At 37.8% G+C, this 536,835-nt stretch overlaps 4 protein-coding genes across 12 annotated transcripts; 2 read left to right on the plus strand and 2 right to left on the minus strand.

Moving 5' to 3' along the window:
• Positions 1–58,808: 58,808 nt before the first annotated feature.
• Positions 58,809–332,564, plus strand: GREB1L (GREB1 like retinoic acid receptor coactivator). Of its 3 annotated transcripts, XM_045849981.1 has the most exons (36): positions 58,809–58,949; positions 175,010–175,112; positions 193,044–193,151; positions 201,951–202,110; positions 202,315–202,512; positions 221,033–221,209; positions 228,508–228,684; positions 230,893–231,015; positions 253,564–253,692; positions 256,639–256,755; positions 257,311–257,430; positions 258,471–258,608; positions 260,509–260,694; positions 264,888–265,214; positions 266,239–266,367; positions 266,929–267,063; positions 269,330–269,527; positions 283,378–283,558; positions 285,979–286,171; positions 293,618–293,751; positions 296,589–296,928; positions 297,355–297,378; positions 301,005–301,120; positions 301,802–302,046; positions 304,560–305,140; positions 305,344–305,446; positions 307,976–308,131; positions 308,418–308,557; positions 310,345–310,506; positions 310,635–310,839; positions 320,023–320,188; positions 321,067–321,294; positions 322,698–322,839; positions 326,570–326,770; positions 328,553–328,691; positions 329,824–332,564. In XM_045849981.1, exons 4-36 carry the CDS (start codon positions 201,954–201,956, stop codon positions 329,985–329,987), a joined length of 5,931 nt encoding a protein of 1,976 aa, XP_045705937.1. In that variant the 5' UTR covers positions 58,809–58,949; positions 175,010–175,112; positions 193,044–193,151; positions 201,951–201,953; the 3' UTR covers positions 329,988–332,564. The 3 variants fall into 3 exon arrangements, with proteins under 3 accessions (XP_045705937.1, XP_045705940.1, XP_045705938.1); XM_045849984.1 differs by lacking the exon at positions 297,355–297,378; XM_045849982.1 differs by lacking the exon at positions 175,010–175,112.
• A 4,357-nt stretch (positions 332,565–336,921) lies between these two features.
• On the minus strand, positions 336,922–406,760 carry ESCO1 (establishment of sister chromatid cohesion N-acetyltransferase 1). 4 transcript variants are annotated; one of them, XM_045849995.1, is made up of 12 exons: positions 406,320–406,722; positions 394,568–394,673; positions 385,722–385,821; positions 383,352–385,480; positions 378,332–378,446; positions 376,952–377,012; positions 375,021–375,135; positions 372,168–372,299; positions 348,490–348,579; positions 345,853–345,996; positions 343,875–344,062; positions 336,922–338,294 (listed from the first exon to the last, which is right to left on the minus strand). In XM_045849995.1, the coding sequence occupies exons 4-12, from the start codon at positions 384,894–384,896 to the stop codon at positions 338,147–338,149; spliced, it is 2,538 nt and encodes an 845-aa protein (XP_045705951.1). In that variant the 5' UTR covers positions 384,897–385,480; positions 385,722–385,821; positions 394,568–394,673; positions 406,320–406,722; the 3' UTR covers positions 336,922–338,146. The 4 variants fall into 4 exon arrangements, 3 of the variants coding, with proteins under 3 accessions (XP_045705951.1, XP_045705949.1, XP_045705950.1); XM_045849993.1 differs by having other exon boundaries at positions 394,568–394,688; XM_045849994.1 differs by having other exon boundaries at positions 394,568–394,688; positions 406,522–406,636.
• Positions 406,761–413,178: 6,418 nt separating this feature from the next.
• SNRPD1 (small nuclear ribonucleoprotein D1 polypeptide) lies at positions 413,179–428,860 on the plus strand. 2 transcript variants are annotated; one of them, XM_045850447.1, is made up of 4 exons: positions 413,179–413,339; positions 421,436–421,512; positions 425,847–426,038; positions 428,338–428,860. In XM_045850447.1, exons 1-4 carry the CDS (start codon positions 413,326–413,328, stop codon positions 428,412–428,414), a joined length of 360 nt encoding a protein of 119 aa, XP_045706403.1. In that variant the 5' UTR covers positions 413,179–413,325; the 3' UTR covers positions 428,415–428,860. The 2 variants fall into 2 exon arrangements, with proteins under 2 accessions (XP_045706403.1, XP_045706404.1); XM_045850448.1 differs by lacking the exon at positions 413,179–413,339 and adding an exon at positions 413,475–413,615.
• A 35,378-nt stretch (positions 428,861–464,238) lies between these two features.
• ABHD3 (abhydrolase domain containing 3, phospholipase) lies at positions 464,239–505,154 on the minus strand. Of its 3 annotated transcripts, none has more exons than XM_045849978.1 (9): positions 504,847–505,154; positions 504,134–504,297; positions 502,918–503,100; positions 487,803–487,848; positions 473,336–473,448; positions 469,670–469,843; positions 468,340–468,388; positions 468,095–468,260; positions 464,239–465,113 (listed from the first exon to the last, which is right to left on the minus strand). In XM_045849978.1, the coding sequence occupies exons 1-9, from the start codon at positions 505,006–505,008 to the stop codon at positions 464,935–464,937; spliced, it is 1,236 nt and encodes a 411-aa protein (XP_045705934.1). In that variant the 5' UTR covers positions 505,009–505,154; the 3' UTR covers positions 464,239–464,934. The 3 variants fall into 3 exon arrangements, with proteins under 3 accessions (XP_045705934.1, XP_045705936.1, XP_045705935.1); XM_045849979.1 differs by lacking the exon at positions 464,239–465,113 and adding an exon at positions 465,861–465,922; XM_045849980.1 differs by lacking the exon at positions 469,670–469,843.
• Between the last annotated feature and the right edge of the window lie 31,681 nt (positions 505,155–536,835).

Below are 536,835 nucleotides of genomic sequence, written 5' to 3' on the forward strand. Positions count from 1 at the left end.
TGATTTGGAACAAAAGGAAGAGATACACATCCAACCAGAACAGAATGAAGAAACAAGAATTCAAAAAAAGTGAAGAGAGTCTTACAAACCTCTGGGACAACCTGAAACATTCCAATATCCAAATTATAGGGGTGTCAGAAGGAGAAGAACAATAGTAAGAATTGAAAAGTTATTTCAACAAGTAATGAAGGAAAACTTCCCCAATCTGGCGAAGAAAATAGACTTCTAGGAAGTTCAGGAAGCCCAGAGAGTCCCAAGAAAGTTGGACCCAAAGAGGATAACACCAAGGCACTTCCTCATTAAGTTACCCAAGATTACAGATAAAGAGAAAATCCTAAAAGAAGCAAGAGTAAAGGAGAGAGTTACCTACAAAAGAGTTTGAATAAGGCTATCGGCTGACTTATCAAAGGAAACCTTGCAGGCAAGAAGAGGCTAGGAAGAAGTATTTGAAGTCATGAAAGGCAAGGACCTACAGCCAAGATTACTCTATCCAGCAAAGCTTTCATTAAGAATGGAAGGGCAGATAAAGTGCTTCTCAGATAAGGTCAAGTTAAAGTTTGAGTTCATCATCACCAAGCCATTATCATATGAAATGTTAAAGGGACTTATCTAAGAAAAGAAGATAGAAAATATGAACAATAAAATGACAACAAACTCACAAGTATCAACAAATGAACCTAAAAGAAAAGAAAAATAATGAAAACAAAAACTAAGCAAACAACTAGAATAGGAATAGAATCAGAGAAATGGATATCACATGGAGGGATTTCAGTGGGAAGGCAGGAATGGGGGGAAAGGTACAGGGAAGAAGAAGCATGGTTAGTAGGCATAAAATAGATGAGGAGAGATAAAAATGGTATGGGAAACAGAGAACTCAAAGAACTTATATGTACAACCCATGGACATAAACTAAGGGGGGAATGCTGGAGGGTGTGGGGGCAGGGCAGAGGGGGGACAAAGGGGAAAAATTTGGGAAACTCTAATAGCATAATCAATAAAAAATACTTAAAAAAGAGTTGGGATTTGGAGCAATGGGAAAAGAGAAAGTAAAATATACATTATGAATGAAAAGGGGAATGAAGAAAGCAGAATATGCACAAAGTTGATAGACAAGAAATGAATGTTAAAAAGCTATGCAGGAAAGAAAGTGTTGCAAATCATGGAAAAGACTGGAGTGGACTGGAGTGGATTTCATCTTGGGAGCCTCTAGTATTTACCACTGTTTCTTCTTTCTGGTGTTTTGCCTCTGGTGATGTTGGATATTGACCTTAGGCAGCCTGTTTGAGACTTCCAGATATCTAGCGTCTGTGGCTGTCTCCTTCACTTGTTAATCTAGTCACTCTGCATGCAACAGTCAGGCTTAAGCACCATAGGGCAGGGTAGAATCCCTACTGGGGTGGAGGCTATTGTTTCCCCTCAGGCTGTTGCTGCTGGGAGGAGAGTGGCCTGCCTGAACAAGATGGCTGCTGCTGTATGGAGGATGACTCAGCATGGGGATCCTGGTGGTTACTCTCTCAGCTGTCTCCCCAAAGTTTCTGTCCACAGTCTCTCCTCAGGTGTCTCTAGCCCACTCTTCCCACACCTTTGCTGGAGCCCAGGGTAAGTGGCTGCAAATGAAAATTTGTGTGTTGGCCCTTTAAATGGCTGTTTGCATCTCCAGCGATCCACCCCTGGCAGAGAGCAACCCTGCTGAATTTTGCTGCTGGTTGTTTTCTGTGTACTTTTTGGCTTTGGTGCTCTAAGCTTGGGATCCCAGCTTAGGATTTAGATCTTCTCAGGGGTATCCAACCAGATGTTTAATTATCCCTCCATCACTGCCACCTGTGAGTGTCCAGCCAGCCTTCTTGAATCTCCATCACACTCCTTACCAGTCAGGTTGTCCTGAAGCTGATTCTTCTGTCTGTCTGAGGTTAGAAGACTTCTCTCTCACTAGAGTTGTTCAGTTGTTTGTTCTGGGTGATTTCTCCACAATTTAGGTGTAATTCCAGGTTGGTCCTGGGAAGAGGTTAGTGTGACTTCCATTCATTCCTCTGCCATCTTGTCCATCATCTCTGGTTTGGTTTATTCCTAGGTATTTTATTCTTTTTGTAGCAATTGTGAACGGGATTGTTTTCTTAATTTCCCTTTCTGTTAGTTTATTATTGGTATATAAAAGTGCAATTGGTTTCTGGATATTAATTTTGTATCCTGCTACTTTGCTGAATTCTCTTATCAGTTCCAATAGTTTCTTGGTGGAATCTTGTGGGTTCTCTATGTATAGTATCATATCATCTGCAAATAAAGACAGTTATACTACTTCATTTCCAATTTGGATGCCTTTTATTTCCTCTTCTTGTCTGATTGCTGTGGTTAGGACTTCTAGTACTAAGTTGAAAAAAAGAAGTGAAAACAGATATCCCTGTCTTGTTCCTGATCTTAAAGGAAACACTTCCAGTTTTTGCCTATTGAGTATAATGCTGGCAATGAGTTTGTCACTTATGACCTTTATAATGTTTAGGGATGTTCCCTCTCATCTCACTTTGCTGAGAATTTTTATCATAAATCAGTACTGGATTTTATCAAATAATTTTCTGTATCTATTGATAAGATCATGTGATTTTCATCCTTCATTTTGTTTATGTGGTGTATCAATTTAATGATTTGAGAATATTGTGCCAACCTTGCATTCCTAGAACAGATCCCACTTGATCATGGTGTATGATCTTTTACATGCATTGCTGTATTCTGTTTGCTAATATTTTGTTTAGGATTTTAGTATTTATGTTCATTAGGGATATTGGCCTATAATTTTCTTTCTTTGTAATGTCTTTATCTGGTTTTGGCATTAGGATAATGCTGGCCTCAGAAAATGAGTTTGGGATCCTTCCTTACTCTTGAATTTTATGAAATAGTTTGAGAAGAGAGGTGTTAATTCTCAGAATTTTGGTAAAATTCACCTGTGAAAGCATCTGGTCCAGGGCTTTTGTTTGTTGGAAATTCTTTGTATTACTCCTTCAATTTCAGTAAGTGTAATCTGTCTATTCAGATTCTCTGATTCTTCCTGATTTAGTTTTGGAAAATTGTATGTTTCTAGGAATTTATCCATTTCATCCAGGTTGTCCAGTTTTTTGGCATATAATTGTCCCTAATATTTTCTTACTATCCTTTGTTTTTCTTTGTTGTCAGATATTATTTATCCTTTTTCATTTATAATTTTATTTATTTGGATCCTTTCTCTTTTTTACTTGATGAGCCTGGTTAAAAGTTTGTCAACCTTGTTTAGCTCTTCAAATAAGCAGCTCTTAGATTCATTGATCTTTTGTATTCATTCATGTCTGCTCTTATCTTTATTACTTCATTTTTTATACTCACTTTGGGCTTTGTTTGTTGTTCCTTTTCAAGTTCCTTTAAGTGTGAAATTAGATTGTTTACTTGAATTTTTCTTGTTGTTTTTTTTTTTGAGATAGGTTTGTAATGCTATAAATTCCCTCTTAGGACTGCTTTCCCAGTATCCCACAGATTTTGCATTGTTGTGTCATTTTCATTTGTTTCAAGGTATCTTTTGATTTCTTCCTCAAAGTCATTGTTAACTCATTCATTGTTTAATAACACATTAGCTTCCATGTCTTTGAGTGCCTTTCAGTGTCCTTTTCATGATTGATTTCTAGTTCCATAGCACTGTGGTCAGAGAAGATGCTTGATATGATTTCAATCTTCTTAAATTGATTGAGACTTGTTTGTGCCCTAACATCCTAGAAAACATTCCAAGTGCACTTGAAAAGTATGTATATTCTGCTGCTTTGGTGTGAAACACAATGAAGATATAAATTAAATCCATTTGATCTAGTGTGTAGTTTAAAGCTGCTGTCTCCTTGTTGATTTTCTGCCTGGAGTATCTACCTGTTGAAGTGATTTTAAAATCCCCAACTATGACCATATTTCTCTCGCTATCTCCCTTTACGTACATCTTTATTTGCTTTACATATTTAGGTGCTCCTATGTTGGGTGTGTAAATGTTTACTAGGGTTATATCCCTTTGTTGGATTGTTCCCTTTACCATTATGTACTGTCCTTCTTTGTCTCTTACTATAGCCTTGGTCTTAAAGTCTATTTTGTTGGATATAAGTACTGCTGCCTCAGCTTTTATTTCATTTCCATTTGTATGAAATATCTTTTCCGAACCCTTTACTTTTAGTCTGTGTATATCTTTCAATTTGAGATGGGTCTCCTGGAGACAGCATATATATGGGTCTTGTTTTCTTATCCATTTGGCTACCCTCTGTCTTTGGTAGGATCATTTTTACATTTAAAGTGATTATTGTAGTTAGGTATAAGATGTCATTTTTTTAGACTGTTTTTACTTTTTCTTCTTCCCCTCCTCCTCCTCCTCCTTCTTCTTCTTCTTTTCTTCCTCCTCCAAGCTGTTCAACTTTTGTTTCAGTCCTGGTGTGGTGTTAACAAATTCCTTTTGCTTTTTCTTGTCTAGGAAGCTCATTTCTATCATTATCATTAAATGATAGCCTTGCTGGGTTAATTAGCCTTGGTTGTAGGTCCTCGCTTTTCATCACCTTATATATTTCACACCACTCCATCTGGCCTGAAATATTTCTGTTGAGTAATCAGATGTCAGTCTAATTGGTGCTCCCTTGTATGTAACTACTTGCTTTTCTCTTGCAGCTTTTAGGATTATGATGTGTCATAATTAATTATGTGTCTCAGTGTAGGCCTCCTCATGTCCCACTTGTTGGAGACTCTCTGAACTTCCTGAACTTGTGTGTGTTTTTCCTTTACCAGATTGGGGAAAGTTATGGTCATTATTTCTTTAAATAGGTTCTTGACCCCTTGCTCATTCTCTTCTTCTAGTATTCCCATAATGGGGATGTTGTTCTGCTTCATGTTGTCCAAAATGTTTCTTAAGCTCTCCTCACTTTTTAAAATTCTTTTTTCCTTTTGCTGCTTTGCCTGGTGTTTTTTCTACCTTGTCTTCCAAAACAATGATTGAATCCTCTGCTTCATCTAACCTACTGTTTATTCCTTCCACCATATAATTTATTTTAGATATTGCAAACTTTATTTCTGACTGGTCCTTTTTTATGGTTTCTATATTTTTTTTCTTTCTTTTAAAATATATTTTATTGATTATGCTATTACAGTTGTCCCATTTCCCCTTTCACTCCCCTCCCCCCTGTAGACCCCCTCCCACTCATATTCCCCTTTAGTTCATGTCCATGTGTCATAAGTTCTTTAGCTTTTACATTTCCCATACTATTCTGTCTATTTTCTCCCTACCGTCTATGCTACTTATTCTCTGTTCCTTTCCCCCTCTCTCCTCCTTCCACTCCCCTGTTGCTATCCCTCCATGTGATCTCCATTTCTGTGGTTCTATTCCTGTTTGCTTTCTTTGCTTAGTTTTCTTTGGTTTAAGTGTGGTTGTTAATAACTGTGAGTTTGCTGTCTTTTTACTGTTCATATTTTTTTATCTTCCTTTTCTTAGGTAAGTTCCTTAAAAATTTCATACAATAAGGACTTGGTGATGATGAACTCCTTCAACCTGACCTTATCTGAGAAGCACTTTATCTGCCCTTCCATTCTAAATGAAAGCTTTGCTATATAGAGCAATCTTGGATGTAGGTCCTTGCCTTTCATGACTTGGAATACTTCTTTCCAGACCCTTCTTGTTTGCAAGGTCTCTTTGGAGAAATCAGCGGACAGTCTGATGGGAACTCCTTTGTAGGTTACTGTCCCCTTATCTCTTGCTGCTTCTAGGATTCTCTCCTTCATTTTTACGTTGGCTAATGTAATTATGATATGCCTTCGTGTGTACCTCCTTGGGTCCAACTTCTTTGGGACTCTGAGCTTCCTGGACTTCCTGGAAGTCTATTTCCTTTGCCAGATTGGGGAAGTTCTCCTTTATTATTTATTTAAATAAGTTTTCCACTTGTTACTCTTCCTCTTCTCCTTCTGGTACCCCTATAATTCAAATGTTGGAACATTTATTTCAAATGCTTGTTCTTCATTCTTTTCTGATTATATGTTTCTTTCTTCCTTCTGGTCCACTCCATTGATTTGAGACCCACTTTTCTTTCCATAACTATTGGTTCCCTATGCATTTTTCTTCATTTCACTTAGTGTAGCCTTCATTTTTTCATCTAATTTGTGACCAAAATCAACCAATTCTGTGAGCATCCAGTGAGCAGCACTGTGAGCATCACCAGTACTTTGAACTGTGCATCTGATAGGTTGGCTATCTCTTGGTCACTTAAAAGTATTGGCTCGAGCTTCCAGCCAAGATGGAGGCATAGGTGGTCGCTCAGTACCTCCTTGCACAACCAAAACTAAGGACAACAAGAATTTACAAACAAAAAACAACCAGAACAGAGAGAAATGAACCAAATGGAAGTCTGACTACCATACATCCAGACCGGTAAGGAGGGACGGAGTCGGAGGCCTACTGAGAGGGGTCGAGGGGTCCCGGCAGGAAAAAGTGGTGGCTGGCAGACGTGGGCGCGCAGGGCACAGACAGCAGTTGGTGGACCCCAGAAGCACAGGGGCAGCTGACAAACCAGTGGCAGACCCTGGGTGTGGGAAGCAATGAGCAGACCCAGTGAGGTACGCAAGGCAGCTGGCTGTTTGCAGCCACATATTCGTGCACAGACAAACTAGGCGACAATGGGCAGTGACACAGACCTCACAACCCAGGGACCCAGCGCTGGGAAACAAAGCCTGAAGGCACCCACTGAAAACACCTGTGGGAGTTGAGGCCAGGAGATTCTCTCAGCCTCACAGGAGGCTCCTTGGAGAAACCCACAGAGTCTGAGAAAGTACACAAACCCACCCACCTGGGAGCCAGCACCAGAGGGGCCCAATTTGCTTGTGGGAAGTGGCAAAGGGGACTGAAGTCCCAGTGAGAGTGTAGCAGGCACCATTGTTCCCTCTCAGACCCTGCCCCCACATACAACATCACAACCCAGCGACTATGGTGCCCTGCCCTGGTGAACACCTAGGGCTCCGCCCCTCATATGTAACAGGCACAACCAGACCAAAGGAAAAAAATAAAATAAAATAAAAAATATGGCTCAAACAGAGTTAAAAGCCCCAGAGCCAGTTTTTTAAGCAACCGAGAAATAGCCAACCTATCAGATGCACAGTTCAAAGCACTGGTGATCAGGATGCTCACAGAATTGGTGGACTTTGGTCATAAATTAGATGAACAAATGCAGACTACAGTAAGAGAAATGAAGGAAAATGCACAAGGAACCAATAGTGTTGGAAAGAAAACTGGGTTTCAAATCAATGGAAGGGACCAGAAGGAGGAAAGGAACAACCAAACAGAAAAGAATGAAGAAACAAGAATTCAAAAAAATGAGGAGAGGCTTAGGGACCTCCAGGACATCTTTAAACATTCCAACATCCGAATTATAGGGGTACCAGAAGGGGAAGAGGAAACACAACAAGTGGGAAAGTTATTTAAACAAATAATAAAGGATAACTTCCCCAATATGGTAAGGGAAATAGACTTCCAGGAAGTCCAGGAAGCTCAGAGAGTCCCAGAGAAGTTGGACCCAAGGAGGAACACATCAAGGCACATCATAATTACATTAGCCAACGTAAAAATGAAGGAGAGAATCCTAGAAGCAGCAAGGGATAAGGGGACAGTTACCTACAAAGGAATTCCCATCAGACTGTCAGCTGATTTCTCAAAAGAGATCTTGTAGGCAAGAAGGGGCTGGAAAGAAGTATTCCAAGTCATGAAAGGCAAGGACCTACATCCAAGAACACTTTATCCAGCAAAGCTTTCATTTAGAATGGAAGGGGAGATAAAGTGCTTCTCAGATAAGGCCAAGTTAAAGGAGTTCATCATCACCAAGCCCTTATTATATGAAATGTTAAAGGGACTTATCTAAGAAAAAGAAGATAAAAAATATGAACAGTTAAAAAAAGACATCAAACCCACAGTTAATAACAAGCATACCTAAAACAAAAGCAAACTAAGCAAACAAAGAGAACAGGAGTGGAACCACAAACATGGAGATCACATTGAGGGTTAGCAACAGGAAAGTGGGAGGAAGAGAGAGGGGGAAAAGATATAGAGAATAAGTAGCATGGACAATAGGTAGAAAATAGACAGGGGGAGGGCAGGAATGGTATGGGAAATGTAGAAGCTAAAGAACTTATGACACATGGACATGAACTAAAGGGGGGAATGTGGGTGGGAGGGTGTGGGCAGGGGGAGGGGAGTGAAGGGGAAAATGGGACAACTGTAATAGCGTAATGAATAAAATATGTTAAATAAAGTTTGACCACACCAAATGCTGGCAGGATGTGTAGCACCTGGAGCTCCCATACCCTATTAATGGGAGTGTAAAATAATAAAACACTTCTGAAAAGAAAACAAAACAAAAAAAAGTATTGGCTCTGGGGCTCTCATTTGTTCTTCCATTTGAGCCATTTTTTTTGGGGGGGGGTGTCTGGTCACTCTTGTGATGTATGAGAGGCGGAGCCTTAGGTGTTCACCTGGTTGGGGCAGCCCAGTTGCTGGGTTGTGATGCTGTATGTGGGGGCGGGGTCAGAGAGGGAACAATGGTGCTTGCTCCACTCTCTGTCAGATTTGAGTCCCCTCTGCCACTTCCCACAAGCAAATTGGGCCCTTCTGGTGCTGGTTCCTGGGTGAGTGGGCTTGTGTACATTCTAGGACCCTGTGGGTTTCTCCAGCAAACTCTCCTGTGAGGCTTGGAGTCTCTCCTTGCGTCTCAACCTGCACAGGTGTTTTCAGTCAGTGCTTTTAGGCTTTATTTCCCAGTGCTGGGGCCGTGGGTTGTGTGGCCTGTCTCACTGGCCGTTTTCACCTGTTTTATCTGCATGGAAATGTGTGACTGCGGACAGCCAGCTGCCTTGCATGCCTCACTGGGTCTGCTTGTTGCCTCCCTGTGCCCACACCCGGGGTTCGCTACTGGGGTCTGCTAGCCAACGCCTGTACCCTGCGTGCCCGGGTCTGCCAGCCACCACTTGTTCCTGCCTCGACCCCTCTCCGCAGGCCACTGACCACCCCTCTTACCTGTCTGGATGAATGGTTGTCGGGACTTCCATACGGTTTAATTTTCTGTCTATTCTGTTTTTTTTTTGTTTCTAAATTGTTTTTGTCCTTAATTTTGGTTGTGGGAGGAGGCACAGTGTGTCCACCTACACCTCTATCTTGGCTGGAAGTTTCTATGTCTTTTTCCACGCTGCTGAGTATGCTTATAATCATTACTCTAAATTCTCTATCCAATAAATTGCTTGCCTCTATTTCTTCTAGTTCTTCTGGAGAATTCATTTGTTCTTTCATTTGGGGTTTGTTTCTTTGTCTTCCCATTTTGGTTGCTTCTTTGTATTTTCTGCCTTAGTTGTTAAATTAATTGGCTGTTAAACTTATCATCTGTTAATCTAAGCAAGCTTTTAGCAGCAGCCTGGCTTAAGTACCACAGGTAGGGGCAAAGTAATTCCTGCAGACAGGGGCATTGCTTCCCCTCAGGCTGATGCCATTCAGAGAGGAGTACTCTGCCTGAGAGAGATGGGAAGTACGTACTCCTGAAGTACGGGTAATGACTCAGCACAGGGATCCTGGTGGCTATTCCTTCAGTTCTCTCCCCAGAGCCACCAACCCCAGACTCTCCTCAAGTGTTTCTAGCCTTCCCTTTGCTGGAGCCCAGGGCAAGTGACTGCAAACAAAATTTTGTGTATTTGTCCTTTAAGAGGCTCTCTGTGTCTCTAGCCATCCTTCCCTGGCAGACAGACACCCTGCTGCTTTTTATAGCTGAATGTTATCTGGGTTTCTTTCCAGCTCTGGTGCTATAGATTGGGGAGCCCAGCTTGGCATTTATACCCCACAGTTCTCAGAAGGAATCCCTGAGCCACTGAAATATACCTCCAGATCTTCAACTGACATCTGTGGGAGCCCAGCCAGCCTTCTCATGTCTCCTCTGCACTCCCTGCCAGTCACATTGTGGTGAAGTGGTTTTTGCTGTCTGTCCATGGTTACAATGGCTTCTCTCCAACTAGTGTTCAGTTGGTTATTCTGGATGATTTCTTTATAATTTAGTTGTAACTCCAGATAGTTCCTGGGAGGAGGTTAGTGTAGCTTCCACTTACTACTCTGCCATCTTGGATCCTCATTAACTGCTTTTGTCTAAATGCTTTCAATATAATTTCTTTTTTATCCCCACTTGAGGATACAAGGGGGCACCCCCCTGAAAAAAATCTGGAATTATCTTCTGGAGGGAAAGCCCCTTGTAGTATAGGCTTTCCCTGCTAGGTGAGTGTTCTAGGACCCTATCTATTTCAGTGTACTAGCTGGTGGTGTTGTGAGAGGCTGCATTAGGGTCCAGTGAAATTTTTTTGAAGACTCTTTGAATGCATTTGCCTATTTCATGATAGGTGGTTTACAAGTACACCTGCCTCCACTGCACTGAGTGTTCAGCAGTTTTAGACCAAGAACAACATGGCGCCTTATGCCCCACCCTCCCTATTCACCTGATCTTGCTTGAGCAACTTCTTTGTTTTTCCCTGGGTGAAAAAAGTTCTTGAAGGGGAATATTTTGCTGATGTGGAAGAGATGAAACAAAAAAAATGGCAGAAGCACTAAAAGGCATCAAAATCAATGAGTTCAAAAATTGTTTTGAGTGGTGGAAAAAAGTTTTGATATGTGTATTGCATTAAATATAGAGTACTTTAAAGGTGACTGGAGTTTAAACATGTAAGAATAAACATACAATATTTTTATAAATAAATTCCTGTTTTTTGGTGGTAATCCCTTGTGTGTTCATTGATTTTTAGAGAGAAGAAGGGTGGGGGAAGAAAGACAGAGGAAGAGAGAGAGATTGTGAGAGAGAGAAACATCAGTGTGAGAGAGAAACATCAATCGGTAGCCTCCTATACGTGCCCAGACCTGGGATTGAACCTGCAACTTAAGTATGTGCCCTGACCAGGAATCAAACCTATAATCTTTTTGCTGTACAGGATGATGCTCCAATCAACTGAACCACCTGGCTATAACTCAATATAATTTCTTCATTTTAGTTTTGGGTAGTCAGACTATGATGTACCTGGTAGTGACTTTCTTGTATTCATATTGCTTGGAATTTGTTGAGCTTCTTGGATAGGTAATTAAATTATTTCTACAAATTTGTGAAAATTTCAACCACTGTCTTCAGTTGTTTCTTTCTTCCATTCTCTTTCTCTTTCTATTTTGGGATTTAAATTACATTTGTGTTAGATCACTTGAAATGTCCCACAGACTCCTGAGGCTCTGTTCTTCATTTGCAATCTCATTTCCCTTTCTTTTCCAGAATGTAATGGTGTTTCGTCAAGTTTATTGATTATGGTGGTCATGAGAATTGCCTCTCAGGCCACCAGCTACCAGAAGCATAATTGACTGAGGGTCTGAGTGCCATACTGTGAAACCATCACTACGCCTATGCTAAGGCCACACTTTTCATGGGCAGCCAACAACAGAATGCCTAGAGTGGCAGAGGTTCTGAGGAATCCTCTGTTAACTAACCTTGTCATGATAACTCCTTGTTGGCCTTCCTGAACTTTCCTTAAGCTACATGACACCCAACTTTTCTTCCTTCTCTCTTTTACTCCAGGTCAGACTTGCAGTGTGATATGATGGCTGTAAGATGGCATTTTCCTGAGTAAAAGCCTTTTATATTTAATCCAGTCTTAGTGTCTGCTTTGAGGGGGGCTTCTGGAATCAGGAATGGTCTAAGAAAATAGGCAGCAAGATAAAAACTTGAAGCCCTGGCTGGCGTAGCTCAGTGGATTGAGCGCGGGCTGGGAACCAAAGTGTCCCAGGTTCGATTCCCAGCCAGGGTACATTCCTGGGTTGCAGGCCATAACCCCCAGCAACCGCACATTGATGTTTCTCTCTCTCTCTCTCTCTCTCTCTCTCTCCCCCTCCCTTCCCTCCCTAAAAATAAATAAATAAAATCTTAGATAAAAACTTGAGACTGGCTCACCCACCACCTGGCAGGCAATTAGGATGAAATTCTTTTGGCAGATGAAACAAGGGTGGTCCATGGCAAAAGACAGTAGCTAAACTGCTGAATATTTTACTGGTGGTAAATTGGGAAAATGTATCAGAAAGCACTGTTGTGAACAGTTTGACAACATAGACATACATACAGACTATGCTGTATTTACATCAAGGGTAAACTGTTATTCATAATGGGAAGAACTAATGGCAGGAAACTGTGCTCCTGGGAGACACAGGACTCCTCTGATGGCACTTTTAATCAAGGACTCTCCATTGCCTTTTCCAAACTTTTCTTAGGCTGGTGAACAATTCATCCATTATCTTACTTCCCTCTCTCCTTCACTTTGGGGCAGACCTACATCACAATCTGATGGCTCTCCTGGCCTTCTCCAGCTCCCTCCCCATTTTTTTCTCACAAGTGTTTCCTATAATAACATTCTTGCATGTTCAATCCTCTCTTGGTGTCTACTTCTCAATGACCCAGATGAATACACTGACCCTTCTGCTGTCTCAAATAGCTATTAAGCCATTGTTAAGCTATTAAATCAGTCCGGGGCAGGTGCTTCTGTAGCTCTTACATGTTGTCTATCTGCTGGCTCACCTCACTGGCATGGCCCAGACCTGCAATTCTCCACCTTCTCCTGCCTGCTTCTTCAGTTTTCTCATTCCTGGATCAATGTGTGTTTAGTTTCAGGATGAAGGACACTAACTGCTTTACGCAGGACACCCTAAGATAAATGACTTTTAAGAAGCTTTTCCCAGTGAGATGTTCCTTTCACTGGTCTTTCATAACCTTTGCTTGTACTATAGTATCTACATTCTTCCTCATATCTAAATTATTTAATTACTAAAGTACAAGTCCTTTCCATGTGATTCTCAGAGGGATGCCTAATACACATATGGCTTTTCTTTGCTGTTATTGTGGTGTGCCATAACCCAGGATGACCAATCAGAATATGTTATCCTTCAGGACATAGTGATTGGTTTAAGTGACAGACACATGATAAAAGTCAAGTCAATGAGAGTTCTTTTAAGGAGGTCAACATGAGACACTGAAGGGAAAGAGGTTTGTTTTTTTTTCTCAGTTGTTTACATTCTGAGTAAACAACATTCAAATTAGTTTGAATGTTGTTTCAAACATTCAAATTCAGTTTTACATTCAAATTCATCTCACAATCATTTTTGCCTCTGTGTGAAAATTAAGTCCACACATAATAAAGTACCTTCTACACGTAGAGAGAGACTGCTGAAGAGGTGGCATTTGGATTCAGCTAGGCCTGGAGCAGTTTAGCCCTTAAGACTTCAAGTTGCATGGTAACATGGAAAGGAAATCTTTTACTTATGCTAATTTATATAAAGTTCCGTTTTTATTTTACTTTATTTATTTTTTGCTGAACAAGTCTGTTTAATATAGTAAATAAATATAACATGTATTCATTTGATACTACAATAGTATTTGTATAGCTAAACCTCAAAAGGTAACCTCTAAATATTGATTCCTTTCAGTGAATTATACTTTGATATTGAGAAAAAACGGATCCTTTGTTTCCAATATATTCTAAACAAGTCCAACTCCAAACTGTCATTTTTTTTTCACTAAGCATTAATGATGTCTTTTCTATCCATGCTCTTATTTTATACTGCGTAACATTTCTGGGAAATCTTACCCACTCTCATTGTTTCAGCAACCACGTCTAGGCTGATAATTCTCTCAAAGAATCAAGAAAAGGAAATCCAATTACCTGTTTGCATCGACATACCACTATTTCCCACATACCTCAAAATTAACATGCTGTCTTCCCTACTAACTATATTCTTTTTCTTATAATTTAAAAGTATTAATTGATGAACATACAATTTATCTGACCTCTAAAAGGTGACATCCTTGACCCTTTATTTTCCTTTCAGCTTCTATACACAATCAAGCCATGAAGTCCAATTGATTTTGTATTCTAATTATTGATTAAACTTATCTACTCTTCTTACTGCTACCATCATCTACTTCAATAACATTCAATTTAGTATCTACCCCCACCATGTACTTCCACAGCTCTATATGAATCATAAGGCTGTGTCTAGAGTGGCTTTCCATTATGTACAACAGCAATTACAAACTGTGCTTGATCTTAGTTTTTCCTCCCTCTCCTGCTTCCCTTGAAGACACTCACTGCCCCTTGTATTATGCTGGTACAGTTGAAATTGCCCCACAATATTATTCATTACTTGGTTTTCTACTTTGACTCATGCTATTGTTTTTTGTTTGTTTGTTTGTTTTAGTTTAGTTTTGGACAGTTATGCTCTTCCCACCCTGTCACCTGTGATTTTTACCCTTTTTATATCAGTTCAGGAAGCAGGTACTTCAGGATTCTACTCCTCAATTTCTGAAACCAGATGAGGGGCTCGGAGCTCTCAGAAATATATACACCTATTTTCAGTTATTACTATGGCTATAGTGACCTTTTTCATTTGTCTCCCTCTCATTTCATTTTTATGTTACATTCAATATCTGTAGGTAGGGTAAATGGATGAAAATAGTCAAAGTTACAGTATTCCCAATGAACACTAGAGGTCACTGTTATCTTTTATTGAATGAATGTCTAAACTCAGTTTTAAAATACTGTCTTTTTTTTCTGTTTGAATCTTGGAATTAAAAAAAAAGGTTCTTGTCCTGAGGTTTTGTTTTTTTTAACAAAAATAACTTTTTAGACTTATACAGGTTCAACAATGGTTAAATTCCCAAACAAAAACGACTATAGTTTATTTTTTTAATCTACCAAATAATGTTTTGAGTTAACATTGCCAACCCAATTAACAGCTGCTGACTATTAAAAAAATTGATTTTAAAAAGCATGTAATTAATTGTATTTATTTGAAAAATCATGGAACTTGAGGAAAGGGCTGAAAAATTATCTTAAAATGTTTCTTCTAATCTTCACAAAAGATAAACTCTTTTGCAATGAGTGAGTAGTATGTTATCACTTATAATTATCTGTAGAAATTTTGAAGCATTAAATAATTTAAAAGGTGTGAAGAATACACCAAAAGAAAATGAGAACATGCTTTAAAAAGCAAAGTCTTGATGGTGCTTTAATTTTTTTTAGTATTTAAAAATTTCTTATACACAGGAAGAGTCATATAATATTAACTTTCATTTTTCTTTTCAGACTTCTCAGTTTACCAGGTTTGTAAATGGGTCCTATCTAATTATTCTAACTTAAAATTTGGTGGTCACATTTGATTTTTTTCTTTTAATAAAGTCTATTGGTTTTGTCTCCAAAATAAACCTTTAATCAATCTACTACTTCCTCTCTCCTCTGCCACTAGCCTGGTCCAGCCTCCTGCCTGTCATGGCCACAACAGCCTTCTCACTGCTCTCCCTGCCCAAACTGCCAAGCCCTGGCTCCCTCTACTCTTTGGGCAGAAAAAGACCAATTCCATTTTAAATCTGCTCTGTATAGAACCCTAAGGAGCAACCCCAGGTAGGAACTCCTTGAAAATTTGAACTAATCTATCTTGTTCACATGCTGATAAGAACCATGCAATACTTTAAGTGACTAATCCTCAGAATATCACAGAGCCATCCAAGTACTACAAGAAGGGAATTCAGCATTGCTATCTTTCTATTACAGAAGATGTTTTTGGCAATGTTCTGTTCTTTATTGGATTCTAAATGATCAGAACTGCTAAAGTGAGGTTATTTATATTAGTCAAAGAACACTGAGTCTTGAACGTATTTCTCCTGTGGTAATAATGCTTTTTGTTATACTGTGAATGCAGCTTTTGAAAATAATTGAAAATTTTATCTTCTTATTTCAAACAGTTCAGCCTCTTTGCAGTTCATTTTGTTGGAGAACATTTATTCGACAAGCCTCCACTTCCAAGGTGATTTATAGTGACTGAGTTAGAAACAGAGCAACATTTCATTTCCTCCCTTGAAGAGGGATAATTTCTTCCACAAAATTTACAGGGTGTAATATAAGGTAGGCCAATCTATTAAACTTTTCTGGAAATTTATTTTTGGCTTTATTTAGCATATCAACCTTGAGCCTTAAACTGAACAAAATTTCTATTTTGTTGCCTAATCTGACAGAAAAACCAAAAATCATATTTTAAGGGATTAGAATGAAGTGTTCCTGTCATCTTTAATTTTAGAGTTTTCTGATCCTACTTATTTTTCTACCATGTGCTTTGATTTAATATCTTCTTTTATTCTCAGCTTATCACAGAAAAGGAACATTAAATATATATATAACTATCTGAAAATAATATTTAAGCATGATTTTAATGCATAGAATATTTTATTTCTGAATTAAAATTAACTTGTTTTCTAATATTTGTGTAAAACTATTTTTAAAAAGTTTTTATCCTAGTAAAGTGGTAAAAACAACCCTGCAAACAAATAAACAAAAAGTTGGGGTAGCAGTACCCTTATCAGACAAAACAGACTTTAAAACAAAGGCTATTATAAAAAGAGACAAAGAAGGACCCAACAATTCCACTTCTGGGTATTTAGCCAAAGAAACTCAAAATGCCCATTTGAAAAGACATACGCATCCCTGTGTTCACTGTATTATTTACAATGAAGCAACATATAAGTGTTCATCAGTAGACAAATGGATAAAGAAAAGGTGGTACATATATACAATGGAGCATCACTCGGCCATAAAAAAAAGAATGAAATCTTGCCATTTGTGACAAGTATGGATCCAGAGGGAATTATGTAAATGAAATAAGTGAGACAGAAAGAAAAATACCATACGATTTCACTTACATGTGGAATCTAAAAAACAAAACAAATGAACAAACAAAACAGAAGCAAACAAATATACAAAGCACACTTTGATGGTTGCCAGATTGGGGAGGAGGTGAAAAAGGGGAAGGAATTAAGATGTGCAAATTACCAGTTATGAAAACATTCATGGGGGTATAAATTACAGCATAGGGGATATAGTCAATAATATTGTAATAATTATGTATGGTGTCAGATGGGTACAAGATTTATCAGTGTGATCACTTCATCAGTTATATAAATGTCTAATCACTACGTTGTACATCTGAAACTAATACAATGTATATCAACTGTAATTGAAAAATAAAACATTATTTTAAGAAGTTATTATCCTTATTCTAAAAACATTTTTTTAAGATTGGATAAAGGAGTTAAAGAACAACTGTCCAGGTTATGGTAGCCTACATTATAAATGGGAGTCCTACCTTAGATATTTTTCCCTTCTCTCTCTTAGTATATTTCCTATAATATCAGTTACTATTTATTAAACATATGCTATGTGCCAGTTGCTGAACTGGGCACGTTCTGTGTTTTCTTATTTAACTTATGTAGTCTTCACATCAACCCAATGAGTTAGGTATTACTATCCTGTTTTACAGCTGAGAAAACTGAGGTCAGAGATATTAAGTAACTGAACTCAAAGTGTGTTCGTTTTTTTTAACCACCCTATAATTTCTTTTATGCCTTTTACCCAAAATATTCCTAAGTGGATAATCACACAAATAACTTACAAGCTTCAGGTGTTTGGGAAATTTGGAATTGTAGGCATTTCTGTCATTTTCAATGAGCTAGTCTAAAATGCAGTGAAACATGGAGGACTCACTTGAGCCAAGCAGACAGTTTTACAAAGCTCTTACCAGATTGTATTTTAAAATACAAAACCAAACAAGATATCCACATCATTTTTCAAAATTAACCTGAGAAACTAGGTACACTTTTTAGTAATAAAAAAGTCCCTACCCATTATCTACATTCTGTGCCTATGATAACTGACATAAAAGCCAAAATCTGGTACAGCATTCAATTTTCATTGTGAAGTAGAAAAAAGTTCTGAGTTCCAGCCAAGATGGAGGTGTAGGTAGAGACCCTACACTTCCTCACACAACCAAAAGGAAGATAATGAACAATATGAAATCAATAAACAACCAAAAGTGCCAGGAAATCAAAATGCATGGAACTCTGACAACAGAGGCATTAAAGAAGAAATCAACCAGAACAACCAGGACCAGTAAGACAGCAGGCTGCAGACTGCTGGCCAACTGAGAAAAACCATATTGACCTTGGGGGCGGGGCTGGCTGTAAGCTTAGTGGGCTGCGTGGGAGGGCCTGACTTAAGGGAACTCAGAGGTGGCTGTGGACTACGGCTGGGGGTGCCATGATAGGAGAAGATCTCAGTCTCCCACTAGAGTCTGAGAGTCCCTTGAAAAGTGCACTAGAGAAGAGCAGGCTAACTGCATGGTTCTCTCTCTGGCCCCTCTCCCACAGGCAGCACAGCAAAGATGGTTGTCCTGCCCAGGTGAATATCTAAGGCCGCACCCCCTTATAACCTATCAGGTGCACCAAGACAAAAAAATATGGCCCAAATGAAAGAACAGAACATAACCTCAGAAAGAGAACTAAGTGATGAGGAGATCACTAACCTATCTGATGGAGAATTTAAAGCCCTGGTAATCAAAATGCCCATAAATCTCATTGAGCTTGGTCGAAAAATGAAAAAAAAAACAAATGAAGGATAAAGTTGAAGGTTCAGGGAACCAACAGTGACAGGAAGGAAACCAGAACTCAAAGCAATGATTTGGAACAAGAGGAAAAAATGAACATCCATCCAGATCAAAATGAAGAAACAAGAATTCAAAAAAGTGAAGAGAGTCTTACAAACCTCTGGGACAACCTGAAACGTTCCAATATCCGAATGATAAGGATGCCAGAAGGAGAAGAACAAAGCAAGAAATTGAAAAGTTATTTGAACAAATAATGAAGAAAAATTTCCCTAATCTGGTGAAGGAAATAGACTTCTAGGAAGCCCAGGAAGCCCAGAGAGTCCCAGGGAAGTTAGACCCAAAGAGGAACACACCAAGGCACATCATCATTAAGGTACCCAAGATTGAAGATAAGGAGAGAATCTTAAAAGAAGCAAGAGTAAAGGAGAGAGTTACCTACAAAGGAGTTCCCATTAGACTATCAGCTGATTTCTCAAAGGAAACCTTGCAGGCAACAAGGGGCTAGAAAGAAGTATTTGAAGTCATGAAAGGCAAGGACCTACAGCCAAGATTATTCTATCCATCAAAGCTGTCATTAAGAATGGAAGGGCAGATAAAGTGCTTCTCAGATAAGGTCAAGTTAAAGTTTGAGTTCATCATCACCAAGCCATTATTATATGAAATTTTAAAGGAACTTATCTAAGAAAAAGAAGGTAAAAATATGAACAATAAAATGACAACAAACTCAAGACTATCAACAAACGAACCTAAAAGAAAAGAAAAAAAAATGAACAGGAACAGAATCAGAAAAATGGACATCGTACAGAGAGATTTCAGTAGGGGGGGGAGGGAGAATGCGGGGAAAATGTACAGGGAAGAAGAAACATGGTTAGTAGGCATAAGGTAGATGGGGAGAGATAATAAATGGTATGGGAAACAGAGGGCTCCAAGAACTTACATATACAACTCATGGACTAAGTGGGGGGTGGTAATGCTGGAGGGTTATGGGGGCAGGACTGAGGGGGGATAAAGTGGGAAAATTGGAAAAACTGCTATAGCATAATCAATAACAAATATTTTTAAAATTTTATTTTAATCATTGTTCAAGTACATTTTTCTGTCCTTTCCTCCCATTCCAGCCCACCCACCCATCCCTCCCCACCTCCCTCCCATTTCTGTGCCCCCCTTCAATAACAAATATTTTAAAAAATAAATAAAATTCTCCAATAGGAAAGAAAGGAAGAAAGAAAGAAAGGAAGGAAGAAAGAAAAAAAGAAAGAAAGAAAGAAAGAAAGAAAGAAAGAAAGAAAGAAAGAAAGAAAGAAAGAAAGAAAAGAAAAAAAATAAAGAAAGAAAGGAAGAAAGGAAGAAAGGAAGAAGGGAAGAAAGGAAGAAGGGAAGAAAGGAAGAAGGAAAGAAAGGAAGAAAGGAAGAAAGGAAGAAAGGAAGAAAGGAAGAAAGAAAGAAAGAAAGAAAGAAAGAAAGAAAGAAAGAAAGAAAGAAAAAGAGAAAAAGAAAGAAGAAAGAAAGAAAAGAATTCTGTGGACATCTAAGAGCCCAATATCCTTGAATTTTGTTAGTCCTCTGCTCAGACTACCAGAGAAAACTCTGAAAGTTTACACAGATGGATACACTGTAGGAACATCACCTCAAACACCAGCATAGACTAAATGCTAAGGGACAGATGACCACCAGGGAAGTAAGTGGACTATGTGTTAAGGCCCAAAGAAGTGCTGTATTGACCAATGATCAGGTCAATTTATGACCATAGCTATTAGCTTAAAAATGATATAAACATTAATGTACTAGGAATAGTTAATTTCATTAGTTTGCTTACAGGATTTTACTCTTAATTCCTGTTATTATCTAGATTTGTTTTACTTGTTTAAGAAATGTCAGATGTTAGATGAAAGTTTACTGAAGAATGAGATAATGTTCATTTAAACTGATCAGAATTATAGACACATAGAGCTCAATTTTTCATCCCTTATATTATCCCCAAGGAAAATGTTAAAATTATATTTATAGTTGATTACCAAAAATATCTTTATTATATTAGCTGTGGTATTCAGTCATAATCTTGCTTCCCAAAACACACAAACAAAAAACAACTCACTAAACACTTGAAAACTAGGTGCCACATATTTTGAAGGGAAATTAATATTGTCCTGGTTATAACTTAAATTTAGAATTTAAAATTATGCATTCCAAAGGCAAGATCTAAAGAACTTGTACTAACTATTTTGTGTTTCTAATGACAACAAATTAAAAACACTACAAACCATTTCAGTAAGAAGGAAAAAATAGAACATGTAAAATTATAGACCTTTGAAAAGTTAGATTTAAGAGGGGAAAATGTATAAGCTTAAAAATAATGGTTGAAACATTATTAAAGCTATTGAATGAGGGTTTAACTTTCCCTTCCTCTTCTGACCAAGCACAGCAGTGCTATTAAGGGAAGTAACACCTACTTAAAGGATGTTAAGAAAGTAAAATTATGTTTTGTTTCACACGACTAGCCTAACATTGGAGCATGAGGTCAGTCAGATGACACCTTTTGTAATTATGGTAGCAGATGCTGGTCTGTACTGAGTCCCAAGAGAATTTCAGGCTCTGGCCTTGAAATCTTTGCTTCTCTTTGATATGGAGGTCTTGAGAAACTTGTCCCCTTTCCCCAAACTCTTCATCTCACCATTCCTCTTCCACAATTCAGGTTCAGCAAAAAACCCTTAAACTTTTCACTAATTCTCTCCTTTAATCAACCTTATTTCTTCCAGTTTTATATTTCTTTCTTTGTAATCTATTTTATCCTTTATTGTATTGGTCTCCTGTACCCATGTTCTCTTTTACTCTTATTTCCCAATACCTTTTTAGCCAACATTTAATTGTTTAGCAGTTATAGAGTATGTCTTGCATTTGAAAGAGAATGAGTTATTTCTCATTCATATTACTTTTGTAATAGTTATGTCATTGGAACCTATTGAACATTATAGCTTAGTCTCAGTCTGCTTTTTTAACCTTATTTGGACAGTCTTTAGCTATTCGTTTAAAGCTATTTTACCTTTTTAATTGCTTTCCTAATGTATATGATCTTTTAATATTGAGGTTGATTGATTAAAATTTGTTTATGTCACTGTTTTAGTTGAAAGCAGTCTCAATGAACATATAAGTAATTTTCCCAAATGGCAGCCAGTAGGAGAATATACACCATAGTAATTCTTGAAAATAAAAGCAACAAGGGAAACAAACCTAAGTACTTAAAGTTACCTGAAGGGACTATAACTTAGGGAGATTGAGTATGCACTCAGTTGATTTGAATTTGAAAATTAATCATACTTTGAACTTGACCCCAGCCTCATAGTCTATTGCCTCATCCTTGTACAGATCTCAAGTATTCTGAAAGTAACAGTGACATAAAAACCAAGGCTAAAGTATTACCTGATAATTTCTAGGGTTCTGTGTGCTGCTAGGATGTTTATTTCAGGTACAATGACCCCTTATAGACATAGATATTATTATCATGATCTCTCTTTACTAGAAACTACAGATTGTTTATAAAATTTTGATACTTAGAGCATAACTTTATTGATTACTGAGTGGACATATGTCCCCAGTAGTGTATCCTAGAATCATTCTAGGATTCACTAGAATCCTAGATCCATTAGTGTGCCCTGATATATAGGCATGTGTAATACAAATGTGAACAAGACACTACAATCTCTGATTTTACAAAAGGATTCATTTTGACCCTCACCTGCTTGACATCCACAAGGGACTTTGATCATTTTTCTGCTTGAGAATCCAGCTAGAACCACCTGGAGTTATGTTTGCAAATGCACTGTTAAGATTTTGAACCCTTTGAACCTATTCAGGTTCTTTCTAGTTCTGCTTCCACAAGACAGCCATTTTGATGGTTCATCCTTTCCTTCAGAAAACTCATCTTAAGAGGCAAAAATATACAATGGGATAAAGATAGTCTATTCAATAAATGGTGTTGGGAAAATTGGACAGCTATGTGCTTAAAAATGAAATTAGATCACCTTCTTATACCACATAAATGAATAAAATCAAAATGGATCAAAGACTTAAATGTTAGACTCAAAACCATAAAAATCCTAGAAGAAAACATAGGCAGCAAAATCTTGAACATTACCATGGCAATTTTTTTATCTCCCCAGGCAAGGGAAACAAAAGAAAAAATAAATGAATGAGACTACATCAAGCTAAAAAGTTTACACTGCAAAGGAAACCGCCAACAAAATGACAAGACAACCCACAGAATGGGAGAACATATTCACCAGTGATATATCTGATAAAGGGTTAATATCCAAAATTTGTAAGAACTTATAAAACTCAACACCAAAAAGCCAAACAACTCAATTAAAAAATGGGGAAAGGACCAGAATAGCTACTTCTCCAAAGAGGATATAAAGATGGCCAATAGACATATGAAAAGATTCTCAACATCACCAATCATCAGAAAAATGCAAAGAAAAACCACAATAAGGAACCCATATCACACCTGTGAGAATGACTATCATCAGTAAATCAACAAATAACAAGTGCTGGTAAGGATATGGAGAAAGGGAAACCCTAGTGCACTGTCAATGGGAATACAGACTGGTATAGTCACTGTGGAAAGCAGTATGGAGATATTACAAAAAATTAAAAAATGATCTGATTTTTGACTCAGTGATTCCACTTCTGGGAATATATCCATAGGAACACAAAACACTAATTTAAAAGGTAATAGGCACCCCTATGTTCATTGCAGAATTATTTACAATCACCAAGATATGGAAGCAGCCCAAGTATTCATCAACAGATGAGTGGATAAAACAACTATGGGACACTTACACAAAGGAACTCTACTTGGCTGTAAAAAAGAAAAATGTTACCCTTTGTAATGGTATGGATGGATCTGGAGAACATAATGCTAAGTGAAATAAGCCAGTCAGAGAAAGACAAACACCATATGATTTCATTCATATGTGGAATCTAATGAACAAACTGAACTAACAAGCAAAAGAGAGACAGACTCAATGATGAAAAGCAGATGACAGCTAGTGGGAGATGGAAGTTAAAGGGAGGAGGGATTGAGCAAAAATTAAAAGGCTCATGGACATTGATAATAGTGTAGTGATTGCTGGGGGGAGGGGAGTATATGGGGACTAAAATAAAATGTAAAAATACAATAAAAATAAATTTTAAATAATTTTTATTATTTAAAAATAATAAAAATATAAAAGAAGAAAGGAAAGACCTAGGGTAACTAACTGTATAATGAAACAAGACCCATATATATGCTGTTTACAGGAGACCCACTTCAGATTGAAATACACACAGACTGAAAGTAAAGGAATGGAAAAAACTATTTCATGCAAATGAAATTTTTTTAAAAAGCTGGGGTAGCAATGCTTATATGAGACAAAATAGACTTTAAAACAAAGACTATAATAAGAGACAAAGAAGGACATTACATAATGATAAAAGGATCAATCCAACAAGAGGATGTAAATATCCATACATTGAATATAGGAGCTCCTAAATATATAAAGCAAGTACTGATGGACATAAAAGGAGATATTGACAAAAATACAGCCATAATAGGGGACATTAACAACCCAGTGATATCATCAATAGATCTTCCAGACAGAAAATCAACAAGGAAACAGTGGTGTTAAATGATGCACTAGACCAGAAGGATTTCATTGATATTCACACAGCATTTTACCACAAGGCATCAGAGTATATATTCTTCTCAAAAGCACATGAGACATTTTCCAGGAGACCACATGTTAGACAATAAAACAAGTCTCAATAAATTTAAAAACACTGAAATCTGATCAACATTCTTCTTTAACCACAATGGTATGAAACTAGAAATCAATCAAAAGAAAAAACTGAAAAACACAAAAAAGCCATGGAGGTCAAATAACATCTTACTCAATAATAAATGGGTTGTCAGTGAGATCAAGGAAGACATAAAAAGATACCTTGAGACAAAAGACAATTAAAACATAACCCCAAATCTATGGGACACAGTAAAATCAGTCCTAAAAGGGAAATTCATAGCATTATAGACCAAACTCAAAAAATAAGAAAAATCTCAAAAATCTACTCTTACACCTAAATAAAATAGAAAAAGAATAACAAACAGCCCTGGCCAGTGTGGCTCAGCTGGTTGGAGCCTTGTTCTGTAAACAGAAAGGTTGCAGGTTTGAGTCCAAGTCAGACCATATGCCCCCTCGAGGCACATTTGGGAGTCAACCAATTGATGTTTCTCTCACCAATGTTTCGCGCTCTCTCCCTCTCTCTCTCTCTCTCTCTCTCTCTCGCTATCTCCCTTTCTCTCTCTCTGGAATCAATGGTTATATCCTCAGATAAGTATATATAAAAAAAGAACAACAAAAAAAGCCCAAAGTTTGTAGAAAGAAGGAAATAATAAAGAACAGAGAGAAAATAAACAAAATAGAGTGTAAAAAATACAAAAGATCAATGAACTGAAGAGCTGCTTCTTAGAAAATATAAATAAGATTGATAAACCTTTAACCAGACTCATCAAGGAAAACAGAGAGAGGATCAAAATAAGTAAAGTCAGAAGTGAAAGAGAAGTGACAACTGACAACACAGAACTACAAAGGATTATATGAAAATATTATGAACAACTATATGCTAACAAACTGGATGATATTGAAGAAATGGATAAAATTCTAGAAACATACACAGAAAATCTGAACAGACTTACTACAACTAATGAAATTGAAGCAGTAATCAAAAAAGCGTTCAACAAACAAAAGTCCTAGACTAGAAGGCTTCACAGGGAAATTTACCAAACCTTCAAAGAAGAACTAACATCTGTCTTTTTCAAACTATTCCAAAAAATTCTGGAGGAGGGAAGACTCCCAAGATCACTGAACTAGGCTATCATCATCCTAATTCCAAAACCAGATAAAGACACTATGAAGAAAAAACTATAGGCCAACATTGTTGATGCAAAAAACCCTCAACAAAATATTAGAAAACCAAATTGAGCAAAACATTAAAAAGATCACCCACAATGATCAAGTGGGATTTATTCCTGGGATGCAAAATTAGTACAATATGTGCAAATTAATTAATGTAATACACCACATTGAAAATAAAGGATTAAAGTCATATAATCCCATCATTAGGTACACAAAAAGCATTTGACAAATCCAGCACTGACTTATTATAAAAATTTCAGCAAAGTGGGAATATACCTCAACATAATAAAGGCCATGTGTGACAAACCCACAGCTAACATCATACTCAATGGTAAAAAAATAAAAACATTTCTCTTAAGATCAGGAACAAGGCAGGGGCATCCACTTTCACCTCTCTTACTCATCACAATACTGGCAGCCCTAGGCACAACATTCAGATAAGAAGAAGAAATAAAAAGCAGCCAAACTGGAAAGGAAGAAGTAAAACTTCTTCCTTGAAGATGACACAATGCTACATATAGCAAACTAAAAAGATTTCACCAAAAAATTTCTAAAACTGATAAATGAATTCAGTAAAGGAACAGAATACAAAATAAATATTCAGAAATTGGTTGCATTTTTATATACCAATAATGAGCCATCAGAAAGGGAAACCAAGAAAGCAAACTTATTTCCAATTACATAAAAAAAATACCGAAGAATAAATTTAACCAAGGAGGTAAAAGACCTGTACTTGGAAAATTATAAAATATTAAAGAAAAGAATTGAAGAACATACAGAAAGTGGAAGCATATACCATGATCATGAATAGGAAGAATTAACATCATGAAAATGTCCATAGTATACAAAGCAATCTACACCACATAGATTAAATGCGATTCCTATCAAAATGCCAATGGCATTATTGAAAGCACTAAAACAAATAATCCAAAACTTTATATGGACTACAAAAACCCCAAATAGCCACAGCAATTTTGAGAAAGAACAAAGTCAGAGGAACCATTCTAGCTGATATAAAACTACACTACAAGTCTATCATAATTAAAACAGCATGGTACATTCCTCAACATAATAAAGGCTATATATGAGAGACTTACAGCCAACATTATACTCAATGGACAAAAACTTAGAGCTGTCCCACTAAGATTAGGAACAAGACAAGGTTGTCCACTTTCACCACTCCTTTTCAACATAGTATTGGAAGTCCTAGCCACAGCAATCAGACAAGAACAAGAAATAAAAAGCATCCAAATTGGAAAAGAGGAAGCAAAACTGTTATTGTTTGCAGATGACATGACAGTGTACATAGAAAACCCTATAGACTCCACCAAAAAACTGCTCGACCTAATAAATGAATTTGGCAAAACAGCAGGATACAAAACCAATATTCAGAAATTGAAGGCATTTTTGTACACCAACAATGAAATATCAGAAACAGAAATCAGGAAAAAAATCCCATTTGATATAGCAACAAGAAAAATAAAGTACCTAGGAATAAACCTAAACAAGGAGGTAAAAGACCTGTACTCAGAAACCTACACAACACTGAAGAAAGAAATTAAGGAAGACACAAACAAATGGAAACATATACTGTATTCATGATTGGAAGAATTAACATAATCAAGATGTCTATACCACCAAAAGCAATTTATACATTCAATGCAATCCCTCTTAAAGTACCAATGGCATACTTCACAGATATAGAACAAACACTTCAAAAATTTACATGGAACCACAAATGACTCCAAATAGCTACAGCAATTTTGGGAAAGAAGAACAAAGTAGGAGGAATCACAATACCTGATATCAAAATGTATTACAAGGCCACTGTGATCAAAACAGCCTGGTACTGGCATAAGAACAGAAACATAGACCAATGGAATAGAACAGAGAGCCCAGAAATAAACCCAAGTCTCTATGGTCAATTAATATTTGACAAAGTGGGCAGCAGCATAACATGGAGCAAAGCTAGTCTCTTCAACAAATGGTGTTGAGAGAACTGGACAGCTATGTGCAAAAAAAAAAAAATGAGACTCAACCACCAATTTACACCATACACAAAAATAAATTCAAGGTGGATAAAAGATTTAAATATAAGTCTTGACACTATTAAAGTCCTAGAGAAGAACATAGGCAGGAAAATCTCAGATATTCCACACAGCAATATTTTCACTGATATGTCCCCTAGAGTGAGGGACATAAAGGGAAGAATAAACAAATGGGACCTCATCAAATTAAAAAGCTTCTGCATGGCTAAATAAAACAGCATTAAAATGAAAAGAGAACCAACTATATGGGAGAACATATTTGCCAATGATACCTCAGATAAGGGTTTGATCTCCAAAATATATAAAGAACTCACATGACTCCACTCCAGGAAGACAAAAAACCCAATTAAAAAATGGGAAAATTACTTGAACAGACACTTCTCTAAGGAGGACATACAAAGAGCCCACAGACATATGAAAAGATGCTCAGCATCACTAGCTATCAGAGAGATGCAAATTAAAACCACAATGAGATACCACTTCACACCAGTCAGAAGGGCCATCATAAACAAAGTAACAACAAATGTTAGAGAGGGTGTGGAGAAAAGGGAACCCTAGTGCACTGTTGGTGGGATGCAGACTGATGCAGCCAATGTGGAAAACAGTATGGAATTTTCTCAGAAAACTAAAAATGGAAATGCCTTTTGACCCTTATATCCTAAGAACACTGAAACATCAATCCAAAGGAACCTATGCACCCCAATGTTCATAGCAGCAAAATTTACAATAACCAAGTGCTGGAAGCAACCCAAGTGCCCATCAGTAAATGAGTGGATCAAAAAACTGTGGTACATTTACACAATGGAATTCTAAGTAGTTGAAAGAGAGAAGGAGCTCCTACCCTTTGCTACAGCATGGATGAAACTGGAGAGCATTATGCTAAGTGAAATAAGCCAGACAATGAAAGACAAATACCAAATAATCTTACCATTAACAGGAATACAATCAACAAAATGAACAAGCAAGCAAAGTATAGCCAAAGACATTGAAATTGAGAACAGGTTGACAGTGATCAGAAGGGAGAGGGGAGGGGATAATGGGGGAAAAGGGTGAAGGGTTTATAGGAACAATTATAGAGGACATATGGACAACAACAAGAGGGGGTAGAAATGGGGGAGGGAGGTGGGGAGGGCTGGGGGGTGGGAGGAGTGGGGGGAAAGGCAGAAAACTGTACTTGAAAAACAATAAAAAAAACAGATGGTACTGGCATAAAAATAGACACATATATCAATGTAACAGAATAGAGCCCAGAAAGAAACCTATACCTATATGGTTAATTAATATGTGACAAAGGAGGCAAGAACATACAATATAGTAAAATTAGTGCATTCAATAAATGGTGTTGGGAATATTGGGCAGATGCATGCAAAAAAACAACAAAAAAGTAGACCACCTTCTTACACCACATACAAGAATAAGTACAAAATGGATTAATAGCTTAAAAGGAAGATATGAGACCATAAAACTCCTAGAAGAAAATGTAGGCAGTAAACTCTTAGACATTTCTTTCAAAATTATTTTATTGTTGTTCAAGTTTAGTTGTCTGCACTTACCCCCCAACTACTCCCCTCAAATCCAGCCATCTCCACTTCCCTCCCCTGCTTCCACCCCCACCTTGGTTTTGTCCAAGTGTCCTTTATAGTTGTTCCTGAAAACCCTTCCTCCTCCCCCACTTTATCCCCTCCCATATCCCCTCTGGTTACTGTCAGATTGTTCTTAATTTCAATGTATCTGGTTATATTTTGCTTGCTTGTTTGATTTTGTTGATCAGGTTCCACTTAAAGGTGAGATCATATGGTATTTGTCAGACATTTCTTTTTAATCCTCACTCAAGGATATGCTGATCGGGGAAGGGAGGGAGAAAGAAAGGGAGAAAAACATTGATGTGAAAACATTGACTGGTTTCTTTTTGGATGCACCCTACATGGGACTGAACCTGCAACCTAGGCACATGCCCTGACTGGGAATCGAACCTGTGACCTTTCAGTTTGTGGGACAATACCTAACCAATTGAGCCACACCAGCCAGGGCTCAGACATTTTTCATAGCAATATTTTTTTTCTGATATATCTCCTTGGCCAAGGGCACAGAAAATAAATGAATGGGACTACATCAAACTAAAAAGTTTTTGCATAGAAAAGGAAACTATGGAGAAAAGGAAAAGACAACCTACTTAATGAAAGAATATATTTGCTAATGATACATCTGATAAGAGGTTTATATCCAAAATTTTCAAAGAACTCATACAACTGAACACCAAAACAAAACAAAACAATGCAATTAAAAAAAATGGGCAGAGGATCTGAATATCTACTTCTCCAAAGGGGCATACAGATGGCCAATAGACATTGAGAAGATGTTCATCCTCACTAATCATCAGAGAAACACACATTAAAACCACAATAACATACCACCTTACACCTGTCAGAATGGCTATATCAATAAATCAATAAATGACAAGTGTTGGCAGGAAGTAGAGAAAAGGAAATCCTCATGTACTGCTGGTGAGAATATAGACTGATGCAGCCACTATGGAAAACAGTGTGGAGGTTCCTCAAATAATGAATAATGGAACTGCCTTATGACCCAGTGATTCCACTTCTGGGTACATATCCAAAGGAATCCAAAACATGAATTCAAAAGACTATATGCACTGCTATGTTCATTGCAATGTTATTTACAATAGCCAAGATATGGAAGCAATCCGAGTGCCTATCAATAGACAAGTGGATAAAAAAGTGGTGGCACATATATACAGTAGAATATTACTTGGCCATAAAGGGGTGAAATCTTACCATTTGCAACAACATGGGTGAACCTAAAAGGTATTATCCTAAGTAAAACAAGTCATACAGAGAAAGACATACAATTTCACTTATAAATGGAATCTAAAGAGCAAAATAAACAAAGAAAATAGAAACAGATTCATAGATACAGAGATCAGACTGATGGTTGCCAAAGGTGAGGAAGTTTGGGAGATTGGTGAAAAAAGTGAAAAGAGTAAGAACTACAAATTGGCAGTCACACAATAGTCATGGGAATATAAAGTACAGCATAGGGAATATAGTTGATAATATTGTAATAACTATGTATGGTGCCAGGTGGGTACTTGAAATATAGGGTAAATTACATGAGTGTCTAATCATTATGCTGTCCACCAAAAACTAACACAAAATAATATTGAATATAAACTATAATTGAAAAATAAAATTAAAAAATAAAATAATTTTTTAAAAAGTTTCTGTGCTTGGTTCAGGAATAAGTATATGACACTCTCCAGGCCAATGAGAGTCAGCCTTGGGTCTTTTTCTAGAACAGTATAGAAAAATATGCATCCTTCTTGCTGATTTTACTCAATTATTGATGCAAGTGCCCAAGTTGCTACTGGCCCCATTTGCTAATACTCATACTTTGCCTGAACTCATTCTGTCAGATGAAATCAGAGCCAAACAATGAAGAGAGGCTGATGATGTTTGTGATGACATTAAGCACATAGGTTCTATATGCTTCTAAATCCCACTCTATCCACGGACTTTTTACAATAAGTGAAATATTTCCCTTTTTTAAGCTAATTTGAACTGGGTTTCTGTCACTGCGACCAAAATAATTCTAACTAATGCTGAGAGTAAAAGTAGAATCAGGAGTACATGACACACTTAACCTGTTCTCAAGGAAAAAATAGCCTGATTTGGAAAGGAGACACAAGCCAGCACATATAAAATGAAGCAGATAATTAGATGCCAAATTATATGGTGCAGACACTAAATGCTATGCTATGTAACTTTAGCAAACACAGAGATCAACATTCTCTGAAGTACCTGGGAGAGGAGTAATGGAGAAGGTAGACAGTGAGTCAGCCTCAAAGGATAGGTAGGAATTCAAATAAGGGAAAAGGTCAAGGGAGGGAATTCCAGGAAGAAGCCTGAAGGCAAAATATTGATCAAAAGTGCATGTTGAGAATAGGGGATAATAAAGACATCTGCTAAATTGGAGAGGAAGTGTAGTGTTAGAGGTCACTGAAAGTAAAGGTGGGACCTCACTTTGGAGGCCTACATTGTCCAGCAGAAAATTTCAATTTTGAAGACAAGCATTAGGGGACCACTATACAAATTTGAATGGGTGATTGAATATTAAACAGGAACATTTATCTGAAAATGTGAATGATGGGTAGATTGGGAATGTAAGAGACTAAAGTCAGTGTGACTAGTTATAGTTAAAACATAATAGATTTTCCAATTTATTATTATTTCTTAATTTGTTTTAAAATAATTTTGACTCACAAGAATGATGAGATGATGAAAGTAAAGCATACTTAAGTTATTTTTGAAGTCCTTAATCAATGGTATAACAACTGCTCATTAAAAAACCAACTGAAATGAAATGTAACATTGGAGAACATGAGCACATCAAGCATTTGTACCAAGATCAGGATGTTCTAAAGCTTATTAACTAGTTGGCTTTTTTAAAAATACAAATCACCATGATTACTTGGCTCCCAGTATGCCAGTTAAAGCCAGCCACAGTCCTTATAAAGAATTTCCAACATAAAAAATGCAAAAGCAAATAATTTTTTAAAAAAGCAGGTTTAACTGTTGTCTCTGAAATATCTCATATCCATGGCTGCCTTTCAATTTCCACAAATCCTGTTTAAGTTGAGACCCTCCTACCTCTGCCCTGGGTTATTGAATTAGGTTCCTGCTTATTTCCTTGTCATCTATTTTTCTTCTTTGCCACGTAACCCATGCATTGCTGCCAGATAATCTTCCTAAATTATAGCTCAGATCAAATCAGTTCTCTGCTCAAAGAACTTCATTTCCCATTGCCTTCCAAAAACTTTCATGGGGTATTCAAGGTCATCCAAAAATCTGTCCTCAACTTCCCTCCACAGCCTTCTTTTTCAGCTTATCCTGCTTTCACTGCACACTGCACACTGCACACTGCACCAGATCAGATCATGCTTTCCTCCCTGGACAAGATCACAGCCTTTCTGCTCTGTCTGCCCTACTCACACAATCCCTTCACCTGGGAGGCTCACCACAAAGGTTAGTTTCTACCTGCTAAAATCCCTCATTTTCTTCCAGACCTAAAATAAAACCTTTATGGAAAATTATCTGTAAAGCCTGTACCTTTTCTCCCTTCAGGGTTCCCAGAGTTTTCTGTTTTTACCTTTTAGAGCACATATCACATTTAGTCTCATACGTGATAGTTGAGTATCTCTCTTCCCCCAACTTGACAGTAAACAATTTGAGAGACCAGATCTTATTTATTTTTTTAATCCCCCATAGCACCAGCAAAAACTTTGCTTTTACTTTTGTTAGTATTTACTTGTATATAGTTTAAAGATATAAAGAGTTCCGTAAGGCTTATCAGGAAAAATAGTGACCCCTTCATTACTTCTCCTGTTAATAATTTTGCTATCTCCGGTTATCTAAATAATACATTTATCCTGTTGTTTTACGATTTTTCAATGTTAGACATTATGAATGGAACTCATGAAGGAAAAGATCTTAGCTCTCTCTCCCCCTGCTCCCATATTCCCACAACATATTTAGATTTTTCCCATCCACCTATCCTCCCAATATAGTTATATTGTAAGTTTGGTTAGATCCATATTAAGAATACATATATAATAAACATATATTATGCAAATACTATTCACAGTAGAGATATGTAAGAAACTATTATTACTTTTTTGGTTCTGTAAGACTGTTTAGTTTCTTTAGGATTAATCATTGTATAGTTTCTTTTGTTTGCTTTGTTTTCTATATATTTTCACTAATTCAACCCCAAATATTTTACTAATAGTTTAAATCTCTTAACACATTCACATGCATCAGGCATTCCATCAATTTAATCTTCTTAAGAAAACCTCTCTCACCTTTCTGGCTTGATAAAATTTGGACCAATCACCATCTATCCTCAGTAGATAGCCATTATCTTGGGATATTTTTTCATCATCATTCCGAGGATTCTGTTGGCCTTTCTATTGTATTGGATCCTTTGTTTCCTGTAGCCTATATCTTGCTTGTTTGTGGTTACCTCTATGTTTTAATGAAGTATATTCTCTAGTAGAGTTTTCTGAGCAAAAATATTCATGGAAGGTGTATCTTTGAGACCTTGCATAAGTAAAAATGTCTTTATTTGATTTTCCCATTTGACTGATATTTACCTGGGTCTAGATTATCACTTAAAAATAATTTTCTCTCAAAAATTTGGAGCCATTTCTCCATTGTCTTGTAGATTTTAGTATTGCTTTTAAGAAGTTTAATCTATTCTGCTTTTTGATTCTTTACGTGTGACCTGTTTTGTCTCTCTAATAACTTGTAGAATTCTCTTTATCCCTAATTTTAATAAATTTCTTTTTAAAATATATTTTATTGATTATGCTGTTACAGTTGTCCTATTTTTCCCCCTTCACTCCCCTCCACCCTGTACACCCTCTCCCACCCACATTCCCCCCTTTAGTTCATGTCCATGTGTCACACTTATAAGTTCTTTAGCTTCTACATTTCCCATACTATTCTTACCTTACCCCATCTATTTTCTACCTACCATCTATGCTACTTATTCTTTGTACCTTTTCCTCCCTCTGTCCTCCTCCCACTCCCCTGTTGCTAACCCTCCATGTGATCTCCATTTCTGTGGTTCTGTTCCTGTTCTAGTTGTTTGCTTAGTTTCTTTTTGTTTTTATTTTAGGTGTGGTTGTTAATAATTGTGAGTTTGCTGTCATTTTACTGTACATGTTTTTTAACTTCTTTTTCTTAGATAAGTCCCTTTAACATTTCATATAATAAGGGCTTGGTAATGATGAACTCCTTTAACCTGACCTTATCTGAGAAGCATTTTATGTGCCCTTCCATTCTAAATGAAAGCTTTGCTGGATAGAGAAATCTTGGGTGTAGGTCTTTGCCTTTCATGACTTGGAATACTTCTTTCCAGCCCCTTCTTGCCTGTAAGATTTCTTTTGAGAAATCAGCTGATAGTCTGATGGGAACTTCTTTGTAGGCAACTGTCTCCTTATCTCTTGTTGCTTCTAGGATTCTCTCCTTCATTTTAATCTTGGCTAATGTAATTATGATGTGCCTTGGTGTGTTCCTCCTTGGGTTCAACTTCTTTGGGACTCTCTGAGCTTCCTGGACTTCCTGGAAGACTATTTCCTTTGCTAGATAGGGGAAGTTCTCCTTTATTATTTGTTCAAATAACTTTTCCACTTGTTGCTCTTCCTCTTCCCCTTCTGGTACCCCTATAATCCAGATGTTGGAACATTTCAAGATATCCTGGAGGTTCCTAAGCCTCTCCTCATTTTTTTTTTTAATTCTTGTTTCTCCATTCTTTTCTGTTTGTTTGTTTCTTTCTTACTTCTGGTCCACTCCATTGATTTGAGTCTCAGTTTCCTTCCCATCACTATTGATTCTCTGTACATTTTCCTTCATTTCACTTAACATAGCCTTCATTTTTCATCTAATTTGTGACCAAATTCAACCAGTTCTGTGAGCATCTTGATCACCAGTGCTTTGAACTGTGCATCTGGTAGATTGGTTACCTCTTGGTCACTTAGTTGTATTTTTTCTGGAGCTTTGATCTGTTCTTTCATCTGGGCCTTTTTTTTTTTGTCCTGACGTGTCTGTTACATAGAAGGGGTGGAGTCTTAGGTGTTCACCAGGGCAGGGTAACCCAGTCACTGGGTTGTGACACTGTATGTGGGGCAGGTGTCCAAGAGGGAGCTATGGTGCTTGCTCTGCTCTCTGCCAGATTTCAATCACTTCTGCTGCTTCCCCCAAGCAAACTGCGCCTTTCTGGTGTTGATTCCCAGGTGGGTGGGTTTGTGCACACCCTAGTACCCTGTGGGTCTCTCCAGTGAACTCCCCTGTGAGGCTGGGAGTCTCTTCCGGCACGTCGACCTCCACAGGTATTTTCAATTGGTGTTTTGAGGCTTTATTTCCCTGAGCTGGAACCCTGGGTTGCAAGATCTGTCTTGCTCCCCAGTTTCCACGGTTTATCTGTGCTCGAATGTGGGACCAGCTGGTTCCAAAAGCCACCTTGCGCACCAAGCCCCTCCACAATCTACCACCTCACTGGGCCCGCCTGTTGCCGCCTGCATACCCAGCGTCCACCAGCTGCTGCTTTTTTTTTTCTGAGACCCCTCTCCACCTGGCTGCCCGACTCCACCCCGCCTACCGGTCTGGATGACTGTGTCTATTTTAACTCCTTGGTTGTCAGACTTCCATACAGTTCAAATTCCTGTCAGTACTCATTGTTATTTTGTTTCTGAATTTTTGTTGTCCTTATTTTGGTTGTGCAAGGAGGCACAGTGTGTCTACCTATGCCTCCATCTTGGATGGAAGTCCTAATAAATTTCATGATAATATGCTTTGCAGTGAGTATTTTTATTCACAATGCTGGGACTTTTTAATTAAAAAAAACTGTACCCTTTATTTATAAAAATTTGTTTTGAATTATTTCTTTAATGATTTTCTTTATTCTCTTTTGGGGACTCCTATTAGATTGCATGTTGGATATATAGGACTTGTCCTCTAATTTCCTAACTTATCTTTCAAATTTTTCATTTCTGCTTTTTTGCTCTACTATGTGGAAGAGTTTCTAAATTTTATTTTCCAATATTTCCATTTAGATTTCTATTTATATCATCACATTTTAATTTCCAAAAGCTTTCTTTAGTCATCCTTTTAATATATATATATATTTAGTATCATTTCTTATCTCTCTGAATGTAATTCTTTGATGTTTTCATCTCTATAAATAGCTCTGTTTTCTCCAACTTTCTTTCTCTGTTTATTTGTTTTGGTTTTTATCTTTCATCTGAGACTTTTCTCCAATAGATAGTGGTCCTTATTTGTGTGTTCATATTTAAGAGAAGAGCACTAAGAAGCTTCTATAAGTCTTTGAGGACATGAATAGGGCTTTAATATAGAATAATCTGTCTAGGTCAATCATTGAGGAATCTTGCCATCAGTATGCTTAGGTCTTTCTTCTTGGAGTGGTTAGCTTTCCTTAGAGAATATCTTCTAATCACCTTCCTAGTGGGTAATGTCCAAGTGCTAGTGTTCTGTAAGTTCAATGGGGAAAGAGGGCTTGTAGGATTAAATATACAACTTACAAATGTCCACTTAATACCTCTGTCTTTAGAATAATACCCCCACCATGGCTGTGCCTGTGCCCAAGGCCTGGGACTCTGTAATCACCCTCTTCAAATAATAAACCTCTATTATTTTGTCAGGTGAGAGAAGATTATTATCCAGATATGCAGAATTGAGGAGGAGATCTAGGAATTTAACTGCTTCACAATTTCAGTTTAGCCTCCTAGTCTGAGCCCCAACTTTCAACTATACCTGATGCCACCAATTCCCAAGTCTGTTGGAAGGTCCTTGTAAATTGAGTTGCTTCTAGGCTTTCCCCAGTGCCAGTTTAGGAATTAGGTTTCTCAGATATGCTAAATTAGTTGCCATGCAGCCATCTCTTTTCAGCTTCCAAAGTTTTGTTCTATTGTCTCCCCTCTGGTCTTTTATGTCCGTATGTATTTTTGTCTTTAGAAAAAAAAATCCCTTTGTTATTCTTTTAATAGAGTTTCAATAGTATGCAAAATCAAATCAATGAAAGGGGTCTGCCTTCCAGTTATAATGACACAAGATAGCAGCCACCACAGGCTCACACAATTTGTTAACACTGAATATGCAGTCTTAAAATAGAATGTGGACCTAAATGCCCACAAGTACCCTCTTTTGTAAGATTTGCAACAAAAGTTAATATGGAGTTAATAGTTCTAACGGAGTAGTGGACTCAAGAGTTATATCAGTGCTAACAAAATGGCAGAATTTGTACAGCATCAAAGTTGTCCTGCAGAAGCTTTGGTGCCCACTGATGTCTAAAAAACATGTAAAACTATTCAGCCACCTGAAGGACATGGTCACAGTAGTTAATCAAAAAAGAAAAACCACAAGTACTCCACCTTCCCCTTCAATTTAACCAGTCTTCATTTTCGACAGTAGTAAATTTTCTAGGTGTATCTTGTAGATCTCAAAGTACTAGGAAAGAAGCTCCCATTCAAAGGAAATTTATCTTAAGATACTATAAATGATACTGATTTTTTTGTCCACTTGAAATATATAAGTTGTGCTATAAGAAAAATAAAAAGTTGAATTTGTCATTTTTACCAATAAATGGACTTTGTTTGAAATATTCTATTCTCCTTAAAACTTTGGTGTTTTGTTTTTTTACACAACTAAATATTGAATTTGGGATTTTCCACCAGTGACTATGCTTCATTTTATGGTATTAGATAAACTATTTATCTACCTCTATGACTTGAGATTGGGTTTAATCAGAAATTTGGAGAGCAAACTGCAATATAGAAGGGAACACACATCTGGCCTTGGCCCTAGACATATTCTTTTAAACTCCCTTAATCTCCAAATTCTAGGATGCCTCTGAGAACAAGGTGATATGTTCAGGTGTGGTTCTAACTGTTGCAAATAAGAAGTTGGTAGTCTGGACTTCAGAGGCCAGTTTTGCTATAGTTAATATTTCACAGATCACTGGTCTATTTTTTTACTGCTAAATTTGCTCAATTTTCCATTTTCCAGTTGTCAGGATCAGACCAATAGTTTGGCTTATTAGTTTTAAAGTTATTTGTTATATATATATAGTTTATGAACAAATAAAAAAAAGCAGTCACTATGTGCTAGGTGTTTTATTGGATGTTGAAGACAAAATGGTGCATAGGTAATCAAGATGCCTGTCAAGTTTAAATGTGTTGGTGAATACAGACATACAAAGAACAATACCATTTTAATTATATTATGTATCATCAAAGGCAAATATAGGTACAAAACTATAGTAATCAAAACAGCACAAAAACAGCCACATAGATCAATGAAACAGAATATAGATCCCAGAAATAAACCCACACTCATATGGTCAGTTAATCTATGACAAAGGGGTCAAGAACACACATGACATTCTCTTCCATGAACAGTGTTGGGAAAGTTGAATAGATATATGCAAAACAAACAAAAAGAAACTGGGCCACTTTCTTATACCATATGTGAAAATAAACTCAAAATGGATTAAAGACTTAAATGTTAAGACCTGAAATCATAAGACTCCCAGAAGAAAACATAGGCAGGAATTCTTTGACATCAGTCTTAACAATTTTTTGGATGTGTCTCCCTGGGCAAGGGCAACAATAGCAAAAATAAACAAGTGGGATTTTGTTGAACTAAAAAGCTTTTGCACAGTGAGGGAAACTGTCAACAAAACAAAAAGACAATCTACTTAATGGGAGAAGATGTTTGCAAATGATATATCCAATAAGAGATTAATAGCCAAAATATATAAAAAACTGATACAACTCAACACCCCCCCCCAAAAGCTGTAATTAAAAAAATGAGCAGAGGACCTAAATAGACATTTCTTAAAAGACAAACAGATGGCCACAGACATAAGAAAAAAATGCTTAACATCACTAATCATCAGAGAATGCTAATCAAAACCACAATGAGATATCATCTCACACTTGTCAGAATGGATGTTATCAAAATGTCATCAAATAACAAGTGTTGGTGAGGATGTGGAAAAAAGGAAACCCTCATACATTGTGCAGCTACAATAGAAAACAGTATGGAGTTTCTTCAAAAAGTTAAAAATAGAACTATCATATGACTATTCAACATCTGGGTGTTTATCTGAAGAAAACAACAATACTCATTCAAAAAGATGTATGCACTCCATGTTTACTGCAGCATTATTTACAATTGCCAAGTTATGGAAGGAACCTAAGTGTCCATGGATGGATGGAGTATTACTGAGCCACAAAAAGAATGAAATTTTGCCATTGTGACACCACAGATGGGCCTAATAAAACACTTAGCGCATCATGACCATTTTTGTATTTGTTTGTAAACTATATGCATGTAACAAATAACTTTAAAGCTAATAAGCCAAATTATTGGTGTGACTCTGACAATTGGGAAATGGAAAACTGAGCAAATTTAGTGGTCAAAAAACAGACCACTTAAATAAAATTATATGGAAGGTAATTTTTAAATTACTTTTTTCACTTTTTAAAGTATATTTTATTGACTATGCTATTAGAGTTTTCCCAATTTTTCCCCCATTATCCCCCCTCCACCCTGCACCCCCAACCCTCCAGAATTCCCCCCACTTAGCTCATGTTCATGGGTTATACATATAAGTTCTTTGACTTCTCCATCTCTTATATCATTCTTAACCTCTCCCCATCTATTTTATGCCTACCAATTATGCTTCTTATCCTCTGTTAAAGGAACTTTTTAAAAAACATAATAGCCCTGTGATTTAAAGTGTGTCATGCCTTAACAAGGTCTGTGTGGGAAAAGTCCAGCCATTGTTAATATAACAAGAATGGTTTGCTTGATGTCAATGTAACATGGCAGCCAAGGAGAGTGGTGTGGAATGCACATGAGTGAACAATGATGAATAATGATGACTTCAAAAGTGTCTACCACCCCCAAAGTTGTGGGGGCGGTAGACACTTTTGAGTGAGCATGTGTGCCAACTGGCGATCACATTCAAAATGACTGAGTGAGTAAAGCAATGAATCTGCATCAAATTTTGCATTAAGTTGAGCATTCCTCCACAGATATTATTTGGATGATTTGGAAGGCTGCAGCTATGGGCAACTGGTGATTGGCAGCTTCATCAGACAACATGCCTGCTCCTGCATCACATCTGTTGCAAAATTTTTGGTGGAACATCGAGTCACCCAGGTGACTCAGCCCTACTATAGCCCAGATTTGGTGCCCTGTGACTTCTGACTTTTCCCAAATCAGTTTTCCTTTGAAAGAGAAGAGATTTCAGACCATCAATGAGATTCAGGAAAATTTGATGGGGTAAGGGATGGCAATTGGGAGAACTGTGTGAGGTCCCAAGGTGCCTATTTTGAAGGGGACTGAGGCATCATTGTCCTATGTACAATGTTTCTTGTATCTTGTATCGTGTTCAATAAATGTCTCTATTTTTCATAGTAAATGGCTGGATACCTTCTGGACAGACATATATGTTATGCCTTACAGCATTCAAGAATTGGGGCATCTCAAAGAAGTAACAAAATGATGTTGCCTGAAACTGTAATGGACAGCCTACCTCTTTGGCCTCATATCTTGTCCCTCTTTTAATGTTTATCTCCTGTTTCATTATCATCATGAAATATTTTTTTTATGACTAAAACTCCCAGTACTTTTCTCCTTCATCAAATTTCTGTTGCAGTTAAAGTCCAAGGCCCTCAAGTCAGTACTGGATCATGTATATCACCTTGTATTGTTCACAGTTGTTTTCAATGTTACTCTTATCTTTAATTTAGATTGAAGATCCCTTAAAGGGGGGAACTTGCACACCTTTAGACATCTTCTATAACCCCACAGTGTCTATAGCAGTGCTGAGAACACGGTATCAACATAAGGAACACAAATTGATTTGTTTGTGGGCAAAAACAATGAGTTAACCTGACAATATTGGTCCACACGAATCCAAGATGTATATATAACAAAAGTTGTTATTCCTAGGAACAGGAAAATGTTCCACTTTGTAGATACCAAGTTAGTTTAAACCTTTTTAGTACAGTGCTTGTCTTCTACCAAAGTTGGCCTGGATCATCACTGACAGAGTGGGATAAGAAGTTTCTTTTTCTTTCTTTTCAACATCTCTGAGGTCTTGTCATAAAACAGGCTAAAACACAATTAGGACTACTTGTACTCTGACATCAGTTTTCTTTTGAGAAAGGCAATTTAACTGAGTGTCAGAAAAGCCACTGGACTAGTCATTTGTGAGTCATTCAACAGTATTTCTTAAGACTCTCTCCTGTGTCTAAGGTGACTCAAAAAAAAAGTAAGAATCATTTCTAGCAGTCTAGGAACTTGCAGTCTGTTTAGGGAGATAAGATATGCAGGGCAGGTAAGTAACAATAGATGACAGAATTTGATTACATGTGGATCAGAAAAGGGCAAAATCTCTATGAATGGGAGTTTTCAGGGAAGACTTTTTAGGGTAATGGAAACCCTACTAAACCTTGAAAAACCTGTTTATACTGATATTTTCATAGCTAGGTCATTAATCTAAATAATTTAATTTATATCAGATGCCTAGTTACTTGATTTACATAAACTAATTTAAGAGTCAAGGAAGAGGGAGTATGTAGTATTTTTCACCAAGAGTCTAGCTGCAGAATCCAAGACAAGTTTAGATTGTTTTTGCCTATAATCATTGATAGCTCAAAGCAAAGTTCAATAGGAAGAAATAATTGAAGTTGATTTTTAAATAAAAATACTATGTAGCTTACCTACCTATGAGTCCTTCTGAGTAAGTAAAGACTGTTTCCTTAAGCAAATCAGTTTACCCCTAGGCCCTCACTTTCTATAAAAATGAGGGGATTGGTCTAGAGCAGTGTTTCCCAAAGAGGTTCTGCAAAATGTTAATGCATGTTATGCAAAAAAGGGCATCATGATCCTGTAAGCTTCAGAAACATAGGGTTAAACAAGTTATAATGGGTCCTTATCATAGAATTCTTTCACACTTTAACATAATCACTTGAAGTATGCATTTTCAAGATGAGGGTAAAACATATAACCGTTTCCAAAAATGATTTGACTATTGAATATCTTTTTAATAAAACATCATGTAGGACTATATTCTGAAAACTAATTTTCAGGAAATAAGAATACCTTTTCTGGCTAAAAAATGTTGTAATTCTACATTTGCTCCTGAAGTGTGTATTTGTAGATGTATATGAAACCTAATTATTTTGTTAGTGCTAATTTCACTTAGAATTTATAAGAACCATATGATTTTTATACATTGCAAACTTAAAAGAACACATTCATTTTTCACCCTCAGATAACCCAAACCAAACTGCAGTTATGACTAAATCTGTATTATATTAATGCACTGAAATGGTGCCAAGTACTTGATTTAAGATCAATAATTTTTCTTTTGGTGTTAATTTTATAGTTTCTTGATTCTTTAGTGTTTTCTCCAAAGATACTGCTTTAAAGGCAGTTTTTGTGCTTAAGTTTGTCTATTAAATTGATTCTATTTGATATATAGTGGAGAACTATTTGGTTAAAATTATAGTTAAGTTTAAGAAAAGTTACTTTGTATTAAATAAGATCTGGAGCAAGTTACTTTTTATTAAGTAAGATCTGGAGCTTTATTTAATTATGATTTTGCTATCTGATAACTACTGGGAAAATTTTTATTAAAAGGAGAAAAAAAAAGCCAAGTGACATTTGTTTGTTTGTTTCAAGAATCTGCAAACACTCACTTTTACATTAGAAAAAAACTTGCCCTGCACTGAGATGTCATAGCCTCTAAGATTTTGTAAGACCCCTGCTGATTGACCCTACCCTTGACCCTAGCTCCAAAGCCCAGTTCCATTCTGGCATCCTGGTGTAGAGAATTTATTTATTTTAACAGTTGGGAGCCAGGATTCCAGGAATATTCTTACAGAAGCCCCAAGATGTATTTACTAAATCTTCACCTCCACGTGACTTGGAGGCCTCCGCTAACACACAAAGTGGATGATAGTGAATGGTTGCTGTCAAAGGCTCCACAGATATAGGTCAGCTCTAGAGGGGTGTGAAAAGTCTTGTTAGAAATGCCTTTTTGATCACCAAGAAAAAAATAAAAATAGGCATATTTTAATAGCAGAAATCTTTTGGTAAAAGAGAGGAGGTCCCGTAAGTAGTTCAGGTAATATTTATCAAAGCAGAGTAGCAGTCTTAGGGCCAATTCTCCATTTAATCTGCCTGCTGCTATCTGTTAATTTCCATTTTCTCTCAAGAATCCTACTAATTTTACTATAGGATTGTAAAGTGCAATTTACTATGCATTTTTTACTTTTTAAAAAGCTTTACTTTTTTATTTGAATTGGATAACATGCTGTTTAAACATTTGTAAAATGCTAAAAAGTACAAAAAGGAAAAAAAACCCATGTAATGTTATCCAAATACAACTACTATTAATAATTTAATAAATATCCTTTTTTGGGGAGAGAACAGAGTCTCTTTTTATATAGTTGTTCTAATTTTTATATACAAATTTATCATGCTTTTAAAATACATTATTATAGAAATTATATTTATTAAATAATTTTTTAAAGATTTTATTATAAAAATTTTGAAGCATAGGCAGAATTGCAAAGCATAGTATAAATACTGAATTCTTAGAATCAGATAGATCAGTCCTGGCTGGTGTGGCTCAGTGGATTGAGCGCCAGCCTGCAAACCAAAGGGTCGCTGGTTCAATTCCCAGTCAAGGCACATACCTGGGTTGTGGGCCAGGTCCCCTGTTGGGAGTATACGAGAGACAACCACACATTGATGTGTCTCTCCTTCTTTTTCTCCCTCCCTTCCTTTCTTTCTACAAAATAAATAAAATCTTTAAAAAAAAGAATCAGATCAGACAATTATCAGGTAATTGACCCTGGAAAAAGTATTAAATGTCTCTAAGGCTGTTTCCTCCTCTGTGAAATGAACAGAGTATTTCTTGTCATATAGGGTAATTATGAGAGTTAAATGGCATATATGCAAATCTATCTGTATTTCATAAATAGAAGATTTCCCAAAATAATAGTTTCATAAAAAATTCAGTAAAAAAAGAGGAGGATTTTCAGTAGAGACTTGATCAGACCTGGATTTCAAATGGCTTAATCTTGTAGAAATAAGTGTGGTGGACAAGGGTAAGGGAGAGAAAGTTAGGAAAAGGTGGATTTGATTCAATTTAATAAACATTAACTGAGTATGTATGAACTGCAAAGCACCAGGCTAGATACCTTGAGAATACAGAGCAGTAAAATCTTGACAGTTACCACAAAGACTTGTCGTGGGTAAAACAATAATGTAAAAGAGCTATAAAACTGAGTAGAACTCATCTATCCATCTATCCACTGAATATTTACTTTGCTCCTTCTCTCTGCCAGTCACAGTTCTAGGTGCTGAAGATGAAGTGCGGAAAGAAAGATAAAAGACCTCGCCCTTACATAGCACACATTCTAGTGGAGAAGACAGATAATATACAAATGAATGAATAATACAATATAGATAGTAATAAATTCCTTTAAAAAAAGCACTGTAAACCAGTAATGGGAATGTTATTTATTTTTATGATTTATGTATTTTTATAAGAGAAAGTTTATTTAGAAAATCACAGATGTAGAAGTGAGCTGTAGAAGAAATGGGCTTAGGAAACAAGTTAAAGAGGCAAAAGAAGAGCCCTTGGAGTTTAGGAAAGAGAGAGGAGGAAGAGTGCCTGGGGGAAGGGGTGGGGAAAGGCATCCACATGCTCCATAGAGAGTCCCTGAGGGTGTTCTTTTAAATAGCCTCTCTGAGAAAGTGCTGTTTAAGCCGAGGACTAAAAAAAGATTAACAAGTAAAGTGTGTTACTTTCTGAGTGAACAGATTTCTGGGTAGAGTCAACTGGAATGGAAAACATCCTGAGGCAGGAATGGGCTTGAAGAAACACTAGGGAGGGAAATAAATGTAAACTGGAGAATGCGATTGGAGCTAAGAGAGAAAGAAAGAATATGGTAGGAAATAAGGTAGAAGAGATAGGCTGGACTCAGGTAGGATCATTTAGGGCTTGGTCCTACCAAGGAGACTGACTTTTATTCTGAGTAACATAAGAGAGCCACCTGAGGTTTTTGATAGGAGACTGATGTGATACATTTCAAAATTTAAAAGGTGATAGCCTTGACTACTTTGTGGAGCATAGACTGGGGCATGAGTCGGGGTGTGGTGGGGCAGAGTGTGGCGGGGAGGGGGGGGTGGGGGGAGAGGCTATTGCATGGAAACTAGAAGGCTACTGCCATTGTCCAAGGTCTCAAAATAAGGTGGTAACAGTGCAGGAATTAGAAGTGGTCAGACTTACACATACTTTGGCAGTCAAGTTTTCTTGATGGATTGAATGTGGGATATGAAAGAATAAGCAGAATCAAGGATGAATCCAGATTTTGACACAAAGTGATATGGATGCTTTAACTAATAGAAAAATGAGCAAGGTGCTATGGCAGCACATTGGACAAGCAATTATTTTTCACTGGGATTATCAAGAGAGAATAGATGAGCACTGAAGTTTGAATAGCTTTGTTGCCCTTAACGGGCACAAATTTAGGGAGGCCCTTACTCTCAGGGTGGTGGAAACTCAGGGTTGGCACTGCAGAGCGAGTGCTTCCTTACATTTTGCACTCTAGGGGCCTTGCTTGCCTCATCCCTAGTACCAGCTCTGGTACTCAAAAAAGAGGTATGAACATTTAGGCTGAAGAAACAAAGGACATATAAGAGGCCCACTAAAAGATTGCTGTGATTCTCTGGAAAAGAGAAGTTAAAGGTGTTAGGAAACCAGAGAGACTTCTAGGCTCTTAGGCCCAAGCAGCTACGTATCCTCTCCTCTTATTTATTTATTTTTGACAGGCCTCAAGGGCAACCATCTTGCCTTTTGTTGTTGTTGTTGTTGCCATTGTCTTTGTATCCTTCTGTCATTTCTTTCTCCAGAAAATTGGCTGTGAAGAGAAGCATGGTCCTCATAAATTCCTTCTTGTTCAAATGCACAAAAGAAAACAATTTGGCCCTTATATTTTATGGTGTTACCATTCATCACTAAAGAATCTAATATACATAGAAAAATTACAAAGTTAAGAAATTCCTAATATCCAAAATATAGAGTACTCCTACAACTTAATAGTAAAACACCAAATAATCCAATTAGAAAAAGAAGTTTTCAGAAGACATTTTTCCAAAGAGGACAGAGAGATGGCCAACAAGCACAAGACAAGATACTCAACATCTCTAATCATCAAGGAAATGCAAATCAAAACCACAGTGAGATATCACCTGCACCTGTGAGAATGGCTATTATCAAAAAGATAAGAAACAACAAATGCTGGTGTAGATGTGGAGAAAAAAGAAGGCTTGTGCACTGTTGGTATGGTAGGAATGTAAATTGGTGCAGATACTATAGAAAAAAGTAAAAAACTAAAACTAAAAAACTAAAAATAGAAATACTATATGATCTAGCAATTATGCTTCTGGGTATTTATCCCAAGAAAATAAGAGCACTAACTCGAAGAGATATATACACCCCTCCATGTTCACTATAGCATCATTTATAATAGCCAAGGTATGAATACTAACTAAGTGTCCATTGATGGATGAATAAAGAAACTGTGAGATTATATATATAATTAACACATTTAATCATATACATATAAAACATTTAATCATATATATATATATATATATATATATATATATATATATATATATGAATGATTAGGCCATCAAAAGGAATGTAATCTTGTCATTTGTGACAAAATGAATAGACCTTAATGGCATTATGCTAAGTGAAATAAGTCAAACAGAAAAAGACAAATACTGTATATGTAAAATCTAAAAAAAATAAAATAACTAAGCTCATACATACAGAAAATAGATTGGTAGTTGCTAAAGTCAGGGGATTGAGGGGTTGAACAGAATGGGTGAAGAGAGTCAAAAAGTACAAATTTCCAGAGAAAAGATAAATGTCATGGGTATGTAATATATAGCATGGTGACTATAGTTAATAATACTGTATTGCATATTTGAAAGTTGCTAGGAGAATAGATCTTAAAAGTTCTCATCACAAGAAAAAATTCTGTAACTGTGTATGGTGATGTTTGTTAACTAGACTTATTGTGGTAATCACTTCACAACATATACAAATATAGAATCATTACATTGTACACCTGAAACTAATGTTAAGTTGTATATCAATTAAACCTCACTAGAAATAAATGTACTGACAAAAAAATTCCTTAAAGTTTTTAACAGTCTTAACTATGATTCCATACCTGAGACAATCATAGATATGAAGCCTCTTGAGAAACTTCTATATGAGCTTGCACAGGTTGCCATAACAATGAACCATAAACTGGGTGGCTTAAACAACAGAAATTTATGTCTTACAGTTCTGGAGCCTGGAAGACCATATCAAGGTGTCAGTGGGGTTGGTTCTTTCTGAGGGATATTGGGGAAAATCTGTTCCATGAATTTCTCTTAGTTTCTGGTAGTTGGTTAGAAATTTTTGGTGTTTTTTGGCTTGCAGATGTATTCCTCAAGCTCTGCCTTTATCTTCACATGGTGTTCCACCATGGTGCTTGTCTGTGTTCAAATTTTCCTTTTTATGAAATCTTTAGTCATATTGAACTAGGGGCCCACCCTACTCTAGCCTGATCTCATTCAAACTTTACTACTTATACCTGCAACAACCCTATTTCTAAATAAGGCCACATTCTCAAGTACTGGGGGTTAGGACTTTAACAAATGAATTTTGGATTAAACAAATTTAATCCAAAACCACCTCCCTCTGTGACTTTTTATTCATGAAGGTATATCATCAAATCTCCTTTCCTTGACTTCAGGTCAAGACAGAGGCATAGGTAAACACGCTTTGCCTCCTCATGCAACCACTGAAAGAATTACAACTAGACCTCAAAACAAATAACACCTAGAACTGTGAGAAAATCAAGCTGTATAGAAGCCCAACAGCCAAGGATTTAAAGAACTATATGCATCCAGATGGGTAGGAGAAGTGGAGACATAGAGATAGGTGGAGAGGTGTGGAGAGGGGCAGAGAGACACAGAGAGGTGGTGGCAGTGGAATAGGCAGTCCCATATGCACTTGTTGTGGATAAAAATCAGGAGGGATACCTTGAGAGTGAGTGATCCCAGCCCCAAGCCAGACCAAACAGACTGTGGTTCTAGTGCCAGGAAGATAAATCCCCATAACTCTGGCTGTAAAAACCAGTGGGGGTTGGGGTGGCAGAGGAAACTGCCACGGTTTTCAGCAGACTCCAATTAAAGGGCCTGCATGGACTTAAAACATATGCAGACCCAACCCATCTGGGATTCAGCACCAGGGCAACAGCTGGAAGGACACCAGTATCACAGGGTGAGTGCTGGGCAAACCTCCAGAAGCCAGGCAGTGGCATTGTCCCCTCTCTGAGGCCTCCTTCCATACAGAGCCACAAAGTGGTGAAGTGCGTTGCCTTGCCCTGACAAATACCTAAGGCTCCATCCCACACAATTTACAGTCGCCTTTTCTGCAATAGGCCACATTACTAAGAGAGGGAGTCAGAGCAGCTCTACCTAATATACAGAAACAAAAACAGGGAGGCTGCCAAATTGAGGAGACAAAGAAATATGGCCCAAATGAAAGAACAGAACAAAACCCCAGAAAAAAAACCTAAATGAAACAGATAACCAACCTACCATATGCAGAGTTCAAACACTGGTGATCAAGATGCTCAAAGAACTTATTGAGTATGGCAACAAAATTAAAAAGACCCAGAAGAAATGAAGGTTACATTAAGTGAAATAACAAAAAAGCTATAGGGAAACAATAGTGGAGGGAATGAAGCTGGGATTCAAATCAACGATTTGGAACATAAGGAAGAAATAAGCATTCAACCTGAACAGCAAGAAAAAAAAGGAATTAAAAAAAACAAGGATAGTATAAGGTGCCTCTAAGACATATCCAAATGTACCAACATTCAAATCATTGGAATGCCAGAAGGAGAAGAGGAAGAGCAAGAAATTGAAAACTTGTTTGAAAACATAATGAAAGAAAACTTTCCTAATAGATGAGAGATAGACAAACAAGTCCAGGAAGTATGGAGAGTCTCAAACTAGTTGGACCCAAAGAGGACCACACCAACACACATCATAATTAAAATGCCAAAGGGTCGAGATAAAGAGAGAATCATAAGAGTAGTGAGCGAAAAGAAGTTACTTACCTACAGGGGAATTCCCATAAGACTGTCAGATAATTTCTCAGAAGGAACTTTGCAAGCTAGAAGGGACTGGCAAGAAGTATTTACAGTGGTGGAAAGCAAGGACCTACAACCTAGATAACTCTATCCAGCAGATCTATCATTTAGAGTTGAAGGGCAGATAAAGTGCTTCCCAGACAAGGTAAAGCTAAAGAATTTCATCATCACCAAGCCATTGAAATGTTGAAGGACTTATTTAAGAAAAAGAAGATCAAAATTATGAACATTAAAATGGCAACAAATTCACAACTATCAGCAACTCAATCTAAAAAGACAAACTAAGCAAACAACCAGAACAGGAATAGAATCATAGATATGGAGATCATTTAGAGGGTTATCAGCTGTGGGAGAATGGAGAGAATGGGGAGAAAGTTGCAGGAATTAAGAAGTATAATTGGTAGGTACAAAATAGACAGGGAGATATTAAGAATAATATAGGAAATGGAGAAGCCAAAGAACTTAATATGCACAACTCATGGACATGTACTAAGGGTGGGGGATTGCTCGAGGGAAGTGACATACCAGGTGGAGGGGGACTAAGGGGGAAAATTGGGACAATTATAATAGCATAATCAATAAAATATATTATAAAAAGAAAAACAATCTCCTCTCCTTGAATATACAAGACTAACAACCTAGCCTCTGTCAGATGTAAGATGAAAAGAGCAGAGAAGTGATTACCAGGTCACAGGGAAAAGGGGCTGTGACATAGAAGCTTTGTTGAGCGTAACACTATCTTCTCAAATGCCAAAAATTAAAAAAAGACTTGCCTATGGGAAAAGGATATATCACACTTGATGAGAGTGCATTAATGTAAAAAGTCCAAATCACAGCTGCGACTGCCAAAATTCATCTTTTTTTCCTTTACCTTTCCTTATCCCTCCACACTATTCTTCAGCAAACAAAGGTAACTTCAAAGCTAAGTAATGATAAAAAATATCATTGTGGAACATGTTTTTGTATGAAATAAAAAGGAGGAAAGAAATATAAATAAAAGGTAAAAAGAAAAACCAACTCAGAAAACCTATCAAAGGAAACATAAAAAGTTCCAACAACTATTTCTGTTTACTCTCAAAGAAATCATAGATTTCATGATCTTTTTACTAAAAGTATCTACAAAGAGATACAAACATTTAAAGAGGATATTAATAACCTAAAGAGCTTAAAAGCAGTTAGTATAACGTTTTCCAGGTTCATCCATGTTGTAGCATGTGTCAGAATTTCTTCTCTTATTAAGGCAGAATAATATTCTATTGCATGGATATACCGCTTGTTATTTATCCATTTATCTGTTGATGGACAGTTGGGTTGTGTACACTTTTTGACTACTATGGATAATATTTACTATGAACATTCATGTACATGTCTTTGCATGAATATGTGTTTTACATTATCTTGGGTATATGTCTAGGAATGAAATTGCTGGAAACTTTTTGAGGTACTGCCAGACTGGTTTTCCTAGTGGCTACACAGTTTTACATTTACATTCCTACTAGCAATGTGTAAGTGTTCAATTTCTCTACATCTTTGCTAACATTTGTTATTATAGCTTTTAAAAAATTAGAGCCTTTAAAATAATATAGTAAACTATACACAACATAAAATGTTCCATTTTAACCATTTGTAAGGGTACATTCTATAGCATTGAGTGTATTCACGTTGTTGTGCATCCATTGCCACCATTCATCTCTAGGATTTTTTTCATGTTCCAAAACTGAACCTCTAACTTTATCCCCAACCCTAACAACCATACCCATTAAACAATAACTCATCACCACCACCTCATCACCTTGGCCCCAGATCAACCACCATTCTGTCTCTATGAATTTGACCACTCTAGATACCCACAGAAGTGAAATCAAATAGCATTTGCCTTTTTGTGACTGGTTTATTTTATTTAGTATACTGTCTTAAAAGTTCATCGTAGCTGTTGCATGTGTCAGAATTTCCCTCCTTTTTATTATTTTATTTTAATTTTAACTAATTTATTTTTTAACTTGTTATTCAATTACAGTGGTCCCTATTTTCCCCCACTGTTCTCCCCTGTCCTGCCCCCACCTACATGATCACACAGTCAATTTCCACCCCGTTGTCCTTGTCCATGGGTCCTTTATACATGTTCCTTCCCCTTCTTTCCCCTGTTATTCCCCTTCCATCTTCTCTCTGGTCATTGTCAGTTTGTTCTTTATTTCCATGTCTCTGGTTCTATTTTGCTCTTTTGTTTGTTTTGTTGATTAGGTTCCACTTATAGGTGAGATCATATGGTACTTGTCTTTCACTGCCTGGCTTATTTCCCTTAGCATAATGCTCTCCAGTTCCAGCCATGCTGTCATGAAGGGTAGGAGTCCCTTCTTTCTTTCTGCTTCACAGTATTCCATTGTGTAAATGTACCACAGTTTTTTGGTTGACTCATTTACTGATGGGCACTTAGGCTGTTTCCAACACTTGGCTATTGTAAATAATAATATGAGGATTGGGGTGCATAGGTTCTTTTGAATTGGTGTTTCAGGATTCTTAGAGTATAATCCCAGTAATGGAATCACTGGATCGGAAGGCAGTTCTATTTTTAGTTTTTTGAGGAATTTCGCATTGACTGTACCAGTATGCATTCCCATCAACAGTGCATGAGGGTTCCCTTTTCTCCACAACCTCGCCAGCACTTGTTCGTTGATTTATTACTGATGGCCATTCTGACAGGTGTGAAGTGATATCTCATTGTGGTTTTAATTTGCACGACTCTGATGGTTAGTGATGTTGAGCATCCTTTCATATGTCTGTGGGTCCTCCATATGTCCTCCTTGGAGAAGTGTCTGTTCAGTTCATTTGCCCATATTTAAATAGTCTTCCTGGTGTGAAGTCATGTGAGTTCTTTATGTATTTCAGAGATCAAACTCTTGTCCAGGGTGTCATTGGCAAATATGTCTTCCCAATACAGTTGATTCCCTTTCCAATTTTGCTGATGCTTTCTTTAGCCATGCAGAAGCTTTTTCATTTGATGTAACCCAATTTGTTTATTCTTCCTTTATGTGTCTTACTCTAGGGGACATACCAATGAAAATATTGCTGTGTGGGATATCTGAAAATTTCCTGCCTCTGTTCTCCTCTAGGACTTTAATTGTGTCACAACTTATATTTAAGTCTTTTATCCATCTTGAGTTTATTTTTGTGTATGGTGTAAGTTGGTGGTTTAATTTCATATTTTTGCATATACCTGTCCAGATCAGAATTTTCTTCCTTTTTAAAACTTAATGATATTTTATTGTGGGTATTTTGCTATTTTCTGGGATTTTTATTTGTTTGTTTTTGCTAATTGTCATTCTAATGCATGTAAAGTAGTATATTATGGTTTTGATTTGGATTTTCCTAGTGGCTAATTATGTTAAGCACTTTTTTGTGTGTGCTTACTGGCCGTTGTATATCTTCACTGGAGAAATGTCTATTCAAATCCTCTCTCATTGTTCATTTGGATCATTTGCCTTAATTGTTGAGTTGTAATAATTCTTTATATATTCTGGATAATATCAGATCTATGCTTTACACATATTTTCTCCCATACTGTAGGTTGTCTTCTTACTTTCTTGATACTATCCTTTGGTGCTCAAAAGTTTTTAATTTTATGAGTTAATTTATCTAGTTTTTCCTTTGTTGCTTATACTTTTGGTGTCACATTAAGAAATTGTTGCCTAACCCAGTGTCAAACAACTATATAAAATAAGTTTTATAGTTTCAGCTCTTACATTACAGTAGCTGCCCCCCATCTGCAGTTTTGCCTTCCACAGTCTCAGTTACCTACAGTCAACCACAGTCTGAAAATACTAAATGGAAAATTCCAGAAATAAATAATTTGTAAAATTTTAAATTGCATGCTATTCTGAGTAGTGTGATAAAAACTTGCTCCTGTCTGCTCTATTCTACCAGGCAAGTAAATCATCCCTTTGTCCAGTGTATGCATGTTGTATACACTCCCTACCCATTAGTCACTTAGAAATCATCTCAGTTATCAGATGGACTGTCACAATATTGCAGTGCTTGTTTTCAAGTAACTCTTATTTTACTTAATGACCACAAAGCCATTCATGTAACTTTTATTATAGTACTTTGTTTTAATTGTTTTATTTTTATTAGTTGCTGTTAATTTCTTACTGTGCCTAATTCATAAATTAAATTTTATTACAGGTATGTATATACAGGGAAAAAACTTCTTATATATAGGGTTTGGTACTATCTGTGGTTTTAGGCATTCACTGAGTTGGGGGTGTCTGGAAAGTACATTCCACAGAAAGGGGGAACTACTGTATATCTAAGATTCATTTTTTTAGATTGATTAATTGATTGACTGATTTTTAGAGAGAGGGGAAGTGAGCGAGAAAGGGAGAGAAACATCAATGTGTGGTTGCCTCTCACGCTCCCCCTTCAGGGCAACTGGCCAACAGACCACCTATGTGCCCTGACTGGGAATTGAACTGGTGACCTCTTGGATACAGGATGGTGCTCAATCCACTGAGTCACACCAGCCAGGGCTCAGTTCCATTTTGAGTAAATTTTTGTGTCCCCTGTAAGGTGGGTGTCCAATTCATTCTTTAGCTTATGGATATCCACTGTCCCAGCACCATTTGTTGAAAAAACTATTCTTTCCCCAATGTATTATTTTTACAGCCTTGTTGAATATCAATTGATCATAGATGCATGGGTTTATTTCTAGACTATTAATTCTATTCCATTGATCTATATGCCTGTCCTTATGCCAGTACCAAACTGTCTTGATTACTGTAGCTTTGTAATGAGGTTTGAAATTGGGAATTGCAGTCTTCTGACTTATTATTTCTTTTTATAGATTGTTTTGACTACTTGAATCCTTTGTATTTCCACATAAATTATAGAATAGGCTTCTAAATTTTTGAAAAAAAAATGCTTCTGGAGCTTTGATAGGGATTACATCAATTCTATTGATCAATTTGGGGAGTATTGCCATCTTAACAATTTTGTCTTCAACTCCCAAACCACAGTGTGTGTTTTCATTTATTTAGATCTTCTTTAACTACTTTCAATGATGTGGTGTAGTATACAAATACATATTGTAGACCACAATATAGATATTGTATTTTACAACTGTATTAATATGCAGTATCTATTCCATTTTGCTTCTAAAATGCCCAATGTATAAAAATTGGGTTTCTGTGATCCATTTTAAAAAATCTTTTACCTTTTCTTTTATAATTTCTATTTCTTTATCTTTTTGCTCTACACTCTAAAAGGACTCTTTGAGATGGTTTTATAATTCTTTAATTCAATTTTTACCAGTATCTTTTTCTATTAACTTCTTTTGATAGTCTTTTTGACTTAAATATTCATGTATGTTTTTAATTTCCAGGGACATAATGGTTCTCAAATTGCTCCATTTTCATGAGAACCTGCCCTTTTTACTCTTTAAATTTCACTAAGAACATCAAGAAGATTTTTTTAAATCCTAACCTGGGAACATTTTTTTTTTCATCGCTTTTAGAGAGTGATGAAGGGAGAGGGGAAGGGAGAGAGAGAAACAGTGATCCTAGAGAGAAGCATTGATTGCTCATCTCCCTAGGCGCCCAAACTGGGGATCACATGTGCCCAGAACAGAGATCGTATGCACCTGGATCAGAGACCAAACCCACAACCTAGGTATGTGCCCTGACTGAGAATCACACTCACAACCCCTTGGTTACTGGACAATGCTCGAACCAACTGAGCCACACTAGCCAGGGCATCAACAAGAGTTTTTTAAAATTTTGCTCCCATTTTCTTTATAAACTCCATATTAGTGAGTAATATCTGCTCTAAGTTTGTCCTCTTCTTTCAAATAGTACAAATTTTCTTTATAATTAGTGACATTTTTTAAAAAAGGATTTTATTTATTTATTTGTAGAGAGAGGAGAAAGGAGGGTGAAAGAGAGGGAGAGAAACATCAATCAGTTCCCTCTCCTATGCACCCACCAGGGGACCTAACCCACAACTTAGGCATGTGCCCTGACTGGGAATTGAACTGGTGATCTTTCACTTTGTGGGATAATGCCCAATCAATTGAAGCACACAATCAGGTCTAGTAATATTTTTAATCTGCTCCTATTTATAAGTGAAGATCTAGATCATTCAGCATTGGTAACTGGCATCCCATCTGGAATTAGAGAAGCCACTGTTTAGTTCCCCACAGTGGGTCTTATCCTCTGAAGACGGTGGTGATAGGTTGGACGTTGGTTTTCCCTTTCAGTGAATTGGCTCTGAGTGGGCAAAGCAGTAGCCCATCCCCACCCCCCTTTAAAAGTGAAATAATGGTTGATGGTGCACAGGATGAGCCACCAAGCCTCAAACTTTAAGTTGAGAAAAAAAAGAATGAAGTATTTTAAACTTTGCCCAAGAAAGAAGTTTGGGTGTGACTTTTGATACATGAAAGTCAGTGGAAGCAAATAAATATGAAATGTACTAAGTGTTTGAAGGAACCACATGGCCAAACCAGTCACAAACCTGGCCCTTGAAAATCTTTAAATGTAAAAGAACTCTCAGGACCCCAAACTTGTACCAGCAGGAAATGGGCTATGAAAATTATTCAAGTCTTTAAGGTGGGCTTACTTCCCAATTCCACTTCAAATGTGGCTATGGGAGATAATGAACAAGGAAGAGCTTTCCAGAGTGTGGAGCCAAGGGCCACAGAAATTTATGAAAAAGGGTGTCCATCCTTGAAAGCAGAAGCAGGATATAATCCTAGGATTTCCATTGATGAGGCAGAGGATCTTCACAATAACCACCTGGAAAGGTTCTGGTATTTATAAGGATCTTGACTGCCACGGGTCTCACATTTTGTCACTGAACTTGGGTTCTAATGCAGGGTATCTTTGGAGAAGCACTCAGGAGTTATTGTTATGGGGAAGAGTGGAAGGAAGGATTCACAGACAATGATAGCTGTTAACAGTTTATAGTGTGCTTGGCACAATGCATTGTCTTAATCCACATAGTTACCCCTTGAGGTATGTACTATTATAATGTTATTCTACAGATGGGGACAGTAAGATGGGTGTCAAGTAACTTTATCAAGGTTACATAATAAATAAGTCTTGGGGCCAGAATTCAAAACTGTGAGGTCTAACTACAGAGTTTTACCCTTAACCCTATCAAATCTGATAATCACAGAAATCTGTTGGACATTATGAAGGATGTGTAAACAATGAAGTTGACACTGGGCATATACAGAAATAAATTCAGGGCAAGGGAATTTATTATCTAGTGAAGGACACATTGAAATGGTTCCATCTACCATGATAAAGTAGATTACTAGCACTAACTTTTAACCTTGTTAGGGACTTGTCTTGTTTACCAGTTCCCACTACACCATCTGGCTCACAGTAGGTGTTCAATGAATATTTGTTGATTGAATGAAGAATGAATAAGAGTCCTATAATATTAGTCTAAGGTCCTTAAGCAACTGTGCCAAATTTACCTTCACATCTACAAAGTCTAGTGTGCTTGGCACTCAGCAAATAGTCCTTGAACTAAAGTGAGAGAAAACTGCACTGTGGTTTTACAGTACTTTCAGGCTATTCATTGTTCCCAGGTTTCTTATCTTTAAAATGGAAAGTGTCCCCCTCTCTAACTATACAGACCTTGTGAAAGATTGAGATTTTCAAAAGATTTTCATCTGCTTTAACCTGTTGTGAGTTTATATTCACCAGTTAAACTTGAAATCTCAGGTTTCTACTGTCTTTTCCACCTATATGACCAGTTCCCATGGTGAGTGTTCTGACATTGGATTCCTTTTCCATATGTATAGTTATACTGCTAATCATCTGCACCTTTCTATGCTGTAGTTACTGAAAAACCATATCCATTTCATTTACTAAACCTGTGCTGTGAGGAAAATCCAGAATTGTGGGAACACCCATACAAGTGTTTTCATGTATTTTTTAAAGACTGGACAATAGGAATTTTATTGTAAAACAAAACAGAAACCATTTCTGCTCCTTATCCGCACAAGGAACAAACTAATTCTTTTTTTTTTTTAAGTGGCACTTGAGTGCATATTCCTATTGGAGGAGTGAAAGAAAACAATCCGAACCACAAATAAATCGCTTACTTTTGCTAGTCACAACTGAACTGTGTCTTCAGTTACTTCCTGGAGATTCCAACCTTCCAGTCAATTCCCTCTGTGTCTACCGAAAGCGGCGGCAGGGGTGGGGGGGGTGGCGGTAGGGAGGGCGGGATGCATTTTGGTTTATAAGAAAAAACAGACAAGACAAACATACACAGTGTACTGACTTAAAGATCATATGAGATCTATTTTAATTAAGGCTGTTTTTAAACTATAATTGACAAACGATACAGTAACAAGAGAATAATAACCAATCCGCCGAGGCAATGTGCCCACTTTCAAAAACATGCTCTATCTGGGGCTCTACTAGCCACAAAGATACTAAAAATAGATAAACTTTTCTCTACCTAGACTCTTCCACCACACCCAGCATGGAGTTGCTTCTTTCAGAGCATGAGCCATCCAGTGAAGGAATCTAGTCTCATCTTTGGCAACAATGACAGTTAAAAAAAAAATGGAGCTACATGTCTAATACGAAAAACCACTGGTTGTGAAAAGTGGAGATAAACCTATCACTATCGAGCCGCAGCATCTCTCAAGAGCGTTTGTCCCTGCTGTCGAGGTCCATGATCCCCTGGAAGGGGCTGCCCCTTGGGGCGGAGGATGCCTTTTGGCCCGCGAAGTTCCGAACGAGCGTCGGCGAGTCGGCCGCCTCCCTGAGCGCGGGACCAGCGTTTTCATCCAAGAGGTGCAAAAGTTGGCTCTGGCCGGGGCTCATGGGCTTGGTTTAGTTTTGTTCGCATTCTGCCCCTGCACTAACCTCCTTCTTGCGAAAGGCCAGGGCTTTTGACCCACCATTGCAGAGGCGGAGTTCACGCTTAGGGCTTTTTAATCGCCGTCCTCTTGACAGAGAAAGCAACCGCGCAAGGAGGCGAGAACACTCAACAAACGCGGAATCAGCGAGAAAATAATTTCTCTTCTTGGCTGTGCGCGTCAGCCACACTGGGGGGCAATCTCTCTTTAGAAGACCCCCTCCACACCCCGCCGTGGCCACACGCGTCATTTGTGCTGGGGAGTTTGTAAATGGAGGCATGAAACAGTGGACGGAAGGCGCCACTCTATGGGTGGGGGGCATCCTAGGACGGGGCGGATAAAGCGGTGTGCGCCCACGACTCTCGAAGGCATGGGAGCCCTAAAGGAGACTCGCGGGCCCTGAGGTTTCAGGAAGCCGCAAGACCAGGCGGGGGAGGAGATGCTGGGGTCCCAGCCGCGGAGGTTCTGGGGAAGCGGGAGGGGCAAGCACCTGAGGAATCCGCCTCCGGCCTCGGCGGCCGCCGCCTCGCTCCGCCCCGGGGAACTGAGCGCGCGGCCAGCACGCCTGCCAGAGAGACGCCAGCCACCGGCGGCGCTAGCACCTTGGAGGAGGGCGGCCTCAGCGAGCTGAGACGCAGTGTTGGGACCCGGACTGGGGGTAGGGAGACGAGCCCCGGCCGAGACGAGGGTCACCCCCTGGTTCTCTGCCCTCACGCCACTCCAGGGCCAGGTGAGCGGCTGCGGGGACTCTGGGGCGCGGGCGCGGGGAGGCAGAGGTGAGAGGTCGCGAGCCGGGCGCGAGCTCACGCCTCTGCCTTGCAAGAGCAGCCCTTTGGCGGGCCGTGGACACCCTGGCTGCGCGGGGAAGCGCTGCGGCAGACTTTTCCTGGAGAGGAAGACTCAGGCAGGCGGAGCGGGGTTGTGAGCGCGAGCTTGTTTGTACGGCGAGGGTAGGCGCTGGTGCCAGCCCGGATCCGAACCCGTTCTCCCCGCCACCTCGCGTCATTTCTCTGAGGGGACCCAGCTCGTGCGGTACGCGCCTAGAGGCCAAAGGCCTGTCACCCCGAGCTCTCCTCGCTGCCTTTGTGGCGGGAGCGGGGAAGCCAGAGAGTGGAATGAGGGAAGCTGCGGCGCGTCTGGGAGCTCCGGGGCTGAAGTGGCGGGGGTGGTGGGTATCCCGGACCCATCTCCCGGAGCCTGAGGGGTTGTGAGGGGCTCGAGTGAGCGGATGGGCGGCAGGTAGGGAGGCGCGGAAGCGGCTTGAAGAGGATGGAGAGAGCTCAGATGCGGAAAGTTACGAGTGGCCAGAGGTAGCTGGTGTTTGCTCAGTGTCCCTGGGTTTCTTTGCTCCACACTAAATGTCACTTCGTCACGAGCGCGCGCGCGCGCGCGTCTTCCGGCCATCATTTCCATTTTTCTGTGAGTGGCTAAGGACCACTCACCCCTTTTCTCAACGATACACAAAGGGTTGTGTTGACAGCTGACCCTGACAGAAGTAGACAACGAAGTGAGGTGTGTGTCCAGGCCGGGCGAGGGTGTGATGATGAGGCGATTTGCTGAAGTAAATCAATTCCTTTAGTCTCTCGAGGTCCATTAAAAGAAATTCTGTGTAGATTCAGTTAGTGGACTTTCTCAGTTAAATCGAACCCACGTAAGGTCTAGGACAGGATTCATCTGCACGGGAACTGCTGCTGAGGTGGACGACATCAGGGGAAACTCGCAAGCATGGTCCTTTCCTCTACGGATGTGACTGCTACAAGATCCTTACGCGGCCAGCACCCCACCCCAGCCCTCAGTCCCCTGTTGAGAAGATAGAAACTAAACTTTAATTTCTATGTTTAAATCTTTACAGTTCCCTCCCTTAAGATGGAAAATCTCATTTTAAAACATAACCATTTAAATACGGGAAGAGATTTTCCACAAAAGGTTTTTGAATTAAATGGCTCCTCTGCACATTTTCTTCTTTAAATCCTGGAATTCTGCTTTGAATTTTATGACTGTTGGTTCTTCCTCTTTCTGATTATATCTCCGTGTTCTTACAAGTTGCAATACCGGAAACTTATTTCAAAGAGAAAAAAGTAAAAATAATAGTTTTATTTAAAATATTTAGTAATAGAATTGTACATGTATAGGCATGTGTTTAAAGGGGAATTTTAAATTAAGGTATATTGAAAAGTAATATACATAGAGTAAAAATTTCTAATTGTGTAAAGTAAGCCCTCTCTCTCCCATACTCCCAATGCCCTAGTCCTCCTCCCCAGAGGTCACCACTGTTGTCAATTTCTTGTATATCCTTCCATAAACTTCCTATTAAAATAGAATTACATTATGGAAATAAAAAGAAAGGAACTGAATATAAATAAAGAATGAACTGTGTATTAATCGTGATAGATATTAATTTGATACCCACTCATGATGACATTAGAACCTTTTATTTGGCTTAAGGCAGACTTATTACAGCTGAAGACCAGTTAGAATGCTAAAAATCACAGAGCAAGTATTAGAAAGCAGAACTATTAAACTATTATTCCACCCCATCCCCATCGCCACTTTCTCTAGAGTTGGTTTTTATAACCTTTGTTGATTTTCCCCTCCATTTGGGAACTCTTTATGATGCAGAGAATGAGAACTATAGTTTGTTCTGTCCAGTGCAGTATATATCTGAATACATTGAAAGGACATATTTATACTTCTGTTGACATAATATAAAAATTTTAATGGTAAGGGGAAAATATGAAAGCCAAGTTTAAGACATTTGTTCACATCTCTTAGTTCCAGGCCTGGTTTGCTCTAGTTAAATGAAATCACTTTTTTAGAAATACTTTTGTTTCCCCTGCCTGCCTGCCTCCCACCTCCTAGCTCAGTTAAAGGAATTGAACTTCAGGGCTTCTAAGGGGGCTTCTCACTTCAAAATCCTGTGATTAAAATAGTGGTATCTTTAGATGTCCTAAGATTGGCTAATGATAATTCTCTGTTGGACCTATGGGTATGAGACAGTGGAGTGACCATATAAAGTCCTGAATGGTAGATTCATAAAGAGGAAGTTATAGATGTTTAAAACACATTCACGCTCTTGTGAGACTGATATTATTAGAGAACAACTACTTTACTTTTCCACAAAATGTCTGTTTATGTTACTGAAAGAGGCAAAACCCTGGACTAAATGGGTCTCTATGCATCAACTTGTATGGCTATAGAGAACGCATTTTGTTCACAGCTCATGGTACCATTTGCAGGGAAATTACTCTTACAAAAATCTTACTGTTCTTTTTGGTAAAGTGGTAATAAAGTTCATTTACCTACTTCAAATGGGACTTGATGTGACTTAATTAGTAATTCTCAAAAGTATTTAGAATATGATTCCCTTATAGCAAAGATATTTTAGTTTATACATACTCACTTAGAGATTATGTTATTAGCAGAAAACTTTTCTAATCTTTAAACACCTGCAACCTCTGGGCTAGTGGTTCCTGGACAGGTACAGGGAGCTAAGGAGTCACTGCAAGGTTATGATTGCAAAAGAAGTAGCTTATTTTAGTCACTGTATATGATTTTAATTAAGGGATTTGAAAAGAACACTGTAAGTGGTGATTGCAAATATTGATATTAAGAAGAAGATCTCATACTCCAAATCTTCAGAATCACCAATAAAGAGTGTTATATAATATTTTGAATAAATCTGTAATGTAATTTATAGTGAAGTTTTAGAAATTGTTATTGGGATGATAGGAATATGAACTAGAAGGATAGATTTGTAGGAGTGCTTCATCTTGGTTGATAAAACTGACAAAAGAAAATTAAGTATTAGTAGTGAAATTCTAAAATGGAATAGTTTTTATTGTTTCCAGTTTTCTTCCCAGTCTTGCCATATGAACATATATTTTTAGAGATGTCTCATGTACTGCAGATACCTTTTAACTCTGATTTTCTTAAACATTTTGCTATAATTTACTCCCTACTATTTGTAACTAGTTTGTCATACCATAATTTTCTTAGCCCTTCCTCTATTTTGAGATATTTTTCCTAATATGTTAAAAGTACATAATGACCATTCTTATGAATGTAACTTTCTTCTCATTCTTTTTAAAAAACTTCCTTAGGATTGTTTCCCTAGAGAGGCAGTATAGTGTAGTTGTAATTGAGTGGGCTCTAAAATAAAAGTTCTGTGTCCAAAACCCAGCTTCATCACTTATTGCCAATATTGGGCATGAAACTTATGTTCTCAGAGCTTTCTAATCTGTAAAATGGGTATAGTAATAACTCTCTACAAAGTTGTTAAGGTTAAAAAGCCACAACACATGAAAACATATATAAATCTAGCTTCAATTTTTATTAGAAATTTTTCTGATTTCTGAATAATAATCAAATTACTTTCCAAAAGAATTATATAAATTTATACTTTATTAGCAATCTATGTGTGTGCTTGTTATTTTAAAACATTTTTATTATTGCAGCTAATCTGTGTTATCAGTGTAAAATTGTATCCCTTTGTTTTGATTTGTGTTTCTTTGGTCTTGTGAGAAGTGAGAGGAATTTTTTTCACTCGTATTGTTATAGTTTTCTACATGTACTGCTTCATCACCCATCATTCTGAACTAAACTATAAGGTGGGAGTACAGGACAGGTCAGTTTCAGAACCAAATTTCCTAATAGGTTCTTTCCAGTTAATTGTAGTTTTCTTGTATTCTCATAGTAATTTTATTAGTTTTCTTTTTTAATCTTAGAAAAGTAGCTGTTAAAATTAATAAATGATATATATATATATATGTATCAATTCTACTTAAGTGTAGATGCAACCCTCTCTCTTTTCTCTTGAAGGGCTGATTTATAATTACCATTGTTGTGATCACAATCTAGTGGATTTTTACCAGGAATGCTTCTCAGAGCTTGGGGGAAAAATCAGAGAGAAAATTTCATGATTTCTAATCATGTTATGTTTTGGCTACAAATAGATAATGAAGTTATGCCCTCTGACTTGAGTTCTTACATAGTCAAGGTAATTTAGACTACACAAAAGCATGCCCTTGTAACTTCTGGAGTTCCAGCAGCCCTGATATTTCTGGCAAACACACACCCAATGTGGATAACAGCAGCTCTTTGTGCTGCTGAGCCCCAGGAGGGCTTCCTATTGTGTACTTTCCTTCCCTCCCATTCTTGACTGACTGGCCATAGCAACTCCACCAAGTCCAGATGTGAAGCTCCCACAGAGACTCCTCTCTTCTACCCAACTCTCTATTTACCCCTACCACCCACCCCTTCAACATATTTGCTTTTGTTTTATGTTGTAGAGAATTCACTATCTTTTCAAGGTAATGGTTTCAGATTTTATCTTTAATCTTTTTCTATGTTGGATGAGTGTCCCTACAGTAGAGACTGTAGGCATGTTTAGCATAGATTAACACATAATCAGCACTTGATAGAAGTTTGCTGCTGTGAACCATATGTTATATGGTTTTCTCTGTATCAGGGCATGGTTCTACTTGTATGGTACCAGTCTGGAGAAGCTAGCTCCATTTATGTCCTGAATTGCTGTGTTTGCCTATATTACCAAGGTTAGGAGTTAGGAAATCTGTTCTGGCTCTTTTAGCTTCTTGTGTGTTTAGGGGAGATTCTTAATTCCTGTACCTTATTGTCTTCTGCAAAATGGGATTAACAATTATTGCTCTAATTATCAACCTTCTGCACAGGATTATTGTGAAAACAAAGTAAAATAATAAATGTTGGAAAAAAGGGTGTACAAATTTATAGTCCATTGTCAAAATTATACATTATCACTATACTTCCAGAAGTGTCTATATCCTTGAGAAAATCTCTTCTCATTGTGGAGCTGAAAGTTCTTGTGGCCCAACCCAATGTATTCAGTCAGAAACTTCAGGATTGGGGGCCTACTGGTCTGCATTTTAACAACCCTTCTAATACTGAACCATTGCTTGAGAGGTAGAAAAGTATTCTTCTGCTAGTTAAATGTTAGTTTTAAAATAATCTAGATATATCATGACATCACTTTTAAATGCTAAGTATGAAGTAGAAGTTAACTGTTCTTATTGGCTGCTGTTTATCTTCTAATCTGTTAAAATTTAATACAGAGCAGGAATTGTAAAATTTGTTGCTTGTAGGGACCAATCAGGTAATTTGAGTGAGTGAAGCAGGAACCCTGTAAAATAACAGGGGTGGATGAGTTCTGGTGGACAAGAAATCTGAAGGTGGCAGAATTTCTAAGGCTCCACTGATATTTGCCTGGTGGTAGTGTGGGTCACTGTTGCCAGATCATTTGATTTTTCAAGTAGAGCTGGAAGTTTGTTTTTTATATGAATTTAAATGTTGACAATAAAATTGAAAGAAAATATATGGATCCAACAAATCTGAAAGCCAGGTAGTTTTCAACTTCTCATTTAATGAACATGGGTGAGAATATTTGCCTTTAAAAAAGTATGACAGAAAAAACAACCTTGTTTAACATTACTATTAAAGAAGTGCATATGAAAACCACACAACATTTTTCAACTTTCAGGTTATAAAGATTCAATAGATTAATAATATCTAGTGTTGGTAGCAGAGTAAAGAAATGGTTATTGTTATACACTGTAGAGTGAAGGCAAAATACTTTTTCTGGAGAGCAATTTGGCATCATTTATCAAGACTTTAAATGTCTGTACCTGCCCTGTTCAATATGCTATTTAATTTAAGTTAACATTATGAGGTTTGTCCAGAAAAAGTCCAACCTTTGTTATTATAATGAGAACAGTTTTCGTGACATTGATGTAACCTGGCAGTCAAGGAGAGTAGACTGGAATGCCCATGCGTGAACAATGATGATTTTACTGTACTAGTCAGTGGGGGCATTTAGCGAGAAGTATACTCTGTTGCCATTGCATTCAAAATGACAGTAAGTAGAGCAACGAATCTGTGTCAAATTTTGAGTTAAGCTTGAACATTCCTCCACTGAAACTATTTCAGTAATGTAGAAGGCTGCAGCAATGGACAACTGGTGATTGACAGCTTCATCACAACAATACTCCTGCTCATGCATCACATCTCATGCAGAGTTTTTTTGGCGAAAAATCAAATCAGCCAGGTGACTCATCCCCACTATAGCTCAGATTTGGCACCTTGCGACTTCTGGCTTTTCCAAAACTAAAAGACAATCAGTGAGATTCAGGAAAATATGATAGGGAAGATGTTGGTGATTGGGAGAACTATGTGAGGTCCCAAAGTGCCTGCTTTGAAGGGAACTGAGGAGTCATTGTTCTATGTACAATGTTTCTTGTATCTTGTTCAACAAATGTCTCTATTTTTCATATTACATGGATGGATACATTCCGGACAGACTACACACACACACGCACACACACAACTAAAGATTCAGTTTCTCACTTGCATTGGTCACATTTCAAGTGCTCAATAGCTGCATGTGGCTGGTGGCTACCATATTGGGCTGTGAAGATACAGAACATTTCCGTCATTAGAGCATTGTATTGGACAGCACTAGTCTAAACTCTTTGACACAGAGATTTCCCTTCTAGGAACTTGTTAGAAAAAAATAATTAGACAAAGCACAAAGGTGTATAATAAAAACATCATCTGAAACATTATTTATAAGAGTAAAAAAATAAGAATTGTATTTTTATTAAAAGTTAGGTTTCATTAAACATTCATGATATATTGTTAAGTGAAAATATCCTTACTGTATAATAATTTTACTTATTTGAGTAGATAGCTTAGTTACATAGAAATTAGGGGAATAATTTTTCTCCCTAATAAATGCATAGAAATATAACAGAATTTTCCCTTTTTAGCCTATAGCTGTTCTCATATCGTAGAATAGGTTCATTTTCACCAAACAATGAGCAAAGACACTTGACATCTTTCAAAACTCCGTCAGTATCACTTGGGTTTCTGTTAGAAATTCAGAATCTCAGGCCTCACTTGAAGGCCACTGAATCAGATCTCTAGCAGGGCCTAGGAATCTGTGCATTAAAGCTCTCCACTTACTGGCTATATCTATCTTCTATCACTGAGTCTCAAGCTTAATTTGCTTTAGCTTGGCCAAGTGAAATCCTCTTGAACTGTGTCCGGGTACTGTTCTAGGTGTTTCAGATGCTGCAGTGAAGAAAATTAACAAATATCTCTGTACTTAAGAAAATCAAACAAGAAAAAAGTAAAATACATTGTATTTTAGATAGTGAGAGGTGCTACAGAGGAAAATGAAGCAGCAAGGGGAATTTTAAAGTTAGATGGGAATTGAGATTCTCTACAAAGTGTCACTGACTAGTGATACCTGAGTGTTACAAGGGACCTGAACCATTGGAAGATTAAAGGAAGAGCATTCTTGGTGGTGTGAGGAGGTAACTAGGAGGCCAGTGCTGCAGCTGCAGAGGCAAGTGACAGAGTGAGTGGGGGATTAGGTCAGAGAGTAATCTAGATCTTTTGACTTCAAAATTCTTTGTTCTCTCTAGTATACCACACTCCTCAAATTCTTTGGTTAATCAGTTTGTAAATGGATCAGACATCCTTAAATTTACTGTTTTTCAGTGTGATCTTTCAACACCTGCCTTATTTGCCTGGGGTGCTTGTTAAATGAGGATTATTGGTCTCTTGACCTGCTGAATAGGAATTTCTAGGGTGGGACCCTGGAATGTGCATTTTAACAATCTGTCCAGGGGGGTTTTATGGACGTACAAGTCTTAGAACCACTCCTTATAGTTATCATTCTGTAAATTTAGTTTTTATAGAGCAGGTGCGCCTGAAATTGTTGTCACCATTGCCTGCAGAAGTCACGCTGTAAAGAGAAGATATTTATTTCTTGCATTTTAAATGGATTAAATTAACACTACTTATAGTAAGTTTATGTATATATCTCTACTGGAGTATATATCCAGGGAACTTTAAGACTATTACCATAATTCTTAACCAGAGGATGGGGGAACCTTTTCACTTGAGGATTCTGTCTTCCCTTCATCCAGTCTGTTCTGTTTTTTTTAGAAAGGACTTTAAATTTATTTGATTTTTTTCTATCATGTTTTCCTTTCCTTCTCTCTCTTTTTATTTCTTGTTTTGTTTTTTGTTTCTTCTTCCCTTCACTTCTTCTTGAAATCTAAACATCCTAAGTTAAACACCATTAACTTTTTGGTGGACATTCTTTTATGCATTTCTATGCAGATTTACATATATTAACCAGCACAAATAATTTTACATAATGGAATCATACTACGTTTTTTAAAAAAACCAATCACATCTTTAAAAAAATTTAGGGAGCCTAAAGTTCTTTAACCTACGTTGCCATGCCAACAGCGTGGCCAGTCTGCAATTGATTTTGTTATAACTTTTTCCATGATCATGTAACCTTATATATATAGTATATTTTCAGTATGTTGTATATATTATCTTTATATATGTATATATACAATATGATACATGTATAAAATAATCTTTCTTATTTTCACTTAATAATTCATAAGGGATATACCTCTAAATAAACTGGCATGGCTCTTATTTACTTTTTTAATGATGACATAATATTTCGTAGTATTCATGAAACTTAATTTTAAAATGTTTTGCAAGTGATATGACTAGGTCATGCACAGAAGCACAATTCCAAATGGTCAGTAACTACCAAAAATGTTTAGCCTTATTAGTTGTTTGAAAATGCAAGTTAAAAATAGTAATAAACTATGGCTTGACACACCTACTTGATGTTAATATAGAACTTGAATGCATATTAAAATTTTCAGAACCACTTTGGTTAATTTTTGAAATATATGCAGAAACTTGTGAAAGTTACATTAAATCTATAAAACAATTATTTCCAAAGGTTTTTGGTTTGCTCAAAGAAGTTGAGGGAGATTGACTTTATACCCTTTCAAACTCAGCTCACATGATAAAGGATGAGAACAGGGCTTAGAAAATTAAATTTTGATATCAACTGCATGACATTTTAAAATTCAAAAGCATTTCTTTCTATCTAAAACTAAAGATTGTTGAATTTTAGAGCTCTAGAGCAATCCATCCCGAGAGGAAAACAATGGGCCACAGGGTTTACTTGGCTTTCCAAGGTCACCCAGCTAGTCCTGCATGTTTTCTGGTTTACCATATTGTTAGTCAGTGTCTTCTAAAACTGTCAATTGCAGCTAATACAGAGAAATATTTTTATATTTCAATAATTTTTCCATTTTCAAAAAAGTATGAAATATACAACACTTAGACTATACTTTCTGTAACTCATTTAGATTTTAAGTAGGAATAATATGAAAGTAATATACTCATATAAAATCAAAGAAACATCACTTACAATCTTATTACCCTTACAAAATGAGCTGTTTCCCCAATTTTGCTTCAAGTGTTTATCTATGTGCATTAACAATTTTACATAATAGTAATGTTTTTCTAATTTTTCCAAAATCTTTTGGTAACTTTGACTTTAAGGCCTTTTAATAAAGCTGGTCAGCTTGATTCTACCTTTTCTTCTGACTTTTTTTATGCATGTTATTTTTAAGCTTTGAATATTGCTTCATATGCACCTCTAACCTTAAGAAAATTCCTTCAATGGCTATCAATTGCATACTTCAGCATTTTCCAGAGGGTGTCTCCCTAAACATTAGTTTCCTGGTATAATGCTGCCAGCTGTATGAAATAGAACAAAAACCTAAAGATGTTAAATAGTAATGAATTAGTAATATACCCAAAATGTCTGGGGGAAATGGAGGAAGTCAATTTAGGTGTCACCAAGGACCCATGTTCTTTTCATCATTTTCTGCCATCCTCAGTTTGTTGGTGTTTGTCTTTCATCTTGTCTCTTCATTACCCCAACATGTCAATACTTCCAAGCCTCACAAAGTTTGACTTGAGTCAGAAAAACGTTCTTTTTATGCAGACTAAATACTTTTTAGATGTCCCCAACCTCACTGGCCAGAATTTAACACACTGGCAGAAGCCAGCTACTGCAAGAAAAAAAGATACACCATGAATGATGTACAATAATCAAGGTTCATTCTCTTAGGTGAGTATGTAAAAGCTCTGGAGTTATTACTATTGAAGTAAAGGAAATTGTTGATTAGGAAACCAGCAGTGTGTGTAATGAAATCCAATTTCCTTAGTTCCCTTCATGGGCTCTCATAAGGCTTTTCATAATCTGACCTCATGATAATTTAATATAAAACCTCTATTCTAAGCCCTGGCTGGCGTAGCTCAGTGGATTGAGCGTGGGCTGGGAACCAAAGTGTCCCAGGTTCGATTCCCAGTCAGGGTACAGTCCTGGGTTGCAGGCCATAACCCCCAGCAACCGCACATTGATGTTTCTCTCTGTCTCTCACTCTCTCTCTCTCTCTCTCTCTCTCTCTCTCTCTCTCCCTCTCCCTCCTTCCCTTCCCTTCCTAAATAAAAAAATCTTAAAAAAAAACACCCCACTATTCTAGACAAGCCAATCAGTTGTCTCTCCTGTTCCTGTGCATTTCAATCTATGGCTTAGCTCATGTTTCTCCTAAAAATTTCTTCATATTCTCTAGAGCTTGCTGTGGCTATTTAAATTAAAACTAGTTAAAGTTAAATAAAATTAAAAATTCAGTTTCTCAGGTAAACTGATTGCATTTCAAGAGCTTAATGGCCACATGTGGCTACTGTATTAGACCGCACAGGTATAGAATATTTCCGCCATTGCAGAAAGTTCGTTGAACAGTACTGTACTAGGGACTCTTGCAAATTATACTTCTTATTTAACCCAGTTTTAGTTTTTGCCAAACTATGGGCCAGCTATATCAAAATCAACCAGAAATGCTGGTTAAATGCAGATTTTGAGCCCTAGAAGTAGGCCCCAGACACCTCAAAAGTTGAAGAACCACTGCTTTGAGGTCTACTTTAGTTTATATCCTTTAGGGAAATATACTAAATACTGGAGTTTTCATTAATTTTCTCCTACTCCACACTTCTATAGCATTTATGGTTTATATATCACAGTTTTAGAATTTCACTATAGAAATTTATATTCTTTAATTATTTCAGAAAACATTTGTTCTGAATATTAGAGTGTAAGGCCCTTAAGAGGAGGTACTGTTTTCAGTCTGTATTTTCCAAAGTGTCTAACAGAATGTTGAGCACATAGTAAATACAAAGTATTTTACATTTAACGTAATTGATAGTCTATTTAGTTGGCTGTTCTTTGAAAAATCATAATTTTGTGTGCGGAATTGGAAATGGAAGATGGATGATAGTAGGAGTATTTCCACAATATTTTTTCTTAATTTCATTTGTTGGAAATAAAACTGAACACTCTGGTTAGATTTGTAATGAATATTACATGAAGATGTTCTCTATAAGGTTTAGATTTGCAGCATTTTAAAAATAGGCTGTTTTATTATTTATTTTAGTATTTTATTGAATTTATTGGGGTGACAATGGTTAATAAAATTATGTAGGTTTCAGGTGTATAATTCTATTATATCATCTGTATATTGTATTGTGTGTTCACCACCCAAAGTCATGTCTCTTTCTATCACCATTTATGCCTCCTTCACCCTCTTATACCTCCCCTCACCTTCCTTTCCCTCTGGAAATTAACATACTGTTGTCTGTGTCTATGAGTTTTGTTTGTTTGTTTGTTTAATCCCTTCACCTTTTTTACCCAGCTCCACAACCCCACCTCCCCTCTTGTCAGCTGTCAGTCTGTTATCTATGAGTTTGTTCCTATTTTGTTTGTTAGTTTATTTTGTTCACTAGAATCCACATATTAGTGAAATCACATGGTGCTTGCCTTTCTCCGTTTGACTTATTTCATTTAGCATAATGCTCTCCAGGTCTACCCATGCTGTTGAAAAGGGTAATATTTCCTTCTTTTTATGGCCGAGTAGTATTCCATTATGTAAATGAACCACAGCTTTTTTATTCACTCATCTGCTGATGGACACTTGGGCGGTTTCCAAATCTTGGCAATTGTAAATAACACTGCAGTGAACATAGGGGTGCCTATATTCTTTCAAATTAGTATTTCAGGTTTCTTCAGATATATTCCTAAAGTGGAATCACTGGGTCATAAAGCCTTTCCATTTTTAATTTTGTGAGGTTACTCCATACTGCTTTTCACAGCGGCTGCACCAATCAGCATTCCCACCAACAGTGCATGAAGGATCCATTTTCTCCACATCCCCTCCAACACTTGTTGTTTGTTGATTTATTGATGATAACCATTAGACAGGTGTGAGGTGATATCTCATTGTGGTTTTAATTTGCATCACTCTGATGACCAGTGAGTTGAGCATCTTTTCATATGTCTGTTGGCCATCTGTATGTCCTCTTTGGAGAAATGTCTATTCAGGTCCTTTCTCCATTTTTTAATTGCAGGTGTGTTCTTCAATTCAGTGAGTTGTCTCATCATTTTGTTGATGGTTTCCTTTGCTGTGAAAAACCTTTTTAGTTTGATGTAGTCCCATTTGTTTATTTTTTCTTTTGTTTCCCTTGCCTAAGGAGACATATCAGAACAAATATTGCTATGAGAAATATCCAAGATTTTACAGCTTTTGCTTTCTCCTAGGATTTTTATGGTTTTGAGTCTAACATTTAAGTCTTTAATCCAGTTTGAGTTTATTCTTGTGTATGGTGTAAGATGGTGGTCTACTTGCATTTTTTTTTTGCACATACATGTCCAGTTTTCCCAACATCACTTATTCAATAGACTATCTTTACCCCATTGTATGTTCTTACCTTTTTCGTGAAATATTAATTGACTCTAAAGGCATGGGTTTATTTCTGGGCTCTTTTTTATGTTTCATTGATCTGTATGTCTGTTTTTATGCCAGTACCATGCTGTTTTGATTACTGTGGTGTGGCCTTGTAGTATAGTTTGATATCAGGTAGTGTGATTCCTCCAAATTTGTTCTTGTTTCTCAAGATTGCTGTGGTTATTCAGGATCTTTTGTGGTTCCATAACAATTTTTGGAATACTTGTTCTAGTTCTGTGAAATATATTATTGGTATCTTAATAGAAATTGCATTGAATCTATAGATTTCTTTGTGTAGTGTGGACATTTTAATAATGTTAATATTTCCTATCCATGAACACAATATATGTTTTCACTTATTTACCTATTCTTCATTTTCTTTTTTCAGTGTCTTATAATTTTCTAAGTATAGATTTTTTACACCCTTGGTTAAATTTATTTATAGGTATTTTACTATTTTTGATGCAGTTATAAATGGGATTGTTTCCTTAGTTTCTCTTTCTGATAGTTCATGATTGGTGCATAAAAATGCAACTGATTTTTGGATATTTATTTTCTATCCTGCTACTTTGCTGAATTTGTTTATAAGTTCTAATACTTTTTTGGTGGAATCTTTAGGTTCTCTATATACAGTATTATGTCATTTGCAAATAATGACAGTTTTACTTCTTCCTCTCCAATTCGGATGCCTTTTATTTCTTCTTCTTGTCTGATTGCTGTGGCAAGGACTTCCAGTACTATGTTGAATAAGAGTGGTTAAAGCAGATATCCATGTCTTGTTTCTGATATTAAGGGAAATGTTTTTGTTTTTTGACCATTGAATGTGACGTTGGCTGTGAATTTGTCATACATGGTCTCTATTCCCACTGTGCAGTGAGTTTTTTATCTTAAATAGGTGCTGCGTTTTATCAAATTTTTTTTCTGTATCTATTGATATGATCATGTAGTTTTTATCCTTCATTTTATTTATGTGGTGTATCACTTTTATTGGGTTTTGGACATTGTACCAACTTTGTGCCTGTGAAAAAATCTCACTTAATGTTGCTGTAGGATCTTTTTAATGTATTTCTGGATCCAGTTTGCTAATATTTTGTTTAAGATTTTAGCATCTATATTCATTAGGGATATGAGTCTATAATTTTCTTTCTTTCTAGTGTTTTGTCTGGTTTTGGAATTAGGTTAAATGTCTCTTTCAAAAGTGTTCTGATCTGTTGATTCTCTAGTGGATCATAAACTAATCAAACCTCTGGAGGTTTAGCTAATAGAGAAAATTCCTATTGCAACAGAACACCCCACACAAATGGGGTGTATTTCCAGGTAGCTGTTCTACCTACTTTGATGATTTAATAATCACCTGAGAATTGTTAGAGCAGGAGTTAAAGTCTTAATATCATAGAATGACTGGAGCTATATCTTCACCAGTTGGAACACAGTGACGGATCAAGATAGACTAATAATATTATTATAACCCATAATAGTAATATTAGTAATATATTACCAACAATAGTAATATTTGTAATAGTGGTAGTGTGACCATCAGCATCTCATTTAGGAGTAATGTAAAGAAATTTTCTCTTACAATCTCCTTTGCATAATTTCACAAATTGTATAATTCTGTAGGCTGATGTGAAATAAACAACTACATTCTCTGGTAGGCTTATTACCTTATTATATACCAATCAGTATAATTTATTATTTAAGAACTAAAATCTCTATTGAGCAAATAACTATTTTCCTCTGAGGTTCTAGATATGTATTTTTACTTTAAGACAGTTGATTCATAATTTGATTCCAGAACAGTCACACTTCTAAGATAATGGATCAATGTACCAAGCCCATGCTGAGTAAAAAAGAGACTCTCAAGAAATTTTAGTTCATTTTTCTCATCAGACTTGCTAAATAACAGCTGTCAGACTTCATCAGAGAGTAACAATCAATACTAAATTTTGGCCTCCCAACTAATATTACCAAGTTCTTTTCCTAGGAAAGTTGGACCATGTAAAAAATTACCTTTCATCCTTGTTCATAGAAGTGGAACAATGTAATACTAGGTGTGATATTTTCATAGAATTCTTAGTCAAAAGATGTATAAGAAACTGTTTGATATTGGTAGGTATTAAATGGGCCATTTGCACAATCTACTTGAAGCTCTGTTGGAGGGTAGAAGTATAGTGTCTGGGTAATGGTATTTCAGATATTCTAAATGCTTGAGTTTTTTTGCCATCATAAAGACTCCTGAGTAAGTGGTATGCCTTATCTCAACTTCTTCCTCCAGAGCAGAAACTGTGACAGAACTGTGTAATAGTACATAGCATAGTTGCATATCTGGAATTTCAGAGAGTGTGTATTTATGTCAGAAAATGTGTGTATGTATAAAACATAACCTTTAACATAAAATAACTATAAATATCTTTATGCCTCATATATGCTTCTCTGCCTAGTCCTTTCCTGGTATTTAATACTTTAATTTATAGCAGGAATTAATAATTTAATCTAATAACTCATTAAAAATTAATGTACACTATTTTAAGCATTGCACATCCATCATTTCAAATGCTCACAACAGCCTTGTAAAGTAGGCATTATGATTCTCATTTTTTAAAATTCTTACCCAAGGATATATTTATTGATTTTAGAGAGAGAGGAAGGGGAAGTGGGGGGGGGAGAGAAACATTGATGCGAAAGAGAAATATCAGTGTGAGAGAGAAACATCAATTGGCTGCCACCCCAATGTGCCTCAGCTGGGGATTGAACCTTCAGCCTAGGTATGTGCCCTGACCAGGATGGAACTCACAACCTTTCTGGTGTACTGGACAATGCTCCAACCAACTAACCCACCCAGCTAGGGCTATGAGTCTCATTTTTACAGCTAAGAAAACTAAGTCTCAGAAGGTTTAAATAAATTTCATAAGAGCCCACTGGTAGTAAGCAGAGAAGTCAGAATTTAAACCTACAGGCTGGCTGATTGCAAAGCCTCTGTTGTTCCCTTTGTGTTATACTCTTGAGTACTAGTAAGTCAATTGGATTGCAAGATTTGAATGTCAGGTAATGTACCTCATTCTTTACTTGTATATTATCCAGCAAGATAACCTGTGGCTTGCTGCTCTTGCTGAAAGTGGTATAGATAGGTGCTTTTGTCTTCTTTTTTTAAGATTTTAATTATTTTTTTTCTGTTTTTACTATATTTTATTGATTATGCTATTACAGTTGTCCCATTTCCCCCCTTCACTCCCCTCAACCCTGTACACCCTCTCCCACCCACTCCCCCCCTTTAGTTCATGTCCATGTGTCATAAGTTCTTTAGCTTCTACATTTCTCATACTATTCTTACCCTCCCCCTGTCCATTTTCTACCTACAATCTATGCTACTTATTCTCTGTACCTTTTCCCCTTCTCTCCTCCTCCCACTCCCCTGTTGCTATCCCTCCATGTCATCTCCATTTCTGTGGTTCTGTACCTGTCCTAGTTATTTCCTTAGTTTCTTTTGGTTTTGCTTTAGGTGTGGTTGTTAATAATTGTGCATTTGCTGTCCTTTTACTATACATGTTTTTTTTAATCTTCTTTTCTTAGATAAGTCCCTTTAACATTTCATAAAATAAGGGCTTGGTGATGATGAACTCCTTTAACTTGATCTTATCTGAGAAGCACTTTATGTGTCCTTCCATTCTTAATGAAAGCTTTGCTGGATAGAGTAATCTGGGATATAGGTCCTTGTCTTTCATGACTTGGAATACTTCTTTCCAGCCCCTTCTTGCCTGTAAGGTCTCTTTGGAGAAATCAGCTGACAGTCTTATGGGAACTCCTTTGTAGGTTACTGCCCCTTACCTCTTGCTGCTTCTAGGATTCTCTCCTTCATTTTTACCTTGGCTAATGTAATTATGATGTGCCTTGGTGTGTTTCTTCTTGGGTCCAACTTCTTTGGGACTCTCTGAGCTTCCTGGACTTCCTGGAAGTCTATTTCCTTTGCCAGAATGGGGAAGTTCTCCTTCATTATTTGTTCAAATATGTTTTCAATCTGTTGCTCTACCTCTTCCCCTTCTGGTACCTCTATAATTTGGATGTTGGAACATTTAAAGATGTCCTGGAGGTTCCTAAGCTTCTCCTCATTTTTTTGAATTCTTATTTCTCCATTCTTTACTGTTTGGTTGTTTCTTTCTTCCTTCTGGTCCACTCTATTATTTTGAGTCCCAGTTTCCTTCCCATCACTATTGGTTCCCTGTGCATTTTCCTTCATTTCTTTTATGGTAACCTGCATTTGTTCATCTAATTTGTGCCCAAAATCAACCAATTCTGTGAGCATCCTGATCACCAGTGTTTTGAACTGTGCATCTGATAGGTTAGCTATCTCTTGGTCACTCAAAAGGATGAGTTCTGGGGCACTGATTTGTTCTTCTGTTTGAGCCATCTCCCTCTCTCTTTTTTTTTTTTTTCGGTCTGGTCACTCCTGTTACAGTGAGGGGCGGAGCCTTAGGTGTTCACCAGGGTGGGGCACCCCAGTCGCTAGATTGTGACGTTGTATGTGAGGGCGGGGTTGAGAGGGAACTACGGCCGTAGGTGGTAGTTCCGTTCTCTGTGGGACCTCAGTCCCTTCCCTGGGATCCTGGGTTGCGTGCTCTGTCCTGCTCCACTATCGCTGCTTCACTGGGTCTTCCAGCTGCCACTTGTGTACTCAGGGTCCACCCACTGCCATCTTGCGCACCCCAGATGCCCTATGAGCTCCCGGTTGCCCTTTGTGCCCAACTCTCCCTGTTCTCCGCGCCTTGACCAGCACTGGGACCCGTATTGGCTGCTCGTCTCCGCCCCTCCTACCGGTCTGGATGAATGGGTCTATTTCAAGTTCTTGGCTGTCCAACTTCCATTCATATAAATTTTCTGTCAGTTCTGGGTGTTATTCTGCCTCTAAATTGTTGTTGTTCCAATCTTGGTTGTGCGTGGAGGCACAGTGCATCCACCTATGCATCCATCTTGGCTGGAAGTCCTATTTTTTCTTTTTTTAAAAAAGATTTTATTTATTTTTAGAGAGGGGAAAGGAGAGAGAAAGAGAGGGGGAGAAACATCAATGTGTGGTTGCCTCTGGAGTGCCCCTACTGAGGGCCAGGCATTTGCTCTGTCTGGGAATCGAATCTACAACACTTTGGTTCACAGGCTGGCACTCAATCCACTGAGCCACACCAGTCAGGGCTTATATTTTTTATTTTAGACAGAGGATAAGGGAGGGAGAAAGAGAGAGAGAAACATCAATGTATGGTTGCCTCTCACATGCCCCCCTACTGGGGACCTGGCTCACAACCCAGGCATGTACTTGGACTGGTAATTGAACCAGCAACCCTATGGTTTGCAGGCCAGCGCTCAATCCACTGAATTGCACCAGCCAGGGCAGTGTTTTGTCTTTTTTGCTCACTACTCTATCTCCCCACCTAGGACAAGTACAGAGTTGTCCTTAAATAAGTATTTTTCAGTGAATGAATGAATGAATGACCTCTCTATCTGTAGGGACCTGTTAGCTTCCTTCCATGCCTGTGGAATCTATCTTTAACCTAGGCAAAACTTCTTTCAAACCTAAGCCACTGACTCCAAGGCAGCTGGGAGAAGGGAGGGAAGATGGAACAACATAAACTTATCACCCCTACTGGAGATACCAAGATGAGGCCCAGGTCCTTTGGAAGCTAGGTCAGTAGCATTATCTTTTGAATAAAGGATGGTAACAGGGGAAAATAAATCCCAAACAATTCTATGGCAGAATTGTTTAGAGGGAGATACATTTTTTCCTTCTTTTTGAGCTTTACAAAATGATGTTTTTGTAATCTGTCATGTATGTTCAGGTTATCATCAAATTTACTTATTTACAAATTTACTTGCATAATTTAGGCATTTGAACTTTAAATTTATCAATAAATATATCTTAGTTAATAAAAAATAATTGAATGCCATATTCTAGGATATACTGTGTAGTGAGATAGAACCATGGAATTGATAGTCTGAAAAAAGTGTTTTGAAAAATGTAACAGATTTCTTGTACTGTATAATGTTACAATTAATTTTGTTCTTCAGATTTTAAATTGGTAAGACTTCCAAAATCAAAACAGTGTGTGCTTACTTTTAGATACTGTTACATGAGAGATTACCAGACATCTGTATGGTGTTTACCCTTGGGAAGCTAAAGTTCACGTATTGCAAACAGACACCATAATTCTATCCTAGAGTAAAGTTTGTGTTTAACCTGTACTGATTTTTTTTTAAGGCTTTGAAGTTGTGATTGGCAATAGCAATTATAATATCAAACTGCTTCTTAAGTTTTCTTTTGGATAAAAAGTAATTCCTGCATCAAATACATTTATCACTTCTTTAAAAATTATTTTTCTTTTCATGGTTTTCCTACTGAGCAAGAAGCTTATATTCAGTGTGAATAATAGAGTTCTCCACTGGGCAGAAAATTAACAATAACATTCAATTTAATAAGTCTTTATCAAGTACCTATAATTAGAATGGTGCTGTGGAGAATGAGAAAAGAAAATAAAGAACTGTCCCTGATCATGGGGAAGCCTACAATCTAATTAAAACAGAGGTATGTGTTTTGTGGTATTGTAGATTTAGACCTAATTTTACTTAAATCATGTTCCATGCTGTTAATGTAATAGAAGAGTCATATAACATAATCTGTAAGGACATCATTTGTTCTGTTACCAAATACCAAAATTATGTAATAATTCAATTGAACTGATATGTAATGGAGATTTAATGTCCATTTCATTTTTTAAGCTAGAAGATACTTTTAACTTTGAGGCATTGAGTGTAAAATTTGAAACAGTGCTGGTGATGTTTAGGAAATCGTGGTATGAACCTTCAATTTTTTAGTAACACTTCACGTACATCATGGTATCTACAAATAAAACAAAAATTTGTGGCATGTGTATTTTGAGAGGGATATATTAATTTCATCACAATTCAACTCAGATCCCTTTTTTTTGCATCTTAGAGCAAAGACTAATTATAGAAAATAAGCTCCTTTTGAGACACTCTTTATGTGGTAAATTTAGTGTATGAGAAAATACCATTTAGACAGAAAGTGAATGAAAGCTTATATTGACCGTCAGTATGTTTAAAACATATTTATAGTCATATGCGATTACTTAGTTTCTACATTACTATCCTACTAATGCATATAGAAATAATGAACATTTGAAGCATAGATCATAGAGCATTTTCTTATGAATGCAATTCACTCTTTAGACATTTGGATTTTCATCAGTTTTTTGTCAGTGAAGGCTGTGTGCACTCTGATTTGGCCCTTGTTATATGTTTCTCATTGTGTACAGTAATAAAAAGTAAGATGAATCAGTACCATTATTATGTTATTTTTTTACAATTTTTTAATTGAATTGAATTAAATTTTCTGCCTGATTTGTGGACCACTGGAGAAAGGAAGATACATATTAAGGACAGAAAAGTAAAAAGAGAAAAGGCTGGAAGGATACCTAGAACTCAGTACTTATACACTAATATTTTAGTTTTAAAGTCTGTTACTCCTTTATACTATGGCCTAATAAAGAACAAGATCATAATTTAGTCAGCTGAATTCTAACTCATTACATTTAGGTAATTTATTGTATAGTTTTTGTTTTTATCTTATTTAAAAGCTGTTTTTTAAATTATGCGCATGAGAAGTCTGTTCTGAGTTGACTTTCATTAGTAAAATTCTGTTTTGACCTATTTACAGATGTTTCCTTTAACTCTTATATTAAGTTAATATTAGCATATAAATCTTATTGTAATGATGTATAAATAAAACTGAGTGATTAAAAATAATTGTGTAGTAGCAATATTTAAATCTCTGAAAACACTAATGTGTGTGGGATGGTTATGATAGTCCAGCTTTCTTTGTGTGTGTTTCATTCAAATGTAAATTTATCCCAGAGACTCTACAGATGAGTTCAGAAGGTAGAGAATTTTAATTTGAATAGTCATTTTCTTCTTTTTCATGAACATTGAAATAAAACCTTATTTTAGACTAAATAAACAGCCAATATTCAACTACCATATTTTAAATGCTCTTAATGGGTTGTTAATTTTTTCACATCAGCAGTTTTTCTGAGATATAATTATTTTAAAAGAAAACATATATGCTATAACAACAGTTCGTCAGTTTCCAGTATGAAGCTGAATATTGTAGTACTATGTGAAAGAAATCAATAGTAGAAATGAGACTGTAGAAATACATTTCAAATAACTAAATCAGAGCTATTAAAAAAATATTGAAGTTAGCAGAAGCACACTGACATATGTACCTCACCCACATGCACATATCTATATACTGTGTATATATTTAGACTATTTTAAACTAGTGCTTAAAACTTAGTTTGATACTGTAAATATAAATCAAATTACAGGAACAATATCTGAGGACAAGTTTTTTAAAAGATTTTCACTTACCACTATTCTGTTTAAGACAGAAGGTCAAGATTCAAAGCTCTGTGATTTGGCTTCATTTTATACTCACTGTTGGCATTGTGTAAGCTACCATGAATGTTGTCTTAACGGAGGTTACCTTGTGTTGACTTTAGCAGCTTTTTCTACTTCCTTACAATAAAACAGGCCATTTGTGTGAGTTGCTGTTGATTGCATATTTTGAAGTCATTTTTGTCTTTAGCCATTGAATTACCAGCCTGTGATTATCTCTTGTAAAATAAACAAACAAATAGACAGAAATCTCTTTGATCTACCCTAACCTTTCTATATGTAAATTTAGAAAAAGTGGCACTGTAGCATGCCAATAAAATGTACTTCTGCATTGACATTTCCAACATAATTATTAAAAGGACTGTATAATTTACTAAAAGGAATTGCTGTTTGTTGTTTAATAAAATTTACTTTGGTAACATAAATGTAAATATTTCCCAAACATCTGCCATAGAGTGAAAGATTCTTTTGAAAGGAAAGACCTTTGTTTAATCTAAATATCTTTCTTTTATACAGTTAGGATAAGTAAAGGAATGTTTTCTGAATAAACTTATTGAGAGATCCTGAAATTTTATTTATGACATTCTTTAATATGTATGTTTCCATAGCATGCTTATAGATTTTAAGACATAATTATGTATGCTTTGCTTTAATTTATGTTCGCCATTTAGAATTTAAAACTGAGTCTTATAGTGCCCAGGAGATTCTGTGATATGGGGTCAGACACATTGGTTTAAAATAAAAATCAGTAATTTCCTTTGTTGGTAGCCTTATCTTTGGTAAAGTGTTTCTGGGTTAAAAAGCACAAGACCCTGCAAAGTGATGGCCCAGTAGTTAATATGGGCAGAAAATGAGTGTAATAAATCAGTTTTCTCTATTGTTTTATCATCTAAAACAATAGATGATAATAAATTAATATGAATATTTTTAATCATTTCACTTGATAAGACTCCACGTCATACCTAAGAAAAAGACATTGGGTTTTTAGAGGTATTTTTCTTTTAATAACTGCTACATAGCAAATTCTTCATTTAACTTTTTATGAGGACATTCTGTTTTAGTAAATTAAATGGTGTTGACATGTGGGGTGGTATAAGTAACTGTAAAAGGTTTATACCTTACACTCAGGGTTGTCACCTAGTAACCAAAAATGCTGCCTGGCTCCATTTTTGTAGTGCCAGAGAGGGTGGGGGATGGGGAGAATGAAACTTGAATCAGTGACCATCTGGCCCAGATTTGGCTGATTTCCTTTGCACTGCTCTTTGTTTCAGCCAGACAATGGATTGTTCCCTTTATAGATAAGAATTCTGTTGATGACTTTGTGCTGAACCAGCAGGTTTGGTTTGGGATTTCAAGCATAGATTCATAATAAGGGGTTTTCTGCTGTTCTAATATCATTGACTATCTTTACCTTCATCTAAAATGAAAAATATTCTTAAGGTTCTTTTCTATAGTTCAATAGTGTGGTGGGATCACAGACAAGTCAAATAAAATAATGGGAATGTAGCTTTCTGGTTTGATATTACCTATCTCAAACATTGAAATTTTCTTTGTCCTTAGTTTCCAAAATCAGTATCTCCCTGATTGTGATTTTTGATGAAATTTTTTATAGATTCCTGTATGTCTGAACTTAAATTTTCCACTCACACTTTTCATGATTTAAATTTAATGTTATCCTAAATGTAGGCTAGGCTTTTATGATGTGGTCATGTAAATGTTAAGATTTCTGTGACATGTGTTGCCACGTATCTGAAAATTACATCTTAGGATGTTAGAGCTATATTCCTACTTTAAATGCTACATATTCAACATGAGACTAAAAAAAATGGTTATTGTCCAGAAGCAGGGACGTTTGTTGCCCACCATTCCAAGAAAGCCAACCATCATCAGTTTTAGTAGATTATCTTAGAAGCAGTAGATATCAGAGTGTGGTCAAATGTTACTTTTCCAGAAGAAAAGAGGAAGTTTCGATGCTGTCATCTTATTGGGTAGCCAAGAAATATAAAAATAATTATTATTACTGCTGAAGTTTTAGGAGGATTGTTGGCTGTTTAAGTCAACCTTTTAGTTTAACCCATCTCATCACAGCTGAATTGCCATCTCATATTCCAATACAGAATTTTCTTCAGACAACTTTTTCTGAAACCACTTATTAACTTTGAAAGCCAGCATTTGATCACAATGGACTGCTTTGAGATCTACTATTGTAATTCTTTTTTGTAGATAAAGGAATGTTCTTTAGGTAGAATCAAGGGCACTGATCATAAGAAAAAAGCATCTTAATAGTTCCACCAGGATCTAAGTATGTAGTAGATAGGACCATACAGCACAGTGCACTGTCACTTGATGTGATTAATTTTAGGTATGTATGCAGTGACAAGTGAATGACAACAACTGCCACAAAATCTTAGTTTGCATCCACATGGGGCACAGTCTATTCATATATGTTGCTCCCTTTCTCTTTAATCGATTGCTTGCTCTATTTGATGGTAATAGGACCTTGGAATTACTTGTTTGGTTTAAATACATGGGTGGTTTGGAATATGAGGATGTTATGGGTGTGAATTGGAATCAAATATTCAGATATAGAGAACTAGTTAGTTACATTGTAGAATAGACGGGTAAAAACTACAATGACGATACCACCACTAAAACAAGTTCTACTTTACTTTCCTCTCTGCTTTAATCAGAGACTAGTTCAGGGAACTAGTTTGAGGTAGAGGGGAAGGTCTGATTCTTTTCTCCCCTTCCCCCCTCCTATTCATCTTTTACCCTCCAACCTCTGACTCTCCTTCAAATCTCACTGAGGAATTATAGTCTCTACAGAGGCTTGGTTGCAGATGCCTGGAAAGTTTACACTGCAGAGAGTTGTTTTGTTTGGCATAGCTAATCAGGAGCCAGGCTGGAATTGCTCATAGCTGTCATTCAGGTTTTGTTTCAAAGTCCAAGGACCTGCTGGGAAAAACAAAAAGCTAATGAAAGCTGACTGTATTTAAGCCTCAAATCTGTGGAATCTGAAATGATGTCCTGACAGTGTATTCTTATTCTTCCACATTCTTGCTGTCACTAAGGTAACAGATTTTTAGAAGCTTTCCATCTTCATTGTCAAGTATTTGCTACACTTGTTTTTCAGATTAGAGCATTCAGATTATCTCCTTTTGAGATGAAGGAAAAGAGAAATAATGGAAATAAAATGTTTGAAACAATTACTCTGAATGCTAGTAAGATCAGTTTTTTTCCCTCAGTACATTAAAACACATATTAAAACACATGCGTGTTTCATAGCACATATTAAAATTTAGAACAAGATTAATTTTCCCAGGTTTTTGAGTGCTGTGTGCCTGTGGAAATTGCATTTTCCTGTGATGTAAAGCAGTAAGTATTCATATAATCACTAACAAATACATTTTATGGGAAAAGGATATATTATGAATTACCCTGTCTTTATGATCTTTCTTGAATAATAAACTAAATTATATGAAACATTGATGTGCTTTGATTCTTTTCTCTAGATGGGAAAATTAAATAACATGAGAAGATGGACTTAAATGAACATATTTACTTTCCCCCCCCCCAAATTAGTGTTTTCATGTTAGTTTTCACAGGATATTTTACCTTAGTGGATTAGCTAGTACTCATATATTTGAAAATGCTGCTGTTTTTACAGCCAGGAGACCATAGGGGCATATATTATGGGTGGTTTGATTAATGATAAACAAAAGATATTTTTTAGAGGCAAGGTGTTCTTTGGGTATGCTTTAGATCTGAGATCTCCCAGGAATAGTCCTCAGTAGTGTTATAATTTTTATGAATCTTCTTGTCAAGGTGTTGACTCATTGTAAGATGACACTTTTTTTTCCCTATAGATCTATCAGACATCTTTACCAAATATTCTTCCCCTATGTGGTAATAACTATAATATTGAAATGATCTAATTTTAGCACTGATCAGATCATGTTCTTCATTTGGTATCGAGACAGTAGATATCTACATTCATGGAGATAAGATCTGGCTTAATTTTCATCTGAGAAATATAAGAGAGTGGGCAGCTGACCTAATAAAAAAGAACCAGTAAGGGTCTAGAAGGGAAGTCTTCAAAGTATGTCATGTGGCCCTCATTTTAATTTTTGTATCTTTGTTCATGCTGGCTTCCCAGCTTGGAATTTTATCTTCTCTCCCCTCCATCTATCTAAATACTCCATTTCTCAAGGTCTAGGTCAGGTCCTTCTTCATTTACTAAGTCCTCTTCAACCTCTAGTGCTGTCCAAAGAGTAAGAGATACACAGTGTCCTTAGCTGGTCACAGGATCTAAAGAATTATGTTCAGATATGGTTTTTACATTTTATAGGAGGAGAGTAATTAATGGGGGATGGGGGAAATGTGGAGAAAAATGACATAAAGGCAATAGACAGTTTTTTTCTCAGCTTCAGGTTTATTTCTTTTTAAAAAAATAATTTTTTAAAATTTTCAGTGATAGCTGGCATACAATATTGTATTAGTTTCAGGTGTACAATCTAGTGATTAGATATTTACATAACTTACAAAGTGATCACTCTAGTAAGTCAAGTACCCATCTGACACCATACCTAGTTATTACAATATTATTGACTATAAGGAAATAGACTGTTGGAAAGAGGCAAGCTTAATCCAAGATTTAGAAACAATATAACTATCTTCAAAGGGCTGAGATGTGCAGTTGGAATCAGATTTACTCTAATTACCTCAAAGCTCTTAAAACTGTTAGTATATCCTTAAAGCAGTGGTATTCAAATTTTACCCTACAGTGTTGCAGGCTTTCTGTGGTGTGCCTTGTGCTGCTAGAGGTAGAGGAGAAGGGGCACTAGTTTTGAAATCATTGCTTTATAGAATAACAGATAGGTGAGAGTTTTGGTTCATTATAGGGTAAGAGACTTTGAAAAATTAAATGGACTGCTTTGTGAAATGTGAGTTTCACATTATATCAGAAGCTTAATGACCCTGATAAGGATGCTGAAAGATTTTTGCTTATAGTGAGAGGTTGGATTTGATCCCTTGCCCCAATGTTTCCTATAGTTCTAAGACTGTAGTTGATTTTGTGTCTTACTGTTAGTATCAGGTGATTTGTCACTTAGATGTTCTCAATTGAATTTGGGGTAAACCCCACCTCTCCATTAAATTATGAGGCTCCGGAGAGTAGAAACAATGTCTTCACTGCTTTTGGATTCCTCAGATGCCAGCATAGATTTAGGAGCTCACTAAATACCTGCTGATACAAGAAATAATTACAAGAAGCACATGCTTAATTTACATTATGTCCTCTCCCAATTATAAAAGGTGATAAGGGAAGGTATTTGCAGGATTTTTTTTTCCCCTACAATTGCTTTCTACCCTCCAGGAGTAATAGAAATGACAAAGGAGATTTAAGATAAGGCTTTATTATTTTTTTCTGGTCAGGAGGCCAGAATAGTACTGTGTCTGAAAAAGTGAATATGACCTCTCTCCAATTCTCCTCCACACCAACCCCTCAACCCCAGGAAGGGGGTTGCCTGACAGGTGAAATATTGGATGTGAAAATCATGACTCTCTACATATACTGAGACACTGAGACACAATAGAAGGGCAATCTGAAGTTTTCAGGTATCCCAAGTACAGATAAGAAAGTGTATTATAAGAGGATTGCATCACCAGCCTGGACTTTCTGGAGTGGGAGTGTGGTTTGCCTCAGGATTCAGTTGGTTCTGATATTATTGGGAACTGGAACTACAGGGCTTAAATTACAGTAAAAATTTCCAGAAGCAAGCTTGCAATCTAGTCATCATGATAGAATTGATAAAGGCAGACAGGTGCTTGATGAGCACAGTGTAATCTCAAATAGCCTTTTCACTCATAGGAGGCCTTTTATACTTCTTTGTGTACTGGGTAAAAAAGAGCAAAGTGTTTTCCCCAGTTGCTGGCACATTGCCTTGTATCTAGTAAACACTCAAGGAGTGCTTATTTAATTGAGCTGGATTTCATTAATGGGACTTTTAGAGCCAATTACCAATTGCAGTACACACTGTAGCTGGTGATAGTAGTTATCATTGCTTGAAGTCGCCACTATACTTCTACAAACTCAGGAGAGTTGAAGGATGATGGCAGGTTTCATGATGTCAATATCTTGTAGTTCATATGGGGCAATTGGTCACATGTAAAATACAAACAGGCTTGTGAAAGATCTCTATCCAAGTTGTTTGAATTGTTGATAAAAGACAAGGGGAATGCCTGGAGTCAGTGATGATTTCAACATTAAGGATTCCCTGTCATACCCCCAGGAAGAGGGATGCTTTCATTAGGTGAGTAGTTATAAATCCTAACTATGTGTGTGGTAATACATGAGCACCTGCTGGAGTGAGGGTGTCATAAACAGACAGAAAGCTAGATAGGGAAGGGTTCTCAAAACAAGTCAAATACCAATGCCTGTTTTACTGATGGAGAAGAAATGAAGGGCCCAGAGATATTTAAAGCTTCAGGAGTAGAGCATAGGTTATTTGATTCCCAAGATATATGCTTATTCATAATGATGAGAGAATATATTTATCCATTGTGTACATTTTTCAAAATACTTAAGAATGGCCTTCCTTCTCAAGACTATTTTGAAATTTAGAGATCATGCATAATTCTGAAAAGTATTCATATATCCCTAAAGCTGCTAAACATGTCTTAGGTCTTTTAAGGGATATAATAAACTTCAATTGAATGTGCATATTTACATGGTTCTTAGCAACAGTTCATTAAAATGTCAATCTGTCAGTCAGCATAGTTGAGTTAATGCTGGGAAACTCCAGAGGTCAGAAATAGGACTGGGATAGAAGTTTCACAGAGGAAGATTTAAGTATATAACAAGAAAGAACTTAAAACATATTTTGCTTGTTTAATTATTAAATAAACCAAAGAGTCTAATAGTGAAAATTAGGTCTTCTTCCACCTCTGTCTCCCAGTCACCCAAATCTCTCATCCAGGGATAATCCCAGCTTCTTGGATACTGTTCCTGAGATATTCTGAGCATGTACATGCATATAGGGAAACATATTGAACATACTGTTTGGTACTTTATATTTCACTCACTTCACTGTATTTTTGAGATTGATGGAAACCTTTCTGTTGACTAGTACTCTTCAGCTGTGGAACACTCTCTCTTGTGATGTAGCTGTGAAGTGTCAGTCAAGTGTTCAATAAGGGCTGGAGGATTAGCTCTAAGGAATATCAATGGGATCTTGGGTAGGAGTTGGCAATAGATGACCTCTAGGGCTCCCCTTCTCAAATCTATGATATATTTAAGTGCCTACCAGGTGTTGAGCACTGTCAGGCAGGGAAGGAGTATAAGAAAATTACATTTTAGTTGGGTAGATAAGCTAAAGTTCACATATGTACCATTAGTGAAAATTTTTCACCAAATGTGAAAAATTCTGTAAGACAAAATTCATGACATTGTAAAGCTATATACAAATGGTTGTTGAGTGAGCCATGTAGATGACAGTAGTACTGAGTTAAACGAAGAGTGGAGAAGTCTAAGGAAATTTTGCTTAGGAAATGAGACTCTGCCTAGTCCTTGAAGAATTGAATTTGGATTCATAGGAAAGAGATAAGGAGATCAGTTTGGCACTGAGGAACGGTGAACATGAATATAGGGATAGTGGTAGAACATTATGAAATTAGTGGACATAAGAAGTCAGTAGGGAGTAAAGCTGTTGGGTTGAGACCATGTTATGGAGTAGGTGAATTCCAAGCTCTGAAGTATAGCCTACATTTAGTGAATAACAGTGTCCACTGAAAATTTCTGAACAGCAATGTAACAATGTTGCATTTTAGAAAGATAAATCTAAACTATTATTTAAATATGGGCTCAAGGTAAAATGGATCTGAATATAAGTATTGGCAATAAAAGAGAGACTCAGAAAATAAAATGAAAAGATATATGGGATTGCCAATTGAATTTTGGAGTCAAGGGAAAGGAATGAAACTGCTGACTCATTTTCTTTTTAAAAATTTTTTTATTTTTAAAGATTTTATATATTTATTTTAGACAGAGTGGATGGGAGGGAGAAAGAGAGGGAGAGAAACATGTGTGAGAGACATCAATTGGTTGCCTCTGCATGCCCCAAAATGGGGACGTGGCCTGCAACCCAGGCATGCCTCCTGACCTTTAGGTTTGCAGGATGATGTCCAGCCCACTGAGCCATACCAGTCAGGGCAATGACTCCTTATTTTCAAGCCCAATTATCCCAGAGAAAAATGGTGTCATTAACAGAATAGGGAAAATAGAAATTGGTGTTTTGGGGACAGAGTTGACAAATTTGATATTACATTAAGGTTTACATGATGGGAGACATTATAGTGAAAGTGTATAGTTGAAAGAGTGGGACTAAGCAAAACTCTCAAAAGAAATTAGAACTGTGGGTGGCAATATCCACAACTCTGTTCCTTTAGGCCCAGGTTGCCCCGAGTGCTCCATCTTCTGACCAGTGAAGGCAAGCTGTTTTCCTTCTGCCAAACTCGCATCAGACTCGGAGGGAGAGAACAGTGTAATGTCCACATAGGGAGAAGTAAAAATGAGTACACTTTTATTTTTTCACTCAAACACTTTGAAATGTGTTTTGCTGTACTGTGAATGACATTCATTTAAATCCTTGCATACTATTTCAGCTTGTTCAATTCTGAAAAAGAAATTTAGGGTGAATTTTCCTCCAATATAGAATTAATGTCTGTTGTCCTTAACAAATGTACTACCTAGATTTAAGGAGTTTGAAATTTAGTGAACTAGTTTATATTCTATGGCATATTTTACATGCCTCCCTTTTGGCAGTTTTGAGTTTGAAATGTAATTATTTGAAACCTCTGTAACAGCCCTAAGGAGAAAATATGTGATACTTTAGGATTTATTTGCCCTGAGGAACTGGTATATATTTTCTCTGTTGGTGAGAGAATGTACTGATAAAAGATCATTGTGTTCCTTTTTTTATTATCCTGGTTCCCCAGGAGCTACATTTCATGCTGATCTTCTCTCTTCTAGCCCTGAACTTTATTTTAAGATTACATAGTGTCTACTCTTATTGTAAGTGAGTGCACATCCTGTTTTGGAAGAGAGAAGGTACAAATAAATTCAATTTATTGTAATCATTAAACTATTCCCAAAGAGTCAAGACTATGTTCCCCCAGTACATGGGATAATTCCAAGGTCATAGTAAGTACTTGAAAAATGTTTTTTGAATGAATGAAGCTCAAGAAAGGTTCAGAAAAGTCAGGCAGATTATTTGAAAAGGTAAACTAGAGATGCTATCTTGAAAGAGGAGGTATTTATGATAGACTGAGAAATGATAGGGTTTTGACAGGCTGATGGGCCCTTCAGTGAAGGTAATCACTTGAACAGAGATGTGGAGGCAGAAAAATGTGGGTTGTGTCCTTGTAATGGTGAATAATCCATTTTGAAGAAGCAGGGGACGGTGAATGGGATGGTGGGAGGGCAGCCTGTTGAGATTATTGTCTGTGGCTTTACTTGCTCTTGTCTTTTTATTATCTTGTCTGGGGTGAGGCTCCAGAGTCCACAAGCAGTAGAGTTCACAGGGACAGTGGAGGGCACACAGCCCACTCTTCTAGTGTCCTCTCTCATCCCGCCCTTGACTCTTAGTCATTGACTCTAATCCTTTACTTAAAACAACTTAGCCATGATGTTATTTTAACCCTGTTTAAAACCCAAGGAGTCCAAAGGCTGTCATGCAACCTTATTCTTTGGTTTACTCACCAGGAGGCCCTGAACATAAAGCACACTTACACCCATAGGAAGCAAATACCCACTCACAGACAATGGATTATTTCATTATTTAAAGTTGTATGAAATTTGGAGGTAATAAAATAAATCTTATATTTATTATATTGATATTGTATATCACATTTATTGAGCATTATGTGCCAGACACTCTACTAAGTACTTTATATTGATTATGTCATTTAATCCTTATCACTATCCTTAGCATCTGCTATTATTATCTTTATTTTAGTGATAAAAAAACAGACAGAAGCTTAATGTCAGCTATATTCCCAGAGTAAGTGCCAGAGCTGTGATCTGAATGCAGGAATTCTGACTCCAAAGCCTAAGCTCTTAGCCAGTACTTTTGACTAGTTTAAAGAAGCACATTAAGAAAATATGACAGATAAATACTAGATGATGACAAAAATTAAAAGTTAGTGTCAAATTAACATTTCAAATTTTACTGAGTGGCTGTGTTCCTATTGAGGTCTTTATTTTGTCATGTCAATGTTTAAATAAAAAGTTATTTTTGAATGCCTTTAGATGGGGCATGCACTCTTCTTTTCAGGCATATCCCATATCAGCCCACAAATTTGTGGCATTGGTGAATATGTTATATTAGTTCAGAATGCAGCTCCAGTTGTGTAGGTTTGAGTCAAGAAAAGGGAAGAAGGGATCATGCAATCCATGTGAGTCCTCTTTTATCAGCGAAGGAAAACCTTTCTCAGGAACCTTTGCAGTACAATCCCCTTAGGTTTCCTTAGCTAGAAGGAGGTTGCTTGGCCATCCTTCACTGCAGGGAAGGCTAGGAAGGTGGGGAGCAGAATTTTTATGGTGAACTTAAAGCAATCAAAATCCTTCTGGAGCTGAATGCATTAGCTCCAAAAACAAAATCGGTGCTATTAATAAGAAGTGGGGGGAGTGGGAATTAGAAGGGACTGCCTTGACTGGTGTGGCTCAGCTGGATGGGCATCATCCCACAAAGCAAAGGGTCATTGGTTTGATTCCCAGTCAGGACACATACCTAGGCTACAAGTTTGGTCCCTGGTTGAGGTGTGAGAGACAACCAATCGATGTTTCTCTCTCACATTGATGTTTCTCTCCCTCTCTTTCTCCCTTCCCTCTCCCTAATAAAAGGAGGTGGGGGGAACAGAAATAACTGTCATCGTGTTCTTTAAAATTCTGATTGACTACATACTACCTTCACAGTGGAATTATTCATTAGAATAAGCTAACTGTTGTAACAAACATTCTCAAAATTTCAGCAGTTTAATTAATTCCTCACTCACACTGTAGTCTGTATCATGTTGAGGAGCTTTTACTTTCAGTGGCTCGGGAATCCAAGCTCCTTTCATCTTGTTCTGCTGTCATCTTTGAATTCCAGCCTACAAGATTGCTCTGGAAGAGGGAGAGAGTATAGGGAAGGCACACAACACTTAGCTGTCTTGGCCATTACATCAGGCATATTCCATTGTGAGAACTAGGAGATATTGTTTGGCCATGTCTCCAGGGAGAGGAAGTGGGCTTGGTGAGCATCTAGTCAGCCTCTGCCGCACTATAGTTGAGTGAAATTTAGTTGTCACTGAAGAGGGTTGACAAAATATATAAATGCATTCTTTACAAATGTGAAAAGTGAGTCTCATAAGAAGTTATAAGTAAATGAGTTACTATCTTTTGTAATTTCTTAAAGTTATTTAATCTAATACTCCTCTTTATAGATGGTTAAAATATGGATAATAAAGTATCAAGCATATCATTTCCAAAAAGCCTTCCCTGACCTCTCTAGACGAAAAGCGGCTGACTGTATTTACTTATGTGGGTGTCGCTTCTTGGCTGTAATAACTGGTTGGCATGTATCTCACTTGGCTGTAAACTCTCACAAGGCACTGACCATGTAGAATTCATCTTTTAATCACCAGGGCTTAATGCCTAGAAGGTAATCAATAAACATGAAATTAAGTGGATGATTGAATAGATAAAGCATTGAATGAATGTATTGACATTAGTAACACTTCAGAAAGAAGGCTAGTTTTGAATTCACACAAATGTTGATTTATGGAATTTTTATAAGAGTATGTTTTTCTATATAGCATAGATGATTATTTGACTAGCTACTCACAAATAATTAACATATGTAGGAATAACACCTAGTTCTATAAAGTGCTTATGAGGGAAAGATATTTTTCATAAATAAATTAAACATATAGTTTAATATGAGCTGCCTTAAATTTCACTCTATGGAGAATAAGTGAGATTTTTATTTCACTAGTAATATTCATAATACCATTTTGATTTTCTATTCCTTAATTTGACCAATATTCATTGAGTTCCTACTGAAACAGAAGATACTAATAAATACACTAGTCTGTAATTTTATAACTGTATGACTTTATATTAGAATGAGGGCTAGAAAGGCAAAGAGTAACAGGAAATGCATAATTTATATTGCAGATTTAAGGAAGTTTTTAAGGAGGTACTATCTGTGTTGAGATGAAAAGGAAGAGAGAGACAAAGCTAGAGGAGTGCTGGGGAAGAGCACTTCTTCAGACTGTGTGTAGATTCTGAAGGGGAACTCTTGACACGTGGGAGGAGCTGAGAAAGAAGTCCAAGGTCACCAGGTTGGAGGGGATTAAAGAGAGAACAGACCACAGGCCATGTTAAGGCATTGGACCTTTGCTTTAAAGCATTAGCTTATGTAATTCAAAACAAGAAAAAAAAACTTGCTGCTTTAGATGGCACATATAATAAGCCTTTTAGCTACTGTAAAACATTTTGTAATACAGTACATAAATACCAAGTACAGTTGGTTCTTGAATAACGTAGGTTTGAACTGCACAAGTCTACTTATATACAGATTTTATTCAATACATACCTGTACTTGATATGCATTTGGGAGTTTGTGAATGCAGTGGGCTGACTGTGTGCATTGGTATACAGCATTTTATGTAGGGGTCTTGAGCATCTGTGGATTTTTGTATTCATAGGGGTCCTGAAACCAATCTCCCATGAATGCCAAGGAACAATTTAAGTTTTAGGGGAGTCAAAAGTTTTACACAAATTTTTGATGGCATGAGGGCCAAAGCCTCCATGTCGTTCAAGGGTCAACAACATGTAACCTCCATGTTGTTCAAGGGTCAACAACATGTAAATCCTATAAGTACATATTTTGTTTTTAAATTAAAAAAATAATTTACTTATAGCCCTGGCTGGTGTGGCTCAGTGTATTAAGTGCCAGCCTGCAAACCAAAAGGTCACCCATTCGATTCCCCATCAGGACACATGCCTAGTTTGTGGGCGATGCCCCCAGGAACCAATTGATGTTTCTCTCACACATCAATGTTTCTCCCCCTCTCTTTCTTCCTTCCGCTCTCTCTAAAAATTAAATAAATAAATAGATAAATATTTTTAAATAGCATACTCATATTAATAAAAAAATCTAAAAATTTTGCTCATGTTTCATAAAGGAAAGAAGGAAACTAAGATTGAGAGAAATATAGTGGGAGGTAGATTTAAGTAAATGGGGGAATAGAATTGGATCTTTATTTAACTTTTTATAAAAAATTTTTTCTTATTTTTCAATTATAGTAGACATTCAATATTATTTTAAATTAATTTCAGGTGTACAGAATACTGCTTAGACATTTATATAACTCAAAAAGGGATCCTCCTGATAAGTTTAGTAGCACCTGGCACCATACATGTTTATTACAATATCATTAATTATACTTCCTATGCTGTATTTTACATCCCTGTGACTTTTGAAATTACCAATTCTTAATTCCTTTATGTTTTTCACCCAGGTTCCCAACTCTCCTCCCATCTGGCAATCATGAGTTTGTTCTCTGTATCTATGAATCTGTTTCTATTTGTTCATTCCTTTTGGTTTTTTTAGATTCTGCCTATAAGTGAAATAATATGGTCTTTCTTACTTATTTCACTCAGCATAATACCCTCTAAGTCCATCCATGCTGTCACAAAAGGTAAGATTGCCTTTTCATGGCAGAATAGTATTCCATTGTGCGAATGTACCACAACTTCTTATTCTGATGGTCCATTGATAGGTACCTAGGTTGTTTCCATATCTTGATTATTATAAACAATGCTGCAATGTTTTGGAACTCTTCAGATAAATACCCCAAAGTGTAATTGCTGGGTCATGAAGGAGTTCTATTTTTAATTTTTTGAAGAACCTCCATACTGCTTTCCATAATGCCTGTACCAATTTGCAGTGTCACTAACAATGCATGAGGGTTCCCTTTTCTCAACATCCTTGCCAGGCTTATTTGTTGATTTATTATTTTTTAGAAGTAATTTCTTTCTTTAAAAAAATATTTTATTTATTTATTTTTAAAGAGAGGGAAAGGGAGGGAGAAAGAGAGGGAAGGAAACATCAGTGTGTGGTTGCCACTCACATGCCCCCTACTGAGGATCTGGCCTGCAACCCAGGCGTGTGCTCTGACTGGGAATCGAACTGGCAACCTTTTGCTTCACAGTCCAGTGCTCAGTCCACTGAGCCACACCAGGCAGGGCTTTTTGTTGATTTATTAATAATAGCATCTTGACAGGTGTGATGTGATACCTCATTGTGGTTTTAATTTGCATTTCTTTGATGATTTGTTGAGCATCTTTTCATATGTCTGTTGTCTATATCTATGTCCTTTGTTTTAAAGTCTTTTTTTGTTTAAGAATTTCTACCTCAGGTTTTTTTAATGTCCATTTGCATGAAACATCTTTTTCTATCTCTTAACTTCACTCTGTTATGTCTTTTGATCTGAGGTGGGTCTTCTGTAGACCAAATACATATGTGTCTTGTTTTCTTATCCATTCAGCTACTCTATATCTTTTGTTTTGGGAACAATTTAATTCATTTATATGTCAAGTGATCATTGAGAGATATGTAGTTCATGCCATTTTATTATTACGTTGTCCAATCCATCAACATAGAGTGTCTTTTCATTTATTGGCATCTTCTTTAATTTTTTGACTTTAAATAATTTTTTTATTTTTCAATTACAGTTGTCATATGATATATTATGAATAATATAATATATTATGAATAATATTATAATTATTTTCAGGTATATAACCCAGTGATTAGACATTATATGAATTACTAAGTGATTGCCCTGATAAATGTAGTACCCATCTGACACTATATATAATTATTACAATACTATTGACTCTATTCCCTATGCTGTATCTTACATCCCTGTAACTATTCTGTAACTACCAATTTGTACTTCCTAATCTCTTCACCCTTTTTACCCAATCCCCCAACCTAAAGGAGACCCTTTAACATTTCTTGTAATACTGGTTTGGTGGTGATGAACTCCTTTAGCTTTTTTTTTTTTTTGGTCTGGGAAACTCTTTATCTCTCCTTCCATGCTAAATGATAGCTTTGGGTGGTGTCAGAGGAATGGCGATGTGAGAGATCTCCTTGGTCTCTCCCCTTGAAGTTTCAACAACTTAAACAGCTGTAATTCAACAAAGGATTTCCTGCTCAATGCACAGACACGTCTGAGAGATCTGCACATTGAAATGTCTAAAGGTGGGCAAGTGGGAGCAAACCAGGGAAGTGAGAAGGAAGAAAAGCTGAGACAAAGCACAGACACAGCCCTGCAGTCTGGAGCTCACTGCAGGTCTCATCTCAGAGAGGGGAGGAATCAGGTTGTGGCTGACACTCCCTTCACCTGGGAAAAACAAAGAGATTCAGTGAGCATTTCTTCAGGAGTGGGCAGTACTAGCTGTGGCTGAGCCCAGTGCCCTGGGCAGGGACAAAGCACAAAAGTGAGACAACAGTTGTCTGGCATTCAGCTTTCTAGACAGATAACCAAAGCTATGGGGTTGGCTACCTTCTTTGAGCCTCCCAGAACTCGCCTCCCCTCACTCTTTGTGTTATGTTGTAGAGTACATTATTTGCAAACCCAAGAGCTGGAACTACAGAAATACTTTTTCTCTGAGTAATGAGTGCATTTTGACTAATTCCAGAGTCAGGTGGAGGTGCAGGGGGAATCCATAAGGGTCTGGGGTTACCATTGCTGGAAAGGCAAAGCAACAAAGGAGGTGGCCATGTTCCTCCAACTCACCCCACACCCACACATCACAACTGCCCTGTCAGCAGCATCTGGCTGCAGAAGACAGCGCTGGGATTTCACAGATTTGGAGCCCCATCACCTACTATGTTCCCCTTTGAGGTGTGTCCCCTGGGACCTGGGCGATGGATCACAGGCAAGGCTCCCACCTTCCCAGGGAACACAGGCCATTTTCCACTACCATGCATAGACCTGAAATCCAGAGAAATGCAACAGAGCTAAAAACAAAGCAAAACAAAACAAACAAAAACAAAAACAAAAACAAAAAAACCCCTGTGATTCAGCGCCACCTACTGGAAAACAACAAAAGGTGTTTTCTTATCAATCTGTTAGACATGCCACTCGTACATAGATGCTTAGACCTAGAAGGAATCAATCAAGTACCATGAATAATCAAGATAACAAAGCGGCTCAGAAAGAAAAAGAAAAATCTCCAGAAAATAACTTAAAGACATGGAAATATGTGATTTAAATGCAGAGTATTCAAGATTGCAGTTCTGAAAAAACTCAAGATGTAAGAAAGTACAGGCAGGCTGTTCAATGAACTCAGGAACAAAATCAGTGAACAAAATGAGCACTTTACCAATGAGATTAAAACTTAAAAAAAGAACCAAATAGAAATTCTGGAGATGACGAACTCAATAAAAGAGATAAATAAAGAATGAACTAGTGAGCATAGGAAATAGAGATGACCACATAGAGGAAAGAATTAATGCTGTTGAAGATAGAAATCTAGACATGGTGCACAGGGAAGAAGAGAGAGACTTAAGCATAAAAAAAAGAAGGAAAGAACTCTATGAAAACTATCTGACTCCATCAAAAGAGCAATATAAGCATAATAGATGCCCTGGATGGTGTGGTTTGGTGGATTGAGCACTGACCTGTGAATCAAAATGTCACTGGTTTGATTCCCAGTCAGAGCACATGCCTGGGTTGTGGGCCAGGTGCCCAGTTGGGACATGTGAGAAGCATCCAATCAATGTATTATTAATGTTACATGATCAATGTTACATTGTTACATTATCTTACATTAATGTTTATCTCCCTCTCTTTCTCCCTCCCTTCTCCTCTTTCTAAAAATAAATAAATACATAAATATATAAATAAATAAAATCTTTTAAAAAAGAATAATAGGCATACCAGAAGAAGAGGAAAAGGGAACAGAGAGCCTATTCAGACAAATAGTTATGAGAACTTACCAAACCTGTGGAAAGAGCTAGATCCTCAAATCCAGGAAGCAAACAGAACACCTATTTACCTCAATCCAAAAACTCCTTCTTCAAGGCACATTGTATTAAAACTCTCATAAATTAAGGACTAAAACAAACAAACAAAAAAGAATTCTCAAAGCAGCCTGGGAAAAGAATAAAGTAACCTATAAAGGAAAGCCCATTAAATTATTAGACTTCTCAGCAGAAACTCTACAAGCTAGAAGATAGTGGAACCAAATATTCAAACTACTGAAAGAGAAATTACCAGCTAAGAATAATCTATCTGGCAAAGTTATCCTTTAGATATGAAGAAGACCTAAAGACTTCTCCAGACATACAGAAGCTTATGGAATTTATTATTAAAAGACCTCTACTGCAGGGAATCCTCAAGGAGATTATTTTACCTGAAACCAAGAACAAAAGATCACAAAACTACAACTAAGATCACCAACAAACTCAACAGCATAGGAAGGGATTATTTGTGACAACAAAAACATAAAAAGGGAGGGAGTAAAGGTCTGAATTTGCACAGGGGGATGGAGATTTGATGCATTCAAAAGAAAAAGGAATAATGTATAAATGAAACTTCCTTTGTCATAACCTAAAGTTAACCACATAAAGAACTTCAAAACTGAGACACATAATTTTAAAAAAAAGAGGAAACAGAGGAAAAAACTATGGAATACCACCAAACAAAAACAACACAAAGACAGAAACACAAAGGAAAAGAACCAGTGGAGGCAAAGAGCTACCAGAAAACAAGATACAATGGCTATAGAAAATCCTCATATATCAATAATTACTCTAAATTTAAATGGACTTTATTCACAAATAAAGACACAGAGTATCAAACTGGATAAAAAAAACCATATGTTGCCTTCAGGAGGCACATCTAAGCTTCAAGGACAAAGACAGACTCAAAGTGAAAATGATTTTCCAAGCAAATAGCATCCACAGAAAGGCAGGTGTAACCATACCTGTATCTGACAGAACAGATTTCAAGATAACAAAGGTAAGAAAAGACAAAGATGGACATTTTGTAATGTCAAGGGGGATACTACATTAAGAAGATACAACACTTCTCAATATGTATGCACTCATCAGGGAGCACCATAATGTGTAAAGAAACTAGTAACAACTAAAGGCAGAAACAGACCAAAATACAATCATTATTGGAGGTCTTAATACTCCACTGACAACTCTAGAGAGATCATCCAAACACAAGATCAATGAAGAAATATTGGCCTTAAATGATACATTTGACCAGATGGACATAATTGACATTTACAGACCTTTTCATCCCAGAGCATCAGATTATACATTCTTCTCCAGTGCACATGGAACATTCCCAAGGATAGAATAAATGTTGGGACACAAAACTAACCTCAACAAATTTAAGAAGATTGAAATCATATCAAGCATATTCTCTGACAACAATAACTTGAAATTAGAAATCAACTGCAGAAAGGAAGTTAAAAATGCCACATATATGTTGAGATTAAATGACATGCTACTAAAAAGTGACTGGGTCAAAGAAGAAATAAAAGGTGAGATCAAGAGATACATAGAAACAAATGAGAATGACAATATGGCATATAAAAACTTCTGGGATGCAGCAAAAGTATTATTAAGAAGGAAGTTTATATCATGACCAGCATATCTCAAGAAACAAGAAAAATCTCAAGTAAACAGCCTAATACTCTTTTTCTTTTCTTAAAGAACTAGAAAAAGAAGGACAAAATCAGCTCAAAGTCAGCAGAAGAAAGGAAATTAAAAAAATTAGAGCAGGATTGAGCAGAATAGAGAACAAAAAGACTGTACAAAACATTAATACAACAAAGAGCTGATTCTTTGAAAAGATTAATAAAATTGACAAAACTCTGGCTAAACTAAGGAACAAAGAGAAAATACTCAAATAAGCAAAATCATAAATGAACAAGAAATTACCAGAGACATCACAGAAATATAAAGGATTATACTAGAATACTGTGAAAGACTATGTGCCTCTAAATTCAGAAACCTAGAAGAAATGAATAAGTTCCTAGAAATATATAACCTTCCTAGACTTAATCATGAAGAATTGGAAAATCTAAATAGACCAATTAACAGTGAGGAAATTGAAAAAAAACATCAAAAACATCCCCCCAAATAAAAGTCCAAGATCAGATGGCTTCATTGGTGAATTCCACAAACATTCAAACATCCTCCTGAAACTTGCAAAAATTTGAGGAGACACCACTTCCTAACACATTTTATGAGGCCAAAATAACCCTGATACCAAAACCTGGCAAGGATAATACAAGAAAAGAAAAGAAAGGAAAGGAAAGGGGGGGGAGGGGAGGGAAGATGAGGGGAAGGGAAAGGAAAACTACAGACCAATATTTCTGATGAATACAGATAAAAAAATTCTAAACAAAATACTAGCAAATTGAATACAACAATACTTAAAAAATAATACATCACAGTCACCTAGGTTTCATTCCAGGGGTACAAGGATGATTCACATACCCAAACTGATTGATGTAATATACCATAGTAGCAAAAGAAAGGATAAAAATCATATGATATTATCAATAGATGCAGGAAAGGCATTTGATAAGATTCAACATCCATTTATGGTTAAAAGACTCAATAATGTAGGTATTGAAAGAACGTACCTCAACACAATAATGGTCATATATGACAAACTTTCAGCTAATATGGTGTTCAGTGGTGAAAAACTGAAAACCTTTCCTACAAGATAAGGATGTTCACTCTTAGCACTCTTATTCAGCATAGTACTAGAAGTCTAAACCAGAGCAATCAGGCGAGGGAAAAAAATAAAAGGCATCCACATTGAGAATGAAGAAGCAAAAGTGTCACTTTGTGCAGATGAATGACATGATTCTTGATATAGAAAACCCTAAAGACTCCTCCAAAAAACTATTGGAAACAATAAGCAAATACAGTAAAGTTTCAGGATACATGTACAAAACAACCACTGCATTCCTATGTGCTAACAGGGAAATTTCAGAAATAGAATTTTATTCTTTTGTTGCAATTGCAACAAAATAGGAATGAATTTAACAAAGCATGTGAAGGGCCTATCTATCTACTGAAAACTTCAAAGCCTTATTAAAGATTTAAAAAGGTACAATGGAATGGAAACATATTCCTTATTCATGGATTGGAAGAATCAAGACAATTAAAATGTTCATATTACTCAAAGCAATATACAGATTTAATGCAATCTCCATCAAAATCTTAGTGACATGTTTTAAAGAAATAGTACAAAAAAATCAGATTTGTATGGAACTACAAAAGACCCCAATTAGCCAAAGCAATCCTGAGAAAAAAGAATGAAACTGGAGGTATCATACTACCTGACTTCATATCATACTACAGAGTGATGATAATCAAAACAGCATGGTATTGGCAGAAAAACAGACACATAGACCAATGGAACAGATTGAGAGCTCAGAGTAAACCATAGGTATACAGGCAAATAAATTTTGACAAAGCTGCCAAAAACACACAGTGGAGAAAAGAAAGCCTCTTCAATAAAGGTGCTGGGAAAGTTGGAAAGCCACAGGCAAAGGAATGAAACTTGACTACAGTTTTTCCCCACGTACAAAAATTCATTCAAAATTGATCAAAGCCCTAAATATAAGATCTGAAACAATAAATTACATAAGAGAAAACATAGCTACTGAACTTTTGGACCTTGATATTTGAGAAGATTTTATGAATTTGACCCCAAAGGCAAGGGAAGTAAAGGCAAAAATAAATGAATGGGGCTATTTCTAACTTAAGAGCTTCTGAACCACAAAAGAAACTGTCAACAAAACAAAAAGTCAGCCAACTGAATGGGAGAAGATATTTGCAAACAACAGCTTTGACTGGGGGTTAATATCCAAAATATGTGAAGAACTCATACAAATCAACACCAAACAAACAATCCAATTAAAAAACAGGCAGAGGACCTGAACAGACATTTCTCCCAAGAAGATATGCAAATGGCCAACAGATACACACGAAAAGATGCTCAACTTCACTAGCATTAGGGAAATGCAAATCAGAGGAACCACTTCACAACTGTTAGAATGGCTATTATCAATAAGACTGATAGTAACAAGTGTTGGAGAGGGTCTGGAGAAAAAGGAATTCTCACTCACTGCTGGTGGGAATGTAACTGGTACAACTACTATGGAAAACAGTATGATTTTCCTTTAAAAAAAATTAAGAATAGAATTACCATATGACCAAGCAACCTCTCTTCAGTATCTACCATCAAAAATTTGAAAACATTTATTCACAAAGATATATGCACCCCTATGTTGACTGCAGCATTGTTCATGGTGGCTGAGACATGGAAGTAAGCAAAGTGCCCTTTGATAGAGGATTAAATAAAGAAGATGTGGTATATGTACAATGGAATACTACTCAACATGGATGGACCTTGAGAATATCATGCTAAGTGAACTAAGTCAGTCTGAAAAGCTAAAAATTATATGATTTCACTCATGTGGGATATAATACAGGAACTCTTAGACACAGACAACAGTATGGTGGTTACTGGAGGGAAGGGGTTGGGGAGTAGTAAAGAGTAAAGAGGGCCAAATATATGGTGATGGAAGATAATTTAACTTTGGGTGATGGTCACAGAATGTAATATACCAGTCACGTATCATAGAAATGGATACTTGAAACCTATATAATCTTATTAATCAATGTCACCCCAGTAACTAATTTTTAAAAGAGAGACTAAAAGAGAGAAACACTATTATTCATGGCAGTGAAACTTTGCCTTTTTACAATAAAATCTTGTTTCATAAACTGTAAAAAACAAAACAAAACAAACGATTGCTTTGCTGGGCAAGTAATCTTGGTTGTAGAGCCTTACATGTTGAGAAACCAACTGGCAATCTTATGGGAACTCCCTTGTAGATAACTAACTGTTTTTCTCTTGCTACTTTTAAGACTATCTCTTTGTCTTTAACCTTTTGCATTTAAAATATGCTGTGTCTTGGGCATCTTTGGGTTCCTCTTTTTTGGGACGCTGAACTTCCTGGACTTGTGTGTCTTTTTCCTTCACCAGGTTAGGGAAATATTCAGTCATTATTTCTTCAAATAGGTTCTCAATTCCTTGCTCTCTCTTTTCTCCTGGTACCCCTATGATGTGAATGTTGTTATGCTTAATGTCGTCCCAGAGGTCCCTTAAAGTATCCTCCCTTTTTTGGATTCTTTTTTCTTTTTGCTCTTCTGATTGGGTGTTTTCTGTTAACTTATCCTGCAGATAGCTGATTTGATCCTCTGCTTCATCTGGTCTGTTGTTGATTCCTTCTAGTATATTCCTCATTTCAGCTATGGTATTCTTCATTTCTGCTGGTTCTTTTTTAGTGACTTCTATGTCTTTTTAATGCTTATGATCTCTTTGTTGAAGTTCTCACTAAGTTTCTTCAGCATCCTTATAACCAGTATTTTAAACTCTGTGTCTGATAGATTGCTTATCCCTATTTCATTTCGTTTTTTTACTGGAGTTTTTTCCTGTTTTTTTTTTTTTTATTGTAATCATTGTTCAAGTACAGTTTTCTGCCTTTTGCTCCCATTCCAGTCCACCCACCCATTCCTCTCCACCTCCCTCCCATTACTGCCCCCCCTTAGTTTTTGTCCATGTGTCCTTCATATTTGTTCCTGTAAACCCTTCCCATTCTCCCCTGAAATTCCCTCTTCTCTCCTCTCTGGTCACCATCAGCCTGTCCTCCATTTCAGTGTCTTCGACTATATTTGGCTTGTTTCTTTGTTTTGTTGTTTAGGTTCCTGTTAAAGGTGAGATCATGTGGCATTTCTCTTTCACTGCCTGGCTTATTTTGCTTAGCATAATGCTTTCCAGTTCCATCCATGCTGTTGCAAAGGGTAGGAGCTCCTTCTTTCTTTCTGCTGAATTCCATTGTGTAAATAAATGTACCATAGTTTTTTGATCCATTCATTTACTGATGGGCATTTAGGTTGCTTCCAGCACTTGGCTATTGTAGATTGTGCTGCTATGAACACTGGGGTGCAAAGGTTCTTTAGGATTTGTGTCTCAGGGTTCTTAGGATATAGCCCCAGCAGTGGAATTGCTGGACCAAAAGGCAGATCCATTTTCAGTTTTCTGAGGAAGTTCCATACTGTTTTCCACAGTGGTTGTACCAGTCTGCAGTCCCACCAACAGTGAACTAAAGGCCCCTTTTCTCCACAACCTCTCTAACACTTGTTGTTTGTTGCTTTGTGTATGATGGCCATTCTGACTGGTGTAAAGTGGTATCTCATTGTGGTTTTAATTTGCATCTCTCTGATAGCTAGCGATATCGAACATCTTTTCATATCTTTGGACCCTCTGTATGTCCTCCTTGGAGAAGTGTCTGTTCAAGTCCTTTGCCCATTTTTTAATTGGGTTGCTTGTCTTCTTAGAGTAGAGTCGTGTAAGTTCTTTATATATTTTAGAGATTAAACCCTTGTCTGAGATGTCATTGGCAAAATATGTTTTCCCATACAGTTGGTTCTCTTTTTATTTTAATACTGTTCTCTTTAGCTGTGCAGAAGCTTTTTATTTTGATGAGATCCCATTTGTTTATTCTTTCCTTTACATCCCTTGCTATGGGGGACGTATCAGTAAAAATGTTTTTGCATGAAATATCTGAGATTTTCCTGCCTATGTTTCCCTCTAGGACTTTAATGGTGGCATGGCTTATATTTAAGTCTTTTATCCACCTTGAATTTATTTCTGTGTATGGTATAAGTTGGTGCTCGAGTTTCATTTTTTTTGCATGTAGCTGTCCAGTTTTCCCAACACCATTTGTTGAAGAGACTGTTTTTACTCCATTTTATGTTGCTGCCTTCTTTATAAATGTTAATTGACCATAGAGACTTGGGTTTATTTATGGGCTCTCTGTTCTGTGCCATTGGTCCATGTGCCTGTTGTTATGCCAGTACCAGGCTGTTTTGATTACAGTGGCCTTGTAATACAGTTTGGTATCAGGTATTGTGATCCCTTCTACTTTGCTTTTCTTTCTCAAAATTGCAGCAGCTATTTGGGGTCATTTATGGTTCCATATAAATTTTTGAAGTGTTTGTTCTATGTCTGTGAAATATGCCATTGGTACTTTAATAGGAATTGCATTGAATGTGTAAATTGCTTTGGGTATGGACATTTTGATGATGTTAATTCTTCCTATCCATGAACACGGTATGTTTCCATTTGTTTGTGTCTTCCTTAATTTCTTTCCTCAGTGTTATGTAGTTTTCTGAATACAGGTCTTTTACCTCTTTGGCTAGGTTTATTCCTAGGTATTTTATTTTTCTTTTTGCTATATCAAATGGGATTTTTTCCCCTGATTTCTGCTTCTGCCATTTCATTGATGGTATACAGAAATGCCTTTGATTTCTGGATATTGACTTTGTATCCTGCTGTTTTGCCAAATTCATTTATTAGGTCAAGCAGTTTTTTGGCTGAGTCTATAGGATTTTCTATGTATACTATCATGTCATCTGCAAACAGTGACAGTTTTGTTTCCTCCTTTCCTATTTGGATGTTTTTTATTTCTTTTTCTTCTTTGATTGCTGTGGCTAAAACTTCCAGTACTATATTGAGTAGAAGTGGTGAAAGTGGACAGCCTTGTCTTGTTCCTGATCTTAGTGGAAAAGATTTTAATTTTTGCCCATTGAGTATGATGTTGGCTGTAGGTCTCTCATATATGGCCTTTATTATTTTGAGGAATGCTCCCTCTATTCCCACTTTGCTGAGTGTTTTTATCATAAATGGGTGCTGTACCTTATCAAATGTTTTTTCCACATCTATTGATATGACCATGTGCTTTTTTGTCTTTGCTTTTGTTTATGTGATGTATTACATTTACTGATTTGTGAATATTGTACCATCCTTGCATCCCTGGAATGAATCCCACTTGGTCATGGTGTATGATCTTTCTAATGTATTGTTGGATGCGGTTTGCCAGTATTTTGTTGAGGATTTTAGCGTCTATGTTCATCAGCGATATTGGCCTGAAGTTTTCTTTCTTTGTTGTGTCTTTATCTGGTTTTGGAATTAGGATGATGTTGGCCTCGTAAAGAGAGTTTGGGAGCCTTCCATGTTTTTGGATTTTTTGGAATAGTCTGTGAAGGATAGGGGTTGGCTCTTCCTTAAATGCTTTGTAGAATTCTCCTGTGAAACCATCTGGTCCAGGGGTTTTGTGTGTTGGGAGTTCTTTGATTACTGCTTCAATTTCTTTTGCTGTTACTGGTCTGTTCAGGCTTTCTGCTTCTTTTTCATTGAGCTTTGGATGATTATATTTTTCTAGAAATTTGTCCATTTCACCCAGGTTTTCAAATTTCTTGGCATACAGTTCTTCATAGTAATTTCTTAGAATCCTTTGTATTTCTGTGGTATCTGTTGTAATCTCTCCTCTTTCACTTCTGAAGCCTCTTTTGATTTTGGGTGTTTATCTGGGTTTTCTCTCTTTTTTTTCTTGATGAGTCTGCTTAAAGGCTTGCCGATTTTGTTTATCTTTTCAAAGAACCAGCTCCTGGATTCAATGATCCTTAGAATTGTGCCTTTAGTCTCTATGCCATTTAATTCTGCTCTGATCTTGGTTATTTCCTTTGTTCTACTTTCTCTGAGCTGTCTTTGTTGTTGTTCTTCGAGTTCTTGTAGACGTAGGATTAGGTTGTTTGTTTGAAATGTTTGTATCTTTTTTAGGTATGCCTGTAGTGCTATGAACTTCCCTCTCAGGACTGCCTTACCTGTGTCCCATAAGTTTGGGGTTGTTGTGAGTTCTTTTTCATTTGTTTCTAGAAACCTTTTGATTTCTTCCCTAATTTCATTCTTGACCCATTAATTGTTTAATAGCATGCTATTTAATCTCCATGATTTTGAGTGTTTTGGGTTTTTTCCCTTGGGGTTGGTTTCTAGTTTCAGTGCCTTGTGATCCAAGAAAATGCTTTGTATGATTTCAATTTTCGTGAAATTGTTGATGCTTGTTTTGTGTCCTATCATTGGTCTGTCTTTGAAAACGTTCCATGTACATTTGAAAAGAATGTGTATTTAGCTTCTTTGGGATGGAGGGCTCTGTATATATCAGTTAAGTCCATTCCATCTAGGGTTTTGTTCAATGCCTCAGTATCTTTGTTGATATTTTGTTTGGAAGATCTGTCCATTTTTGACAGTGCGGTGTTAAAATCCCCGACTATAATTGTGTTGCTGTCAATATCTTTCTTGAAGTCCTCTAAGATTTTCTTTATGTGTTTGGGTGCTCCTGTGTTGGGTGCATATACATTTACAATGTTTATGTGTTCTTGGTGGATTCTTCCCTTGAGTATTATGAAGTGACCTTCTGGGTCTCTCTTTATGGCCTTTTTCTGGAAGTCTATTTTATCTGATACGAATATTGCTACCCCAGCTTTTTTTTTTCCTGTCCACTTGCTTGGAAAATTTATTTCCAGCCTTTCACTTTCAGCCTGTTCAGGTCTTTTATCCTGAGGTGGGTCTCTTGTAGGCAGCATATGTGTGGATCATGTTTCCTTATGCATCCAGCTATTCTATCTCTTCTGATTGGGACATTTAGTCCATTTACACTTAAGGTTATTATTGATAGGTGCTTATTCATTGCCATTTATATACCTGTGTTCCCCCCCCCCTTTTCCTTCCTTTCCTTAAAGCAGTCCCTTTAGCATCTCTTGCAGAGCTGGTTTGGTGGAGGTGTATTTTAGACTTCTTTTGTCTGGAAAGCTTCTTATTTGGCCTTCTATCTTGATTGAGAGCCTTGCTGGGTAAAGTAGCCTTGGTTGCAGACCTCTGGTTCTCATTACTTGGAATATTTCTTGCCATTCTCTTCTGGCTTGGAGTGTTTCCATTGAGAAGTCAGCTGCTAACCTTATTGGGGCTCCCTTGTATGTTGCTTCCTGTTTCTCCCTTGCTGCCTTTAATAGTCTCTCTTTGTCTTGAAATTTTGCCATTTTAATTATGATGTGTCTTGAGGTGGGCCTCTTTGCGTTCTTCTTGATTGGGACTCTCTGTGTTTCCTGGACTTGTGTGACTTTTTCTCTCATCAAATTAGGAAAGTTTTCCATCATAACTTTTTCAAATAGGTTTTCTATCCCTTGCTCTTCTCCTTCTCCTTCTGGTATCCCTATTATACAGATATTATTACGTTTCATATTGTCTTGCATTTCTCTTAATCCCTCTCTATTCTTTCTGAGCCTCTTTTCCTTTTCTTGCTCTTTCTGGGTGTTCTTTTCTAGTTTGTTCTCTACCTCGCTGATCTGATCTTCTGCTTCATCGATCCTGCTTTTCATTCCTTCTACTGTGTTCTTCAGTTCAGAAATTGTATTCTTCATTTCCTCTTGGCCCTTGTTGATAGTTTCTATTTCCTTTTTCATGCTGATATAGTTTGCAGTGAGATCATTGTAGCTTCCCTGTAGTTTCTGGTAGCTCATTGTGAGCTCATTGAGCTTCCTGATAATCATTTCTTTGAACTCAATATCTGATAGTTGAGTTGCCTCTATTTCATTTAGCATTCTTTCTGAGGCTTCCTCCTTTCCCCTCATTTGGGGATTGTTTCTTTGTCTTCTCATTGTTCATGAGACTGTTCTTGTTAGCCTCTGTTTCTTAAATTGATCTGTTCTGGTTCCCTGGGTTTATGGTGTGAGCTTCTGTTGTAGAATACCTGTGAGATTCAGTGGTGCAGTCTCCTTCAGGTATCCTGGTGTTCACAGCTTCCCCCTACTCTTTTTTTGTGATCAGTTGGAGGAGTAAGGCAAAATGTTTTAAGACAGCAAGAGAGTATTCTATGATATTTATAGTAGCAGCCAGTAGAGAAGAGATAGGAGATCTTCTGGCTATGTATAGTGTTAACCGTGATTTCCCACCCCACTAGCCACATTTTAGAAAGAATGGAAAGAAGATAAGACTCTTATTGGGGAGGAAAGGATTGTGAATTGGATCTAGAAAGCTGTGAGGCTGTGTGAGGTCAGATTCTGAGGTAGGGTGGGAGTAAAGAATAGTAAGTAGGAGTAATGTGTAAGAGAATAGAGTTAACCACTATAGTAATAGAGTTTGGGAAATCGAGAAGTGGGCTGAGATCTGGGAGGGGTTTTGTGTAGCATTTACAATGGTATGAAATAGGTCTTATTTACAGTAATATTACAGCATCAATCATATGGCTGAATCTATAAGATCTAGATAACAAGAATAGGGAACCTTGAGTAATGCACTAATGGAACACAAATGAAGGACAGTAAATTAGTAATACACTGTGGATGAGCTAACAGGGGAAACCTATCAAAGGATACAGTGTAACCAGCCAAGCAAAGAAGACTATACAGAAAAACAAGAAATACCAAAATACTATGAAAATAAAAAAAGTAAGAATAATGAGAAAAAGATAATACACATTTGCAGTAACTTGTAGGTTCAAAAAAAAAGGGAAAAAAGGAGAAGATGGAATGCAGGAGAGATAAATTTGGAAAGGAAGGAATAACACTAGGATGAAAGGAAGAGAAACATAAGGAATTGAGAGATATAAAAAGAATGAGAATTAAAAAATAAAAAGTTACTTAAGATAAAACCAAACAATCAAACAACAGAAACAACAACAAAAAAACAAAAACAAAACAAAACCAAGAAACAAACAAAAAACCAAAAATCCTCCGGTTGGTTTCTAACTGGCCAAACTAGTTTTTCTGGTCTTGCTGGCTTCAGCAGGCTGAGGGGCCATTAGAATGCTTTTCACTCTTCCCAGTCAGAACTCAGTCTCTCCAGTACTGTTCCCAGGGCTAGCCACACACTCTCCCCAGAGCCGGTCTGGTGTCTCTCCGCAGGGCCCTAGGTGTGGGTCTGAGTGCTCCCAAGCACATTCTCCGGAGCTCACCACTGCGCACTCCCAGGCTCCAGGGTCCTGCAGCTTGCTCATGTCTTTTCCGGGTTCATGGTGTAAGCTCCAGGGATTACGAAGGGGCACGCACTTCTACCAATTTCCCTGTCCCGGGCCCCAGGAACCCTCGAAGCACCCCCGTCTTTTCCGGGTGTACCATGTGAGATCCGGGAATCCTGAGGGGGCTCGCGTTTCCCAAAGTTCACCACTGCGGGCTCCAGAATCCCGTGAAGGCCCGTGCCCTTTCCTTGTTCAGGGCTGTGAGGTCTGGGTCTTCCACAAAACCACTCTCACCAGGCAGGGGGCGCGGGCGCATGGCCAGGACACCCTTGGTCGCACAGGCTGGGGCACTCACTCTTCCCAGGGCTATGTGTGGGTCCTGGCAGTCCCTGTGTGATTGTCTCTCAGTCCCCACTCCTCTCTCTGTGCCTTCATGCAACAAGGCCTCCCCCATGCTGCTCAATCCTTGTTTGGCCGGGGAGGGAGCGGTTGACTCCACTCCCTCCCTGGTGCCCTTAGGCAGACCCAGGGGCACTGGGCTTGGGGGCTGCAACCTCCCTGGTCCCCGAGCTCATCCCTGGGCCCTTATTATCCTGAAGCAGTCTCCTTACTGTCTGGTTTTTCAATGTCCGCTACATTTTTTAATGTCCTGTTTTCATAAATGATGTGATATTGTTGGCCCCTTGCTCTGTTCCTCCGCAGATCGGCCAGTTTCTCTCCCGTGCATAGGGAAAGGAGAATACACTCCCTCCTACCACGCTGCCATCTTCCTTCCAATTTTTCCTGTTCTTTCATCTGGGTCATGTTTCCTTGCTCCTCATTTTGGCTGCCTCTCTGTGTTCACTTATGTTTATTACATAGAGCTTCTATGTCTTTCAGTTCTGGTAGACATTCAGTTCTGGCCTTATGCAATAGGTGTCTTGTAGGGCTCAGTGGTGTAGTCTCCCAGATCACCTGAGCTAGTGCTCCAGGTAGGTCCCTTTTGTGTGCCCTCCTATTGTAGTTGAGCCTTGATTGCTATTGGTAGGTCAGTGGGTGGGATTGATCCTCAACCTAACTGTGAGTATTGGCCACATCCACAGAGTATGAGCTGCTGTGAGGAGGCTGGCCCGACATGGTGGGATTCTACCCAGTAGGCTCTGGTGTCTGCTAAGACCATCCTTTGGCTGTGCTGCTTATAGAGCTAATTGGATGGTACTTTGTTGTGGTCTGAAGTTGGACATCAGGTATGTTGTTTGTGGGTACTCTTGGGAGGGGGTCTGGGCTCTGGTGCAGGCCCAAGTCAGCTGCTGCATGTAACTGGCCCTATGATACCTGGTAAAAGCCACAGAGTGATCCATGGTTGGTTGCTGCCGATGCTGGGTCTGGAGGCATGTGGGAAAGGCCACATTGTGAACAGAGGCTGGCCACAACCAGTACTGGGTCTGGGACAGCTTAGCAAAAGGGCACTCCAAGGCATGCAGCTGCCTGCCAGCTGTCTATAATTCTCAGCCACGGAAAGCCTCAGGTGGTATGTGAATTGGATCAGGTGGGGTTTCTGGGAGTCACCTGGGTGGAGAAAATGGTGTTCACCAGGTTAATGCAGATTCAGGTTTGGCTGCATTGGGGGAGGGCTCACACATAAAAGGTGGCACCTACCTATTGGCTGTGTGGAAGGAGGGCTCAACACAGGGACAATGGCAGCTGTCTCTCCTCCACTCACCCTGAAGCCACACAACTCAGATTCTCCTTGTATGTCTCTGGCACTCCCTGAGTTGCTGTCCCTCCACTGGAGCCCAAGGTGAGGGCTCCAGTGCCTGAAAATGAGTCTGCATGGACCTTTAAGAGAACACTTGGATTTCTAACAGCCTTCCATCTTACCTGGAAGGAAGGAAATACTGATTTTTATAGCCAGATGTTATGGGTATCCTCTTCCTGACACTGATTCTCTGGACTGCAGAGCCTGGAGTTGGGCTGGGACCTCTTGCTCCCTGGTGGACGGGGGTGGAGGGGACCTCTACAACTGAGATTTCCCTTCCAATTCTCAACAGCCACACATGGGTAGGTATCATCCTGTTTTACATCTCCACCTCTCCTACCATCCTTGATATGCCTTTGTCTTTATATTCTTACAGTATCTCTGGTTAGTGTTTAGATGGTTCTTCAGGTGACTATTCTATAATTTAGTTGTAATTTTGATGTTGTCTTTGGAGGAGGCAATTGCAGCATTTACCTACTTTGCCTACTTGACTAGAACTCATCAATCTCACTTTTTAAATCAGAATAATTTGCAAATGAGTTAAAGATACTAAATAATAGTAGTTGACACTTATTCAGCTTATGCTATGTGTCAATCCCTGATTTAAGCATTTTTTATTAGTTTCCATATTTTACTCATTCAATTATTGGAACAACTCTATAAATTAAGAGTGATTTTCCTCCAATTTTAAGGCAATGGATACTTCAAGAGATAATGAGTAGTGCTACAGGCACAATAAACCTAGGCATTCTGACTCCAGAATATGTTCTGTCACAAGCATACTGTCTAAAAGTTCTAGGCACAGGTGACCAACCTGCAGCCCATGGGCCACATTTGGCCCAGGACGGCAATGAATGCAGCCCAGCACAAAATCATAAATTTACTTAAAACCCTTTTTATTGCTCATCAGTTTTCATTAGTGTTTGTGTGTTTAATGTGTGGACCAAGACAACTCTTCTTCTTTCAGTGTAGCCCAGAGATGCCAAAAGGTTGGACACCACTGCTGGGGGAAAAAGATAAATATTTGTATAATATTGGTGTAGGGAAGACCATTCTAACCATTATTATAAAGCCAAAACCAAGGGGAAAGATTGATAGATTTGACTACATGAACATATTTATTTAAACTTTTATATTTTCCCTAAATATAAATAAGAAAAATATTTGGCAGTGTGTTTAATAGACAGTGTTAATATTCTTTGTATATAAAGTTTTCTTATAATCTTTTCTTACAAAAGAACAAATTCTTCCAAAAGGAAATTATCTAGGGCAGAGGTCAACATACTGGTCCTGGACTAAATTTAGTTCACCATCGCCCTGGCTGGCGTAGCTCAGTGGAATGAGCGCGGGCTGCGAACCAAAGTGTCGCAGGTTCAATTTCCAGCCAGGGTACATGCCTGGGTTGCAGGCTATAACCCTCAGCAACTGCACATTGATGTTTCTCTCTCTCTACTCCCTCCCTTCCCTCTCTAAAAAATAAATAAATAAAACCTTTAAAAAATGTTTTAAAAAATTTACTTCACCATCTATTGTTGAAGATAAAGTTTTACTAGAGTATAGGCCATTCTCATTTGTTTGCATACTGTCTATGGGCGCTTTTGAGCCACAACACATTTTGAATAATGTGACTTGAAAACCTGCAGTGTTTACTATCTGGTCCTTTACAGAAAAAGTTACCTGACCTCTGAAATGAGGAATATCCACTTTTGGTGGTCTTAAAAGATGATATGGAATCTCTTTCCTTTGAAAGGCTTTGGATGGCAGAAGAAAGGCTTTTGATGGCACTTGAGGTCCCTCCTTTCCCTCCATCCTGTTTTATGTTGAATTCATCTTAGGTCAAGTTAGTACATATGAATTCCTATAGGCATCTCTCCTCTTTTATGTACTTATTTCTGTGGACAAGTCTCCTAGTGACCCATCTACCCTTACCTTCTGTAGCTCCATCTCTTCCATGGTAAACAAACTCCAGAGTCCTCACTGTTTCAAGAGACATTCTTTGGCATTTATCAATACCTGACTCACCAACCATCTACTTTTCTCTGCTCTTGGAACCAGATTGATGACTTTTGCTGGAGAAATTCACACAATTAGGGCAATTATAATACAATTACATATAAGGTCTCTCACCTCTACTAGGAACTGTATCCTGAAACTCTATGTGATCCCAAATTTGCTCCTAACCAATTATGTCTAATGGCTGGCCCACCAAAACTTTCCTCCCTTACTTCAGCATCCATTTCCTTTTCGGTGTGCTGAAAATAAACTTGCCTTCTATTTCACTGAGAAAAAAGAGGCCTTCTCATATTATATACTGAATCCCAACTTCTTCTGATTCCTCAGAGTGAGGAATCCATTTGTGATACATTTATTCTGTTTTATTTCAACTCTTCTCCTCTAAACTATTTTTATTCCTATAATTTATAAACTAGTTCATCTCTATTCTGTAAAAAAGGAAGGAAGAAACAAAGAGGAGAAAAAAGATATAAAGACAAAGAGGGGGGGAAGGAAGGAAGGAAGGAAGAGAGGAGAGGGGAGGAGAGGCAAGGGGGAAGGGAGGGGAAGGGAGAAGAAAGGAAGCTCTTTGGTAATTGTTTGGGCCCTATACTCTACTCTTTGGCAAATGTCCCTGGACATCTCTCTTTCCCTTCACAGCCCAGCTTCTCCCCTCCCCACTCCCCCAGCTACTTTAATGGAAAAATAAAAAACGTTCTCTTTACTGTAGGGCCTGTTGGTAAAACACAACAAAAACTCATGAGGTCTGTTGAAACTGGTAAAATAACTATGACAGATAACTTTTTATTTAGTATTAAAGCCATTTAGGCTTGCAAATTATGTATACTGAGGCCACCAAAGCATTCTCCTCAAAACATGAAGTTTAGTAGTAAACATTGAAAATTCTACATTTAGTACTTAGCATAGTTTCACTTAGTACTTGAATTCTTAGTATTCAGTGGCACTAAGAACACTTAGTGTAAAATTTTCTGGGTGTAAAATGTTCCGGCATCAAGTGTTCTTAGAATGTTTAAGTTAGAAAACTAATTCTCAAGCAATTCATGGCACCAACTATAAAAATATGTGGGAGAGAAAACAGCAGTCACATTGAATTATAAAGAAATTATGATCTTTAGAGTACAGATTTGAACTGATAATGTGGCAATCAAAAATCATATGCCATACTTGGGCCAGAAACAGATCAATTATATACTGAAAACTCAAATTGCCTTAATGTTAGTAATAATATTTTATTAAAGAAAAAGTCAACTTAGGACTTTTGGAAATTTGAAATTAATGAACACTGGAATATCCTAATAGTCACATTATAATAGTAATAGTAATACAACTAAACACATGACCTATAAAGTATAGTTATCTAAAACTAATTTCATGTTTTTGTAATTTTTCTGACAAATATTTTATTGTAAAAATAAGTATTCAAGGTTCATATTTTCCATAGGGTAAAAAATATCATTAAGACATTATCAAATCCAATATTTATATTAAAGTAATACTAACAATGTAGTTTGCCTCATCACTTCACACTCCTTCCTTGGTTATATAAAACATTTTAGAAAGTTTGGGAGAGAAAGAAAATCTATAACCCTACCAAATTCACAGCTTTTTATAGAAATGTATTTTTTGATCATTGTAATTACATATGTAATTTTGTATTCTGCTTTTAAAATTAGTATTTCTCTCTTCAATATTTGTCTGTGATGTTGCTAAATAACTGTGATTATAATTTTTGTAGTACCTAATACCATCTAATGATATATTATAATTTATTTAACCATTTACCTACTGGATAATTTAGATGAGATCCAATTTTTAACTAAGTGTTTATGGGTCGCTCCCCAACATACTTTGCACTTCTTTCATATTATAGATTTAAAAAGTAAAATTGCTCAGATGAAAGTTACACTTTTAGATACATGTTAGCGTAATGGTTTCCCAAAGGATTCTTTGAATGTATAGTTCTCCCAGGAACGAAAGAGTGCCAATTTTATTGGTAATTTAGCAGGTTTTTAAAATAGAGTACTTCATTGATTATTTTTTGTTTTGTTTCAGTTAAGAGACCTTATTTTTTTAAAGTAGTTGTAGGTTTACAGAAAAATAAAGCAGAAAGTACAGAGTGCTCTCAGGTAGCCTATCTGGTACACTTTCCCATAGTTTCTTCTTAATATCTTACATTAGTGTACACTTGTTACACTTGATGAGTCACTATTGATATTTTATTATTAAGTAAAGTTCTTAGCTTTACATTAGGATTCACTCTGTCTTGTACAGTTCTGAGTTTTAACAATATTTAACATCATATGTTGACCATTACTGTATTGTACAGGATAGTTTCACTGCCCTAAAAATCTCCTGTTTTCCACCTATTCATCCTTTCCTCTCTCCTCACAAGCCACTGGCATCACTGATCTTTCTACTGTCTCCATTGTTTTGCCTTTTCCAGAATGTTATATAATTGGAATCACACAGTATGTAGCCTTTTCACACTGGCTCCTTTCACTTGCATTAAATGAATGTGCAGTAAATTTCCTTCATGTCTTTTTGTAACTTGATAGCTTGTTTCTTTTTATCATTGAATAAAATTCAACTCTATGGTTGTACCACAGTTTATCCATTCACCTTTTGAAGAACATCTTAGTTGATTCTGGTTTTGGCAATTATGAATAAAGCTGGTATAAATATGTGTGTGCATGTTTGTTTGTATGTGCAAACGTAAGTATTCAACTTATTTGGGTAAAATATATGTTTATATATTTACCTGTTATTGGTTTTAACATGTATTCTCTTCCATCTGTAAATATGTTAATGAAATAAATACATGTTTAAACACTTTTTTCTTGATGCATGGTCTCTGTTTTCTCCAGGTTGGTCTGTTTTGTTAGTTTGGGTCTCTGTCTTCTTTGTCTAAGATGTTCCTCAGTTGTCTGGTGATCCTGGTTGTCTGTCTCTTACTGAAGAGCCATGTGGCATAATGCTGATAAGAATTTCTGGTCCCATGGTGAGGCTTGCCACGTGTGGGCCATTTCATTAAGAAATGCTCACTGTTGGTATGCTAGGTCTTTTCTCTTGGGCTGGTTAAATTCTCCAGAGAAAAGTCCTCTGACCACCTGCCTAGGTATAGGATTGGTTACCATCTTTCTGGAAGCTGAACTGGAGAAGTCTGGAGGTAGGTGGACTCAGCTTTCAGTACATAAAATGTTCACCTTATCCCTCTGTTTGCATAATGGTATCCTCACTCTCAACTGTGCCTATCCAGCTTTCTGCAGAATGGGGAAGGTATAGTTGCCTGCTTCGAGTTGGGGAAGGGATCTGAATATTTATCTGATTCTTAACAGACAATTTCAGGTAATCCCCCTGTTGTTAGACTTACCTTTATCCTCATACTTAGAATCTAACCTGGAGGTGCCTTTGGGGAGGTATGTGGTTTACTGTGTAAACTGGTTGTGTCTAAGCTTGACTTGAGATTCAGTTTTCTCAATTCTGTGAGGTCATCTGCTTATCCATCTGCTTTCCAGTTTAAAATTTTTGTTGCTGTTTTCTTTGCCTCTGACTTTTCTGTATGAACATATAAACATGTGATTTATTTTTATTTTTTGTTTGTGTCAAAAATACAATTTCGTCTACAGTGATAGAAAGCAGTCAATGGAGGAGGGAGTGGGGATTGACTGGAAACAGGCTTGAGGGAACTTTTTGGGGTGATGAAGATGTTCTAAAACTGAACTGTGGTGATGGTTACATAACTGTACAAATTTACTAAAAATTATTGATGAGTACATTTTATGGTATAGAAATTGTAAAAACAATTTTGCTTTAAAAATTACCTACTGACCAGCAAATCTCTTCAAAACATTATTTTATCATGCCGTACATGTTATACATCCTTGTTCACTTAAACATTTGTTGTAAGCAGCTTTTATGTCAACCAATTTAGACCTATAAAATAGAAATTATATAAGTGTATAATTAACAAATTGTATTTTCCACATTTCTTTTTCATTCATCTTATAAAATATCAGGTAACAGCTCTGGCAGAGTATCTTAGTTGGTTAGGGTGTCATCCTGATACAATACGCCAAGATTGCAGCAATCCCCAGTCAGGGCACGTGCAAGAACCAACCAATGAATGCATAAATAAGTAGAACAACAAATCAATATCTGTTTGTCTGTCTCTGTCTCTGTCTCTCTCCCCGCTCCCTCCTCTCCTTCTCTTTAAAATCAATAGATTATGTGTGTGTATATTTATATTTATATATACACATATGTGTGTGTGTGTGTGTGTGTGTATATATATATATACATATATATATGGTAAAACACCCATTCCTAATACATTTTTGCTTGTCTTTTTACATTTTTGTTTATATACTTATATATTGATGCATAGTTGTAATTATTACATAGTTTACCATGATTATAAAACAGCCTCCTAATCATTTTTCTATAAGCTACATAATTGTTGGCAGTTATATAATACTCCATAGGGCACTTGTGTCATGAACTAATTGCATTACCCTAATGCTAGAACATTTAGGTTGTTTCATAATTTATACTGTTAAAAATACATTATATAGCCCTGGCTGGCGTAGCTCAGTGGATTGAGCGCGGGCTGCGAACCAAAGTGTCACAGGTTCGATTCCCAGTCAGGGTACATGCCTTTGCAGGCCATGACCCCCAGCAACCGCACATTGATGTTTCTCTCTCTCTCTCTCTCTCTCTCTCTCCCCCTCCCTTCCCTCTCTAAAAATAAATAAATAAAATCTTTAAAGTAAAATAAAATACATGATATAATGCATCACTTTATGTATACAACTTTTTTCTTTTTTTGTTGATTATTTACTTAGGATACATTTCTAGAAAACCTCTACTACTCTTGAACAAACAAGTCATTTAAGAGCAAAACAAATTGGTTTTTATATAATTTTGGTTTTATATAATTGGTTTTTTATTTTTTTTTCTTTTGATATATTTCAGAAGATTCCATATGTGGGGAACCTATCATTTTTTACTATTACTTTTTAAGTCATGCTGCATTGTAATTATGACTTGTGATATTTTGTTGAATGTACTTTTAAAAAAATCAGATATGCTCATTTGAAGAAGAAAGGTAGGAATTCTATGAAAAAAAAAACACCCCAGATATTGTTTTTTCTTGCAGAAAGGCAGCAGTAACCTCACAGTGTTTTTAACTCCACTTGAATTTTCCAAATGGAGTGGTATAGCACCCACATTAGGTTGGACAGCCTTAGATTTCTATGCCTGTTTATTGTAAATAATTGTCCATGTTGGGATATCTCATCACTGTTTTGTAGCTGTGTTTTACTGGATACGTATGACAAGCCTTCTTTTATTTATTTTTATTTTTTTATGTTTTTAATTGCAATTTTTTATTGTTTTCAAGTATAGTTTTCTGCCTTTTCTCCAACCCCTCCCCACCACCCCAGCCCTCCCCACCTCCCTCCCCCATTTCTACCCCACCTTGTTGTTGTCCATATGTCCTCTATAATTGTTCCTATAAACCCTTCACACTTTTCCCCCATTATCCCCTCCCCTCTCCCTTCTGATCACTGTCAGCCTGTTCTCAATTTCAATGTCTTTGGCTATACTTTGCTTGCTTGTTCATTTTGTTGATTAGGTTTCTGTTAATGGTGAGATCATATAATATTTGTCTTTCATTGCCTGGCTTATTTCACTTAGCATAATGCTGTCCAGTTTCATCCATGCTGTAGCAAAGGGTAGGAGCTCCTTAGATCTATCTAGCCTTAGTTTATGGTGACTTCTTCTTGATGGAGGAATTGAGACATATGGCATAGAATTTTGTGAGACAACCATGCTTTCTTTGCCATTCTTGTTCACTCTGCCAAGGCTGAGGACAATAAGAAGATTGTGCATCACACCCTTCAGTCAGAGTTTAAGCCACCCAACTGTACATGGAAGGGACTCTAAATTACTGAAAGGAAACTAATAGCCATCTCCCTTTTCTTCTGTTTCCCCTGTACAATGGTAAAGATTTCCCAGAGGGGAGCTTCAGTAAATAGGCTTTTTAGTCTTGTCTTTAATATACGTACCTATTTGAATATACATACCTATTTGTAAGTTACCATTTTGCTGATACTGGCTCAAATAATTATTTTGTGGAGGTTGATTTCATTTCACTTTGCATTCAGTTCTTCTCCCTGATTTAGCATAGAAAGGGGAATAATCTGTGTTTATCCAGATGACAAATGTACAGTCATTGTGATAACCTGAATTATTTTCTACTTTATCTTCCTAGACCATTAGAATAGAACAGAATATATTTGTCAGTGGGTGATAGTTGATAGTAGTATGCCATTACAATCGCAAAAGGATACATTCTTGGTTGCTACTAATTGCTTCCAAAATAAGAAGGTTTTCCTGTTGACAATGCATATTGTTTGTAGAAAAAGCAAAAGTGCTCTATCAGAGCTATTTTATTCAGGACCAACAACTCACTGGCCACAGCAACTGAAACAGATGGGTTGTAAGAGTTTACTAGTGACTTAGTTCCCTGCCTTTGTGATAGCTGACAAATGCTATACTGCCACCTGACTTCTGGGAAATAGAAATGGTAAAGTGGGCTTTGGCCTTGGAGTGTTTCTGTGGAAAAATTTAATAGCATGAACACTTGGTTTCCTATCCTATTTCTTCAGTTTGCTACCAGATGGATCATTTTAATTACCTTCCAGCCAAAAAATGAGAGTAGTAAAGATGCTTCTACCATATTCCTTTCAAGAATAAAATACGTTTTTTAGCCTTTATTTTTTCATATTAGCTGTTTGTATTTTGTATGAAATGAATGAGTCATCTTTTGGTGTTGAAATGGCTCAGTTTTATCTTGATATCACAATGGTGTCTAATATAAATGTTACTTTAAAAATTATAACTTATGTGCTTATCTAATTCCTAACTGTTGGGCAGATGGCTCCACTTCCCTTTTCTAAGTTATGATTTAGATTTTTCAAAACTAAAGTTTACTCAAAGTAGAACTTTAAATAGTAGAACTTATGGTGAAGCTTTACTGTAGGCTCAAGGCATGCAACAGCAGACCTGTACAAGCAACATTATTAGCTGTCATTTATATAAAGAGACTTTCTCTTTTGAAAATGCTTTCTAACAAGCAATATTTGTTCTGTAGGACATTTTTTCCATGCAAGCAGTTTATTCTTTAAACAAGTACTTTTAAAAAAATCATTCCACTGATGTCATTAACTAAAAGTGATTTCTAAGCCAATATTCTTCATCCAGGTGATCATACATTGTAATCCGGCTCTGTTTCATCTCTTCTTCCACCTCCCCAGACCGTGCCCTAGCTACACTGAGGACTTGTCCCATTGTTCGTGAATTCCAAGCCTTCTCACATCTGAGTGGCTTTGCACACACTGTCCCCTCTGCTGACCTGGAATGTGCTCCCTGCCTCTGCTCTCACTGACTATTTGCCTGAGGACAACCTGGCTCAATTCAGCTCCAGTGTGACTGTCAGTGGTGAAGCCTTTTCTGACTCACTGTCACCCCCATGTTAGAGACATCATGGTCATATCCCTGTTGGGCACATATCTGTTTCACCATTATAGAGTAAGTCCTTTTTCTCTTTTGTGTTCCCAACACCTGTTGCAGTACCTGGTACTCAATGTATTTTGGGTAAATGGATACAGTGTGAGAGACAGCCAATATCATTTTTATTCCTTTATACTGCTAAAGGAGAGAGGAGGGGAGGAACCCATGTTATTTGAAGACATGTGAACATCATGGTGTTGTGTTAAACAACATGCTGAAATTGTGAATTAGCCAAACTTGGACAAAACTGTCAAGTAGGTGAAGTGGCTGGTCTCCTACGCTTCCCTTTTAAGGCTGAATTTATGCATTTCACAGGAAACTAAAACCTTAAAGAAAGAATACAAGTATGGACTACTTGGAAGTAGTGAGGGGTAGATTGTTGCTGAGGACTCTGAAACTGCTACCACACCCCAGCGATGCAGGTATCTCTATGTAATGACACCAAAAGGCTAAAGTTTCATTAAGAATAACAGAACCCACACTGTGACATGAGTCACTTGTCTACATAGTTTACTCCGAATACTTCTACAACATGAACTATAAAGCATACAAGATAGATTTTGATGTTTCTTTCTGTTTCTTCTTCTCTGAGAAGCTGGTAATAGCTCTTACCAAGTAGCCAGGGAATATTCTGTCATGATCTGGATTGAACTCTCTTTGTGTCCACATCACTGATTCACAAATCTGTGTAGAGGATGTTTGCCTCTTGCTTGAGAGTCTTAATTACATCATAAAGAATAGAAAAGTCCTTGTTTTTTTACTGATTCACTTGCTCAGAGCAGTCTCAAATACCATTTCCCCACACTAGATTTTTAGAGAAGGATGTCTCATGAGGTGCTTTGCCCACTGCTAGTTATCCACATTATCATTTAATGGGGCTGCCCTTCTGTGCCTCTTTCTTTTATGTGGTCTCTTGGTTGGATGCCATTTTTCTCTGTGGGATGAATGTGCTTTGTGCACTGTGGCAATAGGAGGGGTGTATTAGCCATTTCTGAGTACAGTGCCATTTCCTATTTGTAATTCAAGTTGAAAGTGGATCCCCCATTGCATAGAATCTTAATATGTCCTGTTTGGCACTATTAGACCTGCTCCAGCAGCTCCTAGGCATCCTTGTTTAACTCCTATGCTCAATACCAGCTTCAGATACATATTTTTTGGTAAGGTGGCAACAAGTGGACAAGTAAAGCTATATTCATGCATTACTTTTAACTGTAGGCCAACATTTGAAAAATTAAATTATTTGCCAAGGCAGTTTTATGGTAAAATTTCAAAAGACACAGAACTGATGGGCTGTAGAGAAAAAGGTGAAAGCAATAGACGGAAGGAAAGCAAGAGAAGGAAACAAACTAGGGATTAATATGAACAAAGACAAGGTAGAATGATTTACTTGGGAAACCTTGTTAGATGCTACTGGGATCAATTAAGTTAGTCTATCCAAAGTGGTTTAACAAGTTCCTTTAAGATATTGTTTACCTTTGATGGCTCAGAAACTTGTACAGAAAACTGTACTGCCAGTCAAAGGCAAAAACATAGTTCTTTTTGAAATGCAGATATAATTTACTTACCATAAAATTCACCCTTTTAAAGTATACTGTTCAGTGGTGTTTCATATATTCACAAGCTTGTGCAACCATTACCACAATGTAATTCTAGAACATTATCATCAACCCCAAAAGAAACCCCATACCCATTAGCAGTCACTCTTCATTCCTGCCTCCCACCAGCCTCTGGCAACCACTAGAATCTTTTATCTCTATAGATTTGCCTATTCTGGACACTTCATATAAATGTAATTACGTAGTATGTGGCCTTTTGTGTCTGGCTTTGTTCACTGAGCATAATGTTTTCGAGGTTCATCCATGTTGGAACATGTATCAGTACTTTATTCTTTTTTATAGCTAAATTGAGAAACATTTGTTACTTTCTGCTATGGAAAATTTTATAGTGTGAAATGAATGCCATTACTGGATAGGTCCAGAAGTTTGGTCACAAGGAAAGACTGTGAGAATGCTACTGTAATCATAGTTAGGTCTATTAACTGGATGCAGCAAAGAAGAGAGCACAGCACAGGTGGGTTGCCAGACATCCAGCAAGATGAAGGTCTTTTTGTAGTATTTGGACTTGTACTAAGGAGGGTAGCATCATGAAGCAAGGGTGGTTAAGTAATTGGGTATCTCAGCAGTCTTTGTTCAGGATAGGGGAGGTGCAGAGATGGGCTGGGGAATTCTTTGGGAAGAAAGCAGGATTCACTAAAAGGAGTGGTTTTACAACTCTGGTTTGGTCTTGGGGAAAATGTTTTCTCTTGGCTATGCCTCTGGCCTTGTCTGAGTCTGTTTTCCATGCTCTCACAGGAAAGGGATACCCTCTGGTTCTGAAATTAAGGACCAAATAGAATTGGTGAAACTAGGCAAGTAAGACACCCAAACTCCTAAATAGGATTGACTATTCACCTTAACCTTATGTTAAGTCATGTTCCTTAACATAAAATCTTAATCATCTTCTGGCAGAATAACTCTATGAGTTATAAGAAGACAAGGAGTTGGACTTTTCAACTTGCCCATGATTAAGCACACTTTATTCATTGCCTGCCTTGTGATGGCCTTCATGCTAGGTAGTTGCATATATTTTCTGTATTCTTTTGTAGGTTTTTTGTGCATGTATAAACTGTTTATACAGTTTTATTATTATTTTTAATTACTTTATTATTGTTCAATTACAGTTGTCTGCATTTCCCCCCCACCACTCCCTCGCACCCCAGCCAAATCCACCTCTCTCCCTTGCTTCCACCACCCCCCCCCCTTGGTTTTGTCCATGTGTCCTTTATAGTAGTTCCTGAAAACCCTTCTCCCCACTGTCCCCCCTGCTCTCTGCTCTGGCTATTGTTAGATTGTTCTTAATTTCAATGTCTCTGGTAATATTTTGCTTGTTTTTTTTCTTTTGTTGATTAAGGTCCAGTTAAAGGTAAGATCATATCACCTTTATGATCTCCCCCACCACCTGGCTTATTGCATTTAGCATAATGCTCTCCAGTTCCATCCATGCTGTTGCAAAGGGTAGGAGCTCCTTTCTCTCTGCTGTGTAGAATTCCATTGTATAAATGTAATAGTTTTTTGATCCATTCATTTACTGATGGGCACTTACCATATTTTTAAGTCTATAAGATCCACTGAACCATAAAACACACCTAGGTTTTAGAGGAGGAAAATAGTAAAAAAAAATTTGAAGCAAAAAATGTAAAACATTTAATAACCTGTGATTCTGCTCCACCACACCCCACCCCCGCCCCGCTTGAGCCAGGTAAGCTACATTCGGACTATAAGACACACTCCCTTTCCTCCCAAATTTGTGGGGAGTGTGTCTTATAATCTGAAAAATATGGTAGGTTGCTTCTAGCACTTGGCTGTTGTAAATTGTGCTGCTATGAACTTTGGGGTGCACAGGTTCTTTTGGATTGGTGTTTCAGGCCTCTTAGGGTATAATCCCAGCAGTGGAATTGCTGAGTCAAAAGGCAGTTCCATTTTTAGTTTTCTGAGGAAATTTCATACTGTTTTCCACAGTGGTTACACCAGTGTGCATTCCCACCAACAGTGCACTAGGGTTCCCTTTTCTCCACACCCTCTCCAACACTTGTTTGTTGATTTGTTTATGATGGCCATTCTGACAGGTGTGAAGTGGTATATCATTGTGGTTTTAATTTGCATCGCTAAGATGGCTAGTGATGCTGATCATCCTTTCATATGTCTCTGGACCCTCTGTATGTCCTTCTTGAAGAAGTGTCTGTTCAAGTAATTTTCCCATTTTTTAATTGGGTTTCTTGTTTCCTGGAATGGAGTCGTGTGAGTTCCTTATATATTTTGGAGATCAAATCCTTGTCCGAGGTATCATTGGCAAATATGTTTTCCCATATAGTTGGTTCTCTTTTCATTTTAATGCTGTTTTCTTTAGCCATGCAGAAGCTTTTTAATTTGATGAGGTCTCATTTGTTTATTCTTTCCTTTATATCCTTTGCTTTAGGGGGCATATCAGTGAAGATGTTGCTGCTTGGAATGTCTGAGATTTTCCTGCCAATGTTTTCCTCTAGGACTTTTATGGTGTCATAACTTATATTTAAGTCTTTTACCCACCTTAAATTTATTTTTGTGTATGGTGTAAGTTGGTGATCAAGTTTCATTTTTTTGTATGTTTATACAGTTTTATTATTAAAATATACATTTCATATTCCATTGAACACTCAAATGAGTTTGCCTGAGGTTGGAATATAAGCTTGGTCTTTTCATGCAACATATTCTTGGATTTATTTTTAGTATTCCTTTCTTGTAGGATTACTTCTTGATGAAGATTTAGTTAATTCTTTCTCATTCAGCCAAAAGAGTATGTGTAAACATGCCTATATTTGTTGATATCATCATTCATTTGCAAACTCACTATGGTGAGTGCTAGGCTCTAGGAATGAATAAGATGTGGTCCCTGCCCAAGAGATTGGACAGTGCTGTTCAAGAGAATATCCTGTGATGACAGCAATATTTTTTGTGATCCAACACAGTAGTCATAGCCACGTGTGCCTCTTGAGCACTTGAAATGTAGCTTGTGGAACTGACAAACTGAATTTTAATTTTTAGATAATTTTTAATTAACTTAAATATTAATAGTGGCGCATGAGGTTAATGGCTATCATGTTGGAGAGCTCAGCTCTGGAAGTTCAAAACAATAAAAAAAAACAGAGAAAAAAGAAATACAGGTGCTTACAATACAGGATGTGAAATGTATTCCAATACAGACCCCTATAAAGTACTCTAGCAGCTCAGGAGACAGTCTCTGGTGGTAGAGGTACCAAGAAAATATCCAAAGGAAAGGAGACTTAAATACAGAATAAATGAGATTTAAAAACAAAACAAGAGGTGGTGAGGAAGTTGAGAGGGTTCTTTCCAGGCAAAAGCCATAAAATGCAAAAGCACTGAGGCATTAAAAATATGTATGCATTCAAAAGAACTTATGCACCCCAATATTCATAGCAGTGCAATTTACAATAGCCAAGTGCTGGAAACAGCCTAAGTGCCCATCAGTTAATGAGTGCATCAAAAAACTGTGGTACATTTACACAATGGAAAACTATGCAGCAGAAAGAAAGAAGGAACTCCTACACTTTGCAACAGCATGGATAACACAAGAGCATTATGCTAAGTGAAATAAGCCAGGTGGTGAAAGACAAATACCATATGACCTTATCTATAAGTGGAACCTAATCAACAAAACAAACAAACAAACAAGCAAAGTAGAACCAGAGACATGGAAGTAAAGAACAAACTGACAATAACTGGAGATGGAGGAAGATAAGGGAGGAAAGAAAGGGAAGGGTCATCAAGGAACATGTGGAAAGGACCCACAAGCAAAGACAAGGGCAGGTGTAGGAGTGAGGGAGGAAGATGGAGGTGGGTAGGGCAGGGGAGAGTAAAGGGGGAAAAATGGGGACAATAGTAATTGAACAACAATAAAAAAATATGTGTACAAATTCAAGAAAAGTTGTGTGGCTTGGAAGGGTCAAGCGTAGGTTACTATAATACAACCACTCTATCAGGGGTCCCCAATCCCCAGACTGGTGTTGGTCTGAGACCTGTTAGGATTGAGGCCACTAGTGAAGCTTGCCTGAGTTCTGCCTCCGATTGCCCCGCCTGCCCACCCATCTGCAAGCAAACCAGTGGAGCTCACCTGAGTGGAGCTCACCTGAGCTCCACTTCCCACCACCCAGTCTTCCATGTAATTGATCCCTGGTGGCAAAAAGGTTGGGGACCAATGTACCATATAACCTAGTTCTTATGGGAAAACCTGGTTGAATAGATTAAAAACAAATTTAAAATTTAACACATTTAGCACTTGCTGTGTGGTATATACATTGTTTGAGGACCTGCCACATTTATCTTTTAAAACAGATTAATAAATTGTCGTTATGATCCCAAGTCCACAGGAAAAAAAAACAAGCTTAGAAAAATAAAGGAATTTGGCTGAGGATGTAGTGAATGGAGAGAGTTCGGATTTGAATCTAGACCTGTTTGACTTCTGAGATCAATTCTTTATCAATGACTCTACATCTCCCAATGTAAATTTTTCTCAGGTTGGAATTATGATTTCCCCAGGTGTGTCTTACATGATTTGTTCTGACCATCAGAAGTCTTCTACTAGATTTATTTTTCTTTTTAATCTTCTGATTTTATATTGAAAATAGTTTCTGGCTAAGAGACTAATGTTATAAGATAATCTATCCTATTAACTAAGTATTCATGAACTCTTGAAAACAGCTATATTGACAGTTTCACTTTATTCTGTATTTGTATGGCACTAGGAGCTTTATATATACTAAAATGGAATGGTTGGTGAATTAGTTAAATTGGAGTAACCAGTCCATTCATTCCCAGATTTGAATGGTCCTGTGACCATCACAACCAGAGAATTCCTTCCATGTGGTGGGGAATGGCTTGTTATTTGAGCCTCTCCACATCTTACCCTAAAGGTCATGACCCCAGACTTTGACTTCTTTCTTCCTTTTTGCCCTTTCATAAAGAGCAAATCTTAGTGACTAGAGAGAGTTTTTGCTTTTCTTAACCAAAAGGAACTAGATCTCTGCACCTGTTTGAGAGGCATGGTCAAGTCCTGGAATATCCCTTCCTGGCTGAGGAAGTACTGTGTACTATGAAGATGTTTTTGTTTTGTTCTGTTTCTTTTTTGACTCAAAAGAACTTACTTGCTGTTATTTGCTGAATTTCCTTAAACGTCCATCTCAAAGTCATTACAAGGTACTTCTAACATTTGTACGTACTTGCCTTGAGAGTTTGAAGAAGTACAATAAATAGCACCTGCTTCAAGAGCTACACACTCCACTGCTAATACAGGACAGAGAATCAGGAAGGGGACAGGCAGTACTAGAGTGTCTGAGAGAATGTTGCCAGTATCTGGTGTTGGAGACATCTTCACCGAGGGAGGACTGGCATCAGGACTTAAAAGAGAGCAGGACTTAAGGAACAGAGAAGAGGCAGTGTATGTGTGGAAGATACTGGGTAGAGGGAATAATAAGAAAATGGTTTGGCTGAAATAGAAAATGCAATGTGAGCTGCACATTAAGGTCTCCTGGGGAGCGTTAAAAATAACTGCCCTAAAGATTGTGATTGAACTAAGGTATAGGCTGGGTATCCAGACTGTTTAAGTTACACAGGTAATTTTAATGTGCAGCTATGGTTGAGGACTATTGCAACAGAGTCTTCTTGCTCATAGTGTACTCTTTGGACCAGCAGAGCTAGCCCTGTCTGGAAGCTTGTTAGAAATGCTGAATCTCACGAATCAGAATTTGCCATATCACAAGATCCCAGGTGGCCCGTATGCACAGTAAAGTTTGAGAAGTATACTGTAGTAGTGAAAAAATAAGAAATATAGTTGCAGATGGCTTATTACCTAACCAGAATTTTCTAGCCCTTGTGCTGAGCTAGGAATGAATTACATGTGGACAGTGGTATTGCTATCTCCTCAAGCCATTAGGGATGTTTTTTCTGTACTTCTTAGCAAGAAGTACCCCCTGGTTTACTGGGTGTGCTCCACAGATTTTCTCACATTTTTCTCTGGGTGCTTTGAGGGAAGCACCAGCTAGAGTTGGACTGTACTCTGTCAGTGATGGAGATCCCCAGAAGATTTTTGATTGAAGGATGTTATATGTACTATTTTGTGGTCTAGGAAGATTGTCCTGACAGTCATATAGAATGGACTGGGTGGGGGTGTTCTAGGGTCTATGAGACATGTTAGGGGACAGTTGCAATAATTCATACACAAGGCAGGAGAGACCAAGGGTAAAGAGCATGGTCATACTTAAATGACACTTAAATCCCCATCCCCAAATCTTCAGGCCAAAGCTTGGAAGGAATTAAGAAAGATTCCTTTGTACCTTTTTGGAGACACCTTGTAACTTTTTGTTTTGTTTTTAGTTTATCCTTGTGTGGCATTCTCTCAAAGAGTCAGGGAAGTTTCTGATGATTAGAATCTACTTGGCATAAATGAGGTTATAAACATTCAGCTCTCACTCTGCAGGATCCCCTAGTTCTTGGTGGGTGGGATCATCTCACTTGAGGGTTGTTAGTGATTTCAAAGGAGAAAGGAAAACAATGATGGTCATCATTTGGTGAATAGGCATCCAGGGAGAATTTCAGGAAACTGAGAGGTTAAAAGTCCAAGTATGAAAGGCTTGCTGTTGCAGGGGACTCAGAACCATACAGTCTAGTTGGGACAACATTTGTAGGGGAACCTGGATATTCCAGGAGGTTATTTTGTTTTGGAAAAAAATTGAAAGTATCAATATGCTAAATTGCTTATTCTTCAAGGCCAAGCTTAAGTTGTCCCTGTGTATGAATTCTTCATTCCATAGTTTTTTCTCTCTCTCTTTCTCTCCCTGTATCCTAAAATTCTCTTTAAGTCAACAGTATTTTTTTAGTCCTAATAGTTGAAAAGAACTGTGATATATACTTATTTTTTAATAACTAACTTAAGGTTTATTTATTTTTCTTATTGGTGAATGCATGCTGTCTCCCTAAATAGAGTATAAGCTCCTTAAGGACATGGACCTTGTCTAATTCTTCTTTGTCTCCCCTGGGAATTTGTGGCTCTTTTCAGGAGTGCTCATAATTGAATGAAAACAAATAATATAATTTACAAACAAGTTTTGTTTTCCAAGTTTGTTGATTTTTTTTCTGCAAAAGAAAAAAGTGGGGTGGGGGCTGATGGAATACTGAAGTCTTCAAAAATACAGTATGCATTTGAAACTACTTTCTTTAGTTTAAAATTAAGCCAAAACAATACTATCAGCTAAATAGTAGAATTTTTATGCATTCAGTGATTCATTTCGAAAGACAACTTTTTTTTTAATTTATTTATTTTTAGGGAGGGAAGGGAGGGAGATAGAGAGAGAGAGAGAAACATCAATGTGCGGTTGCTGGGGGCCGTGGCCTGCAACCCAGGCATGTGCCCTGACTGGGAAAAAGACAACTTTTTAAAAAAATTATAGAAAAATAATTTCTGTTTTCCTAACCTTTTTATATGGTACCCATTTTCCTTAGTTGCTTTTCTCATCTTGCCATTTGGGTTTCTTTCTTTCTTTCTTTTTTTTTCCTCTGTTTGGAAGTGATACCATTTGTTGTAGGAAGGTAACTCCTGGCTATGTTTGTAGTCAGGAGTGTCAGTAGTCATCTGGATGTGACCCACTAGTCACATTTTAAACCGTTAGATTGTATTTTATGGGAAATTTATTGAACAAAAATGCTTTAACAATTTCATTTAGTTTCACACCATGACATGCTATTTTAATGCCTTTTCTTGGAATTAGGAAACCTAGAGCTTGTCCAATTTCAAAAGATAAATATTTTGAAACTTGGGACACTGAAAAATGGTCAGTTTCACCTAAATTTGGGGGGAGTGAGGAATTATTTTAAGTGTAGTCTGCCGTGACATTTGGCATTATGGCAAAAGAACTGTATATTACATATAGAAAACCAGCTAGATCTTGACCAAAAAGAGTGAAACATCTTTACCAATACTAAATTTTTAAAAAGAATAATAAAGCCTAACATGGGAAAATCTTTTTAAAGAATTCCTTAATGAATCAATCAGTAGTTTATATTTTTAAAGAATTTTTTATGATATAATATGAACATTTATAACAGAAGAAAAATAACCCTTTTCCTAACATTAGCCTCTGTGCCTACAGAGGTCATAAAACTTGTTAATGCAGATGAGGCTGCCTTCTGTTGTGTGATGCTAATAGGAAATGGATCATTGCAGTTTATGGGGCACTTAGCCATTTTGGTTCATGATAAATGACTGACTTCAAGTGACATTCCTTCACTGATTTCCCACTATTCATCACCTGAAAGAATGGAACCCAAACATGAAGTTGATTTTGAAGTTGTAAGGAGTTTCACTGTGGTGTAAATCCACCATAAGCCAATGTTTTAATTGATTTAGGAAGAAATTGTGTGAGTGAAAACACTCATAAATATTTTATGCTCCCATTTTCCTTTGTTCAGAAGCCAGTTGTGTAATTCTACTTTACCCTGATCTAACTTGTGTTGCCTCTTCCCCTCCCCCTCTCCAAACATTCTCCTGTTTTGAAAACTTGTTAGGTTTTATCTTTACAGATGCTTTGATGTTAATTACATTGTTTTATTCTATAAAATCAGCCCAAAATAAGCGAAAGAATGGAACATATTTTCAACTGGTATGTCTACCTTTATGCCAAGCATTATATAAAACCAGTATTGAAAACTTCTTTTACTCCTGTGTTCTTGTTATTATCTTTCTTCCTTTTCATGTTTCTTGAAGTACTACCACCTACTTCCCTTTTGCCCCAGAACATACATCACTCCCGAGCGGGGAGAAGGAAGGCTATCTATTTGAATAAAGTCACATTATCCTATGATTAGGCTTTCATTCTTAGATAATTATCCTCCACCTTATCTCAGGAAGGACTTGCTGGCACTGTAAGGGTTACCCAAGTCATGCCTAACATATGCCTAAAGGAAGTTTGAGTCTTTCCTGTGTTGTCTCCACGTTTGGAATGTAGGGCCTGTGTTTAATTTAGCATGCAGAATGCTCTCCATGTTGCTGGAATGAGCTATTCAGAAAAGAAATGTAAATTTTCTTAGAATCATTTACTGTAACTGAGATAATTTGCCATTTACATCATTGGTTCTTAAAAGGAATTTTGCCCTTCTTCATCTATGTTCATTGTTGGAGTGAGGGAGACAACTGGTTATTTTGTTTGCATTATAGAACTTAATAGGAGGAAGCATATCCTTGGCTTTAGTGGAGGTGCTGATATCCTGGAAGGGAAGCCTGTGAAACTCTCTCCCAGACACTTTCCTTTGACACAGGTTTTAGTTTCTGGTCATTTCCCCTAAGAGCCTAACTACCACCTTTAGCAAATGGTATTGGCGTACATCTTGTTCACAAATTTTAGCCCAAAGAATTGAAAGCATTTAAGTTGTCTGAATTCTTTTCATGCTCTTGAATCCTAGACAGTGGTGAAATTTTGGGAGAAAGCCTAGAAGTGGTGGAACTGAAATATTAATTAGGTCTCCTATGATCATTTTTCCTTAAAAGTGCATATTTAATTATGTGGTTTGATAAAAGTCTTATCAGTCTTTTTCAGCTGGATGTGATATCTGATTGGAAGGAACAAAATATATTATTTTATTTGTTGAATAAGCAGTCACTAATCTTGAATGAAGCCTAGCTCAAACCAATCACCAAATCTTTAAAATGACCAATTCTAATATGCTACACTCATCTATTAAGACTGTTGAAACATATCCATAGTTTTTTGGCCTGCTTTGGCACAGTGTGCCATTGGTGGCATACAAGGTGGTGCTGGGAGGAGGTTGCTAAAGGGAGAGGGACAGAAGACAGGAGATTGGAGGAGGAAACTGTAAGAAGAGAAGCTGAAAGAATGGATGCCCTGGTAGACAAACTTCTGACATCATTTTACCACTTCTTGACTCTGGCATATTAAAGTGAATGTTGATGGCCTTTTCTTTTCTTCCCCTCCCCCCTTTTTTGTTCGTTTTCTTTTAACCCCTTCTCCATGTAAGAGCAGTCTAAGATCTAAGATGCACAAGTTTTCCTTGAAGGAGGAGGTGGAAGGTTGGAAGAAATATACCTCACCACCCAAAAGGATAAAATAGAAATGAATTGTAATTGTATGCCTTTTTGAAGAAGGTGGGGGTTCTGTATTCAGAATATTATAATTATCACTTTCAGTCTAGTTGCCAAGCCTTTTGAATGCAACATGTTCTTGATGTCTAGGTCTTCGTGTGGATACCTTTAAGGTACACCTTGCAGTGCGCATGCTCATACACTACATTCTCACTTCCTGGGTGCAGTTATTGTCATCTATTACACTTACACAGAAAGCACTAAATAATCCCTCAGTATTAAACTAAAAGTAGAAAAAGAAGTTCCCAAATGAAAAAGTATTATTCTTTGGCATTTTTTTATTCTGAAATTTATTGGAAATAATTTTTAGAAGGACTAAACTATTAAGCATAAATATAACATTTTTCAGGGACTTTCAATTAATTTTGAAATTCTCACTAAAGGATAGGTTAGCTGTTAATGATTTTCTCTTTCACTTACTGATTCAAAGGTGTGATGTTGGTTTTACCCTGTAGGCTGTTACTTTGCTTCTTTGTACTTCAAAAAGATCTAAGATCACTGATTATGACTTTGCCACTTCCTGTCCTATTGTCCTTAGAAAGGGTGGGGGGGGTATTATGGGTGTAGGCCTTACTGTAAGGACATCAGCCTAAGTAAAAATTCTTGATATTTGCATGTGTATTAAATTCAACAGGTTTTTTTCATTTGAACCTGCATAATTGAATAATTATAAGGTACTACTTACTGTGACATCCAAGTTTCTCTTACATGAAATTAAATGTCTTGCCTCCCTTTTCTTTCACAAATTGATGAATCATACAGTTGAATAAGAGAGCCAGTCAACCAAGAGCTGAGACTGTTGGAGAACAATCCCTAGTAAGGTGTTTAAATTTCTATGAAATTTTGTTGACCTACACTCTCCCCCACCCCCGCAAAAAGGAATTAGCACCTTTTAGTTAGTTGCCCTTCATTGAATTTTCTCTTTTGATGTAGCAGTACTGACAGACCTTTCCTGCAGTTGTCATGACTCTTCAGAGACGTCATCTGTGAGTCGCTGTTCAGGCTTGAGTTAGCAAACTAATGCATCTCGTTCTGCATTAGTGGAGTATTTCACATCTTCATTAGCTAAGCCACATTATTGTTTTCTTCATTGTGGTAATTCTCTGCTACAAGTAATTGTCAGTCATATCTTTGGTGGAAGAGTACTCCAGCTAAGTCTGTAGGAGCATCAAGCAATCAAATCAAGGATGATATTTCAGTTGTTTTATGGTTACTACCTCACATCATCCTATGTTTTTTCAGCACTTCAGCATGCAAGGCACAGTAGTTTACAGAGTAGATTAAGAGACTCAGTCCTTAACTCTTGTGCACATATTTTTCTAATAATATTTTCATTTGGATTTTAAAAAACATGTACATTGCCTTTCCCCAGAACTCCATACTACTGTCTACTTTATATCTCCATTTAGATATCTAATAGGTATTTCAAATATTGTATGTACATAATGTAACTCTTCATTCCTCCATGTAACCACTCCACCTATCTCATATCTACTTTTTTACATTTCTTCCCCCTTTCCTTTAATGACAATACCTAGTTTTCTTTCCCTAAACATATTCCCCATACTCTTTCAGTCTGTCAGCAGGCCTGTCTCTAGAAGAGGTCCCTAATCTGTCCACTTCTTCCCACATCCTTTTTCCCACTATAGTCTCAACCACCATATTCTCTTGAATGTCTACAATGGCCTTCTCCCTCCCACAGTCTCTTAACCAGTCAGAGCCAGAGTTATCCTTTAAAGTAGAGATCAGATTGTCTCCATCTCAAAACCCTACGGCAACTTCCCATCCCTTGAAACAAAATCCAAATTCCTTGCCCTACAAGGCCCTACATGGTCTGGTATCTACCTAGCTCTGCTGTCTTATCTCCTATCATTTTCCTCTCAATTACCAACCATCTGACTTTCCTCCAGCATCCCAGCTTGATCCTACCTCAAGGCTTTTACCTAAGCTCTTCTTTGTCCTGAAATACTCTTCCCCATATCTTCAAGTGGCTGACCTCTTCCTGTTGTTTAAGCCTTACCTAAAATGTCAGTGCCTCAGAGAGGCCTGCTCTGAATATGTTCCTCCCTCCTCTGTTACTCTTCATTCCATTACCTCCTTTATTTTATTCCTAGCAAAGATCACTATCTTTATAAAGTTCTTTTTAAAATATATTTTATTGATTATGCTACTATAGTTGTCCCAACTTTCCCCCTTTGCCCCCCTCCACTTGGTATCCCCCATTCCCTCTGGCAGTGCCCCCCTTAATTCATGTCCCCCCCCCCCATATAAGTTCTTTGGCTACTCCATTTCCTATACTGTTCTTAACATTCCCCTGCCTATTCTGTGCCTACCAATCTGTACTTCTTAATCCTTGCACCTTTTTTCCCCACTCTCCCCTTTCCCCCTCTCAGCTGTTAACCATCCAAATGAACTCCATATCTATGATTCTATTTCTGTTCTGCTTGTTTGCTTAGTTTGTTTTTAGATTCAGTTGTTGAAAGTTGTGAATTTATTGTCATTTTAGTGTTCATAGTTTTGATCTTTTTCTTACGTAAGTCTCTTTAACATTTCATATAATAATGGTTTGGTGATGATGAACTCCTTTAGCACTTTATTTACCCTTCTATTGTAAATTATAGCTTTGCTGGACAAAGTAATCTAGGTTGTAGGTCCTTACTTTTCATCACTTTGAATAATTCTTGCCAGTCCCTTCTAGCCTGCAAAGTTTCTTTTGAGAAATCAGCTGACAGTCTCCTGGGTACTCCTATGGGTACTCCTTTGTAGGTTACTGTCTGCTTCTGTCTTACTTCTTTTAATATTCGCTCTTTAACTTTAACCTTTGGTATTTTAATTATAGTGTGTCTTAGTGTGTCTTTGGGTCCATCTTGTCTGGCATTCTCTGTGCTTCCTGGGCTTCTATGTCTATTTCCTTTACTAAATGAAGGAAGTTTTCTTCCATTATTTTAAATATCTTTTCAGTTTCTTGCTCTCCTTTGCTTCTCCTTAAAGCACCCTTATTGATTGAATGTTGGTACATTTGAAGTTTTCCGTAAGGTTCCTTAGCCTAGCCTCGTTTTTTAAAAATTTTTTCTTCTTGGTGTTCTGATTGAATGTTTTTTTTCTTCCTTATATTCCAAATTATTGATTTGATTTTCAGCTTCATCTCCTCCACTGTTGATTTCCTGTAAATTTTTCTGTATTTCATTAGTGTAACCTTCATTTCTGCTTGGGTCTTCTTTATGCTATAGAAGCATAAACCCAATGAGTAATTTGAGCATCCTTATAACCAGTGTTCTGAGCTCTGCACCTGATAAGAGTTCTTTTCTTTCATTTGGGCCATATTTATTTGTCTTCTAATTTTGGCAGACTCCCTGTGTTTGTTTCTATGTGTGAGGTAGAGATCCTTTGACTCTCTCTCTTGGTAACATGGCCGATTGTAGAAAAGTGCACCTATAATCGGATGGTGTGGAGACTTGGGTAATTGCTAGGGTGGGGCAACCTGTGTGAACCAGGTTGATGGAGTCTCAGATATGGTGTCCCTGCTCTGTGGCTCTCAGTGAGGGAGGCCTTAGAGAAGGAATGATGACCTCTGCCTGGCCTCTGGGGTTTTGTCCAGGAGGATGCTGTACCCTGGCACTTGCCCTGATGCCAGGCACTTCTGTTTCTCCCCCTATACCACTAGTTCTTTTCCAGCTGCCTTCCTGATGCTGGAGCCCAGAGGGAGTAAGTCTGCATTAAGTCCTAAGTCTATTTTGGACCCTTTAGGACCCCTATACCACTAGTTCTTTTCCAGCTGCTGTCCTGATGCTGGAGCCCAGAAGGAGTAAGTCTGCATTAAGTCCTAAGTCTATTTTGGACCCTTTAGGAGGAGATGCCTGAGAATCCCACAGTTTCTTCCACTGCCCTAACCCCCGCTGGTTTTTGCAGTCAGAAGTTATGAGGACTTACCCTCCTGGCAGTGGAACTCTGGGCTGGGTGGTCTGGTATGGGCCTGGGATCCTTCATTCCCAAGGTATCCCCCCTGATTTTTATCTACCACATGTTGGTGTTGGACTGCCCATTCCACTTCTCTACATCTCTGCTCCTCCTACCCATCTGGATGAATGTGACTTCTTTAATTCTTTGGTTGTCAGACTTCCATACAGTTGATTTTCTGATGATTCTGGGTGATAGTTGTTTTGTAGCTTAGTTGTAGTTTTTTTCTGTGGTTGTGCAAGCAAGCAAGCTGTGTTTAACTACGCCTCCATCTTGACCAGAAGTCTAAAGTTCTTATTTATTTACCCATTTATTTAAATTCACCATCTCCCCTAGAATGTCAGCGCCATGAAGGCAGGACCTTGTCTGTCTTATTCACTGATGTAACCCAAGTGCTGGTAACATTGTCTGATATGTGCAGTAGATGCTTACGAAATGTTTGTGGTTGAACTAATGAATAAGAATATTTATGCCCATGAAGAATATAAAATATTGAATCAGTATAGATTATATTGTATTTTATTTTTTAAGACTTTGTTTATTTATTTTTAGACAGAGGGAAGGGAGGGAGAAAGAGCGGGAGAGAAACATCAATGTGTGGTTGCCTCTCGCACACCCCCTTAAGGGGACCTGGCCTGCAACCCAGGCATGTGCCTTGACTGGGAATCAAACTGGTGACCTTTTGGTTCACAGGCCAGCGCTCAATCCACTGAGCGGCACCAGCAGGGCTAGTTTATATTTTAATGAGAATATTTCCACCAAATTTTTGTGACAATTAAATGGCTCAAAGGCAAGGAAATGGATCTTTATTTTCTGATTATTCCATTAATTAGTGACCTGGCAAAATAAATTGGCAATTGTAGTCAGTTAGTTTTTGTTTTTGCAGTGTCTGTGCATAGAAGCTGGTCATTATTTACCAGTTGTGCATATCTTTTATTTTCAAATTGTTGTGAGTGTTATATGCTTGAACAACAGTACACAGTGTACTCCTTACAAATAAGAGTCCGAGATTGTGGTAGGTACTCATTATGATGAGAACAGCTTGCTCTGAACAGACAGTGACCATGCATACATCTTTCAGGGAAGAAAATATCAAATTCCAGACTGAATGTGGTAAACATCAATTAATTCAACTGTAAAGATTTTGAGTATATAATGATTTTCAATGGAAATGATGAACATATAGATAATGAATACTTACACATTTATTTCATGACTGTAAATCTCTGCAAATCAAGTGTAATGAGTTGGAGATATGCCTATGATTAAGAGAGAAAAGAGGAGAAAACAGAAAATCTTTTTGTTTCCCTTACTATGATGTAGTAGTAAATGTCAGTAGACCACAGGCCATAGATTCATCAAAATTAAAACATACAAAGATGTTTTGTTTTTGTTTCTTTTGTTTCTCCTTAGCCTCTTCCTACTAGTATTCTATTGTGTTATTTTCTATCATTTGATGGATGTTTTCCTTCAACTTTCTTAGGAAAAGTACAACCTTCAAAGTTAAGAGCTTTTCTCACCTACCTTCTTTGTAAATTTCCCAGTCCTCAACTGTCTGTATTATACTGCATGGTAGTAATTTTTTCCTTAGGAGTTTGGGCAGCTTTCCTTCCACCTATTTCACTGGTAAACTCCCAAATACTGAGCTCTGTAATAGTTTCTAACAATAGAAGCTTTAGTTATATGCACTGATACATTACTCCTTTGATCAATTGCCCTTATAGAAAGAATCCTGACATTCTGTAGCAGGGAGTATAGAGCTGGTGTATTTGTGGTTGACCATCAGGTATGGCAGAATTAAGGTTCACAATTTCTCTATTATTTGTGCTTAACTCTTTCAATTGGGATTTGATTTTTGGGCTGGATGAAATTCTCTTTTTAAATTGGAGTGGTAGTCCTAACATTCAGATTTCAGTCAATATAGAATAAGAGTTTAAAAATGATTCTTTCTCATTAGATCATGGATAAATTAATCATGAATTGGAATTTAAAGATTTCCAAACACCACCACTTCAGGGATAGAGCTCACCTACTGTTAAGGATTATCTTCCTTTTGCCCTTTCTAATCTACTCTCCACCCCTCTTTACCCTCCCTCTATCTACCCTGGGGCCTGCCTGTGAGGAGAACACAAGAGCTCTCTTGCCCTCTGACTTCCGCCAATGGCACAGTCCCAGCAGGAGTTCTAAGAGAAGGACAGAGTAAGGTCAGGCTAATTATTCTCCTGGCTCTCTCCTTGTGGGGTTGCCTTGGGCTGCCTGTGCCCCTCGACCTAAGGTCATGGTGCATCACTATAAGACTTTCTCCTTTTGGGTTTTGGTAATCAATCCTTCTTCTCATTACTTTCCCCTAGAAATGGCAACAGTGCCACTGCTACCAATCTCAAATTAATGTAGTATCCTCATAATTCCCCTACATTGTGTCCATAACTTTACAAACAGTCCCTTTCAAGTAAGTCTTATCAGATTTTCCTAATTTGAATGTACTGTCTGTTTCCTGTTGGGATCCTGTCTGATGCAGATGTTATCATTTCTTGATTTTGGATACTATTAACTATTTTTGACAAAGTATAGGTGCAACCTGAATAGGCAATTGAATGGGCACAAAATAAAAGAAAAAGTAACTGCCTTCTGGGGGGTCTACTACATGAGATAAACAAGCTTCTCCTTTATCTTATTCAGTAGTCAATCAACATTTATTGAATAGCTACTGTAAACCAAACAGGGTGTATGGGTCTCAGGCAAACACAAAGGGGAGCACTGTTTGGTCCCTGCCATTATATAGCTTTATCTTAATTGTGTATATACAACATTCTAGTTCAGATCATTATAATTCACAGTCCGAGACTAGGCAAAGTTTAAGTCCCTCCTTCACAGCCTCACACACTTGCCTGTGTTAAACAATGGGCTAATACCACTACGATGACCACCACTACTATCATCATTTGTCCACAGAGAGCTGATCATGAGCTCACGAAGTGCATGAGTTTGCCTTACTCATCTCTAGAGTGTTAGCACCACACAGTGCCTTGCCTGAGCCTGCAGGAGATTTCACCCTGTGACTTGTTTTGTATTGTTGGGTCATACCACTAGTTTTGTAAACCTCTCTAAATGTCCCAAATCCCTATCATATCCCTGTCAGGCTTGGACTGTGTAGAGAGGTGTTAGCCTGATTTTTGTAGCCTTCCAGCCCATGGTGCTATAGACCTTATTAGTCCTCAGTAGTCTCCTGCCCTGAGAATTTGCTAGGAAAGCAGAAAATCACCAGTTTGTCTGGTTGTGCCTGATACCTGGTCCTGGCCTGTCCAGTTCTTTGTTCCCAGCAACTGGCTCTGTATAGTGACCTCTCTGATTCTGAAGCATGACTGTTCCCTGAGCCCATAACAGGACCTCTTTTGTGCTTTCATCTTTCTGTATGGGAATCTTGTACAGTGTTGATGAAATCCTTCTTTTCTTTATGTTAGCATTTGATAAAATGTATTCAGTGGGTGTATTTCAGGAGAAGGGGCCTATGGTTAAATAGATTTGGACAATTGTCTTTAAAATTTTTCACTATGGGATGTCTCTTATGACTGATAGCTACATTTGGGAGAAACCTGCTTTGCATAGTTGAGTTGTATCCACTAGAACCTCAAGGTGTAGTAATTTTTCCCTACTGTCTCTGAATGCTTGCTAACCTTGAAGAGCTGTTAAAGTCAGAGGACACAGAATTGGGCACATTAAGGAAGATGTGGCACTCCCTATCCTGTGCCAGGGGGAGGAATGTGTGTGAATGACCCTGTTAGGAGGGCCTCCTGGTTATCTATAACATTGTTATGTGATGATATTTTGGCAGCCCTGCACTTCATAATCCTAATGGGAGACATCACAACCTACACAAGAGCCAAAACTCTGATATTTTCATAGGGTGGGATGGGGGCATCATACCTTATAATGACCCTGTTTGAGTGTTCCGAGTGCCATGCAAGCAGCCAGAAGAAAATTTACTGCACCTCACTAAAAGACTAGGACTTGTTATTTAAAAGTTGTAATAAACTGCACAAGGGTTTTGCAGTTAGTTTCCTTTTACTCTCTGGCCTTCTTATCCTAGCTCCTACTCCAACTGTATGTCAACTCTTGCTCCAGGTGCATCTCAACTTTTTTTCTTCTTTTTTTTAAATCCTTACCTGAGGATATGTTTATTGCTTTTTACAGAGAGAGGAAAGGAGGGAGGAAAGGAGAAAGAGAGGCGGGGAAGGAGAGGGAGAGAGAGAGAAAGAAACGATGTGTGAGAGGAACATGGATTGGTCGCCTCCCTTATATGCCGGATCAGGGGATTGAAACTGCAACCTTTTGGTGCACAGGATGATGCTCCAGCTGACTGAGCTACCCAGCCAGGGTAACTTTTTTTCTTGACTAACCTTGCCTCTTTTCTGTGGGTGAGCAAAACACAATCTGTAGCTGAATGGTTCGATCTAAACCTGAGTCTGAGAATATCAGGAGACATTTTTGGTTGTCAAAAACTTGGAGAGTGCTACTGGCATCAGTGGGTAGAGGATAGGTATAGTACTAAACATCCTACAGTGCAGAGGACAGCTCTCTTTCCCCCAAGGAAGACTGATCTGGCCAAAATGTCCATAGTTCTAAGATTTAAAAACCCTAATAGAGATCCTAATCTGTCCAGTAGAGCTTTCTGTGATGATGAAAATATTCTACATAGTACTCATTATTATATATGGATATTGAGCATTTGAAATGTAGTTAGTATGACTGCAGAACTGAATTTTTAATTTAAAGTTAAGTTAAATAGGTACACTAGAGTTAGAGGCTACCAGACTAGACAATAAAAATCTAGACCATAGGTCCCCTGTCCCTTGAATGACAAATGATAGGCAGAAATGGTTGGCACCCAGAAGGGGAAGGAGTGAAGGAACTTCAGGGATGCTGCAATGGGAGTATGCTCAAAGAAGCCACGAAACCCAATGTAGTGTTGGTCTCCTGTGATGATGGGTTTGCAGAGGTGCCATCATCAGGCAGTTTATATGAGGCAGGGCCCAGAAAGCCATGTGATACCTTGGGTGGAAGATGAAGCCCATGTTTATTTCAGAATGGAAAAAGAGTTGGAGGAAGAAGGAGCTTAAGTTAGTAAATTAAAAGGAGTGGATGAGGGAAGAAATGATGGTGGATAAAGTACAGCGATGGGGAAACTAGATAAAGAAACATGGAAGGAGAAGAAGGTAACAAGATGGAAGGGGAGGCTGGAGGAAGAATGTGGCCAAAATAGGTGAAAACATGTTTCAGGGAGGAAAATTAATTATCTTCAACTCCTCCTATTCTTCTTCCTTTTTCTCTTCTTTCCTTTTATTGAGTTTCACTGATTTTTTTTTCTGTGCCCCTGTGTATCAATAAGGGCAGCAGGAAATATATGACATCCTTAAATTGGAGTGGTTTGAGTAGTTCATAAAGTGACTGTTTACAAAGGTGGAGGCAGGAGGTAGAACAGCACAGGGGTGGTGCAGGACCTCAGGACTGGTAACAGTGGGGTGTGCTCACTAGCCTTAAGCCCAAAGTGCTAACAAGAGGGCCACTAGAATGACTCAGGGCCACGGAGAACTGAGGACAGCTTCCTGACAGGAGCTGTCTCCTTCACTGGAGGATTCAGGCAGCCACAAGAGATCTAAGGGTTAGGAAAATACTCTGACTACTCTCCCATTTCCTCTCTACAATCTCCCTCCCTCTAGTACTTCCCTAGGTCAACCCCAACCAGAAGCCAGAGCACAGGTAACCTTGGTGGATGTGTTGCAGACAGGTCAGCCTCCCAGCTCAGAGCAGTGCAGAGATGGGTATAGATTTGATCAAAGGGACAAACAGGAGATATCCATCATACCTTGCATACTCTTTTTTTTTCTTCCCTTCCCTTCTCACGGGCCTTATGTGTAACTTTTTTCTCCCACTGTTACTCAGCCTTCCCTTGTCAACCCCAACCTGTTCTTTCTAGCTAAGACTATTTTAATTCCAGCAAGTATATGTGTACTATTGGTGTTATAATTTCTTGGGATGATTTCTCAGTATGTCTGCTTTGCTTGCCTAGCAGCAGACTTGGGCTTTTTCACATACCAAAGCTTTGCTGCTTCTGCGTGTCCTGAGGTCAGTTTTTGGTGCTGGACCCTGCACCCAGACCCATGACAAATGACGAATGACTACACAACAATCTACAAAAGAACTTTCCAAGAGTGTTATGTAATACTTACATGCGGGCAGGTGGCATTAGAAGTCATAGGGGCATTAAAATGTGGTGGTTTTTGAATCACTGAGAACTTGAACTTTTTGACAAAGAAAAAGGATTTAATAACCTAGGGCAGAAGTAAGAAGGCCAAAACTAGTTTGAAAATGGACAAGGGAGATACAAGTTATGTTTCAGAAATGAAGTGTATAGGCCTGGATATTAGTTAGACAGGGGTGCAATGGGGAAGAAGTGAAAGGTAGTTCATATCTGAATAATCAAGATAACTGTGATATCATTAACTAAGGAAAGACAACAAAATGAGTAGCAGATTTACTTGGGAAGTTGAGGAGTTATGTCTAGGGCATGTTGAGCTTGAAGTTGTGGCAAGACAGTCTATGGAGTTTTATAGGAGCATTTAAAGATGTATGTCCTGAGCTCCAGAGAACAACTGAAACTAGAGAAAGAAAGAAGTGGTTAGAATATGGAAATGGGTGAGAGAGATCACCAAAAGAGAGAGGATTAGAGGTTTCTCAAACTTAAGATCATCATAAGAATCCCCTGAATATTAAAAAGTTGGCTACCCCCTGCAGAGACTTGTGATTCAGTAGGTTTGGGGCAATACAATTGTCCTAGGTATATTCACTTTTAATAAGCACCCTGAGTGATTCTGGTGCACTTTGAGAAGCACAGTATTTAGCAGAGAGAAATTTCAAAGACTAAATTAAAAGAGTACTACTCTATCAGATTAGAGGGAAATGGGAGCAGTGAAGAATAAAGATGAGATAAGTAAAAGGGAATTCTGTGTTGTTCCACGTTAGCCAAACTAACAGTAGGCAGAGTGAGGGGATGAAGAGATAGGTGAGGATGTAAAAGGAGTATCAAGAATGTAGCAACTGAGAGTATTAGATGCTGTGAAACAGAAGTTCCTAATTTTTTTTTTTTTGGTCTTATGAACTCTTTACATTCTTCTCAATTATTTAGGATCCAAAAAATATTTAAGTGAGTTATATCTAGTAGTGTTCTGGTAAAGCAGTTCTTCAAAAACATTTTCTGTGGTGTACACTCCCACCATAGACTATTTCAAGCTATGGAGATCTCTATTGCAAACTGGTAAGAGCCACATCAGTGTATATCTATTGAATTTACCATAATGATATTTAAAACTAAGAGTTAAAAATATTTTTTATTTTAACACAATAATTATTCATTACATGCCAATATAAATAATATATTGTTATGGAAACCATTTTTTCTAATACAAGAAGAAATTTAGTGATGAGAACAGCTTGGTTTTACATTTTTTACAAGCTCTTTTAACATCTGGTTTCGTAGAAAACAACTGGGTTCTAATATCTGCTTATGCTTTCAGTCTTTTGTAATATCACATGTCATGTAGTCTCTGGAAAACTCTACTGTATATTAATAAGAGAATGAGTGAAAATTCCATCTTAGTATTATTAATGAAAACAGCTTTGACCTTTCAGACACCCTGAAATAACTTTAAGAGTCCCTATGTTATTCTTTGATAACTATTGCTAAACAGGAGTCAGTCCCCAAATTTTATTGATTACGTATACTATTAACAAGCATTTGAGGAATTATTCCCCACTGTATGGATATGTTGTATGCATTATAAAACATACACAAAATAAAAATTTTTAAATTAAAAACATTAATAGAAGTTAAAATCATTTTTCTTCCTGCACCAAAGTACTGTCTTAAATAGCATATATTTTGTTAGAGACCCATTGTTGTAGAGGATTTGGAAGTAAATAAGACCTGTTTGGTGAGTAGAGGGCTTATGTTGTCAAACTTTAAGAAAGCAACATCCATAAAGCAGTGAAATGTAATATTTACAAGAAATGAAGGGAATGATGGAGGATGAGGAAGGAGAGACAAGCTGCTCTAACACATAGTGAGGGACAATTGATTTTCTTGGTGAAAGACTAGGTACTTCTGTTGGTTGGCCAAAAAGTCCATTATGGTTTTTTCCATAAGATAAAAGACACATTTTTCACTTTTACCAATAACTTTTTTGATTTGGATATTTTGAGTATGTTGGCTATCTCCTGCTATTGGCTTCCTTAGTGCGTAGAGGCTAGGGGTGCTGCTAAACATCTTTTAGTGCAGAAGACAGCCCCACAGCAAAGAATTATTTCGTCAAAATGTCAATGGTACTAAGAAACTTGGAAAACCACTTTTGATGTATTCGATCAGTCACAGCACCTTCCCTGTACACTGCACAAATATTTTTTTGTGTTTCTACCTTTCCTAAAATAATAAAGTATAATATGCCAAAAAATGTTGCATATTTTCTTCCATCTTCCATATTAAAATGACCACACAAAAATTCACTAATTTTGATGTTTTTTAAAAAATGCATGCTGATATGACAACTGTCATAGTACAATCTAACAAAATTGTTTTGGATGAAGTTAAAGACAACTAAGCACTACTAGAGCCATTGTAAAGAAAAAACATAACATACTTTTTGGCCAACCCATACATTTGAAGCCCTTGAAAAAGAATTTGAAGAAGTCAATTAGCAATACAAGCATGAGTTATCATTGACTTCTCTCACAAAAGCAAAATAAACAAAATAAAGCCCTTGGCAGATACTTAGGAGAATTTTTGAAAACTGTTTTTTTATAGCAGAGGTGGACAATAGTTGTATGGGGCTTTGTTTATTCTAGGTAGGTCAGAACAAGTCTCTTAATGGTTTTGAATTGGCATGAACAGGCAGGACTGGCTTCTCTTTTTAAAGATAGGTACTCCTCTTCACATTTGAGCATATCTCCACAAATGAGCCATTGAAGATAATCCTTGGCAAAATGATAAATTATGCCCAAAGTGGTACCTGCCCACCTACCTGCTATCTATACAAGGTCCAACAGAAGTAATGCCACTTTAGTGTGGTTGGTAGTATACATGAATGTCTCTCATAAAATGGACAGCAATTGAATATTTCACCTAAAATGTCATATGGTATGCTTGAGTGTGATATTGTTATGTTATACAATTACCTGCTTATGATTTTGTAATAAAAGATTTTTATGTAATAAAAAAGGGGCATTATTTGTGCTAGTCACGTATATTTCTTTTTCTCCTCCAGGCACATGTGCAGTTCAACACAGGACCGTTATTTTAAAGATATTATGCTCAGCTAAATACCCCCTAAACCCCAGACAGGGCTTAGCTGTTAACATGGTAAGATACCAAGCATGTAGAAGTATATGCATTTTTGCTGGCCACTTTCAACTCTGAGTGGGCAGGAAGATTTCAATAGCTAAAGGAAGACATCTCTGTTAGAGTTTTAGTGACTGTGAAAAAACAAGAGCCAAGCAAGTAATTGCCAAGCCAAACCATGGAGGCAAGTGGCTACCCTGCCAGCTTCAGAGCTGTTTTGGGGACTTTAACATATACTGTATATTGTGATGACAATAACAAAATTATCATTTTATTCAGTATCAACTAAATGTCAGTAGCTGTGCTATGACTTGACTAATGTTACCTTACTTAGTCTGTAAGAGAACACAGCAAGGCAAGGGGTATTATCAACATGTTGCAAAGGAAGGGGTTCTGAGAACTGAGGAAACTTACACAAGGCTGTTGAGCCAATAAGAGGAGGAACATAAACCCACAGAGAATCTTTTCTCTTTTACCCCAGAGGTATAAACTAGCCACACCAGTGATGACCCAAGACAACAGAGCATTCAAGACATTTCCTTCTGGTTTGTAGTCTCCTAATGCAATTTTTATAACAGATGAATTGTGCCAACAAAAAGTGAGAAAGTATCTGGATTCTAAATAATTTCTCCTCCCTTTACCACTAAAACTAAAACTAAAACTTCCACTAAAACTAAAACTTCCACTAAAACTAAAAAAAAAAAAAAATCCCTCCAACTTGGATCTAAACCACATTTTTAAAAAAAAATATTTTATTTATCTATTTTTAGAAATCAAGGAAGAGAGGGAGAAAGAGAGAAACATCAATATGTGAGAGAAACCATCAGTTGCCTCTTACACACCCCCAACTGGGGACCTGGCCCACAACCCAGGCCTGTGTCCTGACCAAGAACCAAACCAGTGACATTTTGGTTCACAGGCCAGGACTCAATCCACTGAGCCATACCAGCCAGGACTAAACCACATTGCTTAGAATCCTCTGAAACACTTGGCCCAGGTTTATGTCCCCTACCAAAGCCAAATTACTCTGTTATTGTCCAATCTTTATGCAGAGTGAAATAATAGCCATGGCTTATTTAATTTCTCTCTTTCCTCACTATATACACATGGGCTTCTTCTCATATATAGGAATTTTAATTTTTTAAGAAAACAGAATAACCGTTTACCAGTCTCTTGCTCATCCTGATATAAAACAGTGGATAATTCTTTTCTCTGACTGACTAAAGCAGAAACATCAAGGGAATTTCTGCGGGAGATATTATTTTGTACCTAGGAATTGTTATTTTCACTGTTTGCCAGTTGTACCTGCATCTGCTATCAGTGAATTTTCACCAGCATGGCCTAATTATTGTGATGCAAACTCCAAGTTACCATGGTAAAGGTACTTCTACTCTCTGATATACTTCCTTTATAACACTTGCTCTCTATACAATGCATTCTTAGAATCTCAGAGGTGACAGAAGATGGTCTAGGAATATTGGAATGATCCCTTTGGCTTTGTGAAGGCTTGAATAAACCCATTAGAAAACCGTAAACTCTTTGAGGCCAAAAATGATGAATTATTCTTCCATGAACCTGGCGCAAGAGCTGCTTAAAAACTTCTAGGCATATTTATCAACTTCTTGAGACCAAAAATGATAAATTATTCTCTCATGAGCCATCAGCACTTAGTACAAAATCTGCTAGAGGACTTCTGGTCAAGATGGCAGCATAGACACAGCTCGCCTCTATGCATGACTACATCAAAATTACAACTAAAATATAGAACAACTCAGAACCATCAGAAATTGAGTTGAATGGAAATCTGACTACAGAATTAAAGAAACCACATCTATCGAGACTAGTAGGAGGACATAGATGTGAAAAGGGCTGGTCTCTCACCCACGTGTTGTGGATAAATATTCAGGAGGGATATCTCAGGAGCAAGGAGTCCCAGCCCCACATGAGGCCCCTCTAGCCCAAGGTTCCAGTGCTAGGAAGAAAAGGCCCACAACTGCAAAAACCATCAGGGATTAAGTCAGTGGAAGAAACTGCTAGAGTCCCCAAGCAGTTCCTCTTAAAAAACCCACACATGGTCTCACCTGCCCAGACTCACTCCCTCAGAGCTGCAGCACTCGAGTAGAAGCTTGAAAGGCACCAGTGGTACACAGGGAGAAATTGAAGTGTCTGCCCTCGAGATCAGCAGAGGCCATTGTCCTTTTGCTAAGCCCTCCCCTCACAGAACCAACAAGTTGGTGCCATATCTGAGACTCTATCAACCTAGCTAAAATTGTTTGACCTGCCTTGGAGATACCTAGAGACTCTGCCCCACCCAACTTACCAGCCTACCCAAGCTGCTTTTCCACATGAATGGCTACTCTTGGCTCATGTGTCACCACTTCCTAAATCTTCTCACATAAGCAATAGCTGGCCTCAGTGAGCTCCAGGCCTGGCACTAGCAGAAGCCAGCCTAGATTCAAAGCTTGGCTTCACCTGGGAATCTCCAAGCCCAACACAAGTAGCAGCCATCTCAGATTGTTTTATAGCTCAGGCAGGGTGGCCCCAGGAAAAATATAGGTGGGGACTGACCTTGGCCTGCACCACCCAGGAAACCTCAGGGCCAGCACACCCAGTGGATAGCCACAGACCACATCAGAGCACCACCACACTGCCCCTGCACAGCTGATCCTCCATGGAGGGCAGAGGTTCATGATAAGTGGTCACAGCCAACCTTGCAGCTGACTGGCCTGGGTAAATTCCTCCCACTGATCTGCCAACAGCAACCAAGACTCAACTACAAGAGGACAGTGTACACAGCCCACACAAAGGGCACACCTCAAGTACCCAGCTTGGATCATAGGGGAGACTGTGCCACTGGACCCTATAGGATACTTACTACATTAGGCCACACTACCAAGACATGGAGTCAAAGCAGCTCTACCGAATACATAGAAACAAATACAGGGAGGCTGCTAAAATGAGGAGACAAAGAAACATGGCCCAAAGGAAGGAACAGATTAAAACTCAAGAAAAAGAGCTAAATGAAATGGAGATAAGCAATCTATCAGATGCAAAGTCAAAACACTGGTTATAAAAATGCTCAAGGAACTTAATGAACAGCATAAAAAAGACCCAGTCAGAGATGAAGGATACACTAATTGAAATAAAGAACAATTTACAGGGAAACAATGGTTTCCTTGAAGCCGAGATTCAAATCAATGATTTGGAAGATAAGGAAGCAAAAAATAACCAGTCAGAACAACAAGAAGAAAAAAGCATCCAAAAAGTGACGTTAGTATAAGCAGCTTCTGTGACAATTTCAAGAGGTCCAACATTTGCATCATAGGGATGCAAGAAGAAGAAGAGAAAGAACAAGAAATTAGAAATGTATTTGAAAAAATAATGAAAGAAAACTTCCCTAATTTGGTGAAGAAAATAGACATGCAAGTCCAGGAAGCACAAAGGAGTTCCAGACAAGATGGATGCAAAGAGACCCAGTCTAAAACACATCATAATTAAAATGCCAAAGGTTAAAGATAAAGAGAGAATCTTAAAAGCATCAAGAGAGAATAAGTTAGTTACCTACAAGGGAGTTCCCATAAGACCGTCAACTGATATCTCAAAAGAAACTGCAAGCTAGAAGGGATTGGTAAGAAATATTCAAAGTCATGAAAAGCAGAGATCTACAGCCAAGACTGCTGTATCAGCAAAACCATCATTTAGAATTAAAGGGCAGATAAAGAGCTTCCCAGACAAGGAGTTCATCATCTCCAAACCATTATTATATGAAATGTTAAAGGGACTTATTTAAGAAAAACTTTGAATAATAAAATGGCAAAAAAAAAAATACAAATCTATCAACAATTGAGTCTAAAAACCAACTAAGGCCCTGGCTGGTGTGGCTTAGTGGATTGAGTGCTGGCCTGTGAACCAAAGAGTCACAGGTTCAATTCCCAGTCAGGGCACATGCCTGGGTTGTCAGCAGGTTCCCCAGTAGGGGGGCACATGAGAGGCAACCACACATTGATGTTTCTCTCCCTTTCTTTCTCCCACCCTTCCCCTCTGTCTAAATATAGATAAATTAAATAAAAAGAAAGCTAAGGAAACAAGAAGAACAGAGACAGAATCATGGATACAGGGAGTATTTTGATGGTTGTCAGATGGGAGGCAGGTTTGAGGGAATGGGAGAAGAGATGAGGGGATTCAAAAGTACAAATAGGTAGTTACAGAATAGCCATGGGGATGTAAAGTACAATATAGGAAATGGAGTAGCCAAAGAACTTACACAAATGACCCATGCACATGAACAATGGAATGGGGATTTGCCTGAGGGAGTGGGGGTTGTTTGTTGGATGGGGGAAAGGGGGAAAAATCAGGACAGCTGTAATAGCATAATCTGTAAAATATAACTTTTAAAAATCTGCTTGACATATAGTAGCAACTGGATAAGTGTTTGTTAACTAAGGAAATATTAGCAGCTTGATCAAGATATTCACAGGAACACCAAAACAAAAATGCCAATCCTGCTTAGGCCAGGGCACACTATTTGTGAAATGGGGAAGAACCTATTGTTGATTTATGACTACTCACGATTCTCTAATTTCCTGTCTCATGGCTTGTATTCTGTGGTAATTTTAGATTGGGGCTGAAAATAGATCAGGATCAAACTTTTTCTCTAAAGGGCCAGATAGTAAATATTTTAGGCATTGTAGTCTAGCCATATATGGTCTCTGTGGCAGTTACTTAACTGTCATTGTAGTGTGAAAGCAGATGTACAAAATCTAGGAACAAGTGAGTATGGCTGTCTTCCAGTGAAAGTTTCTTTATAAAAATAGGCTGCAGACTGGACTTGGCCCAAGGGCCATAGTTGCCCATTTCTGATTATAAGGACTGAAATTTAATGGATTTCAAAGCATATCAAAAGATACTTTGTGGATGTTAACTAGACTTATTGTGGTGATCATGTTACAAACTGTGTAAATATTGAATCATGTTGTGCACCTGACACTAATATAATGTTTTATATCAGTTATGCCTCAATTAAAAAAAACATATTCTGTAAGTCAGTTTCCCATCTGCAAACCAAATGACCATATATAAAAGCCTTTTAAAGATACACATGCCTCTGTAACCATTGGTCAGTGGATTTGTCATGTGGGTAGGACGTAGAGTGGTAGGGGTGTGTTCAGTGAGATCTCCTATCACTCTAACCATTTGTTGAAGATGTTGATTATTAAGAATTTGCACCCTTTGGCCCAGTAATTTTCTTCTCAAAGTATATCCTAAGAAGTAATCAGTAATGAAGGCAAATATTTATATATGGATATTTAACATGTCACTCTAAATAAAAATTTAGGAACTATTAACATGCTCAACGCTAGAAGAATGGTTGTTGTATTATAACATGAAAAAATGATAGCCATTACCAGCCTCCTCCTGCAACAACATTTTTGAGTTCCAGGGCATGAGGACAAATGGAGGCTCACATAACATGTCTAAATATTTTAAAGTTATAAATAAAACTACCAAACTGTTAGAATATGTTTCATCTTCCTACTTTGACAAATACACCTTCTAAATGACCTGGAAGGTCAGGTTTAAATTTGATATTCTTGGACTCTGGAATTCCATGCTGGAATGTGGTGACATGGGGAGAGCCAGCCCCCTGTAATTCCCAGCTCTACTTCAGTACCACACCAAGAGGAGCCTTACACACACTTGAAAGGATACTCAACCTTCACATGCAAAGTCCATTAACACTCTCTGACCACTTGGTCTTCCTTGGGCCTTGAGTGTACAATGCTGCAAAGTTAGCCCTCAGGGATGGGCCTACAAAACAGATCTGAGCAGAGCCTTTTGGTCATGGGATTTCAGGATTCTGTGTACCTCAGGAGAATGACAGACTCTGTGTGGCTATATCCTCATTTCCCTGTGGACCCCCCTCCTCTTATGGAGAGCAGTGTAGCAAGAGGTGGACCAGAGCAGGGTGGCTATAAAATACTAGCAAGGCATCCTTGGTAAGGATGCCTGAGTCTGGTTACAATGTCTAGTAGTGGGTTTTAAAAACATGATAAATATCTTTAAGTGATTTTAGGTGAAAGAGATTTAATAGTAAATATGTAGACTGATCTCAATTATGTGAAGGGAAAAAACTGAACTAGAAGGAAACATGCCAAAATTTTAAATATAATTGTCTCTGAGTGCTGAGATTTGAGAGACTTTTTAAAAATACTTGAGCCCTGACTGGTGTAGATCAGTGGATTGGATGTCATTCCACAATTCAAAAGGTCGCAAGTTCAATCCCAAGTCAGGGCACATGCCTGGGTTGCAGGCCATGTCCCTGGATCTCTCCCTCTCTTTCTCACTTCCTTCCCTTCTCTCTAAAAATAAATAAAGTCTTTAAAAAAAAGAAGCATGATGTACAAATTGAACTTTAATTTTTAAAAAATACTTGAACTTTTACAATAAACAAAGCCCAAAGTGAGTAGAAGAAATGAAATAATAAAGATCAGAGCAGAAATAAAGAAAATAGAGTCTAAAAAGACAAGACAAAAGATCAGTGAAACCAAGAGTTGGTTCTTGGAAAAGATAAACAATATTGACATACCTCTAATCAGACTCAGGAAAAAGAGAAAGGACCCAAATAAATAAAATCAGAAATGAAAGAGGAAAAGTAACAACCAACATCAAAGAAATACAAAGGATTATTAAGAAAATATTATAAACGACTATATGCTAACAAATTGGACAATGTGGACAACATGGTTATATTTCTAGAAATGCATAATCTTCCCATACTGATCAGGAAAAATCAAAGAATCTGAATAGATAGATTACAACTAATGAAACTGAAGCAATAATCAAAAACTCCCAACAAACAAAGTCCTGGACTGGATGACTTCACATGTGAATTTTAGCAAACATTCTGAGGAGAACTAACACATCTCCTTTTCAAATATTGCAAAAAATTCATAAGGAAGGAAGACTCCCAACCTTATTTTATGAGGCCAGTATTATCCTAATTCAAATACCAGAGAAAGGGACTACAAAGAAAGAAAATTATACACCTATATCCCCAATGAACATAGATGCTAAAATCCTCAGCAAAATATTAATAGACCAGATCCAGCAATACATTAAAAAGATCATACACCATGATCAAGTGGGATTTATTCTGAGTGCAATGTTGGTACAATATCCACAAATCAATAAATGTGATACAACACATAAACAAAATGAAGGAAAAAACCAACATGATCCCATCAATAGATACCGAAAAAGCATTTAATAAAATCCAGTGCTCATTTTTTATTAAAACTTTCAGCACACTTGAAATAGAGGGAATATACTTCAACATATTAAGGCTATATATGACAAACCCACAGACAATATCATACTCAAAAGGTGAAAACTACAAGTGTTTCCTTTAAGATCAGGAACAAGACAGGGATATATGCTTTCACCACTCTTATTCAACATAGTACTGGAGTCCTAGTCACAGCAATAAGATAAGAAGAAATAAAAAGCATTAAAATTGGAAAGGAAGAAGTAAAACTGGCATTATTTGCAGATAACATGGTACTGTATGTAGAGAACCCTAAAGACTCCATCAAAAAAGTACTAGAACTGATCAATAAAGTAGCAGGATACAAAAAAATACAGAAATCAGTTGCATTTTTATGCACCAATCATGAACAATCAGAAAGACAAACTAAAAAACAATTTCATTTAAAATCATATCAAAAAATACGTGGGAATAAATTTAACCAAGGACGTAAGAGACCTGTAGTCAGAAAATTATAAGACACTAAAGAAAGAAAGAAAAAAGATACATATACAGTAAATAGAAGCATATTATGATGTTCATGGATAGAAAAAGTTAGCATCATTAAAATGTCCACACTACCCAAAGCAATGTATAGTTTCAAAGCAATTCTTACTAAGATACCAATAGCATATTTCACAGAAGTAGAACAAATATTCCAAAAATTTATATGAAAGCACAAAAGAGCCCAAATAGCCAAAACAATCTTGAGAAAAAAAGAACAAAGTTGGAGGTTTTAGCCCTGGCTGGCGTAGCTCAGTGGATTGAGTGCGAGCTGCGAAACAGAGTGTCGCAGGTTCCATTCCCAGTCAGGGTACATGCCTGGATTGCAGGCCATGACCCCCAGCAACCGCACATTGATGTTTATCTCTCTCTCTATCTCCCTCCCTTCCCTCTCTAAAAATAAATAAATAAAATCTTTAAAAAAAAAGTTGGAGGTTTCATGCTACCTGATATCCAACTATACTCTAAGGCCATAGTTATCAAGACAGCATGGTAATGGCATAAAAACAGACATATAGATCAATGGAATAAAATAAAAAGCCAAGAAATAAACCCACACCTTTCTGGTTAATTAATATTTGACAAAGGAAGCAAGCACATACACCCAGTTAATGATAGTGTATTCAATAAATGGTGTTGGAAAAATTGGACACATACATGCAAAAAAGTGAAACTAAACCACTCTCTTATACTATACACAAGAATAAACTCAAAATGGATTAAAAACTTAAATGTTAGACTCAAAACTATAATATCCTACAAGAAAACATAGGCAGTAAAATCTCAGACATTAGTCATAGCAATTTTTTTTTCTGATATGTCCCCTCGGGCAAGGGAAACAAAAGAAAAAATAAACAAATGAGACTACATCAAACTAAAAAGTTTTGCACAGCAAAGGAAACCATCAACAAAATAAAAAGACAGCCTACTGGATGGGAGAACATATTTGCCAATGATATAGCTGATAAGGGGTTAATATTCAACATTTATAAGGAACTTGTAAAACTCAACACTGAAAAGATGAACAATTCAATTGAGAGCAGGCTGACAGCTCTGAGGGAGGAAGTGGGAGGATGGGGGGTTCAAGTAAAAAAAAAGAAAGAACTCATGGACAAGGACAATAGTGTGGTGATTTCAAGGATGGGGTGAGGAAGATGGGTAGATAGTGGAGGAGGATATAGGGAGTATAAATGGTACTGGAAAAAATACAATAAAATTAAAATCTAAAAAATTTGGGCAAAAGACTTGAATAGATGCTTCTCCAAAGAGGACATACATGTGGCCAATAGATGTTCAGTGCCACTGATTATCAGAGAAATGCAAATTAAACTACAATGAGATACCACCTCACACCTGTCAGAATGGCTTTCTTCAATAAACCAACAAGGAAAAATGTTGGTGAGGATGTGGAGAAAAGGAAACCCTTGTGTACTATTGGTGGGAGTGCAGATTGGTGTGGCCACTGTGGAAATCAGTATAAAGTACTCCCCAAAATAAAAAGTGGGTCTGCCTTATGACCCAATGATTCCACTTCTGGGAATATATCCACAGAAACTTGAAACGCTATTTCAAGAGAATATATGCACCCTTATGTTCATTTAAATGTTATTTACAATAGCCAAGATTTGGAAGCAGCCCAAGTTCCCATCAGTAGATGAGTGGATAAAAAAGATGTGGTACATTTACACAATGGAATACTGTTCAGTTATTAAAAAAGAAGAAAATCTTACATTTTGTGGCAGCATGGGTGGACCTGGAGAGTAGTATGCTAGGTGAAATAAACCAGTGAGAGAAAGGCAAGTACCATATGATTTCACTTATATGTGGAATTTAATGAACAAAATAAGCTAACAAACACAATAGAAGCTGATTCATAGATACAGAGAACAAACTGATACCATCCAGGGAGCAAGGGGATTGGGGGACTAGGTAAAAAAGGTGAAGGGATTAAGCACAAAAAAAACCCCCAAAACCCCAAACCCCTCATGGACACAGAAAGAGTTTGGTGATTACCAGAGTGAAGGTGGGTGGGGGAGGTAGAAGAGGGTAAAGGGGGGATAAATGGTGTTAAATGGAGACCAGACTTGGGGAGGCGAACACACAACACAATGTATAGATAATGTATATTATATGAAATAGAGTTGTACACCTTAAACTTTTATAATTTTATTAACCAATGTCACCCCAGTAAGTTCAGTAAAGAAAAAAAATACTTGAACACTTGAACTTTTTCTTTACTTATGATATTTCCCACAGTGAGTATGTGTTACATTAATAATCAGGAGAAAAATAATATAAAACAATCTCTTACAATTTTGACCAAGAGTGTTAATAAATGCAACATAATACTGCAAAATTGGTTTTCTTTATCACAGTTCTCAGGAGATAGAAAAATATTACTTTTTTACTCACTTTTTGATCTTTAAAGTAGGATTTATTGCCTTTTGTATGATAAAAGTCTTCACAATGAAGGTCATCCTAAAAACTGGTAGAGGAAGTCATTGTGGGACAGTGAGGGTAGATCTTGATTTGGAGTGCATCCTGTTCACTAGCTGTGTGACCTTGGGGAAATCTTTCAACTTCTCTGAATCTCAATTTGTTGTTGTTGATGTTTTTGTTTTTGTTTTTATTTTTGTTTGAAAATGGGGGATGAAATAGCTACTTCCTAAGATACTGTGGAGCATCATGGTAACAGCACAAAGACTTGGTGTGCAGTAGGCCATTGGTGTTACTTTTCTCTCTACTAGTCGCTCCCCCATTCTGTGACTTGAGAGCCAACAGTAGAACAGAGATAGAAATGCAGTGTCTCTTGGGATGTTTGCACATTAATGGAAAACATGTATAGCAGATGATGGTGAGCACAGAACAGTATTCAAATTAAGTATAAAGAGTGAAACTAAAGTGGCTGTATTGTGCTTTGGGGAGCATTGGCAATTCATTTCTTTAGTCTGGTGAGAGTTTCATCTGAATAAATGATGTTTAAGAATGTACATTAAAGTAGCTCAAACCCAAACATTGAAATAACTCAAACCAGAAGTCCCCAGGTGCTATAATTGAAGTTTTTATGATCTTGGAAACATTTGTTACCTAGGTAGAAAGGCACACACAATAGGCAGATCTTTTCAAAATTTGCTTAGAGGTTGGGGCGAGGGTGTATATTAATTTTACTATAGAGTGGGTTCCTAGCCATAGTCTCCTTATTTCAGTAAGCCAGGGGAATATGTTTGTAAGAAGCAAAAAGTAAATCTGCCCACCTTTAGCTTTGGTGTTATTAAAGGCATTGGCAAAACTAGGACATTAGCAATTTCCTTTTGTTCCAGTCTTTGTATAAGTGACTGAGGAGAGTGATCTTGCTCAAATTACAGAATGCCTGAAAAGGTGTAATATTATGTTTAGAATGCTCTTAAAATTACAGCTGACATTTTTCTCCCAGATCTTTTTTGTCACTGCCAAATGACAGTGACTCATTTTGATGGTGGCTGAGGAGGTGAAGTCAGGATTATGGGGCAGAACACTACAGGCTGCTGTGTTCTTGGGACTTTGTGAGCATGCTCTCTTCTGTTCTAACTGGCAGCATCAACCATGTCTTGTTGCTGGTCTCTCATAAAAAATAGGTAATGTTCCCAGAAATTGTTTTAAGTTGTTGAAAAGAGTATTTACAGAAATTATACTGCCATTATTGTTGCCATCACTTATTACTATGACTTTTTTTAAAAAATTGATCTTGTTATTATTACTGTTTCTTAGCAACTTTTAAAGAAAGATTTATTTATTTATTTTTTAGAGAGAGGGGAAGGGAGGGAGAGAGAAAGGGAGAGAAACACTGGATGTGTAAGAAAAACATTAATTGGCTGATCGGTTGCCTCTTGCATGCCTTCAAATGGGGACTGACCCACAGACCCAGGCATGTGCCCTGACTGGAAATCAAACTAGTGACCTTCTGGTTCGTAGGCGGGTCACATCCTAATGAGGATTGAGTATATGGTGAGGGTAGTTCTATTCCCCCTGCTCTGGCGAGAGCCCCTGAAAATTCACTCTGTAGTAACCCCTCTGCAGCAATGAATTAGCCCCAGGGTGAGGCAGGGGCTGAACAGGCTAGTGCCTGGGACAGTTGGGGAGCCCTCTCAGGAGGCAGGGTACCACCTCCAGGGAGAAGGAGCTTGGTTCTTGGAGTTGGAGACCTGGTCAAAATTGGGGTTGGTGAAATAGCGATGCCCAGGCCACCCTGACTCCAAGTGTCTGGGGCTTGGCGGTGGCTCTGAGGGTTCTGGTGGAGATCTTTAAGCAACTTTCTTGCTAATATATTTAAAAAATTCCACTGTCCCAAGCTGTATAATATTTTTAAATAATTGTAAAATCATGATACAATAAATTTGTAATTATAAAACAAATATCAGTTTATGAAGTGTTTTTCATTCAGCTAAGAAGCATGATCTACTTATATCCCTTTCAGCTCTCAAGTAAAAGCTTTTGAGCTGATGAGGAGTCAGTTTTTGCTTTACTGCTGCTTATATCCAGGTAACCTTGGTTAAGTCTCCAACCCCACTTATCTGCTTCCTCATATAGAAAATGGAGATAAATCTTGTCATTCAGGATTTGTGTAAAAGTTAAATAAGATAATACCTGTGCAAAGAGCATTGCAGAACTTAGTACGTAGTAAGCATTTAGCAAATGTCTAGAGAAACAATCTGTTTGATCAGGCCACAGCTAGAGAAGGAAGTTAAGGCTAAAAGCAATAATAGTGATCTAAGCCTTAAATTCAGATGAAGTCCCGTCCCTACGGTGTCTTATCAGGTCGTTTGCTTTTGTTTTTCCACAGGTATAGACAGCATATTGATCTTAAAGGTTCTGCCTTTTCCTTTACAGATTCTTTTAGTTATATGCCTCTTATAAAGTGGCCTAGATTCTTCCAAAGAACTAGTGTGACCTTGACAAGGCCCACATCTTGTGTGGTAACCCAGTTGTAATTGGTCTATACCTTCCAATATCTAAAATTTAGAAAACTCAAGATAATATAAATCTAATTAGTTTGAAATTCTAATTAGATACTTTTTCTTGGACATTCTGTTTTTTACCTTCATGAAAAGGGAGTGATAAGTAAGCATGTCAATGTTAGAGATTTATTCCAGTTTATTTCTGCCCAATTCGACAGAGAAGTTGCCATAGAGCTTATAAAGATAGTGTTTTCATGGAAGTGAAACTTTTTTCTAGTCTGAAGCTTTTTGGTAAAATGATAGTACAAAGCAACCTTACAATATAAATGTTAATATTTTCTTTTGTAAGGTGAAGGTAGAGTGCTAGAGAGTAAAGGATTTTCCAAATTTATGTAAACAATGAGGACCATAGATAAAATTTGCATTTTGGTTATTCAACCCTAGAGCTGTAACTTTCAAACACTTATGCTGTATAAGATACTGGTGGCATCAGAAATAAGTAAAATATAGAGAATGAGTTCACTGGGGAAAATGTTAGATATGATAAGTTTACACAAATGGCAGCATTATCTACTCTTCATCTTGGGTAGACAAATAACCAAATATCTGCTTGTGTCTCTCTTCTGTGCTCAAATGCAACCTAGAAGTTGAATTGAATGAAATAATGGCTACACTGCTCAACACTATATGGCAGAGAATATTTATCATGCTGGCTTGTTGTGAAGGTATAGCTCTATATTTTTGGCCTATATTAGCTAATAAGTTATAATAAATTGGGAAAGTCCATTGATAAGTAAAGCTACTTAATAAATGTCCTCAAACAGGGAATTGGTTATAAACTATGGTACATTTATATGACAGAATTCTATAATAGCCTTCAAAGATTGTCATAGGTTTTTTCCCTAATATAAGAAAATATAAATTGGTAAATAAAAAACAGCAGTGTATATAATATAGTTTTTACTTTTGTGAGAGAAATTACACATATATACCAAAACAACAAAAACTAAGAAAATGTAGGAAAAATGTTGAAAGGAATTGTTTTTGTTAGAATTAGGTTTGGCAATGAGTAACAAATAGGTATGAAATAGTGACTGATATAAAATACATATTCTTTTTCTCTCACTTTTAGAAAATTTCAGGGGAGACAATCTAGGCCCAAGATGGTCCCAGGCTCTATTATGCGTGGCTCCCATTCCTAAGTGCACCTTATGGTCCAAGACTGATCGAGCTCCCACCATCTTGTCCTCAGTCCTTCCTTATTCTCAGTAGTAGTTGTATATTCTTTTTATAAAAGTGAATGTATTGGGTAATATGTAATTTAGTGATTATGTTGCTTTTCATTAAAATGTCATATTGATTTTATTTGTAACAGTTTAGTTGTTAATGCAAATATCTTTTAATCTGATATAATAGATGTCCCTAAAATAATAATATAAGAATAAGACTGCTGCTATCTTCTAAAAAGGATTTGTGTTCTCTTTGGCCTGATCATTAAACAGGTTCTTCCCATTTAGAAACTTCCCTAGCAGTAAAAAAGTGGCATTAACCAGCCTGTTGTTTCTCTGAATGTGCGCTCATTTCCCATTTGGCACATGTAGCCTTTTGGCAGATGTCTGCTCTTTTTATTTCTTTTTGCACCTAGCTGTCTCATATTTACAGACTGGCCTTGCCACAAAATCCAGTGAGCCATTCAGTTTATGAAATAAACCATAAAACTTTGAGTTCCTTGGGCAACTGTTAAAAATTAGAATTTGTAGCAGGTGTCATAGGATTCCTTTGAAAGGAAGTAGAAATAAAAGAATACCTTGTGAAAAACAAATGGAAAATCTTATTTTCTTAAGGTGTAAATCTATTCTTAAATTCCCTCTCGTTGGGTCTAGGAGTTAATGACATAGCATTAAAAAAAGAAGAAGTTCAGTCTGTGATTCTACAAAATTACACATACAGAAACAAGGCAACACTTCCTTCACTACCATATCCCAACAAACAGCGCAATATTGACTCAAGTGCTCAAACAAGAACTTCCCAGTGACTCTAGGTTTTTCCTCCCCTCCTTACATCTTAGGCTAGTGGGTCACTAAATTCCATCATTTCAACATCCTACATTAGTCCTGAATAGTCTTTCATTGCCTTTTGCCAGACCATTTAATTCATCTTCTTCCCAAGCTCTCCAATTTTTATCTGTTCCTCTTCTGTTCCCACTCCAGTGTCTTCCAGTTGGTCCAGTGTATTATCTTTTTGAAAAACAAATTTGATCATGTCACTCTTTAGCCTACAATCTTTAAGGACCCCCCCCTTTATCTATTAACAAAAAAAGGTTTTTTTAAAGCCTAATTTCTTAACTTAGCTTCACTCTCTAGCCTGATTCCTGCTATTCTGCTTTCATGCACTCTAGGACTCAGACATGCTAACAGACACTTACTTCTTTTGCCCCACAGTTCCTTTAGGCGGAATGTCTTCAACCCTATCCTTTCTCTGTCATACAAACTTCAGCTCCCCCCTGCCTCACTCCCAGGCTTCTTCCGTGTTCTCTGTTACACTTTGTTCTCTATTACATGGTATGTAGTTTTCACAGCAGTCCCTCCTCCAAGCTGTGAACTTCAGGATAGTATGGTCTAATTCACAAAATGTATCATTGGCATCTCTCAATGTTTGGCACCTATAGGAACAGAATTAAGTATTTTTTTTAATTCAGTGGAAATAAAAACAGCTACAGAGTGTGTCTTGTGTATCCCAGTAAGACCCCAACCTGCAAAAAGAGTCAAGACAGCCAGGAAACCAGGAGGTAAAGCTGAGCCAGAGGGGGCAGAATGAAGCACACATAGGACTGCAGTATTTTAAATAATTTAAATAGACACCTGAGAAATTGTCTGTTTCCAACCCTTGTGTCACCCTGGCCTGCCCTGTTCGTCCTTGCTGGTTCTGCCTAATTTCCTCATTCTTTTTTGTTAATCACTCAGAAGTGTCCATTTAGCTCAATTTATTAGGCCTGTTCCTTTCTCAGCACCAAAGACCCTGAAGTTGCATGTGTGTGTGTGGGGGGGGGGGGTGCATTTGTGTGTGTGTCTCAAGATAAAGTCCCAGAAATAGAGCTGTATGTTCCCACTTAGAGAGTTGAAGTGGGGAAGGGCAACAGAGAATGAATAATAATCTGCTGCTATGTGCTGTTTGCCAAATGCCAGGATGTACATTTAATCCTTTACAACACCCTGCAAGGTGTAGGCATGATTATTATCTCTACTTTGCAGATGAGGTAACTGAGGCAAAGGGAGATTGAATTACATACACTTTTGGAAGTGGAGAAGCTGGGATTCAGTCAATGCATGTGTTAATCCAAAGTAAATTCTGTGAACACAATTATAAATATTTGTCATGGATCACATTACCACTGATACTTTTTTTACAAAGATATCTCTGAAGCGCAAAAGAATGAAATGTTTGTTTTTCCCTGAGTTTTTGTGAGCACTAGTGGGTTTTATTTTGTTTTGCTTTTGGCTTTTTTGTTAAAGACTTAATTTTTTTAGAGCAGTCTTAGATTTATAGTCATTTTAAGAGGAAAGTACAGATATTTCCCATACACACTGGTAGGGTTTTCTCATTAAGGATTATAATAGGCAAGAGGATATTCCTGTTGAACTTGGATTTGAATCTCACAGACCTCATTGCTTTTTCCCCCAGGGACCCTGGGTGGCGGAGGTGGGGGCAGGAGAGGAAAATTTGCTTGACTCTTCCTGAATCTTATACAACTAACTGGCCTAGGGTAGCACCTAATAAATAACCTTACTCAAGTTCCATTCTAACCAGTTAAGTGTTTAGTGACCTTGACAAAATGCTATATACAGTGTATAATAGGAATACAAAAATAACAAGGATTGGTTCTTGCCTCCCAACCCCCACCAAACACACACACAATCCTGTTGGGAAGACTAACCATTCACAAATTCACTGTTAACAACAGTGTGGAGTTGATGATGTGAGCCCTTGAGGAATTTCTGGGTCCTGGGCTAGTGAAGGAACACTTTAGAGTCCCCTCTGGGATGTCTGCCTGCATTCCCCACCTAGCCCTCTCTTCCGTGTTACTTTTACTCCCAACTCATTCTCTGTTGGTGTCCAGCTTCTCTGTAAGTAAACTCTGTGTTATATTCTATGTTCAAAATACTTGACATCCCTGCTTATCCACAGGATTTTCCCAAGTCTTTATCCTGGGTATAACTCTTTTTTCTTAGGCCTTGAAAAGGGTAATCAATCCCAAATATAGCTCTGTAATTTAAGAAAAACCAAAACTAAGTCACTTGTTGCACAACATGAGGCTCTGGCTATGGGCCAGCCATCAGTTGGTCTTCTTAGCTGATGGAGCAGCCCCAGAATGGGTCAGGCAATGGCAATCCGTCCTAGTAACCATGCCAAGGGGAGCCCCAGTGTGAGAGCTAGCTAGCCTCACTGGGGATTGGAAGGATAAACAAATATTTTCACAGGGCCTATCCAGAACTGAGTAGTCAAGGTCATTGTGGTGCAAATAGAACTCATAGTGTCAATGTGTCCTGGCATCTGGGCTCTAGTGGCCTTTTTTGGCAGCATTTATAAAGAACACAGAGCATGCTGTAACCTCTGCTGTTGATACTGGGTGTGCACTTACCAAGCTTAGTGAGATTTCTAGATCTGTTTCCATTTCATGTAGATTGCCTTGAAAGTGGAACCAGGCTTGCATTTTCTGTGGATTGGGCCTTTGTCCATTATACTTTGCCCCTCCACTTGAAATGACCTTTAGTGCTCCAGTTCATTCATTCCACCCAAGGAAAAAGGTACTCACAAGAAATCTTACATGGGCTTTGTTTTGTTTTGTTTTCAAAGATGGGGCTAACAAGACATAGATACCTAAATTTCTCTGAGAAAACTTTACTATGATGAGTCTGAAAAATAAAAATTTAAGGAAGTGTTGGGAACACTTTGTTTTTTGAAACACTGATATTTTTGGATGGCAACGTATATAGTTTTGGTGAGTTCCCCGCTTCCCAAATAGCCATGATATAGGTAAGAAGTATTAAATGACTATAAGGATAAAAAGTATCAGACTTTTTGCCCTGGCTGGTGTGGCTCAGTGGACTGAGCACTAGCTTGTGACCCACAATGTTGCCAGTTCAGTACCCAATCACGGCACAATCACAATCACAATCACTGCCTGGGTTGCAGGCCAGGTCCCAAGTTGGGGGCAGAGGTAACCACACATTGATGTTTCCCTCCTCTCTCTCTAAAAGTAAAATGGCAATCCGTCCTAGTAACCATGCCAAGGGGAGCCCCAGTGTGAGAGCTAGCTAGCCTCACTGGGGATTGGAAGGATAAACAAATATTTTCTCTAAAAGTAAACAAATAAAATCTTTTCTCTAAAAGTAAACAAATAAAATCTTTAAAAGTATCAGACTTTTATTTTTAATGGAAATGTCTGTCTATATACAATATAGTGTATAACACTTTCAACAGTTTATATCACTGTCGCATGGCTTTGAGAATTTTCTTCTTTTAAAGTAGACATCAGGCTAATTTATCTGTAGAGTTTTTAATCTGGCTTCAAAATCAGTGCCTTGTCATTAGCAAACTTCACTTACTAGTTTTAGTCAAGTCTAAGCCACACAATGGTTGAATTGGTGACTATTATATTTGTTTAACTGCTGTAAAGTAAGTTTGCAACAATAGATGCTTGCACTTAAATAGGCCTGCAGAGCATTGGGGCCTATCAATCATGCAGAGATTTCCCTCCTGCTGTCTCTTCTGATGGACAATTCTGCTGATGTGGATATTCAAAAAGAAGGGATCAGGAAGAACAGATGATGGATAAAGACAATCTTCTGTCTTGAGAGGAAATCAGAGAAATCCTTTTAAGGAATTTCTTTGTCATGGTGTCAGAAGATTAATTATGCTCGTGTGAGAACAGCTTTCTCATTGGGTGAAAAGAGACATTACCCTTCTGACTTGTGACAGAATTTCAAAGAGAGTTAAAGATTTCAGCTACTCTGAAATCTTCTTATTCTGTTGTCTTCTCAGCATTCTCCAAGACTGGTGGATTACATCCATGACATTGTGATATTCAACGGGGAATTAATGAATTGGGCATTTTTATTTCAAGCAACTCCTCCTTCTGTTCCTCATGCATATCTGTCTAGAAGCCTTAGTACCTGAGTTAAATCAGATTTTAAAATAACATAATAATAGCATAGATGAAACTTATTACAAGCCAGAAATGGTATCTTGTTGTAATAATGTACAAAAAGAGATATGGCAGTACAACCCAAAACTTGTATAACAGATTAGTAAATGCAGTTTTTAACAAGATATATAATACTGTGATCTGAAAAGATGTCCTTAAAAAAATTCAACCCTTAATTGTATAATCTAGGTGTAAATAGTGATAATATTTAAGATACTACATTCCTCATAAGCACAACAAAGCAGTATTGTCTAAACATAACAAAGCAGTATTCAGAAAAACCTTTGAAAGTTAGAGACAAAATACATTTCATAAAGCATAACAGTAGTAAAGTTGTTTCAAATAATTTTATTTTCCAGATAACTGAGCCCTAAAATTTTTTTTTAATTATTAGTTTGGTGAAAGATTTTCCTATAATACATTACTTAATACTTTCTTTTAAATCAGTGGTCCCCAACATTTTTGGCACCAGGGACTGATTTCATGGAAGACAATTTTTCCATAGACTGGGGGTGGAGAGGGGGAGATGGTTTTGGGATAATTGAAGAGCATTACATTCAAGCTCACCTTCTGCTGTGTGACCAGGTTCCTAACTGGCTGAACCAGTACTAGTCTGCAGCCTGGAGGTTGGGGACCCCTGTTTTAAATAATGCACATTAACTGACCCAGGGTTCTAATTATAAAGATGTGCTATTTTGCTACCCTGAAATACAGCAATGTGCTCAGTGGCCGAAGTATTGAGTGCAGGGCTGTTTGCTCCTGTGCTATGTGGAGCAGCTGTATTTGTGTTTTTAGTGCCTACTTCTTGTAGATATGGAAACTGTTACGTTCAGATGAGTTATCACTTCTACTAAAACCTGTGTGTCTTGTTGCTTTAAACTTGAGTATTACCCTGTACCTAAAATACAAATCAATCACATTTCTTTCATTAATTCACTATAAAAATGTATATTTCTCTTATTTCCAGGTACTTAACTGATTCTAGGTGAGGCAGTTGAGGTGTCCCAGAGTGTGATGGCTGGAAGGTTGCATTACTGTGTATGTGTGTGCATTTGTAGACATGCACACAATGCACATATACATGTGTTCATTTATTGTTTCAAATGTTAATACTATATATAATGTATTATTTTAGTGGCTCAGTGAATGTGTATCACCAGTTGCACACTTTTACATTCAAGCCTTAAAATAGACCTGCAGTGACCATCCCACTCTAAACACTCCTTCCCTCCTTCCCTGGGCTCCCAGCACTGCTACTGTGAAGTGGTAGCTACATTAAATAAAAATCTAAAAACCAACTGCTAGAGTGCAGGGGGACAAAATCTTTAAGCTGAGCATTAAGTATTAACTGATGTTAGTAATTGTAAGTTTTGAAGAAAATGTCGTAATTGTAGGACAGGATTCAGGTTACTGTGACAGTCACAGCCAAGGCCAAAAGAGTGAGTGAGTCTTATTTTAATTCACACTTGATCATGACACGTGGAATAGATTTGAGTTCAAAATTTAGGAGTCTTGGGTTTCAAGCAGAATCTAAAATTTGATATATTACCAATCCTATTTTCAGTTTGAGTTTTGAAGATGAAAAAGGGATAATTTTTGTGAAACACACGAAGTGTTTAAGAAATAATTCCAGGAAATGAAAGTCTGGGAGTAGATGCAATCCCCTCTAGCCTTCCTTTATAAAGAGGAAAACATTTTGCATTTTATCTTCCTGAAAGAAAAATCATCTCATTATGCCACTCTTGCACTCTTAACAGAATGAGTTAATTTTTGAGAGGGCTTTAATTAAAACTGGTGGTGATTTATCTCGATGATTTATAACATTTGAAGACAAAACTGTTTATTAATTAATAAAAATATAGCCAGTTATAGAAAATGCTTCTTTATCTTTCTCACCTTTCCATTAAAGGAGAACAATCAATTCATCACCACCAGCAGCATGAATTCAGGGGAAAAGAAATTTCAAGGTTTCTCCTTCCTAAACCCTTGCGGAGTTGTTCTGGCACTATGTAAAAGTGGGTCATTTGTACCTAAAATATGTTTCCATTGCTCCATTAATCTTAGTGATGGTTTTCTCTCTTTTCCTTCAAGAAGATAGTATGAGGGAATATTATGAGGGAAAAAGAGAAAGTATGCATTTTTAAAAATGGGTGTGTAAATGAATAATAGAGGAAATTCATTTAATATTTTGTAGCCTGGCCTTTTTGATAATGAATACATGATCAAAATACCAGTAATTGTTTTGTGGTATATTTGATATTGTTTGCTAGTAGCATATAATAGCTTCAGCGTTAAGAGGAATGTTTCAACAATTCGTGAAGAAGATATTGGGTGTCTGGCTATATACAAAGATCTTCAGTCTAGAAACAAATGGTGTGTTAGACCAAAATAATGTGAGAAGATAGATGAGTCAAGGACAAAAGATGTTTTTCTTTGGTTATGTTGTTTTAAATTTAAAAGCTCTATCACTCTGCTTCTTATACACAATGATTAAAAGGGAAAATAAACTAATCTAAGACTCAAGAAGTTTTCAGCTGTTAAATGAATCTTAGAAAGACCTTAATTTTAGTCTGTATACTTGATTTGCATTTCTTAAAATAATTTCCTTAATAAATCGTTTTCCATCTAAACAGTAAGAGAATGCTAGATGGGCAAGGCTGCATTGACCTTCCTTCTTGATCTTCTCTGTTGATTGGCAGGTTTCAAAGGTTAAACTAGCTACAGATGAAATGTAATCATTAGTGACTTGGTTCCTTTCCAGATCCCTCTGGAAACTGCAATAGCCAACTTTGTTCATTTATAAAGAAAGAAAGAAAAAGGTCATTCCCTGAGCAGTGTGGAATGGGAAACAGCCGCAGTCTCCTTCCTTCTTACTTAAATAAACAAGCTAAATGGAAAAATAAACTTTACTTCTTCACATCTGGTACAAAGCTTCCTCTTTTGTTGAAAGTTCACATGCTTCCTTTGCTATGCCTGGTCATGTGAATCAGGTGTCTTCCTTCCTTCTGTAAAGTCACTTGTGTAACTACAGTAAGGAAAAACCCTGACTATTTTCACAGTCCAGAAACATCATTATAAAGTCCTTGAATTGAGGGTGACATCAGATGAAGTTCAACCCAGCCTTCTACGTATCTGTTAGTAGGAAAGCAGCAGGACCTAATGACAGTGATACAGCCAAAAAACTTAAGCAAACAAAGTCCATGTCCCCCTTACATAGAGTCATACTATACTTATTTGTTTGCATGAACTCTGTGTGACAAATCTTTTAATTTGTTTCCATTTATGTCAGGCACTGACTTTGGCAACCCAGAGCAGGATGTTTCAGGCAGCAGTACGCCATTTAGTAACCACCAGGATACTGCCAGTCATCAGAATTTATCTCTGCAGACTTCTCAGAACTCCCCTTCCTTCTAGTATCCATTCTCTAATAAAATACTTTAATAATTGGTATTTAACAATATTGCAATTGTTTGTCCAAGTTTTCCATGAAATAGGAGTATCATTTGCAACCACCTTTACCTCAGAACTTTACAGACTAGGTGGCTCTCATTACATAGTTGAATATTCCACAATATGAATGTGAAGAAACAGACCCTTCGAGTGTATCAGAGTCCAATTATCATTACTTAAAACTTGATTAGAAACCATTTTTGAGGGGAAAAGTAGAAGACAAAACCTAGAGGAACTGGGTTTTTCTCTTTGCATTTTAAGCAAAGTGTCATCCCAAGTATTTTTATGAGAACAATATTTCTTATGAAGGTATTGGAATTTTTATGTTTGTTTTTAATGCTCCAAATGATTGATTTTTTAAGGTTTTACAGTCAAAACCTAGTTGATAAACAATGTTTAATTTTTTTTAAAGATCCAGTTTCTCCATAGGGCCAGCCTGAAAGGAACAGGTAAAAGTCAAAGGCCATAGGCACCCAAAAATTGGTGGAAGGTAGATGTGATGCTTATCCTAGGAGCAAGTTGCTATCGTCATGGCAAATGTCCTTTCCCAACTTTCTTGTGCTCTTAAGGGCCTCCTTGGCAATGAGATTAGTAGGTACCATTATTGGTTTGTTTACATTTTCCAAAGGAGGAGATTGAAGCACAAAGTACACAAGTATCTATTCCTAAAATCAGACTGCAAAGTTTTTTTCCCCTTCTTTTTAATGTTTGGTTAATTGTTACAAACAAGTATCCTGTTTAATAATCTTACAGTTTCAATCTCTTCTCTTCTTTTTAATCCAAATAAATGGTTTTCAAACTCTAATGTCATAAAATCATTTGGAATTAGGGTTGCTAAAACTGGCGATTGTTTCTGTGTCATTCAACATAAAGGACTCAGGTTCCTGAGTCCTTCTTTAGAACCAGTGACTCATAAACCTCTGAAAGAGAGAATAAGGAATCGACACAGTAAACATGTTCTTCAGGTAACCCTGATCCATCTTTTGAACTAGACTTTGTGCAAAACACCAATCTCAGTGATTCTAAACTGAAAAGGTGTCTCAGTATCCAGAGTGGTTTTATCAGGAAAAATCAGTAGTAATTGCAACTAGATTTTCTATTTTGTTACATTGGGGTCAAATACAGCAAATGCTGCAGCAGTTGCTGAAACAAATGGGAACACCCCTTCTATTCTTCCTCACTGTGACTCCTGATTTATCATTCAGCACCTTCCACCCTTTCCATCATCACCACCTGACCACCAAAATGACTTTCAGGGCCTGTCTGGGCACCCAAGTAAGCAGGACTGACCCACTTCACCTCACTCGACTATAGATTGTCTCCATCCATAGCTGTGACTGCTGTTTCTCCATGCTTTTTCTCCCTATGATTCCCCTTGGTTTCTTCATTTTTTACCAAAAAATAAAAGAGCACTTTGTCTTCCAATTCATGCCACTGGGCCTCAGACCTAGCTCCATCTGAAGGTTCCCTAAATTTTTCTTCTCAACAAAAAATCTCCCAGGGTAAGTAATAGAATGAAAGGTTATAACAGAATAAATATTTTATTCCTGGATGAAACTTTTGTTATTCTGTGTTAAGTTTTGAATCTATCATACTAGAAAATTTAAAGTTTAAAAAATGCCAATACTGGACTTGCGGCAAGATGGAGGCATACGTAGTCTCACCGTACCTCCACGCACAACCAAGACTGGAACAACAACAATTTAGAGGCAGAATAACACTCAGAACTGACAGAAAGTTTATCTGAATGGAAGTCCGACAGCCAAGAAGTTGAAATAGACCCGTTCATCCAGACTGGTAGGAGGGGCAGAGACAAGCAGCCGGGCTTGGGTCGCAACTCGGAGAACAGGGAGAATTGGGCGCATAAGGCAATTGGGAGTGCGTAAGGCATCTGGGGCACGCAAGATTGCAGCGGGTGGACCCTAAGTACCCAAGTGGCAGCTTGCAGACCCAGTGAGGTGGCGATTGTGGAGCAGGGCAGAGTGCAGAACCAAGGATCCCAGGGAAGGGACTGAGGTCCCACAGAGAACGGAACTACCGCCATTGTTCCCTCTTGACCCTGCCCTCAAATACAATGTCACAATCTAGCGACTGGGGTGCCCAGCCCTGGTGAACACCTAAGGCTCCACTCCTCACCGTAACAGGAGTGACCAGACCCCCCCCCCAAAAAAAGGCTCAAACAGAAAAACAAATCAGTGCCTCAAAACTCATCCTTTTGAGCAACTAAGAGATAGCTAACCTATCAGATGCACAGTTCAAAACACTGGTGATCAGGAAGCTCACAGAATTGGTTGATTTCGGGCGCAAATTAGATGAACAAATGCAGGTTACCATAAAAGAGATGAAGGAAGATGCACGGAAAACCAATAGTGATGGGAAGGAAACTGGGACTCAAAACAATAGAGTGGACCAGAAGGAAGGAAGAAAAAACCAAGCAGGAAAGAATGGAGAAATAAGAATTCAAAAAAACGAGGAGAAGCTTAGGAACCTCCAGGACATCTTTAAACATTCCAACCTCCGAATTATAGGAGTACCAGAAAAGGAAGAGGTAGAGCAACAGATTGAAAATGTATTTGAACAAATAATAAAGGAAAACTTCCCCATTCTGGCAAAGGAAATAGACTTCCAGGAAGTCCAGGAAGCTCAGAGAGTCCCAAAGAAGTTGGACCCAAGAAGAAACACACCAAGGCACATCATAATTACATCAGCCAAGGTAAAAATGAAGGAGAGAATCCTAGAAGCAGCAAGAGATAAGGGGACAGTAACCTACAAAGGAGTTCCCATCAGACTGTCAGCTGATTTCTCCAAAAAGACCTTACAGGCAAGAAGGGGCTGGAAAGAAGTATTCCAAGTCATGAAAGACAAGGACCTATATCCCAGATTACTCTATCCAGCAAAGCTTCATTTAGAATGGAAGGGCAGATAAAGTGCTTCTCAGATAAGGTCAAGTTAAAGGAGTTCATCATCACCAAGCCCTTATTTTATGAAATGTTAAAGGGACTTATCTAAGAAAAGAAGATTAATAAAAAATATGTATAGTAAAAGGACAGCAAACACACAATTATTAACAACCACACCTAAAGCAAAACCAAAAGAAACTAAGCAAACAACTAGAACAGGAACAGAACCACAGAAATGGAGATCACATGGAGGGTTAGCAACAGGGGAGTGGGAGGAGGAGAGAGGGGGAAAAGGTACAGAGAATAAGTAGCATAGATGGTAGGTAGGAAATAGATAGGTGGAGGGTAAGAATAGTATAAGAAATGTAGAAGCTGAAGAACTTATAAGCATGACACATGGATATGAACTAAAGGGGGGAAAGTGGGTGGGAGAGGGTGTACAGGGTGGAGGGGAGTGAAGGGGGAAATGGGACAACTGTAATAGCATAATCAATAAAATATATTTAAAAAGCCAATACTAAAGTCAAAATTTATTTAATTATGTAGAATCATGTAAGGATGAGATAGAAATTCCAGTTTCTTTTAGTTTGATTTATATAATAGACCAGAAATAATTTAAAAATTGTTTTTCAAATCAACCCTGGTTGGGTGGCTTAGTTGGTTGAAGTGTCATCCCATACACCAAAGTGTTGCAGATTCCATACCTAGTCCAAGAGTGTATGGGAGGAAACCATCAATGTTTCTCACATCGATGATTTTCTCTCTCTGTCTCTCTCCCCGCCTCCTCTGTCTCAAATCAATAAAAAACATATCTTTGGGTGAGGATTTTAAAAAATTGTTTTCAGCCAATTCTCTTTGGATGTCATTCTGACCTCAGAAATCTCTATTTAGGGATTTTTACAATTTGTATAAGTGAACTCATGTTTAACCAACCTAATAATCCTTAGTTCTCTCTTGAGTTTTAAATAAAATTAGGATTATAGTTTGACCATTTCAAATATTCTTATCTAGAGAACATAGTGTAACTTAGCTTGAAGAACACAACATACAGGATTTAAAGCATGTAGGTTTGAACCTCAGCACTGCAAATTTTGTCAGTCAAGTCACTCAATCTTCTGGAGTCTGTATTCTCATCTAATGAATACAGTATGTATCTCAGAATGTTATTGTGAGGATTAAATGAAGTGTATCAAAACTCCCAGTATAGCTGTAAGGTGTTATTTAGAAAATTTTGTTTAATTTAAATGCTGGCTGTATGTAATGACAGTTAGGAAAAGTTTCTCAACCTTAGAGGAATATAATATTTTTTATGTCTGTTATTTTTATAAGTTTTTCTTTGACTGACCTAAAATGATCACATTCCTATAAAGAACTAGACCCTAAGACATTATAATTGTCTAATTTTTATTCTCATTGACTTATTGCACAAGAGAAAAAAACACTAGTTGTGGAGTCAGAAATGCATTTGAGTAGTTGGCTACTTTGAGTGTAGTAATCTTATAAAGAGTAACTGAGATAATTTGCATGAAAGAACTCTATAAAGTATAAAGGTATTATTTTTCCTGTGGTTAAGAATTTGTATAAAGAAGACTATAAGATTTATTGTGTGCCTAATATATGCCATTACCTTCTCATTAACTCTATAATGCAGGAGATATTATTCCCATTTTAGAGATAACCATCCTCAGGCCACGTGATTATGAAGTAGTAGAGCAAGATTTGATTCAGAGTCAAAACACTGCCTGTTTTCATTGGAGCAGCAAAAGCCAGGCCATTCTTGGTCCAGCCTCTGGGCTGTCAAAGAGAGAGGGAGGAGCAGATGAGACAATGAAAGGAGACACTCCGCAAACGCACTCAGCAAATAAGGAGCTATTTGAAAAAACACTGCTACTTGACTTGATAGGGCATATTTCTGCCACTTTCTGTGTGACAAAACTGAAAAGGCCAGAGAGGCCACAGCACTGAGGAGGGTTTCTTCAGTTGAGAGTTTTTTTTGGGTGGTGGTTGGGGGCAGGGAGAGGGGTGTTGCTCTTCTGCAACCAACTTGAAATGTCGCTCAGCCACATGTCCCTTTATCTCCATATTTACTTTTTCCTCTGTCAAACAAGGAAGACCGACATATTTTTTAAGTAAATATGTTAAAAATTTTAAACCTTATCATAATTTTATTATTATATCATTTTAAACCTAGAGGAATGGTAAAGCTAAAAAGTTTTTCAGAGTTCAGACTAATTGAGCTTTTCCAGTGTTTTTCCACTTGCGCACAAATGAAGTCAAAGTTATCACCTGGCTTGAAGGCCCTAGGTGAAATCAGCCCCATGATGGCCCTGTTAGGATTTGATAAAACAATATATGGGAGCTAAAGTACTTCTGTTCTTGGTGAGGGGTGATTATTATCATCAACAAAACTGAGGAGGCATGAAGAGAAATTAGTCTTCAAAATTAGTAATTACAGAGAAAAGTTCTTATTGTTATACAATACCTCAGTTTTGGCTTTAGGCTTTTAGGACCATTTAAATTATTAAAACCATTTTTGTTTATTTGCTTATCTACTCCTGATAAGGGGGTCTCAAATACATTTGTAAAATTTTACAATGATTGATGGTGTGTACACTTGGAAATGTTAAGTGGAAGGTCATATGATCAAGTATTACACATGTTAGTGCCCATGTCTTCTTATAGGACCTTCAATAAGTAATTATTTATATTTTATATCAGCATTATTTGGCTTAGCAATATGGATACTTTAGTGAATAAAATTGGTAAACAATATTGGAAGTTACTAAATTTGTTGAACATAATTCCCTAACCTCACTGCCCCTCAAAAAGAAAACAAAATCAAGAAAACAATAAATGTCAGTCTTCTCCTCATGAAAATAAATGTTTTCCTTACATATTTTCAAATGTAAGCATCTAACTTGTATATGAGTTTAAGCTTTGCAAGAAAAGCAAAACAGGCATGTGAACTGATAGAAATTGTACCAAAACCTAATGCTTTGCTTTTTTTCATTTTGGCAATTCATACCCAAAAGTGTTACTTATTTTTTTTGTAAATGATGCAACATTATGGAAGAAAAATCACTTACAGTTGGAGAGATCTGAGTTTTTCTGTTTGGTATTTAAAATAGCACTCATGCCCAGAGTGGTAAAATTGAAATGATGTATGTAACAAATTTTAAAGTCATTACAGGCCTTTAAAATGTCAAGAAGATTAAAAGGGAAAAGACTGGTTCATGAATTTTGGTCATGAACACATTGTATTCAAGAACCATTTTTAAGTCCCTGTTCTCCTAGGCCTCACTTCTTCAAAAACAACTTAGGTGGATTTTTTTAAAAATAATTATACTGAAGTACCTGAGGATCTAATGAAGATAATTCCTTAATGTGTCAAAATAAGTTCCTTGTATCTTATTTGAATCTTTTGTTGCCTTCAACTAATCTGCTTTAGGATTCTGAAATCCAGGCATTTTACAATGCAGACGCTAGCAATGGCATTCATTTGGAATGCTGCCTTTTGTTTACTAGCTTTGCCAGACCTTCATGGCTTCTCTTGGTCATCTGGTGTCTTCGCTAATGTGATTGGTACTCCTAGGCTCTGCAGGTAGCCATGAGCCTTTATAAGTGGATTTACAATGGGACTCACCACCCTGGCTCTAGTGAAGGGAGTCACAGGGATTTTGTTTTGGGGTTTTTGTTTTCAGTCTGTCTTCCAAAAGAGTGAAGGAAAATTGTTGCCTTGGTTTGCTAATTCTCCTTGTTTTCCATTTACTTAATTTTTACAAGTGATTTACTAACTGTGGTGCAAAAAAATACAAATATTTTTGTTTAGGAGTCAGAATGTTTCATCTGCCAGCTTTTTACACCAATCACTAGAATTGTTTATTATTAAACCTGGAAAGAACAAAGTAGAATTTCTGTTTAAACTTAACCGATTGGCATTTCACCTTCATCTGTTTTTGCCTTTCAGGAGATTTTTTACCAATTTGGTTGTTTTAAAACAAAGGAAGTTTATAACTGGGAGCCTTAGATACTAGTACCAGCCCTGCTACTTCATACTTCTGTAATCTTGAGTAAGTTGCTTACATTCTTTGATTGCTCATCTAAAATAAAAAGGAAAGTGTTACCAAGGTACATATGAGATACAAGGTGATGTTTCATATTCTTCCAGCTTTCTGCTCTTTTTACTCCTAAAGTAAACTGTGATGCCCTTTCACTTGCTTTTTGGGTAAACCTTCTGTGGAAAAACAGACTTGCATCTGATAAAATGCTTTAACCAGCAGTCAAAGCCATAATTAAATATAAAAGTATCCATATCATCATTTTTGAAGTGATATATGCTTTGTAGATTAACTCAGTTTTATAGAGAGAGGATTTATTTGCTCATTTTCCAGTAATGACATGGAGCCCATGTTTTAATTGCTCATTATGAGGCAGTAGTTCTCAGGTGTAGGTTAAAGGCCTTCCAGAGGTCATAGACACTTTGGATTTTAGAGTGATAAGGGACATCAGCAATCATCATGTCCAATCACTTGAGTTTTGCTAACAGGGACTCAGAAGGCCAAGAAATGCTTAGTAGCTCATCTATGGTCACAGAATCCATAAAGCTGCCAGTAAGGCCCAAACTCCAAATACACAATGGCATGTACAACGGTGGTGCCGCCCTAATTTCCTATTAATGAAAAACAGAGAATGAAAGGTTAAGAGGAGGTAATGTTTATTCCAAGTCTGAAAGCTTAAAAAATCACCACTTAATAGAATTAGATAGTTGGTTAATTTCTACATTTTAGCTTCCAGATTAAAATCAGTCCAATCCCACAAATGTTTAATGGGGACATACAGTACGTGGACATTAAACTGAAATGATGCTTCTGCAAAACTGTGCAGTAACAGCTTCTGCCCCTCAGACTTACAGTTTAACCTGGAGATAGAACAAGTGTACAAATAGTGCCGTGCAGGTTGCTGGGAATAAAAATGATTTCAAAAACAGGTTTTCAAAATCTCAAAGGACTTTTTGAGGATTTCAAAGTCCAAAGGCAGAGGGACTTAAGCAGATCCTGGTAGGTCAAGTGTTCATTAGCAGGTCAAAGGTAAATTCAGGATGCTTTGGGGACTCACAGGTAAGGCTTTAAATCAGACTGGGAGAAAAGAACTAGTAAAATAAAATTTTGGCAAGTTTTCCTATTTTTGAGTTAATGATTGCTACTGTGGAAAATCTCTCAACCACACAGACTGATATCACTATAAATTTGTTGACCCAAACCCTAAATATAACTTAATTGTATCTTCGACTGCCCTTGGCTGATTCTCTTTCCTTTTCCTCTGATTGGTTATTCCAAATCTTTATTCTCTTCAGGCCTGTACCCACTGCCCTTTTCTCAGCAGGTTGCTCCTCTCTTTTCCAGAAACCCCTGAAGAGTCTCCGTAGTTGCCTTGATTTCAGCTAATGATGCCAAGCGCTTTTATCTCCAACCCTGCTTCCCCCTCAATTTCAGATTCATCTATGAGATTACCGCTGGATGTGTCCATTTGGATATGTCACAGCCGTCTCAAAATCAACATATCTAAGACTTGAATGCATCACCTTTCATTCAAAACCTCATCTTCCTTCTCAGAGTGCCCTTAATCTGAGAAAGTGCCACCATCCACCTCAACTTGCATTTTAGAAAAACTGTCTGGCTGGAACATGCTAAATGTAGTAAGAATGTCCAGTTAGGAAGCTGGAATAATCCAAATCGCTGTACTTGTAGTCATACTACTTAACATATTGTATGCAATTGCATGAGACATAACATAGTGATTAAGCAAGTGATTAAAAACATGCTTTGAAGTAAGATGGTTCTGTGTCTGATTCCTGGCACCACCACTTATCAGCTAGCTATCCATATGACCTTGAGCAAATTATTAAACTTCTTTTTTTCTTTGTCCCAGAGGCTATTTATACTATCCTCATTTTTTGGATGCTTTTTTCTTCTTGTAGTTCTCCATGGTTGTTTTTTGTTAGCTTATATTCCAAATCATTGATTGTATTCTTGGCTTCCTCAACTCTATTGTATTTTCTCTGTAAATTGTTCTTTATTTCAATTAGTGTATCCTTTATTTCTGACTGGGTCTTTTTTATGCTGCCTAGGTCCTCACTAAATTACTTGAGCATCCTTATAAACAATGTTTTGAACTCTGCATCTGATAGATTGCTTAATTCCATTTCATTTAGCCCTTTTTCTAGAGTTTTGATCTTTTCCTTCAGGCCATTTCATTGTCTCTTCATTTGGGCAGCCTCCCTGTGTTTGTTTCTATGTATTAGGTAGAGCTGCTTTGACTCTGTGCCTTGGTAGTGTGGCCTAATGCAGTAGGTGTCCTGTAGGGTCTAGTGGCACAGCCTCCACTATCCCCCATTGTGGGTACTAGAGGTGTACCCTTCATGTGCGTTTAGTATACACTCCTCTTCTACTTGAGACTTGGTTTCTGTTGGCAGATCAATGTGAGGAATTTACCCAGGCTAGTCAGCTACAAGGACTGGCTGTGACCACTGACCACCAACCTCCATGGAGGATCAGCTCTGCAGTGGCCAGGTGATGGTGTTCTGACATGGCCTGTAGCTGTCCACTGGGTGTGCGGTCCCTTGGGTTTCCCATGTGTTGCAGGCCAAAGTCAGCCCCCACCTTTGTTTTGCCTGGGGCACCATGCCTGAGCTGTAAAGCAATCTGAGATGGCTGCTACTTGTGCTGAGCTTGGAGATTCCTAGGTCTAGCCAAGCTGTGAATTTAATCTGGCTGCCTCAATGGCTCACTGAAGCCAGCTGTTGCTTGTTTGATAGGATTTAGGAGCCAAGACCAGCCATTCTTATGGAAAGCAGTTTGCTTGAGCCATAAATTGGGTGGGGCAGAGCCTCTGTGGGTCTCCAAGGTGGGTCAAACAGTGTTAGCCAAGTTGTTGCAATATCAAATATGACATCAGTTTACCGGCTCTATCAGGGGAGAGTTTAGCAAAGGGACAGTGGTCTGTTCTTCTTGATGCCAAACACTTCAGTTTTTCCTTGTGTACCACTGGTGCCTTTCAAGCTACCACCCTAGTGCTGGGAGGGAAATTATTAAACTTCTTAAAACTGGATTACCTCACCTGAAATATCGGGATAATAATAATACTTATAGGGTGTTCTGAGGATTAAAAGAGATACCACATATGAAACTTTCAGCACTGGTATCCCTAACTAAGATCTTTTAGGACAAAGACCATTTCTATCTTGTTCACCACTGTATCTGCAGGACCTAGCACAGAAGAGGCACTCAATAAATATTTGTTGAATGAATGAATGCTTGAGGTAGTGGCATGCTTAAATTGAAGTACTAACAGTAGGGGGAGAGAAAAGCAATGCACAATAGAGACCTAGGCTTCATCGTGAATCACCTGCCTATGTCATTAGACACCAGTTGCTAATGATCCATTTCCAGCCTGCCACTAGAGGAATCTATTCAAAGCTGAAATGGGAACATGTCATTCCTTTGCTTAATACCTTTTTGTGTGGTTACTTTTTATCTACAGGATCCAGTCTGAACTCCTCACACTTGGGCCTACATTTTCATCTTCCTTTCCTACCACTCCCTCCTTCTCTAGAGGTAGTCTAGTAATGCCAGATTGGTCTTGTCTTCTGAACATCCTGTGCTATTTCAGAGAGGTGCTTGCTTATTTTTCAACACCCTTCTGTCCTGTACCAGTTAGGATTACATTTGTCTGCAAATGACAGGAAACACCAAATAGCAACTTGGAAGTTTATTTCTTCCCCACATAAACAAAGTTTGGAGGCAGATTTCTAAGGCTGATAAAGCATCTCTGCTATCATCGGGGATCCTGCCATGTAGTTCTGCCATCCGTGTGTGGCTTCCATCCTTTCCCTCGCTCCCTTCTTACCCCTTCTAGGACCTTATTCAATTAATTATCTCTACTCCTCTGTACCATCCCTTTGCTTTGAGGGAAGAACCTTATCCTATAAGCATCCCTCCTTCTAATTAATTACTCTTTTTCCTACAGCTACCAACTTTTTACCACCTTAGTTCGCCACACTTCTTGAAAGAGTAATTGGTACATGCCACGACACATTTTCATTCTTCATCCTATTTGACCTCTCTTACCTGTTGAAAATGTTGACCACCTCCCATTCCTTCAAACTCTGTTGTCTCTTCACTTTCACAAGCCTGTCGGTTTCTGATTTCCTTCCTCCTTCTACTGCTCCTTCTCCATCTGCTTTGCTGGGTTTTCCTCTTCCTTTGCTTGACTCTCCAGTGACAGTGTTTCTCAGGCTTCCCTGCTTGATCAACCCTCTATTCCACATCCTTTCTCTACAGAGGCAATTCCTAGGTAACCTCACCACTATAATATCAATGATCTGTGTGGCAGCCATCTGCCTTCAGGGCCTGTTTGTTCGGTCCTTCCTCCTGAGCTGGAGTCCTCCATTTCTAAATACTTACTGAAAGGGCTTCTCTTTGTTCCTTTCACCCACGATGATGTGCAATCCCATTACCTCTTCCTAGACTCTTGCAGAAAGCTTTGATCTGGTATCTAATTCAATTTTCATAGTATCCTCAGAGTTACCTTGCATTTTTTAAAAATCTGATTATGTTAATTCATTTTTTAAAAAAACTTCCATTGGCTTTCTCTGGCTTTTAGGATTAAATTTAAATTTTTTATTTGACATATCAGATCCCTTACAGACTGGCCCCAATCTACTTTTCTATTCTTTTGCAACTCAGTCTCCCACCCCCAACAGCGAGCTCACTATTTCTAAGATACATTATGCCTTTAACATTCTGTTCTGTTGGTATGTGGTCCTCCTAATTCTGTTTGATATATCCATTAAAGCTATCCAAATGTCTTCTGTTGTCTGACATTTTCTTTATTTCTCCTAACAGAATCACTACATTCTCTGTATTTTTATAGTACTTTGTTCCTACTGCTAGTGAATATTTACACATTCGTAGATTTGTCTTCACCTCTAGATTGGGATCTCTTTGAGATTTAGGACTGCCTTTATCATCCTTCCTAGCACATTTCACATTATTTTCTAAGTGAATCAATGAAAATAATGAAATCAGGAAATAGAGATAGCTTTTACTATAAGAGTAATGAGTTTTATAATGGACATATTTTTGGACATGTTGAGTTGACTTATTGAAGTCAAGAAGACAGCAGCAACTCGGAAAAGACTTTATAGCCAACCATATAGATGTCAGGGTCATCAGCAAAGATAATAATAAACAACTGATTGGATCCCGTGTGTTTCAGGCAATGATTAAAGAAGGTAGAACATCTGTAGAATGTGGGGGAAGGGTTTGTAGTGAGAATTTGGGGTGTGGAGGGGGAAAATTCATTAATATCCTTGTTGGGAAAAGATCATATTTGCTTTTTTTGTTGTTGTTGTTCAGGGTCCTCTCCCCTCTACCAGAAGTGTGTAGCTCTTCCACTAATTTAAAGTCCAAACTTTAGAAAAAGAATGGCTGAAAAGATGTTATTTCTATTTCTTCTAGGATTAGAAGCTACTAAATAAAAACTTCATCCCAGGCTTCTGCTGACTACTTCAGATTCACCTTGTCCATTCTCCTTCTCCAATCTTCTCCTTATTTGGTGTGTGTGTGTGTGGGGTGTGTGTGTGTGTGTGTGTGTGTGTGTGTGTGTGTTATGCCCTTTGCAAAAGCTAGGGTGGGTAGGGTAGGGTGTAAATATCTATTTTGTTCCCCTTACAAAATGATCAGTAAACTGAAAAATCTTTAGAATCTTTTTTCTTTTATTTTTATTATTGACAGTATTACAGATGTCCTCATTTTCCCTACCTTTGCCCATCTCCACCTAGCCCTCACCCCTTCCCTTCTCTCTGGCCGTCACCACACTGTAGTCTGTTTCCATGGGTTATGCATGTTTGTTCTTTGGCTAATTCCCCTCCCTTCTGACAGCTGTCAGTCTCTTCCATTTATCCATGCCTCTGTTTCTATTTTTTTTGCAAAATCCCTTTTTTAAATTGAAAAAAAAAGTATTTTGGAATTGTGTTTATTTAGATAGATTTGTTTTTCTTACCTCTTTCCCTTTCCATTCCACTTCTTTATTTTCTTAGTGCCTCTGGAAACTATAACACTGGTTTATGTAGATTATTTAAACAGGTAAAGTGAGTTTTGTGTTTTGATGCAACTGCTTGACATTTAAAAACTTGATAAACATGATTATATGAAAATCAGAACTGCATGGAAAAATAACTAACACCATAAGCAAAGCCAAAAGGTAAAATGGCAAATGGAAAAATGTTGCAACTCATATCATACACAAAGGAAAAAATTCCTTAATACATAAAGAGCTTCTACAAGTTAAGTATAAAACCAACAACCACATAGAAAAATGGATGAAGACTAGACATTTCAGGGAATAAAATTCAAGGACTTGTTTTAAAGATTTTATGTATTTATTTTTAGAGAGAGGGGAAGAGATGGAGAAAGGGAAAGAAAAATCGATGTGTGAAAGAAACATTGATTGGGTTGCCTCTCCTATGCACCCCAGCTGGAGACTGGCCTGCAAACCAGGCAATTGCTCTGATCGGTAATTAAACCAGCAACCTTCTGTTTTGTGGGATGATGCTCAACCAGCTGAGCTTACCAATCAGGGCTGAAATTCAAGAACTTTTAAACATTTGAAAAGATACTGTTTCATTCATAATGAGAAAAATACAGATCAAAACTACATTGAGATATCATTTTTCATCTGTCAGATTAATCAAGATTCAAAAGTAGATAATATTCTATATTGTTGAAGGTGTGGGGTTACATAAGTTGCCCATGTAAATTGGTGTAAATTGGTTCAAACCTTAGTTCAATTCTCACCTAGTGCCTCATAACCAGAATTCCCTCCAATCCAGTTTTCTGTGCTCTTGGCATTTTACCATTTGATGTAGACCTTAGAGAAGCTAAATTGTAACTTAAAATGTTTCTAATGTGTGCTTGAAATGAAGACTGCTTTGTGTCTGCTAAAAAAAAAAAAGTGCAGTTTGGTAATATCTAACAAAATTAAGCCTGCATATATCCTTTGACCCAGCAATTTCATTTTTTAGACATTTAACTGACAAGTGCTAAATTAGTGTGTATTAATCAGTGCAGAGTTGATTATTACAGTATCTTGAGTAATAACAAACATTGGAAATTAATTTTGTGACACTAAGGGACTAGTTTAAAATAATCATGCTATATACATGCCAGGGAATTTTCTGAAACTACAAAAGAGAATAAGGATTTTTATGTGTTTATATAGAGCGCTCTCCAAAATATTTTTTAAACTTAAAATAGGGATGTCCAAAAGAGTGAATGTGTTTGCCTTTACTCATATATGTATTCAAAAAACCTTACGTGTGTGTTTATGTGTGTGTATATATACACACATATGTATTTATATATGTATATATACACATACGTGTCCCGTGTGTGTGTATGTGTTTAAAACCAATAAAAGTGGTTTCCTGCAACAGGAGACTGTGCAACAAGAATTGAAGAAACACTTTCTACTACATATTCTTTTCTAGTGCTAGATTTTTAATCAGATGAATATGTTATCTAAAAAATAAAAGGATTTTTTAAATCTTTAAAATAAAAATATTCTAAGTATCCACAGAAGCAAAGTTTCCACGCTGATTCAATATTGGTAGGTTTTACCTTGAAAATATATGTGATATCATAATATCTTACATGCCAGCTGTACACTTAGAACTGTGCTAGGTGTTGTGCGGGTTAAAATAATAAAAATAAATGAGAGCAAAGTAAGAAATGGATTAGGACTGGCTAAAAAGTTAAGTGAAGAGTGGACAGACCACTTGAACAAAGGCACTTAGATGGATGTAGGCTTATTTGTAGTGAACCAGCAATAAAATCAAATTGATAAGATTAGGCTCTGTATTGGAATATGATGGGCAATAAGTTTGAATAGACACAGAAAGATAATTAATGAAAGTTTTCAAACACTAGTTGTGAAATTTGTGTTTCATCTTAAGAGTTATCAGTTTGGACTACTTCCTATATTGTTATTGAAAAATTTTTCAAAGTTCTACATAAGCAAGCTATTATAAATAAGTTTAAAAATTCCCTGGCTTATGATAGTAAAAATTATATCTGCAGGCATATTAAAAGCAAGCTGTATTTATTTGTAGTCTTTGCTATGTGCACCTGCATAAACTATTTATTACTGTACATTTATCTACAATAAACCTACAATGTGGAAAGGTAATATGCTACTTGTCAGATGAGAAGTTTATGTTTCACAACTACCAAATATTCAAAGTCAATAAAGATAATAATAATGATGATGATGATAATAAAAGAATATAGAGCTTAATTGAGTTTGCAATATATGTAAAATTTTATTGTAGAAAATTAAAAATAAAAATAAGTTGCCCTGGCTGGTGTGGCTCAGTGGACTGAATGCTGGCCTACGAACCAAAGGGTCACCAGTCAGGGCACATGACTGGGTTGCAGGCCAGATCCCCAGTAGGGGGCGAATGAGAGGCAACCTCACATTGATGTTTCTTTCCCTCCTCTGTTTCTTCCTCCCTTTGCCTCTCACTAAAAATAAATAAATGAAAATCTTTAAAAAAGAAAAAAAATTAATATAAACACATTCTATAATCACATCACCCATTGCTTTTGTGATTTATATCACACTGTTAGGATTTATCTCTCTGTCTTTTCAGGTTTCTTATGTGATTTTTCTGTATAAAAATGGGACCAATTTGTTTTTTTAATTGAGTTTTAAATGACATATAACATTATATTAGTTTCAGGTGTACAACCTAAGCATTTCATATTTATTATTTGCAAAATGGTTACCACAATAAATCTAGGTAACATTCATCACCATACATAGTTATAAAATTTGTTTTTTCTTATGATGAGGACTTTACTCTCTTAGAAACTTTCAAATATACAATACAGTATTATTATCTATAGTCATCATGCTGCATAGTCACCATGTTACATATTGTTTTATGTAAAAAAACAAATAAACTATAAAGTTTTATAACACATTTTACATTTTATGTATTATGTATATATTCTATGTCAAAAATATACTTCTTAGAGCTTTATAATATTCCATTGTGGATGAATTTGTGAAGGATAAGTGGGAACATGTATGTGAGGTACATGGTAGGTACTGATTAAATGGTAGTGGTTATTAATGTTACTATAATGTGCTTAATTCTTTTCCTATTTATGGGATATTAGGTTGCTCCCAGAGGTGGAAGAATTAATGTTTTACTTTATTTTAATCATAATAGTCATTAACTTTTTTACTAGCTTGAAACCTTTTTCTTAGCTGCTCATTTTTTCTTTTTATTTGTTTTACATGTTAAATATACAGAAGTTTTATGTTTTCACCAATCAAATCTGTCAGTCCATTCTTTATGATTTCTAGGATCAGAAAGCTAATTTCTCACTATGATACTGTAATAAATCTTGATACATAGATAAATATCAGTATAATAAATGTTTAATTCTTCTTCCTCTTAGTTTTTACGTGATTTGATGTGGGTGGGCTTGTAAATGTATTTAAGTATAGATATTTAATATTTTTCTCTCTGGAGTTTAATATTAGTGTTTAATATAAGTTTTAATTAGCTGTTACTTTTTAAATTGTTGACCACTATTTCAATATCATTAAATGAATAATTTCTTCTCTTTAGTTTTTAATGCCTCGATTATCATATATTAATTCTTATAGATAATATAAAGTGTTTTTGTCTTGTCACCAAGGAACTTCTCATTCTTGTGCTAGCCTACATTTTAAATTATAAAATTATTCAGACAATATTTTTGAGTGCCTAGTGGGTAGGAGGATGTCACAATAGGTTCTATGATTTCATAATAGGCAAAACAGAAAAACATAGTCCCTACCTTCATATAGCTTAGAATTTAATAGGAAAGACAAACATTAATAAATTGATGATACAAATTATATAGCTGAAAAGTGAGTGAATTGTAAGGAAGGAGATGAATAAGGTTCTATGAGAGCTTTTAGCAAAGGGATGAGGGAATTAGGGAAGCAGTGCTTGAGTTGAGATGTAAAGAATGAAGGGGATGTGGAGAAAGGAAAGCCCCTTTGCATTGTTGGTAGGAATGCAAATTGGTGTAGCCACTGTGGAAGACAGTATGGAGGTACCTCAAAAAATTAAAAATTGGACTGCCATATGACTCAGTGATTCCATATTCAAATAAACCCAAAACACTAATTTGAGAGAAAATAAGCACCCCTATGTCCATTGCAGTGTTACAATAACCAAGATTTGAAAGCAGCCCAAGTGTCCATCAGTAGATGAGTGGATAAAACAACTATGGGACATTTACACAATGGAATTGGCTGTAAAAAAGAAAGTTTTACCCTTTGCAACAGCATGGATGGACCTGGAGAACATTATGTTTATTTTTTTTAAAAGATTTTATTTTTATTTATTTTTAGAGAGAGAAGGGAGGGAGAAAGAGAGAGAGAGAAACATCAATGTGTGGTTGCTGGGGGCCATGGCCTGCAACCCAGGCATGTACCCTGACTGGGAATTGAACCTGCGACACTTTGGTTCGCAGCCTGTGCTCAATCCACTGAGCTACGCCAGCCAGGGCACATTATGTTTATTAATAAGCCAATCAGAGAAAGACCAATACCATATGATTTCACTCATATGTGGAATCTAATGAACAAACTGGACCAACAAGCAAAATAGAGACAGATTCATAGATAGGGAGCAGGCTGATAGTTTGGGAGGGCTAGGGGTTAAAGGATGGAGGGGTGGAGAAGAAAAGAAAAAGGACTCATGGACACGGACAACATAGAGATTGCTGGGGGAGGAATTGGTGGAGGTGGAGAACAGTAAATAAGGGGGGTAAGTGGTAATGGAAAAAATACAATAAAAAAGGATTTTAAAAAGGATGAAGGAGTTTAATTAGCTAAAATTAAAAGATAGGATGGATGGTATTACAGGCAGAGGGAACATAAGTATTTAAAGGTTGATCAATATTGCTGGAGCATAGTGTTTAGGAAGAAAACAGTGCAAGCTAAGTCTGGAGACATAGGCAGGGATACTTACAATATTGATTTTTATCCTCAGAGCAATATAAAATCACAAAGGGCTTTAGCAAAGAGGTGACATGACTATATTTGCACTGTAATGCAGAGAAGTGATTGAAGGGTGCCAGAGAGGAGGCAAGGAAAACAATTAGGCAAGTTGGTGCTGGCTCCTAGCAGGAGGCCTCAGTTCCTACCCATAAGGACCCCATAAAGCTGCTTTGAGTGTCCTTACGGCATGATGATTGCCTTCTCTTAGAGCAAGTGATCCAAGAAGCCAAGGCAGAAACTGCAACATTTCTTATGACCATGGGAATCACACACTGTCACTTGTTCAATATTTTATTGATCACACAAGTCAGACCTGACTCTACGTGGGAGGGGATTACAAAGGAGGAGAAAATCATTGGGGCCACCTCGGAAAATGGCCACCACAGACAAAACCCTGTGAACACCAACATTTCTTTGCTGGACATGGTATTATAGGAGTGCAGAGGAAATTGAGAAGCAACAGAGGGAAGAAGGAAAACGAGAAAACTGGTGAAGTAAAGTTTCAAGAAATCTACCAAGAGAATGTCTTAGATAAGAGTTGAAATATGTTCACTGAATATAGTAACATGATTGCCACATGGCCAAAAGCTCTTTCTTTGTAACATGATTGAACATTTATTTTGATTCACCTCCTCTTATAATCTTTTATGAAAAGTTTTCTTCCATCTTTTCTTTGATCTTTCTTATGAATTTATGGATGTTTTAATAATGTTCCCCCCAAAATTCTACTGATATTTTGATTGGAACTGTGTTATTATTTTTTTTCAGAAAGATATTTTTACAGTGATTAGGCTTCTCTTTAAGGAACCCAGCATATTTTTTTGAGTGTGTAAGTTTTCATTTAGATCACCTACATAAAGTTTGACAATTTAGAAAACGATGTCATCACGTGTATGTCATTAAGAATGATTCCTGGGTATGTTTTTGTTGTTGCTATTGTGAATGGTATCTCTTCCCCATCCCCATTACCATCATAGTACTTTCAATCTAGAAACATATTACCTTTTATCTCCCATTTTATGGGTAGGAAACAGGCCCAGATGAAGAGTATACACAGAGTAGAAGAGTTAGTAACTACAAACCTTGCACATTCAAATAGAAAATCAAGTTGCTTACCCTGTCAGACCTTGTTAAACTTAATACTGTCTTAAGTATCACTTTTTTTGTATTGGATTTCAAAGTAGTAATATACATTTTATAGCACATCTTCAATTTTTAGCATTGTCATTTTAAATATAGGGTTATGATTTGAGGAACTGCTTCTTATCTCCATTCAGTTCTCTCAAGACCTAATTCCTACCAGACAGGAACTATTTCTTTTTTGAGGTCTAAATAGACCTAATAACCTATTGCACTGAATAAATATTTAATGCAGATTGAATATTTCCTCTGGTGAACCAATTATTCTTGTTGATTCTCTGAGGAAAACTTTATTTTAAAATGTCATGCAGTAGGTTAAGAAATTTGTTTTCCTGAATATTCTTATTAGTGCCAAAGTTTGTTTCTGTGACATAAAAATTAATGTCTCTTAGGTTTTTTTCAGCTAGTTTTCCTGGTTTATATAAACAGTTTGAATTTTTATGTTATCTCAAATACAAATCTGAGGTTCATTGGCCCAGTGGCACACAATAAAGTCATCTGCTGTGAGGGTTGGTTTTTTAAGAATTTGCAGTATTTGGAGCTCTGAAAATGGAAAATATTTGCTAGTGGGGTATAAGAATGTTAGTGGTGTATTTTTTAGCAGAAGAAATATTTTATTGGTAAATATCTCTGAAAAATAAATGCTTTTTTCTTTTAATTTCTTTTTTCTGTATTTTCTTTCTTTTAAAAATTTGTATTTCACGTATGTTTAACTATCAGCCATATGTTTAATTTTATTTTTTTAAACTTTACTGATATTAGGTTTAAATAAAATACAATTATATTTGTCTGTGGACTCTCTGATTTATGAAGTTAGTGAAATAGCTTGAAAATTTTCAACTTGTGAACTGTAATTGCTAGAGTGGAATCACTTAGTGCAAGTTGTGAATATGGCATTCAGATGGAATTTATCAAGAATCAATGAGAAAAACAGAAAACAGTTAACAGGTAGGGAAAAGGCTGCATGTATTTTTCACTCTTTTTATATTAGGAAGCATATGAACATAATTTTGAAATAGAGAATTCCTGCCTTGTGACAAAATATCCTTCATTTTTAAGGAGTAATTTCTTTCACTGTGTTCCACATTTAATAACTTCTGGGACCTATATTTCAATTTAAATAACTGTTGACATTGTTTGGTATTTATTTTACTAGAGGAAAATTGTGTGTGTGTGTGATGACAGTTATAGTACATATTTGATAACAAGGGTATAATAAATCAGTTGAGTCAGAGTGGTCTGTTATCTGTTTTTAAGGTCTTTTTGACCCAGAAGTTTGTGACCTGTGAAATCTCCACTTTTTTGTGTTAAGATATTTTACAATGCAAGAATTTAGACGAACACCACTGCAGGAAGTTGCCTGGCGTGGCCCAAAATATGAAGGATATGAAGGTATAAACTGGAAAACATTTTAAGAAGTTCTCACAATTAACATGTGAGAAGAGAGAATCTAATGTTAGGGAAGTTTCTTTTTTTCTTCAACTTGGAACAAAGAGAACTTGAAATTTAACCTGATATTTTCAACACTCTGATTACTCAGTAGTGAAGCATTGCCAGGAAATTGTACCAAAATCTTGAGTTACAGGTTGTTCTTGCATCTGATTGGAAGGGGCATACGAGTTGTTTATAAGGTATTGCAGATTTAAAGCTGCACAAATGAAGGTTGAGACCTGGGGGAGGGTTCGAGTCACTGAAGGGAAGCTTGGTAGACATTACAGCTCTGTCCAGAGGCCAAATGGGAGATAAATCACCACTGGCCACCTCTCTTATTATTGAAATGGTTCAGCCCTGGGGTTTAACCGAAGGACTTACAGGGTTTTGAAGTGCAAATAGGATGGTGAAGGGTAAACCCTTTTAGAGTTTCATTTTGATGGATTTTTTTTCCCTGTGTAGATTTCTGGCACTGACTGATCTAGAAGGGGCCCTTAAAAAGGAAAAGTTTTGTTTTGTTTTTCATCAATCAAGCAATAAGAACTTTCCACTGGGGTGTACTTTTCCTGCATGCATATCAATCCTATTGTGTTTAAAAGTAGGTCATTTAATTGGGTCTTTTTTAAGCCTTCTGCAATGTAACTGTCATTCCAAAATCACCACTCTTTCTTGGTATTAATACCAAAGTTTGAGAGTGTTGAGGATGTGGTACTTTTGGATCAGGAGTTTTGGGGGTTATTTAAGGTCAGTGTGTTCAAGTTGTCTAGTTAAAGATCAAGTCCATATTAGAACAAGTCCTTTATATATTGATAAACAGTCTATAATTAGTTAATCTTTTTCCCATTGAGTTATGTAATTGTACATATTTACTAAATTATTTCGTATGTGTTCTGTTTGGCCAGAATAAAATAAAAACCAGAAGATTGTGAGATTGTAAAATATTTGTGCTGTCTTATTTGCTCAGATACACTGAAGTGTTTAAGGAAATAAGGGAGACATAAAAAATGTTAAGAAAAAGATATGTTGATTGATCAAATTGAAAATTTTTTTTACTCTACAAATAATTCAAACACAAGAGATAAAATCTCTCTTAAATTTTATTATTTTTAGTAAAATGGGATGAGAGAAGTCATTAGTGACTCTAAAAATTATAATTTAAAGGCTTTTTGTACAAATATTTTAAAGAAAAATTTAAATATGTCTTAAAGAAATGCTACTGTAAATCCTTACATTTCTTAGAAATATTGTTAATAGAACTTTTCATGAGCATTTGACTCTTTATTTTAGATTTAACAGATGTTTGTATCACTTAACCTGTTTGAAAATGATAATGTATTTAGCTGCATCAGAGATTTTCCTGTGTGGTGCTTGATATCCTTTGTAAAAACGGGTTGTTAATCTCCATAATTGACATTGATCACACAATACTCTTGATTGCCTTCCAAGTCAGTTTTTGTTTTCTGTTCTTTAAAAATTTCCCTTCACTGTGTTTATGTAAATGTTAGAATTAAAAATAGATGTTAGAATTTAAATTTTCCTATCGCTGAATGAAGATTTTAAATAAGGTATTTTTTAGAACAAAAAGAATACTAGATAGCATCAAGCAGAGTCTTCTACATCTATAGCATCCCTGTCATTAGTTTGTTGCTGGGAGATGTTAAAATGACCTTTCCTTTGTTAGAGAAGACTTGATCTGTAGTCCTTCCCAGAATCCTCGTTAACTGTCTTTTTAACCCAAATTGGAGGCTGTCTGATGAATGGTGAGCTTTTTTTATGAGCTACACATATTGTTGACATTGTATCACATGTTGCTTTTTAATATCTAGTGTACTTTTAATTTGCAATGCTTGCATATGCCTTTCATAGCAGTAGAATTGAGTCAGCATTTCTGAGTCCAGATATTGCTTTATGTGAACAAGACACGTCAGCTTTAGGAATGCTGTATCTTCTTAAGCCTTAGAGTAACTGAAACACACATGTGAATGAATTTCACTTTGAATATTGTTGAATAAAAGAAGATACTTGAGAAAGGCTTTTCCCCCACCCCAGGAACTTCTCTTGCCTCTTGTCAAGTGAATTGCCCCAATATAAAAGCACTGAGGGGGGAAAAGTGAGCCACATAGTGAAAAGGCAATCCACAAATAATCACTCTTTTCTGCCTTTGATTGTGTCAGATTTTTTTTGTGTGTGTGGCAATTGTTTTCTTTTTCGCTTAGGAGAGGTTTATGGTCTAATGTCCGTCAAGTCAGCCCCTGTCTCGAGGTTGCAGTTGTATTTCTCTCTGGAATTCCTAGAGGTGATGTTATCTTTTGTTCACTCAGCAGTGTGGTGGTTCCTGAGAGCATCTGTCACTTTAGGCATTACAAGATGGATGGGTCTCCAGTGAACTGCTGGTTGAAGCAAATGGTGAAAATAGGAAAAGACAAGGGGCTTCAGGGTCTGCAGAAAGGACAGACAACAAGGAAATGCTGTTAGAAATCAAGAGTAAACTAAGCAATAAAGGAAGAGAGCAAAGATGGATCATATGTCATTTTATAAGCAACTTGGAAATCAAAGTCTTTTGGTGGCTGCCGTGATCTGAGGGGGCAGTTACATCATGGTAAATGATTCTGTGCTTTGGCTTTGCAAATGTATTTGGACATGAGCAAAAAAGTCTGGGGAAGTGTTGGGAAATTACAATGATACAGAATGTTTTATGTGAGGGTGTTGCTCTTTGGAGAATTAGTAGTCTTTTAAAATGGAAAGATTTAAACATTTTTTAATTGTTAAAATTCTCTTTATATTTTCTTTCCTTTATTTTTTGTATGCATCTGTAGATACTAAAATGTTTGAAATGCTTTAGCCACATAACTAATATTCTTGCTGTTTATAGTGTAGCTTCTTTGACATTTTTTCAGAGGGATTCTGAAAATTCTATGTCTGTGCCTTAGGGAGGCAGGGGCAGATTTTAAGTTATTTTAAGGAACCTTCTATTTAAGTCAATGGGCTCTCTAATCAAAGAAGCAAATATAATTGTTATTGATCTGTCAGAACAAGGTGGAGATTTTCTATTATATTTAGAAATTCATTTTGTTGGCAGAAGTCCAGTTTTTAAATCCTGACTGGTACAGAGTTCATCCTGGGTGAGGGGAAGGAACAGGAAGGAACATGGTCAGAGAGTAGGAAAGGGAAGGAAGGGTCTGGGGGAAAATGTGGTTGAAAAAAATGATTTTGTCAAACTTTTTGGCATTTGCCTATGAAAAAGACCATAGGTTGGAAGGCAACGAAATTAAGATGATTAGAAGCTTTAAGCTATACAAATGGTAGAGTATCTTCCTTCTCTATGGGTGTAAATAATAGATGAAAGAGTAAGAGTGACAACAAAGGATCAGGTCGTTTAAGAGAATGTGTGCAGCCTGAATAGGGGTCTGTGGCCCAGGGCCAAAGGTCTTAGCTTTGAGTGTAATTAGAAGAAAATACAAAAATGTCATTACTAGCAGGTGAAGTGTGCAGCACGTGGCCAAAAATTAGCAATTTTAGACTCTGAAGCTATTGGAATTGGATTACTGACCTTTTTTAAAAATCATTAAGGTCCTTGTGGAGTCATATAGTTTCATTGGCAGTAATGCAGTTTGACCTTGTTGACCATATGGGATAATCTTGGGTTTGGATATAGGTAGCAAAACTCTACTTACAAAAGGATGTCTGTTTGTGTGTGGGTAGGTGGGAATTACATGAGTTTGAAAATCTAAGTCTTGTATTTTTAGTTGTTCTTTTGCCTGAAGCCATTCTTCTGACTATAAGAGGTAAGACAAAGATTCTTATTTCAAAATTTGAAATGGTGCTTTTCTCCTCTTCCTTTCTTTTGAGTTGCCATAAAAGGAGAGTAAAATAAAAACTTTTTTTAGAAACCATAAGATAATATTACTTTAAATACTTTAGTGCTACAAATAAGCATATTGAAATTAGTACCTTCTTAGGAAAATCTTGTTTTCTCTTTAGACACAGTAACAAAGGAGTAGAACCACTTCTGAGTTATGTATAAAAATCAATAACCAATAGTTTTTATTTCATTTGATGCTTTATGACTATTTTCCATGCAGTAGTTTACATTGACCATAATGATTATTTTGGGAGCATTTAAGAAAGAGGGATATCTGTGTTTGGCAGTTATGATGTATATGGAGTTGTGTGAGATTTTGATAATTCATTTCTCCTTATAATTTTTGTAGAATCATAAGTATTTAGATTATTGTAATCTGGAATGTAATGCATTTGGAAATTAACATATCTTTATGTATATATTTTTATTTTTTATGTTTTTGCAGGTGCGAAAAAGCTTTAAACAAGTAAAATCTAGGCAACAGGCTCCCTGAAGTGTTGACATCCCAACTTAATCATGAGTGTGACTCAAAAATGTTAATAAATAAACCAAGGTATTGTACAACTATAATATGCCCCTTAAACTTTTCAAGAGGAAATTTGTGTTATGAAGTTATATTTGGTATTTAAATAAAGCCACTATTAACCAGATATTTCTATGAACTCTTCTTCCATTTCCTCCCTTCTATTTTCTTCTTCCCCTCCCCCATCCTCTCCACCAAAAAAGAAAAGAAAAAAACTATTCAGTAATAAGTTTTTTTCCTTTACAACAGCCTCTGTTTTATTTCCTATGTACCTAAATTAAGATCATAAGAATTCACTTTGATTTCCCTTTGTTGATTTTGGTTTTCTCTTTCAAATTGCCTAATAAGAGATTATTATTAATTATCTATATTATTATCCTCTGCAGAAAAACCCAAATCATATCTAATGACTGCATATATTTAAAATTTTTATCATACTACACTATACTGAGATGTATGTTTTTAAAATTTTATGTAAGTATTTTTTCTACCTTTAGAAAGCTGTGATTTAGAAAAGAAAATATGATGATACTGTCCTTTTTCCTCCTATGTCAAAGAAAATCAAAAGGTTACTTAGGATTGAGCATTTAGTATTACTGTTTTAACTAACCCTCATCTGTCAGGACATACTGTCTCTCAGTTTTTGGAAGTTATAATGTGCTTAAATAGCCTGGCATTTCCAAGGAAGTCCACAGATCTTTTCCTCTTTTATAACCTGTCGTATCCTTTTGAGGCCAGAAAGAACAAGAGGGTCATTGCCACTTCAGCCTGGTCCCTGTTTGTTCCCTCATGATGACCATGCAGATCCTGAAACCTAGTATTGGCTTAACATTTTGGCCTGGAACATCTGGAAAATGGTCAGAGAGGGAGATGAGGAGACAGAAGACAGAGAACTGTTGCGTTTTGTTACACCAGGTGCTAGGAGGAAGCAACATTCCCCTTTTTGATATGGGAGGCAAATTCTGTGGGCCCTGGAGTTAGGCTTCAACAATTGAAGAGGTCAAAGGACAGCTGAGTGGGGTCAGTGAGACACCATGGGGTGTATTTTGTTACTTAGTAAAAGGAGCAGCCTCCTAAAACCTTAAAGGATTCTCTTGAAAATCTGTGTTGTGAAAAGGTTTTATGAGTCTCGCGGCAAAAACTCCTGATTTATCTAAGGAATGCTTGCTTTTGTCTAATGGAAGGATAATCCTTACCAAATGTTGGCAACTACTATAAGAGTCAATGTAGGTCTGAAAGAATAGTTAGGGTTTGAGGTGTACTTTGCTGTCCAAAATGTTTATCATTTTCATGTTTTTCTCTCAGTGAAGAATTTTGCACTGTTGAAATAGCACCTTTTTCTTTCTTTGGATCAGAAAGTGGGGAGAAGAGAATGAGCATTGTTAGAATTTAAAAATCATTCTAACAAGCTTTTGACTGACCCACAACAGGATATTATAAACCTTTAAAAATACCAACACTTGTTAACTCTAAAAACTTATCTTTGAATTTATTTTAATGTATGAAGGGAATAAATGGCATGTGAAGCTTAATCTTTCTGGATTATAGAAGATATTTTTAAAAATTTAGGTGTATTTCATAGAAGTAACAGTTGATGAATAACCTTAAACCTTGTGTTTTCCCCTGAATTTGTTTCTTGCACATTTTGTAGTTTAAGAAGAAAATAAATGCTTGAGTCAAGAATAGAGAATTTAAAAGAACAAATATAGTAAAGAATTTTCTCTTTGAAGGGAAATGGAGAAGGCAGGGAAAATCTGCATGTTGTAAGAGCTTTCATCCCTGCAACCCATGACCTCCATATGCCACTCACATGATTGTGGATACCTTTGAAAGGTGTTAGCCACTCGTAGACAGGCAGTGAAAGGGGGCTATTAGAGGAATTTGGCCACTGTTCCAATTTATACATGTGTACATATACATAGAAAAAGTGAATATTACAATATGTACTAGTGAGAGAAAAATGGTAAAATGATGAGAAGTATACTATGGGCTTTGTTCAGCATTTTCTTACTAATTTGTAAATTTACAGCATGTGAATTACTTGTGTGTATGATTTTTTCAATTATGTTTAATAATTACTGTTTTAAAGCCATGTATACTTAAATGTAAGGCTTAGTGTGCAGTGTGTTCTAGATCTATTTTCTCAAGGTTAAAATGTCTTTCAACAACTAATTTAGAAACCTAAGTGTAGTGGCTGATAATTGCCCAGAGAAAACCCACAGCTGTTTAAGTAGCATTGAAATTGTGGCAAAACTGACAAATATAATTAGCAATGTTAATAAGAAGATGGAAAGACAGGGACAGATGACAAAGTGGAAAGATGAAGGTAGTAGTAGTAACAAATTCATGTAAGAACAGAATGTTCAGTTTGGTTTGAATTTCCAGTGCATTTTCTTTTAAGCAGAATGGGTGTTTTGTTTTGTTTTGTTTTTGCAAATTAAATAATTCAGATACATGATCAGTCCCTAACTCACATTTGATTTGGAAAGATGAAAGACAGCTATTTGGCAGTAGTATGTAAGAAAAACAATCAGATTTTGCTGATTCTAAGGCACAATTTTATTTGTGGTGCTTTTTAAAGTCAATTTTAAAGGTATTTCTATTTGACTATAATTACTGTGAGTAGAAATTCCTTTACCCCTCTTTGCACCCTTATAATTATTACTAGTCATCTAAATACATCACAAAGGAGACCAAAGCCTTGTTTCTACATTTAGTGACCCAGTATTACCAAAATAAAACTGCAGAAGTCTTTAATGTGTTATTACTAATTATCTGGAATGTTCATAGCTCACCTTCCAAACAACTTATTCATAAAATTAAATGGGGATGCGTAAATAAGAGAAATGAGATGAATATTATATGAAAAATATTTAATCATCTGTGCCCTCCCATGATGCTTTTAAAGCACCGAGTGAAATGTAGAAAATTAATATAGTGTGTTTTGAAATTTCTCCTTTTCATTTGGGAAATTGGCTTTTACCTCTGGTGTTTTATGAAGATTTTAACAATTGTGATAAATCCCCAGAAGTTTGTTCTCTGAAACCATAGAGACTGGGAACTCTCTGAATGTGGCAGCCTTGATGGATGTGGTAAACCACACTTTGGAAGCATTTCTCGTTATTTAATGTTTTCTGTTCTGGATTATTGACTCTTCTCCCTGTTGAAAAATTGGTCTCTGGTGACATGGTAGAGGTCACACGTTGCCTATTATTGTTTTGCTTCTTTGATCTTACACAGGGATTGCCTCTGGTAATTATACCAGTTCCAGAGAGTCTTCACGAGATGTGTTTATTTTACAAAAGAATTTCTGGTATTTCAAGGAGGAAGAAAGTAAAAATTTCAAGTAGTAACATGTAATTCTTTGTTACAAAGAAAAAATAGTATTGCACTTTATGTTTTAATTATGACAGTTTTTAATAATTATTAAATTAGTTGACATACTATATTTATTTCTATAACAACTTAAGATATATTGCATATCTTCATGTATATTGGTTAAAATGGTTAATTATAGAATTAAGTTACTAGGGCTGGGTTTTTATTTCAGAAGCAAAAGTACTTTTGCCTTCAAAAATTTTCAAAAGAGATTCATCCACAATTAAACATACAGAACTATTAAAAGAGATCAGAAATTTTACCTTTTAATTTGCTTGTATTTTCTTAAGATTTTTAGCAAGGAGAATGAATAAAAATAAAATAAAACTTTTGTTTTGAATACATGGTTAGCTTTGTGTTTTTTGGAAAGTGTTTGGGAAGAGACAACATCTCTTCAAACCTACTTAATATATAATTGGATAAGACAAACAAAAAAGCTCAATGTTTTCATTTTCTTAAATTCAGTCCCCATTTTTAACAAAATATTTTCCCCAAGAACTCACAATCCAATAGGAGAATCAAATAAATACTAGACCCCACTACATATTAAGAGTGACAAATATCAATTTAAAGAATAAATGAAATGCAAAAACAGCACAAAAGAGAACTGTGAATATATCCTTGTTTTTAATTTTGGGTTATAGATTCTATAAGCACTTGCAAGAACCATGTTTTATTTCTTTGTCTAGTGGTCTCACATTAGCACTCTTGTCAGTGAATATTTTTAAGAGAAAGGGCCTGTAAGCAGTGATGCCTATAGCAAGGAATTTTCTTACAGAGTCAAAGACTCCCCTGACTAGAAAGGACAGTAATGTGTATATATGATTGTAAAATTTCCTAATAAATAAATTATATATGATACCAAGTAGCAGCTTTTGGAACTTTTATGCCCAACACATACAAAGGAAGGCATGTATCTTACTTGTCTTAGTATGCTCAATGTAGCACAATACTTTTTTAAAAACTTACTATTACTTCAGACATTTTCTGCATATTTATTTTGCACCAGGCACTATTCAGAAAACTTTCTATGTGTATAAAATCTCAAGTATTCTCAGAAAAACTTATGGCATTATTTGTATTTCCCCATTTTACAGATGAGATACTAAGCAAATTGCCCAATATCATACAGGCTGGTGGGTGCAGGATTTGAATTAAGGTCATCTGACTCAAGAGCTTATGCGCTTAACCACTCCAATAGTGGGATTTCTATACATCCTGCCTGCTGGGTGGGTGATTGCCAAAGTTTGGAGAGTGAGTGGCAATATCTGTAGTGAAGAATGTAACAACAGAAAACTGGCAAGTTATACAAAGTTGTCTTTTTAGTACTGTGCCTGGCAGAGAAGCAATAAATTGTGCCTTTAAAAAAAAAACACCCTCACTGGGGGGCGGTGCTGGAATGGGGGTAAAAAGCAGAAAACTGTACTTGAACAACAATTGAAAAAAAACACCCTCAAGCCCAAAATAACTATACACACACCTAACACACACAGGAATTTGTCATCTTCACTTTCACCTTTTTTTCACCTTTTTTCTATTTCAAATAGCATGTTTTAATGGAAAAAAAACATGGGCACTTGACTCTACATTTGAACCCTAGTTCCAGCATTTACAAAGTAGATACTTGGGCCTGTTCCAGAAATTGGATCAGTTGCTCTGTCCACCTGTTCCTCACTCTCAATCTGCTTGTTTCCTTGTGGTTTCATTTACTTGTTCCTCAATCCTATATATGAAAGTTAGCTCTAGAGGTTGGGCTATAATCATTACACCCACCTATCAGCAGGAATAGTTCCTAGATCGTGTGTGTGTGTTTCATATCATCTCCCATGGAGAGGTACACAGCCTCTCATTGCCTCAAACCTGATCAGTGTGTTCAGGAGGTTTTAGCCTGACCCCTTCCCTGTAAAGGTCCCCATCAGCTTTTTATCTAATGGTATCACCTATTTTTGCTGTCAAAATGAATTTTGCATTAAGGGTTGCAAAGTGGTGATTTTATAATTGTTGTTCTTTCCACATTTACTATAGCTAGAATTCTTCATTAAAAATTTTTTTAAACTCAAAAACCAGGGCTATTTGGTTACTCTGAAGCACAGGAAGAACAGGATAAAGGCTTCACTTTTTCCTTTTCCCTTATAGTAGGGTTCAGTTAGGTACTTTGTTTTGTTTCGTTTTTTCCAAAATGAGTGTTCTCCTTTTCTTTTGGAATATCAAAATTAATTTGTGAGTTTTACATTTTAAATATGCTTCAGTCCTTTGAATTTATTCTCTCTTATGTTGAATTTCTGTAATCTTTGGCCCATGGGAACACTTCATGTTGACTCCTGTGTCATCTGACATGACCCATTAGTCCCTGATAGCTTCTTTGCTTTCTGGCACAAGATGTTCAGGGCTTGTCTTGTGTATTTCCTGCCCCAGACCTGGAACTGGCCATATCTTCAAGGAGCCTGGGCTCTTTTCAGTGGGAATGGTATTAATAAACCACAGTCAGGATACTAGGAAATGCTTATTGTTACTGAACTGTCATTGCTTCTTGGACTTGTCAGTAGACAAATCTTGGAAATATGAATTTGAAACCTTTAAAAAATGAATTATTACTATTTAGGGTTACCTAGTTTAACAACTAGTTAGGCTACACCTGCATATATATCCCCAACTCCCTGCTTCGTAGCCCAACTAGCTGTTAAACTAGGCAACCCTAAATAGTGTCTTAGATGCAGGGTTTTTTTTCTTTTAGCATGTACATGATTTTTAAATTAGTGTTTTTCTTGTTCTTGTCGCTGTGATGATCCTTTTAAAAATATTTCTTAAAATTAATGTTCATCTCCTCCAGATAGTTATTTTTAAAGGTTAACTTTTACTAATAGCCCAAGTGCAGTACCTTGAAAATATTTACATTTGGTCAAAAGAGAAACTTGTTGAGGGAGTACAGTTGAGTCAGTACAAGTGTACCATAACTAGGGAAAATAGTTTGAAGTATTATGCTAAAAGGCGGTGGTAGAAATTGCAACTTTTAATGGGAGCTTCTCAGTCCAAGCACTAGAATTAATTTTATTTTCCCTGGAATCCTGAAGAATTACAAGGGGTGGAGGGGTGTTTATTTTGCAAATTCACTTGCTCTTACTACCTTTTTGAATAAGTCTGTTTTTCAAAACTACAAAATTAACAAACAAAATAGAAACAGACTCTTAGAGAACATACAGCTGTCGGGGCGGGGGTGGGGTGTTGCAGTGCTGGGTGGAAAAGGTAAAGGGATTAAGCAAAAAAACAAACAAACCAAAAAACCCTCATACGCACAGATTATAGCATGGTGATTACCAGAGGGGAAAGGAGGTGGAGGGAGGTAGAAGGGGATATAGGAGGGTTAAATGGTGGCAGAAGGAGACTTGGCTTGGCATGGTGAACACACAATACACTATATAGCTGATGTGGTATAGAATTATATCCCTGAAACATATAGTTTTATTAACCAACATCACCCCAATAAATTCAGTAAAAAATAAAATAAAGAATAGCAAAACAACAAAACAAAACAGCCCTACATGTTCAAGGATAGCTTTGAATTGTTGATGGGAAGGGACAGAACTTCATAGTCAGCACTAAAGAAGGTGAGGGTCAGTTCTGTAATTCTTCATGTTATCCTCACCATTTTTAACAATGTCCAGTTATATTTTCATTTGGAATAAAGTTGGTCAGTTCCTTTTATTCTACCAAGTCTCTTCATGGTTACCTCCCTTTGTCTTCATCTGAGTATCGCTAATGCTCTAGTGAGATTATGTGTATCTTTTATGAGTCATCACCACTGGATCTTGGCTCCTCCTGAGCCCAGATACACAGTACTCAGTGTCCTTCTCAAGCAGTCCTCCAGGGACTTCCTTCAGGGAGCCAATCAGGGTTGGAATTCCAGATGAAATTCTATACCTATCCCTTCCTTTATTGAGAAAAGGGGGACTAAGATACCCTCAAAATTACCTTTCTTGAAATGAGACTTACCCAAATTGAGCCTATATAGTACTTTAGGAGTACAGGAAATGTCACCACATAGCTAGATACTGAGTCCTTGCTCCAACCCTTACCAGTTGGGTGATAATGAGCAAGTCACTTGGCTTGTTAAAGCTTAATTTTTTAAATCTATGAAGTGGGAAAAGGTCATACCTACTTCAGTACTGAGGATCAGATAAATAATATTTATAAAGTGCTTAGTATACTGCCTAGCCAAACGGTTCTTCAACTTTTCATCTCTAAAAAAAATGAGTGTTATTTATGTGGGTTATATTTATTAGAAATTAAAAATGGCCCTGGCTGGCATAGCTCAGTGGATTGAGCACAGGCTGCGAACCAAAGTGTCGCAGGTTCAATTCCCAGTCAGGGTACATGCCTGGGTTGCAGGCCATGACCCCCAGCAACCACACATTGATATTTCTCTCTCGCTCGCTTTCTCCCTCCCTTCCCTCTCTAAAAATAAATAAATAAAATCTTAAAAAAAAAGAAACTAAAAATGAAGAAAGTAACTATTTCTTCAAAAAAGTTAGTGAGAGGAGTACTCTATCTGCATTCAATCTGTTGCAATGTCACACATCATGTAGCCTCTGAAAAATATGAGAGAATGAGAATTTTAAAAGGCAAATAATATCCTAGTAATAGTTTGAAAACTTTTTTTGACCTCATGGACCCCAATAAAGACCTTAGGTACCTCAGACCATACTTTGAGAATTGTAGCCAGTAGTTGGTATCTGGTAAATTGTAGTTATTATTGATAAACATTGAAAATTTTGTAGCTAGCAAGTTCTATACAAGTATTAGTGATGAGAATTAGAGGCTGTGACTTCAGAACTTCTCACTATAAACTTTTACTGAAGAAAAACACAACAATGTTTCTCAAATAAATGCTGGCAATACACAAGTCTTCTGAGTTTAAAAGGTTCAAGTCTTTCAGAAATTTATCATCCTAAAGCTTTTGTTTTAGAAAGAAAGAGAAGAAACTATCTTTCCCCCTAGAGTAATAAGATCTTAATAGACAGAGAAAAGTAATTAGATTTACTCTGAAACCATTGATAGAGTTGGTATGAGGTTATGATAGTGCAGCAATTTTAAGGTGGAGGTGTGGCCAGTTGCCACCAGGTTGGATTTCTCAATTGACAGGTTAATCTCAATTTACTGGTTAGAGAACCTTAACATAAAGCAATTATTACTGTTTGATTCTCAGATACAGGATCCTCTAAAGTGGCTTTTGTAATGTGTTGGGATTATAAAAAAGAAAAGAAAATGTGATATAATAGATAATTTACACAAATTATCATAACAAGAAATATATGTATAGTTCATATAGTTTGTATCTTAAGATATAGGGAATAAGGTTTATAATGGCTATATTGTATACTTTGCAGATATATGGTCCTCTAATATATCAATTTTTTCCTTTCTTCCTCTTTTTCTTTGGGGGTGGTGGTACAGACCATGGGGAATTCATATGCTGGGCAACTGAAGTCTGCTCGATTTGAGGAAGCTCTCCACAACTCCATAGAAGCCTCTTTGAGATGTAGTAGTGTGGTACCACGGCCAATTTTTTCCCAACTGTACTTGGACCCTGACCAGCATCCATTCTCATCTTCAGGTAAGTTTCTCAATTCCACACATTCTCTGCCTCCTTTTAAGAGAAGTGGGCCTTCCCAATGGGGGACCTCTGAAATAAACTGGTTAATTGTTAGAAAATGCTCATCAACCTTTCTTCAGATGTCTTTCAAACCTATGATTTTTTTTGGTTATCATTCCTAAACATCATTTTATTAAATTAGCTATGATTTATTTGCTTACCTAGATGTAAAACCAAAGGTGGAGGATCTGGATAAAGACTTGGTACACCGCTACACTCAAAATGGAAGCCTGGATTTTTCTAACAATCTAATGGTTAATGAAATGGAAGATGATGAAGATGATGAAGAAATGTCTGATTCAAATAGCCCACCAATTCCCTATTCACAAAATCCTGCCCCAGAAGGGTCTTGCACTACAGATGGTGGGTTTCAATTTTGGGTATTTTTTTTCAACCTCTTTGATATTGCCTGGCTAGTTTCCAGTCAATCATTAGATGTGGTGCTCAAGGCTAGAAAACAGTAGTTACAGAAAGGAATGAGGAATAATTATGTTCTTACTCACATTATCTCCTATGACTTCATAGCACATGTCTATAAGAAAGGTAAGTGTTATCACCTCATCATATAGATGAAGAGACTAAGATTTACAGCAGTTGATGACTTTTCAAGATGGTATGTGGCAATGATAAGACTAGATTCAAGTGAAGGTTTTTCCAGTGCTTCAGGTACTTCCTGCAAGAATGGCACTACTTTAGAAACTTTCAGAGTGTTTTCTTTTCCTACTTCTTTGTTTTGTATCCTCAAAACAATAACAAAGATATCAGATGCTTTATATTTACCTTTTCCATTTATTTTGAACACTTATCCAGTATATTGTTATTTATAGAAGAGAAAAATGTACATATTTTGATAATCCCATTTTATTTATTTTGTCAACCACCTCTTCTACCAAGGCTATAACCACACTATTAAAAAAAAAAATCCTAATCCTAATATAGAACATTTTCAGTATTTCATGGCTTTGGTGATGTCACAACTTAAATTACACTCTATTCCCGCCATTTCGTTGTACACAGTGCTATATTTGGCCTTCCCACCGTAATTAGTATGTGGATTCTACTTTATCCATTATTAGCCTGAGTATAACTTTTATACCCAGACTGGCTTGGACCTGGATGATACCACAACATGAAAATCTTGGGATTGGAGGGAGAAGAGAAGGAGAGAAAGGAAGTAATATTTCAGGACATTTCATCTACAAAGCTTAAAGTGCAAATAATTTGGATAAACTAGAAATTGAAATATGCAAAGCCAGATGAATGAGTTTGCACTGTTTGGAAGTTTTTCTCCTTCATTTCACTCTCTCCCTCTTCTCCCTCCCTCCTTCCACGCTTCCCTCTCATCTGATAAACTACCTAGGGGATTTGGAAACCTAAATAATCTTCCTTGTAGTTTATCTATGCCTGCTTCACTACAGGTGGTCTCTAGCAATTAAGTACTCCTGCTCTTGGATTGGGCCTGCTTCCAGCACATCATTCCTTATGAATTTGCTTCCATATGATTGGTTTCTTTTGCCCAGACTTAATATAGTAAAGTGTATATCTATTTGCTCATTGTTGATGTAATACAGGCCTTTAAAGCTGTAGAGCTGTGGGAGGTGACTGGCATTTGGTTTCCACTTCCCTGTTTATATCCATGTTCATGCCTTTTGTTTAACTGATCAGTAAAGTAACAGCTAGAAGTGGCAGTAGTGCATAAAATATTGTTGGATTGTCATCGAGAATATCATTCTACATAAGAATTAAATAGAACCAGAGTAAAAGCTTGAAGGGGTCATTGTGAAGCATCAAATTTTATACCAAAAAATGGGAGAAGGGTTCCCATGTTATTCCTCGGCATGTTTTTAGGCATTTAACCAGATACCAAAAATTGTTTCAGGCTCACCAAGGTATAAACTTAGTGATCTAGTAGATAGCAAGTGATTCTATGAAGTATAAGGGAAGGATAATAGTTATTTTAAAAATAATGAAACTTAGAGGTACATTTTTTCTATGTAAAAAAATCTCACCTAAGATTCATATTCTAAGACAACCCAAAAATACTGGCTACACTTAGATTCTGTCAGCTACTTTGGTTGGTTCTTATAGTTAATTACATGTCTATTATTTGTTTTCCCCTTTTAATTCACTGGAGGATAGCGATTAAAAACAAAAAGCATGGTTTATAATATGATAATTTATATGTCCATGACTCTTGAAACATGGCTGATTCTAAGGTAGTTCTGAGTCTTTACACCCTAAGCCCTGAAATTTTCCTTATAAAAATGTCAGTGAAATAGGGCAATATAATGCTGGACTTGCTTCAGTGGACCACCTTCCTGTCCTGGGAAACCCTCTATTTACCTAAGGCTTAAAGGAAGCTGAGCTATTTTTAGAGGCAATTTAGATAAGCAAATACTTAACACCTGATGGGCTTCTGTGGCTTACCATTCAAATGTAAATTTTGGTTGCTAATTTCTTATGTAAATTATTGGAAGAGTGTAGGTTCCTACCCTGCTGGGAGGCAGTTGATTGTCTAAAAGGGTGAAGGGCAACCAAATTTTAGGCCTGCAAATACTGCCTTGATTACTTTAGTTTGTGTTTACAGCTGTTTTGGTAAACTTTTCCTCCCCCACCCCCCAATTTAGATTATTCCGTAACCTTCAAGTTGGAGATAATTGGAAAATGCAAATCTGTTCTGTGAAGTGAAAACTTGGCTATTTTCTTAAGGAATGTCAGATAAAGTTTATAAAGAAGTGCCTTCTACTTTTTAAAAAAATAAAATAATTTTCTGCAAGAGCTTTGGTTTTAGGCAACTTTTTATTTTAGTCTCAGAAAATGAAACTATTTAGGGCCACATTTGTCAAATAAATTGATATTTGAATGCTCACCTCAATATATATAACTTATTTTTCTTGTGTACTCTTTCCCAGATCTTCCAGTAGCTTCTTTCTTTCAGAATTAGTTCAGAGGTAATTCAAAATTATCCTACAGGGGAGTAGTAAGGTTTCTTTTTATTTTGTTTGAGATTTTAATTTATATTTAATACTCCATCTTTATTAGGTAATAATCTAACATTTCTAATAGTGGAAAAATAGAATCTTCTGCTACAACAGATACTTGGATCCTATAGGTTTTGAAATATAAATCACATTTTATAGATTCTTTAGCTATACAGTCTTTACAGATGCACAGCTAATTTTCAATCTGTAAAAAATAAAATAAATATTGCTCTTTGCATAATGTTTTTCTTAATTGGGGATCCTGATGGTATATTTTGTGTATAATTAACTAATCTGAATCCCAAGAATGAGGGATTCGAGGAAAGTCAGGTAATAGGTATCACAATAAAAGGCTAGACACTTGGCAGGTTGAGCATGTTCTCAGAATAACTTCAAACTGAATTTAGGAACTTTTGTTTGATTTTGCAACCATTTTTACCTTCAGTTAATTTTTTCCTGACCTGGCCTTGCCTTCTCTTTCTCACCTATTCTTTTTTTCTCTTAATTAAATAGCCTGTGCAGTTTGTTTGGTAATTAACTAGAAGGCAAGAAGATAAAACAGGACATTTTCAAAGTAGACTTTTTAAAGAACAGCTTTAGATTTATTTTAAAAATTGAAAGAAATAGAGTTTCTACATATCCCTGCAGTTCCCCCTGTTGTTAACACCTTACATTAATTTTCATAACAATGAAAGTCCATAGTTTATTTGGGTTTCTTAGTGTTTGCCCAAAGTCATTTTTCTGTTCCAGAATCCCCAAACAGGGTACCACATTAGATTTAGGTCATGTTTCTTTACATTCTTCTTAGCTGTGAGTTTTTCAGACTTTCCCTGTTTTTGATTACCCTGACAGTTTTGGGAATTATTGGACAAGTATATTATGTTGTAGAAGGTCCTCTGTTGGAATTTGTTTAATGTTTTTCTCTTGATGAGATTGGGATTATGGGTTTGGGATAGGAAGGTAAAGTGCCGTTTTCATTATATTATATCAAGGGTACATGCTATCAACATGATTTATGACTGTTGATGTTGACATGGCTGAGGTAGTGTTAGCTTCACTCTTCCCCTGCCCCCTTTCCAACCAGAAAAGGATGTCACTACACTCAACCCACACATAATTAATGGGAAGTTAGGTTCCACCTGCTTGAGGGTAGAAAGTGTCTGCGTACATTATTTGGAATTCTATTACATAGGAATTTTTTCTCCTTACTTATTTATTCAATCATTTATTTATATCATTATGTACTTATGGACATTTATTTTATGTTTTGGGTTATAATCCAATACTTCTTTATTTTATTTTGTTGTTCAAACTTTTCCATTGGGAGCAATTTCAGTTGATTCCTGTGCCCTTTTTACACACTCCCATCATTGTGGAGTTTTTAGCATAAAATAAAATATTTCATTTTTTCATTGTCATGAGTACTTCTCAAAAAAATTTTAAGAAGAGTAGACTAAAATACATGCTTCTCATAGAATCCAGTCATTGTTAAATAATGATTTTTTATGACCTCTTGGTGTTTATATATCATAAATAAGAAAAACCTCAAAGTCTGTAATACTAAAAACTATGATTCTTAATTTGAGTGGACTGTGTAGTTTTCATTTTGCCACAGAAATCACTTGAAAATAATCTTTATAGAAAATTCTGCTTTTTTCCAGATATTTTCACATTGTATCTTCTTGACTCTATTTCTGTTTAGCCCAGAACCAACTTGTTCTGTTTCCCAGTAATTTCCCTTTGCTGTAATATATTCATTTCAGAAATCTCATAAAAAATGTCACTTTCTAATCATCAGTCACCTTTCTGGCCTGCAAAACTATGAATTTTAAAGATTCATCAGCAAATATGAGATAGGTGGATTCTGTCATAGCCCATGGCTGGCAGGGGTGGGTATATCAGGTGCTCCCAGGATACAGCCTGTAAAGTTGGGTGAAAGGACTCAGCAAAAATAGGCAAGGAAGAAGCTATATGAGAATGTGCCACATGAGTTGGAGGGAGGGTGACTCATTATGTCAGAGAGGTGTGAGGACAAAGGAGCATGTAACTTGAAGTCAAGAGACCTGGTTCTAGTCCCACCTTTAATATTTGCTGGGTATTTTAGCCATTTTCTTACTAAAAAAAAAAAGATTTTATTTATTTATTTTTACAGGGAAGGTAAGGGAGGGAGAAAAAAATGGTAAAGAAATACCAATCTGAGAAAGAAACCACCAATGGTTGTCTCCAGTACATGCCCCAACTGGCGACCTTCCATTTGCAGAACAATGTCCAACCAACTGAGCCACATGGGTCAGGGCTGGGCCATTTTCTTAACCTACCTGGGTCCTAATTTCCTCATTTACATGCTAAAGAGATTGGAGTAGTTAAGCAATCTTCAACCCACAAATCCCTCTTGTAATAATATATTAATGTTTTGAAACCCTTGGGGTTTAATGACTAAAGATCATTACATCATATATGATAAAGAGCTAATTTTAAGTAAAAAGTATTTTATATCAACTTTTTAATATGCTCTTATTCATTTATACAAAAATGTCTGTATTTTATTATTCAATAATTATTTTGTTGTGTAATAAAAAGTATGGCTTGTTGACAGGTTCAAAAATGAAATGTTATACTTTTTTGTGGGGGGGAGAAGGGTAGCCAAGTATATTTAAATGTTTTCCAGAATCAGAAAAGGTCAAAATCTATTTTAATGCCCAAATTTTTGAATTTCTATATTTTATGATTAAACGGATGTACTAGATTATTTTGTTTATAATTTATGCATTTTTGCTCTATGTGATGAAAAAATTTCAGGCTTCTATTTACAAAATTTCTCTACAAATTACATGCTTCTCTCTCACACACATTGAAAAGGCAAATTGAAATAGAATCACTAAATGTCGCCCTTAACATTGTTTTTGTGTGTGTCCTAGAAATTTACCAGTGCATTTTTAAAAAAGATTTTGTTCATTTATCTTCAGAGAGAGGGGAGAGGAGAGAGAAAGAGTGGGAGAGAAATGTCACACCTCCAACCAGAGACTTGGCCCAAAACCCAGGCATGTGCCCTAACCAGGAATCGAACTAGCAGTTCTTCAGTTCATATGCTGGTGCTCAATCCACTGAGCCACACTAGGCAAAGCTGCGGGTGTATTTTATATAATCTTATTTGATGAGTGAGGATCTAACTTTCATATCTAGCAAATAGTATCTTTATGCACATTTGTAAAATTACTTTTTTGTGTGTTCATTAACAGAATCGGTGTTCCCTGAGCCTTCCAACAAACCCTCATGGGTATAAATTAAGCAACATATCAACACATATGACTTACAATAAAAACAACTTAAAATTTTGCTATAGGAAAAACCACACACTGATATGGTATTCAACTGAGGGAGTTCTGAGTTCATTTAACATGGATAGGATGGAAGGTTCTCAGAACATTCTCTTTTAAAAATAACCCTATTTTTATTAGGGTATTAGAATAGTTATCTATTAGGTTTGAAAAATTGGTAATGATACATATTTCATTTCACTTAGAATTCTTAATTACTTGGAATACCTTGAATCCCTGAGAGTTTGATAATCATTTGTTGGGGAATGCTGTATTTGATGATCTTGAGGTTCTATATAGCTCTGACGTTCTAAAAAGGCGTATAATAATTTGCAAATTGATACAAATTGGTATAGACTTGTGGTTCCATCTAGTTCACTCTTTCTACCATAGAGTGAATCAAGGTTGTAGAAAATTCTACTACTACTTAGTGAAAGACACATTCTGCTTTCCATCAATAGGCAATTGTGAACCTCTCATCACTGAATTTGGGAAGATGTTCTATATAGTCTGTCTTTTGGAGCAAATCATAATAAAGGTGTTAGTTACCCTTAGGGGAAATGTGTATATAGATTCATTGTCTATATGTAAATTAATAATTTCCTTGTGCTCTTAAAAAAGTAGTGCTCTTTTTAGGGCTTTTTTTAGTTAAATTCTTTTCAATGATTCATTTGCTTTGGCAGCCACTTCCATAGTTTTTTAAAAAATATATTTTATTCATTATGCTATTACACTTGTCCCATTACACCCCCTTCATTCCCCTCCACCCTGCACACCCTCTCCCACCCACATTCCCCCCTTTAGTTCATGTCCATGTGTCATAAGTTCTTTTTTTAACTTTATTTTGATTGTTGTTGCAGTACAATTTTCCATCTTTTACTCCCATCCCAACCCACCCACCCAGCTCTCCCTTCTTCCCTCCCGTTTCCACCTGCCCCTAGTTTTTATCCATGTGTCCTTTATACTCGTCCCTGTAAACCCTTCCCATTCTCCCCTGAAATTCCCCTGAAATACCCTCTCCTCTCCCCTCTGAACTCTGTCAGTCTGTTCTTTATTTCAGTGTCTTTGGTTATATTTTGCTTGTTTCTTTGTTTTGTTGTTTAGGTTCCTGTTAAAGGTGAGATCATATGGTATTTGTCTTTCACTGCCTGGTTTATTTTGCTTAGCATAATGCTTTCCAGTTCCATCCATGCTGTTGCAAAGGGTAGGAGCTCCTTCTTTCTTTCTGCTGCATAGAATTCCGTTGTGTAAATGTACCATAGTTTTTTGGTCCATTCATTTACTGATGGGCATCTAGGTTGCTTCCAACACTTGGCTATTGCAAATTGTGCTGCTATGAACATTGGGGTGCATAGGTTCTTTTGGATTGGTGTTTCAGGGTTCTTAGGATATAGCCCCAGCAGTGGAATTGCTGGGCCAAAAGGCAGATCCATTTTTAGTTTTCTGAGAAAATTCCATACTGTTTACCATAGTGGTTGTACCAGTCTGCAATCCCACCAACAGTGCACTAGGGTCCCCTTTTCACCACAACCTCTCCAACACTTGTTGTTTGTTGCTTTGTTTATGATGGCCATTCTGACTGGTGTAAAGTGGTATCTCATTGTGGTTTTAACTTGCATCTCTCTGATAACTAGCCATACTGAGCATCTTTTCATGTGTCTTTGAATCCTCTGTATGTCCTCCTTGGAGAAGTGTCTGTTCAAGTCCTTTGCCCATTTTTTAATTGGGTTGTGTGTCTACTTAGAGTGGAGTTGTGTCAGTTCTTTATATATTTTGGAGATCAAATCCTTGTCTGAAGTGTCATTGGCAAATATGTTTTCCCATACAGTTGTTTCTCTTTTTATTTTAATACTGTTCTCTTTAGCTGTGCAGAAGCTTTTTTATTTTGATGAGATCCCATTTGTTTATTCTTTCCTTTACATCACTTGCTCTGGGGGACGTATCAGTAAAAAGGTTTTTGCATGAAATATCTGAGATTTTCCTGCCTATGTTTCCCTCTAGGACTTTAATGGTGACATGGCTTATATTTAAGTCTTTTATCCACCTTGAATTTATTTTTGTGTATGGTGTAAGTTGGTGCTCGAGTTTCATTTTTTTGCATGTAGCTGTCCAGTTTTCCCAACACCATTTGTTGAAGAGACTGTTTTTACTCCATTTTATGTTGCTATCCCCTTTTGTCAAATGTTAATTGACCATAGAGACTTGGGCTTATTTCTGGGTTCTCTGTTCTGTTCCATTGGTCCATGTGCCTGTTTTTATGCCAGTACCAGACTGTTTTGATTACAGTGGCCTTGTAATACAGTTTGGCATCAGGTATTGTGATCCCTCTTACTTGGCTTTTCTTTCTCAAAATTGCAGCAGCTATTCGGGGTCGCTTATGGTTCCATATAAATTTTTGAAGTGTTTGTTCTATGTCTGTGAAATATGCCATTGGTACTTTAATAGGCATTGCATTGAATGTGTAAATTGCTTTGGGTACTATGGACATTTTGATGATGTCAGTTCTTCCTATCCATGAACACGGTATGTTTCCATTTGTTTGTGCCTTCCTTGATTTCTTTCTTCAGTGTTGTGTAGTTTTCTTTATATAGGTCTTTTACTTCCTTAGTTAGATTTATTCCTAGGTATTTTATTCTTCTTTTTGCTATTTCAAATGGGATTTTTTCTCGATTTGTGCTTCTGCTGTTTCATTGTTGGTGTACAAAAATGCCTTTGATTTCTGGATATTGACTTTGTATACTGCAATTTTGCCAAATTCGTTTATTAGGTCAAGCAGTTTTTTAGCAGAGTCTATGGGATTTTGTAGGTACACTGTCATGTCATCTGCAAACAGTAACAGTTTTGTTTCCTCCTTTCCAATTTGGATGCCTTTTATTTCCTCTTCTTGTCTGATCGCTGTGGTTAAAACTTCCAGTACTATATTGAATAAAATTGGTGAAAGTGGACAACCTTGTCTTGTTCCTGATCTTAGTGGAAAAGATTTTAGTTTTGCCCAAAGAGTATAGTGTTGGCTGTAAGTCTCTCATATATGGCCCTTATTATGTTGAGGAATGCTCCCTCTATTCCCACTTTGCTGAGTGTTTTTATCAAAAATGGGTGCTCCACCTTATCAAATGCTTTTTCTGCATCTATTGATATGTTCATGTGATTTTTGTCTTTGCTTTTGTTTATGTGATGTATTACATTTATTGATTTGTGAATATTGAACCATCCTTGCATTCCTGGGATGAATCCCACTTGGTCATGGTGTATGATCTTTCTCAATGTATTGTTGGATGCAGTTTGCCAATATTTTGTTCAGGATTTTAGCCTCTATGTTCATCAGTGATATTGGCCTGAGGTTTTCTTTCTTTGTTGTGTCTTTATCTGGTTTTGGAATTAGGATGATGCTGGCTTCATAAAAAGAGTTTGGGAGTCTTCCATCTTTTTGGATTTTTTGGAATAGTCTGTGAAGGATAGGGGTTATCTCTTCCTTAAATGCTTTGTAGAATTCTCCTGTGAAACCATCTGGTCCAGGGATTTTATGTGTCGGGAGTTTTTTTATTACTGCTTCAATTTCTTTTGCTGTTATTGGTCTGTTCAGGCTTTCTGCTTCTTTTTCATTGAGTTTTGGAAGATTATGTTTTTCTAGAAATTTGTCCATTTCACCTAGGTTTTCAAATTTCTTGGCATACAGTTCTTCATAATAATTTCTTACAATCCTTTGGATTTCTGTGGTATCAGTTGTAATCTCTCCTCTTTCATTTCTGATTGTGTTTATTTGTATCCTTTCTCTTTTTTTCTTGATGCGCTTGCTTAAAGGCTTGTCTATTTTGTTTATCTTTTCAAAGAACCAGCTCCTGGATTCATTGATCCTTAGAATTGTTCTTGTAGTCTCTATGTCATTTAATTCTGCTCTGATCTTGGTTATTTCCTTCCTTCTGCTTGCTCTGGGCTGTCTTTGTTGTTTTTCCTTGAGTTCTTGTAGACATAGGGTTAGGCTGTTTGTTTGAAATGTTTCTATCTTTTTTAGGTAAGCCTATATCACCATGAACTGCCCTCTCAGGATTGCCTTTGCTGTGTCCCATAAATTTTGGGTTGTTGTGAGTTCATTTTCGTTTGTTTCCAGAAACTTTTTGATTTCTTCCCTTATTTCATTCTTGACCCATTCATGATTTAATAGCATGCTATTCAATCTCCATGATTTTGAGTGTTTCAGGTTTCTTCCCTTGGGGTTGGTTTCTAGTTTCAGTCCCTTCTGGTCAGAGAAAATGCTTGGTATAATTTCAATTTTCTTAAATTTGTTGAGGCTTGCTTTGTGTCCTATCATGTGGTCTATCTTTGAAAATGTTCCATGTGCATTTGAAAAAAATGTGTGTTTTGCTTCTTTGGGATGAAGGGCTCTACATATATCAGTTAAGTCCATTTCCTCTAGGGCATTGTTCAATGCCACAATATCTTTGTTGATATTTTGTTTGGAAGATCTGTCCATTTTTGACAGTGGGGTGTTAAAATCCCCTACTGTAATTGTGTTGCTGTCAATATCCTTCTTAAAGTCCTCTAAGATTTTCATTATGTATTTGGGTGCTCCTATGTTGGGTGCATATATATTTACAATATTTATGTTCTTGGTGGATTCTTTCCTTGAGTATTATGAAGTGACCTTCTGGGTGTCTCCTTATGGCTCTTTTTTGGAAGTCTATTCTGTCTGATATGAGTATTGTTACCCTGGCTTTTTTTTTTTTCTGACCATTTGCTTGGAAAATTTGTTTCCAGCCCTTCACTTTTAGTCTATGTAGATCTTTTGTCCTGAGGTGGGTCTCTTGTAAGCAACATATGTGTGGGTCACGCTTTCTTATCCAATCAGCTATTCTATGTCTTTTGATTGGAGCATTTAATCCATTTACATTTAAGGTTATTACTGATAGGTACTTATTCATTGCCATTTTCGTACCTGTATTTTTCTCTCTCTCTCTCTCTCTCTCTCTCGCTCTCTCTCTCTCTCTCTCTCTCTCTCTCTCTCTCTCTCGTTTCCTTCCTTTCCTTAAAGCAGTCCTTTTAGCATCTCTTACAGCACTGGTTTGGTGAAGGTGTATTCTTTTATACTTCTTTTGTCTGAAAAGCTTCTTATTTGGCCTTCTATCTTGATTGAGAGCCTTGCTAGGTAAAGTAGCCTTGGTTGTGGACCTCTGGTTCTCATTACTTGGAATATTTCTTGCCAATCTCTTCTGGCTTGGAGTCTTTCCATTGAGAAGTCAGCTGCTAACCTTATTGGGGCTCCCTTGTATGTTGCTTCCTGTTTCTCCCTTGCTGCCTTTAGATTCTCTCTTTGTCTTGGAATTTTTCCATTTTAATTATGATGTGTCTTGAAGTGGGCCTCTCTGGGTTCCTCTTGATTGGAACTCTCTGTGTTTCCTGGATTTGTGTGACTTTTTCTCTCATCAAATTAGGGAAGTTTTCCATCATTACTTTTTCAAATAGGTTTTCTATCCCTTGCTTTTCTTCTTCTCCTTCTGCTATCCCTATTATACAGATATTATTATGTTTCATATTGCTTGCATTTCTGTTAATCCCTCTTCATTCTTTCTGAGCCTCTTTTTCCTTTTCTTGCTCTTTCTGGGTGTGTTCTTCTACTTTGTCCTCTAGCTCGCTGACCCGATCTTCTGCTTCATCAATCCTGCTTTTCATTCCTTCTACTGTGATCTTCAGTTCAGAAATTGTATTCTTCATTTCCTCTTGGCCCTTGTTGATAGTTTCTATTTCCTTTTTCATGTTGATATAGTTTGCAGTGAGTTCATTGTAGCTTCCCTGTAGCTCATTGTGAGCTCATTGAACTTCCTGACAATCATTACTTTGAACTCATATCTAATTGAATTGCCTCTATTTCATTTAGCATTCTTTCTGAGGCTTCTTCCTTTCCTTTCATTTGGGGATTGTTTCTTTGTCTTCCCATTGTTTGTGAGACTCTTCTTGTTAGCCTCAGCTTCTTAAATTGATCTGTTCTGGCTCCCTGGGTTTGTGGTGTGAACTTCTGTGGTAGAATACTAGTGAGTTTCAGTGGTGCAGTTTCCTTGATCTCCCGAGCTCACTGGTCTTGGGCTGTCATTTAAGTTGGCTTTGTGTCTGTCTTTGGGTTTTGGTTGTTGTTGGGTCTTTCTTTGGTGGTTCCTTCCCACAGGCTGGTTAAGTGAGGGTCACTCTGTCCACCACCTCTTGTATTTTGTTGTGCTGGTGAGGGCAGGTTGTGTTGAAGCTGGTTCTTCCGTGTGTATAAGGTTTTGAGGATTCTCTCTTGCTCTTGTTCAGTTGTTTGTATTGGGTACTGTCTCTACTGTTTAGTTGTATTTCCAGATAGGTCCTGGATTGAGGTTTGTGTGGTTACCACTCCCTCCTTCACCTTCTTCTGTTGTTATCTTTTAGTGGTTCCTTTGTTGTTGGGTTTCCTCTTCCAGTGGGTATCCTGGTGTTCACCGCTTCCACCTACTCTTTTTTGTGATCAGTTGGAGGGGGAAGGCAAAATGGCTTAAGACAGGAAGAGAGTATTCTATGATATTTACAGTAGCAGCCAGTAGAGAAGAGATAGGAGATCCTTTGACTATGTATAGCGTTAACCATGCTCTTCCACCCAGGTAGCTGAATTTTAGAAAGGATGGAAAGAAGATAAGACTCTTGTTGGGGAAGAAAGGATTTTGAGTTGGATCTATAAAGCAGTGAGGTTGTGGGAGGTCAGATTCTGAGGTAAGGTGAGAGTAAAGGATAGTAAATAGGTGTAGTGTGTGAGAGAATAGAGTTAACCACTACAGTAATAGAGTTCAGGAAACTTTGAAATGGGCTAAGATTTGGGAACGGTGTTGTGAAGTAATTACAATTGCATGGAACAGCAATTATTTACAATAATATTAGGGCAACAATCATAAGACAGAATCTGTGAGATCTAGGTAACAAGAATAGGGAGTACAGAACCTCAAGTAGTGTGCTAATGGGACACAGGTGAGTTAAAGGATAGTAGATTAACAATACACTATGAAAGATATAAGGGGAAAGCTCTCAGGTGATACAATATATCCAGCCTAGCAAAGCAGACTATACAAAAAGAAGATATATACAAAAATACTATTTAAAAAAAAGATGTAAGAATACTGGAAAAATAATAATACAAATATGCAATAACTTGCAGGTTCTCTGTAATAGCAGAGTGAAATTTGTCTTTCTGTCTCATCTCTTCTGATGCCCCTTCTTTGGGTTCAACTGTGGTCTTTTCACAGATCCAGGATTTTGTCTCACTTGTAGGTATTTAAAAAATAAAAATAGCTTGGCTGATGTAGCTCAGTGGATTGAGCGTGGACTGTGAACCAAAGCATCACAGGTTCAATTCCCAGTCAGGGCACATGCCTGGGTTGCAGGCCACGGCCCCCAGCAACTGCACATTGATGTTTCTCTCTCTCTTTCTCCCTCCCTTCCCTCTCTAAAAATAAATAAAATCTTTAAAAAAAATAGAAGTGCAGTTGAGCCCTAAGCAGTGTAAATAAAAATTAAATAAAAATAAAAAAGGCATAAAAAATTAAGAGTTGTTAAAAAATAGAATACAATTTAAAAAGTCTCTTGGTTTCAAAGTGTCCAAACTGGTTTTTCTGGTCTTGCTGGCTGCGGCAGGCTGAGGGGTGATTGGTATGGCTTCTCTTCCTCTGTCAGCAGAGCACTGTCTGGGAAGCTATCCTAGATCCTCAGCCCTGCATCCTGGGTTTGGGAATCTGACCTTTCCCCAGAGTTACTGCTGTGGACTAGGGTACAGGGATGCTCTCCCTCGAGCGCCCTCGCTCCCTTGGCCAGACTGCCTCACCCTTCCCAGTGCTATGGGGGTGTGCAGGGTCCTCCACAGAAGCACACCTTCCATGCAACCTGGGGGTGGGTGGCTGGGTGGCAGGGAGGCCGGAGCAATTGATCACTTTAGGAGAATTCCCCAGTGTCTCTCTTTTCACTCCTTCCTCTTGAGAAATTCCTCCTATTCAAGCCTGCCCTTCCACACAATGGCCTGGCTTCTCCCGCAGCCCAGTTCTCCAGCCAGACCGGTGACTGTGGGGATCAGGGCCCCCTGCACCACCCAACCCCTCTGGTGTCCACAGCCTCCAAGGGTGCTCATAGCCCTAGTGTGTTTGCTAGCAACTGAGTTCCTCCCAGTGCCACTCAGACCTTGTTTGGCTGGGGAGGGAGCAGTTGTCCTGGCTCTCTCCCAAGGATTCTGTGGCAAACCCAGCAGCGGGCGCTGGAGCTGAGGCTGCAGCCCCTGGACCACACGCTGCTCCCTGGGACCCTACCGTGCTGCAGCACTCCTCTTAGGGTCCAGTTTTGTGGTTCCGCTACAATCCTTGGTCCCCTATTTTCACATATGCTGAAGTATGTCGGTTGCTTGCTCCTCTACTCCGTAGATCGGCCAGGATTTTCTCCCCTGTGCAGAGGGAAGCTGAATCTGCTCCTTCCTACTATGATGCCATCTTAGAGCCCCCCTCATAAGTTCTTTAGCTTCTATTTTTGCCATACTATTCTTGCCCTCCCCCTGTCTATTTTCTGCCTACCATCTATGCTACTTATTCTCTGCACCTTTTCCCCCTCTCTCCTCCCACTCCCCTGTTGCTAACCCTCCATGTGATCTCCATTTCTGTGGTTCTGTTCCTGTTCTAGTTGTTTGCTTAGTTTCTTTTTGTTTTTGTTTTAGGTGTGGTTGTTAATAATTGTGAGTTTGTTGTCATTTTATTATACTTGTTTTTTTATCTTCTTTTTCTTAGATAAGTCCCTTTAACGTTTCATAAAATAAGGGCTTAGTGATGATGAACTCCTTTAACTTGACCTTATTTGAGAAGCACTTTATGTGTCCTTCCATTCTAAATGAAAGCTTTGCTAGACAGAGCAATCTGGGATATAGGTCCTTGTCTTTCATGACTTGGAATACTTCTTTCCAGCCCCTTCTTGCCTGTAAGGTCTCTTTTGAGAAATCAGCTGACAGTCTGATGGGAACTCCTTTGTAGGTAACTGTCTCCTTATCTCTTGCTGCTTCTAGGATTCTCTCCTTCATTTTTACCTTGGCTGATGTAATTATGATGTGCCTTGGTGTGTTTCTTCTTGTGTCCAACTTCTTTGGGACTCTCTGAGCTTCCTGGACTTCCTGAAAGTCTATTTCCTTTGCCAGATTGGGGAAGTTCTCCTTTATTATTTGTTCAAATAAGTTTTCCACTTGTTGCTCTTCTTTTTCTCCTTCTGGTACCTCTATAATTTGGATGTTGGATCATTTAAGGACGTGCTGGAGGTTCCTAAGCCTCTCCTCATTTTTTAAAATTCTTATTTCTTCCTTATTTCCTAATTGTATGTTTTTTTTTCCCTTCTGGTCCACTCCATTGATGTGAGACCCAGCTTTCATTCCATCACTACTGGTTCCCTGTGCATTTTTCTTCATTTCACTTATTGTAACCTTCATTTTTTCATCTAATTTGTGCCCAAAATCAACCAATTCTGTGAGCATCCTGATCACCAGTGCTTTGAACTGTGCATCTGGTAGATTGGCTATCTCTCAGTCGCTTAAAATTACCGCTTAATTGTACAGCTTTCAATTCTGTTTGAGCCATCTTCTTTTTTTTTTCCTTTGGCCTGGTTGTGCCTGTTACTTATGAGGGGCAGAGCCTTAGGTGCTCACCAGGATGGGGAACTCCAGTCGCTGGGTTGTGACGTTGTATGTGGGGGCGGGGCCCAAGAGGGAACAGTGGCACTTGCTCTGCTCTCCGTTGGACCTCAGTCTCTTCCACCACTTCCCTGGAGCAATCTAGGACCCTCTGGTGCCAGTTCCCATGTGGGTGAGCTTGTGCACTCCATGGGACTTTCCAAGGACCTCCCAGGTGAGGCTGGGAGTCTCCCTGCATCTATACCCCGATACGTGTTTTCAGTCAGTGCCCCAAGGCTCTATTTCCCAGCGCTGTGATCCTGGGTTTTGCGCAATGCCTTGTTTCACAATTCCCGCCTTGCTGGGTCTGCTGTTTGCCATCCCTCAACTGGGGTCTGCCAGCTGCCACTTGTGCGCTCAGGGTCCACTCGCTGCAGTCTTGAGTGCCCCAGATGCCTTATGCACCCAGTCCCAATGCTCTCTGCTCTCTGCCCTGAGACCCACACCAAGCTGCCCAACTCTGTCCCTCCTACCTGTCTGGATAAATGGGTCTATTTTAACTTCCTGGTTGTCCAACTTCCATACAGCTCAATTTTCTGTCAGTTCTGGTTGTTATTCTATTTCTAAATTATTGTTGTCCCTATCTTGGTTGTGTGAAGAGGCGCAGTGTGTCTAGCTATGCCTCCATCTTGGCCAGAAGTCCCTCTTTTTAGGACTTTAAAATGCCTTCTGAATTTAGTATTTTAGAACTTTCCTGGGAAAGTTTGTGTTCACTCCTTTAGATTATAATTATTCTTAGATATTTTTTTTGCTAAGTTGAATAATATGCTTTTTGTCCATTTCCATACAGTAAACTTCCCATTCTTAACATCATTAAACTCATTATGTAGCCTTGGGCTAGTTTCCTAAACTTTTTGAACTTTAATTTCTCTACCTACAAAAAGGAGATAGTAGTACCTACCCAGAGTGGTTGAGAGAATTAAATAACATAATCTAAACAGTGTTTAGCTCTGTACATGATTTTTGTTAAGTGCTCCATAAAATTTAGCTGCCATCAATAGCTGCCATTATTATCTCATCATCATCATCATCATCATCATCATCATCATCATAATCATCATCATCAATATCCAACTTCCAAAAGGCAAAACAAACTGTGAGTCTGTTGTTTAATGAAGGTGGGGCAGCAAGAGTTTTTATCAAGGGGTTTATGTATCCATAGTCTCCAAAAAATGTTTGGAAACTGAATAAATAACATGACATATATAAATGACTATTTTCCAAATAAATTTGGATGATATTGTAATAAAATACAAATTCATTTCAAATTGTTAAAGAATTCACAAAAACATTTTGATATTATATTTCTCAATTCACAAACCCTAAAAGTTAAAGTTGAGGTTTTTTTAATATTAAAAGGGTTTTTACAAGCTTGAAATAGTTCAACTCCATTGTCCTTATCACTTTAGCCTTTCTTCTGTTGACTTTTTCAATTTTGTTATGTCTGCTTCCGCATTTGGTGATCCAGACTATAGAGTAGCTTTGTATGCACCACAGCTTTATACAAAGTTTGGATGTTGTTTTCTTTTCATTTCTTATGTACTAACTGATGGCATCCAATTGTTCTTTGGCATTTGATTATCATCATAATATGAATCGATGCTGGAAAAATCTAGCATGGTTCTTCTCTACTTTCTATTGGGCAATGATGATAATGTTCACCTCCAGATTGTATGTACAGTTAGGTTTCCATCCTCCCTCTCCCATAACTCCCTCAAAGAGCACCTTTTGTACCTTTATTTAGCCTTATTTGGTTGCAAGGACAGAAACTCACCTCACACTAGCTTAGGTAGAATGAAGAAGTTATTGGAAAAATTCCAAAGCAAAAGATGTCTTGACCAAACAATGGGAAAGGCAGACATAGCCGGGCTTCACAGATCCAAACTACTGAAACATTCCTGTCACCCCTCCTGTCTCTGCTGACAGACTTCTTCCACAGGCCAAGGAACAGAGCTGCCACAGAGCCAACCAAGCCATGCTCCCTCTGGTTCTATCAGAATTCTTAAGGAAAAGGCTTTGATTGGCCTGGTTTATGTCAGGTGCCCATGCCTGGACTGACCAACTATGGCTGGAAAGGGGGTCATTACAGTGGCCCAGGTTAGGTCAGGAATTTCACAACTGTCCAGGAGAATCACATGATTAGAATGCAGGGAACATTATCTCCCCTAAGATGTGGAGATCCACAATTTGTAGCAAAAAATAGTAGTCCTCTGTAATATTATGTTGTGATTTTCAGTTCCTTATACATTCTTCCAGTTACCTACAATATGAGTTTTCAGAGGAAGATATCTGTATCCCCAGGCCTGGGACAGCATCTGTTGTAAATGATTTTTAATAAATAATGAACTAATGAATTACTATAATGTTATTATACTCAAAGCAATTATATAAGACTTTTGTCATATCTTGTCATTTCATGTAATAACCAGTGAAAATAACCTAACAGTTTGGAGTTCTAGCTCTGGCCCATTCATCTATGAGTCACCAAACTCCGAGTTTCAGAAACTTCCTATGTGAAGTGGAAAGCATCTCTGTTCTTTGATCATTCCTGTTTATAGATATGAATTCACATTGCAAGTTAAAATACTATGTTATATGCATATAAAAATTACATACTTTTTTCAAAGTTTGCTGTATATTTATTATTATGGCCTCACTTGTGGACAGAAAATATAAGACTTTTAAATATTGGCTGCACAAATCAGAATACCTCCTTTTAGTGTCCTTTCACCTCTGCTCAGAGGGGCACATATGGTAGATTTGTCTTCTAGTTGGGGTATATGGACTTTAAACTTAGTCCTTAATAGTGATTCCCACAGGTAAATCTACCCTTCAAATGGGTTATAAAGCATATTAATCTCCCTAAACATTTCTGTGTCCTTTTCCCCGGTTTTTAGGTTTTTGTCAAGCAGGAAAGGATTTGCGTTTGGTATCTCTCTGTATGGAACAAATTGACATCCCAGCAGGATTCCTTCTGGTGGGGGCAAAGTCTCCCAATCTCCCTGAACACATCCTAGTGTGTGCTGTAGACAAGCGATTTCTACCAGATGATCATGGAAAAAATGCACTTTTAGGTGAGTATTTCACCCAAAATTCCTTCTGAGATAAAGGAGTTAAAATACAAGTTGATTTTAAGTATCATAGAACTGTTTTAAAGTTGCAGAATTAGTTGAGGAATATTCTATAGTTTAGCGCCAGTATGACACACTTTTTCTTTTAGTCACTTCTTAAAAGTTAGTTTTTTATTTTTTATTTATTCTCAAAATATTTGCTTTAATAAAGAGAGCTTTTTTTTAAGCCAAGCATTAAAGGACAGCATGCAATTTATCAAAAAATAATATGTTGTAAAACCAGGTAGGATTCACTTTCTATAGAATCATTGATCTGGATTATGTCAAAGTGTCACCTCTCAATTATTCACCTGTGGGTTATCTACTTTTTAAGTTATTTGTAGTTTTTCTATACCATTCATTATTTATAACTTCACTCAGTTTATGTGATTTTCATTTTATATTTAGCATTAGTTCACCTAAAACTAGGGTGAACTAGGAATATATATTTGTATATACGGTATAAAATAATGTATATCTTTATCTCAGAGTTGTTTTACTTTTTGACATGCTGTACTTTACATCCCGTGACTATTTTGTAACTACCAAATTGTACTACATAATTCCTTCACCTTTTTACCCAGCTCCCCACCCTCCTCCCATCTGGCACCCTCAGTTTGTTCTCTGTGTCTATGAGTCTGTTTCTGTTTTGTTTGTTCTTTTATTTTGTTCTTTAGATTCCACACATAAGTGAAATTATATGGTTTTTGTCCTACATCTGACTTATCTCACTTAGCATAATACCCTCTATACTCATCCCTTTTGTCACAGATGGTAAGATTTCATTCATATTTATGGCCAAGTAATATCCCATTGTACATATGTACCATATCTTCTTTGTCCAATCATCCAATGCTAGGCACTTGAGTTGCTTTGATATCTGTGCTTCCTGAGTTTGTGTGTTTTTTTCCTTCACCAGGTTAGGGAAGTTTTCAGTCATTATTTCTTCAAATTGCTTCTTAATCCCTTGCGTTTCTCTCCTCTCCTTTTGGTACACCTATGATACAAATGTTATCCTTGATATTTCAGAGGTCCCTTAAACTATCCTTATTTATTTGATTCCTTTATTTTCCTATTCTGAATGGGTGTTTTCTGTTACATTGTCTTTTATTTTTATTTTTTTCATTCTAATTGAATTTACTGGGGTGACATTTGTTAATAAAATTATATAGGTTTCAAATGGACAGTGCTGTGATATATCATCCGTATATTGTGTTGTATGTTCACCATACAAAATCATCTCCTTTTATCACCATTTATTCCCCCTTTACCCTCTTTTATCTTCCCCCACTCACCTTTCCCTCTTGCAATTGCCATACTGTTGTCTGTGTCTAAGGATTTTTTATTTTTATTATTATTTTTTGGATTTGAACCAGATTTTTACTTTATTTTCAATTATATTAATTATGCTATTACATTTGTCCTGATTTTCCTCCTTTGCTCCTCACCTCCCACTCCCTCAGGCAATCTCCCCACTCTGGTTCACATCCAGAGCTCACACGAGTAAGTTCTTTTGCTACCTACTTTCCTATACTGTACTTTACTTCCCCTTGACTATTCTGTAACTACCTATTTGTACTACTTAATCCCCTCACCTCTCACCCAGTCTCCCATAACCCCCTCCCATCTCCTTGTTTTTAACCTTTGGTATTTTAATTATGATGCGACTTAGGGTGGGCCTCTTTGCATCCATCTTGTTTGGGACTGTCTGTGCTTCTTAGACTTGCATGTCTGGTTCCTTGACCAAATTGGAGAAGTTTTCTTTCATTTTTTTTCAAATAGATTTCCAATTTCTTGCTCTTTCTCTTCTTCTGACATCCCTATGAAGTGAATGTTGGATTGCCTAAAATTGCCCCACAGGCTGTATACACTATCCTTGTTTTTTCAGATTTTCTTTTCTTCTTGTTGTTCTGATAGGTTGGAACCATGGGCTGGGGGTTAGGTGTGGAGCTGGGACTCCTCACTCCTGAGAAATCCCTCCTGAATTTTTATCCACCACATGTGGGTGAGGGACCAGCCCATTCCATGTCTGTGCCCCTCCTACTAATGTGGATGGATGCGGTTTCTTTATTTCCATAATTGTCAGACTTCCATTCAACTTGATTTCTGTCAGTTCTGAGCAATGGTTTTTCTATATTTTGGTTGTGATTTTGTTGTGGTCCTGCGACGGGGTGAGCGATGTCTGCCTACACCACCATGTTGACTAGAATTCCCCCTGTACTGTACTTTACATCTCCATGGCTGTTCTGTAACTACCTATTTGTACTTCTTAATCCCCTCACCTCTTCATCCATTCCCCCACACCCCTCTCCCATCTGGTAACCATCAATACACCCTCTGTATTCAAAATTCTGTCTCTGTTCTTCTTGTTTGCCTAGTTTGTTTTTTTAGATTCAATTGTTGAATATGTACTTTTCGCCATTTTATTTAAAGTTCATAATTTTGATCTTCTACTTTTTCTTAAATAAGTTCCTTTAACATTTCATATAATAATGGGTTAGTGATGATGAAATCCTTAGTTTTTTCTTATCTGAGAAGCTCTTTATCTGCCCTTTGATTCTAAATATAGCTTTGCTGGGTAGAGCAATCTTGACTATAAGTTCCTGCTTTTCATGACTGAATATTTCTTACCAATAACTTCTAACCTGCAAAGTTTCTCTTCAGAAATCAGCTGACAGTCTTATGGAAACTTTGAGGTAGGAACTTTTCTCTTGCTGCTTTTAAGATTCTCTCTTAATCTTTAACCTTTGGCATTTTAATTATGATGTGTCTTGGAGTGGGCCTCTTTGCATCCATCTTCTTTGGGACTCTCTGTGTTTTCTGGACTTGCATGTTTATTTTCTTCATCAAATTAGGGAAATTTTCTTTCATTATTTTTTCAAACAGGTTTCTGTTTCTTCCTCTTTCTCTTCTCCTTCTGGCACCCCTATGATGCGAAAGTTGGATCCCTTGAAGTTGTCCCAGAGGCTGCTTATTCTATCCTCATTTTTTGGATTTTCTTTTCTTCTTGTTCTGATTGGTTGTTTTTTGCTTCCTTGTGTTCCAAATCATTGACTCTACAATTCATCCTTTCTACTGTTGTTTCCCTGTAAATTGTTCTTTATTTCAATTAGTGTATCCTTCATTTCTGACTGGGTCTTTTTCATGCCCTTAAGGTCCTCATTAAGTTCCTTGAGCATCCTTATAAACAGTGTTTTGAACTATACATCTGACAGATAATTTATCTCCATTTCATTTAGCTCTTTTTCTGGAGTTTTGACCTGACTTCCATTTGGGCCATGTTTCTTTGTCTCCTCATTTTGACAACCTCCCTGTGTTTCTTTCTATATATTAGGTAGAGCTGCTTTGACTCCCTGTCTTGGTAGTGTGGCCTAAATGTAGCAGGTATCCTGTAGGGTCCAGTGGCACAGCCTCCCCTATCACCTAAAATGGGTAACTGAGGTGTGCCCTTTGTGTGCACTCCGTACACCCTCCTTTTGTAATTGAACCTCAGTTGTTATTGGCAGATCAATGTGCAGGATTTAACCAGAGCAGTCAGCTGCAGGGATTAGCTGTGACCACTTACCACCAATCTCCACTTTCTGTTCAAGTATCAACCATGAAGGGGCAGAGTGGTGGTGGTCCTGCCTGGTCCATAGCTGTTCACTGGTCCCACTGGCCCTGGGGTTTACTGGGTGGTGCAAGCCAAGGTCAACCCCCACCTGTGTTTTTCCCAGGGCTATCTTGCCTGAACTATAAAGCAATCTGAGAAGGCTGCTATTTGTGCTGGGCTTGGAGATTTCCTGGTGAAGCCAAGCTGTGAACCTAAGCTGGTTGCTGCTAGTGCCGGGTCTGGGGCTCACTGAGGCCAGCTGTTGCTTGTTGGAGAGGATTTAGGAAGTTGTATAGCATGAGCCAAGAGCAGCCATTCATATGGCAAAGCAAGCTGGGTAGGGCAGAGGCTCTGGGGATCTCCAAGGTGGGTCAAACAGTGTTAGCCAGGTTGATGGAGTCTCAGGTATGGCATCAGCTTCCCAGCTTTGTTAGGGGAGGGTTTAAAAAGGGATCATGGCCTCTGCTCACCTTGATGCCAGCCACTTCAGTTTCTCCCTGTGTCTTTCCAGCTGGTACCCTTGTGCTGGAGCTCAGAGTGAGTGAATCTGAGTAGGTGAGTCAGTGTGTGGTCTCTTATGAGGAACTGCTTCAGGCTCCAGAAGTTTCTTCTACTGACTCAATCCCCAATGGTTTTTGCAGCCAAAGGTTGTGGGGGCTTATCTTCCTGGCACTGGAACCCTGGGTTGGGGAGTCTGTTGTGGGTCTGGGACTCCTTGCTCCCGAAATACCTCTCCCAGATTTTTATCCACCACATGTGAATGTGGGACCAGCCTGTTCCGTGTCTGTGTCCTTCCTACCAGTCTGGATGGACGTGGTTTCTTTAATTCTGTAGTTGTCAGATGTCCACTCACCTAGATTTCTGTCAATTCTGAGTGATGGTTGTTTTATATTTTAGTTGTAATTTTGATGTTTTTGTGCAAAGAGGTGAGCCAATGTCTGCCTATACAACCATCTTGAATGGAAATCCTGGTCTTGCTTTTCACCTTAGACAGTAAGCAGAGGAAAGGATAAAAAAATAACACCTCAACTGAGGCTGCGAACCAAAGTGTCACAGGTTCGATTCCCAGTTAGGGTACATGCCTGGGTTGCAGGCCATGGCCCCCAGCACCCGCACATTGATGGTTCTCTCTCTCTTTCTCCCTCCCTTCCCTCTCTAAAAATAAATGGATAAAATCTTTAAAAAAAATAATAACACCTCACACTAATCTTTAATAAACCACTTGGGCATATCAAATAAGCTTCATTTTTTGACACTGTTTTTAATTATTTTGACTGTATGGTTTTTATAGCTGTTTACTGTCTTTTGAGTATACTACATCTGCCTCATAAGTCAGTCAATATTCCATCAGGGCATGAATAGCCACACCTCAATGTAAGTTACACACAGGTAGCTAGAAAAACCTGGTCCCTGAAACAGTGCCTAGCACATAGAGTAAACAATTATTTGTTGGATGGATGGATGGATGGACTGATGGCTTTACACAATTGTTTTTTTGGCTTACAGCTCAAAGGTATTAGACAAATAACCAATGCTCTCCAATGCAATCCACCTCTGATTAACTCACCAAAATTATATTGATGTTTATATTTGTATATAGTAATAGTAATGAACTAATTCATAGAATTACTAATTTTATAGGACTGATCACAGGTTATCACTATCTCTTGTTCACTACTGTTATTCCAGTGTTTAGCACAATACCTGGAATGTAGGAAGGTGGTCAATAAGTTGTTGTTGAATAAATAATAATAAATTGGACTGCCATAATTAAGTACTCTGAATTGATTGTCAGTATTCTGAGATTGGAACATTGTAACATATTCAGTGTTTAATCTTGGTGGCTTTCTTTTCTCTCCTTATCTATATTTGTTAATTATGTAGTAGGTTCATTTGGGGGTTTAAAAGGAATGTTTCACATCATCAGTGAATTTATTTCCAGTTAGTAGTTGTCTGATTCTCAGGGAATCAAAAACTGGTGACCCTTTGGTTCGCAGGCCCACACACAATTCACTGAGCTGTACCAGGCAGGACCTGCTCTTTATCTTTAACCTTTGATATTTTAATTGTGATGTGTCTTGGTGTGGTCCTCTTTGGATACATCTTAATTGGGACTCTCTGTACTTCCCAGACTTGTGTGTCAATTTCTTTCATCAAATTAGGGAAGTTTTCTTTATTTTTTCAAATAAATTTAAATTCCTTGCTCTTTCTCCTCTCCATCTGGCACCCCTATGATTCACATGTTTGTGTGTTGGAAGATGTCCCAGAGGCTCCTTAGCCTCTCCTCACTTTTTTGGATTCTTTTTTCTTCCTGTTCTCATTGAATGTTTCTTTCTTCCTCATGTTCCAAACCATTTTTGATTCTTGGCTTCATTCCCTCCACCGTTGGTTCCCTGTAAATTTTTCTTTATTTCACTTAGTGTAGCCTTCACTTCTGCCTGGGTTTTTTCTATGCTGTTGAAGTACCAGTGAGTTCCTTCAGCATCCTGATCACCAGTGTTTTGAACTCTGCATCTGATAGATTGCTTATCTCCATTTCATTGACTGAGCTATACCAGCCAGGGCTTCTCCATTTCATTTAGTTATTTTTTGTGGAGTTTTGTTCTATTCTTTCATTTGGGCCATATTTCATTGTCTCTTCCTTTTGACAGCCTCCCTGTGTTTGTTTCTGTGTATTAGGTAGAGCTTCTTTGACTCCCTGTGTTAGTACCATGACCTCTTGTAGAAAAGTACCCTAGTTAGTTGGATGGAGCAGGGCCTTAGGTAATCTCCAGGGCCAGGCACTCTGCTGCTGCTCTGTGGCTTTCTGTGGGGGAGGGCTCAGAAAGGGGACAGTGCCACTGTCTGGCATCTGGTGTTTTGTCCAGGAGAAAGCAGTCTCCTGTACTTGCCCTGATGGCAGTCACTTCAATTTCTCCCCATATGCCACTGGTGCCCTTCCAGCTGTTGCCATTGCGCTGAAGCCCTGAGGCAGTGAGTCTTTGTAAGTCTAAGTCTGTTGTGGGCCCTTTAGAAGGAGACTCCTGGGAATCCCACAGTTTCTTCTACCACTCCAACCTACACTGGTTTTTATAGCCAGAAATTATGAGGACTTACCTTCCTGGTGCTGGAACCCTGGGCTGTGTTGGCTGGTGTGGGGCTTGGATATCTTGCACCCAAGGTATTCCTGATGATTTTTATACACCCACACATGAGTGTGGGACCACCTGTTCTGCATCTCCACCCCTCCTACCCATCTGGATGAATGTGACTTCTTTAATTCCTTGGTTGTTGGACTTCCAGTTTGGTTTTCTGATGATCTGGGTGATATTTGTTTTGTAGTCTAGTTGTAATTTTTGCTGTGGTTATGAAAGGATGTAAGCTGTGTTTACCAATGCCTCTCTCTTGACCAGAAGTCAATTATATAAATTCTATCACATGATATTATCTACTCTGTTTCCCAAGCCATTATCTTTTTAGAGCATTAAACATTCTTTAAATTATTGTTAGTCTTTAACTGTTACAAAGTACTCTGCTAAAATATTATACTTGTTTTTTTTCCTTTGAATTTTTTTCTTGAAATTAGGAAGTCATTGAGTCAAAGACTGTTGATATCTTCTGTTCTTCTTATATGTATAGGTATTGTATTAATGTACAAGGACACCAGTAACTTTGGTTTTCCTCCTTTCAGGGTTTTCTGGAAACTGTATCGGCTGTGGAGAAAGAGGATTTCGGTATTTCACGGAATTTTCCAACCATATTAACTTGAAGCTCACCACCCAGCCAAAGAAGCAGAAGCACTTAAAGTACTACCTAGTCAGAAGCGCCCAGGGTGTACTGTCAAAGGGACCTCTTATCTGCTGGAAAGGTAGCAGCAACTTCTGGGAGGGAAAAGCAGGGGAAGGGAATGAGGATGCTACCGTAATGACAAGTGACCCATGTAGGGTTCAGCATTCAGGGGTGATACAGATAACTATCCCAAGTTAAGAATGCGATCCAAAAATCCAAAGTCCTCTGGCAGGTTATTTGACATGATTTTGATCTTTTAATAGAGCCTATTCAAGTTTAGGAAGGTGCATATCTTTGTACATCTGTCTCATGGGAAGGTGGAGTATAGCTCTTGGAAGAAAAAAATGACTCTACTTCTTCTGTCATTTGGAAAGATCCTCAAAGTGTCAGTTTCCCGATTACATGTTTTTTCTAATTTATTTAATAGGTTTCTTTGGGAATTTTCAAGTATTCATATTTTCCTGTTTTAATTAGAACTAAGCATACTTTAGAATAAATAATGCTCTCTTCATAATACCTGGGAAAATGCACTGTTTAGTTGATGAAGTTTTATTTCTTTTTGGTTAGGAAGAACTTAACTAACTTATTTATAGAAATTAATCCAGTTGAAACTTCACATCTTCATGTGTTTGATAGAATTTCACACAAGTTCTATTCATTATTCTAATGCAGTGGAATATCTAATCCTTATACTTTTGAGAAGTTTCTTAGATGCTGAGAGTTTTCTGTTATTCATATTACTATTTTAAAGACAATATAATAATTGTCTTTAATGTTTCTATTTGTTTTCTGGGCAATATTTTGACCTGACCATGAAAAAATAGCATACTAAATCCAAATTACAACTGCAGATTTGCCTCTGAGTCTTTCACTGTGATTACTCTTGGTTGCATTTGAAATATGACATTACGTAACTCCTCTGGAAATGGCTCTATGTTCCAAACCAGGTGTCATCAGAACTTAAAGCGTACCACCAGTGAATCATAAGCATAGTGTATTTTAAATAACTGTATTCTGATAAAGTCTAAAGAATTTTCCTCTAGAAAAATTGTTTTAAATGTCATGAATCCTAATAAAAGAGCAAAAATAGGATAAGTATTGCCTCCCTGCCTCTTAACTGCCTTTTTAAGCTTTTGTTTTGGTTGCATAAAATATTTTTAACTTCTGAATATTTTGAACTGTCATTGAGTGCTCAACAACAGTTCATCTTTCTGGGAAAGAATATCTGGGAAATAGTTTCTGATATGATGATCCTGGGTGACTTCTGAAGCCTCACATTCATAGCAATTACAATTTTGGAATTGGAATTGTATATATAGGTCTATGTACACATATATACAGACATATGACATCAATTTACAAATATGCATATATACACGTAATGTGGAAATATTCTCTTAGGCCAAATACAATAGCTCTGCAAGGAAGGTCATAGCATAGAAGGTGATAGAAAACTGCCTCCAACCCTTGCATATATCGGATAAACTTGGAAACTCTGAAAAGGAACCTCTATAACCTGATCACTTACAACCATTTATATCTCTGTTTCACATGCTACCTTTAAGACTAGTATGGTATAACATACAGTATAATTTGGTTGGAAGTTACAGCCCCACACATTGACATAGTATCTGCTATCTACCTGAACCAGTATTATTAACAAGGTATTATTAAAATATATCAAAGACCTATATTAGCTTAATTGAAATGAAGCTTTGTGTAAACAACTTGAATATTGACTACCTATTTCCTCTAATAAGAACTAAGAATAATAATTTGGGCATTTCTAATTTTTTCTTTGCTTCCACTTTGAGCATAAATTAAGGTTGAGATAAGAAGTTTGAAGGTAGTTTAGATGGACTCTAGGTTACTGTTCCACACTTAAATCAGTCTTGATAGCAGATTAATTGGGATTTGAAACTTTATTAGATTTTTATAAATTATTGATAGTTTAACCTCAGTCTTACCCATAAAACTAATATGACCATATTGGTTATGAGTAATTTTTCCCCTGGGAACTAGTCTGTGGGGAAAAAAGCCTGATTATTCTTTGTAACCATTTCTTTGCCTTCTAAACATGACATCTGGCCCTATGAAGACAAACTGTGCTCACCATGTTAAACATTCTCTTGGAATTGGGATTAAAGTAAGGGCAGCCTTAAATAAGGAAAATGGTTGTCATTTAAGGAGGAGCAACTTATTTTAGAGTTTGTAGATTGTGTCTCCATCACCTGTTTTAACAGACTTTTTGGTCTTCTCACATAATGTGACTCGTACTCTTTTACAGAGTGTAGAAGCCGACAATCCTCTGCTACTTGCCACTCTATTAAACCAAACTCTTCAGTGTCATCAACTGTGACCCCAGAAAATGGCACAGCTAATGGATACAAATCAGGATTCATTCAGACAGGTAATGGGGTATTTTAGGGGTGGGGGAGAATTTTAAGCAGTAGATGTATATTTAATGAGGCATTTAAAACTTACTGTCAGCTGGTTTGAATAGAAATATTTTTAAACAGAAATAAATTTCTTTAGTTACTGTTAGAATTAGTATTGAGATTGAGATTGGCCAGTCTGTGGGTTACCAGAACCCCAGGTCCTTCCAGTGCTAAGACAGGGATGGAGAAAGGAACTGATAGTTGATAGGGAAATGAGCTCAAGCATAGGGCCCATTTCTAGAGAAGTCCGACAGGAGGCAGTAAGTAGAAATCCAGACATGAGGAAAGTCTGTCTCATAGCTGTCAGGTGGTGTGTATTGGGGACATACTCATGAAGACTTGAGTTCCAGCATAGGGCTCTAAGCCCACAGAACATTATAGGTAGTATTGTTCCAACTGGGATTCAAAGTAAGGTCCCAGGGTAGGACTGAGGATCACAGAAAAATTCAGGTTCTAGTTTCTAGTGGTTCAGGAGAGGAGCTAAGATACAAATGACCAGATAAAATTTTAGTGCCTGAAATGAGATTACAATACCAGAGCAGGATCAGCAGAGTGGAAAAACTGATACTGAGCAAGTAAGTTACTGGTCTAAGGCTTCTGAAAATTCCTTCAGTAAACAAAGACAGAACTAGCCCAGGCCCTGGGGTCAGAACAAGGCTCCAGGTGAGAATTAATGTTTCCAGGTAGCTCCAAGGCTGGAGGGCAATACCAAAAAGATCACTGCAGATAGTATTTGAGAAAATTATTCAGAAGCAGTCTAGGTTATGTCTTAGGCAAGAAGGAAAGTATTTTAAAAGAATTTGTGAATTTATTTTAGTTTATTTTTATCTTGTAAAGTACAATTTTACTCATCTGATATGCAAACTTCATAGTATATGTGCTTTGCCAGTGTCCCATCAACCACTCAAATTGAAAAGAAGGCTGTGTTCATTTATTTCAACTCAGCATTCCTCTTTCAGATTTATGTGAAATTCCTATGAGCTAGTAAATTATTTCTATTTATTTTCAAGATAGAAATAATGATTATTAAAATATGTTAACAACAGCAATGATATAAGGCAGACTTTATATGGGACACTTCTTTCAGTGTGTCCACACTCAGCTAAGTCCACTTCATTCTGGATTTAAAAAGTCTAATTTTCATCTGTCCAAGAGATTTATATAGAGGTTGTGATTTAAAAAAAAAAAAGAAAGAAAGAAAAGACAGCATTTCTCTTTAGAATAAATGAGAGAATATCATGTCACTAGGTATTCAAGAAAGAAGTAAGTTGGCATTTGTCTTTTGAAATTGAAAGACTGGCCTTCATTACAATATCTTAAACCTACATGTCTCTCCTAGAATATTATTTAGGTAATTTGATTGATTTTGTGGCATAGTTTCTGCTGTTAGACCTTGGGGCTGGTGAAATGGAATTTTAAAACTGCAACATAAAAAATGAATATTTACTTAATTCAAGCAAAAATTTATCAAGTGTATATTATGTTCTAAGATCCTTATTAAATGCTATAAGGCAGGGTTTCAGTAATTGACTGATGGCTCTGATGATTTAAAAACCACACATAGAAGGGATAAAAGAACAATAAAGCATGTTACATTTCCTAAGAAGGAAAGATTGGTATATAAATGACTAGTTGCACATGAAAATGTATTAAAATATTAATAAGTAGTAATTCAAAATAAGGCAGTGATGCATTTTCATTGTAGTCATATACAGTCATATGACATTCCGGTCAATCATGGACTGCATGTATGGCAGTGGGCCCATAAATAATGGATTATAAGCAAAATGTTTGTTTGCAATGTTTGATGAAAAGGCTGGCCCTAACTACAATGTTGAATTTGCTTCTAGCTCTGGGTAGTTTGAATAGAGGAGGAAGCTCAGAATGCTATTTACCTACCTGCCTTCCACCGTCCCCTGAACACAGCTCACACACACACATTCATACACTTGTCCCCTACTCCCTACTCTTGCCCCCTCTCTCTCTCCTTCCCCCCCTCTCCTTTTTATTACTTCTTGGGTCTCTTTTGATCTCTGCTCTTCCTTACTCTCTCCTCTTCCTTCTCTCCTTTCCTCCCTCCCTCCTCCTCATGACCATGCTCTCTCCAACAGCACCTCCCTCCACAGCTTCCTTCTATCCCTTCCAATGCATGTATGCACACATGCACACTTTTATCTTTCATATTCAATTTTTGCTGTACCTTTTCTATGTTTAGGTATGCATAAATACCACTGTGCTATAGTCACCTGCAGTATTCAATATAGTAACACACTGCTCAGGTTTGTAGCCTAGGAGCAATAGGCTATAGCATATAGCTTTAGGTGTAGCTATATCATCTAGGTTTATGTAAAAGCACTCTGTAAGTTTCACACAACAAAATTTCCTAACGACACACTTCTCAGAACATCCCTGTCATTAAGCAATACATGACTGCATACCAGGAAATATGTTTTGAAAACAAATGTTGCTCTGACATAGAGGAAACCAAGATACAGGCTTTAGCACGGGCTCTATCAGTTGCCATGAAGAGACATAGGCAAGTCACTGACTGACTCACAGTGAACACCAGTGGCCAAGATTTATGCCAATATTCCTATGAATCCCTTGTTGTGGTAAAAGTGACATTTTGTCCACGAAATTAGCTATTAACAATTTTAGGTGCAATCCAGAAAATTTAATGCAAGAAAGTGCCTTTTAAAAAAGAAGCTTTTATCTAAAACTTTCTTCTTAATGAATTATGTTTATAAAATTTTCAATAATTTCTTTCTTCCTACATATGTTGAAAGTAATAGGCTGTAAGAATTTCATGTTAACATTATGAAATCATTGCAAATATTAGAGTATGCATCATTTCCTTAGCTGACAGATTCATCATTCTATAAGAGACTGCCTTCTTAATCTGCAATGTGTAACTGCCTATAACCAGCAATTCTTAGCCTGAAATCTAAGCACACACACATTGCATCGTTATTTAAAGAGAGGATTACTGACTATTTACACAGCTTTATCTTAAATTCCACCTGCCAAGCTCTGGATGTGCTACTCTGGCTGGCTTGCGATTTATCCTTGCATATTTTCTTTCAACAAATTTATGTCATTGGTAATTCAGATTTTACCAACAATCCTAGTAAAATATTTAATTTTGACTGAAGGTGGCTATACAATTATCTTCCTTCACTATGTGCATATAACACACACAGAGGTATTGCATTTAATCCATACATGAATTCAAGAATAGATGAAAAAAAATCTTTGCCTACTTTCATTTTTTTTGCACATGGATGTTCAGTAACCTCAGCAACATCTTTTTTTTTCTTTGTATTGAATTTATTAGGGTGACACTGGGTAACAAAGTTATACAGGTTTCAGGTACATGGTTATGCAACACATATATGTACACTGTATAGAATGTTCACTACCCCAAGTGAAGTGTCCATCCATTACCATTTATCCCCCTTACACCCTTCTTCCCCTCTCTTTACTCTCCTCCCCACCTGGCAGTCACCACACTGTTGTCCATGTCCATGAGTATTTTTCTTTTTTCCCCATTTTTGCTCAATTCCTCTGCTCCCCCACCCACACTCACCCTCAACAGCTGTCAGCCTACTCTATCTATGAGTCTGTCTCTATTTTGCTTTTTAATTCATATTGTTTATTAGATTCCACATATGAATGAAACCATATGGTACTTGCTTTTCTCTAACTGGCTTATTTCAATTAATATAATGCTTTCTAGGTCCATCCACTCATCTACTGAAAGGCACTTGGGCTGCTTCCAAATCTTGGCTATTGTAAATAATGCTGCAGTGAACATAGGGGTGCATTATATTCTTTCAAATTAGTGCTTTAGATTTCTTTGGTTAAATTCTCAGAAGTGGGATTGCTGGGTCATAAGGCAGTTTCATTTTTAATTTTTTGAGGTAACTCTATACTGCTTTCCACAGTGGCTGCACCAATCTGCATTCCCACCAACAGTTTACGAGGGATCCTTTTCTCCACATCCTTCCCAGCACTTGTTTGTTAATTTATTCATGTTAGCCATTCTGACAGGTATGAGGTGATGCCTCACTGTGGTTTTAATTGGCATTTCTCTGATGATTGGTGACGTTGAACATCTTTTCATATGTCTATTGGCCATCTGTATGTCCTCTTTGGAGAAGTGTCTGTTCAGGTCCTTTGACCATTTTTAATTGGATTATTCATGTTTTTTTGGTGTTGAGTTTTTTAAGCTCTTTATTTTGGGTGTTAACCACTTAACAGTTGTATCATTGGTGAATATGTTCTTCCAATCAGTGGGTTGTTTTTTCATTTTGTTGATGGTTTCCTTTGCTATGCAAAACCTTTTTAGTTTGATGTAGTCCCATTTTTTTCTTTTGTTTTTGTTTTTGTTTTCCTTGCCTGAGGAGATGTATCAGGAAAAATATTGCTACAAGAAATGTCCGAGATTTTGCTGCCTTTTCTTTTCTAGGATTTTTATGGTTTTGAGCCTAACATTTACGTCTTTAATTCATTTTGAGTCTATTCTTGGCAAAATTTAAAAAGTTAAATTATTAACCCAGCAACTACCTTTTAAATAACCAAGAAAGATGAAGACATATGTGCACAAATGTTCACAACAGTTATCCATTGTGGGTGACAACTAGAAACAACTTAAACATCAGTCAGCTCATGAACAGAGAGACAAAAATGTGGTGTGCTCATATAATACCACTGAACAATAGTAAGAAAAAAACTACTGACACATGCTAAATCATGGATGAACCTCAAAAATGTTTTTATGCTTGGTGAAATAAACCAGGCAGAAGAGACTTTACATTACAAGATTTCAGTTTTTTGAAATATCCAGAAAAAAAAGCAAGTTTATAGAGACGGGAAGTAGATTAGTGGTTGCCTGGGACAAGGGGTTGGAATGGAAATTAAGTGAAATGGTCATGAAGCTTCGAATTGGGGAGATGAAAATGTTTTAAAACTGATTTAGGATGATGATTTCACCACTTGGTAAAGTCATGAAAATCATTGGACTCTACATTTAAAATTGGTAAATTTTATGATATGTAAAACATACTTAAAGAAAGGTATGAAAAAGCCTAAAAAGCTGCTCAGAGAGAAAGATGACATCATTTGGAGTGGCACTGCGTCAGTCACAATCTAATTTATTGCATACCTGCTATGGGATGAGCACTGCTGCAGACCAGAAGGTGAAGAGCATGAGGCTTGGAGTCAGAGTCCTGGTGTTTAAATACTGCACCTGACATATATTTGCGGCAGCTTGGAATAAGCCCCTCAATTGTTCTGTGCCTTGGTTTCCTCATTTGTAAAACCCAAATTAACTACACCTATTTTGCAACTAAGGATTAACTCAGTTTTGCAACCATACTTATACTTGTGTGACATTCCTGCCAATTGTAATTGTTAACCATCTGTATCCTCTTATACACTAGAAGCTCTGTGTTTATTTTATTTATTCCTGTACCCCCTCCTAGTACCTGGTAAATGCCTGGAAATAAATTTTATTTGAATTCCATTTTTAATTTAAATTTGAAGTTAGCATCTGGGCAATTATTAATTTACTGATGTGTACTATTTTTCCAAATAAAAATGATATGCTCATCTACCATTAGGAAAAGACAGGTTTTTTTATGCCCTAGCCCAGGGATATCAAACTCATTTTCACCAGGGTCCACATCAGCCTCACGGTTGCCTTCAAGGGCCAAGTATAATTTTAGGACTGTATAAATGTAAATACTCCTTAACAGTAACAGTTAAGCGAGAGCTTGGTGCTGCTGCTGGGTACAAACAAGGTGCCAGGCTGGATAAAACAAGGTGGAGGGCCAGATTTGGCCTGTGGGCCTTGTGTTTGCCACCTGTGTCCTAGCCTGTAGATCAGAATGGGGACAAGCCACCTAAATGGTGCCCCTGTGACTGATAGGATAATTTTTAAGAAGACTGTCAGGCAGGGCCACTTTATGACTTTTTGGACCCAGGGTAAATTTACGTACGTGGTCCTTTCTCCCTAAAAAAGTGTAAATAATATATTTTATTATTATTTTAAAAAATGAATATTTAGTATATTTTAAAATAATTTCTTTGACCCCAAATTCATTGTTTTCTTCTTATTTTAAAATTAATTAAAACATTTTCATGAACCCCTAAAAGTATTATGGGTCCTGTGCCTAATGGAGAAATTGGACCTGTTATCAAAGACAGAAGTATTGTACATGAAATGGGATTTTCCTGTCTGTGAACCACAGTGGACTCAAAGTAATACAAGCCCCTTAGTGTCTTATGCTTGTGTATTAAAGAAGTGAGAACAATAACAAATGGAAGGACTTGCTCAATTATATATCAAGCTCATGAAGCTTTACTAATAAAAACAGGGTGGAGTAGGCACAGGTATAGACACAGTAGAAAGTTGAAAAACACATTCACATAACATATGTATGTTTTATACTTAACAAAAGTGACTTGCAAATCAATGGGACCTTTCATTTCAATGAGTGGTGCTCAGAAATTGGATATTCTATGTGAAAGAAATGAAACTGAGCCTCTATTTCACACTATACATAAAAGTCAACATCAGGTGTCTTGAAGATCTAATGTAAAAGGCAAAATGGTTGAGCTTTTAAGAAGATTTTTAGAGTGCCTTAGATATTGTAGGTACCTTAAAAGTAGAGAAGAAAGTGGTTATCATAAAGGAAAAGACTGATATTTCACTACATTAAAATTACCACTTCTAATTATTAGAAGGCATCAGAAAGACAGTGAAAAATCAAGCTATAATCTAGAAAACGTATAATACATAAAACTAAAAAAGACTAGTATGAAGAACATATAGAGAATGTCTATGAATTAATAAAAAAAAGACATTAATAGAAAAAACTGAACAAAGACTTCAATAAGCATTTCATGAAAGAGGAAGTACAAGTTACCAATAAATATATGGAAAGATGATTAACCACTTTGGTAATTAGGGAAATTACATTAAAAATGCCATGAGTTACCATTATACACATACCAAATTGGTAATAATTTGAACTGTGACAGTAGTAAATGTCAAGGATTTCAAGCAACAAGAACAATCATACTCGGCTGGTAAAATCTTCAGTTGATGCCACCACTTTGCAAGTAATTTGTAATACATTGTAAAGGAGAAAATGTGCATGTCCTGTGTTCCAGTCATTCCACTCCCTTGCACAGGTGCACCAAGAGGTACAAACAGTAATGGTCTTAGCACTGTTCTTCACAATTGGCTCAAACTGGATATAATTCAGTGTTCATCAACAATGAAATGGATAAATAAATGGTGATATATTTATATAATGAAATACCATTTGGCATTGAAAAACAAATCATATCTACACACAGCACAATGAAGGAATCTTAAAATGTTAAGCAGGAAATCCATTCACAAGAATCTATCCTCTGTGGGTTCACTTCTAATGTGTTCAAAAGCAGGCAAAACTAAATTGTTTTAGGAATATGTACATACTCCAGTGGGGAGAGAGACAGAGAAGGGATGGGAAAGGCACAAAAAACATACTACCTGTTGGTAGTAATTTCCTTTTTTCTCACGACTTTGATGGTGGTTAATTCCATAGGTATTTGTTTTATAATCATCTTTTAAACTATACATGAATGTTTTGTATACAGTTCCATATTTTGATCTCAATAGGGAAAAGGGTGAATTTTCTGATTGAAACTATACACATGTACAAGGTGGGACCTCCCCCCAAAAATGTAACTATTTTCTGAAAGTCAGGCCCCTTGTAGTACAAACTTCCTCCAGTAGGTGAGCGTTATAAGAACCCATCTGTATCAGTGTACTAACTGGTGTTGTGAGAGGCTGCATTCAGCTTCAGTGAAATTTTTTTGAAGACTCAATACATTTATTTGTCCATTTTGTAATGAGAGATTTACAATCGCACCTGCCCACACTGCACTGAGTGTTCAGCAGTTTTTAACCAAAAACATATGACTCCTTTGCCCCACCCTCCCTATTTACCCCATCTCACCTCTGAGTGACGTTTTGCTTTTCTGAAGGAAAAAAGTCCTTAAAGGAAAACATTTTGCTGATGTGGAAGAAGTGAAACGAAAAATGGCAGAAGCACTAAAAGGCAACAAAATCGACAAGTTCAAAAACTATTTTGAGCAGTAGAAAAAACATCTCAGATAGGTGTATTGCATCAAATGGAGACCACTTTTTAATCATGTAACAATAAATACACAATTTTTATAAATAAATTCCATTTGTTTTTATTTTTGGTTCACCCCTCATATTGTGTACAGTCCTCACACTTTGACAGCAAGGGACAGGCCAGGGATAGCTATGGTGTAATAATGTTTTCATCCTTTTGAGTTTTTATATTTTCTACTGTGGTGATTCTCTTATGGGGTGGTTGCTTCAGTAGCACAGCTGAAGTGGGGAGCCTTGCAGCTGACTTCAGTCTCCAAGAAGGGAAAAGGAAGAGACAACCCTAATAGAAATCTCTAAGTGCTCAATATTTTTCATTCTCTGCAAGCTCTGGCTTCCTCTTTGCCTCTTGTGCTTCCCTCCATCTGTCCAGAACACTTCATGTTGTTCCATGTATAACCCAGGCCTGCCTTGCTTACATAGTCTTCTTATTTTGTCCCTACTCCCTCCCTCCTTCCCCCTTGCTTAGAACAATGCCTCTGTCCCTGGTGACAGCCATTCAGAAAGCAATTTCCATTGTAATGTATCGGGTAACTGTGTGTGTCTCGTTCCTCTTTGGATTTGTCTTCCTTAGCCACTAACCTTCCTAGATTTCAAGATAATCAAAAGTTTTTCCTGAAGGTTTTTAAAAACTTAATTCCTCATGAATATTCAAATAAATTCTTTACCAAAACACAGTCTCCCTTTCCCAAGTGTGGTAGAAACCATTTGGCTGGCAGATTTGCTCACTCCCAGCCAGACATTCAAAACATGTAGGCTTTTCCTTTACACTATAAACTCCTTAGGTGGCAGTTGTATCTGCCTCCTCTCCCTATTCTATCCCTGAAGTCTAGCATAGGACCTGGCCTACTGAAAGGGCTCGATAGACATTTGATAAATGCATGTATGGTTGGGAGACGGAGAAAACCAGTGACTGCATTCTTCTGAGACAAGGCCATGAATGTGTGTGTGAGTCTTCTCCTACCCCACAAAAGAGAAAATACGATTATTTAGCATGTATAAGAAATGATGGTCTATATTTTGGAAATGAAGAAACTGTAAGTAATAATAATGAAAAGTCATTTTCACTAATTACATTAGCTACCACAGTCCACTTTAAATGATAATATACAGTGCTGGGAAGGATATGGTAAGACAGACACTATCAGCCAGGCTGGTGGAAGCGAACCATGGTACAACCTTTTAAGAAAGCAATTTGGCATCCTGGCCAGTGTGGCTCAGTTGGTTGGTCATTGTCCCACAAAGCAAAGGGTCATCAGTTTGATTCTCTTTCTTGGGTTGTGAGTTCAGGACTGAGTTTGAGAGACATTTGGTTGATGTTTTTCTCTCACAATGATGCTTCTCTCTCTCTCTTTCTCCCTCCATTCCCCTCTCTCTAAAAATAAATAAATATTTATTTTTTAAAAAGGAAAGCAATTTGGCATATATAAAGAAGAACATTAAAAATATTTATATCCTTTACTCTAGTAATCTTAAATTCAGGGGCTTAGCTAAGAAAAAAAGCTAGAAGAAAAGTCAAGATATTCATTGCAGTCATTCTTTATATTAACTAAAAAGGAAAAGTGATCTTAATATAGAAACAATTGAATGAATCATAGAATACTCACATAACAAACATGTTAAAAGAGATACTTGTGACACTGTGCAACCACATGGGAAATAATTGTTAGGTAAAAAAGTTGTATTGACTGTATATTTTTGTTATAGCATGTAAAAATATAATGTGGATGAAACATACAAGGACATATACTAAAAGAAAAAACAATGGTTTCTAGGAGAAGTGAGATTTTAGTATGTTTGTTTCTATTTCAACCTATCAGATGCAGACTTCAAAACATTGGTAATTAGGATGCTCACAGAAATGATTGAGTACACCTATAAAATAAAGGAAGGAGTGAGGGCTATACAAAGTGAAATAAAGAAAAAAATATACAGGGAACCAACAGTGAAGGGAAGGAAACTGGGACTCAGATCAATGATTTGGATCAAAATGAAGAAATAAACATTAAAGTAGAACATAATGAAGAAACAGGAAATCAAAAAAATGAGGAGAGGCTGAGCAACCTCTGGGACAACTTTAAACATTCCAACATCTGAATCACAGGGGTGCCAGAAGAGGAAGAGCAAGAAATTGATAATTTATTTGAAAAACTAATGAAAGAAAACTTCCCCAATCTGGTGAAGGAAATAGACATACAAGTCCAGGAAGCTCAGGGAGTCCCAAATAAGTTGGGCCCAAATAGAAACACACCAAGACACATCATAATTGAATTGCCATAGATTAAAGATAAGGAGAGAATCTTGAAAGCAGCAAGAGAAAAAAAGAGAGTTATCTACAAAGGAGTTCCTATTAAGGCTGTCAGCTTATTTCTCAAAAGAAACCTTGCAGGCAAGAAGGGGCTGGAAAGAAGTATTCCAAATCATGAAAAGCAAGGACCTACCCTCCAAGATTATTCTATCCAGCAAAGCTATCATTTAGAATGGAAAGGCAGATAAAGTGCTTCCCAGATAAGGTGAAGTTAAAGGAGTTCATCGTCACCAAGCCTTTATTATATGAAATGTTAAAGGGGCTTATCTAAGAAAAACAAGATCAAAACTGTGAACAGTAAAATGACAACAAGCTCACAATTATCCTTAACTGAACCTAAAAGGAAAAAAAACCTAAGCAAACAACTAGAACAAGAACACAATCATAGAAATAGAGATCACATGGAGGGTTATCAGAGGAGAAGGGGAAGTATGAGAATAAGGGAAAGGTGCAGAGAATAAGAAGCATAATTGGTAGGTACAAAATAGATGGGGAAGTTAAGAATAGTATAGGAAATGGAGAAGCCAAAGAACTTATATGTACAACACATGAACAGGAATTAAGGGTGGGATGCTGGAGGGAATGGGGGTACTGGACTGAGGGGGGTAAAGGGGAGAAAAAATGTGACAACTGTAAAAGCATAATCAATAAAATATACTTAAAAAAATAAAAAATAAAAGCACCAGGAGAAAAGTATATAGTTACCTACAAAGGAGTTCCCATAAGACTGTCAGCAAACAAGGAAAACAGGAACAGAATCATAGATATGCAGATCATTCGGAAGGTTAAGGGGGAAGAAGGAGAATGAGGAAAAACGTGCAGGGATTAAGTACAAATTTGTAGGTACAAAATAGAAAGGGGGATGTTAAGAACAGTATAGGAAATGGAGTAGTTAAAGAACTTATATGCATACCCATGAACATGAACTAAGGGAGGGAATTGCTGGAGGAAATTGGGGTATGGGGCAGAATGGGGCAAACAGGGAAAAATTGAGACCACTGTAATAGCATAATCAATAAAACATATATTTTTTAGAAAAGCATGAGAAGAAACAGAGACCACCATTCACACAGAGCTAGGAACAGGGGCTTTTCCCATCAGTAGACAGGGAAACCTCAAAGTTCATCAGGCATTGGGTAGAGTACTTAGAAAGGTTTTATATCAGTAAGGGAAGATACTAGATTGAGCACTGTTTCAGATCTGACTATAAATATGAAAAACAAAACCACTGGGGATCATTGTTTCCAAGTATTTTAACTGCAGTCCAGAGCAAAGTTAATGAATAGTTATAGGAATACAAAAATATCCAGAATGTAACATGATAAAGTTAATAATGCCTTAAATCCAGTCAAGGATTACCAGACATGTCAAAGAGGCAGGAAAACATAACTAATACTGAGGAGACTAATAAATCAATCAAAACCAACCTAGAGCTGACACAGATGTTAGAATTAGCAGGGAAGGACATCAAAACAGGTATAACTATCTCATATGTTCAAAAAATTAAGTAGGGTTTGGAGGATATAAAAAAGAACTATATTAGACTTCTAGAGATGACAACTACATTGTTTGAAAGGAAAAATGTGGTACTTGGAGTCAACAACACATCAGTCATTGCAAAAGAAGAGATTAGTTAGTCACTTGAGGGCATAATAATAGAGACTATCCACAATGAAACACAGAAGAAAAAAATAAAAGAAAATTAAAAGAGCATCAGTGAGCTGTGAGACAACCACAGGCAACCTAATATACTTGTAACTGGAGTGCCTGAAAGTGGGGAGAAGAAATATTTCAAGAAATAATGCCCCAAAACTTCCCAAACTTTATGAAAATTATAAACTGATAGATCCAATAAGTTTGATGAACCCCAAGATAAGAAACATAGAAATCTGCACCAAAGCACATCATAATAAATTGCTTAATACCAACAATAAAGAGAAAAATCTTAAAAACAGCAAGAGAAAAAAAAGACATGTTGTGTACAGAGGAACAAAAATAAATGATATCATATTTCTAATAGAAAGCAATATAAATAAAAGGATAGTGCAGCAACATCTTTAAAGTACTGATCACTAAGGATTATCAACCAAGAATTCTATACTCAGCCAAAATATCTTTGAAAATGAATGTGAAATACAGATATTTTCAGACACGCAAAAAATGAAAGAACTCACCAATAACAGTTTCACACTACAAGCAATGCTAAAGGAAGTCATAAGGTGATTTTAGGAAGAATATATTCATGTTTTCATTAGGTGCTAATTCAATTGAGTTATAAGTAAAACATTGCTGATATATATAACGAATGCAGTCTCAGACTGTATTAATAGAAATATGGTATCTTATTGGAAAGACATTAATTGCAGTCAGAGGTGAAAATAGGTCCAGTATACTTTACTTGGGAAAGAAGCAAATAAGGTTTTGAACTGGGGTTCCTGGACCCATTTCCAGTGTGGAGAGGAGTTTTCCCCAACACCAATAGACATTCTGACACCACCAGGGTGTCTAAGAATTCAAATACTATCTACCTGGAGATAGCATCAGACTCCATAGGTTTAAGGGTTCAGTCCTATGAGAATGCGTGTACACACACACCCACACACACACACACAATTTTTTTCTCTCTTAAGGCACCAGCGAAAACCTTAAACTCTTACTTGTGCTTCTGACCAGAAATAAGTCAGATGAAGTAAGTCGGAAACTGGAGGTTCTAACAAACACCTACAACTCAGAATGCCCATCGCAAATTCAGGTTACTACTTGTATTTCTACAGACTGGCCATGAGTTGGAGGTTGCCACAACCTCTTCCTTGGATTTAATTAATTTGCTAGAATGGCTTAAAGAACTCAGAGAAACATGTTACTTAATAGATCTCTGGTTTATTGTAAAAGGATATATAACTCAAGAACAGCCAGATAGAAGAGATTCATAGAGCAGTCTTTCATACCCTCTCCAGGTGAGTCATTCTCCCCAAATCTCCCCTGTTCACCAACCTGGGAACTCTCCAAACCCTGTTGTTTAGGAGTTTTATGGAGGCTTCATTGCATAGTCATAATTAATTGAATTAATGGCTGTTACCAATTGATTCAAATCTGGCCCCTCTCCCCAGTCCTTAAAAAAGGTCCAAATGTCACCTCATTAACATAACAAAAGACACCTTTATCACTCAACCCTTAGGAAATTTTTAGGGTTTTGGAAGCTGCAGGCAGGATCTGTAAACAAAGACCAAATACCTTATAAATAACAGTGTTGCAGTAGTCTGTGCTTTGTACAAGTGTCAAGGGCAAGGAGAGCTCAGAAAGATTTAAGCTCTTATCACCTGCTAAACTGCTAACAACATTTAGCAAAGCAAATATTTATGAATATCTACTGTGTTCTAGGCACTGTGCTAAATATGCTAATTGTTAGTGTGAGGTACATTTTAGTACCATTTTCCATATCACGAAACAATCTCAAGAAAGGTTAGTATTTGGCAAAAAAAAAAAAAAAAAAAAGCCAGTAAGTGGCAAAATCAGAATTCAAACTCTATTTAACTACTTAATGGCTCCCTTTTTTATTTTTTAATTTTATTTTATTGATTATGCTATTACAATTGTCCCATTTCCCCCTTCACTCCCCTCTACCCTGCACATTCTCTCCCACCCACAGTCCCCCCTTTAGTTCATGTCCAGGTGTCATAAGTTCTTTAGCTTCTACATTTCCCATACTACTCTTGCCCTCCCCCTATTTTCTGCCTACCATCTATGCTACTTATTCTCTGTACCTTTCCCCCCTCTCTCCTCCTCCCACTCCCCTGTTGCTAACATTCCATGTGATCTCCATTTCTGTGGTTCTGTTCCTGTTCTAGTTTGCTTTATTTTTGTTTTAGGTGTGGTTGTTAATAATTGTGAGTTTGCTGTCATTTTACTATACATGTTTTTAATCTTCTTTTTCTTAGATAAGTCCCTTTAACATTTTGTATAATAAGGGCTTGGAGATGATGAACTCCTTTAATTTGACCTTATCTGAGAAGCACTTTATCTGCCTTTCCATTCTAAATGATAGCTGTCTAGCTCCCCAGTTTCATCTGGTTTATCTGCACGGGAATATGAGACCCCTGGTCAGCCAGCCGCCTTGTGTGCCTTGTGCCACTGTACAATCGCTACCTCGCTAGGTCTGCCCATTGCCACCCTACGCCCAGGGTCTGCCAGCCGCCGCCTATGCACCCAGGGTCCACCCGCTGTGGACTTGTGCACCCAGGGTTTGCTGGCTGCTGCCTTGCATGCCCAGTGCCACCGATTTTTTTTTGCTGGGACCCCTCTCTGCCCAGCCTCCCGACTCCACCCCTCCTAGCGGTCTGGATGAACGTGTCTATTTTAACTTCTTGGTTGTTGGACTTCCATACAGTTCAATTTTCTGCCAGTTCTGGTTGTTATTTTGTTTCTAAATTGTTGTTGTCTTTATTTTGGTTGTGCGAAGAGGCACAATGTATCTACCTATGCCTCCATCTTGGCCGGAAGTTGCTCCTTTTATTTCTAATTTTTGAAAAAATCCTCACCGGAAGATATGCCTATTAATTTGAGAGTGAGAGGAAGGAAGAAGGACTTAGGGAGAGTTCTTTCCCATACATAGTTATTACAATATTATTGGTTATATTTTATATGCTCTGCATTATGTTCCTGGAATTATTTTGTGAATAAAAATCTGTAATTCTTAATCCCTTCACCTTTTCACCCAGTCCCCCAACCGCTGTCCCTCTGGCAACTATCATTCTCTTCCCTGTATCTATGAGGTTTTTTTCTTTGTTTATTGTGCTCTTCATAGTTCACATATATAAGTGAAATCGCATGGTATTTGTTTTTCTTCATCTGACTTGTTCCACTTACAGCAATACCCTTTAGATCCCTTCCTGCTATCACAAATGGTAAGGTTTAATTCTTTTTTATGGCTGAGAAGTATTCCATTGAGTATATGTACCACTACTTTTTTATCCACTCACCTAATGATGGGCACTTGGGTTGCTTTCATACATTGGTTATTGTAAATGTTGCTGCAATGAACATAGGAGTGCACATATTCTTTCAAATTAGTGTTTTTGGTGTCCTTGGATATATACCAAGAAGTAGAATTGCTGGGTCATAAGGCAGCTCCTAAATGGCTCCCTTTTTTAAGAAAGTATTTTTCCCCCAAGGGATTTTGGCCCAACAGAAAGTTATTGAACTAATGCCTAAAGAGGATAAGATTGTTTTGGCTTTTTTCCTCATTTTATTTCTTTTGTTGAGATATGACAGACACTGTTCCAGGAGCTGGGTATGCACTCAAGGAGCTCATGACCTAGTGGGAGAATAAGAAGTTACAAACTACTATGATGTACAAAGCATAGCTGTCACTTACTTGCTCAAAGAAATTTTTCCCAAGTTTGTGAATCTGTGACTCCTCCAGGGTTTAGAAGTTCTTCCTGCCCTGGCTGGTGTGGCTCAGTGGATTGAGCACCAGCCTGTGAACCAAGAGGTTGCTGGTTCAATTCCCAATCAGGACACATGCCTGGGTTGCTGGCCAAATCCCCAGTTGGGGGTGTGTGAGAGGCAACCACACACTGATGTTTTCTCTCCCTCTCTTTCCCCTCTATTGAAAAGTAAATAAATAATATCTCTAAAAAAAGAAGTTTCTCCTTTAAATGGATGTAAAACCACTAGTTTAGAGAACCAGCCTTAATCACTACTTTAGAGAATCAGTCTTTGGAGAGATACAGATGCTGGACAATCAGCTGCTTATGCACCATCAAAGTACCAGATTCTACACAAGAACTCACTTACAGTCACGTTCATGTCTGAGAAAGATCAGAAGCTATCATGTTTTGGACATTTGGGGCTGCTCCCAAATGATCAACACCACTAGAGTTAAATAATAAATATGCCAGTGCCACCATATATGATAAATTAAAGAATAGAAACATGTGCAGGGTGGCAAAGATTAGGGAATGACATACTAGGATTGACATTTCAGAATGTGTACTCTGACCTTATCTAATTCTCATCTGTGCTTTCTGGTTATTCTGTAATTGATATGTTTCATAATTTATATGTGAATAATTTATAATGAAATGAAACACAACAATATAAATGAAATAAATTATCAAAAATTAAGAATGAAACCATGGAGTCTGATCAGATTGTCTGGAGATAAATAAAAGGGTTAGAGGACACATAGTTAGTAGGCACAAGAAAACTTACATAAGAAAAGGGTTTGTCTTGTTCACCATTTTACCCATAGATCCCAGCAAGGTTATTAATATGGTAAGTGCTTGATAAATAATTGCCAAATAAATGAATAAATAGCTACAGGATTCAGTATGACATGACAGGGACTGAAGAGTTTCTCCTGCTTTGAGAATTAGGTTGTTGATAACTTTGCAAAAGCAATTTCATTGGAGCAGAATTAACCTTTAAAATCCCTATGCATAATCTAATACTGAAGTAAATAATCACCTTGTGCATTTAAGAAATACATCTAATTCTAGCTGTTAATCTGCATGTAACTATTTTAATCCTTATTTATTAAAATTTCATTTATTCCACTATTTTGAAACCTTTACATGTCTAAAACTATGCTTGTGCATGTTATGCATACATACATAAAATATTCATACATAATACAGTGAAAAGTTTCTGTTCCGACCCATGTCACTACTACATGCCCCCACTAAACAGGTAACCAGTGCATGAGTAATTAGTTTCTCATTGTTCTGTCTACATTTTCTTTATAGCTATTTAAGCAAGCACAAATATATGTTCTTATTTTTATACCTTTGTTTCTCCAAAGGCAGCATTTTCTACATACTGTTATGTACTTCATTTTCTCATATTGCTATTTCTTGGAGATCTTTCCAAAGTGACAATTTCCTTGTTAATGTTTTACTGCTGCAGAGTTTTATACTTTGCAGATGTGCCATAATTTATATACCCTGTCCCTTACTGGTGGGCATTTATATTGTTTCCAAACAATGCAGCAATGAATAACTGAATATACATCATTTCCCACATCTGCCAAAATGACCAGAAATTGCTGGGTCACATGTGTACTCATTTGTAATTTCCATAGATGCTGTCAAATTACTCTCCACTGAGGTTCTTCCAGTGTGTGTGTTTCAGTATATATTTCCACAGAGACTCATCAACAAGGTTTATTTTTGAACTTTTGGATTATCTGAATGTGGCTCTAATTTTCATTTCCATCATCATAGATGTTGAGCATCTTTAAAAACATTTTTTTCTATGAACTCTAATTTATATCCTTTACCCTTTAGTTATTATTTGTCATAGTTAGGTTTCTTCTTTATTTGAGGTATGATTCCCTGCAACCAGGAGTAAGCCAGCACCAGATTGTGTAGTTGGTGTAACCAGAGTACAGAGTGCATGCAGAATGCCTTGAAAAATTATCATTCTAAAGAGTGGAAGGTACCTAGCACAATTATAATTTTGTTCAGATGACCGCAGAACTTGGAAAAGCTCTTGCTGCTATTGATGCATACTATTATTTATCTTTTTATATAAATGTGTGTGTGTGTATAAAATTTGAATTTTTGGAAACTTTAGCTGTGCTGTGAACTTTGGAAAAAGCATCCCAGTTGTACCTTGCTGGGTAGACACTGTACAGAAATATTGGTCTAGTAACATTAAACATAATTTTTCCATATGTGGAGGGGTAATTAATGCAATATATGAAATATGTGAGGTCTTATCTATGTGGGTTTGATTACAGAAACAAATAAAATATTCTCTAAATTTAAAAAAAAAGAATGGAGAGCTGGGGCATTTTTTTATGTCCTCCACTAGTGGCCAGCTTTTCCAGAAGTGTCACACCCCCCTTGCACTTCTGGATGACACACAGAGCTGAGAGCTTTGTGATCTTGGAGAAGGCCCCTAGACAAAAGGTTAAAAGAAGTTATATGTGATCCTGAGGTAAGATGCATCCCCAGGAATCTGAGCTCACACTGCACTATTCACCATAGCTCCTGCTAAAATCAAAAATGAGCCAAAGGGATGTGATATGGGGCAACGAAGTATCTGCAAAAGTAGTCTTCTTTCTTTCTGACCTGTGTTGACAGGAGCATCTGTCTAATTGTCTGTAAGTTATAAATATTGTCTCTTGTTTATAAGGGGATATTAACCCCATATCAGATGTATTGGTAAATGTGTTCTCCCATTCAGTGGGCTGTCTTTTCATTTTATGGATGGTTTCCTTTGCTGTACAAAAATTTTTTAGTTTGCTGTAGTCCCATTTGTTTATTTTTTCTTTTGTTTCCCATGCCTGAGGACATAAAACAGAAAAAATATTGCTACAAACAATGTCCAAGATTTTACTGCCTGTGTTTACTTCTAGGATTTTTTCCTTTTAAATATATTTTATTGATTATGCTATTACAGTTGTCCCATGTTTCCCCCTTCCTTCCCCTCCACCCTGCAGCCCCCCTCTTACCTGCTTCCCCCCGCACCCCACTTAGTTCATATCCATGGGTTGTACATATAAGTTCTTTGGCTTCTACATTTCCTATACTACTCTTAACCACCCCCTGTCTATTTTGTACCTACCATTTATGCTACTTATTCCCTGTACCTTTTCCCCAGTTTTCCCCCTTCCACCTCCCCACTGATTACCATCCATGTGCTCTCCATTTCTGTGATTCTGTTCCTGTTCTAGTTGTTTACTTAGTTTGTTTTTGATTTTTTTTTAGGTTCAGTTGATAGTTGTGAGTTTGTTGTCATTTTACTGTTCATATTTTTAATCATCTTCTTTTTCTTAGATAAGTCCCTTTAACATCTCATATAATAAGGGCTTGGTTATGATGAATTCCTTTAACTTGACCTTATCTGGGAAGCACTTTATCTGCCCTTCCATTCTAAATGATAGCTTTGCTGGATAGAGCAATCTTGGATGTAGGTCCTTCCCTTTCATGACTTTGAATACTTCTTTCCAGCCCCTTCTTGCCTGCAAGTTTCCTTTTGAGAAATCAGCTGATAGCCTTATGGGAACTCCTTTGTAGGTAACTCTTTTTCTCTTGCTGCTTTGAAGATTCTCTCCAAAATCTTGGGTAATATAATTATGATGTATCTTGGTGTGTGCTTCCTTGGGTCCAACTTCTTTGGGACTCTCTGGACTTCCTGGAAGTCTATTTCCTTTGTGAAATTAGGGAAGTTCTCCATTATTTTTTCAGATAAGTTTTCAATTTCTTGCTTTTCCTCTTCTCTTTCTGGCACTTCTATGATTCAGATGTTGGGATGTTTAAAGTTGTCTTGGAGGTTCCTAAGCCTTTCCTCATTTTTTTTGAATTCTGCCTTCTTCATTCTCATCTTATTGAAGGTTTACTTCTTCCTTCTATTCCAAACCATCGATTTGAGTCCTAGTTTCCTTCCTATCACTATTGATTTCCTGTGCATTTTTCTTTATTTCACTTTTTATAGCCTTCATTTTTTCCACTATTTTGTACCATACTCAGCCAATTCTGTGGGCATCCTGATTACCAGTGTTTTGAACTGTGCATCCGATAGGTTGTTTATCTCTTCATCACTTAGATATATTTTTTTCTGGAGCTTTGATCTGTTCTTTCATTTAGGCCTTTTTTTTGTTTGTTTGTTTGGGCACACCTGTTACATATAAGGGGTGGAGCCTTGGGTGTTCACCAGGGCGGGGTAACCCATGTTGCTGCATTGTGGCACTGTATGTGGGGGAGGAGTCCCAGAGGGAGCAGGGCTGCTTGCTCAGCTCTGCTGGCTTTCAGTCACTTCCTCCACTACCCACAAGCAAATGGACCCTTCTAGTGCTAATTCCTGGGTGAGTGGGTTTGTGTAAGTTTTAGGACCCTGTGGGTCTCTCCAGGAAACTGTTCTATGAGGCTGGAAGTTTCTCCCACTGCCACAACACCCACAAGTTTTTTCAGTAAAAGATTTTAAGGCTTTATTTCCCTATGCTGGAGCCCTGGGTTGTGTGATCTGTCTCACTCCCCAGTTCCTCCCAGTTTATCTGCACGCAAATGTGGGACCACCTGCTCCGCCAGCCACCACCTTGCCTTGAGTCCTGTCTGCCCCTCCTACTGGTCTGGATAAATGTTTCTTCTTTAACTCCTTAGTTGTCAGACTTCCATATTATCTGGCAGTTCTGAGGTTTTTTTGTTTGATTGTTTTAAAATTTGTTATTGTCCTTTTGATTGTGTGAGGAGGCACAGTGTATCTATCTACGCCTCCATCTAGGTGGGAAGTCTACTTTCAGATTTTTATGATCAAGTCTAACATTTTTAAATTATATTTTATTGTTTATGCTATTAATGTTCCAATTTTTCCCTTTTGCCCCTTCTATCCAGCCCCTGCTCTCAGGTAACCCTCACAGCCTTGTCCATGTCCATGGGTCATGCATATGTTTTTATGGCTACTTTGTTCCCTATACTGTACTTTAAATCCCATGACTGTTCTGTAACTACCAATTTGTACTTCTTATTCCCTTCACTTTTTTCACCCATCCCCCTGACTCCCCTCCCAAATGGCAAACATAAAAATGTTCTACATATCTATGATAATATTTCTGTTCTACTTGTTTTTTAGATTCATTTGTTGATAGATTATGTTTATTTTCATTTTGTTGTTCAGATTTTTTATCTTTTTGAAGAAAACCATTTGACATTTCATATAATAGTCCTTTGATAGTGATGAACTCCTTTAGCTTTTTCCCTTCTGGGAAGCTCATATCTGTCCTTTGATTCTAAATAATACCTTTAGTAGGTAGAGTAATCTTGGTTGTAAGTCCTAGCTTTTCATCACTTTGAATATTTCTTGCCAGTCCCTTCAAGCTTGCATATTGTCTATCCTGGAAAAATTTCCCTGTGTACTTGAGAATGTGTTTTCTGCCTTTGTTTGGGGAATGGTCTATTGATATCAGTTAGGTCAAGTGGGTTTATAGTATTGTTCATGTCTTCTATTTTCTTGCTGACCAAAAAGCTCCCTGGTTATTCTATTTATTAATGAAAGCAGGTTAGTGAAGTCTCCAACTATTATTTTTGAATAATAGATCTTAAAATCACTCTGTGGTGGTATGTTAGGCCCTTAAAGAGGTACATTAACTCCCCTGAGCCATTAGAGGAGTATTTCAATCTTTTGAACTCTTCTTACGAGAAACACTGATAAAATGTATTAGGAGTCCTACTGCGGTATGAATACTAATTTTTAAGATAATTTCTAGTGTAGCACCATCAGTATCCTAGTCTTTAGAGAGCCTTTTTTTTTTCAAACTCTCAGAGAGTTTTAACAGCCCCTTTGATACTTTCTTGTATAAATTGATTAAGCTGTTCTGCCAGAGTAGAGTCAGGGATGTTGAATTTATACTCATTTCAGAAAACTCTAGTTGGCTTGAGTTGTTATCTGTCCCATAGCTTAAAATAGTACTGAAATGATACATATTTTCTGGGTTGGATTATTTTCTGAATCCAAATAGGAACTTGCTTTAGGATGTATCTGCTATCACATAGGTAAATTGATTCTAGCTTATTCCAAAAAATTAAAGTAATTTTCCTTCAGAGGAAAGTATTTTCTCCTAGACTTCAGTGACTTAGTTTGCATGACACCTTTTAAATGACAAACTAATGTGGACAAATATATCTCATTAACATACAGGTTCGAGAGGAACTGTGGAGACAGTTTTAATATAACACGTAATGATATCCTTGATGCCACCTCATCTACCTTTGACCAAGTTAAATGACTGCCAATATTTAAGATAACAGTATCTCTCTCATTGAGTTTTATAGGGATTAAGTGAATTGATATATTTAAAGTGCTTAAACTAGTGTCCAGTACATAGCAACTTCTAAAGAGTGTTCACTAAATACATAAAAAGGAAAATAAAACCTAAATACTGAAAAATTGACTTTTCTAAAATAGTCCAAGGAAAAAACTGAAATTCTACCATCTGCTTTCTCTCACTTCACTCTTATTGAATTAATTGCCTTCCTGTCTAAATAGTTACTAATTTGAACAACCTCTTTCATTTTAAAGATTCGCCAGTTCTCAGTCCAGCTAATTCTGCAATCAATTTAAGTGGAGCTCAGGACCTGACCCGGAATAAGAATGTTGTGAAACCACTGGCTTTATCTTTGCCAGTTGTAGGGAAGACTTTTGCTGCAGGTGATGTTTTCCTCACTTATATTTCTTTGGTAAACATGTAGTCTATAAAAGACTTGTGTGAAATTTCATTGGCAACATGGTGGAAGAAAACAGAAGCTGCTGCTTTGCCAGTTGGGGGCATAAGCGGGGCTATCTATAATAATGTATCATTATACAGTTTGTGTTCTCTGTGTTCCAACCAGAAGAGTCAAAGAATGACATTTGACACACAGGGGAGGCAGAGCAGGTTGATTTCATTCAATAAACATTTTTGGGTACTTGTTATGATGAGGGACTGGGGATATAAAGATTAGATAAGGCTCAACCCCTGACCTCCAATGTACTTGTAACCCAGTAAGGGAGATAAACCCATAAGAAGATACTTTCCGCGTACTGCAGAAAATACAACAGTATGCTAGGGGAGCACAGAAAAGGGGATTTTAGCCCAACATTGTGGGGACTAATCAAGAATGAGTTATTGGAAGAGCTTGGTTTTTGAACCATGAGAAGATATTTACTGTATAAAGGAGCTGTGGAAAGATTTAAAATTCAGAGAAACATGAAAAAAACTGGAAAAGCAACAGAAAGGAAATAAGCAGTGTAATGTGTGCAGGAAGACACAGTATTTTTGGAACTGTTAGAAACATAAAATGTAAAACTCAGGGAGTAGCAGGAGGTAAGTAGTAAACAAGAGAAAGGTTACGGGAAGACAGACTAAGAAGTATAGATTTTACTCTGAAACTTAGGGAACAGAGGAGTGACACAGTCTTATCTGAACTTGAGCTAGATCATTTTGGCAGCCAAGAAAATAAGAGGTAAGAAAACTAGTTGAAGGTCAGTTCAGTAATCTAGGTAAGAAAAGATGAGGTCCTTGACCAGGGTAATAATAGGTAGGAGGGGAGGAGACAGATTGGAGCACTACTCAGGAAGTAGAATCAGCAAGACTTAACTGATTAGAGAGCATGAAGCACAAGGGGGTCTTGGTTTATGTCCCTCTTTCTGAGCTAATGCTAGTGCCATTACTTGAGACAAGGAATACAGAAAAAGGAATCCCCTGGAGGAGATTGTGAGTTCTATTTTCATATGTTGAGTTTAAGATACCCACAAGGCATCCAAGTGGAGAGCTTTTCAACAGTCATTTATCTTATTATGGGGGAAATCAGAACTGATAGTATATTATAAAGCGAAGTCACCAATATGTGATTAAAATCACCTGGGTAAATAGCATCAGCCAAGGAGTTAAGTAGGGTAAGGCTAGCTATGAACTAAAAATAGAATCCTAAAAAATTCCAGTGTTTAAGGGGGTGGTTGTCAAGGGAGGTCAGCAAGGTAGAAGAAGAATGAAGAGAAGGGGAGGACATCATTCTTGAGGAAACTTTCTAAGTAAGTCATCACAATTTATCCAGATCACTTTTGTTCTTATACTGGTCCAACAATTTGTGAAGGATCTACTTTCTGGTTAGATTATAGACTTCAGCACACTGAATCCAAATTTTTGCAGCATTAAGAAATTAGTGAAATTATGGATCTTGGCAGTAATCTCATGATTGCTAAGAACTATCAGGTGAAAGGCTGATGAGCAACTTTATAATTCAAGAATTAGGCTAACAACTCTTGAACCCAAGCTTAACATCATAAGAGAAAACCAGCCATTCTGTGCCTCCTGATGGAAGTATCCAATAGTACTTCTTAGGTACTCTAGCCCCACCCCCTAAAAAAAATCAAACCTGAATATGAGCAAGCCTCTATATCTAACAATTAGTTTACAAGAAATAGCGGAGATGTTATGTGACACCATGGATATCCAATAGCAAAATCCAAAAACTGAGAAATTCTGCCAGGTTTTTGCAAATTAATTGTAAGGAAGAAAAGGAAGAAGGGGAATCCTATATATTAAAAGTTTAAGGGACAGAGCAACTACATTCAATGTGTGGATCTTTTTTGAATCCCAGTTCGAACAAGCCAACTGTAAAAAACCATTTGTGAGCTAACTGGAGAAATTTGAATACTGATGGAATATTTGAGGTTAAGAAATTATTGGCCTGGGTGGTGTGGCTCAGTGGATTGAGTCCAGACTACAAAGTGAAAGGTTGCCAGTTCAATTCCCAGTCAGGACACACGCCTGGATTGCTGGCCAGATCCCCAGTTGGGGGCATGCAGGAGGCAACTGATCAATGTATCTCTCACACATTGATGTTTCCCTCTCTCTGTTTCTTCCTCCTTTCCCCTTTCTCTAAAATTAAATAAATGAATCTTTAAAAAATGATTAATCATTGTTAATTTTAAGTATAATAACAATATTATAGTTTTTAAGGTTTTTTTTTTTCATTTAGAAACACATATAGTCTATGGGTGAAATGATGCGATGAATGAGTTTGCTTTAAAATAATCCAGAGCACGTATGTGTGTATGTGAAGTGGAGGGAAGAGATAGGAAGTGTAGATAAAGCAAGATTGACCATGTGTTGATAAATGTTGAAGCTGGGTGGTGGGTACATAGTTTATTATATAGTTCTCTCTACTTTCATATGTGTTTGAAAATTTCCATAATACAAAGTTTTAAAAAAGTTACCTCCCACTTACCATTTCTAAAGACTTCACTGAAAATGATTCTAATTGGTGTCATGGGGTCCTAGAAAATTATTTTTAGGCGACATTTTATTTTTTTTCTAGTATGGTTCATATTTTTGGTATCCTTTATTTGTTTTTCCTTTAAATCCTTTTTTTATTTTTTATTGTCATTCTATTACAGTTGTCCCAATTTTCTCCCACCTTGCCCTCCTCTGCCCAGCACCCTGTTCCCACAGACATTTCATATTAATGAAGGTACTTACTCTGATAGGCTGTATCTAAGTGGGCTGCCCTGTCAGTGAGATTTCTTTCAGCCCTAGAATGTGAGGTTTATCAGAGAAACCTGTGTCCTTCCTGCCTAGTCTCTGCTCTGAGTGGATCCTCTTGTGTCCTACAGATGCTGCTAATGGAAATACTAGCCACGGAGGGAAGAGCAGTACATCTAGCTCCATTCCAGCCCGCCCAGGGAATTTCTCTTTTTCACCAGGACCTAGCTATGCATCAGGAGACCAAGGTACAATACTCATCTTAGAGTTTGGAAATTATGCAACTTAATTATGGAAAAAGTGCTACAGAGTTTGAAATGATGAATTATCTGACAGCATACTTTCAATTTTTCCTTAGCTTTATACACACTGTTTTGAAAGATTCTGATTGGTATGAGCAATAATGATGAACTAACTTAGTGATTCTACAAGATGAGCACTTATCTAGGAAATAATGTTGAAACCTATGTATAAGGAAGTATCTTGAAACACCATAAGCTTTGCTAACCAAAGTACAGTGTTCAAAGTTCCTCTCTATTGTGTGACTCTGGGTAAATCTGGGCCTTCCTTTTGCCATCTACAAAATGGGTATAACAATGTACTTGTCCTACAACCTCACAGGGATATTGATAGAATGAAATGAAATAATCTGAGTAAAACTGTAAATTGTAAAACAGCATACAGATATTAAATGGTATTGTTAGTGTGACTTTTCCTAACCAAATTAAAGGTTCTGTGTTTCTTTAGTTTCTTTCCTTTCTTCCATTGCTAAGGACAAGGCTCATCTTTCTTTTTGCCTTCAGCTACCATGTTCATTTCTGGGCCACCAAAGAAACGACACCGGGGTTGGTACCCTGGGTCACCTGTCTCCCAACCTGGTTTAGTTGTGCCTGCTCCTACAGTTCTGCCTCTTTCAAGAACTGGTAAGATTTCAACAGATGATGTGTTTTAAGCTTTATTGAATTAGGAGAGGTATCTCCTACTCTTGTTCTTTCCCTGAATCCTTGAAGATAAATTTTGTTAACCAGCCTTATGTCCAATATTAGGTAAGGATGTTGATAGCAGCTAATATTTGTCTGCACCACAATTACCTTCACTAGAAGCACATTTGCTGTCACAACAGATCTTAATTCATCATCTAGCTTTATTTTAGCCATTTTATTGATAAGCTATTCTTTACATAGGACATAATGTTACCACCCCACCATCCTAGGACACAAATGAACTTGCCTTGCCAATACTGGTATTAGATGTGTCCTCCAATGATCTGGTATCTTATGTGACCCACACTTATTTTTTCTGGCCTGGATGGTTCAGTCTGTGACTAGGATCCTGAAAAACCAACTGGTTCTTCTTTAATCCAGGCTGTGGTCATTTGATCCTTATGGTAAAATGTTCAAATGTTCATCTACCTTGCTATATACTAAACACAGACAAATGCAAAAATAACAATCCTAAGACATAGATGTAGTTCTTTTAAAATTTCAGTTTGTTTAAATAAATAATTTTAAAGAGAGATATAGATATATACACAAAGAATTATGCCAATATGTTTCTGTGGTTGCCTATGGGTAATACTGATTAACAATGAGTTGATCCTTCTTAACACTTTTCTATACTTTTCAAGTTTTTTATAATGAGAACATATGCCTTGATATTCTGGTAGGGAAAGATAAAATACAAAACGGAATACATGTGGAAAAATAACTAGAAGGAAAAATGACCAAAAATGCTAAATAGTAGTTGTCTCCAGATGATGTGATAATGGTTGAACTTTTTTCCTTTTGTTTTTCTTATTTCTAATTTTATACAACAAACATGAATTGCTTTAGTGGGAAAAAAAATAACAAACCATTAGACTTCTAAAACTTCCATATTAAAAGTTATTAACACTGCATCGATTGCAAATATATTGCCTTTAGCTTTTAGGTCTAATCCTTGTTAAACAACTTTTTTTTTTCAGAGTCCCTTCTCTCCGCCCCAGTTCCGCAGACCTCATTAACTGGAATTTTACAACCTCGGCCCATTCCTGCAGGAGAAACTGTAATTGTTCCTGAAAACCTGCTGAGTAACTCAGGAGTTAGACCAGTAATTCTGATAGGTAAGACAAAGGAATTTCAAATTGCCTGTGTCCACTGGAATCTAGGAGTGTTTTTCCATTACTTTGTTTGTGCATTTATTCATGTGTTCATGAATATATTTATTTATCCAGTTGTTGATTCTTTCAATTTTATTGGTCAGCTCCATGCTGCACTAAATATATGACTAGAAGTTTGGAATAAAGCCAAGTCTTTTGGCCCACAAAAAGCACTGTTTAGTGAGGCAGTCTGTCATGTAAATAACCATTACAACACTGTGATACTGGAGCTGGTAGAGGTTCACAACCAAGAACTGTAAGAGCTCAGAGGAAAGGCGGCTTAACTCTGCCTGAAAGAGGGTCTGAGAAGACTTCTCAAAGATGATGTTTCAGCTAGATCCTGAAGGGTGGGCAAGAGTGTTTGAAATAGGGAAGGGGACATTTCTGTCAAAAGGAACCAAACCACAGAGAAAAGAAACAAGCTTAGCCACCTAATAGGCCCTACTCAGTAGAACCAAGAGGTCCCAGAGTGTCAGATCTGAACTATGGGGAAGCATCTGTGAATCATTATCTTTAAGGAGTCTGAGTCTTTCCAAGCTGTCTGTAAGTGGAGGTGTAGAAATTTAGGGGTTCCCAGATTCCAAGACTAATTTAGTGCCTTTCATACCCATTCAAGAGTCCCCTCATTTGGGGGCTCATCTAGACCAGAAGGACACTGTCTGTTTTACCTTTGGGGCTTAACAGGTAAGGTATTTAAGTGCCACTAGGTCTTCAGGGTATGTCTGCGTGATGTGTTATCTGTTTCCTACAATTGGCTTGAGCCTACTGACATGACTGACAGGAATGGTTTTGTTTCAAGCCTTGTACTTTATCAGGCTTCCCTATCCATTGATCCTAGACCTATAGCCACTGGGGGAAATCCCAGTTATTTAAATTCCATATATCAGGAACTGTTTTTTAAAAGATTTTATTTAATTATTTTAGAGAGAGGGGAAAGGAAAGAGAAAGAGAGGGAAAGAAACATCAATGTGTGAGAGAAACATCTATCAGTTGCCTCTTGAATGTGCCCCAACTGGGGACTATGCCCGCATCCCAGGTATGTGCTCTGACCAGGAATTGAATCAGTGACCTTTGTCTTTGCAGGATGGCCCAACAAACTGAGCCATACTGGTCAGGGCAGTCAGGAAGTGTCTACTGAGCATTTGAGTTGTGTGCATAGTGCAACTAACCCTTGAAAAGATACAGAACAGGGGGACACTTTGGTGTCTGCCTTTTAGAAAAATTCACAGAGGGACTGTCCTCCCAGCCACACCACCAAAACTGGGAATAATTTCAACATTTTTGTGCTATCTGCTTCTAAGATAATTTGAGGCTTTTATTGGCATTAGGAAGAGAACATAAAAATAGCTAAGAAAACAAAAGGAGGAGAACCTCCCAAGGACCTGCAACTATGGGAATATTTAGTGAGTTTAGGTTAAAAAGTTTTAAAAGAAACCTCAGGAAGTAAAACATGTTATTATAGTTTGTCTGTTCTTTTCTCACTTATCTGAAAACAAAAATAATCAGGAATTTATGGGAAGATATTTTATTATTGCTGTTTTACAAAAGATAGATGTTTTGTAAACTCATCAATCCTTCATAACTGAGATAGAATATTAACATGTTCCTTCTGTGGGAAACAGCAATAGTACAATAGTATAATTTTTTAGTATTTTGCTTCCTGTTCATCTGATGTAATATAAGAGTAGAATTTGGAGCACCTGAGTGAATTCCCTGGGATTGCTGTATTTGAGTGATTTGTATGGTAACTATCTCAGAGGGCAGGGAACTTTGATAAGCATTTTTTATCCTGGTTGAGCAAGTGTACCTGATTTGACCTCAGGATGAAATCTTGAACTTTATTGACCTGCTTCTGTTGGGGCAGGCTATGGCACTTTACCCTATTTCTATGGAAATGTTGGTGACATTGTTGTGAGTCCTCTGCTGGTGAATTGCTACAAGATTCCACAGTTGGAAAACAAAGATTTGGAACAATTAGGGTTGACTGGCAGCCAACTGCTGAGTGTGGAAAATATGATTCTTCTGACAATACAATATCTTGTGCGGCTGGGTAAGTTATTTTCAAGAATCATTTGATGGTGACAGTTTTTATTCATTTTTGTAATATAATTTTTTCTTTCTTCACTTTCTCACATCCATCCATCTGCCTATCTCTAACTTTCTCTCTTCCATTTCTAATATTCTTTTCTTTCAGTTCTTTTTGACTTTTCTTGCCTCCACATCTTTTCTATTCATTTTATTTCCTTTCCACCGCTTGCCTATTTCCCTTCTCTTTTTTCCCCATTTCAGTTAGCATACCTTGCTTTGCTTCTTTGAGTCCTAGAAGAGATCAATTGCTCCACCTAGTGTGCAGTCTCATGATGGACCTAAGGTCTCCAAAGTATTTAATGACAGAGCCTTAAAAAGCTGTGCCACGGGCACCCCTCCTTGGCCAAGTCAGCTTTCTGAAAGTGCAGCTACCATGTAAAATGCAAATGTAGCCATTGACAATTATTTTTTCAGTTTTCACTTAGCCTTTTTCTCTCATTAATCCTCTGTCCCTATACCCATATTTTTTTCTTCTCCAGCTACACCTCTTTGATGTAGCTTTCCTTCATTGAGGTAGTAACTAGACCTCCTTAGAAGCCTCTCTAAGCTTTAGGGTAAGGGGGATACTTAGGTCATGAACCCTTCAGTTCCCCCATTTGATATGTCCTCAGAGATCTATAGTGGGTTTATGCAGGTGCTTTGACAATACCATAGTGATTCAGCATCATTTACATTGCAATGTCCTTTATTTTGCAAACTGCAGTAGGTCATCTAATATGCAGCCTAATTATACACTCACTCTAGGACTTCAAGCCACTGATTTACTTAGGAAGATGTTCAGGATGTAAAATTACACCTAAAAATTTTTATCTACACTCTTGTGAGCTTTTCACATTTAAAAAATTTAAAAATATTTTGATGTTGAACAATAAAAACACTGGGCTCAATAATGTTTGGAAAAAAAAAGGCTTCAGCAGGCCAGATTCACTCTTTGAAGTATCAGCTAGCATTCATGGCTGTGACTGTTGGTGCAGTGAGAACCCAAAGACATGCCTTGACACGGGTTTTTGAAACTTGCAAGACTTCAGATATCTTATGAGCCACTTTCATGATAAACCTAGGACATTTAACTCATGCTTATTACTGAGTGTATAAAATTATAAAAACCATCTTGTGTGTACAGCTCATTTGATGTCATACTTTTCATTTCTATGTGTAGACTTTTGACTGTATTCCAAGATCTAAGACGAACTTTAGATATATCCAGAGTCAGTAAAACAGGACATATAGCAAATGCAAACCAAGCCAATCAGTACAACATTTTTTTCAGTCTTAATAACAGTTAAAAATCAAAGTCCATGTTAATCAAATGAACTGAATGGTCAAAACAAAATGTCTTCCCTTAAATAAGTAAAACCTCTTATCTTTAAAAATAGAAAAATGTCCATTCAATTAGATAAAACTCTTCTCTGCCCTGAAGGATCAGTTCTCTCCAGAGTTTTACTTGCAGCCAGTTAATTATGTCTCTTAATGTGCACATGAATAGCTATTTTTTTCATCTAAATTTTGTATGTTGGGACATTGCTTCTCTTCAATAACTAACACTTCTGTAGTCATTAAAAAAATATTTTTCCTTCAGAAAAAAATCTATAGCATATTTTCCCATATGCTATAGATTATATGAATAGGTAGACATTTTTAAAAAGTAAATCCAAATTTCTAAAAGGACAAGTCTAAAAATTTGATGGTTCAGTTACCTGGAGGTAACAAAAGAAGGAAAGCAAGATTCTTCTGAAGGAACAGGACTTTCAACTACAGTCTCTTAAAAAGAAAACTTCTGTTATTTCACAATCTGAAAATCTTTTGAAGTAGATAATGAAATCAGCAAATCCAGAGATTCTTGGATGGCTCTGAGTCTGGTGGAACCTTGTCTTTTCCCATTAAGGTACTTCTATCTGAAAAGCCATCAGAACTGACGCCTGAGCTCAGCTGAGTTACTGGAGATCAGCACTTAAAGGGGCAAATTACTGTTATCAAGTTTGGGGAAAGTAGAGAAAAGGCTCCTGCAATTTAGTTGTAAAGACTGAAAATGAAAGAAATGATGGGAGGTGATTGGAAGCATAGCATTTTACTCTAAGAAGTCTCTTACCTCATTTAAACGTTGATACATTCTTCCATTTCCCAATTCCGAACAGAAATTCAGTCAAAACTCTATAAAAAGTGATTTTAAGGCCATGGAGAATGCTATGAACATGTTCAATGACTTTATTTTCCCAGAATGCCTTTATATTTGGAACTAATCACGCTGCCTAATAGAACATGTTACTCGATCATGGCTTGGGGCAGGTCTTATGGACACACCTATTAACCAGGCCTCTGAGCCTTCAGGTTGTCTGTGAGAAGCTGTAGGGAAGTTGTAGACAGTCAGAGTCACGTGCTTTTGAGCTGTTATTTTTTCTGATGGAAGAAAGCTTTAAGCAGATGACCACCTTCCCTTCATCTTATGCTGTCAGTGTGAACCTATCCACTTTGAATTCACTACCAAGTGTGTACCTAGAGACCACTAACCATAATGCTAATTTGAGAAAGCCAAAGGAAAATCAGATGTCCTGGTGGCTCCCAGATGATAAGAAGGCATCCACACCCCACTAGCAAGTGATTGGGGAGGACATAAAAAACATAAATATGTCAGCATTGCAATTTTCTGGCCCTCTTTCCATGTATAGAAGAGAAAAATCTGTTAGGATTTCACTCTGCTACCTTCCTCTGGCCTCCAGCAAACCCTGGAAAAACTCTGTAATATTAAAATGTATAATATTTTATTTAATTTTTCTTATCCTAAAAACATTACTAAACCTTCATTTTCTTACTTTCCCAGAGAAGATGGGTAGAGGCCAGGGAGGCCACTTCTACCCTTATTAGAGGAAGGAAAGATTTCTGACTTGTTCAAGGTGCCTCCTTCCCATACAGAAGTCCCTCATCCCTGTATTCTTTTGCAAGGGGCTCTTAGTGCTGAATAGATCTGAGACTATTGCTTGATCTCAGATTGAAGACTCTGAGAAGTCTGTATCTGTTTACTGGAGCCCAAGTTTCAAATCTCAGGTCCACACAGCAAAAACAAAAAACAAACAAACAAAAAAGACAAGACTGAACAGTGGAATTGACCATGGTTTCATTGGTTTGAATTTAAACCAAATGTAAAAATTCATTTGTGTCACTTGAATGACAAACAGTGACTTGCTTATTTTGTCCTAAAGACTGATTGAGTTTCTTAAGAGAATAAGAGAAACAAAATCCCCCTAATTCTAGAGGCCACAGGTCACCTGTAGAAGCTCAGCCATTATCACGACTCGGGGAGAGGGCTACATGCCATACCTAACCACCCAGAATACTGGGAATAACCAGGTGGTGAAAGCATGCTCTAGCTGGGGGAAGTGTAAGGCTGCCTAAATATAAATTGGGAGTGAAAATATTTAAACTTAATTTTCCTGTGGAGAGTATTCTCAAAATTTGGTATAGAAGCAATACATGAAAGTGTTTTACATAGTACCTATGAATCAAATGAAAAATGAGTGAACTTGAAAGTTGATTATAGTAACTCAGTAGGTTAACTTCTTTCATTAGTCATTGACCGTTTCCACAATACTAAGGTAATAGGCCAGGCAATATGCCACTTTGTGAGAATCTCCTAAGGCGTACAATGGAATTAATACTATGTCTCTGTACAAGCTCTTTTAAAAATACCACGATTGGAATAAAGGAGAACAGAAGCCTACATTTAAAAAAAACAAAAACTATTGAGGCAGAAAGAGAAAAGAGAAGGTAGTATTTTCATACCATAAGGTGCACCTAGGTTTTAGAGACAGAAAATAGGGGAAAATTTTTAAAGCAAAAAATGTGGTAAAATATTTAATTACATAAATAATGTAATATTGCACCAATGTAAATGTAAACAGAACTCAGCGGCAGCATTAACAACCATTATTCTTCCCAAATTTGAGGTGGGGGAGAAAAGTGCATCTTATAGTCTGAAAAATACGGTAATTTCACAATGGAAAATGGTAGTGGGGTTCTAAACTTGTGGCCACTACAGGAAAAAGCTTATTTCCAGTTCAAGTATGTATGGTGGGCTTAGAAGGACTGCACACTGATACATGTCTTTCTTTTCTAGCTGTGATTTTTTAAAAATTCTAGCTGTAATTCTCTTCAATTTAGGTCCTGATCAGATACCTCTCAGGGAAGAATTTGAGCAAATTATGCTGAAAGCTATGCAGGAGTTTACTCTGAGAGAGAGAGCCCTGCAAATGGGTGCTCAGTGTGCACCTGTGTCCCCAGGACAACTCCCCTGGCTTGCTAGATTAATTGCCAGTGTATCTCAAGACTTGGTTCATGTGATTGTGACCCAAAACTCTTTGGCGGAGGGCATTTCAGAGACATTGAGGACTCTCAGTGAAATGAGACACTATCAAAAGCTACCAGATTATGTGGTGGCAATTTGTGCATCGAAAATAAGAGGAAATGAATTTTGCGTGGTAGTTTTAGGTGAGTAATATTTCTTATTTTTTAAAAATCCATTCATTTAATCATTTGTTCATTTGAAAAATATCTATTGGGTGTTTCAGGACTCCATGCATAATCTCTGATTAAGTGCTCCCTGCTGGGTTCTTCTTCCTAATTTTTTTATTTCCTCCTCAGATCAGATTTTTGTAGCCCTTACTTTGGCTGGTGTCCTTGTCAGCTGGTTGTGGGAGCATTATTTCAAAGCATACCCTCGTAACAGATACCCTTGTCTCATGTAACTTCTGTCCTTAAAAAGTTTTTGAAATGTTACCACTCTAGCATGTGATGAAGCCAGTGCCACAGGTGGCCTAAGCCAGTTAATCAGACTTGCCAGGAACTTAGCTCATGTTTGTTCACCTCCTCCTGAAGAGAATAATGCTGACTCTCTGTAAAAGGTTTAGAAAGTTAATTCATTACAAAATGTACTTTTTGTTCTTTTGTTTCTTGTGCTGATTTTCTATCAGGCACCATTCGAGTAGTCATTTGGACTAAATTTCGCTTTTCTTCTCTAGTTAGTGGCTCTCAGCTCTTCCTACCAAAGAGGCTGAGCACCCTGACTTTGAGAAAACCTGCCTGCTCATCTGTCTATATGATATATGTCTCTTTCAACAAGTGTAATAATACATTAGAGTTTTTTTTCATTTTCATTTGTAAAATCAACTTAACAATGTAAGTTAATATTTTTAAGACAGATTATAACCAAGCAAACACAATTTTTAAAGGTTCTTCACATTCCTCTCTAGTGTTTAAATACAGGTATGGTATGTTTTCACTGTTAGAAATATAAGATATATCATCTTTTCCTTTGATCACATAGCATCATATTTAATAAACATTTTATGTTTAGAATTGTCATTTGAATACTGTTTGTTTTCTACCTTTTGATGTGCTGTAATTTTTTTAACCAAGATTCTATCATTCTATACTGTAGTTTTTGCTGTTGTAAATCATGTTGCAGTGAACATTTGCTCACTGGCCCATCATCTTCCCTCCCTCTGTTCTTCAGGTCAGCATCAGTCCAGAGCTCTGGCAGAGAGCATGCTCACCACAAGTGAGTTTTTAAAAGAAATAAGTTATGAGCTCATCACAGGAAAGGTCAGTTTCCTGGCATCGCATTTCAAAACCACATCGTTAGGTGAGTGGTTGTAAGATTCAGACATGTTGCCAACCCTGGCTGTGTGATTTCTGAATTTAAATCTTTGCCTGTCAACAAGATAAGTTTAGTGCTTAAGCTTGCCTGTTGAGCTCCCTTCATCCTCCCTCCATTTGGAGTGCTTTATCCTCAGTATTTTGTGACTGACACAGCAAAGGGGTCCAGAGGAAGGCATAGGGGTAAATGGGAGGCCTCAGCTCAGCCACTACTTTGTTGTCTGACCTTGGGCAAGTATCTCTCTCCCTGGATCTCAGTTTTTTAATATGTCAAAATGGAGATATAATGATCCCCTCCTGCCTGCTTTAGTATTATGGCGGTCAGGAGAGATTCAGCTTGTGAAAGCATGTGAGGTATAAGCATGATATACAGGAGGGGAGCTCCGACTATGGAGGCTCTGCTGCAGGGATGGCCAGGTGTAGACTCAGACATGAAAAGCTGGCTGACTGACAAGTCTTGATCAGAACCCAGCTTAACTACCCTACTTAGAGACTGATGAAAATACATCATCCCTTGTAGTCTTATCTCTGCTTTATTTTGTAATAGGTGATGACCTGGACAAGCTGCTAGAAAAAATGCAACAAAGAAGAGGAGACAGTGTTGTTACCCCTTTCAACGGAGGCCTTAATGAATATGTGTCATCTCAGGAGGCTGCTGCTATGATTCCCACACAAAACCTGGGTAATGTCACCTCAAACCAAAAGCAGGAAATCAGCCTTCAGGACAGACATTATAGGGACTAAGTCATTCTGAAGATGTGTGGTCTCATCTTAAAATCGCAGACTATGATAGGCTTTTCATCATTATCTACATGATAAATCTGGCTCAAATTAAAAAAGCCTTTCCAAGTAGCCTGGATCAAACACCTTGTTCTTAGTAAATATCTCCTAGAATTTAAATCAAAGTCAAACACTTTATTTTAAGCATTCTCTCTTTTTTTCCTGGAAAGATTTCTGGGTCCTTGCTATACTTTTCTTAGCTCCCCCAGCTATGCCCAGAAAGTTGTTGGTGCTCAAGGAGGCCTTCAAAGAACTGCTTGAAGGAACTATAGTCTGTGCAGGGCTCCTGGCTCTCCATTCCCTTCATTTGCTCTCTGACATGTAAAACACACATAATCAGGGGGCGCAAGGCCTTCCTGGAAGATAGAGCAGCAATAGCAAAACATCATCTGCCCTGTCACAAGCTTCTGGTATGCAAAGGGAGATGGTAGGGCCAGGAGTGAGGAATTCAGTCATTGTATTGGATTCCTTTCAGTTCAGATCCTTTCCCAATTCCCTTTTGACAGGGACATCATAGAAAAGGATGAGGAAAAAAGAACAGGAGAAAGCATAGATACAAAACAGATCCATATATAAGCTGCTGCTGACAGCCTTTTGGCCTCCACTTGATAGGTATGCATCATATGTGTATCAGGATCACTTCAGCAATGAAAGTAGCAAGACTTGGCATCAGTTTGGCCATAAAAACAATGCAAATACAGACAATAAAATTTTTTGACTTCGCAATGTTATTCAGTAATAAAGTGGTAATTCAGGTGATCAAAAAAGTGTTTATACTGTTTTAAATTACTAACAAAGTAGCATTTATAATTTCTCAAAGGACTTACACATTCCCACATACATATCCTTGATTGTCTGTTTAAGAAACATTGCCTAAAAATACTTTTAGGTTTCCTTAAACTTCAAAACTTGCTCAGTTAAATTCCACAAAGTTATTCCATTTTCTATGGAAGTCCCGAACATCTAACTTGTGAAATGAAAAAAATTATGCCCTAATGATCAGAAGACATACTTATTTTGATTGGTAATCTTTGTGGATCGGTAAACTTTTGGGGCTACTATGAAAAGTGGCAGCTTTGGGCTTTTCTAGTGGGTTCTGTCAGCCAGGAGGCAGGCTCACCTGTCTAACTCTCCACTCACTGCCAGGGTTCTGTGGTGGCTGAGGCATCATGGCTGCCCTCTCTGTGTTGGCCATATTGCAGTTTGATTTTAGAGACCATTAATTAGCACAGGTTAATTGGGCACTTGTATGTGCCAGTCAGACTTCCACATGTGTTTCTGATAAAAAGCAGCCCTTTAAAGAAGTATTGGATGTTGCTTACCCAGACATTTAGCTGACTAAGCCTGTCTCATTGCATGAGTGCACACATGCACGTATGAGAGATTGATTGCTTGCTTATAACTTGTTATAAAAAGCTACTGACATACTGAGTATCTGGGCAATGTTTTTCTATTACGTCACCTACTGAGTGGCCAGCTGGCCAAGTCATGAGTTGGGTCTCTTCAGATAGTACAGGCATCAGCACTGGAGTTGACCACAATCACCTAGACCTGTCAGGTCACAAGTACTGGCAAAGTCAAGTGTGAAAAGGTGAACGTAGAGTCTCTGTGACCTATGTTATGCAGTCACAGGGAGGAGTATTTTAAATCACATTGCAGTGGACTTGCTGGAGAGGAAATGTTTACTGTGGTGCCATCCAGAAAAGCTCAAAGGAACTCAGATTCATTACGGTTAGGACATTGCCTCCTTGCCTGAACTGGGTCTGGGCTGAGGCACCTGACCTGTGATGACAGTACTAAAGAAAACTGGAAACTCTTTCCTCCTCTTTCCAGAGATGAGTCCTGGCTCTAGCTGAGAGTGTGGTCAGTCCCCCACCTCAACCCCTCACCCATTTGTGGGTGGGGGAGGGGTGTTGATTTAGTGATTTGTGAGACAGTGGATTTTAAAATAATACATTTGTGAAATTACCACACCACTCTTGAACACATCCTTTCAGCCAAGTTTTCAGGGAAAACAGGCAAACCTAGTAAAACATAATAGAGTGACAAAAGAAAGTGAGAGCTCTTGGTGATAGAGCATTACTTGACTGTGTGTGTGTCCCAGTATGGATTCACAGTGATCATCACAGACGTGAATTAATCTTCTTTTTATGACTTTTTAATTTTAGATTTAGATAACGAAACCTTCCAAATTTATCAACCACAGCTTACAGTTGCCAGAAAACTTTTATCCCAGGTGTGTGCCATAGCAGACAGTGGCAGCCAGAGCCTGGACCTTGGCCACTTCAGCAAAGTGGACTTCATCATCATTGTCCCAAGATCAGAGGTGCTGGTCCAGCAAACTCTTCAACGGATTCGACAATCAGGTAAGAATGAACTTTTAAAGAGGACCCTATGCAGATTTAGCCTTAGATTCCCTCTGCCGCTTTCTTTTGTTTAATCCAAATCATTATAGAACAATTCCACCCTTTTTTACAGTAATAAAAAGAACACTTCATTATTTGAATTTATCTGTAAGTTTTTTCTCAAAGTATTCTGGTCTCTTCCCCTCCTTGGTCAAGGGGAAATTGATGTACACGTTTCCCTGATAGTGGCATCAGTGGACTAAAAACCAGTTATTCACTTATGAAGAGAAATTTTCTCAAGACAAGGATAGCCCAGCATGTGATGATGGGGTCTATGCCACCTGAACTCCTTCTGCGGCTCAGGTTGGTCAAATACCCCTAGGTGGAATCTTAGTAATTTAGCACAATACCAGCACATTTTCAACCTAGACACCAGAACACAATCCTCTATGTCAACAATGGGAAGTCTTATTAAGAAATAGTTGGGATTTCTCCTAATTAGGTACTTTAAGAGAATAAGTATAGAGGAAAAATATTTTCCCAGAAAATATGAAAATGTAGAGAGCAAAACTCTAGAAATCTGTGGTAAATAATATCCCTTTCAAACATATAAACAAATAAAACTTGCTTAGAATGATAAGACGCAATAAAGAATTTAGAAAATTGGGACAGCTGAAAATGATTGCTTTTGTAAACTAGGTTTGAAAAGGAAATTATAAATGTCAAGTTGCTTCTGAGTGCTTTAGCTGGGGAAGCACACACATACACATACAGACATGGATTTTAGTGGAAGAAGGAATCTTTGCCATATTAAAAAAAAATACTTTCAATATATTTGCAAATAGGTATAGGAAACAGGATTTCAGAGGAGCTTAAAGTGTAGGTTATATTTCATGCCTATCATGCAGTTTCTCCTTAAACTTTAGTGTAGATACAGATTCCCCTTCAGTGGGTCTGGGTAGACTACAGATTCTGCATTTTTGACAAGCTCCCAGGAGATGCCAGTGCTGCTGGTCAGACAACCACACTTTGAGTAGCACAGCTCCATGAGAAATCCTTTGTTGTTAGCTCCATGGGTCAAATAAGCTGACTGACAGCAGATTGTTTTGTTTTTAATACTGACACATATAAAGTCCATGCCTTCTGGAGGCCCAGATGCCTGGTAACAGTGCAGTCTTCTCTTTAGCCTCTAAAATTCTGAATGTCAGTTACAAAATGACTTGTTGCCCTGTTACAAAACCAGTTGGACTGACTTATAGGTGATTAGCCAGAGAAGATCTAACACCTTCTCTTATAGTTGTCTCAGAAACCAGAGGGAGTTCTAGGCATCCACAACTACTGGCCATTTCTGCATTTTCTTTCTGCCCCCTCCATGGAGGGAAATGGATGGGCTTTAGTCACACCAAGCATTGACCATATGCTTTATTTCTTATGAATTTTCCACTTTCATAACATGGAGGGAACACCTTCCCTTATAGGTGTTTTACTTGTACTAATTGGCATTTATGGCCTTCCTGAGTTTGTGATCTGATATCCCAAATTGTGCTTGAGCAAACACATAGCACCTATTTCACATGGTGAAGTCATCCACCGCCAGCAGCTGTGCTCTCTGCAGAGCCTTATCCTGAAGTAACCTCTTGACAACCTGCACTTTCACCTCTCTTGATAAGCACAATGCCCTAAATAAAACCTGCATTTTTGACAGGTCAAGAAGTTAGAGCGGTCTTTCCTTTTCCCTTCTCAATGCCTTCCAAATTTTCTAAAGTGAGGATTTTAAGATTACCACTCCTCAGAAAGGCACAAGGATTTGACTAGTTACATAAGCTTAAAATCTAGAAAAATCAATGTTAAGGATAGATTTAGAAAATTCAAGGCAAATATATTTTGAAAATTATTCATATCTGGCTTTGGCATACATATTGACATTTTTGCTGCCAAAACAACCACGTCTATATATTTTAAAATAACTATATTCATTTTTATTATAGAAAAACATAGTTACAGTATTCTTTATTTTGAAAAATAAAAGAAACATTTAGACATTTATAATCCTACCTTTCAAGAGTAAATACTGTTAAAATCTACATATTAGCAAATGACTCAATAGCTGGTGTCCCAGGCTTTCTTCCCTATCTGTGTCTGCTTTTTCACTCAACATTATAGCATACACATTTTTCCATGTCCTGAAAAGCTTTTGTAAGCATCATTCTTAATGAATGTATAATATTTCATATCATAACACACCAGACTATATTTGCTTTGATATTTAAATACCTTCATATTATTGGAACATGTAACAGTTGATAGGATCATAAGAATATTAAGATGTAAAGAGAAATTATCCAGAGCAGAGTAAATAGTTAGCAAGAGATTATCCACTAAAACAACTTTTAAAACTCACAGTTATATACCCTGGCTGGTATGGCTCAGTGGATTGAGTGCTGGCCTGTGAACTGAAAGGTCACCACCAGTTCAATTCCTGGTCAGGCCACATGCCTGGGTTGCAGGCCAGGTGCCCAGCTGGTGGTGGATGAGAGGCAACCGATTAATGATCAGTGTTTCTCTCCCTCTCTTCTTCCCATCCCCTCTCTCTAAAAATAAGTAAATAAAATCTTAAAAAAAAAAAACACCAAAAACTTAGAGCTATAAAAACAGACAGGATTCTCAAGAAGTTATCTGACTCAGTTTTCTCATATTTTGCCATGTGAATCAACGAGAGCTTCATTTGCTTAACGTCACAGAGGACAGGACCTTGGGGACAAGAACCACTTTTTCATCTCTGTTTGCCTACTGCCTGATATGGTGCCTCTCTCAGGACTGGCAGCAAGTGCTTAACTCATGTTTGCATGGAGGGATGAGGGAGGAAGCGGAGGTTCCTCTCTCTAGCCCTCCATTTGCCTTTCCCTACAGGAAGCATTTCAGCAGCCAGCGTGCCAGGAAAAGCACCAGGCAGGCAGGAGCAGCCAGGGCATGCAGAAAGGCCACATCCTTGGCAGCCCTTGTATGGCTGAAAGAAAAAGGTGAAAATAGAAACCATCACATTGTTGCAGGCCCAGCACTAAGGCAAAGCACTTGATATCTCATCTACATTCTAATTAAGGAAGGGAAGCAGGGAGGAAAAGAAAATGTGATGAAAAGAATTTGAGGGTAAAAAAAATGAATGTGTTAAACATTTGTAAGTTTGCCCAAAATGGACTCATGACTGCTGGAGTGGTCAGTGGAGAACCAACATAAGGAATTTTGAGACTATAGGAAATGCTTCTGTTTCAGTGTTATTTTTAAAAGTGTGATGTTGTAGCATAATTCTTTTAATTCAGGAGACTATAAATTAGAATACTAAGTTCTGTAAATTAGAATACTAAGGTGTTGGTGCATTAAAAATGCAAGCCACTTCCAATTTAAGGTGAGTGGAATAAAAACAGGAAGTATTACTGACCGATAACATTTTCCTCGTTCCTGCTTTTAAAATGGTATAGGTGGGAGCCCCCAGAGAATGTGAGTTGATCTGGTAGCACCTAGTCAAGGAAGCTTTATCATGCTCAGGGGAATGACACAAATTTGATGCCTTAACACATGCCTGATTGATTATAAAAGAACCAGAGACACATTTTCATCTGCTGATACGTGCATAGACTATTCTATCCAAATGGGTGTAAGGAAAGTCCAGGTGGTAGTAGAGGTTAGAAGGGGAATGAAAACATAAAGGAAGGCATTTTCACATTCTAAAATATATTTTTCTGCCCTGGCTGGTGTAACTCAGTGGATTGAGCGCCAACCTGTGAACCAAAGGGTTGCCAGTTCAATTCCCCATCAGGGCACATGCCTGCACATAAAGAGGCAATCACACATAAAATATGTTTTTCTTGGTCTTACCAACTTTCTACTGCCTTGTCAGTCACCTAAAGTCTAAGCAATATTTATTGGGCTGGGACGAAGGTGGTAGGGAGGAGATCACAGGGAAGAAAGTGCTAGGAAATCAGTGGGTCCTGAGGTGAGATAGGGAAACAGCAGAGATTCCTTGTACAAGTGTAACTGAACAAGCACCTAAAGTTAGCATTCTTAAAGTCATTTTCAGCTATATAGTTAGCTGCCCAGTGCCCACCCCTGGTTTATAGAAGATGTTAGCACCTGGCCCACAGTCTTCTCTGCTTCCCAGTCTGCATCCATCCAAAGGTACTTTCTGACCAGGTAGATGACCAGCCAGTAAGTATCCTAGCTCAGTACCTTAAGCTCCTCATCCTCAAACACCTTTACCTGCATTCCTCCTCAGTCACCTGCTCCCTGGTCATATCCAAGACCATGCTGGGTCCTGGAATTCTTAATTCTAATATCTCCAATGTCAGACTGCAGACTCCTTTTCTACACAGTTTGCAGGGCGGGGGGCGGGGGGGAGCAATCAATCTTTCCAACTGATGCCATCATAAATTCTTATGTGGTTCTTTGGCTGGATCTCTTCCCCATTCTCCACAGTGGCTATTGCAGACTCGGTGTCACTCACTCAAACTTCGGACTTTGTCCTTCTCTCTTAGCAAATGGCCATGCCACCAACTCCCCTCCTTCCCCACCCCAATGGAAGAAAACTTCAGATAACTGCAGACACATCCACCTTTGTCCTTTCCCTCTTGATCAGTGCAAGAACTGTCCTCTATTTCAGCATAATTCTCCCACCTTGTTCTAAATACCACTTCTCATGGAACTCACTATTACTTTTTCTCACATTGTCACCTTCAACTTCTCTCTCTCCTGGGGCTCATTCCATCTGTTTAAACTTGCCCCACTGTCTGGAAGACAAAACAAGCCTCTGTTAATCTTCCCTAACCCTCCAGCTCATTCTCCTCTAGTTAACTGCCAAACTTATTGAGTTGCCTGTTGTTAGTTATCTCTATTTCCTCACCTCCCAGTCACTCCTCAACACCCTGGAAACTGGCCTCCACTTCCCACCCCCACCCTCACAGGACTCTTCACCAATGATACCAATGATCTTTTCAGTCCTTCTCTGAACTCTTCACAGCACAGGTGCCCTCCACTCCTTCCCTGCAGTATCTTTGGCTTCTATGACACACACTTTTGCAGCCTTTCTTCCTCAGCTTGTTTTCATGTGCTCATCACTGTCGTGGAGCTCAGCACTGTGCTGTGGCTGAAAGTTTAGTAATGCTCTTTCTCTTCAACTAGAAAGTAAAAGATTCAGGAAACATCTTTGTCTCATTTGTGACACAGCAGACACTTAATATTTATTGCACTGAATTTTTTATAAAATTTTGTTGAATTTTAAGTTAAAATCTATTTTAAAAGGAAAACAGAAGTAATATTTGAGATTTGGTAGTTCTCTGGCAAAAACAGATTAAGTCATCAAAACCATATTCTAGAAATCTACTTTGCCCAAGAGTAGAGACCTTAGATACATGTGTATCAGGTATATCTGTCAGTCACAGAGGGCTCTGAAGTTGCATCAGTGTGTTCAGGATGCTGTTCTGTGTAGGTCTACTGCTGCTTCCCTCCTGACCCAAAAAAACAGCACCAGAGTACACACACACCACACAGACAGGTCTCATGAGACCCAGATTAAAAACTCTCCCCCATTGGAAAGACAGAAGGGAGACAGCGGAGCCACCAGAAGACAAAGTGACTGCCAGTGCAATGGGCACTGAAAGTGATTAGCAGGATTTTTAACCAGCTATTTCAATTTCCAGTTTGTTTACATGCTGAAAAGAGATTGCCAGAGTGAAGGAATAGCCATTGTTATCATAATGCTATAAAAACTTAGCATGCTCTAATGATTTAGTATTTTCTTGATTTTCATATCCTTTTAAGCATTAGAATGTTTTTTGTTTTTTGTTTGTTTTGCATAACACACTTTCGGAGAAATTAATTCAATCCTCAGAAAAGATGGACAGCTAACTGAGAGTTTTATTTTCTTTAGGATATCTTCTTGGTTAGAAAAACAAGAAATAAAAGTTAGAGATAAAAAATTTAGAAATATAATTCTTTATTTTAAAAAATCAAGGGATGATAAGAACATTCAACTTAGATTATATTGTTCTCTCCAAATAAACAGGCAGGGTAGTGGGGCATGGAGTACTGGATCACATTTAATGACACCTCAGCATTTTGGATTTCTTTGATCATTATCAGTTTTACTTGATATCAGGACCCATTAGCTCCTTCTAGTGATGGGTTCTGGCCACTCATACAGACTTCTGACCTTTTTGGAAAGGCCTTTGACACTAGTGCTTTCCAGGTATTGTGGACTTGGTGTGTGTGTTCTTGTTTTGATCCCCCTCACAGGCCCCTCAGGTAGTTGAAACTTTGCTGTTTTTCTTTTCAAGTTTTTAGAGGCATTGCCTCAGAGGACATGTTTTTCTTGAATCCCGTAAAGGGCCAAAGAAGCCCGTCTGGATTCTGTAGCCTTCAGTAAGGAAATAGGAGCACAAGGGGCTTCATTTGAGCTGCTTGAGTCTTTTGCTGTCCAAGAAGGTTCTCTCCAGGGACCTTTCGAGTCAGTTATTTCTGTGGAAGACGTCCATGACGGGGGCACCACCTATGTCTGCTCTCGGGGTTCAGATTAATCACCTTTAGGGAACACAGTGATTCCCAACCACTGTGGTTCACTAGAACCCAGTGAGTGGTAAAATGTCATAAAAGAAGAGTTACTGTTGCCTCCGAAGTTCCAACTCAGGTCAAAAGTAAGATTTAGCGTTTAGGTAGACATGGCCTGGAATCTCTTGGTGCCACCATCAGTACCCCAGGTGGAAACTGCTAAGGCCCAGTTTTTATTGAGTTGGAAAAATGTGACAGATTTACTCATAATGTATTAGAATATAAACTTTTATTTAATCCTATAGAGCACTGATAAACAAATTATCAAGAAGATAGAAAGTGACCTCAGATAAGCCTTTTGTAGCACTTCTGACCATTTCAGATTACACCCCTCAGTGCATGTTTTTGAAAAACAAACAAAACATGAAAGCTAAACAAGACACTAGTGGAAAAGTTTATCTATATGGGGTTGAAGAGATAGGGATGGGTATAACTTTTTGTGTAGTTTTGATTTTTGATCTCTATTAGTTTCATATTCAAAAAAATTAAAATGATAGGGAAACCTTAATGTTGAATACAAAGAGAAATAAGTGAACCTAACTGCATATTAAGATGTTAACCACACACACAAAAAAAATTCAGGTATTTTTAGAATAAGCTTCTTTATTTTATAATCTCAACGTGATCTAAGGGCAAAAAGAATTGCAAATAAATCTTGAGTTTTAATCATTATGTTATTGGAAGTGGTATTAATAATTTTAAGACTATTTTGTGTATTTCATAGGATATAGCAAATAGATAAGTATTTTAATGTTGTTGAACAGCAGTGTTTTCACATGGAAGAAGGGAGCCTCAAATGTGGACTGGGGAAAAGTAAGGAATATTCCTTATAGACTTATATTAGAGATATAAGAACTCATAACTTGAAAAAAATTAATGTTTCCTAAAGCTCTGTCATAGTGATATCGCAGTATGAGTGTGAACATTTAGCATCCAGATTTTTTTGGCTTACAAATACCATTCCTGACTGTCCCAACTCTGAGGTGGAATATCTTATTCTAGAAAGCAAGGAAGTACTCAAAGATTGATGGGGACATTTCAAAAAGACATCACAGCCTGCTTAAAGGGGATTTTATTGGCCACATTTGGTAATTTGGGGTATCAAAAGGAATGATGGCAATAGATCATAATCTATTAAACCATGAGTCCATAGTAATACTAAAGAAATAAAAGGGGTAGGAGATGCGAGGGGTGGGGGGGCGAGGCTTTCTTTACAAAAGAGTACTACCTAATAAATGTAGGAAAATGATAGAATTAGAGAATCCACATTTTGTAATACCAATGTAATTATTGATTCTAACAAGTATTGTTAATGAATACTAAAACCATTGGTTAAAATGTCATTTGGGAACAAATATTCACACAGTCTGAAAGTATTATCCACATTTTAAAAATTACAAAGAGGAGAAAGTCTTTACAGTGGATACATCTGGCAGTAGATACTACCAATCAAGTGCAGTGAGTAATTATTGATTAGATATTAGACCTAAAAATAAAAAATTAAAAACACAACTCTGGACAATCAGTGAAACTCAAGTGTGAGCTGTGTTTTAGAGGACATCATGCTGACATTAGTTACTACTGACGGACATTTGGGTTATTTGTACTTTTTCACTATTTCAAACAATGCTGGTGCACACACACTGGAGTTTCTCTGGGAGTAAGATTGTTGGAGAACAGATTATGTACTTTTTCAACTTTACTAAATAATGTTAATTTTTCTTGTACTTTTTCAACTTTATTAAATAATGCTAAATTTCTTAATAAGGTGGTTATATTTACACCCCCATCAACAATGTATGTGTTTTAGTTGCAAATATTTGATATGGTCATGCTTCTTTTAAAATTTTCTATTGTACATCTACAGGAAAGTCACAAAAATGGTATAAAAGATCCAAAAATATAATTAAGAAATCATTTCCATTTATAATAGCATGAACAAGAATAAAAATGGGAAATATTGGGCAAAAGAAGTGTAAAACTTACACTCTGAAAACTAAAAAACGTTGAAAAAAATTAAAGAAGATCTAAATAAATGGAAAACATCCCATATTCATGAATTAGAAGACTAATTAATATTTTAAGATGGCAGTATTCCCCAAATTGATCTACAGATTCAATTCATTCCCTATCAAAAGCCCAGCTAGCTACTTTACAGAAATTGACAAGCTGATCCTAAAATTCATATGGAAATCAAAGGGACTCAAATTCTGTGTTTACTTAAAATATATGAAAATATTTCAAGAATACTCAAAATATTGAAAAAGAAGAATAAAGTTATAAGACTCTCACTTCCTCCATTTTAAAACTTAATACAAAACTATATTTATCACAGCAGTGTGGTACTAGCATAAGAACAGACCCATAGGTCAATGGTTCAAAATTGAAAAAGTCTGGAAATAAATTCTTCTATTTATGATCAATTGAATTTTGCAGGTGCCAAGACTATTAAATGGGGGAAAGAATAACCTTTTTAACAAATGGTGCTGGGGCAACTGGATATCCACATGTGAAAGAAGGAAGTTGAACCCCTACCTCACAAACAAGAACTAACTAAAAAGAGGTCAAGGACCTAATGTAAAAACTAAAACCATAAAATTCTTAGAAGAAAATAATGGTGTAAATCTTCATGGCTTTGGATTAAGCAGTGATTTTTTAGATACAGCACAAACAATTAAAAAAAAACTAGACACCATCAAAATTAAAACTATTTATGCTTCACAGGATACTACCAAGAAAGTGAAAAGAGAATGCACAGAATGGGAGAAATTATTTGTGAATCATTTATCCGATAAGGGACTTATATTTACAATATTTGAAGTCCTATTACAAGTCAATGATAAAAAGACAAACAGCCTAATTAAGATATAGGTAAAGGATCTGAATCAGCATTTATCCAGAGAAGACATACAGATGGCCAATGAGCCCATGAAAAGATGCTCAGCATCACTAGCTAATGGGAGAAATGGAAATCAAAACCACACAGAGATACTACTTCATACCTGCTATGTGTGAAGACAGACAATAACAAGTGTTGTTTAATATGTGGAGATATTAGAATCCTCTACACTGCTGATGGGGATGTATGAGGAGGGAACAAGGAAAAACACTGGAATTATCTTCTCTATGGTGGGTCCCTTATAGTAGAGGCTTCCCTTGCTAGGTGAGTGTTCTAGGAACCCATCTGTATCAGTGTGCCAACTGGCATTGTTGTGAGAGGCTGCATTCAACTTCAGTGAATTTTTTTAAGACTCTTTCAGCACGTTTTTCCATTTCATGATAGGTGATTTACAAGCACACCTGCCCACATGGCACTGAGTGTTCAGCAGATTTTGACCAAAAATGGCATGACTCCTATGCCCCACCCTCCCTATTCACCAGATCTCACCCTGAGTGACTTTGTTTTTCCAGATGAGAAAAGCCCTCAAAGGGAAAAGCTTTGCTGATGTGGAAGAGGTGAAACAAAAAATGGCAGAAGCACTAAAAGATATCAAAATCGATGAGTTCAAAAACTGCTTTGAGCAGTGGGAAAAAAAAAGTCTCGATAGGTGTATTGCATTAAATGGAGAGTACTTTGAAGGTGACTGAAGTTTAAACATGTAAGAGTAAATACACAACTTTTTATAAATAAATTCTGGGTTTGTTTGGGTCCCCCCTCTGAAATGACATAGCCACTTTAGAAAACAATCCTGCATTCCTCAAATGGTTAAACATAGAGTTATCATATGATCCAGCAATTCTTCACTTAGGTATGAAATAAGAAAGAAATGTAAACATGTCCACACAAAAACTGTATACAAATGTTCATAGTGGCATTAACTGGAAAATATCCAATGCCCATCAACGGATGAATGGATAGACAAAGTGTGGTATATCCATACAGTAGAAAAATTACACAGCAATAAAAAATGAAATACTGACACATGCCACAACATGGATGAAACTTGAAAACATTATTCCAAGTGAAAGAAGTTAGTCATATATGTTTATATATTGTCATGGGTTCAATTATATTAAATGTCCAGAATAAGCAAACCTATAGAGAAGGAAAATAGATTCGGCTGGGGGACCAAGTGGGGAATTGAGGGCTGATGGTTAAAAAGTATGAGGTTTTTTTAGAGGTTGTGAAAGTGTTGTAAAATTGATTGTGGTGATTGTTGTAAAACTGTGAATGTATTAAAAGCCATTAAATTGTGTATTATAAATGGGTGAATTATATATGAACTATATATCAATAAAGCTATTAGAATGAATACTCTTAGCCAGCTTCCCTGAAGGTTAATACCTTATATAACCATAGTAAACCATCAAAACAGAAAATCAATCTTGGAACAACACTATCAACTAAAAACCTCACCAGTCTTCCCCTTACTGCCATGTTTCTGTTCTGGGATCCAAAGCAGGATCACAGTTGCATTCAGTTGTGTGTCTTCTGATAAGATTTATTCCTAGGTGCTTAATTTTTTAATTTTATTAAAAATGTATTTAAATACATATCCTCACTACTGCTGATATATGGAAATGCAACAATTTTTATGGATTGATTTTCCAATCCATCAACTTAACTAAATGCTTATTAATTTAATTTATCTGGATTATTTTGTGTTTTCTACACAGACATATATTAGTAAATAATGAAATTTTTGTTTCTTTTTTTTAAGTTTTGTTTCATATTTTACAGTTTTAAGAGAAAAAAATCAGGATATACAATTATAGACTATAACCTAAGTAGTACAGTATACATAGGAAGGAATGCAAAAAAACGTTTGCAGTGGCTTATTTTGAGTTAAAGAATTATGGATAGCCCTGGCAAGTGTGGCTTAGTGGATCGAGTGCCGGCCATGTGAACCAAGGGGTCACTGGTTTGATTCCCAGTTAGGGCATATGCTGGGTTATGGGCCAGGTCCCTGGTAGGGGGTGCATGAGAGGCAACCACACATGATGTTTCTCTCCTTCTCTTCCTCCCTCCCTTCCCCCTCTCTAAAAAAATAAATAAAATACTTTAAAAAAAGAATTGTGGATAAATTTCTTTTTTAATATATCTCTATACTTTTCAGTTTTTCCAAGATGAGTGTCTATCACTCTCATCACCAGTCAAGAAACAAAACTTAAAAATAAAAGCAAGTCTAAAACAAAATTTAAAGGTAAGGATGATCTACTAAAAATGCCCAGATAGGAACAGAACAATTATGTCTATTATGCCTGCTCCCAACCCAAATTCACCACTGCAAAACTAACTGGCTGCACAGTTATGGACTAATAGACCATATTATATCTTAGATAACTACCCCTTAGATTTGACCTGTCAAAGGTTTTCTTATTTCATTTGTTTTGAAATGTAGTCACCTATTAATGGTCCACAAGATGTTTTTCCTCTTTAAGAATTAACTATGGTCTTTACATATTAGGATGCCTTTAACTTGTTTCCTAAGGGCAAACTTAGGAAATATCTACTAATTTTCAATTGATTCTACTCTCCCCATTTTACAGATTAGGGAACAGAAACCCCAGAGATTAAGTAGATTCCCTGTGCCTCTGCTTACCTCCTCTGCCCCGTAGTACTTTGTCTCCCATGATGACACCTGTCAGAATTACCCATCTTCTCCATCATAAGATTCATCAGACTAAGGTCTTTGGCCTGCTGTCCTCTGTATTCCCAGGCCTAGCACAATACTTGACAGGGTACCTGATACAAAGTAGATGTTCAGTAAGTCACTATCAAATGTTGAATGAATTTTACAAGCAATTCACATTCAAAAAAATCAGAATGATTGCCAAATATTTGATTACTCTTGAAAATATTCATAATGTTTGACTACATTTGGGTGGGAACTGAAAACAGTCTCTGAGGAAAGTCTCCTAATGAAAAATGTTTGAAAGCAAAATTACCTTCTGTTCACCTTTTCTCATAGAATGAATTTTTCATATGGTAAAACATTTTTCCTTTTTAAAAAATCCCACTTGGGGCTATTTGTATTATAGCATCTAGATGTTAATTGTACATGGTTGTACTTTGAGCTGGTTTTATATTAAAAGAAAAGCTAGATAAATAAAACTAAGTCAACAATTCAAGTCTCTGTTTTATTTTTTAAATTTATTTTCTTAATTATTTTCACACAGTTCAGGCTGGTAGGTGTGGCTGATACTAGATTCTAAATAGATGTCCTTCAACCCTTGAAATCCAGGCTGGTCCTCAAGGACCATATCCAACCCCCAAATCAACCTTCTCGTTCCTTCTCCTGCTTGTAGGGCCATAGGCTTGATCGCCACCCCCCCCCCCCGGCCCCCCGCTCATCTCAGATGGCATGGCCCTCCCTCCATGCTGCCAAGTGTCTGGGGTGGGAAGGAGAGTTGTGCACCCTTATTTTCTGTTTTTTTCCCCAGCTTTATTGAGCTATAATTGATAAATAACATTGTATAAGTTCAAGGTATACAATGTGATGATTTGATACATGTAAAGTTTTGGTACATTTACCACACTGAAGTTAGTTAACACCCTCTTCATCTCACATAATTACCATTTTGTTTCCATTTTAAAGGAGGATTTGGTGTTTTAATTAACAATCCCAACAACAGTTTCATGTGCCTAGAACTATTTTAGATGTTTATATGTAGAAGTAATGTAATTATAGACCAAAATAATGATAGAGTACTAAAGTTTCACAATTTCTAACATTTTGACAATTTATTACTCTTGGGTAATTTAGTTCATTTTTTTAATTTGGTACATAACTCAACATTATTGAGGGTTTCCCATACTCTAGATACTGTGCAGAATGTCACTGTATAAAAGTGAGTAAAATATTAAATAAAAAGGCTCATAATTTAGTTTTGGTATCTTTAGACCTCACACGGTATTTTTCTTTTTTCTTACATTTGTTTTGTTGCTAACTTTCAGGTATGGAAGGCTTATATTATATTAATTTAGCCAAGAGCTGTAGCCCAAAGTGTCACTTTTCCGAGTGAACTGTATAGTAGCTGTTAGCAGCAGCACCTCATATATAAATAGAATTTAATTATACAGAGGGCTCATACACTTACCTGTTTCTACTTCATGTATCAAATTGTTTTCTGTTTTCATTTGTGGGAGGAAGAGTGGAGTTTCTTAAGAAAAGGAAATCTGATACTTCTCAAAATTGTGGGGAATATGAAAAAAGAAAAGTATCTGTTCTCTAAACCTCATTATATGATTAGTACCCAGCATATCAGGTGACACTGAACTTACCTCATTTATGTATATGTATATAAAAATAGGCTTTTTTTCTTCTTGGCAGGTGTCCTTGTAGACTTGGGTCTGGAGGAAAATGGGACAGCTTATCAGAGAGCCGAGAAATATGTTGTTCGTCTAGACAATGAGATCCAAGCCAAGTTTGAAGTTTTCATGAGAAAAGTGAAACAGAACCCGTATACACTGTTTGTGCTGGTCCACGACAACTGCCATGTGGAACTAACGAGGTGATTGCTTCAGAGTGAGCAAATGCAATATTTCTTCTACAGCAGCAGTAGTTATGTAATAAATTATTTAAAAGGTGATGGTTTGAAAACCCAAGGACCATAGCATTTGGCATCCTTATTGATAACATTCCTGCCCTTCTCTTGCTCTTTTACCCTTTCTTACCACTTTAATGTTGATTTTATTAGAACTATGCTGTGGGTGAATTTACACTTTACTATTAAAAATACCATTTTAAGGGCACTGTGGCGCTTCAAAAAAGCATGGCATCGAGGAGGTCGAGGTTCATGAGCTCCCAGCAGGCCCCTGTGTTTGCCCTTTCACCACCATTCCTCCTCCCCAGTTCTTTTCCTGTCTTTTTTCCCTTCTCTTCTATTCCTAGCTCTGCTATTTCTCTTTTTCCTTGCCTTTCTTTCTTCCCTCTTACCATTAATAGCAGTAGAGATGCTACTTTAATGATCTGGGAGCTTGTTAATGAAAGATCAGTGCATGTGGCATGATGGAGCTAGTTTTGCTGCCAGATCAAATTACAGCAATGATCAGGTAGCGGGTATCTTGCTCCTATGGATTAATAAGGCAAAGAATTTAAAGGTGGGGAGGATAGTCCTCAAGTGTTTATAGACTTTCTTTTTTTCAGGACACAATGAAGTTAAGGATCTAGAAGTGTTCTGGTCTGTGCTAGAAATAGTAAGAGTGCTTGCTCAGAAGCTAGAATGTGTTTGGCACTCCATAATACAAAATTTAGAGCCATGTGTAGGTATAAGCAAGATCTTGCATAACTTTGTTAGGTTGAGCATGAAGGAAGGGAGAGAGGGAGAGAAGGAGAGAGGGAGGAAAGAAGGGAGGAAGGAAGGAGGGAAAGAGGGAAGAAAAGGGACAGAGGAGAAGAGAGAGAGAGAGAAAGAAGGAAAAAGGAAAGAAATTTTGCCCACATCCTGTTTAGTTACCACTAGTGTTCTATTGGGTTGTCCAAAAATTTCATTTAGTTTTATCTATACAATGGCTCTACTAGAGCTTAGTTGTCTTTAACTTCATTTAAAACAATTTTGTTAGATTGTATTGTGACTGCTGTCATATTGGCATGCATTAAAAAAAAAACTTACCAAAACTGGTGAATTTTTGTGCATCCATGTTAGTATTGAAGATGGAATAAGATATGCAACATTTTTGGTATATTATGCCTTATTATTTTGAGAAAGGTAAAAATGCAACTGAAATACACACAAAAAAAGATTTGTACAATGTATGGAGAAGGTGCTATGACTGATCAAATGTGTCAAAAATGGTTTGCAAAGTTTCTTGGTACTACTGACATTTTGGCCAGATAATTCTTTGCTGTGGGGTTGTCTTATGCATTGGAAGATGTTTAGCAGCACCCTTGGCATACCCACTAGAAGCCAATAGCAGGAGACAGTATACTCAAAATACCCAAATCAATAGTTATTGGTGAAAAATGAAAAATGTGTCTTTTATTTTATGGAAAAATTAAATGGACTTTTTGGCCAACCCAATATAAGCAGAAATATCTCACTGACATTATATACCTTGTCCCTAAAGTTTGGGGTAATAGCTCCAAGGATTATGCATTGGGTCTCTCTGTATTTAATTCCCCAGGGCAACCTGGTACATACACACTGAACACAACTAAAGATGCTTCAGAAAGAAGAAAATTTTAGTCACAGGGAGGGGGGGTAGGAAGAAACCTCCCTACAATCTATCAAAGTAATTTCCAACTATTTTCATCTCATGGCACACATAAACTAATTATTAAATTCTGTGGCACACTAAAAAATACGTTTTTTGCTAACCTGACAAAAATAGGTATAATTTTGAGTCATTCACACTGCATGGCTATTGTTGACTGTTATCATTCTTTTTATTTGACAATCTGAAGGAAAAGAGGTCAGTGCCCCTGACTAAGTAGTCAGGTATTGCATGTTTTAAAAATCCCTGCAGCACACCAATTGAAAATCTCTGGTCTAGCAACCTCAAGGGGAGGAGAGTGGCGTTAACACATGGGGGATCCCTGTGGCTCTGAGCCTTTCTGGGGGTACAGATCATTGCACAGTGATAAGCATCACGCTTTGATGGAGAAGCTTCCTCATTCAGGTGAGCTTTCACACTGAAGTGATCTATCTCAGCTGCAGATTAAGATATCATTGGCGTGGATAATTGAGTTTAAATTCTGAGGTATGTAGATCAGGGTAATTTGAAAAGGGGGGGGAATGCCTGAAATCTTGGTGAAAGGGGTAAGAAGGAGTACTCTTGTTGGTCTTCCAAATCAATGTTCATTGCTTCTACTCCTACTCCCAAAGAACTAGGGAAAAAAAAGGAGCTAAAAAGTTACCTCCAATTTGATATCTGCTTCTGTGTCTCATCAGTTTAATCTGGATATCTGAATGTGACTTTCAATATTTTACAGTGTCATTTCGGGCAATTTGTCACATGGTGAACCTAGTCATGGATTGGCTGATAGAGTCATTAATTGCAGAGAAGTTCTGGAAGCTTTCAACCTCTTGGTACTCCAGGTTAGCTCCTTCCCATACACTCTGCAGACCCAGCAGTCCCGAGTCAGCTCCAGCAATGAAGTTCACTGGGTACAGCTGGACAACACGGTGAGTCTCTGTTCTACTCTCAGATGCACAGCCATGTTCCTAGTTCCCTGGGGGCAGAATCTTATAATGAAACATGGTCATGGGTTTGTAAAGTATAGCACACAAGTTCAAGCATCTGATTAACATAATGCTTTATCTTCTAGTAATTATAATTATCATAACATTAAAAACTAGAGAATAGTGTCTTACATAAAATTGATTAGGTGGCTCTCTTTTAGGTTATCATCAGATATGAAATTGCCTACCTTCTATAGTTTGTGCTCCCAAAAATGATATGATCTGATACCTTCATCAATATTATGGATTGTCTTTGTGCCTTTACTGATTCATTTGAATCTAAGACCGGGAAATTTTATTGTCCTGCTCAGTGGCATCTCTGTCATGTTTCCATCTCTCATCTGCCCCACTGTTTAGTTACCCACATGCTCCCCACCAGTTAGGTTTTTCTATTTAATCAGACTTCTTGTCAGCATTGTACATATCTAGGTCTTCATAATTTTTTTACTTTAATCCTAATGACCTATAAACTGTATGCTAAATATACTATCAAAGAAAAGAAATGAGTTTCATTTTTTTAAAAAAATAAAGATTAGCCATTAAGCAATGGATCCTTTGTTTTAAAATATTGACATATTGATATTTAAAAATAAATATGTTGAAGTGAAAGATGCCAGAAATGTCTTACCTAAGAATAACTGTTTATTCATTAACCCAGTGTATTTCATTGTTATGAAGTAGGTATGTTTTCCCTGACTTGGAATTCTTCTTTCTGAGTATTAGCTTGTCCTTTGCAGTCATGCAAGCTCGGGTCACAGATTCCTGTTGGCATCAACAGTCCCTTCCTTCTGAGAACTGTCTCAATGTGTTCACAATCACATACAGGTTTCTTTGAGCTTTCACTTTGCTGGTCTCTTCTCCTCCCAAGCTCCAGCCATTGAATAGGTGGTCAAGTTACCAGTAAGATAAGAAGCAGCCACAGTTCTTTGCCTCTAAGGGGTAGGGCACACCTGCAGGCTACCCAAGAAGTTGCCCTGCCACAGCATGGATTGCCAATAGAATTGACAAAAGGAAAAACTGTTTTTTAATCCAACAGATAGATCTCTACTGAATATTAAGTTTCAATATATTGTTGGTGAGGGTGCAGGAGCACTATCCTAATTTACCTTGTTGGTTCAGTCTTTCCCAGAGGGGTAGGGAGAAGGACTCCACTTCTGCTTTTTAACTTCTCTTCAATAAAGTAATGAGAGAAACAGGCTCAAGTTAATTTTTCTTAAAATCACTCCTATGGATTATGGTTAATTTTTAGGTATAATAATGGTAGTGTGGTCATATTTTTAAAGGGTTCTTATCTTAGAGATATCTAGTAAAATATTTATGGATTAGAGACATAATACCCAATATTATATTCTAAATAATTGAGGAATGGAAGTTATTATACTCTAATGTTTAAAAAAAATCATTCCTATGAAATTGAGATCAACATGGAGAAAAGGTAAAACATTGCATCTAATTTACAACTATAACTTTACACGTTTAGGGGAGAAGCTCCTAACATTTAGCCTCCTTAGTTATCCTGAAGCCAATGGCCCATAGAAGGAATGACAAACAAATTCAACTAAAAAAATATTATTAAGCACATATGGGCTTGTGTTAGACCTTTCTAAGAACACACAGTGAGCTCATGGTTTACAGGAGAGAGCAAGGTACACATCAACATCACTATTGTACAAAGTATAATACGGCACATGTAGGGAAAAGAGAAGGGGCAGAGGCAGGGGGTTTGGGGTTGGCAGAAAGGGTGAATAGGGTCAAAAGGTACATACTTCCAGTAATAACATAAACAAGTCCTGAGCGTGTAATGTACACATGGTAACTATAGTTAACAATACTGTATAGTGTATTTGAAAGTTGTTAAGAAATATCTTAAAAGTTCTCACCACAGGGAAAAAAATTGTGCCCTGGTTGGGTGGCTCATTTGGTTAGAGCATTGTCCTATACACCAGTCAAGGGTTGCAGGTTCAATTCCCAGTCAGGGCACATACCTGTTGAGTTTGACCCCTGGTCAGGGTGTGTGCAGGAGGCAACAGATTGTTTTTCTCTCACACCGATGTTTCTCTCTCTCTCTCTCTCTCTCTCTCTCTCTCGCTCTCTCTGCCCCTCTCCCTCTCTCACATTCCTTCCCCTCTCTCTAAAATTGATAAATATATCTGTCGGTGAGGGGGAAAAAAGAAGAAAATTGTAACAGTGTGTGGTGATGAATGTTACCTAGACTTATTGTGGTGAGCATTTCACAATATATACAAATATTGAATCATGTTGCAAATCTGAAACTAATGTTATATGTCAATTATATCTCAATTTTCTGTATATTTTTTAGTTGTCAGAAAAAAATAAAACAAAAAGAAAGTAAATAAGACAATTTAAAAAAAAACACAAAATTCTCTGGGAGTTGAAGGGAGGGAGAAGTTCCATCCATTGGGGAGCACCAGGAAAGGTGACATGGAGAGGAAGGACAGAGCCAGCAGCCTGGGAGTGGCCAATCTGGGCAGCAGACAGCTGGGGCAGGGCCACAGAGGAGAAAACATTGGCATTTTTCAGAGAATATGTAGTGGGATTAAAAGGAACCTGGAAGTATATATATGGAGGTTTAAAGTACCAGGCTGGCAAAATTTATACTTCTTATACAAGCATTAACGATTTCTTATCAAAAGCATAGTATTGTTAGAAATATCAGAATATATGTTTCTTTTATTTTTATATTAACAATGTAAATGTACAGCTTAATGAATTTCCACAAACTAAGACTACACACCCATGAGACTAGCACCCAAACGATGAAATAGAATAGTACCACCACCCCAAAAGCCAGGCACTCCCCCGCCAAAGGGAAAAACTCGTCTGGCCTCTTACACCATAGGCTTGGCCTGTCCAGTTTTCAACTTTATGTAAATGAAACCATTCAGTATACACTCCTTCGCATCTGGCTTCTTTTGCTCCTCAATGTTTGTGAGATTCTTCTCTATCTTTCATGGATCATAAACATTCATTGTTATTACTGTATATAGATTTCACTGGGTGACTTTACCACAATTCGTTTATTCATCGTGCTCATTTCTTTCAAATAGTGCTGCTGTAAACATGCTAGCACATGCCTTTTAGTACACATATGTATGCACTTCTGTTGGTTATACACCTGGGAGTGAAATTGCCGGGTCTTAGGGTATGCATGTGTTCAGCTTCAGGAGATACTGAGAGGCTGCATTTTAAAGCAGTCCATTAACTGTAGAGGCAACGTCAGCATGATTAGAAATGGGGAGATCATTCATCTGGCTTTCCTGGTAATTTGAGTTAGAATTAATAAATACAATAATCAGAATAGTGGTCCTGACAATAAAAAAGAATGAAAGAAATGGTGACTTTTCTAGGATTTGCTTATTGGCAAAGAGGGAAAAGTCAGAGGTATCTTTGAGATGATGCCTTTAGATGGAAAGAAGTCAAGAGGAAGACTGATCATGGAGGACCGATAAGACAGATTGAATGAGCTAAGATGAATGCAAGGGCATTGTAGCAAAGGTCAAGTTGGAGTTCAGGCTTTACGTTGAGGATTTGGAATATTTTCTCAAAAACAGTGATCAGTGAAGCAGCTTGTGTAGATAAAATCATGAAAGAAAATAAGAAAACTGCCAAGAGGGCAGTGAGGCCAAGGACTGACAAGTGAAGGCTGTTTGTTAGGTTTGGCCTCCGGAGTGGGATGAAAAGCAGAGGCAGCAGTGGAAGGAGAGGGAGCATTGCTGCATCAGGTCACTGCATGGACAGGACTTCAGGAGGGGGCAGATTTTTTTTATTTTTAGAGAGATGGAAGGGAGGGAGAGAAACATCAACGTGTGAGAGATACATTGACTGGGGTGCCTCTTGCACACCCCCATCTGGGGACCTGGTCTGCAACCCAGGCATGTGCCCTGACCAGGAATGGAACTGGCGGCCTTTTGGTTCCCGAGCTGGTGTTCAGTCCACAGAGCCACACCAGCCAGTGTAGGAGGAGGACATTTCTTTTTAAAGAAAAGGAACATTCTACCCAAAGACTGAAGGATTCAATAAATAGTATGATTTATATTTGGGGACATATGCATTTTTACAGTAACATCATTCATTGTTTCATAAGTCATATTTTAAAGGGTGGTCCAATTAATGACAACTTTTGTAATACTTACAAAACTACAGTCACAGTGTAATGCAAATGTAACAGATTTCAAAAACTGTTCACTTCTAATTCCTGTCTTTAGTAGCTCTGGTTCTTTTTTTTTTTTAAATTTTTATTTATCTTTAAAGAGGGAAGGGAGGGAGAAAGAGAGGGAAACATTAGTGTGTGAGAGAAACATCAATTCATTGCCTCTTGCACACCCCCAACCAGGGACCCGGCCCACAACCCAGTGATGGGCCCTGACCAGGAATTGAAGCGATGACCCCTCCTCGGTTTGCAGGACAACACCCAACCCACTGATCCACACCAGTCAGGGCAGTAGCTCTGGTTCTTTAAACTCATGCTGGCCCAAACTGATCATAAACCATCCATTTAACAACCTGCTCCATAATTTTGCTAAGAAAAGAGAAAGAAAAAGAAAAATGAGGACAGGTGGATACATCTTATCCAGCAAGTTTAAATGCTGCATCTGGAAAAGGAGCAGGCTTGGAGTAGGATCTTACATTTTCCCAAAGAAATAAGACCAATGACGAGAAGGAAATTGAAGACCAAGTTCATACATGATACAGCTTTTCCACTAACTCTGTGCTAGCAGTACTGGTATGGAGGGAAACTCGAATGAATGAGGCTTTTTTTCATCCTAAATTACTTATTTGACACAACTATCCAGCCAAGAACACAGCCAAGAACACAGAAGGAAACAAGCAAACAACAGATGTTACTCCATCTATGCTCTAAGCCTCTAGAATTTATGAGAACATACTCTGGTCCTGTCATAAGACATATTTGCTCTCAAAAAAGACCATGTTCCAGCAAGCACAGTTTAGGGGGCCTCAAAAAATGAAAAGCTACCAAATAGTGCTTTATTTTTATCTTATGGACCTTATAAATCACATAATTAATTGTTCATCACTTTGGATGGGTACTCAAAAGCTCAGAACCAAATTTGTAGCCCACTTCTAACAAAACATGCAGAAGCTTCTAATATGCATTTTCTGAGAGAGCTAACTCTATCCCTGGCCAAATCCTATTTCTCTTATCCTTGCTTTTTCTTCCTCTGATCCCCTTATATTTCCTCTGATATTTCTATCTTACACATTTTAAGCTACTATACTACCTTCATGAAATCAGTTGGAGAGTGCTTAAACAAAAATGTCAATACATAATAACAAAAATGAGACTAAAATGCACAGGCAACCTGACAAGAAGAAATGAATGAAAAAGTAATGTACAAAAGAGGAAGGAAAGCTATTTAAAAAAAAAAAACAGATACATGAACTCAAAAAGCTTATTAGCTTAAGGACAAGCGGCTTGTCAGATATTCCAGGTCTTTTGAAGGAACCTTTGTGTCACATCCCAAAGTTCATTTTTATAGTGATGACTGAGTCATCAAGAAGAGGGACAGATTAAATATTGTATTCTATACTGTATATAGAATACTGTATTGTAAGGCAGAAAAGTATACATTCTACTTTTAAAATAAATTTTGTTTGTAAAAGGATAAGCTTCTAGGAATTACCATCATTAAGTTCTGTCAGAAGAGTGTTCTGTAATGGGGGAGTTTATTAGTTTGTTGATCTCCACAGAGTTTTATAGATAACATATGTATCAGAGAACTGCTTCTCGAAGAGGGAAATTTGACCTGTAACAGTACCAGCCTCAAAAATGCTGTTCCAAAAATGTCTGAACAAAGAAAGCATCAACAAACTATCTATATACTTATCCTCTGCCTTAAAAAAGCATGTCAACATTCCACTAATCACATATTAAGTTTATTTGAAGTGAAAAGAAATTTCAGTTATATCTCAGAGATGATTATAGAGTTGGTATCAGGTTATATAATGAAATAATTTGTCCAGCTTTATTGGGATATAATTGGTAAAATTGTAAGATATTTTAAGTGTACACTGTGATGAATTGATATATTTTATGTATATATTATGCAAGGATTCCTTCCATCTAGATAATTAACACAACCATCACTATATGTATGTTTTGTTAAGGACATTTAAGTTCTTCTTCCTTATCAAATTATAGGTACACAATATGGTGTCTATTACAGTCATCATGTGATACATTAGATCCTTAGAACTTACTCATCTCATAGCTGAAAGTTTCTGCCATTTTACCAACCACTCCCTATTTCACCCACCTCCCAGCCCCTGGCAACCACTCTTCTACCTTCTGAGTGATATGTATCATATATATGTTTTACGTTCCACATATAGGTGATACAATGCACTATTTGTCTTTGTCTGTCTTATTTCACTTAGTATAATGCCCTCAGGTCCATCCCTGTTGTCACAAATGGCAGGATGTCCTCCTTTTTCACAGCTGAATGATATTGCTATATATACATACATGTGTGTGTTTATGTACATACATATATACAGGGCGGGACAAAAGTACACAAAAGTTTATTCTTGTATTATTTATTCATTATTGTATTATTTTCCATACAACTGTAAACCTACTTTTGCCCCACCCTGCGTATCATATCTTTACTCATTCTTTGATTGACAGACACTTAAGTCAATTCTATACCTGTCATGAATAATGCTGCAGTGAAGATGGGAGTGCAGATAGCACTTTGACATCCTGTTTTAATTTCCTTTGAATATATACCCAGAAGTGGAAATGCTGGATGAGATGGCAGTTCTATTTTTAATTTCTTTAGGAACCTCTGTACTGTATTCCACAGTGGGTGCATTAATTTATATTCCCACCAACAGTGCACAAGGGTTTCCCTTTCTCCAGATCCTCACCAACACTTGTTATCACTTGTCTTTTTGATGACAGCCATTGTAGCAAGGATGAGGTGATCTCTCATTGTGGTTTTGATTTGCATTTCCCTGATGATTAGTGATGTTACACACACACCTTTTGGTGTACCTGTTGGCCATTTGTAGATATTCTTTAGAAAAATGCTATTTAATTCCTCTGCCCATTTGTTAATTGGATTTCTTTGTCATTGAGTTGTGGGAGTTCTTTATATATTTTGAATATCAACCCCTTCCTCATCAGAGGTAAGATTTGCAAATATTTCCTCTCATTCTATAGGTTGCCTTTTTATTTTGTGGATGGTTTCCTTTTCTGTGCAAAGCTTTTTAGTTTGCCGTAGTCCCACTTGTTTATTCAAAATGTTTAACCTTCCAGGAAATAACCTATTAAAGGGGTTTTCACCACAAAAACCAAAATGCATTGTATCCTGTCCTCACTGGGTTTTGCTCTGTATTTTGAATCAGGAGGACATGAGCTGCGAGGAAAAGCTGTACTTTGGCTTGAATGAGTACAGTAAGTCTCTACAGTGGGGGATCACAAGCCCACTTCTGAGATGTGATGAGACTTTTGAAAAAATGGTGAACACGCTCTTGGAGAGGTAAATAAAATCTTCAACCTTTTCTTTAGCTGTACTTGCATATCTAAAGTAGCCAAAAGTCTTTTGTGTCAGTACCATGGGGAGTGCACAGTTGACATGCAACAGCAAAATGAAAATAGCCTTTCCTAAGATGACCTTTTCCTCATGTGGATTTTCAATGATCATCCGAGACCAACAAAGGAAACTAGAAACTCACAGTGAGACTTGGAGCCACTTCGTGCCTTGAATCGTCTCCCAAGCATGCTTCATTGCTACCACCCGGAGGTTATACAGGAGAGGGGGATTTGCATGTGAAAAACCATTCCCCTGAGATCTGCCCTTCCCCACCATACACCCCACATGTTTACATTTTCCCCTTTTTTCTCCTCTGTCCACCACAGGCAAGTACTCCTAGATGACCTGGTGCAATCTAAACTTTACTGTGAGGTGTTTGGAGTGTAGACTGGAGAAAATTAAGGAGCAGTCAGATCATTTGAGTTCAGTTCCTCGTGCCCCTTCTCCAGTCCCTGACCTTGGAAATTAAGAGTCATGACTCTTCTGTCTCCTCTGCCTTCTTCTTATTCCCCAACTCCAGGTCAAACTCTGGGAGAGTAAAGGGTTTTCCTATTTTTTTTCCTCTCTGGTTTTGAAACATGGACTCAAAGAGTAGGTAGAGGCATGAGAATTTACATAACCTAATAGAGGTCCCTGCCTGCTCTCCACAATGCTCTGTCTGACCACCCAGTGATGGTACAAGGAGCTCTTTTTGATGAGGCACATTCTAAGTGTTAGCAGCTCTAGTTCTTAAAACTTGCTCCAGTTGATGACAAGCCATCTATGTAACAACCTGCCCCATAACTTTGCTAGGAAAACAGAAAGAGAAATAACAATGAGGACAGGTGGATGCATCCTATCCAGCAAGTCAAAATGCTGTGTTAGGAAAAGGAGCAGGGTCGAAGTAGGATTTTTTTATATTTTTGCAGCTGCTGGCTTTCAAAAGACTTAACTGAGACTGTGACATTATTCCTTTCAGAGCACATGTGATCATAGATTTCTAAAATCAGCCCATGAGCTTCCCCTGTGTTTCCCACCCACTGGATACATCCACTGACTTGGAGTATATCTTTTCTTCCAGTAATATTATTCAGAGTTTCATAACTTGTGTTTTAACGGGTGATCCATCAACTTATATTACAACTTTCATAATACAAAACTACCATTGCAGTTTAATGCAAACATAACAAATTGGGAAAACTATTCACTACTATGTTTATGCTTCTTTCAGAGTGTGAAATCTAAAATACTTGTATATCAAAGTTACCATTTGTTCTAACTTTGACTTCTCTGCATGGTTCAGCAGAAGACACTCAGCTTTAAATTGGATCATCTGTGCTTACTTCTTCTAACCCAGTCACCACAGGCTAATAAGGTGTATAATTTACTGAATACTTGATGGGACTGACCCAGGATTCATTGAACTAAAGGATTTCTTCACTTTTCCCCAGTCTACCAAATCCTTGCAATGTGAGAAGCCATTGTGAGAGACCTGAGTGAAATCTAGACCTACCTGTGTCTCTGATGGTTGGACGAACTTGAGCAAGTAGCAGAATTCTTTTGGCCCCTTAATGTATTATCCTTTTATGAGAAGGTGGAGTGGTCAGAGCCCAGGGCATCTACCACCCTTCCAATTCTAACGTACTTCAAAACCACACAGATCATTTGATCGCCCTGGTTGGTATTTGACCCTGGGCTTTTCTGTGCAAGGCCAGTGAACCACTTGTTTTACTTTAAATAGAATCATAAAGTAGGACAAAGGTGAAATCCTTCATTGGCCTACTCAGCTGCTAGGCAGCTACATGTGCTACCAGCGGGCAACCAGAAAGAAAGTTCACAGACTCACCCCCATTTTGCCAGCACCTACTTTCTTGATCAGCGCCTCTTAATGCCTGCAAATGGGTCCTCTTTGCCTGTTTACAGTCATTTTATCAGCAGGCCTGGCTTTCTGAGGAATAGCACATAAATGAGAGATTTATTTTCTGCCTGCTGTGTACTTGTGAAAACTGCCAATTTGAACGAAGTGATCTTCTTACCTGGCAGTCCAGGCTGGTAGTTGGGGGACAGGGGTGAAGCCCAGACACAGCCCTGCTCCTTGCCGGGCTCACTACCAACCAGGCTCAGGTGATAGGAGACAACACCACTAGGGGGTGCTGTTTCTCCAGTTAGGTCCAAGTTTCCTCCAGCACCCAGGCACATTTTATGGGAAGATACAGTTACTGCTATCTGTGAGGCTAACTTCAAATTAGTAATAGTAATTATTCTTTTTATATGTGATACTCTACAGACATGATATTAAAGTCTCAGTTTCCTTTAGTGCAATCATAAGTATTAGAGACAAGTTGACAACATGCCTCGATTCTAACTCAGTGCCACCAGCAAAAGGTGAGGATCCAGGGATAATCCATTGTGACAACCTGACTGACCAGTGCTTCTCAAAATGTAATGTGCATACAAATCACCTGGGAGTCATGTCAAGATGCAGGTTCTGATTTAGTACATGTGGGGTGGGGTGACTTGACATTTCTAACAATCCCAGGTGGTGCTGCTGCTGGTGCACAGGCCTCATTCAGAGAAGCTGGGGTTGCTAGACCTTCCCTAGACCTCTTTAATTTACTTGCCTATCCTAACAGGTTCTGACTCAAAGACATTGGAATCTTAACTTTTCCTTCTAGCACAGTGGGCTGGCTACAAAGTTATTGTAGAGCTAAGGCCACCATTGATCACTAACCCCTCCCGCCATGGTTGGCCTCCATTCTGGCCAGCCTGTGGCCCAGGTGCCTAGCCTCTGTGTTCTGTTGAAGGTACCCCAGGCTGCACAGCATGGTCGTCCGCTGCTACCTTCTCATCCAGCAGTACTCGGAGGCTCTGATGGCTCTCACCACCATGGCGTCCCTCCGAGACCACAGCACGCCAGAGACACTCAGCATTATGGATGACCTCATCACCTCCCCAGGAAAGAACAAAAGTGGGAGGGGACACATGCTTATTATCAGGGTACCCTCGGTGCAGCTGGCAATGTTAGCCAAGGAGCGGCTGCAGGAGGTACGCGACAAGCTGGGGCTGCAGTACCGCTTTGAGATCATCCTTGGGAACCCTGCCTCTGAAGTCAGTGTTGCGGCTCACTTTGTGGCGCGATTAAAGGTTAGCAATGGACAGACATTTCTCCTTTGAAATTTCATCTGTTTCTGTTTTCTAGGAACCCCACATAGGTGGCTCAGAGGCCTGAGTTTAACAGGGTTTTGTACCTGTCAGTCTGATCTTCATGACAATGTTAAGGCTAAACTAAAGGACATGTTCACTTTCCTAGTTGGAACCAGTGTATTAAGATTCTGTCAAGCCCCCTGCCCTTTTTAGCATGTGTATGCATTTGGTCTTCCATGCTCTCCAACCACAGGTGCAAAAATGAGATGACCCAATTTAACCCCATGTTTATTGACCTTGTTCAAAATGCATGTAGCCCATGGCCACCTTTTTTCTTAGTAATAAAAAGGTAAGTTGTTCTCTCAGGCCTCTGTGGGGTATGCCTTTAAGAATCATCAATTCACTAATTCTTTTCTGTCCATCTAGCCTGTCTGCTCATGTCTAGAGTGGGTAAAGTATTCTGTTTTATCTTCAGTACTTATGTAGAACTATTCCCTGCCTCTTGCATGTGAATTCTTCAACAGTTTGTTGTTTCTTTGAACCTGCTTTGACCCTCAGCCCCAAGGCTTGGGCTGGAGTGAGACTCTCCAGGCACCGTGCACAGGGACTTAGTGCATGAGCAAACTCGCTCCCCTCTGCATGGCCGGGGGATGCCTGCTTTTCCTAAGCACTTACTGTTAGGTATGGGGAGTGGGGGAGAATTCACAAGTCAACTAAAAAGCTACTTTATGCTCTTCCTTATGTTCTGCTCAGGATTTTCTGGGAACTTTCATAATCCAGGGTGTCCTAGCCATTTAAAAGCATTTAATAAAATATTGCATATGTGTCAGTACAGCACTCAGCTAGGTATTGTATGTCTGACTTAGACCAACATGGTATCTGCAACCTGCACACTAAATACGGAACTAAACTGAGTTTACAGTTCTTATGAAAAGAATCACATAGTCTTGAGGGATTTGCATTTTCACACTGGGCTGCAGTTTCTCACCTGCAAAATGAGGGAGTTGGACTGTAGGATCTCTAAGGACTCTAATTTTGGGATTATTATGTAGTGCTCACAAAGCATTTTGCAAATATAAACCTCTTTTTACATCCTGTTAGCCAACCCAAATTGAATAATCCAAAGTGCAAACAAAATGTATTAGCTTGATAAGCAACAGGAACCAATAAATTTATGGACCACATTAGAGCCAAATTCCTAGGGTGACTAACAAGAGCAAGCCCTGAAACCCTTCTTCCAGTATAACTCATTGAGACATAGGTCTTGAGACAACACGAATGGTATTAATGATGAAGAATCAGGAAAGGCAGATCCCCCACACCTGCTGCAGAGAGATGGTTTTTAAAGGATGTGAGGCTGCAGCATCTTCACTAGGTCTCCCTTGACACACTGATCAGGGTAGCTATTAACAGAGTCTAAGGTCACTTGTTCAGACCCTTTGAAAGTGCCAATTACTAAGTCAGTATAAATCAGCATATCCTAGTAATTTGCCCCTCTGGACCACAGTTTGAAAGCTGCAGTCAAGACCTGAGGCCCTGAACCTGGCTGTCATCACCTACAGGGCCTATGAGGGTAATTGTCTGAGCAGTTGCTGTTCCAAGAGCTGCCGGAATCAAAGGGGATCCTGAAGCCACTGAATCTCAATTTGTATGAGTAACTGCTGAGCACCAACCACACAAGAGAGACTTCATATTTCCAAAACCACTGCATTACACTAATCCATCCTGTTAAAACTCTATTTGTGTGAAAGTGAAAACATGAAATCCTGTTATCTTCACATACTAGGCAACACTGCCACTTGCCAAGAGGTCTTGGCTTCACCTGTTGATCTGTAAGTTACCAGTCTCCTTGGCTGTTGTTGGGATGGCATGGCTGTGCTTTGTATCTCTAGCCTTGGTTAAAATCCCATGCCTCCTCTTCTATATGGTCTTATTTTTGTGCTTCCCTCTAATTACCCTGTATGTACTGTGGTTAACATGGAAGTAATGACATGCACTGGAAGGATCCAAGGTTTAAATCTAAATCAGTTCCTCCAGGAGGCCTATGAAGCTCCCTGTTTTCCTTGAACTCAGTGCTCACCCAGTCTTCTATGTTGTGTTAAATGCCCTGCAGTGACATCATCCTGGGCATGGTCAGTGCCCCTAAGAACTGCAGCCATCATTCATCAGCAGTAGCAGTGTGACAGAAAAGCACTTTATAGTGGTTTGGCTAGCTCTGATTGGTCGAGAGTAAAAGCAAGACTTGTTTAATAAGCTTTTGAAAGTAAATCTTTTGTACTAAAACATAACAACCTGTTATCCCGTCATCATAACCAACCTCACTATTCGTGGAGGAACCATGGCCTGCGGATGGTTCCTGGGGGATAACATATGTGCAGGGAGAACCCCAGCGTCAGGGATGTCGTGAGTCCAGTGTGGTGGCGATAAGTGAAATCAGTTCTATTTCCAGAATTGTTTGCTTTAAACCAGGTAAAGTCATGGTTCCCTTTGACATGACAATGTGTAAAAAACTGAATTCTTGTAGAGACATTTCATCTAATATTTTAAAGAAATCTTTTTGATAGATTGATTTTCTAAGATATTAAATGTCTCTCAAACTTGTGAACAGTTATGAAGTTCCACTGATTTCCGCTTAGTATTCAAATAAACAATAAAAGATTTGTCAACAAGGTTATGGTTCTTCCAGTTTTATAAATTATATACATTTTATTTGAATAATTGTGAGTACATTTATTTCTCTAGTGGTATTTCTAAACATCAACAAATTATTAATCAAACCCTATCATATTATTACTTGCCTGCTGGGTTTCTTTTATCACATGCTGTGTTTTGCAAAGGAAGTGTCAGTCTATTGTAAAATAAAATTGCATGCATTATGTAACACCTCACTTCTTACTTCTTGTTGTCCAAAGCATTACGAGAAATGTCAGTTCATTTCTTACAACTCATGCTAGAAAGCCGATATAAAACATAGTTAGATGCTACATAATTTATAAGTAGTAGGAACTGCATTGACTGCCTAAGAGGTGGTATCTTATTTTTTGCTCTAAATTAGAAGAATCTATAAAATCTCTTCACTTTTGAACATCTTTTAGGTTGGTAAGATTTTTTTCATTTCATTGAAATATTTATGCTTTCAAGATTGACATTCCATTTATTAGAGATAAACATGTATAACATGTATACATGTGTTACTATATATGAGAAGTTGATGCTTAATAAATCTTTGTGTAATCATAAGCTAATTACATTAATCTTCTGAGGAAGGAACAGGTTTTTTTCTTGGCCCAGGTTTGGTTCTATTTTTAGCCTTCTTGAGAAAGACTTTTTGTGGCTGTAAGCTAGTTGTTACTTATTCTGAAAGTCAATAAAGGGAAAAAGAGGGAAAATAAACCATCAGGGGTGGCTAACTTCATGATTTTCTTGGTGAAAATGCCTGTTTTCATGGAGTTTTGTTGAGATTCTTGTATTAGTCATTCACAAGTGAAACTGTCTTTTTCAGTCAGTCTCAACAATCTATTATAAAGAATGTATATTTAAGAGCCTTGAATCAGCCCTGGCTGGTGTGGCTCAGTGGACTGAGTGCCAGCATGCAAACCAACGGCTCGGCTCACCGGTTTGATTCCCAGTCGGGACACATACCTGGGTTGTAGGCCAGGTCCCCAGTGATGGCTGCGCAAGAGACAGCCACACACTGATGTTTCCCTCCCTTTTTTTCCCTCTCTCTAAAAATAAATAAAATCTTTTTTAAAAAGAGCCTTGAATCACGTGGTTTAAGCAGGATTTTTGTTGTAAGGTTTGTGGGCTATTTCACATCACTTCTTTGGCCTGTGTGGCTAATGCACGACATATACCAAGGTCTTCTGTTTTATCCTATTAAGATAAAACCAGAGGCCACATTCTTCTAGAGCATTTTGTGTGTGCTTTTTAGTAGCAACTAAAATATGTACACACACTTAGTGGCAGTCATTTGGAAGCACAGATATATATTTAAAAATCCTGGACCTAGAAATCTTTAAAAAGGTAGAAAGTTAAATAAGTGGTTTTAATTTTATCATATGGGTCCCTTTCTACAGACCTGGAGAGGAAATGAACCAGAAGAATGGGTCCCTCGGACATACCAAGATTTAGAAGGTCTGCCTTGTATTGTGATATTAACTGGCAAAGATCCTCTTGGAGAAACCTTTCCCAGGTACAATGTGAATAATTGGTTCTCATTCTTTATTAGTTGCCCAGCTGAGCTGATGGTTAACACTTGGCTGATGCCTAATGATCATATTCATTTGGCAAGTGGAAAGAGAATTTTTTTTTTCAGGAATATAAGAAATATAACCTTCCTTGGTTCCTTCTTTTGACTTTTCATAGATCACCTAGTAATTTTGGGAATGGAAGATAGCCACAGTTGAGAAATGTTTATTCATTAAAGCAGGGCATCCAGAGGCAGAGGGGAAAAACATGTACCTGAAACCAGGAAATTTTTTTTTTTTTTGATGAAGACTCTGCTGTTCCCAGCCCCTTCTGGAATCTAAGGTCTGCAGACTGGAAGGCAACAACAATAATAATAATAGCAGTAACTGAATGCTTACTATGTCAGATTATCACCGTAAATGCCTTACATGTGTCCTGCCATTCATTGTTCACAACAACGGTGTTAGCCAGGCACTGTTACTCTATTTTATACTTAGACAAAATGAAGTGACTAGGGCGAGGTCATAACAGCTAGGAGGTGACAGAGCTGAGGCTTAAATCAAGGACTACCTGGTACGGAAACCCGTGATTTTAACTGCTGAGATGCAGCCAGCTATCCAGGCACACACCAACACTGCATTCACCGCCAGGTCGACTCACCAAAAACATCATTACTTTTGTGCAGGTCTTTGAAGTACTGTGACCTCCGGTTAATTGATTCAAGCTATTTAACTCGCACGGCCCTGGAGCAGGAAGTGGGTCTGGCATGCTGCTATGTCTCAAAAGAGGTCATCCGGGGATCCACTGTCGCCCTAGACCTTAGTGGGAAGGAGCAAGAGAGAGTCACTGTGAGTGAGAATGACTCCGATGAGCTGCTGATCGATCTGGAAAGGCCCCAGAGCAACAGTAGTGCTGTCACGGGAACCTCAGGTCAGTACTTTTTCTCTTTCAAGGGATAAGGGACAGGAGGCAGGGTAGGTAGGCACGTGGAAGGCAGAGGCATCTACTGACACCCCTCAAGGCTGTCCGAGGAGCCTTTGGTGACTCAGCAGCTGGTCCAGACCTCAGTTCCCTGGAAGGATACTTAAAAGCATGACGGACAGCCACAGAATACTTCTCTAGGTAAGCATTTAATGAAGAGCTTGTTAATAGGCTAAATATAGTAAATGAATTTTACCAACCTTAGTCTGCACATTTCGCCTAGTCTCTCCTATCCTAATCATCTCATGGATATTATGCACCTTATATTTGCACAGAGGCCCTCTCTTCCTTCCAGATCCTGAAGTTGTAAGTTTGTGTTAGTTAGCTTAGACCTGGCACAAAGTGTTTGTTTGAAAGGATGCATGGATGGATGACTTTTCTTAGTACTCAACAGCAAGTGTTTGCATCCTGAAGGCTCCTCTGGGGCCACTGGCTGACTGCGAGGGTCCACATGCCACCCTCCAGCCCCTCCCACAGCATTCCTGTGTGGCTTCTGACAGTGCTCCATGGGCGTACTCCTGATAAATTGTATTGCAGCAGATGATGCAGCAGCATTTCCATTTGTTTCTGACTCTGAAGGTAATAAAGCTTAACATAAGGGCCTGGCTGGTATGGCTCAGTGAACTGAGTGCCAGCCTGCAAACCAAAGAGTCGCCAGTTCAATTCCCAGTCAGGGCACATGCCTGGGTTGCAGGCCAAGTCTCAGTAGGGGCACACTAGAAGCGACCATACATTGATGTTTCTCTCCCTTTCTTTCTCTCTCCCTTCCCCTCTCTAAGAAATAGATCAATAAAATCTTAAAAGAAAAGCTAAAAAACACCCAAAAGCTTAACATAGGAAACTTGGAGAAACTTTCTCGGAGAATGTAACAAAGTATAGAGACTAGAAGTAAAAAGCCCCTCCCAGAGGGAACTGCCAATCACCTCCCGCTGTCCCATGTTTCCCTCTTTCTGTCACTGTGACACAGACACGCAAACACTCACAGACTTTGTGACAGAAACAGCACTGGTCTTTCTGTTCATTCTGTCATCCTTTGTTAGACAACTCCCTGTGGGAACTGAAGAGGCCATTATCTGTGGGGATTTCTGTCTTTCGATGTTGACCCCCCACCTGGAAGAGCATTAGGGTCCTCAGGCAGGGATCTGGGCGGGCCTCCCTGCCCCTCCACCACAGGCTCCCCAGGTTTCTCTGAGACCAGGTCGGAAAAAAGGCGAGAGGTTTGGAGGATAGGAAAGGGCGACAGAAGGGAGAAGCAATGTTACATCTAGAAGCTTTGGGATACCAGCATCAGTGAGGGAGAGGCAAGGAAGAGGGGGCACTTCACCATCCTTCCTGTGGCTCTTTAATCAGACGTCCACCTGTGCCTGACTGCCAGAACAGCCCCACGAGGCTCACAGTCTTGGCCTTGCTCTGATGAACTCACATAAAGGTCATGACTGGCCTTCTGCTGTTTATAGTTTCCCTCTCTTTGGGGCCAACCTGATGTGCAGGCTGTGCTCACACCACTGTGCACACACTGCCTGACCTTGGGCCGACTCCAAGGGTCCTCAGGAAGGTTCACTGCTCAGAGTGCACAAGCATGTGGACTCTGAGGTCAGGGCCATGAGGGAAAGACACAAAAGTCAAGTGAGCAAGTGGAATGACTTGGTTCAAATGACCTCCAGTTACTGGCTACTCATCTAGAATCCCCCAAGCTTGGGATTTGACCTACATGCCTGGGAAGCACCAATCTGAGCCCAGAGAGGGCCTTATGTCCTGCATGTAATGAGCTTTTGGTTTGTCCTCAAACCAAAGAGTGGCTGCCCTGTTAGGGACAAAACACATTTGCAGTGAATTGGCCAAATGTGCAGGACTCTCTGGGCATGAGCAGCTCCCCACTGGAGACATTCCCCACGCTGGTTTGGATGTCTACCTTACAGAAATGCCCACAGCCTGGAAGGTCACTCACAGCCAGAGAGGTCACCCACAACTAGCAGTATGAGGTCCCTGATCAGACCAGGTGGTGAGTGCCACTTGAGCAGGACTTGAATGTGGAGCCTGTTGTGGTCAAGGTTCCGGAGTGAATCAGGTGCTGTATCCAAATGAGGTGTAATGGGACCACTTGCAGACACGTGGTACAGTGAACCGCAGGGTTCCCTGACACCGCTGGGCCTGAAGAAGCCAGAGGAGCCAGCATGACATGTGCCACAGTCCTCATAGAGAAAGGCAGCCCACCCTGGTGACTATGCAGGGAGGGAGCTGGGGAATAAATACCTGGTTTCCTGCTCGAGTCTCCCATTGGCCAATCCCACCCTGACCCAGCAGGGAGAAGCATGGAGAGGGAGGGCAAAGGGGAGATTTCTAGCATAGTTTCTGGCCTAGTTTCCTGGCCTTACCCTCCTTTCCAGAGGATCCAGGAGCCTGGGGAGCACACCTGGCATTGGTAATAGTGTGGGTACAGGGTGGGTTCTGTCCCCTTTCAGGCTCCATCATGGAGAACGGCGTGAGCTCTTCCAGCACAGTGGATAAGTCCCAGAAGCAGCCCCTGACTCCCAGCTTCCAGAGCCCAGCCAACAGCATGGGGCTGGAGGAAGGGGTCTCCACAGGCACAGTGGGACCTGCGGAGACCTTGAAGCAGGAGTGTGATTCCCTGGGCCCCCAGATGGCGAGCAGCACCACCTCCAAGCCTTCATCATCATCCTCCTCCTCCTCGGGTCCCCAGGCCGTTCCATGGCCTGGTCGGCCTGTCCAAGGTTGCAGGGGCCCGCATGCAGCCCTGCCCCCAGTAGTGATCCTATCCAAAGCAGCCTACAGCCTCCTGGGCTCCCAGAGGGGCGGCAAGCTGCCATCCTCCTCATCCCTGCTGCCGCACGCGGACGTGGCCTGGGTGAGCTCCCTGCGGCCACTGCTGCACAAGGACATGAGCAGCGAGGAGCAGTCCCTCTACTATAGGCAGTGGACCTCGGCTCGGCAGCACCACGCCGACTACAGCAATCAGCCGGACCCCAACGCCGGCACCCAGGCCTACCACCCCCGACGGCTGCTGCTGACTGGGCCCCCCCAGGTAGGCTGGGGCAGGCCCTGTTCTAGGCTGGGGTCCTCAAAAAGGAAAGAAGGCAGGGAAGCTCTCGGAGTGGTAGGGTGGGGGAGCGTGACCCAGAGCAAAGAGGACCTCACTCAGGGGTCTTAGAGCAGGAAACATCTTAGAGCCCAGGTGTGAAATCTCTTTTTCTTCCCTCTCTCACCAATTAAAAATACTTTCACCAGGTGGGAAAGACTGGCTCCTATTTGCAGTTCCTTAGGATCCTCTTCCGCATGCTCATCAGGCTCCTGGAGGTGGATGTGTATGACGAGGGCGAGATCAACACAGGTGAGTCTGAACCTGGGCGGGGCAGAGGCCAGACGTGGGACACTAAATCCCCGAGGTTTTTGCCTGCTGGGATTTCTGCGACACCCAGTGTGCAGGGTTCCTGTGAGGTTAAAGGTAACGTGCCAGCAGGTGGGTCTAAGTAAACTGTGGCTGTGTTCCTTTTTTGAGGTCAGGAGTAGAGTCTTCCCCTTCTTTTGGATTCTCCCTCTTGGGAAGCAGCCAGATGCTGGGCAAAAAGGCATCTTATGAAGCCCTGTTCAGTGGATGAATTGCTCAGATGGTTACATCATTCAGGTTTGAAATTCAGTTGTGGTCTGGGTATATGCTTAATGGTCTGGGACATGTTTTATGTTCTGGATACTAGGCTCTTGCTGTTGAGTCAGTATATCTTCTGTGCTAACTGCAGGCTCTAAGTGAAGGTATATGGCTTACTCTCATGAAATGAAAACTTCTATGTGCAGAACAGAACACTGAGCCATAAACAAACCCCTTCCTGTTTGCAGTGACACGCAGGGGCTAGTGTCTCACAGGGCTGTGGGGCTGGTTTTCAGGAAGATCATCTCCAGCCCTCCTCACCCTGCCCATCCCTTCCCCAGCAGTCACCTGTGGGACAGTCCCACTCTGTGTCCCATCCAGCACGGCCACAATGTGGGTGTGAGCGAGGATCAGCCAGCATTAGCTCTGTGGCTAAGGACAAGGTGGCCTCAAATCTATGGCGTCCCATCTCAGAATAATCAACTGTGCTGGAGGGAAATGGGGTGGGGAGAGGTAGTAGAGGTAAGTAGAGGCAACCGGGTCAAGCCAGAAGGCATTTTCTATCAGATGGACCTTGGAGACCTCACCTCACTTGCTTTTCCTAAATAGCTGACCTATTCTATGACAAGTCAGAGAACTAGGTTGGACCAGAGCAAGACTAGGTAAAATCAGCCATATGCAATCATTTTTCATCACTTTTGGTCATATTTCTATTCCTTACCAATTCACACGCGTGATTCCACACACACAGTCCCATCCTCCCATCCACGTCTCCTTGTTTGTGGCCCCAGCTGAGCTGCACCAGGCCCACCATAGAGGAGACCCAGAGCTCCTGCCTGGCCTCCAGACACCGTGGGCTGCCTGGAGAAGGCTGGGACCAAGAGGGTCAAGGCAGAGCCAAGCAGACCAGGAGTGAAGGACCCTCCATTCGCTGACTTTCCTGCCAGGCCCCTCAGTGGCACCACAGAGAGTGGTCCCTTTCGTTTCTCCCCAGAGCCCATGACAGTGCTCGTGGGCCTGACTCTGTGCCGTGAGCTATGAGATGGTCACACGGCCGTGAGAGGTGAGTCGGGCCTCTGCAGTGAGAAGTGCTGTCAGTTCGTCCCTGTTCCTTCTCCCTTTCTTCTGTGTGACGAATGTGATGGTGCTCTGGGGAGGCACAGTGACACCTTTTTTAAAAAACAAGAAGCTTTAGCTTTTAAATAAAATGTGCCCTGGCAGGTGTGGCTCGGTGGACTGAGCACCAGCCTGAGGACTGAAAGGTCATGGGTTTGATTCCTGGTCAGGGCACACACCTGGGTTGCAGGCAGGTCCCCAGTGGGCGCGTGTGAGAGGCAACTAATCAATGTTTCTCTCTCTTACTCCCTGCCCCCTCTCTAAAAACAAAAAAGTAAGATATTTTAAAAATAAATAAGTAAAATGTGAACTTAGCTCAGGAACATAGAAATAAACAGTATTGTGTTAAAAAGATGAGTTGTACTGGTAGTATTTAGGCTTTTTTTTTTTAAGTTTCTTCCTTTCTCCCTGTGAACATTGTCAAGCTTTTTGAGCTTACAAGTTTTATTAATAACAATAAAGATCATCTCTTTGCGTACCCACCCCATGCCTGCTACTGTCTGAGCACTTTAAACTCACCTTGTGGAACCCTTACGACAATCAGGGCACCTTGAGAGCTAAGGATGGTGCCTGCCGCTGTGAGTAGGAAGGGGCAGAACCTGAATTCAAACCCAGGGCTACTGGCTTGCAGCCTTGGCAGCGTGTCAGATCTGCCTAAGGAGCTTTAAGCACCCCAGCAGGTGCCTGGTGATAAAGGAGGGGGGAGGGGCTGTGGCCCAACACAGGGGTTTTTACAGCTTCCCAAGATTCTAGTAGGCAGCAGACGTTGGGGGTCTTGCTTGACACATTCCTAAAGCCTCATAGGCTGTCAGTGTCTGAAAACCGCACAACTAAAACTCCAAGAACACAGATGACTCAAAATTAAACAATCTTTCGGGGCAATTTGAGGAGCTCAGGTGGGAGCCTAGTTGATCTTATTGATGTGGGGTTCGTGGCCTGGGTGTGCAGAGGCTAATGCTGGGACCAGTGACGGCAAGTGTCCCTCCCAGCACAGGTATGAAGGGACAGTCTGGTTCCCTCCACCTCGGGACATGGGAGCTCATTTTCCAGAAATGCCTTTGTCCCCGCGTCTGAGCTTTATAAAACCTCTGTCCCGCACACTTGGGAGGGAGACCAGTCCATCTGACTGCTCTGCATCTTTCTTTCTTCTTGTCCCAGATCACAGTGAGGGCAGCGAAGTGAGCCAGTCAGAGGGCGAGCCCTGGCCCGACATTGAGAGCTTCAGTAAAATGCCCTTTGACATCAGTGTGCATGACCCCAAGTACAATCTGATGAGCCTGGTGTATACTGAGAAGCTGGCAGCGCTCAAACAAGGTCAGTGCAAGCGGAGCCTGGCTTATCTCTTCTGAAGGTCAAGGGGAACCTAAAGGGGGCAGGAGGCCTGGGGCAGTTTAGTCTGTGAGGGCATCTTAAGTAATTCTCTGCTCCGCTTTTCTCTTCTCTTACACATACATATCATCTTTTAATTCCCACACTGGCCTCTCAGAGCACAAAGTATAGAATCCCTGGAAAATCCCTTTCATGGAGTCAAGGACTTTATCCCAGGTGTAGGGGCTTCCAGTGCATATCATGGGAAGGTGTTCTGCCTCTTTATACACAGAAGCAATAAAGGAATCCAAGGCTGAAGAGCCCAGGAAGCGAGAAACTGTGTCTATGATGCTGACCAAATACGCGGCCTACAACACCTTCCACCACTGCGAGCAGTGCCACCAGTACATGGACCTCACCTCCACCTCCCAGGTGTGGCCCGTGCCTTCTTCGCCTGCTACCCAGCACAACTTTGTATTGTCTAGAAGGGATGAAAAGTGAGACTCCCCGTTTCAGGCCCTAGACAAAGGAGAGCTTATTTAGGAGATGGACCCACTCATTTGGGCTTTTTAGGGTTGTGGAAGGCAGGGAGAGGGAAAAAACTAAGTCACTTCATCAAAGTGGTTACATGTGTCAGAGAAGAGCTGAGACCCTGAAAAAAGCTGATCCTGAAAAAATTGGTATTATAGTATATTTAGTAAACTCCCTTTGGGTTGTTGATGAAAATGGTGCTTTAGCTGACAGATCCATAGGGTGCGCCCTTTAAGCTGTAAACAAGTTGTTGATTTGCACCAACCTAGTCGTGCCCTTACTGTAGCGTGGGACGGTTTTGACCACCAGGCACGCTGAAGAGTCAGCGTTGGCTCTTTTATTTAGGAAGAACTGAAAGGTAGGAACACAGAAGATGAGCTGGTACCCCATAGTATTTGGCTTGTGTCCTGCCAGAGCATTTTTAGGCACAAATGATGGGAAAAGTAGCAGATGAGAATAGTATCCAGTGCCTGTTTGGGGGATAAGTTTCATGTTGCTTTCCCCCAATTTATCCTCTTGATTTTTATTACTTGGTTCTGAGCACCTAGAACAGCTCTTGTCTCCTCTAGGACATGTTGCTGGGTGTCCCCAAACTTGCTCCTGCTCTCAAGGAGCAGGTCTTCGCCTTTTCCCATCGGGAACTGGGAGGGATATGTGCCGCAGCACGGACTGCCCATTCTGCCCCTCTGATGCAGGTTCCCTTTCACACCCCATTCGCCCACTCGCCCATTGTCAACTTGCGGTGGCTAGTTCGAAATCAGCTCACCGTGCTTCACAGAATGTGGAAGATTCAGCCCCCTGATCTATAAACCACAGGCTTTTAGAAATTTTCTTTAATGAAAACCCTCTACTTACATAGGTTCTGTGGGATTATAGTACTCACTAAGTTATATATTCCCACATGTGTGAGGTAGAATGAACTAGAATTTAAGGGAAGAGTCACAACACTGTTTTTCTGTGAAATGTAATATTTAGGTTAAAACTCCTGGGAAACCTACCTGGATTCTAGTTGCTGTTGAAAATCGATGCTCTCTTTTCGTCAAACAAAATGTCTGAATCGTAAGGCACTCGAGGCCTTTATGCAGTTCTTCACTGAGCTGGGTAACTGGGAGCATGTGCACTTCCCAGCAATTAAAAAAAAATAGGTTGGATTTGGCTTCAGTGAGTCAAATGGTGTCAGAAGTGGAAGTCAGACTTCTAGGCTCAATGGCTATTCAAACCTCTTCAGCTTCCACTGTAGCCGGGACAGATGGGGCCACACAGGTATTTCATTTAATTGTACTTAGAAAAATGACATCCATTTGACCTGACCCGCATAGAGAAGTGTTTTCCCCCAGAACTGGGCACCTTTGGGGAAGTCTATATAGCAGGACTTGCATAGGTACATTTAACCTGGGCATAAAACTGAGCAGTGGTGGTTCTGAGAACATGAGGATTGCAGAGATGGTGCCAAGCCATGCATGGAGAGGCTGTATAGGGCTGAAATGCTTGGCTCTTGTGTCAGTGGCAGCTACTAAAAGATGAAACATTTGCCTTCCCAACCTTTTCCATGTTGCATACACAGCCAGGTTCTGTGGCAGGTGTAAGTTCAGGCTAGTCTGCCTCTCTTAGTAACAACCTTAACAAGTGGCCTTGAAGTTTGCACACTGTGATCTTACATTCCTTCCCTTTCTTCTTTGGAAACGTAGATGCCTGACTCTACCCTTCATGCATTCACGTTCTCTTCCTCTATGCTGGGAGAAGAGGTGCAGCTCTATTTCATCATTCCCAAATCCAAAGAGAGTTATTTTGTCTTCAGCAAGCAAGGCAAACACCTGGAGAGCATGCGGCTGCCGCTGGTCTCAGACAAGGTGGGTGACAGTGTCTGGACACGAGGATTTAAAGGCCTCAGGTTCTATATCAGGTCCTCTAAGCTTCTAAAACCTAAGGGTTTTAATTTCCCTTTTTGGTCTCTGGTTTTTGTTTTTTCTTTCAACAGAACTTGAATGCAGTCAAGAGCCCTATTTTCACTCCTTCCAGTGGTCGCCACGAGCATGGACTCCTAAACCTTTTTCATGCCATGGAGGGCATCAGCCACCTGCATCTTCTAGTGGTCAAAGAGTATGAGATGCCCCTGTATCGCAAGTACTGGCCCAACCACATCATGCTGGTGCTTCCTGGCATGTTCAATAATGCAGGCGTGGGTGAGTCCCCTCTGCCCCTGCCCCTGTCCCTGGGGTAGGGAGAAGGGCTGAAAGATAAACCAAGATTCACTCCCTGGATGTGAAACTTTCCAAGGTTTCACTGCCTCTGGGAAGTGCCCTGCTCTCCTCACCAAAGGACTTTTAACTCCTCTTTAAACATTTATTTTTCCTTTATCTGCAGTTTTGCAGAACTTTTAACTACTAGTAACTAAAGAAGGCACTGGTATACTGAGACCCTGGAAAGTGTAAGTTCCTGGGCTGGGTGCGCCAGCAGCAGCAATGTAACAATGCAAAGGATGGTCTGAGGAGGTGCAGAGGTAGTAATTCGCTCCAGGCTAGCGTCAGCTGGCTGGGTCTCTAAGATATCACTAATCATTTTAAAGGCATGTGACAAGTTCTAGGAGTTTCTACACAATGGGGAATTGGAAGCGTCATTACTGCCTGTGACAGTCATCTTAAAAGTGCCTGGGAAAAGTCCCTCCTGCTTTTGCCCACAGGGTTTAAGAGCAATGGGCTGATTCCTCCAAGGGGAGCACACACAGTTGTTGAGTGTGTGACAGAGCTGTGTGAGGCCCTGAGGAGGTTCACAACTCCTTCGTCCACCTCACTCAGGCAGGAAAGCTCGAACTGATCCATGGTGTAGAGCAGTACTGTCCAGTCACTTCTTATATGGTAGTTCTTAACCATTTTCCCCACCCACTTTTGTGGGTGTCTGACTCACTACAGTGTCAGAAAGGGAGGATCAAGAGATGCTAATTGACACTTGAGACTGTTGGAGGGAAGTAAGACTAGCAGCCTCCAGCTGGAGGGAACAGCAGATGCGACCTGGGAAGTCTCCCCAAATCCCCAAGGTCCTCCTCTCCAGGTCCTCTCACTTGCCATGCTTTTCCCACTTCACTTCTGTCCCTCCCGCCCTCTATCACCTCTCTCTTCCTTCTTAGGTCTCTCCATTGCTCGTTCTCCTTTCCACCCCTTTTCATGTCCTTACATCTCAGCCTTAATATGGGATTAAGGTGTTTTTCAAAACTAGTTTGTTATTTTGATGCAATCGTATTTTCTATCACTTAATATCAAGTGACTTAAGACTTGAACATGCTTCTGGTCCTTTATCCTCCCCCAAACTAACTAAAAAAATATGTTTTTTATGAATATGACCTTCAAATTATCCCCTGCTGTGCCTTACTGACATTTAGGTGAAAGTTTCCTTATCCCAGATCAGCAGGAATTTGTTTAGTGCCAGTTTTGCCATTTTTGAAAATTTGGGGAGAGAGAAACCAACATATATTCAAATGAAATAAATTCAAATTACTTTTAAAATATCTTACTTGTGGTAAGAATCACATAGCTTAAAATTTACCATCTCACCCATTTTTAAGTGTACAGATTGTTAGGGTGGTTGGTGATGGGGGCTATGAAAGAATTCACAAAGAGAAGAAAGTATAGAGAGTAAAGATTTTATTCAGTCTCCAAGAAAGGAGAGGGGCATGGTGTGGAGAGAGACACCAGCACTGAGGAGTGGGGGCTGCCAGATTTTTTTGGATTATAATTGGATTTAAAAAGGGTGGGGGTTGCTATTGTATGGCCTCAGGGCTTTTCAGGTAGAACTGGAGGCTCCAGTTTGTTTCAATGTTATCTTCTGCCTGTGGCTGTAGGGAGTGGTTAGTTCTGTTCTTGCTTCCAGTAATTTCCAGTCCTGGGGACAGAGGCTCAGAAGAGGAAAATGGCAGTCATGCTTAACAAGGAGGTCACAGGCCTGCTGAGCAAATGGTGCCACAATAGCAAATGGGGCTGGCTTTGTCCTTTCGTTCCCTCCTCCGGTTTTAAAATGGATTTCTTCCTCATGACCTGGCCCAGGTCTGGTTTTGGGGAGTAGGGACAAAGTTCTCTTCTCTGTAACTACTTCAGGAGGGCTAAGGCTGTAGAGCTGTCCCCTGCCTGTGAGTCCAGACATGGGTCCTTAAGGAGAAGAGGGTGAAATTGGACAGCCCAAAACGTGAGAGCTGTGGCTAGGGGCCATTTGTGGAGAGAACCTTCCAGAGCCTGGAGGCTCTGTTGAATGAAGGATATGAGATATGTGAGGAGACATGGCCTAAAAACGAAAATAAAGAAAAAGGCTGCTATTGATCCTAGGAAGGAAATTAGCCAGGCAAACTTAAAACTGGTTTTAATATCAAATATTTTGTCTAGAATACAGGATCCTGCTTAAGTTATATAAGTACTTAATATTTTTAGTCTAATAGAATATTATTAGTTACACCATCAGAAGCAAAAAATATACCACATGTAATACACAGACAAATCCATATCACATAAAGACCACATACAAAGACTGAACACATAAAGACCATACTTGGAATTTGAATTACTAATTTTTGTAGAGGAAGTATAAGATTTCTCTTCTTTCCTTTTGACAACTTTCAGGACTGGAAAGGGGGATGGAAGGTCCTAAATACCAAGCCAGAAGACTTGTCGAAACTCTCAGTAAAAGCTTTAAAGACTAGTCTAGCAGCAGGGGAGAGCCTGGGTGTGGCTACTATGGCCCCTGAAAGGTCAGAAACCTGGTAACAGAAGATATATGCTCCAGATGGGGGATCAGGAATTATAGTCCACACCAGCAGAGAGACAGAAAGAGATAGATGTGTTTACCTGTGCCTGAGGGTGACCTTACCAATGACAAGAGCTTCACCCAGATGCCCTGGGAACAGATTTAACCCACTCAGACAGGGGACTCAATAGAAAGCCAATTTGAGAGAGCCACACAGGCAGACAGAAAGCATGTTTGAGAGAGAAAGCCTGTTTGACCCGTGGATGTGGTTACCCTATGCCCTCAGGGTGGCCTCACCAATGACCCGAGCACTAAAGGGGAAGTATAGGGGTGATCGATTCCTGACTCACTGGACCTCATGTCCCAGGTGTCACCTGGGGTTGGTCATGTAGGGTGACTCCGTGTCCAGAGGGCAGCATTACCTTCTATCTCGCATTGACAAAACGCATTTTGATGAAGGATTTATTCCACAGCTGGTAGGTAGGTTTCCCCACACCGACAAGGACAAGAGAAAATGTAATGAAAACAACTCCAGGTACTGCTAGGGTCATCACAGGATACCAGAGAGTGAAGGAAGGGGTACCGGAGCCTAAGGTTTCTTTCTTCACAAATTTAAAACTTTCACAAACTTCACAAACCTTTCTGCAACTTTCACAAGCTTTCTTATCCCTTTAGAAATAACCATCTTTAGAATAACTTACTTTCAATTCATGTCCTTTAAAATTGCATTTCCATGCCTCATGTCTTCTATTATTAAAACCATACAATTTCTTTCCAGCTTAATTTGAACTTAACTTTTTAGAAACCTTAATTTCCCATAATAATTAAAAGATAAATGACCGGAAGCCCCTAGATTGATTAATGAACACATGACTGTCAGAAACAGGTTCCTCTAGCAGCAAACACTCTCACTCTCAAGAAGCACACCTCCGATAAAGCACGGGACATTCATCCACAGCCCCAAATCCACTCTGCGGCCTCTTTGTAACAAAAAGCCAAAAGCAGGTCTGGCAATCTATGTTTCGGAATTTCATATTATTTCAAAATACCTAGACATTCATTAACTTTTATTAGAACTTACTAATTTACAAATGAATAGCTGTTCAGATATAGCTAACATTTTCCCCCTTTTGATAAGAATTATCTCCCCAAAATTTGTATTTTAAAAGATGGCCTAGACAAGAGTTCTCGAAGACCATGTGTTTGCATTTCAAAAAGGTAGGGAAAAGCAAGCTTCTCCTAAAAGGACTTGGGTTTCATCAGGCAAAGGGGCAGTTCACAAAGAGAAGAAAGTGTAGAGAGTAAAGTTTTTATTCACTCTCCAAGAAAGGAGAGGGGCATGGTGTGGAGAGAGACACCGTCGTTGAGGGGTTGGAGCTTCGAGCTTTCATTGGATATAATTGGATTTAAAAAGGGTGGAGGGTGCTGTTTGTGGCTGCTGGCCTGTTGAGTTTAAAATGCCACTTTTTTTCTCTGTATTGAGAGGAAGGTCCAGTTTTTCCCAGGATTTAGCAGCTCCCTGGTCTCCAGAGGAGGAGAGTACAAAGTGTTTTACAAGGGAGGGGAGTGAGATTTTCTCCCTCTTTGTACCCTTTTTGTTACTTAATGTGGGCACAGTGGAGCCAAGCCTAATTCCAAACGGGAGTTGAATGCGGGTCTGGGGTTAGGCAGGTAAGGAATAGCGTCAGCCCTGCTGAGTAATATCGTCACCCCTGCTGAGTAATATCGATTAGAAGAGCATGGCCTTAAGGAATTAGAGTGCTGCTCAGCTGGAAACTAATATGGGGGTGAGGTGGTAGAGTGAGGCAAATTTGAGTGAAAAGGCAGTTAGGAGAAAGAGGCCTGGAATCCCAGCAGAAGGTTCAAGTCTTGTCTCCTCTCAGTAATTAAACCTGAGGAGGGGATCGAGATAGCGACAGTATTAAGAATAGTTAAGCCAGACTTCCTGGCCACCCAGTGTGGACTGAGGCCAGGCTGTGTTGCAATAGAAAGTCAAGCACTTGGGCTTGAGATCAGTAAGTCCCAGAGCCTTCAAGTTCTTAAGTAGACAACCCAATGGGGAGCCCTTGGGTGGGGTCGATTGAGTATTGCCCATGGTGAGAACTACGAAAAAGATAAGGGAAGGATATCTCAGGGACGACAACAATGGGGGGCGCAGGAAAGGTTTGAAGAGGGCGTCCCCAACTCAAATGACCTAGGGGTTGGCAGCCCGAGCCAAGTGTCCCCCAGCCTGAGGGCAGGCCGAACGCGCGAGGTTCCTCCTCAGAGCCAGGCGTCCCTGGGCCCCGAAAGCAGACTGAACCAGCGGGGCTTCGGTTAGAGGCGCCCCTCCCAGCCGAACCCTGCGAACGTGATAGACCCAGTACCGGGGTTTACAACGATCAGACATGGGGATAAGCTATCACTTTCTACAGGAAGGTTTCATCCCGCGACTCAGAGACTTACCGATCGCCGGCCGTGAAGATGGGTGAGCAGGAGGCTGTCCGCAGCAGAGTCCGGAGGGACGGAGAAGGTTTAGAATCCTCTCTCCAAGCCTCACAGAGGGTTAGAGGGTTAGACCGGGTTGAGCTTCCGCTGCCCACTGCTCCCATAGGCGCAAGTCTCAGGGGGCTGGAGGAGAGGGAGAAATGCAGAATGTCCATCTACGGGCCACCAGAATGTTAGGGTGGTCAGTGATGTGGTCTGTGAACGAGTTCACAAAGAGAAGAAAGTGTAGAGAGTAAAGTTTTTATTCACTCTCCAAGAAAGGAGAGGGGCATGGTGTGGAGAGAGACACCGTCGTTGAGGGGTTGGAGCTTCGAGCTTTCATTGGATATAATTGGATTTAAAAAGGGTGGAGGGTGCTGTTTGTGGCCGCTGGCCTGTTGGGGCCTTGTAACAGGAGGTTGTCCTTCATTCCAACGTTATCTTCCGCCTGTGGCTGTAGGGAGTGGTTAGTTCTGTTTCCAGTAATTTCCAGTCCTGGGGACAGAAGCTCAGAAGAGGAAAATGGCAGTTATGTTTAACAAAGAGGTCACAGGCCTGCCCGCAAATGATGCCACAATAGCAAATGGGGCTGGCTTTGTCCTTTCACAGATCAGCTGTGTCCAATAGACTCACATTGTTGTTCAACCAATCTGCAGAACTCTCTCTTCATCTAGCAAAAGTTAATCTCAGTACCACTAATTCCTTTTGAAGGCTGAATAATATTCCATGGTATATCTACACATTTTCTTGACCCATTCATCCATCCATGGACATTTGGGTTGCTCCTCACCTTTTGCCTATTGTGAGTATGAGGCTATGAACTAGGGTGTACAAATACCTTTTTAGACTGTTTTCAGTTCTTTTGGATATACCCAGAAGTGGAATTGCTGAATCATATAAAAATTCCATCTTTAATTTTTTAAGGAATTAGTATACTGTTTTCCATAAAGGCTGTATAATTTTATATTCCTACCAATAGTGCAAATGGTTCCAGGTTTTTCATATCCTCACCAACACATTTTTTTTATAATAGCCATTCTAATGGGTGTCAAGTGTATCTTACTAGGATATGATTTGCATTTCCCTAAGGATTAGTGATGTCATGTATCTTTTCATGTGTGTTTTGGCCTTTTGCATATTTTCTTTGGAGAATCTATTCAAGTGTTTTGCGTACTTTTTAATCAGTTTTTTTTATTGTTGACATGTTCTCTATATATTCTAAATATTAACCCCTCATCAGATACATGGTTTATAAATAGTTTCTCCCAATTTGTAGGTTGCCTTTTCACAGTTGTGTCCTTTGCACTAAAGTTTCGAATTTTTACTTCATCTGGTTTTCTATTTTTCTTCTGTTGCCTGTGCTTTTGGTGTCACAGCCGAGAAATCATTGCCAAATCCAATGTCACACACTTTTCCTCTGTTTTCTTCTACAAGTTTTATAGATTTGGCTCTTGCACTTAGATCTTTGATCCATTTTTTTAAAGATTTTATATATTCATTTTCAGGGAGAAGGGAAGGGAGGGAGAAAGAAAGAGAGAGCAACATCATTGAGCTACACCAGCCAGGGCCACTTTTTTTAATATAGTGTGAGGAAAAGTCCAGCTTCATTCTTCTACATGTGGATATCCAGCTTTCCCAACATTTGTTGAAGAGATTGTTCTTTTCCCACTGATTCTTTTGTCAAAAATCATTTGACCATATATGCAAGAGTATAGTGCTGCCCTGGCTGGCGTAGCTCAGTGGATTGAGCGCGGGCTGGGAACCAAAGTGTCCCAGGTTCGATTCCCAGCCAGGGTACATTCCTGGCTTGCAGGCCATAACCCCCAGCAACCGCACATTGATGTTTCTCTCTCTCTATCTCCCTCCCTTCCCCCTCTAAAAACAAAAAAAAATAATAAAAATAAAAAGTAAAAAAAAAGTATAGTGCTGGGCTCAGCAGTTTTATTCCATTTGTTTATTTATATGTCTCTCTTTATGCCACTATCACATTGCTTTGATTACCGTGATTTTGTAATACATTTGAAATCAGCAAGAGACCTCCAACTTTGTTCTTTTTCAAGATTGTTTTGGCTATTCAGGGTCCCTTGAGATTCCATATAAATTTAAAGATGAGCATTCCTATTTCTGAAAAAACAATTGAGATTTTGATAGGGATTTTATTAAACCTGTAGGTTGCTTAGGATAGTATTGACATCTTAACAATATTATGTCTTCCTCCCTAGCTGGTATAGCCTGGTGGATTGAGCACGGGCCTGCAAACCAAAGGGATTCCCAGTCAGGGCACATGCCTGGGTTGCGGGCCAGGTCCCCAGTAGCAGGGGACATGTGAGTGGCAACCACACATTGATGTTTCTCTCCCTCTCTTTCTCCCTCCCTCCCTCTCTCCCTAAAAATAAATCTTAAAAAAACCCCACAATATTACATCTTCCAACCCATGAATATAAGGTGCCTTTCCATCTATTTCCATCTTCATTACTGTATTTTTTGGACCATAAGGCACCTTTAGGTTTTAAAGGAGAAAGATAGGGCAAAAAATTTGAAGCAAAAAACATGGTAAAATGTTTAATAACATAAATAACATGTCACCAATGTAAGTGTAACAGAACTCAACAGCAGCATTAACAACCATTATTCCTCCCAAATTGGTGAGGGATGGGGCATCTTATAGTCCAAAAAATACGGTAATTTCTTTCTGCAGTGTTAATAGTTAAACATTTATTTTAATACTTTTTCTTTTTGATCTGTTGTAAATGGAATTTTCTTAATTTGTCTTTTAGATTGTTATAGAAACACAACTGACTTTTGAGTGTTTTTTGTATCTGCTGACTCACTAATTCTAACAGCTTTGTGTATGTGGTGTCTTTAGGGTTTTCTACATATAATAAGATCATGTTGCCTGCAGAGATACTTTTACTTCTTCCTTTCTAACCTGGATACCTTTTATTTCTTTTTGCCTAATTGCTCTATGATTTCCGGGACCATGTTAAATGGAAGTGATAACAGTGGGCATCCTTGTCTTATTAAAAAAAAAATGATTTTATGTATTTATTTTTAGAGAGAGGGAGAGAAGTGGTTGCTTTTTGCATGCCCCCACACTGGGGACCTGGCCCGCAACCCAGGCATGTGCCCTGACTGGGAATCGAACATGCAACCCTTTGGTTCACAGACCAGCATGCAATCCACTGAACCACACCAGTCAGGGCTCCTTGTCTTATTCTTGATCTTAGAGGAAAAGCTTTCAGTCTTTCACCAGTGAATATAATGTTACCTATGAGCTTTTAATATATGATCCTTGCTGTATGTTGAGAATGCAAACTATTACACTTATGCTCTCAGAAGGTAGATTTTCCTAAATCCTATTACCCTTGATCTATTCAAACTGTTTTCATGGTTCTTCCATAGGCTTAATAGTTTTATTAGCCTCTTTATTTCATTATCTACATTTTGTTTTCATTTTAGGGTAGCCCACCCATAAAATTCGGCTAACACCTTGTGATAATCACCTTAATTACTAACATTCATGGAGTACTTAGCACATGGGAGGCACTGTCCTACACTGTACCATTTGATGAAGTAGATGTTATCATTTCCATCTTACAGGTGAAGGCACCAAGGCACGGGTGTCACAGCCGGAAAGTGCTGGGGTGGGGGGGCGGGGGGGCAGACCTAGGGAAAGGATGCCAGTGTCCGGAATCATTTTCAGAGAAGATGCTGGTACCAATTTCCTAAAAGGGACACCTTAGTGGAAGTGGCATACCCACTTATTGCAGCCCTGGCTCCTCCTCCCTAGTGAGAGGCTACTTCTGAGACTGAGAGAACTTCTTATTATGGCCTTAAGAAACTAACCAGTAATAAGAGTTTCCTGCATCTGGCATCATTTGTCCTATCAAGGAAACTGGATTCTTGCAGTATTCCTCGAAGTGTAGTTCATGAATCATCTGTATTCTCAAAGACATCTCTGGTTTCTGCCCCCTCGTCAGACCTACTCAAGTGCATCTCTGGAGAAAGACTTCCTCCTGAGACTTATCTACACTAAAGTTTGCCCTGAACATTTAGTTGACACCGGTCGCCATGTGAACAGGCATGCCTGCAGGGAGAGAGGGTGGAGCTGTCTGTGGGGCTGCAGCAAGCCTGAGTGAAGGATGTGCAGCTGTGGTTGTGTCGCCTTCCAGGTGCTGCCAGGTTTCTCATTAAGGAGCTGTCATATCACAACCTGGAACTGGAGAGGAACCGCCTCGAAGAACTGGGAATTAAACGCCAGTGTGTCTGGCCTTTCATTGTTGTGATGGATGACTCATGTGTCCTGTGGAACATTCACAGCATTCAGGAGCAGAGCAGGTAGTGGTACTTCCCAAGCAGTTCTAATGGAGGATGGCCCATGCTGTTGAGATGATACTTTCCTGGGCTGCATTTGTGCATGGAAAAAATGAGACCTGTAGCTTTCCAGAGCAGAAAGATCTTCCATGAGACCATCACTAGGACTTATTTTTTTTTTAATTTAGACATTCGTATGCTATTAAATTCCTGGACCATTTCTGCATCATAGTTTTGTTTAGCTATAAAAGTCTGTTTAGCCCAGCTCTGCTATGGATGCAAAGGAAAAGTGATTTCATCTGTCTCAATTGCATCACCTGTAAAATTATGGCTGGGCCAAAATCAGTGGTTTTGCTCCCAGGGCAGTGGTGAGGGGTCAATGAGAGCCAGGGAATACTGAAACTGGAAAAGTCCAACACTAGAAATGGCCCCAAGATGTCAGTAATGCCCTCATTGAAACATTGAGCCAGATCTCCAGGCCCTTCCAACTCAAACATTGTGATTTTGTGTCCTTGTTTCCACTGTGGATTTAAAGCTAGCTAAGTTCTAATATATTTCTTTATTATACCATAATTACCAGAACTGGGAAGTACACTTGCTTCTAACCTTTGACTGCCTCTCTGGGAACTCCCTGCTCATTATTCACTTTGAAACAAGGGTTGGATTTCTTTCCTAGCCTTAAAGTGGTAAGTCCCAGCCCCAGAAGGCAGCTTCCTCAAGTTAGCAGTGTGGGCAGCATGAAAACTGGGCCTGACACACTCCTCCATTCCAGGCTAATAGGAAGTAAATAAGCTAATTATATCTTACAGATATTAGTATAGTGGTATTGGCCCTTCATAAATGACCTATCTTCAGTAATATTTATTGATATCTTCGATAAACTAACTTTATACATTTCATAGCCAGCTCATAGAAGCAGGAGTTTCTGGTAAGAATGTGTCCTTGAAGAGTGTCTTACAGCACATTGAAGCGACGCCAAAAATCATCCACTATGCAATCCTGGGTATACAGAAATGGAGCAGCAAGCTGACTTCACAGAGTCTGAAGGCCCCATTCTCTAGGTGCCATGTGCATGACTTCATTCTCCTCAACATAGACTTGACTCAGAATGTGCAGTACGACTTCAACAGGTAAGTCAGGCCTCCTGGGGGCAAGTAATCCTAGTCATTGTTTCTGCCCAGCTCTATCCTCTGTAATGTCTTTTATTCCTGTTTCTGTCTTTTTTTTTTTTTAAGATTTTATTTGTTTGCTTTTAGAGAGGGGAAGGGAGGGGGAAGCGGGGGAGACAAACATCAATGTGCCTCTCAAGCGCCCCCTACTGGGGACCTGGTCCACAACCCAGGCATGTGCCCTGACTGGGGATCGAACCAGCAACCCTTTGGTTCACAGGCCAGCATTCGATCCACTGAGCCACACTAGCCATGGCCTGTTTCTGTCTTTAACTGAAAACTGAGAATCTCTATATGGACAAGGAGAAAGTGGGGGAATCAGAAGACCCAAAGTGTCCCTTCATCATCCTTCAAACTCAAACCTTTAAAAGGTGTTACAGTATAAAGTGCTTAAAAACATATTTTAACAATCTCATTATTCAACAAAAAATAACACAGGGACAAAAATTGTTGAGTCAACACCCATATGGGTGCTGGACCCATATGGGAGTATGTGGACCCATAAACTCACTGAAGGTTAATTCTTCATTCATCCTCAAAACTCCAAAGGTATTCACTTTCCCAAATGTTAGTAAGACATTACTAGTAAGACTAACAGTAAGGATCTGAGGTCTGGATTCTCTAAAGCAGGGGTGTCAAAGTCATTTTCACCAGGGGCCACATCAACCTTGAGGTTGCCTTCAAAGGGCCAAATGTAATTTCAGGACTGTATAAGTGTAAACTACTCCTTAACTAGGGGCAAGGAGCTCGGCACTGCTGCTGGGTAGGAACAAGGTGCTGGGCCAGATAAAACAAGATGAAGGGCTGGATTCGGCCCCTGGAACTTGTGTTTGCCACCTGTGCTCTAAAGAAAAGCCAGTAGATGGGAATGAACAGGCTAATCTTGGCCTTGCCTCCTGAATGAATTGTGTTCATTCCAGGAATCATAAAGTCCTTCCTATGTCAATCCCCAACCTTGTAGCTACTAGAATACAAGGTTGTATTCTGTAACTATTTCATTTGTTTTAAATATGACAGATGCCTCATCCCTTTTGCAACCAAGATTTAAAAACTGGGAGCACCTAAGCACTCCTGTCTTGCAAGAACATACAGAATGGGCAGTCCAGTTCAGCTCAGGAATGCCTATGGCCCTGTGCACAGCCCTGTGGGAAGTCTGGGACCAAAATCACCTCACTCCTCCTTCATTTAATGGCTGTAATACCCAAATCAGGGGGCTCACAAGGGCCAGTGTTAAGAGGGCCAGCTCCATGACAAGGCAAGGTTAATTCTGTTTGGCTGTCTCCTAACATCCTCCACACATTTATTTCTCTGTGGGTAATTATCATGGTTGAGATGTTACAGGTCGAGATGTGATTATGATTTAGGTATTTCTGTGAAGACGTTGACTTTAACCTGAGAACAAACAGCAGTGGCCTGCTCATCTGCCGCTTTAATAACTTCAGTCTCATGAAGAAACATGTTCAGGTTGGAGGGCAAAGGGACTTTATCATTAAACCAAAGATCATGGTAAGTTTGCAAGCTTGATTCTACTGTTGGAATTAAGACAATAATTTCTAATTAATATCTCTGTTATATACTGGCATTAAGCACTTGCTGCTTGATTAGAAAGTGGGGCAACACAGAGGAATTGGTCCTTCTTGCCAAATTTGCAGTCTCATTTCCCTCACTAAGGACACATGTACAGCAAGACATAAAATTTAAAAATTTAGCAAAATTACCTCTTTAGATTTAAGGTTTAACAATTCCATCAAAGGCTCAGTTTCAAACTTAACATTCCATATTCTTAAACTGGCAAAGTTAACATTTTTTATATTCTTTATATAATACACGAGAAATGTAAATCAAGATGCTTATCAAAATGTAACAGTTCAGAGACTGCCGGTCAAGATGGTGGCATAGGTAAATGCAATACTCGAAACCTCCCACAACCACAAAAAAATTATAACTGAACTACAAAACCACCATCATTCAGAACCACCTGAAATCTAGCTGAATGGAAGTCCTGCAACTAATGATTTAAAGAAGCAGCCACATTAAGACTGGCAGGAGAGGTGGAGATGCAGAACAGGCGGGTCCCACATCCAGGTGTGGCAAATAAAAACTGGGATATCTTGGCTGTGGAGGCCCCCCCCCCAAGGAGTGAGAGGTCCCAGCCCAGCACCAGGGCCCCCAACCCAGGGTTCCAGTGCCAGGAGTAGAAGTCCTCATAACTTTTGGCTGCAAAAAACAGGAGGGATTATGGCTGAGGGAGACAAAGGGCTTCTGGAGTCCCAGGCAGTTCCTCTTAAAAGCCCACACATGGATTACACTGATTTACTCCCTCTGAGCTCCAGCGCTAGGGCAGCAGCTTGAAATAAACCAAGGACAGAGAAGGAGGAACTGAATTGTCTGGCATCAGGGTGAGAGCTGGGGGAACAACTTTCTGACAGACAAAAGTGCTGACAGAGGACACTGTTCCTTTTCTGAGACATCCCCCTCCCCATAGCTGAATCTTCCCATCAACCTGGCCCACACTGTTTGCCCCACCCTGGTGATTCCCTCAGACCTTGCCCCACTCAACTTATAGCCACCCCCCTCCAAGTTGTTTCTAGTGGCTTTTCCATAGTGTGGCCCGTCTCAGATCATGCTTCAGACTTTCCTAAAAATCTCTCAAAACAGGAGCATTTGGCTTCAGTGTGCCTCAGACCTCTTGCTAACTGGCCCTAGCAGCAGCTGAACTTGATTCACAGCTTGGCCTGTCCTGTGCACCTCCAAGCTCAGCACAAGTAGCAGCCATCTCCAGATTGCTTTGTAGCTCATGCCAGGTAGCCCCAGGCAGAACACAGATGGTTGCTAACTTTGGCCTATACCTCCTGGGAGGTGTCTCAGAGCTAGTGCACCCAGTGGACAGATTCAGACTACATCAAAGCACCACCCAACCATCTCTACAAATGATATATCCAAGGCGCCAACTCAGTGGGTACCACAGTCCTGCTGTAGTAAGTCCTGTTCTTTGCGGTGGGCTCCTAACACAACTGCTTCTCCATGGTGGTCAGTGGTCACAACCAGTCCTTGGCAGCTGATCAGCCTGTGGGTAAATCCATCCCATTGACATGCCAACAGCAATCAAGGCTCAACTACAACAAGAGGATGCACACAGTCCACACCCACACCAGGTTATACCTGGAGTACCCAGCTTGGGTTATCAGGGAGGCTATACCACTGGACCCTACAGGACACCTACTACATTAGGCCACTTTACCAAACCTGGGAGATGTGGCAGCTATACCTAAATACATAGAAAAAACACAGAGAGGCTGCCAAAATGAGAAGAAATGTGTTCCAAGTGAAAGAACAGAACTCCAGAAAAAGAACTAAACAAAATGAAGACAATCTACCAGATGCAGAGTTCAAAAACACTGGGTATAAGGTTGCTTGATGAACTTAGGGGAATGGTAGATGAAATTAGAACTTAAAGAGATAGGAAACACAGAAATATACCTGGAAAACATAAAAAGAAACCAGTCAGCAACTCAGGGGTGTGAAACTCATTTTCACCAGGGGCCACATCAGCCTCACAGTTGCCCACAAAAGGCCAAATGTAATTTTAGTACTGTAGAAATGTAACTACTCCTTAATTAGGGGCAAGGAGCTCAGCGCTGCCACCAGGTAGAAACAAGGTGCCGGGTGGGATAAAGCAAGGTAGAGGGCTGGATTCGGCCTGAGGGCCTTGTGTTTGCCACCTGTGCACTAACTGAAATGAAGAACCCATCACTGGGACTCAGCAGTGGAGTAGATGAAATGGAGCATCAAGTCAGGGCTTTGGAGGATCAGAAAGCTGAGAACACCCAATCAGAGCAGCAAAAAGAAACAAAGAATCCAAAAAAATGGAGATAGTGTAAGGAGCCTCTGGGACAACCTCAAGTGTACCGACATTCGCGTCATGGAGTTTCTGAAAGGAGGAGAGAGCAAAAAATTGAAAATGTATTTGAAAAAGTATCAAAAAACTTCCCTAACCTAGTGAAGGAAATAGACATACAAGTCCCAATCAAGCTTAACCCAAAGAGGCCTACACCAAGCCATATAAATTAAAATGCCAAAGGTTAAAGACAGAGAATTTTAAAAGCAGCAAGAGAAAAGAAGTTTTGTTACCTATAGGGAACTCCCATAAGACTATCAGCTCAACTTCCCAACAGATTCCTTGCAGGCCAGAAGGGAGTGGCAAGAAGTATTCAAAATGATGAAAATCAAGGACTTACAACAAGATTACTCTACCCAGAAAATCTATCATTTAGAATGGAAGGACAGATAAAGAGCTTCCCAGACAAGAAAAAGCTAAAGGAATTCATCATCACTAAACCAGTTTACATGAAATGTTAAAAGGTTTTCTTTAAAAAGAAGGGAAAAAAAGATAAAAGTATGAGTAAAATGGCAATAAATATGTATCAATAATTGAGTCTAAAAACAAAACAATATAAACAAGCAAAACAAAAATAGACTCATAGATACAGAGAACATTTTGACAGTTGCCAGATGGGAGGAGGTTGGGAAGATGAGTGAAAAAGGTGCAGGGATTAAGAAGTACAGAGTGTTATAGAACAGTCATGGGGATGTGAAGTACAGCATAGGGAATATAGTCAGTAATATTCTAGTAACTGTGCATGGTGTCATGGGTATGAGATTTATCAGGATGGTTACTTGGTAAGTTATGTATCTATTCACTGGAGTGTACCCCTAAAACTAATAATTTTGTACATCGACTGTAATTGAAAATTTTAAAAAGAAAAAGTAACAGATCAAAACCTATTAAGGGTGTGAATTCCATGGGCTGACCCTTTTTTAAGAGATTTACTGGAATCTAATCATTTACAACATACTGACTTCCCAGGGGACCTTAAGCATTTTTTTTTTTCTGGTTGTGTTGGGATTTATCCCATCCACACCCAGAGCACTATAAAAGGCATCTTATTGATCCTCACAATGTACTTGCTAAATGCAGTAACTTTCAACAAAGCCTATTTTTCCACTGACTGCTGTTCTTGCTGTGTGGAAATTATGTTAGATGTGACAGTACTGTTCTGTACTAGGTGAAAAAAATTTTTCAGAAGCCAGTAATGGCAGGCTTACTTTGAGCCTAGCATTTGTCACTTGTGTACTGCTAGTATTTGGGGAGTTTTGGGATGCAGTGCGGTGTTTCCTTGCGTGTTTCATCCAGTGACAGACACATTTCCCATGACAACCTTGGCTCTGATTTCAGGTGTCAGAGAGCTTAGCACCCATCTTGCCCCTTCAGTATGTCTGTGCTCCTGACAGCGAACACACATTATTGGCAGCCCCTGCACAGTTTCTCCTGGAGAAGTTTCTTCAGCACGCCTCACACAAACTCTTCCCCAAAGCCATCCATAACTTCAAGAGTCCTGTGTTAGCTGTTGACTGCTACCTTAACATTGGACCAGAGGTAAAGAGGGAGTGGGCTAAGTACTGTGCTTTACCTGCCTCCATTTCTTTCAATTTTAACTCCCATTTGAAAGCTTAAGTGGAGACGAACAGGAGCCTGTGATAGACTCATTTATGCAAAGGCTCAAACAAGATACAGTGGTAATCACTCCCTGTACCTATTCCACCTCTCCACAATAAGCCAGTGAACACTCAATGCTGTGTTCAGAGGTCAGCTCCACTGAGAAGCCTGTCTCATCTGGACAGAAACAGTTGCTTACTCCTCCCTATCATAACATCCGATGATATTTTAATCATGTGATGATGTTTCTCCCCAAGACTGAGTTCTTTTGAGGCCCACTATGCCTTAGCCAATGTTTTAGGCATGTAAGAGGAGCTCAATGATTGCTGAGCAATTTAGGGTATCACAGGAGACCTTTATAGCTCTCATTTCCACTCCTGGACTTCCTACTTTTCCATGATTCCCTTAGTTTTTATTCTTTCTCTACATTCTCTGTGTCTCAAGTTGTCCATCTGTTTTAGTTTTTTAAAGAGTTGAAACTTGTGCCTTTAGGCCTCTGAGCACTAAGATCCTTCAAGACTTTAAGGGCTCCTGTCCCTGAGCTTTCCCTTACGATTATTAGCACTGTTTATTAAATGTTCTGTTTTTTTTCTATTCAATACCATATCTTCCTTGTAAATAATTTGAAATAAAAGTATAAATTAAAAATGAATCACTTACAATAGGAAAAATAACATTTTGGCATACATTTCTGTCTCAGCTTTTTTTTCTCTGAATGTCTTAACAATCTCTTAAGACTGAAATCCAATTGTATTCAATTTTGGAAACTTGATTTTTAAAATTTAACGGTATAAACATTTTACATTCTTACAGTCTACACTGTGGATTGTAGAATTTTAGAAGTAGAAGGAACCTAACATTATTGCATCAGATGTAACAATGCCTTTCATGGTGTCTGTGTCAGGTACACGTCTAGCCCAGGTTCCCAATTCCTCCATCCAGGGATCCAGGGCCCCAGGTGTTGGACAACAAAATCTCAGTGCCACCACCACTAACAGCATCTAACATCTACTGAATACTTACAAAGTGTTTATACTAATAACTGACAAAATAGTCCTATGAATCAGGTACTACTATCATCTCTACAGAGAAAGATGAGGTATGAAGAAATGAAGGAGGAAAACTGCTCACACAGCTAGCTACTAAATAGAGGAACCAGTATTTGAACCCAAGCATTCTGACCCACATTTCAAGCCATTCATTCTGTCATTCTCAAGTTCTCCCAACTATCTCATTTACTTACCTAAATTCTTGTAAATTTTTTTTCTATACACAGAAGCCATATAGAGCTAAAACTTAAATTTATGGTTTGGAGCTTCTATCCAATTGAAAATTTAAGTATATGTACATGAAAAGCTGATTTAAATTTTTTATTCTTATTAATAAAGTAATCTAAACATTTAATCTTTCCTCGGTATGCTTTTTTTGTGGAAGGTTTTTTAAACTGTAAACACTCTTAGATGGAGGGGCTTGTTTCTTACTACTAATTCTTTCATAATCATCCTTTATTATGAGAAATAAACAAGAGAAGCTTTAAATAGGTTAAAACTCGGCATACTAAAGAGGTGCAAAGCATAAATAACCAACCCATTTAAGGTTCAATAAAAAATTTATCTCTTTTACCTAACCCTGAAATAAACAGCTAAAAAGGGAGGTACTGACTCATTCAGCTATGGTGCAGTCATTGTGCTTGCTTTTGAAATGCCTGATTGATTTTTCCAGGTGGCCATATGCTACATCAGCTCCAGACCCCACTCCATCAATGTCAACTGTGAAGGGGTGTTTTTCAGTGGACTCCTTTTGTACCTCTGTGACTCTTTTGTTGGTGCTGATCTTCTTAAGAAATTTAAGTTTCTAAAAGGTATATCAACATTAGTACTTTGTGAATGCTGTTGGTTCCCACTGGAGAAAATACAGAGGTGAAATATATATCTTAAAAAGCAATTTAACAGTAATCTTTTGCTAGTAAATGGAATGTCCTGGTTTTAACTGAGGAATTAAGTCACTGATATACTAAGACTGAATGTGGAGCCCTGGCTGGTGTGGCTTAATGGACTGAGCACTGGCCTACAAACCAAAGGTCACTGGTTTGATTCCCAGTCAGGGCACAAGCCTGGGTTGTGGGCAGGCCCCCAGTTTGGGGGCCTGTGAGGGGCAAGCAATAGATGTTTCTCTTCCTCTCTCCCTTCCTTCCCCCCTCTAAAAATAAGTAAAATCTAAAAAAAAAAAAAAGTCTGAATGTGGATGAATAGCCAGATTTCTGACATTAAACGTTTTTGCCACTATTAACTTTAGGAAGAAATCGATGCAAGAGAAGTAATGCTTCTTATATAATCTAATTTTAATAAAAATCAGGTTGAGTTATGATAGGTACATACTATATAGAGTTAGATTTGCTGAAGAACAAATTGTAGATTTAGGCTGACAAGCCTAAATAACCCTGAATAATCCTGACAAGATGAAAAAAGTAAAGTTCAGAATATATGCTACAATTTTTATGATTACAGGTGAAATTATGTATTGATATACACACATACACACATCAGAAGTGGCAGTGGGGAGTAGGGGACTGCCTTGCAATGGACATTTGGCAATATCTGGAGACATTTGAGGTTGTCATACTGCTGCTGGTGGCAATATATCCGGTAGAAGCCAAGGATGCTGCTAAACATCTCAGTACAAGAGCAGAGGAGCCCAAACAGCAGAGGATAATCCAGTCCAGTTGTACTGAGGTTGAGAGGAACACATGAGAAACATAGCACTGGAGGCTAGGGAAGGTGTGATTGGGAGGTTTTTCACTTTATACTCTTTTAAACTTTTTAATCTGTAATACTACTTAATATAAACAATAAAATTAAAATGAACTGATAGGTTACTTTCTTAATATGCTGGTTCTCAGATGTGTCAGTTTAAGGGATATAATCCTAGCTGGTTAAGTTCTTTATCATTTCAGTTCCTGAGCCTAAAATGCACTTCTGCTTTTTTTTCTGAAGGTGCTACCCTGTGTGTCATCTGCCAAGACAGAAGCTCCTTACGCCAAACAATTGTCCGCTTAGAACTAGAGGACGAGTGGCAGTTCCGCCTCCGGGATGAGTTTCAAACTGCTAACAGCAGTGACGACAAGCCCCTTTACTTTCTTACTGGACGTCACGTATGAGGTTTTGAAAAGACCAAAAATAGCAAAGGGATGCCTAAGTGGGATAGGACAGAAACAATTATTTGGGTTTTTTTTTTTCCTTTAAAGTACAATCACTGTGGAGCAAAGTGCAACATATTTGTCTGTTCTCCAAAGAACGCCCCAAATCTGACCCAGGTTTTTGAGGGTATCACTCTTTCGGTTCCATTTAAGGACTATACATTCAGGTTAACTCCACCTTAGGCAGTTATAGTTAAGGCACCGTCTGCCCACAGAGCCTGAGGATATACTTTGAAGAATGAACATGGAGTTTGCATTGTTTTTTTCTACTATGCCACGTTAGGGGGAAAACTGACTCATCATTAGCCAGCCAGCCTGAATGTGTTACATAAGACACCATTGGTGTGGAATTAATTGAAGATTAATGTTTGAGGCCTGAACCCTCAGTTTCTCTTCAGATCTGTACTTTGGTACAGTATTACTCAGGGGTCTGAAATGATAGAATGTAGAGATATTTGTATTTAAAAAAAAATAGCTTTGTCTTTCTCTGTGCAGTGTTAGTTTAAGATTTATAATCTTATGTATTGAAGCTTTTGGCAAAATTTCCACAGGAGTTAAAAGTTTACTATTCAAACTGAACAAACAAATCAGTAAATGCAGAGCAGGACTTGTGTGTATACCGCAGTTTCTCCTTGCTTAAATTCCTTTGCTTTTTCCATGCTTTAAAAATGTTTCCAGTCTCTAAGCACACCATGTCTACGAGTATATGGAACAGTGATTAATCCTTATACAAGGAGAACCTGACTCAGTAGTTGAGCCAGTGAAGAAGCTTTCAACAGTCACACCATACTCACTCTATTTAGTCGGAATCAAGCAGTTGGCACCAGCAAAGCGAAATGTCAAGCTAAGGTTCTGTGTAGAGTGGAACCAGTTTGTATCCTTTCAGGGACTCAAGCAAAGCTTCCTTTAAAGATACACCGAATGGATATTTTAGCGGCCTTACACTGACAACACAGAAATTGCTGAAATGGGAAATGAGCCATAGAAAAAGACAGAAACTGTTTTTACTTAATCCTAACCAGTGATTGTTTTGTAAGGAGTAAGGAAGATTCCATTGAAAAGTCTTTGACTCATTAAAATCAGCAAGGGGTGTTTGTTCAGTGTCAGTAGGAGGCATTAAGGTCTATAAATTTCTCACCCTATTTTTTTAATCAAAAACCGATTTTGGAAAGTGTTCTAGAACTATTTGAAGTATATTCTTAAATTACTCCAGTTCTCATCACACAATCTTTTGACTTTCTCATTGTCCCAAACGTACAACTTTAATCCCACTTAAAATGGCCATTTTTACTTGAAGCAGTATCTTATTTGTGGCCTGAAACCACTGGGGATGGGGGGAGGTGGTCTACCAAGCCTGCATTTACTTAGAGTAGTGTTAACTTACCAGTTTTATTAGCTTGTGATAACAAGTTTACAACTAGTGAAAAGATGGAATATACTAATCAGAAAATGGTTTGCAAATCTCTTGGTTTTAATATAGCTACTTATGATGTCTTTAAATATATTTTGAACAATTCTTATAAGCCCCATTTTTAATTGTCCTTCAAAGAGGATCTGCCTTATATATGCTTTAAAAATATTCCTTAATTTTAGTACAGCAGAATTTTTGGCAGAGGTACGTTTTGAAGCAAGTTGATTTAGATATGAATGTATTTCAGTTGTTCCTGTTTGGTTGAAAGGGCCTAATAGAAATGATATGAAGAAACCTACTGTTTGTGCAATATTCCAATATTACTACATAGGGCAAATAAAATACTTGAAATAATTCTAAAACAGTTGTACCTGGGGCAGTTGGCCTTTCAGGGTTTCCTCTGGCTTTATGACTTCATAGTCTGAAGAATATTTTTTAAAGTAGTTACTTTAGATGCAGGTACTCCATATTATTATAGTTAGGGCTGCACTCTGAAAATCAAATAATTATAATCTTTTAAATACTATTTAACCCTGTGGAAGAGAAATACCAGAATAAAGCCAAAAGACCATCACCTGAATGATAGACAATTTAAATTGACCCACCTATTCTTTTCCATGCTTATCTTACTAAGGTTTGGATCTTTTAAAACCACCTTACAATTCTTTAGATGATGTTAGGTCCTTCTCCTTTAAGGATAAAATTGCACAAGCACAGGATACCATGATTTGTTAATATATACCTTGATGTATTCAGCTTTGAGCCTTGCCATTCCTTAGAACAATTGTGGTATGTGTTCTCTAGGCCTCCATAATAATTAGCCTGTAGACCTGTTGAACTCTGCCATGTGTGACAGTTCACACAGGTTAATACTGAATGTAAACTAAAATTAGAACGATAATTGTTGTATTCAATTTTTTTGGCTGTAATTTATGCAATTGCTTTAAGTGATTCTTTAGAAAAGGAGGCACCCATGTTAATTTTATTACTGTAAAATTTCTTAACCAAAATTTGGTGAGTTTCACTAGTCAGTCTACCTCACATTTTGATTTTAAATTGTCTTAAGTTGTGTCTACAGTATGTCCTTGTCCTTCCATTTAATTTGGTGAATGTATTAAAATTGTCTCACACCCAAAATAAAAAAGTATGTCTTCTTTAAACTAATTTTCTGGTGTAATCACAAATGGAATGAGCTCCCTGACTCTGACAATGCCCAAGAAATGCTGAAAGTCCACATATTACAGGTGGGATGGTAAGATTCTACTATCCTGGCACAACAGTCCATGAAAGTGCTAAATAAATATTTGTTGCATGAAAATCCATAGCTTATACAAAGACACACAAAGTATCTACACACCATAACCATTTGCAGAGTTCCACACAATTAGATATAAAAATGATTAAAAAGATGTTAGAAATATTCATTGTATACATATCCCCAAACTCTTATTTTATAGATGGCAACTGTACTCACCTGGCTGTCCTTAAAAGCAGAACTTTGGGTGGCAAGAACTGTATAGTAATGACATAAGGTGTTAATCTCCAGTTTATTTCTAAACTCTACCTTTTTACCAATTTTGGAAAGTAACATTGCAGGAAAATGATTTTCAGTTCTAGTCTATAAAGAGTGATAAAATCATGAACTTTTGATATAGAACCATGAAAACACTCTCTAGGCCTCAGGCCCCTGAGTTACCACTGGTGGAGCCATAAATATTTGTAAGTATGATGATAAATCCAGGAGCAAGTAGAAACTGCCAGTGTTCCACCACATATTCCAAAGCAGCTGTCTTGGAAAGACCAAAAGCTGTCAAACCTTCATATTTAGCTATCTAGACCTGGAACAACATCCAGGGAACAAACATTCCTCGGAACTCTTTTAGTCACAGAAACTGGCACTTAGGCTTCCTCTGGGTCTAAAAGAATATTGATCTAACACTGAAACTCTGGTTTCATTGAAAAAACTATCACTACCCTGGCTGGTGTAGCTCAGTGGATTGAGTGCAGGTCTGCAAAAACCAAAGGGTTGCCAGTTCGATTCCCAGTCAGGGCACATGCCTGGGTTGTGGGCCAGGTCCCCAGTAGAAGGCACTCAATAGGCAAACATACTTTTTTTTTAACATTGTACACCCCCCCCCCAACTTTAATTTTTTTAGAGTACATTTATTAAAGCTGCAGACAGTGAAACAAGGAAGGGCTTAGGATAGAAGCCATAGGAGAGGTGGCTGGAGAGGTCAGCACACTGGAGAGATAAAAGGACCTTGGGGAGGTCTAAGGTCCTTTAAGGTTCAAGGGATTTCCCTGAAAAGAGCTGCCACTGCCTATTGCTCCCCTGGTCGCAAGTCTTGTCCCTTAGGATTTAGAAGATGCATGCCTTGGGATGGTTCTGTGGAATAATGACTTCATGTCCAGAGGGCAGGTTTACCTTCCATCTCAACAATGACAAGGCACTTTTTGACCAAGAAATTTACTATGCTGCTGACAGGTAGGTTTCCCCCATACCTGATGCAAATTGAGGAGACAGTAAGGTGCAATGGTTGTACCAAGCATGGGCCAGGTCTGCAAGGTGATCCAGGGTGGGTCTCCTTGGAATCCTGCCACAATACTCTGCAATAAGACAATCCAAGAAAAGAAACCGAAAAAGGGTGATAAGGTGATCTGAGTCACTGCTCATGCTACTGATGATGTTGATCATGGAACGGCACCAGCTGTTACTGGCGGAGTGAATGGCTTGCACAGCACATTAGATACAACTGCAATAACTCCTCATAATGCAGCATGGAGACAGAGACTAGGTTGCGGGCTCAATCTTCAGTCAGGGCATGTACAGCAGGCACAAGTGATCCATGTTTCTCTCTCACATCAATGTCTGTCTGTCTGTCTCTCTCTCTCCCCCATACTTTCTCTCAGTTTATAGTTCCAGCTCCAGGTGCTTTCAGTTTCTCTCTCTTCCTCCTTTCCCTCCCCTCTAAAAATAAATAAAAATCTTTAAGAAAAAAGGAAAAAAAAAACATTACTAAAGATGATTCCAGGAAGAGCCTCTGGGGCCAAGGAAAAAGCCATTCACGCAATAAATTCCTTGTATTAACTGTTAAGTACTTAGCTAAGAAAACCATTTTCTTCACTGATTATGACAAAAGCTAGAATAAGTTATATAAAACAAAGGCACCAATAAAAAGTTTTCTGGCCATTTCTTTGTTTTTTAAGCAGTCCAATATTTTTTATTTTTACTGGAAAGTGGAGGGGCTGTTTTAGGACAGAATCTTCCTTTTATCAGCCAGAGGTTCAAGAGCCATGAGAACATAAATTACACTATGTAGTCGCTAACCCAGAAATAAAGTCAGCAATCTGAACCCCTGATGAATTATGGTTAGGCAGAAATATGGTTATGTTCCTATCCAAATGCCTTATCTGGGAAGCCATGCAAGGTCAGCAAGAATAATTAAAATATAACTAACTGCATGTCTATTGTATTTACTATACTTACCACAGTCATGCTTTTAGTAGATACACCAAGGTCACTTTTATGTTATGAACTGGTAATAAAAGTGATTTCTAGTTAATACAAAATAAAATTATTGCATGTTCATGCAGAAAAGAGCATACCCCATACAAAATCTCATGGTTCCTCTGTCTATACTTGTGATTCCTATGTCAATATATTGTATTTTGCCATGTATCACGTGCACCCACGATCTAGCACTGCCCATGTACAATGGGCATCCTTATTTTTCCCTCAAAAATTTGGGCAAAAAAGGTGCACATTTTACACAACAAAATATGGTACTAGGCATTTTTATAATAAGCCAAAAACTATTCAAAGGCAGCTGACAAAATTTAAAGGCACATTTATATAACCTGCAATTACAGAATCAATCTTTCTGAAGCTTGGTTGTGGCTGTGAGAGCTGCTCACTGTGTCCAAAACTGTCTCCATCACTCTGTAGACCACTCTTCTTTTTTCTAATGTCACTCTTTAGCCTTCAATTGTGGTGTGACAGTGTTGACCATTCTTTGATTCTTGAAACTATTCCTTGGTTTCATCATTCTTTTCTGGTTTTCTTACCTTGGACATGCCTTCTCAAGTACTTTGAGACTCTTAAATGAGTGTTCCTCACAACTTTTCCTACCCTTTCATTTTATAAACCCAAGAGAGGTAAGCTCCTCTAAACCTTCAATTAACTAAATTTATAAATCTCCTTAATTCAATCTTCTCTTAAACTCCAAATCAACATAACCAATTATATACCAAATAGGTTACCTCCAGTTGGAGACTATTCAACCGCATTAAGATCTATACCAAAGTGAGCTCATCCTTCCCCATCCAATCCTCCCAAAATAATTCTCCAATATTCCCTTCTCATTCAATCCATCTAATCAATTACCCAAATCAAAATTCCCAATTACCTTATATTCTTTACTATGACCTTTCTCTGGTCAATTATCAATTTATACCAATTCTCCCATTATACCATCTAAAGTTTATCCATCTCCTCTCATCTTCACCTTTTCATCACAGCTTCAGTCCAGTGTTTCAAAGTTTTTCACACAGACTGTTATCATAGTCTCTTAATTACCTTCTAAGTTCCAGATTCCTTACTTGTAAACCCTACCTCATGGGACTGTCATGACGACAAAATAATGCAACCACCACAAAGAGGGTGTGACATAGCAAAAACTCAAATATTAGGTATTAATATCACTCTTTGAGAAATACCTAGATTATAAAAGTTACTTGAGGGACTGCATCTTCAATATAAACAGAAAATAAACTGCTTTCCTAATAATGGTAACATTTAAACCAACCAATCAATATATCCTCTCTATCCCCAGGTCCCCTTGAAATTACCAAGTTTGGCTCCCCAAAGGAGCATACTATGCCTTGTATAGAAACTGGACCTATGAGATTAACAGTTACTAAAGCATCTATACTATACCCCAAAATTTCATCCTGTTTTAAAATAATTATGGCCCCTATCACGCAAACAATGACATCGAGCATAACCACAAGAGTCTCAATCAAGCCCAAAGGGAAAGGGGCTGTCAGAGGTCAGACCATCATAAGTTAGAGGAAAATCATTACACTGCCTTAACGTCACACCCATAACAAGTACAGAGCCTTACACCACTCTATAGATTTAAAAAGCACACATCTATCTATAGGGGGATAAAATATACATGTGTCTGTTAATCTTAACTGAAGGCTCAAGATTTCAGCCGTATTTGAATGGAGGTAATTTCAGCTCATAAAAATAATCTGTTAAATCATAGTCTTGCTTCATTCTTGGGCTGAGACTCTTTATATTCTCATGTCAGGATTTTGCCTTTTATTAAAGATAAGTTCAGAGGAGTTGTTGTTCCTTTGAACTTATGTGAACTGATCCTTTCGCAAACCGATGAAAACTCCTTTTTGGAAGCCAATGTTTTAATCATTTTTCAATGTATCAAACTCCCTAAAATAGCACAAATGACGACACACCATTTATTTATCACTTAGAAAAAGCTATCAAGTATTTTATTATTTTATTCTACATTATATACAAGTCATAAAAGGCCACAGCAGTTTTTCAACATTTAAACCCTTTAAAAGTAGAGGGCACTATGAAGGATTGACAAGTATCAAAATGAAGTCCAGTAATGAGGGCATATACTCAGTGTAGTATTTCTGAGGAATAACAAAGCAGATACCAAGTTATTAATATTTAGCTTGCAACTATTCCACAGGTTTTTATAAACCTCTTTGGGATTTTTTTAATAGCTTAAGTCTGCCCAGTTGCCATTTAAGAAGTGAAACGACAATGAAAGAATAATAAACTTTAGAGGGTACCTTCCTAATTCTAGTCATTTAGAGATCTTCAAGAAGGAAAGACTAAATTCTTTACCACCTTCCACTTCTTCCTGCTAGCAAAAACAGGAAAGAAAAAAATGGAAGGAAAAGCTCAACTTTCCGAATTCCTCCAGTTTATCTGGAACTTTGCTTTTTCGTGGGGCTCCATCCAAGTATATTTCAGCACTGCCCAGGTGGCCCAGCTGGTTGGAGCATCATCCTGTACACACAAATGTTGCAGGTTCAACATGGCCAGGGCATGTACAGAAGGCAGCCAATCAATGTTTTAAATCCTCAGGTGAGAATTTTTTTTTAAGTGTATTTCAGGCCCTTCAGAAATCAACTTTGAATTTCTAAACACATAATATCGCACCCTCTCAAGTCATAGCTCTAAAACACTGGTTTCCACTTAGTAAAAATACAATCTTTAAAACTGTAACCGGTATCAGCAGATCAATATTAAAAAAGTACAGTACCCAACTACACTGGTATATTTCCATATTAAGAACTTCAAAATATACTTATCACTGAGACCATAGTCCTTGCATTAGTTTTCAGTCCACTATGAACAATTATCTGCTGCATGTAAACATGTCTAAATAACTATAGATAAAATACATTAATCATAAATTTCTGTAAAAGATAATAAAATATCTTCTTTAAAAAACAAAACAATAATAAGCTATTACTGCATTGTTTCCAATTTTATGAAAATGGAACAACCTTATGGTTGTTGCCAGTCCTGAGTTCTTTGTAACAAAAATGGCCCTAGTTCCTGGTTAAAGTCAGCAACCAATCCATTCTTCAGTAGATGTCTTCTACTACTGCAGTAGTAGTAGTAGTAGTAGTAGATGTCTTCTACTACTGCAGGCAAGAATTTGCTTTAGGTGCTATTTTGTCCATTAATAAAATTATATACCAGAAACTGTCCAGTGCCACAGTATTGTGTTGCAAACAATTTTCCATCAGGAGTGGGATCTGAGAAAGCAATTTCTTCTTTACTCAAATATGAGCCATATATAAAGTTACTCCTATTTAAAAATAAAAAGAGGGGTGGGGAAGTAGAAGGGTAAAAAATATTAATATTTTTATTCATTAAAATTAGAAAAACCTGTCAAATACAATTTCGCTAGAAAGACTTTAGGTAATGTTGCATATTCTGAAAACTGTTGAAAATAATTATCCATCTATTATAAAACTGAGGTAAAAGAATTTATGAAAACAATGGTTTTAAAAATATTTACCCAACACCTTTTCATGATAGAAATACTCAACAACCCTAAGTAAAAGAAACTTCCTCAAACTGATAAAGAGCAGCAAGGAACACCAAAGTTAATGGTGAAAAACTGAAAATTGTCCCTCAGAGGTTCGGAACAAGGTAAGACTATTTCTGCACACACCTCTACTTTTCAAAATAAAGTACTGCAGATTGTAGCCAGGGCAATTAGACAAAGAAAAGAAATAAAAAGCAACCAGATTGAAAAGGAAGAAGTAAAACTATCTTTTTAGAGATGACATGATCTTGCATTTCCAAAATCTTAACGAATTTAAATCTTTGCAGAAATTGACAAGCTAGTCCTAAAATTCATATGGAAATGCAAGAGTCACCAAATAGTCAAAAGAACTTCAAAAAGAACAAAGAGAACTCACACTTCCTCATTTAATACATACTACAAAGCCACATTCAAGAGTTCCACTCAAGGATTCCAAACAGTGTGCTGCTGAAATAAAAATGGAGCAATGGAATAGAAATGTGGGTCCAAACACTAACCTTCACATTTACATCAATGATTTTGACAAGGGCCAAGACCATTCAATGGGGAAAAAAGTCTTTTTAACAAATTGGTGCTGGGACAATCAGATATCCACATGCAAAAGAATGATGTTGGATCCTACCTCACATTATACATAAAAAACTTAAATGGATCAACGATCTAAATGTTAGAACTAAAATTATAAACTCTTGGAAGGAAATAGAGGCAATCAGTCTTTTGTGGCCACGGATTAGGAAATGACTTCTTAAATATGACACTAAAATCACAAGTGACAATATTAATTTGGGGTTCAAAATTTAAAACTATTGTGCTTCAAAAGAAACCAAGAAGATGAAGACAACCATGAAGTTGTAGAAAATATTTGTTTATCATACATCTGATAAGAGACTTGTCTCCAGAATATATATAAAGAACTAGTGAAACTCAACAAGAAAAAGATAAACCAATTTAAAAATGGACTTAGGATTTGAATAGGCATTTGTCTAATAAGATATATAAATGTCCAACAAGCACATGAAAAGATTCTCAACATTATAGCCATTAGGGAAATGTAAAAGCAAAACCACAATGAAATGCTACTTCAAACTCACTAGGATGGCTAAAATTAAAAAGACAGACAATAACAAGCGTAGATAAGTATGTGAAGAAATTAAGACTCTCATACTTTGCTTGTGGGATTGTAGAATAGAGTAGCCATTTTGGAAAACAGCTGGCAATTTCTCAAAATGCTATACAGTTACCATATGACCCAACAATCCTACTCCTAAGTATATAATATACCAAAAGAAATCAGAACGTGCAAATATTTATTTATTTAGGAAGGGAAATAAAAATTTGTCCACAAAAATCTGCACATGAATGTTCACAGTATTATTATTCATAATTGCTGAAAGGTGGAAATAACCCACATGTTCAACTAATGAATGAATGAATGAATGAACGAACAAATAACAGCAACACAGGAGAATATTACTTGGCAATAAAAAAGGAATGATGCACCCTGACCAGTGTGACTCCGTGGATTGAACGCTGGCCTGTAAACCAAAGGGTCTCCAGTTCGATTCCCAGTCAGGGCACATGCCTGGGTTTCAGGCCAGGTCCCCAGTAGGAGGTGTGAGAGAGGCAACCACACCTTGATATTTCTCTCCCTCTTTCTCCCTCCCTTCCCCTGTTTAAAAATAAATAAATATTTTTTTAAAAAAGGAATGATGCACATGAATATATTCTACAATGCTAAGTGAAAGACACTAGTCACAAAAGGTCGTACATCATAGATATCCATTCATATAAAATGTCCTGAATAGGCAAATTCATTGAGACAGAAAGTAGATTAGCGGTTGTCAACAGCTGGGAAAGAGGGAAATGGGAGAGTGACTAGGGTATGGAGTTTTCTGAAGGAATGATGAACATTTCCTAGATATAAATGGATTAGAGCTGCACAGCCTTCTAAATAATACTAAGCCCACTTAATTATATATTTTAAAAAGATGAATTTTATTTGCTATGTTAACTATATCTCAATAAGATGTCATTAAAATTACTTTTAATTTAGCCAAGAAATAGACTATTTAGTAGCATTTTCATGATGTAATCTTTTTTTTATATCTTCACCTGAGGATATTTTTTTCATTGCTTTTAGAAAGAGAGGAAGGGTAGAGAGAGAGATATTGATGTGAGAGAGAACATCAACCAGTTGCCTCCCGTACACACCTGGACCAGGGTCTCATGCACCCACACCCAAACAGGGGATTGCCCCGACCAGAAATCGAATCTACAACCTTCCAGTTATGGGACAATGCTCCAACCCACTGAGCCATCCCTGCCAGGGCCATAATGTAATCTTCACAAGGTGAACTGAGCACATAAAAGGACCAATAAATGAAAAAAGTAAAAATTGTGTGCTTGAACAGGAAGCCTATGGTATCAATCTCACTATCACAGAATAAATACAATGGCTACACTCTTTTATGTCTTCACAAAGGAGAACAGTGTAATGATTGTTGTATAACTTAAACGTGGGTTTAGTTCTTAAAGAGCCCTAAACAGACCTGACTCTTGTCATGAAAAGGATGGATGGATATGAGCCCTTCTCACTTCTCAGTGATAAAATAAAGGGGAGATAACCAGAAACACATTAAGGCTCTAAGATTCCTTAGGATCTTACTTAAAACAATGATGGATTATTTTGAAAGCTATACCTATAAATACTAGACAGGGACCCTATGAATAAACAAAAACAAGAGACTAACCTCATTTGCATGATTAATTTTAACCTACTCCATTAATCCCTTAGCAATGATGTTTCAAAGAACAAAACCAAAACATGCAATTTGAGTCTTTTCTTTAGTACCTTTGATTTTAAAAAACCAAGTGATAAAAGCAAAAAAAAAATAAAAGGTTTAGATAATTTATAAATAGTATTAAGTTAAAGTAATTTTTCCTAAAAGCTAAATTCCCAAGAAACTTCTCACATTTATTTGGTTGTCTTTAAAATTCTCCAATAGTAGAGGGGAGTTCCAGCCAAGATGGAGGCGTAAGTAGAGACCCTTCACTTCCTTGCACAACCAAGAGGAGGATAACCACCAATCTGAAATCAATAAACAACCAAAAGCGCCCGAAATCTAACTGCATGGAACTCTGACAACAAAGTAATTAAAGAAAAAATCAACCAGAACAACCAGACCAGTAAGGCTGCAGACCTCACAGGCCAACTCAGGAAAAAAAAAGCCCCAGCAACCTTGGGGGCGGGGCTAGCTGCTGAACTCCAGGAGCTACAAGGGAGGGGCTGACTTTAGGGGACTAGGAGGTAGCTGTGGACTGTGGATGGGGGTGCTGTGGTAGGAGAAGCTCCCAGTCTTCAGGCAAGTCCGAAAGTCCTTGAAAAGTGTGCTAGAGATGAGCAGGCTGGCTGCAGGGTTGCCTCTCTGGCTCCTCTCCCACAGGCAGCACTGCAGTGCATCAAAGAGGGTTGCCCTGGGGGCGGTGGGGCAGGGAGGGACCTAAAGCCCCACCCCCTTACAACCTATCAGCAGTGCCAAGACAAAGAAATATGGCCCAATGAAAGAACAAAGTGTAACCTCAGAAAAAGAGCTAAGTGATGAAGAGATCGCCAACCTATCTGATGGAGAATTTAAAGTCCTGGTAATCAAAATACTCACAGATCTTATCAAGCTTGGTTGAAAAATGAAAAAACAAATGAAGGATACCCAAAGTGAAATAAAGAAGAATATTCAAGGAACCAACAGTGACAGGAAGGAAACCTGGACTCAAAACAACGATTTGGAACGAGAGGAAAAAATTAACATCCATTCAGATCAAAGTGAAGAAACAAGAATTCAAAAAAATGAGGAGAGGCTTAGGAACCTCTGAGATAACTTTAAATGTTCCAACATCGGAATCATAAGGGTGCCAGAAGGAGAAGAGGAAGACCAAGAAATTGAAAATTTATTTGAACAAATAATGAAGGAAAACTTCCCCAATCTGGTGAAGGAAATAGATTTCTAGGAAGTCCAGGAAGCCCCGAGTCCCAAGGAAGTTGGACCCAAAGAGGAACACACCAAGGCACATCATCATTAAGTTACCCAAGATTGAAGATAAGGAGAGAATCTTAAAGCTGCAAGAGAAAAGGAGAGTTACCTACCTACAAGGAGTTCCCATAAGAGTATCAGCTGATTTCTCAAAAGAAATCTTGCAGGCAAGAAGAGGCTGGAAAGAAGTATTTGAAGTCATGAAAGGCAAGGACCTACAGCCAAGATTACTCTACCCAGCAAAGCTTTCATTAAGAATGGAAGGGCAGATAAAGTGCTCCTCCATTCTTAAAGTGCTCCTCCTTATCTTGAGATAAGGTCAAGTTAAAGGAGTTCATCATCACTAAGCCATTCTTGTATGAAATGTTAAAGGGACTTATCTAAGAAAAAGAAGATAAAAAATATGAACAGTAAAATGACAACAAACTCACAACTATCAACAAATGAACCTAAAAGAAAAGAAAAACAACAAACACAAAAACTAAGCAATCAAGAATAGGAACAGAATCAGAGACATGGACATTGGAGAGGGATTTCAGTGGAGAAGGGAGGAATGGCGGGGGAAAGGTACAGGGAAGCAGCAGCATGGTTAGTAGGCATAAGGTAGACGGGGAGAGATAAAAAATGGTATGGGAAACAGAGGACTCCAAGAACTTATATGTACAACCCATGGACTAAGGGAGGGTAATGCTGGAGGGTTGGGGGGGCAGGGCAGAGGGGAGATAAAGAGGGAAAAATTGGGAAAACTGTAATAGCATAATCAATGAAAGTATTAAAAAATCTGCCCTCGATGGTGTATCTCAGTGGATTGAGCGCGGGCTCTGAACCAAAGGGTCACTGGTTCGATTCCCAGTCAGGGCACATGCCTGGGGTGCAGGCCAGGTCCCCATCGGAGGTCACGTGAGAGTCAATCACACACTGATGTTTCTCTCCCTTTCTTTCTCCCTCCCTTCCCTTCTCTCTAAAAAGAAATAAAATCTTAATATATTAAAAAATAAATAAAATTCTCCAATAGTAAACACAATTTGAAATAAGTGGGTTATTTTGGCTTAATCATAGTTACAAATAAGTAATTTTAATTTCTTTAAGAATAAGTAATTTTAAATGGTTTAATGATATTTAACCAACACTGCTTTCTTCCCCCCTCAGATTAACTTCACATGAAAAGTATTAACAGATCCAATACACTGACAATTTTATGCAAATTTAAATTAATTTAAATAGAGGTTATATATTTAAGATTAAGTGCTGATCTTTATAACTGTTAAAGTCCTAAACTACTGAAAAGGATTTGAAGGATTCAAGTTACCTTAGGCATTCAATCATGCGAGAAGCAATTTTTTTCCGACGCATCATGCTGAATACCCATATTCGACTGATCCCACAGATTGCAGGCTCTGGCAATGTTGAACAGCACCAGGCTTTTTGCCTTTCAAATCTGACTTTTTCTTCTTCTGACCTGATAATTGGAAGTTTCTCTTCAATGACTCTGTAGCCCTATAAGTATCAAAATGGGAAATAATTTTAAAGTGGGACTAGTACTTAGCAATTTTCTAGTACTGACCTTAGTGAGGAGGTCACATTTGTCTGGCTTCTTAACAAACTTATGGGGACCATTTATACTTTCACTCTCATTTCAGGAAATAGATATAGATCTACCTTCTGTTCTAATTAACATCTTTAGTAATGTGACCATGAGAGGAAGTTAATTAAGTTTTGGGTTCCTTACCTATAGATAATACATACAAAAGACCTTGCAATCACGGCTGCCATAATAGGAACTGATGTTAGTTTTCTCTACCTCCTACATTCTAAGGACAAGCAAAAGTACATACTAAAAACTCAGCAGTCATAACAACTGTTTCTGTGATTGCTGCCATAGTTCTAGGGCTCATAGCTGTGTGGGAACTAGAAACAGGGATGGCAGGGAAATCAAGTATTTAGAAAGGTTTTTCCCTCGCACTCCCATCTCCTTAAAAAAATAAAGTGCTTTAAAAAACATACATCTTTTCCACCAATCTAGATGCAAAAAGAACTCAGCCAGCCTTCAGATGGGACACAGTATTAAAACTTAAAACAATTGGACAACAAAATTAACAACAACAACAACAACATAAAAAGCATGCATTACATATCTATCTTCTAGTGTAAATACTTCCGCAAGTCATTTACGGAACTAGGTTGGATGGAAAAAAACCCAAGGGTTACGCAATATGTAAAATTAACTAAAGTTCAATAGGGCAAACTCTCATGAGTTAGTCATTTTACATCACATTTATATCCCCAAACAATCCTATCAGTTACTGATTTAAATCACTTTTGTTATTATAAATAGCAAGATTCATAAAACTATACAATTTCAGGCTGAATTTTCTTTTTAAAAAAGCTTAACATACAGAAATTAATTCACACAGACTTATTTTGACTTTTTACTTTATTGGAAAATTTCATGATAAAGCACACATTTACAGGCAAACTATTAGTATACTAAAAGATATCAAGTGAATGGAGGTCAAATCCAATGTACACTGAATTCATCAGCAAGAACTCAGTTGAGAGAAGACAGAAGTCAAATGCGGTATGCCTCAAAGTGAGCGTAATTCAGGAGTTCAGAATCTTCTGTTCTCTTAACTTGGTCTGTTACTACCTAACTCTTATAATGTAAACATATCTATTCCTTTTACTGTGATTCTATTGTTTGCTTTTTGTACAATTTGTATCCTAAATACAAGCCAACTACTCATCTACAGCTCAACCAAAGAAGTGGTGACCTACTCTGGAGGTGGGCAACTTGTAATAAAAGACCAGAAAGTAAGTATATTAGGCTTTGCAACCCACCTGGTCTCTATTGCAACTACTTAACTCAATGTTTATAGTGGGAAAGAAACCACAGACGATATGTAAACAAATGGATATGACTGTGTTACAATAAAAGTTTACTTATAAAAACAGGCTAAATTTTTGTAAGGCTATAGTTTGGCAACCCTTTATTTATTCCAATGCTGAAGAGACTGAGACTGACATTATCTTAGCACCCAACATAGAAACTTCCTAAATAAAATTTAACAGTACTTTTGATTTATAGAATTTTTATCTTACATATTGACTCAAGAAACTAATTCCCCCAGAAATTAGTTTTATTGTCATAAAGAATTACACACAGGAATTCTTGCATTCACAGCCTTTACATAAAATGTTGACAAAGTTACTAGGATTACGTTATTTAATATTGCACAGTAAATTCTTCAAATGCCAAACTACATATGAACACTCTAAAAATTACTTACCCATTGGATATGTTCTGCAATTAGGCAGCCAACTACTTTTTTGTCATTGGAAATAAAGAGAAGTGTTTTAGTTCTGGAATAGCACATTAGTGGAGCCTGTTGGAAACCTAAATCATTATCAACCATCTCTCTAATTTCATCAACCTGCCAAATAAAAAAGTATTTTTATTAATAAAAGCATTGTAGATATGTAAAAATATACAATTTCAATTCAGTAAGTTGAGTATATCATTCCAAGTAGGACATCCTCTAGTAAGTTCTTTTGAATGACTGTGCTACCGATATCTTTTTCAAGTCCTGTGGACCAATTTGCAAAATGAGGAAAGTACTACTGAGTGATGTTATCTAAGCCCAACAGTCTAGGGAGCAGGAGAAGTGAGAGGTCCTACAACAGGCAATAAGAACATTAGGGCTTCATGCCCCAGCTGGTGTGGCTGAGTGCTCAGTGGACTGAGTGCTGGTCTGCGAACCAAAGGGTTGCTCGTTCAATTTCCAATCTAAGGCACATGCCTGAGGGGCCAGGTCCCCTGTGACAAGAGGCAACTACACATTAATGTTTCTCTCCCTCTTTCTCCTTCCTCCCCCTCTCTTAAAAAAACCATTAGGGCTTCCTACTAGAAGCATCACAGAGACAACTTCACTGGACTCTTAGCAGGGAAGTCACTTTTGTCCCCAAGCCATAACTATTACTCTCAGCAGTAAAATGGAAGTAGGCACAGAGGAAAAGAACATATTTACTCTTTATTAACCATTTATATAGGTCAGGCATTATGCAAAGTGCTTTATGAACATTATGTTACTTAAATCCAACATCTCTTGAAGGTCTATGGTTCCTCACTTTACATTTGGAAGCAATACAATTCAAAATTAAGTAACTTTCCCTGTCAGATACTGGGTATCTAGAAAATTATAGAAGCAGAAATTTGAATCACTAATATTAACATGGCAGATTGTGCTTCTTCTAGTTTACCTCCTAGAACTGTAATCAAAGTCAATGATAAGCTCAAACTTTTGTAGGCACTCAAAGTAGAGATTTTTATTGGCACTTAAACTTTAGTTCCTTCCCTGGTTTACAAAATAATCTGCAAATATTCAGTCCAATAAACATGGATTTGTGTTACCAAATTTAAAACGCAAATCATCCCTAAGAGAGTTAAGTATTCATACCTCTGACACGAAGAATACCATATAATATATCCCTTATTCAATGATGAAAACTCAAATCCTCCTGTTCCTGGAACAGTATCCCATAATACTTACTACTCCTGATTTGATTCCTAAAGGCAAATAACTCATAATACCCTAGATTCTAATTTTAACCTATTACTGGTTACAAACCAGTAACATACTGAATTGTAGGTTAAGATGCCCTGAGAGGCTAAAATGAGGAAATCAGCCTTTACTGAGGATTCTTACTAATAAGAAAAATCTGGACACTGCTGCATATGGTGGTTTAGCAAACTCCCACTGTGTGCTTCCAAATGATCATAGTTAGAATTCCAACAATTCCATAATTTAATTTTCATTGAGTCAATCACTAAGCCAATATTAATTCAACAAGCATTTGTTTTTGTACAAGGATCAATGTTTCAAATACGAGAGAGGTGGCATGTTTACATGTCATTCTAAATGCTAGTCTACACTTATTAGGCAGTGGTAGTATGGACGCTTAGTTGGGAATCTGGGATTGTCGAGTCATATATACAGTATTATCTAAAAAGTCAGGAATCACAGAATAAACTTTAAGTAGAATGTTAGCTAAATTTTCAAATTATAGTTCCAAGTATTTCCCTTCAAGTGAAATATTCCTAAATATAAAGAGGTCCAATTGTTAACCTAAAAAGAAGTGTATTATTTTCCTTCTATTTCTACACATTTTGGATACACTCTAAGTGTAATTAAGTTTTCCAGAAAAATTACTGAATTCATTGCTTTATATTATGAGGCAATTCTAAAAAAGCTTCTGGAGACTGAAGAAAAACATATTATTTAAAAATAAGTTTATCCTTTGGTTTCCTGACTTGTAAAATATTCAATATAATAAAATGGCTCCAGATTTCATTATCTCTCTGGTTCATTTCACTGAACCTTTAAGTACAGAATTCTAAGTTGCACCAAAACTTGGCTCACACTAGACATGAGGATTTTCTGTAAGTTTTCCAAGTAAAATCAGAATATATCTTGTTTTTTTTCCCCTCTTAACATTATATGATTATCTCATGCTTAATTTCAGGATTACTAAGGCCAATACTACTAATCCCCTTCTGCAATAACTTTTTATTTAGAAATTTATTCTCAGAATGAAACTTCACATTCATTCTAATTTTCTAAATTGAGTCAAATTTTAATCCTTGTTTATAATCATTTATGTGACATTATTAACTAGCATGCTTTCTACACCATCACTCAAATTACTGATAATACGAAACAGTAATTAAGTCACTAGAAATCCATTTCACATGTGCTAAACATACTATAAAGGGTAAGCATGATTTTTCAGTTGAGTTGTATTCCTTAAATGCTTATCTGTTTTCAGAATTGGTGTTAAAATTGTGCTGTGCTAGCAATGTGTTATTCTTTTAAAATTAGCTGCAAAATTATTTTACCTATTCTACATGAAATTCACTAGAAATTTACCTTTTTCAGGGCATACTTTGGGTCTTCAGGAAGAACCATAATTATCCTGCCATCGGGATATTCAGCCAGAATTCTTTCTTTTTTCCAGCCCTAGATTGAAAAAAAAAAAAAGGATTTTATGGACATTTCATTCACCATGTTCATGTACAAGAAGAAAAACTTATCAATGTGTCTAAAAATTGCAAACATGAAAAAAATATGCTCATTAATGTTTAACTAATAACAAAGTCAATCAGCTATTTTGTTAAGCATACAATTGGTACAATGCAAGCTAATTTCTTTAAACTACTCACTCAGATATACCACAGGAATATTTCTAATTTATCATTTCCCATTTAATTAACTTTGAAAAATCACACACCAAAAGCAAGCCCCTTAATGTCAGTTATTCCCAGAACCTAAAGGATAACTCTCCTACTTTGTTGATAAAAGAAATAAACTCTAAAATTTCTTTGTAACATGGTTACCTCCACAGACAAACACTCATGGTTTTATGTCTAGCATGCCAAAGACCTCCAGGAGGTTTTAAATGAACTGATTTGCATGCAGTAGTCCAACATGTAAGGAATAAGTGTTTATTCTTATTGATCACAACTATCAAAGTCACAAGAATGAGACTATAAAAATATAACTACCTTCTAAGAATCTAATAGGGAAGGAGAGGCTACGTTGTGTGTATCTGAAGTTAAACATACTCAAAAAAAGAGAGGTAATAAACTCTTCTTCAGATCCACACTCGTGGTGATTAATGAGCAGAACCTGCATGAAAAAAAAAACAAAACAAAAGCCACTTAAATCTAGTAAGATGGGACTGAACCAGAGGTTAAAACTAGGAGCTTTGAGGTTAATAATAAGCACAGAAGGAATGAGCTTAACTGGTTGTTTCAGTTGTCTTACCCAAACAACTTTACATAAAAAAGCCTTTCAAGAAGCAATATGTACTTCTATTAGAGAACCATCATCTTCTTTCTGAAATGTTTCTTTTAAGGATATAAAAGCTCAATGAAACCAAGAAAAGGCAACTACACTGTTTTTTAATAATCTGGCAAGTCTGAAAGAAGTTTGATTTTCTTAAAACAATTCAAAATGATTATTTTGGGAGAGGGGCAGAATCTTAGCTGGGACAAAAAGTCCAGTAACAAGCCTGATATATGTAACAATTTGGATTAAAGTATTTAAAGTCAGAATTTCTTTAAAAAATAAAACAAAGATAAAGTGAAATTCAGGTGATTAAAAGTGTTCTAAGACTTTAAAAGAAGAAAGGAGACGCAGTAATAGTCATCGAAGTCATTTTTTTCAAATTAGAAACTAAATCTAAATCATAACTAAACCTAAATACAGGTAAACAATTTTTGAAAGGCATAAAAAAATATCACCTCTTTAAAAACAAATTTATGTTAATGTTATTTTAGAAAAATCTTTTAAAATAAAATCTATTTTCCATAAAATGAAAATAGAGACTTCTCATTCTAAAAGTTAAACTACAAATTCAAGAACAGGAAATGTAAGGAACCCCAACTTTATAAGAAAGTAATACTTCCTAGGCCCTGGCTGGCGTAGCTCAGTGGATTGAGCACGGACTGGGAACCAAAGTGTCCCAGGTTCGATTCCCAGCCAGGGTACATGCTTGGGTTGCAGGCCATAACCCCCAGCAACCGCACATTGACGTTTCTCTCTCTCTGTCTATCTCCCTCCCTTCCCCTCTAAAAATAAACAAAATCTTTAAAAAATAAGTAAATAAAAATCTAAAAAAAAGAAAGAAAGTAATACTTCCTGAACTGAATTATCTAAAGATAATTTGATAAGCTATTTTCCTACTATCTTTAAAAACAAAAATACTGGTCCAATGTCATTATATTGCACCATAGGGACTAAATTATCTTGCTTTACTGACTTTTTAGTACAAAACTTTCTCTTAAAACACCCTGAGACATGTATGTTTATAGAGAAAATTTTATCACAATAGGATCTGACATAATTTTGTTTTAAATGATTGTTTTTTCATGTACATATAAGAAGCAGGAATTGCAAAGGGAAGAGTTGCTACTGCTTAGGTTTCTAATATTCATGAAGGCAGCATATTTTTGTGAAAACTTTTTAAGAGTTCTGGAGTAAAAATTAAGGATTTAAATTCCCATACTTTGTAGTCACTAGCTATATGGCCTTGGGCAAATCACTAGACATCTCCTTCTCTTTTCTGAACTAGGCTATGTACAAAATGGCTGTCATCACCTCCCGTCACTTAATTCAGATCACCTCCAAATCATTGTGTATTGATGATTCTTCACACAGGAGACACTCAGGAAATCTTAGTAACTTCCATTCTACCTTCCTACTGGTATCAAACAAAGGTCAATGCACTAATCTAAGAAATACAAGTTAATTAATAAAGTCTCTACAGTTAAATGCAATAATAAATTCAAAATTGTGGACAAAAAAAAAAATGAAAAAACCAAGATGGCTAATGTCTGTAAAATAACATTACTCAAGACATTTATATGCCTCAATTGCAGGTAACTCTTTCCTGGGGTCAATAACATGATCTTCCTGACTTCAGTAGATTTAGAGCAGCGCTCCCCAACTTTTTTTGGCACCAGGGACCACTTTCATGGAAGACAATTTTTCCAGGACAGGGGTGGGGGTGGGGGGGAAGGGGAGAACAGGAGGCGGGACTGAGGCAAGCTTCAATAGTGGTCCAGTTCCTAACAGGCTGCAGACCATTACTGGTCTACCGCCTACGGGTTGGGGACCTCTGATTTAAAGGATATGAAGTTTACTTTTTGAAATTGAAACAGAGATGGACATTGCAGGGAAAGGTACATATAATTTAAGCAGGGAATAATCACACAGCCACAGCTTTTTGGTAAAGATATAAATTCCAATGCAGTGCATTTACACTTCTCACCTTTAGTTCTAATATGTTACACATATTCCTCTGCTAGCTACTAGTATTTTCTAAGCCCCAATTTTATTAATTTTCCTATTGGCTGCTGCAAAGCAGAAATCTTTATAGTTCTAATAGCAATCAGTGATTATTTTTTGTTCCATGCTGTTACAGTTACTCTGAACTTAAGAGTCTAAAGAATGGAAGGGATTTCTCCTTTTTCCATTTTAAAAAGATAACAAGTGAAAACAAAATATATTGTGTGGTAGATACACTGATGTGTACAATTCATCAACCATTTAAAATCTGAGAGTTTAAATGTATGTAAACTACACCCCAATTTTAAAAGTTCATACTAATCACTATCATAAAAGGTTGAATGAGAACAGCCATGAAAGTATACCCTGAGAAATAAAATGAACCAGCTTTTAAAAATTATTAACAAATATTACAAGAAAAAAAAGACATAAAGGAATAACCTTTAGATTATAAGACTTAACAGATATACCAATCAATGTAATGTATGAACTTAATTCAGAATAATAGTATAGAAAATTATACTTAAGGAGTTTGAAACCTGGAGGGAATATTTGATATTAAGGAATTAGCTGACTTTAAAGGTGTGGTTCTATTTAAGTCATTTTATGATAAAAGGCTAATCTTTTCATCTTTTAGAATACATATTTCAAAATATCTACTAAAATGATAATGTGATACCTGAGGTTCACTTCAAAATAATTGGGAAGACTGTCCATGAATTAACTGTTGAAGATGGGTAATAAGCACATGCTATATGTGCACGTGCTAGACAATGAGTACATTGTGGGGGGGCTGCTGTGTGTTTGTGCATTGTATTCAACTTGATTTTGAAAAATTGAAATTACCCATCATCAAAACTGCCAATGGCCCAAGGCTTGCTCAAATATCATTTATTTATAAGTAAAAAATAAGTGCAAAATGAATCTAGTCAGCAAAGCAGCTAGATCCAAGGTAGGGAAAAGCAGTGACTTCAATGGGGGCAACAAAGGGGCTTCTGAGATGCTAGTAATGTGTCTTGTTACAAGAGTGTTCACTCTGTCAAAATACACCATTAAGCTGTGCATTCATTATTTGTGTACTTTTCTTTACATGTTAATTTTTTTAACTTAAAAATAATTACTAAAGGAATTTGAAAAACAGAGATTTTAGTTCAACAGTAAGTCTAACAGCTGTTGTATGCTGAAACATTTTTTAAATTGTACCTTTTTAAAATTTTAAGTCTTCAGAAACAAAAGTAAATTAAAATTAACTCATTCAAAATTCAGTCACCAGCTCTATCTGACATTATCCAAGGCAGAAGGCAGAAAAATTGCATAAGAGAAACAAACTAAACTCTTGAAATATATTTTGTTGAAATGGATTTTAAATGTAAATATATATATTTATGAATATTTTTTCAAAAATCAAGGATATTACATCAAAATATAAATAGAAGTTATCTGAGTAATTTTCTTTTCCTTTTAGCATATTGTATGTTCTATTTTTTTACTTTAATAAAATGGTATAATGAAAGTATTATATTTAACTATCCTAACCAGCTGTTACTAGTACATGTTTAGACATTTCTTTGCAAAAATAATCTTAAATTAACAATAATGATAAAGATGTGTTTCTAGTCAATGTGACCTTTACTGAACTTTAAAGTGTTGAAAACATCAAGTAATTAGATGGAAAAATTCAGTCAATTCAAGAAGTATGTATGTACTGACCACCCGCCATGTGTGACACCACTGAGTAAAGAGTATTTTAAAAAAACCAGAAAGACCTAAATTGAAATCCAGACTTTACCACTTACTAGCTGTGTTGCCCTGGACCAATTACTTAACCTCTCTGAATGCTGGTTTCCTCACCTAAAAATGGATATAAAAACAACTACAACACAAAATTAATGAGAAGCAGAGAAAGCACTATAAAATATTAAGCACAGTGCCTAGCACAATAAAATGTACCCAATTAATAACAGCTCCAATTATTGTCATTATGGTAACTAAGCACTTTCCTGCAGGTTTTTAAATCTTCCATACCTCATGTCTTACAAATTTACTGAACATCTGGCCCCCACCTACTTCAAGCTTCCTCTCTAGAAGCTTTCCCAACACATGATACAGTCACAGGTCATGATGAAATACTTAAAATATAACCTTTGCACATACTATTTCTCTGGCCCTATATGCCTTTGCTTTATACCTTTCTAGGCACAAGGGAATTCCTATTTTCCTTTCTGACTCTATTCAGGTGTTAACCTCACTTTTCCAATCTTTGTCAAATAGCCTTGCTCTATGATCAGACAATTTATATCTATCTATATATATAAAACTATTTTAGCATTCTCTATATGATTTAAATATGTTTGCTTATCTTGTCCTTTGCACTAACCTGTAATCTTACATAAAGGGAAAAAATTTACCTTTTTAATAATAATTTTTAAAAAACCCTAATATGAAGCTAGTTAATAAACATTTGAATAAGTGAGCCTAGAAAAATAACCCTTTGAGACATTATTTTTTTACAGATTTTAAAAAGATTAAAGTGATAAAAGTTAGATTACTTCCTATGGGCCATATCATGAATAAGTAGCTCACTAAAAAAACAAAAACCCCACATCTTCCTTATTTAATTATGTTCATATTCTTTCCTATTATGCCACACTAATCTTAAGAATCTTAAAAATCTAATAGAGAAATAGATAGTACTCAATATGCTACCTATAAACTAAAACAGAGGCAGAAAATCATGAGCCTTGCACAAAACAGTGAGTGGATCAATTCTGCTTAGAGAGAAAAAATTTATAATTATGAGGAATACATTTAGAAAGACAGACAAAAACTATAATGCAGAGGGCTATGAATGCCTGGGTGAAACAGAAATCAAGCAAGGCTTTAGATAGGCAAATTTCATAACTCTAGTTGAACCTAATGAAGATGTATTTAGGCCAGATGTACAATGGGAAAAATATATCACAACTTGGGTTTTAATTTCCAATTACAAGTGCAATATTCTAAAATGCGTCAACTCTCACTCAAAACCTTGGTACTACTTTTAAAAATTCAAAAGAATTTTATTTGAGAGGACTTCAGTCTAAAAGTGACTGTGATCAATTTATTTCTATGAGCTAAATTATATTGTATACACAAGAGATTTTGTTGAAATTCAAATAAAATAATAAAAACCTAGTTTATTACTAAAGGACTCCAGAGCCAACTCCATTACTTACTAGCCATATGACTTTAGGAAAAATACATATCCTTTCTGCCTATTTCCTCATTTATAAATTAATTGAAACTACTTCACGATTTGCTAAAAGAATTAAGAGGTGTTTAATATAGGTAAATGCTTAAATCAGCCCCTGGTACACAGGAAGCCCTTAATTAGTATTACTTGTATTATTATTATCTTGTCTAGCTGTAAAATGAATTAATTTGTGTAATTTATTTACACCACCCCCTGCTCCCAGCAAAAATCCCTCTGGGAATTTAAAAAACTATAAAAATACCTTAGATGTTGATTCATGTTCAATCAAAAGGCATGAATGATTTAAGTAATCAATCTATTTAAGAAAAATTAAGTCTAACTGCTCTGCTGTATACCTGAAACTAATATAAAATAATGAATGTAAACTGTAATGGAAAAATAAAATCCTTTAAAAAAGAATAATTAAGAACAATGCTATCTGAAGTTAGCCTTCAAATTTGTTACATATATTTATTATCCTACAGTATTTCCAGATTATAGTTTCCCATCTTGAATGCCTTAACCACTAAAATTAACTCATTTAAATTAATTTTTCATAGTTTGAAAGAATATATTCAGAAAAACCAACGTCCCCTGACAGAGTACTTTTTTTTTCACTCAATATAACTCCTTTAAGTTATATTTTAGCCATATTTAACTCAATTCTAAAGGTGCTTTATGGACTTCCATTTTTAGGTATGCTATGATAGCAGGATCTCTTTCAGTAATACTTCTCTGGTTCTCTGCAATATTTAAACAGAATGAACAGAAGCCAGAACCCCTAAAAACTTTGATTCCTCCAGTGAAAGTGTTTTTGATAAATCCTGTACCCTAGGACTATTCTCTCTGATTCAAAATTAATGAAAACTATAGGGATCTGGAGTTTTACAATGATTAGACCATCCAGATCTAAAATTAGACATATTATATAGACCATAAACCACAAAAGCACAAAAAATTTGACACACCAAAATATCAAACTCATAGCATAAAGTAAGTATCCAATAAATATTTTTAAAAAGCATGCTTAAAGGACTAAAACCATGTATTTCTAAAACCATGAATATAAACTATCTATGCCTTAGTTTTACAACCAATAAAAGACAGAAAACTACACCACTTGAGTTACAGTGAATTAAATAAGTTAATACTTACAGAACACTTAAAATACTTAGTTATAAGTGAGAAATTTGTTGAGAGAGAGGTCAAGAATGCAAGCATAGAGGAGTCAAATGTCATTTATAAATATTAAAGGCAACCACCAAAACTAAACATAAAAATATAACAAATAAAAATTGGGAGGAAAAAGAAAAATTTTATATATTTATATGAAACTTGATATATACATAAGGCTATGCATGCATAGCTTGATTTATATAGTTATGTTGGAAACAGACAGAAGTGATTAACCACAGAACAAGGAGACTGGAAACAGGGTAGGGGGAAAGGAGGCTTTTTTCATTTTATACCTTACAATACTAGTTAAATTGTTATTTCCAGGTACATACACTGCTTTTATACATTTCTTTAAAAAGACAAGTTAAAGAATAAAAATCTTGCAGGCTATCTCCTTTAAGTCACATAAATTAAAAATGTTTAAGGAAAAGAATGTGAAAAGAAATTTTCTCAATAAGCAGGTCTGAACACCAAATGCCCTTTAAAAAGAATGTTAACAGTATTTAAATGTTCTTTCTTGCAGGAAATACATTAATATATAATAAATTTTTTCAATAATGCCTTTTCATAATTAAAGATCATATGATACTAAAATGCAATTTTAAAAATTACTTAGGAAGGAACTCAATAAGCATTATTAAGAGTAACGTACATTTTTCAATAGTTATTTTTCCATCCTTCAAACATCCTGTATGTATTATGTAATGATTATCTCACCACTCCCTGAGAAAAATCTAAGTCCTAAGGAATAGATTTTCATAAGAGACGCATAAGAAGCTATTTCTTAATAACTTCTGCTTAAGAAAAACAAAAAAATCTATAAGAAAGAGAAGTGATGAAATCTAGTCTTTATTAAAGCAACCCAATTTACCATTCAGGGAAAAAGTCTAGAGCTCAGTTTGTGCTATTAGATATTTTAATATATGGCAGTAACATTTTGAAATGTTTTCCACCTAATCAACTTGCTGGATTAGCTAATGCTCACTTTCCTCTGGGTAATAGAAACAGATGCCTAGATCACACCAAACAACTCACAAACAATAAAGTACTCTGGTATTCCACAACTGAGTGACATAATCACCAAGAGTCATTTGTTTGTCCCTGGACTTGTTTACACCAGTTTATTCTTTTAACTATACGATATATTCAAATATTATCTAAGCTGAAAAAATAAAGTGCAAAGATAGTTGTTTTAGTGAAACTGGTAGAATACGCTGGAAAAAATCAGGCCCTGGCCTGGTGTAGTTCAGTGGATTGAGTGCCAGCCTGGGAACCAAAGCGTCGCAGGTTAGATTCCTAGTCAAGGTACATGCAGAGTTGTGGGCCACATCCCTGGCGGGGGGGGCGGGGCGGGGCGCTCGAGAGACAACTACACATTGATGTTTCTCTCCCTCTCTTCCTCCCTCCCTTCCCCTCTCTAAAAATAAATAAATAAAATCTTAAAAAAAAAGAATACTCTTGAAAAAATCAAAATGGTCTCTTTAAAAAGTCAGAACTATAACAAGAATTATTCTGTTCCCAGATTCTCTGATTATTTTACAATGTCTACATTCTTGCTCTATTTTTAAAACTACATCATAGAAGATGGCTGTGTGATTTACTTATATGAGAAAAAAACAAAGCTAAATCAGGGGATTCATAATCAAAGAACATAATCAAAGAAATAGTTTTCACACATCAATTACATTTAATATACATTTACATGATTCAAGTTATAATACAATGTTTAAACTATGTAATGACCATATAAAAGACACTGCCCTTTGCCTATCAAACAGCCATTTCCCCCCCCTCCCAGCTTTTTTGCCCCATTTTGTTTGGGTGGTAATATGTACATTCTCAACAGTAAATTAAGGTTCGTCTAAGCTAGAAACCAGTGTTTAGTAACAAAGCTATTACTGACTTTTTAGGTTATTCTATCTTCTTTGAACTGTCACATGCATTTCAAAATGTTTAGCCCCCTTAGCCCCTGCCCACTAAATGTCAATGATATTCTCCATAGGTTCCCTAACAGAAATTGTGACAAACATCCCATTGCCCTACCTTGAGAAACACTGCCATAAACCAATAATCATCTTATTTATTTTTGCCAGATTCTTGCTTTCCTAGTTCCCTGTAGCTAAGGCTGGCTACTAGGCCCAGTTCTGAGAAATGAGACAAAGAGAACTTTCCAAGAGCTTCAGAAAAATGCCCTCCTTTACTGGTATAAGGAAAAAATCACTAGAAGGACACTGTCTGAAAGAGTACTCATCCCAACCAACATCCTGCTTTAAATCTGAACATGGCTTATGTACTACAGCAGTCTACTCAAAGGACCATTAAGTTATAGCTGGAAGCCACAAAGTCAACACACTAAGGGGAGGAGAGCACTGAATAAGTAATAGCCAACTTTATAATAACATGGTTGAATGGCAGCACAGAACAACCCTAACTAAGACTATGTACCTACATACTTCTTAAGAAAACATAGCCTTATGATTTAAAACCTCCATTAGTTGGGTATTCCGATAGGGTTTTCACTTGAATCAGTTTTTTACAATTAATTGATGCCACTCTCCCAATTGTGTCAGTTAAGAGAACTACTGTAATTACTCCAAAGTCTATTACTATAGGAATAATATATCACATAAGATATATACTTGGATCAAACCTACTAAAATGTCAAATAAGAGGAATTATGAGATTCTTTTCTCTCCTGTCATTCTCAAATACTAAGGAAACCTCAACATCTCTGCATTAGGATGCATCAATTAAGCACTTTTCTTTTCCTTTTTTTTGAAGATTTTATTTATTTATTTATTTTTAGAGAGGAAAGGGAAGGAGAAAGAGAGAGAGAAACATCAATGTGCGGTTGCTGGAGGCTGTGGCCTGCAACCCAGGCATGTGTCCTGACTAGCACTTTTCAACTTGTAGCGATAATTTCCTAGTACATAAAAAATTTTTGTTAGATGTAAATCTCATCTCAAGGTCATTTGGGGCATAGTGAGCAAATCTATTGACCTCATCAATATTGCTCATGATTTTAAAAAACTCATGGTCCAAACTCCATTCCACCTCTACATCAAAAATATAAATACAGCCTCCAAATCCATTACTGAAAAATGTTCTCAAAAGGTACACCTCTGGGAGTTCTACTCCCAGTTAGGATAAAGACTATCACAAAAGATCACTGTTCCTGCTGTAGCAACAAAACAACCAACAAACTGAAAGGCTTGTTTTCTTTCAAGGCACTCAAAAGCTATGGACTAATTTTCCAGAGATGAACTCGCCATTCCTAGGTGAGCAGAGACACTGACCAAATCTGGGAACATGGGCAAAAAGCAGCAATGACGCAGGTAGAGATGGAGGAGGAGTCTCCTGTTCTGGTACAAGGGAAAACTAATCAAATTCCTAATCGTCATAAATGAGCAGGCATGGCAGTTTTCTCCAAACACAGAGGTAATCCTCCACCAGTTCTCTCCACCATGGGATATCTGCCAAGCTGGGCTGGAAGGTAGAGAAATATTTGCATCCTCTGAAGTTTTAGTTCCTCAATTCCTACTGAAAAGAGGTGCTTAATCCCAAACTCAAGACATTAAAAACTGAGATAGCCCTGGCTGGCATGGCTCAGTGGGTTGAGTGCCCGCCTGCGAACTGAAAGGTAGCCAGTTCCATCACAGTCCTGGTACATGCTGGGTTGCGGGCAAGGCCTCCTGTTTGGGGCAGTGCAAGAGGCAACCGATTGATGTTTCTCTCTCACATCAATGTTTCTTTCCCTCCCTTCCTCTCTCTAAAAAGTAAATAAAATCTTTTAAAAACAGAATCATTAAAAAAAAAACCAAGATGGGTAGGAAAACTAAAATTTCAATCCAACTCAATTCCTATTTAGATCTAAGAGATCAGCTCCTTACCACAGCTGGTAACAGAAAAAGGAAATGCTCTTGGGGGGAGGGAAAGAGATTATCTACTTCAGTCTTTACTGTCCTTTTATTACACACAATGTCCAGAGTCCAATAAAAACTTATAAGATCAGACTTCCGGCCAAGATGTAGGCATAGGTGGACGCACCGTACCTCCACACACAACTAAGATTGGAACAACAACAATTTAGAGGCAGAATAACACCCAGAACTGACAGAGAATTTATCTGAATGGAAGTTGGACAGCCAAGACGTTGAAGTAGACCAGTTCATCCAGACTGGTAGGAAGGGCGGAGAAGAGCAGCCAGGCATGGGTTGCAGCGTGGAGAGCAGACAGTTGGGAGCATAAGGCAACCAGGGGCATAAGGCATCTGGGGCACGCAAGATCACAGCGGGTGGACCATGAGTACGCAGCCGGCAGCTGGCAGACCCAGCGAGGCGGCAATTGTGGAGCAGGGCAGAGCACGCAACCCAGGATCCCAGAGAAGGGACTGAGGTCCCACAGAGAATGGAGCTACCGCCATTGTTCCCTCCCGCCCCCGCCCCCACATGCAACGTCACAATCTAGCAACTGGGGTGCCCAGCCCTGGTGAACACCTAAGGCTCCACCCCCTCACCGTAACAGGAGTGACCAGATCAAAAAAAAGAGAGAGAGAGAGAGATGGCTCAGACAGAAGAACAAATCAATGCCCCAGGACTCATCTTTTTAAGCGACCAAGAGATAGCCAATCTATCAGATGCACAGTTCAAAACACTGGTGATCAGGAAACTCACAGAATTGGTTGATTTGGGGCACAAATTAAATGAACAAATGCAGGGTACCATAAAAGAAATGAAGGAAAATGCACAGAGAACCAATAGTGATGGGAAGGAAACTGGGACTCAAAATAATAGAGTGGACCAGAAGGAAGAAAGAAACAATCAAACAGGAAAGAATGGAGAAATAAGAATTTAAAAAAAAAAAAAAAAGAAGAGAAGCTTAGAAACCTCCAGGACATCTTTAAACATTCCAACATCCGAATTACAGGGGTACCAGAAGGGGAAGGGGAAGAGGAAGAGCAACAAGTGGAAAACTTATTTGAACAAATAATAAAGGAGAACTTCCCCAATCTGGCAAAGGAAATAGACTTCCAGGAAGCTCAGAGAGTCCCAAAGAAGTTGGACCCAAGAAGAAACACACCAAGGCACATCATAATTACATTACCCAAGATTAAAATGAAGGAGAGAATCCTAGAAGCAGCAAGAGATAAGGGGACAGTCACCTACAAAGGAGTTCCCATCAGGCTGTCAGCTGATTTCTCCAAAGAGACCTTACAGGCAAGAAGGGGCTGGAAAGAAGTATTCCAAGTCATGAAAGACAAGGACCTATATCCCAGATTACTCTATCCAGCGAAGCTTTCATTTAGAATGGAAGGGCAGATCAAGTGCTTCTCAGATAAGGTCAAGTTAAAGGAGTTCATCATCACCAAGCCCTTATTATATGAAATGTTAAAGGGACTTATCTAAGAAAAGAAGATCCAGAAAAAACATGTATAGTCAAAGGACAGCAAACTCACAATTATTAACAACCACACCTAAAGCAAAACCAAAAGAAGCTAAGCAAACAACTAGAACAGGAAGAGAACCACAGAAATGGAGACCACATGGACGGTTAGCAACAGGGGAGTGGGAGGAGGGGAGAGGGGGAAAAGGTATGGAGAATAAGTAGCATAGATTGTAGGCTGAAAATAGATAGGAGGAGGGTAAGAATAGTATAAGAAATGTAGAAGCTAAAGAACTTGTAAGTATGGCACATGGACATGAACTAAAAGGGGGATGAGGGTGGGAGAGGGTGTACAGGGTGGAGGGGAGTGAAGGGGGGAAATGGGACAACTGTAATAGCATAATCAATAAAATATATTTTAAAAAACTTAAGAGATCAGACAGGATGACACAACACTGTCACTAGGTCAGTTCTTCCCAACTTGACCTGCAGATTCCATGCAATCCCAGTCAATTTCATAACAATTTTGTGGATATCAAGAGACTTGATTCTAAAGTTTCTATGGAGATGCAAAGGAGATGGATAGTCAGTACAATATTGAAGGAGAAGACAACATCACAGGACTGACACTATCTCACATCAAGACTTACTATAAAGCTACAATAACTGAGATGATGTGATACTGGTAAAAAGAAGAAACAAATAGATCAAACAGAACAGAACAGAAAGCCCAGAAATAGACCCATATAAATACAGTCAACTGATCTTTGTTAAAGAAGCAACAACAATACAGTGGAGACAATATTTTTTTAAAAATGGTGCTATAACAGTGAAACATCCATATGCAAAAAAAAGGATCTAGACAAAGAACTTACATTCTTCAAAAATTTAATTCAATATGGATCATAGATCTAAATGTAAAATGCAAAAGTATAAAATTCCTAGAACAAAGGAGAAAATCCAGATGACCTTGGGTACGATGACTTGTTAGATTCAATACCAAGGTACAATCCATGAAAGGAAGAATTGATAAGCTGGACTTCATTAAAATTAAGAACTTCTGCTCTGCAAATGTCAATGTCAAGAGCATGAGGAGACAAGCCACAGACTCGGAGGAAATATTTACAAAGACATATCAGATCAATGGTTGTTACCCCAAAATATACAAAGAATTCTGAAAACTCAACAGTAGAAAAATTAACAATCAACCCATTAAAAATATGACCCTAAAACCTAAACACACACCTCACCAAAAATGATACACAGTTGTCAAATAAGTATGTTAAAAGATGCCCCACATAAGCTTCCAGTCAAGATGGCAACGTAGGTAGACATGACTCACCTCTTTGCACAACCACATCAAAATTACAACTGAAATAAAGAACAACCATCACTTAAGAATGTCAGAAACTGATTTGAATGGAGGTTTGACAAGTACAGAATTGAACAAACCACATCCAACCAGACTGGTAGGAGGGGCACGGCCATGGAATGGACTGGCCCCATACCCACATGGATAAATATTCAAGAGGAGTATCTCTGGAGTGAGGAATCCTAGACCCACACCAGGACCCCTAGTTCAGGATTCCAGTGCCAGAAAGATAAGTCCCCACAACTTCTAGATGTGAAAACCAGTGGGAGGTGAGTCGGTGGAGGAGGCTGCTGGAGCCCTAAGCAGGTCCTCTTAGGGAACCCACACACAGACTCACCTATTCAGACTCGCTCCCCCTGAGCTCCAAGCAACATGGTGGCAGCATGAAGGACACCAGTGGTACACAGGGAAGACTGAAGTGTCTAGCACTGGGAACGGCGGAGGCCACTGTCCCTTTTCTGAGCCCTCCCCACTACAGAGCCAGTAGACTGGTGCCACATCTGAGACTCCATCAACCTAGTAAACATTGTGTGACCCACCTTGGAGATCTAGAGGCTCTACCCACCCAACTTATGGGCCCACCCAAGCTGCTTTTCCATATGAATGGCTGGTATTGGCTCCTAAATCCTATCAAACAAGAAACAGTTGGCTTCACTAAGCCCTAGCAGCAGCCAGCCTCAATTCACAGCTTGGCTTCACCTGGGAATCTCCAAGCCCAGCACAAGCAGCAGCCATCTCAGACTGCTTTACAGCTCAGGCAGGATGGCCCTGAGAAAAACACAGGTGGGGGCTCACTTGTCCACAGGGCCAACACACCCAGTGGACAGCGACGGGCCACACTGGAGCACTACCGCCCTGGCCTTACACAGCAGATCCATCACCTCTTGGAGACTGGTCAGTAGTCACAGCTAGTCCTTGCAGCTGAGTGGCCTGGGTAAATCCCTCCCACTGATCTGCCAACAGCCAAAAAAGGCTCAACTACAAGAGAAGGGTGTACTCAGTCCACACAAACGGCACACCTCAAGTACGTAGCTTGAGTGATAGGTGAGGCTGTGCCACTGGACCCCACAGGACAGCTACCATTAGGTCATACTACTACACACAGATTCAAAGCAGCTCTACCTAATACACAGAAACAAACACAGGGAGGCTGCCAAAATGAGGAGAGAAAGAAACATGACCCAAATGAAAAAACAAATCAAAATTCAAAAAAAAGAGCTAAATGAAATGGAGATAAGCAATCTGTCAGATGCAGAGTTCAAAACACTGTTCATATGGGGGCTCAAGGAACTTAGGACGTCAGCAACATAAAAAAGACCCCGTCAGAAATTAAGAATACACTAATTGAAATAAAGAACAATTTACAGGGAAAAAAACAGTAGAATGGATGAAGTTGAGAATTGAGCCAATGATGTGGAATATCAGGAAGCAAAAAACAACCAATCAGAACAAGAAGAAAAAAGAATCCAACAAATAGACAGATACTATAGCACCCTCTGGGACAACTTCAACAGGTCCAACATTCGCGACATAGGGGTGCCAGAAGGAGAAGAGATATAGCAAGAAACTGGAACTCTATTTGAACAGTGAAAAAAAACTTCCCTAATTTGGTGAAACAAATAAACATGCAAGTCCAGAAAGCACAGAGCCCCAATTATGATGGAAGCAAAGAGGCCCACTCCAAGACACATCATTATTAAAAGGCCTAAGGTTAAAGACAAAGAGAGACTCTTAAAAGCAAGAGAAAAGAGGTGACAGAAGTTTGCCAGATGGGAGGGAGAAGAATGGGTGAAAAGGTGAGGGAATTAAGAAGTGCAAGTAGGTAGTTACTGAATAACCATGGTGATGTAAAGTACAGTACAGGAAATAGAGTAGTCAAAGAACTTACAGACATGACCCATGGACATGAACTATAGGGGAACTGTAGGGGAATCCCCCTGAGGGAGTGGCTGGTGATAGATGGAGGGGAGCAAAGGTGGAAAAATCAGGATAACTATAATAGCATACTCAATAAAATACAATGAAAAATTAAAAAATAAAAAAGTAATAAAAGATGCTCCACGACATGTCACCAGGGAACTGCAAATTAAAACAAGATACTACACACCTATTAGAATGGCCAAAACCCAGAACACTGACAACACCAAATGTTGACAAAGATGTGGAGCAGCAAGAAATCTCATTCATTGATGGAGGGAATGCAAAACAATATAGCCACTTTGGAAAAACAGTTTGTCAGTTTCTTACAAAACTAAACATAAGCTCCAGCAATCACACTCTTTGGAATACATACAAACCTAACATACACCCCATTAACACACTCCTTGACATTTACAAAAAGGAATTAAAACAGGGGCGTCCAACCTTTTCGCCCCTGGTCCACAGTGGAAGAAGAAGAGTTGTCTTGGGCCACACATTAAATACACAAACACTAATGAAAACTGATGAGAAAAAAAAAAAGATCCATGCATAATTTTTGTGATACCTGCCACCACAGATAAGCAAAAATATCCTCATATAATAATCCTTATTATGTAGCAGCCCTTTCGATAATCTTTTAAAATTGTCAAGCAGGTCCCAAGTTTGTGATCACTGATATAGAAAATGTACATATCTAAGTTATAAAACTTAGTAATAAAACTAATGTTTTAAGTAAATTTATGATTTTGTGTTGAGCTGCATTCATAGCCATCCTGGGCCACACGCAGCCCATGGACTGGACACCCCTGAGTTAAAAACATGTTCACACAAAAACTCGCACATGGATGTTTACAGCAGCTTTATTCATAATTGCCAAAACTTGGACACAACCACAATGCTCTTCAGTGGGTGACTAGATAAATAAACTTTGATATATCCAAACAATGAAATATTAATCAGCACTAAAATAAAAAAGAAAAGAAAAAAAAAGAGCTATTGAGCCATAAAAAGGCATGGAGTAACTTTAAATGCACTATTAAGTAAAAGATATCAATCCGAAACAACTGCATACTGTATAACTCCAACTATATGACGTTCTGTAAAAAGCAAAACTATGGAGACAGCACAAAGATCAATGGTGCCAGGAGCTGGGAAGAGGCAAGGATGAAAAGGTAGAAAAGAGGATTTTTAGGGCAATAAAACTATTTTACATGACACATTTCTCAAAACTAATCCCATATATATTTCCCATATATATGGGATTATATACACATGGAATGTACAACACGATGAGTAAACACTAATATAAACTATAGACTTCTGAGTTACAATGATATAATAATGTAGGTTGATCAGTAATACCAAATACACCTCTCTGGTGCAGTACATTGAGCATATATATGAGGACCAGGGGTTTATGGGAACTCTGTACTTTTCACTATAAACCTAAAACTGCTCTAAAAAACAATGTCTGTTAAAAAAAAACACAAAACTTAACAAGACCACGGACAGAAATAGGATATTATGATCCAAAAATCAAGAGGAAACAAGTTAACAGAAACAGGTCCCATGATCACCCAGATGTTTAAGTAGCAGGAAAGCTTTATAATTTCTATTATGAATGTGTTAAAGATTTAAAGGACAAGATGATCATACTAGGTAAAAAGTAGAATTTCAGTAGAGAAAAAACTAAAACTCTGAAGCTGAACATCCCGTAACAAGATTAGAAGCATTACTTTCATATGTAAAGGAAACTGTATCTTGCAGAAAATGTTAAATACAAACTAAGAAAAACCACTAGTATAAAATGACATATAATGAACCTCTTATATCTTAGAAAGAAAAATAGTTATTTTCTGTTTTCTAAATGAAGAATGATCCATTTTAGCACCTAAATTCAGTAAGGTATATAATTCTATATGCAAATCTAGTTACTAAACCTCTAATTGCCACAATAAATTCAATGCTTTACATATTTTGAAGTATTTTGCTAATAATTTTATTTTGCCTAACCTGTATCAAATACAGAAAATATGTTCTACGTCATCCAAAAGATATTTATAGTAGTAATTCCCAATGATTTAAAATAAACAAATACCAAGGTTGCCAAAGCCCAGGAAAACTAGATCTTCTGGCTTAATCTCATTTTTATATGAGATAACTAAGACCACTCTCCTGCAGTTTTGGATCAAAATTCACTCTTTAATTCATTGTACTCGTTGCCCTGGCTAGTGTGGCTCAGTGGATTGAGTGCCAGACTGCAAACCCAAAAGTCACCAGTTCAATTTCCGGTTGGGGCACATTCCTAGGTTTTGGGCTGGGTCTGCAGTTGCATGTGAGAGGCAACCAACAGATGTTTTACTCCCTCTCTTTCTCCCTCCCTTATTCTCTCTGAAAATAAATAAAATTTTAAATAAAAAATGATTCCATGTACTTGTTGAGCCCCTACTGCTCACTGGCAGGAGCTCTTTAATATGCCAAACGGATTAAAAACAAAACAAAACAAAACAACTCTGCTTTGACAGAGCTTGTACTTTAGTGGGAAATACTGTATATACAACAAATTTCCAGAGTGTGATAAATGATATAAAAAAATAAAATACAATAAAGTAGGGATGGGGGGGAGGGACTGTGTAGTACTGGGTAGTGAAGGAGGGAATCTCCACAACAGTAAGATCAGTCTGAATAAAGAGAGCAAGGGTGTAAAGATCTGAGAGAATACTCTAGGAAAAGGTAAAGTTAAGTACAAATATGCTAAAAATGGCATGTGGTTGGAGTGGTTTAAGAACAGAAGCAAAAGCTATGTTGGAGTATATTAAGTAAGAAGAGTGTTAGAAGATGAGATGAGAAAAGGTGAAGTATGTGAAGGTGGATGCCACAGTAAATAAATACTCAGGATTTTAACCTGTGTGTGATGAGAGCTCAATGGAGAATTTTAAGTAAAGGACATAATCTAATTTAAGTTTTTAAGACTGCTGTCAACACCATGGAGAAAGACTGCAGGGAAACAGGGAAAACCAGTTAGGAAAGCATTACACGAGTCATCCAGGTAAGAAATGATGGCAGCTTGGCTCAGAGTAGTAGCAGTGAACATGACAAAAATGGGAGGACCTGAACTCTATTTAAGGTGAGTTTTGCTAATGTAATGAGTATAAGGAATATATAAAGAGAAAACTAAAAGATTATTCGAAGTTTTCAGCTTGAGGTATTGAGTATAGGGAAATAGAGAAAGGACAGGAGAAGTTTTTATTTGCCACTAGATAATGTTACAGATTTCCCCTCACCAGAGTTTGTGAAGTCTTTTTAAAAATGTAAAACTTTGTTGCAGTAACATTTATTTTAAAGGCATTTTTCCTCCACTATATACACTCCCATCCCAAGGCAAAATTACTTTCTGAGTAAGATTTACAGTGCTGGTCCCATCCTATATTTATACATTATAGTATTCTAAGTCTTTTAAGACAATGAATTAGAGAAATGAAAAATCAGAGTCAGGGAAGACAGAATCACAAACAAGACATAAAACATTTGGTAATTTTTATGTAATTCCTACCCATTTCTAAATACGATTTCTCTATTTTCAACAGGGTATCACAGCCTTACCTTTAAGCAGGGAAACTCACACCAAATTCTCTAACCTGGTTCTGAGTCCTCCTACCTGCTCCCTATTCCCCAATGATGACAAAGAACAGTTCTAATGGCCAGGGCTATTTTGCTTTAGATTCTTTCCCATTTCCAACATGTTACAATTTCTATTCCTGCTCTACTGTTTACTTTACTTTTCTCTAATACCCAGTTTTCTCTCTTTGCTAACCATCTTTCAAAGGAAGACAGAATATTCAGAAGTAAATTTACATGTATTAAAATTTCACATAAGAGAAATTAAAAGTTTAAGCATGTGTTACTGGATCATGGTTTCCTTGACTCAGCTTTCTGCAGCAGCACTGTTCAACAGAACTCTCTGTGACAAAACAAATGTTCTACATCTACAGTAATAGGGGACCCTGAGCACTGGCTAGTGTACCTGAGGAACAGCATTTTAAATTTTATGCTTAGTGCTACTGTACTGGATAGTACAGCTCTGTGGGCAATCAGGGATCTATCAGATCTTTCTTCAAAGTTTTCCTTGTCATAAATTTTCCCCCATTTCCACCAATGCCATAATCCAGCACTACACACAGCTTCCACTACTCTCCCTACATACCACTGAAACATTTCCTTCCTTACACAACACCAAAATATTACTTCAACATTATTTAAACTTAACTGTCTGATTCACAATACTCAAAATCCTTCAACATCTAAAAGAACAGAAAGAATAAAGTCTACCTAGCATTCAAAATCAAAATATCACAATCTGATTTGATGCAACTTTCTAGTGTTATAACCTACAAAAATCTCTAGTTCAGTAAAAATGATCTACTCATTATTCCCAACAGTGAATGTTAAGCTTTCTCATTAGTTATACTATGCTACCAACCATAGATGACCTCCTTATAAACAATTTTTAAAAATACCAAATCTTAATTCCTCTTCACCCATGGAAACAAGCTCCCCTCTCATCACTGCTCTAGCAAAGTATTACTTTTAAACTGCAGAGCTAATTTACATTTTATCTAAATAGTTAATACTGACATATTGCTTTAAAAGTTACTTCAATATTTTATTGTTAACTTCTCATTTTTTTCAGGCTTTGTTCCTAAACTTGAAGGCAAGGGTGTATCATATGCCTTAAGAGTAGGGGCCTACACCTTCACAGATCATCAGTCAGATGTTAATTCCAAAAAGATTAAAAACAGAGAAAAAAGGATTAAGTTAGGAGTTTCTTGGGTAAGAACCCAAACATTATTTCTCTTCTGTATTACTAAAAGCTCAAAATAAAGTTGAGTTCTGGATAAGTTCCTGGCCTGGCAGTATGACTCAATGATGTAGGGGGAATTTGTTCTGCTTTCTCTTTACACCTTCAGGAAATAGCACCTTAGTTCATAAAGGGAAACTGATGTGTTCTCAGGTCTAAAACAGAGTCCAGATCTCCCTGAAGTACTAACAGGCTCCTTCCAAAATAGGTTTTAGTAAATCAGATAAAATGCATTTCCTCAAAAGACCCAGTGGGTATATCTCAGTTAGCTGGAGTGTCATTCTAGAGACAGAAAGGTCCCAGGCTGGGTTCCTAGACCTGGCATATATCCAGGTTTCGGGTTCAATCCCCAGTGAGGGTAGGAGAAGGCAAACAATAGATGTTTCTCTCTCTCTCCCCCACTTTCTCTCTCTCTAAAAAGTAATGAAAAAATATCCTCTGGTGAGGAAATTGTGTCAATGAGGCAAATGGAATACAATGAAGAAAACAGAAAGAGCACCATCACTCTCCCCTACCCCAGACCAAAGAGGATAAGGAAAAGAATATATTTTAGTCAACCAAAAATGGGTTTACTGGATATTAATTTCTATTATGACTGTATAATTTAAATACTATTTTAATCTTTTGAAAATAGGTCTTTAGCCATTTTTAACTGTCATAAACATTTATCATGTCTAAGGGAAAATTTTTACCCTAAGGAAAAGCTACTTATTTTCTAAGGAATGTTTGATTATAACTTTAAAAATAAAACTTTGTCTAATTTATTCTTTTTTATATAGTCTTAAGTAGAACAAAACTTCATTTCAGGTCCCTGAACACTCTCTATTTGAAACAAATTAAAACCAGAGCACCAAATGACTTCTTTTCTATGTGCTTCTCTCCGAGAAACAAACATAAAATATAATTGGGATTAAACAAATTTAGTTTGTCAGACACTTTAGAGTACTTAATATTCAATTATACCTTAACAAAAACCGGAGGAAAAGGCACTATGCTAAAACACAATACTAGGTACCCAATCAGCATTTAATGTCACAACCTAAAATCCAGAGCTGTGATCACGGTGGAACATCTTCAATATGAGTATATTTTTATTCTCTTTCCATACACTAAAAAAGAATGCTACACTGTTTTGGAGGACTTTCTACCTTAGACTCTGTATATACCTACATTTGAAAAAAGTGAAAAGAATAATGACCCTGATGTTAGCAAAGGATATCCAGCGGCTAAACTCAATTCCTTCTCTTGAGCTTATTTCAAAAATAAATCAAATAACCTATAGCTCTGTCCCATCAAGGGAGAAAGGGGAGGAGGAGGAAAGCTGGGGCACAAATCAGTTTTCCCTAAATTGCTACAGTACTTCATAGTTTATAAGACCTAGAATTTGTTTAGAAGGAGATGACTTCACCTTGTTTCATAAACCAATTTCCCTTTGTATTGTAGAGAGCAGAGTGCATATATCCTAATTGATTTCCTTAATGTTTCTGTCAGAAATCAAGAGACTCCCTTACAATGAAGAATAAGCCTTTTAAGCATAATCTTTTATACTTTTAGGAAACTGATGACAAGAATCAAATAATGTAAATTAAGCAGAACTCATTTAAACTAAGTTCTAGCAGAATCACATATGTTAAAAAAAAACCCTGAAATAATTTTTATCCCTGAAGTGCTCCATAATTTAGCTACTTGACAGAAATATTTTTCAAGTTGTAAGGATATTAATATAGACAAATTAGAAAAATACAAAGTTCAAATAATAGATCCATATCTAAGCTATAAATATTCTATGTCTACACACCTTATATTTTATTTAGTTAAGTGGTAGGAAGGGGTGTGTATGGAAAAGGTACATGAAATAAGGAATATAAAGGATCACCACAGTAAGGAACCATAAAAAGAAAACCCCACCTATCTTGGGTAGAAGTATCTGGATGATTGAAACAATGAATATGAATCCTTCAACCAAAGGTAAGGAGACAAATTTAACTGAAGTCAATAGAGATCTTTAAATAATCCAACATCTGGTGCCTATACACATATAAAAGGGTCTACATGAAATGAATTGGTGATCTCAGTTCAGATATCCTGGAGGTCTTATTAATGTGAGTGTACAGTACTGAAGGTAACATGTATGGAATAAAAATAGATTCCATTTCAGATACAGATAAACAGCAATTACATTAAATACTATTTTCATAAAATACCTAAAATTATCCAAATTATTTAGAACAGCTATTTACTGAAAAAAAAATAGTAAGTAATACCTATTATGTCTCAGGTGTACATACATTAAAAATATATACTAGAACATATTTACTTTGTGGGATTTTTTTTTTAGTACACTATAAATTCTGAGGTCTTAACCTTCTTTTTAAATTTTATAAAGAAAGCCTCTCATGATAGCAAAAAAAGAGAAGGTAAAGGAAATCCCCAAATCATCTATTTGATATAATATATAGCACTATCAATCCCCAAATAAAAAGTTGTGTCAAGCCATATAATATTAAACAGACTGAGCAATAGCTAATTATTAAAATCAAAAAAACTTTAAAAAGTACTCAAGTTGAATAGCATGACTTGTTAGAAGAGATACATTAACTACCTTAAAAATATAACTTAAAAAAATCCCACAACATAAACCAGACAGAATAAATTAGCTGGTTTTTATATTTAGCTTTGTTTTAAAAATAAGCCCCACATATATAAGGGGTTTGTATAATATTGCCATTTCTTAAAAAAAGACATAATCAATGACTTAAATTTGGCAGTTCATCTCTTTAAAATCTTGCATTTTAGAAATCATGAACTGCACTTACCACATATTTTACAGCACTTATAAACTGGTTGTGAAAGAGCAGATGCTGTGTTTCATCTTCTGGATTCGAAGCTGTATAAAGCATGCCACAAACATTACAGGAAACTGCTCCAAATCTTTTTTGTCCCGCATCCTATTTATAAAAAACAAACAAAATCTTTTTTTCTCCCAAAAGAATAATTCTAGGACATTAGCCTCTAAAGCTATGGTGTAAAAGTAAAGTGAGAAGTACTTAATCTATAATAAGTAACATATTATGTTACTTATTATGTTACATTTTATGTTACTTATTATGTTGATTACAAAAATGAAATGTTAATCTTTGAAATCTGTGTGCAATTTTATCACACACTGTTTCCATTTTAATAATCTGATCACTCTGCATGGCATTAAATAACAACTGAAAGGAACTGAGAAATATCTTTAACATAAACTATCATCTTAGTCCTAAATCCCCCAAATAGCAAAATACTCTACAAATGAGTATTTTTTATCTGCAATATTTATATTGCTGAAGTTTAGAGAAAATAGTGTTGTACACACTCTTTTTAATACCTTAAAAATCTGTTCTCTTTAATGATTTTATTCTCATTGGTAGATATTAAAAACAGTATTCTGATGTCACCTGAAAATCTTGAGAAAAGGTAAAATTAAATCTTTATATTAAATACATACCAAAGACTGACTACAATCATCTATTCTCCAGTAATTCATGTTTGCACTGTGGAAAAGTACCTGTTTACAAAGTGTTTTCTATTCTTGGCCTTACTCAACAAGAAAATTTCAGCAAAATGATCTAACTTTAAAATTTTTTAAAAATCCTTTTTATCTTTCTGCTCTAAAACTGTGGTGCTATTTGAACTAATTATTGAAAAAAATAAAATAGAATCTAAGATAACAGTATCTCCAGTGCCTTAGAACTAGGGTCAAATAGCAAAGAGAAATCAAATGGTAAATAAAACACTATAAAACTAAAGGGAAGTTAATTCTAAATGACTCAAACTATTTAAAAAATTAGTTACCTGCAAAATCATTTCAGGCAGAAAAAACAATTTGTAATTGTGGTTAAGATACACATACAACATGATATTTACCATGTCACCATTTTCAAGTGTACAGTTCAGTAATGTTAAATATATTTCCAGTGTCATACAACCAATCTCCGGAATCCTTTGTATTTTGCAAAACTGAAACTCTACACTCATTAAACAGCTCCCCAATGCCTGTTTCACCCAGCTCTAGGTAACCACCTGGTTCTTGAAGACTTCCCTCGGAAAGACAATGGAAAAAAAAAAAAAAGGAGTGTCTGCAGTGAAGGCACTCTAGGGACTTTGACATGCACAGTTTAGCACAGACTTGCCCTGTTGGCTGTCCTCCCCCTGCATTCAGTGAATGTGTTCTGGGCCTTTCTGTCTCTATGAAATTGACTACTCCAGGTACCTCACAGAAGCGGAATCACACAGTCTTTGTCTTTTAGTGACTGGCTTATTTCACTAATTATCCTCGAAGTTCAACCGTGTTGTAGCATGTGTCAGAATTTCCTTCCTTCTTAAGGCTGAATAATATTCCATCATGTGTATAACCTGCATTTTGCTTATTCATTCATCCACTTAGTTTTCATAGTAATGAGTAAGCATTTCTGCCCCAATTTCCTCACCGATCAATGGGAAATAATGGTAGTATTGATCTCATGCTTTCAAAATATGGCTTAACTTAATATGAGTGGAGTACACAGAAAAATATATTCAAAAAGCCTTAGCTGTTATCATTATCATCATCACCACTACCATCACCATCTCCTGACCAGCACTACCCAATAGAAATGTGATCCACAAATGTAATTTTAAATCTTTTAGTAGCCACATTAAAGAATGCAAAAGGAAAGTGAAATTAATTTTACAATGTATTTAACAAAACCTATTCCAAATATTATAATTTTATCATGTATTAAATATTTTAAAAACTTATTAGTGATTTACTTTACATTCTTTCTTTTTACCCATCTTTGAAATGTAGTATTTATATTTGCACTTACAACATATCCCAATTCTGATGAGCCACATTTCAAATTCTCAAAGCCAGATGTGGCTACTACATTGGACAGTGAAGTCCTAGCTTCTACTAGTCTAATCCTTTTTCACTATCATACTAATTTGACAACAGAAACATTATTAAATTGGATAAAACAAATCTTTCTCTCACTAATCCCTCTCAAAAATGTCTAGACAATTCTTGAAAAGTTGTTCTCCCACATTAACCTTAGAATCAACCATCCAGTCCCCATAAGTCCTATTGGTTATGTTGACAGAAACTACATTAAATGTCCCTATTATTTTGGGTCTCTTCATTTTTTCATATTGTGTTCACTCAAATTGATTTTTAATCAATGAAAACATCTTGCTCTCTTTTCTACCTTGCAACCGAATTGTAAAGTACCTATGTTCTATTTCAAATTAACTATTAATTTATCCTCCCATAAAATGTAGTTTTAAAATTATAACATCTACTAAAATATAGATATTTAAAATCATCCTATGTATTAAGATCCATGTTATTTTAATATTTAAACCAACTACTAAAAGACAGTTCAAATGACATACTTAAAGTAACATATAAAATAATCAATGTTATAAATAAAACTAAATATTTAAATTTGAATGTTTATTATTTTATTATTTGTTATGATGAACTCACTACTTGGGGGTTGGGAAAAATTTGATATGATTATCAGGAATACTGCTATAGTGAAAATCTATAGTGCCAAAAAAAAAAAGATACGAATTTATTCTTTAACAATGCATAAATAAAATACTTATGACAACACCTCACCAAAAAGGTCAAGTTGTATACTTACTATGATCAACTGTTTTTCATCAGCTTTCTCTGCTTCTTTTAATTTCAAGTCTTTTGGGATTGTTATCTCCAAATGGGAATTACATTTAGGCCAAGAATGATTTGGTGGTGTTTCTCTTTAAGAAAACAAAACAAAACAAAACAAAAAAACTATTAAATGTTACAGATCTGTATCACTGCAAATTACTGGAGGAAAAAAAATAACTTATTTTCTACCTAACACTGACAAATTTTAACTCCAAGGGTAAAAAACTAACCTTTTAAAAATCAGGGATGAAAAACCCAAGAACACTACTAAGGCTCAAAAATAAACAAAAAACTGTAGCGTTTACTGTAATTTGAGTAAGTTTTATAGTTTTAACCACCTGAGTAACTACAATTTGTCCTAAACACTTGTTTTCAGTAATCTGTAAAGTAAAATAAGTCAGATTTAATTTAATTCTGACATTAAAGATACAACAAAAAGCTTCTGAGCTACTTCAAACACAGAATTTCACAGGGTTTAAGTAAAGGAGTTTTCTCAAATGCCTGCTCCAAGAATAAGAAGGTAACAACCACTTGGGAGGTTAATTTGGCAATGCAGGTTAAGTCAGTCCTACAGCTATGAAATTTATCCTAGATGTAAATCACATAAGTGGGTAAAGATATATTTCTTACAGGATTTTTTTTAAGTATACTTCTTACGGGACTTTTTTTTTTATATGAATAAACTAGAAGTGACCAAGATGTCCATAATGTGAACTGTTAAGTAAGGAATGAAATCTAATGCAGATTTAAAAAGAATGAGGTAAGATAGTAAAAAAGACGTCCATAATACAATAAGAAAAGAAAACAAAAGTTATAAAACAGTATATATAGGCATAGAAAAAAATATACAATGAAAAATGGAATCTGTGAATATAACTGTCTATGTAAAAAACTGAGGGTTACAAGCATAACTTTCTGGTGGGAAAAAAACCTGTAAATCTCAAACTTGCAGGTTAAAATCCTTAAATTCTATAAAAACAGGAAGGCAGATAAAAAATTCAGTGGCTTATGCTTAGCCCCCAAGTCATCTAAATAGTTTTGGTTCTCCCAGAAATAGAATATTAAATCAATGAGGAATCATTTGATCTGCCTGACAGACCCCTGCTATCCCCTAAGGAAAGTAACTGCATAACCAACCCACCTTTTTTGCCCACTCTCTTCTGACGATTAATTTTGTACAATTGCTCAAAGCTCCTTTCTATCTGCTAGAGTGAATGCTGTTCAATTCAAAGTGGCTTTGCTCAAATAAACAAAATTTTTAATACACCTCACTTTATCTTTTAGCTGTTGTCATATTTACACCTATGAAGGGGGACCCAAACAAACCTGAAATTATCTTCTGGAGGGTAGGTCCCTTGTAGTATAAGTTTCCCCCCTAGGTGAGTGGGTTCTCAGAACCCATCTGTACCAGTGTACCAGCTAGTGTTACTGTGAGAGGCTGTATTCAGCTTCAGTGAATTTTTTTTTGAAGACTCAATGCATCTGCCCATTTCATGATGGGTGATTTATGAGCACACCTTCCCACACTGCATTGAGTGTTCAGCAGTTTTTGACCAAAAAACTGCATGACTCCTGTGTCCCACCCTCCCTATTCACCCAATCTTGCCCTAAGCGACTTCTTTTTGTTTCCCAGGATAAGAAAAGTACTCAAAGGGAAAGATTTTGTTGATGTGGAAGAGGTGAAACAAAAAATGGCAAAAGCACTAAAAGGCATCAAAGCAGACAATTTTTGAGCAGCCTTGATAGGAAAAAACACCTATTATCAAATAGAAAATACTTGGCATCAAATGGAAAATACTTCAAAGGTGACTGAAGTTTAAGCATGTAAAAATAAATGCATAACTCCTTATAAATAAGTTCCAGGGTTTTTTGGAACCCCCCTCATATATTAAACAATTACCTTACCTGTTATCACTGGTCATAGATGTTTGATTATTGAGTATACTGTGCTGTTTGGGAGGTGAATCTGTAATTTAATTAAGATGGGTTATGCATTAAGCGTTGTACTAGCTCTCCATTTAATAGTTCAAAATCACTTTACAGAAGAGAAAAAGCACAATACATTAAATGCTTTATTTTTATTAAAGATCACTTGATAAAATTAGAGCCCCTTCCTAGAAATTACTCTTCAGAGAAGAGGCAGAAAAGCCACAAAGATCTACAGTATGCCTCTAATTTCACCAATATTTACTAGCACTGAACAATAAAGGAAATTATTTAAATGCCTGCATAAATCTATAACTTCTAAATGAAAAGAAACAAAAACATTTCTGCCCTGGCTGGTGTGGCTCAGTTAGTTGGAGCACTGTCCTGTAACCAAAGGTTCAGGATTCAATTCCCCATCAGGGCACATGCCTGGGTTGAGAGGTCAATTCCAGGTCTGGGCGTGGATAGAAAGCAACTAATCGATGCTTCTCTCGTACATCAATTTTTCTCTCTCTCCCCTCCTCTCTCTCTAAAAAAGCAATGAAAAAAATGTATTTTGGTAAGGGTAAAAAAAAAAAAGTATTTGTTTAAAAAACTGCAGTCTGTAGTTTTAATCACATTAATAAATAATGCAATAACTGATTCATTTTGTAATGCATAAATACATTTCTCAAGTTCATAGTATATATACTGCCCCGTTCCCCACTAAAGGGTTAAATGACATCCAATGGAAGAAATTATCTGACCTCAATATTTTGCTCCAAGTATACCTTCCCTTTAGCAGAGAGAAACCACATGAATTAAGAATTTCTTTTCTATATCCCCTGGTGTTTCATCTGACATAAGTGAGCAAATCCCTATCAACACTTCAAATAACACGTCAAAAAATTTTCACAAGATTACAAAAATAACTTTTTGTATGTAGTATAAGTGAAAAAATGTAGCATTTATTAAGTCTTTAATTCAAAGATAGAATCACTAAAATAGAAAACTGGGTGAGGGTTGAAGATAAAAACCTGAAATGGTAAAGCATATTTATATTTGAAAAATACATTTCTACCACTAACTGAAGTAATTCATTAAGTAATACTTCTCCAGAGAGTAAGTCACAAATAAAACATTTAAAACAAAAGAACTTTTAGGAAGTAGTCAAAGAATCATACTTAAGTTCTTTAAACAAGCCAATCGACAGAAACAATTCTTCTTCAAATAATTGTGATAATCACACATTTGAAAAACATAAGCAATGGTTAAAAAGGATTTAATAGGCCTATCTGGTAGCCCATATGGCTTCCTGTTATACTGAAAAACATTTCTGAACACTGTGAAATCCAAATAATATTTTCAAAGTGTTATTACCTGGAAATTTACTCTCCCCTGTATCAAGTTTTGCTTGAGTGAGCGGAGTTGAAACAGTAATGTTATTTTCCACTGGATTGTTTTCCAGCTTAGATTCCAAACATAGGCTGAAATTCTGAACACATAATTCAAAATGTTAATATATGCTTTTATACCAATCTTTGGGTATTACCCCAGTACACTATCAGTGAATTTCAGCATACTAAGAAAATTTAAGATAGTTCTTTTTATTTGAAGTAATTCACCTAGATATGCCTTAAAAGTCTCTTCATGATCTCCCCACAAGCTATCATTTCAGCATCAGCTCCCATTATTCCCCTCCATGCTAAAATGAAAAACTTACCTCTCCCACACTATATTCCTATTGTCTGGCTCTATATACTTTTTCTGAGTTTTACCCATCTAGACCTGCACTGCCAAACATAGTAGCCACTGCCACGTCTGACTACTGAGCACTTAAAATATGGTTAGTAGATTGATTTGAGACCTTGTAAATGTAAATCATACATTGGAATATTAAGACTTAGTACAAAAAAATAAAGGCAAAAAGTCACAATTTAAAAAACTGATTACATGTTAAAACAACAGTATATTTATATGACAGAATTAATAAAATATACTAACTCTGCCAGTTTCTTTTTTCTTTTTTAAAGTGGCTATCAGAAATTTTAAATGATATATGTTGTTCACATTACATTTCTACTGGATGGAGCGGATCTAGAACACCTTTCTCCCTGTATAAACTCAACTCATTACTTAAAATATTAACCTCTTCCATAAAGCCTTTTCCAAGCTTCCCCATATCCCTGTTCCCAAAATTTCTAATCATTCTCCATCTACTTCATATCTACCTCTTTCAGGCCCTTATTGAAGCAGGATAAGAAGAGAGGAAAATTCCTGGGCAAGTGAAATGGGGAAACTGAGACAAGATAATTAAACAAAGTCAAACAATTTGAACAACTTACAGCCAACTAATAAATCACAAGACTTTATCTTCCCTAACCAAGGACATTTGAGAGCAAATGGTTTATACCCCGCCTCCCTAACCAGAGAATATACACCTTAAACCACCCTGGTCAGGGAGATAGAGGACAGAGACACAATACCATTTGTGCCAGCCAAACCCAAGGATGGGTGAAGTCAGGGGAACAAATCACAAAAACTCAATTAGAGCCAGACAGACCCAAGATACAAGTAAAACAGTAAAGAAGATCAAAGAATAATCCCAAACTCCCCTATACACTCATTTTGATATTAAAAATGCACCTGGAAAGCTAATGAATATTCTGCTGAAACCCTCCCCTAAGATTCTCCCCCACAGGAGATAAAACCCTCAAGACAAAGGATACTAGTGTGGGCTCACTCTAGAGCACACCCATGCCCCTTCATTGGCATGAACTTTCTTATTTCCTCCTAAACTCTAAGGGTCTCCATGAGACTTGCAACCGGGGGACAGTGGGGAGCAGCGGTTAGCCCCAGATTTACCCCCAATCCTGTCTCCAGGGCTGTTTTTCTCTGACTTTCCATTGAGTTTTTTTTTACAAAAGCAGCCCCACTATGGCTCACTTCTGTCACTGTGACTTTCACATTCCAGTGACCTAACTAACAGTAGCCCCACCTGGGTTCACTTCTTTCCTATAACATTCCTAGGGAGCCAAAGCAGAGTGCTACCTATGCTCTCTCCTGTTGCTTTTTCTACACTAATTCCTTCCTCTGTTTCACTGTCCCCAGCTTTAATAAACTTACTCTCAAAATCACCTGGACTTGTATGGTGAAATCTTTCCTGCACAAAGTCAAGAACCCACACACACTACAGGCCTGCCTTAGGCAAACACACTCCAGGCCCAGTACCTGTCCAGTGACATTATCATTCCTATTTTGAATCAGTTATTTCTTTTTGATTCATTTCCTATAACTCTTAAGTGCAAAGACCATTACTATATTTATCTCTCTATGCCTAAGAGTCCCTAAATCAGAACCTTGTCAAAACAGACACTTAGTAACTTCCAAAAGAAAATGAACTCCAATCTCTATCAACATTGGCTATCTCAAAAAAAAAGGAAATAAGGAAAATAATTAACTTTTCCGTGTGTGCATTATATATCTGTATTGAGATTGTTACAATGAACATGTAACATTATTTTTGAACATTTTACTTTTTGAAAAAGATGGACTTTTTCACTCACAAAGCAGAAAAATTAGTAACAGCAGCAGCATGTTACAAATTAATCTCCATTAAAAGGAAGTTAGTAAGTTACTGGTTTAAAAACAAATTAAAAAATAATTGAGCTTTATAATCCATGCAGTCCAAATAATGTAAATTCAGCCCAAAGAATTCACAGAAGGCCCATCAGATGATATGCTTAGCCTTATCAATCATCATTTCTGAGAATAGCTATGATCGACACTGTATAATTAAAAGAGCAAAATTATAGACAGCCATAGAAAAAGTTTTCAAATAATGTAAGGTTTGTTTTCACATTCTCCTACACATACAAACTGTTAGCATTTATGTAAACATTTAAAACATACACGCAGTGCTGACTATATACAAATACACAATAATGTCATAAAAATAAAAACAGAAAAATGCGCACCAACTTCAAGGACATGTTTAACTCTAGGAAGAGGGTTGAATGGGAAGGAGAAGGTATGGTCTTTAACTCTATCTGTAATGTATTTTTCTTACTTTAAAAGATCCATATTCAATAAAATGTTAATTTTTGTCAAATTTGGATGGCAGAAATGAGTGTAATGTTAATCTTTGTAGTACTCTGGAAAATCTGAAATGTAATTTTCAAGTTTAAGTAGAATTTTTAACAAAGTTTCATAGGACTATTTCTCATAATGTTCCTCAAGACAGAGGTACTGTATAAATCCAAAGCATATTTTAGTAAAAGCAATAATATAGGTTAAAATAATGTGGTCTAAGTAAGCATCTCTATTCTAGTACAGTTCAAAGAAATGAACTACATTTCTTATTTTTCAATATATTCTATACAAACTGTCTGCCTTTTAAGTTTTGACAGGTATTTATGCATCAAGGAGTTAGACAATCCTCTCCAACAACACCTGGATTATAAACTATAAAGTCGCGGACAAAACATGCTCAGTAGAAAGCCACCCCATGTCTACAAGTAGCCACACTTATTACCCATACTCCACTCACTACTTAATTCTAGTTACTATCACTAAATAATCTTTTAATTGATGATTTCAATTAGCATCAGTACAGAAAATAAAATCTAAGCATACCATATGGTGTCTGTTCCCTTTAAATTCACTTTGATTTAGTCCATGAGAATAGGCAATGATACGTATTTTCATGACTTCTGGCATAAAGCCAAGACTCCTCATTCAAATTTGCTCCTAGACCAAAATGCCTCTAAAAGAGAACTTTAAATCACTCTCAAAAGCTGATATGACTTTTTTCTCTAATCATGATAATTTCTTTCTCAAATCATCTTCTAATGCTCAAACTATGTTGCTATTCAAAGAATGCTGGGCTGAGATTCAGGACACCTGGATTTTAATCTTATTTGTGCCACCAAACATGTGACCCAACCACATTCCTCTATTGCTCCCAGTTTTCTCATAAATTTAAATAATGGAAACAAATTAATGGAGTTTTTAAAAGTCATACTGAAGAACTCCATGGCTCTAGGCCTATATAACTTCTGCTCATTGGTTTTATATATTGATATTTTACCTATGTTTTAATTTGGGAAGAAATGGGCTTAGCTGCAGTTAGAGAAAGATAAACAGCATATGATCTCACTTATATGTGCAATCTAATGAACAAAATAAACTAAATAAACACAAGGAGAAACAAAGGAGAAACAACAAGAGAGAAACAGAGGCGTGGATACATGGAACAGACTTACAGATACTAGAGGTGAGGGGAGAGTGAAGAAGGGAGGGGGCAGGGGAGACTGGATAAAGGAAGTTGAAGGGATTAGCCAAAGAACATATATGCGTAACCGAATAACCTGTAGACACAGACAACAGCATGGTGATGGCTAGAGGGAAGAATGCACAAGGTCTGGGTGGAAACCGGCAAAGGGGAAGAAAATAAAGATACTATAGTAATAGTGTCAACAATAAAGTTTTTTTTAATCTTTTTTTTAAGATTTTTTAAATTTATTTTTAGAGAGGGAAGGGAGGGATAAAGAGAGAGAGAGAAACATCAATGTGTGGTTGCTGTGGAGCCGTGGCCTGCAACCTAGGCATGTGCCCTGACTAGGAATCGAACCTGCGATGCCTTGGTTTGCAGCCCACGCTCAATCCACTGAGCTACGCCAGCCAGGGCTAACAATAAAGTTTTTTTAAAAAAGAATGGTCTTAGCTGCTTTTATAAAGTTTCAAAACTACTGCCTTAGATAATTCATTAAAGTTTCTTTTTATCAGATTGTTTTTCATTTATTTTCCATTTTAAAAATTCTAAGACACTATAATTTTATTCTTAGACTGAAGATTGAATTATTTACATCTTCCAGACATACTCTTTGTCAACTGTTCAAAATGGCAAACCAGAGGCATCCCTACCAATAGAAATGTTTAAGTTTTTAATTTTATCAGGTAGAGAAAATAGGTTGATTTGTGGCCAGCTAAAATTAATTTTAACAGCTTGATCAGAATTTAAGTTCTACATTTTAGTCACTATGAAACATAGTTCCTATGATTACAATTAACAGAAAAATGAAACATATCACTGTGTTAACTGAAAAAGAAAAGCTAGAATTCAACAGGTTTATGCTTCAAATAAAGTTAAAATGGAGGATGAACATGAGGAAACAATGAGAAGCATTCACATAAACGCCAGATATCTAAAGAACTCAGTAAATTCTATCACTCACTACAAGACTGGATCAATAAAACTCTTGCTAACAATAGATAAGGATGCATAAACAAAATGACGCTTTAGTGTTTTATGATTCCTAAGATAAAGTATGTTGTAAACACTTATTTCTTATTAGAATGTACTCAGACAGCTCTATTGTGTATAATAAAAATAGATTACCTTATCTGGTGTTGATTCAAAATAATCTTTCATCTGGTTATCCAATGGTGAGTCAGGAGGTGGTTTTATCTCATTATCCAAATGACAATTTTCAGGAGCCCTTTTTGTGGTTTTATTAATTTCAACTGTAATATCACTAATTTTAACTTCTTCAGAATTAACTTCTTTCATTTCTTCCTGCTGGCAAGCTATGTTTTTATCATCACGTGATTTTGTCCCTAAAAATGTACTTTGAGTACCTGGATGAGGCATTTCTAATGCTGGTAGTGTACAACTAGTTCGTAATAAGCCCAATTTAGGGGAAACTTGAGAGTCCAACTTATTTTGCTGTGTAGAGTTAAATTTTGAGAGTTTAATTTTAGTCCAGTTGGAGTTCTTTTTAGCTGAGCTGTTTATTCCATTTAGTATACATTTTACAGGCTTTGTTTTTCTACTGGGGAAGAAACGATTACATTGAACATCCTGATTGGTTTCCTTCTGATCAAGTATTTGTCTTTCAATATCAATCTGTTCTGATTTTTTTTCTGTAGACTTTTCCTCCTTTACACTTTCTGTTTGTGAAGATTCCTTTTTTACCTCTACAGTATCTGACTCGATTTCACCAGCAATTTCTTCACAGAGCTGGAGAATGCTACCTCGTTTGGTCTTTCCTCCTTGCTCATTATCTACACTTTGTTCAGGCACTGATGGCTGTGGACTTTTCTGAGGTTTTGAACCAGTATTCACTTGTGAATGAACTGATTTCTTCATCTCATTCTTTTTAGAGACCACTCCAGTAACCATTTTTGACCTTTTTATCTCAGAAATTACAGGCACAGATTTTGTTTCCTCTTTTCTAGTATTCTTCTGAAGACAGTTTTCAGATCCTTTTACGTACTGAGAACTACAAGTATAAGCTGTCTGATGCTCTACTTTGCGTTTTTTTCCTTTTGGAGAAGTTACTACTTCATTATTAATGACTGGATTTTCATGCACTCTAGAATCAGACTTTATTTCCAGTATTTTTCTTTTTACATGTTTTTGAGTTGTTTTAACTTTATTAGATTTATTTTGAGTATTGCTACAGTGCTCTTTTCTTGTTGGTGGCAAACTCTGTTTAACTGCTTGAACTTGACCCTGAATTTCTCTACTACGCAGAGACCTTGTTGAAACCTCTGTTAGCTGTTGTAGTCTTTGTGATCTCCGGTTAAGCTGTTCATTTGATTTTGGGGTCTCATGCACTGATTTTTTCTGAGATTTCTTATTTTTTGTAGATTCTTGTTGTGAAAGTCTCTTCATAGTCGCCATATTTTTATTAATGGACCTATTAGCTTTTTCATCATTGAATGCTGCTGTTGCTGACCTCGTATTCATACATATGCCTAATTCAGGCTGATTTATTTTACTTTCACTGGAAGATTTAACTAGTGATTTTATAGCTTCCTTTGGATTCGATTTTTTTGCTAGATTTTTTTGAGAACCTTGAATTTGTGCTTCTAAATTCTTATCCTCACTTTTTTTAATAACATTGGAGGGATTTTCTTTTGATTTCTCCTGAATGGACATTGTTCCTGAGTCAGGTCCTCCTGTTTTGAATAACTTCTGAGAGGATTCTTGTGTCCTGAAAGGTGAGAATGCTGAATGTCCAGTATTATTACTGAGGAGCAGGTCTTAAAAATTGACTTTGATGCTGATACACATTTTCAACATAATACTAGTTTGCTTCAAGTAAGGTTTCTGTCATCCCTTCGATATAAGAAAAGCTGGCATCAAGACTGAAAGATATCTACTTTGCTTTAGGAAAGGCGATATAAATTTGGAGAAAACTTAATTCTGATATTTTTAGAACTTTTTATGAAAAAAATTTAGTTCAATCTGTTTTGTTAATTTGTTGATTAATATTGGATTTCAGGCCTAGCCCTAATACTGGATAAGTTATTTATCACTGACCTGTCTGTTTTGACAAAGTTTTTGAAAACTTTTGTCTTCTGGAATCTACAGATATTGAACTTTGATTCATTTGAAACATGTCTTACAGCTAATGCGTTCCTTCCCTCGTTTGCTGAGTCTGCTGGTTCCAAGTTCTTATATAACCTCTTTCGTTTAATAAAATATTTTATTAATATAGATTTCTTTTTGTGCTGCCATTTCTGAAAAATTAAAAAAGATAAAAATTAAATTTTGTACACTTGAAGAAACATGGCAATACTAACACTACACAGAAATAATATTTTTTAATATAAAATCTAACTTCTCCTTTTGAATTATTTGGCCTGTATAATTAAAGCTAACAGAATAAAGTATCCCAAGTACATTCCTATGAATAAATCAATAATGTGTCTTATTTAAGCACACATGTTGAAAATCAGTTTATTACTTGAGATTACTTACAGTTCTTTTCCCACAAGACAGAATTGATATTTCAGCCACCATAACTCATGAAAATTTGACAAAATCATTCCTTATTGTAGCTCAATACATTATATGGCACCTAAAAGAAAAAGTATTTTTAAGGCTTAAAAGGTATATAAGAAAAATGTAATCAATGATTCACCTCTCATTAAACATAACACTCCATAATTTTACCATCCTATCATTGGTCTTCAGAGCTCACTTAACATACAGCATAATTTCAGTATTTCTAACATGAAGTTAATTGATATTACATGCATCCAACAGAATAGCATGCAATCAATCTATGTTTTAAAAAATCTACTTCCGGCAAGATGGAAGAATAGGTGGACACATCGTACCTCCTCGCACAACCAAGATTAGAACAACAATAATTTACAAACAGAATATCGCTCAGAACTGACAGAGGATTTATCTGAATGGAAGTCGGACAGCCAAGAAGTTGAAGTAGACCCGTACATCCAGACTGGTAGGAGAAGACGAGCCGGGCTGGCGCAAGTCAGCGGCGCGCGGAGGTTGGGGAAAATTTGGCGCGAAATCGGCACGACAGCCATCCGGGGCGCAGCGGTGATCCCTAAGTACGCAAGCTGCGGCTGGCAGACCCAGTGAGGCAGCGATTGTGGACCAGGGCAGAGCTCGCAGCCCAGGAACCCAAAGAAGGGTCTGAGCCCAGGAGAACGGAACTACTGCCATTGTTCCCTCCCCCTCCCGCTCCCACCCCCGCCCCCGCCCCCACATATAACGTCACAATCTAGCGACAGGGGTGCCCAGCCCCGGTGAACACCTAAGGCTCTGCCCCCCACCGTAACAAGAGCGACCAGACCGGGAAAAAAAAAGGAGAGACAGGGAAAGACATAAGACATGTTTCCAACAGAACAGATCAGTCCCCCCAGGACTCATCCTTTTGAGCGACCAAGAAATAGCCAATCTATCAGATGCACAGTTCAAAACACTGGTGATCAGAAAGCTCACGGAATTGGTTGATTTTGGGCGCAAATTAGATGAAAGGATGCAGGTTACCATAAAAGAGATGCAGGAAGATACACGGAGGAGAGTCAATAGTGAAAGGAAGGAATCTGAGTCTCAAAACAATACAGTGGACCAGAAGGAAGATAGAATCAACCAAGCAGGAAAGCATGATGAAATAAGAATTCAAAAAATCGAGGAAAAGCTTAAGAGCATCCAGGACACCTTTAAACGTTCCAACATCCGAATTATAGGGGTACCAGAATGGGAAGGAGAAAAGCAACAGATGGAGCACGTATCTGAACAAATAATAAAGGAGAACTTCCCTAATCTGGCAAAGGGAACAGTCTTCCAAGAAATCCAAGAAGCTCAGAGAGCCCCAAAGAAGTTGGACCCAAGAAGAAACACACCAAGGCACATCATAATTACATTAGCCAAGGTAAAAATGAAGGAGAGAATCCTAGAAGCAGCAAGAGATAAGGGGACAGTAACCTACAAAGGAGTTCCCATCAGACTGTCAGCTGATTTCTCCAAAGAGACCTTACAGGCAAGAAGGGGCTGGAAAGAAATATTCCAAGTCATGAAAGACAAGGAACTACATCCCAGATTACTCTATCCAGCAAAGCTCTCATTTAGAATGGAAGGGAAGATAAAGTGCTTTTCAGATAAGGTCAAGTTAAAGGAGTTCATCATCACCAAGCCCTTATTTTATGAAATGCTAAAGGGACTTATCTAAGAAAAGAAGATAAAGAAAAAGACATGTATAGTAAAAGGACAGCAAACTCACAATTATTAACAACCACACCTAAAGCAAAACCAAAAGAAACTAAGTAAACAACTAGAACAGGAACAGAACCACAGAAATGGAGGGCACATGGAGAGCTAGCAGCAGGGGGGTGGGAGGAGAGAGGGGTAAAAGGTATAGAGAATAAGTAGCATAGAATGTAGGTTGAAAATTAGATAGGGGGAGGGCAAGAATAGTACAGGAAATGTAGAAGCTAAAGAACTCAGAAGTACGACACATGGACATGAACTAAAGTGGGGGAACGTGGGTGGGAGAGGGGGTACAGGGTGGAGGGGAGAGAAGGGGGGAAATGGGACAACTGTAATAGCATAATCAATAAAATACATTAAAAAAATAAAATAAAGTATTAAAATACAGAAAAAAATTTGTCATATGTGCATATATGTTAAACTGATAAAGTAAAATCCTATTTTGAGGAAAATCAGTGCTACATAAATAACTCTACACATAGAAAAATAGACAGATAAAAGGGCAAATTTAAACACACATTAATCTCTATTCTTCTGTAAAATCTACTAAAAATATACAATGCATTAAAATAAGACAAAACCATAAATCCAAACCCTTCCTGGTGTGGCTCAGTGGACCAAGGGCCAGACTGCAAAGCAAAGGGTCACTGGTTTGATTCCCAGTCAGGGTACATGCCTGGGTTGCAAGCCAGTTCCCCAATAGGGGGTGCACGATAGGCAACCACACATTGATGTTTCTCTCCCTTTCTCCCTCCCTTCCGTTTTCTCTAAAAATAAATAAATAAAATCTTTAAAAAAAAATAAAGATAAAGTAAGACAAAACCATAAATCTAAAGGAAAAGAACAAAAGAGAAAACAATAAAATAAAAAGTATGGAAGCTACAAAGAAAGACAAATAATAATTAACCTCAAACTCGAGAAAACCTGAATCCTGAGCTGCAAATCCTGAGCTGCCTCTCAGTTTTCTCCATAAAGCACAGAATCCTCCAGGACCCAGGAAGTGGTAATACCAGGCTCCATAAGAGATGGGGATAAAAATGGTGACTCAAAAAAAAAAAGAGGAAAGGCTCCGAGACTGCCTTTCCAATTACTAGCACCCAGAAGACTGACCTGCATCACTACCTGAAGACTGGAGGTATAAATCTCTAGAATAAATAAAACAAAAGTTCTTTCATCTGGGGGCTTAACGGTCACAGCTCAGGCAAGAAGTATTAAAATGACAACAGAGGATTAAGTAGGAGTACATAAACTGATTGCTGAAACCTACTCCCTTCACCCAAAGCCTTCTTCATCTACTCAGAGACTCCTGGAGGACAGCAGCCAAGCCTATGCCTTCTACAAAGAAAAGTGAAAGATTACAGTATTTTGTAATCAATTTGACAAACCTAGAGAAAAGACCTAAAAAATACTGATAGGTTCCATAGTCACTAAACACACACACACACACCAGTCAAGATGGTGGTATAGGTAAATGCAGTACTAGAATCCTTGCACAACCACATAAAAATTACAACTAAACTACATGACAACCATCATTCAGAACCACCTGAAAACTAGCCCAATGTTAAGTCCTAGAACTAAGGATATAAAAAAGCCACATCAAGACTGGTAGGAGGGGTAGAGACACCAAACAAGCTGGTCCCACATTCAGGAGTGGCAGATATAAATCAGGAGGGATATCTGGGCTGCAGAGGTCCCCTGTGATGAATGAGGGGGTCCCAAGCCCACACCAGGCCCCCTAGTCCTTGATTCCAGGCCAGGAAGAAAAGTCCTCATAACTTCTGGTTGCAAAAACCAGTGGAGTTTCTGGATGAGTGAGTTGGTGAGTGGCTGGAGGCTCAGGCATTCCTCTTAAAGGGCTGTGCATGGACTTACTCAGACTCCCTTGCTCTAAGCGCTAGTGCTGGGGCAGCAGCTTGAAAGGCATCGGAAACATACAGGGAGGAACTGAATTGTCTGACATTAGGACAAGGAGTGGAGGGGCAGCTTTCTCCCCAACAGAGTGCTGGCAGAGGACTTTGTTCCTTTTCTGAGCCTCCCAGCACAAAGCAGGCAGGTGCCAGATCTGAGTTCCCATCAACCTGGCTAGGGCTGACAAACCTGCCCTGGTGATTTCCCTGAGACCCCACCCCACCCAACTTGTAGGCCCAACCTAAGCCATTTCCAGGGGCTTTTCAATACAAACAGCCTATCTTGGCTCATGCTTCAGACTTTCCTAAAATCTCTCAAACAAGTAGCATCTGGCCTTGGTATGCCTTGTACCTCCTGCTAAATGGCCCTAGGCCTGGCACATGCAGGCCTGGTTCACAGCTTGGCCTTTCCTGTGCACCTACAAACCTAGCACAACTAGCAGCCATCTACAGGCTGTTTTGTAGCTCATGCCAGGTGACCTTAGCCTGCACCTCCCAGGAGGTTCCAGAGACAGCTTCAGACCACATCAAAGCACCACCCAACCACCTCCACAAGTGACACACTCAAGTGGCAAACTCAGTGGTTACCAGAGCAGAGCCCCACTGAAGTAAGTCCTGCTAAATGGGCTGAGCCCCTGCACAACTGATCCTTAGAGGTAGTCAGCCAGTCCTTGCAGCTGATTGGCCTGGGGGGTAAATTCCTTCCACTGAGGTGCCAACAATTAAGGCACAACTACAACCCACAGAGGGGGCACACCTGGAGTGCCCAGCTCTGGTGAATGATGAGGCTGTGCCACTGGATGCTATAGGACACTTAACACCTACAACAAAAGGCCACTCTACCAAGCCTAGGAGATGAAGCAGCTCTATCTAATTCACTGAAACGAATACAGGGAAGTGGCCAAAATGAGGCGACAAAGAAACAAATCCCAAATTAAAGCACAGACCAAACTCTAGAAAAAGAACTAAACAAAATGGAAACAAGCAATCTTACAGATGCAAAGGTCAAACACTGGTTATAAGGATGCTCAATGAACTTAGGGGAAGAGTAGATGAACATAATGAAAACTTCAACAAAGAGATAAGAAACAAAAAGAAACTAGAAAACAAAAAAGAACCAGTCAGAAATGAAGAATACACTACAGGGAATCAACAGTAGTGTAGATGAAGCAGAAGATCAAATTAGAGATTTGAAAGATAAAAAAGTAGAAAGCACCCAACTGGAACAGAAAAAAAAAAATGATGATAGTATAAGGAGCCTCTGGGACAAAAACAAGCACACCAACATTCACATCATGGGGATGCCAGAAGAGAGAGCAAAAATAAAAACCTATGTGAAAAATATAACCATGGAATGAGATACCACTTCACACCGGTCAGAATGGCCATCATAAACAAAACAACAAACGTGCTGGAGAGGATATGGAGAAAAGGGAACCTTAGTGCACTGTTGGTAGGAATGCAAACTGGTGCAGCCACTGTGGAAAACACTATGGAATTTTCTCAGAACACTAAAAATGGAGCTGCCTTTTGACCCAGCAATTCCACTGCTACGATTATGCCCTAAGAGCCCTGAAACACCAATCCAAAAGAACCTACACACCCCAATGTTCATAGCAGCACAATTTACAATAGCCAAGTGCTGGAAGCAACCTAAGTGCCCGTCAGTGAGTGAGTGGATCAAAAAACTATGGTACATTTACACAATGGAATTCTATGCAGAGAACTTCTAGCAGAGAGGAAAAAGGAGTTCCTACCCCTTGCGACAACATGAATGGAACTGGAGAACACTATGCTAAGTGAAAAAAGCCAGGTGGTGAGGGACAAATACCACATGATCTCACCTTTAACTGGAACAAAATCAACAACAGAAAAAAGCAAACAAAATATAACCAGAGACACTGCAATTAAGAACAATTTAACAACAGCCAGAGGGGAAGCAGGAAGGGACAGTGGGGAGAAGGGTTTTCAGGAACTACTATACAGGACACATGGACAAAACCAAGGGGGAGGGTGGAGGGGAGGGAGGTAGAATTGGCTGGGGTGGGGGGGAGTGGTGAGGGGAAAATGCAGACAACTGTAATTGCACAACAAAAAATTAAAAATAAATAAATAAATAAATACTAACGAAAAATAATAATGATGGAAACTTACCTCAACTGGTCAAGGAAACAGACATTCAAGTTAAGGAAGCATAGATAGTCCCAAACAAGGTGATCCCAAAGAGGCCCACACCAAGACACATCACAATGAAAACATGAAAGGTTAAAAAGAGAGAATCTTAAAAGCAGGAAGAGAAAAGCAGTTAGTTATTTACAAGGGAGCTCCCATAAGACTATCAGGTGATTTCTCAACAGAAGCTTTGCAGGCCAAAAGGAACTGGCAAGAAATATTCAAAGTGATTAAAAGCAAGGACCTACAACCAAGATTACTCTATATCAAGAGCTGCACAGACAAGAAAAAACTAAGTAAGTTTATCACCACCAAACCAGTATTGAGAAAACATTAAAGGGTCTTCTTTAAGAAGAAAAAGATAAATAAAAATGTGAATAAAATGGCAATAAATACATATCTATGAACAATTAGAAATCTTGCAATCTACAACAACATAGATGGATACAGAGGGTATTGTGCTGAATGAAATAAGTCAGACAGAGGAAGAAAAATGCTATGTAATGTCAGCTTTATGTGGACTCTCACAAAACAAAATAGACAGAACAGAAACAGACTCATAGAGAACATTCTGCCAGATGCGAAGGGGATTAGGGGAATGGGTGATAAAGGTGAAGGGATTAGAAAGTACAATTTGATAGTTACAGAAGTCACGGGGATGTAAAGTACAGCAAAAGGAATGAGTCAATAACACTGCAATAACTATAGAAGGTTAGAATGGTACTAGATTTACCAGGATGATCACTTAGTAAGTCATATAACATATAATCTCTAGGTTGTACACCAGAAATTAATATAATATTGTATGCCAATTGCAACTGGAAAATAAAATTACTGAAAGCCGAAAAAAGGGACACATACACACCAACTCACACCCTATAATCAGACTACCAGCCCACCCACTATTTCAACACAGGCAGCATACAATCAGTTTTCAGTACCTCGATTGTAACCACTGAGGAAATAAACAAGAATTTCCACATACACAAAGAAAACCTTAAAATGGAAAAGGAAAAGAAAAAGAAAAACAGGAAACAAGTAGTTTGGAAGAAACAAACTATGCAGTAACAAAAACTTTAAAAAAGGTCAATTCATCCACGAAATACACAAAAACATTCATAGCACAAAAAAGATGTCTTTAAAATGAAAAATAGTACAAAAGAAATTTAAAAGTTAATAAAAGCATTACAAGATAAAGGTAAGGAGATCTCTATAAAGTTAAACAAAAAGATTCAGATGACAAACAGGAGACAAAAAGATAAGAAAAGTAAAGGACTATCAATGAACATCCAATAACCTAGTAACTGGGGTTAGAAAAAAGAGAAAAAGCACTAAAAAAAAGAATACAAGAAATTTCCTACAACTAAAGACACAAGTTCCTAGATTAAAATGGCCAAAATTATCTAGCACAATGACAATAAGATTTTAAAAAGCATATTATGAGAAATGTAAGATGACCCTCAAGTTTCTAGAGGGAGGAAAAAACCCTCAAATGTATGTAATCAGAATTACATAGACTTCTCAATACCAAGAGAACAGAGGTAAGGGGAAAATTCTTCAAAACGCAGAAAGAAAATTATGTTCAAAGTAGAATTCAATGTCCAAATAATTAAGTGTGAGCCTCGAATAAGAATACTCTTAAACATGTAGGGTTTCAAAGAATTGACTTCCCATATGTATTCTAGGAATTACAAGAGAAAGTGCAGCAAAAAATGAATGTATTAAAGTGAATCAGAGAAAAAGGAGAAAAGAGTTCAGAAATAAACAAGGAAAAGATAACATATGTGCCATTACTGAATTTCATGTGAATAAGTTAGATAATTAAAAAGATTTTATAAAAAGAAGTGCTATTGATAATACAAATATGCTTATGTACCCAGTCTTGATTCTCTACTCATGCCAATAAAAGGAATGAGTTGGCAATACTGAAATATTGAGGATACCTGCAAATATTTCTTTCTTAGTACCATCAACTTTTGGAGTACACAAACCAAAAAAAGCAAGAATCATGCTATATGGGGTAACACAAGAAGTCTTCCACTAATTCAGCAAATATCTTTAAGAGTGTTGCAGAGGTGATACAATTAAATAAGGAGAGATAATAAAAGAAATTTTGAAAGAAAATTATTTGCAGAAAAAAAATCCAAGGCAATCAATAGAAAAACTATTAGTATGTGAATTCACTATAGTAAATAGGTTAAAAAAAACCCCAAAAGCTTTAAATAAACAACTATCAATTGAAATATATAACAGAAGAAAATATCACACACCAGTTTCAATACTACACACATACATAAATCAAAAAAATGTAATGGGTATAGATTTGTGCTTGCTGATATTAAAATATGTTTAGTTGTAATAATTAACAATTTAGTTTCAACATATCAATAAGGTAAGAGAGACTCTAAAACGGGCCAGAACGCTTAAAGAAATTTAGTACATATTTATAAAGGTGGTATTAATTTCATTAATTTCAAATTAATGAAGAAAAGATTATTCATTAACTGATGTTAAGACAGCCAGGTAACCATCTGGGCAATTTTGGTTTAAGAGTGAGATGATATCTAGGAAAAAATTAGTCATTAAAAATTAAACCATTAAAATAGTGTGAGAATTTTAATATTTATTCTCAGAGAGAAAATGCTTTTGAGCCTTGTCACAAAATTCAGAAGCCAAGTTTGAGAGACACAAGTGGCAAAAAATACAGTCAATAAATAGCAAAAGCTAGTGCATTCTATATTCACAAGAAAGAAACCACAAATAGCTACTGTGATAACAGAATAATATAAATATAAAAGAACTGTAAATATACAAGAACTGTCACAACTGTGAAAAAAGCTCTTTTCACTTATATATCCACTTAAATGTTTTATTATGTAGACATATAATCTTGGCAAAAACTTAAAATATTAGTTATATTTCTCTCTGAAAATATAAAGTATATTTGGCACACTAACTAATCATCTTGGAAAGCACCAAATTATGAAAGTATAAGCCACTTACCTTAAGATGGAAATCGCATATTTCTTTTTTCTTTAAGTTGACGAATGATGCTTCTAATAACTTCCCATGTTATTTGGGAATTAATCTTTAAATGAAAATTCTATAGCTAAGATAAAACAATCTATTAAAAAACACAAGAATACAAAAACAGTATTATCTATTAAATGATGTAATAAAACAACTTACACTAAGCAAGACTAAGTCAACAATGGCTTAACAACCATTTTCATAATTACATGCAAAACATCACACAGCTGCAACATGGGCACCATCTCATATTTATATGAGTTTAATATATGTGGGCTTTCTTCCAAAATAATCACTTCATCCTACCCCAAACCCCACCTACGTGGGAGTGTATCTTTCTTCCTAACTAATGCTGAGCTTGACCACTCCTTATTCCAGTCTCCAGGTGAGCAAAATGTATTTCCCTGCCTCCAAAGCCTTGGCCATCTGACTTGTTTCAGCTAATGGGACGTCAGCAGAAATGATGCAAAGATTTGCAATGTCTTTGTGTAGTTGGGCTTGCACTCTTGTATCTCTGCCATCACCAAGAAAAAAAGCTTCACCAAATAGACACTGCCCCTTCAGCCTAGGACCCAGAATAAACACAAGGAGTAGAACTAAGCCAAATCCCAAATAAGGTTCCAAGCCCAACCCACAATGAGAAGCCCACCCACACCCAAAGATGCCCCGCCAAGCCTAACCTAAATTACCTAACCCACTCTACAAATGTATAAGCAAAATTAATAAAGTGTTGTTTTAAGTCATTGAGTTCCAGGACAGTTTTGCATGCAGCAATACCTGTTAATTTACACACTGCAGTTATTTTTGTTTTCTGGGAAGCTCCAAACTTACAATAGTGAAGATTAAGCCTCTGAGGTACAATAACTTAGAAAACAAAGTTTATTTAATTTCTTTTACTACTTTAGCACTAAGAATCCTAATTTTTAAAATGACAAATTAAATCATTGTACTTTTCCTCTCAATTTTAAATATTTAATACATTTGGCAGTTGGCACCTACTTTATAAAAGAGGTAAATTCATACACAAATCTACAGTAGTTGTCAATCACCTGTTAAGGTATGCTATGGTTAATTTCACTTTAGTTTGCCCTACATGCTAAGTCATCATGAATCTAGCATTATAAAAATTAATAACTCCTTTTCTATTAAATAAACCTTGCAATCAAGTACCAAAATGTATTCTCTAACCTGCTAACAAATTGAGAAGACACACCCCACAACCATAGCTAACCTATTAATATAATCCTAATAAAATCATATTGGGACCAAAAACCAATAATCAAACTTTACCTAAAATGACCACTTTCGAAAACCCACAAAAACATTTTTATTTTACTACAGATATTTACAACATACATGTTAGAAAGTACCCAAGAATTTAAGATTACATCTAATTTCCCACTATGCTTTATAATAAAATGTAATCAAATTTTAATCAAAATATTTACATTATACATCACATTTTAATTTGTTTTAAAATATTTTATAATTGATAATTCCTATACCATAAAATTCACTTTTTTAAATATACTTTATTGATCATGCCATTAGTTGTTCCATTTTCCCCCTTCACTCCCCTCCACCCTGCATACCCTCTCCCACCCACATTCCCCCCTTTAGTTCATATCCATGTGTCATACTTATAAGTTCCTTATCCTCTACATTCCTCATATTCTTACCCTCCCCCTATTTTCTACCTACTATCTATGCTACTTACTCTCTGTACCTTTTCCCCCCTCTCCTCCTCCCATTCCCCTGTTGCTAACATTCCATGTGATCTCCATTTCTGTGGTTCTGTTCCTGTTCTAGTTGTTTGCTTAGTTTTTATTTTAGGTGTGGTTGTTAATAATTGTGAGTTTGCTGTCATTTTACTGTACATGTTTTCTATCTTATTTTTCTTAGATAAGTCCCTTTAACATTTCATATAATAAGGGCTTGGTGATGATGAACTCGTTTAACTTGACCTTATCTGAGAAGTGCTTTATCTGCCCTTCCATCTAAATGAAAGCTTTGCTATATAGAGCAATCTTGGATGGAGGTTCTTGCCTTTCATGACTTGGAATACTTCTTTCCAGCCCCTTCTTGCCTGCAAGGTCTCTTTTGAGAAACCAGCTGACAGTCTGATGGGAACTCCTTTGTAGATAACTGTCTCCTTATCTCTTGCTGCTTCTAGGATTCTCTCCTTCATTTTAATCTTGGCTAATGTAATTATGATGTGCCTTGGTGTGTTCCTCCTTGGGTCCAGCTTCTTTGGGACTCTCTGAGCTTCCTGGACTTCCTGGAAGTCTATTTCCTTTGCCAGATTGGGGAAGTTCTCCTTTATTATTTGTTCAAATAAGTTTTCCACTTGTTGCTCTTCCTCTTCTCCTTCTGGTACTCCTATAATTCAGATGTTGGAACGTTCAGAGATGTCCTGGAGGTTCCTAAGTTTCTTCTCATTTTTTTGAATTCTAGTTTCTTCTTTTTCGTTTAGTTGGTTGTTTCTTCCTTCTGCTCCACTCCATTGATGAGTCCCAGTTTCCTTCCCATCACTATCGGTGGGAATATTTTCCTTTATTTCACTTAGCATAGCCTTCAATTTTTCCCGATTTGCAACCAAATTCAACCAATTCTGTGAGCATCCTGATTACCAGTGCTTTGAACTGTGCATCTGATAGGTTGGCTATCTCTTTGTCATTTAGTTGTATTTGCTCTGAGCTTTGATTTGTTCTCTCATTTGGGCCATTTTGTTTGTCATGATGCACCTGTTACATAGAGGGGTGGAACCTTAGGTGTTCACCTGGGCAGGGCAACCCAATTGCTGGGTTGTGACACTGTATGTGGGGCAGGGGTCCAAGAGGGAACAATGGTGCTAACTCTACTCTCTGCTGGATTTCAGTCCCTTCCACCACTTCCCCCAAGCAAACTGAGCCCTTTTGGTGCTGTCATGTAGGTGGGTTTGTGTATGTTCTAGGCCCCTGTGGGTCTCTCCAACAAACTCTCCTGTGAGGCTAGGAGTCTCTCCTGGCACTTTAACCCCCACAGGTGTTTTCAATTGTTTTGAGGCTTTATTTCCCCATGCTGGGACCCTGGTTTGCATGGTCTGTCTTGCACCCCATTTTAGCCTCGTTTATCTGTGTGCGAATGTGGGACCACCCAGTTCTTTAAACCATCTTGCACGCTGCACCCCTCCATGATCTGCCCCCTCCCTGGGTCTGCCCGCTGCCACCTTGTGCGCCCGGGGTCCACTGGCCACCACTTTTTTTGCCGAGACCCCTCTCCACCCAGCCACCCGACTTCACCCCTCCTACCGGTCTGGATGAATGTGTCTACTTTAACTCCTTGGTTGTCAAACTTCCATACAGTTCAATTTTCTTTCAGTACTAGTTGTTTTTTTGTTTCTAAATTTTTGTTGTCCTTATTTTGGTTGTGCGAGGAGTCACAGTGTCTACCTATGCCTCCATCTTGGCCGGAAAAAAAAAATCCACCTTTTTATAGTGTACAATTTAGTGGTCCTTAGTATGTTTGGAATTGTACAATTGCCATGATCTAACTCCAGAATATTTGCATAAGCTACCTCCAGTGTGTTAGACCATGCTGTAACAGGGTGCAGAGGGGTCCTCAAAGTATAGGAGAAATTTCCCACTGCCCATGGTTGGGGGAAGAGAAGGGATGAAACCACTTAGTATACTTTGCCTATTTGTGGCAAGTTGATGGCTAGTTAATAGTTGTGCTACCAGGCCTGGCAAAAGGACTACGTGACTTTAAGAACACTCAGGGACTCATGATATAGTCAAGGGAGGCAGAAGCCCCTGTGTAATGAGTCACCTTTGTCCACACGAAAGATGGCAGCCGAATAAATGTAAAACATATGGGAGAAGTGGCAAAATAAGCAAATTGTAGAAGGAGCCAGATATGAGGTCATGTAGGAAGCTCCAGGTCATTTAAAATAAGGGTGGGTCCACCATGGGGTAATGAGGAAGCAACAAGAAGCCATACTGGCCAACAGTCAGGATTCCACCATGCAGCTGGGTATAGTAAGGGAAAGGCAGGTATGAGGAGATGCAGCCATCCAGGCTGTAGACCGGGAAGCAGGCATGCCAGTCTGTAGCAAGCCGGAGCTGGAGTGAGAAAGAAGGGACCCACTGGGAAGCCTGTCTGAAGAAGATACCGGCAAATCTGATGGAGCTGGGAATTGTAGGGATCTACCTAACCAAGCACAGATTCATGGGAGATGCCTGGAATACTGAACTGTGGCGGGGAATGCTCAGACTGTTGACTTTTGCTTATCTAAAGGATGTATAGAGAAGCCTCTTTCTTGGGACATGTACCTTCCTAGACTTCACCATGATCCACAATAAAAATGCACATGTTTTCCTGGACTACTACACAGAGGTTGAAGACAACATACCCCAGATCCTGAAGGAGAGAGCTCTTGCGAAAGGATGGCAACTCTGAAACCCATGAGTGTGCCTTCCAGAGCAAATGGAGAACTGTTTGTGCAGCTGGCTTAAGAACAGATCAGGATATGGGGAATTTGGGGGGCATGTTTTTAGCTTATAGCGTGGTAGGGAATAATGAAAGTGCTGGGTCTCATGGGAGAACAGGGCTCTGAACAGGAATGCTCTCAGCTCCTCCTTCAAGGTTGAAATCTTATAAATAAAAACCTGTTTCAACACTAATTGTTGGGTTATGCGTCAAGGTGCCACATGGATGTGGCCAGGTTTGCTTTGTTAACACTACCACCCTGAGTGTACCTGATCTCCAGAATATTTTCATTACTCCTAAAAGAAATCCTGTACCCATTAGCAGGCATTCCCCATTTCCCAATCCTTCCAGCCTCCTGTAATTACAAATCTACTTTCTATCTCTACAAATTTGGCTATTTTAGATGTCTTGTACAAATGGAATCACAAAATGTTCAGCCTTTTGGGCTTCGCATTCACTTAGCATAACGTTTTGAGGGTTCTAGTAATGTAGCATGTATTAAAAATACCTTGTTTTTTATGCTGAAGACTATTCCATCATATGAACATGCCATTTTCGTTTATCTAGTCACAAACTGATGGACTGTTTGATGGACTGTTTCTACCTTTTGGTTCCCATGAATAATGCTGGATAAACAATCCTGAATGAGTTTTTGTGTGTGTTTTAGGTCTCTTGGAGATACACACACACACACACACACACACACTATAATTGCTGGGCCAGATAGTAACTTAAGGTTAAATTTTGAGGAACTATTTCCCAAACCAGCTGCATCATTTTAAATTTCCACCAGCTTTGTATGAAAGTTCCAATTTCTCTACAATGCTTGTCAGCATTTGTTATTATTTTTACATTTTAGTCATCCTTTTGGGTGTAAAGTGCTATTGCATTATAGCTTTCATTTGCATTTTCCCAATCACATTGAGTATCTTTTCATATATTTATTGGCCAATTCTATTTCTTGTCTGGAAAAATGTCTATTAGAATCCTTTCCACATTTTAAAAATTTAGTCACTTTCCTTTTTATTATTGAGGTGTAAGAGCTCTTTACCTGGATATTAAGCTTTCATCAGATGTACAATTTACAAATACTTTCTCCATGAAGATATACATTTATGTAGTTTTAGCTTACATTTAGATCTTTAATTTATCTTGAGTTCACTCTGTATATGGTATGACGTGGGGTAAAATGAGAATGAGGTGCTCAAGAGAGCAGTGGAAGCCCCATACCCCTCCTCCATGCCTTGCCCAAATGCAACTCCTCCATCTGGCTGTTTCTGAGTTCAAATGGATCCCAGAGTTCTATGAGGTGCTCTAGCAAATTAATTGAACCCAAGGAAGACTTCATGGGAACTTCTGATTTATAGAAGCACAGGTAAAAACTTGGATTTTGCAACTGGCATTGAGTTGAAGAAGGTCATTGGAACCTCCAGTTCAGTCAGTAGCTGGTCATTCAGAAGCACAGGTAACAACCTGGGCTTGTGAGTGTGTGTTTGCGGGGCAGAGGAGGTTAAGACTGAATCCTTAACCTGTAGGATCTGACACTATCAGTGTTGAACTGTAGAACACCTTGATGGTGTCTGAAATTGCTTGTTATTGTACAGGATGCCCCCAAGACACACACACACACACACACACACACACACAGAGGCACATGTACAGAAATTGGGTTCAAGAACCTAACTGATACAGCATTTGTCTTTATCTAACTTGTTTCATTTAGCATAATGCCCTAGAGGTACATTTATGTTATGGCTTCATTCTTCTTATGGCTGAATAATATTCCACTATATATATATATATACACACACATATATATATATATATATATATATATATATATATATATATATATATATACATCTTTATCCATTCATCCAATGATAGATACTTCAGTTGCTTCCACATCTTGGCTATTGTAAATAATGCTGCAATGAATTGCAAGAAACATGGGGGTGCATATTATCATTTTGAGTTAGTGCTTTTCATTTTCTTTGGATAAATATGCAGAAGTGGAATTGCTGGATCATGTAGTAACTCTATTTTTAATTTTCTGAGAAACCTCCATACTATTTTCCAAAGTGGCTGCATCAACTAACATTCTCATCAACAGTACACAAGGGTTCCCTTTCCTCCACTTCCTCACCAACACTTATTTCTTGTCTTTTTGGATGATAGCCATTCTAACAGATGTGAGGTGATATCTCACTGTGGTTTTGATTTGCATTTCTCTCACGATTAGGGATGTTGAACATCTTGTCATATGCCTGTAGGCCATCTGTCTGTCTTCTTTGGAAAAATGTCTAGTCAGATCTTCTGACCATTTTTTAATCGGATTTTTTTTTTTTTTTTTGCTATTGAGTTCTATGAGTTCTTTACATATTTTGGATATTAACCCCTTATCAAACATATCATTTACAAATATCTTCTCCCATTCAGTAGGTTACCTTTACATCTTGTTGTTGGTTTCCTTTGCTTTGCAGAAGCTGTTTAGTTTGACATAGTTCCCACGTATTTATTTTTGCTTGTGTTGTTTTTGCTTTTGGTGACAGATTCAAAAAATCATCACCAAGACTGATATTGAGGAGTTTACCATCTATATTTTCTTCTAGGAGTTTTATGATTTCAGGTCTTACATTCAAGTCTTTAATTCATTTTGAGTTAATTTTTATGTACGGTGTGAAACAAGGGTCCAGTTTCATTCCTTTGTATGTGGCTTTCCAGTGTTCACAACACCATTTACTGGAGACACTGTCCTTTTACCCATTGTATATTCTTGGCTTTTTTTTTTTTTAATTTTATTCATTGATTTTTAGAGAGAGAGGAAGGACGAAGGGGAAGCAGAGTGGGAAGGAGGGGAAGGGGGGGAGGGAGATTGACTGACTGATTGCCTGATTTGTTGCTTCACTTATTTATGCATTCATTGACTGATTCTTTTATGTGCCCCAACCAGGATCAACCTTGGCACACTGGGACAACAACTCTAACCAACTGAGCTACCTGGGAAGGGTTCTCGGTTCATTTTGTAGTAAGTTTTTTAATGAGGAAGTGTGAGTCCCTCAGCTTTATTACTGTTTTTCAAAATTGTTTTGGCTATTCTATATGAATTTTAGGACCAGCTTCTCAATTTCTGCAAGTCAGCTAGGATTTTGGCAGGGATTGCACTGAATCTATAGATCAATATAGAATATTGCCATCTTAACAGTAAATCTTCTAATCCTTACACATAGATATCTTTTCATTTATTTAGGTTATCTTTAATTTTGTAAGCAATATTTCATAATTTTTAGTGTCAAACCTTACACATTTGTTAAATTTGCTTGTTAGTAATTTAACGTTGTCAATGGGTTCTGCAATGTTAAGGGAAACAATATAAATGAAACCAATTTCATCACAGATATAGGCTAATTGATCTAAAAGAGAGTTAAGATCCTATGGCACCCATTACCATTCTAAGAAATGCTACAATTTATCATCAGTTACAATTTCTTGAGACATTATCAAGGACCTACTGTACTTTATTTTTTTTACTTATTATAAAAGGAATTCTCTTAATTTCCTTTTTGGATGGTTCATGGGGTAGTATGCAGAAACACAAATGATTTTTGTACATTGACTTTGTATTCTATAACCTTGTTGAATTCATTTCTTAGTTCTAATAAGTTTTTTTGTGGATTCCTTAGGATTTTTATCATATAAGATCAAGTTATCTGCAAGTAGAAATAGTTTTTTTATTACTTTCTAAATTTTCTTTATTTCTTTTCTTTTTCTTTTATTTCTTTTTTCTTGCCTAACTGTCCTGGGTAGAACCTCCAGCACAATGTTGAATGTAAGTGGCAAGAATAGACATCCTTGTCTTCTTGTTGATCTTAGGGGGAAAGCCTTCAGCCTATGGAACTATATCTGTGTTACAGAGAATAATGTATGTAAAGGAAAAAAAATAAGTTAAATTATATTTGTCTTTCTCTTAACCATCACTAAAGATGACACAGTAGAAACATTTCCAAACAGTAAGTCCTTAAAACAGGTCCTGACACAACATAAATACTTACTTAGTAGTAACTATAATAATAATAAGCTGTAATAATATTGCTGATACAGTAACATTTTTAATGAAAAGAGAATATAAGAAAATATTTACCTTAGTTACTCCTAGTTTCACTTTACCTGACAACTTCATTATCATATTATCATTACCCTTTTCAGCTTCAATAACTGCATTAATTCTAAACTATATAATTATTTACATTAAAGCAATAGTCTTCTAAATGTGGTAAAAGGCCCTAAGGATTCCAGAGACCCTTAGGGGGTTCCTTAGATCAAAATCATATACAGGTAAAAGATCAACAAGAAGTACAAAACAGATCAATGAATTTTAATGCAGTATTTTAAGAAAAGTGTGTAGATATGGTTTCAGATTCCACATTACAGCTGACATTTAAAAAATTACAATTTGTTGAATTTTGTTGTGGAATCAAAGACTATCACAATTACCTAAATAGTTATTAAAGTACTCCTCCCAACAGTGATGCTAGATTTTCTTCATATATTTCAACCAGAACAACATATAACAGATTAAATGCAGAAACTGATATTTAAAAAATTCACAAAAATGTAAAACAGTTGCCATTCTTTAACTAATTTTTTTGTGTTTTGAAAAGTAGTTGTTTTTCATTTAAAAACATTATTCATATTAACCTGTAATTAGTTTACTATTCTTTAGTGAATTAATATTTTATTTCAAATACACTATCAACAAATATAACCCATGTAAACAAAAGCTAGTTGGAGTCCTACATAATTTTTAAGAATGTAAAAGGATCCTGACTAAATAGTTTGAGAACCACTGTAATAAAGTAATATTCAATACCCCATTTTTATTTATATCCTGAGTTATTTCTGTTGACTCTCATGTATACAGCCATAAATGTTTAAAGTAAGCTGAAGAGAGCACAGAACATCTTTTCAGATGTACTATAATCCAATTAAGCATAAGATGTAGCCCCTCAAAAAAAGAAAAGACAGGATGATTAGGTTAACAGAATGATAAATTTGCCAAGAGTAACTACAATATGTAACTAGAATACAAAATTTATGCACAAAGAGACCAACGAACTTTCACTGTGCCAAAAAAAAAAAAAAAGCACAGAAAACAGTCTGGGCTTCAAAAAGTTAATAAAGTCCTTAAATGAATTATCTATGGTAACAATTTTACTGGAGTTGGTTTCTAACCATCTAAACTTTTTTTATTTTATTTTAATTGTTCAAGTAGAGTTTTCTGCCTTTTACTCCCATCCCAGCCCACCCCCCATCTAAACTTCTTATCACCTTCAGCCCTGGCTGGTGTGGATCAGTGGACTGAATGCCAGCCTACAAAGCAAGAGGTCTCTGGTTCAGTTCTTGGTCAAGGCACATGCCTGGGTTGCAGGCCAGGTCCCCAGAGCAGGGGACATGAGAGGCAATCACACAGTGATGTTTCTCTCCCTTTCTTTCTTCCTCCCTTTTCCTCTAAAAATAAATAAAATCTTAAAAAAAATAAACTTCTTATCACCTTCAGTAGAGGTTATTCAAAAAACTCTGTGAAACAAATATGCCAATAAAAGTCACGAAAAAAATTTTTACTTAAAAACCTATTCTTTTGAATTGTGCAATGCTAGTCATCTTTATTATTAGAATAAATACAATGCACTTTGTCCTGTAATAAATTACCAAGCTACAAAGTGCCATCCAGCAAAGAAAGTTAATGGCATTCATTAATTAGGGTCCTTTTTCAGTTCTTCTGAAGGCATAACTTATCGATTTAAATGCCTAGCACAAAACCTTGTATGGGGCTGGTATTAAAAAGTTATTGTTCACCAGAGAATTATAATGCTGATCAATGAGGAATAGCAATATACGCCAGGAATGATTAAGGTGGGCAGAAGTTTATAAGCCAGGGCAAGCTTTGTTCTAAAAAAACACTTCCAAAGTCACACATCTGATCTTAGGAGGTATATACTGCACTCTACCTAAAAGGAGGAAGTATCTGTTAGTTTTATTTCCTCACATGTTGTAAGGCCTGAATTTGCAACTTTCAAATTAAGCATTTGTAAGCACTTTTTATCCTATTCTCATATCTAATTCCCTGGTGAGAATTTTCAAGTTTTTCAAATTAAAAAAAGTTCCACTGGTGTTAGGGCAATGTGTAAAGCAGAATCTAAGTACCAAATCAGAAAAAAGGATTAATACAGCCAAGTTCACTGCATCCAGAATGTTTTAAACTAAAACCAGTGTTCTACCCAGTTTTTTAAAAAGTAATGTTAAGTGGGGAAAACAAAACTCACATTCTAGTATTCCACTAAGTAGCATTTTACTGGTTTCTGCAAAACCCAATTATTTACTAAAATATCATTTGACAACAGTATTTAAATACTGTGTGCTGCAACTACTTCCTGCTGAAAGTTTCCCATTTCTGTGATTTAAGAACTACAAAAAACAAGTACTTCTCAAATCGCAATGATTTAACTCCTTCCTCCTTCCCCGCTGCATTACCCACCGGTCCTCCCCACCCTCACGCCCAGAAAAATATTGCAGGTGCTGGGTTTTCAGAACTCCACATTAGAGGTAGTAATAAGGGAGGTGAGGGACGGGACAAGGAGATTGGACTTGGTATCCCAGTCTGCCCGAGTAAAACAAATCCCCGTTGTCAAATCATCTTATAAATAATGCTAAAAATCGAGAATCCAACTTCCTTCTGCTCCCAGAGACCTTATTATGGCCTTCATTGCATCTATATCTACTTTAGGGGGACTTTACCTGTGCCCAGACTCTCATATCCAACCCGAATTATTCTATGACCTTGGACTCAAGCCCCCAGTCCGGTCTCAAGCTCAAGACTGTGAAACCATGATTCCTAAGTCCCCGACCCCTCAGACTGCAGAGGCCTCCGGGTTCAGGCCGGGTCAACGGGTGGCGACGCGGGTAGGGCAGCCAGCCGCTGGAACCGCAGCTCCGCGAGGGCTCAGGGGAAACACCGAGAAGTGAAGCCGCCGGGGGCGGGAACAAGGCCCGAGGCTACCTGAGGGCCACCGCCGACGCCACCCGCAGTTTCACTCAATAGATGCACACCATCTCGGGGTTCTGGCGCCCTAGCGGCCGCCGAGGGAGCCCCAGCCTGACGCGGTCTCGGTCATGGCCCCTTTTACTGCTGACCCGCCCAGCAAGCAGCAGCAGGTGATGCGCGGACTGGGCAGCGAAGACGGCCAGGTTGTTTGCTTACCTCAAGCAACGGCGTGTGGGAGCCGCCCGCTGCCTCCCAAAGGCGCGAGGAACTGGGACAAGAGAAATAGAAAGGGGCGTGCGGGGCAACAGGACACGAGAGTGAGAAAGGCGTCCGGCTCTTTAGAGGAGCTGGTAAAAGGGAAATGAAGATGCAAGCGGTCCGACAGCTGGCGGCGGAGACTGTCGGGACGCTCGCGTACCTTCCTCACGCCTGGCCGAGGGACTACGGGAGCCGGCAGTCCGCCTCACATCCGGGTATCAGAAGACACTCAGCTGCTTCTGCCGCGACAGCCACCTCCCCCGCGGCGCAGAAACGCCAAACTTCCGGCGGCGACTGCGACGCCTCGCCCGTCAGATGGGAGTTACCTGCGACAGACTTGGGCGCGCTTGCGCAACGCTCAACTTCAACCCTAAAGGGTTCGACTGACGTATCCTGAAGAAGATGGCCGCCACGCTCGCTGCGTGTCACGCAGTTTTTCACCCCGGCCGGGTCGGCGGGGCGTCGGGGAAAGGCAAGCCAGCGTCTATCCTAGGCGCAGGCGCGGTGGGAGGCCTCGCGTGCGCGCACCGCGGGTGGGCGCCTTGCGGGGAGATGGCCTCGCCCCCTGGCGGTGATCGCTTACCCTTCCCGGGGTCCTTTCTTGGAATAAAGCCATCCGCGCCCCCAGCGGTGGTGGTTTGTTTTGGAAATACGTTGCGGCAGGTTCCTATGCCGGGTGCAGGTACTGTTCCCTGCCACCTCTAATTCAAATACCCTTAATATTCTAAATGGGCCGATGTAAAGAAAAGGGGAGGTAATTGACCCTTCTCTCTCCTCCTGCAATGCACTCCATCGACTCCAAATTTACACTGTCCTCCTTGTGAACGAGAGCACAAGAGTCCCTAAGAAACTGTAGAATATTCCTCTAGGTGTAGTCACGGTGGGTGTTCAAACAAAGCTTTGGTTCTTCGAAGTCTCAAAGATAGAATCTAGGGTTCTACCACTAGGATTCATGGCTCCCACACTGCCTTTACTCCTCTCTCTTTGCTGAACTGTAAGGATGGATAAATCGTACTCTTGCCTTTAAGAATCTGAAGAGGGGCGTAGGTGAGTTCTTCCCTTCCTGACCTATTTTGAAACCCAATAAAACCAAAATGTACTTTAAATTTAGTCTGGCGAGAGTCTATGGTTTAAAAATAAAAAAAGTTGGGCCCTGGCTGGTGTAGCTCAGTGGACTGAGCGCGGGCCTGCGAACCGAAGGGCTGCCGATTCGATTCCCCAGCCAGGGCACATGCCTTCTCTCCTTTTCTCCTTCCCTTCCCCTCTAAATAAATAATTAAATAAAAGTTTTAAAAAATTGGTTTTGATGTGTGAGGCCATTACCCTCATCACCATACATTGTTACTTGTCAAAAACATGCCTACTCTCCCCACTCCCATCCCCCAGTCCCTGATACATATACTTTGATGGCATATGCCAAATGGCTTAAAGTGGAAGAAAAAGCGCAGTAATAGACTGCCGACCTGATTAAAGCTGGTTATCTATCAGAGTATCTAGCCTACATTTGGCTTTACCTTTAGACTGTCAGACAACTGGTGGGGTTTCTTTTCCTCTAAACCAATTTATCTTTACTGGTTCAAATTCTGCCATACAGACACACAAACCATATTTACACATTTACCTTCCCACAGAATAGGCGTCTGTTTCTGAGTGATCTACTCCACATTTTTTGTTGTATTGGCCATAATAAGGAGCATAGGATACAAACATCAGACCATAGGAAATCATATGTACATTTTTTGTTTTTAATTTTTTTAAAGATTTTATTTATTTACTTTTAGAGAGAGGAGAAGGGAGAGAAAGAGAGAGGGAAAGAAACATTGATGTGTGAGAGAAACATATACAGGTTGCCTCTCACATGCCCCCAACTGGGGACCTGACCCTCAACCCAAACATGTGCCCTGACTAGGAATCGAACCAGCGACCTTTTGGTTTGCAGGCCAGTGCTCAATCCACTGAGCTGTTCTTATTTTTGACACATCATATTTGATATATAATTCATGTCTGCAATTCTTGGCTTTTCTTTTCTAAAACTAAATACAATCAGTTTCTTAAACATGCTGTGAAAGTATAAAATAGTTTGATTTTACAATACCATGTTATAAATTTTGAAGTTGCTAAGATACTAGATCTTAATTGTTCCTACCACAAGAAAGAAATAATTGTGTGGCATGATGGATGTGTTGGTTACTGTGTTAATCATATTGCAATATATAATTGTATCAAATCAACATGTTGTATACCTTAAAACTGTATATTTTAAATGTCAGTTATATCTCAATAAAAATACATTTTAAAAACATTTTGCTTTTATGGAAAAAAGTAACTTTCTCAAGTATTATTCTTTATCATTTTAAAAGATATTTTTCACTTCCGATTCATTAACACCAAAGGTCTCAATTTATAGTTTGATTAAATCTTAATTCTGTAATATCATGTTTGACAAAATTTGTTTTGCCTTCCACCAATGGTTTTCTTTTAGAGTTTCTATGAACTTTAGAATTTGGTTCATTTGAATGGGTTGTTTACTAAAAGATAATCATTATCAACTGAATAAATTATTTTGCTTGATTGAACTTTCAAAAATTATATAAGCTCACGGTGAACTGATTCCAATAAAAAGAGAGGCCTCCCTTCCTCAGAGCTCCTGAGAAAGTCCTTGGGGAGAACTCTGGGGTTCACTATTTGCCATGTGCTCATGATAAAAACAAATGCTATGGCCAGATGATGTACCTTGGTGCTTAACATATGGTTCTGTAAATTGTAGTATTTGAACTGCAACAATCCTTTTTTCACAATCTCTACACAGAGAACTGAAAGTCCTAACTTGAAGTTTCTCTTGCTAAACTCAAGATTGAAAATGTCGTATCCTGGATTTAAGATGTTTGTTTTCCTCCCTGACTTCAAACTGCATAATGTACTTTTCTACACTTGCTTATCATTAGAATATCTACTTATAAAATCTAATAATGGATTAGTTGCATTCTCCCACACATAACATTCTCTTTTTCCTTTTCTTTCTTGTGAAAAATCTATAATGTCTATAATATATAAAACCTCTGCTAACTCCCAAAAGACAGGATAGTCTTATTTTCAGACTGACACTCCTGCTAGCAGCAAAAAAAAAAGGTTTTTTCTTTGTTGCTCCACTCTTGTTGACTTTATTTCGGGACTCTTGACAGTTTTATAAAATGAGAGTAGAGATTCTAAAGAAAAATTCAAGGTAGAAAATAAAAACAGAAAAACTATACCAATTTGGTATAAATCACCTGATAATGACATTTCATTTTGCCGTCTTCTAAGAGACCCACCACTAACACATACAAGTAATAATGCTGACCTCACATACTTGAGAAGGGATAAGAAGGTGTTAGCCAGGTTAAAGGACTGAATGTACAAAAGTCTAGAGAGGACAGTAAGCTTAGTGAGCTGCTGGAACTCAAATATTCCAATTCTATTGAGGGGAAAAGGGATTAAGAGGTAGGCAGAGCTCAAAGTAGGAAGAGCCTTAAGGATAATAGAGAGGAGTACCCTGTGCTCAATACTAGGAATACTGCAATGAACAATACACACTTGCAGCATGCACTCTAATGAGGGAAACATTTAGTTATTTCACAAATATTTGAGGTCCCACTGTGTGCCAGGCACTATTCTAAATGATGGGAATGTAGAAGTGAACAGAACAGATACAATTTCCTGCCTTCATGTAGTTTACATTCTTGTGTCAGACAACAAATAAGTAAACAAATAGTTAAATACAAAGAAGGAAATAAATATGGTGATTAACAGAGCAAGACTGTCTAATCAAACTTTCTTTGAGGATTGAAATGACCTGTATCTGCACTGTCCAAAAGGGTAACCATATCCCCATATGCCTATTGAGCGAATGAAGTGTGATTACTGTAACTGAGAAACTGAATTTTTAATTTTACTTAATTTTCATTTAAATAACCACATTTAGGCACTATTTTTAATCAAGGGACTCATCATGGGTTTTGTTTTTTTGCAACTCTTAGGACCTGTTCTTCTCTTAGAGTTTCCAAAAACTACCGCTCCACTCACATCCAAAAGAAAAGAGTATTTTCTGCAAAGGTCTGGTTGATCAGCTTATACCCTAAGCCCACTGTGGACAATAATGGAATGTGATTATTAACATAAGGGTAGAGTCAGCATCCTTAGGACCTCATGAATCACCAGAAGGTTATTGGAAACTGTTGGAAAGAAAAGGGGATAGGTGTTGAGGAGGCAGCACACAAACGTGCATTACAGTCTTGCTAATCAATTATGGTCCATGGACTAGGGGCATCTTTATCAACTGAAGGCTTGTTAGTGTTCAAAAAACTTCAACCAAGTAAATTTAATGATTGAATTGGCTTTATTAACCATGCAGAGGTTACAACTGATCTGAGAGATAGAAACAAACTCTTTTCTTAAATATTATGACATATATTAGGTGCATAGGTTCAAGGTTATGACTAGCTACGTACTTGTACGTGACTAATGTTGGCGGTCAGTTTCATTATAACAAAGTTTCATAAGGGTGTATGATATTCTATAGTAAATTGTATCTGAGAGAAACCACAAAGTCCGAGGTCAGTGTTGGTGTACTTGTTTTTTTTTTTATTTGAACTTCGAAGTCAGTATTGTAGGTTTTTTTTTTTATTTAGTGTTGCAAATGGCTGGAAAGATACTTTGATTCGATAATCCAAGACATGTTGAGGAACTTTAGTGAATGCTACTCTAGTCATTTATCAAAATATTTTTGCCAGTGTTGTAAAAAGTATTTATGCCTTGCGCATACTCAATACTTTTTGCGATGACTATGACAAACGGTTTACAAAACCAACTATTGATGATTCTGATCGCTAATGTTAAAGACTTTTTTTGGTTGTATTCTTCAGCAATACCCGTATTTCTGTTATTTGAAAAGAAAATTTTTTATTTATGTTTTTATTTTTTAATAATTTCTAGGTTGTAACTGAAAAAATAAAAAATCATGTATTTTATTATATTAATATAGTAAATGCCAATTTGCAGTGTTTAAATTTTTTTCTCATTTTAGCACTTAGTGGTAATGAATGTATCTCTCAGGTACATGCAACTTGTGCTGTAATTTTTTTTACTGCAACCTCCACAGGGTTAAGTGATTCATGAATTGGGCAGCATTCCTTTTAGCAACTAGGGCACTACAAAATGGAAGCAGGGTGGGGCAAGGAAGCTGTTAGTGAAAGAAAAGAAGCCAGGACATCTTTGAGGGAAGAGAAGTGGGAGGGTTGTTGACATGTAGATTGTCTCTTCTTTCCAGGGAGAACAGAGATAGCCTAGGTGACAGGACAGACTGCTGATCCTTGACCAGAAAATTCCAGACTGGTTAATTAAGATTATGTTTCTGGGAGAGATTGAAACTGCAGTTAAATCAGGTCTTAAATCTAGGTTTGGTATTGTAGGCTGTTAACACAAGTGACTCCATTTTGGGCCTGTGTTTTTTTTTTTTTCTTGAACATTAGAAATGCAGAATTTCAGACCCACACCAACTGAATCAGAATTTTCATTCTAAAGTTTTGTCCAGATGAGTCCTATGCACATTAAAATTTGATGAGCACTGCTTTACAAAATCCAAGAGTTTCAGTGGTAAATGATAAAATCTAGGTTGAAGATCCAAATTAAAGCCAAGGCTTTGGAGATCACGTAGGCTAAAGGAGAAAGTACCCATAAGGAGACTACACCTAGTGTAAGCCCTGAAGCACCCAAACATGTAATGGCTCAGTAGAGAATGAGGCAGCTGAGACAGCTGACTAGTAAACAGAGTCACTAGTGGGATAAGAATAAACCCAGCTAAGCTTAGTATTCTGGAAGCCAAGCAAAGGAGGGTGTTACTAAAGGAGAGTATCTGTGTTGAATGCTGCTGAAATGTTGAGTAAGATGAGGACAGAAGTTTGTCATGGAGGTTTTGATAACCTTTAGAAAAGCAATTTCAGTGTAGTTTGAAGAGTGAATTGGGGGTGATAAAAACAAGTATAGACAGCTCATTCAGGAAATTTTTCTGTGAAAGAATTCTGGCAGTAGCTGGAGCTGCATCAGAAAAGAACTTTGTTTTGTTATACAAATCTGTATGCTGATGGAAAAAATCCAGTAGAGAGGAAGAAAGTAATGATTCAGGTTGGGTGGGGGATAAGTGGAGTGGAATTTTTGAGAAAATGGGAGATAAGGTCCATACAACAACAGAGAGGAGTTTGTCTTGGAAGGGAGCAATATTACTTTTGCTCTTATAACAGCAAGGAAAGCAGGATGGCTTCCGTAACATTAGCAGAGGGTGATTTGGAAAAGGACTTGGATTGTAAAAGGTTGAAGAGGGACAGAAGAAAGAAGGTATGAAATCGTTTTTGAGCTCGTTAGAGAAGTATAACACGATCTCTGGGCAGTGTAGGGGCTCTTTAAAAGTTCGTGACCAGAATTTAAAGTGAAAAAGAATTAGCTGAATTGTGTGGTTTTCTTTAGTCACATTACATACTGCTGAAATTCCGGGCTTTGTAGCAGGATTTATGTAATCCTTTGGGCTTCTCCCAGTACTTCCGTTCGCTCACTGGTATATTTTGGTGCAGCATGCTACGAGGTGGACTGTCATGACACGAGGTGGACTGTCACGCCGAAGTGCTTACTAATTGAATTTAATCTCAAAATCTCCCTTGAACAGGCAATTTCCTCCTAGACTAGCACTAAACGATCTCAGCAGTCGCAAGGCACACCTCCAGCCGCCAGGGGCCGCAGTGGCGCTCCTCGCCGCCGGAAGGGTATGCGACCCGACGCGCGGCCCCTTCGTTTCCGCTGAGCGGCCCCAGCAGCGCGCGCGTTCGTTACATCCGAGGCCTAGGAGTAGGCGTTTCCGGTCATTCATATTCCAGTCCTTGGGCCCTCGGTTCTTTTTTGTGCTCTCTGGGATTGGAAACGTGACGGCTCCGTTAGGATGAAGCTCGTGAGGTGAGGAGGTGACGAAAACGGGTCGGGGGCCGTGAAGGGACAGTTGGGGCCGGTAGCGGGAGGCTGGGCTACCACTCTTGCAGGAGGCGCGAAAGCCGCGTGCGCAAGCTGCTAACTGCCTGCGGCGCCCGCCACTCCAGCTACGTCCCGGCCTCGCCGCCGCTGGCCTTCGGGCCTGGCGTTCAGGCTCAGTCGCGAGGGGATAAACTCGTGTCTTCCGGGGGTGGATGTAAAGGCCGAGCCCTTTCTTCCCATCCACTGACCTAGGCCTTAAAGGTATAGCTTCAGGCTTACAAAGTCGTGTATTCGGTTACTTAGGATTTCCTAGTTTAGTTTTTCTAGTTTCTATTTCTCGGGCTTACCTCAGCCATCAGGAATCCGCACGCTCCCTGAGGATGTGGGAGACATAAAAATTGCAGCCCTGCGAAAGTAGTTTAAATAAACGCGCTTTTAAAAGAGTACTTAGAAGTGCAGGGGTTTATCTGGGAAATAATGAAGACAACTTCCGAAATGTTTTAAATCTGACTTAAATTTTTTCTCTTTTTTAGTTCACTCTTTATACTTTCTAGATTTAAGATTATTCAACCTACATTCCCCTTTAAAGTAGACCTTTCATTTAGGAAATAATAGCCCAACTTGGGACAGAATCACTTTTCGTATTTGTGAGTGACTACACGGATAGTCGGTATTTCTTTTTATTTCTTAAACCTGGTTGATTAAACCTACTGAAGACTTGTTTAAGTAATCTAAAGGTTTCTGATAAATAAGCCAGCAGTTACACATATTTAGCTAGTTTGTTGCTTGTTGAGTCAAGGATTGTCAATGTCGACCAAACAGTAATTGGGCACTTACTTATTAACTCTGTGTGCTGATAATGGACTTTTTTTCTTTCTTTTTTTTTTAAAGTAGAGTCATGCTTTGTTGGAGGTTTCTGTTTTTGTGGGGAAGACAGAGAAGTAGATAATTTGTGGTATGTTTGAAATAACGTAAAACCCTTCAGGTTGGAGTTTGTAGGGAAGGCATTTAAATTTAAGGTTAACTTTTAGTTCCTTTTTATTTGAACTATAAGTGGATAAAACCGTCTCAGAATTTAAAGTATATTGTATTTTCTCAATAGCTAGCAGTCTGAGTCTTTTTAGTTAAATTTTATGTGATACTGTCTGAAATCAGTTTGTCTCATTTAAAGATTTCCATGTTGTGATGATTTTCCTGTAAAACTTTTAATGACTCTTGAATCCTATTCTGTATTTTAGAATATAGAAACAAAATTTCTTCTAACTGGAGAATGTATTTTGTACCAAGAGAGTAGGTATTTGTTTAACTGATTTACATTTCAGTAGATTTATTTCTGTACCTTAGTTGGTGGCACAATCTTTCTTATCTTACTATCACTCTAAACAAAAACCTGAGAGTCTTGACTGCTTTCTCTCTTGATAATCCTGATGCCTGAAAAATTTGGCATTTTTATCTACGTTATGGAAGTATCTCTCACTGTTGAATTCTCTTTGCTTTTTGAACTTAGTGTGGGTTTGTATGCTGAAGGATAGATACCATGTTATTTGAATATCAGAGTTTCAGTAGGTAGAAAGAATTAAGATAGTAAAGGATTCATCAGAAAATAATTCCAATCTATTTGGTTTCCAGGCTTGTATTAGTATGTCTGTTTCTCCTGCCCCCTACCATCCCAATAGTCACCACTGAACTGGTCAGGCTCCATTTTTCACCCCTGGGTTTTTTGTTTATCTGTTTGTTTTCAAGACACAATAACCTCTTGAGGTAAATATTTCATACAATGAAATTTAGTGTGCATTTCCTGATTTTCAAAAATGTATACACCTGTGTAACCCAAACCATTGTTAAGCTATGGAACATTACCAAAGCCTTAGTTTCCTCAAGCCCTTCCCTGTCGATCTTTGGCCCTGTAACTACAGAGGCAACCAGTTTCTTCCACCATAACTTGGTTTTGCTTATACTAGAATTTCCATATTTGGAGTCATGGAGTATGCATTCTTTTTGTGTAAAATTTATTTTACTCCGCATATTTTTTAAAGATAAGGAGGAAATCTTTTCTTTTTTAAAAGATTTTATTATTTTTGGAGAGAGGGGAAAGGAAAGAGAAAGAGGGAATGAAACATCAGTGTGTGGTTGCCTGTCACGCCCCACTACTGGGGACCTGGCCTGCAACCCAGGCATGTGCCCTAACTGGGAATCAAACTACTGACCCTTTGGCTCGCAGGCCCATGCTCAATCCACTGAGCTATACCAGCCAGGGCTACTTTGCATATTTTTAAGATTCATCTACATTATGGTTTGCATCAGTACTTTCTTCTTATTAGTGAATAGTAGTCCATTGTGTGTTTAAAAGCAATGTATTTAAAAGTGCTTTGAACTTTATTGTGCAAGGTCCCCTCCCCCCTTTTGGGTAATTAGGAGTGGAGTTGCTGGATCATGGCATTGATATACATTTAGTTTTATAAGAAGCTGTCAGACCACTTTCCATAGTATAGTGGTTGTACCTTTTTACACTCCCACCAACAGTAGATTAGAATTCCAGTTGTTTCATGCCCTCATCAGCATTTGTTGTTGTCAGTTTTTTAGGCATTTTCATGATTGTGTAGTAGTGTCCCATTATGGCTTCAATTTTCATGCTAATGCTAATAATGTTGAACACTTTCATCTGTTTATCGGCCATTCACTTATATGTGTGAAGAGTTTAATTTTTGTGTGTTCTTTTAATTACTGAATAATAAGGATTCTTTCTATATTATGCATACTAGTCCTTTGTCAGATACAATTTCTCTCTTGTGGCTTGCTTGTTCATTTCTTAATGTCTTTGGTGACCAGAGATGGTTTTTTTTTTCCAATATAGTTTATTGATAATGCTATTACAGTTGTCCCATTCCCCCCTTTACTCCCTCCACACCCTCTCCCATCCATATTCCCCCCCTTTTAGTTCATGTCCATATGTCATACTTATAAGTTCTTTAGCTTCTACATTTCCCATATTATTCTTACCCTCCTCCTGTCTAGTTTCTGTGTACCATCTATGCTACTTATTCTCTGTACCTTTTCCCCCTTTCTCCTCCCACTCCCCTGTTGCTATCCCTCCATGTAATCTCCATTTCTGTGGTTCTGTTCCTGTTCTAGTTTGCTTAGTTTGTTTTTGTTTTAGGTGTGGTTGTTAATAATTGTGGGTTTGCTGTCACCTTACTGTACATGTTTTTTACCTTATTTTTCTTAGATAAGTCCTTTTAACATTTCATATAATAAGGGCTTGGCAGTGATGAACTCCTTTAACTTGACCTTATCTGAGAAGTGCTTTATCTGTCCTTCCATTCTAAATGAAAGCTTTGCTGGATAGAGCAATCTTGGAATAGGTCCTTGCCTTTCATGACTTGGAATACTTCTTTCCAGCCCCTTCTTGCCTGTAAGGTCTCTTTTGAGAAATCAGCTGATAGTCTGATGGGAACTCCTTTGTGGGTAACTGTCTCCTTATCTCTTGCTGCTTCTAGGGTTCTCTCCTTCATTTTAATCTTGGCTAATGTAATTATGATGTGCCTTGGTGTGTTTCTTCTTGGGTCCAACTTCTTTGGGACTCTCTGAGCTTCCTGGAAGTCTATTTCCTTTGCCAGATTGGGGAAGTTCTCCTTTATTATTTGTTCAAATAAGTTTTCCACTTGTTGCTCTTCCTCTTCTCCTTCTGGTACCCCTATAATTCGGATGTTGGAACGTTTACAGATGTCCTGATGTCCTGGAGGTTCCTAAGCCTCTCCTCAGGTTTTTGGGGGGTTTTTTTGGTTTGTTTGTTTGTTTGTTTGTTTTAATTCTAGTTTCTTCATTCTTTTCCGTTTGTTGGTTGTTTCTTCTTTCTGGTCCTCTCCATTGATTTAAGCCCCATTTTCCTTCCCATCACTATTGGTTCCCTTTCCTTTTTCCTTTATTTCACTTAGCATAGCCTTCAATTTTTCCCCTAATTTGTGACCAAAGTCAATCAATTCTGTGAGCATCCTGATTACCAGTGTTTTGAACTGTGCATCTGATAGGTTGGCTATCTCTTCATCGCTTACTTGTATTGTTTTTGGAGCTTTGATCAGTTCTTTTGTTTGGACCCTTTTTTGGGCGGGGGTTGTCTTGGTGCACCTGTTAAGTAGTGAGTGGTGGAGCCTTAGGTGTTCCCCTGGGTGGGGCAACCCACTTGCTGGATTGTGATGCTGTATGTGGGGGAGGGGTCTGAGAGGGAACAATGGTGCTAACTCTGCTCTCTGCCGGATTTCAGTCTCTTCCACCACTTCCCCCAAGCAAACTGGGCCCTTCTGGCGCTGATTCCCTGTGGGTGGGTCTGTGTACATTCTAGGACCCTGTGGGTCTCTCCAATGAGCTCTCCTATGAGGCTGGGAGTCTCTATCGGAACCTCAACCCCCACAGGTGTTTTCAATGGGTGTTTTGAGGCTTTATTTCCCTGTGCTGGGACCCTGGTTTACGTGGTCTGTCTTGCTCCCTGTTATCGCCTGGTTTATCTGTGTGCAAATGTGGGACTGTCCAGTCCACCAGCTTGCCTTGTATGCCAAGGCCCTCCACAATCCTCTGCCTCGCTGGGTCCACTCACTGTCACCTTGCACACCTGGGTCCACCAGCCTATGCTTTGCTGTGAGTTCTCTCCACCTGGCTGCCTGACTCCGCCCCTCCTCCTGGTCTGGATGAATGTTCCTTCTTCAACTCCTTGGTTGTTGGACTTCCATATAGTTCAATTTTCTATCAGTAGTGGTTTTTTTGTTTCTAAATTTTTGTTGTCCTTATTTTGGGTGTACAAGGAGGCACAGTGTGTTTACCTATGCCTCCATCTTGGCGGGAAGTCTGTGACCAGAAGTTTATTTTGAGGATGTCTCAACTTACTAGTTTTTTTTTTTCATGGTGGTGGTTCTCTCTACACTGTCAAAATTTTGTCTGCCCTCAAACCATGAAGTTATTCTGTCTTGCTCTAAAAGCTTTATAGTTTTAACTCTTAGGTTTAGGTTTGTGGTCTACCTTCAGTTAATTTTGGTAAGTGGTCTTAGTGATCCAGGTTCATTTTTTTTTTCTATATGGATTTCCAGTTACTCCATATTATTGAATATAAATCCCTATTATGATCCATTTCATCATTTGTTGAAAAGGTTTTTCTTTGCCCATCAGATTGTTTTAGCAGTCCCATAAGCACTTTTATTAGAAGTAGACTATATAAATGTGGGTCTATTCCTGGGCTCTATTCTATTTCATTGATCAGTTTGTTGTTCCTGTGTCTTGATTACTATAACTTTAACCTGTATACTGCTCTAGCCACCTAATTTGTCTTTCAGTGAGAATATAATGGAGCTTGGGCTCTCCATGATAGGAACCTGCCTAACTTCCCTATTCATTTTCTTGAACTTAGTTTTCCATCAGTAGTACCAGAAATTTCTCAGTGTTGCGCTATTTCTTATTACCATATCTTTGCTCTTTTTGCTGCATATTTTCAACTTATCAGACACCTTACTCTGGATAAATCCACTAAGATTTGATTCCCTCCTATTCTTGCTACATTATTTGTCTGGTAAAAATCTGCATATCTCCACTGGTTTTCTAATTTAGTTTCTTTTAAAAATCTTCTGTGTCCTTTCTACTAGAATTTGAACTTGTAGGGGGCCTAGTTTTACTTCCAAAAATGATATGAAAGAATTTTATAAAAATAATTATTGAGTGGGTCAGTTAAAATAAGGGTTTTTTTAAAACCCCAAAACCTGATAATGGAAGTAAACTAGTAGGTGAAAATCTAGGCTAATATAGTTACAAATGATTATTAAATTTAGAGCTCAATTTAAGAATCCTTGTCTGGTGACTATCAATTCAGTGAGAGACTTTTCTTGACAGGAAACAAAAAAAGGTGTGAGAATTCAACACATCAATCTTTATATGAGGACATATGAGTTGCTTAAAGTTTGGGCCCTGGCAGGGTTAGGTCCGTTTCTTAGAGCATCATCCCAATATGCCAAGGTTGTGTGTTCGATCCCCTGTTAGGGCACATACAATAATCAACCAGTGAATACATAAATAAGTGGAACAACAAATCAATGTCTTTTCTCTCTCGTTTCTTCTCTCCTAAACTCAACTTAAAAGGATTAAAAGTTTAGGACTTGATATATCCCAGGCCAATTATTTCCCTTTTTTTATGGCTGACCATACCATACCAGTAAAAAAGTGGCATTTTAAGGATGCCTTCCTTTTAATTGAAAAATTCAGCTGTTATTCAGTGCCTTTCACAGTCCAGGATTAGATTAAAGGTCATAAACCTTATCCTCAGCAGCAGTCTAGTAGAGGAGAAAAAGAGGTAATCCTTCATGTACAAGACATTGTGAATATGAAATATGTATTAGATCACATTGTGTGATTATTGTCCATTTTTCTAGATGGTGATTGTGGTATTACGGTTATGTAGGAGAATGTCCTCATTAGAAAATGCATACTGAAGTGTCTGCAATTTATTTTTAGATGATTTGGTGAAAAGTATAAGTTTTGAGTATAAGAAGGACACACACAAATGGCAACATTTCAATAATTTATCAACCCTTCCATTTTTTTTTCCTCTGCAATATTTTATAATAAAAGTTGGGGACAAACAAGATTAGATGAAGTATACTAAATATAAAACCAGATGAAAAGAGATCTAGGGATGGGAAACATCTTCCTAAACAAATTACATACCTAAAAAGGATTCACAAAATCAACAGTATAAAGTGGGGGGGAAATTGTATGACTAAAGAAAGCCACAAACAAACTTGAATGGCTGTAGCAAACTGGTAGAAAACAAAATAAAAATTTAATTGAAAGTGTGTGAATAATATGAATAGGTGGTTCACAAAAGAAATGCAGATTCCCAATATTTATGAAAAGATATTCAACCTCACATCTAATAAAAGAAAATCAGCAGGTAGGGCACGGAAGAGTAATGGGGGAAATGGGGACAACTGTAATTGAACAATTTTTTTAAAAAGGCAGATTGCCTTTTTTTCTATTAAATGGACAAAATTCAGAAGATTGGTAACAGTGTTGATAAGGATTTGCATAAATGGATTTGTGATGGCAATATATAATAGAAATGGAAATGTCTAATATAAACTGCTAAATGAGAACTACAAGTTAGAGAAGTCATTAAAGTATGGCCAATTATGTTAGAAAATTTTATGTACGTGTTTATGAATGCATATAAAATGGTCTAGAATATTCTTACAGAGAGGAAGTTATAAAGGGAGACTTTTTTACTTTATTATTACATATATACAGTAACTATAATCTTTTACTACCAATTACAATTTAATTATTTTTCATTCACTATTGAGATATAATTTTTTAAAGATTTTATTTATTTATTTTTCGAAAGAGAGTAAAGGGAGGGAGAAAGGGAGAGAAACAGCAATGTGCGGTTGCCTCTCATGCACCCTCTACTGGGGACCTGGCCTGCATCCCGGGCATGTGCTTGGACTGGGAATGGAACTGGCGACCCTTTGGTTTGCAGGCCAGCACTCAATCCACTGAGCCACACCAGCCAGGGCTTGAGATAAAATTGACATACAGCAGTGTAAGTTTAAGGTGTATGGCATAGTGACTTGACATCTGTTTCAGAATAATTGCCACAGTAAGTTTAGTTAATCTCCATCATCTTTATAGATAACAAAAAAAAGGCTTCTTCCTTGTGATGAGAACTTTTAAGATCTACTCTCTTAGAACCTTTTCAAATATATCACACAGCAGTGTTAATTATACTCAGCATATAATAGGGAGTTCGTACCTTTTGACCACCTTCATGTAATTTCTTGATTTCAATTTTGTGACTTACAATGACTTTAGGGTTTGTATGCATGGATGCTGTACAATAGTTTTGAGAATCGGAAATGTCCAATGACTGTTATTATAATGCCCCTTCACAAATGTGAAGGGTTTAATTTAGGGAAACCTGAAGTTGTTAACAGGAATTGATAGAAATATCTAAGCAGATCTTCAACAATTAGAAATTTTACCCTTTGATTTAATAAACATGATTTTAAAGTTTTAAAGGTAAATTATCATTCCTGCTGTCTTTATAGATTTTTGATGAAATTGAGTCACGAAACTGTAACCATTGAATTAAAGAATGGAACACAGGTCCATGGAACAATCACAGGTATGGAGGTTGGGCTACTTTATAACACTTTTTACCCCCTGTCTCTTCTACTTACAGGCCAGAATTCTGATTTGATTGCTTAATGAACATTCTTGTAGTAGGAATCTCATTCTTTTTGTCTGGATTATTTCATTGATTTTCTTACTTCAGTCTCATCTTAAGTAATTGTGCTAAGACCAAACTGGGTTCCCCAGATTGCCCTATATGTGACTTGTTTCCTACCTTTCTGTCTTTCATGCTGTGTGTGCCTGGAATGTTGCAACTCCCAAAATACATTTTATTACTTTTATTAGGATTTTGTGTCCCTTGTTAGATTATAAAGCCTTTGAAGATAGAGGGTGGACTTCCATGTCTGATTATCTTGGGTAAGAATATACCTGGGAGATGGAGAGAGGGCGGTAAGGAACTATAAACACATAGATCACTTCTGGTCAAGATGGTGGCATAGGCAGATATGGCTGGCCACTTGGCACAACCATATCAAAATTACAACTGAAACATAAAACAACCATCACTCAGGAACATCAGAAATCAAGCTGAATGGAAGTCTGACAACTATGGAATTAAAGAAACCACATCCATCCAGACTGGTAGGAGGGGCCCAGATGCGGAATGGGCTGGTCCCACACACAAGTGTGGTTGATAAAAATTCGAGGGATATCTCAGGAACAAGGAGTCTCAAACACACACCATGTCCCCCAGCCCAGGGTTCCAGTGTCAGGAAGATAAGTCCCCACAACTTCTGATTGCAAAAACCAGAGGGAATTGAGTTGAGGGGAGAAAGTTTTGGAGTCCCAAGCAGTTTGTCTTAACCCACACACAGACTCAACTACTAAGACTCACTCCCTCTGAGCTCCAGCACCAGGGTAGCAGCTTGAAAGGCACTAGTAATATGTAGGGAGAAACTGAAATGTCTGGCATCAAGGCTAGCAGAGGCCATTGTCTCTTTTCTAAACCCTCCCCACAGAGAGCTTGTAAGCTACTGCCATATCTGAGACTCCATCAACCTGGCTAACTCTTTGACCTGCCCTGGAGATTCCCAGAGGCTCTGTACCACCCACACCACTTTTCCATGAGAATGGCTGGTCTTGGCTCCTAAATTTTATCAAAGAGCAGCAGCCAGCCTAGTTTCCCAGCTTGGCTTCACATGGGAATCTCCAAGCCCATCTGAGATTGCTTTATAGCTCAGGCAGGGTGCCTGGGGCAAAACACAGGTGGGGGGCTGACCTTGGCCTGCACTACTGGGGAAACCACAGGGCCAGTGTACAGCTACAGACCATGTCTGAGCACCACCACCCTGCCCCTACACAGCTGATTGTGACCATGGAGGTTGGTGGTCAGTGGTCACAGCCAGTCATTGCAGCTAAGTAGCCTGGGTAAATCCCGCCCATTGATCTGCCAACAGCAACCAAGGCTCAACTACTAGAGAAGGGTATACTAGGCCCACATGAAGGACATACCTTGAGTACTCAGCTTGGGTGGTAGGGGAGGCTGTCCCACTGGACCCTGTAGGACACCTACTACAGTTGGCAACACTACCAAGACACGAAGTCAAAATAGTCCTACCTAATACATAGAAACAAACACAGGAAGGCTGCCAAAATGAGGAGACAGAGAAACATGGCTCAAATGAAAAAAACATCAAAACTCTAGAAAAAGATCTAAATGAAATGGAGATAAGCAATCTATGAGATGCAGATTCAAAACACTGGTTATAAGGATGCTCAAGGAACTTAAGTGAGGACCTCAACAGCATAAAAAAGATCTAGTAAAAATGAAGGATACACTAATGAAATAAAGAACAATTTACGGGGAAACTACAGTTAGTAAAGCCAAGAATCAAATCAATGATTTGGAACATAAGGAATTAGAAAACAACCAGTCAGAACAAGAAGGAAAAATAATCCAAAAAAATGAGGATAGAATAAGTAGCCTCTGGGACAACCTCAAGCGTTCCATCATAGAGGCACCAAAAGGAGAAGAGAAAGCAAGAAATTGGAACTATCTGAAAGGATAAAGATAACTTCCCTAGTTTGGTGAAGGAAATAGACCTGGAAGTCCAGAAAGCACAGAGGGTCCCAATTTTGATGGATGCAGAGAGGCCTGCTCCAAGACACATTATAATTAAAATACCAGAAGTTAAAGATAAAGAATCTCAAAAGCAGCCAGAGAAAAGCAGTTAGTGTCCTTCAGAGGTGTTCCCATAAGAATGTCAGCTGATTTCATCTCAAAAGAAACTTTTCAGGCTTGAAGGGACTGGTAAGAAATATTCAAAGTCATGAAAAATGGGCCTACATCCAAGATAGCTTTACCCAACAAACATATCATTTAAAATTGGAGAGCAGGCAAAGAACTTCCCAGGCAAGAAAAAACTAAATGAGTTCATCATCATCAAACCATTATATGAAACGTTAAAGGGACTTATTTAAGAAAAGGAAGATCAAAACTATGAACATTAAAATGGCAATAAAGACATATCAGTCAACAATTGAATCTAAAAAACTAAGCAAACAAGAACAGAGACAGATCATGGAAGCGAAAAGAATTTTGATGGTTGTCAGTTGGGAATGGGGGAATGGGTGAAAGGGTGAGGGGATTAAGAAGTACAAATAGAGCCCTGGCTGGTGTAGCTCAGTGGATTGAGCACGGGCTGCGAACCAAAGTGTCGCAGGTTTGATTCCCAGCCAGGGTACATGCCTGGGTTGCAGGCTATAACCCCCAGCAACCACACATTGATGTTTCTCTCTATCTCCCTCCCTTCCCTTTCTAAAAAAAATAAATAAAATCTTTTAAAAAAAGAAATATAAATAGGTAGTTACAGAATAGCCATGGGGATATAAAGTACAATATAGGAAATGGAGTAGACAAAGAACTTAACACACATGACCCATGGGCAGCAACAGTGGTGTGGGGGATTGGCCTGAGGGAGTAGGGGGTGCTGTGTAGAGGGGGACAAAGGGGCAAAATTCTGGACAGCTGTAACAGCATAATTAATAAAAATAATTTCAGCGCGTAGACCAAGCATTTGAGTAAACCAAGAAAATATACTGAATTAAACTGGTTATATTTGTGAGTATACTGGAACTTTCTAACACCACTTGCTGTGAAAGGAAATCAGTACAGTGTAAGGTTTTGTCTGTTTTTTCCTGTGGTCTAGTTTTTTTAGGGACTCAAAATCTAGTGATAGCACACATAAAAAACGTAATGTGATGCAAGGTTTGGTTAATATAGTAGGCACTTCAGTGATATCAGGAGGGGTAAAGTGATTTGGAGCAAAATCTAGTCAAAGATCTAATTCCCACATCCACTGACAACCACCATTACAATCTTCATGTATCCTTTACAAATATATATTTTAGTTTTCATAGGAGGGATAATCAGACTATGTACCCATAGGGATTTTGAGGATTAAATTAAAATGTTTTAGCATGCAATTCCTGGAACACAGAGCTTATAAGTCTTATTTTTTTTCCCCTTTCTGTTGATGGACCAGAGTCCCCAAGGAGATGGAATGTATCAAAACTGTGTTAATTTGGGAAAAAAGAGGACCTCTTCTATGACTGGAATGAGGGAGGAAATATTAGTAATAATTAGTAAATTTGAGATGGATATTGGGAAAGTTGAGAAAATTTATGGTTTTTACCTTAATTTTCTAGGGACAGAAGTTTACTAGACCTTTAGTTATTGTATTTGTTCAGATGTACTGGTAAGGGCTCCAATAATTGAGTATTCCTGCTGTCCTGCTATATAGCCGTCCCAGAAAACCTTGCTTTTTATTTTGTAAAATCTCATACTAGAAATGGCTAATGGAAAAATAGTTGAGGCATGTCATTCAAAACCTGTGCAACTTTGGTAATCAAAGTGTTAACAAAAAACAGTAATGCTCATTTTAAAAAACACTTTAAAAAAGACATGTTAAATTTCTTATAATAGTGCTCTGCATATAGGACTTTATTAAAGCAAAAATGAAGGTACCTCGGTAGAACAAGATGTAAGGAAGTTATGGAGACAATGGGAGAAGTATGCAATAAGCATTTCCTGAGGGTCTGAGGATATATGGAGACAATGGGAATAGACAAATACCAGGGTTTCTCCATTGCTTACTGCATTCACTTCTGTAGGCAATTCTAAAGTGGTAGTGAACATCTGTGTAGAGGAAACACTTCTAATTTGTCCTAACAGTATCCCCTGTTTACCAGTTGAAATAATTATATTGTAGATACTTGGCACTATAGCAGAAAATTGCTTTTGTAGTATGGTGTACACTATGACTTGATATACTGATTGGTTGTCTTCCTCATGGTGTTAATAATTGCTCTCTTTTTTCCCTCTAGGTGTAGATGTCAGCATGAATACTCATCTTAAAGCTGTGAAAATGACCCTGAAGAACCGAGAACCTGTACAGCTGGAAACACTGAGTATTCGAGGAAATAACATTCGATATTTTATTCTGCCAGACAGCTTACCTCTGGATACATTACTTGTGGATGTTGAACCAAAGGTGAAATCTAAGAAAAGAGAAGCTGGTAAGTTTGAAGGAGTATAAACGTTTTTGTGAATTTATTTATGCTCTGGTCCGCTATTCAAACTGTAAACATCTGCAAACAACTCAAGTTTTTTTTGGGGGGGGGGGTTGTTTTGTCTTTGTCTGTACTTGCCATGAATGCATACAGTATTTATTATTGTTGCTGGTATTATTAAAAATACGGATGCCATTCTTCTGGTACATTTGTCAGTGGCCTTGTTTCCCACCTCATACATACTTTGGAAGATTTGGAGATTGGCTCTTTATTCCTAGTATTTTGAAATTTCTTAATGACTTGGCGTAGGATCTTTGCTTGTCCTCCCCCCCCCCCCCCTTCATTTTGTTGTTCTGGGTACTTGGTGGGCCATTTCGGTATGGATATATTTTCTTATTTTTCTCTTTGTTCTGTTTCCTGAGAAATTTCCTTGACCTCATTTTCCAATATACTTAACTTTTAAGCCTTCTTGTTCTCTGATAACTTTTCATAGAATTCTGTTGTTTTGGGGATGTGTTTTTACATTTAATTTTGTATTTGGCATTTCTCTTTTTGGATTTTGGAAAATTTGGATTTTCTCTTTTCATTTGGTCTCTTTGTTTTTGGTCTTTACAATAAAGGCTTACTTGCTCTTTGGCCATCTATTATTTGGCAAGGAACCAAAAAGAGAAGTTCTGGGAAGGAAGGGAGGCTGGACTCCTCAGCTGGTGGATATCGTTTAGGGTAGTTCAGAAGTGAGTTGGCCTCTTCACTTAAGACACCCAAATTTCAGTTATGAAAGCCTTTTTTGGAGCTGGTTTTCTCACAAAAAGATTCAAGTCACTTACCATGGGAGACACATAACTGACAGCCAGCATTATAAGAACAGGAAGGAGAAAGGGACTGGGTATTTTGTAGACAGTCACTTAATGTAATGATTTTGAGACTTTTTTTCCTTCCACTCACACTAAACAATACCTTGTGTTATAACCGACTTACACAAATTACTAAAACAAAAGTTTGGGGAACAATGATTAGCTTTAATACATGCAAATTCCCTTAAGGTTCCTAACCTATTCTCTTTAGGTTAAGAAAAATTTTAGGTTACAACCTATAACTTAAAAAACACTAACTCAATAGCCCTCTCCCTTCCCATCAGCTCTATGCCTCTTGCTGCTATCCACCTTGCAAGCATTTTCAAACATGAAGCCTTTTTGTTTTGGTGTCTTTAGGTTCATTTCACCTTTTTTCCCTTCCTGCTTATTAGGGGAATAATCATTAGTTTTGCAATTGGGGAAGAGGACTGGACAGTCTGTGGTTCCACATAAGAATTGTCAACCATTTTTCTCCTGTTTTCAGCCCAATGTCCTTATCTTACCCTTGGTTCCCAATGCCCCAATGTCTCTTGAAAGTTATTCTTCCTTTACTGAATATATACTATTCTTAGACTACTTTCTAACTTAAAAATTTGTTGAACTCTTTCAACCACTGTATTTTCTTGGCTTTATTGATTGATTGATTGATTGTCTCTCTCTCTTTTTTTTTTGGTCTTATAGGTATCTACCATTTTTACTCCATTTCTATCATGAATAGTGTTTCAGAAGGAATTAAAGATGTGTGGCTAATCTTCCCTGTTTTGACAAGAGCCCTTGACTTCTTTGTATTTCTTTGAATAGTAAAACTACAAGTAATAGCTAGAAATGTAGAATGTGACTGACTCAACTCCATGTCACAATTTTTCAAACATTTAATGCTGTCCAAGATGAAATTAAGTTTATTTGGGCATGAGTTTTCTGTCACTGATATTCAAGTAGAGTTAGGACGACCAGGTGTGACAAGGGTAATGCTATATGAATTAAAGTACTAGGTTATGGTTGGATCAGATAACTTAAGATTTTGAAGAGTCATGAGGTTGTTACTTGATATAATATGTTTTTAAATTTCTTGACCTTGAACTAACTTGCTTGGATTTTAATCAGTAACAGAACGTCTGGTACATGATATTCATGTTCTGTTCTACTGATATGATATCTCTTCCATCTTTATGAGATTGAGGTAATTTGCATTTCATTTTGTTGTGAATTTGAGACATGACACAAAAATATTTTGAAACTGGATGAGTTTCTTATTAAATATATTCAGACAAATAAAGTGTCTTTGTAGGCCAGCAGTTCTTGGTTCTGAATGATAATGTGTTGGAAGGGTGACTGTGAGGTTACATTTGTGAGAAGCCAGGTTAGTTTTCTTAATTGCAGATACTATTTGACGTGGCCAGGTAACATCAGCACACAAGAGAATTTACCTTGCCTTATTTTTCTTTCCTCAGTTGCAGGAAGAGGTCGAGGCCGAGGAAGAGGAAGAGGACGTGGCCGGGGCAGAGGAAGAGGGGGTCCTAGGCGATAATGTCTCTCAAGATTACTGTTTCAAAGTGATATGTGCAGTGAGATGTTATTTGTAAAGGTTTTGTTTGTTTATGTCAGTTTTTAATAAACATAAATGTAGGCCAGCTGTCTAGTGTAGTTTTAATAGTTCATATATATTCATGACATTAACACAGTAATAGATGGATATTATTACATGGCAGTCCCAGAGTAAATATTTTGTTTGCTTTACTTTGACTTCACTCTATTAAACCTAACAGGTAAAATGAGTTTTGTTTGTTTGTTAATTCAGAAGCTGAAGTCCTGTGGAATGGGGTCTAAACTTGATTCTCCTTTCCTGAGTTTTACACCATAGAAACTTGGGTACTTAGTAAAAGGTGATGGTCATTTTCATTGGTTTTGTTGTGATGAATTTTTTTGGTTTTTATATTTTTTACTAGTTTCTCAATAAAATATACTTTGACATTCTCTTGAGTTGAAACTTCAGATAACATTCACTAAGTTGAAATGTGTCAATGTGGCATGGACCTGTCAGTGGCTCCTTTATTGAGTACTTTTAGAAGAAGTCATTTAAGAACAAAAGGAAAGAGACCTATTTTTTTGTGATGGCAAAACTGGATTCTTTCTAGTAGTTAATAAGGAGTTTTTAAAAGGTGTTTTAATTAGTTAAGATTAGAGAACAGTACTTCTCAATTTATACAGTTCATTGTAAAGCTTACTACCACTTGTTTACATGCTAAGGGGAAAAACCTAACTTTGAGGTTTGGGAGGAATTAAGTCTGTATTTTCACTTAAATGATGCTTGTAGAGTTTTGTGTTTTAAATGAAGAAATTTCCTGCAAAGACTAAAACGATTTTAGGCCCTGAAAGATAGCAAGAGCATTGGGGGGGCGGGGGGTGCGTGCGTGTGCGTGTGTTTGTTTCAGTCTTTCCCACCCACTGATCTATTGGTGGTCTTACTACTTTAAGCAGAGGGCAAGGGAGCCCAATGAATCAGCAAGATTGAGAGGAGATTAAAGGGAACAAACAGAAAAGACCTGGCACAGGTGAACAAACATAAGTTGACTCCTGCCCTCATGGACCTTATAGGCTAAAAGGGAAGCAAAATTAAATAAACATTGATACATACTGCAAATTGGAGGAACTCTGGTGAAAAGTAGTTAATATTGTCTGTTTTAAAAGCGGTGTGTATTGGCTTCTCATTTTGATTTTTAAGTCATATACCAACATAATATCAAAGGTATTTAACTGATTTATTTTGTGAGTTTTAATGTCTACATGTTTACAGCGTGAAACCAGTCTAGTAACATAGTTTAAATGTAAGATTAAACCATACTGGTTACTAGATTGAGTTTATTCCACTAGATGTTATTTTATTTTTATTTGAAAAGAAATTATATGAAGAAAAAGTTGTTTGAATTGATTGCCATTATTAGCTATAAAGGAAGCACTGCATAGAAAACATAGCAGGCTTTAATATGCTTTGTTTACCTCAATCCCTCCACCACCACCCCCCCCCACACACACAAGTATGTAAGGATCTTAGTCCTGCTCCATTTTGTACACATGATATCTTTTAAAGCTTAAGATTTTGTGAAATTTCGTTTTTGTAAAGAAATTTGTTATGTATTTGGGAAGAAAACCATAAGTGAAATAATAGAAAATCAGATTTCTGCTATAATTATGTTTGTTGTACAAAGATGGCTTAGTATTTTGAAATGTATTAATATAGTCAGCAGTCAAACAAAATTTACAGTTACACTGTTGGAATGACATTTAGTAAGATACAACATTTATTTCTAAAAAACCTAAACTGGAAGATACGTCCTTAACATAAACCATCTTAATAGCAGATATTTTCTAGAGACATACAATTAAAACAACAAAAAAGTATGTCTGATATTGGTCTTCATTATTTAATGTGAAAATTCTTGTGGTTCCAAAAAATTAAGGGGGCATACTTTCGAAAAGGAAATGAAATTTGCAATACCTACTATTATTGTGTAGGAACATGGTAGTATTACATTTGTCTGAACAACTTTCTCTCTCAATAAAACATTAAAGAGTATGTTTTATATTTTGGGTAAGGTTCTATATATATGAGATTCAATTTAAAAAAGAATAATAACAAAGTCTCTGGATGTCAAATGCAGTAGATTCTTGTTATTCATTGTAGTTATGTTCTGTAAAGTTGCTACAAACCCTGAATTAGTGAATACTGAACCAGTGTTCCTAGGGAAAATAGAGGTTTAGATAACCTATGAGTCTCGGGTCACATTTTCATCAACTGATCACTATATATCATCTGTACTGTGTCTTATGCATTTCTGTTAAAGACATGCTATTTAATGTATAGTTTTCACTTATAGAGAATTCACAACCGACAGCATTATAACTCATGCATGAATGAAGCTTTTCTAACATGCATTTCTCCAAAAGGCACATGATAGTCTTGTGCATGCTTAAGCACTGTGCTTATGGGCCATTTTAAACAAAATCACAAACAAACAAAAATATTCAAATTGTGGCACTAAATAGACCATGAAAAGAACATTTGTGTACAGTATGAGAGCTGAAGCAAGGCAGAATTTTCTCCGTCTCAGCTGGGAACATGATGTCAGGTGACAGACTTTGCTGCATGCACTATGTATGGATGTCCATGCATGACCATGAAGGCACCATGAGTATTGATGTTACAAATAGTATTGGAGTTACAAATGTAGCAAGTAGATGACTCCAAATACAAATTCCCTGAATAATGAGGATTGACCATACATAACATTTTGGTAAGATTATACCAAAGTAATTTATATATTTTGTTAACTATAGTGAAGGGATACTAAGGTGGATTTCTTAAATGTGTTTTAATGTCTCTGAAATTAAGTTGCATCATAAAGAGGATAAATTTAGATTGGATATCAAATCAACAAGCTTCTTAGTACATAATAAGTGCATCTAAAAATTGATGTATTAAGAGTTGATGAACTGCTGATTTTAGTGTGATTAGGTGTTAAGAGTTACACAGGAGTAACTACAGCTATTTTATCTAAAAGACAATAAAGCCCTGTCCTGGTGGCTCAATTAGTTGAAGCATCATCCCTAAACCAAAATATTCAGTTCCAGGTGAGGGCACACCTAGGTTACTTATTCATTCTCCAGTCAGGGCATGTGCAGGAGGCAACCAATCAATGTTTCTCGCTTTCTAAACAAAAAACCATGTCCCTGGGTGAGGATTTAAAAAGGTAATATGCATTGTGAATCTGCAAGAAGAGGAAAGGTTTTTCATGTTTTCTAGATCTTTGTAATTTTTCCCTCATTCAGCACTTATGGAACCATGGCAAAATTAATTATAGCTTTTAAAAAAATTCTTGAGTCAAAGTCAATAATAGTACCATATTCCACAGTGGGAAGACTGAGCAGTGTAGATCAGTACTTTTCAACCAATATGTCAAAAGAATTTTTAAAATATGCGATACCTGATTATTTAGTCAGGGGCACTGACCTCTTTTAGATTGTCAAAAAGTGACAACAACCAACACAACAATAGCCATCTTGTATGAATGAACCAAAATTATACCTATTTTTTGTCAGATTGGCAAAAAGTACTATATTTTTTGCTGTGTTGAAGAATTTTAGTAATTATGTGTGCCATGAGATGAAAAAGGTTGAAAATTGCTGGTAGATAAATGAAGTCTCCCAGTTGATTTAACACCATTAGCTTGATGAATTTTTCAGTGATTTCTTGAATTTAATGTTTGCTCTGTGCCAGATTTTTCTGATTACAGATAAATGCAGTTGCCAAAAAGATTTAGTTTACAGTATTAATTACCTTATTTGACAAACATTGGATAGAATGTTTATTTTACTCTGAGCCAGGCTCTATAAGCCCTTTACGTGTTTTTTAACCCTCAGAATGATTTTGTGTAGCAGATGGTGTTTTCTGTTTTCAGAAAGAAAACATGCCCAGAAAGGTTAGGTAACTGCCAGAGTCCCACACCTTTTAGTTGGCAGAGCTGGAATTTAGAGGCAAGTGTATATCCAAGAACCCTGTGTTCTTAAACTGATAAATGGGCTTTAATGTTCATTCTAAGAATGAAGAGGCTGTGGTAGATTTAATCAGTTTTTTAGAAAAGAAAAAAAGTGGGAGAACTTACCCTTATGCAATAACAAACATTGTAAGGTATTAAAAGTAGAAGAGATTATATTCCTGTGGTTTTCATAACATTTCATTTTTAATCAAGTAATTTTTAAAATCGAGTAGGTTGATGGGAAGCTGAACTTAAAAACATTAAGCAGTTTGTCAGGATATCTCAAAAGCCTTAACATGTTTTTTCTGTGCTTTGATTCAGGATTTCATTTGAGAGTTCAGGAGGAAAAAGTCATATTTGGTCAAAGTTCATCACCTTTTTATTTGTTAAATGATTTAAAAAAATTTTTAAACAGTTTAATTGTATTTTTTCCATTGCTATTTAATCCCCTTATACTCCCCTCCCCCCAGCAATCACCATACTGTTGTCCATATCCATGAGTCTTTTTTCCTTTTTGCTCAATCCCTCTATCCCCTAATCTACCCCACCACCCCCACAGCTGCCCCAAAACACTAATCTGAAAAAACATACGCATCACTGTTCATTCACTGCAGCATTATTTACAATCAAGATAATGGAAGCCCAAGTGTCTATCAGTAGATGAATGGGTACCAAACAACCACAGGGGTCACACAGTGGATTACTACTCAGCCATATAGATGGATTTGAGAGTATGGATGGAACTGGAGAGCATTATGCTAAGTGAAATAAGCCAATCAGAAAAAGAAAATACCATGTGATTTCACTCCTACATAGAATCTAATGAACATTTCTTAATGAAAAGGGAAACCACCTGTGTGAGGAATGGTTACATAAATTACATACACAGTAGATTAAAAGTCACCAAGCTCACTCTAAAAAGCCAGATAGTATTTTAGATGTAGAGGTGATTTTCAACCAGTATGCCCCAAGAATTTATAAAGAATGCAATACCTGACTAGTCAGGGACCTCATTTCCCTTAAATTGTCAAAATAACAGCCAACACAATAGCCACCCTGTGTGAATGAATAAAAAATATACTTATTTTGCCCTGGCTGGTGTGGCTTAGTGGATTGAATGCTGGTCTTTGAACCAAAGGGTCACTGGTTTGATACCCCGTCAGGGCATATGCCTGGGTTGTGGTCCTGGTTGTGGGCAACCACACGTTGATGTTTACCTCTCTTCCTCCTTTTTCCTCTAAAAGTAAAATATTTTAATATGTATATATTTTTTGTCAGACTGGCAGGAAATACATATTTTAGTGTACCACAGAATTTCAGTAATTCATATGTGCAATGAAATGAAAAAGGTCCAAAATTGCTGTTGTAGGCTATAGGGCAGGGGTGTCAAACTCATTTTCACCAGGTACTACATCAGCCTTGCAGTTGCCTTCAAAGGGCCAAATGTGATTTTAGGACTGTATAAATGTAACTGCTCTTTAACAGTTAAGCAAGAGCTTGACGCTGCTGCTGGGTAGAAACAAGGTGCCAGGCCAGATTCAGCCCACAGGCCTTGTATTTGCCACCTGTGCCATTGGGTATCTGTTTCAGTTATTCAGCTCTTGCTTAAATCATCTGTAGACAATAGCTAAACCAACAGGTGTTGCAGCAAAACTACAAAAAATGGGCAGAAGGCTAGATTTGGCTCAGAGACCATATTCTGCTAGCCACTGAGATAACACTATAATGCCATTGTTTAAAAGAAAAATTGTTTTGACAGTCTGCTGACTGGGAAAAGATAGCAAGGATAGCATAAGACAAAGGATCAAGATACAAAATGTAAAATACAGAATAACTTCATTTTATTGTGCTTTTCTTACTGCATTTCACTGATGCTGTGTTTTTTACAAAATGAAGGCAAGAACCTCCACTGACAAAATGATTACAACTGACTTTATTGTGGTGATCTGGAACCAAACCTGCAATATCTATAAGGTATACTCCTTTAAATTATTAAGAGATCCAGTAGAAATAAGACCACCAACTTACATCAGAATAAACTCAAAATGGGTAAAAGACTTAAATATAAGTCATGATACCACAAAAATCCTAGTGGAAAACATAGGCAGTAAAATTTCAGGTATTTCACATAGCAATATTTTTGCCAATATATCTCCTTAGGGCAACTGAAATAAAGGAAAAAATAAACAAATGTTACTATATCAAATAAAAAAGCTGCACAGCTAAAGAAACCATCAGAATGAAAAAGGAACTGACTGTGTGGGACAACATATTTGGCATCACTACATCAGACAAAGGTTTAGTCTCCAAAATATGTAAATTCACGATTCAATACCAGGAATACAAACAATCCAATTAAAAATAGGCAAAAGACCTAAACAGACACATTTCCAAGGAGGACATGCAGATAACCCATAGACATGAAAAGTGTTCAACACCACTTGCCATCAAAGAACTGCAAATTAAAACCATAATGAAATACAACCTCGTGCCTGCCAAAATGGCTACCATTAATAAATCAAGTGCTGGCAAGCATGTGGCGAAAAGGGAACCCTAGTGCACTGTTGGTGGGAATGCAGACTGGTGCAGTCAATGTGGAAAACATTAAGGAGTTTCCTCAAAAAGTTAAAAATGGAACTTCCTTCTGACCCTAAAACACCAAATCTTAATCCCAAAACACCAACTGAAAAGAATTTATGCACTCCTATGTTCATAGCAGCATTATTCACAATAGCCAAAATTTGGAAAGAGCCTAAGGGCCCATCAGTAGATGAATGGATTAAAAAGCTGTGGTACCTTTACACAATGGAATACTATACAGCAGAACAAACAAGGAATTCCTGCCTCTTGCGACAGCATGGATGGAACTGGAGACTATTATGCAAAGTGAAAGAAGTCAGTCGGTGAAAGACAAATATATGACCTCACTTATAAGAGGAATCTAATGAACAAAATAAACTAATGAGCAAAATAGAACCAGAGACATGAAATCATGGAATAGACTGACAGCTGTAAGAGGGGAGGGGAGAGGTGGGGACTAATAGAAGGTGAAGGGACTGGTTAAAGAACATACATGAAAGAACCATGGACATGGGCAATGGTATAGAGATTAACTATGGATGTGGGGGGCAGCCTGGGTGGAGGAGGGTAAGGGGGGAAATGGGACAACTAATAGCATAACAAAACATTATCTAAAAGGATATAGACAGTCAGTTTACAGAAGAGGAAAGTCCAAGAAAATGTAGGGGAAAGATGCCTAATGTCCCTAAAACTGGGAAGTCCAAAGTTAAAAATTTGCATCCCCATCCAGACATGAATTTTGCACTAAGTAGCCTTTATAATATATATTTTTAAAAAACCTAACTACACCCTGGCTGGCATAGCTCAGTGGATTGAGCTTGGGCTGCCAACCAAAGCGTCACAAGTTCGATTCCCAGCCAGGGTACATGCCTGGGTTGCAGGCTATAACCCCCAGCAACCACACATTGATGTTTCTCTCTCTCTCTCCCTCTCTTCCCTCTCTAAAAATTAATAAATAAAATCTTAAAAATAAACCTAACTACCTACAATATTCAACAGGAAATGAGTTGCTTATATAGTAAAATAACAAAAATTATCTAGAGCTACATGTATCAACATGGATGTCTCAATACTGAGCAAATAATGCAATTAGAATACATATAGCTTGACATTTCTATATAAAATATTACTTGAAGCTATACTTGAACACTTGTATTCAAGTATACTTGAATACTTGAAGCTATACTTGAACGCTTAACTAAAGGAAAATAAAAATCTAAGTATTAACGATTCAACTACATTATCTCTGAAAATGACATTGGTGAGTGGGCACAGAAGGTGGACATTTGCTATATTTATATTTAATAAAATGTCAAGCTTGCTAGAAATGTTTCAGAGGCTATCTACTGTCAGCCTGCAGTGCATTGGTAAATGTTTAACAATTTGTAGCATTTGCTGACTTCTCTACCAAGGCAATTTCAAACAACCAACATGCTGTTGTTAACCAGCTCAACCTTTCTAAAATTTTGAGAATTGGCCTTGTACACAAGTAATACACATCATGATCATCTTTCCACCTCCCCTGGGGGGAAGAAAAAGGTTTTCTCTATTCTTGCTTGAAGGATAAACAGCTCTGTGTTTGCATATGGTTTGGTAAACTAGATCTCTTTTGCTATGGTCATGACAGGATGAAGCTGCAGAATTGGAGATAGGCTTGGGGTGGTTGGTTGATACAGGTTGGGAGAGTAACAGTGGTGGGTCCAGAAACCAATAAAACCCTACCTCTAAGTGGTTCACACGGTCTTCATGTGTAGGCTTTCTGGCCAGCATTCAATTCTTGACTTCCTGGGCCAAATTTTCTGAAGACTAACTGCCATAGGACAACATATGTTCTCATCTTAATGCTTCTATGGTCTTAAGTTTTACCCTCTCTGCTACCTCTGGCTGCCTGTTTTAATGACAGATAAAAGATGATATCTTCACTTATGTTGTAAGTGTACTAAGGTTTATACTGATATGTCTGCAGAAGCACAGGATGACAAGAAGTGTTCTTACACAGTATTATGAACTTTTGTTTGAATATGGTTATTTTTTATTAAATACTGGGAGTCACATTCCTAAAGAATGTAGGGAAACTGGCCATTTGAGAATAGGCACTGTGGATCCATGGGTGAATGACATACTCCCATAGAATGTAGACCTTTAAGTAGTGTTTCTTTCTGGTGAATACTTTGTGATAACATGTTGCAACTGATAACTTAGTTGACTTGGTACAGAGAATTGTATTTATCAGTATTGGGAGATGCTTTGTAGTTCAAGTTAATATACCCGAATAGACTATTTGAATTAATTTTATTACAATATTTTCTTGAGAAATAGGCATTTAAGGCATTTTTCCTGAAATTTCAAGTCTGTGAATATACTTGAATTTGTATTGAGATTGGATTTTTAAAAACATCTTTCTGAAATGTAATTCACATCATACAATTTACCCATTTAAAGTGCACAATTCAGTGGCTTTTAGTATATTTATAGAGTTGTGCATGTATTGTCACAATTAATTTTAGAACATTTTGTTATCCAAAAAAAAAGAAGTCCCATCACCTTTAGCTATCACCCCCTAATTTCCCCTTGTCCCACTATAACCCCAGGCAAGCCTTAATCTACTATCTGTCTTTATAAATGTGCCTGTTCTGGACATTTCATATAAATGGAGTTACAATGGAAGGTCCTTTGGGACTGACTTCCTTTGATTTAGTAAGTTTTCAAGGTTTATCCAAGTCATAGCATGTGTCAGCACTTCATTCATTTTTATTGCTAATGATATTCTGTGGTATGAATACACCACATGTTATTTATCCATTCATCAGTTAGTGGACATTTGGATTATTTCCAATTTGGGCTATGAAGAGTGAATATTTGCATAAGAGCTTCTGTAAATATATTTTAAATTCTCTTGTGTATATACTAGGAATAAAATTACTGGATTGTATGGCAACTATGATTAACACTTTGAGGAACTGCTCGACTGTTTTCTCAAGTGGCTGCATCATTTGACATTCCCATTAACAATGGATGAAATGTAAAAGGGTTCCAGTTTCCACTTCCTTACCAACACTTAATTGTTTGACATTTGGATATTCTTATCCTGTGTTGCCATAAGAGGAAATGCAATATCCATGTGCCAAATTAAAGAAACTAAAACATTGTACTTTCTGGGTTTGAATGGCAATTTTTTTCTCCAAGAATATTGCTACATTTTAAAACATGACAATTATATTAAAACTGCTAGAAGACAGCATTTCCACCTGCAAAAAGTGAGGCTCAGGAAAATTAAACATAGATTTTTATCTACATATACCCCAGGACCCAGGTTCCTAGTGAGGAACACACCACACAGGGTCAGCCTGTCCCTGGGAGAGAAGGTGAGAAGCCATCCAACATCTTGAAGACTGAACTAGGATTCTAACAAGCTATATGCCTCTGGAAATAAAACCTCCCGATCAACCCTTGTTCCAAATCACTGCCATATCTCACAATAAGTGTCCCCTGTTGACTGGCTGTGGGGAAGAAGTAGGTCCCACCAGATGGTGGGACCTGCTAGACAGCTAAGGCCACTATGGTTCTGTCTTTATTATAGACAGCCTTCATAGTGGTAGAGCTGGCCATTTGAGGACAGAGCTATCCCTCAGCCTTCTTCTCTGGGGAACATCTTGGATTGATTTGATGCATTTGAAAAAGTCAGCCTTTCTTTCCACAACGAGGAATCATTTTCAGTCTAGAAGCCAAAATATATGAAAAAGCAAGTGATAAGTTCCAAGACTAGAGCTTCAATTTTCTTTCTTGGTCTGTGGGGAATTTAATGGTCATTCAGCAGCTACTTTTTCTCCAGTAAGACCTTTCTAAATCAGGGAGGAAATTTAGGCTCCAGAGGATGTTTCCAATTACACAAGAGTCACTTCCACATCTGCTTGATAGATGACACAGACTGATCTATAGCTCTTCACAGTCTAACTCTAGATTCTATTCTGCAGTTTTAAGAATTGAATCAGGGGGCTGGCATTTTTTTTATTGGGTATTTCCCCCTAACTGTGCACAGATAAAAGCACTTGGCAATTGTTTTTTGTTTCTTCCTGCTGGAAATAGTGTACATCATCTGAGGGATTTGGCTAATATAAATGTTAATGTACTGATAGACTAAGGAACCTAATAAACTTTCTTAGGGAACTATATTGGGTTCTCCAAAGAAATAGAACTTATAGGAGATTACACATATACATATATATATTACATATATATTATACATATACATATATATTACCTGTCCATAAAGTATCCATCCATGTAAATATATAAAAAATAGAGACATTTATTGAAGAAGATACAAGATACAAGAAACATTGTACATAGGACAATGATGCCTCAGTCCCCTTCCAAGTAGACACCTTGGGACCTCACACAGTTCTCCATCAGCTCCAGTTGCCATCAGCTGCCCCTTCGTGTTTTCCACAATCTCATCAACACTCCAAAATCTCTTCTTTTCCAAGGATGACTTTAGTTTTGGGAAAAGCCCGAAGTCACAGACTACCAAATCTGGGCTGTAGAGGGGCTGAGTCACCTGGGTGATTTGATGTTTCTCAAAAATCTCTGCATGAGACTTGATGCATGAGTAGGCACCTTGTTGTCATGATGAAGCTGCCAGTCACAGTTGCCCATAGCTGGAGCCTTCTGCATCAATCATATGAATAATTTCTGTGGAGGGATGTTCAAGCTTAACACAAAATTTGATGCAGATTTGTTGCTCTACTCACTCAATCACTTTGAGTGGGACAGCTACATAGTATACATGCTCTCTTAACAGCATCTACTGCTCCTACTGACTTGTATAATGAAGTCATTACTATTCACACATGTGCATTCCAGCCACTCTCCTTCACTGCCAGGATACATCGATGTTGCACAAACCATTCTCATTATATTGACAATGGTTGGACTTTTTCTGGGTGTGTGTGTGTGTGTGTGTGTGTGTGTGTGTGTGTATATATATATATATATATGATTATATATATATGATTTTCTATAATGAACTGGTTTGTAATTATGGAGACAAAGAAGCCCCTTAATTTGCCATCTAAAAAAGCTGGAGACTCAAGAAAGCCAGTGGTGTAGCCACAGTCTGAGTCCAAAGATTTGAGAACCAATGGTGTAAGTCAAAGTCCAAAGACCTGAGAACTGGGAGAGCTGATGGTGATGCAAATTCCAGCCTGAGGCCTGGAGAAAACTGATAGTCAGCTCAAACATCAGAAAAAGCAAATTCTGCCCTGGCTGGTATAGTTCAGTGGATCGAGCACTGGCCTATGAAGTGAGAGGTCGCCAGTTCAATTCCCAGTCAGGGCACATGCCTGGGTTTCGGGCCAGGTCCCCAGTTGGGGTAATGAGAGAGGCAACCCATTGATGTTTCTCTCCCTCTCTTTCTCCCTTCCTTCCCCTCTCTCTAAAAGTAAATAAATAAAATATTCAAAAGAGAGAGAGTTGTTAAAAAAAAAGGAAAGGAAAATTCTGTCTTCCTTCACCTTTTTCTATTCAGGCCTTCAATGAATTGGTTGAAGCCCCCCTTCACTGGGCAGGGCAATCTGCTTTACATGACCTGCCAAACTCAGATGCTAATCTCATGCAGAAACATTTTCACAGACACACCCAGATATAATGGCTAACCAAATATCTGAGCACCCTATGACCCAGTCAAGTTGACATAAAATTAACCGTCAGAGGAACCAATTCTTTACATCTATCTTGATCATCTCCTCACTTGCATATTTATTTTTCACCACTAGTCACTTTCATCTCAAATCCAGTTTCTCCCTCCCACTAAACCACAATCTTCCCTTTCAGAGTGTATCTCCTATGTGTATACTTACACTTTTTTGTGCAATGTTGATAATCTCTATATGCATAGATCTTTTGTTGGCATCCAACTTAGAAAAAAGAAACATTTTACTAAAAATATTGTACCTGAATGAGAAGCGTGTTTACTTAAGCTAAGTTCTCTTTTGATCATTTTTTAAATGTCAGATTTCTTGTAGATTATATTTTAGTATGAAATAATGTACTTGAGCTTCCTAATCATATTTATATAATAGGTTCCCAACTTTTAACTAAATGTTCTCATAAAATGACAATTCTCAGGGAATATCCATGAAAATTTTAACCTAAAAATTAAGCACAACATGTCTCTTCCTCTTTTCACATTCCTGCCTGAACCCATAAAATTGAATAGAGCCCAGAAAATATTGAAGGTCAAAGAGGCTTGGTCATTTTGTTGACCTCACTGCTGAAGGGCCTGTTTTCTGTTGCCATTCCCTCTGGGCATCTGCTGAAAGGAAGACATGGAGGTCTTCCACCTATGTGGTTTTCTGTTCTGTGTGGGATCCACACAGTGTGTAAACTGTTCTTTTAATCCACCCTTACCACTAACAAAGCAGGTAATCTCACTCCATCTGTCTTCTCAATTTGATTCAAAACCAGAGGTAAAGTATGGTTAATTGGCACTTTTGAAACCCCAAAGCATCACAATACAGATACAGATCAAATCCTAATAAATGAGTTTGGTCACAAATTTTATGTGTATATTTGTCACATACATGCATACATACATTTACCTGTCTACTCATCCTTGCTTTATTTGAAAATGGATTGCAGTTAACCATAGGCCAGAAAATTAGGAATCTGAAATTTTGGAGATCTCAGGTGAAGTGGATTCTGGAACATACATTGTGAGTTACCCACCCGATATCTGTTCTATGTCTGCTCTTACTAATAGAACCCAGTTGGGGGGGATCAAGATGTGTCTAGCTTCAAAAGCTTTATTTTCCTGCCCACCTCGTATTTAGTGGGAACCTTTTATGTGATCAGTGATGTAAATGGAAGTCTCTCATGAGGGCTTCTGAAGAAAGTACTATATTCAGTTGAAAAGGGACAGACTCATGTTAGTTGGACCTTTTACTTTTTACTTTTTAATTGAAGTACAATAAACATACATTATATTCATTTCAGTTGTACAACATAATGAATTAATATTTGTACATACTGTAGTGAAATGATCATCATAAGTATAGTTAACATCCATCACCATAGAGAAATTTTTTCCTTATGATAAGAGCTTTTAAGATTTACTCTCTAAGCAACTTTCAAATATGCAATACAGTATTACTGACTATAGTCATCATGCTGTGTATTAGCTCCCTATGACTTATTTATTTTATAACTGGAATTTATACCTTTGACTGCAATCACCCACCTCACCCATTCACCATCCCCTGCCTCTGACAACCTCTAATCTGTTCTCTGCATCTATTAACTTAGTTTTCTGTTTTGTCCTTATACATTCCATATGTAAGTGAGATTACATAGCATTTGTCTTTGTCTGATTTATTTCACTTATTGCTGCACTGACTGCTCTCAGCAAGATTTTGCAGTAGTTTGTAGATGGTGATAATCATATTTGGTTTAGAATAGTTATCTCCTAGAGTAATTATATGCCACTTTCATTGTGATTGTACCTTTCCAATACGTGTAAAATAGAATGGCACACTGAGCCCCCATATAGTTACTACCCACACTCAACAATTAACAACTTATGGCCAAGCTTGTTTAATCTATACTGCCACCCATCTCCCAACTTCTACACCTCCCCACACCATGATTCACTGGATTACAGTGAAGCAAATCTGAGATTATTCCTCTATAAAAGTTTCAGTATGTATTTTTTAATTTCTCTAATTTTTTTTTTTGGCTCATTGTGGTGTTTTTATATTGAGGAGCTGGAGGCTGGCTGGTGTCATTCACAGGGGAACTGGATAAACTGCGACAGTGCATACTTTAGGATTCTGCACGGTGCTCAGAAGCCAAGCAGACATCCACAGATCGACATGCAACAAGAGGTAAATGGGAAACAGAATGAAATTTATAGCACAATTCCAGTATGTAAATTAAAAATGAACACAACACAGTCCCACATATTTTACAAGGATACATATATATACATATGCAAGGCCATATATCAAATACATCTAAAAGGATGGGATGGAGTTTAGCATCAGAAAGTTTTAAAAGATGACTGAAATGAGAAGAGCAAACTTTACAACATAAGACAGTGACATAGGAGAGTACCTTTATGACCATGAGTCAAAGAAGATTTTTTAACTAAGACACGCAAAGCACAGACCTTGGAGGAAAAGACTGATAAATCTGGCAACCTTAAAATTTAAAACCTTTTTATAATAGTTACCATGTTAAAAAAAAAACCCAAAAAGATAAGCCACAGCCCGGGAGAAGACATTTGAAAAGCATGTAACTGAAAATGGATTGGTTATTATTGATTTCTTGGTATCATTTATTGGTATTATTTGGAGAACCCCAAATAACCAGATAGTTAATATCTGTTAAATATTTCCAAAGGACCAGGCACTAGTCTAGGTACTTCATGTGGACTGGATTAATTACAGAGCAACAGGAAGACATAAATTGGCAATAGATATGCACAGAAAACTCAAGTTACTCTGCCAACTGTATCCTCATATCATGACACAGAGAGATGTTGTCTCCTGCTTGCTCCGCATACCCTAATGCTTCCCTAGACCTTGAGAGACAACAGGATTTCATGAGAAAGATCAACATTCACCTTAGGGAGCCAATATCTCCACCCAAGATCCCAATCCACTCTGACCCTCTGTCTCCTCCTTGGTAACCTCTTTCCAGGTGTGGTTTAAAGTGCTCAGCCCAGTATGTAACACACAATAAATATCCAATTAATGGTAGCTATTTTGATGATACAAAATAATAGTAGCTCACATGTAGTAAGGAGAAATATATATATGTATACATGTATATACACATGTATATATATTTATACATACATATGTATATACACATGTATATACATATAAATATATACACGTGTATATATCAATACATATAAACATGTATATTTATACATATACATATGTATAAATATATATACATGTATATATACACTTATACATGTATATGTATATGCATATGCATATGTATATGTGTGTGTGTGTGTATATATATACACCCTCTCACCGGGTGGGGCGGGCAAGCTCATGGAGGGAGAGGCACAGCCCAGGGAAAACAAGCACAGAAACCGCACAGGCCACCCCCGGGGCTGGGGAGGAAGGGGCGTTGTCCAGCTAGCAATCGCTCTCATTTCCTCCTCTCTGTCCTCCCTTGGCTGTCTCACGTCTCTGGGACAGGGCTGTGCACCAGCCTGGCCACATCCCCGTTGCCAATTACCGAGTCTGAGTCCCCTGGTTCAAATTCTTCAGATGTAAAAGCTGACTGGCCTGTTCTGTTCAGCGGGCAGGGTTGCCTAGGCAGTCCAGGCCCCGGAACCTTCCCACCCCCCCACCCCCAACCTGCTAGGCCCACAGCGCCTTCCTGACAACGCTTCCAGAGCAGGACCTAAACCACGCATTCGCAAATTTGTCCTGTCCATCCATACCAGGGAGAGACTGCAACGTCCCAGGCCAGTGACCACAGCAAGCTGCTTCTTCGCCCTTCTCGGAGTCCGCAAGCTCCAGGAATATCTGTCTCTCTCTTGGCTCTAAAACAGCCAAACCTGGTGTTACCTCTTCACTCCCATGCAACCGAAGGACTACAGACAGAAATTGAACCTTCACTAATACGGCTGACCTTGAACAACACGGGTCAGAAGCGTGCAGGCCCACTTGGACTCACCCTGGCCTCTGCACGTCTTCTAATTGTTTTATAAATGCTATTTGTACAATTGATTTGCTTTGTTATTCCTTCTTTCCTTGCAATTTGTAAAGTTTCCTTACTTCTTCATTTTGCTAATTGCACCTGTATGTGAACTTTTAACATTCTTTGTCCTCTGAATTTCCTGTAAATTGGAGGTTCAATCAAGTTCGATTGATCTATTTCCAGTTTATTTCTTTGTCAAAAGTATTTTAGGCGGCATTCATATTCTTTTTCATTCTTGTGTTCTTTATAGCTTTTTTTTTTCTTTACAGCTTCTTAAGCAGTGTCACATAGTGGTTGAAAAGGGGAGTCCTAGAGCTAGAGTGTGAATACTGGTTCTACTCTTCACTCTTTGAGCAACCTTGGGAAAGTTACCTAAACTCACTGTGGCTCAGTTTCCTCATCCATCAAACATGATAGGTGTATTAGGAGGATTTAAAATAATATATACATGATACTTCCAGCCAGGATGGAGGTGTAGGTGGATACACTTTGCCTCCTCACACAACCAAAAGAAAGACATCAATCAATTTAAAAATGAAAAACCAGAACTGACAGAAAATTGAACTGTACGGAAGTCTGACGATCAAAGAGTTAAAAAAGAAACATTTATCTAGACTGGTAGGAGGGGCAGAGACAGCCAGCCGGGGTGGAGAGGACATGTGGCAAGGTGGGGGCTGGAGGACCGAGCAGTTCCACATTTGCGTGCAGATAAACTGGGAGGAATAACTGGGGAGCAAGACAGACTGCGAAATCCAGGGTTCCCGTGCAGGGAACTAAAGACTCAAACCTCTGATTGAAAACACCTGTGGGGGTTGAGGTGGTGGGAGAGACTCCCTGCCTCACAGGAGATTTCATTGGAGAAACCTACAGGGTCCTAGAACGCACACAAATCCACCCACCTGGGAATCACCACGACAAGGGACCAATTTGCTTGTGGGTAAGGTCAAGTGACTGAAAGCCAGCTAAGAGCTGAGCAAGTAGCATTGTTCCCTCTCTGACCTCTCTCCCACAACTTGGGTTGCCCGGCCTTCGTGAATACCTAAGGCTCTGCCCCTTAAAACTAACAGGAACACTGAGACAAAAAAAAATATGGCCCAAATGAAAGACCAGAACAAAACTCCAGAAAAGCAACTAAGTGACGAAGACATGGCCAACCTATTAGATGCAGAGTTCAAAACACTGGTTATCAGGATGCTCACAGAAATGATTGAGTAAAGATGCAAAAGAGGGGAAGAAGTGAAGGCTATGCAAAGTGAAATAAAGAAAAATATACCTGGAACCAACAGTGAAAGGAAGGAAACTGGGACTCAAATCAATGGCTTGAAGCAGAAGGAAGAAATAAACATTCAACCAGAACAGAATGAAGAAACAAGAATTAAAAAAAAAAAACTGAGGAGACCCTTAGGAACCTCCAGGACAATTTTAAACATTCCAACATCTGGATCATAGGAGTGCTAGAAGGAGAAGAGGAAGAGCAAGAAATTGAAAACTTATTTGAAAAAATAAGTTTTTTCTTTGAAGGAGAATTTCCCCAGTCTGTCAAAGGAAATAGACTTCCAGGAAGTCCAGGAAGCTCAGAGGGTCCCAAAGAAGTTGGACCCAAGGAAGCACACACCAAGGCACATCATAATTACAGTACCCAAGATGAAAGAGGAGAGAATCTTAAAAGCAGCAAGAGAAAAGGAAACAGTTACCTACAAAGGAGTTCCCGTAAGACTATCAACTGATTTCTCAAAGGAAACCTTGCAATCAAGAAGGGGTGGGAAAGAAGTATTTCAAGTCAAGAAAGGCAAGGACTTACATCCAAGATTATTCTATCCAGCAAAGCTTTCATTTAGAATGGAAGAGCAGATAAAGTGCTTCCCAGATAAGGTCAAATTAAGGGAGCTTTATTATGCTCCTTTATTATGAAATATCAAGCCCTTATTATGAAATGTTAAAGAGAGTTCTATAAGAAAAAGAAGCCCAAAACTATGAACAGTAAAATGATGACAAATGCACAGCTATCAACAACTGAACCTAAACAAAAACAAAAACAAAAATAAACTAAGCAAACAACTAGAACAGGAACAGAATCAGAGAAATGGAGGTCACATGGAGGGTTATCAGTGGGGAAGGAATGGAATGGGGGAAAAGGTACAGGGCATAAGAAGCATAAATGGTAGATACAAAATAGACAGGGGAGGTTATGAATAGCATAGGAAATGTAGAAGCCAAAGAATTTATATGTATGACCCATGGACATGAACTAAGGTGGGGTAATGCTGGTGGGAGGAGGGTTTAGGGTGGAGGGGAATAAAGGGGGGGGAATGTGACAACTGTAATAGGATAATCAATAAAATATACTTAAAAATAAAATGAAATACCAAAAAAATTAAATAGCATGTACATCTAAAAGGCTTTGAATATTGCTTGGTACTAAGTGAGATGTGAATAAAAATTATTATGAGTTCCTTTTTTAAAAAATTGACCTTCAGAAAGTAAGGCTAGTAAATATTAATTTTTGGAGTATTAATACTTAGTCATAATAATGGTGGCTATAACATCTTACATTTTTCATAGCACTTTGTTGGTTAGTAAACATTTTCAGTCTGATTGATGTAGATCAGTTGGTTGGGCATCATCCCACAGAGCAAAAGTTTACCAGTTCAACTCTCAGTCAGGGCACATGCCTGGGTTGCAGGGTTAGTCCCTGGTTGGGGCACCTGTGAGAGGCAATCAATTGATATTTCTTTCTTCTATCTATGTTTCTCTCCCTCTTTTTCTCTCTCCCTTCCCCTCTCTCTAGGAGTAAATAAATTAAATCTTTAAAAAATAAACATTTTCATGTACTTCATGTAATTTGATTCTCATAATAATTCTTAGTGATAACATGGCATATTATGCCTATTTTTAGAAGACAAAACTAAACTTTAGAGAGGTTAAATGTCTTTTCCTAAAGAAAACAATATGCTATTCTAATAGATTGATTCCAGTAATTAAGTGATGGGCCATTTTGCTACATATTTGGCCATGGTGGATAGTTTTCAGGAACTGTAGAATTATATGACCCCTCTCCAAAACAACTAGCCCCCCTAAAATGGCTGGTGAATATGGCTGTTTCAACCAGCTCTCACCTTTAAATGAGTTATTTCAAATTCTGAGCAGATACTTTAACCTTTCTACTCTGAGAGGAGGTTGTAGGTCAGCTACTCTGAGCTTTCTTTGGATGACTTTGGGAAAGGAAGCAGAAACTTTAGAACCATAATAATTCACTGTTCTCTACCCCCTTCCCAAAGATCCAGGTAAGGTGAAAACACGATGGAAATATTTCCCCACAAGTGATGTGTACAATAGATAGGCATTGTTTTTGTCTGTATAGAAATAGGGTTTAAATAAGCAGTCAGATCTCTTGCAAGAACAATGATTTAATTAAAGGTGAAATAGAGTGAGAAGTCTATCAAGAACAAAAAAAAAACACCTAAGTGTCAATGAAAATAAATTATTTAACATCACTTCACAATGCTTTCAGCTTAAGTTTTGGGGATGAGGAAAAGGCTTTCTAAAAGCAAGGCTTTCCAACTCCATTTGCTAAATGTTTTGTAAGTGACTCAAAGCATATAATTGCAAAATATTCTAACATTCTAGTTAAGAACCAACTCCCTTTACTTCAGTAATTTGCCTTTGGTTCAGACAAATGCATAGATTCTAAATATTCTGATTTGGGCAAAAGATATTACTTATAATGTAATAAACCTAAAAAGCATATTTATGAGTTTATGAATCAAAGAAGTGTTTTGTCCTGCCCTCACATCCTGATGATTGGTTCTCTCCAGTAATAGTACTGATGAAAATCATGATTACAGATGCTTTACCAAAACCATTGGTTAATGGAACAGGGAATTGTAGGTATATTAAACATACCTGATAAATTCATGTCCAACAAGTAGTGTTTGTCTTGTTTCTGCTTACATGGCTTGGATTAGACTTAGGAGAAGATACACATTAATTTTTAAATGGTGTTTAATATTTGTGCTGGTTATGTTTTATGCCTGATATCAACCTCTTCCAACTTTCAATGTAGTTTGCTGGTTTTTTTCTTTTTTTAATTTTATTTTTAGCAGTAGAATAAGAGGAAGGGCAGATAGGGAACAAATAAGAAACTACAACAAATGAATTTCTGCCTCCAGAGAGATTTGCTAAGTCTTGTGCTCTGGGTTCTCCAAAAGTATTCATCCTCCTGCTACCCTGAGGAGCTAGAATTTCATTTAAACTGCCCTCCTTCATACAAGAAGCTACAGAAAATCACTCAGAGGTCACTGAGATATTAGGATGAGACTAAAACATCCTCTCTTCAAAAGTCAAGTTGAGTGAATAGTTAATTAACAAATAGGAGTTGGGAGAATAAAATTGCTATGGAAGGAAAATGACTTAAATAGATTTGTCTTTAATTTGCTTTCTCCCACTTTTTTATAATATAGCTTACACATTCCTTTGTGAATCCTTTTGCTTCCATCTGTACCCATCAAAACACATTAAAGTATTATCTTTCCTTTAGGTTTAATTTAAATATCACCTTCTCAGTGAAGCCCCTCTTAACTCTTGCTCATATATAATTATATTTTTTCTGTCCTATATCCTCAAAGTACTTTTATTATCTGTTATAATATTTGTCAGCATCTACCTTGTAGCCATTACCACAGTGTTGTCTGTGTCTATGGGTTATACATATATGTTTTTGGCTAATCCTTTCACCTTGTGTCATCCATTCCTCCCCTCCTCCCTCCCCTCTCACAGCTGTCAGTCACTTCCAGGTATCCATGCCTCTGTTTCTATTTTGTTCATGAGTTTATTTTGTTCATTAGATTCTACATATAAGTGAGATCATATGGCATTTGTATTTCTCTGACTGGCTTATTTCAATTAGCATAATAATTTCCAGGTCCATCCTATTGTTGCAAAAGGTAAGATTTCCTTCTTTTTCGGGGCTCCATAGTATTCCAGTGGGGTGGGAGGAAGGGGTCAAAGAAGGGGAAATGGGGACATCTGCAAAAGTGTCAATAATAAAAACAAAGAAAAAATCTACATTGTAAAATTGAAATATATACATGTGTCTAACTTTATCATATTATGGTCTCAGTATCTATCACAGTGTAATACAATATGCTGTACATATGGGAAAGTCAATAAATGCATATTTAATTAGAATGATTGCTAATCTTGCATCTTCTTGAATAGCATGAGACTGGACATGTCAATAAAAAGCTTTAGAGGCTTGGGAGAGTTTAGAAAAATGGGAATGTCAGAAAGAGAAGAGAAAGGGGAACATCTGGATTAATTGCATTGAAGTAGAGAAGATTTTGGGACAGAGAAAAAGTTTTAGAAAAGAAAAATAAGCTCTACTACTTGCTCTGCATTCTCTCTCTCTCTCTCTCTCTCTCTCTCTCTCTCTCTCTCTCTCTCTCTCTCCTGTATCTCTAATATCTCTTCAGTGAACAGGATGCACCCTTCCTTCTTTCTCTGGCCAAATCTTGCATTTTTGCTTGGGATTATATTCTCTTCCACGTCTTCAGAGACTTAAATTCATCTTGAATCCTCTCTGTACCAGCTCCTTCAATCTCTTTTCCCCTACTAAACTATCTCATATTAGTACACAAGAGTGTTTTTAACTTAAAGCTGAATATTATTTTATTGTGAGAATGAATCATAATTTAATTTATGGATGAACTTTTATAGTTTCCAATCTCTTGCTATTACAATGTTTTATTAAATAACTTATACCCTTGGTTTGATAACATAGTGTTATCAAAATCAAATTTCCTTTTAGTCTTTGCGAATCTGATAGATTAAAAATATTTCATAGTTTTACTTACTATTCATCAATGAGGTTAAACATTCTTATTGTATTGCTGTATTTGTGTGTGTGAACTGTTTGTTCATGTCTTTTGCCCACTTTCTCACTGTGCTTTTGGTTACTTAAATTCTAATATAGATTAGGGTCTCATTCTGGTTCTTTGTTCTGTTTGAGTGATCTAACAAATTTTGCACCAGTACCTTTTTAAAGATATTGCAACTAATTCACCTTTCAAAATCTGTAGAACAATATTACCCTCCTTTTAAAAATGCTTTTAATTATTCCTTCTGTTTCTTCTTATAAATGGCTTTAAGAATTGCTTCATTGATTTCTAAAGAAATCCTATTTGGATTTTAGTTGAGATTTCATCAAGTTTATAAATTAATTTATAAATAACTTAAAACATTCATTTTTGCCATGCTGAAACATATTTCTTGGTTTATTAAAGTCTTTTTATCTATTTCTTAGAAAGTTTTATAATTTTCTTCACAAAAAATCATTCCATTTAACACTTAATTTCTCAGTCTAGCTGAACACCAATAAGTAACTATTTAAATCATAAGAGAATTTAACTTTCCTTTTAATTTAATTCTTGGCCAAAACCAAGATGAAATAGAAGGCAGTATGTAGTAGAAAGGAAAATTAAGCCTTTGGCAAAAATTTTTCATTAGCCTACCATTCCTTATTTGTTTCATATGACTTGCCTTATTTCATTTATTTTTAAACTATATTTTATTGATTATGCTATTACAATTGCCCTGATTTTTCCCCATTTACCTCCCTCCACCCAGCACCCCTCACTTACTTGCAATCCTCACACCATTGTTCATTTCTGTGGGTCATGCCTGTAAGTTATCTGGCTACTCCATTTCCTCTACTGTACTTCACAAACCCATGGCTATTCTGTGACTACCTATATGTACTTCTTAATTCCCTCACCTCTTCACCCATTTCCCCACCCCCTCCACCCATCTGACAACCATGAAAATGCTCTCCATATCCATGATTTTGCCTGTCTTTCTTGTTTGCTTAGTTTGTTTTATAGATGCAAAAGTCGATATGTATTTATTACCATTTTGTTGTTCATAGTTTTTATCTTCTTTTTCTCAAATAAGTTCCTTTAACATTTCATATACTAATGGTATGGTGATGATGACTCCTTTCATTTTTTCTTGTCTGGGAAGCTCTTTATCTGCCCTTCAATTCCAAATGATAGCTTTGTTGGGCAAGTCAATCTTTGCTGTAGGTCCCTGTTTTTCATGACTTCAAATATTTCTTGCCAGTCCCTTCTAGCCTGCAAAGTTTCTTTTGAGAAATCAGCTGACAGTCTTATGGGGACTCCCCTGTAGGTAAATAACTTCTTTTCTCTTATTGCTTTTAAGACTCTATCTTTAACCTTTGGCATTTTAATTATGATGTGTCTTGGAGTGGGCCTCTTTGCATCCATGTTGTTTGGGACTCTGTGCTTCCTGGACTTGCGTGTCTATTTCCTTCATCCAATTAGGGAAGTTTTCTTTTTTTTTAAAGATTTTATTTATTTATTTTTAGAGAGGGAAGGGAGGGAGAAAGAGAGAGAGAGAAACATCAATGTGCGATTGCTGGGGGTCATGGCCTGCAACCCAGGCATGTGCCCTTACTGGGGATCGAACCTGCGACACTTTGGTTCACAGCCCGCGCTCAATCCACTGAACTACACCAGCCAGGGCTTGGGAAGTTTTCTTTCATTATTTTTTTCAAACAGATTTCCAATTTTTTGTTTTTTCTCTTTTCCTTCTGGCATCCCTATGATGTGAATGTTGGACCTCTTGAAGTTGTCCCTGAGGGTATTTATTCTATCCTATTTTTTTTCTTTTTGGATTCCTTTTCTTCTTCTTGTTCTGATTGGTTGTTTTTTGCTTCCTTATGTTCCAAATCATTGATTTGATTCTTGGCTTCATCTACTCTACTGTTGTTTTCCCTGTAAATTGGTTTTTTTTTTCATTAGTGTATCCTTCATTTGTGACTGTATCTTTTTTATGCTGTTGAGGTTCTGACTCAGGTCCTTGAACATCCTTGTAACTAGTGTTTTGAACTCTGCATCTGATAGATTGCTTATCTCCACTAACTCTTATTCTAAAGTTTTGGTCTGTTTTTTCATTTGGGCCATGTTTCTTTGTCTCCTCATTTTGGCAGCCTCCCTGTGTTTATTTCTATGTATTAGGTAGAGCTGCTTTGACTCCATGTGTTGGTAGTGTGGCCTCATGCAGTAGGTGTCCTGTAGGGTCCAGTGGCATAGCCACTTCTATCACCCAAGCTGGGTACTCGAGGCATGCTCTTCATGTGGGCTGAGTACATCCATCACTTGTAGTTGAGACTTAATTGCTGTCAGCAGATCGATATGAAGGATTTACCCGGGCCAGTCAGCTGAAAGGACTGACTGTGACCACTGACCACCAACCTTTTCCCTCCATGAAGGATCAGCTGTGCAGGGGCAGTGTGGTGGTGCTCTGATGTGATCTGTAGCTGCCCACTGGTAGTGAAGTCTCTGTGGTTTCCCAGGTGATTCCTGGGAAGGTCAGCCCCAAACTGTGTTTTGTCTGGAGCCACCCTGCCTGAGCTATAAAGCAATCTGAGATAGTTGCTACTTGTGCTGGGTTTGGAAATTCCCAGGTGAAACCAAGCTGTGAATCTAGGCTGGCTGCTGCTAGTGCTGGACCTGGGTCTCATTCAGGCCAGCTGTTGCTTGTTTGAGAGGATTTAGGAAGTGGTGAAGCATGAGCCAATACCAGTCATTCATATGGAAAAGCAGCTTGGGTGGGCCTGTATGTTGTGTGGGCTTCAGTCTCAGGGTATCTCTGGGGCAGACAAACAGAGTTAGCCAGGTAAATGGGGTCTCAGATATGGCACCAAATTGCTGGCTCTATGGGGTGAGGGGTTTAGAAAAGGGACAATGGACTCTGCTTGCCTTGATGCTAGACACTTCAATATCTCTCTATATGCCAAACTGCTACCCTGGTGCTGGAGCTCAGAAAGAGTGAGTCTGAGTAGATGCCATGTTGGGTTTTTTAAGAGGATCTGCTTGGAGCTCCAAAAGTTTCTTTCACCAACTCAATCCCCACTGGCTTTTGCAGCCAGAAGTTGCGGGGACTTATCTTTCTGGCACTGGAACCCTGCTGAGGGCCTGGTGTGAATCTGGGACTCCTCACTCCCAAGATATCCCTCCTGAATTTTTATCCACCACATTTGTATGTGGGACCAATCCATTCCACATCTGCACCTCTCCTGCCAGTCTAGATGAATGTGGTTTCTTTAATTCCGTAGTTGTCATCCTTATATTCAACTTAATTTCTGATGGTTTCTGAGTAATAGCTTTCCATATTTTAGTCGTAATTTTGGTGTAGTTGTGGAAGGATACTCCACCATCTTGACCAGAAGAGTCTACCATTCTTTTCTTTTTATTTTTATCCTATTTTTTAATAAAGATTTTATTTATTTTTAGAAAGAGGGGAAGGGAGAGAGAGAGTGGGGAGAGAAACATCAATGTGGGTTGCTTTTGCACGTCCCCAACTGGGAATATGGCCCACAACCCAGGTGTGTGCCCTGACTGGGAATCGAACTGGTGACCCCTTGGTTCGCAGTCCAGCATTCAATCCACTGAGCCACACCAGCCAGGGAAGAGCCTACCATTCTTAAGTGTCAGGAATTTAGATATAGTTTGATGTAAACTACACACAGAAAAGTACACAAACCATATATGAACCATATGCAATCAGATTAAGAGACATCATTAACAGCCATCCAGAAGCCCCCTTGTTCCCCTCCCAGTCACTATTCTTTCAAGAAGGGTAATCACTGTCCTGATTTCCAACAGCATACCTTATATTAGTCTGTTGTTGAGAGTGGTATACTACTTTTATTAGTGGTTTGGGTATTTCCACTTTTATCTGGTAACATATGGACTGCTTTTATGCAAGCTCTCCCCCATACCCCCCTTACCCTGAGAAGGTGTCACTTGTTGGTTATCTTATGTAGGTAAAGTCCAATGATTGGTGTGAGAAATTAGGGAAAATAGAAAATGGGCTTAAATCTAGCCTTCCTACTATTACTGAATGTTTCATATATTTGAACCTTTAACTCAATTTTCTTACTTTTTATAGAGGGTGACTTGCCTATTATTTACCATATTTTGCTGTTTATGCATAGTTTTTTGCCCAAATTTCTGAGGGTAAAATAGGTTATGCATTAGACATGGGTAGTACTAATTCTGTATCTCTATAAACATATTAAATTATTTTATTTATGCTTATGCATTAAAAGTGTAACTCTAGAAAGCAATAATGATATCTGTATGCAAAATAATGCCCTGGAATATGACAATTGGTTTTGTTTATAAATACAAATAAATAAATAATTGAATTAAAAAATTGAAATGAAAGGTTTTTTCCCTGAAATTTTGGGCCAAAAATGTGGGTATGCTTTGTATATGGGAGCACATTCACGCTACATGGTAAAATATGGTAAGTATACAGATATCATTTCTCTTTCCAGCAGCTTGAATATTTAAAAAAATGAAAGAAAATAAGAGTATAAAAATACCTTAAATTAACTATTTTATTACCTTCCTCTGCTTCAGTTTCTGATATTTTAAAGGTATTTTCACATTTTCATACAGTTGAAATAATGGCAAATTCATAGATCTATATAGTTTGAATATCTTGAGCTGACTTATTTAGTTTTAATATCTACCTGTTTAACACCTACTAGAATGTCTAAAAATTCTTTTAGAAATTCTTACCAAATGCTCTGAGGATGCAGAGTGACTAGAACCCTCATAAATTCTTGATGGGAATGCACATGGTACAGACCATTTAGAAAATAGTTTGTTATTTTCTTTCTTTTTTAAAAAATATTTATTTATTTATTTTTAGAGAGGGGAAGGGAAGGAGAAAGAGAGGGAAAGAAACATCAATGTGTGGTTACCTATCGCATGTGCCCCACTGGGGACCTGGCCTGCAACCCAGGCATGTGTGCTGACTGGGATTCGAACTGGTGACCTTTTAGTTTTCAGGCTGCCACTCAATTCATTGAGCCACACCAGCCAGGGCAGTTTGTCCATTTCTTATCCAGTGAAACATAAACTTACCATATTATCTAGCAATCGCACTCCTAGGTATCTTCCCAACACAAATGAAAACTTATGTTTACACAAAAACCTATATGCAGATGTTTACAGTGGCGTTATTCATAGTCACTGAAAATTAAAAATAACACATGGATGGAACTGGAGAGCATTATGCTAAGTGAAATAAGCCAAGTGGTGAGGGACAAATACCATATCATCTCACCTTTAACTGGAATATAATCAACAACAGAAAAAAAGCGAACAAAATATAGCCAGAGACATTGAAATTAAGAACAGTCTAACAATAGCCGAGGGGAGCAGGGAGTGGACAGTGGGGGAAAAGGGTTTTCAGGAACTACTATAAAGGACACATGGACAAAACCAAAGTGGAGGGTGGAAGCAAGGGAGGGAAGTGGGTTTGGCTGGCAGTGGGGGAGAGTTGGGGGGAAAATGCAGACAACTGTAATTGAACAACAATAAAGTAATTGGAAAAAAAGAAAAAGAAAAATGCCAAACTGGAAAAAAACACCACAGATGCCCTTCAACCAGTGAATGAATAAGCAAATTACAGTACATCCATACAAAGGAAAAGTACTCAGAAATAAAAAGGAATGAACCAGTGAATATATATATATATATGAATTTTAAGGGAATATATGAATTTTATATGAATCATATGAATATAGATGAATTTTAAATGCATTTTGCTAAGAGAAAGAAGCCAGACTCAAAAGGTTTAAACAATGAATAATATAATTTATATAACACTCTGGAAAAGGGAAAACTGTATGGAGGAAAGTGGATTCATGGTTGCCAGGGTTTGTGGGGTTGGAGAGGATGGGTTTCTGTAAATATCATGGGGCAATTACACAGGTGATAAAAAGATTGCATGTGAAACTACAGTAGTAGACACACAACTCCATGCATTTATTAAGTCCATAGAACTGTTTGCAACACAGAGTAAACTTTATATAAATTTTAAAAATCCACCAGGATGTGGAGAGGAGGATGCAATGCAGGTGGTGACAGATCAATCTAAACTGTATTACATACAGATGAGTCATGTAACCACAAAGGAAGGAGGTGAGTAACTTTGAAAGCTGTTTTGACTGAATATTGTGAGTCTAAAGACTAAAAGAAGAGTACACAAAAAGAAGTACTGTACTTAGTAAATTTGTTTTTCACAAGGGTGTAGTTTAGGAATTTGGAAACTACTTTATTTGTAATCTAGTTTCATTTGTGTTGTTCAGCAAATAAATAAATATATTATAATCAAAAGCAGGTTTCTCACTGGGAGAAATTACAAATAAGGAAAGGGGGGAGGTTAGAAATCATTTTGTGTTGCTAAATTGGAGTCAGAGGTGTCATTATTGACTCATGTTTATTTATAGATGATAGATATAGATGTCTGTGCATTACATATACAGTTTTTCCTAACTCCACCGAGGGGCGCAGTAAGTAGTAGGATGCCAGTAGCAATGAACATGTCTAGTAGCCATGTTTTAGTTTTTAAATGCCATTATTTAATAAAAGGAAGCAGGGCTTCTTAAAGAACTAATTGATGCCAAGCCTGGAATAGGGAAAATACAGTGGTGCCAGAGGTGCAGCGAGGTCACAGCGAGGGTGGGGGAGTTCCTCCCATAGGAGGAACATATCAAAGAGACATAGAAACCAACCAGAGAGAATTTCCAAGTTGAAATAACTTGCCTGTTGACCTATTCTGTTGATTAACGAAGACATCCAGATGTTGAGTGACATTCCACAAGGCTACGTAGCATCTTCATAGAATAAAGCGTTTCAAATACCTTACCTATGCCTCAGACTTTTACTCTACTGTCTTGGCACGAATCCAGCATTTCTGCTTTCACCATCACTGAGAGAGATGAGTGTCTGTTAAAAACCTGTTTTAACTCTTGTCTGATTCTGCTAGTCAAGAATGGAGCAACAATTTGTGTTTCAGGACAGAGTTTGCAGTCTCAAAGACCAGATTTAAAGTGGAATTTGAAGTGGATAATATGTAAAATTAAAACTTTAAAGTATTTAAAATGAAAAGAAATGGACAATTCAGACATTTCTTTTCTACTTGGAATGCTGAGATTGCTTTGCTTTCCAGAACCAATCTCTTTTCTAGGTATATTGTATTTTTATCAAGAAGATTTTGAGCTTCTAAATGCTTAAAAAATTTTTTTTGCTGGTCTGAGAAAGAAGTGAAACATAGTAGGTAAAAAAAACAGCTTCAACAATAAAATAATGATAGTGTTGAAATATAACTCAAAGATAAGAGAAAGTTCATAAGTCTATGCCAGTGACTTTCAACCTTTTTCGTCTCATGGCATATAAACTAATTACTAAAATACTGAGGCACACATAAAATAGTATATATTTTTGCCAGTCTGACAAAAATAGGTATAATTTTGACAGATATAGAAAAAAATAATAATAGTAAGCTCAAAAGTGACTTTAAAAACATCAGGTGTCTATATTTATATACAAGGATTTCTGACACCAAGAATTGACCAATCAGATGCAAACTTATTTTGCAACATGACCAATAAGATGCAATTTTATTATAAGACCTATATATTTATGGTTCAAGACAGGGCATTCACATTAGACAGCTATTGTTGTGTTGGCTGTTCTTATTTTTTTCTTTGGCAGTCTAAGGGAAAAGAGGTCAGTGCCCCTGACTGAAATAGTCAAGTATTCCATGTTTTAAAAATTCTTGAGACATACTTGTTGAAAATTGCTGGTATGCTGAAATAAATAAATAAATAGATAGATAGATAGATAGATAGATAGATAGATAGATAAATGGGTGGGGGAGAGAAGTGACAACTCTTCCTTTAAGAATTCCAGTTATAAACATAGAAGGAATGTGGGAAATAGAAGATAACCTTCAGAACATCACAGTATTGCTACAGTAACACTTACCAATGAATGGGCCAAAGTTTAAACAGAAATATGTGGGATATTTGCATAGTCTCAAAATATCTCCCTCCCACCTCACCCCCCCAAACATTAAATAATTACAAATAGTAACTTTATGGTGGCAAATCCTGGCAGGCACCACCTTGGCCAAAAGTTCAAGGTTAATTTCACCATACAGATTAACATGTACTTTTCTCCCTCCCCTGAACCCAATGTGTTTTTGATAGAGAAAGCCACTTCAGTAATAAAAACATCATTTGGTTTTGATTTATAAAAGTAGACACCTTCTCATAATCACTTTTTACATTTCCATAACACTTAATAGTTCACAAAGCATTTTCATATATATATATATATATATTGTCTCTTTAATCCTCATGCTAGCACTGTGATATTGATATTACCATATGCCTTTTATAGTTGAAGAAACTGAAGCCTAGAAAAGATAAATGATTTGCCTCAGGTCAAATGGTAGATTAATAGCAGAGCTCAGAATCAAACTCAAGTGCTCTGAATTCAAGTTCAAATTTCTTTTTCATAAATGATCTTAAAAGTACTAGGAATTATAATTGATGATTATAAAGAGCTTTAGGTAAATGTAGAGAATATTAGGCATTTTACATATACATATATAATATAAATATATAATAGATATAAATATAGCATATATTTCAGACTATATCATGAAAATATTGATATGTAATAGTTTATTCTACATTATATTTCTCAAAGGTAAGAAAACCTAGGGGTTTCAAAGGCCGTATTGGAACATGTCTATATGGCTTTAGGAGAAATAAACTATATTCAGGGTCCAAAAATTAAGTAGTATGCATGCTTCATTTTGAGCTTGGAAAATAGAGTGAAAAAAACAAAGAACTGCTTGTGTTTGCTCATAGATAAGGTAAAGCAGATAAGCGGAGTAGTTAAAATTTAAGGGTACCAGATAGTAAATTGACAGTTAAAACAACATAGTGCTCTTTTGTGATCAGTCAGATCTGTTATTATACTGCTAGCCTGTCTATTCATATCGAGCTGATATTGAGTCCTTGGTAACAGGGTCAACAGTAAACCGGAAGGACAGATGGAAAAGATGATCATTGTACTACTTGCAAAATTTGGATACCAGGATCTAACTCTGAGGGAAGATATCCCTTTATACAGGTGCAAATATACAACTGTCCTTTCATAATTTAATATTGTATCATGGTCTTAACTGACAGCAGTCTTACTTATTTGATCAAAGTTATTATCTTTCTTTAAGAGATATTCAGAGGTATAAATTATTCTTGTTAAGTTCTTGCCTTTCACTATTTTCAGAATAATTCTCACATTTAGGTGGTTGAAGGATATAGCCAGGAAAAGTGTCTCTTAATTTCACTATAGGAATAATGAGCACTGTTGAATAATTCACAGCTATATAATGCATATGACAGAAGTGGAAACATCTTTATCATCACAAGGCCCATGAATATATAAAAATCAATGTCTTTGCTTAGCAATAAAATTTAAATGTGAAAGAATAAAATGAATTACATGCAGCAATTTTTACTGAGCTAGGTCTCAATGCTGACACCAACATTATATTGTAGAAGTAACACCAGGTTACATTCTGTAATTTGGCTGGTTTGTACAATAGAAAAAGTTAGGGCCAAAGCACTGTCATTACAAGTGAGAACTGGAGTTACAACAGCACATTTCCTAAGTATTCTTGATCAGCTGACTTTGCCAATTGTCTTCCTTGACTTTAAATTAAGTTATAAAAAGTTGAGTGCTTGCCTAATGACAAGTGCTGTTAGGTTCAGAGTAACTGAGATTTAATGAAGTACCATTTGACTCAGAAGTCTGCAGGGAAAACAGGCTACTTTAATGGATATTCTGATTTGGAGAGAGGTTGCAAAAGTCCCTCCTCTTCCCATTCCTATTTTGTATGTTAAGTTTAACCATTCTCTCAGGGTCAGGGTGGAAGATTCAACTCTTATTAAGAATTATTAATTAAGAATAAACCTAATATGAGGTAGATACTGTCCTGGCCTTGGGACAAAATGGAGAGCAATGAAGATATGTTTCCTGTCTTCACTGCATTTGCAGTCTGTTGGAGAAAAGCAGGTAAATAAAGAAACTATTATAACCAAGTGTGACAACTGCCACTGACAATAGAGATTTCTTTAACTTCTAGTAACTTCTAGAATTCCAGTGTTTTTCACACTGTAGGTTGCAACCCCTTAGTGGGTCTCAAAAGTGAATTTTTAGAGGGATATTTAAAAATTAATTTTAAAAACTATGCACAAAAGTAGAGAGAATAATGTGATGAGCCCCCATCACTCAATTTTAAGAATCAATAAGCTTTTGCAGGCCAGGTCCCAGGTTGGGAGCATGTGAAAGGCAAGCAATGGATGTTTCTTTCACATTGATGTTTCTCTCCCTCTCTTTCTCCCTCACTTTCCCTCTCTCTAAAAATAAATAAATAAAGTCTTTTAAAAAGCAGGGCATCTAAAAGAATAAAATACAACAGACTAGAACAGGATGGGCTCCAAAATATGACAGTGTATTGCACAAAAAGAGTATTGTTCCACAAAACTTGTGTGTATGTGTTTGTGTGTGTGTATTTACTGGGTTCGAGATCTAAAAAATAAATGTGGAATTGTCAAGAAGGAAAGAAAGAGAAGAAAATTACCATATCCATTTGTATCCCTATTGCAAATACAAGGCTGTGTAAGAAGGCTTTAGATACATGATTAATGATGACAATAACAAACAGAAACATGAAGTGATAGAAAACTCCAGGATATACACATAAACTTAACTTTTCAAAACAGAAAGCTGGCTTATAAGGTAGAATTTTTGTACATGTACCACTGTTACTCAGCTAATGTGGACTAAGGACCTATACCCTGTTCCAGGCAATGTGCTAAGTGCTTGGGATGGAGAAAACAATTTAAACTCAGTCCATCTTTCTCAGAGCTTGCTACAGAGTGGAGGAAAAGCGGGGGGAAAGTCTATCCTCCATGTAAAAGAATCAACATTTAAAAATGCTCACCTCCTTATAACAAACACATATAAACAAGTACATGCAGGTATAGCTGTAATTTATTTTGTTTATAGTAATGAGATCATATATATATATATATATATGAATCAGTAAATATTTTCATTATCAGGCACTATAAGGTATCTATAAGAAATACCTTTACAAATCATTCTTTTTGATGGCTACACAATGTGAATGTGTCATAATCTTCCCATTCTCTTACTAAATAGGTTGTTATTCTAAATGTCCAAGGCACGATGAGCCTCTATTTTTGTAAACCCTTGCTAGCTTTTCTGTAGCACAGATTCTTCAAAATGGGATTGCTAGGCTAGCTGGCATGGTTCAGTGGATTGAGCACCAGCCTGTGGACCAGACCAAAAGGTGCCTGTTCAATGTTTCTCTCACACATTGATGTGTCTCTCCCTTTCTCCTACCCCTCTCTCTACAAATAAATAAAATACTTTATTTCATTTTAAAATTTTTAAGATTTTATTTATTTATTTTTTAGAGAGAGGGAAGGAGAAAGAGAGGTAAACATCAATGTGTGAGAGATAGATACATCAATTACCCCCAACTGGGGACCTGGCCCGCAATCCAGGCATGTGTCCTTGCCTGGGAATCAAACTGGTGATCTTTAGGTTCACAGGCCAGCACCCAATCCACTGAGCCACACCAGCGAGGACAAATAAGATATATTTTGAAGAAGTACCAAAATGGGATTGCTAAATATGGTTGCTCTTATATTTTAAAACTGTCAAATATTTTTGTCTTCCAAAAAATAATTGCACCAATTTGAGTAACTATTTCCCTATACTATTACCAACATTGTATAATATCAATTATTTTTTTTAAAAGATTTTATTTATTTATTTTTAAAGAGAAGGAAGGGATGGAGAAAGAGAGGGAGAGAAACATCAATGTGTGGTTGCCTCCCACATGCCCCTTACTAGAGACCTGGCCCCCAAACCAGGCATGTGCCCTGACTGGGAATCGAATCAGGGACCCTTTGGCTCACAGGCCCATGCTCAATCCACTGAGCTACACCAGCGGAGGCTGTATAGTATCAATTCTGCATGTTATTAAACTTGCAATTTGATGGTCAGAAAAATTTTTGTCTTTAAATTTTATATTTCCTAAATTACTAGTGAAATTGTCCACCTTTTAATATACAGGGCCCAGCAGAAGTAACACCACTGAGTGTGGTGGGTAGGGTACGCTAATATCTTGCACACGATCGACAGCAATTTTAACATTTCACCTAAAATGTCATATGGTGTGCTTGAGTGTGATATTGTTATGTTACAGAATTACATGCTTATGATTATGTGATAAAAGATTTTTATGTAATAAAAAAGGAGCATTATTTGTGCTGGATCTTATTTATTGGCTATCATTCTGTGAGTGTTCTTTGTAATATTTGCCTTGTATATATTGCAAATATTTTTCTCGGTCATTTGTATTTAATTTTGTTTATTGTGGTTCTGTAGAACTGAAGTTTTTCCTCTTTATATAATTATATCTGCCACTTTTTTTTATACCTTCTCACTTTTTATATTTTGCTTAAGAAGGAATTCTCTGCTCTAAAATTATAAAGATAGCCTTCCACAATGAAAAATAACCTTTCAGCTAATACTTTTTATGTATTACTTATTTACCTCTATACCTATCTAAAATCTAGCTGGAATTAATTTTTGCAGTAGAGGGAGGTAAGGGGGCACCTCACCTATTCTGGCTGTGACCAGTGGGTAAACAATTTTCCTGATAAAATTTCTTCAAAATCTAGAAGATAATTCTGACAGGCAAGTCCAGCTCCACCTGGACCGTATGAACTCAAAGTGATTCTTACTACTCAATTAGTATATGCTGAATAGACCAAAAAGCATTGGTATTATCAGTGCTGTCATCACAGACATAATTACAGGGGAGTCTACAAGTATTATCAGGAACGCTATAAGAAACTCTCTAATTGGTGGCATATTTAGTAAATAATTTTGTGTTAATATGCTTTTTTTTTCTATCTCGTTCTCTCAATGTGTGTGATACCTGAGGCAAAAATATACATATTTTATGAGCAGGTTGAAATAGTAAAATATGAGGGGAAAGATGCTGAATGGTGTGAAAGGTATTTCTGTTGGCTGGCTAGCCCAACAATCATTGCCAATCCCCTCCCCCTGGCTTGCCTCCAAGATTGGGAAAGTTCACAGACTTGATTTCCCAGCCTGTTACTCAGCCAGGGTGACCATGTGACACAGTTCTGGCCAAAGGATATAAAGGCAAATCTTCTGGAAAAGCTGTCACTTTCCCTAAAGGGCAGATGTATCTCCTGCTAAGGGGATGGAAATGAAACAGAAAGAGCCTGAGTCTTCGATGACACTGGTAAACCCCTACACCAGCCCTGGCCTTGGAGTCTTCTTGTGATATAAGGTAATTATATAGATATATCGTTATTATTAATTCACCATTAGATAGTTTTCTTGTAGCTGAAAGTATTTTTAATTGGTGCACATGGTATGAGTCCAATATTCTGGAAACAGTGAATAAAACAATTTTAGTATTTCTTAATAATGCAATTCATGAATTTATCATAAATTGCTTTCTAGGGATAACATTTTTGTAGACAAAAACTCACAAGGAAACAATTAAAGTGGTAGAATTTATTTTAATATAATGATATATATGTATGTATATATATATACTATTTTAAAAATAAGCATGTAAACTATAATCATTATAAAACATAAATCAGCCTTAATTTAATATTATCAGAATAAAAGAGCATGTATAGAAGTCAGTCTAACATTGTTGCATTTGACTTTTCAAGTTAGAATACATAAAATATTAGCATGTTGTATTTTATCTTATTTCAGTTTACATGTTGTCATCATTAGGTATAAATACTCTTAGGAATGTGCCAACTTACAACTTACATTCAAATAACCAAAATCTCTTAACAGTTATTAAAGTACCATTAAATCATATAAAATGAGTAATCTAAAAAAAAAGCCTAAATTAAAACCCTGAGGAATTAAAATATTTTTATACAATAGTTTTGGTTAAGTGCAATTCCATGTTTGTACTACTTTATTTAAGGTCATACTTGGTAAGGCATAGTAAAAATAAAATCTACATAAATTACAATCTAAATCTATATTTTATTTCTTGCTACAAAGTTGTTTTGTTTCCTAAAAAAGTAGTTTTTGCATGTCACTTGAGACCTCTTCACCACCTGCTGGCTTATTTGCTTTATATACAGTAGTTAAGATTGTGCACACTAAGCTGAGCTGCTTTATATGGTGGTTCAGACAAAATGCACCTGAAGAACTACATGTTAGAGAGTTCATGTCCATGCTCAACCATGGCCTGCACAAACTGCTTGAAGACTCGATCCATATAAGTGGACTGCCTTGGCCAGATACCCTCCAGAAAACCAATATGGCCTCCATGAGAAGTAAGGACTAAAGCAACATTAGGATTTTGCTTAGCAGTTTCTATTGGAATAGCTTGGAGGCAGGGGCAGGGGGAGAATCAGGAAGGGTAAGAGGAAAAGAGAGAGAAAAATATATAATTATTACCAATTTTTGGATAATAAGGAAACAAGAGAGAGTACATGTCATTCTCATTTCCAATCATTATAAGCAAAATACCATTAGACAAGCAAATATTTATAATGATTATGGCTAATAGAATAAGTTTGACTAATTTATATCAACCATCTATATTCTTAAAATAGTTCATGTTTACAATTGTGTACTGGACAAAAATCCTGAAAGAATCAATGTAAGTGTTTAATCATAACACAAAAGAACAGGCGGAGTCTTGTGACAAATTAAAATGAGATATTTCAAGGAATGTTATGCTATAAGATTCCCAATTAAACGTTATACCAAGGAAGACAAACAACTAATCTTAATACATTTGTGAGAGTTATACATTTATTATGTATGGCTTTGGTTAACTTTATGTGAAGTTAGACTCCTGGGGCCAGATAGTGGCTGTATCAAGGATTCAAAATTACACATCTGATTTATATAGTAAAAACATATATAGATAGCAAAAAAGAATGGAATAAAATACTAGTCTAACTAGTCACAGTGATTATCTTTGGGTGGTGAAAAACACTGGTGATGCTGTAGCTGAGTAGCTTGGTTGGTTGAAGCATCATCCTGTAAACTGAAAGGCTGCAGGTTCAATTCCTGGTCAGGACATATGCTTAGGTTGCAGGTTGGGTCCCCAGTTGGGTCAACCATTCGGTGTTTCTCACATCAATATTTCTCTCCCTCCCTTTTACTTTCTCCCTCCATTTTACTCTCTGTAAAATCAGTAAGCATGGCCTCGGGTAAGGATACAATCAATCAATCAATCAATCAATCAAAGTATCACCATACCCAAAGTCATATAGATTTAAAAAATAACATTGGTGATTATTTTTTCTTTATATTCCTTCTCTGAATTTCTATTTTTAACCAGGAAAAAGGAAAACTTTATTTTGAAATTATAGTGGCTATATTTAAATAATTCACCCATAATGAGAGTCTTTTTATATGCTCTATAAAATCTACCCTGAGTAAAAACTTTACTCTAAAGGATATGAATTAGAGTTCAAACAGTGAAAATGTTTTGATTTGAGGTCTATAATGGATCCCAACCTGGCATGAAGTGTTTTGATTTCAGATAGGCTAAATCTCATCTCCCTAATTAAGATAACATGGCTGATGTAATAATTAGACTTTCATATCTTGGGCAGAGTCTTAGAGGTAAATGAGCTAACTATAGGTCAGATCTATACCCACACCACACCCTTCTAACGAAGGGAAAGAAGCTAACACAGTGTAACGAGAACTGAGCTACTTCTAAGACAGAGCTGCTGCTGTGCCTAAGTTGTCTGTTTAGATGGTGTTCCAAATTTGACCCTTCACAATACTCCCTACATCAAGGCCCAACAAGTCAAGTTCTTATCTAAAAGGGGTCCTGAACTCACGTCCTTAGCCAGCCACACCTAAAAATGAACAGCTACATTGGGCTCAGATGTGGGAGGGGCAGGGGGTATTACTGACACTGTTTTTGCTTTTCTTTTTCACCTCACACATTAAGGCTTAGATTTAGAGTGCTACATTTACTTGGAATGGAATTATTAAGAGCCCCAACTGTACACTCTGAATACACTCTGCAATTTCTAAGATTGAAAGTTAGTCATGTCAGGAGAACAAAAGGCTGTCCACACTGAGTCATGTCAAAGATGCTGGCTGCCTTCCCTCTCAGAATGCAGACAATGGTCCACTATTTCAGTGTTGCAAGACTATTTTAAGGGCTTGGGAAAGAATTGGAAATAGTGAGTTTGAACTTCAACCAAGTAGGTCAGGTTAAACACTGGGAAATTTTTGATGGTGTGAGAAGGGTCAGTGAAATATAAAAATAGATGGAGAAATACTAGACTTCCTTAGGTCAACAGATAGGCTATACAATCACCATGTAATTCAGCTGATATTAAAGTTTACAGTTTCATTTTCTTATTTGTGGTCAAAGGCCAAAAGTTCCAGTCACCTAATGTTATCTATGATTAATCATAAATCACACAACAAAATAATATCCTCTACAGAGATGATAGGTGATTTTTTCTTACATACTCTGGGGGATTTTCTGAAAACTAGATAATACATACATGTTATATTTGCAGTCAGAATAATTTTTTTAATGAAGTTGTTGGGGGAAATGTTTTAAAGTATTTAGGGGGAAATAGGGAGAAAAAGTTTTACATAAATCTTTGTGATGTTTCATTAAAAAAAACTAGAGGTCAAGATTACTGATTCTTAAGATAGTATGATTACTTCTGATCATCTTATATTGCTTCAATGTATGAACACATGAATATATTTATGAACACATATGTATCTTTGTTACCAAATTCCGTACTTCTTGAATTAAGAGCAAGGAAGTTAATTTAGGCATAATTTTCTTTTATACAGTATCCAGAGGGAAAACAGACTGTTTCCTTCGAATATGACTTTAGAGTCTGAATGTGCTACACTCATTACAAAGACACCATGTTATACATTCTCAAGTTGTCTTCCAGGTTAAAAGGGGAGAAATATTCTAAAGGTTTCTTTCTGTATAGGAAGAAACTTCAGGAAGAAGAGGAAAGTGATGACAATGTACTTTTGAGGCAAAGATACTGTAATATATATTATCCAAAGAATAGTGTATTTGATGAGAAAGAAAGGTTATAAAAATGAAAACAAGCAAGATATTGAGAGTCATAATTTGTTCACATAGTGGACTAGATATAGGTCTATGACAAAATTTAAAGTAACCTGGTAAATTTAGATACTAAATTATGAGTATCTATTTTTTTTGTTTGTTTAATGCAGTGGGAAACATTATAAGACTGACATTTTATTCCTTATTACTGTATTTTATTTAAAAACAATATATTAAACAATATATTAAACTCATCTCAAAATGTATATAAAGATGTTAATCTTACCATGACTGGGTGAAAAAACATCATCCACAGAATTCAGACACAACACTGGAATCCCTACTGATTTCAGTCTACGATTTGGACTGGCATCAGTATAATAATCATCAATTGTTCGGTATCCAAACATGACCGAAGTGAATCGCTTATCAAACTCTCTGATGGACTTAGCCTGAAAAACAAAAACAGGGTATAACTATTCTCGGGATCTAAAGAGAAAATAAAAGAATTACATAGAGTTCTTTTCCCACCTTCATGACGTGATCCATGTCGATCTGTTTTACAAACATATGCCGGTGCCTGGAACAAAAGAATTTCAAAAGTGAGAAAGTAAGGTCATTCTCATCTCAAACATACCTAAAATACATAGTAATAACCCTAGCACAGGGCACCAAGTTGATATTCAATAATTATTTATTTTAACCAGACATAGCAGGAGTACACTGATATTTGTCCCAAAGACATTTTTTAAAGCACAATACTTTTTTCTTAAGTGAGAAAGAATGAACCAGTTCTATAATAATAAATGTAAGTATTGTTTCGTAACAAATTAGACCTGCACTCTGCTGCTATATTACCCCAGTTTGGCCAAAAAGGCCTTATGGAAGCCAGAGCTTTCAGTTGGATTAATTATCTGAAGATATTATTTTTTAAATTGCTATAATGAAAATTAGAATTTATATTTTTATGTACTTATTTTACAAACATCAGTCATTTTTATTGTGTAACCCATATCTTAACTTAAATCATTTCGTTCACTTTCCTTGCTACCGTCTCCCATTCTGGTGATCAACAGTGATTAATAATTCTTTAGTATTATAGCAATATTTTATAATCAGCATCTGTAGTTTAAAAAAATAGGTTAAATTTAATCCAATGCTTAATGTCAACTTTTGAGTAACTATGGTTTTCAATAAATCATGCACAAATTAACTGATTTTATTTAGAGTTTATATTTAAATTTATCATTAACTTAAATATGTGTGGTGAGAGTCATCAAAAAATAAATGGAAACATATTCCATTTACAGAAACAGTATGTTTTTTTGCTAACATACTGTTTAACTGTTATAAAATGCACAGACAATTCCAGAAAAACTAATGCAAAGATGTTCTTTTGATAATGTTAAGAACTTGGGGGACTGAGAATATCCAAGTGAACTGAATTCTTCTAAGCCTCTAAAACATACTGAAGTAACATGGTTCCTCAAATATTGTCAGCACATACTGTTACTCAACACACTCGATACCAATGTTTTTAGTCTTTTAGAACAGTTTAGAGCAGTGGCAGAACAATGGTTCTGCAACAGTGGGGGCCCCTACCCTAGGGGCTATACAGGGACAGGGAATCCACTGGGGCACAGAAAGAAAACATTAGAACTTTCATCTATATTTCCAGTTTATACTCCAAATCTTTTTACTTTTGTATACATTTCTAATATAAAGAATATTTGGTGGAGTAGTAATGCATGTAATATAACATAAATATACATATATTAACAGTGCTATGCTTTAAAACATTTTATAGTTGGGGCTTGTAATCCCAAAATTTTGGAGATAGTAGGTTTTAGAGATGACTCACTTATTAACTGAAGACTGGAGGCAAGTTGTCAAATAATAATTAAAAAGCAGCCAGTTCAGTGGTTTCTCCAATGACTCCGAGCAAGCAAAAGTATTCCAACCAACTGAAAAAGTTGCAGCTGCTTTCAAAGGAGTTTTTTGCCCCATTTTGCCCAGGTAATTTAGAAGCAGCATTCTAAAATGAGGAGAAACAGGAAACTCAGTGATAAATTTGTTATTTCTCTCAAGACATCCCATTTCCTAACTATGGACTTTACAAACTATGGAGAAGAAAAACATAAACCAGTGTTTAAAGTACTTTATCTCGGGAAAGCATTCAAGTATCTTCATTCTCTTCTTACATTCAGTCATATACTTGTTTCTCTGGCAATGACTGTATTGTGAGTGGGACAAAGCATACAGTGATTGCTTATATATGCATCCTTCTATAAAGTAAAATATGAAAACTCTACTGTACGAGTGTTTTGTTTTCCAAAAAAAACACACAAAATTTTGCAAATCCCTGCACGTCAGCCTCCAGTTGAATATTTAATTTAGTATGTGAGGGGAGTTTCAGGCAAAGTTTTTCTAAAAAGACTACAGAGTAAATGTTTTGGGCTGGGGTGGTGGGGCATATAATCTCTGCTGCAACCACTTAAGTCTGCAATTGCAAAAACAGCCATCCACAGCCAATACATAAGTAAATGGCCATGGCCATGATCCAATAAAACAATTTATACCTACAACGAAATTCCAATTTCATATAACTTTCACATCATGAAATATTAGTATTCTTTTATTTTTTCAATTATTTAAAAATATAATAACCACTATTAGATCTTGGACTGCACAAAAACAGACAGATGGTCAGATTTGGCCTGCATGCTGTGGCTTTTCAACCTTTGGCACAGACGAAAATGCACAGAAGGGGAAGCATTCAAATGTGGCTGCATGTTGGAATCACCAGGGAAGTTTTAAAACTATTATAGATGTCTGGGTCTCACTGTCAAAGATTCTGAAGAATCGTTCTGGGTGGCCAGTCTGATTGCCTCTGCATACTTGTACCAGATAGAAAGGTTCTAAAGGCCTCCCTAATCCAGTTCGATTTTCTGAGTTAAGGCAGAGCGATTGGCCCATAAAGTAACTAGTTTTCTCCTTCCTGTTATTTATCCTTACTTCCTATCACATAGTTTCCTCTTTGTTCTATCAATTTTCCTGATTCTACCCTGTTCTAACTTATTTTGGTTAAAGAGATAAGTATGGAGTTTAACATAATACCAATGTTAGAAATCTAAGTTTAATATTGCTATCTAAGAGAAATGATGATGTCCTGAATTTTGCTTCTCATTCTAGTATTTTTCATTCTTTATTTCTCCAATTGCCTAGGTTCTGAAATGCAAGAAATGGGTAAAAACTCTCATTCATTTTTTCCAACCCAAATGGCTTACTGAGTGGATGTGATGAGGTTTTAGATTTAAAAATGGAGATTTCACTATAGTTTTAGGAAACTATAATGACTCTTTGTATATAGTACGTGCTTCATTAAGCCATTTAAAGGGTTAATGCTTATGCTTCTACAAAGGGTTCATTCTCTGATCCTAGTTTTGGTGGCCCTATTCCTTGGCTGAAGGTCAGAGATTTCTGGGAGGCTGAATAATGGGCAAATTGGAAAGGGCAGAAGGAAAGCCATCACGAGTAGTACCAGGAGTAGCTATGGCCAAGTAGGTGGCTAGAGAACTTCTTGGTTATTACTCAGAAGCAAAATAATGTCAAGATGTTACCCCCAAAAGCATAATTTTATTAAACAGAAGAAGAACTCCATTTTTTCATCCCCCCAAAAAGTTACAAAAAGGGAGAGTGAGATAGATATAGAATCCATTGATTAAGAGACTTAACAGGCATATCAATCCCAATGTATGGATTTTATCTGGCTCCCGACACAAACTCTACAAATCAGCCAACCAACCAACTGACAACTGGGGAAATGTGACACTGACTAAATATTTGATAATATTTAGGAATTACTGTTAGTTTTGCTCAGCTATGATAATTATATTGAATGTTTGTTTTTTGAAAGTTTTAGAGTTACTGCGAATTTACCAATTCACTGAGAGACTAGAATCATTCTGGTTCTACAGCAGCCTTAGCTCCTTGGTTAGACTCAGTTCTGGTTCAAAGCTCCTACTTGACTCCCTGTATCACAGGCTTGAGGGTTACCCCAGTCTGAGGGTTGGGGAGGGTGGGCACTGGACATAAGGATTTTGGACAGATGCTTTTGTCTGTTGCACTCCAAAAGAAAAACTGTGTCATGCTGTATAAAACACATTCCCAAGTGGTAAACTGACTTGGGAACGTGTCTCAGTGCTAGGCAACTAGAAAGGGTGCTTCCTTCGAACAATTTACAAGACATTAATATTCAACCAGCTGCAAAGGCTAATGGTCAATTTCTGCCTTTGGGCACCGAGGATTCAATGTGACATGAATAGGCATTTCCCAGGAGCTTCTGAATAGAGAATCTGGGCCTTTATGTAAGGTCTGGCCTTAAAAAAGTCAAGAATTTATAAGATTAAAGGAAAAAAGTTCAGCTGGCACCCCGTCCTTTTAGGTTCACATTATGGGACAAAGGAAACAAAAGCGAAATTCTGTCCATTAAGCACCATTCAGAGATTCCGCCTAGGCTTTCTGCATTGATTCAGATTTCTCCCTTTAGTAGGTCAAGTCAGACCTTCCATGCTAATGTAAGAAACGTATTCTTTTCTTCTTAGTTTATGTTTATCAGAATCTAAGAAGGTGGTTAAAGCCCATTTTTTAGAGTCCATCATTTGTAAAAGCTGTTCATTTTCAAATAAATATGCTCTTAAGACTATCTGAAAATTGACAGCTAATTCAATTATCAAATTAAGAAAAAATATTTTATATATCATGTGTTGATTTTAAAGAATATTTTTGGACAATGGTATAAGGAATCTAAAATTCCAGATAAAAAAACTTTGGATTTTATTAAGTATCACTAGGACAAAAAATATAAACACTACTAGTAGAGATGAACCTATATATACATTGCATAAGAGTTCCAAAAAAAGCCCTAATGTAATTGTAAGCAGCACAACTTACAATAATATTCATGTCGTTAAAATATCAGCTGGGCTAGGGAGCTAACAAAATTTTACAGTTTCTAGGAGAGCATTGCAGGGTAGGTCCATCTGCCCAACAACCAAAACAAACCAACCAACAAACAAAACACCACCAGAAAAAAATTTTTTAAGGCCTCTTCAGTTGGAGAGAGCAATAAGTGATTACTTCTCTGATGGGAGTCATAAAAGTCATGCTACAAATTCAGCTTCCTGGGTGGTCCAGGAGAACACAGGTATAGGGCCAGCTGGGAGTACATCAGGGAATCTGAAGGTTAACATGGAAGCTACCGAGTAATGGAAATCAACTTCATGGGGTTCAGACAAGCCTTCATGCTCATAAAACACCCAATACTCCAAGGAGATACTTGTGTCCTTTGCACTGCAGAGACCAGAAGGCAAGGAAAATATTAAAATTCACCTGAATTAAGTCCTTCATTCATTCAATCTTATGTGGTAGAATATGATTAAAACAACCAAACATTTTTTTTTAAACTGTCCGTGTAGCAGTCAGTAAGAGCACTTCCCTAAGAGATTTTAGAAAGGAAAAACCTTACCCTCCCATTGAAACCCCTGCTGCCAGGAAAGGAGCCGAAGGGTACAGACTGTGTACGTGGTGAATAACTGTCTCCAAATCTTCCGTGTTAGCACAACAGTAAGTCCTTGGTGTCTGTAAGCAGTGACAGGTAAAGTACAAGATTTAAAATCGTGAGGCTCATGATTTGTATAATGCAGAAATATTGAAAAAAGCAAGAAGTCATAAATACGGGAAAATAACCTTTGCACATACTATGAATAATAAAAATTTATGATTTCCCTGTCTTGCAGTGCACATATGTTATTTAAAGTCAATGCTAGTGAAGTTGGCACTAACAAAAAGACTCACATTGTGCAAGGAAGGCTTAACTGAAATGGGCAAGACCAATACAAATACCTTAAATGAAACAGATACACAGTACCCTACTTAAATGTGCTTCTGACCAAACAAGAATGGAGTCAATTTAGGATGAAAATGTGGAAAATTACACTTTTTTAAATAGAAAACAACCCCTTATGCCTGACAGAGTAATTCTTTATTAAAAAAAAAAACAAGCAAACAGAAAAGACTTTCCAATAATGCCACAAAATTTTTTAATTTGCAGCTCATTTCTAACTGGAGAACTGTCTTTTCTATTGTGAGTGCTATCTACCAGTGAAGGAATGTGGTTTCCTGGCACTGCTTTCAGTCTAGATAAGGCAATATCCAGTCTGATCTATTAATTAAATATATTCTTTTACAATAATATGTACACATAGCCCCAGCTGCACCACATTGAAACAGACACTTAAAATGTTAAAATATGTAAAGCTGATTATACTTCAATACATAATGCATTTAAACAAATGGTTTTCATGTCCTCAACTTCATCAACAAAGACTCTGTTTCTAGCAGAAAAGCTTCACAGATGTATTATTTGAGATGTGGGAGGAGAGGGCAATCTTGTCTGTAGAATATGTGCAAATGTGTGTGTGAATAAAGTTTATGTGAAATTAAATTTAATAACAAGAAGAAGACTCTGGCTTTACTTTAATACAAATACTGAAACCATTTATCTGCACCACCCCAGCGGCAGTATTCCAGTAAATCACAATCACCATAAACCATGACCACAGTGTGAAGGTGTATCACCCACCATTCAATCACTAATGAGTAGTCTAAGAAAATTACAATTTTCAGTGATCCTTCCAATTAAACTTAAGACCAAAACACTACCTATTGCCTACTGTCATCTTTTTGAGATCTGCAAGTATGGAGCTCTCCAAAAGATAAATGTTAACCTGACAGCATTTATAATGGATAACATTTATTGGACACTAAATTTGTGTCCACAAAACTGTAAGGGAGATCCTATTATCACATTTATTTTATAAACAGGAAGCTGAGTTTAAAGAGTTTAAATAACTCCTGTAACACCTGAACAGCTGACTAAGCTGAGATACTTAAAAAATACCTTGTGATTAAATGTATTTGAGTGGCACAAATTCAGTGCAAAGTCTAAATAGAACAATATCTACTACTATGCTCATTCATAGTGACTGCAGGATTTGTCACAAGAATTTACATGAAAATATCATTCTTACTTGGCATTTTTATTTCATGTGAATTCTCTTCACACTGAATACCTTTAAAATTTCTGAATTATTTATGAACAAGTCACCAAAGTGTACTCTTGTTATGCAGGTTTTAAGCAAAGTATGTATGCCCATGTATGTACACACATACACACATATACACACAACCACACAGAGTTAGGGTACAAGAAAAGTGGTTTGTGAAAAATTATTAGAATCAGAAAATCTTAGTGCCAGGAAGGACCATAGACAGCACCTGATTCCTTATTTACACACAATAAAATTGAGGCTCAGCACAACTAAGTAATTTGCCAAATGCCACAAAGCAGCAGAGCTTGGGTTATATGCTTGTAAAAAATAAACATTCTTACAAAGCACTGGAATTTCATGAGGTGCTTAGTAAACAAATTAATATCTAGAACCCTCAGATACAGGAACTTATTTTTCCCTAAATGTTTTCCTCCAAATGGATTACATTGAGACTAAAACTGATAATAGTGGTGTTGGCAGAAGTTGCCAGGATGCTGAAACTCAGCAAACCCAAAACCTTTCCAGCATGATCCACTTTCTGCCCGCTGCTGCCTTGGCTTCCCTGATGGCACTGTCCAGCTTTCCTCATGCTGCTGGCTTTCCATTTCCTGCCCAGTTTCTGTCATTATTCACACAACCCTGAACATGGTTAATCATTTCCAAAAGTTGTGTCTTAGGCCTGCATCTGCTTCTCTGGTTAATACCCAATTCCTGAAGGTCTTACCTACCATCAAGCCACCTCCATGCAATGACTAAACTGAAATCTTCACTCTCTTTTCTTTATCCCAAACTCCAGATCCAAATTTCCAAGTTCTAGCAGTTAACTTCACTGTAATGTTGTTTCAGTACTTTAAACTCAAAATGCTCAAAAGTAAACCTTTTTCTCTTCACAAAGACTCAATGCTTCTCCTAACTTCCCATTTTTCTATAAGTGATTTCTGTATTTTCCTAGTTAAAACTATAGGTGACACTGTCCTCTCCCTTTCCCTGACCCTCATAGCTGATAAACTGTCAAGTCCTCTGGCTTCTTTCTTCTCAGTATCTCTTGCAGCAAACATAGGAGACCCCTTCTTTCAACTCTAGTAAAGGTTTGATATATTAGATTCTCTCAGAGTGGCCTTTGGTATAGGATGTGAATGCAAGCAGCTCATTTGGAAGGTGATACCAGGAAGCACCAGTAAGGGGGTGATGAAGTGAGTCAGGAGGGGTGGCAAGTCAATAAAGAATATGTTACCAAGCAGTATGTGGCTGTGGGCAACTGGGACTCAATCCTCTTGGGGCACTTTGGCAGGCTGTGTTGAATATGGTTCAAAATTATCCCAACCAAGTAGCAGCTCCCTTCAGCCATTTCTTGAAGGCTGTTCCTGGAGGAAGTTAACTCCTTGGCCCTTCTGATCTGCCCTAAGCACAGGTTCAGAAGGCTCCAGTAGGTAGAGAAGGCCCCCAGTCAAAGCGATATGAGTGCTTGCCGTTGGAAGCAATAAGTAGGCATGCATAAGTATGGTAAGTGCCAGGAGGTAAGAAGGTGGCAAGAGTATGGTGCCAACTGTGTTACCTGGCTTTACCAGGCTTTTTTTCTCTCTCACCTGGACTGCCGCAATAACCTCATAACTGGTTAACTCCTAGCCTTTGCTGATAACCATCTCAAATTGCACCTCCTTAATCTGACAGTGATGTCAGATTAATCTTCCTAAAGAACACTTACAACATTAATTACAACAGTATTTCTGCTTAATATTCTTTGTTACCTTTCCACTACCAACTGAATTAAGGGCAGATTCTTCTGCCAAGTGTTCAAAGCCTTCAACAATATGCCAAGCAATCTTTGCACCTCTGTATTTTACTATTTCTCCATATGTATGAATTCGAGTCAATGGGACAGTGCTGTTCTTCTGACTTTAGAGTTCTTAATCTCCTTGAAGTATTCTTCACTGTCAACTCTGCCTATCGAAATCATATTTTGAATAAATGCCAGGCAAAAGGCAAGACTTGGATCTAGGTCTCCAAGACCTCACAGGTTTTTCCAGCTCTGCCCCTAATTGTCCTGGTCAGCCTGTTCCTTGCCTTATCATATGTGAGCCTCTCTCTATTACTGCTCCTCTATCTCTGACAGTCAATAAATACTTGTCAAATAGAACTAAAACACATGAACTGAAAATGAAAAGACCTGATCACTAACTTTTGATATGCAAAACTATGTGGTTATATCACACAACTTCTTGCTCCTTGATGGGTTCCGACAGGGCACATCATATCCCTTCTTTCTTCACAGGACTTGAGTCTCATTGAAGAAAGGATTCATCGAGGACATGCAACAAAGATATGTAAGCAGGCAATACATTGAATTGGTAGACCTGGGAGAAATTGTCTTCAGGTCTGAAAATCAAACTAGTAAATTTTTAGGCAAAAAAGTGTTAGTTAATTCTCAGTTGCTAGGGCTACTAATGCAACAAGCCACTATCTTATTGCAGCAATTCCTATCTTTTTCCATGTTTCCAGAGTCAGACCTAATCAGGAATAGGATAAAGAGAGACTTGGCAGGATTCAGCTGAGTGGTGAAAACTACTTTTAGAGAGGGGTGAAAATGGAAAATCTGGAAAAATATAGAAAATCTAAATGATAGATAACCTTCCAGCAGATATTTGGGCATAAATATTTTATAAGTTAGACAGAATAATTTGACATAATTACAAACCAAGATTATTCAAATTGTTCAACTGCAACTATGATCAGAGAGAAAAACAGTATTTTGTTGAAGAAAATAAAGAAATAAAATAAATTCTTAATTATTCATGCATAATAGATGGAAAAAAATAAAGCATATATTTTATATTTATCTATGGATAATATCTAATTTATCCTTTTAATCAATTTCCAAAAAATAGACAAGATATTTTCTCCCTAAACTAAAAGAGAATTTTGTTTTTTTAAAAAATATATTTTATTACTTATGCCATTACAGTTGACCCGTTTTTTTCTCCCTTCTATTCCCCTCCACCTTGCACTGCCCCCCCCACCAGCATTCCCCACTCTTAGTTCATGTTCATGGGTTATACATACAAGTTCTTTGGCTTCTCCATTTCCTTTACTATTTTAACCTCCCCCTGTCTATTTTGTACCTACCATTTATGCTTCTTATTCCTGTACCTTTTCTCCCATTCACCAGCCCCCTGTCCCTCCCCTTGGATATCCCTCCATATGATCTCCATTTTTGTGATTCTGTTCTTGTTCTAGTTTGCTTAGTTTGTTTTTGTTTTTGTTTTGTTTAGGTTTAGTTGTTGATAATTGTGAGTTTGTTGTCATTTTCCTGTTCATATTTTATCATCTTCTTTTTCTTAGATAAGTCCCTTTAACATTTCATATAATAAGGGCTTGGTGATGATGAACTTGACCTTATCTGGGAAGCACTTTATCTGCCCTTCTATTCTAAACGATAGCTTTGTTGGACAAGGTAATCTTGGATATAGGTCCTTGCCTTCCATGACTTGGAATGGTTTTTTTCAGTCCCTTCTTGTCTGTAAGGTTTCTTTTGAAAAATTGGCTGATAGCTTTATGGGCACTCCTTTGTAAGTAGCTGTCTCCTTTTCTCTTGCTGCTTTTAAGAGTCTCTCCTCTTTCATCTTGAGTAATGTAATTATGATGTGCTTTGGTGTGTGCTTCCTTGGGCCCAACTTCTTTGGGACTCTCTGAGCTTCTTGGACTTCCTGGAAGACTATTTCCTTTGATAGATTGGAGAAGTTCTCCTTCATTATGTTTCCAAATAAATTTTCCATTTCTTGCTCTTCCTTTTCTCCTTCTGGCACCCCTATGATCCAGATGTTGGAATGTTTAAAACTGTCCTGGAGGATCCTAAGTGTCTCCTCATTTTTTTTTTTTTAATTCTTGTTTCTTCATTCAATTCTGGTTGAATGTTTATTTCTTCCTCCTGGTCCAAATCATGATTCGAGTTCCGGTTTCCTTCCCTTCACTGTTGGTTCCATGTATATTTTCCTTTATTTCACTTTGCATAGCCTTCACTTCTTCCTGTATTTCATGGCTATCCTCAACCATTTCTGTGAGCATCCTGGTTACCAGTGTTTTGAACTCTATATCTGATACGTTGGCTATCTCTTCATTGCTTAGTTCTGTTTTTGGAGCTTTGATCTGCTCCCTTTTGGGCCATATTTTTTTTCTTTCCACATACCTGTTACATTGTAAGGGGTGGAGTCTTAGGTATTCACCAGGGCAGTGCAACCCACTTTGCTGTATTGTGGTGCTATATGTGGGGGAGGGGTCCAAGAGGGAATAGTGCCCTCTTGGCAGCTTGAAAGAGAATTTTCTTGTCCTGATTTAGAAGTCATTTGTTTAACAATGCAAATTTCACCGAAATTTTTTTGTGGTGTAGAAAGAAATTTAAATTCACCCTGTTAATCAGGTAGCCTGACTGTCCCTAGCTATTCTCGGAGGAGATTCATTTGCTAATCTGTGGAAGTCATAACCCAGGATTCTTCTCTCAATGAGGGGGTTGCCACATATTCAATATTGAACCAGGCCAGCTAGGACTTTAGTCTTCTGTCCAGTAAAATGACAACTTAAAAACACACTTAAAATTTTAAAAAATCATTTAAAATACACATTTATGTCATCATAATGTCTAATAATCACCAGGTGTTTACGATATTTCATTTTACAGTTTTCCTCTCTTAAGTATTTAAAGATCTGTACTCTATGTGATAAGCTGTTGCTTAGATAAACTCATGGAGATGTAGCACCCTCTCAGGGAAAAAAAAAGAAAAAAAAAAGGACAAATCCTTTTACAATAGGACTAATGATGCTGTTTAACTGATATCTACAATGTGTTTGTATTGTTGTTTTTTGTTTTTTTTCTACCCACCCCTGGTTCTGTACTTAGTGATTTACCCAATAGTCCTTAGGAAAATTGATTTTATTTTTGGAAGATGAGTTTGTTAAATAAGGAGTAATAGAAAATAAAAGTATGCATGTATAATTAAAATCAGGACTTTAATGAATAACCATTTCACCTAGTCATTGATAGACATATAAAATGACCAAGTATCAAAATTTGCCTGAGATTTTAATAATTTCTTAAAATAACTAGCAACAAAGCAAAGGACTCCAGGAGACATCATGGTGACTCTGAGGCTAAGACAGCCTTTGTGCTATGTTCCCACCAGTGTCTGACATGGTCATAGCACATGTGCTGCACAGTTACAGCAGTAAAACAGCACAGCTGTGTTAGTGGCTTAGAGCAGGTCAACCAAAAAGAGAGGTGTTATCCTTGGTACATGGTCCTAAGAAGCAAATCTCATGTTCTGCTCTGGCTGGATTTGGGTCCAGAGGTGGCACACCAGGACCAGGGTTCTAAGGAAAGCTGCCACATCTAGAACTACCCACCATCTTGGTTTTTAGCTCTGCCTGTATATTAGACTCACTGGAGACTGTTAAGACAAATTATAGACACCTTGACTCACTGCTGCTGTAGACCAAATGAGTCAGAATTTCTGGGGAGGGAACCCAGGGATCAGTATTTTTTAAGCTTCCCAGAGGATTCTAATGTGAAGCCAGGGTTGAGAACCAAGGGCTTGAAGAGAATAAAGAAACAGGGTGAGAGGTGAGCCAAAGAGAGGAGGAGGCTGCAATGATAAAATTATAAAATCTATATAGTGTTAGAATATCCTGGGTCATGGAGGACCTAAGCCACCACCTATGCTGGAACAAAGAAGGTATGTGTCCCTAGCTAAATACCTGACCTCAGGATTTCCTATTATCAGGTGAGATTGAGACATAGCTGCAAGCACCCTATTGGAAACAGGTTGAATCCTCATTGCCCTTCCCCTCTCCCTCTAGTGTTTCCCAGAGGCAAAGCCCATAAATCTCCTAGACTTTCTGCTGCAGAATCAGCCTTCCCTGATCAGAGGATATTGTCTTGCAAACACCTATACCCAGGACACCTGGGGCAGGTCAGAAGGGTAACCCACCCTCTCCGGGGGTCTTCTGCTGCACACCCTTAACAACCCTTCTCCCCTTTCCCTTGCTGCTGTAGTCTGCTCAGACTCAGCCTCCCTGATCACAGTGTCTTGCCCTGAATAAAAGCCCTTAATTGGACCTTTTTGGCTCCTGGGCCTTTCTCAGCCACCTCAGCTACCTGACATGTAGAGACTTGGAAAGAGGGAAATGTAGTTCCACAGGGATTCTTTGCAGTGCATGGGGAAATACAGCAAGTCCTCAATTAACATTGTCAATAGGTTCTGCAACTTTAAGCAAAAGGACATATAATGCAACCAATTTTACCACAGGCTACTTAATATACACAAGACAAGTAGCTATGGCATCTCATGTACATTATAACAAAATGGCATTGAATGAAATGATGTTATTGGAGGACCCGATATACTATCAAATATCTCACACTTACAGGATCACCTGGCACATATTAAGCATTCAATAAGTGGCATTAAAGCATTAAAGTATTAAATAGCTAGTACTAGCTATTAAAGTATTGTTTTTTTCTCCTAAAATCCTTTAATTATTTAAACATTCTTTTCCTTTTATTTGAAAATTATTTAAATATAGGGAATTGTAAAACCCTTCATGTACTCACCACCACAATGGTTGATATTACTGGAACTATCAATGTGAGGATAAAATTCTAAAGGATTCAATGAATCCATACCCACATCTGACTGAACTCCACCTTCCTGGGTTTTTCTGATGGAGTGGAGGGAAGAGGGAGAGGTTATTCTGGGAGCATTTAGAAAAGGACAGACTTGGATGGGATACAATGGTGTTTAGTAGGAAGGTTTTCATTGTAGGAAAGAGAATGCTAGAAGGTACTAGTGTGACAACTGAATTGTGCCCTGGCTGGCCCTGTCCTATGCACTCCTCCTCCCTCAGACCATAAGTGATAGGGGAATTCAAGATTCTTCAGTTTTAGGTGATAGGCTTAAGTGATTAATATGTGTGGAAAGCTGTTATTCCAGGAACCAGAATGCATGACCTATATGGCCACAAGCAATTCAACTTTTGTGGCTCAGGAGGTAAGATTGATTGAGATGGTATCTGAGCCATTGGGTTCCCTCCCTGGAACCCAATGGCTCAATGATGCAGATAAAGAATTGTTGATCAGCAGATAAGGAAATACTAGGAAAATTGCAGCAGTACTGCAACTCTTATCTGATTAACCTTTTCCCAAACCGCCTGCCTACCATTTCCTTCTCCCTCTGTTAACACGGTTTTTGAGGGTACAGAGCCGTCTCAGATCACCTGCACCTGAATAAAGCACCCATAAAGATTCAATCCTTGTCTCTGCTTATTGGTTCTGGTAGTGACAGGCAGCACAAATGCCTACTTCTCTGGTTTCATAAGATGGGAGAGAAGTCCTTAATCCTTTCTGAATGCCTTCTTCAGAAAACAGGGCCCATGATAGAAAAGAGCTCTACACCCAGCTCCCCCATTAACTTCCATGAAAAAACTAAGGTTGAAAAGCTCAGTGGAAAACAAGAGCAGATTTCTCTAGATCTGAGTCTTTAATTAATCACTAAAACATTTAGTTATTTCTACCTAGTTGAAAACCTTTGTTATTTCCACCCTGAGATTTTTCAGCCTGACTTGACTTATAACCAGTGCTGAAAGGTACACATTCTACTGGTCAATTTGAGTTCCTGCCCTGAGACCACTCATCAACTTTACGACCTCAAGCCTGCCACTCTCCTTCTCTGTAAAACGAGGTTTAAGAATGAGAGGGTCTCTGAAGCAGAGCTACTCAAAGTATCAGTCCAAGGTGGTATCAGGGGCTGGTCTCACAACATAAGGAAGCATGCTGCTTCTCTCACCAGGACAGTATTGCTATGAAAAAAGAAAAAATCCCCTCACTAAAATAGTGTGCTTGGAAATGAAGTTCATTTATATCTAACTGCAGCCCCTCCTGTTGTCAGGGACTGGTAAGTCAGATAGTCTGAGAAGTGGAAGTTGGTCCACAAACCACACTTGAAGCAGCACTGCTTTAAAGTATGTTCCAGTGTCTGGTCCCGTGCTGGCACCCCCTTACCTGCTGAACCAGCTCTTACTGTAATTGGAAAATGCCTGAGGGAGGCTTTTCTAAAAACAGCTTTATGAGTCATGATTCACATACCAGAAAATTCACCCATTTAAAAGGTACAATTCATGGTTTTTGGTATATTCAGAGTTGTTTTAGAACATTTTCATCACCCCCAAAAGAAAACTCCTACCATTGACAGTTACCCTCCTTCCCTAGCCTTAGGCAACCACTAATCTACTTTTTCTCACTGCCTACAGATTTACCTATTCTTAACATTTCATATATGTGGAATCATATGATCTTACATTCTTTCCTTGGCTTCCTTCACTTAGCATGTTTTCCAGGTTCATCCATGTTGTAGCATGTATCAGTACTTCATTCCTTTTCTAATGCTGAATAATATTCCATGATATGGACATGCCACCTTTTATTTAAGCATTTATCCATTGATAAGCATCTGGGTTCTTTCTACTTTTTTTTTTTAATCCTCACTTGAGGACATGCTTATTGATTTTAGAGACAGGGGAGGGGAAGGAGAGAGGGGGGAGAGAAACATTGATGTGAGAGAGAAATATTGTTTGGTTGCATCTTTATATGCCCCTACTGGGGACCAAACCTGTGACCTTTTGGTTTATAGGAATGACACTCCAAACAAGTAAGCTACACCAGCCAGGGCTCTACCTTTTGATTAATATGAATAATGTTTATATAAATATGTATAATGCTCATATAAATATGTGTATACAAGTTATTACATGAATATATATTTTCATTTCTCTAGGGTATATACCTACTTGTGGATAATACAGTAACTCCATGTTTAACTTTTTGAGTAACTGCCAGACTATTTTATTTTTTTAATTAAAAATTTTCAATTATAGTTGACATTCAATATTATATTAGCTTCATATGTACAACATAATGGTTAGACATTTATACAACCTACATAGTAATCCATCTGTAGCCTCCTCTCCCCCACCACAAATCTTGTATCTTCCTGCTGCCAGACTATTTTCCAAAGTGGCTAGGAGGCTTTTTCTTGCTGGGCCTAGGCACACAGAAGTCTGTATGACCCTATAACCAAAAGGAAGGGGCCCCTATGTGGCTTTCAATAAGCTCACTTTTGGCTGAATTCTTTGTAAATTATCATTCCTAAAGTAAACTAGAAACATGACAGTTCACAGAGTAATAGGGAATTACTTTCTGGATCCCTATCCTTGAAAATCAATCTTCAGAGAACAAAAAAGACGCCAACTATTCGGAGGACTCTAAGAACCCTGCAGAAATATCTGAGGAGAAGTGTACTGAGACAAGAACTGTCTCCTACAGCTAACAGCCCCAGGGGGACCAATGTGCAAGCTTCTCATCCTAGTGAGCAAGGCTTTTGGCTTTTGCTCAATGCTGCAATGACTAATTGGAAATGAGGACAATATAGTGATGGAAAATTTCTACTTTACTGCTTTGCAGAAGCCATAGTAATCCCTATAAATTCTAAGTATGTCACCAATATATTTCAGCAAACCTTTTACTTCTGCATTTCTTCTACTTCTAGGAGAACTGCTTACTCTAAATTCCATTTTACCTTTTCTAGATCTTTTGGGTTCATTTCATTTAGTCAGTTCCTCCCTGTTTGATCTTTGCTGACTTTCACCTTTTTTTAATTGTTATTTTTTATGCCTAAACTACAATCTTACTTACTCTGAGTCTGAGCTACATTGAATCCTTTCTGGAACAAGGTGAAGTATACCTTAACATAGAGTTCCTCTAGTCTGAAACAGTAATTGTTCATAGCGCTAAGGCAGAAGGAAGAAGGGTTATCAAGGGACCTAAATATCAAAGCTAGCTCTAATAATCAATAATGTGATCCATTAGGATACAAGAAGTATATATTAAATTATAATTAATTCCCTTAAATTTCAGTCAAAGCAGTTTTTCTAAAAAAATATAATATAGGTACATTTCAGTCATTTTATATTCTTATTCTTTCTTAAGTTAGATTACATTAGTCTCTTTGATACAGATATTTGCTGGAGGTACTAGTTTATCAGAACTCACTCCAGTGCACTGTATGAGAATCCAGAGGCCACACTACTCTTATCCCCTCATTTAGAACTCAGTGAATTCTTTAAAATTTATACTATCCCTTTGTAAGAACTCAAAGTATTCTTGGAGATTTTTCAAAAATTCAATTAAAGTTTATGGATAAACATTACTGGGTTGCTGTCATCTTTCAAAGTTAATTTCCAGTGAACTTTAAATGCTGAGGGTAGAAGCTTTATCAAGCTTCCTCATTCCTACTCATGGTGTTCTAAGATACTATCTGACCTTTCCCCTGGATTCTACATACTGTCCCTAAGTGATCTCAGTCACTCATGAGTTCTAATTCCAACTGCACACTGACAGTCTGTTTCTCTCTGTCGCCTGTACAACTTTCCTGAGAGCCAATCTGGCATATCCAACTGTTTTCTAGAAATTTCCACTTGGATGATCTAAAAGCACCATAAACATCTAAAACTGAATTTATTTTTATTATACCAAACCAAAATCTCATAAATTCTGCTAGATTCCCTATTTCAGCAAATACCAATGCCTTTTACCAGTCCACCAAGCTAGAAATGTTGACTCACTCATAATTACTAATCTTTCTATCCCATGAATACCTCCCATGAATACCTCTCATTTTTGTTCTTTCCCCTTCCAGTCTCCCACCTCTGATTTCAAGCTCTGGGTAAGTCTATAGAAACTGTTTTCTAACTGGCCTTCAAGTCTCCCTACCCCTCCATCTCTTTTCTTTTTAAAATATTTTATTTATTTATTTTTAGAGAGAGGTGGAGGGAGATAGAAAGAGAGGGAGAGAAACATTCAGTGTATGGTTGCCTCTCACACACTCCCTATTAGGGACCTGGCCCACAACCCAGGTATGTGCCCTGATTAGGAATTGAACCAGTGACCCTTTGGTCCTCAGGCTGGCACTCAGTCCACTGACTCACACCAGCCAGGGCTTCTATCTCTTTTCTACACACTGCTTTAAGATCTCTTTCTAAGACATGACCATGACCAAATTATTTCATATGTCAATTATACCTCAATAAAACTAAATTTAAAAAAATGTCTATGGTTCAATACTAGGATCCAGGGAATACTATACATGACTTTTCAAAATTTGGTCCTACCCCTTTTAAAACAATTCCCATCACTTCCTGAATAACAAGAGGGAGTATAGCATGACAGTCAAAAACAATCACACATAATTGGACTACCTGGGTCTGAATCCTGGCTCTGAATTTCATGGCTAGGGCTACTTATTAACATATATGTGTCTCATTTTCTTCTTCTGGAAAATGAGGATGATGGTGGCTAAATCATTGGGTTGTTTCTCTTGCTGAACAGTAAGTATGAAAAGATATACATTCTAAGGACTCAATAAATATTAGATAAAATTATCATTATCCTCTCACAAGTTAGTACTTGCTATTCCATGCTCTTTTTAAAAGAAAAAATTTTATTGTATTTTTTCCTCCATGTACTTTAATACATTGTTCTTTTTGCTGAGAAGGCTTCTCTATACCCTCTTCAGCTTCAGTACCACAGCCTTCAAGATCCTACTCAAATTTACTTCCACTACAGTGTTCTCTGACCTCCCCTTTATGCTCTGAGGCATTAATAAATCTTCCCAGTTATACTTAGTGCTGTATTGTGCATATTTTTCTGTATCTGACTGTCTCCTGTTAATTAATTTAAAGCTGCTAAGGGTCATGTCTAATAATATGTACACTCCTCATTTTACCACCTTGTACAGTGCCTGATTTAATAGGCATACAACATAACTTTGCTGAATGAACAGATCGTTGTCCTTCACTTTATGGGACCTAATAGAGTTTACTCTGTAGCATGTTAATTCCTTGAGAGCCTCAGACCGTGTCTTCCTATCTTTGTATTCTTGAAGTATATAGAAAGACACATAGCCAACAAGAGCTGCTCACAAACAATTTGCTTGGTCCAGGTCACAGTGGCAAATTCAAATCTTTCCCTTTAGAGTGCCTACCATGTCTACAAGAATCCTGGAGGGCTGCAAAAATAAGGAAGTGGGACCCTTCACATCAAACTATTTGTTGTGAGGCACTTGATGAAGATCATACACATTTTATAATGTTAGCTTTTAAAATCACATGATCTCGATTCCCTCCAAGGCTTAAGTTACTTTAAAGTAAAGAGACAGAGCTCTTCCCCACTGCTCAACCCCCACTCCACTGTGTTTTCATGAAGTACCAGCATTAGAAACATGATTGTAATTTTTTATCTTTAGCATGACTAACTTATTTATAGTCTTAATAACATTCTCTATCAATGACTCAAAAAGTTTCTTTCAATTCTGATAGAATTGCTTTTGACCTGTTGAAGCGGTGAGGGACTAATAATTGAAAAGCTTTCAGAAAATTTCAGTGAGTGTAACATTTTTTATTCCAACTTACAGGTTTAACATCAGATAGTGTTGATTTTCTAGGAGATGCAAAAACTTCTATCATCACAATAAAAAAAATTAGGGGTTAGAGGAAGAAAGCCAATTTAAAACATTTTTCTCTATGTAAACTTTGATGGGCAAATAGGCATGCAACCCAGTCGATCCACTTTAGGACAAAGTAAATTTCTTAAGTGAAAAAAAGCAACACTGTTCCAGTTAATTGGTTTTGTACTATTTAATTATTAAAGACAATATAATATGCATTAAAAATGATGTAGATAAATACCTGTTGATATTAAATACAGTAAGTACAAAAGTTAAGTTATAAAACTAAAAATTATTCCTTTAAAAATTAAGCTGTTATTAATTTAAATTTACTTACCAAGAGATTCTCCCCGGCCATTCCTCTGTTGTTAAAAACCACACATCTAAAAACCAGGAGAAATGTTTGTTATTTTTACACATAATTCTAGCTCAACATATATTATCAAAATCATCTTACTAGTACTGTTTTAGAGTACTAAAAGATTTTAAAAAACCTGTTCCAAAGACATGAGAATGTTTGGCAATTTCATCTAAATGCCTGAAAATACATTTCTAGTTCTCTAAATTCCATATATGGGTTCAAATCAGAAAACTGTATATTGGAGGACTTTCAGCCAAGATGGAGGTATAGGTATATACACTGTGCCTCCTCACACAACCAAAAGAAGGTCAACAAACAAACTTAAAAATAAAATATAACCAGAACTGCCAGATAATCAAACTGTATGGAAGTCTAACAACCAAGGAGTTAAAGAAGAAATATCTTTCATCCAGACTGATAGGAGAGGCGGAGATGAGCAGCTGGGGTGGAGAGGAATCTCAGCAAGGCGGCAGCTATAGGACCAGGTGTTCTCACATCTGTGTGCGGATAAACCAGGAGGAACAACTGGGGAGTGTGGCAGATTGTGCAACCCAGGGTTCCAGAGCAGAAAAATAATGCCTCAAACCTTTGACTGTACAAACCTGTGGGGGTTGTAGCAGCAGGAGAAACTCCCTGCCTCACAGGAGAGTTCCTTGGAGAGACCCACTGGGCCCTAGAACATATACAAACCCACCCACCCAGGAACCCAAAAGGGCCCAATTTGCTTTTGGGTAGCAAGGGAAGTGACTGAAAGCCAGCTGACAGCCAAGAAGTGGCACTGTTCACTCTTGGACCCCTCTCCCACATACAGTGCCACAACACAGCAAAGTGGGTTGCCCACCCTTTCGAACACCTAAGGCTCCACCCCTTATAATGTAACAGGCATGCAGAAAGAAAAAATATGGCCCAAATGAAAGAACAGATGAAAGCTCCAAAAATAGAACTAAGTGATGAAGAGACAGCCAACCTATCACATGCAGAGTTCAAAACATTGGTAATCAGGATGCCCACAGAAATGGTTAAGTATGATCCTGAAATACAGGAAGAAGTGAAAGCTATGCAAAGTGAAATAAAGAAAAACGTGCAGGGAACCAACAGTGAAGGGAAGGAAACTGGGACTCAAATCAGTGATTTGGACCAGGAGGAAAAAATAAACATTCAACCAGAACAGAATGAAGAAAAAAGAATTCAAAAAATAGAGGAGACCCTTAGGAACCTCTGAGACAATTTCAAATGTTCCAACATCTGGATCATAGGGGTGCCAGCAGGAGAAGAGGAAGAGCAACAAATTGAAAACTTATTTCAACATATAATGACGGAAAACTGCCCCCATCTGTCAAAGGAAATAATAGACTTCTAAGAAGTCCAGGAAACTCAGGGAGTTCCAAAGAAGTGGAACCCAAGGAAGCACACACCAAGGCATGTCATAACTCCATTACCCAAGATGAAAGAGAAGGAGAGAATCTTAAAAGCAGCAAGAGAAAAGGAGAGGGGTATCTACAAAGGAGTTTCCATCAGACTGTCAGCTGATGTCTCAAAAGAAATCTTGCAGGCAAGAAGAGGCTGAAAAAAAGTATTCAAAGTCATGAAAGGTAAGGACCTACATCCAAGATTACTCTATTCAGCAAAACTATCATTTAGAATGGAAGAGCAGATAAAGTGTTTCCCAGATAAGGTCAAGCTAGAGGTGTTCATCATCGCCAAGCCCTTATTATATGAAATGTTAAAGGGAGTTCTCTAAGAAAAAGACCAAAACTGTGAACAGTGAAATGATGACAAATGCACAGCAATTAACAACGGAACCTAAACAAAAACAAATATAAAAACAAACTAAGCAAACAACTAGAACAGGAACAGAATCACAGAAATGGATATCACATGGAGGGTTATCAGTGGGGAGGGGGAGCGGGGAGAGTGGGGGAAAAGGTACAGGGAATAAGAAGCATCAATGGTAGGTACAAAATAAACAGGAGGAGGTTAAGAGTAGTATGGGAAATGGAGAAGCCAAAGAACTTGTATGTATAACCCATGGACATGAACTAAGGTGGGGGAGGGAGGGTACAGGGTGGAGAAAAATAAAGGGGGGAAAAATGGGCCAACTGCAATAGTATAATCAATAAAATAGATGTTAAAAAATAAAACTATATATTGAAGTAATGTTAAATTTTCCTACCAAAGCAGAATATTTTACAACTTCTTCCTATGCATATGTATAGGGCTCCACTAAATGTTATTAAGACAATTCTAAATACAAGTCAAATTTAATTGTTTTTGGTTCAAATTAAAAAGTCTTCTACTTATTCTACATGTAACATTGATAAGTATTTATTCTGTACTAAGAAATAGCTCTTGTTCCATCAAGGCTCAGCAAACAATGATACTAGAATTTCACTTGAGATGAAAACGTTATCACAGGTGGAGCTGAGAGGAGCCTGGCACCTGCGCTGGTAAGATGGGCTCCCACTGTGCTACTTAGGGGAGGAAACACTTCCTGTGTTTTCCATAATCCTGTTTGCCTCACCTCGGTAGTGGTCATAAGGGAAGGGCTCAGAGCAGTGTTGGGTCATGGTAAGTATACGACAGTTAGCTGTTAGTGGCAATGATTTATTGTGCCAGGCTAGCTTTAACAAGTCATTCTGCATTTAAAATATTTAACTCTCATTGAACTTTCAGTCAACCATAACCCCAGATATGTATTTTGTGCTATCCTCAAATAAAATCCTGACCTGTGTCTGCATGGGTTCTCTTTGATTTAATCTATATTTATGTGGATTAAAATTCATTTTATTTTGCCCTGGCTGGCATAGCTCAGTGGATTGAGCGTGGGCTGTGAACCAAAGGGTCGCCAGTTTGATTTCCAGTCAGGGCACATGCCTGGGTTGCAGGCCAGGTTCCCAGTGGGGGCCATGTGAGAGGCAACCACACATTGATATTTTTCCCCTTCTCTTTCTCCCTCCATTTCCCTCTCTAATAAAAAAAATCATTTTATTTTTTACTGTTTACTTATCCAATCAATTAAGACAATTTAAGGTTCTAATTCCCTTCCTTCAGGGTACTGCTGATCATTACATGGGTTCTAAGCACTGGTGCCTGACTGCCTTACAAAAGATTCAACAAATCTGACTCTCTTCTCAGGGAGGTTAGATTTCAGTGTGGTATTCAAGGTATGTTTCTGCAAAGGAATTCTTTCTGGCATCTGAAAGGTCATACAGAGAATTTTATTAGGCCCAACTGAAAGAAAAAAATGTTTAAAATCTCAGAAACCCAATTTGAGAAAAAGCTAGAAATATTACATTCTATTGACTAGTCAAAGAACAATCTTAAATATAGAACAAAAACATGCAGAAAAATTAGCATAGAGTCAGTTAGTCTTTAATCACTTCTTGCTTAAAAATGGTAAAACAGACTAGACATAAACAAAATTTAAGTTAGCCACTTGCATTTACTTGCATAAGCACTTAAGTTACACAGGAACTGGGACTAAAGTTAATTGTGACCTTGAACCTTGAAGTTCCAGTCATTCAGAAAAGAACCACTTTTAGAGTGCAAACACTACATAAGGATAAAAATGGCTTCTGGGGCAAGATATCATCACCATGTGACTGCCACTGAGGGAGGAGAACAGAGCTTGTGAGGGGAAAGAAAACGATGATTTGCAAACTCATGAAAAAGCAGCTTATACACCTGGGATTTTCTTCCAAAGTGCAGACTGGGATATTTGCACTTTTCTTCAGGCAACTTTGAAAAGTAGATCACAGCTCTGATATGTCTTGGTAGAGGAGGAATTTTACTGACCTCTCCATAGGCCTCGGTTCCTGACCATGTTTAGCTAGTAGCAGTGATCATTGTGTATACTTCTAGTCTTCGAAGTGGGGCAGAGATGAAGAGTGAAGGAGCAAAGCAGCTGTAGGGAAAGGCGGAGTGAGGGCTGCCATTGTACCCCTTTCTCCCACTCTAGCTTCTTCGATCATTTAAACCCTCTTCTGCTCTCACAGTCATCAGGGAACACTTTACATATAAAGCTAAAAGAGGTGGTTGTGAAATGACAAGAAAAAATTCTGAGATGTTCTAAATTAAAAAGGAAGAGACACAAGGTCTTCATCAGGTAAAAATTGCAGGGCAAAAACCACCAAAAGACTACTCAAACTCCTTAATGTAAGTTGGAATTATTAAACTAACTATTTAAAAAGATGGAATAGCCAGGTGCAGTGGAACCCCAGGAGTCTCTGCTTCCAGTTTGCACAGGAGCTTTATAGACTCTGCTGGACCATCCCAGAACTAGTCTCCCATCCCTTTGTCTATAGCTAACATGAATTTTTTAAGATCACCTTACTTCTTTCACCCCTCTAGTTGATGCATAAAAATGCCATTAAAAAGGGCACATTTGCCTTTTCTACTTAGTGATGCTGCTGATGGTTTAGACTCTGTGCCCCAAGACCAGTCTTTTTTTTCTTTTTTTTTGCTAGCAATGGCCTATGAATGCTTTCTTTAAAAAAAGGTTTTCAGTCTTTTTAAAGCTAAGATTTTTAACAGAAACAACTACTATTTGTAAGGCACTCAATAAGCCTGTTAACTTTGTAATAGCTCTCTCCAAATAATTTCTATAATTTCTCCCAAACAACTTTAAAGGGTATGTATTTAAAAATGAGAAAAACTGTTCTGCAGAACTTAGTTTCCTGCGTATTTTAGCTATTTAAACTTTCTTTTCAAAACAGGAAAAATAGAGAAGAAATACCAAATAAAGAATAAATCTGGTATTAAGAGTTTTCTTTGGCAATGGGACACTTTAATCAGGGGAGTAGGTGAGTCCCCTTTGATGAAGGTTAAATAAAAAGCAGAGGCTTACCTACAGCATAGGATTTCTTAACCTTTAGCACTAGAGACATAATGAATCAGAGTGTTCTTTACAGTGGGGACTGTCTATAGTCTGCTTGTTTGAGAACCACTGTTACACTGAAATGGACCAGATAGCCTTGAATCTGCTCAAGCCTAGTGATCTACCAGAATAAAGGGATGTTATCAGATAACCTTAAATATTTTCCATGTCTAAGATTCCACAAATCTTTGCTTCTAAGGATAGAAATAACACAATGCAATATACAGATCAGGTATCCTAGAAATGTACACTTGAAACTTACAGGATCTTATTAACCAATGTTATCTCAATAAATTTAATAAAAAACTAAAAAAAAAAGAAATAATACTCAGCAAAGGGTACAGAGACGAACATTCAGATTGCAGATAATAATAATAGCAACAGATATTTATTAGTGTTTGCTATGTGCCAGATCATGTGTTAAGCACTTTACATGAATATTAATATGGGAATGACACACTCATTCAAAAATTTATTAAACAGAGTATTTACTGAACTAATTTTACATTTGAATTAGAGATTATAGGAGAAAAATGAAACAAAAAATAAAGTCCTGCTCTCGAGGAGAGTAGAATCTAGTTAGGCTGAAAAGAAATGCACCATAGTTTCAGTGACTACTGAAAGTAATATCACAAGTGACTACTACAAAAGTAATATCACAAGGTAGTATATGATTCAGTGTTCAAAGAGTGGTATAGATAACAATGCCTTATGAGGTCAGGATGGGCAAATTGATTAGGAAATGATTCATGAAAAAGGCAGATAGATCTTATGCTGAGACTTGAAAAATGGTAAAGATTTCAGCAGAAGAAACGTATGAGGTATAATACTGGTTGAAGGGAGCAATGTGAGCAAAGATATAAGATGTATACAATTTTCAAGGGACAAGAAAGTAGATCATTTTAGTTGAAAAATGCTATCTAAAGAGTAATAGTAAAAAATAAGGATGGAAAAATAGGTTAGGGCCAAAATAGGCATAGAGTTCTGCATGCCAGATTAAGAAAACATGACAAGGAGGTTTTGCTTCCAGAAATGTCAGAGTAGATCCTATTGGGCCAGTCCTTCCATAGAATAGTTAACTATAGACTCTTGACAAATTATAAAGGCAGTAGAAAACAACCAAAAGCAAGCAGAAACTGAATGTAAGCTGACACTTAGAAGAAAAAAAAATGGCATTGGGTGAACCTCCTGTTTTTACAGCTTTTGCCTGAAGGGAGGTACTGGTTGGCATTACTCAATGGTGGATAAAAGTCAGAAATGTTTGGTATGATGAGCTTGAAAAAACAGAAAACAAAGTTTGGTACAAAAGAGCAGTTAGAAAATGAGAGGAAAATCTCAAAAAAGATAGAAACAGAGAGGGAAACACCATAAAAACTTGTCCCAAAGCTCTGGCTGACCTTTCATCTGCACATATGTGAAGCAGACTCCAAGTGGTTCAATTAAGGATAAAAAACTGAAAAGAGATTTCAGCTTCTGTCTACTGCAGAGGAGACAGAGTTTGATGTTTGAGTTTAGCCAAGTTATCTGCCTCTTAAAACAAACAAATAAAAGTCAGTACTCTTTGGAAAAATATAATAGAATCTAAAGCCTCTACAAAGGATCAAATTGTCTAGAACACAAAATTACTACACCATGAAGAAACAGGAAAACATGACCCATACTAAAGAGCTAAGAAAATCAATGTCACTGACCCTGAGATGATCTAGATGTCAGAATTAACAGATGAAGATTTAAAGCAGTTATTAAAACTATGCTCAAGGGCAGAATGAAAAATAAGTTTATAATAAATAAAAAAATAGGAAATCTCGGCAGAAGAGTAAAACCTATTAAATGATTGAAATTGTTGGACAGAAAAATAAAATATCTGGCCCTGGCTGGTGTAGCTCAGTGGATTGAGTGCCAACCTGAGAACCAAAGGGTTGCCAGTTCGATTCCCAGTCAGGGCATATGCCTGTGGTGTGGGCGAGGTCCCCTGTGGGGGATGGGTGAGAGGCAACCACACATTGATGTTTCTCTCCCACTCTTCCTCCCTCCCTTCCCCTCTCTAAAAATACATAAAGAAAATCTTTATAAAAATACAATATCTGAAATAAAAATTTACTGTATTTGCAAACTGCAGTTCCAATCTAAAGATGAGAGAGAAAAAAATTGAATAGAATTTCAGTGATTTATGGGACAATATCATAAGATCTAACATACACAAAATTGTGGTCCCAGAAGGAGAGAGGAAAAAAGAGCCAAAGTTAATCTTAATGTGAGGAAGCTGAAAACCTTAGACAACTAGCATCAATAATTCTTTCAGTGACCTCTTAAACCATCTTTTTGGAATCTTTCCCCCCCATTATCTCCAACATTGTCCCTAACATTGACTTAGCTGCTTTCTGATATTCTCATATTTTATGTTACTCATTCGAATTCTAGCTGGATTTCTTTGGTATTTTTATAGATTGTGTCAACTAAAGACCCACTTGAATTAGCCTATAGAAAACGCTATTTAGTGTCAAAAGTGCTCTACATCCACAGTGCTATGAACTAATAAGAATTATTCCAGTGTCACAGGTCACTGCTAGAAACTTTGTCACCCCAAACTGAGCCAGAAAAATGTGTGTATTCTAGGATGTAGATTCCAGCAGGCAATCACCTTAGTAAGGCATTACCTTCCTTCCCTCTGTACCACCATGGCCTGCCAGGCATAGTGCCATCCCTGGGCCCTCCTGGGATGGTGTCTTGCCTGGAAATAGTGCATAGCTGAGGCAGGAGGTAGTCAGGAAGGAAGCTCCAGAGGCCCCGCAGGGCTGAGGTAGAAAACATCTATACATGACAAAGACCCCCTAAGACGGGTTGTTCCTGTTTTCTGGGAGAACTCTGAATCATAGAATGCGCCTGCGCGCTACCAGATTCATTATAATATCATTATAATGAAATAACATTGTGGGACTCCCTTCTCCAGTAGCCAATCAAGAAAGTCATGGGAAACCACGCATGTGCAGTAGCTTTGAAATCCAACTCCTTGTACCTGCGCAGGAAAAGCCCGCCAAAGACTAGCAGGGGGGCTTCTGCCCCTATAAGAATAGAATCCCCCAGCCCACGTGCCCTTTTTTTCCTCTGCTCAGAGCTGGCTCACTCCCGTGTCCTGTGGTATGTACTATCACTTAATAAACCTCCCCTCTTTCTTTATGCTATAAACTTTGTGTGTTCGGTTCAATTCTTTGTCCTCGATCACTAAGAACCTGGTTACCTGTGCACACCTGTGCACACCTGTGACATAGCCAGTAATTATCTCATTTTCATTTGAACAGACTAATAAGGCTCTTTGCTAAACCAGACTGTTGGGAACCGCCCTGACTGGTATCAGAAGCTGAAACCCCTGCCTAGACTAAGGCTAAGGGAACGCCCTTGGAACCGTAAGCCAGCAAGGAGACAAAAGCTTATCTCCCTGGCAGGAATTCTGCTTCTGCTGCTTTATTCATGACTGAACCCCAAAAAGCTTGGTCGGTTAGCCAAAGACGGGTAAGATTCCCCACGGGGAAACGACCTAAGACAGGCACGATCACTTTTGGGAGGCCCCCCCCAAAAGAAGGACTTGGGGGGCTGCAGCAAAAGGGGTGATGGACCCTCGCTCCTCGGCTTTGACATAGCCTGAGTTCTCATCGTCTGGGGAAAAAACCTCCTTGTCTCCCAGTTGCCTTAGTTCCCTTGCTCCACCTAAGCCTGAAACAATGACAGGGTGGTGCAGCTCGGTACTGAGAAGTGCGGATTCCCCAGGGTGATCAGGCCTAAGAAAGAACATGTAAATTACTGGAAACCTTCTTTGTTTAGAATGCTCTCAGTTGAATGAGAAGGGTCTTAGGAGGAAGTTATTTTGTTCCTCAGTCTTACAGCTCTTTGACCCTCAATAGACCGGCAGAGTTCTTTGTTTTCTATGGTTCCTTACTTCCCCTAATGAGTACTGTACTTTACCTGAATTATTATGCAAAATGAGCCTAATAAAAGCAGGTATGGACGGTAAATCAGCGTGCTCCCCACTAGGGGGGTGGCCATTTTGTCCCTACTTCCCCACAGAAACTAGTTTGTCTCTGTGCATGTGTTGTTTTTTCTCGCGTGTTTATCGTCGAGCCATCCACAGCGTTCCGTGGTCACTGCTGGCCAGGGACCCACGCGCAACACCAGACAATGGCTTGATTCACTCCTTTATATTTCAAGGCCTATACTCCTTTTTTTCCCTGAAAGTTTATTTTTTTTACATTACCATTTAGTCCCCTTATATACCCCTCCCCATCCCACAATGTCCATGTCCATGAGTCCTTTTTCCTTTTTGCTCAATCCCTTTATCCCCTACTTCATGGGCCAAGTACTAGTCAATGCTCTTCATATCTATAGATGCCTACTTCATGGGCCAAGTACTAGTCAATGCTCTTCATATCTATAGATGCAATCCTCGAAACTCTACGAAGGATAGGTATCTTTACAGATAAGAAACTGAGGTACTGATTCAGTACCTTGTCCACAGATTCACAGGTCGTGTGTGACAAAGCTGAGATCTGAGTGCAGGCAGCTCTGACTCAAGAATCCACTTAACACCCTCACTATGCTCCCCTGTGTAGTCTAAGCTAGTGACATTAAAGTCTCTTTTTCCAAAGAAGATAGGTGCTCTGAACACAGAGTACTCTTCGAGTGCATGCCAGCTCTGATAAAAAGAGCTTTGTCCCTGAAAGTTTGTTAATTGAAGTATCCTTTTTTAGTGGAATATCTAACAGGCAGATATTGTCAGGGCCCTAGAGAATGGTACTACTTGTCAACATCCACTATCATGTTTTCCAGAAACACCTTTATTCAATGCTTTCTAATAGGCATTAGTTCATCTAGCCAGTCTCATGAATAATCAGTAACTGACTTGTTCTCAAAATTTTAAAAACCAAATTATTTTAACAAAAAAAAACCCAATAAAAATAATTTTAGATGAAAACATTCTAATGTTAATTAAAAATGACTTTGTATCGAAGATACTGCTTTCAGCATGGGGAGTCATCAGAACTCACCCTTCTGTTTCACCACATCATTTTCCTTAGTTCTGCCTCCCCTTCCTTCCTCCCTCACTCACTCAGGAGGAGTCTGCAGATGACCTGCCCGTACACTTCTAATGCTGCAGGAAATGACATTCAGCTGAACGCCACCTAAAGCTTAGTATCCACTAGTGCTACTTCCCTTAAATCAAAGTTATGCAGGCCCAAACCCCTAAGTGGAAAGTAAAGGAATGTTAAAAAGTTGTCAAGTGGGTGATCCACTTCTGCTCTTGTTTCCTGAGCGCAGCTAACTTCCAGCAATTAGTTGGGCTTCTTTTCTCATGCCTATACTGAATCTTGTCAAATTTTGCTTTATCTGTCCTTGTTCCTCTTGCCCTTTCAGTTGCATCTGACACAAGTGATTTATTCCTTCCCTCCATAAAATGGCTTGCTTGGTTTTTCTGACATCCCAGAATCTTGGCATTTGTAATACTCTGACCACTCAGTGCTAGGAGCTTCCAGTTACCTCCCAATATTTACCCTCTCCTTCTTCCTCAGTAACAGAATCCTCCAATTTCAGTTTGGTAAATGGCTGCCCCAAATAAAGGCTTCACTTTAAAGCCTCCCTTGAAGCTAAGAAACAGCCGGCCAGAGTGGTATCAGTAAAAGTGGTGTGCACAGTTGCTGGGAAGCATCCTTAAAGGACGTTGGTGCATTCTCTATTTTCTGTTTTTGTATTTCTTTCATGTTGGAATGCAGACATGATAGCTGGAGCTGAAGCAGCCCTAAGTTATGAAGAAATGTGATATAAGAAACTTAGTTTCCTGACACTGTAGAGCACCGTACAAGTCCCAGTTCACCATCTTGGATTTTTACATGAGAAATAAACTTGTATCTAGTTTAAGTCATCTGTTATTTTGGGTTTCTGTCACACAAGCCAATTCTGGAGCTCTCTGATATATTTCTTCCCTACTACTGCACAGTCTTTGTCACTTCAAAGAAACTGTATGCTCTTTGGGAATATAGGTTCTGATACCGTACTTTACAGTACCAAAGTACTTAATGACTGACCTAGATTTCAATGAACTTATTATAACATAATTCTGGATGGGTCACTCTGTTTAAATTACTTGGGGGTGGAATAAAATGGGAGATGAAGGCTCTCAATAAAAGAGGTCAAAGAAAAGATGATTTGGATGTTCTCAGAGTTACTGCTTTTCTTCGTGTTTTTAGTTGTAGTGCTAGAAATCAATTCAGAGGATGTTTGGGAAAAGGTTTAAGAGAACAGGATATTATCCAGATAGCACAAAATAATACCCAGTAGGCTGTGTTACTGAATAGAGATTTCTTAAAAAAAAAAAAAAGAAATCTCAAATGAGTGGATACATTCTCTAACTACTTCATCAATCAAATGGGTATAGCTTATTAGAGGGAACAACTTTTTCTCCACTTTTTCCTCTGGCTTCTATGAGGTTTCTCTGTGACACGCTCTTGGATTCTTGCTCTTTCTTACTTTTCTTGCTCTCCAGGAGATGGAAGACTTATCTGATAAAATCTGAAAGAATGACTAGGGCTGCCTGGCTCAGCAATTCTCTTCTACTTGCAAAGGCAAATTTATCCAGGGAGTGCATCCTGTGCTCCGTCAATGAAAATGGACAACCTGCAAGCAGGCCAAGTATTTCCCCATTCAGTTATACTTATCTTTGATGTCTTTGTAGAACCTTTGCTCACCATTATCTTAAATAAACTTTAGCTGACTTCTCATCCTACGCATTATTAATTTTGTATTAATAGGGCTTAACAGAAAAGTTTTGTCTTTGTTAGTATTCAGGTACAGGAAACATTTGTTTAACAACAACAGTAACCCTCATGTTTCATTTGTCTACATGCCAGGAGACAGGTTCTCTCCAATGTCTGAATCACTATCTGACCCAGTAAAGCATCAGCAGTTCCCTGGTGACCTGACAGAATTTGTGACCCTTCCTACACACTCAACCTTTACAAAAGGTACTAACTGGGGCAGAAATCACGTGCATGCCCATCATATTGGGGTGTTCCTACTTCCTATGAAACTCAACTGTATAACAGACATTATAATAATATCCAAGCAGTCCTGCAAAGAAACTAGATGTTTATATTTCCAAGAGGTAGATCTGCTTGTACTTGTTCTTTAAATTATAAAAAGTGTTCTACTTTGATCAAGAAACAGAAGATCTGGGAAGGAAGGCATGAACATTTCTAAAGACCCCCTTTCTTCTGCATAAAATCAAGTACTTTGTATGTTCTGATTCATTAAGCTCTCTCTAGTGAGAAACTGTTATTGGCACAGTTAAAAATTAATTGCCTAGGATCACTAAGTAAGTGGCAGTTCCAACATTTGAATCCAGGTCTGGCTCTAAGGCCCATACACATTCCCCCACATTACACAACTTAACTTACCAAACCCCATGTTACAGTATTAATTACTTAGATCTGTTTTGCCACCTAAGAACTCAACGCAGCCTTGTGCCAAAGTTCCAGATGCATTTTTTTACCTGGGTGGTCTTTGTAACTAACCTGGTTGTCTCTGATAGATTGCAAAAAATATTTTGTAACTCTTCCTGTAAAGAGGTGGGGTCTATGAGAGAGGACATTCAAAAAACTAAAATTTACTTATAAAATATTGTGTATTTATATGTTTAAACTTCAGCCATCTTCAAAGTACTCTCCATTTGATGAAATACACTTACTGAGATGTTTCTTCCACTGTTCTCAACAGTTTTTGAACTCATTGATTCTGATGCCTTTTAGCACTTCTGACTTTTTTTGTTTCACCTTTTCCACATCAGCAAAATGTTTCCCTTTGAGGACTTTTTTCATCCAGGGAAACAAAAAAAAAGTCACTAGGGGTGAGATCTGGTGAGTAGGGAGGTTGGGGCATGGGGGTCATGTCATTTTTGGTCAAAAACTGCTGAACACTCAGCACTGTGTAGGCAGGTGCACTTGTAAATCACCTATCATGAAATGGGCAAACATGTTGGGGCTTCAAAAAAAATTCACCAAAGCTGAATGCAGCCTCTCACAACACCACCAGCTGACACAGCAATACAGATGGGCTCCTAGAGCACTCACCTAGTGGGGGAAGCCTGTACTACAAGGGGCTCACCCTGCAGAAGAAAACTCTGGGAGTTTTGCAGGGGGAATCCTCCTTGTCTTTCCCTATTCTGACTCTGGACTGATTTGCTTTGACTAGAATGTGACTTTCTTTTACTAGAATGCAATAGAAGCAACATTGTGAGAATTCTCAGCTTGGGCCTCAAGAAGGCTTGCAGCTTTCACTTTTGTATTTCTTGGATCCCTTTACCACCCAATGAACAAGATCAGGGTGAGCTTGGTGTGGATGAAAGACTATGTGGAGCTGAGAGGCGCCATCCTTGCAGAAGGTCCCCAAGCACAGAGTCATCCAGGCTGCTGACCACAAATGCACATATGATTCCATCCAAGACAAGAAGAACTATCCAGCTGAGCTCAGTCCAATTGCTGACCCACAGTATTGTGAGCAGAATGCTTATTGTTTTTAGCCATGAAATATTAGATAGTTTATTATACAGAGAAAGTTAACTAATACACCCTCTCCAACCTAGATTAAAAGATTCCTTGCAGCTAAAAATAGGTGGGGATAGGCCCAAAGACTATTGAAAAGTTTACCAATCATTGTTACCTCCAAGCCCCATCTGATTTAGTGTTTGAGTTCCCTGACCCCAACCAAGCTGGGTCTTCAAGCAGCTGACAGTGCTCTGGTTCAGCTTTCCCTCTCATAGGCTTCTTGAGGCAAGAACAACTTCTCACTACTCTGTATTTCCTCGTAGTACCCAGCACAAAACCTTTCTTGTATCATATATTCTCAGTAAAATTTCTAAAGCAATTAAAGAGATTTTAACCCTTAGGGAAGCTAGAACCTCCCAACAACTTTGAAACACAGTGTAAAGATAGCATGGAAATACAATTTGGCAACTTTTACAAGTGATGGAAGAAAGTCATACATATTGGCAACTCCAGAGCTCATGTGATTCAGTCCCTGAGTTGCAACTATGTTGTTTTTAAAAGTACTTTCTAAGTCTTGACAGATAGCTCAGACTAAGTACAGAATCAGCAACCTAAATATGTACAAAAGGCTTTATGATCTGTACTTTTTGAGCATGACTAAGTTTTAGCAAAAAAATGGAATCAAGCCTCACATCAAACTGGATGGTGCTTAAACATTGAATGATGATAAATTTTTGCTTTTGCTTAGTGTAAATTTCATTGGAACTATAATTTTGGAACACCATATCAAAGCTTCTGAGAGACTGTCACTTTATGGACAAAACAGGCTTTATCTGTAAAAGATCAGAGTTAATTTGTCAAAATTGAAATAACTCTTATGGCATTTCCCTCTTTATATCAAAATATTTTTATTACTATAAACTCAGCCTCAGTTTTTCACACAAACAAGTGTTTCAAGTTCATCAAAAGATACAACCCTAAATGCAACTCAGAGTGTTCCATTACTATCAGCTGAAAAAGATTGAGGCACGGAAAAGCAGGACCTTTCAAAGTGACTCTAAGATTGAGCTGAACCTGAAACTTCAAGTTGCTAAGTCAACTATATCTGGTGACTGAGTTGAATAATGGTTACTCAAAAATGATGTGGCATCATGTTAATGATGATGCCACATGCAAAGTCAGATGGAGAGAAGAGGCACACATCACCTTTGGAAAAATAAGGACACCTACAAGCTGATTCTGAATATTTTTTACATTTGGGATCTGAGCCAATGAGACAAGATAAGTGGATCCAGGGCCAAAATACAGAGTGTGACATGAGGGCCACTGTGTACTCTCTCAGGCGTCTGTAATTGCTATTCTGCATAGCACTCCCTTCAGTGTGACCTACTCCTTCTCAGACCTAGGTCCTATGTCATTTCCTAGGTGATTCTAATTTCACTTTTTCATTCAACCAAAATCTGCTGGGTTCCTACTATGCTAAGAGCTATTTCCTGTGCAATGATTTAGTTATGCATTTTCCTGAAAAAAGAGGGAAAAGAAAAAGCAGACAAAATAATAACTTAGGAGGTTGCTTAATTCATGCAAGAAATAGAAAGTATTTCTGAAATAAACATGAAGATATATTTGTGTTTCATTTAGAATGAATTAAGTGAAAAATGAAAAAAAAAAACCCTTTCACTGGTACCTGTATCCCAATTCTTCACTCAGATGGATCATATGGAGGATATATGATTCCTTGCTTGTCCCAGTGAGGCCGGGCAACAGTAAGATTGTAGGCCTGGTGCTGGCATCCATGTAACTCTTACTGTGATCATTGTCAAACCAGTCCAGCGAAATCTGCCCTCCATCTGCAGTTTTAATAAATTCGCTAAAAGAAATAATTCAAAGACAAACTCATTGTTTCAATTTGTGTCTTAATTCTATAAATATATGATATTAGTTGGATATCTCAAAATAACTTTTTTCAGCACTCACACACACACTTACATCACCTTCTTTCATTACAAGAATGTTATGAAATTCATACCATTAAATATTTCCAGTAATGCCAGTAAAAGGTAGTAAATAAAAATGAATTTCAAAGTATTTCAAGCATGTATCTTAATCATTTCCTCATTTCTCTAAAATACCCAGCATTTGATCCCTATTTGATTGAGATCACCCAAATAAGTCAACAGGAAATTGTGAATAAGTAAAATGCTTATCTGATCAGAGGTCTGGTTGATTGACTCAATAACAAAGTCTTTCCACAGAGTCTATTACAAAATTTGCTTCTTACATATTTTAAAGTACTTCTCACATAGTATCTATGAATATATAGAATTGTCCTAGACAAACAGTGCAAGTTCTATGTGACAAAAAACCTCCAGAATCACTAGATGACTCAGGGAAATTAATAATAGGCACCATTTAAATCTCTTGTTACTGATATATCCTGGATCATATCTGCAACACCTCAAGGACATTATCATCAAGAACCCATTTGCTTATCAATATGAAGTTCTTTTACAGGGCTTCAAAATCCAAATTAATTAATCCTCTCACTCCCACCCTTGTCCCAGCATCAGTGAACTGGTACATATCATCAAAGGATCTATGTCATCAGGGGCAGATGCATGATGAATTTGGAAAACAGTAAACTCCAAACACTTCTGGTATACTAGAAATAAACCATTTACATCAGGGCACCAAACAACAACAAAAAAATGTGAAAGGCAATACCTGAACACTTTCTTGCAGCTGAGTGTGGGTGAAGGCCATAGTTCCCATTTTCATTCTTCCTTTCTCTCTATACTTACTAAACCAGAGGTTCTATTAACCAAAAATAGGCAGTATGCAAAACAATAAAAATAAAAAAATTGTGATCTTGAAGACAAGACTGAAAATGTAAATGTACTTACTTCCTGTACTGCACCGGGGGTTTGGAAGTGATGAAAGGTCTCAGTAGCGTCTGCCCTCGACTCTCCCAGCACCAGACTGTCGGGTAGTACGTCTCTGTCACTACGGGGCAGTGGTCCTGAAGAAAGCGGCTGAAACTCTCACCACCCGTCACTAACTGGGGCTTCTGGGGGGAAAGGCAGTCTCAGTAAGGGATTCAGACCGGAAAGTTTCTGCCAACCGTAACCCATAACCGACCACACTTGTCCCTCACGCGCGATCTACCAGATTACTGGAAGTCTGGGGCCAACAGTTCACAGTTACAATGGATTTAAAGAGTGCTTTATCAATCCCCCTCTGGTGAAAGGCAAGAGTTGAAATAAGTCATTCTAAAAAGTGCTACAGCATTGCCGAGCAGCTTTGCCGGGTTAGATCAATAATAGCGACAGCGCAGCTCCGCGCGCACATAAGTCAGAAGGTCTGGGTAGCGGTCGGAGGACTCGGGCTGGACCACATGCAGGCGGGTAGGGGCTCGCTGGCTTTCCCGCAAGCGCTCCAAGGGCATTCATCAGATGCCCGGGAAAGGGCAGCTCTAAGGAGCAGTTTGCTCGCCCCTAGCATGGCCCCAGTCACTCACTCCTGCCAGCGACAAGCCTCCGGCTACGCTGAAGCTGTCGCTTCCCGCAAGGCTGTCCTTGGCCCTGCGCCTCTGCACCCGAGCCACCCCCCGGCTCACCTTAGCAATGCTGCTCAGGTAGTAGCAGGCATAAGCAACGCTGAAGCCCAGGATCAGGGATAAGCCCATTCCCGAACCGAAGAACCCAACCCGGACTTGGTGTTCCAGATAGAGGGATAGCTCCCGGGAGAGCATCCGCAGGTCTATGGCTAAGCTCTGCATGGCCTTGGGAGCTCCAAGCGGTGGTCCTGCGGCAAGAGGCCAGCCGGGCTGAGAGAGGGGCGAGTGAGCACTGGGCTTCAGGAAACCTGGAGCAGAGCGTCTCCTGACGGGAAAAGCACAGCTTCCGCCAAGCGGTTTGTCTAGGCTGCCCCGGGAGGCGTAGCTCTGCCCGCCGGGCTGCAGGCTCCGCCTGGGCTTCCCTAGAACCGCCCCCACCACTAGCCACTCAGCAACCTCCTAGAGGCGCGGTTCCAAGCCCCGCCACGCAAAGGGCTATCTGGGGTCTTCCGTCCTGGTGCGCCAGGTCGCAGTCAGTCTGGATAAACTCCCAGAGTTGGAAGCGGGCAGGTGCGGACTTCGAAGGAAATGAGCCTGGCAGCGCACCTGCTCCAGTGACCTTGAATTATTCCGAAAGGTGGTAGGTTTCGATTAATCGTTCCTGTATACTAGCAGTTCAGGGTGCCCAAGAAGTATGCATTGATTCAAAGATTTGGGGAGTTAATGCCAAGGACATGTTAGGATAATGCACTCACTACGTAGTGAAAAAATCCTACATCTCTAGGAAATTGTGTTGTCTCCAAGACTATCAAAAGAAAAACATTCTATAAACATTCAACAATAAAGACATTCATACTTGACTTTAAATGTCTGTGAATTTTTTAGTATCCCTTAAATGAGAAGGGGTTCCCCAAAATAAATGAAAAGATCAAGAATATGAACTGGGATTCAACAAAATTTTAAAGCCTACTTGTGGTTCATTAATGTTTTGAACTTAAGAGGAACAGAAATGCACCGAGCCTGTTTTAAATCCATAAAATAATAATTTCTATTTTATAGTTATTAGCATGTTTAAATGAAATATAATGCATGTGCTAGCCTCCCCCTGAATATAAATACTGTAATTCTTTCACTCACTGCCTCTTGTACCCAGCCACACCCAGAAAACACAAATGCACATGGTGGGTACCATGCTTTACAATTTACATGTGACATTGTTTATAACACCTGCACCTGCCTTCCACCTTGCCCACCTGTATACATGTATATTTCATTTCACTTTAATTTAAAGTGATAGTATCATAAAATAAACTAAGGTTCTCCATATGCATCACAGTGTATAGAAATCATGCTGACTAGGAAGCAAACAACTCTGAACTCATCCACCAAACTTAGGCAATCATTTACTCTTTTGGAACTTCATTTTCTTGTCTATGAAATAAATGGTTGAGGTGGAAGATATCCAGATTTTTTCCTGTTACAAGAACATTCAAAATCTTCCTTAAGACAATAATTGTTACTTCCAATTTAGATGAGGAAATGAGTTCACTGTAATATGACCCCCAATGATCTCTTCCTGCGTGTCCATGCTTTTGTGTAATCCCCCACCCTTGAGTATAGATAGGACCTGAGACTTAGTTCTAACCAACGGAGTATCAAAAAAGTAATGGGATGTCACCACTCCTGTATTACATTGTTATATGACTCTAGCTTAGCACACTGGAGCTAAAGGCTCTCCTGCTCACTTGAGGAAGCAAACAGCCATATGAATTGCACACAGACAGGGCCACACAGTGGATGACTAGTGGAGGCCTCTGGTTGACAACCAGCAAAAAAATGGGGCTCTCAGACCCACAACTCAAGTGGCAGTCTCAATGTGGTGGTATGGTTTCTTCCTTAAGGACTTGGTTATAAGGCTTCTATCTAGCCAGTGTTCAGCTGGTTATTCAGGATGATTTTTCTATAATTTATTTGTAATTCCAGTTTGGTCATGGGAGGTTAGTGTACCTTCCACCTACTCTACTGCCATCTTGGATCCTCAACTCTTTCAATCAATATTCAAAATTGAGAAATTCACTGGGAGATTTTCTTTTACTTTATGTACCACTTTTTAAAATAATCACAATGAAAATTTATTACTTTTTTTTCATCAGTGTGTGGTTGTCTCTTGTGCCCCCCTACTGGGGACCAGGCCTACAACCCAGGCATGTGCCCTAACTGGGAATCGAATCAGGCTGGTGCTCAATCCACTGAGCTTTAGCCAGCCACAGCTAAAAAAGTTATTTTTTTTAAAGAGTTACAAAACTAATTATAAAGGAGTAATCACATGAAAAGATTTATAGCTAAAAGTAAGAAAGGTCAAAACATTCTAAAATGTAATGAAAAAAGTTTTAAATAGGGACACATCTTCACAAAATTCATATAATATGCCGTGGTTCCTTTTATGGATTAATGGTATTTAGAAACCAAGATGTGGGCACTGGGTGTGGTCATCAGTATAGGGATGTTATTGTCTTTAGGCTCTCTCAGCTGACAGAACGAGGTAATATATCTATGTATACTAACCCAGGTAGCTAGCTAGCTATGTAGATAGATAGCTGTTTCCATATATATCCATTTGTATTTACAGTAAAAGATGACGTCAGAGTATAACTCTTTTATGTGGACTCCTTAAAGATTTTTAGGAGAAAGTAAACCTCATAATTATCAATGCTTCTGGTTTTTTTAAAATTTATGGATAAAGCAAAATTCTACCTCTAATGGAAAACACCTATATTTTTTGTTAAGATTTTAATTATTTATTTTTAGAGGAAGAGGAAGAGAGGGAAAAAGTGAGGGAGAGAAACATCAATGTGTGGTTGCCTCTTGTACACAAGCAACCAGGGACCTGGTCCACAACCCGGGCTTGTGCCCTGACTGGGAATCAAGTCGGTGACCCTTTGGTTTGAAAGCTGGTGCTCAATCCACTGAGCGACACCAGCCAGGGTGGAAAACACCCATATTGTTAACATCCTCAATTCCATGGCAAATCAACAACAGAATCAGCAGAGGACAGAACAGGTTATATTGTACTTACAGAGAATTCCAGAACTGAAAAATCATGTTACATACTTAATGAAACAAAAACTTTTTAGGTTATATTCAATTAAGAAACATATTGTAGTTCTATATGGATTGTTATAACTTGAAGATGTCACCAAATTATTTATTAATAAAACACTGTGACCCCAATCTTCTCAGCTCTAATACTTATCATTGCACCAGGGTAGCCCTATTTTTAGCACTAACAATTCCTAACACTAATAGAGCCCAACCTTAGCACTAACAATCTGATTTCTATCTGATTGATTTCTTTGGGGGAGGAGCATTGTACCCTGAGAACTAAGGCCAGAGGAAGAGCTCAAGTGACAAATAATGAAGAGCTCAAGTGACAAATAAAAAGTCATGTTGGAAAGGAGGAATGTGCATGTGGGATCCCTGCATGAAGACCTAGGGAAGAAGTAAGTTGAACTCCTTGGAGGCATGAGGAGTGGTCAAGGGAGGCAGGTGAGTCTGTGGTCCCCAGACCTTATTTCGAATTCATACTGTTTAGACATCACTGGAGTCTTAAATAAAAATCTGCTTAAAGCTTTTCTCACAGTTAATTTGTGTTTATTAGATTTGGGATATGGTAGAGAAGTAGTATCCATAATAGGGAGATAAATTAGCCTGCTTCCTCCAAGGTAACTGGGAGTCATTTGGGAATACCTTCCTGTGGAGAGGATTAATTACAGGCTGTAACCCAACATAAAGTTGATGTTTCCTCCTCATTTTCCATGGAAAAGTCAAAGTCATACTTTGTATAAGATAGAATGATGAAAGAAAGAAGGAAAGAAAGAAAGAAAGAAAGAAAGACTGTCATATGCATTACAACTAAAATGGTTGAGATCAAAATTATCTCAATAGAACTTCAATATAATACCCTTTCATGGAAAAGTGCAGGCTTCTGATCATATGTAGTTGAAAAAAGAAATATTTTTGGCCACCATGACATTTTTTTAAAAAATATATTTTATTGACTATGCTATTACAGTTGTCCCATTCCCCCCCTTCACTCCCCTCCACCCTGCACACCCCCTCCCACCCACATTCCTCCTCCTTTAGTTCATGTCCATGTGTTATAAATTCTTTAGCTTCTACATTTCTCATATTATTCCTGCCCTCCCCCTGTCTATCTTCTCCCTACCGTCTATGCTACTTATTCTCTGTATCTTTTCCTCCTCTCTCCCCCTCCCACTCTCCTGCTGCTAACCCTCCATGTGATCTCCATTTCTGTGGTTCTGTTCCTGTTCTAGTTGTTTGCTTAGTTTCTTTTGGTTTTGCTTTAGGTGTGGTTGTTAATTGTGAGTTTGCTGTCCTTTGACTATACATGTTTTTTCTTTATCTTCTTTTCTTAGATAAGTCCCTTTAACATTTCATAAAATAAGGGCTTGGTGATGATGAACTCCTTTAACTTGACCTTATCTGAGAAGCACTTGATCTGCCCTTCCATTCTAAATGAGAGCTTTGCTGGATAGAGTAATCTTGAATATAGGTCCTTGCCTTTCATGACTTGGAATACTTCTTACCAGCCCTTTCTTGCTTGTAAGATCTCTTTGGAGAAATCAGCTGACAGTCTGATGGGAACTCCTTTGTAGATGACTGTCCCCTTATCTCTTGCTGCTTCTAGGATTCTCTCTTTCATTTTAATCTTGGGTAATGTAATTATGGTGTGCCTTGGTGTGTTCCTCCTTGGGTCCAACTTCTTTGGGGCTCTCTGAGCTTCCTGGACTTCCTGGCAATCTATTTCCTTTGCCAGAATGGGGAGGTTCTCCTTTATTATTTGTTCAAATAAGTTTTCAATCTGTTGCTCTTCCTCTTCTCCTTCTGGTACCCCTATAACTCAGATGTTGGAACGTTTAAAGATGTCCTGGAGCTTCCTAAGCCTCTCCTTATTTTTTGATTCTTATTTCTTCATTATTTTCTGATTGTATGTTTTTTTTCTTCCTTCTGGCCCACTCCATTGATCTGAGACCCAGTCTTTCCATCACTATTGGTTCCCTGTGCACTTTTCTTCATTTCACATAGTGTAGCCTTCATTTTTTCATCTAATTTGTGACCCAAATCAACCAATTCTGTGAGCATTCTGATCACCAGTGCTTTGAACTGTGCATCTGATACGTTGGCTATCTCTTGGTTGCTTAAAAGTGTTGCTCTGGGGCTTTCATTTGTTCTTCCATTTGAACCTGTTTTGGCGGGGAGGGAGTCTGGTAGTGCCTGTTATGTATGAGGGGCAGAGCCCTAGGTGTTCTCTAGGGTGGGGCAACCCAGTCACTGGATTGTGACATTGTATGTGGAGGCGGGGTCAGAGAGGGAACAATAGCGCTTGCTCTGCTCTTTGTCAGATTTCAGTCCCTTCTGCCACTTCCCACAAGCAAATTGGGGTTCCTTGGAGTCTCTCCAAGGAACTCTCCTGTGATGCTGGGAGTCTCTCCCTGCACGTCAACATCCACAGGTGTTTTCAATTGGTGCTTTTAGGCTTTATTTCCTGGCTCTGGGTCCCTGGGTTGTGCGGTCTATCTTGCTGCCCATTTTTCATCTGGTTTATCTGTGTGTGAATATATGACTGTGGACAGCCAGCTGTCTTGTGTGCCTCACTGGGTCTGCCCGTTGCCTCCCCATGCCTGGGGTCTGCCAACAGCAGCCTGTGCCCTGCATGTCAGGGTCTTCCAGCCACCACTTTTCCCTGCTGCAACCCCTCTCCTCAGGCTGCCAACTCCACCCCTGTCACTGGTCTGGATGAATGGTTGTCAGACTTCCGTAAAGTTCAGTTTTCTATTTGTTCTGGTTGTTTTTTTGTTTCTAAATTTTTGTTGTCCTTAATTTTGGTTGTGCTAGAAGGCACAGTGTGTCCACGTATGCCTCCATCTTGGCCAGAAGTCCCACCTCATTTGTGAAAACACGTGTCTCGTTAATTTCCAAATAGCTTGTTTACAAATAAATGTACCCATTGTAGAAAAGTGTGGATTGGTCATGTGAAACACTGCAAGAATGTGATAAAATCAGTTCGTAAGCACAGCCACTCATATAATTAAAAAAAAAAGGAAAACAGATTAGTATGTTCTTAGTTGTATACCTCCAAACTTACCTGTATACACACTTGTGTGACTGATGGGATATGGTTCTTGAGGTAGGGGTGGAATGAGATGCAAACACAGGTGAAGGCAATGTCCTTTCTGTTTTTTCCTCTTTTTTAAAATTTTAATCATTTTTCAAGTACAGTTTTCTCCCTTTTACTCCCATTCCAGCCCACCCACCCAACCGTCCCCACTTCCCTCCCATCACCACCCTCCCCCTAGTTTTTGTCCATGTGTCCTTTCAATTTGTTCCTGTAAACCCTTCCCATTCTCCCCTGAAATTCCCCCTTCTCTCCCGTCTGGTCACTGTCGGCCTGTCCTCTATTTCAGTGTCTTTGGTTATATTTTGCTTGTTTCTTTGTTTTGTTGTTTAGGTTCCTGTTAATGGTGAGATCATATGGTATTTGTCTTTCACTACCTGGCTTATTTCACTTAGCATAATGCTTTCCAGCTCCAACCAAGCTGTTGCAAAGGGTAGGAGCTCTTTCTTTCTTTCTGCTGCATAGAATTCCATTGTGTAAATGTACCATAGTTTTCTGATCCATTCATTTACTGATGGGCATCTAGGTTGCTTCCAGCATCTAGCTATTGTAAATTGTGCTGCTATGAACATCGGGGTGCAAAGGTTCTTTTGTATTGGTGTTTTAGTGTTCTTAGGCAATGTCCTTTCATACTCACAGTAGGAAAGATCTCAACCTATGGTAGGCAGAATGCCAAGATGACCTTCTCCTGATATACACACCTTTATATAATTCTTTTCCCTGAGTGTGGGTGGGACATGGGAATATGATAGCATATCATTCTTGTTATTGTTACATTATTGGCAAAGGTGAAATTATTTTGCAAATGTAAATAAGGTCCTAATTAGTTGACTTTGAGTTAATCAAAATAAAGATTTTCTTGGATAGGCATGACCTAGTGAGGTGAGCCCTTTAAAAGAGGACACAGGACTTCCAGCAAGATGGAGGCATAGGTGGACACACCGTACCTCCACACACAACCAAGATTAGAACAACAATTTAGAGGCAGAATAACACCCAGAACTGATAGAGAATTTATCTGAATGGAAGTCAGACAGCCAAGAAGTTGAAGTAGACCCGTTCATCGAGACCGGTAGGAGGGGCGGAGAGGAGCAGCTGGGCATGGGTCGTGGCACACAGAGAACAGGGAGAACTGGGTGCATAAGGCAACCAAGCGTGTAAGCCTTCCAGGACGCGCAAGATTGCAGCGCAGGGGTGGACGCTGAGTACACAAGCGGTGGCTGGCAGACCCAGTGAGGCAACATTGTGGACCAGGGCAGAGTGCACAACACCAGATCCCAGGGGGTTACTGAGGCCCCAGGAGAGTGGAGCTACCACCATTGTTCCCTCCCACCCCCGCCCCCACATACAATGTCACAATCTAGCGACTGGGGTGCCCAGCCCCAGTGAACACCTAAGGCTCCGCCCCTCACTGTAACAAGAGCGACCAGACCAAAAAAAAAAAAAAAAAAAAAGGAAAGAGAGAGAGAGAGACATGTCTCCAACAGAACAACAGCTCAATCCCCAGGACTCATCCTTTTGAGTGACTAAGAGATAGACAATCTATCAGATGCACAGTTCAAAACACTGGTGATCAGGAAGCTCATGGAATTGGTTGATTTTTGGCGCAAATTACATGAAAAAATGCAGGTTACCATAAAAGAGATGAAGGAAGATGCATGGAGAACCAATAGTGAAGGGAAGGAAACTTCACTTCACTGGAGTGAAGTGAAGTTTCACTCCACTTCAAGGAGACTTCCCTTCACTATTTGAGTCCCAGGAAACTGGGACTCAAAACAATAGAGTGGACCAGAAGGAAGAAAAAACAACCAAGCAGGAAAGAATGAAGAAATAAGAATTCAAAAACACGAGGAGAAGCTTAGGAACCTCCAGGACATCTTTAAACGTTCCAACATCCAAATTATAGGGGTACCAGAAGGAGAAGAGGAAAAGCAACAGATTGAGCACGTATCTGAACAAATAATAAAGGAGAACTTCCCCATTCTGGCAAAGGAAATAGACTTCCAGAAGTCCAGGAAGCTCAGAGAGCCCCAAAGAAGTTGGACCCAAGAAGAAAGACACAAAGGCACATCATAATTACATTACCCAAGATTAAAATGAAGGAGAGAATCCTAGAAGCAGCAAGAGATAAGGGGACAGTAACCTACAAAGGAGTTCCCATCAGACTGTCAGCTGATTTCTCCAAAGAGACCTTACAGGCAAGAAGGGGCTGGAAAGAAATATTCCAAGTCATGAAAGACAGGGACCTACATCCCAGATTGCTCTATCTAGCAAAGCTCTCATTTAGAATGGAAGGGCAGATCAAGTGCTTCTCAGATAAGGTCAAGTTAAAGGAGTTCATCATCACCAAGCCCTTATTTTATGAAATGTTAAAGGGACTTATCTAAGAAAAGAAGATAAAGAAAAAACATGTATAGTCAAAGGACAGCAAACTCACAATTAACAACCACACCTAAAGCTAAACCAAAAGAAATTAAGCAAACAACTAGAACAGGAACAGAACCACAGAAATGGAGATCACATGGAGGGTTAGCAACAGGAGAGTGAAAGGGGGAGAGAGGGAAAAAAGGTACAGAGAATAAGTAGCGTAGAATGTAGATTGAAAATAGATAGGGAGAGAGTAAGAATAATATGGGAAATGTAGAAGCTAAAGAACTTATAAATATGACACATGGACATGACTAAAGGGGGGATATGGGTGGGAGAGGGTGTACAGGGTGGAGGGGAGTGAAGGGGGAAAATGGGACAACTGTAATAGCATAATCAATAAAATTTATTAAAAAAAAGAACAACAACAACAAAAATGAGGACACAAGGTGAGACATGAAGAAGTCAGAGACTCTTTCTTCTGATGGCCTTTAAGAAACAAAGCTCCATGAGTTCTACAGCTTCAAGAAAATGAATTTTCTTCTCCTTTATAAAATTTTTAATCATTTTTATTTTTCAATTACAATTGACATATAATATTATATTAGTTTCACATGTACACCTCAGTGATCAGACATACAACTTACTAAGTGATCATCCCATTAAATTTCGTACCCACCTGACAACATACAGTTATTAGAATATTGACTATGTTCCCTATGCTGAACACTATATCTCCATGACTATTCTGTAAGTACCAATTTGTGCTTCTTAATTCCTTCATCTTTTTCACCCATTCCCCCAGCCACCCTCATATATGACAATCATTAAAATGTTTTCTGTGTCATCCTGACCAGTGTGGCTCAGTTGGGCATTATCCCACGAAGTGAATAGTTGCAGTTTGGTCCCTGGTTCGAGCATGTATGAGAGGTATCTGATCGGTGTTTATCTCTCACATTGATGTTTTTCTCTCTCTCTTTGTCATTCCTTTCCCCTACCTCTACAAATTTTAAAAATTTTAAAAATCTTTTTTTTAATGCAGTGAAGAAGGAAGCTTGCTGTATTGCATGATAGTCAGCTCTGGTCTGTTCTGCTCTATTCCATACAGGTTTGCTTTTTGCTGTGCTGGTCTGCTCCACTGTGCTCTGGTCCACTCTGTTCTGTGCCAGTCTGCTTTTGTATGCACTGATCTGCTCCACTCTGTACTTTGAGATATTGTTGGTATTTCAGCTCAGCCTTCAGTGGAAAGGAAAAGTGAGCTCCCAAAGCCACAGGGGAGCTGGCTTAAATAGACAGAAGATCCACCCCTGACTGGTAAAGTAAAATCTTTAAAAAAAATGTTTTATATATCTATGAGTCTGTTTCTATTCTGCTTATTCTGTTTTTTTTATGGTTAATTGTTGGCAGATATGTATTTATTGCTATTTATTATTCATATTCTTTATTTTTTTCTTCTTAAAGAAGACCCTTTAACGTTTCATGTAATACTGGTTTGGTAGTGATGAACTCTAGCTTTTTTATTGTCTGGGAAGCTTTTATATGATATTCAATTTGAAATGGCAGCTTTTCTGAGTAGAATAATTTTAGTTGTAGGTCCTTGCCTTTCATCACTTTGAATATTTCTTGCTAATCCCTTCTGGCCAGCAATGTTTCTGTTGTGAGAGCACCCTTGTAGGTAGCTGCTTTCCTCTTGCTGCTTTTAAGATTCTTTGTCTTTAATCTTTGCCATTTTAATTATTATGTGTTTTGGTGTAGGCTTCTTTGGGATCATCTTATTTAGGATTATTTGCCCTTCCTGGACTTGTATGTCTATTTCCTTCACCAGGTTAGGGGAATTTTCTGTCATTATTTTTCAAATAGGTTTTCTTTTTTAAAAATTAAATTAAATTAAGTTAAATTTTATCCTCACCTAAGAACAACTTTTCATTGCTTTTAGAGAGAGAGAGGAAGGGAAACAGGAAGGGAAAGAGTGAAACATTGATGTGAGAGAGAAGCATCAATTGGTTGCTTCCTGTACATGGCAGAACCAGGGATTGAATCTGCAATCCTAGGTATGTGTTTTGACCAGGGATTGACCCTCAACCTTTTGGTTATGGGATGATGCTCCAACACACTAAGCCACACCAGCCAGGGCTCAAATAGGTTTTTAATTTCTTGTTCTCTCTTTTCCATCTGGTACTCCTATGATGTGAATGTTGGCATGCCTGAAGTTGTTCCAGAGGCTCTTTACACTATCCTCATTTATCTTGGGTTCTATTTTCATTTGCTGCTTTGATTGGATGTTTTTTGCTTCCTGTATCACAAATCACTGTTTTGACTCTCAGCTTCATTTACTTTACTGTTGATTCCCTGTTAATTATTTTTCATTACACCCTTCATTTCTGATGGGTTCTTTTTTATGGTTTCCATGTCCTTTTTATGCTGTTGAAGTTCTCTCCAAGTTTGTCTACTCTTTCCCTAAATTTATTGAACATCCTTAGAGCCAGAGTTTCAAATTCTGCATCTAGTAGATCACTTGCCTCCATTTTGTTTAGTTCTTTTTCTGGAGTTTTATTCTTTTTATTCTGTTCTTTCATTTGGAACATGTTTGTCTCATCATTTTGGCAGCCTCCCTGTGTATGTCTCCCAGGCTTAGTAGAATGGCCTGATGTAGTAGGTGACCTATTTAGTGGCACAGCCTCCATTTCACCCAAGCTGTGCACTCCAGGTGAAGCCTCCCCCATGTGGGCTATCTACACCCTCCTGTTGTAGTTGAGCCTTGATTACTGTTGGCATTGTAAATGAAGAGGATTTACCTGCCCTGCCCCGCCCCGCCCCCGCCACAGGCTGATTGGCTGTAAGGACTAGCTGCAACCACCTTGGAGGATCAGCTGTGCATGAGCTGACCCAATGGAGCAGGACTTACTTAAGTTGGGCTCTGGTGCCTGCAGAGCCTGCCCTTTGACTGTGTCACTTGTGGAGTTGCTTTGAAGTGGTATGAATTTGTCCACCAGGTGCACTAGTTCTGGGGCCACCTGGGAGGTTCAGACCAAGGTCAGCCACCACCTGTGTTCTTCCCAGGGCCACCTGGCATGAGTTACAGAGTGATCTGCAGATGGCTGTTACTTGTGCTGGGCTTGGAGGTGCCCAGGAGAGGCCAAGCTGTGAATCAAGGCTGGCTGTTGCTGGTGTTGCACCTGGGGTCACTTAGCAAGAGATATGAATCAAGGGCATGCTGAGGCCAGATTGTATGAGAGATTTTAGGAAAGTCTGAAACATGAGCAAAGATAGGCCATTACTATGGAAAAGCCACTGGAAACATCTTGGGTGGGCCCAAAAGTTAGACGGGGTGGGGTCTCAGGATTTTTATGATGTAGCAACTTATATTCGTCTTTTATCCATTTTGAATTTATTCTTGTGGATGGTGTAAATTGGTGATCTATTTTCATCTTATTGCAAGTATAGTCCAGTTCTCCCAACACCATTTATTAAAGGGACTTTCTTTACTCCATTGTATGTTCTTGCCTTTTTTATCAAATATTAATTGACCATAAAGGAGTGGGTTTATTTCTGGGCTCTCTATTCTGTTCCATTGATCTATGTGTCTGCTGTTATGCCAGTAACAGACTGTTTTGATTACAGTGACCTTATAGTATAATTTGGTATCAGGTATTGTGATCCCTCCCACTTTGCTCTTCTTTCTCAAGATTGCTGAGGCCATTAGGGATCTTTTTTAGTTCATATAAATTTTTAGATCTGTGAAATATGCCATTGGTATATTTAACTGATTTTAAAAACAGTTAAAGAGTTTACCTTTAATTGATAGGCCTAAGTGACTAATTCATGTGGAAAGCTGTTATTCCAAACTTGTGAAGCTTTTTTAAAAAATATTTTATTTATTTATTTTTAGACAGGGGAAGGGTGGGAAAAAGAGAGAGAGAGAAACATTAATGTGTGGTTGCCTCGTGTGTGCCCCCTACTGGGGACCAGGCCTACAACCCAGGCATATGCTGTGATTGGGAATCGAACTGGCCACCTTTTGGTTTGCAGGCCACTGCTCAGTCCACTGAGCCACACCAGCAAGGGTGCTATTGGTATTTTAATAGGAATTGTGCACTGAATCCATAGATTGCTTTAGGTAGTGTGGACATTTTAATGATGTTAAATTCTTCCAATCCATGAACACAGTATATGCTTACATTTATCTGTATCTTCCTCAATTTCTTTCTTCAGTGCCCTATAGTTTTCCAAGTACACAGCTATTTTACCTCCTTAGTTAAATTTATTCCTAGGTACCTTATTTTTGTTGTTGTTGTTGTTGCAATAGTAGATGGGATTGTTTTCTTAGTTTCTTTTTCTGATACTTCATTATTGGTGATAAAAATACCTTGATTTCTGAATACTGATTTTTGTATCCAGTTACTTTGCTCATTTCCTTTATTAGGTCTAGTGATTTTTTGGTGGATCCTATAGTGTTTCCATGGACCACATCACGTCGTTTGCAAATAATGAGTTTTACTTTCTCTTTTTAAATTTGGATGCCTTTTATTTCTTCTTCTTGTCTGATTGCTGTGGCTAGGGCTTCCTGTACTATGTTAAATAACAGTGGTGAAAGTGGACATCCCTATCTTCTTCCTGATCTTAAGGGAAACACTTTTAGTTTTTTGCCCATTGAGTATGATGATGGCTGTAGGTGTTTTGTATATGGCCTTTATTTTGTTGAGGTATGATCCATCTTTTCCCACTTTGCTAAGAGTTTTTATTATAAATGGATGCTGGACTTTATCAAATGCTTTTTCTGAATCTATTGATACGATCATGTGATTTTTACCTTTCATTTTGTTTATGTGATGTATCACATTTATTGATTTGAAAATATTGTACCAACCTTGCATCCCTGGGATAATTCCCACTTGATCACATTGTATTATCTTTTCAATGTATTGCTGGATCCAGTTTGCTAATATTTTGTTGAGGATTTTAGCATCTGTATTCATCAGGGCTATTGATCTCTAGTTTTCTTTCTTTCTTATGTCTTTACCTGGTTTTAGAATTAGAATAATACTGGCATCACAAAAAGAACTTGGAAGTCTTCCCTCTTCTTGAATTTTTTAGAATAGTTTGAGAAGGATAGGTATTAGTTATTTTTTTGAATGATTGGTAAAATTAACCTGTCAAGTCATCTGGTCCAGGACTGTTGTTTGGTGGAAGTTTTCTGATTACTGCTTCAGTTTCATTAGATGTTATTGATCTATTCAGGTTTTCTACTTCTTCATGATTCAGTTTTGAAAGATAGTATGTTTCTAGAACTGTATCCATTTCACCAAGGTTGTCCAATTGCTTGACATATACTGTTCATATGAACAGTATACAAATACAAAGGATCACAAATACAATCCTTTGTATTTATGTGGTATCAGTTGTTACTTCTCTTTCATTTCTAATTTTATTAACTTGGTCCTCTATCTTTTATTTTCTTGATGGGTCTGCTTAAAGATTCATCAATTTTGTTTATCTTTTCAAAGAACCAGCTCCTGGATTCATTGATCTTTTGAATTGTTTACTTCTGCTCTGATCTTATTTCCTTCCTAGTATTCACTTGGGACTTTGTTGTTGTTTTTCTAGTTCTTTTAGGTGTAGGGTTAGATTTTTTATTTGACATTTTTCTATCTTCTTGAGGTAGGCCTGCAATCCTATGAGCCTCCCTCTCAGGACTACTTTTGCTGTGTCCCAGAGGTTTTGGGTTGTTGTGTGTTCATTTTCATTTGTTTCCAGGTTCTTTATAACTTCTTCCTGAGTCTCATTGATGACGCATTAATTACTTAATAACATGCTGTTTAGCCTCCATGTATTTGAATGTTTTTGAGGGTTTTATTTTTTTTAGACTAATTTCTAGTTCCATGCCATTTTGAACAATTCAGTTCTTGACCAAGTTGTTCATTGCAAAAATGTATTGGTTGTTGAAGAAAACATTGGTTTTGGACTCAACGACCCTTTCATGCTGATACCTGTATGATTAGTCACTGAGCACAGGCAACAAACAAAGGAGAGAATGTGCAAGTATGAGCCAGTCTGCCAATAAACCTCACATTGTTAACATCTGTGGAATTGTGCTGTGAATATTTTCGTGGGTTTTCTTTTGCTTTTGTTGCTGGTTATTGTTATTAAATCCAGAGTATATTACCATGGATCCTAAGAAGGTTAGTGATAGCAGCAAATGAAAAGGAAAATTGTGAGAACAATGATAGAGCTTAAACAAAATCATTGCAAAGTATGATAGAAGTGTTTGTGTGTCTGATCTGGCTACCAAGTATTGCATGGTGAAACTGATGATTAGCATAATTTTAAAACTTAGAGTGAATCAAGAGTGCTAATATACTAAAGTTGTGAAAGTGCTCATGAAATAATGATCACAGGCAAATGAAGAGGTAGAAAAATTATTCAATTGGATAAACTAAAGCAGTTAACTGGTGATAGCATTTTTAAGGCAATGATATGTGAAAAAGCAAAGATGCTGCATGCTAATCTGAAAGACACCCCTGCAATGAGTGCTGAAAAGTGATTCATTTAAGGCTAGTATGGGTGGTTCTATAACAGAATCATTTGGTTCTATTGCTCTGAGTTCTATGGCTCACTGCCGATAAGAACCATGACTCCTAATGCCGGAGTCTTATAAAAAGAAAAGAACTATTTATTCAAAAGTTATACAGGTTTAGAATAGTGGCAGAACTCTGCCATTAAATTCCACTTGATTTAGAAACAAACAAACAAAAAAAAACATACCCACAAGCACACAGTCCTGCCCTCCCCACCCTACCTTTGCCAAACCAGGCTAGTCAGAGGTACTGTTTCTCAGGAAAAGAAATAGAAGCCTGTAGCTTAGCTGGGCAGATTCCTGTTTAGTTTATGGCTTCTCCAGTCACCCGTGCTTAGCTAGCTAGGCTCCTGCTCTTAATCCAAAACTGCATCCTCATGGTGGGCTGTGGGGAATCCTTCTGCATCCTTTCAAACCATGTGGCCAAGACCCCTTTCTCTGCTACATGGTCAAGAGGATTCTCCTTCCCAAGCCACATGGTCAAGAGCCCGCACAGTTGCTACATTCTTCTTTTCTGCTGCATGATCAAGAGAGCCCCCTCTCTGCTCCCAAACCTCATGGTTAAGCCTCAGCATGGTGGCTGCACCTGGGTTGAAATCCCAGTGTGGACCTTCCTCCATAACCCCATTTCTTACTCCTCCCACTCTGGGTTACACCTGCCAGTGGCCTGGTTTCTTTTGCCTTTCTTGGCTGTCATTGTTAGTCCAGGTGGGCCTGGTCCCGTGATGTAGAGCTAATAGCCTTCCTGCTCTTGCACAGGTGGCACAAGCCCCTCTGGCTACATCATATCTTGGGTTAGAGTCATTCATGCCCACCTCCCTGGCTCTGAGGGCAGGCTCAGCCACTTAACATTATTAAAACACTGGTGAAGCTCTTCAGATATGCCAAATAACTCTCAATGGCCCTGCTCCATTTCCCCCACCTCCCAAGCAATAGCTGAGGGGGTTTTCATCATTTTGGGGTACCTCTAGCTTAGCACCCCATTACAGTTTGATAAATTTAAGAAAAGAAGTGCCATTTAGGAATTCTGGTCAAGGGTGGCATAGGTAAAACTGTTTTGTCTCCTCTCACAACCACATCAAAATTACAACTAAATTATAAAACAACTATCACTCAGAACAGGCAGAAATCAAGTTGAATGAAAGTCTGTCAATTATGGAATGAAAGAAACCACATCTGTCCAGACTGGTAGGAGGGGTGCAGATGCAGAATGGGCTGGCCCCACATACATGCGTGGTGGATAAAAATTTTGGAAAGATATCTCAGGAGCAAGGAGTCCAAGCCCCACACCAGGCCACCAAGCCCAGGGTTCCAGTGCCAGGAAGGTAAGTCCCCATAACATCTGGTGGCAAAAACCAGCAGGGGTTGTGTTGATGGAAGAAACTTGTGGAGTCCGCAGCAGTTCCTCTTAGAGAACACACACATTGCCCTGGTTGGTGTGGCTCAGTGGACTGAGTGCTGGTTTGTAAACTGAAACGTCGCCAGATCGATTCCCAGTCAGGGCACATGCCTGGGTTGTGGGCTACGTCCCCAAATGGGGGTGTGAGAGAGGCAACCATCTGATGTATCTCTTGCATATCAATGTTTCTTTCCCTCCCTTCCCCTTTCTCTAAAAATAAATAAAAACTTAGATTGCTCTCTTGCTCTTTCTCTTGCCACCTCTGTGCTTGCCACCCTGGCCTTTGGCTGACCTTACTTTTGCCACCCTTACCCTACTTTGTCCTGAACCTATACCTTTCACCCATGCCCCCCCTCACTCCCACCTTCCATGAGAACAGATCACCACTAAACAGATCACTGGCTTGCACACTAAAAAATAAAAATAAAAAACCAAAACCTTAAAAATAATAAAAAGAACATACACATGGACTCACCTACTCAGACTTACTCCCTCCCTGCTCTAGCAGTGGGGTAGCAGCTAGTAGGCACCAGTGGCATACATGAAACCTGAAGTGCCTGGCATCAAGGTGAGAACTGGGGGATAGTTTTCTCCTTGACATAAAGGTTGGCAGAGCCACAGAACTGGCAAGAGGGTGCTGTATCTGAGACTCCATCAACCTGGCTAATACTATTTGCACCAGAGTGGAGATTCTCTGAGACTCCATGCTATCCAACTTACAGCTATTAACTGTAGCTTTTCTGTATGAATGGCTGGTCCTGGCTCATGCTTCACAACTTCCTAAATCCTTTCAAATAAGCAACAGCTGGGCACGGTAAGGCCCCAGCCCCATACTTCTTGCTAAGTGACCCCAGGCATGGCACTAGCAGCAGCCAGCCTAGATTCACAGCTTTGCTCTCTCTGGGAATATCCTAGCACAGCACAAGTAGCAGCCATCTCAGATTGCTTTATAACTCAGGCAGGGTGGCCCTGGGCAAAACATAGGTGGGGGCTGAACTTGGCCTGCACCACCCAGGAAATTCCAGGGCCCGTGCACGCAGTGGACACCTACAAACCACGCTGGAGAACCACCACCCTACCCCTATACAGCTGATTGTCCACAGAGGGCAGAAGCTGGTGGTCAGTGGTCACAGCAAGTCCTTGCAACTAACTGGGCTGGAAAAATCCCTCCCATTAACCAGCTAACAGCAACCAGGGCTCAACTACAAGAGAAGGGTGTACTCAGCCCACACAAAGAGTGCACCCCGAGTACCGAGCCTGGGTGATAGAGGAGGCTGCGGCACTGACTCTACAGGACACCTACTACATTAGGCCATGATACCAAGACAGGGAGTCACAGCAGCTCTACTTAATACATAGAAACAAACACAGGTGGCTGCCAAAATGAAGAGACAAAGAAACATGGCCTAAATGAAAGAACAGATCAAAACTCCAGAAAAAGAACTAAACAAAATGGAGATAAGCAATCTATCAAACTCAGAGTTCAAAACACTGGTTATAAGGATGTTCAAGGAACTTAGTGAGGACCTCAGCAACATAAAAGAGACTCAGTCAGAAATGAAGGATACACTAATTGAAATAAAGAACAATGTACAGAGAAACAACAGTAGAGTGAATGAAGTTGATAATCAAATCAAAGATTTGGAACATAAGAAAGCAAAAGCAAAAACAAAACAAAAAAAAACCCAAAACAAAAACCCAACAACCAATCAGAACAACAAGATGAAAAAAAGATTCCAAAAAAGAGGATAGTCTAAGCAGCTTCTGTGACAACTTCAAGCATTCCAACATTCACATTATAGCGGTGCCAGAAGGAGAAAAGAAAGAGCAAGAAATTGTAAATCTATTTGAAAACATAGTGAAAGAAAACTTCCCTAAAATGGTGAAGGAAATAGACATGCAAGTCCAGGAAGCACAGAGAGTCCCAAACAAGATGGATGCAAAGAGACCCACTCCAAGACACATCATAATTAAAATGCCAAAGCTTAGACAACTTCTGGCCAAGATGGAGGTGTAGGTAGACACACTCTGCCTCCTCACACAACCAAAACAAGGACAACAACAAGTTTAAAAATGAAAAACAACCAGTACTTACAGAAAAACAAACTGTATGGAAGTCCGATAACCAAGGAGTTAAAGAAGAAATATTCATCCAGATCAGTAGGAGGGGCAGAAAGGACTGGCAGCAAGGCAGTGGCTGGTGGACTGGGTGAGGCAGTGGCTTGCAAATAGGGGAGCCCCATATTTGCATGCAGATAAACCAGGAGGAACAACTAGGGAGTGAGACAGACCGAGCAACCCAGAGTTCAAGCACGGGGAAGTAAAGCCTCAAATCTCTGATTGAAAACGCCTGTGGGGGTTGAGGCAGCAGTGGGAGAAACTCCCAGCCTCACAGGAGAGTTCATTGGAGAGACCAACAGGGTCCTAGAATGTACACAAGCCCACCCACTCAGGAATCAGCACCAGAAGGGACCAATTTGATTGTGGTCAGCAGAGGAAGTAACTGAAAACCAGCAGAAAGTGGAGCCAGTGGCATTGTTCCCTCTTGAACCCCTCCCCCACATATGGTGTCACAATGCAGCAATGTGGGTTTCCCCACCCTAGTGAACACCTAAGTCTCTGCCCCTTATACATAACAGGCACACCAAGACAAAAAAAATGGCCCAAGTGAAAGAACAGATCAAAGTTCCAGAAAAAATACAACTAAGTGATGAAGAGATAGACAACTTATCAGATGCACAGTTAACACTGGTAATCAGGATGCTCACAGAAATGGTTGAGTATGGTCACAAAATGGAGGAAAAAGTGAAATAAAGGAAAGTTTTAAAGGGAACCAACAGTGACAGGAAGGAAACCAGGACTTAAAATCAATGATTTGGAGGAAAAAAAAAGGAAGAAATAAACACCCAACTGGAACAGAATGAAGAAACAAGAATTCAAAAACATGAAGAGAGACTTAAGAACCTCTGAGACAACTTGAAACATTCCAACATTCAAATCATAGGGGTGCCAGAAGGAAGAAAAGAGGAAGGGCAAGAAATTGAAAACTTATTTCAACAAATAATGAAGGAGAACTTCCCCAATATATCAAAGGAAATAGACTTTCAAGAAGTTCAGGAAGCCCAGAGGGTCCCAAAGAAGTTGGACCCAAGGAGGAACACACCAAGGCACATTATAATTACATTACCCAAAATGAAAGAGGAGAGAATCTTAAAAGCAGAAAGAGAAAAGGAGACAGTTACCTACAAAGGAGTTCCCATCAGACTGTCAGCTGGCTTCTCAAAAGAAACCTTGCAGGCAAGAAGAGGCTGGAAAAAAGTATTTGAAGTTATGAAAGGCAAGGACCTCCATCCAAGATTACTCTATCCAGCAAAGCTCTCATTTAGAATAGAAGGGCAGATAAAGTGCTTCCCAGATAAGGTCAGGTTAAAGGAGTTCATCATCACCAAGCTCTTATTATACGAAATGTTAAAGGGACTTATCTAAGAAAAAGAAGATAAAAAATATGAACAGTAAAATGACAACAAACTCAGTTATTAACAACTGAACCTAAATGAACTAAGCAAAAAACTAGAACAGGAACAGAATCACAGAAATGGAGATCACATGGAGGGTTATCAGTGAGGAGTGGGGGGGAAAGGTATAGAGAATGGTAGGTAGAAGATGTACAGGGGGAGGTTAAGAATAGTATAGGAAATGTAGAAGCCAAAGAACACATATATGACCCATGGACATGAACTAAAGGAGGGGAATGTGGGTGGGAGGGGGTGTGCAGGGAGGAGGGGAATAAAGGGGGGGGATGGGGCAACTGTAATAGCATAATCAATAAAACATAAAATAAAACAAAATAAAATAAAATGCCAAAGTTTAAAGATAAAGAGGGAGTCTTAAAATCAGCAAGAGAAAAGCAGTCTGTTACCTACAGGGGAGTTCCCATAAGACTGTCAGCTGACTTCTCACAAAAATCTTTGCAGCCTTGAAGAAACTGGTAATAAATATTCAAGATCATGTAAAGTAGGGACCTATAGCCAAAACTGTTCTACTCAGCAAAGCTATCATTTAGAATAGAAGGGCAGATAAAGAGCTTCCCAGACAAGAAAAAACTAAAGGAGTTCATCACCACCAAACCACTGTTATTTGAAGTGTTAAAGGGAGTTATCTGAGTAAAAGAAGCTGAACAAGAGTAAAACTATGAACAATAAAAATAGCAATAAATACATACCTACCAACAATTGCATCTAAAAAACAAACTAAGCAAACAAGAAGAACAGAGACAGAATCATGGGGACAGAGAGTGTTTTGATGGTTGTCTGATGGGTGGAGGATGTGGGGGAATGAGTGAAGGGGTAAGGGGGTTAAGAAGTAGAAATAGGAAGTTACATAATAGCCATGGGGATATAAAGTACAGTATAGGAAATTGAGTTGCCAAAGAACTTCCAAATATGACCCATGAACCTGAACAATGTTGCAGGGATTGCCTGAGGGAGCAGGGGGTGCTGGGTGGAGGGGGGTGCAAAGGGAAAAATTGGGACAACTGTAACAGCAAAATCAATAAAATATAATAAAAAAAGAAGTGGCATTCATAGTGTAGTGAAGCATGGGGAGGCTGCTCGTTCTAACAAAGTACCTGATGATAATTTCGTGACTGAATTTCAAGAATTCATAGAAGCTGAGGGATTTGTTCCCCAGCAAGTTTGTGATGAGAAAGGTGTGTTTTGTATGAAAATACTAAAGAGGACCTACACTATACAGAAGGAGAAGTCATTGCCAGCACACAAGCTGGTGAAAGGCAGGCTAATGTTACTGTTGTGTGGAATTGTGAGAGGGGACTTTAAACTGCAGCCTCTACTTATCTACCATTCTTAAAACCTACAAGTTTTCAAGAAAAATAATGTGAAGAAAAATAAATTGAATGTGATTTGGAGGGCTACTAACAAACCTTGGGTAACCAGGCAATTTTTTATTGAGTGGATTCATGAAGTGTTTGCCTAAGTATGAAGAAACACCTCCAGGAAAGACAACTGTCATTCAGGGTACTTCTAACACAAGTCCTCTCTTCTAGCCCATAGAGCAGCAGGTCATTTCTAATTTTAAGAAACTCTGTACAAAGTCACTGTTTCAGAGATGTTTTGGAAGTGACCTCTGAAAATAATATAACCCTCAATGTGTTCTAGAAGAAACATGATAATATCCTCATTTGGCTGAGGCTTAAAGATGAAGCATGGGGGTAGGGGAAGTATCTTCCAGGACCATCCGATCAGCCTGGAAGAAACTGTGGCCTAGTCTGTTGCTGAGAAAAGACTTTGAGGGCTTTGAGGGTGAGCCTGTGACTGTTGTGGAGGATATTGTGTCTCTGGGCAAGTCCATGGGCTTGGAGGTGGATGGTGATGATGTGGAGGAGTTGGTAGAGGTCCACAACACTTAGCTGACCACTGAGAAACTCCTAGACCTTCAGAGAGAATAGCAACAGACAGTAGCTGAGGGGCTGTCTTCAGAGGAGGAGGGAAAGGAGGCTATTCCTAATTTACTAATCAAGGAAATACTTGGTAAATGGGGAGAAATGCAAAGTTTTATTGAGAAATATCACCCTGACAAAGAAGTAGGAAACCATGCAATACTTTTGTTCAATGACAGTGCAGTGTTTTTCTTTAGGCAAGCCCTAATACGCAGTCAAAAAACACATCATTGGTTAGGTTTTTAGTGAGATATAAGTCCAGTGAGCCTGAAGCACGTTCTAGTGGAATATAGAGACAAAAGAGAGAAAGAGCTCCAGAACACCTACCTGATGTTTTTATGGAAGGGGTCTCCCCTTCCAAACAATACATCCCTTCATTCCTCCTCTCCATATTCAGTCATCAATAGCTCTCAACATTAAAGGTAAGTTAAAGTGTGTAAGTAAATTTTCATTTTTCACCATACATTTCATTTCCTTTTTGTTAAATTTTCATTTATATTTCATGTCCTTTTTGTTTTTAAAGTATTTCTTTATAGATTAAACAGCACATTAAGCATGGAATGTATGTAAGAAAGGTTAACACAGGGAATCATTTGGGGGTCTGGAATGGATTAATTCAATTTACATTATTTTTTTTTATATTTTATTTTATTTTTTTAGAGAGGGGAAGGAAGGGAGAAAGAGAGGGAGAGAAACACTGATTGGTTGCCTCTCACACGTCCCCAACAGGAGACCTGGCCTGCAACCCAGGCATATACACAGAAGGGGAATCAAATCAGCGATCTTTTGGTTCACAGGTCAGTGGTCAATTTACTGAGGCACACCAGCCAGTGCTAATTTATATTATTTCTAATGGGAAAAAGTGATTTGGATTTTGAGCGAATCTCTTCTTCAACAGCATTCTGGAATGTATTAAATTTGAGAACCGCGGACACTGTATACAAGATATACAAGATACAAGACATATACAAGATATATATACAGTTGTATATACACTATATACAAGAGTAAACTCAAAATGGATTACAGACTTAAATGTAAGACTCAAAACCATAACACTACTAAAAGAAAACATAGGCAGTAATATCTGGACATTTTCTTAGTAATATTTTCTCTGACACATCTCCCTGCACAAGGGAAACAAAAGAAAAAAAATAAACAAGTGGGTTTACATCAAACTAAAAAGTTTTTGCACAGCAAAGAAAACATCAATAAAATGAAAAGACAACCCACTGAATGAGAAAGCATATTGGCCAATGATACATCTGTTAAGGAAGGGGTTAATATTAAAAACTTATAAGGAACTCATACAACTCAACACACACACAGACACACAAATCCAATTAAAAATGGGAAAAAGATGTGAATAGAAATTTTTCCAAAGAGAAAATACAGATGGCTAATAGGCATAAAATGAGATGCTCACCTTGGTCGGTATGGCTCAGTGGATGGAGTGCTGGCCCATGAACTGAAAGGTTGCCAGTTTGATCCCTGGTCAGGGCACTTGCCTGGGTTGTGGTGCAGATCCCCAGTTGGGGGTGTGCAAGAAGCAACCCATGGATGTATCTCTCACACATCGATGTTTCACTCTTTCTCTCACTCCTTTCCCCTCTCTCTAAAAATAAATAAAATAAAAAAGATGCTCAATCTCACTAATCATCATAGCAATGAAAATTAAAACCACAATGAGATATCACTTCACACCTGTCAGAATGGCCACCATCAATAAATTCACAAATGACAAGTGTTAATGAGGTTATGGTGGAATGGGAACACTTTTGCACTGGTGTTGGGAGTACAGATTGGTGCAGCCACTAAGGAAAACAGTATGGGATTTCCTAAAAAAATTCAAAGTCGAAATTCCTTATCACCCAGTGATTTCACTTCTGGGTATATACCCAAAGAAACTCAAAACACTAATTTGAAAGAATATATGTACCCCTAAGTTCCTTGTATTATTATTTACGATAGCCAAGATATGGAAGCAGTTCAAGAATCCATCAATAGATGAGTGGACAAAAAGTGGTCATACATATATGTCATAGAATATTACTTGGCCATGAAAAAGAACAAACTTACTATTTGTACCTAGAGGATATTATGCTAAGTTAAATAAATCAGTGAAATTATACAAATATTCATATAATTTCACTTATATATGGGATCAAAAGAACAGTATAAATGAACAAATAAAACAGAAGCAGACTCATAGATACAGAGAACAGACTAATGGTGACCAGAGGGGAGGCAGGAGGGGAACAGAACAAAAAAGGTGAAGGGATTGAGAAGTACAGATTGGTAGTTACAAAATGGTCATGGGGATATAAAGTACAGCATAGGGAATATAGTCAATAATATTGTAATAGCTATATATGATGCCAGGAGGGTACTGGGAATATGGGGGGGGCACTTTGTAAAGTATATGACTGTTTAACCACTGTGCTGTATACCTGAAACTAATACAAAATAATATTGAATGTAAGCTGTACATTCAATAAATAAATTAAAAAACAAGCACACAAACAAAAAATGAAGTTTGTATGGTGGCACTAAGAATTATAATTGGACTCATTGCCAATTGCATATTTTCTGCAATGGAATGCCTAAGAAAATTCAAAAGGGTTCATGGTAACATGAGGAGTTGCTGGAATTTACTTGTTGAGTGTCTGATCACATGCCAACAGGAAGGGAAAAACTACTCTGTAAAGTCTTCCCAGGGAGAAAAAACAAAATAAATCTAAGATTTCACAAGAGTCTTGTTGCATTTCTCCAGCACTCACTGTTGGTGAATGTAACTTGGGAAGGCAAAGTAAAAGAACTGTTACTTGTTGGTTGGGATTTGAGGTGTTTGTACAAATTTGTGGGGATGATGCAAGAGTGCCTCAGCTCACAAAGACAGATTCTGACAGGCACAGGTGTGTGAGGGGCTGATAATGGTCCCTACTTATAAGCAGAGTGCCTTCAAGAGCCAGCTTGGCACAAAGGTAAAAAATTATGGCCCCCAATATACTTATACTTCTAACAAGTTTGGTCATAGAAATGTTCGTTGTGATTCATCCAAAACCAACCCCTTGGCAGTTATCAAACATAAGCATACTATGATATATTAAAAAATGAATCAAAACCCACTATATATACAAATATTTTTAACTATTTCATTTTATGTGTGAGGCAACCAAGACCAGAGAAGCTAGGTGATTTGCTGAAGCTCACAGAGCCAGTAAGCCTCAGTGTTAAGCTAGAACCAAAGTCTCCTGACTTCAGTGCTCACTTTTTTCTACCACATTGTTTCTATTCAAAAGGCCAACAGTCTAAAATGTCAGAATATTTCCTCTATATCTGTTTCAGAAGTAAAACAATTTCAGTTTAATCATGGCAAAGTATGTCCCAATATAATCATTAGTATTTATTTTTCAAAACATTTTTTCTTGAGCATTTATTCTATTTTCTTTGACACTGATTTCCTTGCTTCCACTCCTGGACCAGGAGCTTTGAGTAATGCTGACACCACTGACAAAGTGACATAAACCTAGGCCCATAATAACCTCACAGTTTGATTCAAGCATAGGTACATGATCCATTCAGAGTCATTGTGTCAGAGAAGACGTTTGCTGGGACTGTTGGGAGAGCAGGGGTTGGGGAGAACATCTTTCCTGTTGGAACTTCTAGTAGTAAGGGTGCATGAAACCAAGAGCTTGAGGCCACTTGGTGACTACAAAGGAAGCCAAGAAAAGGAATGGCAGAAATGAGAACTCGAGGAAAACTGAATCCTGAATATGCTGTTTGAGCTCCTAAGTCAGTATACAAATTATCCTAGAGCTTCTGTTTGTTTGTTTGTTTTTTCATTTATATGATCTAATAGATTTTTTCTTTTGGTTAAGCCTATTTGAATTGAGTTTTCTGTTTTTTGAAATAAAAAGTTTCCAACTAATACAACATTGTTTTGTTTAGAAAAAAATAATTTCAGAAAGGAAGAGGGTGGAAATCACTAAGGAGTAAATTTGTTAACCAGTATACTAATTATGTAGAATATAAATTGGTTAGGATTGCACTCAGTTTCAAGTTACAAAAATGACTGAACAAGAAGAATATAAAAACAATTTAAACATGAAGGGCATCTATAATCTCATATGAAAGAAGTCTAGAAGCGGAGAAGCAAGGGAATGCCAGGGTTGGTTGACTCCTCAGTGCAATGATATCACTGAGGAGCCAGAATCCCTTCCAAGTGAATGTCGGGCATGGGTTGGGGAAAAGTGGGACCCTGAGACTTAGAATGAAGACATTTTGGTGGATTCAGACAAATCTGGGAAACTTGAGCCCCTGTTATCCCCTTACATTCTTCTTTCTCTTTTTTACTCATTTCTTTTTTCTTAAGTAGTTTAAGACTCATAATAAGATGCAAAAAATGCTTAGAGTTCCCATGTACCCTTTGCCTATTTTCCTCCAATGATAAGATTTTACATAACCATAGTATCTTATACAAACTAGGAAACATTGGTTAATGTTATTAACTTAGGTACAGATTATATTCAGATTTTGCCAGTTTTTACATGCATTCCTTTTTTGGGGGTATATAGTTTTATGAAATTTTATCATATGTGTGGATTCTATAACTATCACCACAATCAGGATTCAGAATTGTTCCTTTAACACAAAGAAACTCTTTTAAAAATAATTTCATTTATTTATTTTTATAGAAAGAGGAAGGGAGGGAGAAAGAGAGGGAAACATCAATGGGTGAGAGAAACATTGATTGGGTGCCTGAAACATCAATCAAGAACATCCCCAACCCAGGGGATGTTCCCTGCAACTCAGGAATGTGCCCTAACTGGGAATCAAACCTGTGACCTTTTGGTTTGCAGAACTACTCCCAATCCACTGAGTTGCACCAGTCAGGGCCACAAAGAAAGTCTTGTGTTACCTCTTAATAGTCATACCTTTCCCCCAGGTCTAACGCCTGGCAACCACTGATCTGTTGTTCTCTATCATTATAATTTTCTCACTTCAAAATATTACATACATGGACTTATATAGTATGTAATCCTTTGAGATGTTAGCCAACATTAGGTGCATTGTTTGTTCTTTTTTTATTGAAAAGTAGTATTTCATTCCTCTGATGTTTCTTTGCTAACCAAAACATTCCTTTTCCTGGTGTCTGAGGACACTAGACTTCCCTTGACTGAAGACCCTGTAGCAAATTCATCTGAAGTAGTTCCTTGTTTGACCTGGGAGAAGCTATATTATACCCTCACCCCCCATCCCCTGCAATTGCAAGATATGGAAAATTTATATGGTCAGAGACCTAAGAATATGTGTAAGAATGGATTTTACAAGTGCCAGAAATAAAACCCAAAAGCACAGAACTTAACATTGGACTTGACTGAACTTAACATGGAAGCACTTACCAGAGTTTTCTAGATATAATGCTTAGCTCAAGAAGTGTTGGGAACTACCCTGCCTGGTTTCAGAAGCTATAACCCTGCTGACAGGTGAAAAGGCCCCACGACTAGGGGACTTTGGGACCATAAGCCACTAAGGAGACAAAACTTATCCTCCAGGCAGGGGCATAGCCCCTGCCCCCTTTACTTCATTCTGCTTGGCCCCTGGAGGATGGCTGGATAGTCAATGATGTGTATGATTCCCCAAAGAAGGAACAACCTAAGACAGGCACAGTCTCCAAGGGGCCATCAGGGAAGGATTATGGGGATTGTGGAGGAGGGGAAAAAAGACCCTCATCCCTCGGCTTTATCATAGCCTGAGTCCTCATTCTATCTGTAAAAAGCCTCCTAATCTCTTGGCTGCCTTGCTTCCTCTGTCTGATTGAGGCCTGAAACAATGCTGAAGGGAGGTGCAGCCCTGTGCCAGAATGGGCGGTTCCTGGAGGGGTGCGATCAGGCCTAAGAAAGAATACATAAAGTCCTGTGAAACCTGCTTTGCTAAGAATGCCCACAGTTTACATGTTAAGGGTCCAAGCACAAAATAAGTTTCTTTCCCAAGGTTTTATAGCCAATTGGCATCACCCTGTCTACCAGACCCTGACTCAAAAGGACCCCCATGATCCCAGAACTGTTACCTGTAAACCATACCTTCTTTCTTTGATATACATCCCTATGCAAGCTAAACTCAATAAAAGTACATTGAAGGAGAGGCTCAAGACCTTTCTCCTCTGAGAGACTGGTCAGCCTTTCCTCCCCAAGCAGATCATGTCTCGGTAGATTTACTCTCATCCACAGCGGCCAGGGAGCTCTGCTGGACAAAGCTCCCCTGCAAAGAAGCAGGTCAGTTGACTGAAAAAAGGACTTAATGGTGGTTTACTTTCAGTAAGTTCAAACACCAAAACTTCCCTGGTATAATTTCAAGAAAAGAAACCTAAAGCTTTGGGAACAGGAAAAGTTGCCCCAGAGAATACTCTTTTCACTAAGACATTGAGAAATGCATTGATGAAGGGACCACTAAAATCCCTTTCTAAAAAATCTTCACCTGAAGATATATATATTTTTAATTGTTTTTTTATAGAGAGAGGAAAAGAGAAACATTGATGTGAGAAACATTGACCAGTTGCCTCTTGTATGTCTCCCAACCAGGGATTAAAACCACAGTCTCGGTATGTGTCCTGACAGGGAATTAAACCCACAACCTTTTGGTGTAGGGGATGATGCTCCAGTCAACTGAGTTACTGGGACACAGTGAATCACCAGAATCTTTAACAAGCTCATTGATGGCTGCCATCTGCAGGTCAGGGGTGATGGTTGAAGATTTCACCATTGAAATAGATTTCCTGATTTCAAGCCAGAGTGACAGAGGGCAGGTGTCAGTGCTTAATCACCTGCAACTAGGTAAATGCAGTTGCTAAAATGGGTGTTAGGACCACAGTGGCAGTCAGAATATCTTAACTCATATAGATCTTTGGTGGTGGCAATCAATCACAGTGAATTAAAGTGATGGGCACCTTATTTATTTTTTGATTCCTACAATCAGAAAAACCTCTAGCACTGGTAGTGAGATGTTCTCTCCTTTTGGGGAGAGAGGGTGAAGGTATCTTCATTTTAAGTAAAATAGTTGCATTCTATTAGGCAAATGCATGATGTTATTTCGTTATGTAGAAGTTTAAGTTTGGTAGAATGGTGAGAATGGTGCTGAGTACCCAGCAGGGTAGACTATTCCTGTTATTTGTTGGAGACTAATGGGAGACCAATTGACAAGAGGGGAAGCCATTTTTTTTTTTTTAGTTTCCTGCTTCTGAAAGAATTTCCAGGAGCTTCTGGGTTCCTACTTAGGTTCCAGGGATTGCAGTGACAGAGTGTGTGCACCCTACACTCATGGAGCTCTTACTCTGGCAGAAGTAGTGACCATAGTTGGGGACTTTGGGAGTCCCCCATGGTAGTGACCATGGTTGGGGACTTTGGGGAACTCTGGCCCCCTGCAGCTTCAGTGTGAGCCTGGGCTCCCAGCCTACAGCAGTTTCCTATCTGCAGCCTCAATGACACAGTGGTCATGGATCCTAGAAAACATCACTTTCTCTTTTCCTCCTCTAGTCCTGGAGGACAGTGTTCCAGTAGTTATTAATCTCTTTTTATTTCTGCAGCCCTCCAACATTTTTGCAAACAAGTTGCTGGATTAAATTCCTTCTTTTTGAATATTTAGAGTGATCTATTTTCCTAAGTGGACACTAGATAATATACTTCTCTTCTCAGGCACCAAGCTAAGCTACATTTTTCTTCCCTTTCAGTTAGATGTGGCTGAATTCTGAACTATGCAATGTGACTGAGTGATATGTGCTAGATACAACTCTAAATTATAAAGGTGCCCTCCAAATATTATACATTTCTGTAAACTGTGAAGCAGCCACAAATTTATTCATAGTAGTAGAATAGTAGGTGAATAGCAAAACTACTTCATTTCTGGGGCAAGGATTTATGCAGTTCATCTTATTTATGGTTTAAATAAAAATCATACTATTTTTGAGTGACCCTAAATATTTCTGAACAAATGGACATATAAGCAAACGTGTGTAGAGTGAATGGGTTCTAAACATGACAGACACATGAATGACACAGTGGTCAAATCGGGGTGTGTCTACTTTGGAGAATACCAATGTAAACATCTAGGAAAGCAGAAGATGATCTACTGGAGTGAGAAGAAAGTATGAGAACTTTTCTGTGTATTTTATATTTATCCTCTTAAAATTTGTATTTTATGTTTTATATCACAACATGGTAATACACATAATTTATACATAAATAAATAGATATATTGGAAGTACATGCTCAAAAATTTTGCAATGAAAGGATGTATGATCAAAACATTTAGAGACCATTGGCAAGCTATACTAATTTAAAGGTCTTGGAATAGTCTTAGCAATATGATAGCATTATAAATTTACAATGTATTTAATAAGGTGATGATAGATAAGAGAATGTTTATTTAGAGAGAAATACATCCAGTATTAGATGGGCTCTGTCTTTTAACTTCATCTGTAGTCCTGGACAAATTATTCAGTCCTGGCCTCTTTTTTCTTCTTATCAAATAGGGACTAAGCTAATTTCAGGTTTTCATATTTGTGCTTAGTGTACTACAGAGATTTTAGTGAGTTTTTGTCCAGCACCTGTAAAGATGGAAAGAATGGATGACTACAGCTTTGCTATATTGTGTTATCCAGGGTACTAAACTCTCTTACAGGGTAAGAACAGAGGAATTTGGGGAGAAGGAAAGAAAAGAAAAGCACTGGGGTAGATCTGGGGTAGATCACCTGTTAAGATCCTTTTCCATTGTCCAGGTAAAACAATTTAAAGTTATTATAACTAACCTCTGGTGTTAAGAATAAAATTCTATCTAAATATTTGACAATATCTTAGTAAGTATAAAATTCCTGGGTGAGACAAAACATAATTAAGCATGTGAAAACAATTATTAATATACTGTGTTTGATATAAAACACAAGGTTGCCCTACTGAGTCTTAACATCTCTTTTGACTTTTAATCAACTTACTTTAAAAAGTCAATGACAAATATAATTTGTGCAGTGGCTACAATTTTTTCTCATTTTTTTATCAACTTAATTCATGTGATCAATTTAACTGGTTAACAAGCAAAGAAGAAAACTGGAAAAGATCCCAGAGAGAGAAGAAAGAGTTGGAAGAACAGGAACATTGAAGTGCCCTTAATTGAATAGTTTCAGTTCAGTAACTCTGGCAATAGCACATTAAAAATTTCTGGGATGAAAATAGTTGAAATTACTAGAAATTTGGCTGGCATATTTTGAGCAAGTATTTAACCTGTTTAGTTTCTAAAATTAGCTCCACTTGGCCTTTGGGGCTCCATATCAGTGTTTTCCTGTTTTATTTACATGCACAAGTTTAAAACATTTTATTTACTTCACTACATACTTCATTGGTTACATTTTACACTCTGTTCTTTTCACTCAACTACTCAATTCTGTTGGAGTTTTCCCTCCTCCCTGGACTTTCAGGAAAGACAACAGTATGCTTTACAATGCATCCATGCTGGGCTGTGAAACAATGATTTTAAATCCTACATATCACAGTGTCACTTAGGTAACAGCAGCCATAAATCACTCTTTGAGTCCTCTTATTTTTGTTTCCAAATTGTATTTTGCAATTGGGGATGAATTATGTTGTGGGTGGGGGTAGTTATCGCTGGGCAAGGTGCTTGTAAATTTTCCTGGAAGCTTGTGATGTTTGGAATCTACTTACCACCTGGACTCTGCATGAAAGCAAGACACACATCATACAGTGTCATTCTGTTCAAACCACTCACTCTCATTGGAAATGTTATCAGTTTACACATACAGACTTCTGGCCAAGATGGAGGTGTAGGTAGATATGCTGTGCTTCCTCGAACAACCAAAAGGACAACAACAAATTTAAAACAAATAACTCCCCCTCCTGTAACTGCCAGAAAATAAAACTGTATGGAAGTCCAACAACCAAGGAATTAAAGAAGAAACATTCATCTAGACCAGTAGGAGGGGCGGAGACAGGCAGCCAGGGTGGAGAGGACATGTGGCAAGGAGCAGACTGGGCATGCAAAGCAGCAGC

The sequence above is a fragment of the Phyllostomus hastatus genome, unplaced genomic scaffold (assembly GCF_019186645.2).
Source record: "Phyllostomus hastatus isolate PE091 unplaced genomic scaffold, TTU_PhHast_1.1 phas_contig_80, whole genome shotgun sequence".
NCBI classification, from domain to species: domain Eukaryota; kingdom Metazoa; phylum Chordata; class Mammalia; order Chiroptera; family Phyllostomidae; genus Phyllostomus; species Phyllostomus hastatus.

Bases quoted from the DNA above. Each gene is read 5' to 3' on its own strand.
- GREB1L (XM_045849981.1), top strand. From the start codon at position 201,954: ATGGGGAATTCATATGCTGGGCAACTGAAGTCTGCTCGATTTGAGGAA. The intron at 308,558-310,344 runs GTGTGGCCCGTG...TTGGAAACGTAG, and splicing joins ACCTCACCTCCACCTCCCAG to ATGCCTGACTCTACCCTTCA. The intron at 321,295-322,697 runs GTAAGTCAGGCC...ATTATGATTTAG, and splicing joins GTGCAGTACGACTTCAACAG to GTATTTCTGTGAAGACGTTG.
- ESCO1 (XM_045849995.1), bottom strand. From the start codon at position 384,896: ATGTCCATTCAGGAGAAATCAAAAGAAAATCCCTCCAATGTTATTAAA. The intron at 377,013-378,331 runs GTAATAACACTT...ATTAAATTACAG, and splicing joins AGGGGAGAGTAAATTTCCAG to ATTCACCTCCCAAACAGCAC. The intron at 344,063-345,852 runs GTAAGTAATTTT...TGATACTTATAG, and splicing joins TTGCAGAACATATCCAATGG to GGCTACAGAGTCATTGAAGA.
- SNRPD1 (XM_045850447.1), top strand. The intron at 421,513-425,846 runs GTATGGAGGTTG...TTTTCCCTCTAG, and splicing joins GGTCCATGGAACAATCACAG to GTGTAGATGTCAGCATGAAT. The intron at 426,039-428,337 runs GTAAGTTTGAAG...TTCTTTCCTCAG, and splicing joins ATCTAAGAAAAGAGAAGCTG to TTGCAGGAAGAGGTCGAGGC.
- ABHD3 (XM_045849978.1), bottom strand. From the start codon at position 505,008: ATGCAGAGCTTAGCCATAGACCTGCGGATGCTCTCCCGGGAGCTATCC. The intron at 469,844-473,335 runs GTAAGGTTTTTC...TCCTCATTTTAG, and splicing joins GCAGGGGTTTCAATGGGAGG to AATGCTGCTTCTAAATTACC. The intron at 468,261-468,339 runs GTGGGAAAAGAA...TTTGTTTTTCAG, and splicing joins ACATGGATCACGTCATGAAG to GCTAAGTCCATCAGAGAGTT.